The 484,292-nt window shown below is 48.9% G+C and overlaps 9 protein-coding genes and 1 non-coding gene across 16 annotated transcripts in view; 6 read left to right on the plus strand and 4 right to left on the minus strand.

The window, feature by feature from the left end:
• The first annotated feature begins 17,667 nt into the window (after nucleotides 1–17,667).
• On the plus strand, nucleotides 17,668–42,830 carry LOC144730971 (adenosine receptor A2b-like). The gene is made up of 4 exons (XM_078611873.1): nucleotides 17,668–18,308; nucleotides 28,074–28,801; nucleotides 34,173–34,494; nucleotides 36,649–42,830. The coding sequence occupies exons 2-4, from the start codon at nucleotides 28,443–28,445 to the stop codon at nucleotides 37,522–37,524; spliced, it is 1,557 nt and encodes a 518-aa protein (XP_078467999.1). The 5' UTR covers nucleotides 17,668–18,308; nucleotides 28,074–28,442; the 3' UTR covers nucleotides 37,525–42,830.
• A 38,647-nt stretch (nucleotides 42,831–81,477) lies between these two features.
• ZSWIM7 (zinc finger SWIM-type containing 7) lies at nucleotides 81,478–118,404 on the minus strand. 2 transcript variants are annotated; one of them, XR_013587881.1, is made up of 9 exons: nucleotides 118,274–118,404; nucleotides 116,531–116,621; nucleotides 105,015–105,115; nucleotides 101,208–101,229; nucleotides 100,383–100,485; nucleotides 99,917–100,021; nucleotides 83,686–83,809; nucleotides 83,408–83,484; nucleotides 81,478–83,110 (listed from the first exon to the last, which is right to left on the minus strand). XR_013587881.1 is itself a non-coding variant. In XM_078611874.1 (8 exons), exons 3-7 carry the CDS (start codon nucleotides 105,088–105,090, stop codon nucleotides 83,702–83,704), a joined length of 414 nt encoding a protein of 137 aa, XP_078468000.1. In that variant the 5' UTR covers nucleotides 105,091–105,115; nucleotides 116,531–116,621; nucleotides 118,274–118,404; the 3' UTR covers nucleotides 81,478–83,110; nucleotides 83,686–83,701. The 2 variants fall into 2 exon arrangements, 1 of the variants encoding a protein (XP_078468000.1); XM_078611874.1 differs by lacking the exon at nucleotides 83,408–83,484.
• Nucleotides 118,405–125,002: 6,598 nt separating this feature from the next.
• On the plus strand, nucleotides 125,003–162,018 carry UPB1 (beta-ureidopropionase 1). The gene is made up of 10 exons (XM_078611875.1): nucleotides 125,003–125,228; nucleotides 135,629–135,800; nucleotides 136,814–136,901; nucleotides 139,318–139,412; nucleotides 140,499–140,660; nucleotides 142,271–142,440; nucleotides 150,406–150,487; nucleotides 154,037–154,079; nucleotides 159,975–160,129; nucleotides 161,751–162,018. The coding sequence occupies exons 1-10, from the start codon at nucleotides 125,125–125,127 to the stop codon at nucleotides 161,829–161,831; spliced, it is 1,152 nt and encodes a 383-aa protein (XP_078468001.1). The 5' UTR covers nucleotides 125,003–125,124; the 3' UTR covers nucleotides 161,832–162,018.
• A 2,301-nt stretch (nucleotides 162,019–164,319) lies between these two features.
• Nucleotides 164,320–204,345, plus strand: FKBP6 (FKBP prolyl isomerase family member 6 (inactive)). Of its 2 annotated transcripts, XM_078611877.1 has the most exons (13): nucleotides 164,320–165,058; nucleotides 167,680–167,806; nucleotides 168,637–168,737; nucleotides 169,514–169,631; nucleotides 170,447–170,536; nucleotides 170,887–171,089; nucleotides 172,867–172,986; nucleotides 173,657–173,854; nucleotides 177,628–177,737; nucleotides 183,166–183,266; nucleotides 183,472–183,532; nucleotides 185,279–185,405; nucleotides 200,196–204,345. In XM_078611877.1, the coding sequence occupies exons 1-13, from the start codon at nucleotides 164,963–164,965 to the stop codon at nucleotides 200,256–200,258; spliced, it is 1,515 nt and encodes a 504-aa protein (XP_078468003.1). In that variant the 5' UTR covers nucleotides 164,320–164,962; the 3' UTR covers nucleotides 200,259–204,345. The 2 variants fall into 2 exon arrangements, with proteins under 2 accessions (XP_078468003.1, XP_078468004.1); XM_078611878.1 differs by lacking the exons at nucleotides 183,166–183,266; nucleotides 183,472–183,532; nucleotides 185,279–185,405.
• A 347-nt stretch (nucleotides 204,346–204,692) lies between these two features.
• On the minus strand, nucleotides 204,693–281,616 carry LOC144730975 (leucine-rich repeat-containing protein 75A-like). 2 transcript variants are annotated; one of them, XM_078611880.1, is made up of 5 exons: nucleotides 281,500–281,616; nucleotides 278,571–280,475; nucleotides 266,523–266,651; nucleotides 262,293–262,405; nucleotides 204,693–211,050 (listed from the first exon to the last, which is right to left on the minus strand). In XM_078611880.1, the coding sequence occupies exons 2-5, from the start codon at nucleotides 278,862–278,864 to the stop codon at nucleotides 210,345–210,347; spliced, it is 1,242 nt and encodes a 413-aa protein (XP_078468006.1). In that variant the 5' UTR covers nucleotides 278,865–280,475; nucleotides 281,500–281,616; the 3' UTR covers nucleotides 204,693–210,344. The 2 variants fall into 2 exon arrangements, with proteins under 2 accessions (XP_078468006.1, XP_078468005.1); XM_078611879.1 differs by having other exon boundaries at nucleotides 278,571–281,616.
• Nucleotides 281,617–283,470: 1,854 nt separating this feature from the next.
• LOC144730976 (uncharacterized) lies at nucleotides 283,471–293,990 on the plus strand. Its single transcript, XM_078611881.1, has 3 exons — nucleotides 283,471–287,030; nucleotides 287,874–288,046; nucleotides 292,184–293,990. The coding sequence occupies exon 1, from the start codon at nucleotides 283,479–283,481 to the stop codon at nucleotides 284,481–284,483; it is 1,005 nt and encodes a 334-aa protein (XP_078468007.1). The 5' UTR covers nucleotides 283,471–283,478; the 3' UTR covers nucleotides 284,484–287,030; nucleotides 287,874–288,046; nucleotides 292,184–293,990.
• Nucleotides 293,991–306,482: 12,492 nt separating this feature from the next.
• On the minus strand, nucleotides 306,483–306,555 carry TRNAM-CAU (transfer RNA methionine (anticodon CAU)). Its single transcript has one exon. It is a non-coding gene; the product is annotated as a tRNA-Met (tRNA).
• Nucleotides 306,556–309,633: 3,078 nt separating this feature from the next.
• GGT1 (gamma-glutamyltransferase 1) lies at nucleotides 309,634–326,516 on the plus strand. Of its 3 annotated transcripts, none has more exons than XM_078611882.1 (14): nucleotides 309,634–309,729; nucleotides 311,305–311,440; nucleotides 312,187–312,372; nucleotides 313,840–313,970; nucleotides 314,620–314,709; nucleotides 316,068–316,260; nucleotides 317,178–317,338; nucleotides 319,237–319,386; nucleotides 319,949–320,082; nucleotides 320,560–320,747; nucleotides 322,195–322,322; nucleotides 323,953–324,065; nucleotides 324,733–324,846; nucleotides 326,154–326,516. In XM_078611882.1, the coding sequence occupies exons 3-14, from the start codon at nucleotides 312,188–312,190 to the stop codon at nucleotides 326,298–326,300; spliced, it is 1,734 nt and encodes a 577-aa protein (XP_078468008.1). In that variant the 5' UTR covers nucleotides 309,634–309,729; nucleotides 311,305–311,440; nucleotide 312,187; the 3' UTR covers nucleotides 326,301–326,516. The 3 variants fall into 3 exon arrangements, with proteins under 3 accessions (XP_078468008.1, XP_078468009.1, XP_078468010.1); XM_078611883.1 differs by having other exon boundaries at nucleotides 311,308–311,440; XM_078611884.1 differs by lacking the exon at nucleotides 311,305–311,440.
• A 19,905-nt stretch (nucleotides 326,517–346,421) lies between these two features.
• Nucleotides 346,422–398,199, minus strand: LOC144730978 (protein yippee-like 1). 2 transcript variants are annotated; one of them, XM_078611887.1, is made up of 5 exons: nucleotides 397,751–398,199; nucleotides 390,254–390,626; nucleotides 356,325–356,368; nucleotides 352,708–352,816; nucleotides 346,422–351,578 (listed from the first exon to the last, which is right to left on the minus strand). In XM_078611887.1, the coding sequence occupies exons 2-5, from the start codon at nucleotides 390,368–390,370 to the stop codon at nucleotides 351,486–351,488; spliced, it is 363 nt and encodes a 120-aa protein (XP_078468013.1). In that variant the 5' UTR covers nucleotides 390,371–390,626; nucleotides 397,751–398,199; the 3' UTR covers nucleotides 346,422–351,485. The 2 variants fall into 2 exon arrangements, with proteins under 2 accessions (XP_078468013.1, XP_078468014.1); XM_078611888.1 differs by having other exon boundaries at nucleotides 397,696–398,199.
• An 11,364-nt stretch (nucleotides 398,200–409,563) lies between these two features.
• LOC144730839 (uncharacterized) overlaps nucleotides 409,564–484,292 on the plus strand; it is a 116,311-nt gene continuing 41,582 nt past the window's right edge. Inside the window, exons 1-3 of the mRNA XM_078611613.1 lie at nucleotides 409,564–410,946; nucleotides 416,672–416,794; nucleotides 421,492–421,595. Of these exons, the coding sequence (XP_078467739.1) occupies nucleotides 410,750–410,946; nucleotides 416,672–416,794; nucleotides 421,492–421,595 (424 nt within the window). The 5' untranslated portion in view covers nucleotides 409,564–410,749. The remainder of the gene's footprint in view (nucleotides 410,947–416,671; nucleotides 416,795–421,491; nucleotides 421,596–484,292) is intronic.

The raw sequence follows: 484,292 nt of genomic DNA on the forward strand, positions 1-484,292 counted from the left end.
GTGTCCCCTGACGTGCGGCCCCCAACAATACACAACGCGTGTAAACACTCCCCATCATCATCATCGCGCTGCTGTCTTAACCCAGCAATGGTCTCCCAATGTGCGTCTGCCCTCACACACTGTGATGATGTCTTATCGGCGAAAGTGACCCCCCTCTGAAAATGAGTGAACAACACTGGTGTAGAGGCAAAGCAACCGAGGAGAAGAGGCGGGGGAGAGCGGGGGGGAATCCCCAGCAAACTGTCGTTAATATCAAGAGAGGAGAGTGACATTATCAGTTGTTGAATTTGACACCAAAAGTAACACAGTTTGAAAAAGGTTTCGAGCCTAGATAACCGAAACTTCCACTTTCCCATTGAGTATTGCGTGACACCACGGGAGGGAGGATACGAAGTTTTTGTAAGGACGTGCATTTTGAAATCCTCGCCATCGATTTTACGAACAGCTTATTTGTATAAAATAAACGGCGCAGATTTCGAATAACAAAAAGGGGTGCGGGGGGGGAATTATAAAGCCGGTCCGTGCAAATGCGCCGCACAAAATATAAAATGGAGATGTCCAATTTTGCAGACACTTGGTAGAGGAGAGATGGCCAGTCATCGGAGGACGGTCGTGGGGCTACACTGGAACGGGGGGGCAGCCAGGTGTCGACAGACAGCACGGGTAGCTCGCTGGTGGAAGGGGAATTCGAGATTTATTGAAGCAGCAGATAAAAGGCGACCTCCACGTGTAGTGGAGGTGGACTGGGAACTTCTCCAAGAGGCTGCTGGAACAGAGAAGCAGGTGGACTACGAGCACGCGTATCGTCACAATTATGAATATTTACAGACCTTTTTGTATCCATGATCAACGTTTTTGGGTTTAGATCGCGTTATTTATAAATGTGTCGTAACCCTCCACCACCCGACACGGCCAATCAGTAAAAAAGTGTCACGTTGACAAAAGACAAATAGTTCACTGCTTTAGCCCACCGGTGTGTTGAAGCGTGAAACCACAACATTTTCAATTTTTGAGTACGACGTTTCGCTGGTAATTGCATCCAGCATCATCGGGCAATTCGCCACAATGGTGAGGCTCTGCTCTGTCTCCCGTTCTTATATCCTCTGCTGGATTACGCTGGTCAGTGCGGCGTTATTAAAGGGTAGCCCAGGAAGTTGTTTAGATATCACGGACCACTGCTGATGGCCGAGAGTGGAACGCAGGTCGCCGAGTTAACATTTGCAGTGTGCTAACCAGTGCGCCACCGCTCTCTCCATTATAAGGACAATAAAAAACCTCGCCCCCATTATTAGCACACTGCCTTTAACCAAAAAATATAAATCAATAAAACCATCACGTTCCTTTTATCAGACGGGCATACTAATTATGATCAAATACCCCTTTTAAAGAGACGACATTTGTGCGGGACTGTGTGATTGCGTGTGATTGTGCGTGCGTGATTACGTGTGAGTGTGTGTGTGATTGTGCGTGCGTGATTACGTGTGATTGTGTGTGCGTGATTACGTGTGAGTGTGTGTGTGATTGTGCGTGCGTGATTACGTGTGATTGTGCGTGCGTGATTACGTGTGATTGTGTGTGTGATTACGTGTGATTGTGTGCGTGATTACGTGTGATTGTGTGTGTGATTACGTGTGATTGTGTGTGTGATTACGTGTGATTGTGTGCGTGATTACGTGTGATTGTGTGTGTGATTACGTGTGATTGTGTGCGTGATTACGTGTGATTGTGTGTGCGTGACTACGTGTGAGTGTGCGTGTGATTGTGCGTGCGTGATTACGTGTGATTGTGTGTGCGTGATTACGTGTGATTGTGTGTGTGATTGTGCGTGCGTGATTACGTGTGATTGTGCGTGCGAGATTACGTGTGATTGTGCGTGTGATTGTGCGTGCGTGATTACGTGTGAGTGTGCGTGTGATTGTGTGTGTGTGATTACGTGTGATTGTGCGTGCGTGATTACGTGTGATTGTGCGTGCGAGATTACGTGTGATTGTGTGTGTGATTGTGCGTGCGTGATTACGTGTGATTGTGCGTGTGATTGTGTGTGCGTGATTACGTGTGATTGTGCGTGTGATTGTGTGTGCGTGATTACGTGTGATTGTGCGTGCGTGATTACGTGTGAGTGTGTGTGTGATTGTGCGTGCGTGATTACGTGTGAGTGTGTGTGTGATTGTGCGTGCGTGATTACGTGTGATTGTGTGTGCGTGATTACGTGTGATTGTGTGTGCGTGATTACGTGTGAGTGTGCGTGTGATTGTGCGTGCGTGATTACGTGTGATTGTGTGTGTGATTGTGCGTGCGTGATTACGTGTGATTGTGCGTGCGTGATTACGTGTGATTGTGTGTGTGATTGTGTGTGCGTGATTACGTGTGATTGTGCGTGCGTGATTACGTGTGATTGTGTGTGCGTGACTACGTGTGATTGTGCGTGTGATTGTGCGTGCGTGATTACGTGTGATTGTGTGTGCGTGACTACGTGTGAGTGTGCGTGTGATTGTGCGTGCGTGATTACGTGTGATTGTGCGTGTGATTGTGCGTGCGTGATTACGTGTGATTGTGTGTGCGTGACTACGTGTGATTGTGCGTGTGATTGTGCGTGCGTGATTACGTGTGATTGTGTGTGCGTGACTACGTGTGATTGTGCGTGTGATTGTGCGTGCGTGATTACGTGTGATTGTGCGTGTGATTGTGTGCGTGATTGTGTGTGCGTGACTACGTGTGATTGTGCGTGTGATTGTGTGTGCGTGATTACGTGTGATTGTGCGTGTGATTGTGTGCGTGATTGTGCGTGCGTGATTACGTGTGATTGTGCGTGTGATTGTGTGTGTGATTGTGCGTGCGTGATTACGTGTGAGTGTGCGTGTGATTGTGCGTGCGTGATTACGTGTGAGTGTGTGTGTGATTGTGCGTGCGTGATTACGTGTGATTGTGCGTGCGTGACTACGTGTGATTGTGTGTGTGATTGTGCGTGCGTGATTACGTGTGAGTGTGTGTGTGATTGTGCGTGCGTGATTACGTGTGATTGTGCGTGCGTGACTACGTGTGATTGTGTGTGTGATTGTGCGTGCGTGATTACGTGTGATTGTGCGTGTGATTGTGTGCGTGATTGTGCGTGCGTGATTACGTGTGATTGTGCGTGTGATTGTGTGTGTGATTGTGCGTGTGATTGTGTGTGCGTGATTACGTGTGATTGTGCGTGTGATTGTGTGCGTGATTGTGCGTGCGTGATTACGTGTGATTGTGCGTGTGATTGTGCGTGTGATTGTGCGTGTGATTGTGTGTGCGTGATTACGTGTGATTGTGCGTGTGATTGTGTGCGTGATTGTGCGTGCGTGATTACGTGTGATTGTGCGTGTGATTGTGTGTGTGATTGTGCGTGCGTGATTACGTGTGAGTGTGCGTGTGATTGTGCGTGCGTGATTACGTGTGAGTGTGTGTGTGATTGTGCGTGCGTGATTACGTGTGATTGTGCGTGCGTGACTACGTGTGATTGTGTGTGTGATTGTGCGTGCGTGATTACGTGTGATTGTGCGTGTGATTGTGCGTGCGTGATTACGTGTGAGTGTGCGTGTGATTGTGCGTGCGTGATTACGTGTGAGTGTGCGTGTGATTGTGCGTGCGTGATTACGTGTGAGTGTGTGTGTGATTGTGCGTGCGTGATTACGTGTGATTGTGCGTGCGTGATTACGTGTGATTGTGTGTGTGATTGTGCGTGCGTGATTACGTGTGAGTGTGCGTGTGATTGTGCGTGCGTGATTACGTGTGATTGTGCGTGTGATTGTGCGTGCGTCATTACGTGTGATTGTGTGTGCGTGACTACGTGTGATTGTGCGTGTGATTGTGTGTGCGTGATTACGTGTGATTGTGCGTGTGATTGTGTGTGTGATTGTGCGTGCGTGATTACGTGTGATTGTGCGTGCGTGATTACGTGTGAGTGTGCGTGTGATTGTGTGTGTGATTGTGCGTGCGTGATTACGTGTGATTGTGCGTGTGATTGTGCGTGCGTGATTACGTGTGATTGTGTGTGCGTGACTACGTGTGATTGTGCGTGTGATTGTGTGTGCGTGATTACGTGTGATTGTGCGTGCGTGATTACGTGTGATTGTGCGTGTGATTGTGTGTGTGATTGTGCGTGCGTGATTACGTGTGATTGTGCGTGTGATTGTGTGTGTGATTGTGCGTGCGTGATTACGTGTGATTGTGCGTGCGTGATTACGTGTGAGTGTGCGTGTGATTGTGTGTGTGATTGTGTGTGCGTGATTACGTGTGATTGTGCGTGTGATTGTGTGTGTGATTGTGCGTGCGTGATTACGTGTGATTGTGCGTGCGTGATTACGTGTGATTGTGTGTGCGTGATTACGTGTGATTGTGTGTGTGATTGTGTGTGTGATTGTGCGTGCGTGATTACGTGTGATTGTGTGTGCGTGATTACGTGTGATTGTGTGTGTGATTGTGTGTGTGATTGTGTGTGCGTGATTACGTGTGATTGTGTGTGTGATTGTGTGTGTGATTGTGCGTGCGTGATTACGTGTGATTGTGCGTGCGTGATTACGTGTGATTGTGCGTGTGATTGTGTGTGTGATTGTGTGTGCGTGATTACGTGTGATTGTGTGTGTGATTGTGTGTGCGTGATTACGTGTGATTGTGTGTGTGATTGTGCGTGCGAGATTACGTGTGATTGTGCGTGTGATTGTGCGTGCGTGATTACGTGTGATTGTGTGTGTGATTGTGTGTGCGTGATTACGTGTGATTGTGTGTGTGATTGTGTGTGCGTGATTACGTGTGATTGTGTGTGTGATTGTGTGTGCGTGATTACGTGTGATTGTGTGTGTGATTGTGTGTGCGTGATTACGTGTGATTGTGTGTGCGTGATTACGTGTGATTGTGTGTGTGATTGTGTGTGCGTGATTTCGTGTGATTGTGTGTGCGTGATTACGTGTGATTGTGTGTGTGATTGTGCGTGCGTGATTACGTGTGATTGTGTGTGCGTGATTACGTGTGATTGTGTGTGTGATTGTGTGTGCGTGATTACGTGTGAGTGTGTGTGTGATTGTGTGTGCGTGATTACGTGTGATTGTGTGTGTGATTGTGCGTGCGTGATTACGTGTGATTGTGTGTGTGATTGTGTGTGCGTGATTACGTGTGATTGTGCGTGTGATTGTGTGTGCGTGATTACGTGTGATTGTGCGTGCGTGATTACGTGTGAGTGTGTGTGTGATTGTGTGTGCGTGACTACGTGTGATTGTGCGTGTGATTGTGTGTGCGTGATTACGTGTGATTGTGCGTGCGTGATTACGTGTGATTGTGCGTGTGATTGTGTGTGTGATTGTGCGTGCGTGATTACGTGTGATTGTGCGTGCGTGATTACGTGTGAGTGTGCGTGTGATTGTGTGTGTGATTGTGTGTGCGTGATTACGTGTGATTGTGCGTGTGATTGTGTGTGTGATTGTGCGTGCGTGATTACGTGTGATTGTGCGTGCGTGATTACGTGTGATTGTGTGTGTGATTGTGTGTGTGATTGTGCGTGCGTGATTACGTGTGATTGTGTGTGCGTGATTACGTGTGATTGTGCGTGTGATTGTGTGTGTGATTGTGCGTGCGTGATTACGTGTGATTGTGCGTGCGTGATTACGTGTGATTGTGCGTGTGATTGTGTGTGTGATTGTGTGTGCGTGATTACGTGTGATTGTGTGTGTGATTGTGTGTGCGTGATTACGTGTGATTGTGTGTGTGATTGTGCGTGCGAGATTACGTGTGATTGTGTGTGTGATTGTGTGTGCGTGATTACGTGTGATTGTGTGTGTGATTGTGTGTGCGTGATTACGTGTGATTGTGTGTGCGTGATTACGTGTGATTGTGTGTGTGATTGTGCGTGCGTGATTTCGTGTGATTGTGTGTGCGTGATTACGTGTGATTGTGTGTGTGATTGTGCGTGCGTGATTACGTGTGATTGTGTGTGCGTGATTACGTGTGATTGTGTGTGTGATTGTGTGTGCGTGATTACGTGTGAGTGTGTGTGTGATTGTGTGTGCGTGATTACGTGTGATTGTGTGTGTGATTGTGCGTGCGTGATTACGTGTGATTGTGTGTGCGTGATTACGTGTGATTGTGTGTGTGATTGTGTGTGCGTGATTACGTGTGATTGTGTGTGTGATTGTGCGTGCGTGATTACGTGTGATTGTGTGTGCGTGATTACGTGTGATTGTGCGTGTGATTGTGTGTGCGTGATTACGTGTGATTGTGCGTGTGATTGTGTGTGCGTGATTACGTGTGATTGTGTGTGTGATTGTGTGTGCGTGATTTCGTGTGATTGTGTGTGCGTGATTACGTGTGATTGTGTGTGTGATTGTGTGTGCGTGATTTCGTGTGATTGTGTGTGCGTGATTACGTGTGATTGTGTGTGTGATTGTGTGTGCGTGATTACGTGTGATTGTGCGTGTGATTGTGTGTGCGTGATTACGTGTGATTGTGTGTGTGATTGTGTGTGCGTGATTTCGTGTGATTGTGTGTGCGTGATTACGTGTGATTGTGTGTGTGATTGTGTGTGCGTGATTACGTGTGATTGTGTGTGTGATTGTGTGTGCGTGATTTCGTGTGATTGTGTGTGCGTGATTACGTGTGATTGTGCGTGTGATTGTGTGTGCGTGATTACGTGTGATTGTGCGTGTGATTGTGTGTGCGTGATTACGTGTGATTGTGCGTGTGATTGTGCGTGCGTGACTACGTGTGATTGTGCGTGTGATTGTGTGTGCGTGATTACGTGTGATTGTGCGTGTGATTGTGCGTGCGTGACTACGTGTGATTGTGCGTGTGATTGTGCGTGCGTGATTACGTGTGATTGTGCGTGTGATTGTGCGTGCGTGATTACGTGTGATTGTGCGTGTGATTGTGTGTGCGTGATTACGTGTGATTGTGTGTGTGATTGTGTGTGCGTGATTACGTGTGATTGTGTGTGTGATTGTGCGTGCGTGATTACGTGTGATTGTGCGTGCGTGACTACGTGTGATTGTGCGTGTGATTGTGTGTGCGTGATTACGTGTGATTGTGCGTGTGATTGTGTGTGCGTGATTACGTGTGATTGTGCGTGTGATTGTGCGTGCGTGACTACGTGTGATTGTGCGTGTGATTGTGTGTGCGTGATTACGTGTGATTGTGCGTGTGATTGTGCGTGCGTGACTACGTGTGATTGTGCGTGTGATTGTGCGTGCGTGATTACGTGTGATTGTGCGTGTGATTGTGCGTGCGTGATTACGTGTGATTGTGCGTGTGATTGTGTGTGCGTGATTACGTGTGATTGTGCGTGTGATTGTGTGTGCGTGATTACGTGTGATTGTGCGTGTGATTGTGTGTGCGTGATTACGTGTGATTGTGCGTGTGATTGTGTGTGCGTGATTACGTGTGATTGTGCGTGTGATTGTGCGTGCGTGATTACGTGTGATTGTGCGTGTGATTGTGCGTGCGTGACTACGTGTGATTGTGCGTGTGATTGTGTGTGCGTGATTACGTGTGATTGTGCGTGCGTGATTACGTGTGATTGTGCGTGTGATTGTGCGTGCGTGATTACGTGTGAGTGTGCGTGTGATTGTGTGTGTGTGATTACGTGTGAGTGTGTGTGATTGTGTGTGCGTGATTGCGTGTGATTGTGCGTGCGTGATTACGTGTGATTGTGCGTGCGTGATTACGTGTGAGTGTGCGTGTGATTGTGCGTGCGTGATTACGTGTGATTGTGCGTGATTGTGTGTGCGTGATTGCGTGTGATTGTGCGTGCGTGATTACGTGTGATTGTGCGTGTGATTGTGCGTGCGTGATTACGTGTGATTGTGCGTGATTGTGTGTGCGTGATTACGTGTGATTGTGCGTGCGTGATTACGTGTGATTGTGCGTGTGATTGTGTGTGCGTGATTACGTGTGATTGTGCGTGCGTGATTACGTGTGAGTGTGCGTGTGATTGTGCGTGCGTGATTACGTGTGATTGTGCGTGATTGTGTGTGCGTGATTGCGTGTGATTGTGCGTGCGTGATTACGTGTGATTGTGTGTGTGATTGTGTGTGCGTGATTACGTGTGATTGTGTGTGTGATTGTGCGTGCGTGATTACGTGTGATTGTGCGTGCGTGATTACGTGTGATTGTGTGTGTGATTGTGTGTGCGTGATTACGTGTGATTGTGCGTGTGATTGTGCGTGCGTGATTACGTGTGATTGTGTGTGTGATTGTGCGTGCGTGATTACGTGTGATTGTGTGTGTGATTGTGCGTGCGTGATTACGTGTGATTGTGCGTGTGATTGTGTGTGCGTGATTACGTGTGATTGTGCGTGCGTGATTACGTGTGATTGTGCGTGCGTGATTACGTGTGATTGTGTGTGTGATTGTGCGTGCGTGATTACGTGTGAGTGTGTGTGTGATTGTGCGTGATTACGTGTGAGTGTGTGTGTGATTGTGCGTGCGAGATTACGTGTGATTGTGTGTGTGATTGTGCGTGCGTGATTACGTGTGAGTGTGTGTGTGATTGTGCGTGATTACGTGTGAGTGTGTGTGTGATTGTGCGTGATTACGTGTGAGTGTGTGTGTGATTGTGCGTGCGTGATTACGTGTGAGTGTGTGTGTGATTGTGCGTGATTACGTGTGAGTGTGTGTGTGATTGTGCGTGCGTGACTACGTGTGATTGTGTGTGTGATTGTGCGTGCGAGATTACGTGTGAGTGCGTGTGTGATTGTGCGTGCGTGATTACGTGTGATTGTGTGTGTGATTGTGCGTGCGTGATTACGTGTGATTGTGTGTGTGATTGTGCGTGCGTGATTACGTGTGAGTGTGTGTGTGATTGTGCGTGTGTGATTGATTGTGTAATTGTGCGTGATTGTGCACTTATACCAACGTGGCTTCATCGTTTTAGTCACTGAATTCAAAACAGCGCTTGCGAATCTCAACGTGGGGAGACGGGTTCCAGCGGCGGTGGAGTGGTTCGCCCTTGGCAATATTGAACCCCCCCCCCCCACGGCACGAAACCTGAGTTGAATTCCGATCCAAGGCTAACTAACATCAGTGGTGATACGTCGTGCTGGGGACGATGGCGGTGTGGTGGATATCAGACTGCGCTCTGGGCTGGGGTGTCACTCCCTGGGCGAGGGATATCTGAACCAGACCCGCGTTTCCCAAACCTCAACCCAGCCCGCACCGAGCAAAGTGGTGAAGTATGCATTTAAAGCTTTCGTGACTGCAGGGATTCATCTTCTTGGTTATTTCGGTATTTTTATTATTTTATTATTTCCCTTTATTTGAATTTTATTATGTTTTATTTGTATTATTTTTTTTATTTCCCTGGTACGTGACTTTACCGAAAGAACCAAGAAGATGGTGAAGTATGGTCAAACAACTCGCGGTGTGGGGAGGCTTTTTTTATTAAAGAGTATATCGACAAAAGACCTGTAAATGATTACTCATTATTCCAATATATGCCCATATCTCCCGTCTTGTGTGACACTGCTTGCCGCAGTCGTTTCGCTGAATCACGACTTCAGGAGAACGTTCGCAGTTTCCTCCTCCTCTTCCCGACCCCGGCATTAACGTCTCGTCACCCAGTGTGGATGTGCGGTTGTGGTGGTTGTGCTGGCTGTGTTGGTTGTGTGGTTGTGTTGGTTGTGGTGGATGTGTGGTTGTGGTGGTTGTGCTGGTTGTGGTGGTTGTGTGGTTGTGCTGGCTGTGTGGTTGTGGTGGTTGTGTGGATGTGTGGTTGTGGTGGTTGTGTTGGTTGTGGTGGATGTGTGGTTGTGGTGGATGTGTGGTTGTGTGGTTGTGGTGGTTGTGCTGGCTGTGTGGATGTGTGGTTGTGGTGCTTGTGTGGTTGTGGTGGTTGTGCTGGCTGTGTGGTTGTGGTGGTTGTGTGGATGTGTGGTTGTGGTGGTTGTGTGGAAGTGTGGTTGTGGTGGTTGTGTGGTTGTGGTGGTTGTTGTGTTGGTTGTGATGTCTGTGTGGTCGTGCTGTCTGTGTGGTTGTGTTGGTTGTGGTGGATGTGTGGTTGTGGTGGTTGTGCTGGTTGTGGTGGTTGTGTGGTTGTGCTGGCTGTGTGGTTGTGGTGGTTGTGTGGATGTATGGTTGTGGTGGTTGTGTGGACGTGTGGTTGTGGTGGTTGTGTTGGTTGTGGTGGATGTGTGGTTGTGGTGGATGTGTGGTTGTGTGGTTGTGGTGGTTGTGCTGGCTGTGTGGATGTGTGGTTGTGGTGGTTGTGTGGTTGTGGTGGTTGTGCTGGCTGTGTGGTTGTGGTGGTTGTGTGGTTGTGGTGGTTGTGTGGATGTGTGGTTGTGGTGGTTGTGTGGAAGTGTGGTTGTGGTGGTTGTGTTGGTTGTGTGGTTGTGGTGGTTGTTGTGTTGGTTGTGATGTCTGTGTGGTCGTGCTGTCTGTGTGGTTGTGTTGCTTGTGTGGTTGTGGTGGTTGTGCTGGCCGTGTGGTGGTTGTTGTGGTTGTGATGTCTGTGGTTGTGGTGGTTGTGCTGGCCGTGTGGTGGTTGTTGTGGTTGTGATGTCTGTGTGGTTGTGGTTACTGTGGTTGTGGTGGCTGTGTGGATGTGTGGTTGTTGTTGGTTGTGTTGGTTGTGTGGTTGTGGTGGTTGTGGTAGCTGTGTGGATGTGTGGTTGTGGTGGTTGTGCTGGCTGTGTGGTTGTGTGAATGTGTGGTTGTGGTGGTTGTGGTGGTTGTGTGGTTGTGTGGTTGTGGTGGTTGTGTGGTTGTTGTGGTGGTTGTGTGGATGTGTGGTTGTGGTGGTTGTGATGTATGTGTGGTTGTGTTGTCTGTGTGGTTGTGTGGTTGTGGTGGTTGTGCTGGCTGTGTGGATGTGTGGTTGTGGTGGTTGTGTGGTTGTGGTGGTTGTGCTGGCTGTGTGGTTGTGGTGGTTGTGTGGTTGTGGTGGTTGTGTGGATGTGTGGTTGTGGTGGTTGTGTGGAAGTGTGGTTGTGGTGGTTGTGTTGGTTGTGTGGTTGTGGTGGTTGTTGTGTTGGTTGTGATGTCTGTGTGGTCGTGCTGTCTGTGTGGTTGTGTTGCTTGTGTGGTTGTGGTGGTTGTGCTGGCCGTGTGGTGGTTGTTGTGGTTGTGATGTCTGTGGTTGTGGTGGTTGTGCTGGCCGTGTGGTGGTTGTTGTGGTTGTGATGTCTGTGTGGTTGTGGTTACTGTGGTTGTGGTGGCTGTGTGGATGTGTGGTTGTTGTTGGTTGTGTTGGTTGTGTGGTTGTGGTGGTTGTGGTAGCTGTGTGGATGTGTGGTTGTGGTGGTTGTGCTGGCTGTGTGGTTGTGTGAATGTGTGGTTGTGGTGGTTGTGGTGGTTGTGTGGTTGTGTGGTTGTGGTGGTTGTGTGGTTGTTGTGGTGGTTGTGTGGATGTGTGGTTGTGGTGGTTGTGATGTATGTGTGGTTGTGTTGTCTGTGTGGTTGTGTGGTTGTGGTGGTTGTGCTGGCCGTGTGGTGGTTGTTGTGGTTGTAGTGGTTGTGATGGTTGTGGTGGTTGTGCTGGCCGTGTGGTGGTTGTGTGGTTGTGGTGGCTATGTGGATGTGTGGTTGTGGTGACTGTGGTTGTGGTGGCTGTGTGGATGTGTAGTTGTGGTGGTTGTGTGGATGTGTAGTTGTGGTGGTTGTGTGGATGTGTGGTTGTGGTGGCTGTGTGGATGTGTGGTTGTGGTGGCTGTGTGGATGTGTGGTTGTGTTGGTTATGTGGTTGTGGTGGTTGTTGTGTTGGCTGTGTGGTTGTGTGGATGTGTAGTTGTGGTGGTTGTGTGGATGTGTGGTTGTGTGGATGTGGTGGTTGTGTGGATGTGTAGTTGTGGTGGTTGTGTGGATGTGGTGGTTGTGTGGATGTGTAGTTGTGGTAGTTGTGGTGGTTGTGTGGATGTGGTGGTTGTGTGGATGTGTAGTTGTGGTGGTTGTGTGGATGTGTGGTTGTGGTGGTTGTGTGGATGTGAACCCTATTTTTAGGTGCGTGGTGACACTTGGGGTGCGGTCTCTTTGCCAGGCGCACGGGGGCGCGCATAGTGAGCGCTCGCACGCACACACACAATCTCACACACACACTCTCACATACACACACAATCTCACACACATGCTCTCACATACACACACACACAATCTCACACACACACACAATCTCACATACACTCTCTCACATACACACAATCTCACACACATACTCTCACATACACACACACACAATCTCACATACACACTCACATACACACACACACAATCTCACATACACACTCACGTACACACACACAATCACGTACACACACAATCTCACACACATACTCTCACATACACACACACACAATCTCACACACACACACACAATCTCACATACACTCTCTCACACACACACACACAATCTCACGTACACACACAATCTCACACACACACTCTCATATACACACAATCTCACATACAAACATACACAATCTCACACACACTCACAGACACACAATGTCACGGACACAAATTCACGCACGCACACACGCACTGTCACGGATACAGATGCGCCTCATCTAGCGCATATACACAAGCGCACACACACACACTCACTCTCACAGCTGTGCACTATCCCACGCGTGCACACGCACTCACGTAAACACTCAAGACACGCGACCCCCCCCCCTCTCTCACACACGCACACTGAAGCACTTCACTCACAGATACAAAAGACAAATGCCCCCCGCCCCCAGCCTCTGATAGAAGACTGTCTGTCACGGGACACGAATGGGTGGATGGCCGGTTACCACACCCGGCCGTCTTTGTCTTCCCAGTGACAATGTTCACACAACCGCACTCGGTACTCGTTTTGAGGCTGAGTCGACCTAGGGGAGGCCCAGAACCGGTGCAGATATCCCATACCTGTCAACCCATACGGTTTAGTCCGTATTCTTGTGTGGAGAAATTTAACATTTTCTGGTCCATACGGCGTAACAGCCGTTCGAATGCGGGCAAGAAAGTGCTGTGTCTTATTCGTTTGTGTTTCTCCCATGTGGATGGGACTCTGTAGGATGAAGGTTGAGATTTTTTAAGGGGCACGGGGTGACCAATAAGGTCTGGAATTGGTCTGTGATAAGGTAGGGAGGGCACTGATAAGGGGTTGGCAGCCTATGGTAGTCGTTCGTCACTTCACGTTGGTTGTGAGCAGGAATCGAATTCGGCTCGTCAAGTTCGTCGGTTGCAGCGCGCTAACCACTGCGCCACCGCTCCCCCTCTCACGAACACCTCCCTGGCAAGCACTGTAACACCCCCCCCCCCATAACGTACACTCTCACACAACCTCACGTACACACACACACAGCTGTCTACAGCCGCAGCGAGAAAGACACTCCTCTGACTGGGTCGTGGGGAGTGTGTGAGTGTGTGTTCGGTGTGTGTGTGCTGGGTGAGTGTGTGAGTGGGATGTGAGTGTGTGTGTCTGCTGGGTGAGTGTGGGTGTGTTCGGGGTGTAAGTGCAGGATGTGTGTGTGTGTGCGGGGTGAGCGTGTGAGTGAGTGCAGGATGTGTGTGTGTGTGCTGGGTGAGTGTGTGTGAGTGCAGGATGTGTGTGTGTGTCTGCTGGGTGAGTGGGATGTGAGTGTGTGTGTGAGTGCAGGATGTGTGTGTGTGTGTTCGGGGTGAGTGTGTGTGTGAGTGCAGGGTGTGAGTGTGTGTGTGCAGGATGTGAGTGTGTGTGTGTGCTGGGTGAGTGTGTGTGTGAGTGCAGGATTGTGTGTGTGAGTGCTGAGTGTGTGAGTGCGGGGTGAGTGTGTGTGAGTGCAGGATTGTGTGTGTGTGTGAGATGTGAGTGTGTGTGTGTCTGCTGGGTGAGTGTGGGTGTGTTCGGGGTGTGAGTGCAAGATGTGTGTGTGTGCGGGGTGAGTGAGTGAGTGCAGGATGTGAATGTGTGAGTGTGTGAGTGCGGGGTGAGTGTGTGTGTGTGCGGGGTGAGTGTGTGTGTGAGTGCAGGATGTGAGTGTGTGTGCTGGTTGAGTGTGTGTGTGAGTGCAGGATGTGTGTGTGTGTGGGGGGTGAGCGAGTGCAGGATGTGTGTGTGTGTGCGGGGTGTAAGTGCGGGGTGAGTGTGTGTGAGTGTGTGTGTGGGGGGAGTGAGTGCAGGATGTGAATGTGTGAGTGTGGGGTGAGTGAATGCAGGATGTGTGTGTGAGTGAGATGTGAGTGTGTGTGTCTGCTGGGTGAGTGTGGGTGTGTTCAGGGTGTAAGTGCAGGATGTGTGTGTGTGCGGGGTGTGTGTGTGAGTGCAGGATGTGTGAGTGTGGGGTGAGTGAGTGCTGGATGTGTGTGTGTGTGCGGTGAGTGAATGCAGGATGTGTGTGTGTGTGTGAATGTGTGAGTGAGTGTGGGAGTGTGTGTGAGTGAGTTCAGGATGTGAGTGTGTGAGTGTTTGGGGTGTAAGTGCGGGGTGAGTGTGTGCAGGATGTGAGTGTGTGAGTGTTTGGGGTGAGTGCAGGATGTGTGTGTGTGTTCGGGGTGAGTGTGCTGGGTGAGTGTGTGAGTGAGTTCAGGATGTGAGTGTGTGAGTGTGGGGTGAGTGCAGGATGTGTGTGTGTGTGCGGGGTGAGAGTGTGTGTGCTATCACGGTAATTGAAGGTCAGTGTGTGTGTGTATGTGTTCACGTAGCTGAGCATGTATATAGGTGGGTAGGTGAATGTGTGTGGGTGGTTGGTTGACGATGTGTAGGTGAGTGTATGTTTGGGGTGGCAGTGGTGTGTGGGTATGTCCGTGTAGGTGGATAGAAAGGCGACCGGGCGTGGTGTTGGCCACCCCACTCCTCGTGTCCCGTGCCGGCTATCATCGGTGCTCGATAACTGCACTTGCCCCTAACGTCTGTTCAGGCTAGACTGGGGGGGTCTTTGTCTTGTGTGCTCCGTGTAGATTGTGAGCTGTGGTGGTGGTTGGTGGTTGTGTGGTTTGGGTGGCTGTGAGTTCAGTGTGAATTGTGGGGTGGGTGGGAGGATGAGTGAGCGCGCGTGTGTTTAGTGTGTATTGAGGGGTGGGTGGATGAGTATGTGGAGGGTGGATGAGTGAGTATGTGAAAGGTGGGAGGGTGAGTGTGTATGTGGTGGGTGGGTGGGAGGGTGAGTGTGTGTATGTGGTGGGTGGGAGGGTGAGTGGGTGGGAGGGTGAGTATGTGTGTGGTGGGTGGATGGGAGGGTGAGTGTGTGGTGGGTGGGAGGGTGATTGTGTGTATGTGGAGGGTGAGTGTGTATGTGGTGGGTGGGTGGGAGGGTGAGTATGTGGTGGGTGGGAGGGTGAGTGGGTGGGAGGGTGAGTGTGTGTATGTGGTGGGTGGGAGGGTGAGTGTGTATGTGGTGGGTGGGAGGGTGAGTGTGTGTGGTGGGTGGGAGGGTGAGTGTGTGTGTGGTGGGTGGGTGGGAGGGTGAGTGTGTATGTGGTGGGTGGGAGGGTGAGTGTGTATGTGGTGGGTGGGAGGGTGAGTGTGTATGTGGTGGGTGGGAGGGTGAGTGTGTATGTGGTGGGTGGGTGGGAGGGTGAGTGTGTGTGGTGGGTGGGAGGGTGAGTGTGTGTGTGGTGGGTGGGAGGGTGAGTGTGTGTGGTGGGTGGGAGGGTGAGTGTGTGTGGTGGGTGGGAGGGTGAGTGTGTGTGTGTGTGGTGGGTGGGAGGATGAGTGTGTGTGTATGTGGTGGGTGGGAGGGTGAGTGTGTGTGTGTGGTGGGTGGGAGGGTGAGTGTGTGTGTGTGGTGGGTGGGAGGGAGGGTTAGTGTGTGTGTGTGGTGGGTGGGAGGGTGAGTGTGTGTGTGTGTGGTGGGAGGGAGGGTGAGTGTGTGTATGTGGTGGGTGGGAGGGTGAGTGTGTGTGTGTGGTGGGTGGGAGGGTGAGTGTGTGTATGTGGTGGGTGGGAGGGTGAGTGTGTGTATGTGGTGGGAGGGAGGGAGGGTGAGTGTGTGTGTATGTGGTGGGAGGGAGGGAGGGTGAGTGTGTGTGTGTGGTGGGTGGGAGGGAGAGTTTGTGTATGTGGTGGGAGGGTGAGTGTGTGTGGTGGGTGGGAGGGTGAGTGTGTATGTGGTGGTGGGTGGGAGGGTGAGTGTGTGTGTGTGGTGGGTGGGAGGGTGAGTGTGTGTGTGTGGTGGGTGGGAGTGTGAGTGTGTGGTGGGTGGGAGGGTGAGTGTGTGTATGTGGTGGGTGGGAGGGTGAGTGTGTGTATGTGGTGGCAGGGTGAGTGTGTGTGTGTGGTGGGTGGGAGGGTGAGTGTGTATGTGGTGGTGGGTAGGAGGGTGAGTGTGTATGTGTGGTGGGTGGGAAGGTGAGTGTGTGTGTGTGGTGGGTGGGAGGGTGAGTGTGTGTGTGGTGGGTGGGAGGGAGGGAGGGTGAGTGTGTGTGTGGTGGGTGGGTGGGAGGGTGAGTGTGTGTGTGTGTGGTGTGTGGGAGGGTGAGTGTGTGTGTGTGTGGTGGGTGGGAGGGTGAGTGTGTGTGTGTGTGGGTGGGTGGGAGAGTGTGTGTGTGTGTGGTGGGTGGGAGGGTGAGTATGTGTGTGTGTGGTGGGTGGGAGGGTGAGAGTGTGTGTGTGTGTGTGGTGGGTGGGAGGGTGAGTGTGTGTGTGTGTGGTGGGTGGGAGTGTGAGTGTGTGTGTGTGGTGGGTGGGAGGGTGAGTGTGTGTGTGTGTGGTGGGTGGGAGGGTGAGTGTGTGTGTGTGTGGTGGGTGGGAGGGTGAGTGTGTATGTGGTGGGTGGGTGAGTGTGTGTGTGTGGTGGGTGGGAGGGTGAGTGTGTGTGTGTGGTGGGTGGGAGGGTGAGTGTGTGTGTGTGTGGTGGGTGGGTGAGTGTGTATGTGGTGGGTGGGTGAGTGTGTGTGTGTGGTGGGTGGGAGTGTGAGTGTGTGTGTGTGGTGGGTGGGAGGGTGAGTGTATGTATGTGGTGGGAGGGAGGGTGAGTGTGTGTGTATGTGGTGGGTGGGTGGGAGGGAGGGTGAGTGTGTGTGTATGTGGTGGGTGGGTGGGAGGGTGAGTGTGTGTATGTGGTGGGAGGGTGAGTGTGTGTATGTGGTGGGTGGGTGGGAGGGTGAGTGTGTGTATGTGGTGGGAGGGTGAGTGTGTGTATGTGGTGGGAGGGTGAGTGTGTGTATGTGGTGGGTGGGTGCGAGGATGAGTGTGTGTATGTGGTGGGTGGGTGGGTGGGAGGGTGAGTGTGTGTGTATGTGGTGGGTGGGTGGGAGGGTGAGTGAGTGAGTGTGTATGTGGTGGGTGGGTGAGTGTGTGGTGGGTGGGAGGGTGAGTGTGTGTATGTGGTGGGTGGGAGGGTGAGTGAGTGTGTATGTGGTGGGTGGGTGAGTGTGTGGTGGGTGGGAGGGTGAGTGTGTGTGTATGTGGTGGGTGAGTGTGTGGAGGGTGGGAGGGTGAGTGTGTGTGTATGTGGTGGGTGGGTGAGTGTGTGGAGGGTGGGAGGGTGAGTGTGTGTGTATGTGGTGGGTGGGTGAGTGTGTGGAGGGTGGGAGGGTGGGAGGGTGAGTGTGTGTGTATGTGGTGGGTGGGTGGGAGGGTGAGTGTGTGTGTATGTGGTGGGTGGGTGAGTGTGTGGTGGGTGGGAGGGTGAGTGAGTGTGTATGTGGTGGGTGGGTGAGTGTGTGGTGGGTGGGTGAGTGTGTGGTGGGTGGGTGAGTGTGTGGAGGGTGGGAGGGAGGCAGCGTGTTTAGCGTGAGCCGCGGGGTGGAGTCGTCACACGCGCGGGGGCTGGCCGAGGAGTCGGTGGAGGAGGTTTTGAAATCGCCGTCGAGCAGCCCGCACACAAACACCACCACCAACACCACCACCACAGCAACAACGACGGTGAGATCCCGGGTGCTGTTGCGCAACTCGCTCAGTGGACGAACATCAACCACAACAACAGCAGCAGCAGCAGCAGCAACCACAACAACATCAAAATCCGTCCATCGTCCAGCAACCCATCCAACACGCCGTTGCACGTGCGCGTGTCCACTTCGAGCGCGTTCGTAAATCCACACACTGGATGAAGAGCCTCCTCCACACGCCGGGCTATTTGACTTTCTCGTGCTACTGACACCTCCCTGGTGGACTCGTCATCTTCACCCAGGCGTCTTCGCCGAGGAGCGATGGAGTGGGATTGAACTCTGCGCTCACCTGTGACCTACGACTCCCAAGAGCTGTGGGTTTGAACGGTGGTGGTGGTGACTGGTTGGGTGGGGTTGATGCAATGTGGCAACGTCCCTCGACACGCGTACCCCTAATCGGCGTGATCGCTGGACAGCTGGACACGAGGAGGATGGAGAACGATGTGGTGATTGCGGCGGTGGTGATGGTGGTGGTGCTGGAGATGGAGTTGCAGCCGAAGTAAAAGGTGAGGTGGTAAAAGTTTGAGACAGTTTGTTGTGCAGTCAACTTATCTCGCACACACGAACACACACAGACAGATACACAGACAGATACACAGACATACACACAGACAGATACACAGACAGATACACAGACAAATATCTCCCGTATCGCATCAACAGACTTGCGGCAAGTGCTGTTGGCAACGCCCAGCCGCATTTGTCTCCCCACTGCTGCTGATGTGTTACACGCCGCACCAACGTGCTCATTTAAGGCTGAGTCGACCTATGGGTGGCCCAGAACCGGTTCAGATATTCGTAACTGGGGTTGCTGGCCGTGAGTGGGGTTCGTAGCGCAGCGCGCTAATTACCACACTACCGCATACAGACACACAACGTACACACACATGCATCATACCAGAGGTGTGGACTCGAGTCATGTGACTTGGACTCGAGTCAGACTCGAGTCATGAATTTGATGACTTGCGACTCGACTTGGACTTGCATAACAATGACTTTGTCCCACCTATGAGATGTGGACTCGAGTCATGTGACTTGGACTCGAGTCAGACTCGAGTCATGAATTTGATGACTTGCGACTCGACTTGGACTTGCATAACAATGACTTTGTCCCACCTCTGCATCATACACACACACACAGACACACAACATACACACACATACATAACATACACACATAACATACACACACAACATACACACACATCATACACACAACATACACACATGCATCATACACACACACAGACACACAACATACACACACATGCATCATACACACACACACATAACATATACACACATGCATCATACACACACACACAACATACAACACACACACACATACATCATACATACACACAGCATACACACATACATCATACGCACACACATCATACACACACATGCATCACACAACATACACACACACAACATACACACACTACACACAACATACACACACAACATGCACACACTACACACAACATACACACACACACAACATACATCATACACGTATAAAGACAAAGATCCCCCGTATAGCCTGGAACAGACTGTTGGGGCAAGTTCTGTTAGCGAGCACCTAATGAAGGCCGGCACGGCACACGAAGGGGTGGGTGGCCAACACCACGCCCGGCCGCCTTTGTCTCCCCAGTGGGGACGTTTACACACCGAACCGGGTACTCATTTGAGGCTGAGTCGACTTAGGGGAGGCCCATGACCGGTTCAGATAAAATCGGCACTCATAACACACACACACACGTGCACACACAAGCACTGCACCTGCGTCACTAATGTGCATGTTGCCTGTTCAATCGCACCTTGTGTCACCTAATACACGGTGTCACGGGCATAAGAAGTGGAGATTTGTATTTGGGATCGTGCTCGGTGATTGCGGCTCAAGCGCTTAGCGATGGTCGTGGTGCTTCCGATTCGCCTCGTCCTCTCCGTTCCTCGACAAGCGAGGGTCTTCAAGAGTTGCTTTGTAGAGAGAATGCTGTCATCATCCATTCATCATCATCATCATCCATTCATCATCATCCATTCATCATCATCATCATCCATTCATCATCATCCATTCATTGCAGCAATCAGCATCTCTTCATTGATATTCGTGGGTTTTTTCGGTAAAGTCACGTAGGTAAAAAATTAAAACTAAAATTAATAAAAGTAAAATAAAAATCACGACGTTTCGGAGGCAACACAAGCTTCCGTCTTCAGGCGGAACCGTCACAGCACGATTGCTGTATCAAGTAACAAGAATATGAATCCTTGCAGTCACGAAAGCTTCAAATCTAGAATCTCTTGATTGACCGACACGTCATATCACCGTGTACTTCATGGTGAGTCATTTACGCCTCTTAATTATAATGCATGGATGTATATCATCATCATCCAGTCATTGATGTATTTATGCATCATAACCATCATCTACTACTGTATTCGGCGATTTATTCGTGCGTCGTCACTGTCATTGTAAGTAAATTAATGTGCGATGGAAGAGGGCCGTTGCCCGAATCGTCGGCCGTTATAATGCTCCCTTGAAAGCATTGTTATTCACGAATTTGTTGAGGTCGGTTTATTCATTCATTCATGCAGCAGCAACATCAACATCATCGCCGCGATTGTCATCGTCTGTTCAGCTATTCTGAATTATCATCGTATAATGATTTCAAATATGAGCACCTTGATGATAATCATCTCTCGTTGTTGGGTGAAGTCGTTCCGTTACTTTGTCGTGGCTTAGCACGTGGCTACCTGTAACGCAGCGCTGTGGGGACAGCTGCGAGGGTTGCTGGATCACAACACAGATGGTGTGAAACGCCCGTAACCACAGGCTCTGCGTGGAGAAGGCGGTACAGCAAAAGTGTGGACTCCGTCTGTACGGGATAGAGTGTTTCCCCCTCGCACGCGTGGATTTTCTCCGGGGTGCGTCAGCTTCCTCCCACGTGTAAACACTCATTCATTGGCCGACAACGCCTTGCATATATACCGACTTGACGTCTGTGAAAAGGAGCGTTATAGCTAATCGAATTCCTCCAGCTTAAATAAATATTCTGACGACGTATAGATAACCGCAAAGCTTTGGATAGAAATTGGCACCGGCTCACCGCGTGGCTGGCTGCTGCTGCTGGTTGCTGCTGCCTTTCCACGCTCGACTCCTGTTTAGGGGTGAACGATTTGGGGAAAATATCTAATTGCGATTTTTCTGACAGATATTGCGATTGCGATTTGCGATTATATTTCTTAAAGTCAAGCTTCAGTTCAATATTCACTGTGTAATAGATTTAAAACATGTGATGATGGAGCGCTACCACATGATACCATCAAACTATGAACTGCTCTATATATTCTAATGCAAGGGTGAGAACTTAAGATATGAATTGCTTCCAATATGTATTTATTAAAACGTTTTAATTGAAATAGAACAATCAAATGAAGTTACATTTAAAAAACAGTTATACTGTAATACCAAATAAAACAATTCCAATAAGTAATTTGACTTTTAAAATCGCAAAAAAATCGCAGCATTTGCGATTTGCTAATCGCATTGTTTCAAATTGCGACTTCCATTTGAAATCGATGAATCGTTCATCCCGAATCCTGTTCCTCCTCGCACCACCCAAGTCGTTCCCCGTCTTTCAGAGAGTCGAATGCCGCGTGGCGAAGGTGCGTTACAATTTGAAATAATTGAAGTAATCTGCGTCGTCGTCGTCATCATCATCAGCTCAACATTCGTGTCGCTGACACGAGCGCGCGCGTGCATACGCGCCCTCCGAGTTACCCAACGAACATCTCGATGATCAAAACGATCATCGATTGCGAGCCACCGTCTCCTATCAACCTGTTGTCGCGTCTCGCGTCAAACACATACAGTCCAGGAGCGTGGGTGGGTGGGGGTGGGTCATAACAACAAAAACTCAAGTGGGTGGGCGGACGGGACTACGAACGCTAAAGTCGGTGTTCAAGAAACTTTAAACAAACCTTGACCGTTACACGCTCAACAGCGAGTGACGATACGATCTTGCCGCTTGCTGTTATGCGGTTGTGCAATCCGCTCGGTATCTGTCACGCCCTGCGTCAACGAGGCAAGGCTGGGGGGTGAGCCGGTCGCTTCGTTCTTCTGATATTTGTAGCGATATATTTTTCAACTTTACACGAATAATTTAAAAGGGGGGGGGGGGGCTGAGCCCCCTTGCAGCCACCACCTCCCATCAGACACGATGGGGCTGCACACAATCATCACGCACATGGCTGTAGAGCAACAACGCAGAAATCAATTGTGAGTCACAATATTGGACGCGTGCGAGTTGAGTGAACGCGGCTGTTTGCAATCAAGTGGATTTTTGTTTAAGCAGGAGAGTGAGCACTCGAAAGACCACGATGAGCCTCGTTTGGACGATTTAAACCATTTGGACAATTTGGACGTTGTGGAAGTTTGGACAGTTTTGACGTTTGAACGATTAACTCGTTTGGACGGGTGTGACCCCGGGGTCACCAAACCGCATTCATTTCTATGCGAATAGAAATGAGTGAAAAACAACAACAACAACAACAACCGCATAAGAATAGGGTTTTCCCCCTTTTTTCTGGCAACAAAACAGGCGTTAGGATGTAAACTTACCAAACTGGAACCTTTTTGCAAGGAATAATGTCTGTATTAACCACAGATACTTGTGGTGAAAATACAAACAAAAAACATGCTCTGACAGTATATGCATTGTCTTTGAAACTGATTGATCCACACTAGAGACAGCTTTCTTTAGAGCCTAGTCTCAAATGGTGTTAGACCAGAGGACGACAAAAGGCGAACAACCTTTTGGCATCTTAACGCCTGTTTTGTTGCCAGAAAAAAGGGGAAAACCTATTCTTATAATTGGATACTGGCAAAGGAGGTCCCATGAAACAAAAACAACCGCGTTACAGGTTCTCAATATTAAATACAATCAAATGTCTTCCTGGTTCTTTCGGTAAAGTCACGTAGAATGGAAATAATAAAACGTAGAATGGAAATTATAAAATCATAAAAAGAAAACATTTTATTTTTATTATTTTATTATTTCCATTCTACGTGACTTTACCGAAAGAACCAAGAAGATGAATCCCTGCAGTCACGAAAGCTTTAAATCGAAATACAATCAAATGTCCCGTGTTTTAAGAGTTTGGTCCGTGCAAATCACATTTGCACCGTTCATCGGTAGAGTACAACATCGTCACACACGCACACTACAGGCCAACATCACCAACACGAGGAGCAATCCCATACAGTTGGGTATATTTATACCAACACGGGCACCAGCATCAGAATTATCCCACGAGCTTAGCCACACACACACACAATCCGCTTCTCCGTAAGTAATTAAGTTGCGCCTGCTGGCTGTGGTCGTGCGCGTGCCGAGTGCGTTCGCACAGCGCGTGCCGCATTCGTCGTAAAGGGACTCGAGATTTTTTTTTAAACAACCGCATCGACAACAAAAGCAGACATTCAACAACACCAGCCTCCCCCTACCCCCCCCACCACCTCTTATCCCCCAGCCCCTAATTACGCGCTCGTCAACCCCGCGGAATGGCTCTCTCCTCCTTACCCCCCCCCCCGTCGCCTCGCGTCGTGCACCGCACCAGAACGCGCCCTCGGAAGAGTCGAGCGATAATTACTGCGGCCAGAGCCTCCGTCCCACGTAGGGCGAGCGCCCAGGGCCCCGCGCTTTGGGGGCCGGGGAGGTCCGCGCTTTGACGTCGCGGTGTTAGATGTAATATTTCCGTAATATCCATAATAGAGATTTTTTTGGGTGAGATCGCGTAAATATATAAATGTGTCGTTAAACCCGCCACCACCCGTCACGGCCAACTAGTAAGGGTTGCCACGTCAACAGAACGTGCCAATTCGTTACGAGTACAGCACACCGGTGTGTTGGAGAGCCATGCCACAACATTTACAAGACTAATTTCCTGGCAGCGATTTCAGCCGCATCATCTCTACATAACAAAAAGGCTCAGTCCCTTTTACACGCCCCTTTACATCATCCGCACCCAGTTTACACAACAAAGGCTCATTCCTAACAGCGTGCTTCAGCCGCACCGAACCTCACAATAATAATATCCAGGGCCTACGTTGGCTCCCCCCACCCTCAACCAGTATATATACAATTACTGTGTTCTTGGAATTTCTCTCACTTGATACAGCTGTCGTGCTGTGACTGTTCCACCTGAAGACGGAGACTTGTGTTGCCTCCGAAACGTCGTGATTTTTTTATTTATTTTATTTTAATTAATTAAAAAAATTTTACCTACGTGACTTTACCGAAAAAACCTAAGAATATGAATCCTTGCAGTCACGAAAGCTTAAAATCTAGAATTTACAATCTGAGTACGACGTTTCAAGGGGCCGCCGCACGCGGCTAACCCGAGCCACAGATTTGCCTCACCCCTGACCCCGCAGTGTGCGTGTGTCACACCGCAGTGAGTCGAGCCGCGGTCTCGCGTGCGGTGGTGCGGTCGAGCGTGGGTGCTCCGACATCTTCCAAGACAGCTAGCCCGCGTGGAAGAGTAGGCCTCTTACGGTGGGGTGGGGGGTGGGGAGTCTCTTGAGCTCCCTCCAGTGGAGGCCCTTCCACCAGCAGTGTGGCGTGAGTGAGCGATTGCAGGGCTGCGCCTACAGCTGTAACGGTGGCATATACAGTGGGGTGGCTTTGAATGAGGGCCGTTGCACCGAAACATCACTTTCTGCTTCACAGTAGAGCACCTGGCGCACGCCTTGTGGTCCAGGTGTTGGTGGATCACACAGAGAGTGCTGAAACTACATCAAAACCTCGCTGGACTGCTCGGCAGGTGGTGGCCAGGATTTGAAATGGTGGGGAGAGTTGGTTCATGAACGCATCCGTGCGGTAAGCGGTCTAATGAACGACGCTGTGCTCTCTCGTAAACCGTGGTGGGCATTCTCCGGGGACACTCGTTGCTTTCTTGCGAGCGGAGCGACTTTAATATCTTAAAATAAATGTGGGCAACCATCCCGGCATTAGCGTGGCCCTGCCGAGGAACAGGGTCTTGAGACTCGCCGGTATTTTCCTGGACAGATCAATGATGTTACTTCTTCTTGGTTGTTTCGGTAAAGTCACGTAGAATGGAAATAATAAAATAATAAAAATAAAACATAATAAAATAATTCTCACGACGTTTCGGCCACAACGCAAGCAGCCGTCCTCAGGTGGAAAACAGGTATGTCGGAAAGACCATTCAGACGCTGTCTTTCCGACAGACCTGTTCTCCACCTGAGGACGGCTGCTTGCGTTGTGGCCGAAACGTCGTGAGAATTATTTTATAATGTTTTATTTTTATTATTTTATTATTTCCATTCTACGTGACTTTACCGAAAGAACCAAGAAGATTAATCCCTGCAGTCACGAAAGCTTTAAATCGAAATTATGTTACTGTTGTTAGCACGACTACGATACTCGTGCTATGCGAGCATGAGGAAGCGTTTGATGGTGACGACACGTAAGGGGTAGGGTGGTACAGAGATTCTCCTCTTCCAGTTCACATTTCGAGCGAACAGTGTTCACTCGCTCGGCTATTCTCAGTTGCCCGCCCGGAATCAATAAGTGGATATTCCACATTCCCACAGTGTTCCCGTGGGAATGTAGAACAACTCCGATGTTGCTCTCGCCCTCCCACCCCCTTCCACCCCCTTCCATTATCAGCACTCCCCCTGCAAAGGCGTCGCTTCCCTTCTCCGTTGTCGGAGCCCAAGTTCGCACCCCGAGCCCGGGCGGTGCGATGTTCGTGTTTGTCTGGATTTTTTTGTTGTTTAACCCCTCCCCCCCCAACACCCCTTATGACTCGAACTTGCCGCTGTTTAACGCGTGGCCGCTGTGAACGTAACACGACTGACCATAGAACAACAACAACAACACGTGCTTTTGGATTCCGGTAAAGTCGGGTCAGTGCCCGTGCTATAAGTACTCGTGGCTGGTTAGCTGTTTGATTAGGTAGGTAGGGGTAGTATTAGGGGCTGGGTAGTTGCTGGGCTAGGTAGGTAGGGGTAGTATTAGGGGCTGGGTAGCTACTTGGTAAGGTAGGTAGGGGTAGTATTAGGGGCTGGATAGCTACTGGGCTAGGTAGGTAGGGGTAGTATTAGGGGCTGGGTAGCTACTGGGCTAGGTAGGTAGGGGTAGTATTAGGGGCTGGGTAGTTGCTGGGCTAGGTAGGTAGGGGTAGTATTAGGGGCTGGGTAGCTACTTGGTAAGGTAGGTAGGGGTAGTATTAGGGGCTGGATAGCTACTGGGCTAGGTAGGTAGGGGTAGTATTAGGGGCTGGGTAGCTACTGGGCTAGGTAGGTAGGGGTAGTATTAGGGGCTGGGTAGCTACTGGGCTAGGTAGGTAGGGGTAGTATTAGGGGCTGGGTAGCTGCCTGGTGAGGTAGGTAGGGGTAGTATTAGGGGCTGGGTAGCTGCTGGGCTAGGTAGGTAGGGGTAGTATTAGGGGCTGAATAGAAGCTGGGCTAGGTAGGTAGGGGTAGTATTAGGGGCTGGGTAGTTGCTGGGCTAGGTAGGTAGGGGTAGTATTAGGGGCTGGGTAGAAGCTGGGCTAGGTAGGTAGGGGTAGTATTAGGGGCTGGGTAGCTGCTGGGCTAGGTAGGTAGGGGTAGTATTAGGGGCTGGGTAGCTGCTGGGCTAGGTAGGTAGGGGTAGTATTAGGGGCTGGATAGAAGCTGGGCTAGGTAGGTAGGGGTAGTATTAGGGGCTGGGTAGTTGCTGGGCTAGGTAGGTAGGGGTAGTATTAGGGGCTGGGTAGTTGCTGGGCTAGGTAGGTAGGGGTAGTATTAGGGGCTGGGTAGCTGCTGGGCTAGGTAGGTAGGGGTAGTATTAGGGGCTGGGTAGTTGCAGACGTTGGCGGTTCATTTGCAGCGGCCGCCCTGGTTATTACTGCGTGGGTGCGTTAATCACAACAACTACCTCGCCTGGTATGCAGGTGGTCGTGGGTTCGATCCCGACCCTGACGTTTGCTGTATATTTGGAGTTTGCGTCTCTCTCCCCGTGGTCATGTAGATTTTTCTCCGGGTCTCCCCGGGTTTTCCCTCCACAATTAGAATCACTTCTGAAAAAGAGCTAAATAGCTCGGTGGGCCTTACCTGGTAAAATTAAAAAAATAGTTTTTTTAGTTTTAATACTCCATTGCCGTGTGCTTCACAGTGGACTTTGAATGATCCCGTGACGCCGTTCACAAGAGTAGGCCATTGTGTCCGGTTTTTAGTTCCTCGTCCTTCCCCCCCACCTCCGATTAGCACGGTTGGCTACGTACGGTGCAAAAGAAGTTCAACTTACATAAGTACATACGTCATGGGCCAATTTGTAAAAAGGCAAATGACTCATTTGGGATGATACACAGCACTCATCGCCACTACCTCACTGCTGCAAAAATAACATCTGCCAAGTTCCTGCTGAAAAGGACCTCTTGAGACTCGGTGAGGCTTTCCTGGCTGAAACAAGCGTAGGAATAATCATGGCTCATGACAATTCCGAGTGAGCCAATACTGTGCGCGATACAAGTTGAGCTTATGATGATGATTATTCGTCAGTGTTTGGCTGCTTTTCATTCGTGGTATTTTCAACTTCATTGCCATGGTGTTGGTTCGGGGAAATCGCGTGCCGTTATTTACGCAGTGGGGATGGCGGCAAGATTATGAATATTTGCAGAAGAGATCTAAAACGCCACCCCAACCCACCCAAACCCACCCACCAAAATTCACCCACCCACCCAAAACCACACAAACTCGCCCTCCCAAACCCATAAAACAAACTCACCCACCCACCCAACCAATCACACCCACCCACCCAAACTCACGCAAACCCATCCACCGAAACCCACCCATCCACCCAAACTCAAAAAACCCACCTACCAGCCATGGCCCATCGAAGCCCCCAGTTGCTCCCCTGTATTTATTGCGGCTGCCCATCTCGTGAGCACCACCAGGACTGAACAGGACATCGTCCCGCAACTGCGCATTGCCCACGGTGAGGCCAGGTACTGACGCGGTTTAATCGTTGGCGCGGAGAGCGAGCTGCTGTCGTTGGCTAACACAAATACAGCTTTCTGGCAGGTTTCTCGGAATCTAAGTTTGCAAGACCATGATTCTTCACTGAGCTGCACTGGCCGGCGTGGTGAAGTATGGTCAACAGTGGTTGTGACACAAAGCGATTGACCCAACGGACCGATCGCGTCGGTTTCACGACGCGCGAACACACCCAGACTTGTACGCGCCTCTCTTTCAGGGTCCGACCTGCACCAGCGACCGGTGGCCCCGCGCACAACATCCCGAACGGAACGACGACCGGGCGAAGGTGACGCGTACGACGCACTCGCTTCCCAACTCGTCGGGGGCACCGGGGTCACAGGAGGACCAGCGGCAGGCTCGGACAGCATGCGCCCGCGCCACCACCTCCGCCGCCACCACCGCCGCCACCACGAGGACAACCGCCTCCACCGCAGGGAACCCGAGCGCCCGGCGCTGCCGCCGACCCCGTCGCCGTCGTCGACGGCGTCGGCGGTGGTGACGGCGGCGGGAGAGGGCGCGGCGGAGGCCACGATCTGCGCTCGCTAGCGAGGGTCGGGGGTGAGGCGGAGGGGGGGGGGCGCCAAGCATGCTTGCGCTGCCCCACGACGAGACGGCGGCCGAGACGTTCCACGTGGTGTACATCGCGCTGGAGCTTGTGCTGGCTCTGCTCGCCATCGGCGGCAACGTGCTGGTGTGCTGGGCCGTGCGGCTGAACCGCGCGCTGCGCAACCCCACCAACTATTTCCTGCTGTCGCTGGCGGCCGCCGACATCGCGGTGGGGCTGCTCGCCATCCCGTTCGCCGTCACCATCAGCGCGGGCTTCGCGTGCCACTTCCACGGCTGCCTCTTCCTCGCCTGCTTCGTCCTCGTGCTCACGCAGAGCTCCATCTTCAGCCTCCTCGCCATCGCCATCGACCGCTACATCGCCATCCGCCAGCCGCTGCGGTGAGTGTGTCCACACGCTCGCGTCTCGCGTGCTCCCACCCTACCTACCCTCTACCCCCCCGCCCCCAGCACCTATGAAGGCCGGCAAGGCACGCAACTTTGGCCGGCACCACACACCGAACCAAATTTTTCTCTCCCGGGAGGCGATGTTTTTGCACACCGCGCCAGTGTACTCATTTGAGGCTGAGTCGACCTAGGGGAGGCCCAGAATCGTATTCGTATAACAGTCTCCGGTGTTGGCCGTGAGCCAGAATCGAACTCGGGCGGTCAGGTTCGTAGCGCACCGCTCTCCCCACTAGATGATCGCACGCACTTCTACACACGCACGCACTCGTACACACGCACGCGTACACACGCACGCGTACACACGCACTCGTACACACGCACTCGTACACACGCACGCGTACACACGCACTCGTACACACGCACGCGTACACACGCACTCGTACATACGCACGCGTACACACGCACGCGTACACACGCACGCGTACACACGCACGCGTACACACGCACGCGTACACACGCACGCTCGCAGTGTGCGATAATGCACGTGCTCCTAAACCCAACGTGAGTTGTTCAAAGCGAGACCCCTCCCGCACAGGTCGCACTGACACCTGCGGAGCACCGCTAATTGGATCGAAGGCATCAATGGGCTTCTCTCCCCCCATACGCCGCCACCCCCCCCCTCCTCCGAACCTTGCCTTGGCTGTGCCGCTCGGCGCGAAGAGGCGGCAGGGGAGGGACAGCGTCATCAGGCGCGCGGCTGATTGCAGCGGGCGGGAAACCTCGTTGGGTTTGCTTGAAGTTCGGCGAATGCGCGCGCGCGCTATTCCTCGGGACGGACGTTGAAGAATACGCGTTCGACGAAAAGAAACAAAAAAAAATCGACGCGCGTCCTCACGGGAGTTTGTCAAATGGTAGCATTGTGACCCATAATAGAGGGGGTTTTTTGTGGGGTTAGATCGCGTAACTGTATAAATGTGTCGTTAAACCCACCACCACCCGACACAGCCAACTAGTAAGGTTTGTCACGTAAACAGAACGTGGCCAATTCGTTGCTAGTACAGCACGCCGGTGTGTTGGAGAGCCAAGCCACAATATTTACAATCTGAGTACGACGTTTCACCAGTAATTACAACCACCTTCATCAGAGGCGTAAGCGTTGTGATGTCAGAGTGCCGAGCTGACAAAAGATGTCACGGTGTCGTAAAAAACCTCGGCGCTTACGACCGGCCTGTGTCTACCAAACTTGCCAGTTCGGATGCAAACACATCGCACGATTTCAAATTGCTAGCGCTTTCTACGCGGCGCATACACATGACATGGAACAACGGCCGCCATTGGCCACTGTGTGATGGTGATGTCACCGTGGGGCTTGCGCCAGGCTAGGTGCACATTGAGGCTCTCGCGCAAAGTGTCGATGGCTCGCTGGAAGCAGGTCACGGGAGAGACCCAGGTATTAATTGTGAAACGAAACGGGGGACACACACAAGATGTCTCTGTATTAATTAGATTCAGCACTCTGTCGCGTGGGACGTGTTTAGCAGTCATCAGGCATGTGCAGTGTGTGAGATTTTATAATTTAAAAGGCTACGAGCAAGAATGTCAAATCTCGGAGCTTGCTCCACGTGGGGACACGCAGGCACAGTATTTTCACTAAAAACGCTCTTGGGCAACTCTTTCAAAGCTAATTCGCGTAAAATGCTGAAAGACTTGTTCCTAAAGAGTGAATGTAACTGGCTTCACGATGTTACGAATGACCACCCCTCCACTCCTCTCACGGCTGCGTTCACACCTCAACCAAACTCTCCAACGACCTCTACTGTGTGCACAAAACAATCGCCCCCACCCGCCCAACCACACTGAGTTATAAATTAGCCAAAGCCCTTGACCGATTGAGCACACAAGTCACTCTGCGAGAACCGCTCACAGCCTGTTTAGGGTTTAACTCGGAGCCCCATTTAAATAAAGCGACCACAATCTGGAACGCGATGCTGAAAATAGAAACGTGAACTGCGTGATCTTCCAGTTCCCACCGCTGATCCGCAGAGGCACTTGCGGCCCGTGTCCCCTTCTCCCCATGTCCTTTTCTCTCCGTGTCTACATGCCCCCATGTTTCCGTGTCCCCATGTCCATATATCCCCATGTCCATGTGTCCCTGTCTCTGCGTGGCCCCGTCTCCCCATCTCCCCATGTCCCCGTGTCCCCGTGTCCCCATGTCCCCATGTTCCCGTCTCCCCGTCTCCCCGTCTGCCCGTGTCTCCGTTTCCCCATGTCCCCATGTCTCCGTTTCCCCATCTCCCCGTGTCCCCGTGTCCCCGTGTCCCCGTGTCTCCGTTTCCCTGTGTCCCCATGGCCCCGTGTCCCCATCTCCCCATGTCCCCGTGTCCCCGTGTCCGCATCTCCCCGTGTCCCCATCTCCCCGTGTCCCCGTGTCCCCGTGGCCCCGTGTCCCCATCTCCCCGTGTCCCCATGTCCCCGTGTCTCCGTTTCCCTGTGTCCCCGTGTCCCCGTGTCCCCATCTCCCTGTGTCCCCGTGTCCCCGTGTCTCCGTTTCTCTGTGTCCCCGTGTCCCCGTGTCCCCGTGTCCCCATCTCCCCGTGTCCCCGTGTCCCCGTGTCTCCGTTTCCCTGTGTCCCCGTGTCCCCGTGTCCCCGTGGCCCCGTGTCCCCATCTCCCCGTGTCCCCGTGTCTCCGTTTCCCTGTGTCCCCGTGTCCCCGTGTCCCCGTGGCCCCGTGTCCCCATCTCCCCGTGTCTCCGTTTCCCTGTGTCCCCGTGTCCCCGTGGCCCCGTGTCCCTGTGTCCCCGTGTCCCTGTGTCCCCGTGTCCCCGTGGCCCCGTGTCCCCATCTCCCCGTGTCTCCGTTTCCCTGTGTCCCCATGTCCCCATGTCCCCATGTCCCCGTGTCCCCATATTCCCGTGTCCGTGTGTCCCTGTCTCGCCATATCCCCATGTCCCCGTCTCACCGTCTCACCGTGTCCACGGGCCCCTGTGGTTAGGGCAGATCCTCCAATTGTCTAGGTCTTCTTGCCTTTGGATCCAGGTCCCATCCGCTGATTCAGAATGGTGTAGAAACTAGCTCGCAACAAGTGTCCTCACGTCAGTCTGATATTTGTTAACTCTCAAGAGGATTAGAGCTCAATTAAGCGTACATCCAAATTCAATGTGATGGTTTTTTTTTTTTGTGAAGTCATCGACGACCATCGACTCGCTACAAGAGAGAACCCGCTTTAATCACAGGCAGTGGCTGAAACCTGGATTTGAACCCAGGATCTCAGCGGTGCCCTGAGCACTCTGACCTCTGACCCACCCAGCCACCTCTTCTACGCAAAACAATCGACTCACCACCCCCGAATCGAATGGAGATGCAGTCATCTTCGTCATTCAACCTATGGCACTTCACTTGACGGCCTCAAAGTGCACCTAGCCTGGTACAAGCACCGTGGTGCTGTAACAGTCACTTGTAGCCAAATGGCGCCTGTTGGTGATGTCTACTCTGCGTGTGGCAGTGGAGATGATGTGCAGTTCTAGATTTGAAGCTTTCGTGACTGCAATGATTCATATTCTCAGGTTTTTTCGGTAAAGTCACGTAGGTAAAAACATTAAAATTAATGAAAGTAAAATAAAACAAAACAAAATAAAATTCACGACGTTTCGGAGGCAACACAAGTCTCCGTCATCAGGTGGGACCGTCACAGCCGAATTAGCTGCATCAAGTGAAGCAATGATTCACTTGGGATTACATCTTGAATCATTGCTTCACTTGATGCAGCTAATTCGGCTGTGACGGTCCCACCTGATGACGGAGACTTATGTTGCCTCCGAAACGTCGTGAATTTTATTTTGTTTTGTTTTATTTTACTTTCATTAATTTTAATGTTTTTACCTACGTGACTTTACCGAAAAAACCTGAGAATATGATGTGCAGTGGTTAGCGCTTTGTGCAGGGTGGCACCACGGTGGTGAGATGTTAACTACCTCGCCTGATCTATAGGAGGTCGTGGGTTCAACCCCGACGCTGATGCCTGCATGTATGTTAAACTTCTTTTGCACCGTACGTAGCCACCCATGCTATATATTTGGAGTTTGCGCGTTCTCTCCCGGTGGTCGCGTGGATTTTTCTCCGGGTCCTCCGGGTTTTCCCTCCACATTTAGAATCAACGTCACGCGCTTAGAGTAATTTGGCTGCTTTAAGTTTCAACACGATACGCCACTTTCATTGAGCTATCATCTGTGGCCCAGATCGCTTCTGAAAGAGAGAGCTATAGACCGCAGCAGTGGGCCTTACCTGGTAAAATAAAAATAATATTAACACGTAAGTAGGCTTTCGCGACCAAAATCATCCATAATACAGTTTTTTTCGGGTTAGATCGCATAATAACGCATTTATATTTATCCGATCTAACCCAAAAAAAAACCTGAATTACGGAGAAAAAAAATCGTTTAATAAAAATATAAAAAGAGTTTAATTTATAGTTTTTACTCCGTGAGCAGGTGAGTATCTGTCAGCTTGTTTCCGCTCTCTCTTCAAGAGTCGGTCTCTGCCTCACACGGACTCTCGTTACGAGCCGGCTTGGATTATAGACTCATCCCAGGCCTTCCCGGATAAACACGTCGTTATTATTACTACTACAACTACTGTCATATATAAAATCTCGCCGTAACTTTGACGACACCCAGAAACGTGTGTGTGTGAGCGGGCAGGGCGAGCCGTTGTGTAAAATGAAAAAGGGCCACCCTGCGTCGTGTTTAGTCGCAAATCACTTCTCTCTTGCGAGGCCAAAGGTATGCAGATGTCGTCAAATCTGCTTTGGGAGACTCTCAAGCTGGGATAAAGGAAGGTGGAGGGGTGGTGAGGAGGAGGCTGCCAAGAGTGAAGCTGTAATTGCTCCGCTGTTGGAAGCATGAAAAGACTCGGACAAATTTGGCTCAAGTTTGATGGTGTGTTGCATTATTTCTTGGAGATATAATTGAACACGAGGAGTGTCACACTCGTTCACGAATACCTGGAAACTCGAGACGTGTCTGGAGTCTGTGAAAGGGTCGGAATACGACAGTTGGGCCATCGTGCGCAAATAGTTGACCGGTTAAAACTAAAGCCCAAGACGCTCTGAACGCGGGGGGGGGGGGGGGGGGGGGGGTTGGAAGGACGGGACATCTCTCACGGAGCTCGTGCTGCGCAGTTAGCGAAGGTACTCGAGACGACGAATTCATTACCGTTCGTGAACGTGTCAGATTTGCGAACATGTGTATATCGCGTGCCCATACGTGGACCGCGGGCACTTGATCGATCGGGGCGAACGCGCTCACACAATCGGGCGTCCCGTCCACGGCCCGCGTCACACCTCGCGCGCGTCCCGTCGCTCGCAGGTACAACGCGCTGGTGACGAGCAAGCGAGCGCGCGGCGTCATCGCTGTGTGCTGGCTGCTGTCCTTCGTCATCGGGCTCACTCCGCTGCTGGGCTGGAACAACTGGGACGAGCTGCACGAGTGCGGCAGCGACGGACAACCGCTGGACGCTACGAAGTGTCGTAACGGCACGCAGGTGCACTGCCTGTTTGAGAACGTGGTGAACATCGACTACATGGTGTACTTCAACTTCTTCGGCTGCGTGCTCGTCCCGCTGCTGGTGATGCTCGCCGTGTACGCGCGCATCTTCCTGGTGGCGCGGACGCAGCTGCAGCTCATCGAGGTGAGTCGCGGCTTTATGTTTTTTTTTTATACGCGAGAGAAAGGAAGAGATCCACCGCCGCGTCGGCGTTGGCGGTTTGGCGCACGGGGACTCGGGATCCGGAGGTCGCCGCTTCGATTCGATCTCCCGGCGCGGCAGTTTTAAACCGATGGGGAGAGGGTCACGAGTCTCACCCCCCCCCCCCCAGCCACCAATGCCTCTGTCCGCCCAGTCAGTTTCACAATCAGAAACAGGATATTTATTCCACCATTGGAACCTCCTTTGGCAGTAGCAAAATATTATAATTGTTTTTTTACCCTTTTATCTGGCAACAAAACTGACACCTTTTTTTTACAAGGAGTCATCTTTGCATTGACCACAATACCTGCGGTCGGAATGCAAACAAAAAACACAACTCTAAGATATTTATTTATACTGTTTGGAATCCGATGAGTTATAAAGCTCTTTTTGACAGATGTCCAGGAGTTATGTTTAAAATGGGTTACACCACGGTCAGTAGATCGGCTGGTCACGGGTGGCAGAGTAAAGTGTGGGTACCCTCACCTCTTCCAAGATGTCTGTCCCCGTGTGGAAGAGTAGGCCAAAGTCCCCCGTCCGCCGGCAACGGCATGAGCAAGCAGTTGCAGGGCTGCACTTTTACCTTTACCCGCAGTGACTGGTTCGCTGCAATGCTACGACGGTAGTGGCGATCATTAGTGACGATTGGGGTTTAGCGTGGAGAATGTTGGGATGGCGGTCATTTAATGTAATCATCGTGCTCGTTAACGACGAGTGATTTCAATCGTTAAAGAAAATAAGAAGATCGCGATTATCGTTGTTGACGATTTGATGATGGCGGTGGCCAACGTTGACAATTTGTTGACGATGTCGTGATGGAAATTGAATACATTTGATGACAATCATGATTACACGCACAGATTTTGATGACACAATTAGCTGAATTTGATGATGATGATATGGTACTTTAAATTGATGTGATTATTAGGATGACGATCAATCACCATAACAATAATAATAATAATACCTCTAAGGCCCCTTTGACATCTGAGACTCCAGCACGGCCGCAGCTGCTGTTATACGCCCCGACGTCTGATGACGTCCAGAAGCTACAGGTGTCAATAAAACCGAGAGAGTCTAAACAATGCGGGGAGAATTGCCTTTAAAGCCACCAATTGACAAAAAGCCAGAATAAATATATATATATTTTAAAGCAACATATGTCAGATGTGATTTAAATACGAGGATGGTTTGGGCAGTGCGACGATCGATGATGATGACTGATGAGTCATGCCGACTACAACGAGATGAAAGGCAATTTATGTTGACGACACGATTATCGGCGATGACGATGATGACGATGACAACAACGGCGATTTTTTTCTTATCACGGTTGCTGAGCGCAGGGCCGAAGGCCCAAAGCGCCAAGCGGCCAGCAACAAGCAGCACTATTGAAGGTATAACGGATAAAGAGTTTTAATACATTGCTTTGGAGTGAAAAAGGTTCTACGAACCTGGGAAGAGACGATGGGGGGGCTGCGGGAATTCCAAACTCAAGCAGTCCGAGGTCAAGCGGCAGCAAGAGAAGCGGTGTGACCTGCGGTATGATCGGAACGATTATTGATCATTACGGCAACAATGATAATATCGATATTGGTGATTGTGAAAACACTGACGATAAATGATCACAAAGATCGACAACGATAATGGCGACGACCACGACGTTGACGGTAACAACATTAACGTTGATTATAGGTGAATGCCTTGTGATTCATAACTGGCTCATGGGTTAGGCCACCCCGTAACGATCCGGCCACATTTCTGTCGTTGGAAACACCGGCCGCGACCCGACGCAGCCAATCAAATTCGATCGTCGCGCTCGGCGCGCGAGCGTCGCTAACGTTTCCGCTCGCTGAACATTGCCAAATGATTCACGACCGGAAGCCGGTTGGCGTCGGCGGCAGCGTCCCGCGACACGAAACTTTTGGCCGGGGTCATTAAGCAGTGGCCCGACCCCAAAAACGCGTTACGAGTCGTTGACCGTGATGACGATTACGACAACGGCACTAACACCCACGACGGCCACGACGACGACGACACCGCGGCCAACCGACGGACGGCTGACGCCGCTCGTCATGCCGTTGTCGCATTGAGCAGAAGGCCGGCAGCAAGGCCCCAGGCGGCGACCGCCGGCGCAACCTCCTGCAGCGCGAGGTGCACGCGGCCAAGTCGCTCGCCTTCATCATGGGGATGTTCGCGCTCTGCTGGCTGCCGCTGCACGCGCTCAACTGCGTCCACCGCTTCTGCCCCGACTGCGTGCGCCCGCCCTGGGCCATGTACGGCGCCATCCTCCTGTCGCACGGCAACTCCGTCGTCAACCCCGTCATCTACGCCTTCCGCCTGCGCGAGTTCCGCGCCACCTTCCGCCGGATCCTGTCGCGCTGGGTGCTGCCGCCGGCACTCCCGTGCGGGCGGCGCCGGGGCGGCAGCCGCGCGCGGCGCCGCCCGTGCCGGAGCGATTGCGGCGGCGGAGGAGGAGGGGGAGGAGGGGGAGATCCCCGCCTGCCACGGAGCGCCGTCGGGCGCGGAGCCGCGACGGCGCTCCGCGGCGACCTCGAGGACGGCGCCGCGGCATCGGCATCGGCGTCGTGCCGGGCGAGCGACACCTGCCTCTCGGCGCTGGGCAGCGCGCTCAACAGCTCCGGCACGAGCCCCTGCACGTCCGTCGTGTCGTACTCGGTGTCCTACGTGAAGAACGGCGGCGCCGGGATGCCCGCCGCCTGCGCCTCCGCCGTGACGCTGGCGCCCGACGACGACGCCGACGGCGCCGATGGTGCCGGCGGCAGCCTGTGCAGCGACGAGCAGGAGGTGTGTACGGTGACGGTGTCGGGACGCCCACGGAACGGCGACTCGCTGAGCCCGCCCGGAAGGAGCCGGGGGGGCGGCGCCGAGACGGCGGCAAGTTTGGCGACGCCGCGGCAGAACGGATTTGTGGAGGAAGGGGAGCGCGGCTCCCAGCTGCCCAACTCGTGACCCGGGCAGGCACGTGAAATCATCGTCGCGCGCGCACGCACGCACCGGCCAGCGAGGATTTGGTGTCGGGAACAAATGAAATTGATTACGAGAGCGAGAGGCCAGGTGTCGAAAGCCAGGGCTTACTTTTCGCACCAAAATGTTGTTCTCCAGGTCGCTTCGGAGATTAGGACAAGCGGCCGGCGCGCAGCCGCGACAAGAGGTTTGCCGGGCGTGGTGTGCCGGGGGCGGACGTCGGTTTTTCCAGGTAGTCGACCGAGACGGCCCCACGGCTGATATTACCAAGCCCCTTGGCAAAGGTCCAAGAGGCTATTGAACGCACCCACGAAGCAGGAATGAGTGTGCGGTGTTCGGAAATCGATGGACTCGGCGTTACGTTTTGTCGCGAGATGCGTTTTCGTACCGGAGGTCTCCGTCCCGGCGTAATTTTCGTCGGCGCATTCCCGATGCAAGTTTTAGATATTGAAAACCTTTGAGAACACCTGAGGTCAACGTTTGGACTTCTAAGGAACTAGTGTTTTTTTTTTTATATATGTAGAGCTGATCACTTGCCATCTTGTGGGAGACACGAGAGGATGTGCGTTGTTTTCTGACCCCTACCCCTCCCCCCCCTCCATCACTGTGCAAGTCGAGACGAAGAACGCTCCGCACGTTCTGATCCGTCAAAGTCAAAGCCCAGTCCCACAGCTCGAAGGAACGCTGAGCCGGTGCGCACCTCCCGTTTGCAAGCCGGTGCTGGGAAATTATTTACGGGAAAACCACCGTTGACTTTCCCAAATCGCCGCAGTTATTTTACCGACCCCGCCACCCACACACCCCAGAGGGGACGAGCGGTTGAGTTAACCGCCACCCGGGATTTGAACTCCGCGACCTTCCCATTGCTTGCTTGTTGGCTACTTCGCCAAGTCACGTGGCCCATTTGGTCGGTAGCGGGCGAACGAAGCCTCTTGCGCTTCTCGATCACAAACCAGACCCTCCTTCGAAAGCGTGATGGCTCGGCGTTGTAAAAGTAAAAAAAAAACATTTGTTATCCGTTACATTTCTAGATCCCGCTCGCTCCGAGCGAGTGTTTTTGCGCCTGGCAACCGTCGACCGGAGCCGCGCTGAAAACGAACGGGGAGCTGAAACCGCCTCGACTCAGCCCAGTGGCTTCCCAAGTCGTCTGCCGAGGGTATAAACCGTGCTCGCCTCAACTTTGTTTATTACGTAGAATCATGTCTAAGCATGATTCTGCGTAAATTATCTCCTACCGTCAAGCGATCCTTCGTTCACACCGTGAGCGATTCATGTCGTCACACAGCCGCATGCTGGAATGCTCACACGGGAGTGGGCTTTTGGTGCGTCGGGCCTAAAGCGATCGCATGAGCGCACTCCTCTAGGCTCTGTCAGCTTCAGCGGTCTCACAGAATTGTGCAGAATCATCGGCGTACAATTGCCACATGTCAAAGGAAACCTCGATTATTGTTTTGTTTACTTTTGCACAGGGTTTTCGCGGTTGGACCGTGTGTTGTTCGGCACGAAAGTCTGACGTTTCGCCCCGTGTGCTGGGATGCTTCTTCAAGGACCTGATTTAAATGCGCTGGGAGCGGATTGCCGAATATCGCGCGGAACAACACGCTGTGCAACCGAAAAAAGGAAAAAATAATGCATCGCAGAACTGAACCTGGTTCATTTGATTTACTATATTTTTTTACGGTGATCATCGTTTTCAAGAGAAATATGCAAGCGTCAACTCCCCCTTCTTCACGCCATGCCTTGCGCCGCTACAAATTGTGTTTACAGGCTGCAGCGCCCCATGGCGAATCGTTACAAACCCGATGCCTTAACTGTGGCGATGCAGCGTGGAGTGCAAGGGAATGGTTGACGGTGCCCCCCCCCCCCCCCCCGTTGTCCCCCGATTATTCTCCCATTGTCCCCCTGCTGTCCCCCTATTGTCCCCCACCCCCCCTGCATCGTCGTCCCTGTTGTCCCCCCCTATTGTCTCCCTGTCATCCCCCCCATTGTCCCCCATCCACACCTCCTGGGGGGGGGGGGGGGTAAAATACTTCCTCCCTCCCTTAGTCCATGGGCCTGAGCAGAATTGGGTCCCACTGAAGATGGCAAATATTCAATCGGACCAGTTTCCTCTACGTGGCGAATAAAAGCGGATTATGTGATAATGTGCTCGGTAAATAACGACGCCTGTGATTACATCGAATTGTGTATTGGCGTACAAATTAGCGTCCAATCTGGGACCCCGTGTCGTGACACAGAGGGCTCCGTGCCGAAACGATCGGCAGTTTCGCCAGCATTGGATACAAGGAAGCCTGACTCCGCTGACGAGGCGCCGTTTGTCGAAACCGGTCCAGACTTTGGGGCCGTCCATAAATGACGTCACGCACCTGGGGGGGGGTGGGGGGTCAGACATTTGTGACGATGTGTGACGAGGGGGGGCGTTTGAGAAATGTGATGTCACATCAAAATGCGCAACTTTAAATAAATATAGACAACACGTTCTACTTAATTAAATAGACTTTTTAATAAATGTTTTCTCCTACAACATCAGAGTGCAGTGCCACATTAAATACGCATTACAATGACATGTTTTATTTTTTTTTGGGGGGGGGGGGGGCAGAGCTTTGTGACGTCAGATTTTAGGGGGGGTCTGACTTTTTGTGACGCCGTGTGACGAGGGGGGGGGGGTCAAAAATCGTCCAAAATCGCGTGACGTCATTTATGGACGGCCCCTTTTCTTGCCAGTGCTGGTGAAATCACGTGCTCACAGGAGGCCGTGGCGGCTGATGGGTTGTGTAGGAGAAGTTTATTTTTGTTGTTGTTTTACTCGGAGAGACGGGTACAGTGTATGCAGGAGACGTATTTTGTTGTTGTTGCTTATTTATACTGACACGAGGTTTAGTTGCATTATTCGCCCCTTATTGGCAATGTATAGAAGTTGGTGCCACTCACGGTTTGTCATCTCAGGTGGTAGCCAACAGAGGTGTGGACTCGAGTCATGTGACTTGGACTCGAGTCAGACTCGAGTCATGAATTTGATGACTTGCGACTCGACTTGGACTTGCATAACAATGACTTTGTCCCACCTATGAGATGTGGACTCGAGTCATGTGACTTGGACTCGAGTCAGACTCGAGTCATGAATTCGATGACTTGCGACTCGACTTGGACTTGCATAACAATGACTTTGTCCCACCTATGAGATGTGGACTCGAGTCATGTGACTTGGACTCGAGTCAGACTCGAGTCATGAATTTGATGACTTGCGACTCGACTTGGACTTGCATAACAATGACTTTGTCCCACCTATGAGATGTGGACTCGAGTCATGTGACTTGGACTCGAGTCAGACTCGAGTCATGAATTTGATGACTTGCGACTCGACTTGGACTTGCATAACAATGACTTTGTCCCACCTAAGAGATGTGGACTCGAGTCATGTGACTTGGACTCGAGTCAGACTCGAGTCATGAATTTGATGACTTGCGACTCGACTTGGACTTGCATAACAATGACTTTGTCCCACCTATGAGATGTGGACTCGAGTCATGTGACTTGGACTCGAGTCAGACTCGAGTCATGAATTCGATGACTTGCGACTCGACTTGGACTTGCATAACAATGACTTTGTCCCACCTCTGGTAGCCAACGAGCAACGAGGTTGGTCATCTCCACGGACTCCCTTCGTCACTTGCCATGGCTCGAACACCCGGCCACCTTCTTTTGAAAAAGTACTCAACGCTCATTTTAACGTTGGGAACCAAACCACAGCGTCCCATTAAACACGCGAAGGTGGGCCACCTTTGGCAATTCGTTTGGAACATTGGACGAACGTTGGGGTCAACGTTCCACATTGACTGGTATCCTGCCATTGGCCGATTACACACACTTATTATTATTATGATTGCTATTTGTTAGATCTTATTGTAATTTTAATCATATTTATTATTACTACTAATTTAGTTAAACTTATTTAACACATTTTATACTGATAAAAAAAACTCATGGCGAACAGAAAACAATCAGTTGTATTTGTCTGCATGTAAATAATATCAAATGTGTTTTGTGTAATGGTGTGGGCATGACACCGATAGCCAGGGAACGGCTGTTTTTTGTTTCTTTCTTTGTGTACGCCCCACGTAGCACCTTGATGACAATGGAACGTCACCGAACAAACCATTCCGCTCGTCTTCTCGCGGACGTTAAAGACGTCCACTTAGTTACGTGACACAGCGATTGATTCGACCTCTGCCCCCCCCCACCCCCACGATTGCTGTGTGCGCTCAGGTTCACACAGGGATGCTACCCCCACACAGCCCGCTCTCTTTTACGCTCTGCTGAGAGAGAGGTCACTGTTAAAGGCGACGCGGCAGACGAGTTCAATTGGGGGTCACGGGTTGCATTAATAGCAGCGTAGTCCACAAGCCAGCGCGGATACCGGAAACCACCTAATAAGGAAACGCAACTTGAGTCGCACCGATAAACGAGTGAATTTCGAGATAACAACCCCACTCGTTTCAAACGGTTGTCGCGAAAAATCACTGTGAGTGGCCACGAAAGAAAATTGGAAACCACTACAGTTGTGCCAGCTGCGGTGGTGCCGCCAAGTGAAACATTTGGGTCCGGGCACGTGGTCTAAGCAGAACGGAGCGAGGAGGTTCAACCCATCTGAAGGTGGTGGAGGTCACCTCGCGTCCACAGCGCAGCAGCCGCGAGATCTGGCGGAGGGTGGAAAGCGATGGCAGTGAGGTGGCGGTGGTGACGGCGTGATCAACGGCTTTGGCCACGGTGACCTCTCGACCTTGAAACTTCTGCAGTGTGGTATCCTCTGCACGAGCTTCAGCCGTGCGCGCGTGCGTGCGAGTGTTTATGTGTTGATGCTCGTGCCCGATCCCATGCTTGTTTTGTATTTACACAGTTGGTAAGGTAACCGGTGGCAAAAACACGGCGGCAAATTCCCCACAGTCCAAGGGACTTGCGAATCAGTCTGCGGCTGGACTGGGTGTGTCGGTAGAGGTGGTGACTAGGGGTTGGTTGCCAAGATAGAATTTTTCACGATACGACAGGAATTGTCGCCACGTGACGATTGATCCCGACGCCAGTTTCCCGTGTAACTGTATTTCGCATTTTATTTGCGATTTTTACGGAGCATTGCTGTGTTTTTCGAGTATAAATGACGATTGCGTGACTTTGTAAGTTCTTCAATTGCAGTTCACTCATCGTTATTCGGCCGCAAAAGTGTTTACAGTCATTGCAACGTTACACTCTGTAATGCTTATAAAGCACATAGGCTGTCGATGGCATTCACGATATTTCAAGCAAGTAAACGATGAAAATGTTAAATTATGACTTCTGATAATCGCCATGCCGTCAAGCTAACCATCGGAAAAAAACATTTTGCAAGCGATAATTTACACGGATAACAGCTATTTAATTACACCCGTAGTTGGTGAGCTTGTTGCTTCGTCAACAATTCGTCAGGAAATGTAGTATTCTAGACAATACAATATGAGTCGGGAGAGATATCGTAGCGTCGGCATGGCACAGCAACCCTCGCGATGAGTACCGGAATGAGGCATTGTGGGACGTGACAAGAGGGTCGTGACTTCATTCTTGATGTGAAGCTTTCGTGACTGCAGGAATCCATACTCTTTGGTTATTTTGGTAAAGTCACGTAGGTATAAAAAATACCTACGCGAAAGCTTCAAATCATCTTTGGCGTCATACATGAGGCTTGTGTCTTTTGAACAAACTGAAATTCTCTTTTTTTTTTACAGCGGGAACATGATTTTCTTTAGCATTGAAAAAGGGCGACACGGTCAACCACCTCGCCTGGTGTACAGGAGGCCGTGGGTTCGTTCCCGACCCTGACGCCTGCTGCTGTATATTTGGGGTTTGCGTGTCTCTCTCCCCACGGTCGCGTGGATTTTTCTCCGAGTTCTCCGGTTTTCCCCTATCCATTTAGAATCAACATCACCACGCGTTTCGAGCATCTGGCCGCTATAAACTTCCACGCGGTGATAAGCCACTTGGCCGAGCTATCATTGGTGGCTCAGGTCGCTTCTAGAAAAGAGCTACATAGCTCAGTGGGCCTGACCTGGTAAAATACAAAAACATAATTACTTTCAATAATTTTAGTTTCATGGAGATGCCGTGCTTAGCCACGAACGTCACGCGCTGTTGTGAGGAAATCGCGCTTAAGATGACTCACGGAAGCGTGACATACACTACACACTGCAACTACGAAAGTCTGTAGAAGCAAGGGCTTTTGGTCAGCACTTTAGATAGACACGCAGAGACAATGATTTCCCTATACAGCCTCTTAACGGAGTGTCGGGGCAAGTGCTGTTCGCAAAAACCTAGGGCATACTAGGAGGTGAGTGGCCAGCACCACGCCCGACACTAATGTTTACACACGGCACTCGGTACTCAATTAAGGTTGAGCCCACCTAGAGGAGGCCTGTGACAGGTTCAGAATCCCATTCAGTACACATCCATGAACAAAGAGAGATACACCAGCAAAGGTATGAGCGAGTTCGTTAAAAAGCACAGGCAGCGAGTGGCTATCAAAGACGAAGATCCCCTGTATAGCCTTAACAGATTATTGGGACAAGGGCTGTTAGCGAGCACTTATGAAGGACGGCACGGCACGCGAGGGGGTGGGGTGGCCAACACCACGCCCGGCCGCCTTTGTCTCCCAAGTGGCGATGTTTACGCAAGGTACTCAGTTGAGGCTGAGTCGATCTAGGGGAGGCCCAGGACTTTCAGATAATTACCACTGGTTATGGCTGTGAGCGGGAATCGGACTCTGGTCGCTGGGTTCAGAAGCGTAGCTCGCAATCCGTTACACGACCGTTCCCCACGTAAAACAACAACAACCGCCATTCGCCATTAAGTGACGGTGACGTCACCACGACGCTTGTGCCAGGCCATGTGCACCTTGAGGCCACGTGAAGTGTCGAACGCCCGCTGGCAGGAGGTCACGGGGCAGACCCAGGTGCCACGGGTCGACTGACTGAGATGACCGAGATGACTTGGTAATGCACCACCTGTGCCCCCTACTGTGCCAACTTGCTGTGCTTTAGCCACCCGGCGCTCCACTCGTTGTTGTTAGCGTCGCTCCTCCGCCCTCCGTTGTTGTTGGAGGGCGACTGCATCCAACTGCCCAGTAGCGTCCTTCACGAGCCTCCTCCAGAGGCTCGTGAAGGACACACACACCAGCAAAAGTCTGAGTGAGTTGATTTAAAACGTACGCACAGTGGTTAGCGCGCACACACAAACTCCATCGTAGTGTCTACAATCTCTTACCTGCTGTCAGTTCAGTTCAAGTTCATTTATTAGGTATAGCCATGTGAGCCATTCGGCTCTTGAATCGGGTGCAACCGCAACAAACAACAAACAAAAACATGAACAAGAAAACACCTTAAAGTGAATATGTGACTAAGTGCAAACAGAAAATCCAAGAAAAGACAGCAAAATATTGCAGAAAAAGCACCGTACACCAACGCTGTGTGCAAAAATCCCAGTGGGATGCAAGTCAAACAACAACAACCACAAGACAACTTAGATTAAGGTTTTAAATTCTCAGCTTCAGTGGCTGCGTCTTAGCTCGGTAAAGATGAAAGTTTGGGGGTCGGGGGGAGTAAAGGGAACCCCCTCGCACTAATTTATTCTTGCCAAGTGCTCTTAGTGCCGGAATGTCCCCCCCTGTGACTCCCTCAAGGACCATCACCATCAACCACCACGCTCCCTTTTTCCCAATTTACCAATTTACCACCCCCCCACACCTCCATTCAAATACAAATGAACTCGTTCCACGCTGAACGCGCCTCATGATTGTTAAACACCTTCCTAAGCAGTTGACGCTGTCTGCGTCACGTGTTCCACGTGTACACGCACGCACGCACCGAGATCTCGATCCTAATTTGAATCGGCGGTGTGAACGCAGACATTCGTTAATTGCTCAGCGCGTCATGCGGGACGCGTTTAACAGTCGTATGGCGCGTGCAGCAGCGTTAAACGAGTGAATTGTATTTCGATTTAAAGCTTCCGTGACTGCAGGGATTCATCTTCTTGGTTCTTTCGGTAAAGTCACGTAGAAGGGAAATAATGAAATAATAAAAATAAAACATAATAAAATAATTTTCGATTTAAAGCTTTCGTGACTGCAGGGATTCATCTTCTTGGTTCTTTCGGTAAATTCACGTAGAAGGGAAGTAATAAAATAATAAAAATAAAACATAATAAAATTATTCTCACGACGTTTTATTTTTATTATTTTATTACTTCCCTTCTACGTGACTTTACCGAAAGAACCAAGAAGAGTGAATTGTATTTCAATGGGGGGAGCGGGTGGGGGGTAAATTGGGTCACGCGGAGAGAGGAGCGTGGTGGATCACAATAACTGGGAGTTTGGGAACCTCCTTCCCTGTGTCCTCTGTAAACTTCACCGCACAATATTCTTGGTTATTTCGGTAAAGTCACGTAGAAGGGAAACAATATAAAAAAACAATAAAATTATCACGACGTTTCGACTGCAACACAAGCAATCATCATCGACTGCAACACAAGCAATCATCATCAGGTGTGATGATGATTGCTTGTGTTGCAGTCGAAACGTCGTGAGAATGTTATTGTTTTATATTTTTATTATTTTATTGTTTCCCTTCTACGTGACTTTACCGAAAGAACCAAGAATATGAATCCCTGCAGTCACGAAAACTTTAAATCAAAGTTTCACCGCACAAGTTTGAGAGCCGGGCGCTTAGCTACATGGCAGCCGCAGGGACAGCTGACACTCAGCCCCGTCTGCAAAAGAAGCGACGTTTTTTTCTAAATGCCGAGGTCATTTGCAAACAAAAGAAATGCTAATGTTTCAAGGCGCGTGGTATTAAAGGCATAGGCAGCTGGATAGGACACAATCACACACGAAGAACAGGACGGTGCATTAAAATGAAACAAATGTACCTCCTTTGCAGTGGTCATGGTTATTTTTTTGTTATGATTCATTTTTACAAAAAAAAGAAAAATCAACTTAGTTCAGGTTACTGGAATCAAATTTCGTACAGTAATTGTATTCGTACAAGTCGCGAGACCGTTGGCCCAGTGTGGAATTTGCTTCTTTGTGACGTCCACGACTCTGCTGTCGTCACGTGCTCTCGTTACGATTGTCTGTGATTGGATAGTCTGTCACGTGTGGCTAAATTTCAACTCACAACTCGCTGCGTCCAAAATGCATTGCTTAGACTACTTGTAAGAGGACGAAGTGTGGCCTGCCTATGCGCTTGCATCTACTGTCCACATTTCCGAAGCAACATTAATTTTTTTTTTACATTTAAGACGTAAATTATTGTAAAAACGTTAATATTACGATGTTTTGCACGCATTTTTTTGGTCTTCAGAGACACAGCACTTGTTCAAGTAAAACCGCGAGTAATAAACTTGGTCGCAGACGAGATTGGAAAAAATTGCTTTCCCATGCTTCACTTGTCATCCTTGGCATGACTAGGGTCGGATTAACCCATAGGCCGTAGGCCGTCGTAGGCCCTCAATTCCATGTGAAAATAACAGCTGAGCGACGGTAGCGCGGCCATTGAAATGTGCTCGTCTTGGAATTACGAATTACTTTGGCACAGCTCAATCTCGGGACACAGTTTTGTTTGTTTAAAGAAATTAGTGTGGTGAGTGATGTATGTTTCATGAATTCACCTTGAGTCGAATACATTTGTTAATTATACACGGCTAAATAAATGTTTTGTAACTTTATATTGTTTTACCAATATGTAATCCATGCTTAGGCCCTTTCTTCATATTCGCCTTAGGCCCCTTATTACCTTAATCTGGCCCTTGACTTGACGTGCCTCTTCATGACTTCTGGAGTTGCCACCAGGGGTGTCTTTATTTTTTGTCCTTGTCCCCTAGACGTATTACAATTTTGTTCTCAGAGTCACGTTAACGAGGCAGAGAATCCCTCGTGAAATCTCGTGGAGCCACGCATCCCACTTTTCCGGAGAAAATACGTTACACCCAAAAAATCATCCTGAATCTATCAAGGGGCTTGTTTTTTGTACCATGTACATAGTTGGAGGTCGCACTTTCCCACACGCTGCTGCTATGGAGACCGTTCGTCCCATGACAGCTACGTGTATATATTTTGTTTTAACTCTGTCACGGCTAAAACTTAGCTATCATTTAAGTGACAGCGCCGAATTTGCAACGGGTCCTAACGGTGACCGCGCTGAGACCATGGTCTCACTCCGCTCGAGAAGCTGGTTTCATCACGGGCGGCTAACAACACCCGATTCGAAGGCAGTCTCTCTGATCGTAGAATCACCGCCCCCAGCCCACCGGCCATCTCAGAGCCAGCCGCCTTCTCTCTTCTCGAGCCTCGTGCTGGCACAATGACGTGCCATCCCAACAGCTGCCCCCCCCCCCCAAATTGGAAGGACGAAGCGGTGGGTTCAATGAAACAGAGCTTCGTTAAGTGCCTAACGTAGCGGGTGTGTTTTGTTGTTGTTGTTGTTGTTGTCGTTGTTGTCGTGGGCTGCCAGACGCAGTGCCCACAGTGCCTTTACCCTTCCGTTCGGCACGATGTCCAACGTTTCGCTCCACGTGCTTCCTCGGGAGCTCCTTTGGGCAGTGAGCCGAAGAAAAGCTCTAGGCACGCGAAGCGAAACGTCAGACGCCACGATAGGAGCTCTCTGCGATTCAGTTCCTGTAAGAGGCTGCCAGAACGTTGGGCGAAACGTCGGACATAATCCCGAACAACACGTGGTAACAACCAGAATGCAACACAGGAAAGCTAAAGTGACGATGGTGATGTACTGGGAGCCCAACTCAATCGTGATGGCCTTTTTTGTATATGGCTTTTAAAGTAAATACTTAATTTTCATTCCTCTGCGAATTGAAAGTAAATGTTTCGTTACGCTGAGCCGTGTAGCTGCGATGTCTAGGCTGTTTTCTGCAATTTTGTAAAAAAAACTGACATCAGATGATGTGTGTTTGTGTATCTATATAATGTGTGATCGCCGTACGCGCGACAAAATTAGTTATTTTAGATTGAAAACGCATTTCTTTAGAACGGCGTTTTGTGCTTAGTTTGTTGTCCTTCCCCCGCACCTCCGATTAGCGCAGTTGGCTACGTACGGTGCGAAAGAAGTTCAACACGCACACAGCACATACATCCTCGGCAGGCAGCCGTATCATTGCGCGGTTTCGCTTGCTTCGCGACATTTTTTTTGGAACGCATCTACTGCCACCGCATCGAGCGAGGGAGACGCGCATGTAGTCGTCGTAGTCGTAGAGGCAAAAAATGAGCAGTGGGGGGGGTGGGGGGGGCAGAGGGGGGGAGCACAACAATTCTCACGATGTGAGACGATGCACTTATAACTAGAGGCGCCAGGTATTGGCCAGCTTTTTGCATTCCGCGTGTCACCACGTGGCAGTCTCGGTCAGATTAACTCGCACACTGCACGGGACCTTGCCCAACCGATTTTCTTCAGGGATCCGATTGGTCAAAGACGCACGCAGGGCCCTTGGCCCGCAGAGAGGTGTCATTCGGTCAGACGGATCGGAAACGGATGCGTTCGGCAGCGAGATGTCGTGGTGCGATACGTGGCGGATAGGAGAAATGTTGATATGTGTGGAGATTTAGTCACTTGTTTTTACAATACTAACTGCCCCGGGTCGGCATACCCCCGGCATGAGCACACACAACGCGTGATAAATAAATACCGTAGATATAGGAAAGATATTTATTCAGTAGAGAGACGTATTGAGAAGAAAACGATATATGTATAACGTATAGATGACATTGAGAAATGTAGAGATGAAGCACTTATTGACAGCACTTACGACTCAGGCAAATACTCCTTAGAACTCCCTCCCCACCTCATCCACCTCGTTCACACCAGACCCCCCCCCCACCCACCACGCCCCATATCACCGCCCCCACAGAACTCCCTACAGAATCCCCCCTCCCCGTTCCTCAATCTCACATCACTACATAACCAACATCCGAATCATATCGCACATGCTTACTTCACTCACTTCTGTGAACGCCACTTCACTCTATTTCACAGACCCGATAACATCGCACGAAGCCCAAACGCCACGGTGGCGGAGACAGCTGCATTAGTTGAAGCCACGTGGACTGCACGTGGATGAAATGCGGTCACTGACTTCATCACGTGACCTTTACGACGGCGGCAGCCCGTTGTGAATAGGATTCCCTGCCGCAGACATCGCCGGTCGAAACCACGCATCGCACAAACGCTGACGTCTTCAACGTTTTCTTTCGTTGTGTAGAGAAGAGCCGACACGAGATTGCAGGGGTCTCGTCCTTTATTCCTTTCCTTCCATTCACACCTGTCGCCAGCCGTCCCAATCCCGTTCCCGCAAAAGGCCCCCCTTTCCCGCCCGTTCTCTCCTTATATCACCTCGATCACCCCTCCCCCTAACCCATCTATTGGTGGGAATCCTTCCCCTGACACCCCTACATCACCCCCCCCCCCCGGAGAAAAAATAACCGTCCTCGGTTCTGCCTCCCCCATGGACCATTTAAGTCTCCCCATGCCTCCCACCACTGACAGTGACGACAGCCCTTACCCCCCCCCACAACCATACAATGCAATATAACACAACAAATCAATTGCGCGGCCTGCCCAGGTCTCCAGCCAGCATCCCGTAACAGCCCGGACATCCACAGGCAGCAGATGACCGTGGCGGCCCCCTCCTTCGAAGGCCCTCTCGTCGCGGTCCCTGGTTCGGTGGTGCCGGTGTCGCCTTGCCTGGCGCCGCTGTCTCTCCGGCCCCCGCTCGTGCCGCCGCTCCGTCAGGCCTCACATGGGGTGCTGTAGGTGACAAGGGAACACAGGGCACCGAACCCCCTGCCGGTCGGCGCGTGGTGGTCGGCGACCTTGGCCTGGGTAGGGATGATGATGATGTTGGCAGTGATGTTGGTGGTGATGTTGGTGAAGATGACGGTGGAGAGATGTATGGCTTAAGGCGGGTGGGGTGTACAAACCATCGTCGCTTACCCAGTTGGACCTGGACGCACTGCGGTCGGAGTGCTTTGATGACCTCGACCGGCCCTTTCCAGGGTCGGTGCAGCTTTGGTGAGAGGCCAACCGGCACCTGAGGACAGTGTAGCCATGCCTGGTCCCCGACTTTAAAGGGCTTGGCTGTCACTGTCCTCTCCCGTATCCGTACATTACTCTCTTGGCTCGCGGCCGATGCGGCCTCGGCTGCTTGGCGGGCCTCTCTCAAATAAATGAGGGAGGTCTTTAGTGCCTTCGGCCATGCGTCGGCTCTTGCCGGAATGTCCGTCAGCTGCACCTCAATAGGCGGAACGGGATCCCGTCCGTACATCAGGAAAAACGGCGAGAACCCCGTCGCCGCGTGTGGGGCCACCCTGTACGCCGCTAAGACCGATGGAATGTGGAGGTCCCAGTCGGAATGGTTTTCGTCCACCACTTGGGACAGCATGGCCGCTATGGTGCGGTTAAGCCGCTCTACCATCCCATCGGTCTGGGGATGATATGGAGATGTTCGGACCTTTTTAGTGCCCAGGATAGAGCAGACGTCCTTCAATAGCTGTGAGGAGAAATTCCTGCCCTGATCCGTGAGCAACCGCTCCGGTGCCCCCTTATCAAGGACATAGCCTCCCACGAAGGCATCGGTGATGGTCTGTGCCGTTTGGTCCGGGAGGGCCCACGCCATCGGCCACCTCGTGCAGTACTCGACTCCGACCAACAGGTATTTATTTCCCCGTGGCGTGACCGGCAGCGGTCCCAAGATGTCCAACGCAACCAATTCGTTGACCCTGGTCACCGTGATGGGCTGTAGGGGCGCCCGGCTTACCCGGGGTGGCGGCTTTCGCCGCGCACATTCGACGCAGGTAGCGACCCATCGATGCACGTCAGCGGTCATACCTGGCCAAAAGTACCGACCCTGTAATGTGTGCAGTGTCTTCCGCCCTGCCAGGTGCAGCAGCTGGCGGCCGTGTACGTCCATAACCAATTGTTGACGCAGCGACTCCGGAACTACCAGGCATCGCCGGCGCCCTGTCGGGTCCCATCGCATGAGGAGATCCTCCCATACGATGTACTCCTCCCCCCCTGCCTCTGCTGAGGCGCGTAGTGTTCGCAGTGGGGCTTCCTCCAGCTGTAGCCGTCTCCAATCGTCCAAGGTCAGCCCCAGGTCGTGGTCGGTCAGCTGGACCTCACCCTGTGCGCCCTCCGCCGTGCGTACGGGAGCGATGACCGTCCCCTCCGGCCTCGCCTCCTTGCAGCGTGCCCCGCCTGTGGTGCATGCACAAGGGCCCTGGGGCACCAGTCGGGACAATGCGTCTGCGTTGGCATGTCTGGTCCCTTTGCGATGCACTACTTGGTACCTGTACTCCTGCAGGCGTTCTATCCATCTGGCCAGCTGGCCCGAAGGCTGGTCGATGCGGAGCGAATACTGCAAGGCCGCGTGGTCAGTGCGGACCGTAAATTTGCGACCATACAGGTAGGGTCGGAATTGCTGCACAAAGTGAACGACTGCCAGGAGTTCCCTACGTGTGACGCAGTAGCGCTGCTCCGCTGATGAAAGCACGCGACTACCATAGGCGATAACCACCTCCCGACCCTGCTGGACTTGCGACAAAACACTGCCGATGCCCACATCGCTGGCGTCCGTGTCCAGGATAAAGGGGAGGCCAAAATCCGGAAAGGCCAATGGTGGTGCATCTGTCAGACGTGAGCGCAGCTGCTGGAATGCCTCTTCCTCCAGAGGGCCCCAATAAAACCTCTGGTTCTTCGCCGTCAACACGTGCAAGGGCTTGGCAATGGTTGCGAAGTTGGGCACAAACCGGCGGTAGTAAGAAACGAAACCCACAAACCGGCGTACCTCCGGAACCGTTGTGGGAACAGCCCAGGCCCTCACGCAGGCCGTCTTTTCCGGGTCTGTAGCCACTCCCGACTCACTGACGACGTGGCCCAAGTAGCGTACCGACGACTGCATAAGGTGGCACTTCGACGGCTTGAGCTTCAAGTTCGCGTTCCGGAACCGCAGGAACACCTGACGCAATCGGTCAATGTGTTCCTCGAATGATCGGCTGAAAACAATGACGTCGTCCAGGTAGATGAGGCACGTTTCCCATTGGAGGCCTGCCAAGGCCAACTCCATTATGCGTTGGAACGTTGCCGGCGCCGTCTGGAGGCCCATAGGCAGGCAGTTGAACTCGAACAGGCCCTGTGGTGTCCGGAATGCTGTTTTAGGCCGGGAGTCCGCGTCTAGTGGGACCTGCCAGAACCCGGACAACAAATCCAGCGTACTGAAAAATTTTGCTCCCGCCAGTGCATCCAATGAGTCGTCGATACGTGGTAGGGGATATGCGTCGGCCAGCGTGACGGCATTGAGGCGTCGGAAGTCCACACAGAATCTCAGTGACCCATCTGACTTCTTGACTAGGACCACCGGTGCCCCCCAGGGACTCGAGGATGGAGAAATTATGTCGGCCCGCAGCATCTCCTGCACCGCTTGTTGAATGTGCCCTTTTTCCATTGGGCTCATTCTATATGTGTTTTGGCGCAGGGGTGCGGCATCTCCCGTGTTGATGTGGTGCTGTGACAGATTTGTGCGCCCTAGGTCGAACGGTCCCCGGCTGAACACGTCCGAGAACTCCTGCAATAACGAGTGCAGCTGCTGTTTCTGGTCGGGCGGCAATCCCGGCTCAGGCCCCGCCAGCTGGTCCATCCACGATTTGGCCCCTCTGTCCTCGGACTGGCTGATGCTGCCTACAAGCTCGGGCTCTGTCCCTGGGGCTCCTAGTGACAAGGGACTAACGTGGGCCAGAACTGTTCCCTCCTGCACCGTCGCTGTTCTATCGGAGGTGTTCAGCACCTGAATGAACAGATGCTGGTTCCTCTGTACAATAGTTTCGGCCCCCACCAGCGCATGACGATCCATGGCCGCTGACGCCGGAGACACCAGGATGGGTGAGTCTGGTCGGGCTGTCACGAGGGGGGACCGATATTGCAGCGGAACCAGCATCTGGGCTGCCGGGGGAATGGAGACAGACTTACTGACCAGAGCCTGCACGTAGGGTACACCCCGGCTGGCCCCCTCCGCCTTTAGGAAATGGAGATGCGTTCCCTGGACTTCCACCCGCCCATTGGCAAGATCGATTTTCATTGGCATCCGCCTCAGAAAGTCCGTCCCCAACAGGCAGGGTACGGGCAACGTTGCGGAGACAAGGATGGGTCCTGCTACCGAAAGCTGCCCAATCTGTATCGGGGCTTCAACCTGGCCCAGGAAGCCCATGCTGCCTCCATTTGCTGCAATGAACGTTGTCTTGACGGGGACTAAAGGTCGGATTTTATCCGGCAGCATTTCATGCATGGTGCTCGAGATGATCGTGGCTGATGCCCCCGTATCGACCAAGATACGTGCCGACACTCCCGCGATTTCACCGACCAGGACCGAGGTTCCTGACGTGGCCGCTACCACCCGCCTTGCCAGCTTCCTCCATTGTGTGGCTGAGTCCGGCCACTGACCAGGCGGCGTCTCGTTATCCTGTGGTGCATGGTGAAATGATGGGGGATGGGTGTGGATGGACTGAAGATGGGGTTCCTCCCTTTGGAGTGCGTCACAGCAGGGTGAAAGCGCCCTTGTTACATAGTGTGGGCTTACCCCTGGGTTGCGGGCTGGGCTCTCTATGTAGTGCAAATTGCCCCCCCTAGGTGACGTAGGATGGGCCCCCCTTGTGGTGTGGGGGGGCCCCCCCCCCATTGTAGGGGGCGGTGGGGACTGGGGGGTGGGCCTTCCCGTGAGCCCCTCCCTTTCCTTTGTCACGGGGGCGTGGTCCCCCTGGTTCCGTCTCGCTCTGTCGCAAAGCGGTGGTGAGGCGGGTCGTGGAATTGCTCCAGGGCGCAATGTCAATCGTGTGGGCTGCCTCCGCCCCCGGGCCGTTGCCCCTGGCAACTCGCCGGCGTTGCAGGTAACTGGTGACGTCACGCCCGCCGGCGACGTCACGCCCGCCGGTGACGTCACGCCCGCCCGCGAACCCACGCCCGCCCGCGAAACCACGCCCACCCGCGACGTCACGCCCGCCCGCGAAACCACGCCCACCCGCGACGTCACGCCCGCCCGCGAACCCACGCCCGCCCGCGAAACCACGCCCGCCCGCGACGTCACGCCCGCCCGCGAAACCCCGCCCGCGCGCGACGTCACGCCCGGCATCGACGTCGCTGCCGGCCGCGACGTCACTTCCGCCCGCGACGTCACCTCCGCCCGCGACGTCACCTCCGTCCGCGACGTCCCTCCCGGCGTCGGCGCGACTCCCGGCGCGGTCCCCGGCCTCGGCGCGATCCCCGACGCGGTCCCTGGCCCCGGCGCGATTCCAGGCGCGGTCCACGGCCCCGGCGCAATTCCCGGCGCGATCCGCGACACCACTTCCGGCCGCGACGTCACTTCCGGACGCAACGTCACGTCCGTTCGCGACGCCACTCCGGGTCGCGATGCGACCACAGGCCCCGGCGCTATCCCCTTCCCCCGACCAGAACAGCGGGGACCGGGAAACGACACCACCGGCGCCCACCCCGAGGAGACTCCCGGTGAGTTCGCGGCGTCGGAATTGTAATTACCCGGCCCGCCCGAGAGGCCGGGTGGGACGGCGTCACTCGCCTGGCTCCTGTCGGCGTTCGGCCCCGGCAGGTTCCAGGTGACGTTGGCGGCCTCCGGCTCCGTGCGGCACCCCCTCGCCACATGCCCCTCGCGACCACAACGGTGGCAGACCCACGGGGCATTGCGTCGGGGGGGCTCGGCGCGATGTTGTAGAGGCGGCTGCCAGCGACGCGGCGGCTGGTCCCTCTGCTCCGCCAGTCCCCGGATCGCCGCGTACACCTCCCGCAGCGATGGCTCCGTCTCAGACGTCGGCGGTCCGTCCCCAGATGCCCCACCGGCAGCCTGTGGTGACGGTGCAGGTTCGGCGGTTAGTGTCGCTGGACCAAGTAGCGCCGCGGCAACGGCTCGGCTGTTCCCCCCCGCCGCGCCAGCCACCGGGCCCACGGGTGGCGCCCGGCCCATGACCTGCTCGTGGGCTTGGATGGTCCGGGCAGCCCACAGCGAGGTGCGTTCTTCCGGCGTCACTACGGGCATTACAACGCCGGCGCGGCAAGCGTAGGCGATGAGGTGCTCGACCACGAGGTCCTCGAGCGCTTCTTCAGCCAGGCGAGGGAACGCTCTCCTCGCCAACACGAGCAGCGCCCCCCTGTAGGCTAAAGGGGATTCTTTAGCCCCTCGCTGGCGATCCTGGAACCGTTTAAAGGCTCCTTCCGCCGGGCAATAGATCTCCCCCAAAGCCTCGTAGGCCGCCTGTAGCGTGGACTTGCTGTGCGAGGGAAGGGAGGTGTAAGAGGAGAGTGCTTCTTTGCCCAGAACAGATGGCAGCGCTCGTAGGGCCTCTTCGTCTGTCCACTCGAGAGCGTGGAAGGCAGCCTCGAATCGGCGGACAAACTCCTCCCAATCTTCTTCCTCAGCCACAAACTTGTCGACGGGCCCCAGCCGACGCGGCCGTCCGGCCACCTGCTCTCCGTGTTGGGTGTTTAGCCCTGGGGGTTTTGGCGGGAGCGGCGGCGGCTGGCGTGACGAGGTTGGTTGCGGCTCCTGCCCGGCCGGCTGGTCGGCGTCCGGTTCCCGTGGCCTCTCCTCCCGTAGTACGCGTGGGGGTGGGGGTCCCGGTGCCGGCGGGCCCCCCATAGGGAGCCTCTGCAAGAGCTCCTGGAGCGCCCTCTCCACGCGGGCCATGCGGTCCTCCAGGCGATCCTCCAGGCGATCCGGGCCCCCTTCTGCTGCTTCTGACAGCAGGCCCCCTTGTTGCCCAGGATGTGAAGGATCCCCGGCCCCTGCTTCCTCCTCCCTCGGCTCCCTCCCGCGAGGATTCTTCTTTGTAGCCATTAGGATCCCACCGCTGCCACCAAATGTAGAGAAGAGCCGACACGAGATTGCAGGGGTCTCGTCCTTTATTCCTTTCCTTCCATTCACACCTGTCGCCAGCCGTCCCAATCCCGTTCCCGCAAAAGGCCCCCCTTTCCCGCCCGTTCTCTCCTTATATCACCTCGATCACCCCTCCCCCTAACCCATCTATTGGTGGGAATCCTTCCCCTGACACCCCTACAGTTGCATCGTCGCGCTGGGGAGGTCACGGGCCGACGTTTTAGCCCCGCGCGCCGGGGGAACGTCTCCGGTTTTTTTCCCTCGCCTCCCGACGAAGCTCCCCAGCAAGGCGGAGCGAAGCGTCGGACAACTTGCCGAACAGCAATTACGACAACCGACCGGCAAACAACCGCGGGGGGGGGGGGGGGTCACGCGGCGGAGATGGCCAAGTGCGTGCCGGGTTTACGGATGGACCGCGCGTCGAGCATTTATCCTGCCGAAGCTTTCGCCACGCGCGGCCGCGCTCATCGTCAGCTCGTGAGACGCCACACTCACATCACTAGCAGCGGCCGAAATGTAGGCATTAACATCGGAGAGGTATTATTGTTGTTATTGTTGTTTTCATTATTGCGTTGCACTGAGGAACGTATTCAGCACAGCGCCACGCCACGGAAGTTTCCGCATGTAAATGTATTTATGAAAAGCAGTATTTTATTTTTGTATTATTTACGTTTGTTCGGCGCTAGCGATGTCGGCGTTGATGTGCGTACAATTACCGAACTCCCGAGTGCTTGGGGGCATTGAGAGGTTGAGCGTTAGTACAGCAAAACAACATTCGTACGTAGCGCAACGTAAGCGAGCGACATTCATACTGAGAACCACGGTGTGTCGGTGTCGTTAAACGGGACACCTCTGTCCTGATTTCCACATTCAGAGTCTCATAAGCAGCGCCCGGTCCTGTAACTCAACAGTTGCTGGGTTAATCAACTCAGCGCTGCATTAGCAGCAGCGACAGTTTAATAGCAGGTCTCACGCTGCTCACGAGAACCATGTGGATGACACTTTGCATTAATGTTCTCCGCGGCGGATTCAGCGGATTGTTTTTCGATTTTGATGCAATTGTCCTGGAGCCTATGCGCCAGGAGACTGGGTTTTATGACAACAATGCACCCGATCCCGACGTGTCGGAACCCAAGCGGGGTTTATACCTCGTTATTAAATTTGGTCGATTTTTATTAGCGTTTAAACGGTCCGTTGCATTGACAAAAAACGGGACGTTGCCAAAAGCTGCCAACTGCCACCAGACCTTGTGGCATCGCTTTTCCAATTTGTTTCAACACACACTTTCGGTCCAGATAAGTTACAAATGTAATATATATTTTTATGGTTCATGCCGAACATATCAAGTCACGGAGGAGTTTAGAAAATAAAATGCGAAATGTTACCGAAGTATATCGAGTTTCACGGAGTTTGATGAGACAGGTGCTTACATGAATAACATAACAAAAAAACTCCACACGCCGTAGACCTAAAATGAATAATATATACCGAGCGACGTTTTGGGCAATGGTCTTTCTAACGTCACCGATTATATATATATTTTTTTTATGAGGCCACAAAGTTATTCACGAATGTTGTTGAATTTCGATTCAAAGCTTTCGTGACTGCAGGGATTCATATTCTTGGTTCTTTAAGCTGTGGGTTTTCACACCTGATGATGATTGCTTGTGTTGCAGTCGAAACGTCGTGAGACTTTAATTGTTTTATTATTTTATTATTTCCCTTCTACGTGACTTTACCGAAAGAACCAAGAATATGAATGTTGTTGAGTTTGTTATTTGTGCTCATGTACCGCTGCTAACACAGCAGCAACAGCAGCTGCAGCATCACCGAATAATTTGTGTAAGTAATGTAAAATCAGTTATCAAGGCAGGCAGGGAGGCAATTCTCTTCATGGGAACGCCGAAAATTCAAGTACAGTGTGCAGCAACACTCTCGGTATATACACGAATTGACATAATTATCAACACGGCAATGTGTAATCAGTGGCAATGGTGCCTGAACTTGTGCCCAGGTTGAACCCTATTCGTCTGACCCAGTGATAATAGTGAATGGTTTGGGAATTTCCTGCATCCCAAACCACCTCTCACGGCATCGCTCCTCGCTACAGTCAACTGGGATCATCCACGCTTCGAGTTGTTCACTTCGACGTCAAAACGAGCATTCAGGCGGTGCTCATCTCCTGTTTACAGTCAATTGGCGGAAATTCCACATTCCTATGGCGGGGTCGCGGCATGCCAGAAGACAACCGCTGTTAACTTCACCGCAAAGTGGTACCGGTTGAATTGCTTTGCGGTCCAGTCGAGCGGTCGCTGGGGCTCTTGGCTTGGACGCACGTGAACGCCTCGGCAATTCATCAACACGACCACGTTGACGTTGGCGCGCGCTCGGCTCACATTTTTGCCGTCAATCCTTCGACAGTTAACGCCGACCGACTTGCCGACTTCGAATGCCTCCACGGGGCGCCACGGTGGCGAGATGTTAACTACCTCGCCTGGTATGCGGTTGGTCGTGAGTTCGATCCCGACCCTAACGCCTGCTGTATATTTGGAGTTTGCATGTTCTCCCCGTGGTCGCGTGGATTTTTCTCCGGGTCTTCCGGTTTTCCCCTTCCTCATTTAGAATCAACATCACGCATCTAGATTATTTGGCTGCTATAAATGTCCAAATGATTAGCCACTTCGTTTAGCTATCAATTTTGGCCAGGTCGCTTCTGAAAAAGAGCTATATATAGCTCAGTGGGCCTTACCGGGGTCAAATAAAACATAGTTTAGTTTTAGTGTGCCACTAGACTGCCCTTGAGCGAGGACCAATTTCACTCCACTACTTTAGGGTCAAGATTGAGGCCACCGATCTCCCCCGTAGGCATCAAACAACAACAATAACAGCACCAGAGCATGTTACACGACACAGTCCTGAAATTGCACTGGTCTCTGGCTTTTGCTCGCAGTTTGTAGTTGTAGTTTGCCAAATGGACCTGGGAGAGGGAGTCTCTTAGAATGTTTGGGTCTCAATCCACTGAACTCTTGGAAAACGATCAAATGGCCACCTTCCACCCCACCGATTGATGCTTTCTTGATGTTGGTGATGTCGAAATGTACTTACGTAGCCTACTGCGACTTGTGGAGGCTTTTCTTTCTCGAGAATGTACATGTGTTTAATGAATAAATAAACTAATATTTTCATCCCTCGGCCCATGGGGGCGATGTGGAACATTAGTATGGTTCAGGTCTGTAGAACCAGGCCTTCACGGCTATATTTTCTGGCGAACCACAATACAATTACGGTGTGTTGGCTGGCGGGCAACGTGGTGTTCTGCATTGGCATGCGTGCAGACGTCGTGATACCACACCGAGACGTGCATTAACAACACATCCGATTAGCACGGTTGGCTACGTACGGCGCGAAAGAAGTTCAACGTATGTACATCCACGACGCCGTATAATTCATTGAACACGCACACAATTTCGTGTGCGGCCATTCTGCCAATCCACTGCTATGATAATTGTTCTTTTACCCTTTTATCTGGCAACAAATGTCATGTTTGCATTGACCACAATACCTGCAGTCGGAATGCAAACAAAAAACATAACTCTGATAATGTATGCACTGTCCTTGAAATTGATTGGTCCACACCCGAGACAGCTTTCTTTAGAGCCTAGTCTCACATGGTGTTAGATCAGATGGCGCCAAAAAAAGGTGTCAGTTTTGTTGCCAGATAAAAGGGTAATAAAAAACAATGATCATATTTTGTTACTGGCAAATGAGGTTCCAATGGTGTAAATCCACTGCTAGTCGTCGGTCACGGGTGGATTGTCTGACCATACTTCACCACCCTGGTCGGTGCAGACTGCTGAATGGGGAGGAGGAGTAGGAGGAGGGAGTGGACAGGGCCGGTTCAGATTTTGCTCGGCGCTCGTGTTCAGCCCCTGCCAGGATTCGAATTCGTAGCGCAGCGTTCCGACCGCTGCTCAACTGTTCGCGCCCCGTTGTTGCACGTGGCGTGTGCATACCGCGTGTCAAACCCACACGGTTTGCCCCGTGTTCTTGTGCAGGGAAATTTTAGTTTTCAGGTCCATACGGCGTGCAGCCGTTTCAAAACGGGCAACATTTGCTTTCTTGTCAATTTTGGTTTGTGTTTCTCCCTTGTGATGGGACTTTGTAGGATGAACGTTGAGATGTATAGGGGGCACGGGGTGACCAGCAAGGTGTGAGTTGGTCTGTGATAAGACAAGGCACTGATAAGGGGTTGACGGGTATGTGTCTCTGTGTGTGGGGAGCGGTAGTGTAGCGGTTAGCGCGCCGAGCTACGAACCCGACGACCCGAGTTCGATTCCCGTTCACGGCCAACACCGGTGACGATTATCTGAACTTGCCCTGGGCCTCCCTTAGGTCGACTCAGCCTTAAATGAGTACCCGGTGCGGTGTGTAAACATCGCCACTGGGGAGACAAAGGCGGCCGGGCGTGGTGCTGGCCCACCCCCTCGTGTGCCGTGCCGGCCTTCATATTTGCTCGCTAACAGCACTCGCCCCAACAGTCTGTTAAGGCTATACCGTGGGGGGGTGTATTAATGAATGAATGAACGCACGACTCGTAGTGATTAACGTCTTCTCGGCGCACGGGCCGGATCGAACTTGTCTCGTCAGCGCGGTTTATAAAGCGCGCACATCATCATCAGCATCACCTTCGTCATCTAAACTCGCGGTTTGCGAGTGGGACGGTGATGGAAGTCTTTAGAGGGGCCCGTTGAGTCTCGTCAGCATCGATCGCGGAAGCGTTTCTACTCAGAGGGGAGTCGACTAACTCGCCCACCAATCGTTGCATTTATTTTCGTTGCTACTCTACGGTCAATTTTAAACGATGAAAAGTGAAGATGTTGTACTGTTGTCACGACCGGTAATCGAGTTCTTGAATTTGTCCCATTTTAAAAACGAGGTTGTTCATGTCGCGTGAACGCACGGCTCGTTTTGTGTTTTGACGATTTGTATTAAAACGACACGTAACTTATACGGGGACCTGTCCGCTCGTTTGTCCGTCTGTTCCGTGCTTGCATCACTCGCTCTGTGCGTGCCGCTAATCGTTTTCATTTTACCCCCAGTGACCGCAAATAATTTCGCGAGTAAATTGTGAACGCGATGACCCCGCCGCCCACCTCCCCCCTTCAATGTGTTCATGAAAGTACGCACAGGGGCTTCATTTCAGCCGAAGTTGTCCGGGGCTTTGCTCCGGTAAAAGGCCCCCTCCACCACCAGGACTTGAGAGTTGGAGGGTCTCGGGAGATATTGCATGCGGAAATTGAGCCCCGTTGTTACAGGATACAGGATCGAGTTGTAAACAGCTAAGAAGTCGGGCACAAAGGTCGCCGTTTTTTATTTAAGTTATGTTATTTTTAGTTTTGACCATACTTCACCACGCTGGTCTGTGCGAGTAAGTGAAGTGGTGGTGGGGGGGAGGGGGATGTCCTGGACCATTTTATAGAGGTTACTCGCCACCGATGTTATATTTTGAAAACGACTTTCTAAGGGTTTTCTTTTTTAAACTCGGTGGGGGGTTATTGACATTTTCAAAAACCACGCGAGCAAAGTGTCAGTGTGCACGTCGCCGTTGAGTCGGGTGCCACCGCAGTTCATTGCCGCTGTAACGGCTGACGGCAACGCTGTGTTGGTGAAGGAGGTGGCGGTGCCGTGAGTGGCGCTAAAGGCACAAAGCGAAACGAAGAACAATATTAGGGTCTTAAGTAGCTCAAGTGGCGATGGGGGGAGGGGGGCAGATTCGGTTCATGGAAAAAAAAATGGGCGATTGCACAAATTATTTCGTCCATGCAGAATCGCAGGAGGTGATGTGAGCAGCCGATCCCATGCAAATTGTAGCAATGAAGATGTAAGTCTGCGGGTCTGTACATCAATATATATACGTGAATCTATGGGTCCGTTTGTAAAGTTATGGATATATATAAGTGCATGCGAGACTGGGTATTTATGTAGTGGTTGGCGACCCCAGTTCGAGTCCTGCTCACGACTAATGCCAGTGACGATTATCTGGCACGGTCCTGGGACTTCTCCTAGGTCGACTCAGCCTCAAATGAGGACCTGGTGCGGCTTGTAGTAAACATCGTCACTGGGGAGACAAAGGCGGCCGGGCGTGGTGCTGGCCGCCCACCCCCTCGTGTGCCGTGCCGGTTTTCAGACGCGCTACTCGCTAACAGCACTTGCCCTAATAGTCTGTCGAGGTAATACGAGGAGGGAGGGGATCTTTGTCTTTGTATATAGACAATATAAATACCGCGTGTAACTCTAAACTCCCCAAAATAACCCCAAGCACCACGCGTCACCGACCCACACTGACCAGAGAGTTATTGGTGGATTAACCACCACCACTACTACCGACAAGCAACACGGCGTCTTGGGAGATCGACATCCAGCAGTGGATTGACAACAGGGCTGTCAATCAACTGCGCACACAGCGCTCGGCATGCGAGAGGTGGCGGGGAGCGGTTCGGATACCTTCTTCCTGCGGCCAGGCCATCGCGGACATATGAAGAGGAACCACCCGGAGGGCCGCGGACAATCTCACACAACAACAACCGCCAGACGCCACTAAGTGGCGATGACGTCACCACGACGCTTGTGCCAGGCCATGTGCACCTTGAGGCCACGTGAAGTGTCGAACGCCCGCTGGCAGGAGGTCACGAGGCAGACCCAGGTGCCACGGGTCGACTGACTGAGATGACCCACACACACACACTCGCACACACACGTGTTCTTCTTGTGTTGTAAGCAAGTGGCCGTGTTGGTTTGCACGTCTTTCTATATAAGCACACCGTATGTGTGGGGGGAGGAGACGTATTTGTTAATGAGATTAGGGAATTGATTGAAAAATTAAACAGGAAATTGCCAGCCAGGAGAACATTGAAAACTCCTTTCTCGAGAACCAGCGTTGTTGTCTTCAGTCTGTTGTCATTTGCCCCGCACCTCCGATTCGCGCGGTTGGCTATGTACGGTGCGAAAAAAGTTCAACATACATGCCCCAAAAAATAAATTCCATTACCAAAGAGGAAGTGCAAGCCACCCGATCGATAAGCACGAGAATTAACAGGGCAGCACAAGGAGGCCTGCAAACACAGCACCACCGCCTCCACCGGGCAAACAGCAGCGCGTGTCGGTTACCCCCTGTTAACCCCCTGTCAAACCCCCTGTTAACCCCCTGTTAACCCCCGATGCCGGGTGCCTATGAATCAGCGGTAGAGCGTGCGGCTCACAATCGGAAAAGCTGCGAGTTCGACTCCTGGTCCGGGGGGTTGACTCAGCCCATCGAGTCGGCTGAAACGACAAAACCACAGCGTGGGGAACAACGGCGGTTTGTGCCATGGATGGACTCTACCCCGCCATAGGAACGTTGGAATTTCCAACTCTGACTGTGGGACCGCTGGTTCCCAACGCTGGTGGTGATGACGCGGGGCGACGCGGTGACTTTGTCGGAGTCTGGAGTCTTAGCAACGCGAACATCGCAAGGCAGTGGCGGTCATGAGGCACGAGCAACCCAAGCAGAAGGTTGTTGAGTTCGTTGTCCTTCCCCCCGCACCTCCGGTGAGCACGGTTTGGCTACGTACGGTGCGAAAGAAGTTCCACAAACACACATGCATAAACTCACACAGAGACCCATCGACTCACAAAGAGACCCCTAGTTCGTTGTCCTTCCCCTCGCACATCCGGTGAGCACGGTTTGGCTACGTACGGTGCGAAAGAAGTTCCACAAACACACATGCATAAACTCACACAGAGACCCATCGACTCACAAAGAGACCCCTAGTTCGTTGTCCTTCACTCCGCATCTCCGGTGAGCACGGTTTGGCTACGTACGGCGCGAAAGAAGTTCAACGTACACATACGTACAAGAGGGGCGCATCAAATATATGGCAGCTTCAATTAAAGTCCTGATAAGCGCAACAATCGAAGGAACGTAAGCAAGAACATCAATCTGCCTCGTTCGTCACGTGTCTACGTCTCTCTCCTCTCATCTCAGCGTCCCACATCTCCAACTCATTCCATGCACGCCAACTTTTTCCCTTGTGCCCCTTCGACATTTCTCTCATCTCACGACACCTCCGCGTCTTGTCCACGTCCCCATCCGTTCAAAGTTGTCCTTCCGCCCGCAACTTCGATTCGCACGGGTTGGCTATACGTACGGCGCGAAAGAAGTTCAACGTACGTACGTTCTGTAGTCTCACTCGGAGTTTATACATTGACGGTGGTTGTCGTGACAAGGGGGTTAGTGGTGGTGGTGGGGGGCTGGGGTTGTCCCCCCCCCCCAAACACGATGCATGTCTCGGGCCCCCAGTAGAGCCGTCAGCACCGCAGCCGTGAGAGAGAGAGAGGGAACAACATTGCCGGCGCATGCCGCTGCACACGCAGTGTTCGCTTAGCAGGGGAAGCATCTGTTTGCAAAAGGAAAAACAAATATATATACACACATTTCGCCGACTGACGTTAAGCTACGAATGTGGCCTCTGGGGTCAAACACGTGTTTTCTTTCGCAAATGCACACACACACCCAGAGCTGGCTTGAAGAAGAACAAGAAATCTACTTGGCAGCAGGAGCAGTAACAGCCACCACCACCACCTCCTCCTCATTCCTCTCTATGGCCCCGTAACACCCTCACCTCCCACCACCGACACCGCCACCAGCACCCCCCCCCACCCCCCCCACGGTCACAATTTCCCGGACCACCAGGACATTTCCCCTCCCACCCACCCACCAGCCAAAGTAATTCCATTGTTCGAGCATTTGTCCGGAGCCGTCGTGAAAGGAGATCGGGGAGGTGTCTCTGAACCGCTGATCCGCGTAACATTTCCAGTGTCTCGTCCACTTGCGGAACGAGAAAATGCTCAACGCCAGCCAGCATTGACCTGGCAGATCCACGGGCGCTGTGTAAACACGGGGAGGGGGGGGAGGGGGCCGCGTTTGCTCACTGAAATTGTACCGACCATCGCCAGGAAAGGGCCACGATGTTCCACGCGGCCAAAGAGAAAGAGAGAGGGGGGAGTTGAGCAGGGCATGAGTCACAGTTGTCTCGGTGGTACACAAAGAGACAGATACCTTCCCCCCCCCTCGCCTCGTGTAGCCTAAACAGACTGTTGGGGCAAGTGCTGTTAGCGAGTAGCAGCACCTATGAAGGCCGGAACATACACACGAGGGGGTGGGTGGCCATTACCGTGCCCAACCGCCATCTAAACCAGGTACTACTTTTTTAGGCTGAGTCGACTTAGGGGAGGCCCAGGACCGGTTCGGATAATCGTCACCGTGGTGTTGGCCGTGAGCAGGAAATTCCGTTATGTGCACGTCGCAACTTCTTTCGCAACTCCTACGTAGCGAACCGTGCTCACCGGGGGGGTGGGGGGGGGAAACAAACCCAGGGTGTGACGGGATTCGTCGCTCAGTGCGCTAACCGCTGCACCACCGCTCCAACTTCTCGCACAACTCGCACTGAACTGCACGTCTGAAACAGTCGCGAACCGCAACACCCCCCACCCCTCAACCCGATCTCTGGGGTGTCCTCCGGACACAGGAGAACCAGCGGAAATATTTCGGGAGCCCAAACATCACCACCTTCCCCGCAGACCTGCGGTGCTGTGTTGCATTGGGGTCTGCCCCCCCCCCCTGCCCCCCACTGTGCGCATATTGCAGCGTCCGTGGCGCTGGTCATGAGCAAACCAAAGCAGAAGTAGAGCGACCCAAGTAGCCCAGGGGGGGGGGGGGGGGTGGCGGCACTCCGGATTCATGAACAGAATAACGGGTGAACTACCAACTGTTGTCACCTTCTCACCAAGCTGCTTGGCGATGGTCTTGTAGCCCATTCCAGCCTTGTGTAGGTCTATAATCTTGTCCCTGACACCCTTGGAGAGCTCTTTGGTCTTGGCCATGGTGGAGAGTTTGGAATCTGATTGATTGATTCCTTCTGTGAACAGGTATTTTTTATACAGGTAACAAAGCAATCCCTTTAAGAGTGTGCTCCTAATCTCAACTCGTTACCTGCATAAAAGACACCTGGGAGCCAGAAATATTTCTGATTGAGAGGGGGTCAAATACTTATTTCCCTCATTAAAATGCAAATCAATGTATAACATTTTTGACATGCGTTTTTCTGGATTTTTTGTTGTTATTCTGTCTCTCACTGTTCAAATACACCTACCATTAAAATTATAGACTGATCATTTCTTTGTCAGTGGGCAAACGTACAAAATCAGCAGGGGATCAAATACGTTATTCCCTCACTGTAAGCAGTGGGTTTCAATCCAAAGCATAATAACCGGTAATCCATCTAAGCACGCGGTGCTGCTATGCTCTGGCGTTGGTTTCACGGTCACGAAGAAATCCATTCGGATATCGCACGGAGCACGGCGATAAACACCGCTCAATGGAAGCGGATAGCTCAGAGCTACCTTGGAGATGGCTTCAAGGGTCACGTGGCCCACACAGTAGGAGGGGGCAGCACTTTGCCACCCCGCTCTGACATTTGCGAGCAAACCGTTCGTCGCGTGGCAGACAGACATTTCATCTCCGAACTTGTATTTCAGAATATTTATTGCTACTGGAGGAATCCGATGAGCTATTAAGCTCTTTTCACAGATGTCCAATAGGGGCGGGTAAGAACGTTACAACAATAAACAATACAAAAAATGTAATGTCGTGCAAAGTACAAGGTAAACAAATGGCCCAAACACAACAAATGAATCTAAACCATCTCCATCCTCCCAGGAAAAGCTCACTGTGGTATTAACTTATTTTTCAGAAGCGACCTGGCCACTAATGATAGCTCAACAAAGCAGCCTTATCATTTGGACATTTATAGCAGCAAAATAATAATCAATAATATCCATGCACGTTTCTAAATGTGGAGGGGAAAAAAAACGGAAGACCCGGAGAATGAATCGCAAAACCACAATTATATTGCAGCCACAAACAACTGGGCCGAAACCATTAACTTCACTACCCTTGGGGAGAACTTGGATTGACCACAGGCGGTGGCTGAGACCTCGAGTTGAACCCAGGGGCCTCGGTGCTACTGGCTCAGCGCTCTGGCCTCTGAGTCAACCCGAGGGAGGCGGGTTGGGGATGAGGGCACCTCCTTTGTAAATATTTTAAACAACAATGAAAACATTCACAAACAACAACAAACAAAGCGTGGGTCTGAGTCGTTATGTCGAGGGGGCGAGTGACAGGGAAACTACGGAGGTGGAAAGGGAGTGGAAAGTGGGAGAGAGAGAGAAACACATTCCTGCGGAGGGAGCTGGTAGGAACGTTGGGTTGCTCGGTCAATGGCCAGGGTCAACGGCGGCGTGGTGTATTCCGCAAATATGCCCGACTGTGAGGGCGGGCACAAGCCGGCGTGAGTAGGTTAAACGTTGAGTTTTATAAGGGCACCACGGGGTGACCAGCCCCTCCCCACCCAGCCCCACCTCTCCCACCCCTCCCACCCCCCACCGAGCCCCTCCCCACCCTCCCCACCCAGCCCCTCCCCACCCTCCCCACCCTCCCCACCAGCCCCTCCCCACCCATCCCCTCCCCTCTCCACCCAGCCCCACCCCTCGCATTTTTGGATTCACGACGGACGGACGGACACAATAATCCCCTGTGGGCTGGTGTAACCAGGAGGTTCCTACCAGTATAAACAGCCTGTTGTTCACACGGACTACGGAGAGCGACTACTGGAGTGACTTAGACATTCTCTTGCTTGGTCTGAGAGTTTGCGAATTGCGGATAAACCCATCAAACCGACCATCACGTTTGTATCTGGGACAATGCGAAGCTGTTGCATGGCCCCGGGTTTGGAGTAAGTAGCCACAAACACAACATGATCATCTTCATCAAAAGTATCATCAGTCACGATCAATCCACTGCTGGATGAAGTTCTGCCCAAGCTGTCTCCATCCTTCTCGATCCGACGACAGAACAACCCAACCAGCGCCTGCACACGAGCCGAGTTGATTTTATCGCTCCATCTCCTAGGTAGATGTCCACTCATACGCATTCCCTTCCCTGCCACGACTCATGATTCTAGACCTTCAGTCAATCTAAACTAAACTATTTTATTTTATTTTACAAGGTATGGCCCACTGAGCTATTTAGCTTTTTTTTAGAAGTGACCTGGCCATAAATTGATGGCTCAACGAAGTGGCTTCTCATCATCAGCACGTGGACATTTATAGCAGCCTAATACCATAAACGAAGGACCCGGAGAGAAACCCACATGACCACGGGGACAACTTGCTAATTTCACATATATAGGCGTCAGGGTCAGGGTCGGGATCGAACCCACGACCTCCTGTATACCAGGCGAGGTAGTTGACAAATCGCCACCGTGGCGCTCCATCATCTTGGCCATCGAGTCACCATCGAGCGAGGTGTTCTGCCCGAAGACACTTACGACACTTACTCAGGCAACTGCCCGTTGATGTCAACAGGCCAAGCAGCGAGTCGCGTGCTCCGCTTCTCCAACTCTGGGTGAACGGGGATCTCAATTTGCGATGATGACCCATCAGGCCACAGATGTTCACCTGTCCGGGGGCCCGCGGGAGGCCTCGTACACATTGGAGTTTGGAATTTGGGTCATTGTGGATGGGAGGCGCGTTATCTTTAAACGCTGCTTTCCATTGCAAGTGGGGTATTATTTTCGAGGGACTTTCCTGGAAATGGCTTTCACGAGCGTTAAGAGGATTATTAGCCTCGGGAACGGCTGAGCCGCTCATTGCTTTTCGTTGTCCGTCTCTCTCTCTCTGTCTCATCCCACATGTGGCATTTGAACATGGGCATGTGCTACCTGTACAATTATAGTATTCACAATCTTGACCGATGTCTATTCTTGTTATTGTTTTGCAAGTGAATGCCTGCTTTTAAATTTGGCCAGCTTTAGCATCACGCTATGCTAAAAAAAACAGTACCCAGCAAATTGTGTCAATGAAAGTACGCTGCGTGCGGTTGGATTCAGCACCCAGATTTAAAACCTCCACTTGCAATCGTTCACGTGTCAATATTTACAAAACATAAGAAAATTGCCTCCAATTTTTGAAATCGAAAACATTCAGTTTCAAAGACAATGCGTATGTTTCATTTTGGTGTTCTAACATCTTAACACCTGTTATGTTGCCATAAAAAAGGGGAAACCCTATTTTTATTCAGATTTTTGTTTTTATTGTGAACATACAGCAGACTTTAACGATTTGTGACAAATTTCAGCTCTATATCATTTGAATTTACATCACTCGCTCACCCTGTTACTGGCTGACTCGTGAACGCGTCGATACTATATATATATCACTCAGCTGAGATCTGAGAGACGTCCACCGGCGTGGGCTTGAGCAGGTTGCACGATTAGAAAGAATAAAGGCGAGTGACGGTCGAGGCCTTTCACCGCAGAGCGGGAGCGGTGACATCACTTCCTGTGCAGAAGCGAGATGGATTGTGGTGACGCCATGGGGATGGATGCGTGCGGCTTCGAGCCCAACCAATGTTGGTCCGACTACCGTGCCTAGATTGTTTCGCGGTTGCGCTTTACACAGCTCTTTGGGTCGTTGCCGCACGTTGTTCGGCACGCCGGTGTCCGACGTTTCGCTCCGCGTGCCAGGAGCTTCTTCAGAAACTGAAGACGCTCCTGGCACGCGACGTTTCGCTCCCAGCACGTGGAGCGACACGTCATCCCAAGCCAGGGGTCGGCGGCAACCTGCCGGTCTGGAGCCGCATGAGGGCCCTTGTAAGGACTGCTCCACCGACTCGTGTTCACGTCCATTGCGGCTCTTGAAATAGAGACTTTTGTTGTATTTCGATTTAAAGCTTTCGTGACTGCAGAGATTAATCTTCTTGGTTCTTTCGGTAAAGTCCCGTAGAAGGGAAGTAATAAAATAATAAAAACAAAACATAATAAAATAATTCTCACGACGTTTCGGCCACAACGCAAGCAGCCGTCCTCAGGTGAAGACCAGGTCTGTCGGGGAGACAGCGTCTGACGCTGTTGTTGAATTTACCGAATTCGCAAAAATTGGCGCTTCTTTATTATTTGGGTTGAAGACCCCCTTGCCCCCGGACATTACGTGGTTCGCAGCGCGTAAAGCACATCGGAGGGGCGATCACGATTTCGTTGAATGCGTAATTTACTTTGAGTCCGTGCCACAGCAGGCGACAGGAAACGCGTAAGCGGTTCGGGGAACGGCGTTGGAGAGACGTGCGCCCCTTCATGTTTACCACAATTCACTTTCGGCTTCCTCGGTACGTGACATCGGGGAGCAGCCTTACGTAACTCCGCGTCCATCGTGACCTCCGCATGGCCGCGACAGATCCTGCCGAGATTGACATCATATCTGGGGCGTGTGCCCGTCGCCTCAACAAGCCGTGGGGAATGTCGCCTCCGCTAGTGCGCGACGTTTTCACCGATTCGTGCGACATTTATTTTTTCAAATTGAGTTTTCACGGCGGACTCCCACCCCCCCCGCCCGCCCGCCCGCCCCCACCAGCGATTTGATGAATGGCCTTGATTTGTGGCCCGCGATTCCATGGAAGAATCCGATTTGATGTTTTGGAGGAGTAGTGGTTGTTGGCTGGGTGGCACTGTGGTCAGGAGGGCTGAGCCGGGCAACCGCTGAGCGGAGGCCCTAGGTTCGAATCCGGTCACATTTAGAATCAACATGCGTTTAGATGAGCTTATTTGGCTGCTATAAATTTCCACGTGATAAGCCACATCGTTGAGCTATCATTTGTGGCCAGGTCGCTTCTGAAAGAAGAAGCAAATGGCTCAGTGGGCTTTACCTAATATATATAAAAACGGTTTAGTTTTATTTCGATTTAAAGCTTTCGTGACCGCAGGGATTCATATTCTTGGTTCTTTTGGTAAAGTCACGTAGAAGGGAAATAAAAAAAATAAACAATAAAATTCTCACGACGTTTCAACTGCAACACAAGCAATCATCATCGACTGCAACACAAGCAATAATCATCGCACCTGATGATGATTGCTTGTGTTACAATCGGAACGTCGTGAGAATTGTATTGTTTTATTTTTATTATTTTATTATTTCCCTTCTACGTGACTTTACCGAAAGAACCAGAATATGAATCCCTGCAGTCACGAAAACTGTGGTGGGTACTCCCACAACTCTCTCAAGGCGTCTGGCCAGCGTGAGCGAGCGGGCATCTAAAGTAGGCCCATCCAGCGACAGAGACAACATTTTATTGCAGAGCTGCACCTTTACATTTGCATCTTTGTCAATGGAAAACTAAGACGCGCAGTCGTCCATGCAAGCAGAGCAGTCCCGAGGAAAGGCCGAATCGGGGCGACCGGCCCGGGCCCCACACTTTGGGGGGCTCCGTGCTTCGATGTCGCGTGGTCATCAGAAGGGGGTGGGGGGGGGGACATGGTGGGGTTTGCCCCAGGCCCCGCATCCCTCCCCGCACTCCATCCATTTGGACGGCCCAGTATGCAAGAGTTGAAGCAATTATAAACAGACCCAATCTCTGTGTCTCCAAATACAAATGAATACATTTCTAATCATCGCCCTATTGCCTTTCCAGACCAATGCCGTCAAGCAGCAGCATTCGCTGAAGCAAATTCAATCCCGGATCGGTTTCGACGTTCCGCGTCTCATCAGCAGAGTCGGAGCTTCTGAATCAAATTCTGCCGCTTTTTGCGAAACGCAATTGGCGAGAGCGCGCAGTCTCAACGACGTGTCCCCGTAAACGAGAGGTGGGTCGACGGCGTGAACGAGAACACAACAGACAGAGGCGGAGGTCGACAGGAAGCGAACGCCCATGGCCAGATAATGGAAGCGGTGGGGGGTGAACTCTGCATCATCGCCGGCCACCTTGTGAGGCCTTGGAGAGGCGAGGCAGTTGCGTGTTTTTAAGTTCACTAAGACTACTACTGGGCTCCTATTTTTTTTTATTCTATGTTGCATTTTACCAGGTAAGGCCCACCGAGCTACATAGCTCTGTTTCAGAAGCGACCTTGCCATAAATGATAGCTCAACGAAGTGGCTTATCGTGTGGACATTTAATAAAAATATGAATTAAAATTTATAAAGCGCCCTTATCGTTCTCAGGGTGCGCTAGCAGCCAAATACTCTAAACGCACGTTGATTCGAAATGTGGAGGGAAAGACCGGAGAAAAATCGAAGCCATTCACGTGGCAGAAAAAAAAATGCAAACTCCAAATATACAGCAGGAGGCGTCAGGGTTGGGCTAAAACCAACGAACTCCTCGTGTACCGAGCGAGGTCGTTGACCGTGGCACTCCTTTTATTCTCTTTCACCAGGTAAGAACTCGAGAGAAAGGAAAAGTGTGATGTGCAAGAATGACATTGGGCATTAACTGGCGACTGAAGATATAGCGCATCGGATTCCTCCAGTCTAAATACAAATTCTGATTCTGCCAGTAGGGGGGAAATTATTGAGTCGTTTAACAAATTGTTGGACCCTGACGCCGGCAACACAGTGGCCTACTCCTGCGAATGACGTCAGGGGATCTTTAACGTGTCCACTGCGAAGCAGACGGCGCGTGTGGTTGTTGCACACCGCGGTAATAACCGGGGCGGCCGCCGGATTCCAACCGTGAACTTCTCGAACAGGCGACGAATGTGCTACCGTGTGCGCTGAGTGCCCGCCTGCAGTTGCAGCTGCTGTCAGCGCTATGTCACTACACATTGTACAGCCCACTCTTGGGCAATCTTCTGCAAAATGAGGGCCTCCCCACACCGTGCGGGTCTTTTGACTCTACTTCAACCATCACTATATATTTTACCATGCCTGGTCATTGCGGTCTAGTGAGGCAGGGATCATAGACGGGTCAGGAAGAGAGAGAGGAAGTAGGAGTGGGAGTGCTACGCGACGCAGCGATGATGAATGTGAATTATTTTAAAAGGGAAATTCCAGCTGTGTCCTCTGTGTACAGAAACGATACTGCGAGTGCATGTGCGTGTTCATAGTACTTGGTGCGGTGTGTAAACATCGCCACGAGGGAGACAAAGGCGGCCGGGCGTGGTGCTGGCCACCCACCCCCTCGTGTGCCGTGCCGCCCTTCATAGGTGCTACTCGCTAACAGCACTTGCCCCCAAGTGCTGATCGTGAGGGGGGGGGGGGGGTCTTTGTAGTCTGGTGGAGCGGTGTCGCAGTGGTTAAAGACTTTGCGCTATGAACCCAGCCTCCAAGTCCTCAACCTCCCCTAGGTCGACTCGGCGTTAAATGTGTGCAGCACTTGGGGAGACAAAGGCGCCACTCCGGCCTTCATAGGCGCCCACAGCGACCGCTTAGCCCCAACGACCTTCGTAGGCTGCAACTGGGAGGATCTTGACGTTGGCTTTTTGTCAGTCTGGCAAAACAACCTCCACCTGATTGTGGTTGTCAGACGGTAGCACTGTGCCATGGCCAATGCCAGTGGGGGCAAAGTCGGCTGCTCACCCTCATGGCGCGCTTACGTCCACCACAGCGGCGAACTGGGGTGGGGGGGGGGCTCTCCGGTCTGTTGTGCGGGCCCAGGTAACCCCCCAGAGGAGCCTCCACAAGCAAAGGGAGATGGCTTCGCCACGTGGGATGTCCTGTGACCTCCTGCCAAGCGAGAAATGTGATTCGTGTGGCCTCCACGTGCGGCCTATCTTGGCACAGGCGCTGTGGCGACATCGCCACTTTAGTGGCAAATATAAATTGTTGTTGTTGCTGTTTAGGATACACGTGTATTACCGATACAGAACCAGCCGACTTGCAGAAACTTCTGCTGCACTGCAATGAACGGGTCCCATGAGTGTTTTTGAAGTTATCTTGCCTGTAACAGCTTGCCTGTAACATCAGTCAACCCAGCAACGTTTGTTGACAAGGCCACCCCTTGCTGATTAGCCTCAGGGAAGTCAAAATCCATTGAGGATGTACCTGCTTAAACAAAACAGAAATGACTTAAAGATTTCGTGACTGCAGGAATTCATATTCTTGGCTCTTTCGGTAAAGTCACGTAGATAGGTTCAAAGAAAATAACAAAAAAAACTACGACGTTTCGATCGGTATTGTGCAGTTCTGGAAACGTATTCTGAAGTCATCATCATCATCATCCACGAGCTATCCACCGAAGAAGCTTCCAGCAAGTGGAGCGAAACGTCGGACATCGAGGCTACAACCCTGACATCGCCTCCGGTGAAGTTCTATTCTGTGCTCATCGGAAAGTATTACACAGGTTCGGACAATTGATCTGATCGAATGCCGGTATTTCTTCATCAGTATCTGGTTATTCTTGGCCACGATGGTACGAGTGCATTTGAGAATTGGCAGCTTACACAGTTGAACAACCCTCCCCCCCAGAGTAGGCTCTGAGGGACAGATTACCTCTGCTGGAATATAAAGATTTGTTGTATCTATTTCATTTAAAACGTAATCAAAGAGTATTATTATTATTACTGCTGCTGCTCCCTTTAAGGGAAAATAATAACAGTAATGCAAAGTTATTGGTAAAGAACGGCTCTGATAATTTATGTGCATTCTTGATCCTGAAAGGACTCCGATGCAATAAAAAAAGTAATTTGCTTTTTCGGGAAATTGCATTACCCTGGTGAGAATGCACCCTGCCGTGTACTCACGGCGGTTTCAGGTTTTTTATTTTATTGGCGGCAGTGGCCAGAGAGAGAGATAGATAGAGAGCCCCATTAGCGCGAACGCGGCGGGAGTGTTTGCGAATTCCCCGCAGAATTCCAGCGGCCGCGCCCGTTTCGCGAAGCAATTATTTATTGGGCGTCGTCGGCATCGTTGTCGTCGTTTGTTCGTGGACGCGGTCGACATCGTCGACGTCGTCATCGTCGTCGTACATCACTCGTCGATGCACCGTCGACGTCATCGCAGTTGTCATCGTTTATTCATTGATGCGTCATCGTCGTCGTCGTCATCTTCACCACCGTCATTTATTCACCAGAATCAAATTCGGGCCACAGTGAATGAACCGCTTGAGCCGCCAATCCTCGCAACGGGGACAATGTGCTCTTAGTCGATCATGAAGGTCATCTATCTATCTCATCTATCCAAGGATGCGATAGTTGGTAAATTCATAACAGCCAGGATACAGCTAAAATAAGTCATTTAAAAAAAAAATTCAACACGCTTCAATGAAATGTACTAGTAATGGTAGAACTCCACGACTCGAGAAAGTGGCTTGCCATAACGTAAGGGACCGTGGTGATGTACAGCCAACGGCAGTTGACCGTGGACAATTAGACCCAAGCCGAAACATAACATATAAAAACATTATGTTAAAAAATATGTATTTTTATGATAGAATATAGTATTGTCATCAGTATGACATAAGTATACCAAGTTTGCAGTCGAAACCACATTGGGAAGTGGGTTAAAATTGAGTTACAAGATTTGAGGATGCAACAACGACAACAACAACAAGAGAGTGAGTTAAAAGAAAGCGTGTAAATAAAATCTGACGGCACCGTACGGGCAAAAGTTGCCATGACCTGTGAGCCGACGGCAGACCAGTGACAGCACTAACGATGACCGCAGTGCCGAGTGCCACTGTGCACTCTGACCCGCGCCTGAAGGGCCCTGAGATTCTTTCGCATCGCACGTAGCCAGCAAGTGCCAATCGGAGGTGCTGACAAGTGGCCTCCCGTGTAAGACCGAAACAGGAGGATTTCCCCACAACTCTCGCTGTCACCTGGTGAGGTTGGTTGTAATGACTGGCGAAACGTCACGGTCAACTCGAATTGGAAATTTCGATTTAAAGCTTTCGTGACTGCAGGGATTCGTATTCTTGGTTCTTTCGGTAAAGTCACGTGGAAGGGAAATAATAAAATAATAAAAATTCAACATAATACAAATTCTCACGACGTTTCGGCTGCTTGCGTTGTGGCCGAAACGTCGTGAGAATTTGTATTATGTTTTATTTTAATTATTTTATTATTTCCCTTCTACGTGACTTTACTGAAAGAACCAAGAATACGAATGGGAAATGTTGTGGGTTGACTCTCCAACGCACCGGTGGTGCTGAAAGAGTAACTAATTGGCATATTTAGTTGACGTGACAAACCTTACTAAGTGGCTGTGTGGGGTGGTCGCGGATTTAACAACACATTTATATCTATCTACGTGATCTAACCCCAAAAAAAGTCTGTTGTGTATAAGTTGCCTTCAAATGTCCTGCTGCCGACTGGAAACAAACCCTGGATTCCAACTCAACAGCCCCGCAAGCATTGCCCTATGGGCAGCACCAACTGAGCGAGAGGATCCGTGCTTTGTAAACGGAATGGATTCCTGCATGATAATAAGAATCCAACAGCTCTACATCATCAGACACATCACTTGTTCATCTGTGAGTCAGTCTGTCGCTCGGGCAGTTGGAGGCAGTCGTCCTCCAGCAACAACGGAGGGCAGAGGAGCGACGCTCTCACAACAACGCGCCGGGCAGCTAAGTTGGCACAGTATTGGGTACAGCTGGTGTGCATCTACCGGCCATCTCAGTCAGCCAACCCATGGTACCTGCTGGGTCTGTCCCGTGACCTCCGTCAGCGAGCCTTCGACACTTCACGTGGCCTCAAAGTGCACCTGGCCTGGCACAGGCGCCGTGGTGACGTCACCGTCACTTCGTGGCGAATGGCGGGGGTGTTGATATTGGACTTCAGCTGTCAAGCCAACGTGATTTCCTTCCTGCTCAAATAAATAAGCATTGAGATAGGCCTTGGATTCTGCGCGAATACCAACTTGGAGGCTGCCCGACGCACCACGGGGCTTTGATGGAAATTATAACTCTACCAAACGGCTTATGAGCAGCACACGGCCGCTGCGGCAAAATACACTTGCGTAACAGTGGTGACCCCTAGCCCAATGATTACAAGCGAGTGGACCGGACGCGGTGGAGAGGTCATCAGGAACATGTTAAGCTCAGCTCGGTTCGGAAGGTATTTGGCCAAAGTAGAGATCACTGCACTGGTTTTCCTTCACGGTGCCTTTTTTTGTGCCCGCCGTTCACCCGTGTCTTGGACGTTTGACCTCTCTGGGAGTCTGGACTGTGCACCTCTCTTGCCGTGCGTTGCAGCTTTCACGAACGTCAACAGCGCGCGTTGTGAGCGCGCACATTCCACGTAGCCGTGGCTTCACACTTCCGCGGAATTGATGCGCGGACAGCGACAGAGGGTTTGACCTTTAGCTTTTGACGTCTCGAACAAAGGACCCTTCAGCATAACAGTAATAAACTAAAAACGCAACTTTTTTTTTTACCAGGGAAGGCCCACTGAGCTGTATAGCTCTTTTTTTAGAAGCGACCTGGCCACAAATGATAGCTCAACGAAGTGGCTAATCACGTGGAAATGTTGTGTAGCCAAACACTCTAAAAGCGTGTCAATTCTAAATGTGGAGGGAAAAACCGGAGGACTCGGAAAAAAAATCCACGCGACCACGGAGAGAACATGCGAAACTCCAAATATACAGGCGTCAGAGTCGGGACCGAACCCACGACCTCCTGCATACCAGACGAGGGAATTAACATCTCGCCACCTCGATGTTACAATAATAATAGTGATCATAATAACCATCCGTGATCGAGCCACTGCTAGATCTCTCACGGACCTGCGATGCAACAATCCACCCAGCAGCTCCTGCACACGTCGTGGTTTCTCTTTCGAGGTCGACCTCCCAAGGGGACGAGTTCTCTCAGCTGCCACCCTCTGTCGTTATTCTCGACCATCGGTGCGTCATCCGCTCCAGCGACGTGGCCCGCTATCAACCCTCGCCGCGGTCATCGTCCATCGAGCGCATGCACGTGAGCGGATTTCATCGCTCCGTCTCCGTGGTGGTCGCCTACTCGAAAGCGCTCCACTCCCTGGGTGGCCACTCCCACCGTTCTTCGCCGACCGTGGGTCACCGTCCTCTTGTTAGCGACGTGCCCTGCCAGCGATCGAGACACACACACACAAAATACTTGAAAAGAACTCCAAGCATGCGGAATATTCCGGCGTGTAATCCCGACCGACTCCCCGTGCCGCTTGCCGATGTTCCCTGCCCGAGCCTCACTCCTCCAAAAACCCTCTTGCGAAAACAGCAGTGAATCAAACTTTGACCTTTAACCCCGATTACATCTGCATGCCACCACTGGACACGTGAACCAGTGGACTCGCCCAACGCCTTATCACCAGATCCACCCACGAACAACAAATGCAAATTTAAACGGTTGTTGTTGTTGTTGTTTTTGTTCCACCGTGTGGTGTGAGTGGATCGGCAAGGTTTCATTTGTTTGTGTCGAGGTTGGGTGGGTGGTCAAGTGGACAGCAACAGGAGTATATTATTGGGTACCTTTGGTTCTTTGTGCCGTTCTTATGTTGCAAGGCTATGACGAAAGCGCCGTGATTAACGGACATGGTCTGCATTGGAAAACCCAGGAGTAGCCTGGTGAATATCAGAAACTTTGCCGGCGAATGAGTGAAGCGGGCAGTGCCGTTGCTACCAGTATGTGATCCATGGTTTGAGACGTAGACTCGAGTGGAGATTCAGACTTACATAGACACCCATAGATTCACATCGCAACCCAAAGACAGGTAGCCTTATTTTCACATTGACACCCAGGGATCAGCATGAAGACCCAAAGAATTACAGAGACTCGCAGACTTCAAAGCTGGGTGAGCCAGCCATCCGCTGCTGAGTGAGTCAGCGGATGGGCTTCTAGAGTAGCCTGACGAATATCTGAAACGTTTGCCGATGAATGATTGAAGCGGTCATTGGGCGTTGCTGCACGGTCCGTGGTTTGGACTCTCCTCAAGCATCCGTCGGTATAGGAGGAGACAGCCGTGTGTCTGTCATGTGACGTTCCCGGAGGGACTCGGTGCAGAGCGGTGTTTTGCACGCAAATGAAAACAAGTGGGTGGGCAGAAATAAGGGTGCCCTTTTGTGCGGCAGTGATATTTTTAATCCGAGTTCGTGGCCCGCCGCCTAATGACGGGAGGCTCAGGGGGAAAAAAACAACAGGGCATTAACCTGCTCACACATTGGAACACTTATCCAGGCACTCAAAATAATCGAGCATCACCTTTTACCCAAATAGTTGACTACGCCTACGCAGTAAATGGTACCTTTAACAATTGTGAAGCTTGTTGCGGTTGTGCTGTACAGATGTCCGATGTGAGTGTCGAGACTCATTGGGATGGTTTGGCCAATTACACTCGTAATTGTTTGGAATGGGAGAGGAAAGTGTGGTACCTGGAGAAAACCCATACACATACGGGGGGATAATGCTCCAAGCTCTGCATAGATTACTTACTGTACTGCCATCTCCTGGTCACCTCGGAAGCCAGCGCGTTTGGGAGTTTCACACATTTGTGTGAAACCACCAACCCCCGCCTATTAACCAACATAACATATACCAGACCAAACAAGGTCGACGCAACAGTAGAAAATGCACTAAAAGTGTCTTAGCAACGGTGGCGAGATGTTAATTACCGTGCCTGGTATACAGGAGGTCGTGGGTTCGATCCCGACCCTGACGCCTGCTGTATATTTGGAGTTTGCATGTCTCTCTCTCCCCGTGGTGGCGTGGATTTTTCTCCAGGTCCTCCGGTTTTCCCTTCCACATTTAGAATCAACATCACGCGGTTGGAGTATTCGGCTGCCATAATTGTCCACGTGATGGCTCAACGAAGTGGGCTCGTCATCACGTGTGGTTGGGTCGCTTCTGATAAAATAGCCACACACCTCAGTGGGCCTTACCTCGTAAAGTAAAAAAAATAGTATGAAGAAATATCGGAAATTTTCAACAAAAATACAAGAGACATAGTCCCGGGGTCGGTACACATCCGGCTAGTGACCGGCGCGTGCACGTATAATCGTAGTGATCCCCGGCTGTGATCTAGAAAGTGGGAAAAGGAGAGAAAAGAGGAAAAGGAAGAACGAAAACACGGAGAAAAATGTTTAAAAAATGGGCATGGCGGGAAGAGATGGGGCTATTGTCAGATTAGAGGGGATCAAGTCCTCCTGTAGCCACGAGTGATCCCAGCGACAGAAGCCCAAGTGGTTTAGTTTATTTTGTTTAACGAGGTAAGCGCTCAAAGACCAGGATAGTCTCATTTGCAAGAGTGACCTAGAGGAGGGGAGGGGGCGATGATTGCCAAATATAATCAGTGTCGCCGTGATGATGATAATGTCATATGGAGGAATAGCAACATTTTACAGATTGGCGTTCAATTTTGATAACCAGTCAAGGGCAATGCACAAGTTCATTTCAGAGATGTTTCGGGGCAATGAGTAACGGTGGATAGGTGTTCACGACCAGATGTTCCATCGTTTTGAAGTTATCTTTCACACTTGCACTGTGAAGTGTTCTTGCGTCTCCATGCATGCACAACGCCGTCGGCAGCGTCCTTGCGGTGTTCTCGTGTGGTTCAAAGAAAAAAAACTGAACAGAACTGCATTTACTCTAAGCATGAAACACATGCAAGGGATTCATGTTATTGGTTCTTTCGGTAAAGTCACGTAGAAGGGAAACAATAAAACATAATAAAATTCTCACGTTTCGGCCACAACGCAAGCAGCTGTCCTCGGGTGAAGAACAGAGCTGTCGGAAAGACAGCTTCCTAAGTGATCCTGTCAGAAAGACAGCGTCCTAAGTGATCCTTAAGTGATCCTTAGGACGCTGTCTTTCCGACAGCTGTTCTTCACCTGAGGACGGCTGCTTGCGTTGTGGCCGAAACGTCGTGAGAATTTTATTTGTTATTTTTATTATTTTATCATTTCCCTTCCACGTGACTTTACCGAAAGAACCAAGAATATGAATCCCTGCAGTCACGAAAGCTTTAAATCGAAACATGCAAGGGAAGCTAACGATGACAGAGATTGTGAAATGCCATTAGACGATAGAGTAATGCGCCTCGGACGTTACGCTATCTGGGCGAAATCGCCTAAGCTCTGGTGATGCACAACATACAAAACATATTTTATACATAAAACAAGGCAATAAATGGACCGAGACCTCACAGATATTGGACCAGCTTGACATTTATTACAAAAGTATGCTCATACACATTAAAATCACCAACACAAACATGGACGATGTACATGTAAACAAGGCCAAAGTAAAAAAATACACAACCGTCATAAATATAACCAAGGCATATGATTGAATGTAGTTTCACATTTCAATAACAAATAAATTATACTGCGTATGTTTCTGCAATTGTGCTGTACAGATTTCCGACGTCCGGGTCGTACTGCATGCTGTTTGACACGATGTCTGACGTTTCGCTCCACGTGCTGGCAGCTTCTCCAGGAATTGAAATTACTTCGTTGTGACCCCCTCTTCTGAGCTCATCATCTTCATCATCCGTTATCTATCCACCGCTGGATGAAGACCTCCCTAAGCAATCGCCATCTCTCGTGGTCCTGACACTACACCTCTCCGATAGATGCTGCCAGCACGTGCAGGGAAACATCGGACACAATACCGAACAAAACGCGGCACAACCCGTAAACACGTCGGAGAACACATCAACGACGTTGACCCGATAGTTGCGTTTTTAAAAACCATGCCCAGTCGATGGCTCGTTTTGGTTAAGCCGCTTAATGAATCAAAGCTGATCCATGTACATCTTACGGTGATGGTGTGAGCACTGCGGAATTGTGTTGTTTTTCACACGATCTAAAGACCTGCACTTTTCCTCTTACACTTTGAATTCCAGAAACACTAATCTTACAGTTTTCCATAAAAGTAGGACATCGGTAAAACAAAACAAAAGATACACACATTCAATTACACAAACAAGCAAAACTGCGATTTCACGGTCGCTTGGAGGACAGCAGGCCTTTTGCCGGGCCTCCTGGGAACAGGTTGTGTATTTACGGTCCCAAACCAGGCATCGGTCATTAATGTGGCTTCAGAAAGTGCTGGGCGATGGCTGTAATCCCTGTCATCACGCCTATCCCACTGGATGGGTGGCCGCTAATTAATAGCGAGCAAAAAGTCTTGAGTGCAGACAGTCACGTAGGCTATGTATCAACAGCTGTGAACACTGCATTAGTTGTACTGTTTGACGACAAAATATAATTGTTTAATAAAAAATACAAACGCATTGACGCAGCTGAATTCTTCGTCTAAAGCTGCTTAACTAAGACTTTGCATGTGTACGCATTCCAAGGAAGCTTTGTATAAATGTAATATTCCATAATGCTGTTATATTGCATAATTACAGAAATAAAATAATGCAAATGTTTACAAGGTACGCTGCCGCTAAAATATTTTAGTTTATACCATCGTGGCGTCATCGGGTTTTTAAATAGCTTTAAAAAATCAAACGAGGGCTTTGCTGTTCATGGTAGGCCACGGAGGTTCAGCTTTCACCTCCTCCTCTGCTACTACTTTGTCCCGTTTCATGCGGGACCGGTCGCCAATTAACGATGACCAACGCAGACGGCATCTCACAGAACGAGAGTAAACACAACTGCTCTCCGACCCGCGAGGTACGCCTGTGCCGTCAGGTGTTTGTCGCACGGGAGATGTGTGGTGGTGATGGTGGCCTTTTTGTGGCGGTGTTCGTGACGGCCGTGGTGGCGGTGGTGGAGGGGGGAGGTTGGAGAACGTGGGGTGGCTCGATGCTTAGCATTCACCAGCAATGCCCTAACGAGAGATCAAACAGAGAAGACGGAGCAATTTACGGACGTGGCCACTGCACAAATAACAGGTCAATAGAAGGCGAACACCACAGGGCATCTCATATTCATTGCGCATTCGTGCATTTATCCACATGTAATCCATGTGCCGAGGTCAAAATGTGTGTACCTATACTAGTTTATATATATATTCGTGCATTATGTACGCAACAATGCATGTCAAATTTACAATAATTTACAGCCCTTTCTCAACCCATTGCTGGTTGAAAGCTCTCCCCCCCCAAAGCTCTCCCCCCCAACTCACCCCATGAAGTGTCAGTCATGCAGGTTGTTGTCTGATGTCAGCCATGGCCGGGCATGAGGGCCAGGTGGTGCATTGCACTAATCGCCGCACCACCATGCCACGCCACAAAATTTAATTATTTTAGTTGGCAGATACATCATCATAACACCATAATTTAATTGAACTACCATATGGTTGCAATTAAGATACGTGCACTCACGAGGTACGGACAAAATGAACGCGTGTGGGCTCAATGAGATGCTACGGCGCGCGTCTGGCCTGTCAATGCTGACGATCACCTGGGGCCGTCCTCTGCTAATCACGCCTATTGAGCAGCATGCGCGAGAGCTCCTGGTCCGTCACGGCGACGTCGGCGCACAGGCCCATGGCTTGGCTCAGGTGCACGGCGAGCAGGTGTTTGCACTGGAAAGAGGGGCGGGAGCAGCAATGGAAACCCACACGGAGAAACGAGACGGCAATGGTGAAATAAACACGGCATTACCACAGCAGTGAGTACTGCGCAGGTTTTCGCGGTAAAATGTTGCTGTTCCTCTATACGACATCATCATCACCACTGCAACGATTACAAGCCGCAAAGAATGACAAGCCATCGCAAAGGACCTTGGCTAAGAAGCTTCACCGGTGTAATGCTACAAGTGTTTTCATCTTCAGATCAATTAGTAAACGAATATCCAACGCTTCAATACCTGATTATACAATTATCGCCCCCCCCCCCCCCCCAGGTCACTCTTGCAAATGAGACTATCCTGGTCTCTTGAGCTCTCACCTCATTAAAAAAAATAAACCAAATCACTCGGGGCTCAGTCGCAGGGATCACTAGTGGCTACAGGAGGATTTGATCCCCTCTCGTTCATCTATTCCTGATCTTACCAATACCCCCATCTCCTCCTGCCATGCTAATTTCTTCACTTCTTTTATCCTCCGTTATGCGTTTTTTTTCGGGCAGCAGCGAGTGCTGTTTGTCACAATATCAGACGTTTCGCTCCATGTGCTGCGAGCTTGTGAGTGTCACATCGGACATCCTGTACAAACAACGCGTGGGACGGCCCCGAAAATACACTGCAGAACACTGCATTTTATTGCTGAACACAAAACAGTTAGTCGGAACGGTAATTGGTGTTGTCGACAGCCCCGACCTTGGTAAATTCCACATTACTGTAGTGGGGGCCAGTCTTTGTATAGGAGGACCACCGATGACTTCCCAATGCCGTGAAGAAATTGACACAGCGGTTGTTAGGAAATCCGTAGATTAAATCTGAAATTGCAGATTTTATCAGATGGAGCCGATGGCGAGGTGGGTCGTAACCTGCCCATAGCAGCGTTGGTTTCATTACGTGCGGTATAAGATCGGATCTTTGTAGTGGAAGCGCTCATTTGTGTTCAGTCAGTCTGAGTGGAAATCTGATAAACGTACGAGTGCCAATTTAAAAATGCGTGCGCTAGTTGTCCACCGAAAAGGATTTTACAGATACCCGTGTGACATTGGCTTAGTGGCATTCAGCAGCATGGAAGCACATTAAAGTGGATAATACGATAATATGTTTTATTGCTGCGTGTTTTGCTTCCCATATTCCAAAGAGGGTCTTTTTTTTGTTGGAAAATCTGAAATGAAAAGTGACATAATGAGTTTGCTGCCACTTAAACAAAAATGTCACGAGTCTGAAATAAGTACCTGGGGTTGTTTACACAAGGAGATGAGTATACACAAGGCGGGTTATTTAAAGTCTTGGGACTCAGACGAGGCTTTCATGGGTGAATGGAGGTCAATTATTATTTTAAAAGAAGATAAATACATAACCAAACAAACTTACAGACCCATAACGAGGACCGACAACATAACCAAAACAAAACAAAACAATTACCGATAGTTTTATCTCCAGGGATCGATACAAACACTGAAAACTTCTGCTATAATGGCGGGTTTCACAGTTTGACGGAATGAGCAAAGAACTCACTATGGTGAGGGCACACCCAGGGGCCCGTGTCGCAAGACATAGATAACATGTCGTAATGTCTACTTGTACACATCGCTGACAGTCCACAGGGGGAATTCTGACACTGCGTAAATATAGTCCTTTCGAGCGTTAACTTTCAACGAGTACAAGCTGTGTGAATTCTGCTTTTGATTAGATTTGGCATGGCTGTGGCGGGATGAAAGACCTTGTCTGAGCAGTTTTGCTTCGTGCTGCCGTGGTGTAGTCGAGTAAGAAAGTTGACCGGTGCCTCCACAGCGATTAAAATCTCACAGTCACGCATTCGAATTTGTGCACAGCGTCCATTTACTCTATTGCGAGAGATATTTCAGCCAAGCGGCATGGCAATGCGATTTTGAGTTAAAATTTAACGCTCAGGTGCGAGGTCGTTAAATCTTTGCCCGTAATGGAGGTGGGAGGTGATCACGGTGGAAATAAAAGAGGCCGAAAAGGCAACACAAGAGGGAGGGGCTGGTGTCAAAACAGAAACAAAAATATCCAAGTGCGCAGTATGTAGAGTTCGTGAGAATGTGGTAGGATTTAGACAAGTTATAAATCCGACTTGCATTCTATAGCACGGACGTTGTTATTTAAACTTGAATGTGATCCTACTCCATCTCATGACATAATGCCAATAGCACAATCGAGATTTAGTTAAGGAAACAGACCAAAAACTTAAAAATGAGTGGGCGAAAAAAAAAAACTCAACACATATTTGTATTAAATAAATTATGTGACTCCTGATCAGTAGCCAAAGACTACATTTTCTAAAGTAATCTGATTTCCGGGTTAAATTACCAGTTTAGTCACCACCATTGAACTGCCACAACCAGACACGTTCGTACACACGGCACTAAGCTGCGTGCACACTGGAACATTTGCAATCTGAAAGACACACATGACTCACTCGCGGGCGGGGGGTGGCTTGTCCCCATTGAAACTCTCTGGCAGCTGTTGCAACGTGGTTGCTTTGTGGCTGCTTGTATTATTTCGTGTCATTTGTTCCCGTCGCATCCGACTATTTGCGCAGAGCACGTTGATACGCGGTTGCGTTTAGAAGACGTCATTTGCTATCGCGAAAGTAATGCTGCAAAAAAAGGAATTAATTACCATTGTCCTTCTGGCACTGGATATTTGAGTAATTTTTGAATAATATATATTGCTATGAACCAGGCAAACCCGAGTATGATTCCCAGTCAGGGCTTACATTATTCTTATCAATTATTGCGGGAAGCAATTTTATGAATGAGCGTTTAGCCACAGATTACGTATTGACGCCATAAAAATATAAATAGCCGCATGAGGTCACACGCCAATGAACCCCATCGCTAAAAGGACCGGTTTTCATTTTCTCCTCCAAATCTGTGTTTGGAAAACCAGTTAATAGCCAGCGTAACAGTTAATGCTATCGTGGACCACACACAAAGCACGTGGGAAGAGGAGGAAGCTGATGTGCTGTGGTTGACAAGCATGGTGGTGGGCGTGGAAAGAGGATTGATTCAACCTAAAGCCATCGTCGTCCGTCACTCTTTCTTCGGCCAGGTGGCTCAGCGGTTGCGCGAGCGGCTCACAATCGGAAGGCTGCGAGTTTAAATCCTTTTTGGGTGTTGACTCAGGCCATCATCTTTATAGGGGTGATAAATTAAGTACTACTTTCTGGGGAAATCAACAGTGGTTCTCCTTTTAGAGACCTCCCCACCATAGAAATGTGGAATTTCCACACTGGTTCAGTGCTGTAAAAATGAGATGAGCACCAATACCTCAATGCTCGTTAAGAGCAGGAAATCACTGTGACTTTTGCGATCTTCCAGCAAGGTAACATTTGCGGATTTAGCGACACCGCTGGATGACGGGCAATCACGGACAGTGCAAAATTGTACGCTTGGGATTAAAATACTCGGTCGTGGCGCAATTAAATATAGATTTCTGTGGATGCGATGTGTTACATGTCAATAAAACGGAACGCGGGGCATGCCTGACTTTCTGGCACTGCAAGCGACTGTCCGAATATTTAAAAACAATGCGCACTTCATCCTCCCTTGCTCGTATCACACACTCGTACTTACAGCCAAATATGAAGTTACGGTGTTAAAGTTACACTCTCGTATATAATGAGTTTTGTATAACTGTATATATGGGTGATCAGCACCTGTAATTAACTAAAACTATCTCATGCAAATAAGACTATCCTGGTCTATTCAGTTTCCACCTGGTTAAACAATATAAACGAAACTAAATGTGCTGGAAAAGTCAGTGCCAGAAGAACAATGACCGTGTTGCTTCTTACACCATATTTGCGTGTTGTTCGAAAAGTGTAGGTTTCGATCCTGCACTATTATTCTGTTGTGTTGTATGGTCTTTCTAGCCCTTTACAAACTTGCTCCTTCCACATGACAGAGCAAGACCACCAAAGGATAATAGTTTGTCCCCCATTATTTTTACACACCCAAACCAAAGAAGTCTGCGTTTTCGTATCTTTCACACGAAATTACACAGGAATGCACACAACTATTACCGCAATTTGAAGTTATCACCAAAACAGAGCATAAACCGTTATAGCGGAAGTATATTGTACATCATTGGGTCTTTTAAAATAGAGATCGACCTCAGTTTGACAGTCACGATCAGACATATTTGTTGAATAACATGCTAGAAAGCGTGCTATAAAATTGCTTTTTTTGCGTTGCATACAAAAATAATTACAAAAGCGAGTGCGGCTGTGTTTACCGTTACTCGCACGTGATAGCACAATATATGAAAAACGCCTCCTGAAATTAACGGAACCAAGTGGTCAGGTGTCGCACCAAAATATCACCTTTCTTCCCCTCCCCGCACCACCGAGCTCATTGAATATGACCCGCTAGAACTAATCTGTAACATTAAACCACCCTTCTGCCGAACGTTTTCTACACACCGCTGTGTAAAAGAAAAAAACAATAATAGAGAACAACAACCTTTCCGTGGCCCGCGGTGGTTTCGGTGGGAGCTGGCTGCTGGGGATTTACGAGCGCTTTTTGGGGGAAGGTCAACACAAAGGTCCTGCCTAGGAAGCGGCGCAGTTGGGTCGCTTCTTGTTGCCGTCTCAGAACGAACCAACGGAAAAAGCTATGACGCATCTACCACGGCAAACAACAAAAATTGCTGGCGTTTCTAAAGTCAATAACCGCCCCCCCCGCCGCCCCCCCCCGGTTAAATGTCAGTCTCTCCCAGGCGTGGTGCGGACCTCAGGAGGGGACGAGCGGGCAAGCGAAGGCAATCCCCGGCCCTGCGTCTGCCGTGCGGTAACCGCATGTCGCTCATTTTTCCTCACCGATCAATGGCCTGCGCGCCTCCTTCAGCATTTACGCTAAGCCCTGACCGTAAATGAGAGGGACAGAGACATTGATAGATGCGGCCAGTTGCGAGGCCACGGAACGATCGAGCGACGCTCGCGGTCGGTGTGGCAGTGCCGTTTGTGTGACGTGACGATAGTGCAAAGTTTACGATCCGGCCCGTTGAACCACAAATGAAGCGCATGCCTCCGACGATGACCCATGCAGGGGATGTAATGATTCGTCACTGAGCGAATTAATCAGGCGCGTTTGCCACAACAACTGAATCGATTAGTTCATTCAACTTGCATTTTTAATCACAATTTTGACAGTAACTTGAATCACGTGTGAATGTAGTGTGTATATATATACGCAAACGATAAATATTGTATTCTCTGGGTTATAAAACTCTCCAGAGAGGAAGAAACACCCCAAATTTGTCCTTGGTGTCAATAAAATCGTATATATTTTATCATAAACACACACCTAAGAGATTGTAAGATGCACTCCCAACTTTAGATTTTATTTACCCGGAAAAAACGTGTAATTCTCCAGAAAAAATGATATTCTTTATATATCCAGTGAAGCAACCTGACATTTCGTCGAACACGTTCAACTGTTAACAGTAAAATTATTCGGAGGTTGCTATTGGACAAGAGTAACCAAGAGGAAAGGAAGGAACGGAAAACAATCGAGGGGTCCCTTTGTCCAGCAGTGGGAAGTTCCAGGATGACAACAACGAACAACGACCCCATAACAACAGTGCAGACACATTTGTAAGTGCGCATTTGAGGGTGTGACAAGAGGGTAAAGATCTGCACAATGTTAATAGCTGGCATTGATGGATCGCTTAACACGTCGAACCGTGAATGCTCAAGTGGGACCCAAATTTGCACAAAAAAATCCCCACTCCCTCCAGTAGGTGAATTCTCAAAGTACAGTACCGTCTAAGACTAGCGAGGTAGAATTTAATGATTGCATCACGTGGTGCTGCGAAGAGACGAAGATGCATTTAAAAGGGCTATGGAGCAGCAAAAGGTGCAGGGCGGAAAGAGTAGAGCAGACCGAGATGGAAAGTCATGGTGAAATGGGATACGAGGAGCACGGATGTGATGAGAGAATCGCAGTAGGTGATGTAAGCAGCCGATCCTATGCAGATTTTATCAATGAAGATATAAATCTACGGGTCTGTACGTCAATATATATGTGAATCTATGGGTCTGTTTGTAAAGTTATGGATCATATAAGTGCATGCGAGACTATATGCATTCATGTAGAGGGAGTAGTAGTGTAGTGGTTAGGACGCTGTGCTACAAACCCGGTGACCCCAGTTCGATTTCTACTCACGACTAACATCAGTGACGATTATTTGACAGTCCTAGGCCTCCCCTAGGTCGACTCGGCCTCAAATGAGTGCCTGGTGTGGTGTGGAAACATCGCCACTGGGGAGATAAAGGGGGGCCGGGCGTGGTGCTGGCTACCCACCCCCTTGTGAGCCGTGCCAGCCTCCCTTAGGTGCTCGCTAACAGCACTTGCCCCAACGGACGGTTAAGGCTATACGGGAGACTCTTAACCTTTGTATCTATGTAAGCCTATGGTTCATGTAAGTGTATTTCAGTTTATTGGTCTCTGTAAGTCTATGGATCACAATGTAAGGCTAGTGGATGTGACTAGAGACACGTGAACAACAAAATATCCGAGCAGCTGGCCCCATGCGATGCTGGAATGGGACTTTTGTCTGAGAAAAATAAGAAGAATGTTTGGCACTGTGGAGGATAAGTGTGTGCATTTGCCTGCATTCCTTATATTATTAATATTCTGTAGACACAACACATGCAGATTAAAGTCTGCAAAGGGCAACAACAGCACACCACCACTGTCACCAACAGAAGAAAAAAATCAACACCGCACAATGCCTGGCTATGTTGGTGAATGTAAACGAATAAAAATGAGGCTGAAAAATAAATTAAACACACACACGCATAATGCAATCTCACCAGGCGAGGTTCAAAGGGACACTCTCTCTGTCTCCCGGTCCCCTGAGAGTGCTGACTTCAGTCGCGTCGCATGTGCTCATTTTCCCAGCGTATACGAATAATCTAAACAGCTTAACAAATGTAGCCACTTCCACAGGCGGTAACGACGCAAAGCATCGCATTATTGAAATGTCATGGTGACAAGCGGCACGTCGCAGCAGCAGCCTACAGGACATGGGGTTTCGTGACTGTCTCCCAAAGTCCCCTGATTGCACTTTAATGCGGCCGAGACCTTTTACAAAATGTGCCGGCTCGTGAAAACCGAGCCTCACATTAAAATGATGATCACATTGTGTTATATATCGTATAGGCTTCGAATGAACGAGGACCCATTCCACGCCTGGAAAGAAAGCATTGGGCAGTTCAACCAACATGGTTCAAGGAAGCATGATTCTGCCGATAACTATTATTATTCTCTCTTTGGTTCTTTCGGTAAAGTCACGTAAAAAGAGAATAGAATAAATTAAATAATTGCATACGACGTTTCGATTGCAACACAAGAAATCATCATCAGGTACAAATGAAAGAGAAAACAAACCTAGTAAACTTAGAAATAGAATGCAATACAACACTATTGCAAATATAATGCAATACAACTATTATTATGATTGTTTACCCAGGGCATCCTTACTCAGGCTCAAGACGCTTTGTCAGGAGGGTCCTGCCAAGTTTTCACAGTCGAGCCATGTGCAATACCAATCGAGCAATTTGATGTTAACTTTTCATCAATGCGACGTTTGGCCAATACCAGTAAAAATTGTATGTTATGTGTTTTTTTTTAGCTCTGGGAGGAAACCTCAGAACCTGGAGGAGACCCATGCAAAACAGGGGGAGAGAACGCACAGACTCCACACAGAGAGGCACCCGAGTCGGTAATCGAACCCAGGACCTGCTTACAGTGAGGCACAAACGTTACGCTGAATGTCGAAACCGGTCCACAGAGTTTTCTTGTGTTGAAACAATGATGCACTCCCAGAAGGCCGTACAGCTGATGATTTGTGGAATAGATTATTTTATATATTTCTCATGTGGAGAGACAAAATGTGGGTAGGAGACGTTATTTTTTATTGTTATTAAAATACTTCACCGTGACGGTTAAAAATTATCTCGACGTTAAAAGCTCAGTGGAATTAACAACAACAACAACAACAAAAACAACGCACCAGCAAGATGTGCCCCAGGGAAGCAAGATTTGACAGCTCGAATCCACGGATATCGCGGCTCAAAAAGAACACCTCTAAAAATACGAGCCCTTGTTGCAGCTGTGCATGTCACGCACCACAACGACAATAGACCAATTGCAAGAACAAAGCTGACAATACGTAAGCAGCGCTTTATGGCGTCAAGAGTGGAATCACGAGATTTGTGGGCAATTTCTGGGAGGCCTCTGTGCGATGACTCCTTGCGCGGCCTTTGTTGAACGGTGTCGAGGTGTTAGAGTCAACATTTTTTTTGCTCACTGGATCCCAAATTTAGTGCATTTAGCCCAGACCAGATATTTCACTCGTCGGTACCACGTGAGGGGGGACAACATCAGCGGTTCCAACTTTCTTAACGCGGTCAATAACAGTGAATAACGTGAGAACTGTTTGAAACGGGTGGGTTAGCGAATAAATCACTCTTATTGGCTGTATAAATCGTTACTCGTAGAGTTTTGCTACCGTTAGCAAGTAGATGAGTTTGCTCTGGGCCAATGGTCTAAATGTGTGCGGGGAAAAAAAAACACCCCCAGTAAACACCAAGCACAGTCAGTGGATTTATAAATAGGAAAATATTAAATGCGTACAGCAGGCCCGGGACGTGGGCGTGAAACAACAGAACATCCTTGCACTTGAACGAGCACTCGAGTGATTAATGCGCAATGTGTAGCTCCCACATGTGTCCCATTGGTAAGGCTTGTGTTTAATAAATAAGAATGTAATTGAGTGAGCGTGAACTTCACGGGTGCAGTGCTTTGATAAGAATTTTGAATTAAGCTGTTATGAAATGACGAATGGATTTTTAGAGACGATTAAACTTCTACCGATCGATTTATGGGGTTTTTTGTTACTACAATACAAAACCGTACTAATGATTTTAACTAAACAATGGCACTGCTTTCAGCCAATTTTTTTTTATTGCGCCAAGTGAATGAACGCGTTAGCGTGTGCAGCTCATTTAGTAGGAGAACAAAACGAGTTGCGGAAGAATAGAAAGTTGTGTGGAAATTTGCGCGCAAAGAGTGAATGTAGATTCAAACGAGCGGCTCACATGGCACGGTCAGCAGAGGACACCTCGTAAAACGTTGCCGCGCTCACAAAGTGAGATTACTTGCGCACAGTGTTCGCCACAGACGACGCTGCCACCGCTCATATAGAGATTGCTTTCTCTGGCAACTGCTCCATTCGCGGCTTGTGCGATTGACAATAATAATTTGTATATATGTATACAAAATAAATTGTGTGAGTTAATGACGCCAATTTGTCACAGAACAGATCACATGCTTAATGATTAACCCTCCCCCACAATACCAATGAATTGTCACGGCTCAGGGTGATGATGATTTACTTCCAAGGATCAATAAAAAACATTGTGGTGAAAGTAGCGGCCACTAGTGGATGCAGGCTGCAGGGAATTTTGGCAGGTGGCTGAGAGCAGTGCAACACAATGCATGCTGTACTGTACTTCTATGCTCCCAAGCCTTTGCTTCCCACCTTCACCAACCCGCACTGACCCAACACTGGTGGAATATGGTCAAATAAACCCCACAGGCCGCACGCCATGGGGAGGCCTTCACCTTGCAGTGTATTCACAAATCGGAACGTGCATGCATGTGTACGTTGTCTCACATTGCGTTGGGACGGACACATTTTCTTCAACTCTTTGGGTTGGTTGTTGTAAACGACAAAGTGACCACGCATTCAGCTCTTTTGAGATGGTGGTCTGGATAAGGCTGAATGCTTTTGTACATGCAACGCACATCTTTGTGTTGTTAAATATTGCACGAGTGTAGCAGTCGACTGAAAAGATACGAGCATTGGCAAGCCACAGCGATGCGTACTGTCGGGGCTGCAGCGCTACAGATATCGCGCATCCTGGTTCAAATTGTGCGCACACAGTTCTGGGCCATCGCCCGTCAATTCCATTCAAAGACAAGCCATCAAACATGGCCTAGTTTTCCTGGCCCCTTTCAGAATTATGCACGAACTCGTGGGTCCTTCCAAAGAAATAATTAGTGTGTATTGGGAAAACAAATGCTGGTGGTGCACGATCATTACTCCCAGAGAACAAAGAATATTGGCACATTTTTTTCCATTTGTGAAGCATAATATTTAAGCCCGCCACCAGATGTCCAGCAATGGCATTTGTACTGAACTACGTTTGGGTGGCGGAGCAGTGCCACAGCAGTTGGCGCACTGCACTATGAGCCCAACGATATGAGTTTGATTTTCGGCCACAGCTAGCATCAGTGGCGGATGATATATCTGATCCATTTCTGGTACACCCTCCTAAACTTTTCCAACCGGCACTGGCCAGCACGATGAAGCTCAGTCAAACAACAACCGAGACCAAGTCAGCATGGAAAGGCCTTCATCCAGCAATGGACTAACAGACTGTAAAAACAATATAATTATCCTGGACTTTTAGGATCCTTGGAAAGTCCAGCAGATGAATCCCTTGGATGGATTGTGCCAAATGGGTGTATGGGGGAAAAGGTCAAATGTGTTGTAGCGTGCGTTGGTAGATTTCGTTGGCAAGGTTTCTTGAAAATCCTCAGAAATTACAAAATTTATGCCGCATTATTGTTTACCATCAATCGCAAACATGGGGTCCAAGTTTGCGGCGACGCCATGACACACGACACTGGCACTGACTGTACAAATCTGTCTTCAAGCCAGCCCCCACAATACTTTCCATTATCGTTCAAAATTATACTTTAAGTGAAAACAGATGTCATTTCTTAAATGGGATGTTTAATTATTTAGTTCGTGTTTGTCCTGATAAATATCCAAACTCGGACTCGTCATACTGAATTTCTGTAATATACGTAACGTTTGCCACATTCATTCAATGTTTTTCCCCCCCTTCTTTTGCCCGAGTCTGACAACTCTAGCTGAAGACGGCACACCCGAATGTCATGCACAACAACGACTCCTATAGTATGTGCCCAAAAACATCACTTATCATTTGCTCTCACGCAGGGGAATAGTGTGAAGTTCATGCCAATGCAAAAAAATCCGTAAATTAAAAACCGTCTCCCTGCTTCACGGAGAGTTTGGCAGCGCGCCTCTTAGTCTGTGAGCCCAGACCAGATATTTCTCCCGTCGGTACCACCTGATGAAGGCATGACTTTAACGCTTCCAATTTCCTCACGTGGCCAATAAGAGTGAATTTGAGTGGGATTATCAACTATTAATAGCCACGGGAAATAAATGCGGTACCAGTTTCTGCTCTGGCCCAAAAACTATCTCCACTGGTGCCCTTGAGGCAGTTGTTGGAAATCCACAAAGCTATGGCCTTGGTCTGTTTATCCGCATGGTAATCATTGCTAATCATTCATTCCACATGATCAGCCACTTTGTTGAGCTATCATTTGTGGCCAGGTCGCTTCTGAAAAATAACTTAATACTTCAGTGAGCTTTGCCTGGTAAGATAAAACATAGTTTAGCCTTATTTGTAGATTTATTAAAGTGAATTGTTTAACTTTCCTATACTTTGCACTCCGATAGTGATTTTGTTTTGTGTTGTGATGACGTTCTTACCTGCCCCTACCTGTGAAAAAGAGCTCGTTGGATTCCTCCAGTATAAAAAAATATTCTCATTCTGAATTTTCCCATAAAGTGTATATCACCTAGGGGTATAACGATTTGCCACCCCTGGCCGATTTTACAAATTATTGCGAATCAGAGACACAGTCTGATTCAACAATGGATTTTTACACTGTGGTGATTGTAGCGCCTTCGAGTGAGTATACGGGACCACGTGAAAACAACTATTCTTTGGCATAATATTCAATCCATGTATCGCGTACTTCAGTATTGACATCGAATTGATTAAATGTTACATTCATAGAATTAACCCAGAAGGGATGAAAGAGTGAGTCAACTCCCTGAATGGGATTCAAACTCTCAACCTTCCAATCGTTAGGCAAGAACTATCGCATTGCTACCCTGGCTGCAATGATTTGTTGTACACATGCCCTTTGTCAATCTCCTGTTGGATGAAGGCCTCCCCTTGCTACGTCAGTCATGGTAGTTTGTTTGACCATATTTAGCCATGCTGGTCAATCCAAGTTTGTGACGCGAGGGAGCTCATAAACCAATCAAATATCACCACTGATGGTAGTCATGACCGGGAATCGAACTCAGGTCGTGGCAGTTAACAGCACAGCGCACAAACAACTTCACCACCAATCCTCCCAATGGGGAAATGTGCTTTGACTCGGTCATATGGTCATCTATCTATCTCATCTATCCAAGGGTGCGATAGTTGGTAAATTCATAACAGCCAGGATACAGCTCAAAAACTGACAGCACCGTACGGGAAAAAGTTGCCATGACCTGTGAGCCGACGGCAGACCAGTGACAACACTAACGACGACCGCAGTGCCGAGTGCCACTGTGCACTCTGACTCGTGCCTTAAGGGCCCTCGTGTGCTGACAAGTGGTCTCCAAATTTTCTGCTGCCAGCTGTAAAACCCTGGCTTCCAACTCAAAAGCCCTGCCATATATATGTACGTATATTCTTTCGCACAGTACGTAGCCAACCATACTAATTGCAGGTGCGGGGGAAGGACAACAAACTAAATACAAAAATCAGTTCTAAAAAAAATGTGATATTATCGCATATGACTCCGCTCTTTACAAGCAAATAGCAATGGGCATAAAGGAGCTTGCATATCGTCATGAAACTACAGCATACTGGTTATATTTCACTGTCAGGTCCGCTACGTTGAACGCAGTTCGCTCCTGCGCTGGTGGATATTATGGCTGAAAAAAATCAGCTATTGCAATGATGGCTTCATCTACCGATTATGAGTGTATACATTGTATATAATTTGCAGAAATAAGTAAAGGCTTTGGAGGCGCTGTTGAAGTGGGAGCGGATCGATGAGGTCGTCATCCTCATCAACAGTCATCAATGTGTCTCGCTGACCATGCATTTAGGTTGCCACATCTGAGAGGTACAGAAAAAACCGTCACATATCATGGGAAGAAGAATATTTGACAATACCAGAAGAGGGGAGAGCTACCTGTAAATGCATTGTCTAGAGCGAAGTAACATTATTATTGTAATTACACAACTGATCAAACCGGGATATTGAATGTCACAGGAAGACTTACAGATTTCCCAGGATAGCTGTTTGTTCAGAAAAAAGGAATTGATCCTGGGAAAACCAGGACAGGTGGCAACCCTAGTGTGTCAATGTGGCGAGTGTCCTGCATTTTGGCAGCCAGATTCCCAGCGCCAGCAACTTAAAAAGGCTGCCGATTATGCAATAAGAAGAATAACAATTACTTTGCTTAAATAAGAAATTATTCGATTTAATCCATGAATCATTCAGGCACTTGTCTTCAGAATGCTTAAGCTGGGAAGGGTTCTGGCAGCACTGACAAGGCACCCCAACCAAAGTCCAACACCCCATCACCCCGCCTTATTTGGCCTTCATCGTTTAGCTAGCACTCGGGGAGACTGGCCACGAGATGCGCTCCATTATTTTGTTCCTTCGCGAGCCTATCTCAAATAAAGTAATTTCTTCACACTGGGCTCTGTGCCAGTGCATTGTCAACTGCGCTAAAACCTGGCATGCTATCATAAATCTTTCCCTTGTTTTATGGCCCCACAAAAGTGTGTAAGACACAAACGTGTAAATTGGCTAAGCCTGTTTGGGCAGTTATTTACCCAAACTAAAGCTGAAGCTCATATAAAAGTATTTTTAACGAGGGTTTGAAAAAACCCATAGGGATGGGATTCACTTTGTAAATCTAAATCTAGCACTGAGCATCTTTTCAAGAAAACGTATTCCGTGCTGTTTTTTCACATCCCCCCATGAACAAGTCTGGCCTCGCCCTTCCAGTATTACTGGCGTCATGCCAGTGTGGGACAAAACGTTACATTTTTTACCTTGCTCTTTAATTTCCCAAAGCTCTGAAGGATAAAATATGAATTGTAATGACTATCTGAGATGTGACTGCCAAGGACGCAATATCATTATCACTCAAGCGTGGGTGTGAAAAACTAGTTATATTTAAATCTGCTACTTTTCAAATTTTGTTTTTAATGGTTTACCACTGAGTGCCCTCAAAAGTGCCCTAACAGGCCACCCAGACGTTGTCACTTCTTTTATCTTTTGACTTGTTTTTGGTCGTAGTACAAAGGTGTCTCAAAATGTGGAAATACAAACCAGGTGTCAAAACAGGATGTGCATCGCATGCCACGCAGACCATGCCACCAGGGACAGAAGGAATGCCAGGCCCTCCTATTGCGTGTTAAATTTATACTTTTTAGTTACTCTGTCAACTTCCCAACCCCCTTTTACTTTCCTCTCCACCAGAAATACTTTCGTTAATGTCAAGTATGGGGCCAACAAACTTGCACGACTGGGGCAGTGTTGTGTAAAACGTATTCGAATTTCACATGGTTACTGTGACGACAAAGTGTAGGCAACAAATAAATACTCCTAAAAATAATGTAAAAATAAAATCCTTGTTGCACCAAAAGTTTACAATGTTTTCTCAGGAGAAAGCGGGCCTGACGATGATGTCTACCACCACTGTAAAATAAAAACAGTGCGTCAGTGTGCTGAAACACACGACTTGGATATCATTGGTTCATGCACATGTACAGCCAATGTATCAATCAACTGCTAGATGAGGGTCTCACCTTGCCATATGGGTCATGGGGATTGTTTGACCATATTTCACCACACTGGTCAGTGCTGGTTGGTGAAGGCAGGAGGATTGGACATGGTCTACCCTGGAAGATAAGAATGCCGTACTTCATCACCATATTGCGAACCTCCACCAGCGGTGCTCAGATCTCCAAGCTGTCAAACCGAAATTTGGCAAGGACACCTCTGTGTGTCACGGTGCCCCTAATGTCAACACGGCATAAGTAACGACAACTCATCGTGTGTCAGTGGCATCACGACCTCATGGCTCACAGCAGTCATTATCCTATTTACCGCCATCGCTCAGCGCAAAAGCAAGTTCCCTCGGCTCATAACTCAATGGTGGCAAGAAGCCTGAGATGCAGATCAGACTGCCGTACATGCCCACAACAAATAATTTTCATATATATATGGGACCCAGCTGGCCACATTGCCTTGTCATCATCATGATCTTCATCATCGTCGTTATTTGTGCTATGCCTCCCATGGAGTATGCCTCAACATTCCAGAACAAAGTTTGCATTTTTGATAATTACTCGGAAAGGAAGGAATTGCAGAACTACAATTATCAAAACCCATGCAGTAGAGGCAACATATACGACAATTAAATAATAAACTAGACTGAAGTGCTAAATTGTGCTTGACACTACTCTCATTTTCACATCCATGTGGCTATAACCAATTCGGTACGATCATTTTCGCACCGTTGTAATAAAAGCGCCACGCCTACTACATGTGACCATGCAGCTACTCTGCAAAGTCGTCCATATTGTTTGTCGAGGACTGCCCCTTTAGTTACATTTGTTTAACCGGGGTGAGAACTCAAAGAGACCAGGAGAGAGACTCAATTGCAAGAGTGACCTGACCACCACAAATGGCAAAAGCAAATAACATGAAAACAAAGTAAAACAATTAGAACAAAAATACACGAATTAGAAATTTGAGCAAAAACAACTACATTACAAAAAAAACTCTAAACAGTGCACGAACATAAATCAATAATAAACAAGATACATTTCCTGCAACGAAATTTGGCTTGGTCGAATTACTTTTGAAAACAAAGTTGAGCTGCAAAAACATGAACATGGATTTTGGGTAATTATTGCACTTACATGGAAACAGCCAGGGATATATGGCATATACAATTGCACGTCGCTAGGTGGAATCAATTGCCAGATTGAACTCGATGACGTGGCAATCAAGCGGTTGGGTGATTTGGATATCGACCCGTGTTAGCAACGCGTAAGATGACGAAAGGTGCGTGGCGGAAACAAATCAAGTGAACGGCAGGTCTATGCTTCCGTATGTTTAGCTCGTACCAGCAACGTCTCGCTGCGCTTGAGAACAGAGTAGAGAAAGGCGGGACACGGGCAGGTGAGGCACGGTGCCAGGCTTGTGTACGTTCTCCCCGAGCTTCCCACCACCTGTACGTACGAGCGTCGGGGCAAGAAGTCCCATGTGAGCTCAACCGGCATGTATAATGCTGACTTATCAGCGAACATAGTGTATGTGATATTAGGAAAATAAATCAATAAATGGGGAATAGTCTGTTTTCACAGACAAATGTTTTCCAGTGGAATATGTTAGAATTTGGCAAAACCCTGCGCCAAGTTTAGACTTTATTTGAGTAAGTAGTGGCCTTAGTAGGTGCTTACTTGCAGCCCACATAGGTGCTCACGAACAGCCCTTGCCCACAACAGGCTATGAAGGCTATACAGGGGATCTTTGCTTTTGTTGTGTGCGAGTGTAGACAGTCGACTAGTCACTCAGCCAATCGGTATAAACCTGGTAGGCCGTGCGGCCGCTTGGTGTCGTGATGTGCGAGACGTAGCGCCGGTCAGTCAAATCCAGGGCTTGCAGAGCGACGGTGCCGAACACGAAGCTCAGACTGTGTCCCCAGAAATCAAATCACCACACACGAAGGATACGACATTGAAGAGATAATACAAATGGGAGGATAAAAAAAGGTGAACAAAAGAATTGATCCTTGGATTGAATGGGCAACCCTGGATCTTGACAATTCGTCGAATCGCCAGTAGTTGAATCCACTGCGTAGGTGTGTCGCTGTTGACCTGTATAGCTCTCCGATGACTTATGGGTTGTAACAAATGTTGTTCGGGAGCTTCTTGTGAAAATTAATATTTCATTTCCTGAAGAATCTTCCAGCACATGGAGCAAAACGTCGGACATCAAGTCGAACAATACACGGTACAACCTGTAAAACACATTGGAGCTGTACCACACAACTGTGAACACCTATGCAGTCAAAATGTGTTTATTTCACCAACGCTGTCATATTTTTCCGTGAATCGGTACACGCTTTTTATTTATTCAGCATATATTAATTACATGCTGGCAGAGCAAGCTGTAATACAGTGTTGCAGTCAGCATGTTTTGCTACAGGACAAGTTTGAATGTATTCTGAGCTTTGAATGCAGGCGGCGCCCAGTAAATACCGTGTGGTATTTGCGAAGCACGTTTCCTCGTCGCAAAGTTGACATGAACTATATAAAATCACACAAGAGTGGAAATATGATGCACAAACACAATTTGCTAAGTTTTTGTTGTTGTATGGGTTGAGTGTCTGTATTGCGTTGAATAAACACTCACCCACTGAGCAGGTCATCAGATACTGGAAGACAAAACCCACAAGGCACACAATGTTAAACAAGTTAATTGGCCATGACCGTAAAATAAACAAAGTCTGAAATAAGGCATATTTGAGCTACAATTACTTCTAAAAGGGTATTGTTTGTATGCTACACGACTTGTTTCTTTTAATTAGAATGCCTATTTAAAACTACAGAGTTTCTGGGAGGTTCAATGGAGAGGAGACACCTTGGTGAACTGGCAGCTGCTCCCTCTGGGAAACCCGCCCACTTTTACATGCCACGCCCACTCAATCACTAGCCCCTCTGCACAGTGAGTGGCCTCATCACTCTTTCTGACATCGGCCCCGTCCACTCATCTGCCAGCGCAACCGACTACCCAGGGTAGCCCCCACTCTATTCCCATAGAACAAGTCGAATACGAAGACATCAAGTTTTAAACTGGCACAAAATCCCAACTTTCGAAAAATGGTTCGGTAGAAAGTAACCAGGACAGCCAGCCTTTCTGAAACCGGGTCTTACCTGGCCAAACCACGACATTTTAGAACCTTTAACATGTATTGCCTCACACTTCACTAGTGTGCGGCAATAGGCCTAATATTTATTGTATCAATTTCAACTGAATAAAAAATGAACATGCCTTTTTGCTGGAGTTTGTCACTTTTAAATCGGAGCTGTAGTTGTACGGTAATTATTGCTTTAATGGGCTGCTCAAGAGCACCAGATTGCCCAAACTCGCTTAGGAGGTGAGTCAACAGGATCATTTATTGTGTCAGATAAAGGGGCAGGCTTCTGGTTCCAGACATTAACTCAATAATGGCAAAAGCCCTTGTGTCCCCCTGTCCATTTGTGATGATAGGGGCTGGATTCCGCAATTCCCACCTCTGCCTTCCTGCTTATCAGCTCCGCGTGCTCCAGTTGTACAATGGCTAAAGTGGCTTTTAAACAATCGTAAATTATTAACACTGCAGTATTAAAGGTATTGTTACTGTATTACCTCACCATGGAGTTCCATGCTTTTTTTACGTGTTTTTTATCCCGTTAAAATGTATGGCCTTTGTAAAATATTTGTGTCTTTCTGCCTGCTTTAAAATATGGATTATCTTCAAGGTGACATTTTTTACAATATTGCAATCGTTTTTGTGAAAATTTAAAATACAGTGCAACCCTGGGTCTGAAATGAGTTTCTGATAAGGCGCTACTCCAAGATTACTCAGCCTAAAATGAGTATAAGTTCAAGTATTTGTTCAGGGAATGGCTAAGATTCATATTACAGTTAACTCTTCATAATCCAGAGGCAAATTATATCCGGTTGAGGATGAACCAAGGTTGCAAAAAAAATACGTAAACATCTGTACATGGTGGCGCACACCTGTAATTCAGCACTCTGGGCATGAAAGTGCAATACGCTGGCTTGCCAACAGAATGCAGTACAGCAGAGTGTGGACTGATATCATCTGTCCCTTATGTATGGGATTGAGTGTTGCTCCCTCGCGCGCGTGGAGTTTCTCCGGGTGCTCCGGTTTCCTCCCACATGCATAAACACTCAGTAATTGCATGAAACCTATCTTAATATATCAAGTCCTGCAAAGCAATTGTTGGCACCAGCTTACCACCTGGGCAGCCTTCCAGCTTGCGTATGTGGTTGCTCAGCGATTTTGACATGCAATTTGCATGAAAGACGCAATATTAAATTAATCCTTACTCTAAAAAATAAATATAGAATTATTAGCTGCTGCGAATTCTTGACTCCCGGTGCCCATGTGACTGCAAACACATCAGCCAGTAGATCGATTACTTAAAGAAACAATAAAAAAAAGCAAGCGACACATTCTATATCTTAACTCCCATTCTATTTATATATTCTCATTTATATAGTTAGACTCATGCCTTCTCCCTTCCCTTTGTCCAGCATAATCTCGAGCTGACTCTCAGTGTATGGTCAGGGTCAATACAACCCCAGACAATGAAGGCCCAAGCCACCTGATTCACACTTGTTATTTTTGCCGCCTAACAGACCTATCTGGAACAAACGCCCCAGGTTGACAATGCACTGTTACCACGGACACTGGGGGGGGGGGGGGGGGTCAGAAACACAGGGATTTAATGATCACGAGCACGGGCACATTCAATCCCTAAAGCGACTGCAGGATTGGATCAACCGTAGAAATCCCACATGGGGTCATTCAGCTGAGCAACTGCCGACAGAGAGGTGACCGGCTGGGGTAGGGGTTGCTTCTACATGCAATGTGGGAATCCTATGACATGCATGCAAGGTATGATGGGAGTCGTGCCTTCATGCTGTTTGTGAACAGCACCACCTTTCTGTGTTATTATATCTATTTGTTAACGTGCCTGCACGTATTTTCTTGTTGTCATAGGTTTTCTCATCATTGACAGAACGTGTTGCGATTGAAGGTTCCACATTGCAGTTAACGAATCGCAACCTGTGTACACCACAACAGCCTTGAAGGTGCTGCACAGGTGTGACACAGTAACACTCATCTGCACTGAACTGTCGAGAAAGTTTGCTTAATTTTCTCAGCACTAATCCCACCCGATGAGATTAGTTTTGTCAACAGTGCAGGGGAAACAAACACTACACACTGCTACGTCAGATCAACATCACTTAATATGAAATATGATTGCCCACGAAAGAGTTTTTCCCACCAGAAGATGTTTAAAATGCAGCATAAGCAAGAGTGTGCAAAGTATGAGGGATGAGCAGTTTTCTTCTTGCTGGACTTATTGTGAAATGCGTTTGGCATCAGACAGTAGTTGGGAGGCCACAATCGTATAAAGTTCACCCCGATTGCTTATACCAGTCGATAGGATTGCACTATTGTTATTTGGTCACAGTACATCATCGTGCATCATGGGGTAGAGCGGTGACACAGTGGTTTGCACACTGCACTCCAAGCTCGGTGAGTCTCGGCCATGGCTATGCATGAAGCGTCGTGATTTATTATTTTATTTTATTTATATTATTACTTTTAGTAATTTTTTATTTTAGTTTTTACCTAAGTGACTTTACCGAAAAAACCTAAGAGTATGAATCCTTGCAGTCACGAAAGCTTCAAATCTAGAAATATGTATGTTGAATTTCTTTTGCACCATACGTAGCCAACCGTGCTCATCGGAGGTGCGGCTAGCATCGATGGCAAGTGACGTCTGCAACAGCCCCCATTGACCCGCGTGGTGACTGTTGTTGGGAAATGAGTTTCAGGTCTATTTTGTTTGACCAGGTTGAGAACTCAAGAGACCAGGAGATAGACTCATTTGCAAAAGCGTGATGATCTGGGTCACTACAAATGACAAAAGTAAAACAAACAAAACAAAGTACAGCGATTAAGCAACTAGCAAATCAAAACCAAAATCTAATAAAAACTAGTCACATGAGGAAGTCAAAATATTGTAAACACAAATCAATGTTAAATCAAACCTAAATATTAAATTCCTTGCAGTGCAAATCCACTCGGGCAGATTACTTTCAGATTGATCAAAGCACAAATTACACAAATAAGCAACAGAAACATTAAAAAGATATATAGGTTTATTATTGTACTAATATGCAAACAAAGAAGGAAATACATCAAAAGCAATTGCAAATGAAGTTAACATAAAGAATCAACATCAAATTGTAATTGAGACGGGAGTGTAACCCATGACATTTTTGAAACGATAGAATCTTTACTTTTATTTAGCGGACCCCTCAAAAACATTTTTAGGGCACCTCCCCTCATCAAGTTGGGAAATCGAAACTACCATTGGAGGCCACGGCCCAGCGTGCCCTCAGTTTGAACCTGACCTTTGCCCTTCGTTTGAAAGCTCCTGTGGATCTCGGCCAGCAGCTGCTCCGCCACGGCCGGCAAAACGCTCACCATCGTTTCCTTGCCGGACGTCCCGCCGCTGTGGCAGAGAGAAAGACTGAACTCAAACCAGATGAAGTGCCCTGATCCTTGGACCAGCCTGGCGTTTGGATGAGGGGGGCCCTAGGGCTGTTATAATTTTGGGCCCCCCCCTCTTTGTGTATATTCAATTCCTTCCCTTTACTGTTTTACTACTGACCATGCCCGGTGCCAAACACGTCATTATTTCGTTATCGTTATCATCATCAATCATGCTGGATGAGGGCCTACCCAAGCTGCTGCCACATATCACGATCCTGAAATGTATAAATCCACCAAGCACCTACACAGGAACTGATATCATTGCTCCATCTCGTTATGCCTATACCTTAATTATTTAAGTGATAGTTTTTTTAATGTGATATACGAATTGCAAAGTTCAATCAAAGTTAAAACAGACAAAACAACTTATAGTAATGCACAGAGATGCTATGGCTTTAACTACAAATTTACCTTTATAATCTATCATAGTGCAACTGGACTGCATTTCCAAGCCGTTTAACTCGATATTTTTGGGGTTCGTACAATCTGACACGATGTTACAAGCAAGACCCTGACACTTTCTTTGGACACTTGTATTCAGTCATTCATCTGAAAACGCATATTGGGGCCAATTTCATGCGCTGTTACTGAAAGGCTCCCGTTTGTACAATATTTGGCAAAACGAGCCGACGACAATGGTGAGGATTGCAGTGAATTGTCGTAGCAGTGCGATGGACCTTAGCGGTTTGGTCTATATGTGGATCTGGCCCCCTGGGCACGTGCGTCAGATTGTCTGTCAGTGCGATCTACGTCAAGAAGTGCAGCATCAAGCTCCAACTTTATAAAAAGGTCACTGCACCTCGATACGATATTGTATATACACACACAATATATGGATTCAAAACATATATAATTTTTTCGATTTAAAGCTTTCGTGACTGCAGGGATTCATCTTCTTGGTTCTTTCGGTAAAGTCACGTAGAAGGGAAGTAATAAAATAATAAAAATAAAACATAATAAAATAATTCTCACGACGTTTCGGCCACAACGCAAGCAGCCATCCTCAGGTGAAAACCAGGTCTGTCGAGGCGACAGCGTCTTATTTTATTATGTTTTATTTTATTATGTTTTATTTTTATTATTTTATTACTTCCCTTCTACGTGACTTTACCGAAAGAACCAAGAAAACATATATCAAGTTCACATTCAGCCTGTGTTCATGAGCGTGCATTCATCGAGTTCCCTTGTTTCAAAATCCTGCACCTTACATCTTAGCCCGGCACGTGTTATTCGCCGACAAATTCTGTACGCTTTAATCACGTTATGTGTGCAAGTTGTGTACTGTACACACATTTTTTCCATTAACCAACTTTTTGATGTTGTTTTTACACAAAAAACATTTAAGCGTCGCGCGCGTGTGTCGGTGTGTGTCGGTGTGTGTGTGGGCGATGGGATTGGCACCGAAACGGACCAACAAACGAGGTTCACCATCTGCGCGTCGGATTTTGTTTGCATCAAAAAACGAACGTCGTCAAGTGGCCTATGTATATTTGTCAAAGCCTGGGTCAGGCAGCAGACACGTTAAGATAATTTCCAGGAATGTTTGATGGCTGCTTATGTGACTTGATGCTTGTTTCCACTGCACGGGCTGACCAAGAGAAGAGCTTTAATCCGAACACTGCCCTTCCCTAAAGCGTCAACTCAATACCAATTCTGTCTGCTTCTCTCTCTCACGGTGCGCTTGTACTAATCTACCAGAGCATCTGAATCGAGCAGGGCAAGGAAACTCGCCGATGCACAACTTGCAATGTGAATCGCGAGAATGCTGCCAATGTCCAGAAGTACAGTATTGAGTTCCACACACGTACTCTTTTAAATTGGTAGAGACTGCGGTTTTAGACAGTCGCTGGGGTAGTGCATGAACTGTGAACCACTTTTCGGCTTCTTACGAATGGTACGCTTCACTTACAAAAGCCAACTCGGTTACTCTACGCGGCAGTTCTTGCCCTAAACCGCCAAATCGGGTGGACGCCCCCTGCTGAAATGACAAGCCGCATTAACTTTCACACTCGCCATCAACCAATTTACACTCCCAGAACTTGTGGTTGCATGAAACACATACCAATTGTTTTAGGAGGCAGAGCCTTATACAGCTGACCCTTGTTCAAGTCCAGGATATCAAGCCCTTCCTTTTGTATCCTCCGCTTGTGACTGCTTATTTCTCTCTATACAACAAGTTCTCCCCCCATTTATATAAATTTCTTGAGATGTGGTTGCATTTATAAGCTATGTAAATTCAAGCTGTGTTGTGTTGTAACTGTATGCGGATAGTTAGATTATAATCATGAGATTCCACACCAGATGTTGGCTTTTCACTGTTCTAGCCTTGAACCCGGGATCTCAACATTTCTGGCTCAGTGCCCTTGCAATGCAATAGTTATTCAAAGAATATGGTGCACTGCAATTAATTAAATACATTTCATGAAAGCAATAATTAATTACTTAAATCTTTAACCAAATATGGCTTTAATATGTTTGCACGTAAAAAAAGTTTCCATGAAAAGGTGATACGTTACAATCTTAAACACTTAGCCATGAAAAACATTTAAATCTAACGATGTAATTAAGAACATGTTATAGGTTAAAAATACTTTCTCATTGGGATTATGGTAAAAACACTTGGCATGGTGAAACATGATTGGAATCCAGCACTTTGGAGGCTAGGGTTGGTGAATTACAGATGTGTGAAACTCCCAAATTCACTGGGCTGAGGTGGCCTAGAAATGGGAGTACAGAAATTGAATTGAATTGAATCCATCTGTGCAGAGCTTCTATGCTGAGTTGGTTTTCTCTCTGTTCTCTGGTTTCCTCTCACTTATGAAACACTCGCGAATTGAATTGCCAAAACTTTCCACTTAAATGTAGCAGGACCATCCTTAAAAAATGTTGAGAATGCTGAAGGCTTTCCTGAAATAGCATTTTTATTCTCCTGACCAAAACACGGTTCTGCTTTGTAGACACGTCTAAACGAGTGTAACAAAAAAATCAAAATTTTTTTATTTACAACACGGCATTTGTTTAAAACAATTTTTTTCCCACCCACCATGGGATACCAGCGTGGCTTTTTAAAGTGCAGGCGTGTTGAGCAAGTCGGCCACCCGTGGTTCAGGTTTCATGATGCCAAGGACCCCAGGGCACAGTAGTGGACCAGGGTGGGGTGGTGGGAACCCAAACATTCCGACCACATCGTAACAGGCCTCCAACCCCATCAAAGCACTGCCCATCTGACCCTCCTGCTCCCAGCCAGTGGTGGCTGGTCTTTAGCGGGCCGGTGTGGCCAGGTCCCTCTACTAGACATCTGTCAAAAAGAGCTTCATATCTCATCGGATTTCTCCAGGATAAATACAGATTCTGAAAAAGTAAAACATGTTTAAAATACTTACCTGCTCATTATGAAAATTATAAACTGCATCTGCTTCCTTTCTCCACAACCTCCCCTCCCACACGGGTTTCTGTGCACCACCAATATATTTATTATTTCCTGACTGCTCCCAACCACTGCCCTTGTCTCATACCAACTGGTAGGGATATAAGGGGTCATCAATACTTGCCCAGAAATTCTTACTTTCATGATACACGTATTAAGTAATGCATGTACGAATATATTATTCCCCAATCGTATAAACTATACATGTGTGGTTTGTGAAAAACCCTGCAACTACAATGGGTTTTAAATGCCGTGGTGAAAAAAATATTTTATACGTAAATCAATTGACCCACAAATCGTCGAAATTATTTGAATTACGGAGTGAGTGAATGATTCCATCCCCAATAACCACCAACACATGACAACCCCACATCGACTTCCTATATATAACCTTGCCTCCAAATACTCCCCACCGCTCCACAATTAAAAAAAAACTGGGCTTCCATATACAAACATGGCCAGTGGCGTAGCTACACGGGGCGTGCAGGCGGTCCAACTGCACCGGGGCCCAAGGATGCGAGGGCCCAGGTGTGGGGCTACAAACAGGGAGGTAATTGGACAAGGGGCCCCCCCCAATTGTATTCCTTGCACCAGGGCCCATGCCAACGATGCAAAGCCAATGAAATAAAAATCCCACCATGCTGTGCTTTTACCAAAGCCCCCACATGCTGTCTTCAAAAATGTCACGAGCCAATCCTCACCCGAACCACCTTAAAATCATCCTCAGCTCTACTCCTGCTGCCCCTCATCTCCCCAAAAGCCATTCAGCTCTGGATGTCTTGCCTGCCTCGACCTTATTAATTATCAGCAGAAACATATGTCTGCACTTCCACTAAATTCTGCGCAAACAGGAGCTCCTGCCCAGCCCCCACTAGCTGCAGCAGAGGCTCCACTGCTGCCCAATCCCCCCTTCGTTTCCCCTGCCTCTTATAATTTCCTCAGTTATACGTTTGATCTGCGCAGAAGCCAACAAGGTGACTTGACTCCGCCGAAGAATGCGAGCCGATTTCAGAATGTATGCAAGCTGCTCTGAAGATGTGTTTTTTTACTCACTAACAGCCTTTGTCCCAACAGTCTATACAACTATAGGGGGATCATTATCTTTTGTGAGGTTTATTCCTGCTCATTTTGATTAATCACAATGTGCAGTTGCGGTTCTTAATAACGATGGACTGAACTAGAGGCCAACCGAAATTCGGCATAGTTTTGGTTTCGGCCGAAAGTTATTTTTTTACTTTCGTTCTGGTTTCGGTTTCGGCCGAAACTGATATTGACTTTCGGTCGACATTCGTCAACCGAAGATCTATTTTTAGAATATAACGTGTGCTACGTCTATCACTCTGCCTATCGGCCGGTCAGTCGGCGCTAGGCAATCCTATGCAATAGGCTGCAAACACACACGTCAGCAGCAGCAGCTTGGGAGCGAGGTTACAGCCGCAACCATGGTCTGCTAATGTTTATACGACCGGTCAACAGACTGTCTGGCTGAATGCGGAAAAACGTTTGTTTCTTAACTACAACATTCGTATGTTTGGATATAATTACTAAGTAACACCTAAAAATGTGATATTTAGCGACTCTTACTGCAGGCTCTGAATGATTAGTTCTCGATCTATATTTAATTAAAGTAGCATTGCATCATGACATATTTCATAAATCTTGTGTTCGGTACTTCGGTTATATACCTTTCTGTTTCGGTCTCGGTCGAAAGTGTAGTTAAACTTTCGGTTTTGGCTTCCGTTTCGGCCGAAAGTCATTTTTTTACTTTTGGTCTGGTTTCGGTTTTGGCCGAAAATAAAACATTCTATGAATCTGGTGGAAAGTAATTGGCTTCTAGAAAGGGTCCCCATTGCGTTTGCATTTGCTAATTCACCCTTGGGAGAGTAATTCACATGTCCTCGGGCATTTTTGAAGCCAAACATTAATCTTTGTTTGGTCTACAAAGTTCATTTCATTCTTGAAATTTGGTAAGTCTGACCATGATACAGAACATCTTAAGGCGTAGTCTGTAGTTTTTAGTAAGTGGTAGTTAGGGGTGGATGGCTTAGAAGACGGACTTCCAAGGTAGGAATAACCGATGCAGATATTATGCGGTTAAATAATCAAATAACGACTGAATATATTCTCATCTTTTTACGACCAAGAGCATGATCGTATGTTTGTGTGAATTTGGCCCTATATGTATTCATAAAATTTGCACAATGTGGAGAAATAGAAATTGTGAAATCCTCAATGGAGCTGATAGAATACCACGAAAAGCAGCTTTCCAGATGAGAATGCAATCTTGTTCTTGGATTGCACCAGATACGATTTTATTCCCAGAAAGATATTGTTCGAGGTCTGTGCGGGAGACCTCTGACCCAGGAGAAGCGAGTATACCCCTTAAAATCTATCATCACCCACCGATCCACTCAACCATTCCTCTAGAGGTCTTGGAAATTACCATAAGAACAAAGATGATATCCTCATTTGTATTTCTTTTCCCTTAGTCCTGGAGAAAAAAATGTGATCCTGGTCCAAAAGATCTTAGATTCCATTAATTCCAAAGTCTTTCCATAAACGGAAACATAATTCATTGAGTTCTGAGGCTTATTGGAGGGATTTATACAGATGTAGCAGTACGGCTTTTGCCTTTTGATTACAACATGTGCTGACCTAACATGTGCTTTGGCTTTTAGTAATGTGAGCGATCTGCACTGTAAATAATTCATGCAGAAATTATGCTGGTCCTGCCAGTGACACAGCATGCATGCCACTCTGGCATAACAGGGTTCATTTAATGCGCATCGCCAATCGATAACTGGGTCGGGAGGTGGGGGTGCTCAGCAACAGGAGTGGGCCGAAGGAATTAAAGGCTTAGTACATTATCCGCCTGCTTCTCTGGCAACAGTTGTAGGATTGCCCAATATTCGACGAGCAGCATATTAACCGGTGCGAGACGCCCCAAAGGAAACTCTCATCCCTCCAAGAATCGTTAGCTGCAAGTGTTCCACATCAGTATGCCCAGGGGGTGTGTGGCAATTCACAAAGAGTACCCTGAAATTAGCATTACCATCCTAATGATATTTTTTACGCGATATGTTTTTTCTTCTTGCAATTTGTGCATTAACCAAAAATTAAGCAGTCATTTTAAACTGCCGATTGCCCCCACAAAACTGGAAAAATTAATTAAATTGGGAAAATGAGGCAATTCATGTCATAGGTTTAGCCTATTGGTTTAAAACAAATAGCAACAAACAAGGTTACATTAAAATAAAACTGGAAATTGCAAGTGATGTTAATAGATGTATTAATATGCACTGATGGAGGTGGCAGCATGAAAAAGTTGAGGTGTATCTTTTTTAAAGTGTATGTCAGCTACCTGGAAAGATACGTAGTCAAATTACAAGAGCCTTCGATGGTACTGTGGCATTCATGGCTATGGGTCACTCAATTTGAAATGATGAAGCACAACTAAAAGTGACATTATGAGGTCTCCTTTACCAGTGGCAAAATATAGTAATAAGTTTTTACCCTTTCAACTGGTACAAAACTGACACCTTTATACAAGGGATCATGTTTGCAATAACCACAACACAAGCAGTCAAAATGCAAACGAAAAGAAACAACTCTGATAATGATATGCACTGTCCTTGAAGTTGATTGGTCCACACCCGAGACAGCTTTTCTTAGAGCCTAGTCTCCATTGGTGTTGGACCAGATGACGCCAAAAGACGCCTTTTGACGTCATCTGGTCCAACACCAATGGAGACTAGGCTCTAAGAAAAGCTGTCTCGGGTGTGGACCAATCAACTTCAAGGACAGTGCATATCATTATCATTATCAGAGTTGTTTCTTTTTGTTTGCATTTTAACTGCTTGTGTTGTGGTTATTGCAAACATGGTCCCTTATATAAAGATGTCAGTTTTGTACCAGTTGAACGGGTAAAAAACCTATTACTATAACTAAAAGTTAGTTCAATGAATGCAGCTATACTGGACTGAAACAGTTACTTTATTTCGACTTAATTATTAAAATACAGTACTCTGTCGAGTAAAGCCTGCCATTGCCTCAACTAGTGGTTGAGAATAATGTGCAAGTGAAACGAAAAGAAATATTTTCAAATGGAAATTTGCATAAGTAGAATTCAATATTATACAAAAAATACTTGTATTTAAATTCTGAAATACATTCATCAAGGGCTTAATTTCTCGCACAGTATTTTCCGGGTCGCTGGTACACTAAAGTAGATAGGCACTAGACTTAGCTACAGCCATAACAAGTGGTATACTGAATCTGGTGTCATTTACCTGCCTAAAATTAATCCCTGCATTCGTTTTTACAGCAGAAAACATTTAAATATACAAAGGGAGTAACGTTCAAGCAAAAAAAAATCCATAATGTCACTGTAATGAATAAACATTTGCTATAATTATGCACATTTCAGTCACGAGGAATCACGGCAGTTTGCCTTTTTTCAAATGGAATTTTGACCTGAGCAGCTCAAAATGAAGAACATTTCAGCACAATATTTGCCTTCTCATCTGAAAAAGGTCATCGTGTCACACTTGGTAAAGGTCCGAGCTGGGTTAGTGTGGCTGCAGGGTCACAATCCCAAAGCACGCATGGACGCATGCACACATGGGGATCCAAAGGAAGGCGGACAAGAAAATCACATGCAGACAGAAGCCCACTTTGTGACTCACTCGGCACGATGAATATGCAACAGACCTCACAGACGCCGCCACTGCTGCTTCAATCTCAGCGCAGATTCTTTTGAATGCCAGGATTTGTTGCTTAGTTCTTTGTTTGTTTAAAAAGTGCCATTTTTAGCAATGAATCGAAATGTGCTAACAAAAAACACACAACTGGTTCACAAGCTGTGTGAATCACATTTTGTGAAAGTTCCCATTGGTACAAATCCAGGAATATTACGCGCTTTGTGTACAACATGCTAAAAATGATAAATAATGTCATCCAGGATCTTCGTAATGCCAATTTGTGAAGCGTGTATTGCCCCACCTCTTCAATTAGCAACAGCCTGCTATTCTTGATTGGTGGCTTGCTGCCAGTATGCTGCCTGCATGCTGCCTGCATGCTTGTGGTTACACAATAAACAGGCATATTCATTTATAACTTACAAGTCTAAATATATATGAGATTTCTGCAATTCTCACCATTTAACATTTAACTGTGACATATTCCCATTACTAGATAAACATATTTTAAATTTTGTGCAAACACACACTCCAAACTATATTGGGAATTATGGAGTAGATTTGCATTTATCTTTATTTATATTGTATTATAATTTAATCTGAATCATGATAGAAGACAACGAAATGTCCATTAGAAACTCTCAAAAGAAATGTGCACCAACTACTGTGAGAGAATGACCCACAGAAGTTGATATCACAGAACTGCTTCTTGAGATCCCTTTAAGTGATCACACAATGGTACTGGAATTTCCTGCTATAGAGTTGGAATTTTGCCAACATGACTTTAAAACTAAATTGAACTTGATGGGATTTTTCACGTGCTTGCAATTGGTGGCCAGACTAAAACCATGAACTTGTTACACTTGAGAACCCGATTTCATCACCCATGCTTGAAATACAAATTTGAAACCCAGGATTTCAGCAGACCTGGTTTAGTACTCTGACCCCTGCAATAGCTGGCAATCGTCGTGGCACACAGGGTATAAAAAAATAATTTATACGTAAAGATTAGACAGGGCAATCCATTTATAGATACCCGACTGATTTCTAAAGACCCTCTTTCGTCTCAACAGGTTTTAATGAAAGCAATGGATGTATATCTTGCAGAGAAACAGAGATTTAATACATGTCGAAAGATTGGTGGAAGAAATATAGAGGCTTTAAAATGAAATGTTATCTAATATTCCTGTTATTTTCTTGCGGTATCTGCAGTAAATTTTGGCTTCAGAATTCAACTCATGTATCCTATAGAACACGGCTTAGTTTATAAATACATCACACCTGCAAGCGTATACAGCTACCGATGTTTCCCCACCACTCAGCCAAACTACCAACACTCGAATATAAAAGTTGCAATAGGATCTCCGATCCAATTGGCTTTTATATGGTGCGATGGGCGGACCTCCAATACGACATTTGGTTTGCTGAACTGGTGCAACAATGTGGACGCTTATGATGAATGTGACCATAACCTCTCGCAATGGCTGGGAGCCAAGCACGCACTGCATCCTAAGGAAAAAAAATCTGTACCAAGAAATGGAGAGATGTGTTTATTATTCGCCCGCGTACAATTTCATAAACAAATACAAATCAGCGTGACTCCGCCTACCACCCACACAAAGACCTCTTGCGTCACACAGGAGGTTGCACGCTCAAATGCAGCTTGCTTCGTGATTATGTTATACTACAGCCATTCTAGGTTGTCTAACTCATAAGCTACAGATATTCAACTGGCGGCCTACAGGCTACATCTGGCTCGCACAGGATCTTTGAGTGGCCCGCCAAGAGATATACGTAATATACAGGTTAACGATATTAAACAGAACTAAACATGAGACATAGATGACAGAGTGTAGACAAGAGATGAGTATTATTAAGTTGAAAGGTAGTTAAACAAGTGATTGAAATTAAAGAGCTGCAGATAAGAGATGAAGGTTAGTGAGATGATAGTGAGATAAACGCGAGAGATGAGACCTGGAGACACGCGGTACAGATTAGTGATCACCTGCATAGAATTCTGCTTAGGTTTTTGCTATTGTGTTGCATAGCGTGCCCACATTATAGGGTTGTACCGGGTGTTGTTCTGCATGATGTCCGACGTTTCGCTCCATGTGCTGGGAGCTTTTTCAGAAACTGAATGCTCATGCAAAATAACACGCGGTACAACCCCAAAAACACATCGAAGAGCTATTCCTGTACTGTACAAACATCATGAAATCACGCCGTCTGGCGTAATTACGTATGTGGCCCACCAGTAAATGTCAATTTAATTGACTCACCGGAAAATATATTTAAGGAATCCTGCCATAGGCTGATCACAACAAGTATCTTTTGGGAGGGGGGTACTTTTTGTCCACCAATAATTATATTCCAATTATGCTGTCAGCATTGTCATGTCTCCCAGCTTTGTATCGGATAATTCCCCTGGATGATGAATCATAACTCTGAAGTAACCACATGAGGTTTTTTTTTTTTATCCACACCAGTGGACATGCATTTCATATACCCAGCAAAATGTTCATCACATGTCAGTCAAAACAACGTTTTTTCACAGGGCTGCAATAAGTAAAACAAGGTGCAGTACCAAATTTCGTTCTGCATTTGATGGGTTTATATATGTTGCCATTTGTGACTCGGCGTAGACCATTAAGTTGTTATTTTTAAAATGCTGTTTCATTAGAGGTGCATAAAACCTGGACTCGAACCCAGGTCTTCAATACTGTAATATTGGCTCAGTGTTATGAGGTATTAGGACTTTGCGTAGTATAATGTGGTATAATGTATATTCAATTGTCAAACTATTTACACAATGCAGTCACATGCCCTTCCTTTCAGAATGCTATAGTTAATTTTGTTACAGCTACTATTTGTCCAATTTCAATTATGTGAAAAAATAAAGTGTTCAGCTCAGACTTATTATTTCAGGTTGTAAGCACCATTAAGTTAAACATCTCTCTGACAAGAATGACCACGGCCCAAGATCATTGGCAGTGGCAGCACAGGACATAGCAGGGTGGGAATGTGCAAACAAAAGCAAAAACATTAATTATTTACACGAAACATGCCTAAACTTACTGAAAACAGGATGAATAGTGCTTAAATAAATACATGTGCAAAAAAACAATTCACAGACGTGTGACACTGAATTTCTGCCATTTTCATTACTAAACATATTTTGCAATTATGCATATATATTAAAAAAAAAACTTGGGAACTGAGCCGTGACACCAACACACACTCACTGGCTTACGTTCGGTAAGGTCACGGGGTCTTCAATGTCCACTTCACACGGCAGACTTTTGACTCGGCAAAATGCTGGCTCAGGGGGCAAGCGTGTCAAGCTGTCAAGAAGCAAGGACATGTGCTTAAATATTAAACGAACCCACGTCGTTAAACTCATACATTAAATATGACTACTTTGCCAACTCAACTGTTTGTGCGCTGTAAAGTTGTTTCGAAAATCAATGGGACCGATATATATTTTAAAAAATGTATGCAATGGGCCGAACTAAGCCGTGGAGAAATCCCATGAGCTGTAAAGCTCTTTTCACAGACGTCCAATTTTGATATAAAGCTTTTGTGACTGCAGGTATTAATATTCTTGGTTCTTTCGGAAAAGTCACGTAGAAGGGAAATAATAAAAATATTAAACAATAAAAATTATCACGTTTCGACTGCAACACAAGCAATCATCATCAGGTGTGAAATCCACAGCAAGAACATTTTTATAAAATTGTTATTTCAAATGTTGGAGATGGCAGCGTTCCTTGCCTCGATGGCCCACAGCGGCTCACTGTGGAGATTCAAATGCAGTGATTCAATACGTTTTGCTTTGGCGTTGAAACCCTATAAATCCGTCAGATACCACGTAGGCTGATGTCTATAATGGTACAAATGTAGTGCAGCAGTGCAGAGATTCAGAGAGCACACTGAGATTACGCTTTTAAAAAATACAGTAATACAAAATTACATTATATAGGCAGCGTTTTGGGAAATTTTAAGTCAAGATCTGCTTTGCCCAAAATGTTGTCATCCACTTTTCCTTTTATGGTAGTGTTATAGACTAATAGATTGAGTTTGTGTAATATGTGATTTGTGCTCCAATGCCAAAGTAGAATCAACACTTTTTTGGGTACATTTTATATTCATATTCTTGGTTCTTTCGGTAAAGTCACGTAGAAGGGAAATAAAAAAAATTCTCACGTTTCAATTGCAACACAAGCAATCATCATCAGGTGTGAAAACCACAGCAATAAAATGTATTATTTCCCTTCTACGTGACTTTACCGAAAGAACCAAGAATATAGACGTCCAATTGTCTCACCAGACCTCGCCACGCAGGTCATTGGGAATTGGTGAAGATGCAAGTCATAGGTGTGGCTGTGTTCGCTGTGCCCACATATTTCAGTACAGGACTTGCAATAATGAGGATGTTGCCGTAGATGTGTTAAGATTATAAGTCCAGTGACTTATAAATGAAATAACGAAGGGGCTTTCAGTCCAGAACTCGCCAGTTAAATTCGATCTCGGCGCGCTAATTTAGGTTGCGTAATGTTTTTAAATGCCCACCTCTGTCCACCCAACAGTATAAATGGATATACCAGTTACGTAGGTAGATATACAAGTAGATATACCAGTTACGTAGGTAGATATACCAGTAGATATACCAGTTACGTAGGTAGATATACCAGTAGATATACCAGTTACGTAGCAAGAAAAAACTTCTGAAGTAAGCCTACTTCAGCTTACTTCTTGCTGTGGTTGTCCCACCTGATGTCGTGATCTATTATTTTCCTATCTACGTGACTTTACCGAAAGAACCAAGAATATGAATCCCTGCAGTCACGGAAGCTTTAAATTAGAATCTTTAACCGTCAATGAAGGGGTTAGGCGACGTTTCGGCCGGCTGGCCTTCTTGAATAAAAAAAAAACAGAATACATCATTAACGTTAATTAAGTGGATTATATCACCGATTCACACGTAACTTATTACCTCTGAGACGTATGAATAGTGAGCGCGTTACATTCGCCAAACGTTAAAGCGTGCAGCGATCCATTCGATTTTCTCGACATCGGTAGCGGCGACAACAGCGACAAAAATAAATTTGGCGGCAAATTATTAACCAATGGCGTCTCGCGTAGGGACGTCATCAAGACAACGCCCACCAAGCTCCGTGCTGTCATTGGTCGCCGTTGTCCAATAGCAACGCGGCAACGGTGGGGCGGTGTGAGTACGCCCCCCCCCTTCTCCTCCCCCTTCTCCCCCCCCTTTCTCCCCCCTTCTCCCCCCCCCCTCACCCCACAAGCAGCTTCTAAGAGATTCTAGATTTGAAGCTTTCGTGACTGCAAGGATTCATAACTCTTAGGTTTTTTTCGGTAAAGTCACGTAGGTAAAAAATAAAAATAAAAGAAATAATAATGGAAATAAAATAATTAATAACGACGATTTTATTATTATTTTATTATTATTATTTTACCTACGCGACTTTACCGAAACAACCTAAGAGTATGAATTCCAAGAGATTTCCTAATACTCAATGGCTTTTTTAGTTTAGTGCTCTCCATAGCTATTAATTCACACGTACGCGTGACTTTTTTTACACGCCACAGGAATTCACGTACGCAGCACAAAATTGTTGCTTAGTACAAGCATACAAACTGACAGTTTTTGCATGATATAGGCATACACATTCTTGGTTATTTCGGTAAAGTCACGTAGAAGGGAAACAATAAAATAATAAAAAGATAAAACAATATTTATATTTATCTTCTTTTATTATTTTATTGGGAAACAATAAAAGAATAAAAATATAAAACAATATTAATAGTTTTATATTTTAATAACTTTATTGAGAAATAATAAAAATATAAAACAATATTTATATTTTTATTATTTTATTGTTTCCCTTCTACGTGACTTTACCGAAAGAACCAAGAATATGAATCCCTGCAGTCACGAAAGCTTTAAATCAAAAATAGGAATACATTATTATTTGGTTATTTCGGTTAAGTCACGTCTAAAGATAAAATAATAAATTAAATTAAATAATAGAATACGACGTTTCGATTGCAACACAAGCAATCATCATCAGGTATAATGAAATAGCGACATAAAATCTAACCAGAAACTATAGACAGACATATTAGCAGACAGATATCACCAAGATACATAGAGAGAGCAACACAGGTAACAGAGAGAGGTGATCGTGTCTGTGGGGTGGCTATTTGTTCTCTCTGCCTGTGTCCTCTCTTTGGAATGTTCACACTTAAATTCTAACTTAGCAATCTTTGAAATACGTAATCAACCAGGCTATGCGTTAATTGTGTGTTGACCGACCCTCTGTGTTGTATTACATTACATTTCGATATTTTACTAGGTTATTTAATTTTAGTGTGTCCTTCTCCTGATGTTCAGGCTTGCTTGCCGTGCCATCGCACTTGCAGCACCACGTTTTGTTGTCCACTCATTGATATGCAATTTTTTCTCTAACCCCCCTCCCTCTCTCTGCGTCCGCCCTCCTCTGTCTATTTAAGGCCACCCCACAGAGACGATCACCTCTCTCTGTTACCTGTGTTGCTCTCTCTATGTATCTTGGTGATATCTGTCTGCTAATATGTCTGTTTATAGATTTTATGTCGCTATTTCATTATACCTGATGATGATTGCTTGTGTTGCAAGCGAAACGTCGTATTCTATTATTTAATTTAATTTATTCTTTTATCTTTAGACGTGACTTAACCGAAAGAACCAAATAATAATTCCTGCAGTCACGAAAGTTCTAAAATTAAGATTAATAGGAATACATGTCAACCCCTTATCACAGACCAATTCAGACCTTATTGGTCACCCCGTGCCCCTTATACATCTCAACGTTCATCCTACAAAGTCCCATCACAAGGGAGAAACACAAATAGACAAAAAAAAATAGTTTTCCCCGTATTGAAACGGCTGTACGCTGTATGGACCTGAAAACTCAACTTCCCTGAGCAATAATCCGGGAATTCGTTATTGCAGCGGTTCCCAACATTTTCGAATGTCCAAATATTTCGCGGACCACCACATGCTTACTCCAGGTTATATTTAAATTGCACATTTCCTTGGTTAGGATACTTTTTTTTTCCGCCTCAAAAAAATATTTATATTCTTGGTTCTTTCGGTAAAGTCACGTAGAAGAGAAATAATAAAATAATATTAAAATATTAACCAATAAAACAAATTCTCACGACGTTTGGACTGCAACACAAGCAATCATCATCAGGTGTGAAATCCACAGCAAGAAATGTTCTTGCTGTGGAAAATTTCTTGCTGTGGATTTCACACCTGATGATGATTGCTTGTGTTGCAGTCGAAACGTCGTGATAATTGTTTTTATTGTTTTATATCTTTTTCTAATTCTTTTATTATTTATCTTCTAAGTGACTTTACCGAAAGAACCAAGAATATGAATCCCTGCAGTCACGAAAGCTTTAAATCAAAAAATATTTATGTTTTAGAGAATGAAATGTGTCACAAGACATCTGCACCATCTGCACCACCCTGCAGAATGTCCCCCTTTTCAACGTTTCTTCCGTCACGATAAGTTAAGACGTCTGCAAAGAGGGCATCACGTGCAAAGTGATAGCATAAGTAGAATAAGAAACCGTAAAGCAATTATAGTATCTTGAATATAAAATTGTAAGTGTTAAGGCGGTTTGAAGTGGGTGAAAGAACCGAGACAAATCGCGAAAGCATTAGGCCTTCCTGTCTCTACAGTGGGAACAATACGTGAGAGTAAACAATACGTGATAATAAAGAAACAATAAAAGGTTTTCAGCAGCTTCACCCTTAAGTTCGACTAAGTTGTGTCGCCGTAGAAGTGATGGAAAACGTGTAAATTCTGTTAAGTATTTGGATCGAAGATCAGAGCCAGCGTAAAGTACCGATAAACAACAATATTGCCAGGCGAGAAAGCCAAAATGTTGATTTAAAGCGTGAACATGGTAAAAACTCACAAGTGCAAACTTTCGGTGCTAGTAACGGGTCGTTTCTGAGATTTAAAAGGTGTCATTGTTGGCATAACGTTGAGATGATGAGTGATGAAGCTGCCGGTGCTGATACAGACAGGGGTTTGTTAAGCATCCTGAATCTAAGAAAGCGGGCTACACACCTCAACAAGTGTTTAATCTTCTTGGTTCTTTCGGTAAAGTCACGTAGAAGGGAAGTAATAAAATTATAAAAATAAAACATAATAAATAATTCTCACGACGTTTCGGCTACAACGCAAGCAGCCGTCTTCATGTGAAGAATGAGAGACTGTCAAGCTTGGAGCTTATATATAAGCTGGGTTGGAGGTGGAAGAAGAGCGCCTTGACAAAAGCATTTGATTATCAAGAGGAATTTAGCATATTCATGGGAAATGCGTAGGAGGTGGGCGGGGGGGTTTCAAAGTCATATTATGCCCATGCATTATGCAGGATTAGCAGCATCAAAGGGAGGGGGTAGGGGGTAGCATTAACAAAGGGAGGGAATGTTAATAGTATGTAGAAGCAATGAAACATGTCAATGTTGACGAGACGTGTGACTTTACTGCCAGCGAATGCCTGGCAATACATTTATTTCTGAGGGAAGACAAGGCTGCGCCAGGGCTTAAAGGAGCCAAAGATCGCTTGAACTATTCTTCTGAGGACGCAATTACTGCACGGTGATTTTAAGTTGAAGCCTGCTTAATGACCTTAATTGTCAACCATTCTAAAAAGTCCCAGGGCTGATGAAGGGCCACTCCAAGACCAATGTCCCGATGATTTGACTCCGATTTTTTTTTCACAAACTGGTTCTCTCCGTTTTTTTGTTTTCCTACTGTTGAAAGGTACTGTGACAAAAACGAATAAAACTAAATCTCACCAACAAAGGCATCGCTCAATCCTAGACAATGCCCCATGGCAACCCAGTCAATTTAGATGACCTGTCTGAACAGTCTGATAATGTGAGGGTCGAGGTACCTCCCTGAAAACACAACGGCCTTGATTCGGCCTTATGGATCACCGAGGCGTAATCGACACCTTCAAAGGCGCATTGGCTGAGGAATACTTTTCGCCTACTGATGGGAAGGATAAGCCTGCAAGTAGGGAGTTCTGGCGAAACGACGACACTACCAACACCATGGACAATATCACCGAGTGGCAGAACGAACTGAAATCATCGACTATGAGCGGTGCTGTGTCAGGCGATTTGGCCCGAGTGTGTTCACCATTGTCATGGTCTTCCCACAAACAGAAACCAATCCACAAATTCAACAAACCATTATGACCCTCGAAAATGACGTGGGTTTTGCAGGCGTCGTAGAAGCTGATCTGGATGAGGTGCTGCAGTTTCATGGAGAACACCTGTTCGAATGAGGGGAAACTATGAAAAAAGAAGAATAGGTTTTAGCCTTTCTGGCAATAAAACAGGAGATGATAAGATTTCAAATGTCAAATAGAAACATTTTGCAAGGAATCATGTCTGCATTAACCACACGTACTTGTGGTGAACATGCAAACAAAAACATGCTCTGATCATATATTGCATTGTTTTTAAAATGGATTGTCTTACACCAGAGACAGCCTTCTTTAGGGCCTTGCCTCACTAGTCTCAGACCAGAGAAGCAACGCCAAAAGGCAGGTCAATGTCAACTTGATTCCTGTTTGGTTCTAGATTTGAAGCTTTCGTGACTGCAATGATTCATACTCTTAGTTTTTTCGGTAAAGTCACGTAGGTAAAAAATTAAATTAAAATTAATAAAAAATAAAATAATAAAAAATCACGACGTTTCGGAGGCAACACAAGTCTCGGTCCCACCTGATGACGGAGACTTGTGTTGCCTCCGAAACGTCGTGATTTATTACTATTTTATTTTTATTAATTTTTTTCTTCATTTTTTACCTACGTGACTTTACCGAAAAAAAATAAGAGTATGTATCTGTTTGGTGCTTGAACATTTTGACACCTGTTTTATTTCCAGAAAGGGTAAAACCTATTCTTATTTTTCACATGTTGATACTGGCAAGAAAAAGGTCCTATGATATAGGAGGAACTAACTGGTGATGTGGCTGGAAACAATAGCGATGCGGCAGGAGGAGAGGAGGGTGAGGAAGCGCCATCCATCCCACTCATGTTTTGAGGCAAGTTTGCAAATCTTTACAAATCCACTGCACAAACCGCTTCACGCGGTGATCACAATTCTTGGTGCCGTTTTATTTCGCGACTTATTTTGAGTATGCTCAACTTCTTTCGCACCATACGTAGCCGACCGTGCTAATCGGAGGTGCGGCGGAAGGACACCAATGTTATCGTAAAGGCATATTTTCTATTAAATAATGATTTTAAATGGTCTGCTGCATTCTTAAGTGTGGTTTTATTACGTCTTGAAGGGATACATCTCCAATTATATCACGAAAGTCAATGGGGACATTGAATTCGCGATACGGAATTTCAATTTGCGGACTTTTCAGAAAAGTCGCTGTTCCGTGTATTGAGGGATTTACGCAGTGCCGGATTATCCTCGTAGCAAAAGTAACACATGTAGCTACAGGCCCCACACTTTCAAGGGCCCCGCGCTAAATGCTTTCAAGCGATCAATTCCGGTTCAGTGATTCTGCACTTGCTCTATTACTATAGTACTATACTGCCTTCAACTTTTATGTACGACTGGGTGTTTAAGGTTAGCGATTTGTCATATTATCTGTCTGTATAGCAAATGAAAAACTACAATTACTTTACTATGCAAGTAAAACATTTACGTGTTTTAATATTTTTTATTTATTTAGGGCCCCTTTATAACATGTGCTACAGGCCCCGCACTTGCTTAATCCCGCACTGGATATACGTATATAGATTAATCTCTATCAGTGAGATGATAAAAACAAATGATCGAGCGTGTTTTCTATGGTGAAGTGACGGCTAATGGTGAATGTGTAGCTTTTTTCGTGTTATTTAATACTTCTCAGCTCAAATGGTGCCCTCCAGCCAGCCCAATGCCAGATGCCGCGTGTTGCACTTTGTCAACCAGTACATTTGGACTTTGCCATGAAACACAAACTCCAAACGGTTTACTTCACATTCTTACATAACATACACGACGGTGTAGTGATGTACCATTACTGTATAACCAAGTCGTGCGTGCGTGCGTGCCAGGCATGGTTAAACGTTTAACAGAATTTGTATTGAGGAGCAAGAGACAGAGAAACGCGACTTTTCTTTTTATTTAACCGAAGTTTTAGCCCTTTAACAACTTAACAATCTCACAATAGCATCCTGGACCCGGCTCTGGGCTTTCCGGCGTACAGATTTCGCACTATATACGCGCTTGGAATGATATATTCCATCGTCCACATAAGGGGCCGTCCATAAATGACGTCACGAAACTAGGGGGTGGGGGGGGGGTCAGATATTTGTGACGATGTGTGACGAGAGGGGGGGGGGGGAGAAATGTGACGTCACATCAAAATGCGCAACTTTAAATAAACATAGACAACACGCTCTACTTAATTAAATAGACGTTTTAATAAATGTTTACTCCTACAACATCAAAGTGCAGCGCCACATTAAAATCGCACTACAATGATAATAGTTTAAAGCGATTTGAAGCATGTTTTATATTTTGGGGGGGGGGCAGAGCTTTGTGACGTCATATTTAAGGGGGGGTCCGACTTGTTGTGACGCCGTATAACGAGGGGGGGGGGTCAAAAATCGTCCAAAATCGCGTGACGTCATTTATGGACGGCCCCTAAGGCACGTTTGGCTATCGGGGTTATATTTAGGACAGCGCTTATGCGCTCTGTGAAATCTCGACTTTGAAAAAAGGGGTCGTGGCTTTTTTGTTGTAAATGGCGGACGCGGCGATCAAGAGTTTGGACGAGACGCTGGAAAAGTACATTCCTGCCCAGGAGCTGTCAGAAGTGAATCGGATCCTGTACGGGAGACAACCCAAGTGAGTTTGGAGATGAGGAGTAATGTTCGCTATTCGCACAATCGCCAACAACGCACGCGCGTTTTTTTCGAAGCACGGGCGGTTCAGTGTTTGTTGATGGCTGCGGTGGTTTTTTTTCCCCCTTCTCTCTCTCTCGTGCACGTCTCTCTTGAGAGAGAGAGATGCATGCACGGTCATAGTAATGTGGAATGTCCATCGTTGGCTCAGGGCTGTACACAGGGGATGAGTATCCGCCTCGATGCGCACGTGAGCACCACTTTTGACTTACTTTTAGGTTTTTTCGGTAAAGTCACGTAGGTAAAAATAAATAATAAAAATAAATAATACAAATACTAGAAATAATAATAGAAATAAAATAATATAAAAATAAAATATGTATTAGTTTTTCATTTAAAAAGTAATTATTTATAGTAGTTTATTATTTATTTGTATTATTTATTTTTCCCTACGTGACTTTACCGAAAAAAACTAAGAGTATGAATCCTTGCAGTCACGAAAGCTTCAAATCTAGAATCACTTTTGACTTGTTTTGAGAGTTGATGTATGTTGACGCTTTGAGTGCAGTTGGTTTCAAGTTCAACAAATCCCCACACTCAGACATAAACTTGTGGAATTTGTTTTATTGCAATGGCAGTCGCGTCGAGTGTTTTTTGCACGTTGAAGAGAATTGCACACGCCGCGCAGACGAACTCGCGATGAAACTTAATGTTGGAATTGGCAGCAGGGATTTTCTGGGCAAAATCAAAGGGCATCTGCATTCTTTCGTTATTGATGTAATTTCCACATTCCTATGCGGGGAAACAGGCTTATCTATAGGATGGCCAAGATCGACTTACCACGGACAGGATTAATGTACCCTGGAGAGATGAGGGGCTTATTGCCCCCCAAAAAACATATTCTACATTTGAAAAACATTCCAAATTTAACGGTGCCATTTTAACAATGTTCACACACATCTCCCTTGCAATGTATTGCCAACGAGTTAAGTCATGGACAGTCCCTCAATCAGTGACTGTATGAAAGGAGAGGTTGCTCCTTCTTGTTGTGCACGCTGTCTAGAACAACCCCCGCCCACCTTCTACGCATTTCACAAGTAGTGACTAATCCCATATCTGCCTTTCCCATAAATATGCTAAATTCCTCTTGATATGCAAATTATTTTGTCAAGGCGCTCTTCCCCCTCCAACCCAGCTTAAATATACGCTCCAAGCCTGGTGGTGTTTCATTCAGACGCTGTCTTCCCGACAGACCTGTTCTTCACCTGAGGACGGCTGAAACGTCGTGAGAATTATTTTATTATGTTTAATTTTTTATTATTTTATTATTTCCCTTCTACGTGACTTTACCGAAAGAACCAAGAAGATGAATCCCTGCAGTCACGAAAGCTTTAAATCGAAATAGAACAACCCTCCCAGAATATCTGTGTTTGTGTATTACGTAGTTATAATGACGTTACAGCTCTTTGTTAATAAACTGCTGGATCAAGGCCTCTCCACAAGTTATCTGTAATGGGGGTTGTATGACCATACTTTACCATTGCTTGTCAGTCCAGGTTGGTCAATGGGGTGGGGGTCCACGACTCTCTCAAGTATTACTTGCCACTGATGTTAACCAGGGCTGAGTTTCAAACGCTGGTTGCCAGGTTCATAGTGCGGTGCGCTAACCAGTGTCGCACTGCATTGCACGTGATTGATTTTATTACATCTATTCATTATTTCTAAGCGGAACATTTTTCTAAGCCTTGGTAACTGTTGTTTTTGCTGGTCAGCAGTGAAGATAGCCATTGTGCCGTCAAACATTCACTGGCAAATCAAAGGCCAGTTTGATAAGAATTATTTTCTTCTCTTAAGCTTATTTTAGAGACACGCTAAATCATCATCATCATTAGACCTCCTTTGCCAGTACCAAAATATAATAATAGGGTTTTCCCCCTTTTTTCTGGCAACAAAACTGAAACCCTTTTACAAGGATTCATGTCTGCATTAACCACAATACTTGCAGTGTGTTTTTGTTTGCATTTCGACTGCAAGTATTGTGGTTAATGCAGACATGAATTCTTGTAAAAAGGTTTCAGTTTTGTTACCAGAAAAAAAGGGAAAAACCCTATTATCACGCTTAATCATGTTGATGTAACCGTAGACAATTTTTAACTATGCTGAATGGAGTGGACATGTTTTAATTTATTTTAAGGAACCAGAGGCACATTTATGCTCGAAGCTTGTTGATGTCCAAATGAACATTGGGCAGTGCTCATTATTCTTAGCGATTCGGAGCCCGTGGTGTATAGTCCACATATCCATCGCAGGGATTGTTGTTACAGGAGCTCTGTTGTTTTACCACGAAGTGATACGGTATTATTTTTCATGACTCTGTAGGGATAATGGGCTGAATCGTCCACCGATGTACATTTAACTCGCACTCACCTCAAATCTGTGAGTCAGACCCTCTACTGCAGCACCACGTTTAAAGGCAGTGCAGTAAATTACAAACACATTTATAAGCAAACAATGCATAATATACCGACAAGTGTTTTTTTCCCCTGCTCATCCAGTTACGTGGTTTGTAAAATATATGTTTATATTTTTTTCCCTTTTATCAAGTTTTTTGCAGTTGTGTTATGAGCATCACGTCACGAGACTAAGAATTCAGAACTCTCGCACAGGTTTGGAAATGGCCCACGGAAGCAGATTTTCGTGACTTTGTCATCTAAACACTTTCCCAAGTGCCTTGATATAGATAAATATTTGTCTTATACGTCAGTCAACCCAGTGTTTATTTAATTATCAGAGCTGAAACGTCGCAAAATTACGTGAAAATCAAAGTTAATTTTAGGTTTTTTTTTACAAGTCGTTAAGTGGTCAACATTACTGGTCACGGAAACCTGGATTGAACACAGCAATCAGCAGTTCCGGCCAAGTACTCTTACCCCTTATCCGCCTTGCAACTATTATCAGCCATGCTCTATCTGCAGCGGAATGAATGCCTCCCCCAAGCCATCACCATCCATTACAGTCATGCAATGCAAAAATCCAAAGCATCTGCAAACGAGCCAATCTCATTGCTTCCTGTCCTTGATGGCCATCCTCAGGGGTGCATTCCTTCTTTGGCTTCCACTCCATCGTTAGTTGTGATCACCAGACTTTGTCCCTTCCTAACGGCGTGTGCAAGCCCACTTACTTTTCTTACGGTTTGCATAAATGTCTTTAACTCGGGCATGCTCTCTGATCGACCTCTTTCTTACGGGTTCAAATTGAACAACGTGTAACGGAAGCTTTCAAGAGCTGCAATGTTTACACCATTGGAACCTCATTTGCCAGTAAAAAAATATGATAATTGTTTTTTTACCCTTCTATCTGGCAACAAAACTGACAACCAATGTGAGACTAGGCTCTAAGGAAAGCTGTCTTGGGTGTGGACCAATCAACTTCAAGGACAGTGCATATATTATCAGAGTTATGTTTTTTGTTTGCATTATGGCTGCAGTTATTGGTGGTCTATGCAAATGAAGTACCGGTAAGTACGCTGGACACCCAGGTTGAGGCACACGTATCTTTATTACAAGTTGTCGGTACAGGACAGCACTAGAGGGGGTAGCGGCCCCCTCACCCGGATAACTGGGGATACACCCTAGCTAATCCTGACCTACTCCCAAGTCCTCCACTAACGGGCTAGGGGAGGCTAACTGGCCCGACACTGGTGAGTCGGGCTACGGTCTCCGGAGTCCCAGGGTACTGACCCTGGTTCACGGAACCACGCCTCTGGCTCGATCCTCCGCAGCCCTTACAAGGGCGGCGTCGAGGGGAGTCCAGGGCTTCTAACTAGAAGATCTTCCTTCTTCCTCCTTCGTTCCCAGACTGAGCCACGAGCTCTCTCTGTCCTCCCCCTTTATACCCCCCGTCAGGATCACAACCCCCCAGGCTGCCTGATGCGGACGTCGCTGCGGGCACCCCCCCCGTGTACTCCCGGAGCTCCGCCCACTGTGTTTATTCCCCGTTGGATCCCATGCACCTACAGCCCTCCCGTAACAACCCTACATCACTCCCCCCATTACAGCTCGCAGCCGTCCCGGCTGCAACAATTCCAATAAAGGAACATTTACCCCTCAACCCCGTGTGTGCCTCATTTTTTTTCAACAAAATGCAAATTGAACAACAACAACAAGAACAAGAAGAACAAGCACACCCCCGAAGGGAATGTCCGACGCACCCCCCCCCCCCGTATAAATACGAAATCCGTAAAAGCGCGTATATACAACTGGCCAGGAACTCCCCCAGCACACACAGCACACCCACGACACACAACGCACCCACAACACACACACCCCGCCCACACACACAACACAACACACACAATGTGGCAGGAGCGCACCACCGACGCAGCATACAGTAACCATGACACGTGAAATAAAAAAAATGTCTTCTTTTTGTATATTATAAGAGTCTGCGCATCTTAGCGCGCGTCCTTGCCGCAGGCCCGTCACACGGGGCAACCCCGGACGGCGGACCATCCGGTGGCGGCTGTCCCTTTCGAGATGAGGTCGCGATTGAAGTGGCGCGACCGTCGGCATCACCCGTGTGGGTTGTAGGGCATGAGCCCGTCATTCCCGGTGCACCTGTGGGTGGGACAGCCGGCAACACATCAGGCGAGAGCAGCGACGGACCCTCCGAGTCGGTCGACCCCCCACATGCTTGGCCCCGCGCGTGTGGAGTGGGCCCTCGCACCGCAACAAACGGTTTTAGCCTAGAGGGGTGTACAAACCACCGGCGCCTGCCCCATTTGATTCGAACGCACTGAGGCCTCAAAACCTCGACAACCTCGACGGGGCCCCGCCACGGGCGCACGAGTTTAGAGGAGGTCGCGAGTGGTACCTGGGGACAGTGCAGCCATGCCCTGTCCCCCGGCTTCCACTGCAGCACGTGCGCGCGAGCCAGCCTGAGGCGCTCGTTCGCCTTTTGACGCCTGTCAGAATTTAGCCTCGCAGCATCCCGCGCCTCAGTCAGTTTGTCAAGGTTAAATTTAACGTGTTCATCCAATTTAATTTTACCCAGCGGCGCGGGGATCTGCAGCTGTGCCGAAACAGGTGGGTCGGGTTCGCGGCCATACATAAGAAAGAATGGTGAAAATCCCGTCGCAGCATGGGGAGCCAATCTGTATGCCGCTAGAACCCCTTGAATTTGTAAGTCCCAATCAGTCTGTGAGTCCGAGACTTGCTGCGACAACATAGACGAGATGGTGCGATGCAGACGCTCGACCATCCCGTCCGTTTGCGGGTGATAAGGAGAGGTTCGAATTTTTTTTGTTCCTAGGAGATCACAGACTTGTTTTAGGAGTTTCCCGGAAAAATTTCTACCCTGGTCGGTCAGCAACCGCTCCGGAGCACCTTTGTCCATGACATAACCCTGGACAAAGGCGTCGACGATGGCTGCTGCCGACTGATTTGGCAGAGGCCAGGCCATAGGCCAGCGCGTAAAATATTCGACCCCAGTAAGCAAATATCTGTTACCCCTGGGGGTGGCGGGGAATGGCCCCAGAATGTCGAGTGCGACCAGTTCATTTACTCGGGAGACCTGGATGGACTGCAAGGGCGGGTTCGACTCCCGTGCCGGTGGTTTGCGCTGCGCACACCGAGGGCATGCTGCCAACAGATCAGTGACATCCCTTGTCATGCCTGGCCAAAAAAAATTCAGCTGGAGCAAGGCGAGAGTTTTCTGTGTCCCCAGGTGGAGGAGGCGCTCATGCGCAGCCCACACCACCTTACCCCGTAATCCCGAAGGGACCACCAGCCGGTGACGGTGGGATTTGCTGTCCCAATGCATGAGCAACCCTGCGTGCATGCCCCAAGCGTCGGCCTCACCCGTCCCCCGCCCCCTCTCCCCGGCGCGACGACGCAACGCGAGGAGGGAGGTATCCTCTATTTGGAGGCGCCCCCATTCATTAACGGGCAACCCAAGCAGGGAATCTTTCCCCTGTTCCGCGATATCATTGGTGACCAATGTTTCGTCATTGGCGGCGGCCGCCAGGACCGGAACCATCATGTCCCCTGCCGGCTTGCAACGCCCAGACCCCAGGAGGCATGCGCATTCGGAGGCGGTTGGCATCCGTGACAGAGCGTCAGCGTTGGTGTGGCGAACGCCCTTACGGTAGGTGGTTTCGAAATCGAAATCCTGGAGGACCTCCAACCATCGGGACAATTGTCCCGATGGCTGTTGAACCTTCAGGGCGTACTGCAGTGCCGCATGATCTGTGCGGACGGTGAAATGCCGACCGTACAGATATGGGCGATACTGTTGGATGAAATAGACAATTGCCAACAGTTCCCTACGGGTGACACAATATCTTTGCTCCGCTGGAGACAACACCCGACTGCCGTACGCAACCACCCGTTCCACGCCGTCAACCACCTGGGAAAGCACACCTCCAATACCCGTGTTGCTCGCGTCGGTGTCGAGCAAAAACGGCCTAGAAAAATCTGGGTAAATCAGGGGAGGAGCCTTTACCAGGGCGTCCCGAAGGGAGCAGAAAGCAGCTTCCTCCTCCTGACCCCAGTGGAACCGAACCCCTTTAGATGTTAACGCGTGTAGGGGTTTGGCAATCGTTGCAAAATTAGCGACGAAGCGTCGGTAATATGATGCGAAGCCAATAAAACTCCTGACCTCTCCCACCGAGGTGGGAGTCGGCCAGGAGCTGACACACTGCGTTTTGGCGGGATCGGTAGCAATACCCGAGCGCCCTACGATGTGCCCCAAATAACGCACCGACTCGCGTAACAAATGGCATTTCTGGGGCTTAAATTTCAAATTAGCAGCCCGCATCTTTAGGAAAACCGCCCGCAACCTCTGGAGATGTTCATCAAAAGTTTTACCAAAGACAATAACGTCATCCAAATAAATCAGGCACGATTCCCATTGCAATCCAGCCAAAACCAATTCCATCAATCGCTGGAAAGTTGCCGGCGCTGAGTGTAAGCCCATCGGCAACCGGTTGAATTGGAACAGGCCGTGCGGTGTACGGAAAGCAGTTTTAGGCTTAGAATCATCGTCCAGAGGAAGCTGCCAGAATCCCGAAAGTAAATCTAGTGTGGAGAAAAATCGCGCTCCCGCCAAGGCGTCCAGCGATTCGTCCATCCGTGGGAGCGGGTATGCGTCGGCAACCGAAATTTTATTAAGGCGCCGAAAATCCACGCAAAACCGCAACGAGCCGTCCTGCTTTTTAACCAGGACGATCGGCACTCCCCAAGGGCTGGTGGAGGGAGAAATGATGTCGGCGGCTAACATGTCATCAACAGCCGATTTGACATGGTCCTTTTCGGCGGGACTTAACCGAAACGGATTTTGGCGAATTGGCGCGCTGTCACCCGTGTCAATATGGTGACGCAGCAGGTGAGTGCAACCCAAATCATATTTATCCCGACTGAAAACGTCGGAAAATTCCCTCAGTAGCGTTCTAAGCTGTTGGCGCTCTGAATTTGTCAGGTCCGTCGATCCCGCACAAAGCGCGTCGAGCCACCCTTCATCGCTGTCCGAATGTGGGAGCATTCGGGAAGCAGTGCCAACATGGTTCGCGACAGGTTCCTCGCAGGGTACTGGCGTCGCGTGAGCGAGCACCGTCCCTTGAGGAACCACCACTGTCTGCGACCCCACATTGAGGACCGCGATGAAAGGGTCCTCGTCCCCTCTTACGACGGTCTGGGCCGGAATCAAATGAGGTGCATTAACCCCGGCCCTAGACGGTCCCAGCAAAACACCCTGATCCCCTACGCCCTTAGCGAAGGGCTTACGAAGTTTCAGAGGCACTAGCATTTGAGCTCCCGGCGGCACACTAACTGTTCTGACGACGAACGCCGGTACCGTCGCGAACGCCGTCCGAGCCGCCGCAGGGGAAGGCAGGAAGGCCATGCGTCGCCCTGACGGAAGCTCAATGCATCCTTGGTCGATCAAAATACGGATTGGCATTTTGCCTAAGAAATCCGTCCCCAGCAGGCACGGAACCGCCAGCGAGGAGGAAACGAAAATCGGCCCCGACAATTTGATGTCCCCGATACAAATTTGCGCGCGAATCTGTCCCATGATGCCCAGAGAGCCCCCGTTAGCGGCATAGAATGGGACGTTAACCGGCAGTAAGGGCCGGCTTTGTACAGGCAGAATATTGTAAATTAACTCCGAAATGATTGTCGCCGATGCCCCCGTATCGACCAGGATGCGTACCTCTACCCCGTCAATGTGTCCGACCACGGCCGACGACCCTGACGACGCGGCTACCACGCGATGGGCCAACACGGACCACTGTTTGGGCTCGATTCGAGTCCCCGCAGTGATCCGCGTTGGGCCGTCGCAACGCAACATCGGCCCCCCGTTCGTTGTGGTGCGAGAGTGTGCAACGGGTGGGTGCTTTGGCCAAACATGTGTGGTGCCGCGACTCGCCGGATCATGTTGCTGGAGCTTGGGAGGAGGAGGCCCGGCGTCCCGTCGAGGCGTCGTCCCGCGCTGTCGAGGCGAGCGGCACCCCAAGGCGACGTGGCCCCGAACGCCGCAGTTGAAACACCGCGGACCCCCCGATGGAGACGATGGACGGTCGAACCGGCTTGAGCCATCCCGGCCCGCCCGTGCTCCTTGCGCCTGTTGCCGTCGGTGGTCGACGGCGTAGAGCTCCTCCGTCTGAAGGGTGGCTGCAGCCACCGCACGCCCGGCCGATGCCCTGCTGGCTTTCCGCTGCAGGGACAGAAGGTTGGCGTGAAGGAGGCGCGCCGCCTGAAGAGAGGTCATCTCGGCGTCCTCCTGTGCGACGACAGCGATGTCCAGGTCGTCTGCCAGGAGGAGGATTTTCTCCGTGACCATCGCGTCCACGCCGTCGTCGTCCATACGGGGAAAAGCCGTTTTGGCCAGCGCCAGGAGGCTCGTCCTGTATGCCAGGGGCGACTCTTTTTCACCCCGCTTGCGGTCGTAGAACTGCTGTCTGCATTCTGCAGATGGTCCATAGACCCCAGCCAGCAGTTGTAGCGCCCTCGGCAGAGTAGAACGCTTCTCTCTTGGCGCCGATGTGAGGGCGGCGAGCGCGTCGGCGTCGAGGAGCGCCGGCAGCGCGCAGAGGGCTTCGTCGTCCGACCACCTAGCCATTTCTTGGTGGGCGATGAAGCGACGCTGGAAGCCGCCCCAGTCGCCCTCCGCGCCAACAAATTCCTTCAGCGGAGGTAGCCGTTGTTGCAGCGCAGCGTTCGCCTTGGAAGTTTGCAGGCTGTTATCCCCAGGACTCGGCTGTGCGTCGGCGCGAATGGCAGATGGAATCGCCTGTCGCAGCCGTGATGACGTTCCCGCCGCTGGCGATGATGCGGCTGTCCCAGCGAGAGCGGTGTCGGACCCAAGGTTTAGCCCGGCCACGCCCTCTGCAGCTGCCGTGGCGATGGCGGGAAATTCAAAATTGGAGTGTTCCGAAATGGCGGGAAGGCGCTCCGGTCGTCGACTCCCCTCGCCCCGTGGTGGACCACCAGCCCCCAGCCGCGTGATGTTTTCCAGCGTGGCGGCAGCGGCATACAGCAGCTCCGCCAGCCTCTCGTGAGCCAGCCGTAGCGCGTCTGGCTGCGGCCCCTCTTCATGCCGATGCTCCGGCAGGAACGCGTCAGGCCCCGGCTGTACCATGTCTTGGTGAGCCGTCTCGGGCTCAACGATTTCAGCAGTGTCCTCGTCCGGCACTCTGGCTCGAGCTGTCTGACGTGTTTCCATGTTCGTAATACTTCTGACACCAGATGAAGTACCGGTAAGTACGCTGGACACCCAGGTTGAGGCACACGTATCTTTATTACAAGTTGTCGGTACAGGACAGCACTAGAGGGGGTAGCGGCCCCCTCACCCGGATAACTGGGGATACACCCTAGCTAATCCTGACCTACTCCCAAGTCCTCCACTAACGGGCTAGGGGAGGCTAACTGGCCCGACACTGGTGAGTCGGGCTACGGTCTCCGGAGTCCCAGGGTACTGACCCTGGTTCACGGAACCACGCCTCTGGCTCGATCCTCCGCAGCCCTTACAAGGGCGGCGTCGAGGGGAGTCCAGGGCTTCTAACTAGAAGATCTTCCTTCTTCCTCCTTCGTTCCCAGACTGAGCCACGAGCTCTCTCTGTCCTCCCCCTTTATACCCCCCGTCAGGATCACAACCCCCCAGGCTGCCTGATGCGGACGTCGCTGCGGGCACCCCCCCCGTGTACTCCCGGAGCTCCGCCCACTGTGTTTATTCCCCGTTGGATCCCATGCACCTACAGGCCTCCCGTAACAACCCTACACAAACATGACTCCTTGTAAAAAAAAAGGTGTCAGTTTTGTTTCCAGATACAAGGGTAAAAAACCAATTATCAGCTGCAATGTTCTTTAACGGATCTCGCTCTCCACCTCTGCGCTGCATCCAACCCAGGCCTCTAGATGTCCCGGTTGCAGCCCTGCGCCTGGCGGAGGTGGGAGGCTTCGAGCTGCGAGCCTTCACCATCGGCGCCGCCCCCGAGCAGCTACGGCCCCCCCGTCTTGTGCGCGTCGGGCTGATGCAGAACCGCATCGTGGAGCCCACAACGGCACCCGTGGTTCAGCAGGTATAACGATCCCAAGCCACACGATGACCACAACAGCATCAGCAGAAGCAGCCAATGTTAACTGAGATACCTTTTTTTTCCATTGTACAACCGAGCCACGCTGGGGGCCTTGCTAAGCCAGCCAGGCGTGAGTCAGGAAGCGCCAGGTTTTTCCACTGCAGAAGCCGAGCCGTGCCGTCGACGTCACGTGCAATGACTATGTCAAGACTCAAGTAGATACTGTGTCCTCAGTGTACTGACTTGACGTTACACGCAATGAATGGGTCATTCCCCTCACGCCTGGCCCTGCTTGGCCCCTAGTGAGATTCAGATGTCGTGTCAGGCCAGTGTATAACTGATTGGTTCTGACTTGGCATGGCAAATTTGCACTGGCTCGGCTCAGATGTGTCAGTGGAAAAGGGATATGCATTTCCGTGATGTCTCCATAATGTTGTGAGGCCAGTTGCACTTTAAAATCATGCCCTGAGGTGAAAGCTCCCTCAGTTATTTAACCGATTCGGTGTCTGGCAGATGTGACCCCTTGCGATTCAATGAAATGTTCCGATTTGGGGCCATGATTTAATTTGAGAATAAATTATTTTTTACATTGTGGTAAATGTAGTGGCCTCTAATGACTACAGGGGTAAGGCGAAACTCATTACATACACCAACTATGAGTCTAACATTAGTGATTCTCATGTGGATGCATGGCGAATGTAAGAATATTTTTTTTATTGATGAATAGATTCATCTGTTGAGAACATCCTGTTGGTGTTTTAAATTTCCACCACTGGCTTAGAATTACAAATAAGAGATGACCACCATCCAACGTTCGCTTGAACAAAAGACGACAGGAGGCCGCCGTGATGCACAGTTCCCCCTGTATTGCACAGCGCTAGATATGTGATTGAATGTAGATGCTGTATAACTACAAATCGCATTGCAAATTGTATGAGGGTCTGAATGTGGGATTGAGTTGACCTTTCGCGCGCTTGCTGTACCTGGCGCGGGTGCTGCGTGCGTGTGCTTGGCAGGTATCCGCATTGCACAAGCGTCTTGCGAGCATGGTGGAGGCGGCCGCCCTCTGCGGGGTGAACATCGTTTGCTTCCAGGAGGCCTGGAGTGAGACACGCAGGCAGAATCACTCGCCGCGCAACGTCACATGACGTTACCGACATTTCCTTTCCTGTTTCAAGTTTCAAGTTTTCATTTATTAGGTGTAGCCCTGTGAGCCATGCGGCTCTTGAGTCGGGTGCAACCGCAACAAACAAAATGTGAACAGAGAACACCTTAAAGCGACGACACGCTAACAGAAACATCCTGGAAAAACCAGCAAATCTTCCAGAAAAAAAACCACTGGATTACAACGCTGTGTGCAAAAATCCCAATATGATGCAAGTCAAACAATAACAACCATAAGACATAATAATAATAATAGGGTTTTTCCCCTCCTTTCTGGCAACAAAACTGAAACCTCCCCACAAGGATTCATGTCTGCATTAACCACAATACTTGCAGTCAATATGCAAACAAAAAACACACTATGATAATATATGCATTGCAGACATTAATCCTTGTAAAAAATGGGAAAACCCCTATTATTATATTTTGGTACTGAAGGTCGAAGAGGAGTTTTTGATATCTTTGGCAGGCCTCGCATTAACAGACACTTTGGCGTTATCTGATGCTTACACGAATAATAATATTAGTTTATAATTATTCTTGCATTCAGGTGCTAAAATGAGAAACAGTGTGGCCAGGTTGAAAATATGCCCCTCGAGTGTCAGATTTGTGCGGCTAAGGCAATTGTAGCAATGGATAACTATTGCCGTTTTGAAGAGGTAGGCCTGATGTGGCTATTGGACATAGGTTCTCCCAGCCCTGGTGTAGAGTAAATGTTATGGATTCTGGTGACTAGTATGTGTATGATCTTCTGTTGATACTGGAAATGTGAGGTACATTAAATATTTAAAATATAAGCATAGGCATATGGATAATAATTTCAGAATCAAGTCTAAGATTGGGGTTAAGTTTTGGGCACTAGTTCATGATTGAGGTATGTTGAATCCTGATTATTTGCGAAACCAATACTTTAGCGCATATTATTTCGGCTAAGAGAATGTTCACATTGGGTGTGACCAATCACAGCACTTGAAGAATGCATGTTTCCTTTCATTGAGACGTAAGAATGTGCGAGATCTACATTCATTTTCATTTGGCAAACCTTTTGATGGATTTTCCTCAGTTCTCCAAGTCAGGGTACCAATTCTGCCTCAAGGGCAGAGGTTGAGGGTAAAGGTGAGTCTTTTTTGGCAGGGTTATGGCCAGAGATTGCACTCCAACGAGCGAATGAGCTGCGCTATCTGTACTGGCGGACGGAAAGCAATTTTACGCACCGATTGGCAGCGGAAAGTGGTGACCTGCTTCAAGTTAGCTATGTCAATCATTGGATTCATATAAATTGGGGGCTTTCCATCCAATAACTTGGGAGCCATGCATATTCAGCATGGCTCCCAGTGGCTTCTGCTGCAGTAAATCAGCTTTTTCTGCAGTACATCAGGCAGCTTGGCCATTACATTTTCAGAGTGAGTGGCCAGGAGGGCTTGGTGGTATGACCTCCCAGTTTTATGTTGGTTTCTATGGCTTATTTCATCCGAACGTTTCAGACCATTGATGAGTAATAACCAGCTAGGCTGGAATATCTGAGGTTTTTCTGAGTATCGTGCCACCTTTATAGAGAATGCTAAATCAGTTGTCCACATGCTACTTGTAGACATAAACTAATGCTTTCAGATTGCAAGCAGCATATCATTGCATTTCTAAATCATGATACAACTTTTCATAATGTGGTGTACAATTTTCCTCTGAATTATGAGCACTATATGCCATGCTGCCAGGAAATGTAATTCGTTATTGAGATGGCTGGGAGGCTCAGGGGTCAGAGCACTTAGCGGCAACTGATGAGATTATGGGTTCAAATCCAGGTTGCCATCAGTGATTAAACTGGGTTCTCAATAGTAAAAGGGTTGATGGTCTCTGTCTGGTCATCAATGACAGCACGTACACCAAAAAAAAACAATTAAATTACATTTTTCACTTAAGTTGGTGAAATTCCAGCATTGATAATTAAACAATTTGATTTCACTGTCATGTGTTGAAAATGTATCCGTGGTTGGAAATATGGGAAAGTACATTTCCCCGCTTAGTGCACTGTGTAATGTATATATCTATGTTGAACTTCTTTCGCACCGTACGTAGCCAACCGTGCTAATGGGAGGTGCTATGAAATAGGTGGCCCGAGTTCAGTCCTGGCCACATGTAACATCAGAGTTGAATATTTGAACTGGTTATGGGCTTCCGTTAGGTCAACTCAGCCTTAAATTAACACTGGGGAAAGAAAAGCGATCGCGTGTGGTGTTGGCCACATCTCCCCCTCGTGTGCCATTCCGGCCTTCATAGGCTCTCATAAACAGCACCTGCCCCAACGGTCTGTGAGAGGGTGCACAGGGGATCTTTGTTTTTGATGTTTTTTTTTCAGCCATGCCATTTGCGTTTTGCACCCGGGAGCGGTTACCTTGGACTGAATTTGCCGAGTCTGCCGAGGATGGACCAACCACCCTCTTCTGCCAGGAGGTACACCTAATGAACAGCGTGTGCGTGTCTTCAGCGCACTGCTTGCACGAAGAAATTCTAACGTTTAAGTATCGATACTTTTTATTGGTGGATGAAACGTTCACCAATTGACAAACATTTCTCTAGAGCATGTTATAACGGAAAATTAATACAGGTAGGAACAATAGTTCCACACTGCCCACCAGGGATTATTTGTCTGTCGTGCATAGCCCCTCCCAAACATGTACGCTCCCGGATTGGTTGAAGTGCGTCACGTGCCGCGAGCTTTGTGTCGTGCACGAATGCGCTGTCCAACCAAGTTCCTACCTGCCCACTCCGAAGGAACGTGTTTGCTCCCGAGTATAAACAAAGGTCACACGATGAAATTATACTATTTCAGTATCATTATTTTTTTTGCTACTGGATGGAGCGATGGTGCAGTGGTTAGCGCACTACACTATAAACCCTGAGTTTGATTTTCAGCCACCGCTAGCATCAGTGGTAAGTGATGGGCCCCATCTTTCAGAAAGCCGCCCTGACCAGCGTGGTGAAATATGGTCAAACAACATGCATTATCGACGCGGCGTGGGAATGCCTTGATTCATTCGTGAATCGACTAAGGGCTGTAATTTAATAACTTATTCTTCCTTGCAGTTTTTTGAGTTGGAGAAATTATTTGTCATGGAATTGACGTTTAAGTGCATCTGTTGGAGAGTATAGCCGTTGTACTGTTTATGAGTTTACTTTTTTTTTTCCTGAGTGACTTTAAATAATTTATCATTTCTAACACAAGGTATTCTGGGAACCAAAGTGAGGTTTAGGGTACAACGTGATCATGTGCTTGCCTCCGAGTATATTCAGACTACTTTGACTTAATGCCGATTACACTGAATGTGGAAGAATGTCGAACAATTCGTACACAACAAAGCCTATCCATTTGTCATTTCACATCGGAAAATCCTTTCGTGTCCAGAAAACCAACTGGCCATTCATTGCAGCGTGCTGTCTTTGAGATAGATGCATCGTTTTGTAATTTTGCAATGCCTTAAAAAAAATCCTGGCTTTTCCTTCCAAATCCTTGCGGCACGCTCGTGCATCACGTCACAGCTGGCACGTCGATACAATGTGGTGGTGGTGTCTCCCATCCTGGAGAGAGATGAAGTGCACGGCGACACGATCTGGAATACGGCCGTGGTCATCTCAAACACTGGCGCCGTGCTTGGCAAGACGCGCAAGAACCACATCCCTCGCGTCGGCGACTTCAACGAGGTAACATCTGCAGAATACGATGCCTTCTGATTCATCATTGTCAGCGCGGCGGTCTATCCACTGCTGAATGAAGGCTTCCCAAAGCCCTCGTCATCCGTCTTGGTTTTGCAATGCAAACGTCTATCTTGAAAAACTACGCACAAGTAGATGTCATGCCTCTCGGGTGTGTTCCCTCCTTTAGCTGCCATTCCATTGTTAATCTTGGCCACTGGTCAGCATCCCTGCTAGTGACCTTTCCTGTTCAAGCACGCTTGCTTTTGTCAATAATAGTTATGATGTCTATAACTTGGATTCCAAGTATATAGCGGATACACTCAGGTGGCATCTCAGCATCATCCCAAGTACAGAATGGCGACCTTTCCTCGAACAAGCACTCGCAGAATCGTGCTTACATGGACCCCAGACTATCGACGGGAATTACACTTGAGAGACGGAAAGACAAGTGCATGGCTTAGAGAACATATATGCCTTGTCATAGTCTCAAAAACTAAATCCCTCGTGATCTAGCCGTGTGTAGAATCTGTCTACAAATCGGAGCTGGCGCGATGAAATCCGCTCGTGTACAGCTGCTAAGCGGATTGTTACATCGCACCGGTGGCTTCGTGCCACCGGTGATCACGAGCAGTCCTCATTGCTTGAGCATAGAGACTGACTCTGTGGGATATATGTTGCAGTGAGCTGATGAGGATCCACAATCGGCGTTATCATCGGCCTGTTACAAATGCTCACGGATATCATCGTTTTGGACGATTTACACTGCTGCAATTTAAGACGCGCCCACGTTTAATGGCTGAAATTGAAAATTGTTATTTCTACCAAGATACTTATCTTTATAGAACAGCATTGCATATGTCTGTTTCATAAAAAAAAAGATTCCCTTGCAGTAGCTTTTTATGGGAAATTGTATTCATTAGTTGGTAATTGCTATTAAAAATAAGCTCACTGAAATTTAACTAAAATTCAAACTTTATACTGCTTCATGTTTTTACGTTATGTAATCATTCGTTTTAAGATAATTTTAAGTTTCATATTTTGACCGTGTGCTGTTCATCCGACTCTATATCACAATGTGTACTTTACTGATTTCATGATCCAGGTTTTGCTTGGAATATAGAAATTTAGTGGAGATCTTTGGTTCGAATCCAGGCCGCTGCCTGTGTTTAAACCGTTCTCAAATTTATGGTCCCAACCCAATCAGAAGTGACTGCACACACAAAAAAACACCCTCCATATTAAAGTTGTTTTTTGCACTTGACTGGCAAAATTCCGTCTCTGAGAATTAAAAACATCGGTTTCACACGCCCTCTACTGTGTGTTTATTTTGTTAAAAGGTCACGAAGCATTTTGCAGAAGTTTTGTGAAAATATGGCATGGTGGGTCATTTCTAACACAGAGGGCATTCTACTGTGTGGGATTTTCGAATAGATTATTCATCCCCATGACGTGATACCAATTTCCAAAAATATATATAAACTGGTAAAAAAAAACCTTCAAACATATAAACGAGAATTTTAGTCCCAGTGGGTTCTCTCCTGGTTTACAAAAAAGATCTGAGCATCTCCTTTTCTAACCTCTTTCCCTTTGCGTGGTGGTGGTCGTGCCGGCCAAAGTCGACATACTACATGGAGGGGAACACGGGCCACCGCGTGTTCCAAACACAATTCGGACGCATCGCCGTCAACATCTGCTACGGCCGCCATCACCCGCTCAACTGGCTCATGTACGCAGAGAACGGTGCCGAGATCGTCTTCAACCCCTCCGCCACCATCGGTGGGCTGAGGTGAGCTCAAGAGCTGACCTTTAACACCACCAACCTGGCCACATTGAGCCAAGAAGAAGCACATGCCAGAGGTCGCAACCGGGTACCCGATACCCGTACCCTACCCGATACCCGGCTACCCGTACCCGGCCGGGTACGGGTACGGGTAGCTGTTTGCGACCCTGGTGCGGCCGGGTACGGGTAGGCTGTGAGTCACTGGTGAGTAACCGTTTGTCACTCATTTCGGGTAGGGTACGGGTACCCGTACCCGGCTGGGTACGGGTACGGGTACCCATTTGCAACAACTAGTGCGGCCGGGTACGGGTACGGGTAAGGAATCAAAACCCGTTTGCGACCTCTGGCACATGCATGCGTTATTGACTCCAGCATTTTCTGAATGATGGAGCAAATTCGTTTTTAAACTTTTTTCTTTATTTATGTAATCTCGTGGTTCAGAGGTTAGAGCAATTAGCTGGCACTATTGGGATCCTGAGCTTGAATACAGGCAGCTGTCTGTGATTAAACAGAAAAACCTAAGAATATATAAGAATATGAATTCTTAAGTGTAGTCAGCAAACTAAAAACTATACTAAAACTATTTTTTATTTTACCAGGCCACAAATGATAACTCAACGAAGTGGCTTAACACGTGCAAATTCATAGCAGCTTAATACTCAGCCTGATCACCAATGCCTGGCCAAAATAGCCAACGTATTAAATGTCATCCTGTAATTAACTCGGTTAAATCCCAGCTCTGAGAGTCAGAATATCGATGTGACTGTTTCGCGACAAAAGTTACTCTCGTGTGGCAGAGCGGGTGGGAAAGTCTACTGTGTGAAGCAGGCCACTTTAAGGGATCTCGGAGGGAACTGATAACCACCTCCGTGGGCAGTTCTTCAGCATGAAGAGTTGCACTGCCGTGTCTCGTGACATGACGCCGATAGCACAATAAAGGATAAAGTTGGGTTAAATGAAATAATTATAATAAAAGACATATTCGCAGCATCTTTGTTTTTGGTAAATGTAACTTACTTTAAGATAGTGTTGTTGCTTTAAATTACTTCTCTTATGGAAATCATTTTCATGACCTTTGTTGTAGTGCAGCAACTATACGAGTAAACTGTATCCTGGCAAGTAGTAGGGTTTTTACCCTTTAAACGGGTACAAAACTGACACCTTTATACAAGGTATCATGTTTGCAATAACCACAACACAAGCAGTCAAAATGCAAACAAAAATAAACAACTCTGATAATGATATGCACTGTCCTTGAAGTTGATTGGTCCACACATGAGACAGCTTTTCTTAGAGCCTAGTCTCCATTGGTGTTAGACCAGAAGACGCCAAAAGGCGTACAACTCAAAAACAGCGCACTATCAGAGTATTGAGAGCTCGGGGATAAGCATTTACACTATGAGACCTCCTTTACCATTGGAAAAATATAGTAGTAGGTTTTTACCCTTTAAACTGGTACAGAACTGACCAAAACTGACCAGTTTAAAGGGTAAAAACCTCCTACTATATTTTGCCACTGGTAAAGGAGGTCTCATAGTCTATCCTGGCAAGTTATGGTGGAAAAAACAACAGAGTATTTGCCATTTAACACGGAGCCTGCATTCCTTTGACCACAGTTTGGAAGAAAGTTAGTCATGTTGGGAAGTGTAAACGGACAAGCAAATTTTGTGCCGGTGGCACACACCACTGGAAAGGGGGGGATGAGGGGGGAAGTAGGGTCAATGATGCCATTTATAGAAAATGAACAGGAAAGGAACGAGATAAGAGAAATAAATAGAAAATAAGAGGACGTCTTACGGAAAGGGAACAGAGAAACGGGACCAAACGGAACCAAAGGGCCTCGGCGTTGCTGCTCTAAGCAGCGTCTGTTCTCAAAGTGGGCGGGAAGTGGGGAGGGATTCAGAGTGGGGGTGGCCACAGAGGTCACGCAAATTTACGCGAGGCTTAAGATGATTTAGATATATAGATGAACATACAAATCGTGAAGCAGTTCCAGTGGTCCGGCAAATGCTGCTGGAGCATTCTTTTTCAAATATAAACCCATCGCGTTAGTCGATTTCCTTTTTTTGATATGTATTACACTGAGAATGGTAACTCGAACGTCGAATGCACATAGTTAATACATTTTATCTTATTGCAACATCTCACTAATTGTTGCACCCAAGATATCGGCAGTGCTGGCTCAGTGAGTCATAAGGCCACCACCTAGCAGTAATCAACATTTGTTATCCCTGATATCTGGGCATCAACAGTCTTGGATCTCCATCTATTCCTGTCCCTTGTTTTTTTCTGGTAATATTATGCACTTCACATTCTTGGATCTTTCGGTAAAGTCACGTAGAAGGAAAATAAAATAATAAAATAAATCATTATAAAATTCTCACGACGTTTCGGCCACAACACAAGCAGCCGTCGTGAGAATTGTATAGTTGTATTTTTATTATTTTATTATTTCCCTTCTACGTGACTTTACCGAAAGATCCAAGAATATGAATCCCTGCAGTCACGAAAGCTTTAAATCGAAATTATGGACTTCATCTTTCCTTGTGAACCAAACCACTTCATCTTGGGCGTTTTCTCCCCAGCTACTCACATGCTGTGCGGTATCCAATTTTAAAAATGACTTTCTTACAGAATTATATAAAGTGGCCTGAGAGTTTTTGGCTTTCTAATTTCATTACTGTCAATGTCAGACAAATACAGCTCTTTATCTATAGCCCTGTTACAGAGTATGGATTAACTTAAATAATACTGTCCAGTTGGGTTTGTAACGCCATCATCAAATGTCAGCCCTGAATTCAGTTACGGTCAAAAATAGCATACTTGTAACTTGATGTGAAAACGCATGTATGTTTAAAAAACACATTCAAAGTTAAACTTTCCAGCCAATACTTGGTCATAAAAATATATACACACAGTAAATACATGCATCATCAACCGTGATCAATTCACTGCTGGATGAAGGCCTTACCCAAGCCGTCACCATGTTTCACGGTTTTGCAAATAAAACAAACCCACGTGGCACCTGCACACGAGTTGATTTCATTGCTGAGTCTTTACGGTCAACGTTCTCTCTCCATTCCTCGACGTGGTACTATTCACACAAATCAATACGGTTAGAACAATTACTGTATGTGTCATATATATACACACACAGTGTCTATTTTACTAGGCTGCCCTTGTGACAACTTAACTTTCCTGATGACCAAGCATGTGTGGGTGTTGTCCTGAACCCCATCCAGTGCGGACTGAGAGAATGTTCGAAATGATGTGTACGGTCGTCTGCCAAGTTTATCTTACTTGTGGAAAAGTCAGCGTTGTTTGACTAAAACTTTTGTTTAGAATTATATTTATGCGTGTTGAAAGCTGCTGCGGTAGTATGTTCAGGGCATGTGAGAAATAAGCACCGTTGATGTCAAATAAGGTCACAGCATATTAGTTACCAACCGGGCGTGGAGGAGGAATCATCTTCTTAGGTTTTTTCGGTAAAGTCACGTAGAAAGTAAAATAAAATAAAAACAAAAATCACGACGTTTCGGAGGCAACACAAGTCTCCGTCATCAGGTGGGACCGTCACAGCCAGATTAGCTGTACAGCTGAGTCTTTACGGTCAACGCTAGCTGTACAGCTAATCTGGCTGTGACGGTCCCACCTGATGACGGAGACTTGTGTTGCCTCCGAAACGTCGTGATTTTTGTTTTTATTTTATTTTACTTTCTACGTGACTTTACCGAAAAAACCTAAGAAGATGATTCCTTGCAGTCACGAAAGCTTCAAATCTAGAGGAGGAGTAAGTTTGTGCCCGTCGTCATGATCCGTCATCGATAATTATATACTGTACGTATCCACTCATAGTAAAGCTTCACAAAATGCATGCTCACCGTCGTTTTATTGGAATGATAAAAAAAATGCTTGCACTTTTATTTTCTGCTTTAAATTAAATGCAAGCAAGCTAAAAAAAAAATACCTGATAGGCCTTGAAAACATATGAATTTTTCATTGTTTTTTTTTTAAACAAATCTCAGGCCTTATGTCACCAAGCACCTGCTGGTAGTGTGCATGAAGCAGCTTAGCATGATAACTTTGATGCCACATTGCCTCCACAATCAGCCCATATTAAATAGATGTATGGACTATTTAACTTAAATGCAGATTTTATGTCTAAAACACAGAGCAAACTGCTTGACGTAAATGCCGTTTGCAGCACATCGACGGGGTGCGAGCTAAAACATGTTAGATGTTCCACTGCTTCTGTTTAAGCCTTTATTTTAATTTGGAATGCTTTCCTTACACAATACCGCAATTCTAATTCATCATTGGCCACGATGGAGCCACTGCTGGATGAATCTCAGGACGGTCCGATATTGGAATATTTGGCCATTACATTGATGAGTGTTTGGTATTATGTGGGAAAAAATAGGGGTACGTGGAAAAAACCCACACATTCAAATTGCCACTTATGTACATTGAACTTCTTTTGCACCGTACGCAGCTAACCGTTCTAATCGGTGGTGCGGGGGAAGGACTACGAACCCAACACAAAAAGCAGTTCTAAGAAAATTAGTTTTCGATCTAGATTCATAATCCACAGACAGACAGGAATTCAGTGAGAAGAGCAAATCTATCTGTGGACCGCAACCGGCGTTTTACTGGCATCTACTGGCCACCTCGCGCTCTGACAGCCCCACACAAACAGAACCTGTTGTTTTTCGATTTAAAGCTTTCGTGACTGCAGGGATTCATCTTCTTGGTTCTTTCGGTAAAGTCACGTAGAATGGAAATAATAAAATAATAAAAATAAAAATAATAAAATAATTCTCACGACGTTTCGGCCACAACGCAAGCAGCCGTCCTCAGGTGGAGAGCAGGTCTGTCGAGTAGACAGAGTCATTCAGACTCAGTGGAACATCTACTCGATAGACCTGCTCTCCACCTGAGGACGGCTGCTTGCGTTGTGGCCGAAACGTCGTGAGAATTATTTGAATTTTTATTATTTTATTATTTCCATTCTACGTGACTTTACCGAAAGAACCAAGAAGAAGCACCTGTTGTTGTCACGTTGAGAGTCACACGAACACCTACGCTTCACTGTGTTTATAATTACAGCATTTGTATTAATGCCACTGAGTATACATTTCCTACAATAGGTCTGTAATTTTCAACGAAACCACTTGATGATTATTGCGTGCTACACATTTTATCGCTGTAAAAAAATGAGCACGCATGGCGATTTAATAACGTGTAGGTTACAGCCTGCATTTACGCAGCATATAATGTTTCTGAAGCACTCACTATTACAAAGGATTTACAGTGAGATAATGAAACAAACAATATAACCCCGTTGGTAAGTGAAGAATGAGGCACGTGCCGGAGGTGATGTCAGACAGATGAGCCGCGGGATGATGGAGTTTCATCAGATGCACTGCATCCGAACTTCCTAGCTCATACCTTACCGCTCAACACTAAAAAGGGCCTTGGATTTTTTTTTTTAAACCAAGATAGATCAGCGGGTTTTTAACTCCTCTGACATAATGATCAATCAGGAGTGGCAGAAAGCCAATGTGTCATTTTAAGCCCCTCAGTGCAAGCCAGTAAATCCATTGGCCCATTGCGCTTGCATACAAGTGATGGAGGCATAAAGACTTGTAGGTGTGGACACAAATGAGGCTGGTTCGATGTGCGTTTGACATCATTAGCCTGAAACTTGCCTCCATTTTTACTTGCCTATTTCATTACCAATTTACAACCCTTTTTGTCAAGCCATTGCTGAATAAAGCCCTCCCCAAACCGATTCGGTTGTGGGGATTGAGCTGGCCGTGCTTCACTGCGCTGGTCAGTATGGGTTGGTCAAGCGATGGGGTAGGTGAAGGGGCAGGATATAATGCGCCACTCTAGTGATGTTAGCCGTGGTCGGGAATTGAACTCTGTTCGCTGAGTTCGTAGTGCAGTGTGCTAACCACTGTGCTAACCGCTGCACCACCACTGCACCCTTTGACTTGCATCGTTTTAAATGAATTACTGTATTTCGATTTAAAGCTTTCGTGACTGCAGGGATTCATTTTCCTGGTTCTTTCGGTAAAGTCACGTAGTGAGAATTTTATTGTTGTATTTTTATTATTTTATTATTTCCCTTCTACGTGACTTTACCGAAAGAACCAAGAATACAATTACTGTATATTTTCATGTTGTCCACTTACAGTAATGGTTACCCAGAATTCCATTCAAGAAAGATCATGAAACTAATTTAATACTGCTTAAGGACATTACAATTTAATCGAGTGAGAAAAACCGTGTATCCATTTCCACTGTGACGTATGCACAGCTTACTCGTCTCACAATTCAAAGCTACAGTTCCAGTTCCCATTTATTATAAACACATTCTTACGTTGTACTTTACTCAACAGTATTGTACGAAGAATGTCAAGTCATTTACGACTGCTGCACAAACACGACCAAGAAAGGCACCCTAATAGCATGTCGAGACAAAGGCATTTCAATCCATGAAATGAACGTGTTCGATGACGATCACCTGCTGTTGCGTTTGTGTCGCTCATTGGGCGACATTCGAGATGATGGATTCGGGGAGGCCGAGCTCACGTGCCTCGTTCAGGGGACGAACTGCGCGTGGCCGAGCGTGTTAATCGAGCGGCGGCTGACATCGTGCGCTGCCAGCGCTGCAAAGCGTTCTTGTTCAAATCTCCGCGTGTCGCCAGAGAATGAAGTAGTGATCCGACTGGAATGCCGCTGTGAAATGAGAAATTATTTTTCATTCCAAACAAACATGAAAAGTGCATGGATACAATTTTTTTTTATCACAGGGCTCTGATGTTTCATTTTAATGGTTTAATCCACAAGACCCCTTTCCATAAACCCTTGTTTGTTGTAAGAGTGGAGATGAATGGTGGTCTGTAAGGTTGAGCCATTCATCTTTCGACTCTGCAGTTGCCCTTAAAATCCGTTGCAGGTTAGGGAAATATCAGCCCGACCTTTAGTGTTCAAGGAAAGATGAATCAACAGAGCTTCAATAATTCCGGCATCTTAATTTTGTATTAGAGCGCTTGTCGCTCCAGTTAGCGTACTGCGCTATGAACCTGGCAACCTGAGTTTCATTCCGGGCCACGGCTAATATCGGTGGCGAGTGATACCAGGGCTTCTGCCCCTTCACCAACCCGCACTGCCCAGCGTGGTGAAGTATGGTCAAACATCCCCCATGATGACATGGCATGGGGAGGCACTCCTATCACGTGTTTGTATTGTTTGTTGTTGTAATGATCTTACCCACCCAACTGGACATCAGTGAAAAAGAGCTTTATTGCTCGTCGGATTCCTCCAGTATAAATACATATTCTGATTATGATCCAGCAGTGGAATGACAAAAGGGGCTGTACATCATGTTTTAGTTGTTTAGAGTATATAATATAGTATCACTCCACAATATATAATGTTAAATTTCGATTTAAAGCTTTCGTGACTGCAGGGATTCATATTCTTGGTTCTTTCGGTAAAGTCACGTAGAAGGGAAATAATACATTTTCTTGCTGTGGTTTTCACACCTGATGATGATTGCTTGTGTTGCAATCGAAATGTGACTTTACCGAAAGAACCAAGAATATGAATATAAAATGTACCCAAAAAAGTGTTGATTTTACTTTGGCATTGGAGCACAAATCACATATTACACAAACTCAATCTATTAGTCTATAACACTACCATAAAAGGAAAAGTGGATGACAACATTTTGGGCAAAGCAGATCTTGACTTAAAATTTCCCAAAACGCTGCCTATATAATTTAATTTTGTATTACTGTATTTTTAAAAGCGTAATCTCAGTGTGCTCTCTGAATCTGTGCACTGCTGCACTACATTTGTACCACTATAGTCATCAGCCTACGTGGTATCTCTGACGGATTTATAAGGGTTTCAACGCCAAAGCAAAACACGCATTGAATCACTGCATTTGAATCTCCACAGTGAGCCGCTGTGGGCCATCGAGGCAAGGAACGCTGCCATCGCTAACCACTACTTCACCTGCGCCATCAACCGCGTCGGAACGGTGAGCCTGCCAGACTCCAAAAACGCCCGGGGTCCTGAGCTTTACAGGCCTGCTCTGGATTGAAAGGATTCAGAGGTCAAAGTTGAGCTGACGTCCACCAGCGTTGGCTTTGCCGTTCCCATGTCCGTGCGGGAATTCACAATGGCGAGAGATAGACGCAGCACTGTGTGTGTGCGTGTGTGGCTGCCTTGGCTGCGCTTTTCATAAGATGATATTTTTTTGGAAGTGGTTAAACGTTCATTGATTGCTAGCCAAGTAATTTCGACACGTTTGTCAATTTTGGAAGACGCAGAGATGTGCTCGGCTGCCATCACATGATCGACTATGTCATTATTTTCTCATGCGGCCCCATCTCCCCCCCCCCGGACCCACCTCACTGTCAAACCATTATCAATCCAACCTCTACCTACTAAAGCAACATCGTACTGGAGTTACAACGATGCTTCGGTCAAGGTGACCGTGTGGCTCAGAGGATGGCGTGGGCACAGCTAAGCTCTTGAGGTCGAGTCTGTGTTCCAGCCGCCCAAGATTGATCCTGGTTCTCAGCTTGTAGCGAGCTAATTGTCTCAGTCCAGCCACCAAATATCTTGCACGCAAAAAAATCCCCATCATATTAGCGCTGCGACATGTGGCGAACACTGTGGAAAGCCTTGAAACGTGTGGATATAGAAGGCTCTTGAAGTGACTCCAGAAAATAAGTAACGTCATATTCCCGGTCTGATCTCTTGACAGGGTGATGATACAATGCTAGCCGCTGCAGAGAGCCAATTAGAAATACATTCATTTCAAGACTTGACAACAACACAATACATAATTGGGGGAAAAAATGCCTCGGTCAAAGGTTAAGGTTGTCTTTCAACTCATGTCCATATTTTGTTTGGTTTGTGTGTTTAATTTAGTGTGATGTTAATTGCGTTGCATTGTAGCCACTGCTGATCGGCATTGGTGTTTCGATGCTGATATGGCGGTAGCCCGTTTGCTACTTGTTTGCAGAGGTTTGCAGTTCGAGCCCGGTGGCCGCCCTGATTAATACTGTGGGTGTATTAGCCATTAATACGTGCTATCTGCTTCACAGTGGATGGTAAATATTCCTTGATGTCATCTTCTTGGTTATTTCGGTAAAGTCACGTAGAAGAGAAATAATTAAATAATAAAAATAAAACATAATAAAATAATTCTCACGAAGTTTCGGCCACAACGCAAGCAGCCGTCCTCAGGTGAAAACCATTCAGACGCTGTCTCCCCGACAGACCTGGTCTTCACCTGAGGACGGCTGCTTGCGTTGTGGCCGAAACTTCGTGAGAATTATTTTATTATGTTTTATTTTTATTATTTTATTTTTTCTCTTCTACGTGACTTTACCGAAAGAACCAAGAAGATGAATCCCTGCAGTCACGAAAGCTTTAAATCGAAATTCCTTGATGTTATTCGAAAAAGAGTTGACATCATGGTCCAAATTAGATTTTTTTTTTATAATTGCAAATTACTAAATTGTCTAAAAAGAATCACGTGGCAGCATCACCCCTACTGGCAGATTAATGCACATGTTCAGCTGGGTGCCGTGTACACGTTGTGCCACACTGTGACAGCTGCCGATGGGGGTCCCCTTGGCTAGACTGCATCGAGGATTCATAATGGTTGACATGAAATGTGATGTAAGGTGCTTGGAGTTGCTCGGACATTTAAACAGTGGCGGCTCCTACAAAATCTCTCAGGGGGGGCAAATGTCTGGATGATTGATAAGGATAAGGTCCACCCATGCAATGGATAAATTAACAGCTTAAGCATGTAAAGGCAACTTCACTTCTTTAATATTAATGAAAAATAAAGTGACTCTTACAATACATCTTGTTTGTTTCTATACTCACTATTAATATACAATCCACTCAAGTTTCTTTTATTAAAGATTCCACTAGGTGGCGACAAATTATATTGTTGGATGAAACGTGCTTACGTATGATGACGTAAGCACGTTAGGGCGAGCCCTCCCGGAAGCCATAGAGAATGCATTGCAGCGCCCCCGTTCGAAAAAAAACATCTTTGAATGTAAGTCTACGGGGCCACTCGGGGCGATTCTCAGCCAGAGTGAAATCGCCCAAAAAGAGGCGGTACTCCACAGAACGTGACATGACGCTGATTGGACTATATCCAGAGGCACAGTGACGGCTAGCGTGACTCTGGTTGAATGACATTGGTGGTGCGTCGCCCAATCGCCCTAATGAAGAAACCGCCCCTGCATTTAAATGCCTGACAAATGCAAATCCTTACCCTTTTAAGTATTGTGCAGTCACTTTGCGACAGAGCCTGCTTCCACAGTGCTTAATAGAAGAAAAAAAATGCTTAGTTTAATTTTACTCTGTAGCGTATTGCAGATAAAGAGAGAAAAAAATCTGGTTGGGCTTATGCTGTCTCGTAGCATTTCCTGTAATTGTAGTTTCCCGATCGGATTATGATTATTGTTGATGCACATTCATTATTAAATTTATCCAATCTGATTCGCAAACTGATTTTAAAGCTTCCTCGTTTTATAACGTAAATCAGATTAATTGAATGTAACATTGTTTTAGTGGATCATTGAATGGGCCCGGAATTTCTGCTGTGGCTTCATTGGGAGGTTCAAGTTTATTGATTGACAAAGGTTTTTTTTTAACGATGGATCTGCCTTCTGGAAAAAAAAAAGATGCAATTGCGTTTTTTTCTGTCAATCAAAATGCCTTGCTTAGAAATTGCGTCGTAGAGGTTGAAGTTGATGGTATGTGCACATAAGGAGTTGTACTTTTCCCCCTATGTGCATTTAATTCGGCTTATCTAACTGCTTATCGAACCAAAAGTCACGTATTATTTTATTAGACCCAAAAAGTGTTTGAAAATTAGAATGAACAAAACATACATACAAATTCTACGTAATTAATGTTTCTACCACGGTACGCATCAGCATATTTTTTTAAATGTCAAAATAAATGTTCGTGTTGAGTGAACAACATTTTTCTTTACATACTACTGAGCTCTTAATAAAATACAAGCGACGACAACCGGCTTTATTGTGTTATATAAATGAGCACAATGCACACTTTGGTAGTTGCCATGTATTTTTATTTGGCCGCGACCAACTCACCCTGAATGTGCATCTACTACGTAGGCTTTTGCGACCGATGCTACGATTCGTAATTTACATTTTGGTCAGATCGCGTGAGTACATTGCCAACATTGTGACGTTCACCCGAGAAAGCCCACGTGTTTAGAAAAAAGGGAATTATTATGAACAGAGGCATTTAATAATTAAATAAGCATGTAATTATATTAACCACCACACACATCATTTCCAGTCGTAAAATGTTTAAAACAAAATTGAAAAAGAAATCTGTAATATACTGACATTATTGGATTTCATTGTTTTATAAGTGACTTCAACTTCGCATGTTGGAAACCAAATTGTCGATTAACTGTAAACGTTTTTACTCATAATGACACTACGCAGAACATAAATACACGGTCACCTTATTTCACCCCCCACCTGTGAGATTGGCTAATTATTATTGTCTTTTTCAGGAGTGCTTTCCAAATGCCTTCACATCTGGAGATGGAAAGGAAGGTATGCACTTTACAATCACGATAATCAATAATTCTATGTTTAAATGTCATAGATTAAAATGTGTGTTACAATGCTTGCATGTGCGGTGCATTGCGGCGGTGTAATAAAATCAAAGCAGAGCAGTTATCATGGGGCCACGTGTTCACTGCGATTTGCGATGATGAAAGTGTAAAGTTACCGCTGTGGCACGGAGTGCGGGAGGCTTGATCGCATTCACGTTGCTAATTAAGTCAGTCAGATTCATTAATGTTGTCTTATTCATTGCTTTGGTCTTCAGTGGAAAGTCATCTGCTACGCTTCATGAGTGTCATCCACTCATTCAGCATTAAATTTCGATTTAAAGCTGTCGTGACTGCAGGGATTCATATTCTTGGTTCTTTCGGTAAAGTCACGTAGAAGGGAAACAATAAAAGAATAAAAATAAAACAATTACATTCTCACGACGTTTCGATTGCAACATACCTGATGATGATTGCTTGTGTTGCAATCGAAACGTCGTGAGATTTTTTTTTTATTTCCCTTCTACGTGCCTTTACCGAAAGAACCAATAATATCATTCAGCATTGCTTAAAATAAAACATAACCATTTCGTTGATGAATTCCTTTGTTCACTAATCTTGTCAAGTATTAACCCTGGGCTCACATGCTTGCAGACTAAATAGCTGTCGAGTTGGAAAAAAAAACCTGTGGTCGGCTGGGTTTGAAACTTTTTTTTTAAACATGCTTTTAATTCATGCTATGATAGTTTATGCCCATAGTATAATTTGTTTGCTTGTGTCTTTGCTTGGGAGTGCCCTGACGTTCTTAGCAGACTCCCTCCAGAGGCCCCATAACCCCCTCTAGTGACACGACTCAGAAACTGCAGGAAAAGTTGTCACAAGGACGCCACTAAAATAGGGCGATCCATTTTCGATACTCGACTAAAATAATCGGTGGACAATGAAGAAATTACATTTTAATTAAAAGCTTCTATATGTATCGTACAGTCTCATATATTACTGAAGCATCAACATTAACCAAGCAGACAATAAATATCCTCATACAACCATAAACACAGTAGATATAAAAGTATTATGGTATACGTCTCGACAACCACAAGGCTTTCTCGGAGTGCATAATTTCAGCGGCATTGTTGAAGGCAATCAAACTCTGAACCGGCTACGACACACAGCGTCTCATCGGCAGCGTCAATAAACAACTGCATTGCATCCTGTAAATAGTTGGGAACTCATTTACAATTCAACATGCGCCCTTTGTGGCTTCAATGTTACACAATCCACGTAATTGTTCTCAGCGTATCTTTGGCGTCCGCCCCCATGAGATCTTTGGATGAAATACGCCTTACGAATGTAAATTGTTATTAATTATTATTCATTAGAAATGTATTTCCCGAGTAGAGCCCCGTAGAGCTAAGAAGCTTTTTTTCAAGGGACGACTTGGTCTGACAGACAGCACCAAAGCATGACCACAGTGAGAGTTCACGGAAGAAGAGAAGAGAGTTTGAGGATTGGACGACAGGAAAGAGAACAGATGAGCGGTTTGCATGAGCGGAGGACATTCTCGTGCGAGAGACGGGGCATGTTTCTCGAGGGCTCTTGCCTGGCTAAAGCCAAGCACGGATGCGTTAAAAGCATTCAGGCATTTTTATATTCTCACAGAAACTTGGGGTTGTTATTACATTGCTGAAACATCTGCGTGATTGAGTAAGATTGTAGAAAATACAGAGCGTGGAATTGTAAATGATTGTTGTGAAAACGATGTCAAGTATCATAAACGTGAGTCATTGGCTGTTGAAGAGTGGTGGCACAATGGTTAATTCGCTGCGCTATTAACTCAGCGACCCGAGTTTGATTCCTGGTCATGGATAACATCCGTGGCGGGTGACATTTGTTGCTGTGTTTATAGTAAGTTATACAAATATTAACTAGAACATAAAAAAATTATGACACCTCCCACACCGCTGTCATAGAATTTGTTAGTGTCACAGTTACTCTGCCAACGCTTTAATATGATATACAAACACAGATACGTTACAGTATCACATGCTATGTCATGTATAAGTCTCCACATATGAAATGTAAGTTAATTTAAATATTACAGTAATCCTGTACTGTGGTGAAGACACTACGGGGCTCACAAGAAGCGCTGGGTGCAATACTCAGCCCTCACCACAAGGCGGCGGCAGTCAAGAGGTCGTGGGTTCAAATCCCACCTCCGTTATAACTTATTATTTTTTTACTTAAACAATCCTATATATTTAGTAATTCGTTGGAGTGTTTAACAGTATGATAATATGAAAAAAAAACTAGATGTATAATTGTAGAATTAAAAAAATGCATTGAAAGTTTTGGGCCATGGGACAGGTAGCAGTTATATAATTCTAGATTTGAAGCTTTCGTGACTGCAAGGATTCATACTCTTAGTTCTTTCGGTAAAGTCACGTAGGTAAAAAATTAAATTTAAATTAATAAAAAATAAAAACAATAAAATCACGACGTTTCGGAGGCAACACAAGCTTCCGTCTTCAGGTGAAACTGTCACAGCAGTTATATAGCCCGGACACGCCGGTTATTTCTAACTTGCGCAGCTAATTAGAAATAATTAGTGGAGAAGCTGTCACTGACTGGAGCTTGGAGCTTAATTCAGTACCATCAAGGCCTATCGACCCCCCTCTATTTAAATGTTAATTAAATTATAATTATTTTAAATATATAAATGTATTACAACCCTCGCCACAAGGGGACGGCAGCAGTCATAAGGTCACGGGTTCAAATCCAACCTCCGTTTTGTTTTTACTTAATAAACCATCCTATTTACTTAGTTGTTGCAGTGTTTATCAGCATGATAACAGTGAATCAAAAATAGAAAATTACGTACACTAGATGTGTTATTGTATAAAAAAGTGTTGAATGCATCTTGGATGAAGGGTTGAGGGATAAGTCGCAAGTTTGTAACTCATTTGGGGGTGGGACATAGCGAGCGGGTGACATAATTTAACTCCCTGCACCTGGGCCCACTGGTTCGTTTTAAGACGGAGTACACTGATGAATATAGAGTATGTAAAAAAAGCAAATTGTGATCGGCGTGGTGTGTAAATTAAATCTGGGATACCTAAACTCGAACCTTAACCCAAGTTAACCCTATCAATAAAACCCGTAGAGGCAAGCAACAGTGTATGAATCATAATAATAAATACATTATGTAATAGTGATTCACAACTCTTAGTCATTCCACTGCTGGATGAAGGCCTCCTTACACCATGTTGGTCAAGGGGTGTATGACCATGGTTCAGCACGCTGGTCAGTGATGCTTGGTGAAGGGTTTGTGGGGGGGCTTAGGAAAATTCTAGATTTGAAGTTTTCGTGACTGCAAGGATCCATACTCTTTGGTTCTTTCGGTAAAGTCACGTAGGTGAAAAAAAATATAATAAAAATAACTAAATTAAATCACGACGTTTCGTGCGCAACACAAGCGTCCGTCATCAGGTGGGGACAACCACATCGAAAACAGTTGCTGAGGTATGACAAAGAGATGGCTCTGACAAGGGATTATATAGCTGAGGAGGGTGGCTTAGGAAAAGTTGAGATATCACTCCCTGCTGCTTGTGTTAGCCACGGCCCGGGAGTCACACTCAGGCTATCAGGAGTATAGTGCAGTACGTGTCACTGCTCCTCTCCTATGTACGGATAAAAATTGCGCACAGTATTGTATAATAATATATTCAGTACCATAGAGAGTAATACATTTCGTGGATGTATGAATGTATTTAATGAATATTGAATGTGTAATGAATATAAATACATTGTGATGAATATATGCACGGTTGATGTGTTAAAAGAATTGATGTGTATGCGTGCATGCGATTTTAATATTCAATTCAAAGTGCCTGCTGCCTTGAAACAGAGAGAGGGCAAGGCTCACCCGCACAGACAGAAATTCCACATTCTAATGGGATGGCCATGAACTAGTCCTGTTTGTCAATCCATAGCTTGATGAGCGACTACATTTATTGCAATGCAACACATTGCAGTATATAAATACAGTATTGTGACTGCAGTACTCTAGTGACACTTTGAATAGACATGTTAATTCACGCTCTTTGGATTTTTCGGTAAAGTCACGCAGGTAAAAAATTAAAATAAATTAAATCACGACGTTTCGGGCGCAACACAAGCGTCCTTCTTCAGGTGGGGACAACTTAGCGAAAGCACACCGCTTAAGCGGCTTTCGCTTGAGCGGTGTGCTTTCGTTAAGTTGTCGTGATTTAATTTATTTAAATATTTTACCTACGTGACTTTACCGAAAAAAACAAAGAGTATGAATCTTTGCAGTCACGAAAACTTCAAATCTATGTTAATTCACGATTTAAAGCTTTCGTGACTGCAGTGATTCATATTCTTGGTTCTTTCGGTAAAGTCACGTAGAAGGGAAAACAAGAAAATAATAAAACAATATCATTTTTTGTTTTATTTTATTATTATTTTATTAATAATTTATTGTTTTATTATTTTATTGGTTTCCCTTCTACGTGACTTTACCGAAAGAACCAATAATATGTTAATTCACGTTTCTTAATTCCCACCACCTATCTCCACCCAGCAGTATAAATGGGTACACCACAGTCGGTCGGCAGGTCACGTGTGGTGGGGTAAAACGTGGGTAGTCCCACCGCTTCGATTACTTTTGGCTAGCATGGAAGAGTAGGCCAAAATGCTCTTCCAGGAGTGCTTCTCAACCTTGACCACTCGACAGCACAAACTTTCGAGCTTGCTGGAGCTTCGCCCCACTGCACGGGTGTCTTCGTGTCTGTGTGAGTGTCCCCTTGTCTTTGTCTCCATATCCATGTCTATGTGTGTGTGTCCATGTCTTTGTGTCTCCATGTCTGTGTGTTCGTGTCTCTATGTCTCCGTTATGAAACGTGTCAGCACACTCTCGATGCATGTTGTCTAATGCATTGCATCGCAACATTAAATTACCTGTTGCTACGGAGTAAAGAGGGCTTCAATATTACAAATCAGTGGGGTATCTAAATGGATCGCCCTCTATTAGCTGTCCCTCCTGCTGAAGTAGATGTTGTTATCGTTGTGTTCATGAGATGGCACGGGCCTTCCCTGCAAATGAGACGGTGCAGCCAAAGGGAGCTTACTTTCGTTGTAGAAATAACGATGGGAACGACGGTGCCCATGGCTATCTTTAAATACACGCTTGACAATATAATCTGTCCACTGAAATTGTAGGCTCCTTCTCAAATGCAGCAATGCCCCCCGGTGTTGCTGCAGTTTACCATTCCCTGGGTGTGCCATTAGACGCCACATCAATTCGCAAATAAAAAAAATACTGGGCACGGACCTATCGTTTTCATTTCCATACCATCCGGCCCCTCCTCTCTCCTTCCCTACGATCTGCCGACAAACAGTGTTCATGTTACATCCTTCTGCTATACCCAGTCTCTTTGCTTCCCCTCGACAGCATGCGTGAAAGTCGGTAAGAGTAGATGTTTGACTCAGACTGTTACGTCAAGTGCAAAATGGCTGCAAATCTCTTAAATTGGCGTGGTTGTGCTTTCCCGTCTTTCAAGGTCAGTGAATCGTGTACAATTTGTGCAACTGGTGGCCTGGAGAGGTCAACACTGCAACGGACTTTAAGTGTTGTCAACCTCATATGTGTGGGCTTTATATCTGAGCACTCCAGTTTCCCTCTGCATTAAAAACACTCCATAGAATATCAACGGTCGAAATATCCCCGATGCAGTGCCCTCTTAAAATGCGTAGAGACATTATTATTTTATTTTACTTTTATTAATTTTAATGTTTTTACCTACGTGACTTTACCGAAAAAACCTAAGAACATTATTAACGCTTCATTGTGTTGTGCACACACATGCGCACACCGCAGCTCACTGCGAGTTCGGCCACTTCTACGGCTCGAGCTATGTGGCAGCGCCGGACGGGAGCCGCACGCCGAGCCTGGGACGCATGAACGATGGGCTGCTCATCGCCGAGCTTGACCTTAACCTGAACCGGCAGGTCTCCGACCACTGGGGCTTCAGGGTCAGTGCCATTTTTTTTAAATCACGGTTGCTGAGCACAAACAAGGGCAAAAAAAAATGCCATGTGGCCAGAAAAGGCAGTAGTTCTGTATTTTTGTGCCCGGGGCAAAGTGGCATGCTCGCGTCGCCCAAATATGTAAGTCACCAGCTACTGGGAGTTAATTCGTTTCCAACAATCCGGATTCACATTTTCGCGGTGGCCCCCTCGGAGTGGCTGATCCACCTTCCCCGACCTTGCTACGGCAACTGCCGACTCAACAAACAGCAATTCAAACAGCGCTGTTGAAGTAGCACTTGACCAGAGTTCATATGATTCTTGAATTGAGCAAAGCTATTGGAGCTTCGGAGAAGGAGATGATGGGAGGGAATTCCAAGATTGATAATTTTGAGGGACGAAGCAGAAAAGAAAAAAAAAATTCGACCTGCACTCTGGTCATTGAACATAGATTGGAAGAGGCGAAACGTGTAGACCGAGACCTCCACATGGGTAGAGGAATCAATACCTGACGTTTGATGGGAAGCTACATTGCTGAAGAGTTGCCAGCACATGCGACAAAGCCGCCTGCCCACCGTGGTGAAGCCGAGTAAGAGCGATCGGGTAATATCGTGTCCTTCGTCGACCCCAAAAGTGATCACCCAAGTGGTTTTCTTTTTTATATGTTGTACAATTGTACAAGTGTCACGATTAGAATTAATTGATTTATGATACAGAGTTTTACATCTTTCTCTTTAATTGCTGAGTGAGGAAATATTCAAAGCAAATGCTACTGCTTAGGTTTTAGCGGCTGTGCTGTATAATTACACTGGTCAACAAACTTTTTCTGGCATAAGGTATTCCAACGGGTTTAAGGTAATTTTGGGGTGCTGATTCCAAATCTGGCATCAGTTTTTTGTCTTTTATCACATCAGGTTTTTGAGATATCAAATATTGCATTTTTAATAAAAACTGCAGAAGAAAAATATTAAATAAATGTGGATATCTACATAAAATTATATTATAAACACACTATCCTAAAGATACAGCACCATATTTTAACACTAAAGCAGTCACTGACTCGCAACAACTTGCAATCGTAAGTGACAGAGTTGATTTCGGGTAAAATCAATGAAAATGTTGTATGCCGATAGCATAAAAATGAGATGTGATAGAGCAAATCTGACATCAGATTTGGAATCAGCACCCTGAAATTAGTCTAAAACAGCTGCAAAAGTCCAGGCCAGAAATTTTTTTTTTGTGTGTTATCTGATGTGCTTGAAGCCATTTGGCGTCGTGTCTTTGTGCCCATGTTATTCGGCATCACGTCTAGCATCACGTCCAAAACAACACATAGGACAACCCAAAGACACGTCGGCGCTATTCGGAAGAAATGTTCACACTTTCTCAAACGTACACATATAGCTACACATACGTACACAACCACAACTACAAATGCGCATGAACACTCATACACACACATATGCATGCGCACAAAATTGCATACACCTGAACACGTACTCGACACGCATACAATCTTATTTTCAGCACCAAGATTCTAGAGGATTTTAATACAATGTTTTTGTAACAGAAAATATATGTGCAATACTGTGTGTGTAAATGCGCGTGTGTGTGTGTGTGTTGACAGATGACGGGCCGTTATGAAATGTACGCAGAGGAGCTGGGCAGAAGCGTGAAGCACGATTTTAAACCTGACATCCATAAATAGTGGCAACTGAGATGGGCTGCTTGAATTAAATATGAAGACAGAAAAAAAAGATTTCACATTTTATTTGAAGCAACATCGCAAATACTAAATACTCATCCAGGCCTAATTATGATTGAAGGACTGAATGCTATCCTTACCCTTTTGGAAATTTCTGTAAACACGTGTAAATAAAATTGTCTTCTGTGAAGTGGCCTATGCATTTTTTTAATCTGCCGTGAGTATTTAACCATTTGCTTTTCCTGTCAAGCAAAGATCAAGTTAGCACAATTACATTTACTTCCATTCCAATTAGGAATTTTCGGGCATGTGGCCAGTTGATCAAAAGCCTCATTGACATCTGAATATGGCCCAGAACCAAACAGGGCCAGGGGAAGGCTTCGTCAATTTCGTCATTAGTTGCATCAATTGGTACACTCGTATGTGATGTCAACGGCACGACACGACTTCTTCCACAGACACTGGTGTTTAAACCAATGAGCCCTGCGCGTGTGTGTGTGTGAATTTATAAAGGGCTCTGATGAGGACCAGGAGCTGAGCTGAGCCTGCTGCACTGTGGCTCTCAGCAAATGTAGGTGGCCAGGGAAAGGTGGGATCCTATCTCCAAATCTCTTGTAACTGATGGCTTTACAGCTGTGGGAAAAGCTAAAGTGGCCAAACTGCTCTTCCCAGTACAGTAAATGCTTTTTTTCTCTCCAAGAGAAATGTAATAAGAACATGTAGGCGGCAAGGCTGGAATGGTGGGTTTGATTAACTCAGAAATGCTTGAATCCACCTGGACTCACCCATGCGTTGCTGAAAACTCAGAAAACTCCATTGTACTCTACCTACTTATGTGCTCCCAAGCGTCTAATGACGCATCCTTCACTGACCCACTGCCCGGCGCGTGGCGAACCATTGCCAAATGAATCGCCACGACTCACACGGCATGGGGAGGCCATCATCCAGCGGTGGAGTGACAACATGACTTTTGCATGTACTGCATGTGTACAATGGCGGTGGTTACCCTTTGCGTTGCCTGCCCTTTGAAAAGTATCCTCACTCTAATGTTGCATCAATGTCTGACCCTTGTCACTGTTAAGTGACACAGCTCTTGGACAGAAAGAAAATCACTCACAGGTATTTCGGTTTGAACACCAGCGTCTGCGGCAGTGCCCGGTGGAGGGCTTCCCCTTTATGAAGGTCATCATTCACGTCTCCCCCAAATGTTGACAGCTTATTTTCAGAGCCAGGTTACGGCCTCACTAAATTACCAGCCATGGACTGTCCAACGCTGCGGGTCGCCACATTCACTCCACACTACTGACGTATACTCATACCACTGCCCATATTTATATTTTAGAATTGACAAAACCATTGCTTGTGTTCAATGCATAACGACGAGTATTGGGCAAGCGAATGTGCAGGCGGTGCAACTGCACGGGGCCTATGGGTCCTCAGGTCCCTGGACCCGAGCTCTCAGGTGACTCAATTTGATTCTCTACACCTGGGCCCAAGCCAAACCACGATATGCCACTGATTTGGGTTTAGATGGAGCACACTGATGGATATAGAGTATTGTATATGAAAAGGCGAATTGTGATCTAACCTTAGGGGCCGTCCATAAATGACGTCACGCACCTGGGGGGGGGGGGGTCAGACATTTGTGACGATGTGTGACGAGGGAGGGGGGTTGAGAAATGTGACGTCACATCAAAATGCGCAACTTTAAATAAATATAGACAACACGTTCTACTTAATTAAATAGACTTTTTAATAAATGTTTTCTCCTACAACATCAGAGTGCAGCGCCACATTAAATACGCACTACAATGACAATAGTTTAAAGCGATTTGAAGCATGTTTTTTGGGGGGGGGGGGGCAGAGCTTTGTGACGTCATATTTGAGGGGGGGGGTCTCACTTTTTGTGACGCCGTGTGACGACGGGTGGGGGGGGGTCAAAATCGTCCAAAATCGCGTGACGTCATTTATGGACGTCCCCTAAAGCCCCGTGCCTTAATCCGGCCCTGCATGTATTCCGCAAATATGGCCGACTGTGAGGGCGGGCACAACCCGGCGTGAGTAGGTTAAACCTTGAGTTTTATAAGGGCACCACGGGGTGACCAGCCCCTCCCTCCCCACCCAGCCCCTCCCCACCCTCCCCACCCAGCCCCTCCCCACCCAGCCCCATCCCACCCAGCCCCTCCCCACCCAGCCCCACCCCTCCCACCCCCCACCCAGCCCCTCCCTCCCCTACCCACCCAGCCCCACCCCTCCCACCCTCCCCACCCAGCCCCACCCTCCCCACCCAGCCCCACCCTCCCCACCCAGCCCCTCCCCACCCAGCCCCTCCCCACCCAGCCCCATCCCACCCAGCCCCTCCCCACCCAGCCCCACCCCTCCCACCCCCCACCCAGCCCCTCCCTCCCCTACCCACCCAGCCCCACCCCTCCCACCCAGCCCCACCCTCCCCAACCAGCCCCTCCCCACCCTCCACTCCCCTACCCAGCCCCTCCCTGCACGACGCAAAGCACCCGCCGCTCGGCACTGACGGGGGTGATTGCCCTTGCCACCACCACCAGCAGCAGCAGCAGTTGACGTGTGGAGCCAACGCAGTTGCAGGGGCTGCGCCTTCGTCTGCGCTGATCGCGCCGCGTGGCGCAAGTCGGGACTCGCGTCGATCACCAACCTCCTACGTGACTTTACCGAAAGAACTAAGAGTATGACTCCTTGTGGCTCTGTCCGATGTTGACACGGGGCGAGCTGTAATGGCCATCGTCGTGATCGTTAAATCATAATTATACCATCGTCGTCGTCATTATCCCATCGCCACCATCATTGTGCTCGCCATTATTATACCATCACCGCCATCATACCACCACCAACATCGTCCTCGCCATCGTTTTTATCATACCATCACCACCATCATCGTCGTCGTTGTCCTCACCATACCATCGCCACCAGCACCATACCATAACCACCATCATCCTCGCCATCATCATACCAATCAATACCAGCCATTCGCCACTAAGTTGACGGTGGCGTTAACCACGCGCTCATGTGCCAGGCCAGGTGCACTTCACCATCACCGTCCCTCACCATCATCGTCCTCACCACCTCCACCATCATCGTCCTCACCGTCACCACTCGACGTGATGGAAGGCGCCGGGAAGAACATGAACTTGTCGGAGCCGGAGGGAGCCTGCGGCATTGATGAAGGCGACATCGTCAACAGCTTCTTAGACGACCGGGTGAGGATTTACACTCGGATCTTCAAGTTTGTGTGGCTGTAATGGACATGGGGGTGTTGGTGGTTCCACGCTCAGACTTGGGAGTTAAGATTCCCAGTCTTGGGATCAGAGATTGTGTTAAGATTCATAGCAAGAGTTGTGTGGTTTACATTCTCGGTTTAAGATTTTCTTTTAATTAGTATTTTTAAAATAAATATTGACGGTGTATCGTTCGTTGAGGTTGTGACCATACTTCATCACAATGGTCCTATTGGGCAGAACTGGTTCATGTATCGCTCGCCACTGATGATAGCCGTGGCCGAGAATCGAACTCGTCGGCATTGGTAATAGGACGCAGAACTTGTTGCTATATATAGCACGGCACTGTAATGGCGAGCGAACAGAGAAAAGTTTATAACAAACCAAACAAAACAACGCTCAAAGGTGCGCGCAACGAGACATCGATAATTACACGGGAGATTAAAACAAAATACAAACGAGGAACACGTTTTGACACGAGGACACACGCAGGAGATTTAAAAAAAAATTGGAATTCAAATTGTCTCGAATAGCCACGTGGTGGTGGTGGACCGTGGGGCCAACAGACCACGTGGCATGGAATGGAGGGATCCTGGCCTCGAATTATCTCGCTGCTGAGTTGGGGCATGGGGTAATCAGCCAAAAGGAAGGGACGTCACCAAACGTGGAGATGGAGCGATGAAATGGCGTGTTTAATCAAGTGCCCGGGTTGTTGTCTAGCGGGGGCGTGGGGGTGATGGTGTCGGCTTCAGAGAGGCCCTCGTCCCGAGTGTATCGTCTAGGCTTGCGCGTGATGGTGGCTGCGTTGAGGAGTGCGAAGTGTCGGTGTCCGATGCCTGCTCGCCACCACGAACAGGGCTGCAGGAGAGAGTTGCTGTCGTTTTTTGCTATTTTTCCATTAAAGGAGCGCAGACTTGAATCGTGTATAACAAATGGCCTCGGCGTCTTTTTGACACCCCCCCCCCCCCCCAAATTATTTGTAAAACTACCCCAATACATATGTTCCTTTGCATATTCATTACTGTTTGAAATTAATATTGAAAATTTTTTTAAGTTCTGTTGAATTGAATGGGGGTCACGAAACATCTGGACCCCACCCCGTGCTTGCAATGTGTGGACCAAAGTTGCATGGCATCTCAGCTCGGCTGGTCATACATGTGGCGACGTCCATTGTGCCGAGGTTGACGTTCCTTGTCGTTTACACCATTGGAACCTCATTTGCCAGTAAAAAATATAATTGGGTTTTTACCCTTCTATCTGGCAACAAAACTGACACCTTTTTTTTGATCAGAGTTATGTTTTTGTTTGCATTATGGCTGCAGGTATTGTGGTCTATGCAAACTTGACTCCTTGTAAAAAAGGTGTTAGTTTTGTTGCCAGATAGAAGGGTAAAAAACCAATTATCAATTTTCGTCGTGTTCAAAGGGAGAAACCTCAACAGGTCGAGCTGCAAGAAAGCTACCGGCTTCGCAGCAGATTGATCGTGATCAAAAGTAAACATTTTCTTCGAATTCGGTAACAAAAAACTATTTCGAGAGCTGCATTGCACAAGACGGTACTTGACGAATAACGTCAAAAACCATGATTTTTGTATTGGCTTTAACAATTAAAATGCATGACATGCAGTGGGGGGGGGAAACAGAACCAGGGGCAACCGACAAAACTGAAGAGGGAAGGCCACTTTAAAGAGATTAAAACAACATCACATTTGTCGTGACATGGCAGGATGTCAACGTGTAGTGCTGGCCATAGAGAGGCACAGCGTGCGATGTAACATCGTGGATACCACAATGGTGTGTGGGTGTAGTACCGGCCCTAGAGGGGCCTGGTTAGCGCTGATCGATAGCGGTAGATGGCACCACGCTTGGCGTGCAGTGCCAGCCCCTACAGGACAGGGTAAGGGAGTGCCGGCCGAAGGAATGAGGATACTAAAGGCCGTGGCACTCTTGTTGACCCGAGAAGACACGTGACCAGTTAAGTCTACAAAGTGGCCCCAAGTGGGGGCTAGGGGTGGTCACGTGGTTGGGATCCAGATCCTTCTCGAGGATTCTAGAAGGTGGTCGTGGCCAAGGGCGGAACCAGCCACGCCGCAGAGAATATAAGCCGGGTTCTGAGATGGACCAGGGTTGTTTTTCATCCTGGAAGAAACCTTCGTCTACGTTCAACGAGTCTCCAACACGTGGACCTGGACCCGAGCTGTTGGTCCCGGTCCGTAGTAGCGGTTACGTTGTAATTAGTGTAGTTAGCGTGGTGGTCACCACCATAGGTTGTTATTATGGTAAGGGGAAAGTTACCCGTGTGTTGGCGTTCAATAAATGTGTTGCCTCCAAGTCTGCGACTCAGTTGAACTCGCTACACATTCACAAAGAGCTTTGTAGCGCGTCGGATTCCTCCAGTATAAATATTCTGAATTGTAATGCCGCATTATAAATCACTGTTGGGCTTTTAGACGTTCACCGTTTATCAAAAATAATTGGGAAGGGGTTTTTTGCAGTTCCAATGTCGGGAGCCACAAAGCAGTCCTTTAAAGAGCCCAATGCGGCAATGGAGTCACATGTAGCCAACCCCTGATCATGATTATTGTTGTGTGCCTCTGCCACCAGGATGATGAGTTGGAGGAGACCCTGAGGGACTCTCTGCACGAGCTGTGCTCGCCCGACAGCACGGGGTCCGTACTGGACATAGACCCCAACAAGGGGTCCGAGGAATGGGATAAAAGCACGTGTGTTGGTGTGTGCAGATGGCTCTGTAAAAGCGTGGCTTTAACATGTATATATATTTTTAAAGCACCTAGCTTGGCACAATCGCTGTGGTGCCGTCACTTATTAGCCAATGACGGATGCTGCCGTTGTTCACGTAGTGGAAGTAGCTCTTTCATCATTGGCATGCTACTAAAGTACAGCACGTCACATATCGAACCGTCACAATAGTAATAGCAGCTGCCACAACATTGATCATTGGCGGCAGCAGCAGCAGTCATCGTATTAATTCTACACTCGTTCTCTGCAATATTGACGTTTTTGTTTTGTTGCTTTGCTCATGCACCATGTTTTGTCTCTTGTGAAATCGCTGGGACACTGGCTAAACCGAACCGTCATCCTTGTTACAAATGAAGTCGGCGTATTCATCTTCAGTCACCTTTGTAAGAGGTAGCCAATCAGATTGATCATCTATCATCAGTAGCCACTAGTTTGATTGGCAGCAGCAGTTGCTATCGTTTTTTTTACTAAGGCCCACTGAGCGATGTTGCTCTTTTTCATAATTTATCTGCCCAGAAATGATAGTTCAACGAAGTGGTTATTACGTGGAATTTTCAGCAGCCAAATACTCTAAATGCATGATTCTAAATGTGGAGGGAAAAACCAGAGGATCCGGAGAAAAATCCACGCGACCAAGGGGAGAACACGCACACTCCAAATATACAGCAATTAAAGTCGGGATTGAACCCGAGACCTGTAAACCAGACGAGGTAGTTAACATCTCATCGGTCATAAAAATTTATGGAAATCGTGAGTGGTGTCACATCTATGTTGTGCATGTTTCCTCTCCCAATGTGACAGATGGCAATGATTATGGCAGATGTGAAGGTTATGTTGATCAGCTGCGCTCCATGTGCCTGGGAATTGATGACAATGACACCACTAATAAGGAAGACGATCTGGTGAGGGCTTTATCTCTCATGCTGTCGTCCACTGCACAGCCGAGCCATTGCAGGGCCATACCAAGCCAGCCCGGTAAAGGCTCGGGAGATGCAAGATTTATCTCTTACAGACTCCCGAGTCGTGCCACTCACGTCGCACGCAACATATGAAAAAGATTATTAACCCCCTTTCTGACCCTGCTTGAGCCCAAGCCAGATTCACATGTCTTGTGAGAGAAGAATTTCACAGTTTCTTCCTGGCTCGGCTCCTCAACTAGCGAGTGGAATACCACTGGACTGCGATGGGCCTGCACTGGCATGGCTCTGATGTGTCATTGGAAAAGGGGTCGTTGTCCTGTGCTCCACTGCCCTCTAAAGAAACAAGATGCTTGTCATTGTGCTTTCCAAAAGATTTTACTAAGTTGCAACTGTAAACCACCGTATCCCGTGCTTTTGTTTCACAATTATATTCCAAACGTGTTAACACCACGTGTCGGATAACGGCACTGCAAGATAATATTGCACGAATCTCTTTCCTGTTGATTAATTGTCACGTGCAATTTGTGAAGAAGCTACCCAACCCCCCACCGAGAATTTCCTGTGGCTCTGCTGGGACCCGGCTACATCCAGCATGTGCCCTTGTATTGGTGTTGCTCTTCCAGGCTTCCCTGACATACCTCCTCCCTACCAAAGACCACCTTTGAACCGAATGTTTTTATTTAAAAAAATTTGGACATTGAGATAGGATTGCATTTAAAACTTGCTTCGGTTGAGATTCTCGTAATTTCTGTGTGCAGAGTCCTTTTCAAAGGATCGCAAGAAATATGGTTGACCTGACGGGCAACGAAGGGGTGCTCAAGATTGTTCTTCAGAAAGGATCGGGGGACATCGTCCCTGAACTTTCAGCAGTCAGAGGTTTTTGTCAGAAATTTTGGTGGAGTATTTTTAACCTTTTTCCCGTTCCGATGACGTAAATATAATAACTGTTTTGGTACCGAGGCTCCAACAAGGCCATGTGGGAGTGCATATGGCACAGTTTAGCGCCAGCTATCATCGAGTTCAGTCGTCGATGCAGTTTTGCGATGAGAACAAATGTCTTTAAAAATGCCGGTACTGTGCCTCTGTTAAAAAAAAAAACGCTAACCGCTTGCGGGTTCCGAGATTCAGCGGTGAACGGGACCCACCCTGAAACTTACAGATGTCTCGGAACGGGTAAGGGTGAAGAGTAAAGTAAAATAAAGGTTAAGGTGCAGCCCTGGCAGAAAAGTTTCCACCGTGAGAGAGCCCAAGTGAAGTTCTCTAAGAGGCTATTTTGACCTATTCCGCACTGGTGGGAGTACCCAAACTTTACCCCCATCAATCCATATTTCTTTATGTCTTGGGAGAGACATTTCAATCGGTGGGCCATAGCTCAGCCAGGCCGCCTCAAGTGCCTTCATGAGCCACATTTAGCCATTGGGCAGCCAGTTTATGAGCCCTGCTCCACTGTTGCTGAACCAAGTTACCTTTGTCGCTCGTAGTATATGCTTTGCCGGTTATAATTTGTGGCAACGATTTGCCGAAAATTTCCCCGGTGTATCATGGCCTTAACCAAGTTGAAAAATCTCTCGTTACCTACACGGCTAACGGCTCATTGTTTTACCTGTTGGGAGATTGGGTCACGTGAAGAGTAGGATTTAAAATTGCTTGGCGCGCAATGGTAAATGCCCACGGGCTTGATTTTTTTCCAGTGAATTACAACGCTTACCTGGAGTACTCTGACGAGCCGTACGACTCGAGCCACCTGCGGAAGGAGGAGAGTCGCCTGTGGCTCGGCAAAGGTGACTTCTGTGCGGCTCTGTCTCGTTATAATTGTTCAGTGTGACATTTCTACCGTTTAATGATACTTTCCCCAACTATGAATGAAAATATGCATGAGCTCTGTCCATCTGTCGATCTGTCTGTTTGCTCGTCCATCTGTCCACCCTCCCATTTGTCCATCGGTCACTCGTCTGTCTGTGCATTTCATATCCTGGCCATTTCTCCATCCTTTCGTCTGTCCATTTTTCCATCCTTTTGTACGTCCATTTGTCCATCCTTCCGTTTGTCCGTCCATCCATCCATCCGTCGGGTGATCCGTCGGGCCCTTTGTCAATCCATTCATCCGTCCCTCCTTCCATCTGTTGGACAGGGGCGGTGATGCCGGGCCTGGAGGTGGGGCTGCTGACGATGTGCAAGGGCGAGATGGCGCGGTTCCTGGTGCGCTCTGACTATGCGTACGGCGCCCTGGGCTGCCCCCCACGCATCCCGCCCAACTCCACCGTCCTTCTGGAGGTGGAGCTCCTGGGATTCATCGACTGCATCAATGTGGACGACTTCTACACCATGACGCCGGTACACACACCCACCTTGTTCACCTAGATATCCTGGTGTGGGGGTCAGCGTAGGGTCGCGCTTATTGATTTTTTTCTATAGTTGCTGAGCGCAGGTTCAAAGGCCTAAAATGTAAAGCGGGCCCGCAATAGCACTATAAAAGTTGTAATAGATAAGAGTTAACGCATTTCTTGAATGGAGGAAAATTGAATTGAGCGTGGTTATTATAGCAGAAGAGACGATGTTTGGGAATTTTTATGTGGAGCAGTGCGAGAAAAGAAGCAGAAAGAGAATGACTTTCAGTGGGGTGAGTGAGTGTGTTGTATGCAGAGGTCGCAAACGGGTTTTGTTTTCTTACCCGGCCGCACCAGGGTCGCAAACGGGTACCCTACCCGATACCCGGCTACCCATACCCGGCCGGGTATCGGGTAGGGTACGGGTACGGGTACCCGATTGCGACCTCTGGGATGAAGCCATGTTGCAGGCGCGGGTGGGTTGATTCTAGGAACTTGAATTGTGATAAGAGACAAGACGTTGGGAAATAAGTGACAAACGGTTACTCACCAGTGACTCACGGCCTACCCGTACCCGGCCGCACCAGGGTCGCAAACGGATACCCGTACCCATACCCGGCCGGGTACGGGTAGCTGGGTATCGGGTAGGGTACGGGTATCGGGTACCCGATTGCGACCTCTGGTTGTATGTATGCATGTTAAACTTCTTTCACACTGTATGTAGCCAACCGTGCTCATCGGAGGTGCAAGGAAGGACAACAAACTAAACGCAAAAAGCATTCCAGAAAGAAATGAGTTTTAAATCTAGAAGAAATTAGTTTTCAATTTGATCTGGTGGGGACCGGTAGTGCATTGCTTAGCGCACTGAGAATGTCAGGGACAATTATCTGCACCAGTCCTGGGCTTCCCGTAGGTCGACTCAACCTTAAAGGAGTACCTGGTGTGGTGTGTGTAAACATCATCGGCCGGGTGTGGTGCTGGCCACCCAACCCCTTGTATGCCACGCCGGCCTTCATAGGTGCTCGCTATAACAGCACTTTCCCCAAGAGTCTGTTAAAGGCTAAATAGGGAGCCTTTCTTTTTGAATGTGATCTGAAGTGTGTTGAATGAGTGTGTGAGTGAGAGGGTGAATGGGCGAGTGAGTGGCTGTGTAGTTTGGTGGTTTAACACGGTGCAGATGAGACCAAACATTCATTCTTGTAGACCAAGTCTTCAACACGGGTGGAGGAACCCACGAATGTAAGCTGAATATAGGCACACCTTATTTAAGGGCAGTTCTGATATAAGCAACACATGCTCACATCACGCAGGTGGATGTAAGGCAAAGGAGCATTTTTGATACAAGCACCTTTTGTATATCCATTTTGTACTGTAGCAATACAATTAATAATTTAAAGCGCTTTGTCAGTCCACTGCTGGATGTATGGTTGTCTCTGCTGCATGTACATGGGATTCACTGAACCAAGCACAATCCATGCACAAAGCCTGCTTGCTTAGCTCTTCTGACATCTGATGAGATTTGGGTGCATTCCGCATGATTTGGACAATTCAGTTATTTTTCATGTAATACATATATATATATAATCCCTACACGCATATATACGTGGGTTATCAAGTTTATCCAGGACATTCCTCATTTATCCTCATTAATTGATTGACCGGTGATTGAGAGTAATGAGCTTGCCGCATCGGTGTCACCGGGGCCTCTGCGGTTGAATGTCCACTGTTGCCGGCCGAATGATCAGCTCGCGATTCCATTGGAGGCTAAGAAATGGTTCTTGCAGGAGGAGAGAAAACGGCTGAAGCTGGAGAAGGTGCTACACGTGGCTCTGAATGAGCGAGCGGCTGGAAACGCCCACTTTCAAGCTGGCCGCTACGACCGAGCCTTGCACAAGTACTTGAAGGCAAGCTGTCACATTGTAAAGTAACACGACCCCACTCCCACCCACGCCAGCTCTAAATGCACTCTCTCTGTCCTCTCATATTTACGGGCTATGAAGATGGTCCACTGCCCGAAACTCTGCCTATTATATACAGCCACAGTGTTATTGACAAATGTGTGAAGGTTTTTTCCTTCTTCTCCTTATTGGCCGACTTGATGCCCGATTGCAGGCCGGTGCTGTGTACAACTTGTACACGGCACTGGGACAGCCACCTATGGGGCCGGGGTCCCAGGGTCAGTCCCCGGTCCCCTTGGCTGGATCGTATCATAGCAGGGCATTGGAATGTTTGAGATGAGATGTGCAATGTATTTAAGTCAATGCCCTATCCATGGAAATCCTTAGGGCACCGCAGTGGTGAAATGCAGGAGGGTCGTGGGTTCGATCCCGACCCTGACGCCTGTATATTTTGGAGTGTGCGTGTTCTCCGCCTGGTCACGTGGATTTCTCTCCAGATGCTCTGGTTTTTCCCTCCACATTTAGAATCATGCATTTAGAGTATTTGGCTGCTATAAATTTCCACGGAAAAAGACCTATATAGCTCAGTGGACCTTACCTGGGAATATAAAAGTTTTGTTTAAAGAGTTGCATACGTGAGGCAATTATTTGTGTTTGTTTATCTGCCTCGCCATAGACCCTGCGCATTCTCGAAAATGCTCACCTGACGAGCAACGAGGAGGAGAGTCAGATGGAAGCGTCGCTCCTCAAGGTGCTGCTCAACCTGGCTCTGTGTTACCTGCGCAAGAACCGTCCTAGCAGCACCGTGCATTATGCCCTACGAGCCCTCCGTGTGCAGCCCAGCAACGTCAAGGCCTGCTTCCGACTCGGCCAGGTGACGAGCAAAAGACACAGATCCTACGTATAGCCTGTAACAGACTATATTCTTAGGTTTTTTCGGTAAAGTCACGTAGGTAAAAAATGAAAATGAAAATTAATAAAAATAAAATAAAAATCACGACGTTTCGGAGGCATTATTTTTATTAATTTGAATTTTTTACCTACGTGACTTTACCGAAAAAACCTAAGAATATGAATCCTTGCAGTCACGAAAGCTTCAAATCTAGAACCTGTAACAGACTTGGGGCGAGTGCTGTTAGCGAGTAGCACCTATGAAGGCCGGCACGGCACACGAGGGGGTGGCCAGCACCACGGCCGACTGCCTTTGTCTCCCCCAGCGGCGATGTTTACATGCAGCACCCAGTACTCGCGCGCGCACACACACACACGGTGCTCACCCAGACAGAACGAAGGACTGGTGAACCTTTGGCCAACAAGCTCTAAATGGAGGTAGTTATGTCTCGGGGAGGGCAGGGGTGGGGGAGAGCGGTGGCCCACTACCGGCGGATGAACTCTGCCACGCCGTGTTACGTAATGGCACGGTCACGTATCGGTGAGATGTTCGCGCGTCGGGATGACCTGACATGCACGTTTCCGAAAAAGCTCCCAGCACATGGACTGAAACTGTTGGACGTCATACCAAACAAGTACGTGGTACAACCTGATGACACGTGGGAGAGCTTCTCCCAAACGTTCGCTTCAGGGATTGTCCCAGTAGGTGGAGGCAGAGCATTGATTTGTGTTTTTATTCACCGTCCAGTTTTTCGCGCCCACCCCCCTTCCCTCCACCACCATCCTGGCGTTAAAATGATTGATATATTTAGCTGGAATGTTTATTGGGAAGACAGCAGGACAGGTGTCGGGCAACTGACCCCCCTGGAGGTAGGAACTGTGTAAGCTTCCATTGTAAACAAGCGGAATGTGTGGGTGAATCCATACCGAGTCCAGGTGAGTCTCACTGGCTGCGGAGGAGTCATTGGTTGTTGGTTGTACCCCTTGTTCTAGCAGATAGCATCAATCCATTACTGGACTGGAGGCCTCTTCATGCTGGGCGGGCTGTGGGAGCGTTCTTTGACCACATTGTGCCACGCTGGTCAATGCGAGTTGGCGAAGGCGGGGAGTATAGACACGGGGGCATAAGAGTACAGTACAGCAATGCAATTTGCCCACACTACCCTCCGCTGCTCGCAAAGTAGCTCTGCGGCTTGTTATCCATGGTCGTCTCCCATCCAAGCTGTTTCCAGGCCAAATTCCAGCTTGGCTTTCAAGATTTTACAAGATAGGCAACATTCTGGATGATTTTTGTCATAGGCACAGATAAAATATTATCGAATCTTGCACAAAAACATCGGATTTGTTATATTTAATATCTGAATAACAGCTTATCATGTGCTGTCATGGAACAACCTGGGTAATGAAACAAACTGGCCTCCTTTTGTCTTACTACCATGTAGAAAGTCTGGCGTTATCTCATCGGATGCTTCTGCGGTGTAACGTTTAGCACATTGGACTCGCAATCCAGAGATCAAGTGGTTGCAGGCTTGCAACCTTTTACCTCTTTAGTCTATGGATGTTACCAATCAATGTTATCCGGCAGCATTTGAAGGCCCAACTCTAGGCAATAGGTTTTGACTTTCTTAATCTCGTCAACAGTGTCAGGCTTGGGTGGCAGGTTTGTGCCAGAAAGGCCCCACCACGTGTTTGAGTAGAAATCAAATTGACTTCGTCTTTGCACTGCGTTTCCGCAATCCTCGCAAGAGGGTTCCACCGAGTTGAATTAAGTCACTCGACTGCAAGGGTTCTTTCAATTCTTGCCGTCATTTTGACCGGGCAGTAATTCATTATTTGCTGAGCGGTGGAGGCTATGCCCCGTGGCTGCCTTTAATCCACCACTGTGGAGGCAGCAGTCAAGGTTGGTGGATCAACGCACAGTTGACAATTTTGGGAGACTCCCTTCCTGTGGGAATCGAGGTGCAAGTGCCCTGGCTTGCCAGCAGAATGCAGTACAGCAAAGTGTGGGCTGATATCACTGGTCAACACACTTTTTCTGGCATAAGGTATTGCAACGGTGTTAAGGTAATTTTGGGGTGCTGATTCCAAATCTGGCATCAGTTTTTGTCTATCACATCAGGTTTTTGAGATATCAAATATTGCATTTTCAATAAAAACTGCAAAAGAAAAATATTAAATAAATGTGGATATCTACATAAAAGTATATTATAAACACACTATCCTAAAATACAGCACCATATTTTAACACTAAAGCAGTCACTGACTCGCAACAACTTGCAATCATAAGTGACAGAGTTAATTTCGGGTAAAATCAATGAAAATGGGGTATGCCGATAGCTTAAAAATTAAATGTGATAGAGCAAATCTGAGATCAGATTTGGAATCAGCACCCTGAAACTAGTCTAAAACAGCTGCAAAAGTCCAGGCCAGAAAAACATGTTTTTTTGTTGTTGACCAGTGAAATTATTGTCCCTTTTCTCTATGGGATCGTGTTGCCGCAGTTTCCTCTCACGTTTATGAACACGAATTGGTTAAAAACAACTTAATATATAGATAACTGCAGAACAATTGTTGGTGCAGGCTCACCACCTGGCAGCCTTCCAGCTTGTCTGTGCTTCCTATTCAGTGATTATGAGATGCAACTTGCATGAAAGACGCGATATAAAATGAATCGTTTGATATTTGTTTTACAAGCAGTCGTTTAAGACAGCAGCCTCGCAACATTTTCAACTAAAACTAAACTATTTTTATTTTACCAGATAAGGGTCGCTGAGCTATATAGCTCCTTTTCACAAGTGACCTGGCCACAAATGATAGCTCAACAAAAGTGGCTTATCACGTGGAAATTTATAGCAGCACAAATGGAACCCACTTCATGCATTTCATGGAAAAGAGATTGGAAGTGAGGGTTAGAGTGTAAAAAGACCAACATCTACGAGATTTTTTTCTGAGGTTAAGGTTGTTTTTGGTGAGTCACTGTCCTGGTCCAGCAATTAGCACCAGACTGTATTCAATGTCACAAAGCCTCACTTGGGCTTAGGACTTTTGCAGGAGGATCCTGCAACTTGGGGCCTGTTTTATATAGGAGCGTTTGAGCTCAGAGAAGACCAACCGCACGTACGGATCGTTCTATAATGCGCACACGGGCATATTCGTCCTTGTCTATAGAGATAAGGATTTACATTTATACGGCGCTTAAATGCTTCAGTATCTCAAAAACAATCGTGAACCACGTCTGATCTTAGCCATTCCAATGTTCTGCAGCAGTCGAGCCAGGGGGGGGTGTGGGGACCATCCCAGTGGCAGCCGTCCCTACGCAGCACGAGGGGTACGGCAGGCGCTGGCGATCGGCAAACAGTTAGTCTGGCAGTCGGTTGCAATGTTGTAATGCGGCTTTTATGAATTACTTCTGTGTTTTACTTTGTTTGTCCTTCCCCTGCACCTCCGATTAGCATGGTTGGCAACATACAGTGCAAAATCAGTTTTACATACATGAATCATGTTGTTTGCGGGTCGTGTATCAAATGTAGCTCGTATGGACCATGTCCACGGTACACATGGCCTACTACTTTTCAAATACCACGGGATCGTCCACGTCTACCATCCAGCGTGAAGTGGACTGGACCTGAATAGCGGTCCTCCAACACTGGTGACCTGATAATGGGTACGGTCGATCGATACAGGGGCGATGTCACTGTGTGGGGGGAAATTTTCCCCCAAATAAGCCCAACGACTTAACCCCGTGTGTGACTGCAGGCCCACCTGATGCTGGGAGATTATGTGCGAGCACGGTACTATCTGCTACGCGCCCAGAGCATGGCACCGTTCCAGCCCATCATCACGCACGAGCTCAAGGCCCTGGAGGCGTGAGTTTCACACGCGCACGCACACACACGCACACGCACGCAACTTTGCAACCACTCGCTCAGTCGCCTGTTCGCTCGTACTTTCAGTTACCGGCATTCAGTTCTTTAGCGTTGGCGTCGCAAATGTTTTAAATTGGTTTAGTTGCTTCGGGGCCTTGTTAGAAACAGTTTGGGTGGATTTTTTTGTGAGACTTGATGAAGGAAGGCCATTTGTGGCAGACGGATAATGCAAACATACATAATTGGAAGCCACACGTTGTAGTGCAAGTTTACTTTTTAGTCGCTGCGGGGCAGTTTCCGCGATTTTTGGACGTATTGTTTCAGACAATTTTTAAGATGCGGGGGGGATAGCCCAGGATCTGAAAGGAACCAGCGCAGACACAAATATTAACGCCTTGAGATACTCGGCTGGCTCGCTCGACTCGTTCATCGTGAAGCACCCGACCCTGGCTCATTCCTTCAACGCTTGGAACGCACACTTTCTTATCTGCCCCGCCAAGGGGGTGTGTTCATTGTATTTCACTAAACAGAAATGGAATACTGCTACGTAACGTGCAGCCTTTTATCGGTCCACTGCTGGATGAATGCACCCTCCCCATGCCGTGTCAGTCATGGGGATAGTTTGACATGGTTCAGACGAATGAAAACAATTTTTTTACTTGCTTTAATAGTCCTGAAACTTAATTAATTGTCCTGGTTTAAAAACAGACGGCTCAAACACAAGCTTGAACCCAGGTTGTCGAATGTGCCAGGGCAGTCACAGTTTTAATGCGCTGTGGAAACTCGTCCATGCCGTTCAGCTGATCACCACGTGCACACAGCCCTGTGCCATTCTGCAAAGTGCATTTACACAATTTTGGACGTGCATTTAAAGAAAAATGTGGGTAATCAGTATAATCGTGATGGCATTTTTACTTGTGTATAGTATGGCAACCAATTAGGGTTGAGATTCGGATATTAATAATGTCCACCTTTCTTGAATAAGGGAGAAATTCTCAAATTACCGTGTTGTAGGATGTACTCGGACAAAATTACGTTTTCATCCTCGCTGGGATGGTGGTGATGTTGTTGTGTTCAGTTGTGTATTTGTGTCAAACCATTGACTTAATCTCTAAATCAGCGGCAGTTTCTGAATCTAGAGATAATCGCCTTTAAAAATGACACTCCCATGTATGATATTTAGGATGCTTGTGAAATCTTGACAGTGAGGCATCCTCATTTGTGGCGCTATGGCGGTAATGAGCAAGGCTGCTTCGGCACAGTGTTGCAAGTGGGTAAGCGTGTAACAGCGCTCTGATTCATTGATTAATATCGATTGTTGGGCTCACGATCGATGCAAACAATCAAATTGTGCGTTTAGGAATCAATCAATTATAATTCATCTTCAGCCACGGTCAGTCCACTGCTTGTTGAAGGCCTCCAAGCCACCGCCACCTCTTAAAGGTCTTGCAGTGCAACCCGGCGCCTTCACACAAACTGATTTCATGGCTCCATCTCCTCGCGAGACGTTCACTTGGCGGACGTGGCTACCTGCCGTTTATTATTCTTGGCCGTCATCCATCATCTGAGCGACGTGCCCTGCTCAAGCCCAATTGTCTTGATAGTTTGGATGATGTCATTAACCTGCATGTGTCCTCTCGTGATTCATACAATTATTGATATGAATGATTAATGCAAATTGTATGCTAATTGGAGTAATGAAAAACGGTTCACGGTTCATTCCGCGCCTCAAGAGTCACGGTCATTTATGTTTGTGAAATATTGTGCGCATTTAAAATTAGCGTTATTTAAACTGTGCAAACAGGACAGAGTGATGATTAATAATAGTTTTTTTGTGGAGTATGATCGCGAAAGTAAAAATGTGTGTCGTTCACCCTCCTCCAGCCGGCACGGACAGTTAATAAAGTTGTCACGTGAACAAACGTGCCAGTTTATGACGGCTTCAGCGATCTACAAAACAAACGATTTGGTGCGGACGTTTCAATGCTAGTTACAACCAGCGGTCGTCAGGCAGTTTCCAGAATTGTGAAAATATAAAGCGCAAATGACGAGCTGGTGAGTAAACGAAGACAAAAATTATTGTATTCTCAAAGAAAATCGCAGCTCTGAATCTTTACAATTCATCAAACGTATTCGAGGGCTATAGATAGGGGGGAGGGGATGAATGATTACGTGAATTTCAATGAACACCTGTGAAATGAAATGTTATGAGAAGCCAAAAGATTTGAGGTTCATTAGCTTTTGTTGCTGTGGCACTCGTGATGAAGCCACGGTAGTGCGCTGTGTGCTCGTGGACTGACATGATATGCGAGTTTAATTTATCTTTGGTAAACTGTGGTTTGCACGGTTTCCCCCTCGTCTCACAGATTAGATATCGGTTCCAGCCATTGGTCTAGCAGATTGAAAAACAAACCCCGTAGATTTTGCCGCACAGCCCCTGTAGCAGCCTGTAACACTCGTAACACGTGGTCACCCACCCCCCAATTCAAGCGACCGTTTAGGCTTAGCTTTTGTGGTCTGGTGCATTCTGGCTGATTTGGTCAGCGAAGATTGAATATCATCGATTCGTACTTCGCAAATATCTGATTGGGTATAATGATACAGATCAATATACCCTATCAGATATTATAAAATATATAAAAAATATTTATTATATTTTTTTTTACCTACATGACTTTACCAAAAGAACCAAAGAGTATGATACAGATCTGTTGTGGAGAATTTTGGGTAATTAAATAAATAGACCTCAGTTTCTCTACATTTAAGAAAAATATTTTTTTCACTTCATGAGCTAATTTTTTTTCTCGTATCAAACACTGCTGGATAATGATAGTCGTGATGGACTAAAAATATTTGTATGTGCTTAGACTTGGAACAGATTTTTCGGCAGTTGAAACAATTATCAAGTTTCTTAAATCCCACCACACCGGTGGAGTTTACACGTGCACACCACGGTTAGTCAGTCGGCAGGTCGCGTGTGGCGGTGGGGTAAAGGGTGGTTACGCCCACCTCTTCACAAGGTCCAAGACGTTTGGCCAATGTGGAAGAGTAGGCCAAGATAACCCTGCAGGTTGGGGGAGGGGTCTCTCTTGCGCTCCCTCTCGTGCGGCGTTACCTCCGCCAGAAGTGGCGTGAGGAAGCGGTTGACGAGGAGAAAACCCACCAAGGTGCCATTTGTTTCGCATCCGTACATAAAATGACGCCCGCCCGCCGATTTTACAAATGGCCTTAACGACGTGACCGCAGTCGCTCTCGCGCAGGAAGATTGCGAATTTGAGTATTCTCCCCTCGGCGCAGTGGGTGGCGGAACGATTCGTTATTCGCGCGAGGCCTCGCCGTGCCTGTTTGTGAGATCAAAGCCCCCGATGAGTCGGCATCGTGGGCCCTGGCCGCCTCGCTCCACTGCCTCTTAGTCAATGCGATCGCAGGTCAAATATACTCGCCGGTCGACTCCTAAGGAACCTGTCAGTGTCCCTATCGTATTGTTGGATCTGTAAGAGAAGCCCTTGACATTATCAAGCCAACTGAGCAGTGCAGTAATTTGTCAATATTTGGCACGCGGAGGCAATGCGACTGCCCGAGGGAGAAGGTTGGGGGCTGAATGATTGTGCTCTTATTTACCAAGGCTTCAGAGCCAGTTGAGACAACAGCGTGTCTCGCTTTTTGTAACGGATATGGGAGACTTGGATATTAAAGGTGAAGGTGCAGCGCTTCATTTGCTTCCTCGGCACTTTCTGTCAGAAGGGCCTCCACTGCAAGAGGGCGTTGGACTCGCGGTGCAGAGGTTGCTGGTTCGGTTTGATCTCCCGGCGTGGCGGTTAAAACAATGGGCAAGCTTATTAAGTACCCCCCCCCCACTATCTACCCAGCGCAGTACGAACAAGTACACCACAGTCGAGTAACCCCTCTTATGAGGAAGCTGTCCAGAATTTCCTCCAGTGGAGGTCCTTGTTGCATCTGCAGTGGCGTGCGGAAGCAATTGTCGTAGGGCCCTACATCAGAGTGAAAGGTGGCTGATATTGTTATCACATCAATACTGCAGCGGAACATTGCCGTAATCTTCTAAGTCCGCTGGAAGGCAAAGCATTTGTCAATAAGGACACGCGAGAAAATACGACTGCGCTCGCCGTGCCCGTTATCTGATAGCGCCCCTAATATAACGGCGGCGTAATCCGAGGTCGAGTGAGTCGTGACTTTAAATACGTCGGCATGCTATTGAGCACTATCGGACCGCGATCGCGTTACTGAGTCTCGTCGGGGGGGGGAAGCAAAAGCGCGGGCGGATCCGTGTTGACCGCTGAGGAACTCGTTAAGTGCCGTTTTCTTTGTCGCGCCTCGGCTCTGCCTTAGCCTCTTTAACACGGCTCAGCTCACAGGCTTGAGCCCGCTCGGCTGCTTTGCAACGACGCTCGAGTGAGAGTCTCAGACGTAGCTTGCCTTGGGCGCGGCTCGTGGGTAATCCTGAGCATGGCTGGGACTTAGAGCTAGCTCGCTTGGGCAGGAGCCAAAGCCTGAGCTGAGCCGTGACCTAGAATACGTCATCGGACTTTGTGACGGGGTCCAAGCAGCGTGTCGATTATAGGTGCAGTGCGCCAGCTCGCTTTCCCTTGGCACTGTCTGGAAGTCTGGTATTCGTGAGCATGTGTTGAGAAGTAATACTGGTAGGAACCACCTGGTTCCACCAGCCCACAGGGGATTATTGTGTCTGACCGTCCGTCGTGCATCCAAAAATGGGAGAGGGTGGGGCTGGGTGGAGAGGGGAGGGTGGGGAGGGGCTGGGTGGGGTGGGGAGGGGCTGGGTGGGGAGGGGAGGGGCTGGATGGGGAGGGTGGAGCTGGGTGGGAGGGGTGGGGTTGGGTGGGGAGGGGCTGGTCACCCCGTGGTGCCCTTATAAAACTCAATGTTTAACCTACTCACGCCGGCTTGTGCCCGCCCTCACACAGTCGGGCATATTTGTGGAATACACGACGCCGCCGTTGACCCTGGCCATTGACCGAGCAACCCAACGTTCCTACCAGCTCCCTCCGCAGGAATGTTGTTTAATATAATCCCAACCACCAGGGGAGGTGGGGGCGATGCGATCGGTTGTGGGCGATGGTGGTGGTGTTGAAGTTTGGACAGAACCACAGTGCCACCACGGCAGTCGTTGGGATACGACCACCGCGTTTATTATTTGGTTGACCAAAGGGTCGGCGATTGACACCGGCGCTTAAAAGGGGGATGGCCGTACCTCGACCGGGGCAGCCGACCGGGCAACGCCACGAAGGGGCCGGACGCAAGACTGTGCACCTGGCTTCTTCCTACGTTACGAAACGTCGGCCGAGTCATGCGTCCGTGTTTGTGGCCCGTTTCTAATTCTGCACGAGTAGGCCGGTGTTGTGCAAGGAGAGAGAGGGGGAGAGGTGCATTGTTTGATCTGTCTCCGTAGGAAATGGCAAGAGTTCAACAGGTGGGAACGGCAGATGTGCCGGAGGATGTTTAAACGCACCGGCGACGGCAACAGCGAGGATGCAGGATGCAGCAGTAATTGTATGCCACAACACTTGCCCACGCCCTCGAAAGCAATTTTTGCCATTATATGAAATTATATTCGTTGACGCCACGCGCACCTCGTGCGTCTCGAAGGTTAATCGCGTGCTATTGTGAATGTCTATCGAATTTCTATTGAGGACGATTTCGTCAATATCGCTTCCCTTTTCTCTTCCCGCCGCGACGTCAATTTTTGACATTGAAGCGGCGCGTGCCAGTGACGTCTTGGGCGAACAGGGCAAGGAAACGTTCGTTTCCACGCTCAAGTAAGTCTTGTACGAGCCCCCCCCACCTCCATTGCCACCCCCCCCCCCCCCCGTACCGATCCTGTGAAGTTCCATCTTTAATTCTAGCCACGGTGCATTAACGCTACACTGGGCACGGAGGGCATTGGAGGATTGTGTGTGCCGATGACGTATGCGAGCTTGCTGGTAAGTTGTAAATAGGGTGCAGCGCAAAAAGATTTGGCGTCGAGGGGCCCTGTGACGACTCCGCCGCCTGACACGTTCTCCACCGTGCCAACAAGCATATGGATTGCCCATACACTTACATTGTCCATACACTTACATTGTCCATAGACTTACATTGTCCATAGTGTTACATTTTCCATACACTTACATTGTCCATAGACTTACATTGTCCATAGTGTTACATTTTCCATACACTTACATTGTCCATAGACTTACATTGTCCATAGTGTTACATTTTCCATACACTTACATTTTCCATAGAGTTACATTGTCCATAGTGTTACATTTTCCATACACTTACATTGCCCATAGAGTTACATTGCATTCGGTTTAACATGCAGTAGGCTTTGGTGAGCAATATTTTCCATGTTGTTTTTTTTTGGGTTAGATCGCGTGAATATAATTGTGTCGTTAAACCCGCCACCATCTGACACGGCCGATTAGTGAGGTTTGTCACGTGAACGACAAGTGACAATTAGTGACTACTTCAGCACACCCGCACCAGTGTGTTTGAGAGTAAACCCACAACATTTACAATTTGAGTTATGACGTTTCGCTGGTGATTAATTACAACCAGCGTCATCAGGCTTGTGAAGAAGTCTTCCTGTTTCGGTCTTAAATAGAGTAAAGGTGACGTCATCACTGAGTCTATCATAATGTATGTATGTTGAACTTCTTTTGCACCGTACGTAGCCAACCTTGTTCATCGGAGATGCGGGGAAGGACAACAAACTAAACAACACAAAAAACATTCCACTGTATGTTGATTAACTGTGGCTAACCCAAGCGATAATAGCTAATACATATTATCAGGTTAACATAATCCATTGTGATTTATATGACTACATTAACACCCCCTTTGGTTTTCGCACCTGATAGGCTCACAGTGATGACATCACCATTACTCTATTTAAGACCGAACAGGAAGACTTCTTCACAATTCTCGCAATTCGCGCCCGATGCTTTCTCTGCGGAGTTGTAATACATTGCAGTCGATGAACTTGGTTACAGTATAGGTGTCGATGCAGAGAAGAGAAGGAGGTCCTTAGCCAGCCTGTAAGTATGAACAGAGTAGAATTACATTATCAACAGTTGACTTTTACAATAAATTTTTCGATTTAAAGCTTTCGTGACTGCAGGAATTCATCTTCTTGGTTCTTTCGGTAAAGTCACGTAGAAGGGAAATAATAAAATAATAAACATAAAACATAATAAAATAATTCTCACGACGTTTCGTTTTACAAGAAAGGTAACAAATTGAGAGGAGGGTGCAATCCAAGAAGACTGAAACGTCACTTTTACATTTTGCGTATTGAGTGGCATCCTCTTAATCATTCTGGTCAGCGTCGGTTGGTGATGCTGATGAATGTAGAAGTGGGGCTATGGGGTGTGGTAAGCCCTCTTGCTGGCTGTCACGTATTCTTGCAGCCTATAACAACCTGCTGTGCATGATGATCATCCATTCAAGCAAATTTCTCCTTCACCCCCCCTCCCCCCATCTTCCCCCACCCCCTCTATCCTCACAATCTCAAATCCTGCCAGGGAGCTGAGGGACAATGAGGGATGCAGGGAGATGACCTTCCCCGTGTCCCTGTTCACGGCCGCGGAGCGGACCGCGATGATGGCCGTAGCGCGCGAGATGGGGTTTGACGCTGAATGTCTTGTCCAGGTACAGAGGTTGCACTCACTCACTCGCCCCCCCCCCCCCCCCCCGAGAGGTCGTGACCCCTCGCCATCCTCGCTCGGATGAGGTGCTGTGTGGCATCGTTAAAAAAAAGAAGGTAAATTCGACGACAACAAATTCAGAAAAGCGGAGGGTCCAGGGCACACGGCATCCAAACGACCGGGTTTAACCGTGAGTACCCTCCAGCTGTGATCTGGGAAACAATACAAGCAGGAAGTCAGGGTTGGTGAAAAGGAAGATTGGGAAAAAATAGAAGAGTGAAATTCACGCGGCTGTCGCCACTCTCAAAGCTGTCGCTGAAGTAGGCTTGAAGTGCGAACAAGATATTTTTTAAATCAACGGGTAAAAGAGAATTTTTTAATTATTATTTTATGATGTGTAAATAAAAGGAAGGCTAGTGAGATCCAGACGGGTTGTGTGTGGACTACATCCGCGGCGACGATAAAATACAAAAAAATAAAACGAGAGTAGGGAATGAATTGGGGGGAAATAAAAATCCTCGCCAACTCGCTTGGTCGTGCCAAGTTCGTACGCGTCAAATAGCCACCGGAGACCGCTAACGTGATATCAGACTCGTATTGTTGTCGTCGCTTGCGGTGGCACTTGCCCACTCGGGGGCCTTGGGCACAAATTATTTTTGATGACCTCTCATTTCCATTTATAAAATCCAAGTGAGATGACAAAAAGATGGTCATCTTATTCTTCTGACACACCTAGTCTTTTTGTGTCATTGGGGCACCGCCGTTGTTTCCCCACCGGTATCTCCTGCAACTGCTACGCGCGCCGTAGACACTCGGCGACCTCCACGCTCTGCCCTCGCGGGGTCAGGAACCAGCAGTGGCGTGACGAAGCAGTTGCAGGGCTGCGCCTACACTGACATTACATCTGAATCGACACATCCTTCCAGCTCTGCAGAGAGCAGACCGGCATTATCGAGAGAGTGCGTTGTTGTTGACATCGGCTTGTGTGATGATGCATCGACATAACGCACTTCCTGCCGCCCTCACTCCCTCCCTCCGTGGATCCGTGTCAATAATGGCCCCGACCCACGTTCCCCCCCATTCCCGGAGCCTTCCGGTAGGAAATGATGCTCGTTTAGAAACCGCAGCAGCGAACGTTGAGTTATGGCACGGGCACGACTGCCGTGACATTTTCGTAAACAGCTATTATTTATCCACTTGATTGTTTTTCCATTTTTTTTTCCCCCTCTCCACGCAATTCCCCCTTCAGTTGTTTTGTGCATTTGTGACCTTTTCTCAACTGATTTCTCTCCGTGTTAAATGAGTTTTCCCCAATGTGTAAGTAATATAAAAAAAAACACGTGCAGGGGGCTGGGAGGGTTTTTGTTGTTGTTACGTGTTACGTAGCACGGTAGAACGTCGCGTATCCATCCTGACCGATGAACCGCCCGTACTCCAGTGCGGTGTTTGCGCGCGGTGACCCCACCACTACAAGATGATCACAAATCTGACCTTTTCACGCGCAGCGATGCCTCGTTAATCTCGCTCTCGTTTTATTTGCTCACTTCCCGAGTGCGGACGAGCGTTTTCCGCGTGCTGTTTAAAGCTTCAAGTTTGTCCAGTAACCTGTTTGTGTGCGTTGTCACTGGATTTTTTTGGTTTCTATATAGATGTTCACACGTACCGATCTTTTCACATCCCCCGCCTGTACCTCTGTGCCCAGTAACGAGTCGAATATGCGACGTATGCATTATCAAACGGATGGCGCTGGGGAAGGGATCTGGGGCTAGGGGTGGGTGGGGGATGAGTGAGGCGGTCAGGGGGGGCGGCGTGGCCTCCCTCTCCCCTGGAATGGTTGGTTGCAGCATTCCAATTCTTCGTCACGAGTTGGGACGGATGATGTGGGAAGTTATCTGTGCGTCGTCCATGGTTCCTGTCCATAGTAACGTATAATTTAGCCCACGAGCGCAGAACCACGAACTGAGGTGTGAATAATAGTGAGAAATCGCACTTGCATCGCATCTTTCATCAATGAACCGCTCCATGAATCTAAAGGATCTTCGACGAGAGCACCCGTTATCCCGCGATGAGAAGGATCGTTGATGGGGTGTTTTTGAAAAACTAGATCCGCATGTTTTGTTTGACCTTGCCTTCATTGACTCTCGTGACTATCCACTTTCATCCTTTCCTCACGGATGACCATGACATGCACTTAACATTTCTCTTCATCCGCCTTCCCTCAACAAATTGTACTCTCTGTGGACCAGCGGAGATATTCTGTGGGTCGTCAAGATTTTCGATTATCACTATCTCGCCGACGTGGCGCGTACTCGTAACGAGCACTGGCTCAGCGGTTGAGCGAGCGGCTCGCAATTGGAAGGTTGCGAGTCCACATTCAGTTTGAGGCAATTAATTCAGCCCATCATCCTTGGGTGGGGGGGGGAGTCGATAAAACAACTACCACTTTGTGAGCAAGTCAACACCGATTGTCTTATGGATAAACTCGCCCCCCCCCCCTGCTATAAGAATGTGGAATCTGAGCACTGTGTCGATGCTCATTTGAGGCAGGAATTCCACTCTGGCTTTTGAGCAGCCATTATTTAGGTCGATGGTCCACCCTAAACCGCTTCCACACAAACCATGGCAAATGCACAACTGGGAAACTAAAAACTGTCCAGTGTGCAATGGCCCGATCCACAAATATGAAGAAAAACATCACAGCGATACTCCACTGCTCCTGACTCGGTTATCCAAGTTGACCACCTCAATGTGAAATTGTAGTTATCGCTCTGCATCTACATCCCGCACCTCTGATCAGCACGGTTGGCTACACACGGTGCAAAAGAAGTTCGTACATATGTAAATACGAAAGAAAAGAAAAACTTGGCTAGATGAAGTCGTTGATGTCCCGCCTGTGAATGAGAGCAGGGGGGGACGGCTCTCCCCGGGGTAGCGTCGGTTGCTTGCGGCTCGTTAGACGGCCCACCATACTGGCGGCGGCAGCGGGGGGAGCAGCGGCCATCTGTTCCACAGCGGAGAGAGACGGCGCCCGTGGAGGAGACTTTTGCCGGTCAATAGCCGCAAATGCTAGCGCTGGCAGGTGACTCGTCAACATAATGAGAATTCCCCCCGACACTACACTTGGCAAGAAGCGTTGGAGACAATTTGCCGTGGAGGCTGCAATTTCGGTGGGGGGGCGGGCGATGTGTTCCCGTAGTGGGGGGTGGGTGGGGGGCAAGGCAAATCCCCCTTTTATCCCCACCAACCCCCCACTTCGCACGCAGGTATGGTTTGTGACTGTGGCCAAACGGGTGACAAAGGACTGCTTCTATTTTTTTGTTCATTTCATTAAATTGGCAGCTACTTAGTCGATCGGCAAATCGGAAGTTTCACTGGTTCCATCTCCCGGCGCGCCTGTTGCACCACAGTCGATTGGTGGGTCGCGCGTGGTGGGGTAAAGTGTGGGCACTCCCACCTACTCCCAGACATTTGGCCAACGTGGAAGAGTAGGCCAAAGATTATCCAGAGGGGAGCTGTGTAAAACTTTGTCTAGGCCCTTTGGGCAGCAGTGACGTGACCCTAGAAATTGCAGGGCTGCGCCTTTACCACCGTCAAATTGGCACCCGGTTTGCTTTCGAGTATTTTTCAAAGACACGCTTTTAACTTAAATTGGCAGCACTTTCGTCAGTCCATTTGCATGCTTGATGAAGGCTTCCCACGCTGTGCGGTTCATTCCATCACGCAAAGAGGTGCACTGCTAGCTGTGAAAGACTCATTGGGGCCGTACAGGAATCCTAATCACTTATTTAGTTTGTGGCGGTGGGGAGGTGTTTAAATTATTTATAATTCACAGTGGTCTTCTGAGGCCTTAGCTGATATCCGTATTTAATTAACACCCCCTTTGCGCGACTAATAGGTGTGTGGCGGATACAGGAATTACGCACGTCTGTCTTGGAAGTCCTGGGGCTCCTTCAAGGTCTCTGCAAGTGGCAGGATGATTTATTTTTATGCTTTTTTTTTCTCTTTTAATTACTTATCCCGCGCTCGACACCACGTCAAATGGGTGAGGAATTTTCCGTTCGGAGCTCGAGCAGCGGAGAACGCTCCCCTGCTGAAGAGGATGTCGCAGCACTAGTCCTCAGGTCACTTTCGTAGACTTTTTTTTTTATTCACACTATGTATGCCGCGGACAGTGTGTCCGTCGAGTGTTGATGAATCGGCTATTTTTTGTTATATCGGAGCTCGAATTGGCCAAAATAAGTGAAAACTTAATTTATTGTAACGGTTATTTTGGGCAGCCGTAGGTAACGAGGCTGAGAGCAGCGTTGTTCGTTATTCGGAGACATTTACTTGCCGTTTGTTAGGCTTCTCTCAGCTATCTTCTCTATTTGTTAATTTGGCTTCTTCTTGTACAACACCCTACTTGGTTATTCACGTACCATGTATGATGGTGCTTTAATTATTAACTCGCTACACTTGAGAACCTGGTTTAACCACGAGCGGTTGAAACCAGAGGTCGCAAACGGGTTTTGATTCCTTACCCGTACCCGTACCCGTACCCGGCCGCACCAGGGTCGCAAATGGGTACCCGTACCCGTACCCGGCCGGGTACGGGTACCCGTACCCGTACCCGGCCGGGTACGGGTACCCGTACCCGTACCCGGCCGGGTACGGGTACCCGTTCCCTACCCGTACCCTACCCGAAATGAGTGACAAACGGTTACTCACCAGTGACTCACGGCCTACCCGTACCCGTACCCGGCCGCATCAGGGTCGCAAACGGGTACCCGTACCTGGCCGGGTAGCCGGGTATCGGGTAGGGTACGGGTATCGGGTACCCGGTTGCGACCTCTGGTTGAAACCCAGGTATGAACTCGGGCTCTCAGCAGTGCCGGCTCAGAATCTATGAGCCACTGGGCCACCTTGATGTTAAGGATCCCATTTATAGTTTTGCTGGAGAGAGTAGTCCCAAAGGTCCGTGGGTTGATAGAAAAATACATTTTACATGGAGACAGGGATCCTCTTGTTAATTATTTATTGTTTGGGGTGGAGCACTGGCAGAGTGGTTAGCCCACCGCGCTATTAACCTGGCGACCTTAATTCAATTCCCGGCCACGGCTCTCATCAGTGGCGAGTGATATAAGAACCGGTCCTGATTAACATCTGCACCAACCTCCACTAAAGAGGGTGTTCAAGTATGGCAAAACAACCCCGATGACCAACACAGAATGGAGGGGCCATCATATAGCAGTGGATTTACAAAGGGCCGTACGTTACTATGCTTATACATCATTCTTTACGCATGAACCTCTACTACATCGTACGCTGAGTTGTATACAATTTTGCTACTTTTAAGCTCAGCTGGCCTCATAGTGTTTTGTACAGTGTTCTTACGTATGATGTCTATCAAACCTGCAGCAGTTATTCACAAGGCCCAATAAGACCCAGGAGGTTGAAACCAGTCAATAATTTCCCTGCCTAAATGGATGTTGCTGTAAAATATGGCTTCGTGAGTCCCATAGGCTGATTTACAAAAACATTTTTTTGGCTGTCGAATATCTGTTTGGTGTGTAGGAAAAAATGACTCCACGTGCCGGGAACTTCTTTAGCTCAGTTCCCTGAAGCTCCGAGCACGTAGAGCGAAACGTCGGCCATCGGGCCGAACAACACGGGGTACGACCCGAAAAATACAACGGGGAGTTGCGCGGCACAACCGCAAAAACCTACGGAGTAAAAAATATTCGTTTATTTAGCATGGCACAACTGACGGCCCTGTCTGCACGTTTCTGCTTACTGCATTGATGTATAGACCAGGGCATGTGTCTGGCTACGGAATCTTAAAATCAACGGAGTTGGCATCGTCCTTGAAATGCTTTCACTTGTGTCGGAGCCCAGGTTTGACTCGTTCCTCTATGCTTTGTCCCCACTGCCTCCTTCCAGAAAATGATAAACGTTTTTTAATTAAAATATTTTATCGGATGTTCTATCGAGATGGAATCTCTTGTTTGTAAGGGTGTCCAGGGTGGTAGGGTGACAAGTACATAGCATGCTCGTGACGGACACGTACACATACAGTTTTACATATACAGCTTACACAGTGTACGTTTATGCAATGTCACGTACATTTATACAGTCAAGAACGGGTACAAGAAGGCCGAGGCAGCATGCTTATGAACATCGCGCTGCAATCAAATATTTACATAAGTAAGTGGTGTACACCGCCGCATCGTATGGAATGTGTGAATTGTAAACGTCACCCGCGACCAATAAGAAACCCGCTCTTGCGGTCCGTTTGAAAAACCCGGGTAGCGTGTTTCTGCTCCGTGTCGTTGTAGAGCAGGGGGGCCGCAAACCGGCACCAGTCCATGGCCTGTTAGGAACCGGGCCGCACAGGAGCAGGTGAGAGCGGTGAGTCCGCGAGTGGCCCGCCCCCATTGTTTTATTATTTACCACGTCCGTCCGCGCCTCTTTCCCGCACTGCGCACATGTCTCAGTCACAGTTTTGGTGAGCCCACAAGCTGCTAACCCCTAGTAGCCACAATGAGTAAAAAACAAACGTCGCTGGAGAGCTTCTTTGAAAAGGGGGAAAGATCCAATGATGACCCCCCCCCCCTGTCCGTGAAAAAATTATCTTCCACAGAGAGTAGAATTTGTTGAGGGAAGGAGGGTGAAGAGAACTGTTAAGTGCATGTCATGATCATCCTTGGGGAAAGCGGACTGCTGTAATGTAGAGAGGGTCCCCCGTTGTAGAGGTTCGCGGTTTGGGTCCCCGTAGGCACCTTAGTTATTACTGCGAGTGTTTTAATCCGAAAGATAAGCGCCGTCTGCTTCGCAGTGGACATTAATGATTCCGTAACGTGATTCGAAAATAGGCCGTGCGTGTGCCATTTTACGGTTTAAATTCGCTAAATTGTTCAAATTACTTTTGACGGAAGCCCGGTGCAGGCCCCGGTGCTGCATACATCTTGGGCCGCATAGGGACAGCTGCCACTCGGGGAAGGTTCCCCTGGGCTCGACTGCAACAGGCTTTTGGAATGGTTGGGATGAGATGCAATCTAAGGCATTGTAAATTGCTGAGGGATTAAAGCAAGCGCCCTATACATGCATCGTGGATATTTCCCATGGTGCATTGTAGCCTAAATACGTTTTGTCTTGGCATGCGCAATAGTGACGTGCCCGATCCATCACGCGTCCACTGGGTTTGCCGTTCTTAACTGGGCAAGGTATGAGTCCAAGATACAAATAGGACATCAATAGTAGTGAACAGCTCCCGATTTGTTGTATACATGTATATAAATTATGTATAAGTCACGAGCCAGTGTAATGATGAAGCATCTGTTAAGGCAATGAAAGTGAAGGCTACAGTTAAAGCTGATAGTTTACTGAGATGGTTTTCAAAGCACTTTGGTGCAAATGCACAGATGTTTTGTTTGAATTGTAAATGAGCATGTGGGTTTTCCAGGAATTGAGTAACAACTGCTGCGTAGGTTTTCACAGGTGCGCTGTACAGCTCTCCGATGGGTTTTTCAGATTGTGCCTCAACGGTTAAGATCTGCGTGCTGGGTGCTTCTTCAGGATATTAACTGGTTTCATTTCTCGAAGAAGCTTCCAGGACGTGGAGCGAAACGTCTGACATCATGCCGAACAACACGCCGCGGTGCAACGTAACATGCAGGTTTGCGTAGCCAATTTGTCGATTCACAATTGATTTGTTGGCTAAGCCACGTAGTGATCCGACCCAACATGTCGTTGAACCCTCCACCAGCCAGACACAAGTTAAATTGTCAGGTGGTGTACAGACATTTTTAACACCCCATTTATTACCGTATCAGCTCACCGGCAAGTTTAAGAGCAAATTATTACAACTAGATAAAAAACACATTCCTGCGGAGGGAGCTGGTAGTAACGTTGGGTTGCTCGGTCAATGGCCAGGGTCAACGGCGGCGTGGTATATTCTGCAAATATGCCCGCCTGTGAGGGCGGGCACAAGCCGGCGTGAGTAGGTTAAACGTTGAGTTTTATAAGGGCACCACGGGGTGACCAGCCCCTCCCCACCCAGCCCCTTCCTCCCCTCCCCACCCAGCCCCACCCTCCCCACCCAGCCCCACCCCTCCCATTTTTGGATGCAGGACGGACGGACACAATAATCCCCTGTGGGCTGGTGGAACCAGGAGGTTCCTACCAGTAATATATATAAAAAATGTTATAGCATAGTTCGTACATATTACATTTTTTAATCGCTGAGGAATTGAAGACATGAGCTGCCAGGTGTTGAGCCGGTGCCAACAATTGCTCTGCTGTTCTCTAAATATTAAGATGGTTTCAACCAATTAGTGAGTGTTTTTTCATGCGGGTGGAAACCAGAGCACCCAGAGAAAGCCCACGCATGCAAGGGGGCAACACTCTATCCCATGCATGTCAGTCCACACTTTCCTGTATTGCATTCCGCTGGCAAGCCAGGCTGTTGCACCTCGATGCGCACGGGAAGCGAGTCTGAATCATTTGCCATCTGCGGTAATCCACCAACCCTCCACAGTGCTGGATTACAGTCGGCCATGTGCAGCACAGCCACCGCCACGTCTCGTTGGAATTTACGCCAACCGCATTCAAGGAAATAACTTTTGTGCCGCGGTACGAGCAAGAAAAACGTGTCGGGTGGGTAGAGCTATATACAGCGCATCCGTGGGAAACCTACAGCCGATGTATTTTTCGGGCAGCTCGTAGTTGAACTGAAGTTTCGTTTTTTCCGCGGATTTTAAATATTGCCCAACCTCAATGCCGTCGTCATTCCCTGTTGCCGTATTCGCACGCACCCTGTGATCCATTGCACAGGTGACCCGAATTTCATGAAATGCCCTTTAGCGGTAATTAATAGTCTTTGAAATAATACGCATCAACAATACAGGGTTACATCATTATTTATTCATTTTATTCCTACAAAGTAACATTTTAATGAGATTCTGGAATGAAGTATGACCCCGCATGTTATCGCCTAGAGTTGATTATTCTTTTAATTCAAAACCAAAAGTGATTTCCCTGCCGAAATGAAAAGGTGGTGTTCATCACCTGTGTACAGCCCTGGAAATTGCATATTGTTGTGATGGGCAGCAAGTGTTATTTGCGTCAGACAACCACTGTTGATGTAACCGCCATGTGATATGTGTTTTATCAACACCTGGCAGGACACCAGTGGGCTGAGGATTTGAACTCGCAACCTTACGATTGCGAGCTGCTGCAGTTACACGGGATATTTGCCTTTCAAATTGGTGAAAACGCTCTTGTCGGAATTGTTTTTTCAAAACACAAAAGGGTGGCTGGCAACTGCAAACGGGGAAGCTGTCTTTGCCCTCAAATGGGAATCGGGCTGTCTCCACCTATGCTTCTTCCACGCCATGTTGGTCATGGGCAGTTGTTCGACCATACTTCACCATGCTGGTCAGTGCGGGTTGGTGAAAATGGCTGTGGGGCCCAGGATCAGTTTAGGTATCGCTCGCCTCTGAGGTGTTAGCTGTTACCGGGAATGGAACCTGAGTCACTGGGTTTTGTGGTACAGTGTAGAGACCACTGCACCACCGTTCCACTCCAGTGCTTGTGTTTTTTATTTAATACGCTGTTTTACTTAGGGAACCCCCCCCCCCCCCCGAGTCTTAAGACTTATTTTCACAAGGGTCCTGCCCAGTTTTTACAGTCGTTGGCGGTGTTGCTAAGTGTAATCCCAATCAAGTGATTTGCAGGTAAATTTTCATCTTTTGGGTGTTTAGCCAATGGCAGTTGCTTTGTGTTGTTTTTTTGTATCATGAAGTTGAAGGCTAAGTTGTTTGCTTTGTGCTGTTGGGGTGGCTCTATAAGCACCAAGTACCCCTTTTTCCACTGCACAACTGGGCGATGCCGGGAGACTGTGCCTGTCAAGGTTGTTTTTCCCACTGCAGAAGCCGAGCCGTACCTTTAACTTAATTCACAATGAACGAGTCTAGACGCATGTCGGTTACGCGGTGACGACGTGTCCTCGTGATGTCCCTCGCTGACGTCGCATGCAACGAACTGTGAGCAACCGTGCCCTGGCCCTGCTTGGCACCTAGCTAGATTCAGGTGTCTTGGGAGTCCAGCAAGTTGCAGTTTGGTCACGGTTTGACAGGTCAAGTGGGTCATCAACAACCACCAGAGGGCCCTGCACTGGCTCGGCTCACATTTGCCAGTGGAAAAAAAGATGATAGATGCCAGCACGTTGGCTAGTGACACAATCCCGATGGCAGTCGGTGTTAAGCCGCTCACTCAGTTCCGCATTCTAATTGCACATAATCACCGGTACGGAGTGCCTAGAGACGTGCAGGCAGCGGGCTCCTCCCACACAAGGTCGCATCCCACACTTAGAATGGGGGTGGTGGAGGGGTTGTGGTGGTGGAGCGAGTGGGTGGGTAGTTGAGGCTGATTGGGGGTAACTTGGCAGTCGCAGGAGCCCCGTGAAACACAATTACAATTACGGTTTGGATTTACGCAGTGTCTGAATGCAGCCACATGTCCAGGGTGCTGACATGTGAGCACTGAGGGCATTTGTTTTATAGAGAGTCATAGGCAAAGCGGGGGAGGGGGGGGTGAAGGGAACACAGCCTGAGCAGGGGCAGAGGGGGGAAGGGTGTTCCAGATGATGGGGGCAGCAGAAGAGAATAAGCAACTTCCCATTGAGAGACATGTGACTGGGGGCAGTGTGGAGGGGAGTGGAGTTTGATGAGAGAATAGTGTGGGCAGCATGGATGGCTGGGCCGGAGAGGAAGCTCGACGCCTCGGATGCAGCAGCAGCAGCAGAAAAATGAGCAAACGAGAGAGGCTGGAAAATATTAACGGTTCTACATTTGCTTTTTCACACTGCTTTTAATAAACACAAAAAAAGACGAGCACAAAGAAAACGCAACAAAAACCTCGCCGACCTTGGGATTTGAAGGATGTCGCACCTTGTTTCGCTTTCGCAGTCAACATCATCAGAGAGCCCTCCGATATGCACACCATAGCCACTTCACCCAATTATCAGATTTTTCACTTATTATAATAATTATTTCTCCTACACCCCCACCACAACCCCCCACCAACCTCCCCTTCTAGCCACCGATCCCCATGGCCTCTTGTGATGATTAATACATGAGGAGTATTTTTGTAATGTTTTTTTCTGCCTTCATAATTTATCCCTGGCGGGCGCGTAACTGACAATGGCGGGTGAGCGCATCAGCTTCCCCCCCCCCCGCCCACCCCGAGAGAATTTCTTTTCATTTTCGTGCGAGCGGCGCGGATTTGAGTTCACGCTGACACTCTTTTGTGATGACTGGCCAGGTGGCTGAGAGGTCAAGAGGTCAGAGGTGGCACGGAGGATGAGATATCCTGTGTTCCAATCCAGGTATCGGCCGCCTGTGATTCATGCCGAGGTCCTCCCAACGTTCCGAGTTGACGGGACAGTGACGTGGCCGAGGGGTAGCGTGTTTGCCTCTTGTCGCAGAGGTTTGCGGTTCGAGCCCAGTGGCCGCCCTGGTTAATACTGCGGATGTATAATAGTAGTTTAAAAAATTGTCTACTTCACGGTGGACAATAAAGGATTACAACAATGGTATTCGAAAAAGATTAGGCCATGTTTGCCGGCGTCACGGTCCAAGAAAATTAACAAACCCCGTATTTTATTTTTACGTGGTGCATATAGAACGGAGATCGATTGATTTATTTCATTACTGTCACAGTGAATATCGTAAACAAATCATTTTCATCCTCTTAAGCATTGAAAAAACTTAATTAGGTTGGGAGTGATGATGAATGCTGTTTGGCATCCCGATGATTGATTGCGTTTCTTGTGCTTGGTAAGGAATTTTCCTCATCATTTGTAAGAAACCCATCAAGCATGAATGAGTAAAACCCGGGCTCAATAAGTTTAATCGTCCCTTTCTCCTCTACTGCCCCCATCATCTGGAAAACACTTCCCCCAGCCACCCATGCTGTCAACTCCCTGCCACAAAATGAGCCTCAGTACCTTGCTGATCTCATCAAGGAGCATAAACCATCACACGAACTCCGGTCATCCTCGCAGCAGTTGCGGCATTTGGCTAGCCATTGCACAAAGACGGTCACTGCATCGCACGCTTTCAGATGCGCTTCTGCGGGCATCTGGAACACGCTCTTCCGATATTACATTTCGAAGCCATATAAATCCTAATTTTTATTTAAATCCACACTGTATTATACAGATGCATATACACTTATATAGACTTATACGCTAACACATGATCCATAGACTCACATAGGGCCCAGAACTTTGCATAGAGACCCATAGACTCACATAGGACCCATACTGTAGAGATTCATAGACTTAAAAACCCATATAATTACATACAGACCCATATGCTCCCACAGGAATCAATATACTCGTACAGAGACCCATAGAATCGCATGGTGACCCATGGACTCGGGGACCTGTATACTCACATCGGGATTTCATAGACTCACATGGGGACCTGTCGCTGACTTGCCTATAACATAAATTCTGCCCACTGTTTCAGTACAGCGTCTTGAGAGTCGCGGTCACATTTAAACTCTGCCATATAAATCCGCGCGGCAATCCTATTCGTATTGTATACTTGTGAAAGTCGGGGCAGCAGGGTCAGGGTTGGATTGGAGGGGAGGACGATTCAAAGGGAAATGGCATTTCCTGCTGGACGGTAGGATCGGCAGGGCTTCCGATTGTTTTATCGCCCGAACAGCGGGGAGACCGACCCCCCGACGTTGAGTGTAGCGTGGGCGATGAGAGATGTCTTCATCTCTTCACACTTAGCTCTGCACTCCCTCAATGGGGCCCGGCGTTCCTGTTGCCAATCGTTGCTATCGCCAGTGCTAACTGTGTGTGTTTTGACGTTTTTTTTCTCCCGACTTTTTCAAGGGACACACAAAAACGTGTAAAAAGCACACTCAGCCTTGTGTGCATTGTACAAAAACAACAAAAACATCAGCAGTACCTCAAGAAGCGCATTCCTGTCCTTTTGTCTTAGGTCAGCATCCAAATAAATGTGAACCAATGTGGCCCACTGATGGGCAGCAGTGATTTGGAGGTGGACAACTATCAACTGGTTTTGCCCATATTAGGACTCGTCAATATAGTGTCGTATGTTCACCAATGCTCTCTGCTGCTCACCGCTGCAATTTCGGTCTGGTAACCATATATATGCAGTCCCCACACGATGGGGAGTCCCATTAGCGTGGCTAATGCCAGCAAAATAATTAAATCTGTAAATGAATTTTTGATGGCATTTCTTATGACGTGGCAGATTTGGTTAATTTAACGACGTCTCCTCTTGCACGGTTGTGCTATGCAGCGCATATCATGTTATAGCTGGGGCGATTAACAATGTGCAACATTCCCGTCTATTAAATATCGGTTCTTTCACTCTTGGTACATGTGGTCAATTGTCCATGTCCTCTTGGGTGCATTCCCTCCATTAGCTGCCTTTCTGGCGTCAGTCATGACCCTACTGAGCATCGTTGAATTGGCATGCATGAGTCGATTATTTACGTCTGCCAGAATCCTCAAATGTGACTTTCTGATGGCACATTGAGACTTGAACAAAACCATGCAAACAAGGAATTCGTTTTGGATGGGGAAAAAAAACATAGTTTGGATTTCGTTTTTTTAGGACAATTTTGGCGTCTTGTTCGGATTTCTATAAATTTTGGATAACTTGCGCTCCGTAATAATTTGATGTACGTGGTGGCAACAACAGTGGTGTCACGTTACATGTGACACAGCTTTTGCCGAGAAAAGCACGGAAATGACGTAGTCTAAGTGATGTCACTTCCGTCTGGGTGATACTTTCGGATTAACCCGAAACACAAAAATAACACATTTTCGGATCATTAAAAATATCGTATCTTAGTCGGATTTTTGGAGGTAAATAAAAAAGTTAATATCAGCCCAATAATTGGGAAAACTTCCATTGTACAACCGAGAATGGAACATAATAGAGAAGAATACAAATTAGATGGTCAAAGGTGACTCAAAAGGATAGATTCTGGAATCCAATTGTGACGCCCAATTCGTGAAAATCATCGAATCGCTCGCATTATGAGTGAATCATTATGCGCATTGTTTAAATGCCTGTGTTGCCTCGATTCGAAAATCCTTTGAATGGGAGTCATGGTTCAGCGGAGCTTGCCCGCTGGATAGGTTAATGAGGCATCACATTCATTATAAATATCTGCTTCACTGTTTCACACAATATAATTGTATGTACGAGTAGTATTCAAGAGCGAGTCAGATGAAAAACCATTGCTCCCGCTACTATTTGCATGCGATTTGCATTAATTATAAGTAATTGACTATGGCGCACACAGTATGTAATGCGTGTGCCGTGAGAAAGGGGAGCTGTCGTTGTGTAATGGTGGGCACGCTGGACTTGCAGTCCGGAGGTCACCGATTGACTCACCACCACAGTGATGCGTGGTGGGGTAAAATGTGGATATTCCCACGTCTTGGTCAAGACGTGTGGCTCAGCATGCTAGAGGAGACCAAATACCCAGAAGAGCGGCTCTCTAGAGCAGAGGGCCTTCTGTAAGCAAGCTATTGCAGGGCTGCACCTTTACCCTCAGCAGGATGGATCCCCCCCCACCCACCCTCGACCTCTGGGTTACAAGTGCAGTGTGCTCACCATTACACCACGGCAACGTTGTCCGATGACTTGTATTGAGTATTTACTGTGATCGAGTACAATGTATTGGCTTGGCTGATGTTGGTCGGACCGCTGGGGATATTTTTCACTCGTTAAATCAATAATTTCACTTTTTTTCCCAGGGCACTGGCAGCCTGGTGAAGATACGGAAGAAGAACTCGCAGGATGCCTGTCCGCGGAATTAAGGCCGCGTAACCTTTTAGACGAAACTGTAAAAGCAACGCCCAACGGTTTCTCTGGGGTTGCTTTTATGTTCGTAGCGTTTTGGAAACCGGAAGGGCAGGGAGGCAGCAGTGTTAATTTTCTTTTACAAAACTACCGATGGAAATATTCATCAACGGGGTGGTGTTTGTGTTTTTATTTTGAGTCGACGATCGCTTGTGAGCGGACGGAACTGTTGAAGTTATGGCGACGATGACTACGACTGCTCGGCCAAAGCGCGACCGTGACGAGACGAAACTAGTGAGTCTGAATGAAGACACAGACTAAGATAATTTTGTAGCCTTGTTGGAGATCGCAGTGCGCTGAGGAAGAACAGACATGATCATCTATATAAATAAAGACCTTAATCTGTGTCTCAAAAACCTCTAGGTTACTTTCTAACAAGGTAGAAAGCTGAAATTTGGTACAGAGGTTGCGTTTAGGACATAAACAACAGAAAAACAGAAAATCCGAGATTTGTCATTTTAAGGCCCCCAAATCTCGATCAAGCACCCCATAAACATGTTTGTGCGTGTCATTCGGAAACCATTTAAATATAACATTGCAGGGTTTTTTCGTTTGATGGTGTTAAACAGAACCATTCTATATTTTATTGTTTTTGAGATATTTCGGATTCAAGCGGTTTTCAATGAAAGAATACGCATTTTATGATCATATCTGAATCATTCCAAAACGGTAAAAGATAAGAGGATTAAGTTAATAAAAAATGTAGTTTTTTCTCATAAAAAAACGAAATCTTGAAATTTTGCGGTTTCTGATGGGTGTATGTCTTTAAATATAAGAAGTAGACTCAAGTAAACAATTATTTTTTTGCGGATTAAATGCAACATTTTTGCAGTAAAGTCTATGATCGTAGCTTATAAATTGTAAAACTAAAAATCATATCAGGTTAATACATTTATTGAAAACTTTTGCATGGGCTAGTTGGCTATATATGCATATAAAGAGATGTTTTGAGTTCACCAATTGGATGACCTGATAATATGGGTGTGTGGGGCATGAGGAACATTTCACACTCCACACACGAAAACGTAATATGAAGAGTGTTTGACTAAGCGTTTTTTGATAGCTTTATAATGTCCCGGTTGCTCGTTTCTTTGCGGCATTAACGTGCGATTAAACGAGACCCCTGGATTGCACGTTATTATAACGCGGGAAGGCTCGTGCTCAGGTCTTGGGGATTATCAGTGCAAAGAGTCGGTGGAATCCCGTAGAATATTGGATTTCCGCTGACAACGTAAAGGATGTCCTGGGCGTAAAAAAAAAAACCACGAGGAAGCATTTGTTTAACAAGCCGCGCTAATTCTCCGGTGGCCACGTTATTAGAATGGATCGCGGTAGATTACCGGAGCGGCATACGCAGTCGGACAGAGACGGAAGAGCGGAGGGAAATGACCCCAGATGTGGGTGGCTTAGCCCGTGACTGCGGAATTGGAAAATAGCTTTGAGTGCCCCCCCCCCCCGTTCTGCCTCTTGATGAAGACGGGAAGCGATGGAACTTGTTAGTGGTTGATGGAAAGTCACACGTTTGTCACGGATGCTGTTCGCTAAGAGCAGGGTGTGCGCTGGGAGGAGCGGGAAGAGGAGTGAGGAGTAACGGGGCAGTCCATCTCCGCCGGGTCCTCCGGATTTACCCTCTAAATTTAGAATTAACATGCGTTTCGATTATTTGGCTGCAACTGTAAATTTCCACATGTGACTATAAAGCCAATTCCATGAGCCAGGTTGCCTCTGAATTAAAGCTGATAGCTAAGTGGGCTTTACCTGGTAACATACAACAGCCGAGTAGGTTTTTTAGCAACTACTCTTTGGTTCTTTCGGTAAAGTCACGTAGAAATAAATAAATAGAATACGACGTTTCGATTGCAACACAAGCAATCGTCATCAGCTACGAATGAATGAGAAAACAAACCTAGTAAACTTCGCAAAATATAATGCAATACAACACAGAGAGTCGGCTAACATAACAGTCAACACCCTACCTGGTTGATTACGTTCTTCCAAAAATTGCTAAATTTGAGAGAGAGGCAAAACACAGACACGGAGACACACAGACAGACACACAAGCAGAGAGAGACTCGCACAGAGACTGGAGAGAGACGCACACATAGGCACACAGAAACAACGCCTTAAATAGAGAGAGAGGTGGGGGTAGAGAACAATGCGAGAGTTGTGTGGAACAAACAAGCACGGCTTGCCCAAAGCGGACGGAGGAGCTAGGCACTGGACTTGTAAACAAACAAGCAAATTTAGTAAAATTAATGCAACACAGAGTCTGTTAACACACAGTTAACGCATAGCCTGGTTGATTACGTTCTTCCAAAGATTGATAAATTAGAAGTTAAAGTGTGTAACAAACAAGCACGGCAGATCCTCCCCTTAGAGGTGGTTAGAACTAGATTCAAAGCTTAATTTATTTCTACGTGACTTTACCGAAAGAACCAAAGAGTAATTCCTGCAGTCACGAAAGCTTCGAATCTAGTTTTTAGAAACTGCTCGGGAAACTTAATTCGCAGGGTTTGGACAAAAATTCCTATTGCGCTACCACAGTCCATCTGTCCACATATTTGTGAATCAAATGTGTTTTTTGTTTGTGTTTAGTCAATACTGACTATGTGAGTTTAACACGTAGGCTTTCGCGACCAATGTTATTCATAATCGACGTTTTTGGGTTTAGATCGCGTTATTTATAAATGTGTCGTAACCCTCCACCACCCGACACGGCCAATCAGTAAAAATGTGTCACGTTGACAAAAGACAAATAGTTCACTGCTTTAGCCCACCGGTGTGTTGAAGCCACAACATTTACAATTGTAAATGTTGTGGCTTCTAAACCCAAAAACGTCGATTATGACTGACTGTGGGCGGTCGAAAGAAGTGTGACGATGCCCACAGCTAGGAGTCAAACTTGCACCCGTCTCCCCCCCCCCCCCCCCCCCATGACCAATTGACCGTGCAAAATATTATTTTCCTTTCCCCATTGCCGATGTTGGCGGCGATCAGTTCAGAAGCAGAATATTGAGGTCTGCTAGTCACGACGTTAGGGCTACAGGGGAGATTTTGTGTAGTTTTACTTTCTAAAAAATGCCAACTTCATTTGTTCTTGCTGTGGTTGTTCCACCTGATGACGATTGCTTGTATTGCGATCGAAACGTCGTGATTTGTTTTATTTTATTTTATACCGACGTGACTTTACCGAAAGAACCAAAGAGTATATAATATTAATGTTCTATACTTTTGAGGCATAAGCAATTAGAAAATAACACTTACTATCCAGGAACAAAAATCGTGTTACATAGTGAAATCCGTCAAATGAGCGGGTGAGTTAATTGTTACATTGCCAACCTACTATAGTCTACAAAATTAGAGCATTTTGTGTTGGATGCTTCTACAATTGAAAGCAAATATACAGCAAACCCTTGCCCATCGCGGGGGAGGCGGGGGGGGGGTTACGTTCTTGGAAATAGCCGCAATCGGCAAAACCGCAAACTGCAAAGTCTGGCAAGTGGGAAAGTCGGGGTTGGTCCACGGTTCGTCATGCGTGTTCTTCCGCAGCAGCGTCAACGCGAGCAGCGCAGTGGCGACGACGCGTGGAGGGATCTCGCGGCCGACAGCGAAAGGTCCCGAGCCACAGCGGTGGATCGGCGAACCCAACCTCGACAAATTTGGCACGCGCTCGCTAAGCCCGCGAGAGGAGGGAAGGGTTTTGCTGCCGTGTGACGGGACGACTGCCCTCCTTTGTCTTCAGCGGGCAAGTGGGCCCTTCCCCAGAGCGGTCTTAGGACGAATGTGTTGATTTTTGTAATTGTTTGGGCATGTGCAGCATCGCAAAAAAAAAATTGTTGCGTTTATTTGAGGCTTCGTTGAAGCATTTGTGCCATTGATTGGCCCCCGTGTGGGTAATCACAAGCCCCCTGTTGTTAATTTTTGGGGCTGTTGTTGACTTGTCATTTTGGTTAATTACAATAAAAACAAAATGCTTCAACTGCTTCACGGTGGAACAATTTGCGTTTTGTCAAAATCCTTTGTAGAATAAATTGCCATCAAGGAATCTTTATTTGTAATTGTTTCTAATTGCGTGCAAATGTTATAATTCACGTGTGTGGTGGGTGTCTTTGAGATTTTATCTGACGCAGCCCTTATTTCACGAATCTAGTGCCCTTTGACCTTTGTTGGGCCCTCTCTACACGTGCTCGGTATGCTTACGCCTTGCAACCACCACTGGCTGCTGCGTCGTTGCTTTTGTAATTCCAGGCCAATGCCAAACGCCAACGTTGTCCCACCACCGCATACATTCTCGAGAAACACATCTTGCTCATCCTACCTACTGGGGCATCGAGAGACTTAACTTTCCTCTTGCGCAGGCGAGCAAAAATGAATGCGATCGCGGAGCAAGGAGCAATACAAAATATGCTTTTATTTCCCATTTAAAGCATCTTCCACCACCACTAGACGTCTGGCAAAGAGTGCAGCGTTTGTTCTCCGTGATCGCAGCGTGACTCGCAAGAACGTTGGTGGGACGTTGACGGGACGTTGACGGGACGTTAAAGACGGCGGAGGGAGGAGGGGGGGGGGGCGCAAGCAAGGCGAGGATCGTCACGGAGCCAAATGCGACACTTTTTTTTCTTACATCAATGCACGCTGTCAAACACGGCCAGATAGCGCCCGTAGAGCTGGGGCTAAGAAGACAATCGACAAAAAGGATTAAAATAATTCAGTGTTTTTTTTTTTCTGTAGTCTCTTACTCGGGGCGAGTTAATAAATCTCCTGAAGGCAGGTGACCCCCCCCAGCTTTACAGGTACGAGTAGTGGGCAGCGTGACACGGGCCCATCGCGGCGATGCCGATAACGTCACCAAGTGCCGCCCATCACCTCTCGTCCAGCGGCACGCGTGGCAACAGAGGTGAGACTCCCCCCCCCCAACCCTCCCGGGCTGTTTTCGTGTCTTCTCTTATTTAGCCGAGCACTCGGGACTGATGATGGGTTTGGAATGAGCGATTAGTTGAGTAATCGAATATCCCCCCAGCCCAGCTCTAGGACGTCGCCCACAGTTGACGGCTTTCATTCCACAAGCAAAAAAAAACCACACAAGTCTCGACACGACTACAAAGAGGTTGACTTGCGCCGCATGGCAAAAAAAAAACAAAATCCGCGGTGTTTTTACAGAAGACTCGTCAGAATGTTTGACCCTTTGTGGCAATAAAACAGGTGTGTTAAGATGGTAAAAACACCAAACGGAAACCTTTTGCAAGGAAATCACTTTTATTTTCTCGACCATGGAGTTCATGGTCGTGCGGTGCTCGTTGGATATAGGAACACGCGTCTTTTCCACTTCACAACCGAATCGTGCCGGAGCTGTGCAGTGCCAGCCTTGACGCGGCTCAGGAAGCAAGCACCACGTATTTTTCCACCACAGAAACCGAACCGTGCCTTTGACGTCACGTGTCTGAGCGTAAGCGCCCGACGCCAAGTGTGAGGAAAATTATTCACCTCGCGCCTGGTCCTGCCTGGCCACGCGGACCAGATGTAGCTGTCTTGTCAGGCCAGCGTAGCACGGTTTGGTTCTGGCTCGGCAAACAGCCAGTGGAAAACCACCTGTATGTTGAACTCCTTTCGCACCGTATGTAGCCAATCGCGCTCATCGGAAGTGAGCGCCGCACGCTGGCAAAGCTCGGGTGTGGCAGTGGAAAAACGGTACGAGGAGGGGCTCGCATTTCGCCCTCGTCACCGTCGAACATTCGCAACGGAAGTCCCCTGGGGATGGCACTCCCATACCACCCTCGTTCGTCCGGAACATTTCCACGCGATAGGCCATTTTGTTGAACTATCATTTGTGGCCAGGTCGCTTGTGAAAAAGAAGCTCATAGCCGAGTGGGCTTTTCGTGGTAAAATAAACATAAGATTTAATAAAAATAGGGTTTTCCCCCTTTTTTTGTTTGCATTTGACTGCAAGTATTGTGGTTAATGCAGACATGAATCCTTGTAAAAAGGTTTCAGTTTTGTTGCCAGAAAAAAGGGGAAAACCCCTATTATTATATTTTGGTACTGGCAAAGGAGGTCTAATGATGAAACGTAAGAATTGTTATGTTAGTAATTTGTTTACCTTTCCGACACTTTGCACTCGTATCGTGTCTTCGCACTGTTTGTTGTAACATTGCGACCCTCTCTCCTACCTGGACATCTGTGAAAGAAGAGCTCCATAGCTCATCGGATTCCTCCGGTATAAATACACATTCTGATTCCGTTTAACTGGGGGACGTTAACTCCTCGTCAGAGGGAGCTCTGGAGCGCTACCTTTGGTGGGTACTTGGCCTACACTTCGAGACACGTCTTGGGAAGAGGTGGGATTACCCATGGAATCGAAGCGGTGACCTCTGGATTACAATGTCCGGCATGCGGACCCTTACACGCCGAGGTAGCAGCTCCCGGCGGACGTGAACACTGCGCGCTCCTGTACAAGGTATAAACTCCCACCCGCATTCTCTGTTGTGAGCAAGGCTGTGTGTCGCGCTGTCTGCTGCTGTCGCCGTAATTACATTTTGTTAACGTCTTACATTCGCAGGTTGTAAGATAGCGCCTCTTGTAAACAATTGGTTCTCAGCTTACGATTAAAAGGGAGGGGGGGGGAGGACATTCCTGCGTAAAGACTGACATTCGGTTAAGTAAGCACGCTTGTGCGTGTGCCAACACGCTTGTGCGTGATGGCACGGTGGCTAATATGCGCAGCTGGCACAAAAGGGCCGCGTTCCATCGGGCGGAGGGAGAGGTTTGCACGGTGGTAACATTCGTACGTCGCAGAAAGACGCTCCTGGGTTCGATTGGAGACCTCGGGCACCTCCGTGTGGAGTTTGTATGTTCTCCCTCGTGTCTCTGCGTTGGTTTTCCTCCGGGTTCTCCGGCTTTTTTATCGTAGCTAAAACATTTTTTTTTACCCTGGTATCGGCCAAACATCCCCCAATGCAAAAAAAATTACCTACAGATTTCTCAATTGGGACTACACAAAGCAACATCGCCCTCTACTGTGAACACTTGAAGAGCTCACCTGATAAGAGTCTTGAAAGTTGGTAAGGCTTTCTTGGGTAAACAATTGTCATAATAAGAATAAACAAAGGTAACTACAGTGCTCAGGTGAGGCATTCTTGGCATGGTTGGCATCAAAACCTTCAAAGCGGAGAATGAGATTTCAAGCCGCAGTGAATTGTAGCTGCCCCTTGCGTTGTATCTTTGTGATACACAGTCTATTTTTGGGTCAGGCCATGTAACGTTGAAGCCAACTGTGCTGTAAAACACCCTCCACCACCCGACGTAACCAAACAAATAAAACCGCCACGCGCGCAAACGTTGAACTTGTAATTGGCACTGAAGTTTCAGCTCGCCGGCAAGTCGAATAACAATTGACGCAACCCAACGTAGCAATTCAGCAATCGCATTTCGGCGATTCTTGAAGGTCATGGCTGTATCATTCGGATTGAAGAATACGAGTGGCTCGGCAGAAGTAATGGTCGGAGCGCCAAATTGCGAAGGGTCCCCGGCCTTCGCGCGTCTCTCAGGATTCCATTTATGCTTTGAAACCATTCAGATCCGCGATTTATAAAAAAATAAAAACCGCGGGCCTCGACTCCCTCGTTCGATCTCTAGTTTTTTTAGGGTGCATTACGTCGCACGTGTTACACCGCCGACTGTTGCTTTTCCATCTTTTTGAAATCCACACTCTATATTCTGGGTTCTATAATGACATTTTTTATTTCATACGTAAAAAAACAACCGTGATACGTTGCTTTACCAAGAACTTATTCGCTTTTCTAATGTATTTTTCAATCTCTAGGCCAAAGGATTTTTTTTCTCGTCCTCGTTCAATGATCTTGTTTTTGCGTTTGTGCGTTTTGCACGTTGTGTGCACGCACGCTGTTGGTGGGCAGCGGTAGTGTAGTGGTCAACGCACGGCGGCCAACAATGGTGATGAATATCTGAACCGGTCCTGGACCTCCCCTAGGTTGACTCAGCCTTACCCTGGTGTAACGTGTCAACATCGGCACGAGGGAGATATACGCGGCCGGGAGTTGCGCTGCCCACCCCACCATGCAATACGCCGTTCCAGCCGTATCATGTGTTCCACTAATGGCACTTGCCCAACAACCTATTGAGGCTATACAGGGTATCTTTGTTTTGTAACCAAATATGTGTACACATTTGAATGGTGAATGGCAATGGTTGGCAAACACTTCACTATGAACTCGCTGACATAAGTTCGATTCCTGGCCCGGGTGACATCAGTGGTGAGCGAAATTTGAACCGGTCCTGGGCCTGCACCCACTTTACCATTCCGCACTGACCAGCGTGGTGAAGTATGGTCAAACAACCCCAAAGGCCAATGTCAGTAGGATGAGGGAAAGCCTTCACCAAGCATTAAATATAATCTTATAATTTACTATAATATTTATTTTATTTATTTCGTGTCTAAAGCCGTGTATATGTTTACGAACATATATTTACTTACGTACATATACACGCATCTCTGTACAAGCTGCACAAAAAAACATCTATTGAACAATCGATATAGACACGGTATTCTTGAAGCATACTGAAGGGCGACATCCGGACCTATTTAAAACGCCCCGGTGTTAATTTCCCCACGTACGCACGTAACCACGATCCCAGACACACACGAGGTCACTCGCGACGAGTGTCCTTCCTGTTCTTGTAAATCTCGAACATGATAGGTCTTTCAAAATAAACTATTAAAATATTGAAGTGACCCCGGGGGGGGGGGGGGAGTGGGAGGGGGTCAGAGGTCAGACGGCACCGCTGAGAGAGTCCTGGGTTCGAATTTGGGTTTCAGTGGCCAGGTTCTCAGCTGCCCAGAGCAAGATGGGTCTTGGCTCGAACAGTAATAAACCAAAAAACACAAGCGCACACACACACACAAACCCCTACCATCATATTTGGTTTTGCTCTTGGTTTTGGCTAAATTCCAGCTAGGAGAATTTAAATAATTGTAAAAACACTATCATAGAAGGGTGCAGGGGAAAGTGTGTGTCCCCCCCCCCCCGGGTTTTTTTCCAGACAAAGTCGGTTCTTTTAACACGTGGGGCACATTACTGCCGGCAGATATCTACAAGGATTCTCCCTGTCTTGCGACATGATGCCGGTAGTGCAATTGGAACTGGGGGGTTGGTTGAGGGGGGGCAGTGGAAAAACCAAGAACATTTAATAATCAAATACCTCCAGCGATGTGTAAAATTACTATCCACTGAAGACTTATCCTCTTATGCCCTCTCCAACCTGCCCGGTATTGAGAATTGCACATCTCGGACATCGTCTAAAGGATCGCGGGCCGCACGTCGCAATGTTGAGCCATGAGTCACGTGTCGTACCAATTGGCCCATCGCGAAGCGGGCACAGCTGGCAGCGTAGGTGCCAGTTGTGAGAACCAGGTCTCAGTCAACAGAGTCTCTTTCGCAAGGGAGACCTGGGCAGTGGGGGTGGGGGGGCGGGTGTCGGTGTGAGCCCTCTCCGAAGCGTGACGCTCGCCGAAACGCACCGCACCGCTTTGTGAGACGCCGTTCCTGCTGCACTCCGTCGCGCGTTTTGCGTTTTGCGTGAACGTGTGCCCGCGCGCGCTCGTCCACTGCGAGAACATCCACCACCGGCTCTGCTTGATTGCGACCGAGGCGAGTGCTGCTCAATGTGCCACCTGCGCAGGGAGACGCCCAAACGTGTCGGCTACCAACGGACAAGCGACGTGAAGCCGGAAGGTTTGACGCTGCAGGAGGGGGTCGCTGGAGGTCACGCGGCGGCTGTGCACGAGGCGCAGCGTGCGACGCCATCGACGGCAACTGCCCCCGACGACCCCTTCATCTCCATCTGGATGTAACCTACGCACGTCGTCGTGGTCGTCATCATAAGCCAAGATCAGGCATGATCTCTCACCCAACGCTCAAGGGATCGGCGACGGCTTGGAGGAGGCCTGAAACGTCGCCTCGTTTTAATCGGTCAGAAAGTAACGCGTCGTTCGCTGCGGGAGCTGCAAAGCGCACCGAAGCGACGAGTCATCTGACCGCCGTCCCGCGCTCCCCTTGCTCCTCAGACCCTCCGCCCCAAGCCGGCTCCTCTGAGGACGTCGCCGTCGTCGCCGCCGCCGTCGTCGTCGCGATCGCCGCCGCCGGGGTCGTCCCGGAGCATCCGTTGACGGCGGAGGCGGCGGCGGCACCGGCGGCGACGCCGTGACCCCGCGACCCCTCTGCGCCACCGCAGCCGCCGCGTTGCACCGCCACCGCGGCCGCCGCCACCACCACGGCCGCCGCGGCCGCCTTCTCCTCCATCGCCTCGTGGATGGTGGGCAGGCTGCCCTGCTTGGGGCAGCGCTTGCGCAGCGCCAGCAGCATGGGCTGTGGCAGCGAGAAGATGTCCACGTTGTTGCCCAGGTCGACCCAGGAGAGCGACGGGAAGGAGCGCGGCTCCTTGAGCGACTCGGCCAGGTCGCGGAGCACGGCGCGCGTCAGCCGGTTGCCGTTGAGCGCCAGGCTGGCGAGGTTGGGCAGCGCCGCGAGGCCCGGCAGCAGCAGGCGCAGCCCGTCGTCCGTGAGCTCGGCGAAGCTCAGCTCCACCGAGTTGAGGCCGCGCAGGTGCGGCGAGCCGCCCTGCAGGAAGGAGGCGACGCGCTCCAGCTCGCGCCGGTGGCCCGGGCTGCCCAGCGGGACGCCCGACAGGGGCAGCGTGCCGCCGTCGGGCTCCAGGCACAGCGCCGGCTTGGCGCTGCGGCGGAAGGGCACGGGGGAGGAGGGGGAGAGAGAAGGAGTGGCAAGCGCGACGGTCAGCCGCGCGCCGACGGATCGCTGCGAGTGCGCGGAAGGCCCGTGGTGAACGCCGCGCGGCAAGAGGCCGACAGGAATGGGCCGCCAACGGCCACGTTGGACGGAGTGACAGGGACACGAGGCTGCAGTGAACGTACAGGGGTATTTCGATTTAAAGCTTTCGTGACTGCAGGGATTCATCTTCTTGGTTCTTTCGGTAAAGTCACGTAGAAGGAAAGTAATAAAATAATAAAAATAAAACATAATAAAATAATTCTCACGACGTTTCGGCTTGGTGGTGTTTCATTCTTCACCTGAGGACGGCTGCTTGCGTTGTGGCCGAAACGTCGTGAGAATTATTTTATTATGTTTTATTATTTTATTACTTCTACGTGACTTTACCGAAAGAACCAAGAAGATACAGGGGTATATTTTACAAGATGCCACAGTGAAAACACGACATGAGGCTGTGGTTAATGTACAAGCTACCCTGGTGAGTGGACAAGAAACTGGCGAAACGTCCTCTCGGGAGCGTTCGCTCCTCTTGGCTGTGAATCCGTCGTCAGCCTCGACCGCCGGCCATGATCGCTTCTCGTGAAGTGTCTTCGACCGTGCTTACCGTTCCGATCGGTGCGTTACGCGGGGTCCGGTTGCTTTGTTTAACGACGCGAGAATTCTGGAGGCCAGGAGTGTCACGAACGCGGGTTCACATTCACCCGTCCGCTCATAAAAAACCACGGACAAACGCCAGCGATTCCCCCGGGCCTTCATTTCTCGCTCGGTATTTTCCAGAACGCTTCTAGGGTTTGGCTTGGCGTAGCGATAATCGTCGTAAAACACCGGCACTCAAGAACAAAGTACGCCTGTCCACGATGTCCCTCTATCATCGTAACCACAACGTATTCCTCCTCCAATGACAGATTAAACATCACGAGGACAAAAACACGACGAGATGGATGAGGAGCGCCAAAATAAATTCCGACCGATAATATTGTTCCGACCGATAATAAGAAATGCCGCAGCAACTCAACCGCGCAGCGAGCAGGAATGAGAGTTTATTTAATTATAATAACTCGGGCCCGATGTCAGGACCCTTGAGGTCTCTCAGCTGTAAGGAAGGGGGAGGGGGGAATATGAAGCGGCAAAATCCAGCCTTCAGCTGTTAATTAGCGGAACACAGTGGCCCCAGCCAGGAGGAAGGGGCTAATTTGACAAGCAGTATTCCGAGCATTGTCCCAAAGCTTCCAAACGAGATGCTCGTTAAAAAAAAATCCACGTTTGTTTATACTGTAAGTCTCAAAATGAAATAAAAACATTTGGTTATGTTTTGTATTCCGCTCAGTCGCTCGCTTATTTGTTTGTCCATGGTCCAATCTGTCATCCAGTTAAAACAAATGTGTTAGTTAACAAATCCGGTTTCATAGACTAAATTGAAGTGTCTTTTGAAAACACGATTGTTGCTACGCAGGAGCCGGGCGGATTGTCACATCGCAGGACCGTCGCGGATGGCGAAGCCGGCGTGGGAGAGGAGGCCTTCATCCAGCAGCGGATTGAACATGGCTGATAGTGACGATGATGTAAACACAGCACGGCAAACGTGACTTAATAATTTGATTAATTTAAAAAGGATAATGCTCGTGATGCTTGTGTAAAATTGCGAATATAAGGGCATGTTATTTGCGATTTGTAAAATTTCAATTAGATTCTCAAGTATATTTTAAGGCTGAAGGCACGAACCAGACGCTAAAACGATGGGAACATATAAGACACACGGCACAAACGAGACAACGACCAGCAGATTCTGAACCATGGCGATCCATCGACTCGGTCGGGGGTGGATCAAGGGCAGGGTGTGGGTCAAGGGCAGGGTGTGGGTCAAGGGCAGGGTGTTGGTCAAGGGCAGGGTGTGTGTCAAGGGCAGGGGGTGGATCAAGGGCAGGGTGTGGGTCAAGGGCAGGGTGTGGGTCAAGGGCAGGGTGTTGGTCAAGGGCAGGGTGTGTGTCAAGGGCAGGGGGTGGATCAAGGGCAGGGTGTTGGTCAAGGGCAGGGTGTGAGTCAAGGGCAGGGTGTGGGTCAAGGGCAGGGTGTCGGTCAAGGGCAGGGTGTGTGTCAAGGGCAGGGGGTGGATCAAGGGCAGGGTGTGGGTCAAGGGCAGGGTGTGGGTCAAGGGCAGGGTGTGGGTCAAGGGCAGGGTGTGGGTCAAGGGCGGGGTGTGATTCAAGGGCAGCGTGTGGGTCAAGGAAGTTCGCTGTCCTGCACCCAGCTGTGCTCATCGAATCTGTTGGGGTCGATTCAAGAGGAGCCGAGCGATCGCGACATCAAGAACGCGGAGTCGCGCATGGAATAAATTGATGCACGCACGGAATGCACAGATGAGGGTCTGCATTCACAGTGCGGCGGCTGTATCGTAAGATTCGAATCTTCGTAGGCGTTTGGCGGTGGCAACGCACTGGCGCGTCAAGGAGGCCCCGGAGAAACTAGGCCACTCTGCGACAAGAGCCGTGCTCCCATTCCGTCTCCTCGCCGCGCTCCCAACAAAACACGGCGTGTCCCACAACTACGGAGTCTGCGAGGAACGACCCGGCTGCGACCCTAGGGCTTGGGGTTAAGACATTTTTTACCGCTTCCGTTGGGCTCCTAAAACGGGCGGGCGGCTCGGCGGCGACGTTCCGAGTTTTCCATTCGTCTCGGGCCGCCCTCGTGTCGCCGCGATTTGTTGCGCGAAAGAAAATAAATGTGCGCAATAACGTTACGTGGAAAATGTTTACAATAGCAGGGCGTTTTTTTGTCAAAAATTGCAATATTTTACTCCTTAAAAAAAAAACTTCATCAAATGCACTGTACTACAAGTCACGATTGTTTTCAACTTATTTAAAAATGCATTTAGATATTTATTTTTAAAGCAAACGTCTGTTATTTCTGTACTTTGTTTTTTCTTTATTGCTGTACAAATTTGGCAGGACGGGGGGGGGGGGTTGGAAAGGGAGAAGACAAATGGACGCCCACGCTCTTCACGTTTACATTTCTCAACTCTCCTTCCATAAAAGTGCTCGCCAACAACGGCTGTAACTCCGTGAGTAGCGATGGTTGTTGCAGGGACGGCCCGAGCACCGGGCAACGGTGGTGTTGCGCTCGGCAGTTCGACGAGCATTTGGCCGCTGTAAATTTCCACGCGATAAGCCGCTTCGTCGAGCTACCGTTTGTGGCCAGGTCGCTTCTGAAAAAGATCTGTGTAGCTCAGTGGGGCTTAACCTGATTGAAAAAGAAAATGTATATAGTTTCGTTTTCTAAACCATTTGGCTGAAGCGTGAAACACGCTGGGGGTTTTTCTTCATCATTTCCACGTTTGAAACGTTTGATGGATAAATTGTCAGCCGTGTTTTTTTAATGATTTACACCACCGCCACCGCCGCCTTCTCGGTGTTAACTCCGTCTCGGCCGAAAAACGTCGTGCTGCCGGAACGCAAATTAACAAAAAAATGTCACTCCAGAGCCAGATTTGTCGGTTGCCACTTACTCCGTAGTGCGCGCTGACCAGCGTTGCCACCCGTTCTCGGTTTCCCCCAGGATCGTCCTCTTGTTGAAATAACCGTCCTGAGAAATGTGTACTTTTTTCCCGGAACATTTAAGCGATCGGTTTTTGCCAGTTTCCAAATATGAATAATAATAATCATAGACCACTTACGACAGCACAATTACACGTAGTTCTGCCCTCGTCCAAGCATTGTCAGATATTCTTCTAGGTTTTTTTTGTACCTCAGTTTAAGAATATTTTTTCCTGCCTCGTTTATACCATTTCCTTTGTATTGTTTCTCATCATCACGCTGACCGCAATGAAGTTGTCACCTGTGTCCCGGCTTCTCCAAAATTGTCCTGGCAAACCTATGTCTTCCCGGAAGCTTTTGTCAGTTGCATTGTAATAATTGTAATAATGATGATGCACCACTCAAGATAAGGCATTTGCATGTAGCTCTCTCTTCCTGCGGTATTGTGCGAGATATCCCTCCTCCTCCTCCCCTTCCTCCCATGATGCGTCCCGTTTTTTTTGTACCTCAAAGGTGACAACACTGGCGCTGACGTGCCCGCAACGTTCGCCGAAGAGGACAAACAAAAAACACACCGAAGAACTTTTGCAGCGGAAAACTTGTTTTTTTTCCGGCGAGCAAGGCCTGACGTGTTGGAGGCGCGTCACGAGCGTGATGCAGCGAGCCGCGCGTGACACGGTGACGAGCTGCACATGACACGGTGACGAGCTGCGAGTGACACGCGGCGGTCGGAGGCGTGGGTGGTGGTGGCGGTGTGGCTCTCTCAACTCAGCCTCCCGAGCCGTCACCGAATCTTTCCAATTCAACGGAAGCTCTCGGGCTCCGCGTTGATGATGAGACGCGAGAGCCGAGGATCAAGGTCTCGGCCCTTTCTGGAAATTGTACGTCGCAGGTTTGAGCTTGGATGTGCCACGGCTGCTCTTTGCGATTGATTGCATCGTCGGCCGTGGTCGATCCACTGCTGGATGAAAGCCTGCTGATGGACGCGAGCCACCTCCACACGGTCCTGCGTCGTAACAATTCACCAAGCACCTGCACTCGAGCTGATTTCAGAGCTCCCGTCTCTCCTCGGTTATTTTTCTTATCTCGTCTAAAGTTTGCTCAGCAGAGAGCTCGGTTATCAGTCAGGCAACTGCATGTACATACGTTGAACTTCAACTATGTAGCCAAAACCGTGCTAGTCGGAGGTGCGAAACCGACCACGCGTGGTTGGGCAGACGTCTATCAAGCTGTCGTCGTCGTCATCACCGTCGGATGAAGCCCCTCAAGTGTCGCCCTGTACGTTCGCTCGTCAACTTAATCGACGTTCAACCCTCGCGGCCGCCACGGGGCTCGGCCTGCTGCGTTGTTGCGCGAGACGCCCCCACGGTTCACTTGGCGAGCGAACCGTCGTTGTGGGCGACGAGGAGCCGCGGTACGACCCGAGTGAATCCAGAAAGTCTCCGTTAGCACGGCACATTGGGATTTTTGTTCTACTTCTCCCAGCGACGAGGCTCAAAAGAGCGGTACGCGTTTATTTCGGGCACATCACACCCAGTCAAATACACGAATACATAAATACAAAAATAATTGCAGGGACTCAACTACTTACGAACATTCGAACTTTCAAAGATACGAACAAACCTGTCTGCTCGGACATAAAGAACCAGTGGCATCTACATCTACAGGAGATTATCCAACTTGTAAAGCCATTCCCCGTGTTGAGTGTACGAGTCTTACAGCATGTTGGGAATCGACAGGAGTAAAGTTGGACTTACGAAGAAATCGACTTACGGACAGCACCTCTGGAACCTAACTCGTTCGTAAGTAGAGGAGGGCCAGTATATGGTGCGCACACTGCTGGTTTTTTAGAAGGTTCTCTGGCGGCAACAGTTGCACATGTTCTGTGCCAGACAGTTTCAATTAAATATTTAACAGGTTAGGACAGGCGGTATTTTTCAATGTCTAGAATGTATTAATATTTATTTTATTATTGCACTTGTGTTCATCTTCTTGGTTCTTTCGGTAAAGTCACGTAGAAGGGAAATAAAAAACATAATAATTCCTTTGTCAAGGCGCTCTTCCCCCTCCAACCCAGCTTAAATATACGCTGCCAAGCCTGGTTGTGTTCATTCAGACGCTGTCTTTCTGACAGACCTGTTTTTCACCTGAGGACGGCTGCTTGCGTTGTGGCCGAAACGTCGTGAGAATTATTTTATTATGTTTTTTTTATTATTTCCCTTCTACGTGACTTTACCGAAAGAACCAAGAAGAAAGCTTTAAATCGAAAATTTGCACTTGTGTTCTTTAAGAAAGTATTGCTCAGTCTCAAGCATCTTTTTCAGGTGGGTCCTGCCGAGTTTTTGTTTTGCAATAGGGTGGCTGATGTGGGTGCTGCAGCTGCTTTCGTATGATCCCTTTTAACTAATGTGCAGGTACATTTTTCAGCTTTGGTACGTACATATGTTGAATTTCATTCACACGTACGTAGCCAACCGTGCTAATTGGAGGTGCGGGGACATTTGGCCACGACCACCAAATTAGTGACGTACGTTTCTTTTACACAACTTTTTGGAGGAAACCCATGCAGAACACGGGGGAGAGAACATGTGATCTCTTAGAATAGGGTTTCCCCTTTTTTCTGGCAACAAAACAGGTGTTAAGATGTTAAAACACCAAACTGAAACCTTTTACAAGGAATCATGTCTTTATTAACCACAATATTTGTGGTAAAAATGCAAACAAAAAACGTACTCTGATAATATATGCATTGTCTTTTGTTGCCAGATAAAAGGGGAAAAACCTATTCTCATATTTTGGTACTGGCAAAGGATGTCCCATGATGTAGATGCTCACCCCGAGCTCTCATTACTCTGATAGTGGCATTGTCTTTGTGCTGTGTACGCCTTTTGGCGTCCTCTGGTCTAACACCTTTTGAGACGAGGCTCAAATTGAAAGCTGTCTCTGGTGTGGACCAATCAGTTTCAAAGACAATGCATATATTATCAGAGTGTGTTTTTTAATTGCATTTTGACCACAAACATTGTGGTTAATGCAGACATGATTCCTTGTAAAAGGTTTCAGTTTGGTGTTTTAACATCTTAACACCTATTTTGTTGCCAGAAAAAAGTGGAAAAACCTATTCTCATATTTTGTTACTGGCAAAGGAGGTCCCATGATGTGAACTCTAACAAAGAAATGTGCCCGAGTCAGGAATCGAACTCGGGAAACTTGTTTACCGCTGAGCGAACAGCCGCTAAAAGGTCGCGGGAGGTAGCGCCGTGACCGGCCGAGTGTTTGTGCTCCCGGTCATTGACGCCGTAGACGATAGGTCTCCTTATCTGCTGCCGCCAGCACACTGCCGGAGAGGCCTCCTTTGGAATTTAGGAGAGACGCGGAGAATAGGAAACGATACATTGACACGGGGGGGGGGGGGGGGGGCGGTGTCTTTAGAAAACTGAAGAACAAAAAAAACACCCCCAAGTAAATAGAGGGAGAGGGAATAAAATAAGGAGAATAGAAATGCAAAAACCGTCGCTTCGGGAAAAGCCGAAGCTCGTGCCGCACGTCTCTGACCGTGAACCATGCGAAGCTCTTTCTCTCCGCGCGAAGGAGCGATCGTTTGCGGGTTTTTTTTTTCTCTCCCTCCGGGCACTTTCACACGTCGCAAAATATTTCTCGCGGAGGCGACCGGCGCTATCGCTCCGACGCAAGAGCCCTCGCCGAGAAACGAGGCTTTGACAACTTCAGTAAAAAGGCTCTTTGGTTGGACAATCGCACCGGATTTTGAAACGCAACAACAACAAAAAATTTTGATTTCAAGCTTTCGTGACTGCAGGGATTCATCTTCTTGGTTCTTTCGGTAAAGTCACGTAGAAGGGAAGTAATAAAATAATAAAAATAAAACATAATAAAATTATTTCACGACGTTTCGGCCACAACGCAAGCAGCCGTCCTCAGGTGAAAACCAGGTCCGTCGAGGCGACAGACTCTGCGTTGTGGCCGAAACGTCGTGAGAATAATTTTATTATGTTTTATTTTTATTATTTTATTACTTCCCTTCTACGTGACTTTACCGAAAGAACCAAGAAAAACAACAAAAAACTCGCTTCGGGATCGTTCGGCGGCTGCTCTCGCGCTCCCGGAACCCGCCTGGGCGACTCTCTCGCTCGCTCCATTCGGCAGCCTTTCGCCCAACTCCACCTACGAGCCCGCTCGGCAGCGCAGCCCAGCACCTTTCGGGTTTGTTCCGCCACGTTAACGCCGTGATGACGCCGCCACCGCCGCCGCGGCGAGAAGCTCAACCTCGCCGGACCTGCGCCGCGGGCGGGTTGAGAGAACGGGGAGAGTTACCTGCAAGTCACTTACACCTGCCCCCACCCTGCCCCTCCCTCCCACCGACTCGGCCCACCGAACAGTGGCAAATTGGGTGCACCACCGTCGGCGGAACAGCGGGCCGCGTGTGGTAGCTGGCGACTTCCGTGGCTACGGCACCGGCTACCCGAGTTCGATTCCCGCTCGCGACCAATAACGGTGGCGATCATTTGAACAGGTCGGTCCTGGGCCTCCTCGAGGTCGACTCGGCCTCAAATGAGGGGTGTGTAGTAAACATCGCCACTGGGGAGACAAAGGCGGCCCGTGCGTGGTGCTGGCCACTCACAATCCTCGTGCGCCGTGCCGGCCTTCATAGGTGCTCGCTAACAGCACTTGCCCCAACAGCCTCTTAAGGCTATACGGGTGGATCTTTGTCTTTGCTATGTTTTTGTTTTTCCTTTCTCGGGCCACTGTTGCTGGAAGGGCTCTGTAAGAGGGCGTTTTGCCCTTCCTCTTATTCCACACCGGCCAGACGTCTTGGGAGATGTCTGCGTACCCGTTGTGTCCCGGGGACATGCAACCCGCCCGATGGACTAACTGTGGCGCAAACCCATTCACTGTGCAAACTGGCTGCGTGGCTAAAGGTGGGCAGGATTTAAGAAACTCGCCCCCCCCCCCCGCCCCCGCCATCGTTTTGACTGCGGCGCTCGGAGATGGAATCGAACCGGCGACCTCTGGATCGCAAGTCCAGTGGCGCCGCTGGCCATTGCACACCGCTGTGCCAGCAGCCATGCAGATGTGCGCAACGCGATAAAGAAAACCCCACGATAAACAACTAACATTTCTTTCTTAAGAACTTATTTTTTGCGTTGAGCTTTTTGTACTTTCCCCGCGCGCCTCCGATGAGTACGGTTGGCTACGTACGGTACGAAAGAAGTTAGACACACACACAGTACATTACGCAACATTTTACGATCAAGTTTTTTTTTTCTATGCAGAAGTTCAGATCGCAGGCCGAGTGGATTGCTGCCGACGTTACCAGCTCGGCGGCGGTCGCTTTTATTTGCCTCAATCGCGGCCCACAGCTGTCAGTCTCCCCCCCCCCCGCGTTAACAGGGCCCACAGGGGGGGAAAGGAATGGGAGAGCGGAGGTGTGGAGAGCGACAGAGAGAGATGCGTGTTTGTGTGCGTGTGTGTGTGCGTGCGCGTGTGTGCTTGTGTTGTTGTGTGCGTGTGTGTGTGCGCGCGTGTGTGTGTGCGTGTGTTTGTGTGTGTGCGTGTGTGTGCGTGTGTGCGTGCGTGTGTGCGTGTGTGCGTGTGTGCGTGTGTGTGTGTGCGCGTGTGTGCGTGTGTGTGTGTGTGCGTGTGTGTGCGCGTGTGTGCGTGCGTGTGCGTGTGTATGCGCGCTTGCGTGTGTGCGTGTGTGTGCGCGTGTGTGGGAGTGAGGACAAGGGGCTTGAACCGGGGAAGCTTGGAGCAATCTCCCCGTCAGCCTCCGTGCCACGATTAATTTTCTGAAAATCCCGGGAGCGTTCCTCCCATGGTACGTAGGAGGGAGTGTGGGGGGGGGGGGGTTGATGGGAGGGAGAGGGGGGTTCTGTGTAAGTGAGAGTGGCATGGGGAGCAAGGTTTGGGGAGGAAGGAGGCGGGGAGTTGGGAGGACAGAGGTTGCTCCTCGTTAAAATGATCATCAACGAGGTTTGCTGAGCACAGATCCAGAGGCACGGAACGCCGAGGGGCCAGCGACAGTCGAAGGTGCAGGAGGCCAGGTGGCTTGGCGGAAGAGCGGAAATGTTTGGCGAGTGTAGCCGGTGTGGTTACGTTACTAACAATCGGTGGCACACATTTGCACTGCGGTGTTAAGAGAGGGCGTCAATTATTGCGTGTTAAACCTTGTGAAATGATGTTGCTGCGTTCACAATTGGCTTAGGATGAGCGGTACCGATAGATAACACCCCATTCGTCAGACGCACGTTGTGCAGGCGTGTGAGTCAATTGCCAGGGTCACGTGACCACCGGACAAGGGGATTCGTCACGAGCAAAAATCCTGGTGGAGGGGGGGGGGGGAGACTCGGCCCATCACCCCTCCGAGGTCGTATAAAATGCGTGCCACTTCGTGAAGTGAGCCAACGGCGGTTGTCCCCGCCATGGGAACGCGGAACTTCCACCACTGGCTCAGGACTGTCAACAGAGATTGTGTATCCGTCGCGAATGTTCATTTGAGCAGGAAATCACTTTGACGGGGACTTTGAATAGATACGAGCTAACACGTTTCTTGAATGCGAGGAAGCCTCGCTGCATCTCAACGCTCTCTCTTTCAGGAGGGTCCTCACCAATTTTTTCGCAGCAAGGGGCGATGTTCCTGCTGTCGTTCTGAATTGGGAAATTCGCAGGCATCGTTTTTTTTGTCAGCAATGGGATGTGCTGACCAAACACATTCCTGCGGAGGGAGCTGGTAGGAACGTTGGGTTGCTCGGTCAATGTCCAGGGTCAACGGCGGCGTGGTGTATTCCGCAAATATGACCGACTGTAAGGGCGGGCACAAGCCGGCGTGAGTAGGTTAAACGTTGAGTTTTATAAGGGCATCACGGTGTGACCAGCCCCTCCCCACCCAGCCCCACCCCACCCCACCCTACCCAGCCCCACCCCACTCAGCCCCACCGCTCCAACCCCCCACCCAGCCCAACCCAGCCCCATCCCTCCCATTTTGGATGCACGACGGACGGACGGACACAATAATCCCCTGTAGGCTAGTGGAACCATGAGGTTCCTACCAGTATAACATCTACATTCCTTTTGATTTAAAGCTTTCGTGACTGCAGGGATTCATATTCTTGGTTCTTTCGGTAAAGTCACGTAGAAGGGAAATAATAATATTACCGAAATAACCAAGAATATCTACATTCCTTTTCTTTACAGCTTTGGGATCAGAATTTAGAACCCGGAGGGGGGTGGGGAGAACACACAAACTCCACACAGAGAGGCACACCCGAGTCGGGAATCGAACCCAGGCGATTATTGCTGCGGGGAGGGGGGGGGGCTCCGATCGTTACCACTGCACCGCTAGTGCCGCCCTGTGAAGGATAGCAGACGTGCCGCGGGAGGAGGGGGCGAGTCAATGCGTTTCGTGGTGAACGGGCAAAGCGCCCTCCCCCCGCCCGCTTTGCATTGTTTCCACGCGCCGTGTAATTACCTGTAATGGAGCTCAGTGCCAGTGTGGGTGGGGAGGAAAATAATGTTACCAGGAATCAACGGGACGGCCTTCGCCGTCATTTAATACCGCATGAAGGTGGATGAATAAAAATGTAGAATAATTATCCGCGAGACATTTCTGCATTTATATGACTGGCGCGTGCGTGGGGGAGAGCATTGGCGCAGAGTGGATGTGTTTAGGGTCATCTCGGTCCGTTAACCTGCGACCTCCTGCCAGCGGAGCCTACGACTCTTCGCGTGACAGCCTCAATACGCACCTAGCCTGGCGCAGGCACTGCGGTGATATCACTGTCACTCTGCGGCAAATGTTGTGCGAAGAGAGCGGTGGTCGCGTGCCCGCGCCGGCCTTCATAGGTAGTACTCGCTAACAGCACTTGCCCTAACATTCTCTTCAGGCTATACGGGGGGGGGATCTTTGTCTTTGGTGCAGTTGTTCGTAGGTCCCTCGTACGAACCTCGCAAACCGAGTTAAATTCCTCGGCTCCCCGCCCCTGTTCAAGTCCAGACCCTCTGCCCATGACTGATTGCCACTCTCTCTCTCTCTCTGTCATAAAACGAGTAAGCGCACCTCCGCTCTCTCCAGCCAGCGTCTTGAAGTGCTGTCGCGATTACGAATCCACATTTATTTTCTCCCGTGACACAGCAGCACTACTCGTCGTCAAGACCGCATCATCATCATCATCCGCACCCATCCATCAGTGACCACCGAACTCGAGCCCAGACGATAAAGTGTTTGCTCATTAGCACTCAGCGGGAAGACGCGAGACAAGTGATGTCCACTCTTGCTGCGTCTTACGATTTGGTGGTTGCGGGGGGGAGGGGGGCGGGCTGGAGTGGGGGGATGCGGGGGGTGGGGTTGTGGGGGGGGGGAATTGACGATCATCGCTCACGCTCCCCGTTAATTGCTCCTCCTGCTGCCTTCGGATCGGAGGAGCGACCGGAGCGATATCGACGTTGGCCTTTCGTTGAAAAAGAAAAAGCGCGCCGCCGACCGTGTTAAAAATTCGGCGCGCGTGCGTGCGCCAAAACTCCACCCGTCTGTCGCGCCGAGATCACGAGTCACGGGCCAGGACGCCCGTGGCGGTTACGAAGAGATGTTTGTTATGAGCGGTAAATGCACGCACGAGATGCGCCGCCTTATTGACGATTAAATATTTACGCGGGTTTGGCGCGCGCCGTTTTATAGCCTCGTTTTGTTTTTATTAAATCTGAAGCGCCGTTATCCTCGGTGGGAACGGCTGAACTCCTAACGATGATGGCGCTGACAGCTCCGAGAGTGAATCGTTGGAATTGTTTCCAACGATTCACAGTAAACAAATCACGTCCCCAGCCCTGCAGCCACAATACAAAAGATAGCCCCCGCCCCCCCCGTACAGCCTTCACAGACTTGTTTTGAGCAAGTGCTGTTAGCGAGCACCGATGAAAGCCTGCACGGGCATACGAGGGGGACAAACGGCAAGACGAACAAACAGACGGACAGACACACACAGACAGCCAGCCGGTCAGAGAGACACACAAGGACACACACAGACATCCATCGAGTCAATTCACTCTGACGCGTACAAGCACACACAGGCAGACGCACGCACGCACACAGGCTTCTAAAGAGGCAGTTAAAACGCACGAAACAAATTACTCGCTCTGTATTGCATTTTCAAGGCAATTCCCCTTCACTTGCACAAAAGCCCTATCCACCAATGGGTTTCATTTAATCCGTCTCACGCCCAAGGAATCACATTTTGATTGTAATGCAACGTCGCGCTTTAATAGCACAAACTCACTCCGAGTAAGGTTCAGACATTATCTCTTTAAAACCTATTCCACAATTGTATGCGTCATCAACGCCGTGCGTAATTTTTGTTTACGCATTACCGGCCAGCCACGACGCTGCCACGGTGGTGTAGCAGTTCAGGGCGCACCGGACTTGCAACCCAGAGGTGGCCACTTCCATGTCCATTTCCCGGTGTAGCAGTTGAAACGACGGGGCAACATTTCTCAAACCCCCCCCCCCCCAATCCCACCACCGTCACTATCCACCCAGCCGGGTACACATGGGTTAGTCCAGGGGTCGGCAACCAAAATAACAATAAGATATATTTTTTTCGAATTCGAGCCGCAATGCAACGTGAATACGAGACGGCGGGTCCTTAATAAACAACGCGTCACGAAGCACGGTCCCTTACAGAGCCGCATGCGGCTCCAGAGCCGCAGGTTGCCGACCCGTGGGTTAGTCGATCGGCAGTCTCGCGCGTGGTGAGATAAAGTGTGGGTGGGCTCCTCGTCCTTTCGAGGATGTCTGACCAGCGTGGAAGCTAAGGCAATAAAGTACACTGCTGAAGAGGGCCTCTCTAGGACAGCGGGCGGCTTTGGGCCAGCAGTGGCCTGAGCGAGTAATCGCAGGGCTCCACACCTCTACCCTTACTGGCCCGCACCTACAATCGCTTTGTAAAGACAACGTTCAATTGTGGACTATTTTTTCGGATCGCAGCGGTGGTGGTGGTGCAGCAGCGGTTTAGAGCATTGCACGATGAAACCTGGTGACTTGACTTTGAATTCCCAGCCACTCCCTCGGACTTTGTTATAACTTTCTGAACCGTCCCTACTGAGCATCTGTGGAAAACAGCTTTCTGGCTCATTGGATTTCTTTAGTTTCTGGTTCTCTCCCCCCCCCCCCCTTCAACAACCAGCAATGACCAGCGTGGTGAAGTATGGGCAATCAAATCCCCCACCACCCCCATGACCGACAGTAGCATGGGGAGCCCATGGGGAAAAAAATTCCACCACTCTCGGTTCACTCCTCTTATCCACAGATGAGCACTGCCAACGCCAGAGATCGAGAGACCCAGTAAACATGCGAACGTGGGCCCAACGATGGCACCTTTCCCGGGAAGGTTGTCAGTTCAAATCCTAGTTGGGGGACGACTCAGCCCATCATCCCTCCGGGGTCATTAAAATGCGAACCACTTTGTAGGGGAAATAAACAGTGGTTATCCTTTCATTATTGAATTCTGGGTTAGGCCACGTGCATTGATCTGACAAAATCCGTGTCCTTAGGAAAGCCTTCATCACCCAACGCAGCCATACAAATTAATTTTCCCTATGCACTGCACAAGCGTTTAGAATTCCAAATAGTATTGTATCGGCTCACTGGTAATTTTGCCTTGTCCAGAGCCCCCGATCACAAGAGCATGGAATTTCCACCACGGAAAAGGGACCACTTGTGCCTCCACGCTCACTTGAGCAGGAAATGACTTTGTCATCCGTGGACAAAACGCGGATAACGGGGGGCAGGGGGCGGGGGGAGGAGTGTGTACCCCAGACCAGTCCTTGGGTTTTACACCCATTATCTGCGGATAAGGCAGCAACGAAGTACGTAATCGATGCGCGGTCATAAATAGGATTTTCCGCGGATCGATAGCCGGGGGCCACGCGCGGTACACACAAAGTGAGGGCCAGCAAGCGGGGGAGGAGGGAAGAGGAGAGAGGAGGAGGGAGGAAGGAGCGGGGGGGGGGAGCGGGGGGGAGGGGGGAGGAAGGAGCGGGGGGGGGGGGGAGCGGGGGGGGAGGGGGGAGGAGGAGATCCGTAGTAATTTACGGCATCGCTGGCGGACGGCATCCCGGCTCGCCGTGTCACGGGGCCGGCCGGCGGGCGGCAGGGGAGAGAATTGGAATTGGTGCACGGCCACTCCAGCCCCCCACTCGCGGTTTCCTAATTACACCGGCGTCTCCGCTGGGTTTATTTCTATTAATGTGGGGATTTTTTTTTACCAGCAGGAAGGTGGTGGGGCGGGGGGGGCGAACCGAGCCGCAAGCGATGATGCGGGCGCCTTCATCGGCGCTTATCGTCAAACACCGAAGAATGGCAAAGCGAAAGTCCGGCCATGCGGCACCGCAACGCGGAGAGGCGCGGCGGATGAGGAGACTCGGGATCGCAGCGCGAGTCGATACATTTTTTAAATATTTTTTTTCGTAGGAACGGAAAGGGAGGAAAAAAAAGTGAATAAGAAAGCTTTTTTAAAACTGACCTAGATATGTCATGGCGGGTTACAGCACCAACAACAACATCGACAACAACAAAATTGTAAATGCAATAATATGACGATGGGGGGGGGGGGGGGGGGAAATACACCAGAAAAATAATACTTGAAAGATGTAAACAACAAAATGTTGAGGCTCAAAAAAAAAAGCAATTTAAATGCAAATGGACGTGTGGCTCCATTGCGCCGGATACCTCCACCGCCACTACCTCCTCCACCAAAGACAAAGATCCACCGTATAGCCTTAACAGACTGTTGGGGCAAGTGCTGTTAGCGAGCACCTATGAAAGGCCGGCACGGCGCACGAGGGGGGTGGGTGGCCAGCACCACGCCCGACCGCCTTTGTATCCCCAGTGCCCATGATTTTTACACACCGCACCAGGTACTCATTTGAGGCCGATACGACCGAGGACCGCTTCAGATAATCGCCACCGGTGTTGACAGTGAGCGAGGAATCGAACCCGGGTTTGCCGGGTTCAAAGCGCGGCGGTAGCGCTAACCCCGCTACACTACCTCCCGCCACCACCACCACCACCACCGCCTCTGCTGCCGCCCCGTTCATTTGCGCCGTCAGTCAGCCGCCGGACCGCGCCGTAATTGCCAGGGCATTGCTCTGTGAGCGAGGCGCTGGCGTGACGTGGGAGAACAGGTGGGGGTGGGGGGGGCATCCCTACCCACCCCCACCCATCCCACCAGAGCCATCGAAACCCGCGTGACCATACCAGCACACGTACAGCCCTGCTTCACAATGCACGTTAAAGACTCTAACCCCCTCCCCCCCCGATTTCATTGCAAACGAGTCGGCCATCGTGTGGTGGAATCACGGTCCTCCGGTTGTTCCTTGCACGTTTAGAATCAACGTGCGATCAGAGTATGTGGCTGCGATCAATTTCCGCGTGATAAGGGGCCGTCCATAAATGACGTCACGCGATTTTGGACGATTTTTGAACCCCCCACCTTCGTCACACGGCGTCACAGAAAGTCAGACCCCCACCCTCAAATATGACGTCACAAAGCTCTGCCCCCCCCACCCCCCAAAACCATATTTCCATTTTGAAAATAAAACATGCTTCAAATCGCTTTAAACTATTGTCATTGTAGTGCGTGTTTAATGTGGCGCTGCACTCTGATGTTGTAGGAGAAAACATCGTCACAAATGTCTGACCCCCCCCCCAGGTGCGTGACGTCATTTATGGATGGCCCCTAAGACAACTTCGTTGAGCTATCATTTACGGTCAGATCGCTTCTGTAAAATAACTATTTAAGCTCAGTGGGCCTTAGCTGGTAAAATAAAACAAACTGAAGTCGAGTCTAAATTGGCCAAATGCGAAACATCAACTGCAAATTACTCAATTGGGATTACACGTAGCGGCAATCACCATCACCAGCACCCCCTTCCCTTCACTGGAAGACTCCGGCCCGCCTGCAGGGCAGGTGCGGAGTCACGGGGCGCCGCACGGGGGCAGCTGCCGCCCAAGATGAGAAGGGACGCGAGCCGCTAATGGCGTGCGACGCGCGCTGAGACGCCGCGGCGTCGAACAAATAAAAACACATGCGCACGCGCAAATCCTTCCTGTGAAGAAGGAACCATATCGGCCTAGGGCTCCGTGAGGTCGGTGTGCGTGACCGGCGGTGTTAAATGGTGGTCGAGTGAGTGGACTTGCCGACGATGACTGCTACCAGCGGGTGTCAAGATCGACCTCCGTGGAGGAGGCTTCGCGAAGCCAGACCCCTCACCCCTCTCTCGTCGTGGCCAACAGCAGACATTGGCGCCGAGCTCCTGAACATATTTTACTTCTTTACAACACTTTTTCAGTTTTGTTTCTGTATTTTGTTGTTGTTGTTAGAGGCAGCGGTTCTGGACCACGTGTCAGAGCAGGTGGTACACGCGCCAATTAAAATATTGTTCGTCATGATCAAGGGGCTTTGCCGCTCTCAAGAAATGTCTCCGTGTGAGCCTTGAGCAATCACGGTGTGAACCATCAGATTAATCTTAAAAGCTGTCTGGGTCTGGCTCTCTGTGAGCCTCAGGAAATAATAATAAAGTAATAATCTCGATTTAAAGCTTTCGTGACTGCAGGGATTCATCGTCTTGGTTCTTTCGCTAAAGTCACGTAGAAGGGAAGTAATACAATAATACAAATAAAACATAATAAAATAATTCTCACGACGTTGCGGCCACAACGCAAGCAGCCGTCCTCAGGTGAAGACCAGGTCTGTCGGGGAGACAGCGTCTGAATAAAACACCACCACGCTTGGAGCGTAGCTTTGTCAATCCCCTGCTAGATGAAGGCCTCCCCACACCGTGTCGGTCACGGGGGTTGTTTAAGCGTACTTCACCACGCTGGTCCTAGAGGGTAGGCGAAATGGGAGGTGGGTGAGCACCGGCTCAACAATAAACTCGGCAGGTTGGGCCAGGGCTGGGAATCGAACTCAGGCCGTTAGGCTTGTCGCGCCGTGCGCTAACCACAGCGCCACCACTCCACTATATACTATGACTATCTACTATCGGTCACTCTTGCTAGTGGGACTATCCTGGTCTCTTGAATTCTCACGTGGTTAAAGCAATAAACTCGAAAACCTGAACACTAAAAATGCATTGAGTGTACTCTAAGAACTTAATAATAATGTATATTGGTTATACGTATTAAAACAAACATGAAATGAAACTGCACAAGCATTTAATAGCGCATTCCAAAAACTGTATACTTGTAGAGTTGGATCGCGTGACGATGCCTGTAGGGGAGGTGGCGTGCGACGCGTTTGTGTTGCCTGGAAACAGTATAACGCACGCAACACAATCTGCCCTAATTCCACAGTCACCCTCATTCCATCCCCTAATCCCATGCTTAACTTCTCATTAAATACCGATTTCATATTTTTTTTTTCGCCTATGCCTCCCACCACGCCACCAACCCAACGCCCCCCCCACCCCACCAACGAATGAAGCGCACAGTAATTGTTTTCTGGTAAACAGAGGCATGCTTTGCTGCGATCGAGAGCATATCGTTCCACTAAACTCTGCTGCTGGCGCGCAATCTGTTGACGCTTTGGCGAATTCATCAATCGCCATGGAGCCCTCCTTGATCCGTGCTTTATTTATTTTATTTTTGGGCCAGGCGGTGGAAGTTTGAGGTCCAAGTTCTTGCCATTAACCCCTGCTACCACCCAACGACATTCTCACGTTAACAAAGACATCATCATCATCATCATCATTTTCTTGGTTCTTTCGGTAAAGTCACGTAGAATGGATATAATAAAATAATAAAAAAAATGTACATAGTAATAGTAATAAAATAATATTACAAAAATGTACATAATACAATTATTTTATCATGTTTTATTTTTATTATTTTATTATTTCCATTCTACGTGACTTTACCGAAAGAACCAAGAAGATGAATCCCTGCAGTCACGAAAGCTTTAAATCGAAATCATCATCATTATTATTATGATTTATACGTGCCAATGTATCGGACGAGTTGTCACCAATACAAGCTCGTTCCTTCACCGGTGGCTTAAAGAAGTAAACGCTTATCTTTATCTTTATTAACGTGACGATCCCCTTGGGTGGTTGGACGGGTGAACGTTGGCAAAAATTCTGCCATAAAATAACCACCGCGTGGCCTAACCCAGCGACAAATACGGATGATCGTAACGGCTATGGAAACCTACGTGATAATTGATCATTCACTTCAAACCACCCCCCCCCCCCCTTGCAGCGTCTCGCAAATGTCCTCTCAAGCCACGGAGGCTCCGGCAGCTGCACGCTGGCATCAGAAGGAGGCTTCTCCTCTACGTGCGCTGCCCAGGCTCCGTTTTAAGCGCTCTCTCTCCGTCCGTAACGGAGGAGGTGGCACCGTAAACGCTCGCACAGACCATCGAGCAAGAACGACACGTTAGTTTTGAAATTGTGTTCGCTATTTGGGACCCACCTCCGATCAGCACGGTTGGCTACGTACGGTGTGAAAAAAGTTCAACATACAGTAAAACCTTGGATTGCGAGTAACTTGGTCTGCGAGTGTTTTGCAAGACGAGCAAATTTTTTAAATATGAATTTGATAAACGAGCGAGGTCTTGCAATACGAGCAGTACGTGTATACGCTTTGGCTGCCGAGCGTCACATGATCACAACTGATATACGAGTCCTTTGATATACGAGTGCTTTGGATTACAGACACGTTTCCGGAACGAATTATGCTCGCAATCCAAGATTTTACTGTACATACAAAAGCAGGCCCAATTGATTAAAAGGTAAACACATTTTTTTACAGATACAAGTGAGCGCTAAAGGACCCGTCGCGGCGTTCAGACCCTACCTGCCGAGTGGCGCATTCTGGGGCAGAGCCACAATCTGAAGCCCCACGGCATAATTATCGCGGCTTTAAGTACCGGCTATTCCTACTCGCCCCTACGACACATGAACGACAACTCATGATTATCGCTCGCTAAATGCGGTTTAAGGAGGACGAACGCGCATTGGAAAGTGGACATAATCCCCGCGTGTGCATGGCTTTTCTTCCTTGTTTTATTACACTCGCACCTCCCCCCCCCCCGCCGCCCATCACAACAGTCAACCGGCGGCAAGTGCCTCATACAAATAACAATCAAAAAACGATGATTCGCGTTCAGTCACGGGCGCACGTCTGCACGCGTCGCGGGCAGTTCGCAGCGTAATCCTATTCGGCCGACTTTCAATCCTGTTGCCCAATATTCGGCAAAGAAGACCCCCTCCACCCCCCCCCCCTCTCCCCCCGACGGGACAGCGGATTGACAGCCGACTTTAACCTTTAAGCCCAATTAGTGCGATGGCGTGCGCGCCCCACTGCCGCCACCGTCACACGCCGCTCGCGAGCTTTACCCGCTTGGCCGCGGGGATTATTGGGGTTCTTTGGGGCGGCATTTTCCCGCGGTGGCTACCCCCCCCCACCCACCCGACCCAGATGTGGTTAATGACGGCGCTCCATTCGCACCCCTCCTCGAGTGTTTGTGTGTGTGTGTCCATAGATCTATTGTGCAGTGGTCAGTGCACTGCGCTACGAACCCGGCGACCCGAGTTCGATCCCCGCTCACGGCCAACATCAATGACGATCATCTGAACCGGGTTCTGGGCCTCACCTACGTCTACTCAGCCTTTACGCATTTAGGTAAAACTTATTTTGGGGGAAGGACAACGAACTGACCTCACTTGGCGGTCGCTTCCTCCTGCCGGCTGTCGTGAACTGACATATGACCCCCACCCCGAGGGTCAAGCTCACAGTTTTTCAATATCACCAACAGGTCTTCCTCTTGCTCGTACAAGTCAGAACGACCTCAAGGAGCCACTCTTACAGGCCCGTCGTTACAACGTGGCTTTAAGGTCTTGCCCTTGGTCACCGGCTTCTGGGTACCGCTCCGCAATGCCTCTCTTGGTATCCTTACCCCTCCTGCGTGAAGAGTACACCGTGAGCCAATGACTGCGCTCATACAATTTTCAGATGTAGAGAGGCGTTGAATAAACGATTGGAAAAAGCCGAGGGAAAACCACGAATGAAGATACTTTTTAAGAACAGTTGTTAAAGTTTATTTATTCAGGAGAGACCCAATGAGTCTCAAGGCTCATTTTCAGGAGGGTGCTGCTACGTTGGGACCAATTCCAGGTTTTGCTTTGTGTGGGGAAGAAACCGGTGAAGCTGGAGAAAATCCACCACAGGGGGGGGGGAGGGAGGATGACACTCAAAGTTCGCACAGATGGATTCAAGCAATCATTGCCGTACTGTCGCAATGATCTCCTGGCCACCACCTAGGCCAATCCTACCACAGCACCTGGTATTGTCTCCCATCCAAGTACGAACCAGGGTCAACCCAGCTTAGCTTATTCGATCATCCTGGATGACATTGAGTGCGTCGTCCAGGATGAATAGGTTAGAAGCAGACACAAGACGAGTGGCCAAGTGGCTCAGAGGTCAGAGGTCAGAGCACTGAGCAGGCACCTCTGAAAGCCTGGGTTCGAATCCTGGTTTCAGCCACTGCCTGCGATTAAACCGGGTGTCTCAAGTGTTCCGAGCTGCTAGTCTCATCTTAGTCAATAATGACTGTACAAACAAAACCCACCATATTCGATTTGATCGTGCCCTTAATTTGACTAGATTTAAATTCTGAGAATTAAAAAATATCGGTTCGACTGAGGAACGTTAATCTCATAATCAGAACGGGTGCAGTGCTTCTCTCGACTGTTTGGACCGCAGGTCACTTTAAGCGATCTCGGAAGCAGCTGTGTGATATCCACTTCCGTGGGCAGTTCTCTCGAACGCAAAAAAGGGGGATCCGCGCTGCTCCGGGAGAGTTCCGATCGCGACTCTGACATCTCAGTCGCGGGGCAAAACCTCGGGAGAATTTTGACAACAAAAAACCGGCGTAAACTCACGCGTCACAAAATAAGCGCAATCTGTTACCGTCCACGGCGAACTCGCACACTCGCACACCCGCGCAAAAGCAATCTGGCCCTCGTGCTCCTGCGCGAAAATTCCTCGCTCGTTTAAAGCCTTTTGCCGCTTTAATCGCGCGAGAAACAAACGCGGACCCAATTTACATGGAATAAATATCGGAGGCAACTGGGTATGTGTTTCACCACCCCCCTCCCACCCGGAACGACGCGAAGGCGACACTTGGTTCATCACGCGAGGGTTTTCCGTCGTGCAACCTAGTTTTTATTTACTTCCCGACATCGCCGGAACTGGTCACAGCGGCAATTGGCACCACCTTGAGGTAGCGGCAGATCGTTGATACAGGGGGCCGGCTACTATCCAGTGGAAATAAACGTGGCGTTCTACCGCGATGGGAATCTGACCTGATTCTGAACAAAAGGAACAATCGATTGGTTTATTGATCTCATCCGGAGGCTCTCGGACACACGAGGGGGGCCCTGCGATCAGGCTCCCGAGGGGACGTACGGCGGTCGTTGTGCCGGCCGTCGTCGGTGACACCGGCGAGCCCTGTGACCTAACCGACCGCCGGCGGGGTCGACGCAATAACCAAAAATGTCCCGTCGCCAAGTGTGGCCGGGTGGGTCAGAGGTCAGAGACGCCGAGTCGGCAACGTTCAGATACCGGTTTAATCGCGCCCAACCAAATGACTGCATGCAACAACAAAAAAAGAAAACACCGATATTTTACATTTCATTTCAACCACGATAAGGACCGACAATTGGCCATTGTGTTGCGTCTATAACTAACCACACGGAGACGTCTGCTGGAGGCAATGCGTTTATTATAACAACTCTGTTAATCGCAACTGTAACACGAAGGGGTACGGCCCCTTCAAACCGATAGCCTAAGGGAGGTGCACACTCCCTTCTAGCGCGTCCTACACACTCCGGGCAATTATACACCCCGGCTAAGGGGAGACTGGACCGACCAGTCCCAGGCAGGGTACGGGGCTCACCCCTGGTCCGCTACACCCCGGCTCTGACCAGAGCCTCGGGGAGGGTCCCAGGGTGTCCGAGCTACCTCGGGTCCGCCACAACCCTGGCTCTAACGAGAGCCTCGTTTGAGGCTTCCCGGGTGCTGGTCCAGTCTTCAGATGTCTTCAGATGTCTTCAGATGTCTTCAAGCTTGAGTTGGCGAACACTGCCGGGCACGTTCAGAGGGTCGGCTTTTTATCCCCAGGTCGGACTGACCCCTCCCCTCATGACCCCCCCCCCCCCCCAGAACCTTCTGGAAGGTCTTAAAGGGTCTTAAATCTTACGGGGTCTTAGGAAGGGGTGGGGGGAGCCCATCCCCCTCAGCCCCCAGCACCTGGGGGGTCTGGGGTGTCAACGTCCGGTCACAGGCTCCCCAGGGGGGAGGGGGTTTGACCTTTGGTCAACCCCTACACACCTCGCTCTCTCTCGGCTGCCCCCTGTCGGCCCGTGAGCGCGGTGGCAGGTCAGCTGCTTGCAGCGTCTTTGTTATGGCGCAACAATTGTATGCGGCCGTCTATATGCCAAGGTGTCAAGCGTGCGAGGGAGCAACACTCGATCCCATACAGACGGAACAGGTGGAGTCCACGTCTTTTGTTCTACCGCCTTCTCCCGGCGAGCCAGGCTTATGCCACCTCCTCGACGGCCACGGGCAGGAAGGGAGTTTCGCAACATCTTTGCGTGATCCACCAACCCTCGCTGCAGCCGCCACAGTGCCACTGGACTGCAGGCGGAGCCGCGTACAGAGTCGTCGCCGCCGCCGCCCGGCTAAAGCGGGTTGTCTCTGAATCATAACTTGGTCTCGTGAACCGACAGCGACAGCACAGTGGAAATGACGTTGAGAGGGGGGGGGGGGTGTGGAAAAACCCAAAAACAAAATCAATGAAAAGGAGACGCAAGTTGTCTGATTGCAAGGCCAGGGCGACCTCCTCCTGTTCCTGCTCCTCCTACGAGTGGAAGTTTCCTCGGGGGGACGGGAAACTTCCAGGTTGCCGGTTTGAGGCGAACCATCTCTGGCAACAGCTGCCGCAACCATTCACAGCGTCGGCTACACCAAGGACAGTGGCACACCGCCCCCCCCCCCTCCTTGCCCCCCCCCCCCCCCCACCGTGTAGTATGGACAGCACCTATTAAGGCCGGGCACGGCGCACAAGGGGCAGCAGAGTGGCCAACACCACCCACCACCCACCACCCACCGCCCGCCTTTGTCTCCCCCGTTCTGATGTTAGCTACTCATTTAGGGCTGAGTCAACCGAGCTAGGAGAGGGCCAGGACTGGTTTAAAAATTCGCCAGGTTCGTAGCGGCAGTGCACTAAACTCACTGCGCCACCGCACCCCGATCTTCAAAACGACACATGCCCTTGGCACAAACGTGCGCACAAATACAAAGATCCCCCACATAGCCATAACATACCTGTTGGGGCACGTGCTGCTAGCGAGCACCTATGAAGGCCGGCACACGAGGGAGTGGTGGGTGGCCAGCACCACGCCCGGCCGCCTTTGTCTCCCTAGTGGCGACGTTAACTCGCCGCACCAGGTACCCGTTTGAGGCTTCGTTCGACCTCAGGGAGACCCAGGACCGGTTCAGATAATCGTCACTGGGCTTGGTTGGCCGTGAGCAGGAATCGAACTCGGGTCGCCGGGTTCGTAGCGCAGCGTACTCACCACTGGCCCCGCCCCCTCTGTACATCACACGCGCGCGCGTGTGCGGAGGTGCGCGCGTGTGCGTAGGTGCGCGCGTGCGCAGGTGCGCACCTACGCGCGTGCGCTCACCCCGTGCCGCTGCGTGGACGGCGACTCGTGGGGTGAAGGCTAAAAATGGGACTCTGGGCAAATTGAAACCGGCGTTACGTGCACAAAGCGCGCGCGGCGGCGGCGGCGGCGGCGTCGCATATCGCTTTCCAAGTGAGTGATTTGTGTATTCTTGGCGACGGGAGAGAAAACAGAGGGTGTCACTTGAGTGGACGACTACACGGCCGCCGTGTGTGTGTGCGTGTGTTTTTTTTGTGTGCGCAGCGGTAGTGTAGTGGTTAGCGAAACTGCGCTACGAACCCGGCGACCTGAGTTCGATTTCGGCTCACGGCCAAGAACAGTGACGATTATCTGAACCGGTCCTGGGCCTTCCCCTAGGTCGACTCAGCCTCAAACGGGTACCTGGTGGTGGCGTGTCAACATCGCCACCCACCCCCACGTACGCCGTGCCGGCCTTCATAGATGCTCCCTAACAGCACTTACCCCAACAGACTGTTAGAAGGCTACGCGGTAGTTTAGTGGTTCTCGCAACTCCGCTACGGACCCGGCGGCCCGAGTTCGGTTCCTGCTCTGTCAACATTTTAGCGACGGACGTCTGAACAGGTCAAACTGCTGGGGCAAGTGCCGCTGTTAGCGAGCGCCTATTCGGGCCGGAACGGCGGACGCGGCGTTGGTGTGGCTAGAACTACGCTCAATTGCGCGCTTTAGTCCCCTTATATCTCAGCCAGAACCCGCCCAGATGTAATTGACCACTGATGTTAGCCGTTGGCCGGGAATTGAACCGAGGTAGCTGAGTTTCGCATCGCAGCGTGTCCACGACTAAGGGGCCGTTCATAAATGACGTCACGCGATTTCGGACGATTTTTGACCCCCCCCCCCCCTCGTCACACGGCGTTACAAAAAGTCAGACCCCCCCTCAAATATGACGTCACAAATCTCTGCCCCCCCCCCCCCAAAAAAAATAAAACATGCTTCAAATCGCTTTAAACTATTGCCATTGTAGTGCGTATTTAATGTGGCGCTGCACTCTGATGTTGTAGGAGAAAACATTAATTAAAAAGTTTATTTAATTAAGTAGAACGTGTTGTCTATATTTATTTAAAGTTGCGCATTTTGATGTGACGTCACATTTCTCAACCCCCACCCCCTCGTCACACATCGTCACAAATGTCTGACCCCCCCCCCACCCCCCTAGGTGCGTGACGTCATTTATGGACGGCCCCTAATGCCATTGCTCTGCCCTCTAGCCACAAGACACGAAAGGGTTAAAGGGTCTCCGCGTGTACAGCTTTACCCCCCCCCTCGCCTCGCCCCGTTTTCCGTGGTGTTGTTGCAACTCGGGTATGCAGATTGAACCGCCAGTGGCTGCAGGGGTCAAGTGAACCCGTTATATATACGCCGATAAAATCTATCGATGTTATCAATCCACGGCTGGATGAGTCGATCAACTCACGGGAGTTGATCGACCATGCTTCACCACGCTGGTCATTGCGGGGTTGATGGAGCGTTGAAGGAGGGCTGAGACATCCATGACCGGTTTAAATTTCAACTCGGCAGTGGCGCGATCCCCCTCTGCGTACGTCACCGAGCCCTTTACTCAGTTTACAAGATGCTGTCTCGGCAAATTCCCTTTTGACGACGGTCAATGTGATGTCTGTCAATTGTCCATGTTCTCCGATCCATGCGGTTTCTCTTCCACTCGTAAAAAGCGTGGCCTCTCCGTGATTACCTGTGCACTTTTTCGCATCTGATGCACGTTCATCGTCAGCCTTCCCTTGCTCCCGGTCCGCGTGTCATCGCAGGTCACATGTACGCACGTACGTATGTAGCCGACCGTGCTAATCGGAGGTGCGGGGGAAGGACAACAAACTAAAGGCAAAAAGCAGTTCTAAAATAATGAGTTTTCAATCTAGATGATGATTTAAAAGTGCAGAGCTCCAATGGCTTCCTAATAGCGGAAGAGCGTTCCAGACGGCCGCAGAAACGCATCTGAAAGCGCACGATGCGGTAACCGTCTTTGTGCATGGAGAATATAGATTATTTTGAATAGGCGAGGATGGGGGAGGAGGGCGGGAGAGGTGGTGCAGAGGTTAGCGCACGACTTATAAAAACCCATCGACCTGACCACGAGCCATGGTGACGGACTAACATCAGTGTCGAGTGATATCCACACTGGACCTGAGCAGCGCTCCGTCCCGTCACACAGCTTCAAACAAACCGTGGGGAGCATTCAACCAGTCGTGGAATGTCAAAGGGGTGTAAATTAGCATTAATATTATATTATATATATAAAAAAATTAACAGCACTGAAGACACGTGGATGGAAAGCTAAAAGCAGAGAGCTCGCAGAATCACAACGCGAGAGCCGAGAAATTAATCTTGCGCTGCACCTTGGCCACGCTCACAGTAGTAAAGGTAGAGGCGCGGCACTGCAACTGCTAGGCTCACGCCACCGGTGGCGGAAGGGCCTCCGCTAGAGAGCCTCTGTCTCGAAGGCACGTTGGCCCACTCTTCCCATGCTGGCCAGACGCGTCGTGACAGAAGATGGGACTACCCACACTTTACCCCACTGCACGCGGCCATTAACTCACTGTGGTGTATAGAAGGCTGTCTCAAGTGTAGGCCAATCAGTTTCAGGGACAGTGCATATATTATCATCAGAGCGTGTTTGTTTGCATGCTCACCACAGGTACGTGTGGTCAATGCAGACATGATTCCTGGTTTCTATTTGGTGTTCCAACATTTTAACACCTATTTCCTAGCCAGAAAGGGTAAAACCTATTCTTATTTGTTCATGCTTTGATACTGCCAAAAAGGTCCCATGTTGTGGTGTGAACCGTTTATAGTGCTGGGTGAAATACCCAACGCAGAAGATCTCTGGCTTTGATCTCCCACGAAGCTCATGGTCCACCCTAAATTGCATCCCTGACCACGGCAGCAGATGCGGACACCTGATGCACAAATGGGAAATGAAAAACTCTCCATTAGTGTGCGACTCTGGTCATCCAGAACAGACCGTGCAGCGTACAACGACGCAATGCCCCGACCAATAAACACGAAGGAGACGTCATGGCGATGCGCCACTCCGCTGCTCCTAACGAGGTTTATATGCCTTGGCCACCTGAATGTGAAATTGTAGTGGTTGCTTTGCATCCACATCAGCTGTACGGAAGATGAAGCCTTCTGGGTGGACAGAGATGCGGCAGTGGAAGCGGGGGGAGGCGGAATGGGAGCAGATTTAAGAAACTCCTCGTCCATCGGTTCAACTGCTGCGCCGGGAGACTGCATCGAGCCGGCAGCCTCCGGATTGCAAGTCCGGCGCGCTAACCGTTGCACCGCGGCGGGTTAGCGCAATGTCCCCGCACGTGAAGATAACCATCGTTGGACCTTTTTTGTCACTATCAAAGTGTAATGGGTTCTGGAGACACTTGTAGAGGTAGCTTCTTTATTACAATACAACACTCCAACAGTCCTGACACTCTGTTACAGCCTAGGTACACAGCCTAGGTACACAGCCTAGATACACTACTCTGGCTACGCTCTGGGGTCCTCCGGCTACAATTACCCTAGGGGAGGCTACATGACCCAACCCAGCCAAGGTGCGGGTCTGGACTCTGGCTTCCTCGGAACTCGCCCTTACAAGGACGTAGAGCCGGGAGTCCCAGAGTCCCGCCACTGGCCCTCACAGCGTCCCGGCCCTTACAAGGACAAGCGGGACGAGGGGGTCCAGGGTCCTAAGCTGGCTGGCTGGCGGGTCTTGGGTCTTGAGCTGTGACTGGCCCTGATCGGCCAGGGAGCTGCCCTTTTATGCCTCGTCCCCAACGAGGGGTGGGGTTGTGTGCGCCCCCAGATATCCCACAGAGCACACACAGCCCCCCCCGTTGGTGGCGCCGAGGGCTTATCTGTCTAGGGTCCCAGAGCCCCCAGCAGCCCCTCCCCTCTTATGGCACTACAAAAGTATGAAAAAATAAAAATATGTTTGACCCTTTCTGGCAACAAAACAGGTGTTGAGATGTTCAAATACGAAACAGATCACTTTTTGTAAGGAATCAGGTTGACATTGACCTGCCTTTTGGCGTTGTTCTCTGTTTCTGACACTGGTGAGACAAGGCCCTAAATAAGGCTGTCTCTGGTGTAGACCAATCAGTTTCAAATACAATGCAATATATGATCAGGGCATGTTTTTGTTTGCATGTTCACCACAAATGCGTGTGGTTCATGCAGACATGATTCCTTGCAAAAGGTGTCTATATGGTGTTTGAACATATTAACACCTGTTTTATTGCCAAAAAAAGCAAAAACCTATTCTATTTTGGTTCTTTCGGTAAAGTCACGTCGATAGGAAATTAATAGATCACGACGTTTTGATTGCAACACAAGCAATCGTCATCAGGTGAGTTCTCCTGCTGTGTTTGCTGAAGCCTCAGCAGTTCTTCTGCTGTGTTTGTCCCACCCGATGACGATTGCCTGTGTTGCGATCGAAACGTCGTGATCTAATAATTTACTATCTACGTGACTTTACCGAAAGAAACAAAGAGGATGGATTCCTGCAGTAAGGAAAGCTTCAAATCAAGATCACTATTCTAATTTTTTTCATAACAGACCATTGTCCAAAGTGGATACGAAACAGATTTTCATTTGAAGAATTGCACACCCGTCAGCCTCCTGTCGCATGTAAAACAAGTTGCTCACGGAGGTCTCTGGGAACCAACTTGTGGGAGCGACAGCTAGATATAGGAAAGGTTTTTGCACCGTCGATCACATCCACATTGACAACCGAACCCTAGAAAGGACAAATTAATCTCGAACGCAGTTGTTGTTGTTGTTGCCGGCCCTTATTGGTTACGAACAAATGCTTACGATTCAGCGTAATGCCGAATCAAATGCCTGAGTGCTACAACCACTGCCCATAGTGGCACCCTTTTCTAAATCTGCGTAGTCAATTAATTCATACGTTTACATGATAATCACTGTTGTTAACAGGTCAAGAGGAGGCATGTGGATGGGGAGCTAACGCAAAAACAACAGCGCGCAGAATTATAAAACGAAACGAAACTATTTTTAGTTTACCAGGTAAGACCCACTGAGGTCAAAAGTTCTTTTTGAGAAGCGACCTGGCCACAAATGATAGCCAAACGACAAAGTGGGTTCATTGTCACGTGGGCATTTATCGCGGCCACAAATTCTAAACCGAAAAATGCGAGGGCCAGTGAGAATTGAGCTTGCACGAAGCCTTCCGCCTCCTCCTTTTCTTGCAAACTATTTCTCAAAAATAAAAAAAACACGCGTCGTCGGCAGACGAGCTCTCATTCCGCTTTCATGAAATTTCACCGGCGTACAAAGGACCCCGGCACGAAACCCACACGGTGCCTCCCTTCAACGTGCGCTCATTAAACACACTTGCGGCGGCTTTCGGGTTTTCATCTTTCGGGCTTTGTTTGACATCGTGGTCGCTTTTATTTTTACCAACCAAGCCGCCAGGTGCCTGAGCGGTAGAGCGAGCTACCGGAGGGCCGTGAGGTCAGCTCCTGATTGGGGGAGGCACGGGGGGTTGGTGGTTCGATTCAACCCATCGTGCCTCCCTCTGAAGTCGATAAAATTGGTACCACTTTGTGTGGGGAAGTTAATGGCGGTTGCCCTATGGGTTGACTCTCCCTCCCCCGCACACGCCCTGTAAGAATGAGGGATTGGAATGTAATCTAATTACTGGAAAGGGGCTAGATTGGCTAAACGATAGAGGAAAGTGCATAAATTGTTGTGACGTAACACAAATGTGTATAGATCTCAGGCATGATCAATCCACTGCTGTATGAAGGCCTTCACCAAGCTGCCACTACCGCCTCTCACGATCCTGCGATGCCACAATCCACACGGCACGGGCGCGCGTGCCGATTCCATCGCTCCATCTCCTTCAGCCCTTATTTCTCCTCCAATAAATCGTAGGTGCGCCATGGTGGTGAGATATTAACAACCTCGCCTGGTATACAGGAGGTCGTGCGTTCAATCCCGACCCTGACGCTTGTATATTTGGAGGTTGCATGTTCTGCCCCTGGTCGTGTGGATTTTCCTCCGGGTTTTTCCATCCACATTAAGAGTGAACATCACGTATTTAGAACATTTGGCTGCTGCTATAAAAGTCCACACGAGCCGCTTCATTGAGCTATCATTTGTGGCCAAGTGGCTTCTGAAAAAGAGCTATGTAGCTCAGCGGGCCTTACCTGGTAAAACAAAAAATAGTTTTTACTAAATAGACGCGTTCCATATCGCTACTCTACCACTATTCATATTCTTAGGTTTTTTCGGTAAAGTCACGTAGGTAAAAAAAATTAAATTAATAAAAGTAAAATAAAAATAAAATAAAAATCACGACGTTTCGGAGGCAACACAAGCTTCCGTTTTCAGGTGGAACAGTCACAGCTATTGTTCTATTGTGCTGTGACTGTTCCACCTGAAGACGGAAGCTTGTGTTGCCTCCGAAACGTCGTGATTTTTATTTTATTTTTATTTTACTTTTATTAATTTTTATTTTTTACCTACGTGACTTTACCGAAAAACCTAAGAATATGAATCCTTGCAGTCACGAAAGCTTCAAATCTAGAATCTACCACTATTCTTGACCATCGGCCGTCAATTCTTCCGGGCGCATTAAAATAATATTTAAGTCAAACAAAAATGGTGCAAATGAATTATAATGAAAGGCCAACTGTAGTTTTGGCCCTAATTTAAATTCCCCTGAAGAATACGTTTCCCTTTGCAACTTTGCAGAATTCATTATCACGTCTGCAGCACTGATTTGCGTCCATGACAACCGTGGGGCGAGAGACAACATTGCCTGTCTCGCCGGCTGAATATGCATTTCCGTTTTTTCGATTTCAAATTAAAAAAAAATCCCTTTTTGCGCCAAACTCTCGTTATCAGATCCCTGAAGCCGACGTGCGCGCGCGCGCGTGCACGCGTACGCGTGCATGCATGCGTGTGTTCGTGATGATAAAGATCGTTCGTGTAGCCCGCACAGACTGGCCTTGGCAGGGATTTATAATTATCAGACCATACCGTGCACATCATCGGCTGGAGAAGCTTAGGGCACATGCGCTACCAACCAGGCAACCCGTTCCGATTCGCTCCCACGGATTACATCGGTGGCGAACATGCGACGAGGTGTTGGCCCTTCCCCAGGTCGACTCAGCCTTAAATGAGCACCTGGCGCAGTTTGTTGGGCCATGGAATGTTGGGCCAACGTTGTGCCAATGTCGGCATGTTTACTGCGCGGTTTGGGGGTGGAGACAGAGCGGTGAAGTGTGGAACTGGCAACACCACCCTCTTGCCCGCCGTGTCGGATTTAACTGCACAGCACTTGCCCCAACCACCTGTGTGGCTATACGGATGGAACCTTTGTCTTTGTGTGCGTGCGTGCCGTGGAGTCTCTCTCTCATTGCAATTCACCGGCGCAGGTCAAACCCATGCCAGCTTGGTCCAGATACAAATAAATCATCCTCCTCTTCTCTCTGCAAGCCCATGGGCCAGCACCGGATTAACCCACAGGCTAATAAGGTTACACAGCCTTGGGCCCTCATCATGTGTAGGCCCTCCTTTTAGGCCTTCCATTCCATATTGAAGTAACAGCTGAGCGACGGTAGCACGGCCATAGGAAGAAAAAAAATTGGCGTTTCAATATCGGTGACATCAGTGGTGCACATTGCCAACAGCTAGAAGCTATGGGAAAGAAAAACAAAAAATGCTTGAAATAATTCGCGTAGTGATAAACGTTTGATGAATTCACCTTGAGACTAACACATTTGTAAATTAATAAAATATGTTTGATGACTTTTTAATGTTTTTTTTTTTTACAATTTGTAATACATACTTCTGTGGCTATTAGCGGTTTGCCCCGACACGAAAGTGGCCACGTTCATCACAGAGGGTTTGCTGAAAATTTGGCGGAAAAAACCAAACCGGCGCTCAAGAGTATTTGCGTCACGTGACACGGCTCTCGGCACAACGCCGTCAGTATCGCCGAAGCAAAATATTTCCGGAGACAAAACGCGTTGCTGGAAAAACTTCCAGAATCCATGCATGTGCATGTTTCTTTCTTTCTCGTATATTCATGAATTCACCTCGAACAGTTGCAGTCTGACGCACAGACGGAAGGGGGAGGTTGGGTGGGGACGACGACAAGCAGGTGGATGTCACGTTAGGCGAAATGCAGATGTGATATTTGATGCCGATGAGTCGCTACTATCCATTCCCTGATGATGGATAATTCATCGATGGGATTTTTTTTGCGAGTATCATCGTATGAAACACAAGAATAGGTTTTCCCCTTGCTGGCCATAAAACAGGTGTTGAGATTCATCTTCTTGGTTCTTTCGGTAAAGTCACGTAGAAGGGAAATAATAAAATAATAAAAATAAAACATAATAAAATAATTCTCACGACGTTTCGGCCACAACGCAAGCAGCCGTCCTTAGGTGACTTTACCGAAAGAACCAAGAAGATGAATCCCTGCAGTCACGAAAGCTTTAAATCGAAATTTAGGTGTTGAGATGTTCAAACACCGAACAGATACCTTTCCCAAGGAATCACGTCTGCGTTGACCACACGTACTTGTGGTCAAATATGCAAACAAATATGCTCCGATAACATATGGCATTGTTTTTGAAACTGATTGGCCTACACCAGAGACAGCCTTCTTTATGGACTTGTCTCAGCAGTGTCAGACGAGGGAATGCCAAACGGCGAACAGCACAAATACAAATGGATCGTCGCGCACCACCGATTAGCACGGTTGACTGCGCACAGTGCGAAAGACGTTCAACATACGTACAAATACACATTCCAAATCCCCAAATCTGCAAAACTCGCAAGAAAGGGGGCAGTGTTCAGGGGAGACGCGGCGGGGTTAATAACGGACGCTGGGTTGAAACCGCGCGGCGAGAGAAATGAGCGATACGGCGATACAGCGGAGCAAGACAGAGAAACGTCGCGCAGCAACGGGCGTATTAGCGGCGATTAATCTCTCTCTCGCACGCGCGCACCCGCTCTCCCAGCCCCCGCGAACACATCTGTCGCTCGGCTCATCCGACTTACAAGTCGAGATTTTGATGTGGTCCCGGTGGCGAAGGCGATGCTGCGTTGAGGAGACAACGGGACAGAGCGAGCGAGAGAGAGCGAGAGAGAGAGATGGAAAAAACTAAAGATAAATAAACAAAACAATCTCGAGCTCATCATTAGACCTCCTTTGCCAGTACCAAAATAAAATAATAGGGCTTTTACCCTTTTGTTGTCAGAAAAAAGGGGAGAAACCCTATTATTAAATCTCGAGGTCAGCTAGCGGGAACGGGTCCCAGATGGGCAGATGTTCTTTCCCGTTCACACCAAACCTGGGCTGGGAGTAGAGTTGCCACCTGTCCCGATTTTTACCAGGACCCTCTTGATTTTGGTGGCAGCAGCCATCCTGGGAAATCGCGAAGTCTTCCCCGGGGACATTCAATGTCCCAGGCTTCCGTCAGTTGCGCAATAATAATGATGATGCACCGCTCAAGACGATTCATTTACAGGCAGATCTCCCTTCTTCTCGTATTGTGAGATAGACTTCTTCTGCGAGCAATATGTGCCAGTCTAAGAACGGATTCGGTTTTTGCGACTCGTTTTTTTCCCCCGTCTCGTTTGTATTATTTCTCGTATTATTTGGAATCACTCATTTAAACGGTGTCATGCGCTCCCCGTTAGCCAGCATCTGTGCTGTTGGGGTGGGAGGGGGGGGGGTCTCGGAGTCGAAGTCGAATCGCGATTGAGTTCGGAGCAACGGCGATGACCGACGGAAGAAGAAGGCGACTCTACAAACAGCCACCAGCAAGACGCTGGAAAGTCTCCAACAAAACCCCCCGCGGTGCATCCCCAAACCCCGGCATTTACCGCCAGTCCCCCGCTTGCAGGCCGAGCCCCATACACGTCAGTTAAACTGTGAGCAACAGAGCGAGAGAATGCCGTGCCATACGCTGCGTGGGTAAGTGAGCGAGTAAGAAGAATAGAATAACTGTCGTATCGTTTGTTCATCCCTTAAGAGCGTTGGGCAATTGCTGTCGACAAACATTTGGCACGAGCCACCGTGGTACACGATGGGGTGGCACGTGGCCAGCACCACGCAAGGCCGCGGCGGCCTTCCCGTTGCCGTGTTACGTTCTGAGGGCCCACCCCTCCCCTCCTACTGGACGTCTGTGAAAAAAAGGAGCCTTTTCAGCTCACCGGATTCCACCGGTATAAATAAATGCTCCGATTCCATTTGTGCATTTTTAAGGCTGACCCTGGCCTCGGCGGAGATTCGTCCAGAACGGGTGTGGGAACCGAATTAGCCGAGCGCCGTCATTCGTGGGCGGGAATCGAACGCGGGTCAACAGGACCCTTAACCGGTGCCGCTGCCGTAGCCCAGCAACCCGAATTGGATTTCCCAAGCCACGGGGATGGCGTCGCCGGCGAGTGATATCCGATCCGGTTTCGGGGCATCTCCTAAGTTGACTCGGTCCTGAATGAGTTACCTGGTACGGCATGGGAACATCGGAGCACTGTGGAGATCAAAGGCCGTCAGGCATGGTGCTGGCCACACCACCCACTCATGCTCAGGGTCAGCCTTAATAGCTGCTCGCTCATGCACGTGCACACGCTCGATCCATCCGACCCAGTGTATGAGTGGCCAAGGCCACTGTAAAACAGTTCTCAAAATCGTATTTTATTTTGTTTTCATAGCAGCGTCCGGCATCGTCGCGATAAAGGGATTGATCCCCACGGCCTGCGACCGCCACGGCCGGAGCGTTGAGTTGGGCGTCAGAGTTCAACCCCTCGAACAGGACTAGCGGTGACCCCACGCGCTCCCAAGGGAGACGCGACGAGCATCAATATTCCCAGCACGGAGTGCGGAGACGGCAGCTCAGAGGAAGGGAGGAGGAAGAGCAGGCGGAACGGGAGGAGGAGGACGAGGAGAAGGAGGGAGGCGTATTTCCCACGACAACCGACCTAAACGAAAAAGGCTCGTTTTGGGGAGGGTAAGGGGGGGGGGTGAGGGAGGAGGAGGGGCGTGCGAGGGCAGCTCGAGTTACGGGTAATTGAGGCGAGTAAGCTTTTTGCGGTGGGATGACCAGGGTGGGTGTTCCCAAGGCGAAGGTGTCTCCTACTCCCCCAGCGTCCGGCGCGTGCCCCACCGCTCACGACGCCCCACCGCTCACGACGCCCCACCGCTCACGACGCCCCACGGCTGACGATGCCCCACGGCTCACGACGCCCCACCGCTCACGACGCCCCACCGCTCACGACGCCCCACGGCTCACGACGCTCCACCGCTCACGACGCCCCACGGCTCACGACGCCCCAAGGCTCACAACGCCCCACCGCTCACGACGCCCCACGGCTCACGACGCCCCAAGGCTCACAACGCCCCACCGCTCACGACGCCCCACGGCTCACGACGCCCCACCGCTCACGACGCCCCACGGCTCACAACGCCCCACCGCTAACGACGCCTCACCGCTCACAACGCCCCTCAGCTCACTATGCCCCACCGCTCCTTGAGCCCCCATTGCTCGCAACGACACAGCGGTGGGGCGCAGCACGGCGGTCCCTTGGACGCGGCTGCCACCCGCTTGCAGGATCGCCCTTCGTGACGGCACAGCCAGACGATGAATGAAAGTCGGAGTCACGGTGATTTCCTGCTCCAACGAGCATTGAGGCTTTGCTGCTCATCTCCCGTCTGCAGCCCTGAAGCTGTGGTGGAAATTCCACCTTCCTATGGCAGGGGGGGCGAGTCTTTCCACGGGACAACCGCTGCCGACTTATACACAAAGTGGTGCTCATTTTATCGGCTCCCGTCAGGATGATGGGCTGAGTCGACCCACGGACTGCGAGCCGTTCGGTCCACTGCTGAGTCGCCCGAGGACCATGAGCCACGAGTGGAAATCGCCGATCAAATGGCAAAGGATTTGAATCTTGGAGAAATCTGATGAGCGATGAAGCTCTTCTTCACAGACGTCCAGTAGGGACGGGTCACAAAAATGCGACAGGAGTGCAGAGTACGGGAAAGGTAAAGTAAATGACAAAATAACAATAAATAAACAACGATACAAATATGGATTTTTAAAAATTATATTTTACCAGATAAAGGCCCACTGAACTATTAGTTATCTTTCAGACGCGACTCGGCCACAAAAGGTAGCTGAACGAAGTGGCTCATCCCGTGGAAATTTACGTCGGCCATGTGAATCTAAACGCCGTCGGAAAGCATCGGCTAGGAGGAAAAAACATAATCAGAATAATAATAAAATAATGCGCTTTATGATGATGCTAGGAAAAAGAGAAACTGATTCGTCAGTGAACGTGGATAATGAATTGAAAGAAAGGTCAATGTAAATGAATAGCAGTGCAGATGTGGCCGGGTGGCTCGGAGGTCATTGACGCTGAGGATCGTGTCGCCGGCGAGCGATATCCGATCCGTTTTCGGGGCATCTCCTAAGTTGACTCGGCCCTGAATGTGTTACCTGGTACGGCATGGGAACATCGGAGTACTGTGGAGATGAAAGGTCGTCAGGCATGGTGCTGCCGCACCAATCACTCGTGCACAGGGTCAGCCTTAATAGGTGCTCGCTGGGTGTGAATATTTGAGTTTCAGCCGCGCACCTATGATTAAACCGGGTTCTCAAGTGTGCCGAGGTGACAATTTCAGCCCAGTCAACAATGACAGCAAGCCTGAATATATATATAGTTCGTACTTAATTAGGACTACATATCAGCTGAGAGAATGAGATGTAAAAAAACCGTTGTTTTGACTGCCATGTAAAAAACATACTTAGAAAAGTGCAAGTTGCCCCTAATGTGGACAAGGAGGTCACTTGCAAGAATTGCAAGCGGTAGTTCTGTTACATCACCTTCCACGGGCAAGTTCTCCGACACGGCGGGAGAAGGGGAGTTGGGGGTGGGTACAGCCGTGTGACCAGTTTCGGATGGATGCATCACCCCACGGCGCGACAGCACAAAGCAGAATAAGATCGTGAAATACACAACGGCAAACATAAATATATAGCACCGATTTGAAAAAAAACTAATAAAATTAATTCTGATATCGCTGTGCAAACGAAAACAGCAGGAGGATGACCTTAAACGTCCTACTCTCGCTAAACGATTATTTTATGACCCCCCCTACTCCACTTCCTCTCCCGACCGCCACCCCCTCACCTCCCTCCCGCGTAGTGCACATTATTTACTGCGACCGGCCGAACTACTACCGTGACGATTGCAGCCGCCACGGGACAGGAACCCGTCCACTCGGGGACATGCTACGACATGAAACTCACACAGGGGGCCCACATTACCACGGGGCAGGCAATCAAGGCTCGGATGTTCAACCAGATTAAAAAAAAAAGACATCTTTAATTTTTGTATTCTAGATTTGAAGCTTTCGTGACTGCAAGGATTCATACGTCGTGATTTATTATTTTATTTATATTATTATTTCTTTTATTTTATTATTTACTTATTTTTACCTACGTGACTTTACCGAAAAAACCGAAGAGTATAATTTTTGTATGTTGAACTTCTTTCTCGCCGTACGTAGCCAACCGGGGGAAGGGCAACAAACTAAAACACAAAAAGCAGTTCTAAAGAAATGAGTTTTCCAATATAGATGGCTTCAAAGTGCATAGCTCCAGTGGCTTCCTCATATCGGAAGGAAGAGCGTCCCAGACGGCCGCAGAAGCGCACCTCAAAGCGCCGCGTGATGCGGTGGCCGCCGTCTGTGTTCGATGGCGAGCAGCCAAGAGCCGCCGCTGCTGCTGCTGCTACTGCTGATACTGCTGCTGCTGCTACTGCTGATACTGCTGCTGCTGCTACTGCTGCTACTGCTGATACTGCTGCTACTGCTGTTGCTGCTGCCGCTGCTGCTACTGCAGCTGTTGCCGCTGCTGCTGCTTGCTGCGAGGATGACGAACGGAGTTCGCGCGATGGTTTATGGCTCCTTGACGAGATCAGCGAGGCATCGTGGTTCATCAAAATGTGATGCTACATCGCTGGCAAAGAGCGCTTGTCGATAACACGGAGGGCTGTACCATTAGCTTGGGGTCAATCGACTCATACTTCCCTCGTCTACTGACATTATTGTTTTATATCAAGGCCGTAATTATAATATCCCCCCCCCCCCCAATATTCAAATATGCTCAAAATGTCCCCCCCAATATATTGCTATAAAATAGATTTCTGTTTATATGATTGTGGTTATGATTGTACTTTATGAATCCCTAATCTCTGCCATTACATACAATAAAACAAGAAAAGGTAAAAAAAAAGAAAAAACAGAGCAATATAATACAATACACTATTAGACATTATTGTAAAAAATTAATAAAAAGTCCATCCTGTGTGTTAGTGAATTTTGTAATATTTTAGACAGGAAATTAGTTTAAAAATTTAGATATTTTTTTCTGGGGGAGGACCCCCAGACCCCCTGGAAGATTTGGTCCGCCCCAACGTTGACTCCATGGCTACGGCCTTGTTTGATATATTTATTTATCGGGGAACGGTGGCTGACGTGGATTGTTCGCCCTGCGCCAGTCCAGTCTGTCCTTATTCACGTACAACGGCGGAGAGGCCCATTGCCCGAAACGTCGCCGAGCACGCATCTTTTGTTTCCTTCAAGGCCGCGGTGCCGTCGGTCGAGAGCGTCGGGCTGTTTGTCACGTTGAGAGGAGGTTGGGGGACGGGTTGGGCGGTGATCGTCCCTCGTGCCCCCGTCTCTCCCCTGTCCTTCCCCGTGGTCCTGTCTCTGAATGCATATCACCTCCCCCCCCCCCCGCCCCACGTTTGAGTATTAACGAATGGAAACAATTAGCTCGCGACATTTCCACAGCAGCTGCGGCTCTCCTATTGGCTGTCGGCTGCAGGAAGTTCTTAACATTCACAAAGCAACGTCAGGTCCGATTGCAATAAACGTCCAATTAAATTCCTGCCCCGTAATAATTTGTGCGTGCATGTCACGCGCGTTTGCGCTGTACTATGAGCTCGGCCAACCGAGTTCGATTCCCAGTAACGATTACGGTCCTGGGCCTCCCCTAGGTCGACTCAGCCTCAAATTGGTGCCTGGTGCGATGTGTCAACATCATCACTGGGGGAGACAAAGGCGGCCGGGCGTGGTGCTGGCCACCCGCCCCCTCGTGCGCCGCGCCGATTTTTGAAAGGCGCTCGCTAACAGCACTCGTCCCAAAAGTCAGTTGAGGCCATTGGGGGGGGATCTTCGTCTGCGTGTGTTCGCACGCCTGCGTTTGCGTCCTCGCGGTTTCGAAATCCAACTCCCCAAGCGAGAGACGTCGACCCTTTGCCAACGAGGACGTTGAACGCGTGGACGCTCGGACGTTTTCCGCCATCAGGCGGAGACGCGGTCACCGCCTTCGGCGCAGTTTCTCCCGGCATCATAAATATCCGGCGTCCCGAACGAATCGAGACGCATTTCTCTCCCCGGTGGGGGAATCTCCCGCGGGCGGCGTTCTCGGTCGAAAATTTCCATCCCCCGTTCCTTCGCCCGTTCCCGACTCGTTCGTTCGCCATCAAGGCTCCGCCACCCTGGCGCAATGCGTCGGCGACCATCGCCGACGGACGCGCCTGCCGCTGTCGAATCCTCAACACTTGTCGCATCCAGGGCCGCCCGTGGAGGTCGGGGAGCGGTGGGGGGAGGGGTGGTTGTGGGACCCGGGGGCAAAACCACACCGTGTCAGTCATCCCGACGCCTTCAAACTAAACCGGGGAAGTATTACATCCGACACCGCGCCGCCCCCTCCCCACCCCCGAAGCACGGGCCCCCCCCCCCAAATCGCGGGGCCCGGGGCAAGTCGCCCCGATTCGCCGTACCCTAGGGGATAGCTCCGCTCGCATCGATTCACGCGCTCTCCCGTCACACCGGCAGCGCGGCGTCGACGACTTGCGGCGTGACGGTGCAGCGCCGTTGTCTTCAGACAAGAAGTGAGATTGCTCCCGACGTGTGCTCTGTGCGTCTTCATTATTGTCGATAAGCGGACGCGAAATTCGCCTTCATGTGTCCGTATTATACCCGAGGCAGATGCGTGAATGAGACGGATGTATGAAGAGACGCGTACTGCTTATTTAATGTGTTGCCTGTGTTCTCCACAACGATGTGTTTTTCTTTATTGTAATCGATTCAGGTGACCCCTGCAGTGTCCACCATGGGAAGTGTCCACCATGGGCAGTGTCCACCATGGGAAGAATTGTCCACCAATTTTTTCCTAAAGTATTTTCGTATTCTCGAGATGTTTCTTCTCGCATTCGTTTTACCCCCCCCCGCCGCCCCCACTCACCAAAAACCAATATCCTCTATCAAATATACTCCGGTACCCTTCTTTAATGCCATTTTGCTCGTACAAAGCTCCCGCGGTGACCCCCTAGCTATCACAGACATTTATGACGGAGCGATAACACGCTTATGAAAGTCCATTGTTGCCAATTGCCACCCTGGCTGGCACCGATAAGCCACCTCTGGGTCAATGGCTCAAAGGTGGCTCAAGCTCGCCGCCGGGCGTGCGAGTCAGACGAGCCTTCACCGCGCGTTCTCTCTAGCCCCCCCCCCCCACCGCCACCACCTCCGAGAAAATGTCAAGCCGGCCTGGTCAGACGGCAACGGATGATTGTCACGCCACACGTGCACCCGGTGGCTGACACCCATCTGGGGTGGGGCGCCGAGCTCCGCGGTTTGGCATCGCGATGTAACGCACGACGCTTTGTCAGTCCGGTGCTGAAGGTTGTTGTGTTTTGACAACTCTACTTTGCCAAGTAAAAAGGGGTGGCCTTGGGACCGGTTCAGATATAAAAGGGGTGCCACGTTGGCAAGATGTTAACTACCTCGCCTGGTATACAGGAGGTCGTGGGTTTGATCGCGACCCAGACGCCTGCTGCTGTATATTTGGAGTTTGCGTGTCTCTCTCTCTTCTCCCAGTGGTTATGTGTTTTTTTTTTCTCCCTCCACATTTAGAATCAACGTGCGTTTAGAGCATATGGCCACTATACAAACTTCCACGTGATGATAAGCCACTTCGTTGAGCTATCATTTGTGGGCAGTTCGCTTCTGAAAAAGAGCTAAAGAGAGTCAGTGGGCCTTACTGGTTAACATACAAAATAGTTTGATAGTTGAGTTTTTTTACTCGCCACAAATGATGTTAGCCGTGGCCGGGAATCGAACTCGGCTCGCCAGCGGTGGGTCCGTGGTGCCGGCGGCGCTAACCGATGCGCCTCCGCTCCCGCATCCCGATGGGAAATGAGGCTTCGCTTTAATGGAGAGCGCCGGCAATTTTGGGCCCATTAGCACTGCGCCTCAGTGACAGCTGGTGCGGATCAGCAAGATGGCTTTGCGGGTTGCGTGGGCAGTCAGAATAAGTGTGTGCGCGCGCGAGAGAGAAATACATTAATGGGAAAATAGATTTTGAGATTTCATATCGTTGAGAATCGCTGGCGAGTGATATCTGGACCAGCCATGCCCCCCCCCACCCGCCCGCCCAGCCCTGTCCACCTCGTACTCCCCACCGTCTTCACCAAGCGGCGTTGATGACCGGCGTGGTGAAGTACGGTTAAGCAATCCACACGATCGCAATAGGAAAAGGGCTGTAAGTCATTTTAATTGTTATTGTTAATTTAGAGACATGTTTAATGCCCAATCACCGTGGTGGCGAGATGTTAACGACCTCATCTGGTATACAGGAGGTCGTGGGTTTGATCCTGACCCTGCTGTATATTTGGAGTTTGCATGCACCCTCTCCCCGTGGTCGCGTGGATTTTTCTCCGCGTCCTCCGATTTTTCCGCCCACATTTAGAAACAGCACGCTTTTAGAGTATTTGGCTGCTGCTATACATTTCCACGTGATAAGCCACTTTGGTGGGCTATCATTTGTGGCCAGGTCACTTCTAAAAAAGAGCTACATAGCTCAGTGGGCCTTACCCGGTTAAAAATAAAAAGTTTAGTTTTAGTTCACTCTAAAATGCTCACATTGCATTCGCCTACACAAGCAAGCACTGTGTGACGCTGCTCATCCACTCTTCGTTCACCAACGCGCACTGACCGGCACGGTGAAGTACGGTCAAACAACGAGAGCGATGAACGGACTCGGCAGCCATGGGGTGACTTTCTTCCAGCGGTGTTGGATTGACAAAGGGGCTCAACATTATTATTGTTGTAGCAATTAAATCATTGAGAAACGGCAGAAGGGAGAAAATCAATTTGGCGCCCGCACGCAACAACGCGTACGTTCACCACACTGAAAAAGTTTCCTGCTCTGACAATCACAATCACCACCATCATCATCAGCAGCAGCAGCCAAGATGTATGCACTGCTGGTTGAAGGCTTCCCCCAAGCGGTCGCCGACCCGCCCCTCCGACTGGACCATCTGCGGAAAAGTGCTTTGTAGCTCATCGGATTTCTCCACGATAAATACAAATCCCGATGATCCATAATGCAGCTCTTTTGGACTATGGATGGTATTGGTCGCGAGAGCCCGACGCGTCAAACTGAAATTCTGACGAGTCCACCGTCGCACTGTCGCAGCCCTGCGATCCAACGACGGCACACATTGCGCACGAACCGACGCCGTTGCTCCGTCTCTGCGCTGGACGTCCCCGTCCTCCCGGCATGACCGCGAGCGTCCCTTCCGGCGGTGGCCGTCGCGCGCGTGCGTGAGCCCCGTACGCGGCGCGGTGCAGGCCACGTCCTCGGGAAAATAGTGAACGGGGCCAATGTAAATTTCGCGATGGTGCTCAAACACCCACGTCCTCGCACGCTAAACGCGCCTTGCGTTTTTTTTTTCGTACTCTCGGAAGTATAGTGCGTGTGCGTGCGTGCGTGTGCATCGGGTGTGGTGCTGGCCACCCACCCCCCCCCCCCTAATGTACCGTGCCGGCCTTTATAAAGTGCTTGCTACCAGAACTTGCCCCAAAAGTCTGTTAAGGTTATATGGGGGATCTTTGTTTTTGTGTGGTGGGGAGCGGCAGTGTAGTGGTTAGTGCACTACGCTACGGATCCGGAAATCCGAGTTCGATTCCCGGTCACGGTCAACACCAGTGGCGATCATCTGAACGGGTCCTGGGGGATCCCTAGGTCAACTCGGCCTCAAATGAATTCCTGGCGTGGTGTGTAAAATCATCGCCACTGAGCAGACAAACGCGGCTGGGTGTGGTGTTGGCCACCCCACCCCCTCGTCCACCGTGCCGGCCTTCATAGGTGCTCGCTACCAGCACTTGCCCCCAGACAGTCTATTAAGGCTATACAGGGGATCTTTGTCTTGTGTGTACGTGCGTGTGTGAGCGCGAGAGGGTGAGCTCCCAGACGGAGGTCTGCTTCAGGGACTGATTTCTCACTGGAATTTGCTTTTTTTCTGGTCACTGGTGACAAGTGACTCGCAGCTCTAGTAGCCCCAGCCACAGCTGGCAGATATACTGGATGTGGTATGCCGGGTGCGGTAGCGTCACCCGGGGTCACTGGTAAACTGGAGTAGGTGGCACGTGTCTAGTAGTTGCAGCCACAGCAATAGCGTGGAGTATACAAGATGTGGTTTGCCGGGGCGTAAACATTTGACCGATTTGCCGACCAAGACAGGTCTGGCTAAAATTCATCTCTGGCCCCCACCCTGCTTGAGCCCCCCCCCCCTCGCATAATCCCCGCCCACCCTGAGCTCCCCCCCCCTCACCCCCCCCCCCTTCCTTACATCCGTGACTGATCCCTCCTTGGGTCCCTGATCCCTGCAACACTGCCCCCCCCCATCCCTCCAATCCCATCTGATTTCAATGCCTCGCCATATGGCTGCGGCTGGGATAAAGAAGATACTGTATACAAGTGCAAATTCCATAGGAAATAAATAAATCAACAAAACAGCACGCTGTCAAATACGTATTCATAAAAGTGGTGGCTTTAGACGTAAGCTATGCAATAATCGGGGTCGTGTGGTTCGCGGAAACCTGCGGTAGGTTTCAAGCTCACCGCGGCATGGTGAGGGGTGGGGCGGGGAGAGTCCATCTAGCAGTGAATCGACAACGGACTGCACCGACCATGAAATTTAGCGGCGTTCCTTACGCACGATCGAACCTAGAGATTGCGCGGCGTATTGGGAAGTGTAAGGGCACGGTGGAGAAACGCAAGAATTAACATTTTCATAACCGGGCCATTAATCCAATTAATGAATTCTGCTTCAGTTGTCACACTCGAGGGTGGATTTATTTGTCAGACCCCGCGCTCGCTCACTCGTTCACTCGCATGGGGCGGGGGGGACTGAACCCATTCCTTCGGCTGCAGACCAACGGATGGACTCACGCACTCACTCACTCGGAGACAAACATCCCCCGTATGGCCTTAACAGGCTGTAAGGGGGTAAATGCTGTTAGGGAGCACCTATGAAGGCCCGGCACTGTGGCACACGAGGGGGTGGGTGGCCAGCACCACGTACCCGGCCGCCTTTGTCTCCCCAGTGGCGATGTTTACACATCGTACCAGGTACTCATTTGAGGCTGAGTCGACCTAGGGGAGGCCCGGGACCGGTTCAGATAATCGTCACTGGTGTTGGCCGTGAGCGGGAATCGAACCCGGGTCGCAAGGTTCATAGCGCAGCGCCGCTAACCGCTACACTACCGCTCCCCACACACACACACACAGACACACACACACAGACACACACACAGACACACACAGACACACACACACAGACACACACACGCGCGCAAATAAAACCGTGACCCTATGTGCGACTTTATCAGCGCACGCAGCCGCTCGCCGCGCTATTGTCGCAGCACTACGGTAAGAATAATAATTATTATTTGAAAATAAAATTCTGCAAAAGATTTTAATTGAACGGCAAATTCATGGTGGCGGCGGGGGGGGGGGGGGTGCATTGGGGGGACGTCTCTGTTCATTCCGTTCATCCGTCAATGTGAATTTGACCTTTGGGGTTTGAGTTTTTATTTTATTTTATTTTCGCGTGATGACAATTCACTCAGGTGAGTGTTCACGGTTGCACTTGCCCAGAAAGGGCACGGGGGGGGGGGGGGGGGTGGCTCAGAGGTCAGGGGGTCAGGGCACTGAGTTTGAGATTCCTGAATTCAGGTTTGTTAGCCGCCCCTGATTAAACTTGGTTCTCAAGTGTAGCGGAGTTCATTGTGTCAGCCTGTTCACCAGCAACTGCACAACAAAAACCCCCATCACGTTTAAACGTGTTGGTTCTGCACCCAAGTTGGCAAAAATTTCTAGCTCTGGGAATTAAGGTATCAGTTTGACCATTACAGGACCGAATGAACAATACTCTCAAATGCAGAGCGGGTGGAAAAGTGCTGCCTCCTGTGTGGACCAGGGGTGACAGGACGGGGGTCTCAGAGGTGATGTCCGCTTCCGTGGGCAGTTCTATAACACGAAGGGGTTTCACTGCCTACGAAGAGCGATCTCATGAAGTCAAGTAAGTTCATCAAAAACACTGCTCTAGAAAAAAAATAAGCCAAGAAGATCGATGTGTCACAGGTTATGTCTTGTGCAATTGCCGTTCTTCATGGTGGAGAGAGATGGGCCGGAGAGCTTGAGCGAATAACAGTTGTAAACTACACGATATACCACGGGTCCCTTTAATTTGACAGATGACCAGTTAAATTTGACTTTACCCATGCATTAATCTATACTCATTGGTTCTGTCCGTGAAGTCACGTATGTAGAAATAAAATAAAATGTAAATCAATTACAAAACAAATTTAAAATTACATTTTTTTGTGATTTATTAAAATTGGAATTTCATTTCTACATACGTGACTTCACCGAAATAACCAATGAGTATAGTAATTCCTGCAGTCACGAAAGCTTCAATTCTAGATTTTCACACATTAATCATTACAGACGTGTTGCCACGGGGGGGCGGGGTGCGAGGTGCCCATCACCGTACCCCCTCCCCACCTACCCCACCTACACCACCTACACCACCTACCCCACCTACACCACCTACCCCACCTACCCACCCACCCCACCCTCTGCCACCACAGCGGGGGACTCCCGCAAACTTCTGAGCACCCACTGCTCGCTTCACTTCCAATAATAGGGCTGCACATTCGATTGCCCCCCCCCTCACCCCCATTCGGGGTGCCCAGGACAGCCGCGGCGCCCCCTCCACCCCATCCCACCTTTGCTAGAGCACTGTTAACCCCCCCCCCCACCCCGTTTCGATGACGTACGTGTCAACGGAGTGCTGCAGTCGGCTGTCATTTCTCGCACTGTTGCAATCAGCGGCAAAGCTGTCTGCGCAGGAATAAACATAGAGACCAGATGACGTACGTGCACGTCATCGTTTTTTCTCCTGATTCCGTTCCGATGAAGTAGGTGTACGTACGGAAGAAGAAAGGAAAATAATGTAACTGCATCGGCACCGAGGCAGCCACAAGGCCACGCGGGAGGGGTGCGTGGAACAGTTTGACGCCAGCCGTCGTAGAGTGCGGTCGTGTCGCTACGGTTCTCTGCGGTGAGTACGATGTCTTTAAAATCAACGGCGCTGTGCCACTTCTCTAAATAAAATGAACGCGAACCACTTGCACGTTTCCGAGATTGGGCGGTGAACAGGACCCACCCTGCAACTTGCAAACAGATGCGATTCGGGAAAACTTGACAGCAACAACAACCTCAATGGAGTGTTGCAGTCGGCTGCTATTTCTCGCACTGTTGCAATCAGCGGCAGCGTTTTCTGCGCAGGAATTAACATAGAGCCCAGAGGATTGCGTCTTCGACGTAATCCTTTAATCCCCCTTAAAGCTCCGAGGATTAACTCCATTCACTTTGCAACATAAAACACACACGTGGCCATTGTTCTGTACACAACTGTCAATAAGCCACTCTGATATATAACACGCGGAGAAGGAGGTGGGGAAGGGGGGTGTGGGCGCCGATAACGATATTAATAAGGATTTAAATAATAACGTCGTCTGTTAATTGAGCGGGAAGATCTTCGCCGAGCCGTGAGGACGCTTTCTGTTTAAATCCGGGGTTTTTTTTATGTAAAAAAGGCTAAACTACACACAGAGAGAGAGAAAGAATGAAAAAACGTAAAATCACTCGCCCGTTGGAGCACATCGAGCGGGCGAGTCAGACGTCCTCCGCGTCACCCTCCCGCGCGTCTCGTCTCATGTCTCTCCCCATCTTCCCGTCCGTCCGTCTCGTTACAACAACGCGAGCCTGGAAAGGCTTGCACGGTTTCGAGCGGCACGGAACGACGGCTGCTGTCGGTGTCTCCGCTGCCCTCTCGTCAACGCTCCGGCGGTTGAGATCCGCGCTAACGGCTCGTCGCAGCGTGAAGAGCAACCGCCCACCGCTCGCCACCCGGTGCCACCATCAGATGCGACACCTCCGGTTTAGTTTGAAGGCGTAGGGGGGCCCACACAATGTGTGGTTTGCCCCTGGCCCCGCACCCCCCCACCTCCCCCAATGGACACGCCCTGCACGAATTGCGAGTGCGGTTCGAGTGCTCACTTGCGAAGCCGATGAAGCCGCAAATACGAATAAAATGGTGCAAAGAGATCTCCTGCTCAAATGTGCATCCTGTTTACAGCCCTGAGCCAACGGTTGGAATTCCTCATTTCTACGAAGAGAGGCGAGTCTGTCCGTAGGAAAACCACTGGACATCTGTGAAAAAAGCTTGAGAGCTCATCGGATTCCTCCAGTATAAATATTCTGATTCTCATCTGATTCTGAGGTATTATCTATTTTAGTGACGCCGGAGGGATGATTGGTTGAGCTAACCGCCAATCAGAATTTTAACATTCCGATTGCGAACCGCTCACTCTTTCGCTGAGCCACCTGGCCATATTTTTATATGTATGTGTGTATGGAAATATAAATAAATTACGTCTACAACTTTTATCAGCCCACCGCTATATTTAATGCCTCCCCATGCGCATCAGTCATGGGTTTCCACGGCATGTGCAGCAGGCCACAAAAAGACGTACACAGACACATCTCCAATTAGCGTGGCTGGCTACGCTCTTCCACCAGCAGTGGCTTGAGAGCAAGCACTTGCATGGCTGCCCCTTTACCTTTAATTACCGTCAAAAAATATTCTATCTGGGTCACAAGACTCGTTTGATGTGTAGAGTCCAAGAACTGGAATTGGGTCATTTCAATTGTAACAAAAAAATCAGCGAGGTCTTTTCCTAGCCAATCATAAATTGCACAGGATATTGATGGAGGCTTCAACCAATAACTGAATCAATTGATGTCCGTAATCATTCATCAATTTAATCTGCATGCATCCATTCTTTTTCCTGAAATGCATTAAGAAACATAATTTGCAGCGCTCTGTCAATTTACGACCGGACGAACAAAAGGCCTCCGAATGCCGTGCCGTCCGTGAGGGGTTGTTTGACCATACTTCACCACGCTGGCCACCGCTCCAGCGAGCGCTGGCCCGAGACCGGTTTTGGCGTCAATCGTCACCGATGTTCGCTGCGGGCTGGGAATCAAATTCAGGTCGCAGAGTTCACACGGCAGGGTGCGCTAAAAACGACGCCGTCAGTCGACGCCACGCGCATCCAACGCGTGTGAGACAGCCGTGACTTGGCGAGTGAGTGACCGATGTAAAAATCTCACGGAGTTCTAGAAGTGATATCAAGAAAAAGCGAGATATATACTTTTTGCCACAAATATATTAATTTGATTCTATGCTTATCGTAACAAGAAGCGTTTAGGCTGTTCAAAAATGAAAGTGCAGAGGATTTGCGCAGAGGGTGTGTTCAGCCGATAGTGTTTACATCGCTATAACTCTCATGTCGAGCACTTAACTATTTAAAACTATTTTTTATTTTAAACTATTTTTATTTAACCAGGCGAGGCCCACTGACCTGTTTCGCTCTTTTTCAGAAGCGGCCTGGCCACAAATGATACCCCAATTAAGTGGCTTATCATGTGGACATTTATAGCAGCCAAATACTCTAAACGCGTGACGTTGATTCTAATTATGGAGGGAAACTATGGATGACCCGGAGAAAAATCCACATGACCACGGGGAGAGACACGCAAACTCCAAATATACGGCAGGCATCACAGGGTCGGGATCGAACCCACAGCCTCCTGCATACCAGCCGACAGAGTTAACATCTCACCACCGCGGCGCCCCTTACATCGTCGGACCAAGAAATTCGCCTCCCGCGGAGTGCGAACACTAAAGTCGACCTCGGATTACTCGTATTGTGCAGGGACGAAGGCTTCCCATAATAACGTGACACACCGCTGTGACAAAGCGGTCGTTAGCGAAGCGCCTATTAAGTCTGGCAGTGCGCACACGCGCGCGCATGCACACACACGCACGCGCACGCACACACACACGCACAAACGAAAGTATGGATTTCGATTTAGAAAACAGTTACAGCCACCTTCGTTTCGGGCAAAGTCAATATAGCGGACGTTGAGGGTCAGCTTTGACCCCAAACTCCACGTGATTGCACGCGCGTGAACTTTAGAGAGAGGCGTTCACAAAAGCGACGCGTATGGAAGACCGTGAATTGAACCTGGGTCATTGGTATAGCGAGCACAGCGCCCACGCCACTCCACCAGGGCTTTGTAAAAAAGGCAAAGATTCCCCTTTGTAGCACAGACTTTTGGGGGCAAGTGCTGTGAGCGAGGACCTATGAAGGCCGGAACTGTGGCACACGAGGGGGTTGGTGGCCAGCAGCACGCCCAACTGCCTCTGTCTCGATGTTTACACACTGCACCAGGTGCTCATTTAAGTCTGAGTAGACCTAGGTGAGGCCCAAGGCCCGGTTCAGATAATCGTCATCGATGTTGGCCGTGAGCGGGAATCGAACTCGGGTTCGACGGGTAGGCAGTGCAGTGCGCGCACCACTGTGCCAACGATCTACCGATACTCACGCGCGTACACGCACGTACACGTACATGCACGTGCACGCGCACGTACATGCACGTACACGCGCACGTACATGCACGTTCACGCGCACGTGCAGCGCAGCAGCGATCCGACATGCAGGCGGTGTAACTGCACCCGCGGTCCACCTACGGGCTGGAAGGACTGCAAGAGCTACGAAGGTGTGGGGAGGCGGGGGGGGATTTCATTCATTGCACCAGGGCCCACACCAACCACGTTATACACCACTCCTTCTACAACTTATACCGTGACAATGCACAATGTATGGCCACAGAGAGGGGGATGGCTGGAGGAGGAGATGATGATGATGGGGGGGGGGGGTGGGGGCGGTGCGGGGTAGGGGGTGGAGATCACCGTAGGGGGGGGTGGGGGGGGGAGTTCTACCGGCAGAATCACTAACGAGTGCGTCGTCAGCAATTCCCGCGCATTGTGACAGCTCGAGGAACAACACAGGGTCGCCTTGGAAATCCAGATTTCCAAGGTCAGGCGCCTCTGTTGTGACAAAGATGCGGAACCAGCTGTGGGATTGGAGTCGGGTGGTAGCAGCGGGAGGGAGGGAGGGCGAGCGGCGAGCGAGCGAGCGAGCGAGCGAACGGGCAGGACGGGTATTGACGGTGTCCTTGCGAGCGAGCGAGCCATGAGATGAGGTGGCACGACCGGCGGCTGCTCGCAGCACAATCAGAAATCGCGCAACTCGGGTGCTCACGACCGCCGTTCACCAATAAACGCCAAAGCATTGTAACTGGCTGTTGGGGCAAGTGCTGTTGGTGACCAGACCAACACCCGGCGCACCTTTGTCTCCCCGCTGCTGACATTTACGCACCACACCAGTTACGGTACTCGAACCCAGCGGAGTTCCCATGACCGGCCGAGATATATTCGCCACTGTTGTTATCGGCCGCGAGCGGGAATCGAACCCGGGTGGGACAGGCTACGTAGCGCGGCGCGCACACCAGCGCGTGAACGCACCCACGCACGCGCATTCTCAACCGCCGCGCGCTCTCACCTTGCTTGCGGCTTTCGGCGCCTGGTGCTCTGCCGCCGCAGCTGGGAGTGGGGGCTCAGGTGGTAGATGAGCTGGCGGCAGAGCTTCTCGAACGCGCGCAGCGCATCGTCCTCCTGCAGTCGCCGCCATCGCCGAACGGAGAGGGAGAGAGGGGAGGGGGGACACGTGGGGAAGGCAGACAGGTTAGCGGGCAGGCAGAGAGAGGCGGGGGGGGGGGGCAAAACACAGAGGGCAAACAGAAGAACAGATAGATGGATGGGGATCGATGGAAAGACAGGTGGATGGATGGGCAAGGAGATGGGCAGATGGGCAGATGTGCGAATGGAAAGATGGACAGATGGACAAGCGGGTGGAGGGAGAGAAGGACGTAAATAAAACAGACGTACACATGAGCAGACCAGGCCGTGTAGATGGATAGGGAGATACAGATGATTGGACGGGCAGACATACGAACAGATGGTTCTGATAGACAGGTGGGCAAATAGATGAAGGACGGATGGACGGACGGACGGAGACAGATGCACACACTTCAAGGGAAATAGGCAAAGTCTGCTCCATGGACAAATCGAGACAAACGGACAGACAAGGCAGACAGATATACGGATGAGCAGACAGACAGAAATCAAGAAGGATGGAGAGACACCGAAACGGGCAAGAGGTGTTTTTTTGAGGGACCGAAAAGCAGGCAGGTGGATTCTAAACGCCAAAGATGAAACGGAGGGCAAAGGGTCACATCCGTCCCATTTCACCGACAAAACATGAAAGCTGCAGGCAGCGGCGGCGGCTCATCAGCCGCTGATTAGCATGGCTCGCGAGTATGCAAATGGACGCGTATGTGTACATATTAATCACCATCCAATCAGCGTGTCCATCACCTTGCATCAAACAGATGAGCCTCGAAAAGCGTAACAGACGACCGGGGTTGTGGGAGTCAGGCGATAAGACAGCTGGCGGAATTGAACACACACCTCACCGTGGCACCTGGAGATGGAATATTCGACATGGGGCAGTGGGCATAGTGGACCGTGACAACCGCACAGTGACCCATCCCTGCATCCAGGTCAAGGTCAACGGGTCATCACGACTAATGTCGTTGACGGCACCACGTCCTGCCATAGCTTTCCTTCTGCTAGATCCCACCATCATCATCATCGCCATCGTCGGCCACGATCGATTCACTGTCGGATGATTGCATCTCCATCCTCGGATTAAATGCACCTTAAAAATGTAACTTGTTATTATATTATCCTATCGCCATTCCGCAGGGTTCGTGCGACGCCACGATCCACCTCGTTTCCTTCCAGCCCATTGCTCGCGTCCATCGCTCCATCTCCGCCGCGGTCGCCCTCTTGGGCAGATTCTATCATCCGGCTGTCATTCCATCACGAGTCTCGTCGTTCGGCCATCACTCCTGCCACAGTGTGCCACCGCCGCTGGACAGGTGGTGGCGGCCGGGGGGTTTGGTGAAGCCATCGCCATCGTGAGCCGTGCCACGCGAGGATTGGCTTGCAGGGGGTCGCCCGCATTCGGGAGGCAGGACGCGGGGCGGCAGCAATTATTTTACGGGCCCGAATAGGAGGCCACAAGGGAAGCGGTCGACAGCAATCTTCAGTCAATAATCAACTTCTTCGACAAATCGTCACGGCTCTGCTAAAACCAAACTAAACTATTTTCATATTGCCAGGTAAGGCCCACTGAGCTACGTGGCTCTTCTTCAGAAGCGATCTGCCCCACAAATGATGGCCCAACGAGGTGGCTTACCACGTGGAAATTTCATAGCAGCAGCCAAATACTCTTGAACGCGCGATGTTGATTCTAAATGTGTAAATGTGGAGGGAAAAACTCGGAGGACCCTTGAGAAAAATCCACGTGACCACAGGAAGCGGGGTGGGGGGGGGGGAGGTTATCGAGAGAACACGCAAACTACAAATATACATCAGATGTCAAGGTCGCGATCGAACCTACAACCTCCTGCATACCAGGCGAGGTAGTAAACATCCCGCCACCGTGGCGCACTTTCGATTGATCGGAGGAGAAATTTAAGCAGGCAGATGGAGAAGTTCAACTCATGACTCACCTTCACAACAACAACAACAACTGCTGCTGCTGCTGCTGGGAGCACGACACGGGTCAGGGCGGGGTCAGGGAGGGGTCCACACAGGGTGATGAGACGATGGGGGGGTGGGGGGGGGGCTCGACATTTACAGCGGCGACCTCGTGACCCCGGGAGCACAGGGCTCGCGCTGCCCGGGTCACGGGGTCGTACACAGCCACAAAATTAGCTCCGGCCAGGGAAGATAAAAACTCGCATTAATGAAAGTGCTCTGCAGTGAGCTCTCGTACAACCGCGGAGTAAAATAAGTATATGGATAGAATAAGTGTGGTGCGTGGCGGTGCGTTTGCGGTTAACCCTTTCCCGTTCCGATGACTTGTGTGTCCATCGTTAGCTTTTCTTTTCATTCCGTTCCGATGAAGGAATCCATTCTGAACGGAATCGTAAATAAAAGGCCCCGCGGGAGGGCGTGTGGCACAGTTTGGTGCCAGCAATGGTAGAGTGCGGTCGTGTCGCTCCGGTTCTCTGCGGTGAGTACAATGTCTTGAAAAACGACGGGGCTACGCATCTCCAAGTAAAATCAACGCTGACCGTCGTCTCGGAATTGGGAGAGGATTAAAAGAACTGAATCATCATCATCATTGCCATAAACCGTAGCCCTCGGCCTCCTCCCATGTCGTGCAGGACAACAAATCAACTGCATGACTTGGTTTAATTCCCATTAAGACTCATCAGTAGAGTAGAGCCATCGTCGCTTGCTGCTGCCACGCTTGCCTGGGGGACACGAAGGAACAACCCCCCCCCCCCCAACGCCTCGCACCAGCGGGGACAAATCACCATGTGACGAGAGAGAGATCGTCACCTCATGACCCCCACGACCCGGCATAATAATTGCATCTCGATGCTCTCCAGCGAAAACGCAAGCATCTCCGTAAATATCGGCTGCGAGCGGCGGTGATGATGTCGGTTGCGGTGGCGGTGGTGGTGATGGTGGTCGTGGTGGTGGCGGTGGTCGTGGTGACGGTGGTGGTGATGATGTCGGTTGCGGTGGCGGTGGTGATGGTGGTCGTGGTGGCGGTGGTGGTGATTGTGGTCGTGGTGGCGGCGGTGGTGGTGATCGTGGTGGCTGGGGAGAACCTGCCCGTTGGTGCGTGTCGCATTTCCGTTGCCGTGTTTTGCATTTAGCGAGGTAGCTGCCTTGGGTTGTAATGGTTATGGGGCAGTGTTTAATTCTGGCCAGAGGGGTCCGGTAACGCTGTTCCCAGAATTTTTTTGGCACCCAGCCACATCCACCCCCCACCTCGTTTTTTTTTTGTCCTCGTGGTGAAGCCGAGGCGGCCGTGGTCGCGGTGGTGGCGATGGGCAAAAAAAGTGTGAGAATCGTTCTTCGGGTTAATGGCAGTGCCTTAACTCGGACAATCCCCCGCCCGACTCCATGCCAGTCCAGCAGCGTGGCAGAAAATGTCGACTGATAAATTGAGCCGTGGCGTAGTTTTTGGGCATGGGTTCGATTCCCATCTGGAAGGGATGTTGACTGCGGGTTTCGTCATCTGCATTGCACTTTGTAACGTACGACGGACGCTATCGGCCTGGGGTGCAGTCACTGTTGCAATGGTGAGCACGTTTGGTCGATTCGATCCCACGGTGCGGCAGTTGAAAGAATGGACGAGACTCTTGAATCCGCCCAGCAGTATAGATGACTACGCCGGGGTTAAGTCGATCGGCAGATCGCGTGTGGTGCGGTAAAGTGTGGCTTCTCGCAGCTCTTATCAAGACGTCTGCCCAGCGTGGAAGAGAAGGCCAAGCATAGCCTCTAGAGCAGGGGGCCGGCAAACCAAAATAACAAGAAGAGCCATTTTTTTTCGAATTCGGTCAGCAAAGTGATTCATTCTTTCAAGAGCCGCACACGGCACGCGGCGAATATGAGACAGCGGTGGCCCTGAGATGAAATAACATTACGAAGCGGGCCTCTAAGGGCCGCACGCGGCTCCACACCCGCAGGTTTGCCGACAGCCTGCTCCGGAGGGAGGGGCTCTCTCGCGCTCGCTCGTGAACGGGAGAGCAGCGGGCGCTCCGTGGCAGCGGGGGGCGCGAGCAAGCAATTGCGGGGCCGCGCCGTCGAACTTTCACTGTTGCGCTTCGTCGCGGATCGCGCTCCGCGCGCGTCTTCTCCGTACCGTTTTGGGGCACTGGATGTCGCGGGCGAGGCTGATGATGAGGTCGTGGGTGATGGGGTCGACGATGTTCCGGAAGCTGGCGTACTTGTAGAGGACGTCGTCCAGGGAGGTGGACTCCATGCCCAGGTCCTGTGTTGCGAAGACAAAGACAAAGGCGCCCCATGTAGCCTGTAGCCTGCGGGGGCAGGTGCTAGGTTGTTGTTGGGTTTTTTTTTTATTCAGAATCATCAGAATATTTACGCTGGAGGAATTCGATGAGCTATGAAGCTCTTTTTCACAGATGTCCAGTCGGGGTAGGTCAGAACGTTGCAACAGCAAATAGTACAAAAACACGATAGGTGTGCAAAGTATGAAAAAGGTAAACAAATCACTTAAAAATATATACAAATAAAACTAAACAATTGTTATCTCATCAGGTAAAGCCCACTGAGTTATTAGATTATTTTTCAGAAGCGACCAAGCGATAAGCTCAACGAAGTGGCTCATCATTGCGGACATTCATACTGGTAGGAACCCACTGGTTCCACCAGCCCACAGGGGATTATTGTGTCCGTCCGTCCGTCGTGCAGGGAGGGGCTGGGTGGGGAGGGAGGGGCTGAGTGGGGAGGGTGAGGAGGGGCTGGGTGGGGAGGGTGGGGAGAGGCTGGTCACCCTGTGGTGCCCTTATAAAACTGAACGTTTAATCTACTCACGCCGGCTTGTGCCCGCCCTCACAGTCAGGCATATTTGCGGAATACACCACGCCGCCGTTGACCCTGGCCATTGACCGAGCAACCCAACGTTCCTACCAGCTCCCTCCGCAGGAATGTGTTAGCAGCAAAAACAATCAAAGTCATCTAAACGGCATGCTTCTAAGTGTGGAGGGCAAAAACCGGTGGGGCCCGACGCGTGAAGGTGAGTTATGCGGCCCTGCCGGTGGAAGGGCCTCCGCTGGAAGTGAGCTCTGAGCTCCTGTCGAGGGCGTTTGGCCTCCTCGTCCACACCCGTGAGGGTTTTTCTTGGAAGAGGTGAAAGGCGCCCCGCACTTCACGGCGCCAGACGCATTTCTCTGCCGTCCCAGTAAACTGCGGCGAGCCCATTCACGCTGCCGCGTGGACAGCGGTGGCGGAGGGAGGATTTAATCGAAGCGTTATCAATTCCCTCGTACAACAGCTGAAATAAGTTAACAAGGGCGGAGGCTCGGGAGACAGCGACCGAGGATTAGGGGCATATCCGCTGCAGATTAGACAGGAGCCGCATTCGGAGGGGTGGAACAAAAAAACAAATGCCCGCTTAGGTCACCTCTTCATGTTTTTCTTTTGATTATGTCAGGCGCGTCTCGGTTAAATCCATTCCCTCCCTCCCCTGTTCATCCCTTCCACTCTTACTTTTAAAAAAGTCACCCTTTCTCCTTGTATACGTTAGCACGTTCCCCATCTCTCTATCCCCTTGATTCTCATAACCGGTTTTAGTTTTTTTGTTGACGGCGCGCACGCGCGCGTCGCAACGTGATGTAAACGGTTTCCTCAAACAAAAATAAACGTTTAGAAAAAAAGCTACAAAAAAGAGTTTCAACTGGCCGCGGAAGGTGGTTAATGATCGAACCGGTGGACCACCGGATCGCAGAGTCCGCTGTGCCGATTGCCGCTTGCCGTGCATGCACGCATCGCTGCTGCGCGTAGCCAAATGACCCCCCCGATTGCTCAGAATCCACGCCCGTGGGAAATCGGAGAGACCCTCCCAGTAAAACAAGCATCCACACAAAGCTCGCCGAGTAAACTGCACGTGTACTAAGCGTACAGTGCATAGTTGTCTGGATATATGAAGCGCGCCACGAAAGCCGCGATGAAACGTGGCGGACCCGAGTTCGATTCGCGATCAAGGCTATAACTTCAGTGGCGAGCGATATCTTAACCAATCCGGAGCCCCTCCCCCCCTCCTGCCCCAACCACCTCCTTCATCAATTAGCACTGACCAGCGTGGTGAAGTATGCCCGTCAGCCCATTCCCTTCCTCTTCCCTCCCCTCACCCCTCTCCTGCCCTCTGTTACGGTCACTCATTCCTCGACCCTTGCACCGCCCCTTGCTATCTCAACCAGTCTTTTTTTGTCCCCGCTTTTTAAACTATATAAACCGCCCTGAGCTAAGGCTCTCTACAAATGTAAAATATAAGATGACTAACGGGGCATCGGGAAAGGGCTGTAAATATTTGTCATTTATTTTACGGATATATGTTCACACTTCCACCGCTCGCGCTGCGGTCCCCACACTCAAAACAAACCTCGTCCCATGGTCGTCCACACTGGCGCTCCAGAACCGTTGGTGGAAATTCCACATTCCCTAGGCAAGGACCGAATGCATCCAGTATGAAAACCCCCGACTGACTTCCTGAACAAAGTGGTGGGGTAGTTGTTTTATCGATCCCTTCAAGATGATGGGCCAGGCCGACTAATGACTCACAAACCCCTTCGCCCGACCCAGATTCACTCTCGTACCACCCCTTCGGCGAGAGCGTCTCCCCACTCGCTTGACGGAGGTTTTAGCCGAAGCAAACTGCAGCACGTCCGTCCGTTTGCAATGTGTGTTGAACTTCTTTCGCACGGTACCTCAGCCAACCGTGCTAATCGGAGGTGCGGTGGGAAAGGACAACAAACTAAACGCAAAAAGTAGTTCTGAAGAAATGACTTTTCAATCTAGATTGCGAAAGCGCGATCCGATTTCAATGTCCTATACCTGCACGTGCGTTGCTGTGCCGGTGAAATGCACGCGCTAACAACGCACACGCACGCGCCTGTTGAGATCAAATAATCACGTGAGCGTCTTTTGTCGGCGAAAAAGCTTCAATCGCAGAGCCCGAAAAGAAATAAGTGCACGCTAACCGGAATGAATAATCAAAATCAACAAAATCAAGGTTGCTTTAAAAAAAAAAGGAACAACAGAATTATCAGCATACTTTGCATGCCAGGATGACATCGCACTTGTTGCGAATGTATTTAGGGAGAGGGGGGGGCCTCGACCATCCCTAGATCAGACGCAATTTTTTTCTCCTCTTAAAAATTCGACTTCCATCGCCTCCTACATCCCTGTGAACACAGCAGGTGTTTAGCGGTGATCGTTTTTGCTCCACAAACTCAGTCTGCCACCTCCCCCCCCCACCCGACTGATGATTGCCCCAGCATCCTCTCTCCTCCACAGTCTGCCCCGCATCCTCGCATTCCCCACCCCTCCCCTTTGCAGTTTGGCGCACCCCCCCCACCCCACCCCACAACTCGGCCACCCAGCCCTTCCCTCACCCTCTCATCCCCTTCCCAGTCTGCCCCCCCTTACACCCCACAAACCCTCCCCTCTCCCTCGTCTCCTCCCTCCCCCTGCCCCCCACAAACGTCTCAAGCCTTTATTAAAATACTGCTCCACGCTCCGTGCCCGATGTCAGCGGAGAGAGAGATAATTATGAGTGCACGGAGAGCGGGATTTGCCAGTGACCTGCCGAGGTCACGATTACATCTGCTCTCATGATTACAAACACAAGCGCACACACACTACAACAACATAGTCATTATTACTTTTTAATACTTACAAAAAAGGTAAAGGCTCAGCGCTGCAATTGCTCTCTCACACCTCTGCTGGCGGAAGGGCCTCCACTAGAGGGAGCTCTAGACAGCCCCCTCCTCTAGAGGCAATTTGGCCTACTCTTCCACGTGGCCAGGACCGTCTTGGAAGGTGGTGGGAGTACTAACACACTCTACATATCCTACCGCGCACGACTTATCAATCTCTTAACCGCGGCGAACCCGTCGGTACTGCCGAGTAGAAAGAGACGTCAGGAGTTTGAGAAAACTCGCCCCGCTGTTTCGACTGCCGCACCTGGCAATCGAATCGAGCCGGTGAATTCTGGATTGCACGTCCATCGTGATAACCATTACACCGCTGTGGCAGCATCCCTCTCCTTAAGAGATGCTGCTCATTTAGAGATGTTCTCACCATGGTCGCGTGGATTTTTATCCGGGTCCTCCGGTTTTTCCCTCCGCATTCATAATCGTTCGTTAAAGTATTTGGCTGCTTACTCTTTGTTTTTTTTTTCCGGTAAAGTCACGTAGGTAAAAAAAAATAATAATGAAAACAACTAAATTAGATCACGACGTTTCGGGCGCAACACAAGCGTCCGTCTTCAGGTGGGGACAACGTAGCGAAAGCACAACCGCTAAAGTGTGTCTAAGAGATGGCATTTGGCTGCTATGAATGTCTGCATGATAAGCCACTTCGTTGAGCTATCGATTGTGGCCAGGTTGGGCCTTACCTGGTAAAAGACAAAATTGTTTAGTACTATAGTTTTAGCGAAGTGAGCAAGCAATTGCCAGGCTGCGCCTGCAACTTCTTTACACCTCAGATGTTTTTTTGTTTGTGCCGACATTCACGCTTGAGCTGCGAAGGAGAAACTGTTGCAATTTCAGACGAAGCACTCTGGCCGGTCACAGTCAGATATCGCATCGATTTCTGAGCTCAAAACATTGGGGCTGGGGATGCACACGGATGAATACTTTCTCTTGGAGCCACAGGGCCAGACTAGGCCAGAGTAATGACTAGGGTGGGGATAGGATGATTCAAGTGGAAAAATAAATTGACGCTCCCGCTTTCAAAACGCGAAATGTGTACATTGGCGGTGCGCGGTGATAGACGGGGATTGGTCAAGTTGAGCGTGCCCTCAATAGCCCGTGGGACGATTTATTCAAACGTCTTCATTACGAGGACCGAAAGTGGAAAAATATATATAACAGCGAGAGAATCGCTGATCTCCGATCAGCGCGGTTGCCTACGTGCGTTGCGAAAGAAGTTCAACGCACGTGACCATACTTCACCACACCAACCCAGCGTGGCTCGTGAAGAGAGCGGGAGGAGAGGGGCTCATGTAGTGAGATGTTAGCCATGGCCGGCAATCAATCCCAGATGACCCGGTCCATATTGCAGTGCTGTAACCGCAGCACCAATTCTCTACACAAACACGTGTACATCCCCCCGTGTTTTGCCGGTGTCCCCATCATGCTTACTCTTTGTCCAGCATCCTCAAATGCCGCTGCATTCGGACATCGTAATAATCTCACGTGGGGGTATGACATTGCAATGAAGTCAACACCAGTTGTCCTGTGGAGCGGCTGCCCCCCCCTCCTCCCCCCACCATTGAATATGGAATTTCCACCACTGCGTTCACCATGGCCGGAATTTGACCTCGAGGCGATGAACCCTGGCGGCTTGGTGCCCGGGTTCGACAGCGCGCAGGGCAGTGCGCTAACCACCGCCCCACCGCTCCTCCCCGTGGGCAGGTTTACTGCAGGTGCACTGCGTGCAACTCAGGCGGAATTTATCGGTAACCGTTAGCGGCCGCAAATGTTGACACACGTGGATTACTGTGTAAAGGAATTTGTGTTGCCCAAGGACAGAGGTTGCGTAGGCGAGGCCAGAAATGATCCCGTGCGTGCACGTGTGGTGGAGTGGTCGCGGGGAGTGGTTAGCGCGCTCGATTACCCCTCATGTGCCAACACCGGTGACGATTATCTCAACCGGTCCTTGGCCTCCCCTAGGTCGACTCAGCCTCAAATGAGTACCTGGTGCAGTGGTGTGTGAACATCGCCACCGGGAAGACAAAGGCGGCCGTGCGTGGTGCTGGCCACCCACCCCCTCGCGTAACCGTGCCGGCCTTCATCGGTGATCGCTAACCACACTTGTCCCAACAGTCTGTTGAGGCTATACGGGGGCTCTTTGTATTTGTCTTTGGAGTGGTAGTGTAGTGTGGGGAGTGGTATTACAGCGATTAGTGAGCTGCGCTGCGAAATTACGGCCACACAAGGTCAATTCCTGCTCACAGCCACTAACACCAGTGATGATTGTTATCTGACCAGGTCCTTGGCCTCCCCTAGGTCGGCTCAGCCTCAAATGAGCACCTGGTGCGATGTGTAAACATCAGCACTTGCCCCAAAGTGACAATCGAATCAATTCTGATCTTGCCACGTTTAAGTATCATCGTCAGGTTGTGTGCGGTGGGGTACAGTGTGGGTTACTAACACCTACTTCTAACGCGTCTCGTCAACGGGGAGTAGTAGGCCAAGTACCCCCGTCTGGAGTTCCCTCTAGCGGAGGCCCTTTCGCCAGCAGTGGCGTGGGCAGGCAATTGCAGAGCTGCGCCTTTCCCTTCAGCACCTCCCCTTGCCAGACTCAAACAAAATCCAGCCGAGAGCTGAAATAAGCGGACCCAATCGGATTTCAAATAAATAAATATTTCCTCGTTACCGGATTTAGCAAGGACGGCGATTGGATAGGTCGCTAGTTTAAGTATTGATTTTGGCAATTTGTAAGTAAATAAATAATTAAGTGAATACTGTACACATTATTACATGTTATCTCTGTTACAAAGGCTGAAGAGTTCGAGCATTGAACTATGAACCGTCGAAGTCGGTTCAATACCTGACCACGGCTAACATCAGTGGCGAGCGATCGCCCAATCGTTCCTCGCAACAACCCCCCCACCCCCCACGTGACCCACACGACCCACACGACGTGTGGAGGCATTCAGCCCAGCAGTGGATCTACCAAGAGCAAAAATTGATGACTCCGGGGCACGTCCACCGAAGAGACGGAGCAACGGAATCGGCTGTCACGTGGATCGTTGCGTCACAGGATCGCGAGAGGAGGCGACGGAGTTGAGGCCTCCATCCAGCAGTGTATTGACCATGACCGACAATGGTTGATGGAAATTAAAATGATTAATTATTATAATACAAAGAGGGTATTGTATACGATTCACTGGGAGGCGTTGTTCAACAAATATGGGTCATGATAAGGCTCGGCCCAATTTTTTTGTTATCGGCAGTGAAAGTAAAAAAAAACGTCCCAAGTTAAGAACGCTACGACCACACGATCTCGTCGGAGCCTCAAAGCTAAGCAGGTCTGAACCTGGTTAATACTAGCAGCCTCCGTCCTCCCCCTTTGGCTGCCACTCCGCGACCAGCCTCATCCATCAGTCGCCATGGCTTCTCCCAAAGCCCGCACACTTTTCTCGACGGTCAATAGGATGCCTCCGATGTTGCGTTTGTTCCCCGGATCCACGTGTACCTCCTACTTTCTATCTCTCACCGTAAGTCCCAGCGTGCAGCTGCCCACGCTTCTGCAAGTGTGCAACGAAGACGGGCGATTGCCCAAAACGTCACCAGTTACGTTTTCTCATTTTAATGCCGCAATGAGTTAGTGACGAACGTGTCGAGTTTTATGTCATAGGGCGGGGGGAGGGGGGCGTTCACTGATTATTGTGTACGATTCAGTTTATAACCCTCTTTGCTAACTCATAAAGCTGCGAACCGCCTTGCCCCAGGCCACACCGCGGACACGCTGCTGCACCCACACGCGCCCTCAAGGTGTCTAAGATCTGGGGGTGCAGATCTTCTCTGAGCTCCCAGGATATTGAGGCTTGGGTCGATGGGTGACCGAACTGTCCCCCGCGTGGCCCCCAGGCTGTGAAAAAGAGCTTAATTCCGATTCAGACTCTGGGACTCTCTCTCTCTCTCTGGCTTCCACGAGATCTCAGCATCTAGTTGAGTCGGTGTACATTCTAAAGCTCGTTTTAAAACGTATCGGTACATTTCTGTTTATTGAACGTTTAGCTCATTCAGAAAGTGGCTTTTGGTGTTAATCATATTATTTGGCGTTTCTCAGGTTTCAGTTTCATGATTTAGCGTCATGCTGAGTGTTTGTTTTTCTGCTGTGTCTTCGACAACACTTTGACATCACTGATGAGAGGCGCTTTACAAATATAATTAGTATTATCATCATTATTATTCTCCTGCTCTTGTTCACCTTTGTTTTTTATACTCTGGATCCCGATCCACCGTACGTGGATTACATGACTTGGCTCCGTCTGCAGATCGAAATTATCTGTGCGGAAAGAGTTTTTGAGTGTTTACCCCTGGGTATTATCCAGGTATTCTGGTGGTGGTATGCACATCCTTCCACCATGCATGCACATGACGGAGACATGCAACATGACGGAGACATCTCAACAGTATACACGTGATGATGATGATATGTGATCAGCTCATGTGCAGGAGTTATCTTGCCAAAGCGGAAATGTTGTCCCACGTGCCTCAATGGGTATATTCGTCGCCTGATTAAATAACGGGACGCAACAACATTGTGACATCGTGGGACCAGAAGGAATGGAAAAACCACGGCTCATGATGATGATGATGGCGATCATGAACGGCCTAAAACAGGGGGTCCGGCAAACTAAAATAACAACAACAAGAAGAGGCATTATTCTAGAATTCGGTGAAAAAAAACTCAATATTTCAAGAGCCGCAATGCAATGCCAAATACGAGTAGGTGGTGGTCTTTAATAAATAATATCGTGAAGCAGTCCTTAAAGAGCCACACGGGACTCCAGAACAGCAGGTTTGCCGACCCCTGGCCTATACGATATCCGTGTGGGAAGCAAGGTTAGTGCTTTGCACGACAAAGTCTCCCTCCGGAAGTCAGCGACTGCGTCGTAAGAGCTGTCTTGCAAACATTGACATTTCTCCGTTTATGGTTCAGCATCAATTTAAACGCCGGTTACAACTGAGCTTAAGTGTCAAGTCAACAGCCGTAACGTGCACACAAGACAAAGATCCCCCGTATAGCCTTGACAGACTGTAGGGGCAAGTGCTGTTAGCGAGCACCTACGAAAGGCCGGCATGGGGTGTGTGGCCAGCACCACGCCCGGCCGCCTTTGTCTCCCCAGTGGTGATTATTACACATCGCACCAGGTACTCATTCGAGGCTGAGTCGACCTAGGGGAGGCCCGGGACCGGTTCAGATAATCGTCACTGGTGTTGGCCGTGAGCGGGAATCGAACCCGGGCCGTCGGGTTCATAGCGCAGTGCGCTAGCCGCTACACTACCGCTCCCCACAACAATAACCGCCATTCGCCACTAAGTGGCGGTGACGTCACCACGACGCTTGTGCCAGGCCATGTGCACCTTGAAGCCACGTGAAGTGTCGAACGCCCGTTGGCAGGAGGTCACGGGGCAGACCCAGGTGCCACGGGTCGACTGACTGAGATGACTGATATGACTGGCTGATGCACCACCTGTTCCCCCTACTGTGCCAACTTGCTGTGCTTTGGCCACCCCGCTCCCCACACACACAGACACACAGACACGAACGGTCAAATTCCATGGAAGGGCTCAGAACCAGATAGAGTCGGGATAATCGTACAATCCAATCCACGCGTAATGTGGAACGTCTTTAGTTTACTGAGTGTTCTTTAGGCACGGGCCGAACCGAAATCCTGCACGGACATTATAGAGCGATGAAAGCCCGGACAACGCTCGTGTGATTTTTTTGTTGGCGGCGAAGCATGGTCAAAGAACCCCCCTCTACCGTGCACGCGCGTACGCGCACAGGGGCTGGCAAAGATTGAAAACAAATGTGGCCAACAGAAACGTCGCTGCGTCCCCGTCCCGTGCGATGTTCTGTGCGTGTTGTCTCCCGTGATCCCGTTACCGCGGAATTGCCCACAAATCTCTCCCCCTGGCGCTCCCGAGTCACTGGAAGAACATTCCACGTTGCTGTGACGGCGCCCGGCATGTCCACGACGCGACCACTTGTTGGCGCACAGCGTTGTACGGGTGATGTTGTGATGCGTCGGAATGTTGCGCCCGGTTGTGTTGAACACGATCGTTAGTGTGCAGAAAGTTCGGTTGAAGCAGTCTGTGTTTGTAGAAAAAAACACGTGCACTGCGTGACGGCATGCCCTGAAAGTCATCGGGGTCCTTTGACCATACTTCACCACGCTGCTCAGTGTGGGATGGTGAAGGGGGGGGGGGGGGGTGATGAGCCGGTGCAGATTTCACTCGCCACTGATGTTAGCCGTAGCCGGGCATCGGAACTTCGAACTTAGGTCGCGAAGCGCGGTGTGCTAACCACTGCGCCACCACTCCCCGCGTTTGTACACTTGCCCGAACTGGCGTGCGTTGTGTTTGGTATGTACACACGGGCACGCCGAGGTCGAACGGCCCCGCTTTAACCCCTGCAGACCAGGCAGGGGGTCGGCAACCAAAATAATAAGAGACGGCATATTTTTATTTATTCGGTAAACAAAAAAGCCTCAATATTTTAAGAGCCGCCCATTGCACTGTGTGTGGTCAACACGAGACTTCGTGAGTCCCGAATAAACAACCGACACGATAGCACGAAGAAGATGTTTGCCGACCCCTGGACGAGAGAAAGTCGGGCCAAGTGTTGTTAGCGAGCACCTATTACGGTCGGTAACGCTTGTACCGCCAGGCTGTGCCGATGGGCACGGGTGCCCTTCAGGCCGGGACACGGCACACGAAGGTGTGGTCAACACCACGCCCAATGAGTCAGACAGGTACTCACTCGCACTCGAGATAACACATTATTATACACCACCTTGAACAAGTATATACACTCAGCTGATGTGTTTATACACGCACACATCATATCCAGACCTGCCACGTATACACGCCTGCCAGGTTTCACATACAACTGGCGTATGTATACAAAGATAAAGGCCCCCATCCCCCCGTTTATCCTGAGCATACTTTTCGAGCAAGTGCTGTGAGCGAGTACTGTCTTCATTAAATTCCAGACACACGTTCACACGTCGGCAGGCATCGGCACACTTGACACGCAACATACAAAGATCCCCCGTATAGCCTTAACAGACTATTGAGGCAAGTGCTGTTAGCGAGCACCTATGAAGGCCGGCACGGCACACGAGGGGGTGGGTGGCCAACACCACGCCCGGCCGTCTTTGTCTCCCCCCAGTGGCGATGTTTACACATCGTACCAGGTATTCATTTTAGGCAGAGTCGACCTAGGAGAGGTCCAGGACCGGTTCAGAAAACCGTCACTGATGGTGTTGGCCGTGAGCGGGAATCGAACTCGAGTCGCCAGGTTCGTAGCGCAGCGCGCTAACAACTACACCACCGCTCCCCCCCCCCCCACACACAGACACACACAAGGCATCGACACACACGCGCGTGTACGTGTGGCACGTGCACACGCGCACTCATTGTCACGCTGCGCAGCACTACGATGAGAGGGACAAACACGTAAACGCACACAAATGCAAAGGTCACCCGCGTAGCCTACACAGGCTGCCGGGACAAGGGCGGTTTAACGAGTTCCTATAAAGGCCGGCACGGCAACGCCGCCTCTGCCGATGTTTACACATCGCGGCAGGTACTCGTTTTGAGGCTGAGTCGACCTAGGGGAGGCCCGGGACCGGTTCAGATAAATATTCGCTACTGAATTGGACTCGCGTAGCTGAGTTCGCAGCGCAGCGCATGAACCACTACGCCACACACACACAGACACGTGTCCACCACTTGCCACGTGTACACACAGACACGTGTCCACCACTTGCCACGTGTACACACAGACACACACATGTCCACCGCTTGCCACGTGTACACACACACGTGTCGACCGCTTGCCACGTGTACACACACAGACACACACATGTCCACCGCTTGCCACGTGTACACACACACACACGTGTCCACCACTTGCCACGTGTACACACACACGTGTCCACCACTTTCCACATGTACACACAGACACACGTGTCGACCGCTTGCCACGTGTACACACACAGACACACACGTGTCCACCACTTGCCACGTGTACACACACACGTGTCCACTGCTTGCCACGTGTACACACACAGACACACGTGTCTACCACTTGCTACGTGTACACACACACACGTTTCCACCATTCGCCACGTGTACACACACACGTGTCCACCGCTTGCCACGTGTACACACACACACACGTGTCCACCGCTTGCCACGTGTACACAGACACACGTTTCCACCATTCGCCACGTGTACACACACACACGTGTCCACCACTTGCCACGTGTAAACACACACACACACACACACGTGTCCACCATTCGCCACGTGTACACACAGACACACACACACGTGTCCACGACTTCCCACGTGCACACAGACACACACGCACGCACGCACACACCGTGCCACTCACTCGCTCTCACTCTCTCGCGTCTCACCTGACGCAGGCTGCGCAGCACGGCCATGGCTCTGTCCGCGTCCCCGTCCCGCACCAGGGCGTGCATCTCCCGCACCAACGCCACGCGCCGCGAGTACGGAGCCGCCGGGCTGCCCGGAGCCCGTGATTCACCGCCACCGCCGCCGCCGCCGCCTCTCGAATCCCCGGTGCGGCCGAGCAGCAGCAGCTGGCTCAGTCCCGAGCCCTGATCGCGCCGGTCACGGAGGCGCCCCGACGACTCGGGGCTACCGCCACCACCGGCAACACGACTCGCTTTGGCCGCCTTGCCGCCCATAGTCGGTGAAGTATTGTCGAGCGCGCGCTTGCCAGCGCACGTGCAAGTGCGCGAGTGAGCGGCGTGTCCTGTGTTTGCGTTTAGTTTGGTCGAAGCGTCTGGAAGCCGTGTGGATGGACTGACGGACGGATGGCCGGTTGGATGAATGGACCAGCAGGGCCGTCCTTGTTTGTCGGCGTGAGAGTGCGCGCGTCTCGAAGCTCGTCTATCACACGCACGCGCGCGCGCGCGTGTGTGAGTGAGTGGATGGATTGCGCAACCAACGGATGCGTTGTAGTCTAAAGCACGCGCACACCGCGGGGCTCCTTGGACGTGTCTGTGATACGGCTGCTCTACAGTCTCTGGGTAGTTACGCCAATGGTCTATTCCCCCGCGTGTCACGAGATGTAGGATGCATACATAGGGCGCATACGCAGTCTTATCTCGTATCTGTGCGGCTGTGATTGAATACAGCCGCTGGATATATATTCCGGGTGGATACACGTGCACTTAAACGACGCACTGGTGACTCAATACCATACTCATATCCACTACGCCGCTGTCTCGGTAGATGTCTCTTATTACCCACTCGAGCACGGCTAGCTACGTGCGGTGCGAAAGAAGTTCAGCATCCGTACATCGTGTGTTTGGATGGATGCGCGTGTACTCGTGACTGGACGCATAAACGTAGACCGTATATTCACCCTGAGTGAATGCACGCACGGATACAGCGTGCACACACCTATAACACGCACCCACACTACTCGAGTGCTTGGGCAGGTAAGCGAGGCTATACGCACCTGTAGCCACGCAACTGCAGGCAGCGCGTGGTCGTTGTTAAGGGTGTAAGGCGCCGACACACGAATCGTTCGGGATAGATGGACGCGCGCGCGCGGTTGCTCGACTATCTATATAATCGATGGCAAATCCCGACGACTCATCATTCTCTATCGCCGCTGGCTTTAGGCCGAGAGGCGATGCTGGCTGGCGCGTGAGCCTCCTCCTCCGCCCTCCCTTCCCTTTGAAAGGGGTGAAGCCAAATGATGACCATCAGCAAACTGGGATCGGCATCGAGAACGTCGCGCCGTTTGCACGGACGAGCCGAGGGCTCCACCCCCACTCTCTTGCCCAGCAGGCGACCGGTGGCCGTGGGATCTAAGACCATGGATGAGATGGGACGTGACCCAAATCCCCTCCCTCGGCTCCTCCCCAACCCTCTCTCTCCTGGCTCCCTCCCAACTCGACGCACGGATTCCACAGGCTGAGAGCTGCGCGCTCTGACTGTATTATTGTAAACCCCACGTGCATCGGCAATTCACTAGAGCGCGGCGTTCTAGCTACGTGATGTGGGGCGATTGATGATGACTGATGATAATTGACGGTGGTTGTGGCTAAGGAGATGACTCCTGTTACTCACAGACGGCACCTCCAATTAGCACGGTCTGGCTACGTACCGTGCGAAATAACTTCCAAGGTGCGTACCTTATCACTGATTGATGAGCGAAGCGATGATCATGATGTACATGCCATTCGACGACGGTGATTGCGGCTCGCAGTGAGAAGAGATCGCGGAGGACTGCGCAGTCGCTTGCCTCGTCGGCACGCACCTGAGTTCTGCAAATCCAAGTTGCGCTACAGGACCGCAAAGAAGGAGGAGAGGAGAACGCAACACCGGTGGTTGGGCCACGTGGCACGGCGAGTGTTTCGTCAGCGAAGGCGTGCCCCCCCCCCCCCGTGCCTCGGGGAGAGGGGGCACGGGCAGCCTTAGGTGGTAACAGCTGAGAATGTGCACAGGTGGCAGATGGCTCTTCGGTCGACGGTGGCAGGTCAGGTTGTAGGTGGCAGGCAGCGGAGGCGACACGTGGCACAAGGTGCGAATTTGCACAGGTGAGAGGCTGCTCAGGTGACAGTTCAGATGGTGGTGGGATTAGATGATAGGTGGTACAGGTGACACAATGCGACAACAGGTGGCAGGTTGCGGGACCTGTTGATGCGCTATGAGATGCGGGTGATGGCGCGTCCTTCCAGCGAATGATTGTTATTCTAGATATGAAATATATTGGTATTGTGGTCGTCCATAAGGGTAACTCAGCCCTGATCCCAGACACAAAAACACCCACTTACAAATTGACCGAACATCCTATTACAGCACGGCCCCTTTAAAGGAGATTCTTGAGACTCGACCAACGATGATTTATGTGAAGAGCGATTATTCGCTGAAACAATTGTTCATGTTAACATACTGATAATTGAAATTGAAATTGCATCGCGTGGCGTGCGTGGGCCTTCATCCAGCAGCGGATTGACAACGCCCTACGAATGATGATGAGTCCTGTACTATTATTACTACTACCCTATGCGCAGTATTCTAAAGCAGTAGGGACCCTATTGCAACGTAAAGAAATTCGTGTGGTTCAGTCCTGGATTTCGTATGTAAACAAACGATTAACTCGGTATTACAGTATTACGAGTCAATATTATTGTTGTAGACACAGCGATTCGCCTAATGGAGGCTATCAACATTATACGTCCTACATTCACTACGAATGTTTACAGTTAGTTCCTAATGATGATCAAGACGACGAAGACGGTGGTGATGGTGATGATGATGGTGATCGCGATGAAGTGCGGATGACCACAGGGGAAAGTCACTCACTCAATCGTCTTGAGCTGCCCGTTGCTTCCGCTGACCTCTTTCAACACCGTGTGCCCGACAGACCAACAGTCCGTGATGGTGTCAGCGATTTCATTCATTCATTCAATTCCTTCCGTCCGTCGGAATCTTCTCATCCCGTTTTCCTGGAATGGCACCTTGAATACCAAAGCAGCCGTCGTTATTTGAACCTTTGATTCGGCTCATCAATGTCCTTTGAAACGCCCTCCCGAATTATTGGTGTCGTCCTTGATGTTGGTGGCGCTGGTTACGACGTCGGCGATTTGTGTTATTTTAAGTGAATCGAGTTAAAAGTCCACGTGTCTCTCTCACAGGCACACCAGTCTATTTGGCGAGTCGCTCGCGGACTAACTCACCCACTGAGAGGGAGAGAGTAGATAGGGGGAGGCCTTTAGTTTGAGAAGTCCGCGTGATCCCAGCCGATTCCAACAATCACCGCCGAGTCTCGGCTCGCCAATTGCCTTGGAGATTTCTGGAGGGCTCAACACCATCAACACGCGGCCGCTTCTAAGCACGCTGCTGCTACTGCTGCTACTTATATTCTTAGGTTGTTTCGGTAAAGTCACGTAGGTAATTTTTTTTTAAATTAATAAATGTAAAATAAAAATAAAATAAAAATCACGACGTTTTGGAGGCAACACAAGCTTCCGTCTTCAGGTGGAACAGTCACAGCGCTGCTACTTATGTCCACTATCCGTGCCACAACCGCTACTGGTACTAATGCTGCTACTTCGGCTTTTGCTACTAAAGTACCTCTGATATTGCTACAGCCACCACGGTCACTGCTACTACTCCTGGATAACTCCTCTTGTCACTACTGCTGACGCTACTTCTTCTTCTGTTGCAACTTGATGCTGTTGCAGGTGTTGCCACCACTACCACTAACGTTGCTGCTACTCCTCCTTGATACTTCTGCTACTGTTGATACTTCGACTACTACTGCTGCCGCACTTGAAACCACGTGTATGTACTGTACGTTGAACTTCTTTCGCGCCGTGCGTAGCCAACCGTGTTCATCGGAGTCGCACAAGAGACTGCGTCGCTCGCTACGCGTGCTACTTAGGCAGTACTCACTCGACTGATACCACTACCGCTGCTGCTGCCGCCGCAAGGCAACATCGCTTCAACTCTTCGCCGGCAACAGACGCGACAGACAGCGAAGGGAGCGCTCGCGATGGAGTGGAGCAAGCCCAGCTCCGTGCTGCTCCTCTCAATCTTCTCTCGATCTTCACTCACTCTCCTCTCTTATCTTACTCTTCACTCATTCTTCTCTCACTCTACTCTCTCTCTCTTCTCTCACTCTTCACCCACTCTCCTCTCACTCCGCCGCCGCGTGCCAAGCTGCCCGTGCCACAGAAATCGTAAGCAGCAACGCCGCTGCATCCAATCGCCGACAGTTCGCTCGCTCTCCCTCCCTCTCTCTCTCTCGCAGCTTCTCTTTATTTATTTCTGGCGGCTTCCAGGGAGGGGCGGCTTTCGCATCCGACCGAATACGACGACGGTGATGTTATGATAAAGGACTCCCCAATAACACCACCATCATCATCACCAGCAGCATCTTCTTCATCATCAACAGCGAGCAAATAACCCCGGAGTGTAAATCAGCCACGATGCTCGGTGCTGATTAAATGACCCGCTGCTCTCCTCCGTGCCGTGTGCGCCCCCCCCCTCCTCGCCGCGTGTGACTTCCTATCCGTGAGCGGAGTCCTCCCAAAGTGTAGTTGGTGGTTGTGGTGGTCGTCGTTGTTGTTATACCACCCCACGCCCCGTGTGGCCGAGAGCCGTGGTTCAAGGCCGCGCGAGTATCTTCCCGACCACTGCACCCACCCCACCGTCTGCCTCTCTCTCCCTCCTCTCGATCTCTCCGAAGGCGCCCGGAGCGCCGTGGCGCTGCGCGCACGCCGCTTGGCACCGCGCGCGAGACCCGGTACCGCCTCCTCCGCCTCCTGATCCTGCTGCTGATGATGCTGATCCAGGGCGCACCCCACCCCGGCACCCGGTCTCGTCTGCTCGGGGCGTGGCTGAGTGTGGCGTGGAGCGCGTGTTGTGATCAGCGTTGTGTGTGTGTGTTGTGGTCAGGGTTGTGTGTGTGTGTTGTGGTCAGGGTTGTGTGTGTGTGTGTTGTGGTCAGGGTTGTGTGTGTGTGTTGTGGTCAGGGTTGTGTGTGTGTGTGTTGTGGTTTGGGTTGTGTGTGTGTGTTGTGGTCAGGGTTGTGTGTGTGTGTGTGTTGTGGTCTGGGTTGTGTGTGTGTGTTGTGGTCAGGGTTGTGTGTGTGTGTTGTGGTCAGGGTTGTGTGTGTGTTGTGTTGTGGTCAGGGTTGTGTGTGTGTTGTGGTCAGGGTTGTGTGTTGTGGTGAGCGTTGTGTGTGTGTGTGTGTTGTGGTCAGGGTTGTGTCTGTGTGTTGTGGTCAGGGTTATGTGTGTGTGTTGTGGTCAGGGTTGTGTTCGTGTGTTGTGGTTAGGGTTGTGTGTGTGTGTGTTGTGGTCAGGGTTGTGTGTGTGTGTTGTGGTCAGGGTTATGTGTGTGTGTTGTGGTCAGGGTTGTGTTCGTGTGTTGTGGTTAGGGTTGTGTGTGTGTTGTGGTCAGGGTTGTGTGTGTGTGTGTTGTGGTCAGGGTTGTGTGTTCGTGGGTTGTGGTTAGGGTTGTGTGTGTTCGTGTGTTGTGGTCAGGGTTGTGTGTGTGTGTGCTCGTGTTGTGGTCAGGGTTGTGTGTGTTATGTGTTGTGGTCAGGGTTTTGTGTGTGTGTGCTCGTGTTGTGGTCAGGGTTGTGTGTGTGCTCGTGTTGTGGTCAGGGTTGTGTGTGTGTGTTGTGGTCAGCGGTGTGTGTGTGTGTTGTGGTCAGAGTTGTGTGTGTGTGTGTGCTCGTGTTGTGGTCAGGGTTGTGTGTGTGCTCGTGTTGTGGTCAGGGTTGTGTGTGTGTGTGTGCTCGTGTTGTGGTCAGGGTTGTGTGTGTGCTCGTGTTGTGATCAGGGTTGTGTTTGTGTGTTGTGGTCAGAGTTGTGTTCGTGTGTTGTGGTCAGAGTTGTGTGTGTTGTGGTCAGGGTTGTGTGTGTGTGTTGTGGTCAGGATTGTGTGTGTGTGTGTGTTGTGGTCAGAGTTGTGTGTGTGTGTTGTGGTCAGGGTTGTGTGTGTGTGTGTTGTGGTTAGGGTTGTGTGTGTGTGTTGTGGTCAGGGTTATGTGTGTGTGTTGTGGTCAGGGTTGTGTGTGTGTGTTGTGGTCAGGGTTGTGTGTGTGTGTTGTGGTCAGGGTTGTGTGTGTATGTGTGGATTTTTTGTTGTTGTGATGATGTGGTGTTGTTGTGGTGTTATCTGGTGCTGTGGTGTATGTGATGTTGTGGTGTAATGTGATGTTATTGTGGTATTGCTGCTCGTCTTTGATTAGGCTGTGTAACAATTGTTTTTGTTCCTGGATAGTAAGTATTATTTCCTTATTGCTTATGCCTCAAAAGTATATAAAATGGCTATTATTCCCCAGAAACTTCGCTTTTGTGACCAGGACATTGATATTTTGAAATTTACCTATTTTCCAGAACATTCCAGATAGATTCAGTGCTGAGTAAACTTCCTCTGGCTCACTCGGTGCACCTCAAAGAGGATTACAACAGCATCAAGACCTTGCTGGACGCCTTGAAGTATGATGAGTAAGGCTGGGAGGTCATCGGAGACTTCAAAATGGTGGCATTCCTGATGGGTCTCCAAGGCGGTTTTACCAAGTTTCCCTGCTATCCTTGCCTTTGGGGCAGCAGGGGCACCAAGGCGCATTACCACAGGCGGGACCAGCCACAACGGACCGAGTTCTCTGTGGGGAGGAACAACGTCAAGTGGGAGCCACTGGTAGACCCCCGGAAGGTGCTGATGCCACCACTGCACATCAAATTGGGCCTTATGAAACAATTTGTCAGAGCTGTAGATATGGAGTCGGCAGCCTTCAAGTACCTTCAAGACTTCTTTATGGAGCTGTCTGTGGCAAAGGTCAAAGCCGGTGTCTTCGTAGGACCACAGACAAAGAAGATCCTGGAGTGCAATGAATTCCCCAAGAAGCTCACTAGTAAGGAGAAAGCGGATTGGAACAGCTTTGTCGCAGTGGTTCGTGGCTTCCTGGGCAATCACAAAGTCGAAAACTATGTGGAGCTGGTTGAGACTGGTGGAGAACTACGGCACAATGGGCTGTAGGATGTCCCTTAAAGTCCATATCCTTGATGCTCATCTTGATAAATTCAAGGAGAACATGGGAGCTTACTCGGAGGAGCAAGGCGAGCGCTTCCACCAGGATATACTGGACTTTGAACGCCGCTGCCAAGGACCGTATAACGAGAACATGATGGGATACTACATTTGGGGGCTGATTCGTGAATGTGATTTACAGCATAATCGTAAATCTCGAAAAACTACTCACTTCTAATTTTTTGTATAAATACATGTGAATTTTGATTCATATGCTGGTTGTGAACGAAAAGACACAAATTCGCCAGTTTTCTCATTGAAAATAGGTGAATTTCAAAATATCACTGTCCTGGTCACAAAAGCGAAGTTTCTGGGGAATTATAGCCATTTTCTATACTTTTTAGGCATAAGCAATTAGGAAATTAACACTACCCAGGAACAAAAATCGTGTTACATAGTGTTATGATAACCCAGTAGTACTCTTTGTTGGGATGGTTGGCTCAGGTGGTTCGTTCAATGAGTTCGTTCACCTGAGTTAGATGCCTGGCCACGGCTCACACAAGTGGCAAGTTGTATCAGTTTTTTTTCCTTAGTTCTTCCCGGGTCTCCTCTAGGTCGACTCAGCCTTAACAACCACCCGGGCGCGGTTGTGGCGACTCCACCTCATCATCGTACCCCGTGGCGACATGAATAGGCGCTCGCTAGCATCACTCGCCGCTCCAGTCGATGGAGGATATACAGCGCGGGGTGTCATTTGCCGCAAGACACGCACACACCAGAGGTCGCAACCGGGTACCCGATACCCGTACCCTACCCGATACCCGGCTACCCGTACCCGACCGGGTACGGGTACGGGTAGGCCGTGAGTCACTGGTGAGTCACCGTTTGTCACTCATTTCCCAACGTCTTGTCTCTACTCACAATTTAAGTTCCTAGAATTAACCCACCCGAGCCTGCAACATGGCTTCTTCCCAGAGGTCGCAATCGGGTACCCGTATCCTACACGATACCCGGCCGGGTACGGGTAGCCGGGTATCGGGTAGGGTATGGGTACCCGTTTGCTACCCTGGTGCGGCCGGGTACGGGTAAGGAATCAAAACCCGTTTGCGACCTCTGGCACACACTCATCTGGTTATGCCATCTGAACGCTATCAACTCAGTACGGCACTGAAATCATTGGCTCCTGGCGCCACCTCGTGGGGAAACGCAGTGAGCGTCGAATTTCGGCTCTCCGGAGTCGTTCGTGTGTTGGGACGAAGAGGACGTTTCCATGCACAGGGCGGCAAAGGTGCAGCCCTGCAATTGCCGTCTCGTGCCACTGCTGACAGAAGGGCCTCCACCTCTAGCAGGTTATTAATTCTTTTTGAAAAGTAATTTCTTTAAAGTAGATGTTTTGTGTCTAGTTTGTTGTCCTTCCCCCGCACCTCCGACTTGCACGGTTGGCTACGGTACGGCGTGAAAGAAATTCAACACACATACGTAGCCTACTCTTTCACACTGGCCAGTCAGCAGTCAGCCCCAAATAATCACTCCTTCGTGGGGCCGTATCTCACCTGTGGCTCGTGTCTTTTTATTGGCTCCCAGTTCAAACCCCACATTGACATTGAGATTTTTCGACTTGGGTTGCGAGGCTTTAAATAAGGGCAGTGCTCCACCATACATCCAGGAGTTGATTCAGCCGCACACTACTCCACTGGGATCTCTCAGATCCGCGTCTTCTTCATCCGTGCGGCTGATGTAGATGCAGAGCAATGACTACAATTTCACATTCAATGTGGTCAAGCCGGATAACCGCGTCAGGAGCAGGCGAGTGCATCGCTGCGATGTCTCCGTCGTATTTGTGGATCGGGCGTTGCGTCGTTATTTCGTTGTGCGGTCTCTTCTGGATGACCACAGTCGCACACAATTCTCTCTCTCACCTGATGAGGCTGGTTGTAAGCACCGGCGAAACGCCGTACTCGAATTGTAAATGTTGTGGGTTTGCTCTCCAACACACCGGTGTGCTGAAGTAGTCAATAATTGGCACGTCTTGTGTACGCTACAAACCTTACTAATTCGCCTGTGTTGAGTGGTAGAGGGTTTAACCGCAGATTTTTATTTACGGGATCTAACCAAAAAAAAAACCTTATTATGGATAATGTTGGTCGCGAGAACCTACGTGTTAAACTTTTAATTTTCCATTTGTGCATCAGGTATCCGCAACTGCCATGCTTTGTGCGGTGGTGGATGCGGTTCAGGGTGGACCACGTGTCCCATCGTGCCCCCACCCAGTTGCGACGGCGCTCCAGGCTGCCACCTTGGGATGACCACGCGGGCTTTCATCCGCACGGCGCCCCGGCACCTGGAATTCCCTGCCCCTTCGGAGGTCAGGAAGTCGCAGTCGACGGAGATTTCGAAGTCCCCGGCTGAAGACCACACCACCCATTTAACAATGCCACCTCCCTCCCCCCTCTCTCCGGTTCTCTTTCTGGTCTCCTTAGGCTCTCGCCTCCGATATGGACGACGCTCTGATCTATCTGTTGGTTAGGGGCGCACCCATTACATCCGAATATCACTGGTCAACAAAAAAAAAAAAATTCTGGCCTGGACTTTTGCAGCTGTTTTAGACTAATTTCAGGGTGCTGATTCCATCATTTTTATGCTATCGGCATACCCAATTTTCATTGATTTTACCCGAAATTAACTCTGTCATCTATGATTGCAAGTTGTTGCGAGTCAGTGACTGCTTTAGTGTTAAAATATGGTGCTGCATTTTTAGGATAGTGTGTTTATAATATCATTTTATGTAGATATCCATATTTATTTAATAATTTTCTTCTGCAGTTTTTATTGAAAATGCAATATTTGATATCTCAAAAACCCGATGTGATAGACAAAAACTGATACCAGATTTGGAATCAGCACCTCAAAATTACCTTAAAACCGTTGGAATACTTTATGCCAGAAAAAGTGTGTTGACCAGTGTAATTGTTATCCCCGAAGAGGTGAGAGTGCCAACAATGTGACCCGCCACAAACGACCTGCCAATCGGCGTAACTGCAGTGCACTTAAACCGCTGGGAAGACAGAGGCAGGTTGATTGCGGCAAAAAAAAACATTTCCATTGTCTCAACTGCCACGCCGGGAGGTTGAACCAAAATCGGCGACCTCAGGATCACAAATCCCCGTGCTCAAACCCATCACTCCGCGACAGCATCACAAATCATCATGGCTATGTTTGTGGCTAATACGTGTATATCACTATCACAATCGCTGGCGCAATATCCACCACTCTGCCATTTCAGCCAGAGATAGCCATTGTTAATTCACTCAGTTGCCCCGCTATTACGGGAAAGTGGTGTAACTCAACACGAGGTCGGATGTGGAAAAGTGGATTGATTTTTTATTGTGTGTTCACCGCAAATGAATATAAATAACCACCGCCACTAACTCACCGATATCCATGACAGGCACACGGAGGGATAGGCCTCTTCAAGCCATTCGAATAATAATGTTGGACATGGGCAGAGGATAAATAATAATAATCATGTTGCCAGACTTATTACCCGCCCGCACCCATAAACAAAACCAAATCGCAACCAAGACACCTACTCCATCCACTGGCTCCCCATTCAATTCTGGATCAGTTTCAAGATTGCAGTACTCACCGTCTTCAATTCCCCATGGACTACAACCTACCTACCCCTCTCATCTCCCTCTACTCCCCTCCATGCACTCTCCTCTCATTTCGCTCTACTTCCCTCCACGCACTCTCCTACCTCTCTCAACTCACTCTACTCCCCTCCACGCACTCTCCTACCTCTCTCAACTCACTCTACTCCCCTCCACGCACTCTCCTACCTCTCCCCTCTCACCTCACTCTACTCCCCTCCACGCACTCTCCTACCTCTCCCCTCTCATCTCACTCTACTCCCCTCCACGCACTGTCCTACCTCTCTCAACTCACTCTACTCCCCTCCACGCACTCTCCTACCTCTCTCATCTCACTCTCCTCCCTTCCACGCACTCCCCTACCTCTCCCCTCTCATCTCCTTCTACCCCCTCCACGCACTCTCCTACCTCTCCCCTCTCATCTCCCTCTACCCCCCTCCACGCACTCTCCTACCTCTCACCTCTCATCTCACTCTACTCCCCTCCACGCACTCTCCCACCTCTCACCTCTCATCTCACTCTACTCCCCTCCACGCAGTCTCCTACCTCTCACCTCTCATCTCACTTTACTCCCATCCACGCACTCTCCTACCTCTCACCTCTCATCTCACTCTACTCCCCTCCATGCAGTCTCCAACCTCTCCCTCTCATCTCACTCCACTCCCCTCCACGCACTCTCCTACCTCTCCCCTCTCAACTCACTCTACTCTCCTCCATGCACTCTCCTACCTCTCTCAACTCACTCGACTCCCCTCCACGTACTCTCCTACCCCCCCCCTCTCATCTCACTTTACTCTCTTCCATGCACTCTCCACCTCTCCCCTCTCATCTCACTCTACTCCCCTCCACGCACTCTCCTGCTTCTCCCCTCTCATCTCACTCTCTTCCCATCCACGCACTCCCCTACCTCTCCCATCTCATCTCACTCTACTCCCCTCCACGCACTCTTCTGCCTCTCCCCTCTCATCTCACTCTACTCCCCTCCACGCACTCTCCTGCCTCTCCCCGCTCATCTCACTCTACCCCCCTCCACGCACTCTCCAACCTTTGCCCTCTCATCTCACTCTACTCCCCTTCACGCACTCTCCTACCTCTCTCATCTCACTCTACCCCCCTCCACGCACTCTCCTACCTCTCCCCTCTCGTCTCACTCTACCCCCTTCTATGCACTCTCCTGGCTCTCCCCTCTCATCTCACTCTAATCGCCTCCACACACTCTCCTGCCTCCCCCCTTTCATCTCACTCTACTCCCCTCCACGCACTCTCCTACCTCTCCCCTCTCATCTCACTCTACTCCCCTTCACGCACTCTCCTACCTCTCTCATCTCACTCTACCCCCCTCCACGCACTCTCCTACCTCTCCGCTCTCGTCTCACTCTACCCCCTTCCACGCACTCTCCTGGCTCTCCCCTCTCATCTCACTCTACTCCCCTCCACACACTCTCCTGCCTCTCCCCTCTCATCTCACTCTACTCCCCTTCACGCACTCTCCTACCTCTCCCCTCTCGTCTCACTCTACCCCCTTCCACGTACTCTCCTGGCTCTCCCCTCTCATCTCACTCTACTCCCCTCCACACACTCTCCTGCCTCTCCCCTCTCATCTCACTCTACTCCCCTCCACGCACTCTCCTGCCTCTCCCCTCTCATCTCACTCTACTCCCCTTCACGCACTCTCCTACCTCTCCCCTCTCGTCTCACTCTACCCCCTTCCACGTACTCTCCTGGCTCTCCCCTCTCATCTCACTCTAATCCCCTCCACACACTCTCCTGCCTCTCCCCTCTCATCTCACTCTACTCCCCTTCACACACTCTCCTACCTCTCCCCTCTCGTCTCACTCTACCCCCTTCCACGCACTCTCCTGGCTCTCCCCTCTCATCTCACTCCACTCCCCACCTCCAAGCTCTCTCTGCTCCAACAAGCACGTGGGATTGTACATCGCATTACCAACCAGGTTCTAAATCAAACTATGGGGCACAAAAAGCAAAACAATTCGACATGAAAGCCAAGATTATTTAGTTTTACGAGCTCCCCGTGTGGGAATAAGATATGTTTCACTTGCACAACACTTTGTATCGCATTCCGTGTGTCGCAAACAGCTTCTGGGTAGTGTGCAGGTGCTCCGTGAACCCTCGTTATGCTCAGAAGCCCTTTGAAGAATGTAAATGTGTATGATTAATTTCTCACTCGGAGTCCAGCCGACACCAATAAAACAACAAAACATTCTACGCAAGTAACTTTCTATTTGGTATCAGTTGTTGCGACACAGGGTCAGGAGCTTCAAAGTGCACAGTTGCCAGCAACGAATGTAGCTCTTAACGGTGTGATAGATGAGAGAGAATACGCTACTTGAATCGGGCAAGGTTTTAAGAACTTAAGGACGACATTCAGTTTGTGTCATTGTCCTGATATAATTTTTGCCATCATTGCCAACTTTGTGTCATCACCACATGTGGAGTTTGTCATCATCATCGTGATAATTATCACCACCATCATCACATCCTGATATCAAATCATGTTATCATGTCTTGATTTAATCAACATGTCACATCTTAGTATCTTCATCATCATCATCATCAACGTAATCACACCTTTATATGAATCTGCATCATCAGGAATCATCATCACATCTTGATATCATCATCATCATCATCATGTCAACCACTGTCACTTCAATTCCATAGTTTATATTGGATTCCAATTTCACCTGGGCTTTTAGCCATAGGCTCAATACAGCAACGCACACGTGGAGGGGGGTTAATATTACCGTATAATAATAATATAATTCTTTCATCATGAAAATCCCATTCGCCATGAGTGTGACGGTTTCTCAATTCCCCTCTTTCAACTCCAGCGGTGCCACTCCACGTCGAGTGGGCGACTGATCGTCTCCTCCAGCCCACATCGGAGCCTCGGAGAAGCGACTCGTCGCGTCGCACCGTGGCTCAGCACGGGTGTGCGGTGCGAAAGAAGTTCAACAAACACGCGTCCATACAATGAGTGCTCGGCTTTACTCTCTGGCGCGTTTTTTCCCCGCGTTGTCCTGCGCGTTGTTGTCCGCCGTGGTGACCGACCTTTCGCTTCACGTGCCGGGAGCTTTCAGTTTCAACTTACACATGATGATGATGATGATTGTCATGACGACAATGATAACATCAACGACAACGGAAACCAAACACTCTCTTCTGTTCCTGACGAAGCTCCCAGAGGGTGGAGCGAAACGTCGGACATCATACCGAGCGACACGTCGTCGAACTCGAAAGCAGATGAGAGAGCGATACAGCGCAATCGCATCCGTCTACGTGGAATATATCACGTGGGCTCCCTTGTAATTATGACGACGTAAAGATGAATTGATGAATTCCTGCAGGTGACAGACGACCTGGCAATTTACGGTGATTGTCCATCCGAGCACTACCCAGACACAGGCCCTGCTTAGTAGCTTCTGCCATCTGTTGTGATTTGGGAGATTTTGCCCACAATCATGCTCACCGCTAAGATCTTCGGCACGCATTGCAAAAGCGGACAGCTTGCATGGCTTTCTGCATTCGCGACGGCATGCGAGAGACGTCGCAGATGATGGCGCGGGTCGTCGGCACCGATTATCTTCTCACGAAGCGCGGGTGAGCGACTTGGAGGGAATGAAAGAAGCTCATGAAAGTAAGAGGCTAGCTCTCTCTTGTGATCTCGAGGTATTGGTCACACACGCCGCAGGCTCGTTAAATATCTCGCGCGCGCAAGCATTCACTCACGCCCTCCACGGCTGTCCAGTGGCAGCACGGTTGGCCTACGCAAGGTGCGAACGGATTTCAACATTCGGCGTGGAGAGAGAGAAAGATTTTAAGTGCGGTTTCAAAGGATCTCACTTTTTGCATTATGGGTGGCTTTCATCTCTCCACCACCACCACCACAACTCTCTCGTGTTAATATATATAATTTTCCCTTTAACGTTGCTTGAGTCAAATTAACGTCCTTGCAAAGACGAGCACTGCATTGCGCGCTTTCAGATGCGTTTCTGCGGCCTGTCTGGAACGCTCTTCCGATATTACGATGCGACTGTAGCGATGCCCTTTTAAGTATCAGATTGTAAACTTGTTTTCTTTAGAGCTGCTTTTTTGTGTTTATTTTGTGCTTCCCCCGCACCTCGGATTAGCACAGTGCGAAGGAAGTTCAGCATACATGCAACACCCACTGATGCGCCTCTGGTCTCATCAGAATTCGAAAGCTAAGCTCGGATAGTGCCAGTAATCTCGAGGTGGACAAGCACCGTGCATGAACAGATTGCCATAGGCGGTTGCGGGGCTGCCACGTGTTACGCTCCTCGCCTCCACCAACCCGCACCTAATCGCAAAGTCACGGGAGTTTAAATTTCGATTTAAAGCTTTCGTGACTACGTGACTTTACCGAAAGAACCAAGAAGATCACGGGAGATTGTTCGACCATACTTCTCCACGCCGGTCACTGCGCGTTGGTGAAGGTGGAAATGGGAGCTCCTGGGACCGTCTCAGATGTCGGTCGCCGCTGATGTGAGCCGTGCCCAGGAATCACCCCTCAGGCAGGCCGTCAGGTTCAAAGCGCCACCGCTACCCCCCCCCCCGTCCCCAGCTCCAGTTGCTTCTTATCGAGTGAAATAAAGTGTGCTGCTGCTGCTGCTGCTGCTGCTGCTGCTGCTGCTGCTGCTGCTGCTGCTGCTGCTGCTGCTGCTGCTGCTGCTGCTGCTGCTGCTGCTGCTGCTGCTGCTGCTGCTGCTGCTGCTGCTGCTGCTGCTGCTGCTGCTGCTGCTGCTGCTGCTGCTGCTGCTGCTGCTGCTGCTGCTGCTGCTGCTGCTGCTGCTGCTGCTGCTGCTGCTGCTGCTGCTGCTGCTGCTGCTGCTGCTGCTGCTGCTGCTGCTGCTGCTGCTGCTGCTGCTGCTGCTGCTGCTGCTGCTGCTGCTGCTGCTGCTGCTGCTGCTGCTGCTGCTGCTGCTGCTGCTGCTGCTGCTGCTGCTGCTGCTGCTGCTGCTGCTGCTGCTGCTGCTGCTGCACTATCTCATCGTCATGTTGGATGTATTCCACAGCACGTGCTGCGTCAGCCTGGTTTTTACAGGGAAAGTGGCTGTGGGATGTGGCCGGTGGCCAGCACCACGCCCGGCCACCTTTGTCTCCCCAGTGGTGATGTTTACACACCGCACCAGGTACTCATTTGAGGCCGAGTTCGATTCTCGCTCACGGCCAACACCGGTGACGATTGTCTGAACCGGTCTTGGGCCTCCCCTAGGTCGACTCCGTCTCAAATGGGCACCTGGTGTGGTGTGTAAACATCGCCACCCACCCTCTTCGTGTGCAGTGCCAGCCTTCATAGGTGCTCGCTCACAGCACGTGGCATGACGAGTCTGTTAGAGGCGATGTGGAAGAATCGTTTGTCTTGTATTTGTCCTTCACGCTGGGCAGTGCGAGTTGCTTGAAAGCGGTTCGCTAAAACCGGTTCAGACGTCTCTCTGCCAAGACGAAGGTTAGGGGCCTTCCATAAATGACGTCACGCACCTAGGGGCGGGGGGGGGGGGGTCAGACATTTGTGACGATGTGTGACGAGGGGGGGGGGGGGTGAGTGAGAAATGTGACGTCACATCAAAATGCGCAATTTTAAATAAATATAGACAACACGTTCTACTTAATTGAATAGACTTTTTAATAAATGTTTTCTCCTACAACATCAGAGTGCAGCGCCACATCAAATACGCACTACAATGCCAATAGTTTAGAGCGATTTTAAGCATGTTTTATTTTCAAAATGGAAATATTGATTGGGGGGGGGGGCAGAGCTTTGTGGCGTATTTGAGGGGGGTCTGACTTTTTTGTGACGCCGTGTGACGAAAGGGGGGGGGGGGGGTCAAAAATCGTCCAAAATCGCGTGACGTCATTTATGGACGGCCCCTTAGGCATTGCCCGGTATGCTTGTAAATGGATCACCCTGTGCTTGCGATCTCAAAAGGTCAAGGCACACCGGTTGCTGACGTTGACAAAAAAAAAAGTCGGTGTTTAAATAAATTTGCCCCCAGTCGCCTCCGACGCGTTTGAGCACCGTTCAGTCCGGGCGACTCATTTCCGCTCGGCCCGAATTTTTTTCTTCGTTTCGACGCCGCTGCCAATTCAGACTTAGCCCCGCGGAATGCGACCCGAATGGCTATTGGCCGCCAACGTGAGTTGACAAACAAAAATGACGCAGCAACGCACCTGCCTGGGCGTCGAGCCGCCAAGTTCAAACGTCGCAAAAAATATAGTTGCGTGTGACATTCTATTGCACCGCAATAGGCACACGTGGGAGGGTGGTGGGACTCTCTAATTACACTTCAGCCGGGCGCTTTAGACGTGCGCCCAAATTGCGATAACGCGCGCGTTCGAGAAAATGGACTGCGGACATTACGCAAACGAAGTTTTATAAACCGAGGTCAAAAGGGCGTCTGCCGTAAGTGTGAAGTTCAACTTCTCAATAAATCTCGCGCCACGATGAAAGCCGACGGATCCGCTTGCTCTGTGCGGCGTTGGCAGTGCCGGATTAGGTCAGTGTGGGGCCTGTAGCATATGCTATGAAGGGGGCCCTAACAAAAAAAAACACGTAAATATTAAAACACAAATGTTTAACTTGTATAGTAAAGTTATTGAGTTTTTTTAATTTGCTATACAGCCAGATAATACGACAAATCGCTAACCTTAAACAATCAGTCGCTCATAAAAGTTGAAGGCAGTCTAGTACTATAGTAATAGAGCAAGTGCAGAATCACTGAACCGGAATTGTCAGCTTGAAAGCATTTAGCGCGGGGCCCATGAAAGTCCGGGGCCCGTAGCATTTGTAGCTACTTTTGCTACTGGGATAATCCGGCACTGTGCGTGAGTCAATCACGATCGGTGTTGGATCTCGCGTTACCCAACGGTGATAATTTGGCGCGTCGTTAAACCGCAAAACGACGTGGGTTTAAATTCGGCAGTGTCCAAAGGCAACGGTGTCACCACCATCATCATCATCATCACCATGACTCTACTTTTGTTAAAAATTATAACAACAAATTCACAGCGATGTGTCAATCCACTGCAAGATGATGTCCTTCTCGCGCCCAAGGACGACACAGGAACCTGTTGGGATGTGATTCGCCGCTTATGTCAGCCGTGGCTGGGAATCGAACACAGGATGGGCCGAGTTCAGAGCAGGGTGCACAGAATCACTGCGCCACCACTCCCCTTCGGCGCAGCAACAGCGCAGCACTCAATGCGCATCGCGTACGCCACGGTTCACCCATCTCGCTGGCAATACCAGCCGCACTTATCGGGTACTAGAGGGGAGGGCGGGGGGCCGGTAGGGGGGGGGCAGTGTCAATCTGTGTCAACGCCGTCGGCAGTTAAATCGTGCTCGTTCGCCTCATGCCTTTCAAGTAACTCATTAGTTGATCGTAAAGTCATTTTAGAGCCCTCGGTAAGGGAGAGATTTTTTAAACCCCCTGTTCACACGATAATAGAACGTTTGTGATGTGTTTGTGTGTTTTCGGCCCCTGCACGCCTCCTTCCAACCTCCCCTATCCCACCCAACTCATAATCATCCTTGGCCTCGTCTCAATGGCACAGCATTCTCTCCCGAAATATTCGGGGTGCTCGAGGCACAAACAGGCGTCGGTTATACAAGGGGACCCCCATTCACGATGAGGTTTGAGTTGATTTGAGTTCATGTCGGGTCAGAAAGTTACAACAAATACGGATGATCACGGCTATTTCACATGAGAAATCCCATTGTACTGCGTGATTGCAGCAATAACAAAGACGACGAAAAAAAATCAACATTTCAGAGAAACGAACGAGTTAGGTTCCAGAGTTTTGTTCGTAAGTCGATTTGTTCACAAGTCCTAACTTTACTCCTGTCGATTCCAAACATGTACACTAAACACGGGGTTTGGCTTTAAAAGTTGTATAATCTCCTGTAGATGCCACTGGTTTTTCATTTTCTGCAAATGAAGATGCCACCACCGCCTTCTATTGTGCGGCGGTTGAACTTACGACTCTCGGTCCTGACAGGCAACTGGACATACGAACAGGTTTGTTCGTATCTCTGAAAGTTCGTAAGTCGAATGTTCGTAAGTAAAGGAGTCCCTGTACCAGGCCCTGAATGATAATCGCACGACGATTTAACGAAGTACTTGATGGATAACCCACGAAAATAACAGAAAACAATAACAATTTAAAGACGCCCACCATTCTCAGTCTGCTTATTATTAAATCTTGTACCACTCTGGAAGACAGAGCCATCACTGTCACAGTCATTCAATTACAAATTGAGAAGAAGAAGAAGCAGAAGACGGTTAGCAGGGTCACTCTGAATCAGTGGGGTGGTCTCAATGAGAGAGGATATGCGGGATGAGGTTATGAGGTTGTTGTAGGAATCGCAAAGTTGGGACACTGGAGGCCAATTGACAGGGATGGAGTGAGCGTGGGAGACGATGAGCGGCAGCTACTTCCAGATGCGGGTGCGAATGAAGGATCACCCACGTGGACGACTGCGTCACGTACATCCTGGTGATGTTCTAGGAAGGGTCAGAACGCTCTAACCTGGAACAAGTATCACCTGCTGGTACGGGCATCAGCAGGAGCAGCAGCAGCTCTGGTCCTGGATCACCGCCTCCACAGGCAGCCATTTCTCACGATCGTGCGATGTGATCCATCCAGATGAACATCCACTCATCCATATTCCTTGGGTCTTTCGGTAAAAGTCACGTAGGTTGCTTGTGTTGCGATCGAAACGTCGTGATTTATTTTTTATTCACTTTTTTTATTGTTAGTCTTTTTTCTATCTACGTCACTTTACCGAAATACCCAAAGAATATGAATGCCTGCAGTCACGAAAGCTTTAAGTCAACACTCATATACCTGTTTATAAAACCCACACAAGCATGACGCCACTCAACCACTCATCCTTCCAGCCACCCCATCCCCCCAACAAAACCCCCTTTGTCACTCTACCCCCCTGCTTCATCCAACTCCCCCCCCACTCCGTACCACCTCCACCACCCCCTCCCCCTTCAACCACCTCCCCACCTTTGCCAGCACCCGTCATCAGCTCCTCCCCGCCCCCACCCTTCACCACCAAATTAAGCCGGAGAGTTTGAACTGGGTGAGAGTCGAAGAGTCCACAGCCCTCGCCTCTCCGCTGCTCCGTGTCTGCGAGCTACTCTGCCACGGGTTGACTACCAACCCCCCTCGCCACCACCCCTCCTCTGACGTAAGTGGAGCGGTGTTTTTGTGGGCGTGGTTAACGCGTGGATTTGCGTGACAGAGTGGCGGGGGGAGGTGGGGAGTCAATCGAGCGCGTGTTCGATGCGACGCTGTGGGGAAGACGATGGCTCATTAACCTGTCTGGCAGTTGCGAAATTGTGCAAAAACACATCACCCAGACAAAGACGCGCACAAAGACAAAGGTTCCCCCCCCGGATAGCCCGAGCGGACTTCTGGGGCAAGTGCTGTGAGCGAGCACCTATGAATGCCGGCACGGCACACGAAGAGGTGGGTGGTCAGCACCACGCCCGACCACATTTGTCTCCCTAGTGGCGATGGTTTTTTACGCATTGCACCAGGTATTCGTCTGTGGATGAGTCGGCCTAAGAGGATCTCTACGCTCGGTACAGACTATTGACACTGCAGCTTAACCGCACAAAGATACACAGATCCGCACACACTCGAACACGCAAACACGCAATTCTTAAACGTTCCATTACTTATTGTCCAAGTCACTTTACTGCTGTTCTTTGACGTTGATAGTTAAACAAATAATGTGTCATCTTCACATATCTCTCTGCACATTACAAATGAAATTTTTTTCATGAACACAACCCATCTTCCCCAAAGCACTTGTTGGCCATGACTTCGCTGATGAGACATTGAATGTCAAAACCGGCCCAGAGTTTTGCTCGTAACGACGGCTCAACGCTCCCGACATTACGCGATCACAGAAGGCCTTTCTTGGGGCGGCCAGTGTGGATTACGCGGTGCAAATTTGCTCTCTTATTTATTTAACGTGGAGAGACGGACGTATGTCAAGGAAGCAATATCGTCCGTTGGTCTATCTCGTTACGGTATGTGCATCCTCCACTGCGACCTTAAGGATCGTGTCCGTGTGCTGTGTACCCGGAGAACGCGGAGTGTCCGCTCGTTTGCGTGCGCCTTGCTCCTTGCAGATGCAAAAAATAATTGACAGACCACTCGCCACCAGCCAAAGGTCAGTGTTCCTTCTGAAACGCTTGTTTGTACTAAAGCGTAACCAGTCACAAACCCAAGACGATTGAACTCTTAATATATTTTTTAAATGTACTCAACCTAAAGTTTTGATGAGGTCATAGCGTGTAATGGTCAGCGCACCGGACTTGCAATACAGAGGTCACCCGTTCGATCTTCAGGCGTCGCAGTTGAAACAATGGGCTTTGTTGTTGTTAAATACCACGGCCTCCTCCCCCCCACCTTCCCCCATCGCTCCTTCACATCTGTCAACCCAGCAAGATGAATGAGTCTTCGTCTTCTTCTTCTTTCGTACGGCTGATGTAGATGCGGTGCAACGACTCCAATTTCACAGTCGTGTTTATGGATCGGGCGTTGCGTCGTTATAGGTTGTGCGGTCTCTTCTGGATGACCACAGTCGCACACAATTCTGTCTCTCACCTGATGAGGCTGGTTGTAAGCACCGGCGAAACGCCGTACTCGAATTGTAAACGTTGTGGGTTTGCTCTCCAACACACCGGTGTGCTGAAGTAGTCACTAATTGCCACGTTCTGTTGGCGTGACAACCTTACTGATACTGGAGAGTTTTTAATTTTCCATTTGTGCATCAGGTATCCCCATGGTTTGTGCGGATGCGGTTTAGGGTGGACCATGAGCTTCGTGGAAGATCAAACCCAGAGATATTCTGCGTTGGGTGTTTGGGGGTTCTTTTGAACTGAATTCAGCTCCCCAAGCTTAATCGGGATTGAACTCGCTTTGCTGATGGTTAAGCGCATGGGTCCAAAAGGGCTTGCGTGACTTCAAGCGATGATGAAATGAGTGAACACCACAGTTAGTCGATCTGCAGCTCGCGTGTAACGAGCGGGCTAAAGCGTGGCTACTCCCATCTCTTTCAAGACGTCGGGCCAGCATGGAAGAGTAGGCCAATGTGCGCTCTCTCTCTCTCGGGGGGCTCTCTAGAACTGCCAATCGTGGAGAGCCCTTCTGCCAAGCAGTGACGTGAATCAAATATTGCAGGGCGGTACCGAGAGCATTACCTTATGATGAAGGCCAAATACGAAACTGAACTTGCTTTATTTTACCAGGTAAGGCCCACAAGTGGCAGCTCAACGAAGTAGCTGATCACGTGGACATTTTTTTTTTACCAACACTTCTAAGCCTCTGCCAATAGTGGCGCAAGTCGGCAATTACAGGGCTGCACCTCGTTCCGCAACTTTAAACCTCGCGGCCCCGTTGCACGAGATCGTTGTTGTTTTCTCAATCGGGTTGACGTGTATACACGTACGGTACACACGTGCACATGTACTGCTCAGTTTTGTCAATCCACTGCTGGATGTTATTTCACCATACTTCAGCACGCTGTGAAACGGGGAGAGAGGGGGGCGGGGGTGCAGGATTGCACCGAGGAGGCAGAACTGATGCTGACTACCACTCAACGCTGATGTTAACCATTACCGCAGGGTTCACAGCACTCCGTGCTCACCACTTTGCCACCGCTGACAATGAAGCATAGGATTGTCAATATTTGAACCACCATCCATGAAGCCGGGTTCGAACCCCCCACCTCGCCCTTACATCATGGGGACGTCTCGAAATGTACTTCCAGGGACTTCTCTACTTACGAACGGGCTAGGTTCCAGAGGTCTGTTCGTAAGTCGAATTGTTCGCAAGTCCAACTTTACCCTTGTTGATTCTGAACACGTTGTACGGCGTGTACACTAAACACTGGTAATGGCTTTAAATGTTGTATAATCTCCTTTAGATGTAGATGTCATTGGTTCTTCACGTTCTCTAGATGTAGATGCCACTGGTTCTTCACGTTCTGTAGATGTAGATGCCACTGGTTCTTCACGCTCTGTAGTTGTAGATGCCACTGGTTCTTCACGTTCTGTAGTTGTAGATGCCACTGGTTCTTCACGTTCTGTAGATGTAGATGCCACTGGTTCTTCACGTTCTGTAGTTGTAGATGCCACTGGTTATTCACGTTCTGTAGATGTAGATGCCACTGGTTATTCACGTTCTGTAGTTGTAGATGCAACCGCCGCCATTTATTACGCGGCGATTAAACTTACGACTCTCGGTCCCCACATGCAACTGGACATACGGACAGGTTTGTTCGTATCTCTGAAAGTTCTTAAGCCGAATGTTCGTAAGTAGACGAGTCCCTGTATATGTATTAAGTGACAGCTCACTGCAATTCGATCTCACACCGCTATACTACGTCGACTTGTGTTTTTATTGCTCCGTCAACCCGCAATGACCAGCGGTGGTGAAGTATGGTCACATAATAATGCCCACCGACCTACACGTCGCGGGGGAGGGATTAACAAAAGGGCTCTGAACATGTGCGTGCCTGTGTTTCTGAACGTCGCCGTCAAAGAAAGGAACATTTAACACGCAGGTTAATGGCCACGGTTCTCATTAACTATGTAAACACATTACATTCCTATGCGGGTCACAGGTTAATCCGTAATGTTAATGTAACGCAGGGGTTAATGTTATTCCTCGTCGGTAGAAGCAAAGGGTTGATGGGTCACAGTCAGGATTTGTTCATCTATCGAACCGGCAGTGCTGTTAAGCTGACCGGGAGGGAATGTCAGAAAGCACAGTGAAGAGATTGTTGAATCCATCTGTGCGGACCTTAACACGAGCACACACTACCTGCGCAGCGTGGGGACTTTATCCAGCAGTAGATTTTACTTTTTAAAAAAGGGCTGCACGTGTAATTATACGTACCTATATGCGATAAAAGGTGATGATGAAGGCGCAGCCCTGCAATTTCTGGTTCAGCGGAAAGACGTCCACTAGCAAGGAACTCTAGACGTCCACCCACTCTCCCGAAGGGTTATTTGGCCTCTTCTTCCACTCTTGCCAGATGTCTTGGAAGAGGTGGACAATCACCCACGCTTTACCCCACCATACGCCAACTGCCGATCGAGCAGCTGAGCTGTTACTCAAATTCATTTACCCCTAACATATTATCCCTTTTTAAATCCTTTATATTAAGTTCGCTTGCTTGCTTGCGTGCTTGTGTGCTTGCTTGCTTGCTTACGACCGTGCAAATCTTTCGGTCGTTTTTTAACCTACTTCCCGTGATCCAATCGAGCTGACATTTTGCACACTCGTTGTGCGTGACAATTTATTTTCGTGAAAATTTTTTTCTAAAATTTTCCACTTTTTAGAAAAAAAAAAATTTCATATTCAATTTAAAATACCAATGTGATAAAAATGAAACTCTTACTCAAGAAAAACAGAAATGAATAATAAAATAAAACCGATGCCACGCATATAAATGATTTATAGTGAAAAACGTTGTTTTTACGGGTTAATTTTTTCTTCTTTAGGTCTTTCGGTAAAGTCACGTAGATAGGTTCAAATTAATACGAATAAAATAAACCAAACAAAACTATCACGTTTCGATCACAACACAAGCGGCCGTCAACAGGTGGAAAAACGAGTGGGGAAGCTGCTGAGACAGAAAGATATTATAGTTAAGTGGAGACCCTCCCCGTAGAGGCGGTTAAATCTCGGCTGAACGGCAGCTTTTCCACTCTTTTTTAAATCCTTTATATTAAGTTCGCTTGCTTGCTTGCGTGCTTGCTTGCTTGCTTACGACCGTGCACATCTTTCGGTCGTTTTTTAACCCACTTCCCGTGATCCAATCGAGCTGACATTTTCCACACAGACTCGTTGTGCGAGACAATTAATGTTCGTGAAAAAAAATTCCCAAAATTTTACACTTTTTAGGCAAAAAATTTTTATTTTACATATATTCAAATGTAACTCATTCATGGCTTTGGCTGAACGTCAGAGTGTAAGAGCCCAGAGCGTAACCCCTCCACAGGCCGTGGCGGAGTAGCGCAGTTGGTAGCGCCCTCGCTTCCCATGCCAAAGGTCGCGGGATCGATCCCCGCGTCCTCCACAGGCGAATATATTTTTAAATCCTTTATATTAAGTTCGCTGCCACGCATATAAAGGATTTATAGTGAAAAACTTTGTTTTTACGGGTTATACTTATTCCTCCTGATGACGATCGCTTGTGTTGTGATCGAAACGTAGTAGTTTATTTTTATTTTTTTGAACATATTTACGTGATTTAACCGAAAGCCCCAAAGAATATTAATTCCTGCGGTCACGAAAGCTTTTAAGTCAAGATATTATCCCTTTGCTTATTCATTTGAATACATTTGCACAAATGGAGCTGGCAATGTTGCGCAAACATTTCTCTTGGGACGTGGCGCCGAATCAGAATCAGCATATTTACTTGTGATGCAGGAATCCGATGAGCTGTGAAGTTCTTTTTCTCACGGGTATTCAGTAGAATTATCCCGTGCAAAGAAAATGCTGGTTCTCATACAGACGAACTGGACCCTTAGCAGTGACATTGTTAATATTTACAAGAACGCTAATATTTAATAAAGGTATTACATGCAAGTGTTGTATTGCTTACATCGCATTACATATCCGGAGAATTCAACGGTGGTCACAAGATATTTCGACCACCCTGTGCGTGGATTTATTTTTTCAAACTGCCACGCCCGGGAGATCGAATCCCTCCTGGATTGCAAAGCGAGTGTGCTCACCAGGCAGCGAGCACATCGCAAGCAGTGCGTCTCGTGTCAAGCCGAGCTGACGCCAGCCAAAGGGTTGAACGCCACCCGACTGCCAAGCACGACTCAGATTAAACTCACATCAAAGCAGCGCTCCTCCTTTGGACCGCGTTAATCGCTTTCAATTTAAACATCCCGTGCCGTGAAGAGCGATTGTCAGCGAGGTCTTATGCAATCGCAGTAGCAGTAGTAATAATAAAATAATGACGAAGAACGCGTTGGCGGATCCACTGCTGGATGAAGGCTTCTCCCGTAGCCGTGTCGGACTCCGAGGAGGGATTCGCTTGACCATACTTGGCGAGGCGGTGTGGTCGACGTTTCGGGGTGGCAGCAGACGGACAGTGGACCAAGATCCGCTTTGCATTCTATGCTCCACCAACTCACATGCACCAACGCCGCACTGAGCGGCGTGGTGAAGTTACGGTCAAATGACCCCCGACGACCCGCACGAGGTATGGTCCGGTCAGTCTACCCGCAATAGCCTTAGAGGAGGGTCTGCACATTGTGCTGGCCGTGCAGACGAACTACACGGACATGACGAGGCACGGGGAGAGAATCGCACACACCGTCCTGTGCATGGAATGAGCGCGAGACGGAGGGACACGGGGATGTCAAAAGCGCATGCAGGGCAAAGGGCCTCATTGTCCAGACCAAGTGAGGAGTGGGCTTGGGATGGAGACGCCGCTCTTGACGACGGGAATAGTGGAAAGCCAGGGGGAACATCCACTCGGGAGATGGAGCGATGAAATAAGTTCGTGCGCAGGTGTCAGTTGGAACGTTAACATCGCAGAATGGCGAGAGATGGGTGGCGGTGTTGGGAGGCCTTCATCCAGCAGTGGATTTATCATGGCTGATCACGGTGAGAAGTCTGGACACCAGGATAGTCTCAATCTTGATTTGAAGCTTTCGTGACTGCAGGAATCCATACTCTTTGGTTCTTTCGGTAAAGTCACGTAGGTAGCCTGCAGCAGCCTGTACCATTGACATGCTAATTTTTTCACATTAGCATCACTAACCCAGCTTCTCTCTACCTTCCACCTATTACCTGTGCCCAACTCCCTCCTCCCTAATTCTAGATTTGATACTCTAAGGGTTTTTTCGGTAAAGTCACAGCCAACGCTGCAGCATCCTGTATCATTGACATGCTAATTTTTTCACATTAGCATCACTAACCCAGCTTCTCTCTACCTTCCATCTATTACCTGTGCCCAGCTCCCTCCTCCCTAATTCTAGATTTGATACTCTTAGGGTTTTTTCGGTAAAGTCACAGCCAACGCTGCAGCATCCTGTATCATTGACATGCTAATTTTTTCACATTAGCATCACTAACCCAGCTTCTCTCTACCTTCCATCTATTACCTGTGCCCAGCTCCCTCCTCCCTAATTCTAGATTTGATACTCTTAGGGTTTTTTCGGTAAAGTCACAGCCAACGCTGCAGCATCCTGTATCATTGACATGCTAATTTTTTCACATTAGCATCACTAACCCAGCTTCTCTCTACCTTCCGTCTATTACCTGTGCCCAACTCCCCCCCCCCTCCCTCCTTGCCTCCCCCCTTTCTTCCTTCTCAAGCTCCGCCCACTTACCCCTGGGGTTGAGCCCACCAAAACCCTTTATAAACTCTTGTCGTTATCAGATCTTTCTCCCAAATCAGAAGTTGTCCTGCTCTATCGGTTCCGCCTGATGACGGTCGCTTGTGTTGCGATCGAAACGTCGTGATTTATTCTATTTCTACCTACAGGATAGTCTCGTCAGCAAGAGTGACCTTCAGCCAGCAGTGGATGGATCATGGCTGATGAGGCATTTCTTAAGAAGTGTCGCGACTCGTTTGGGACCGTGGGTTGTTCGCCCCCTCAGCGAGAGACTCTCAGTCAGTTTCCCTCATCTCAAAATCACCAAGATAACCGTGAAATATTGGTCTTTAATCGCACTCGACGGTGCTAACCGAGGTGAAAGTCTCTTCTGTCAGGGGGACTTGGGGGAGGGCTATACAACACCGCGCGATAGGAACATATCGGTGCAACAACGTAATTATATATATAAAACTAAATCAAGATTAGATAAATAAAAACACGCAGGGCATCATTCACGTGCAGGTTTTTGTTTTTCAATAATCCGAAAATCCCGGCCTTTTTTTCGTAATAGTTGCAACAAAAAGTTGGTAAATCTGGTCCAGGGTGTCGTGGGTAAAGCTTGGGTCCGCTAAAATAGCTACACGTATTAAGACCCAACATTTGTTCTAACAGTCGTCAGCAGCAGCAGCATCCGTCATGCCCAATCCACAGAGAGAAATAAAAAAAATATTATTCCGCGTGCCCCGTGTGAGGATCGAACTCACGACCTTCAGATTATGAGACTGACGCGCTACCTACTGCGCTAACGAGGCAACTGCAGAGCACAGGCATAGGGCCCCCCTCTCATACAGGCTCCACAGACTGTTGGGGCAAGTGCTGTTAGCGGGCATTGTGGCGGCACACGAGGGGGGTGTGGGGTGGCCAGCACCACGCCCGGCCGCCTTTGTCTCCCGAGTGGCCGTGTTTACACGTTGCGCCGGGTACGGTGTCGACGTGCCTTCGTCTCGTTTCGCTAACAACTGGAGATCCCAAGGCAACTTCAACAATTCGTACACCAGGAATCAGCAAAAAACACATCTCCTCTTTCCAAAATACAGGCTGCTGGGCTTTTTTTGTTTAGAGGGCGCAAAAAAACCACTCGGCGGCCACCGCCTTACTGCCATCTGCGAGTCGCAAAGCAATAGGTATTGTATTGTGTTTTGCTTTGGACATTCTTACCCGCCCCGACTGCACATCTGTGAAATGGAGCTTTATAGCTCATCGGATTCCCCCAGTATAAATACAAATTCTGATTCTGATATTGAGCGAATATAAGCAAAATGGGCATAAACAAATAACAAGTGTGTTGTTTGGACAAGGTGAAGAGGAGGACTGGGGATTGCACGCCAATTATCATCATCATCATCACTGGTTCATGCAGACATGATACCTTGTAAAGGGTTTCAGTTTGATGTTTTAACAACTTAACACTTGTATTGTTGCCAGATAAAAGGGGAAACCCCTATTATCATATTTTGGTACTGGCAAAGGAGGTCCCATGATGTAGATACAACTGACTTTGTTTCATATTCTTGGTTCTTTCGGTAAAGTCACGTAGAAGGGAAATAATAAAATAATACAAATATAAAACAATAAAAATTCTCACGACGTTTCGACTGCAACACAAGCAATCATCATCAGGTGTGAAATCCACAGCAAGAACATTTGCAAAAAAGTGCCACTTTTTCTTGCTGTGGATTTCACACCTGATGATGATTACTTGTGTTGCAGTCGAAACGTCGTGAGAATTTTTATTATTTTATATTTGTATTATTTTATTATTTCCCCTCTACGTGACTTTACCGAAAGAACCATGGATATGAATCCCTGCAGTCACGAAAGCTTTAAATAAAAAAATTACTTTGTTTCATCAAGCCCTATGCATTCATTAACATTACTGCAAGACTGCAGTAAAGGGTAAGAACCACTGCTCTATGGAAGAGGAGTTTGGGGTGGGTGGGGTGGAGAGGGCGGAGTGATCTTCGGATGCAAGAGTTCCACAGAGCGAGGTCCACTTCGACTCCAAGCGAATGGATGCAATCATGCGGCTGTGACCTCAAAGCGCACACTCGGTAATCGACCCTTGACCCAAGACACCTATCAGATCTGCCTCCCCCACCCCCACTCCTCCCCACTTCCCCACCATTCCCCCAACTAAAGACAAAAATGCCCCGTAAATTCTCTCATAGACTTGGGGCAAGTGCTGTTCGCGAGCGCTTATGAAGGCCGGTGCGACACACAAACAGGTGGATTGGTGGTTAACACCACGCCCGGCCGCTTTTGTCTCCCCATGGCTGATGTTTACACCAAGGTACACATTTTTCAGGCTGCGTAGACCTAGGCGAGGCCCATGACCGGTTCAGATACAGACGCTACTGCCATTGGCCGGGAGCGGGAATCCAACTCGGGACGTTGGGTTTCGTAGCGCAGCGCGCAAACCGGCGCAGCAAACCATCGTCGTGCAGTCATCACGGCCGCGCAGCCATCGTCCCTTTGATTGACCCATCGGCGTCGAGCGCCGCGCGCACGGAATCCGGGATCGCGTCTCGAACCGTCGGACCAGCGTGGACGGGGAGGCCAACAATACCTGCGAGAACTCTCTCTGTCTCTCTCTGTAGCGGAGACCCTTCGAGCCAACAGTGGCGTGGCCCAGCGTAACTTGGGGCGCCGCGGTGGCGAGATGCCACCTCCCACGCCTGGCGTGCAAGGAGGATCGTGGCTTCGATGCCGAGCCCGACGTCTGCTGTATATTCGGAGTTTTCGCATGAAATATAAACAAAGGAGTCAAAATCGCAGCGGCGCGCGGTTATCTCTTACCGATTTGGCGCTTCCGCTCAGAAGGGCAACCGCGGCCGTACTGCAGCCAGCGCTTTTGGTGTCGTGTGGTGGAGCAAAGACTAAGATCCCCCCCGTGTAGCCTTAACAGACTGTAGGGGCAAGTGCTGTTAGTGAGCACCTATAAAAGGCCGGCACGGCACACGCGGGGGGTGAGTGGCCAACACCACGCCCGGCCGTCTTTGTCTCCCTAGTGGCGATGTTTATCATACCACACCGGGTATTCATTTGAGGCTGAGTCGACCTAGGGGAGGCCCAGGACCGGTTCAAATAAAATCGTCACTGGGTGTTGGCCGTGAGCGGGAATCGAACCCGGGTCGCCGGGTTTGTAGCGCAGCGCGCTAACCGCTACACTACTTAACACACACACAGATGCAAAGGTCCCCCGTAAAGCCTTTAACAGACTGATGGCGCAAGTGCTGTCAGAGAGCGTCCTACTAAAGCCCGCACACACACCGGCACAGATACACACACACACACGCGCACTGACATACGCGCACACACACACACGGGCACAGACACACACACACACACGCACTGACATACGCGCACACACACACACCGGCACAGACACACACACACACGCACTGACATACGCGCACACACACACACGCGCATTGACACACGCGCACACACACACACCGGCACAGACACACACACGCGCACTAACAGACGCGCACACACACAGACCGGCACACACACACACCGGCACAGACACACACACGCGCACTGACAGACGCACACACACACACACCGGCACAGACACATACACATACGCGCACTGGCAGACACACACACACACGCACACACACACAGACACACACACACGGGCACGCACACCGCCACCCAACGCACGCGTCTGTGATCACAAATACCGCGCGTCCGACGAAGCGCACATAGTTTGGTGGCGAGTCGGACGAACCCCAGCCCCGCCCCCCACCCCCGCCCCCCCCCCCCACCATCACCTCCGCCCTCCCAGCACGCAGCCCCTCTTACCCCCCTCCCCTCCCCCTATTTATCCCCGACACCCCTTGCTCACCCCCTGCTGTTCCCGCCGTGCCACCTTCATCTCAGGTGCGATCTTCAACTCCGCTGCCTCCGCGTCCCTCCAGGTGAGGCTGATGGCGGTGGCGATTGTGACGGCGCGTCCCCCCCCCCCCCCGACTCGCTATTCTCTTCGGGCGTTTACGCTGCGGACGCGATCGACTTCGTCGATTCGTGTTCACGCGTCGTGTTCATTTACAATAGCACCGTGTCGCCTGCGACGTGCGAGTCGCCTGCGACGCGTCGTGTTGCTCGCGACAAAGCGTTGAGCGGCTCACAATTGCGTGCGTGATTTCTCGCAACGTGCGTTTGTTGCCCGCGACAGTCACAGTCACGACACGTGCATCCCGGTATCAGAATTTTAGACTGGACGAATCCGATGAGCTGTGAAGCTCTTTCTTTCACAGCTCTCCAGTAGTTTCGCAGATGCGCGGTCGTACAAACAACGGGGACGCGGAGTCGCGTGGAACCGGCGAACGTCGCGGACATAACAGGAGCGACTTCAAAAGAAAATTAATCTGGCTCGGGCGAGGGCACAGCGTGGCGAGCTGGGATGATAGTGGTGACGACGATGATGGAAATGGAATTTAAGCCGGCAAAGCAGAGGAGGAGAGGAGCGATCAGAGCGCTGAGAGAGAGAGAGAGCGATGGGGTGATATACGATGCGTGTGGGTGCAGTAGTTGAGTGAGATGGATTTGTGGTGGCAGTGCAGTACCGTGACCGCTTTCGCGACAGCGTAGGGTGCCGTCATCCAGCAGTGGATAGAATGTGGCTTGATGACTAACTCTGCTACAGATGATGATTTTTCGGCTGCCGTGTCTGACGATGAGGACATTTGTTTGTTATATAAGAATGCGGGAATAAGTAAACGCACGGGTACATTCTGGAATATTCTCAACAACAACCAAAAAACCCAAAGATAAAGACAAGAAGATCTCCGTATAGCCTTTAACAGACTGCTGGGGCAAGTGCTGTCGGCGAGTAGCACCTACCCCCCCCCCCCCAACACGACCTACACTTGGAAGTCAAAAATAAACAATGAACGCGCCGGAGCCACACGATGTTCCTTCCCACGCGATTGGGTACGGCTTGAGACCCCCCCCCCTCCTCCTCGTCCTCAACCCCCCCTCCTTACCACCCCCCCTCTTCACCCCCCCCCCCCCCGCCGTTCCTCCTCGTCCACGAGATGAGACGCTAACAAGGAGACCGAACAGACAGGGTTCACGATCCCACGCTACAATCCTTTCCTGGCTATGATGCGGTAGGTAGTCGCAGCTCTATGGCCTCGCCGATGCGTTTGTCCGGTTGTGCCGTCATGTGATTTGGGCACGATGTCCGACGTTTCGGTCCACGTGTTGGGAGCAAATTCAGGGAACTGCATTCTCTAATTATGGCCTCAGCTTTTGAGCTCACCATCATCATCATCCTCATCATCCATGATGTGTCCACTGCTGGACGAATGACGCACGAAGCCGTTAATTATACCATTAAGTTCCAGTCACATTTCGTGGGTGTTAAAATTTTATTTTTCAGGACGGACGTTTACTTTTGTATATTTACTGTATATATATGAGGTGTTGTAGGGTTGCGCCGCTTGTGTTGTTCAACACGATGTCCGACGTTTCGCACCACGTTCCTGAAGAAGCGCGTGGAGAGAAACGTCGGACGTCGTGCCGAACAAACACGCGGCACCGAACCCGCAGACGCATCGGAGGGCTGTTACAGACAGCGGCTCCGTGACTCCGCATCACAAAGCGGAGTGGGGAATTACTTCCAAAGTAAGGCGACGTGTTTCAACTGCTTAACACACACACACAGAGGCGCGCGGCTCTGCTTTAAAAATACGCAACAATCCTTTCTCCGTAAGGAGAACTAAGAGAGGAGGCAGATTCATAGAGTCGAGTTCACGAGATCGTTATCTGTATAAAAAAAAAACCGACAATTATAAGCAGAATTTTAAATCGCACAGGCACACATGTCTGGTACATCAGCCCATTTATTGGCTTTCCTGACCGATGCCACCGGGCAGCATTTTGTTTAAGTAAGCAAACCCGTGGCCGGTTTCGACTTCATGGGTCTCATCAACATAGGGAGAGTCAGGTTAAGCAGATGTTATTGGCAAAGGCACTGCGTCTACACGACTGAGTTCCTGATTTACTGCATGAGAGCCGGCACTGTCAGGGTCGGGCGAGCCCAAACATATTGCCGCACCCGGCACACAACATCCAGTATACATATCGCTACGGCCGTGGCTACGGTACTACTCACGTGGCTACCACTCTAAATCTATACCACGAGTGATTCCGGAAGAAATAAAAACAAAACATCGGTGGGGAAATGAGACCGTGTGGTCCCAGGTATATCTCCACGTTCGTACACCCGCCGACTCAACCACCACAATGCCACGTGCTCACCAATTAACCTGCGTGCGTGTGCATGATGAGGTGGTCGTTAGCAGCAATTGCCGCAATAGCCTGTTCAGGCTATGACGGGGGAATCTTTGTCTTTTTGTTGGAAAATCCAGCATGCAGAAGAACACGAAGTTGGCCCTCGCTTCGGCGATTTTACTCGTGAGCCTCGCGGTGGCTCTCATCCTGGGTCTCACCCTGGGTCTTCGTCGCACCGATCCGACCCCCGTGACCCCGGCGACCCACTCGTACCACAGCGCCGCCGTGGCAGCCGATGCAGGGCCGTGCTCCGAGGTCGGGAGGTGAGAGAGGAGATTGCACCGTGGCCCGAGCCGGCCTGGGGAAATGACCTCTCGACCCCTCCCCCCACCCCCCACCCCCCGAACCTAGTGCCAGCCTGGATTTCCTGCCATGAGAGGGCTTCTTAAATTGAGACAACCACTAGTGCAGGGAGGACGTTGGTGTTAGGGGGTGCAGGTGGAAGGAATTTAAGAGTGTTCTAAATTTAGAATCTAAAAATTATGATAATAACACGAAAGCCACAATAATAGCAATGATGATGGTGGTGGTAGGGAATGTAGGTGGAACGAATCTAAGAGTTCTAAATTCAGAAACCAAAATTATCCGTAATCATAACAATGAAGCTGATGATGCCGTCATTAAAACTACAGTCCACCGTTTGTATTTAACCACGAAAGGCGCACTGAGCTATGTAGCTCTTTTTCAGAAGCGACCTGGCCACAAATGACAGCTCAACGAAGTGGCTTATCACGTGGAAATTTATAGCAGACAAATACTCTAAACGTATTTTGATTCTAAATGTGGAGGGGAAAACCGGAGGATCCGGATAAAAATCCACGTGACCATGAGGAGAACATGCGAAACTCCAAATATACAGGCGTCAGGGTTGAGATCGAACCCACAACCTGCATACCAGGCAAAGGCGTTAACATCTCGTGGTGGCCTTTCCACCAGCATTTGCATGGGCGATCAGGGCTGCGCTTTTACCTTTAGTCTGCGATGAGCCCCAGTGAGCTGTGGGCCTTAAAGAGGGTCCTGCATTGGGATGTTTGGACTATTCCTGTTTGGGATGTGCGTGTGAGGAAGGCAATCCGAGTGTTTGTGTGAAAAGCTAGCGGAGTAATAATTCACCTCCCATTTGGCGTCCGATGAATTGTCATGATTCGGGGCAGCGTTTCGAATTAAACAATTTTATTTTAAAAGATCGCGTTGTATTTGTGGCCGAACTACTATACTGGGTGAGGGGTCCCTTCGGGGTGTCAGTAATCGACTCCCAGCCTGGAGACACCGATCCCAGTAGCCCTGGCCCAGTAACCCTGACCCACGAGCCCGGACCCCATAAACCTGACCCAGTCACCCTGTCCCAGGAGGCTTGACCCAGTAGCCTTGACCCAGTAGCCCTGACCCAGTAACCCTGACCCAGAAACCTTGAGAAAATCTGAACCAGACCTGACCCAGTCACCCCTGTCCCTGGAGACCTGACCCCTTAACCCTGACTCAAGAGGATTGACCCAGTAGCCCTGATTCACTAACCCTGACCCAGTAACCCTGACCCCATAAACCTGACCCAGTCACCCTGTCCCAGGAGGCTTGACCCAGTAGCCTTGATTCAGTAACCCTGATCGAGGAGGCTTGACCCAGTAGCCTTGATTCAGTAACGCTGACCGAGGAGGCTTGACCCAGCAACCCTGACTCAGCAACCCTGACCCACGAGCCCTGACCCCCCCGCACCGCCCCGTGGGCCGCAGGGACGCGATGAAGGACGGCGGCTCCGTGGTGGACGCGGCCATCGCAGCGCTCCTCTGCATCGGTCTCTTCAACGCGCACAGCATGGGCATCGGCGGCGGGGCCTTCTTCACCATCTACAACGCCTCCACCGGTGTGTGTTCGTGTGGGTGTGAGCGTGTGTGTGAGCATGTGTGTGAGCGTGTGTGTGTGTGAGCATGTGTGTGAGCGTGTGTGTGTGTGAGCATGTGTGTGAGCGTGTGTGTGAGCGTGTGTGTGTGTGAGCATGTGTGTGAGCGTGTGTGTGTGTGAGCATGTGCGTGAGCGTGTGTGTGTGTGAGCATGTGTTTGTTAATGTTGGGAGCGGTAGTGCAGCGTTTAGCGCTACGAACCCGGCGAGTTCTGAACCGGTCCCCGGCCTCCCCTAGGTCAACTCAGCCTCAAATGAGTACCTGGTGCGGTGTGTAAACATCGCCACTGGGGAGACAAAGGCGGCCAGGCGTGGTGCTGGCCACCTACCCCCTCGTGTGCCGTGTCGGCCTTCATAGGTGCTACTCGCTAACGGCACTTACCCCAACAATCTGTTACAGGCTATACGGGGGATCTTTGTCTTTTCTGCGTGCATTGCACCCACAGACAATGAGGCTAAACGGCTGGGGGGGGGGCGTGGTTGGGGGGAGATGGTTTTTTGAAATCTAAACATTGTCTGCACTGAGTTTGCATATGCCATCGTGAGTAAGCACAAAGTGACAAGCAATCTTTCTCGCTCGCGTAAACCCCCTTTTTCCTGCCCATCCTCGCAGGGAGAGCGGAGTTTATAAACGCGAGGGAGACGGCTCCACTCAACGCCACGGAAAACATGTTTGGGAACAACTCTGACCTCTCTCTGACCGGTACCTCCATCGCCCACTCCACCCGCCCACCAGTGCCGGATGAAGATTGTGCGGGGCCTGTAGCATTTATGTTATAAAGAGGCCCTAAATAAAAAAACACACACACACATCTTTTATTACTTGCATAGTAAATAGTATTTTTTCATTTGATATTCAGCCAGATAATACGACAAATCGCTAACCTTAAACACCCAGTCGTTCATAAAAGTTGAAAGCGGTATAGTACTATAGTCATAGAGCAAGTGCAGAATCACTGAACCGGAATTGATAGCTTGAAAGCATTTAGAGCGGGGCCCTTGAAAGTGCGGGGCCCGTAGCATTTGTAGCTACGTTTTCTACTAGGATAATCCGGCACTGCCTCCCACTACGCAAACTCTCACGTCAATAGCACTCACAGGCGATGGTCCTCAGGATGCTCTGCGTGGCTCACAGTTCACCTGGGAAGCACCGATTAAGTCAGAATCAGCAGACGTATTTATCCGGGAGGAATCCGGTGAGCTATGAAGCTCTTTTTCACAGATGTCCAGTCGGGGGCGGGCAAGAACGTTACAACAAGTCTCACTGAGCACGGACACAGAACACGTCCCCGAATGACGTGCGTCACATCCTTGAGAAATGACTCACAGGGGCAGTGGGAGAAACAAAAACATCATCATCAGCCATGGTCAATCCACTACTGGATGAAGACTCTCCCTTCCCAAGCCATCGACGCCTCTCACGATCCTGCGTTTGAATGTTCGGCTGTAGGTGGACGTGCTCTCGGAAACGTGTCCGTTCCTTGGCTTGCCACTCCGTTGTAAATTATGACTCCGGCTCACCGGTTTCGGTTCACAATAGTCTTGAAAACGAACAATTTGTAAACGATGCCCCACGTGAACGGCGTGTCGTGGTGTGTGCACGGCGTGACGTTTGTGAGTGTGTGTGCGTGTGTGTGTGAGTGTGTGTGCGTGTGTGTGAGTGTGTGTGAGTGTGTGTGAGTGTGTGTGTGAGTGTGTGTGTGTGAGTGTGTATGTGAGTGTGTGTGTGAGTGCGCGCGTGTTGGCACAGTATGGGGGCACAGGTGGTGCACCTGCCAGTCATCTCAGTCAGTCAACCTATGGCACCACCTGGGTTTTGTACCGCAACCTCCTCGCAGCAGCGAGCCTTCGACGCTTGCACGCGACGGCCACGAAGCGCACCTAGCCTGGCACGAACGCCGTTTGCGACACCGCCGCCGCCGCCGCGGTTGCTGCTGTGGCGTGTTCGGCGATGGGTCGCGCGCCGCGTGCCACGGGGGTAGGGGGGGGGGGATGGCGTGGGCGTTCGCGCGGCGGCAAGTGACGGTGTCGTTGCGGTCGTGGTTTGCGGCGCGTCTTCAGGCGGACTGGCCGTCGCCGTGCCCGGCGAGCTCCGCGGCTACGAGCTGGCGCACCGCCGCCACGGCCGCCTGCCCTGGGCGCGCCTCTTCAAGCCGAGCGTGGACATGGCGCGACGGGGCATCCGCGTGAGCAACGCGCTCGCCGCGGCCATGGAGTCCGCCCGGGAGGAGATCGAGTCGAGGCCGTCGCTCTGGTGAGGGACTCGAGCGGGAGCAGAGGACGCAAACGGGTTTTGATTCCTTACCCGTACTCGGCCGCACCAGGGTCGCAAACTGGTACCTGATTGCGACCTCTGGGATGAAGCCATGTTGCAGGCGCGGGTGGCTTGATTCTAGGAACTTGAATTGTGAGAAGAGACAAGACGTTGGGAAATGAGTGACAAACGGTTACTCACCAGTGACTGATGGTCTGCCCGTACCCGGCCGCACCAGGTATCGGGTAGGGTATGGGTATCGGGTACCCGGTTGCGACTTCTGAGCGGGAGTCGTCGTGCCGCTGCTGCTGCCGCAGACGTTGACGTTGCCGCAGCAGCCGCAGAGTCTCACAGAGGCCCGCGACGTCGCTAGAACCCTGGCCGAGAGCGAACAAAAAGAGTTCAACATCGAGTGACGGTCATCCGTGGAAATACCCACACGATGAGAGAGAGAGAGAGAAGGAACAAACAAACAAAAAACATCCACTTTTATTTTTATTGGGTCTTTCGGCGCACGAGGTGGCTGAGAAATTTAAACCATTAACATCGTGGAGGTCGCCCTCCGATCTTACATTAACACGCGAATTTCTCACATTAACATAAATAGCCCCGCCCACTTCGTTTATGACCCTTGGGCTACACCCATTTAAAACCTTTAAAACAGCCTTCCTCAGCAGCTTTCCTCTCTTTTGTCAGCCAGATGACGACCGCTTGCGTTGCGATCGAAACGTCGTAGTTTTTTTGTTATTTTCTTTGAACCCATCTACGTGACTTTACCGAAAGACCCAAACAATATGCATTTCTGCAGTCACGAAAGCTTTAAGTCAAGATTTGCTTTTGTCGTCGTCGGCGTTGTTGTCAGCGTTTGTTTCGTCGACGCTGTCTGCCGTCGATGTCGCGACCGCGTGGCTTCGCAGCGAGGTGTTTTGCGACGAGTCGGGGAAGGTTCGGCGCGAGAACGACACGGTGAGGTTCGCCAAGTTGGCCGACACGCTGGAGGTGATCGCCAGGGAAGGCGCCGACGCCTTCTACACCGGCTCGCTGGCGCGCAACATCAGCCGCGACATCCAGCGGGAAGGTGGGCGACCTGCTTGCCGCGCTGCCTCGCGTTACGTTTCATGGGGTCGCGTGGCAGTGAGTGGGGGGTGGGGCTAGGAAAAACAACAACAAAGCTCCCCCGTGTAGCCTTCACAGACTGTTGGGGCAAGTGCTGTTAGCTAACACAAACAGAAAATAAAGCTCCCCCGTGTAGCCTTCACAGACTGTTGGGGCAAGTGCTGTTAGCTAACACAAACAAAAAATAGAGCTCCCCCGTGTAGCATTCACAGACTGTTGGGGCAAGTGCTGTTAGCTAACACAAACAAAAAATAAAGCTCCCCCGTGTAGCCTTCACAGACTGTTGGGGCAAGTGCTGTTAGCTAACAAACAAAAAATAGAGCTCCCCCGTGTAGCCTTCACAGACTGATGTGGCAAGTGCTGTTAGCTAACACAAACAAAAAATAAAGCTCCCCCGTGTAGCCTTCACAGACTGTTGGGGCAAGTGCTGTTAGCTAACACAAACAAAAAATAAAGCTCCCCCGTGTAGCCTTCACAGACTGTTGGGGCAAGTGCTGTTAGCTAACACAAACAGAAAATAAAGCTCCCCCGTGTAGCCTTCACAGACTGTTGGGGCAAGTGCTGTTAGCTAACACAAACAAAAAATAGAGCTCCCCCGTGTAGCATTCACAGACTGTTGGGGCAAGTGCTGTTAGCTAACACAAACAAAAAATAAAGCTCCCCCGTGTAGCCTTCACAGACTGTTGGGGCAAGTGCTGTTAGCTAACAAACAAAAAATAGAGCTCCCCCGTGTAGCCTTCACAGACTGATGTGGCAAGTGCTGTTAGCTAACACAAACAAAAAATAAAGCTCCCCCGTGTAGCCTTCACAGACTGTTGGGGCAAGTGCTGTTAGCTAACACAAACAAAAAATAAAGCTCCCCCGTGTAGTCTTCACAGACTGTTGGGGCAAGTGCTGTTAGCTAACACAAACAACAAATACAGCTCCCCCGTGTAGCCTTCACAGACTGATGGGGCAAGTGCTGTTAGCTAACACAAACAAAAAATAAAGCTCCCCCGTGTAGCCTTCACAGACTGTTGGGGCAAGTGCTGTTAGCTAACACAAACAAAAAATAAAGCTCCCCCGCGTAGCCTTCACAAACTGATGGGGCAAGTGCTGTTAGCTAACACAAACAAAAAATAAAGCTCCCCCGCGTAGCCTTCACAAACTGATGGGGCAAGTGCTGTTAGTGAGCACCTATGAAAGCCGGCACGGCACACGAGGGGGTGGGTTGACAACACCACGCCCGGCCGCCTTTGTCTCCTCCAGTAGCGATGTTTTTACACGCCGCACCAGGTACTCCTTTGAGGCTGAGTCGACCTAGGAGAGGCCCAGGACTGGTACAGATAATCGTCATCGGTGTTGGCCGTGAGCTGGAATCGAACTCGGCCTCAAATGAGTACCTGGTGTGCGATGTGTAAACATCGCCACTCGGGGAGACAAAGGCGGCCGGGCGTAATGTTGTCCACCCACCCCCTCGCATGCTACAGTACCGGCCTTCATTTGGTAGCTTCTCGCTAACAGCACTTGCCCCAACGGAACGCTATACGGGTTGGGAGGGATCTTTACCTTTGAACCTTTGTCGCGATCTCTCATCATGTGGCATCGTGACGATGAAAGGACCTTGAGCGTTACCTGTGTGTGTGCGTCCTGTGCGGTGCCTGCCAGTGCGCGTGCGTGGTCAACCCAGCCTGGTGTGCGATGTGTAAACATCGCCATTCGGGGAGACAAAGGCGGCCGGCGGGTCTGTGCTGGCCACCCACCCCCTTCCGTGCTCTGCCGGCCATCGTCGGAGCTCGCTGACAGCCCTTGCCCCAACAGAGGGCAACACGGGGGGGTGGGGGTTGTCATCTTCACCCTCTAGTCGCCGTCTCTCACCAGGTGGCATCGTGACGATGGAAGACCTGGAGCGGTACCAGGCAGAGCTCGTGCTGGACCCGCTGCGGACCGAGCTGGACGACTACGTCATCTTCACCCCCCCGGCCCCCTCCAGCGGCCCCGTGCTCACCCTCATCCTCAACATCCTCGCCGGTGAGCCTCCGCCGTCGACCCCCCCCCCCCCCCCAGAAACGTGCTTTTAATATTATAACTTGTTTTTTATTTAGACAAGTATTATACATTTTTTGGCCGCTATACATTTGCATAATGACAAGCCACTTTGTTGAGCTATCATTTGTGGGCCAGGTCGCTTCTGAAAAATAAGTTAATCAGCTCAGTGGGCTTTACCTGGAAAGATGAAAAAAAGTATAGTTTTATTTGTAGATTTGTAAAGTTATTCCTCGTTGTTGTAACATTCTGACCCGCCCCTACTGGACATCAGCGAACCAGAGCTTTGAAGCTAATCGGATTCCTCCTGCAGTATGAATAAATATTCACACTCCTGCCTTCTCCTGGTGAGCCAAGTTCATGGCATCTCCTCGACGCTAACGCGGGGGGAGTGAGCTCGCGTGGCGGTGCTAGGTGGGGATTGATACGTCGCACAACTGAGAGATGGCAACAGCTTGGGGAGGCTTTCATCCAGCAGCGGATAGATCATTTCACGACGACGATGATGACAATCCCATATCGAGCGCCTCTCGTCTCTGCGCTCCAGGCTACAAGATGACGCCGCAGAGCCTGGGCGAGGAGCAGAAGTCCCTCACCTACCACCGCATCGTCGAGGCGTTCAAGTTCGCCTACGCCAAGCGCACCGAGCTGGGCGACCCCAACTTCGTCAACCTCACCGACGTACGGACCTCCGAGCCGGCCCACAACCCCTCACTCGCTCGTTCGTTAGCTCGCACACGTGCACGCGCGCGCAAGCACTCGCGAGCGACCTAAATAATCGGACGTTGTAAAAACACGTTCGGAGCGTCTTCTTGGTTCTTTCGGTAAAGTCACGTAGAAGGGAAATAATAAAATAATAAAAATAAAACGTAATAAAATAATTCTCACGACGTTTCGGCCACAATGCAAGCAGCCGTCCTCAGGTGCGATGTATCAATCACCTGAGGACGGCTGCTTGCGTTGTGGCCGAAACGTCGTGAGAATTATTTTATTATGTTTTATTTTTATTATTTTATTATTTCCCTTCTACGTGACTTTACCGAAAGAACCAAGAAGATGAATCCCTGCAGTCACGAAAGCTTTAAAACGTTCGGAGCGATCGGATGGATTCATCTCTCCCTGCCACGTCTCTTCCCCCCTTCCCCGGCGTCGCATCAGCTGATGAAGAACGTCACGTCGAAGGACTTTGCCGAAGCGCTGCGGCAGAAGATCTGGGACAACGCGACGCACGGCGTGGAGTACTACGAGCCGACGTTCTACGTGCCGGACGACAGCGGCACGGCGCACCTGTCGGTGGTGGGGCCTGACGGCAGTGCCGTCTCTGTCACCAGCACCATCAACTTCTAGTGAGAGGCCGCCGCAACGGCTACGGCCGGAGGAATTCTTTTCCCATGTTTTTATTTTGGCCAGGCAAGGCCCACTGAGCTAGCTAGTTATTTTTCAGAAGCGACCTGGCTGCCACAAATGATAGCCCAATGAAAGTGGCCTGTCGCGTGGACATTTGCTGCAGCCAAATACTTTGAACGCGTGCTGATGTTGATTCTAAACGTCGAGGGAAAAACCTGGAGGGCCTGGAGAGAAATCCACGCGACCACGGGGAGAACTTGCAAACTCCAAATTTGCAGGCGTCAGGGACGCGATCCGACCCACAACCTCCTGTATACCAGGCAAAATAGTTAACATATCAGCACCGCAGCGATTGATCAGTTCCTGGAAATCTGAAACTATTAAACTATTTTTTTATTTTAGCAGGTAAGGCACACTGAGTTATATATACAGAATTGACCTCCCACCCAACCCCCCCCCCTCCCCCCCGTGGGAATTAAAGGGGTTATTTTTTGTTGTTGTTTTTGACCAAATACGACTGCTTCGGATGTCGCTCGCCACTCACGTTCGCCGTGGCTGTGGGAATGGAACTCATGTGCCCGGGTGCATAGTGCAGTGTCCCAACCGCTGCGTCGCTGCTTCCCCCCCCCCTCCTCTCCTGCCCCTTGGCCGAAACATATACACAGCGCATATAGAATTACATATATATAGGGCAAATAAATGAAAGTATGTTGAACTTCTCTTGCACCGTACGTAGTCAACCGTGCTACTCAGAGGTGCGGGGGATGGGGGAAGGATAACAAACAAACCGCCAAAAGCAGTTCTAAAGGAATGCATTTTCAATCGAGATGATTTTAAAATGCATAGCCCCGGTAGCTTCCCAATATCGGAAGGTAGAGACGGCCGCAGAAGCGCTTCTGAAAGCGCGCGATGCGGAGACCATCTTTGTTCGATGGCCAGCCAAAAACTGCTGCTGCGAGGATGACCGGAATTCACGTGATGATGGTTTATGATCCTTGACGAGATCAAACAAGGTTAGCCGTGGCTGGGAATTGCACTCATGTACCCGGGTTCATAGGGCAGTGTCCTCACCTCTGCGTCGTCACTTCCCTCCCCTCCCTCTCCTGCCCCTTGCCCTGTATAGAGTCAAATATAAATATAGGGTAAGTAAATGTGTGGAGTGTCTCCCTCTTTCTTCGGTAATTTCCCCCTCTATCCGCCTGCCACTTGAATCATGCGAATAATAGCTGGGAGGGTCACACCGCTGCTATTTTTTGCGCCGCTTCTTTTCACCGTCGCCATTGAGCATCGTCCCTCGTCGCTTTCGCACCTTCGCTGACGCCGTTGCAGAATCTGCCACGCCACGGCGAGATTTCGCCCGCGGCCGTCGATCGCGGGCGACTGGGCGGGTTTTCTCCGGTCCGCCTCATCGCTCCGTCCGTTTCTTTATTTTCATTCCCCCCGCAGCTTCGGCTCCAAGGTGCGGTCCCCCTCCACCGGAATCATTTTCAACAACGAGATGGACGACTTCTCCTCGCCGCACATCGTCAACGGCTTCGGGGTGCCCCCGTCGCCGGCAAACTTCATCAGGCCCGGTGAGGATCAGAATCATCGGAATATTTATTGAGAACAGGAGGAGGAATCCGATGAGCTATAAAGCTCTGTTTTGAAGATGTCCAGTCGGTGCACGGGGTAAGAACGTCACAACAACAAGTGAGATAAAAACACGATAGCGGTGCAAATCACAGGAAAGTCAAACAAATCACCCAAAAACTTCCAAATGAAACGAAACCATCCCCATTCTCCCAGGCAAAGGCCACGGAGCCAACCAGGACCTCCTCCTTCGCACCATGTGTTGCAACAACAAGAGCACTTGGGTTCTTCCAAGTCTGGCCTGTTGTGTGTGTACGCGTGCCGAGGTCACGCATTTGTTGTTCTTCCCCCTCGCACCTCCGATTATCACGGTTGGCTACGTAAGGTGCGAAAGAAGTTCAGCATACATACGGGCTGTAGTCCGTGAACTCAGTGGAGAGACACTAGCCCATCATCCCTAACAGATCGATAAAACAACTACCCTACCACTTTGTTCGGAAGTCAGTCGGGAGTTTTCATAATGGGTGTATTGGCCCTTGCCTAAGGAATGTGGAATTTCCACCAATGGTTCAGGACCGCCAGTGCGGACGACCTTGGAATGAGGTTTGTTTTTAGTGCGGGGACGCAATGTGAGTGGTGGAAGTGTGAAAATAAAATAAATATTCCCAACCTTTTCCCTATGCCCCGTGAGTCATCTTATTTTATATTTGTAGAGTGCCGTAGTTCAAGGCGGTTTATATAGTTAAAAAAGCGGTGACAAAAACAAGAGTGCCTTCCATGGCAAGGGGTGCGCAAGGGCTGAGGAACGAGTGAGCGTAACAGAGGTCACGTGGGGCTCACGAAAGTGCTGTAGGGGAGGGACGGGAAGGAGTGGAGGGGTGAGGGGTGGGAAAGCCTTACGCGCATAGTTCACCACGCGACTCTGTACGACGACGATGATGGGTGATCAGACCTGTTCCTCGTGTGCCCCCCCCCACGCCACCAGGCTATACAATTCACTTCCCCTGGGACGCACTTCAAATCGCGCCTAAAGACGCAACTTCTTTTTAAGGGCGCTTTCTATTCCGTGAATCATTTTGCTTTTTGAAGTTGGATCGGATTGCTGTGAGCCTGCGTGTATGTGTGGGGAGTGTGTCTCGTACAGTCGCCTTGGTGACCTCCGGGTATAAAAGGCGCTAAACAAGTGTACATTATTATATTAAGTTAGTATTATCATTTGCTACACGGCAGACATTGCTGCCAACTAGCAACGGGTGGGTCAGAACTCTCCCCAGTTTTGCGTCTCGTTAACCGCGTACAGAGGCCGCTGGTCCCCATTCCGTCCCGTGGCCGTCGGCGTTAAAACAACCCGGCGAACCGAGATCGATACCCGCTCACGGCCAAGACCGGTGATGATTATGTGAGCCGGTAGTGTGCCTCCATCCCTAGGTCGACTCAGCCTCAAATGAGTATCTGGTGCGATGTGTAAACATCGCCACTGGGGAGACACTGCGGTCCGGCGTGGTGCTGGCCACCCACAATCCTCGTGTGCCGTGCCGGCCTTCATAGGTGCGACTCGCGAACGGCACTTGCCCCAACGGTCTGTTAAGGCTACACGAGAGACCCTTTGCCTTTGTGGATCTCTGCGTGCAGGGAAGAGGCCGCTGTCGTCCATGTGCCCCACGCTGATCGTCGACAAACAGAGCCGGGTGAAGCTGATCGTGGGAGCGTCTGGAGGCACCAAGATCACCACCGGCACAGCGCTGGTGAGTGAGAGAGAGAGAGCGAGAGTGAGAGAGTGCTGGTAAGTGGGTGGGCGAGAGAGGTAGAGAGAAGGCAAGAGCGGGCAGGTCAGTTGGAGAGTGGGTCTGCGTGTGTAAGCGAGTAGGAAAGCATGTGTCCAATTGAGGTGTTTGAGTGGGTGGGTGTGTGGTTGAGTTGGTGAAGCGGGTGAGTGAATCGGTGAGCAGGTATCGTGCGAGCCAAACGCAAATATTTTTGAGTTGATAAATAATGTTTTTGGCGGGAGGGGCGGGTGGAGAGTGGAGAGGGGGCAGGTGGTGGGGGGGGGGGGCAGTGAAATAAATAATTTCATACATTAATTGACTTGACAAATGTCTTTTTAAGACAATGAACATCTGAAAACAAGGGAGGGCAAAGTTTCTGCTGGCCAAGCCACGTCGCTGTAGGCCGACGGCGTCCAAGGGCCCCGGGTTTACCGGTCAGGTCAGCCCACCAGCTCCGCCAGCGATGACCCTGCCCCATCTCTTGCCGAGTCCGGCTTGGGGTCATTCGTCGGTGGCGAATGACCCCAAGCCTCCCGCCACCGGCGCTACGTGGCCGCTGTCGGCTATCGCGAGCCGTTCGTATTAGCCGGGGGCTCGCTGTGACACCCCCCCCCCCCCCCCCTGCTATCGCTCGAACCGCGACCAGGTCATCGCGAACGCGCTGTGGTTCGGCATGGACGTGGTGGGCTCGGTCGAGCACAAGAGGCTTCACAACCAGCTGATGCCCAACGTCACGGAGGTCGAGAAAGGGTTTGACCAGGTGAGAGACTGCCGCGAGCGCGATCCCGGCACCGCGTGACGAGTGAACGAAAAGTGGGGAAAGGACCCAACTTGGTGTTGCGACGAGGAGGAGGAGGAGCGCGGTGTCGTCAGTGGCTGGAGCACATCTGTGAGAAAAGAGCTTTATAGCTCATCGGATTCCTCCAGTATAATAAATATTCTGATTCTGAAGCCAATGTCATGCTAGCCGCACCACGATAAGCCCCAGTTGAACAATAGCCCTACCACTAACCCTAGCCAAGATAACAAACCAAACCCTCACAATTGCCCTAGCCACAATGAACCACACTAGCCCTACCACTAACCCTCGCCACACGAGGCAAACAGACTCTCGGAGGTGGCACGTAGAGCTCACGGCAGGGAAAGTCAGCCGCACGTCGCGCGCCTGTCGATTGACTTGGCTAAAAATAAATTCTTCCCACCCATCCGCGAGAAGGGAATCCATGAGCCATGGCGATGATTTGCTCACGGTTTGGCTGCTGGAAGAGGAGACCTGGATCATTGACAAGCCACTCATGTCCATCTCAGCCAAAAATATCGCGGTTGTCACACCTTAGAGGGATTTTTGGGGCTCATTGCGCTGCTGCTGCTGCTGCTGCCACCACCATCGCCACAGCTCAAGTGGCCGAGCGGTAGCGCATTAGCTGCCGCTCGTTGCAGAGCTTCGCGGTTCGAGCCCAGTGTCCGCCCTGGTTAATACTGCAGGCTGAATCGACCGTAAAACATGCGGGCCCGTCTGCTTCGCGGTGTACGTCAAAGATGCCGTGACGTTGTTCTCCAGAGAGTCGGCCACGTGTGCCCGTGTCATATCACGGTTCTAATTTTGCATATTACAAAAAATAAATACTTGCGCATTTTTTAAGTGGGTAAAGCCACAGCAGAATAATTAATAATAAAAATAACATTTGTAAAGCTCCACGCGGAATTCGCTCACTCCCGTAGAGAACGACTCAGAGGCGTGATAGAACTGCAGACGAGCAGGAAGGCACCCAAGCTCTGCGGTGTTATCGGTCAACTAATGAGTGTTTACGTTTTGGAGAAAACCAGAGCACCTGGAGAAAACCCGAACGTGGAGCCCACATTGTCGCTGTACTGCCTCCTCCTGGCGAGCCAGGGTATAGCACCTTCTCGACTCTCACGGGGAGGGAGTTTCGCGACATCTATCAACCGTGCGCCTCCACAGTGCCCGCCTTACATCGCTCCCGACTGTGAAACCCACTGCTGACTACACTGTACTCACCTGCGAGACACTGCGCCCTTCGTGACAGCGCGTGAATGACTTTGCAGGTTGTGGCGAGCGGACTGCAGCAGAGGAACCACGACCTTGAGTGGACAGACTCAGCCGGATCCGTGGTGCAAGCCATCCTGCGCGATGGCAACTACTGGACGGCCCAGTCGGACTCCCGCAAAGGGGGCTACCCGGCAGGATTCTAGTCGGACACAAACAAAGCCAGATGCAAGCCAGATACTAGCCAGATACGAGCAAGATGCAAGGTGGATGCAAGCCAGATATACCAGATGAATAGAAGCCAAATGCAAGGTGGATGCAACCGGGATATGAACCAGATGTAAGCCGGATGCAAGCCGGATCCAAGTTGGATCACAACCGGATACTAGCCGGATTCACCATGGATGCAAGGCCAATATAAACACATTCCTGCGGAGGGAGCTGGTAGGAACGTTGGGTTGCTCGGTCAATGGCCAGAGTCAACGGCGGCGTGGTGTATTCCGCAAATATGCCCGACTGTGAGGGCGGGCACAAGCCGGCGTGAGTAGGTTAAACGTTGAGTTTTATAAGGCAACCACGGGGTGACCAGCCCCTCCCCACCCCTCCCACCCTCCCCACCCTCCCCACCCAGCCCCACCCTCCCCACCCAGCCCCTCCCCACCCAGCCCCTCCCTCCCCACCTAGCCCCTCCCTACACGACGGACACAATAATCCCCTGTTGGCCGGTTATAACCTGGCCGGTCCTACCAGTAAAACAGAAACTATCCACATATTAGTCAGGTGTAAGGTAGATACAAATCAGATGTTATCCAGATACAATGTGGATGCAAAACAAATAAAATCCAGATTGAAGTCAGTTGCACAGCAGATACAAACCAGGTACCAACACAAATGCAAGCCAGAATCAACGAGAGTTATGAAGCGAAAGACAAAGGGGGTCCCAGGAGGTGCCAATGAGGCCACCGCAGGAGCCGGGACAGCGTGGACACGATCCCTCGTGGCCGGAGGAGGCGGCGGTGAGCAGCAGGACTCAGGGCAGACGGCACGTGGCCAGGAGCATGTGCCGCATGGCTGGGCCCTATGGAGCTGGTAAAGCCAATTGCCGTGTGGATTACTGGCCACATGCACTCCAGATGTTAGCCAATAATAGAATAGCTGAACAGGAGCCAGGTGCTCGCCAGGGTAGTCACCAAATAATAAGGCAGACATGATGCAGGCGATAACCAGGTGGTAGCCAGTTATTGGCTGGACATTATCTGAATACAGCTGTATACCAGACAGATACTAGTAGTTATAAGACAGTCAGATAGTACAAGTCCGGGTTTGACGCGCTAGGAGGAGATGCGTTCCTGAAAAGTGCTGCGTTAAGCGAAAACCCCGTTAAGCGAAAAAAAATTACCCAAAAGTAATGCGACGATAAAGGCCGGCGAGATACGATGGACACACAGACAGAGTGAGATGGCGGGACCAATCACTGAGGGTACGCCGCCGCGTTCCTCGATCATTCCGCGTACTGTATCCACAACTCAAGAAAGTAGTTCGTCGTTGACCGCTCAGAAACCGCGTTATAACGGTTGCGCGTTCCGCGTTATGTTGTGTGAACACTGTGCGTTAAGCGAGGAGCTACCGTAACCCGGACAGTAGCTGGGTGACAGCTAAAAACGAGTAGGCAGATAACCGTCACAAGACAGAGAGATGTAGCAAAGGTTGACACGGTGGCGAGATGTTAACTAACTCGCCTGGTATACACGAGGTCGTGGGTTCGATTTTGACCCTGGCGCCTGCTGTATATTTGGAGTTTGCGTGTTTCTCTCTCTCCCCGTGGTCGCGTGGACTTTTCTCCAGGTCCCTCCGGCTTTTCCCTCCACATTTAAAATCAACGTGCGTGCGGAGTAAATTTCCACGCGATAAGCCACTTTGTTGAGCTGCCATCTGTGGGCCAGGTCGCTTCTGTAAAAGAACTACATAGCTCAGTGGGCCTTACGTGGTAAAATAAAAGAAATAGTTTAGTTTGTAATATGATAATAGGGTTTTCCCCTTTTTTCTGGCAACAAAACAGGTGTTAAGATGCCAAAAGGCGTCCTCTGGTCTAACACCGTTTGAGACGAGGCTCAAAAGAAAGCTGTCTCTGGTATGGACCAATCAGTTTAAAAGACAATGCACTATATTATCAGGGTGTGTTTTTTGCTTGCATTCTGACCACAAGCATTGTGGTTGATGCAGACGTGATTCCTTGTAAAAGGTTTCAGTTTGGTGTTTTAACATCTTAACACCTATATTCTTGGTTCTTTCGGTAAAGTCACGTAGAAGGGAAATAATAAAATAATATAAATATAAAGCAATACAAATTCTCACGACGTTTCGACTGCAACACAAGCAATCATCATCAGGTGTGAAATCCAGAATATGAATCCCTGCAGTCACGAAAGCTTTAAATCAAAATCTTAACACCTGTTTTGTTGCCAGAAAAAAGGGGAAAAACCTATTATCATATTTTGTTACTGGCAATGGAGGTCCCATGATGTAGTTTGTAATAGTTTATGTCCGACACCGACGAAGCACACGTGTGGGGCCTCGGCACGATGTCGCTCGTTGCAGATGAGGTTCAAAGATGGCGAAGGGACCAAGGGCGGTGAGGTGCAGAGGGTGACAGCGCCAATGAAGCCCCCGGAGGACCAACGATGGGAGCTGGGGGGGGGGTTGCAGTACCAAGGACTCATTGACATCGGCGAGTGTAGCTTGTGAATATTTTACATCGCGCCACTGGGTTGAGTGTCGGTGTATACAGAGCCGGCCCAGCCACTAAGCGACCCTTGCAATTGCAAAGGGCCCCGTGGCCAGCAGAGGGCCCCCTAGAGTCACTGCTAGCTAGTGGGTGAAAAAAATCATACATCAAAGGGGCCTCCAAGTCACACGCACACACACAATACTTGCTTGCTCCGCTTGTCCACCAGCTAGAGTGGACGACTCGGAGAGAGAGGCTCACAGCGGCCAGACCAACATTGATTCGAAACTAGCGGGTGGGTTACAATGGGGGAGTGGGCTCACATCCCAGGGGGCATTGAACGCAAAGTAATTAGTCTTCCAAGTCCATAATCAACGTTTTTGGGTTAGATCGCGTTATTTGTAATTGTGTCGTAACCCTCCACTACCCGACACGGCCAATCAGCAAAAAAAGTGTCACGTTGACAAAAGACAAATAGTTCACTGTTTTAGCCCACCGGTGTGTTGAAGCGTGAAACCACAGCATTTACAAAAAAAAATTGAGTACGACGTTTCGCTGGTAATTGCATCCAGCATCATCGGGCAATTCGCCAGAATAGTGAGGCTCTGCTCTTGCTCCCGGTCTTAAATAGAGCAGCAGCAGGGTGACGTCATCAATTAACTCATCAGGTGGAGGGTTACGACACATTTTTAAATAACGCGATCTAACCCAAAAACGTTGATTATGAATAATATTGGTCGCGAAAACCTACGTGTGAAACAGTCTTCCAAGTCTTCTTGGTTCTTTCGGTAAAGTCACGTAGAAGGGAAGTAATAAAATAACAAAAAAAAAACATAATAAAATAATTCTCACGACGTTTCGGCCACAACGCAAGCAACCGTGCTCAGGTGAAAACCAGGTCTGTCAGACACTGTCGCCTCGACAGACCTGGTTTTCACCAGCGGCCAGGCATCGGGTTTTTTTTTTATACAATTAAACCCGATTTCGGGGAATTAAAACCTGGTTTAATGAATACGAAACTCTGATCCAAGGCTTAGGCTGCTTCCTCGTCGGTGCTGCTATCGTGCTCGGGGGGCCGTCGGGCACGGGGTAGTCGTAGAATGCGGCGGGCAGGTTGGTCTTGATGAACATGAGGAGCTTCTCCACAATCGTGGGCACCGCCAGTGAGTCCCTCAGCTTGGAATGGATGAAGCCCATCGTTGAGAAGTTCCGCTCGGATGCCGCAATTAGAACCAATTAAACCGGATTTCTCCCAATCTCAGATGATCGGGTTTAATATAAAAAGATAATTAAACCCGATTGTAAAAAATCCGACAGTGTTACCCTTGGGATTTTAAAGCAAAGACTCTGGCGTGTGTGTGTCAGTGCGGTGTGGGGAGCGGTAGTGTAGCGGTTAGCGCGCTGCGCTACCCGGGTTCGATTCCTGCTCACGGCCAACACCAGGGATGATTATCTGAACCGGTCATGGGCCTCCCTTAGGTCGACTCAGCCTCAAATGCGTACCTGGTGCGGTGTGTAATAAACATCGCCACTGGGGAGATAAAGGCGGCCGGGCGTGGTGTTGGCTACCTACCCCGAGTGCCGTGCCGGCCTTTATAAGTGCTCGCTAACAGCACTTGCCCCGACAGTCTGTTAAGGCTACACGGGGGATCTTTGTCTTTGTGGATTGCGTCTGACAATCCGGAGGAGTCTTGTTTTTTTATAATCTGGAGAAAACGGTAAAAAGCACGTGGGAATTTGTAGTCGTGTATTATGGTTGTGTCGATGATCGTATCAAATTGTCCATTCAAAAGTAGTATATATTGTGCCAGCTCCCGTGGCGCGCAATGCCAAGGCAAATGCGAATTGGTCTGTACTAATTCGTAAGTGACCACTTCATTTGGTTAAAGGGTCGAGCTAGGGTTGCGAGCGAAGGTTTGTACGCTCACGGAACTGCGAAGCTTAAAACGAATGCCACGCGAAGGGGGATCTGTGTGACTTGGCGGACAGGGTTTACCATCATCATGAGCCGTGATCTCTCCGCTGCTGGATGAGGGCCGCTCCATGCCATCACGATCCTACGATACAATCCGTCTCGCTCCTACGCGTGAACAGCTCTCATCAGTGTCCATGCCAATACTAATGTACAATTAATAATTATTGTCAAATATAAAATCCTAGATAAGATAGAGGGGGGGGGGGGATGTCACCTCACCACGTGTCCCAGTTGAGCCTGCCAGAAATGTTGTTATCGTCACTCCTGAATAATTGCAAGATTTAGTTCGTGTGGTCACGGTTGTGCAACGTAGCAACAAGCGCTTCGTGGGAATGCTGTAGGATGCCACCGAGCAATGATTGTGGCAAACGCAAACGGACCAAAGACGCGTGTTGGGAGTAAATGATGCGCCGCGTACGGAAAGTTGCCAAAAGACATTGTGTGCACAATGGAAATTGTCGTCTTCCTTAAAGATGAACTGAAGTCTGTACAGACAGCTCGGGGAGTCGAGACCCAATCGAAAAACTTGCACAGGCGTGAAGCAAAACGTCGGACATCGCGTGAAGACGTCAGACGTGGGTCACCGCCAGTGTGCGCTGCGATCACGATGACGGTCGCGTTGTTGTTCTTTATAAGAAGATCGCTCTCAGAACGTCACGAACCATCACTCGTGTGATACGTGCGTATTGCGTGTGGTGGTGGTGGTGGCGGTGGCGGTGCCTACACGTGGCTATGACACGTGACGTGCGATGTTTAACAACAACAACCCGTCAACACGCTCGTAGTCGCGGTGTCAAAGAGTGCCCCTGACAGCGCCGGTCACGACGACTGCAATGTGAGTGCACATCTCACGGTTCCTGCTGTTTAGGAAGAGCGAGAGCGAGAGACAGAGAGAGAAAATAATACTTATATTTTCACGTGTAAACGTTTTCGCCAATGGGGAAATATACATGCACAGTATTTTTCAACAAAATCGATTTCCGAGTTGTTCTTTTTCTACCTTGCCAGCTGGTTACAAAATAATAATCCACTGACGGATGAGACCTCACACACACACACAAGTCCACATCTCCCAAATCGTTTTTTTATATTTAGGGCCACTTTATAACATGTGTTACAGGCCCCGCACCTGCTTAATCCGGCACTGATCATATCAGTAAATAAAAAATCCATAATAGAGGTGTTTGCGTTAGATCGCGTAAATATATAAATGTGTCGTTAAACCCGCCACCACCCGACAGAGCCAAGTAGTAAGGCTTGTCACGTAAACGTCACTAGCACAACGCACCGGTGTGTTGGAGAGTAAACCCACGACATTTACAATTCGAGTACGACGTTTCATCAGTTTTTCCAACTAGCATCATCAGGCAGACAGCCAGAGTTGTGGCAAAATCCTCCTGCTTCGGTCTTAAATAAAGGGATAAATGCTATATCGATTACTGTTGTCATATGGATGGACTTGTCCCCTACCATAGTAATGTGGAATTGCCCACCGACACCAGAGGACTGTAAACAGGAGATGAATACTGCCTCTGGTAATTTGAGCAGGAATCACTTACGCCTTTAGTTGCTGTATTACTCAATCGCTCCACCAGATGGCAGTATAATACCGCCGTGAAAGTTACGATACAACAGCCACCACACGCAACCCAAGTGGCTGTGATTTCACCGCAGTGTCCATAGGCCTGATGCACTTCGTAACATCGTGGGGCAGGGTGAGGTTGACCCTGCTGGGTGCTGGGGCTGCGATGCCTGAAATATTGGAAGAAGTTGCCAGACGCTGCGAGTGGTTGGCTGATGTGCCACCGGGTGTTGAAATGCGCAGAGCGATTCAGAGCACGAGACCGGATAAATCGCTATAAAGAGAGAACTGTTGAGCGGTGGTGGCGATTATGCACTTACACCACATTTTATGTCCGTCTGCTACGGCAGAGGCGTACGAAGTTTCAAGAGGACCGACATCCCTGCTTCATTGACCTGGTCGAGGCCTATGATGCCACTTTGAGGCCAGATCTCTGGGTTATTCTTCATGCGTTCCGCGTCTCAGATAAAGTTGTTTGTGGGGAGACTTAGCCATTTCCTTTTCAGCTTGGGGTGCGGCAAGAATGCTCTCTGGCGCCTACACTATTTAACATATTTTTGAGCACATAGTTCAAGAAGCTGTCCGTGGGTTTACCAAAGGAATTTCCATCTGGTACAGACACAATCGGAGGCTGATCGATGCCCAGGTGTGGTCAAGGGATGATTCCCTGCATGCTCATGACCCGGCAATTGCAACATTGAGACTCACCTGCTAAAGCTGGAGCGTGCCACGAGGAGATGGGTCCTTAACCATCAACCTCACCAAAAACAATGCATCAGCCTAGGCATCTTCTTATGCCATCAAATACCACAACCCTCTTTACTCTCCGTGACCAATGGGAGAGTTGTGAAAAGCGTGGAGGAGTGTGCTTATGCCTACAGTTTGGCAGTAGGGGTCTCTCACGCCTCCACCATGCGAAGCTGCGTTGGCTGGGTCATGTCGCACCGCATGCACAGCCACCGCATGCCTAAGCAGCTTTTGTTTGGCCGCACAGAGGGGGCTAATCGGATGCAGCACTGGCTAGAGACGTGGGCAGACGCGGTACAGGAGGATGTGGAGCCAAACGGACTTGCCAATGACCAGCGGTGTTTACATCGGCCTCTGTGGGGGAAGCTCGTGAAGGAAGCTACTGGGCAATTGGAGGCAGTCGCGCTCCATCAACAAAGGAGGGCAGAGGAGTGACGCACACAATAACGAGCGGATTGCCGGGCGGATAAAGCACAGCAATTGGCAGTGGGGAGCACAGGCGGTGCATCTGTCAATCATCTCAGTTGTTCAACCTATGACGTGGGTGTATGTCCCGTGACCTGTCAGCAAACTTTCAACACTTCACATGGTCTCAAAAGTGGAGTGAGGGAAAACAGTATTGACTTAAAGCTTTCGTGACTGCAGGAATTTAAATTATTTGTGTCTTTCGGTAAAGCCACGTAGATGTTATATATTGTTTTTTTCTATCTACGTGGCTTTACAGAAATACCCAAAGAATAGATACAGTCTGTTGTAAATCCACTGCTGGTTGAGGGCGCTATGTACTGTATAAAGATCCAATATTAAAGTATTTGGAGGAATAGGCGAGACTCTGGCTCTTATAATAAAGAAAATCAACACTTTAGTGTCTCAGCCATTGAGCCTTGAGTTGAGTCAGACCTGTTAAATAAATTCTGCCAATTATTTACCCAGGAAAAATAATTATTCACCCAGGAAAATAATTGGCACAATAATGTTGTATATTACTATAAATGAAAGTTCATAAAAACAACAGTGAATAATTGGATACACAGTGGCCATTATTGGTTTGTTACTCTGAACCTCTTCGGATACTATTAAATTTTTCAATCGGTGCATATATTTCGCCATGACGTATATGGACCAGAAACACGAAACACTTGCGACGAATATGGAACAAAAGCGAAAACATCGTGCAAAGAAGCGTGGATATACAGACATCAATCACATTGACTGTTAAGAAAAGCCAAATGCGTTGTTGTATCGCGAGACCACGAGAGGTGTGGCGATGGCTTTGGGGGGGGAGGGAAGGTCGTCGTCTAGCAGTGGATATAACCTGGCTGAAGATGTGACCATACCACCACGACGGCTGATTCAGAACCTAAAATCGCCTATCAACGCAAACAAGACCTCAAATACACTCAACCCCCCCCCCCCCGCCGTGTCTCTATAATCCGCCTTAGCGGAGTGAGAGAGTAAGGGGGTCACCTCAACCCCAGTGAGGCCTTAATCCCAGGGCGACCTGACATGTCCCGCCCAGCAAGGAACGCGCACACCACCACACACAAACACGGCGGTCGGAACCTTGAACTCAAAGCAATGAGGAAGTGCCCCACGCTACAGCACCGCATATGCTAACAACCGCCGAAGCAGTAATAGCAGCTGCAGCAGCGAGGGCCAGGACAACTTGGTAATGCGTCCTATTAAAAAAAACTTTATTTATTTGACCAGATAATAATAATGATAATTTCACATTTATTTGCAGGGCGCCTTCCACTAACTAAGGCGAGGCCCCACTGGGCGATGGACTCTTTTTCAGAAACGACCTGGCCCCATCACAAATGCTCGCTCGACGAAGTGACTTACGACGTGGCAATATCGAGCAGCGCAGCACTCTAAACACGTGATGGTGTTGATTCTAAATGCGGAGGGAAAACCCTGAGGATCCGGAGAAGAATCCACGCGACCACGGGGAGGGAGAACATGCAAACTCCACGACCTCCTGCATACCAGGCGATGCTACACTGAGGACCTTGTAAGCCAATCAGGCTTTGAGCCTGGATAGTGCTTTGGTTCAAAGCCATCTCTTTCCGTAAGCAATGAGGTTATACTCCACGCCACAATCAGTAGAACGCACGTGGGCTGGACACACTTGCATTGACCGACACACAACGGTGTGACGCTGATTCCAAGCAGCAAGAACGTTACGACTCCCATCCATATATATAATATACAGGGTGCTTCAAGAAAAATGTGAACACGTATATGGAACTATCGTTTTTGTAATGGAAACACATTCCTGCGGAGGGAGCTGGTAGGAACGTTGGGTTGCTCGGTCAATGGCCAGGGTCAACGGCGGCGTGGTGTATTCCGCAAATATGCCCGACTGTGAGGGCGGGCACAAGCCGGCGTGAGTAGGTTAAACGTTGAGTTTTATAAGGGCACCACGGGGTGACCAGCCCCTCCCCACACAGCCCCACCCCTCCCACCCCCACCCAGCCCCACCGTCCCCACCCAGCCCCTCCTCACCCTCCCCACCCAGCCCCTCCCCACCCTCCCTCCTCACCCAGCCACTCCCTGCACGACGGACGGACACAATAATCCCCTGTGGGCTGGTGTAACCAGGAGGTTCCTACCAGTAAAAGAACAGATAATACACTGTAACATGATAACAAATGTATGTTAATAGCTTCAGAAAGTCCAAAGAGTCTTCACTCGTTCGCCATCGTTGTCAACACGTGGCCTGGAATCTTCTCCAAGTGGTCTCCAGAGCCCGGAGGCACATTTCTCGTGGTATCGTTGCAAATTCTCAGAAGTGTGACATTTTTTTCGAAGCACCCTGTATATGTGCCTCGTGTGTGTGTGTCATGCGACCACCACATTGCATGAATGTACCACGCTGCTCTTAGCCTTGTCTAAGCCACCAGTTCAGAGGAACTGAACGTGTAGCCGTGTCATTATGCCTCGTTGAGGCCACCAACTGAAAACAAAACAAGAGTTGTAAATATGACCATCGCAACATCGGGTACCAACAGGTTGCCACGGGCCTCTGAATGAACGTGGTGGGTATTAGAGGACAGTGTTGCAAAATATATATAATTGTTGTGCTGTACTTGTGTGCTTCCACGACTGTGCTCTTCGCTGTCACCACCAACCCGCCACTGACCCCAGACGTGATGTTTGGTCAAATAGCTCCCGAAAGGCGTGGGGAGGCCCCCTATTCAGCAGTGGATTATTGATGAAGGGGATTACATTATGGGTTCACATCTCGCCTGTGGTCAAGTCAGCTCCACTATCATCATCGCCGCCGTGGAAATTCCATATTCTCATCTTTAGGCCGACGCAAACTGTTGAATGTTCAACAAACCGGTACCCGCTTTACCGACCCGTCCGTGATGATGCGCTGAGTTTATCCCCAGCGAGGATTTGACCTTTCAATTATAACCACAGTGCAACATCGGCCGGATGGTGTTGTATGGGCACAAACACGTGGATCCCCCGTGTAGCCTCAACAGACTGTTGGGGCAAGTGCTGTGAGTAACAACCTACAAAGGCACACGAGGGGGGGTGGTGACCAGCATCACGCTCGACCGCCTTTGTCTCCCTCACGCTGATATATACACACCGCACCAGGTACTCATTTGAAGCTGAGTCGACCTAGGTGAGGCCCGGAAGCGGTTCATATAATCGTCACCGGGTGTTGGTGGCCGTGAGCGGGAATTGAACTCGGGTCGCGGGGTTCGTCGTGCAGCGCGCTAACCGCTGCGCCACCGCTCCCCAAATGTATGGCCACACAACAACAAAAACATCCCCGTTGCAAGCCTTATATAAGGAGCCTAGTATAATTAGCGAGCACCTATTGATGTCGGTAAGGCACGCAACGGAGCGTTGGGGTGGTCGGAGCAGCATTGCATCTATCCTCTGCAGTAGCTGCAAGTGGAGAGTGTGAATCCATGTGCGTGCAGTGTTTACAGAGGAATTGATATTCTCAGAATGCCCTTTCACGTTTGTGTGTCTGTTCGTGTGTCGTTGTGTGTGTGTGTGGTGGGGGTGGTTGGCGCACTGCGCTCACGGCCACCGCCAGTGACGATTATCTGAACCGGTCCTGGTTCTCCCCTAGGTCGACTCAGCCTCAAATGAGTACCTGGTAAGGTGTGTAAACATCGCCACTGGGGAGACAAAGGTGGTCGGGCGCGGTGCTGGGCACCCACCCCCTCGTGTGCCGTGTCGGCCTTCATAGGTGCTGCTTTACTCACGAACAGCACTTGCCTCAAGAGTCTGTTGAGGCTATGCGGGTGGTCTTTATCTTTGTGCGTGTCGTCAATATCATCAGACTTACATATAAATAACCGCAGGTTTCTCGCGAAACCGCTAGCAAAATTGTTGGCATCAGTGGCGTTACATCACCCATCTCGCCATTATCATCAACATCACCATGCGCCTTCTCGTCTCTCGACTCGTGCCTTACGTAACGGGTAATGCATACGGTGCCGTGTATGCGATAGCGTTGTTGTTGTGTGTGTAGAGTTGCATGTGTGTGCAAAGGGGTGTGGGGATTTGTGTTATTTTGTGAAGGCTATACGGGGGTTCTTTGTCTTTGTTAGCGAACAGCACTTGCCCCGACGGTTTGCGAAGGCTATACGGGGGAGCTTTGTCTTTGTTTGAGTCAGAGCGCCTACGAAGGCCGGTTCGACGGACGGGGTGAGTGGTGTAGCCAACCCCACGCCCGGCCGCCTTTGTCTCCCCACCGCTGATGTTCACGCGCCGCTCCAGGTGCTCACTTAAGTACGAGTCGACCTAGGGGAGACACAGTCAGGCTCCACCAGGTGTGAGTTGACATCTGATTGATGAATCGATTTATTTTTCGCACGCACATTTTGGTGAATATAACGGCCTCTAGTGGCTGGGAGGGGAGGGGGGGTAACGCGAACCGGTCTACATGTCATCAATTGAAAACTCGTATACGGGTGTAAGTATTAGAAATGGGTATTGACGATGAGAACGTTAGAGAGGAACGCGTGGATTAGAGACAATACGCAGGGGTTAAAGACGCAACATTGACTTCCAAGAAGAGCGTTGCTTAGGGCAGGACGCGACATGGTTAGGAGAGATGAAACATACACAAAATCTAATTTGGTGACGCCGTTGTTAACGCTGGCAGTGATGCATGAGGACAATTAACAAACACATGCATATTTTCATAACACTTGAAATATATGCAATGAAATGTATGTGCTGTGATTGAATAAGAGCCATTGCCCGAAACGTTGCCTGGTATATATGTTTATTTTGAGGCGACACACACAGTGGTATTATTCCTCCAGTATAAATCAATATTACTGGTAGGAACCTCCTGGTTACACCAGCCCACAGGGGATTATTGTGTCCGTCGTGCAGGGAGGGGCTGGGTGGGGAGGGGACGGTGGGCAGGGGCTGGGTGGGGAGGGTGGGGCTGGGTGGGGGGTGGGAGGGGTGGGGCTGGGTGGGGAGGGGCTGGTCACCCCGTGGTGCCCTTATAAAACTCAACGTTTAACCTACTCACGCCGGCTTGTGCCCGCTCTCACAGTCAGGCATATTTGCGGAATACACCATTGACCGAGCAACCCAATGTTCCTACCAGCTCCCTCCGCAGGAATGTGTTTTTATTCTGAGTGGCAGTCAAGGAATGGGACGCGATCCGATAGGCCGTCCAACACCGGAGATGGAGCGATGAAATCGTCACGTGTGCCGCAGGTACCTGGTGGTTTTGTTTCGCATCGCCGGATCGTGGGCAAAGGCTACAGGAGGCCTTCGTCCAGCAGTGGATTGACCATGGCTGATGATGATGAGATTATATTTAAATTGAGTGCATTGCATGAATCATACATTATAATAATTCAACAAAAATAGCTGGCTGGCGTGTTATTGCATTTCTCCTACGAGCCAATCTCCTTGTTAAATGGTCCCGTTCAAAGGGCGATCACGTGCGAAGTGAGGGAGAGACGGACAGACGGGTTCGTCCAAATCACGTGCAGGTTGTAAGTTACAGAGCTAAACATCTAAAGCCAAGCGACGACGATGGTGATGATGGTTACCCTCTGAATGAATCGATGTGTCGTTACACAGCCGTGCTTGACACCGAGTAAGCCAGTTGATGGAGGCATGAGGCCACATCGCTCACACGTCATGAATCTTCTCCGTTCTGCCCTTTTTCAAGTTCATATCGAGTGGCTGAAATCCAATCCTACACAGCCCCCCTCCACCACCTCACCACCCCCACAACAGAAATATCCCACGGCATTTTCTTACCCCCAGGATAAAAAAAAAATACGTGGTGAAAAAAATCGAACGTGATTTCCTAACTTTGTTTGTGTGCGCGTCTTTATATTTGTGGAGGGGGGGGGGAGTAGTGTAGCGATTAGCGCACTGCGCTACTAACCCGGCGAACAGAGTTCAACTCTTGCTCACCACCAACATCAGTGACGAATATCTGAACCGGTCCTGGGCCTACTCCCTAGGTCGACTCAGTCTCAAATGAGTACCTGCTGCGGTGTGTGAACATTAGCACTGGGGAGACAAAGGCGGCCGGGAGTGGAGCTGGCCACCCCACCCCCTCGTGTGTCGTGCCGGCCTTCATAGGTGCTCGCCAACAGCACTTGCCCCAACAGTTTATTGACGTTATACGGGGGATCTTTGTCATCGTGTTTATATTACTGTGGGCACATCAACGGCCCTTTCACTGGGCACGATCCGTCTCCTGGTAACGAGTCGCTTGGACTTAAATCTGCCAAGCCCCCGTGTTGATTCAGGAAATAATAAAGGCTCAGCTATGCAATTGCTTGCTCAAGCCACTGCTGGCAGAAGGGCGATTCTGCTTAGAGGGAGCTCCAGAGAGCAGTCCAACCGGCACAAGGTCTTGGAGTTCATTTGTCGCAATCACTTTGTCTAATGAGTGCGGCCTCATCATGATGATGATGACCGATATAAAATAACTTGAGTCCTGCTTGGTGGGCCTGCATGTTGCGTTGACACGGCCGGCATGCACGGTGTATTATTAGGGTTCAGTGCCTGCTATATATATTCGTAATTAAAGAAGTGGAAAAAGAGTGGGGCGTGTGTTATTATTTTCGTTGGGTCCTTTTTTTTGTAAATAGAGCTCATCTTGACAGCTTTAAAAAAAAACATTTCCCCACAATCTCATCCCGCAATTGTGCTATCGGTGTCATGTCATGATGACACCGGGAATCCGTTAGGAAATATCGCAGTGCGGTGCAACTGACCCGTTATTAAGAACGGCCCGCGGAAGCTGATATCACAGAGCTACGTCTGAGATTCATTCAAATGACTTCTGGTCCACACACAAATCAAAATAGAGAAGCAATGTCTCCATATATGACGCCTCTTGGCGTCCTCTGGTCTAACACCGTTTGAGACGAGGCTCAAAAGAAAGCTGTCTCTGGTGTGGACCAATCATTTTCAAGGACAATGCATATATTATCAGAGTATGTTTTTTTGTTTGCATTCTGACCACAATCATTGTGGTTAATGCAGACATGATTCCTTGTAAAAGGTTTCAGTTTGGTGTTTTAACATCATAACACCTGTTTTGCTGCCAGAAAAAAGGGGAAAACCCTATTATCACAATTTCAATATTTATTACGCAACCCATCGGCCGCACGGCCTTCTGGGAGTACGTAACTTCAGCAGCATTGATTCAAGACGGGCAAACTTTGGGCTGGCTTTCAAAACACAGCGTCTCATCATCAGCAGAGCCATGCTCACTTGACTCGATGCTGGAGAACTGCCAAACGTTACAGGCAAGGACCCTATATTTACGACGTGGGTCTGAGTTCGACGCAAACTTGTACAATGCATAACTCAAATAAAAAAACATCACTTCTCTCCCCATCGGTCGGGTTGGAGGGAGGGGTTTACGACACATTTTATTTGCGCGATCTGACCCCTAAAATAAAGATATATTAATCAATGATTAATCGGAATCATGTCAAGTGATCTAACGGCAGCGGTGGCTGGGTAGGTGAAGTGCTACAAGGCTATGCGCGCCGCTCGTACACACATTCAATTAGTCACGTCCTGGGGTCAGTGGGAATTAATGAAAGCGCAGACTCGACACCACTCGAGGTGAAACAGCCGCATGAATTAAAAAAAATTAACCCGTAAAAACAAAGTTTTTCACTATAAATCCTTTATATGCGTGGCGGCCTCTCGTCCTCTGGCTTGAGATGGCTGCCACCTATGGGTCAGATGATTGCCTGCCACCATTAAGCAATTGGTAATTAAATATAAAAAAAAAAATCCTAAAAAGTGTAAAGTTATGGAAATGTTTTTCACGAAAATAAATTGTCACGCACAACGAGTCTGTGTGCAAAATGTCAGCTCGATTGGATCACGGGAAGTGGGTTAAAAAACGACCGAAAGATTTGCACGGTCGTAAGCGCGCAAGCAAGCAAGTGAACTTAATATGAAGGATTTAATGAGCAACAACAGACTTTGAGTCACCCCGGTTTACGTCGGCGTTGCGTCCCTGCAAGGTGCGACGACGAATATCGAAACGACGTCAATCGTAGAGCGATTTACTGGGTTAGGTGGAGGCGGATAACGAGAAAGGAGGACGATGCTTTCAGCGAGTGTGCCGGTTGAGGCGATGGAAATCAGCTAGTGGTGTTAATGAAGACAGAATCGTCATTATTTATACTGCAAGAATCCGATGAGCTATAAAGCTCTGTTTCACAGATGTCCAAAGTGACGACGTTTCTTGCGAAACGACGTTAAAAAATGTGAGACGTATATCGGGGTGTTGCTGTATTCCGCTTGCCAACGGAATCGCGCCGTCTTTGTGTCCGCAAAATTGTGGCAGGTGCTGTTAGCGAGCCCCTATGAAGGCCACACGTACATACACACACACACCTCACACATACAGACATACACACACCTCACACATACACACTGCACTCATCACACCCACAACACATACATCTCGCATACATACACAAGGCAAAGATCCCCTGTATAGCCGTAACAGACTGTTGTAGCAAGTGCTGTTAGAGAACAACTATAAAGACCACACATACACAAAACACACACCTCACACATACATCCCACAACCACATATAGAACACACTACACACATACACATCTTACATATCGCACACACATACACAAACCTCACACACACACCACAATAACACCACACACACACCACAATGAACACAATAACACCACACACACACCACAATGAACACAATAACACACACACACCACAATAACACCACACACACCACATACACACACGACACACCCTCCTCCCTCGGCCTCCTCTCCTCATCTCCCATCTGTCGCCATCTCTCCCCTCCTGGCAGGCGACGCCACACTACAAAGACAAAGATCCCCCGTGTAGCCTTTAACAGACAACCGGGGCAAGTGCTGTTAGCGAGCACCGATGAAGGCCGGCACGGCACACGAGAGGGCAGGTGGCCAATACCACGCCCGGCCGCCTTTGTCTCCCCAGTGGCGATGTTTACACGCCGCGCCGGTTACTCATTTGAGGCTGAGTCGACCTAGGGGAGGTCCATAACCGGTTCAGATAATCGTCACCGGTGTTTGCCCTGAGCGGGAATCGAGCTCGGGTCGCCGGGTTCGTAGCACAGCGTGCTAACCACTGCGCCACCGCTCGCCCCCACACAAAGACAACACACACACACAACATACACACCCACCCGACACACACCGACCCCAACACACACACAGCAACACACACCCACCCCAACACACACACAACACACATACACCCCAACACACACCCCAACACACATACACCCCAACACACACACACACCCCAACACAAACACACACCCCAACACACACACACACCAACACACACACACAACACACATACACCCCAACACACACACCAACACACACACACACCCCAACACACACACAACACACATACACCCCAACAAACACACACACACCCCAACATACACTCCAAAACACACACACACCCCAACACACACACAACACACACACCACACACACAACACACCGACCCCAACACACCGACCCCAACACACACCGACCCCAACACACACCAACCCCAACACACACACCCCAGCACACATACACCCCAACACACACCCCAACACACACACCCAACACACACACACAACACGCAGCCTTCGCTTTTGCGCCGCTAGACGTGTTCCCCTCCCTCCGCCCCCCTCGACTATTAAATCCGAGGCGAGCCATTGAGACGCAAACCCTCGGCTGTTGTGGCGATGCTCTTGCCGCACGGCCGCGCGCGAATATCCGCGATCCGCGCGCGAAAATCCGCGATCCGCGCTCGAAAATCCGCGATCCGCGCGCGAAAATCCGCGATCCGCGCGCGAAAATCCGCGATCCGCGCGCGAAAATCCGCGATCCGCGCGCGAAAATCCGCGATCCGCGCGCGAAAATCCGCGATCCGCGCGCGAAAATCCGCGATCCGCGCGCGAAAATCCGCGATCCTCGCGCGAAAATCCGCGATCCGCGCGCGAAAATCCGCGATCCGCGCGCGAAAATCCGCGATCCGCGCGCGAAAATCCGCGATCCGCACGCGAAAATCCGCGATCCGCACGCGAAAATCCGCGATCCGCACGCGAAAATCCGCGATTCGGGAATTAATCGAGCCCCCCCCTCCATCCCCCCTGAGCATAATAATTGTAGAGCCCAAAATGTTATGTGCTATGAATAAGGGCCATTCCCCGAAACGTCAACTATCATAAAAAAAAGTTTTCTGTTAAGGCCGCTGCAGTCTTATTGACGAATGCGTTGAGGTATGTTTTGCTCCTGTTCTAGTGAACCGGCTGGATTGTTGTTACCCAACACCTTTGTGTTAATCAATTGGCATCATTACCGCGTGTTAAATTAACTTTCCTCCGCAGAACAAGCAGACAAAAACAAACCCCCACGTTGGAAAACGTTACAGAAAGCAACTTGCGTGGGCATGCTCTTCATTCCACGCCCCGTGTTTGTCTCTCGCCTCGCCTGCAATACACCGTCGCAATGAGCCACCCATGGCTATTAAACATTCCTGACGAGTTTACACCAAACTTGTTGTCAATCAGTCGGTTTAGCCATTTGTTTTTCCTGCCGTGCCTGGCTGACCGCATCCGCCGCAGGCGATTGACATTTTGAGTTAATCAGTGACTGAAAGCGGGTCACCCCCCAACCCATAACACCCCCCCCCTCACCTTACCCCCCCCCCACCTTAGCCCCCCCACTACCACCCCCATCACCCTCACCTCACACCCCCCCACTACCCCCCACCTCACACCCCCCCCCCACTACCCCCCCCCCACTACCCCCACCCATCACCCCCCACTACCCCCCCATCACCCCCCACTACCACCCCCATCACCCCCCACCTCACACACCCCCCACGACCCCCTCCCCCATCACCCCCCACTACCCTCCCATCACCCCCCACTACCACCCCCATCACCCCCCACCTCACACCCCCCCACTACCCCCCCCCATCACACCCCCACTACCCCAGCCCCCTCCACCACGCGAACGCTTCGGTTCACTCATTCGCTTTTTCATTCTTTCATTTAAAAACGCGCGTTCCAACCCCGACCTGCGTAGCAAAGTCGTGTCGACAGCAGAACGCCGGGCAAACACAAAGAGAAGCCACGCCGTGCAGGTGGCGCGGTCAGTTTGCGTTGGATGCATGGAATCGCCTTCGTGCTCACCTGTTTTATTTCCATTAAGCACGCCCGTCTCTAGGTGAAGGTCAACACGTCACCCACCAAAGCCTCACCACACTAGTCGGTTGGGAGTGAAAATCAGCGAATCGCTGGTGCCCTGAGCTTAAAACAGGATAGGTGTAAAGGGGTTTTAGTGGGAAGTGCCAAACGCAGCGGAAATGTGAGCAAGGAGCCTCTGCGGCATGGACACCGTGCGGGAGAAATGCGGAATGCGCTGGCAAAAATTTAACCCGTAAAAACAAAGTTTTTCACTATAAATCCTTTATATGCGTGGCGGCTAGAGTCCTCTCGTCCTCTGGCTTGAGATGGCTGCCACCTATGGGTCAGATGAATCGCTGCCACCATTAAGCAATTGGTAATTAAATATAATTTATTTTTTCCTAAAAAGTGTAAAATTTTGGAAAAATGTTTTTCACGAAAATACATTGTCACGCACAACGAGTCTGTGTACAAAATGTCAGCTCGATTGGATCACGGGAAGTGGGTTAAAAACGACCGAAAGATTTGCACGGTCGTAAGCAAGCAAGTGAACGTAATACAGTATAAAGGATTTAAAAAGCCACTCCGATGTACGACATAAAAGCAGCCAGTGCCTTATTACTCACACAAATCACGCGCACACCAATACGCAGCATTAAGCGATTGCCTTACGAACACGCAACATAAACAAAAGCCATGGCTAACGTCACGTTTGACGAGAGAAGACTACGCGAGGCATGAACCTGCGAGCACTTTGTGTATTGTTGTAACCTGGAGGTGGGGGGGGGTGCACACTAACAGGCCGAGAACCGACTGGTCTAAGTCTTCATAGCGAGTTCACGGTCTCAGCTCGGTCACCAATTACCGCACGCACAAAAAGTCGTTGTTTTTAAATCCTTTATATTAAGTTCACTTGCTTGCTTGCGCGCTTACGACCGTGCAAATCTTTCGGTCGTTTTTTAACCCACTTCCCGTGATGCAATCGAGCTGACATTTTGCACACAGACTCGTTGTGCGTGACAATTTATTTTCGTGAAAACATTTTTCCAAAATTTTCCACTTTTTAGGAAAAAAAAAATTCTATGAAATTTAAAATACCAATGTGATAAAAATGAAACTCTTACTCAAGAAAAACAGAAATGAATAATAAAATAAAACCGATGCCACGCATATAAAGGATTATAGTGAAAAACTTTGTTTTTACGGGTTAATTTTTAGTCTGCACTCAATTTGGCCAAATTCCTTCTCTTAAGAGAAATGGAAAACACATCGGAGTGTTTGCCATGCATGCGACGAACGCGACTTCTCAGTTGCAGAACGTGGGTGGGAAAGTGCTGCCCGCTGTCCACTACCGTTTAGATCCGGCCACTTGGAGGGACCGTTGGTTTGTGAGAGATCCAATGGGATTTGGGTTGGGCTCTTGTGGCATGACATCGTTAGCACACGGACCCATCATATACAAACACATCCGCCATGATCTGATCTATCCACTGCTGGATGAAGACATCCCCGTGCCAGTCTTGCTCTGCAACAAACCACCTCAACATCAACAACAAAACCCAGCCGAACACGTGACAGGACAATTGGAGGCGCTTGCATTTTCCAAAGCAGGCTTTATTGTCACAACTAATGCACAACACAGCAAATCCTTTATGTATAAGTATGTCAAATACTGATAAATATTTATACAGAAATACAAATTATCAAATACAAAGTCTGTACAAGTGGAACATTACCTCGAAGTGTGTACGACGAGAAGCGTACAGCCAGAGGCGAGACGCGCACGCATGGCCGGTTCTGAGGCCACCGTGGCCCCAGGAAAGGGAGAAATCAAGCGAAGGTTTTTGCATTATCTACATAGATGCCCGAGTCAACAATCAGAAGCTTGGGAGGGTGGATTTCAAGCTCCAGGACAGCAGTTCCCTCTAAACAACAACGAAGCTTCAGACTTATCTTTGCCGCCGACGTGCCGATTATTATAGTCGCTCGCAGTAACGCGGCAAAGGACACGTGCGACTGCGTCTAGATCGGTAGGCGCGGAAAGCTGGGCCGGAGATGGAACTGGGGGAGCAGCAGGGAAGCGGGGAGAGTGCATGAAAAATGATTGACGGGGAGGCACGACAAATCTATCCCAGGACCATCGGTTATAGCTCCATTTCTGGTGGTCTCGATGGCAGCAGCATGCGTGTCAACGTCACCGCTCAACACCCAGGGCGATACTGCTCCGCCCCATTAGCATGACCGGACACGCTCGCTTGGGTCGGGGGGGGGGTCAATGTTTGGACACGAGTAAAGGTGCAGCCGCGAAGCAGGATATTGGCGGAAGGGCCTCTGCTAACAGCTCTAAGAGAACTCCGCTGGGAGGGCACCCTTGGTCTACTCTTCCACACTGGCCAGATGTCTGGGAAGAGGTGGGAGCACCCACACCTCAACAAGGTCACGTGACCTTCCGATTGACTCAATGCAAATGTTTGGACGATGAGAAACGGAGAAACGGTCTCTCGGTGTAGTAAATCAATTTAAATGCAATCCAATCCTGCAACTCATTTCACACCGGGATACTATACGGGGCTAATTCATCTGCTCATCTGTTGCGTTTCCAATTAGAAGTAGGATAAATCACTCCGCTTACATATCCAAATATGCAGACGACCTTGACGCCTGTAGATTTGGAGTTAGCAGTGTTCTCCCTTTGGTCGCGTGGATATTTCTCTGGGACCTCCGGTTTTTCCCTCCACATTTATAATCAACACGCGTTTAGAGTATTTGGCAGCTATCAATTTCCACATAAGCCACTTTGTTGAGTAACATAGCTCAGCGGGCATTGCCCGGTAAAATAAAAAAGTTTAGATTTAATCTTAAACTTCAAATCAAGATCATCTTACCAGGAGTTAAAAATATAATTTCCTCATCACAAAATAAAATATCATCAGCACCTTGTCAAATCACCGCTGGTCGATGGCCTCCCCTACGTCGTGCCAGTCGTGGGGGTTTCCACCATACCTCGCCACTCTATAGAAGTGTGTAGTGGCGGGGGGGGGCACAGGCCCAATTCAAATGACTCAGCACCAACGTTGGACCCGTCGGAGAATCTAACCGAGGCCGCCAGCTTCACAGTGCACCAGCAGCAGTGCGCCACCACTCCTCCCACCACTCTCCCCACGTTAACCCCGCCCTCCGAATCACGAAAACAAGGGGAGACGTGTAAATATGGTACACACGCACGTCCGCGTCTTGAGAGGGACAGCTTCAAGCAGGTGCGAACAAATATTCATCGATCCAACCAATTTTCCCAAAACCCTTCTGCGCTCGAAATACGACAGCACCTCATTTTATTCATCAAAACAATGAATCCGAATTGGAAACCCATCCGGTTGTTGTTTCGCCGCTCCGACACTCGAGCTGCGATTCGGCGTAGTGCACAGGGGAGCAGATTCGGTACCCAGCAGCACTCGTTGAAGACCCCCGCTGCTCTTGACTACAAAATGACTTTTACCCAGGATGAACGACAAAGCGATGGCAGCACGAGCGGCCAAATGAAGAGAAACGGTTCAAATGAACAAAGGGTAAGAAAAAAAAGAACGCCAGAGGCTTCGGCGTCGTTACAAAGTGCTTAAGATCCGGTAGGATGCTTTAAATGGGATAACCCTGAAAAATACAAGTGGAGCGAGGCGGAAAAAATGTAATGATAGCATAAAAAAAATATTTACAGGTTTTTTTTTTTAGTTTTTGTAATCTTAAATGTAAGGCAACGCACTCACGCTAATATGTAAAAACTATGTGCATGACCACCGAATACAAAAAAAAACATCAACAGGAACATTAAGAAATGCAACCCAAGGCTCAAATTAATACGATTCTTTTTCTTTAGGGGGTGTTTTACTTAACTAATTGTAGCCCGAGAATCTGCAAACGTGCAGTGGTGGCGGCCAAGTCGTTCTCAAACACTTCACGCGACGCACGAGCTAAATTAAACGCGTCCGCGCTGCGGCTACCGGCACGCGTCGCGTAAAATCAGGAAAAAAAAATCACATCCTCCCGAACGTCCACGATAAAACCACAAACCGATTTTGGCTTCGAGACACCGCCACACACACACGGATTCCTAAACGAAGCTTTGACAAACTAGCCAAAAAACAACTGCTCCCTATTGTTCGGACAAAATTCTGCGTGCAGAGAGACGCGGATTACGCAGGAAGCCGCGACGCGATGTTGGTTGGTTGGTTGGGTGCCGATTTGAGGGCGCGTCCATCGTGTTTTGTATTCTGCCGAGGGGGGGTTGCACTGCTTAATTTGTGCAAAAACAAAAGAATGACCACTAACTTTTCTATCAAAGATAAAGTATAGAGGGGGAAGGGGGGTGCAAATAATAGTTTTATTAATTTAAAAAACCCAAACATAACCCTAACCCTAAAATAGAGAGGACAGGGGTGTTGGGTAACATACAGACGTACGCACGCGCAGTGCGAGATGCCAGCTCCCTTTGTCACTAACGCCGTGCCATAAACACGTGGGGGCAACGGGGAGGAGGGGGTTGGGGAGGTGTTCATCCAGCAGTGGATTGATCATGGCTGGAGACAGATATATATTTCAACTGCATGTAATTGCGCGCGTTAGGGCTGCCACCTCGGAGAATGGAAAAAAAAAACTTACTGGGCAGTATCATGGAAAGATGAATACTTCACAATACTGGAGGAGGAAGAACTACTGAACTTGTAAATTCAATGCCTGGAGTTGTGTAACATTATTATTATGCAACTAACAACGACCAGGACTATTATTAATATCGTGGGAAGGACTGTCAGATTTCCCCGGATGGTGAACTAAAATAATAAAGATAACGAGATGGTCCTGGGAAAAGCAGGACAGGTGGCAACCAAAGTAAAAACGCTTTGGGAGGGGGCAGGAGAGGTCGATAAGAGACTCGAGATGGGGGTCTGGCAACGTCACAAGATGCAAGCCAGCTCGACAAAATAAAAGACGACACGAAGGTTAACATAATCATCATAATAAATTTGTATTAAGTTACGAGCGGGGTATTGGTTGACTGGCGGGAGCCAATGTGGCCGCCGCTGTCAAAATAAAATAAAAAAGCAAAGCGCTTTTCACCCTGAACTAAATCGGTCTGACTGGCGATAGATTTTTTTTTTGTCCCCGCACAGTCAGTCGTAGATCTCACTTCAACGATTCAAGAAAACCCCCCCACCCCTGCAACGAACTACACCGGAGCACTCAAGAAAAATGTTTGAGAGACTCTTCTCACATTTCTCGCTGTTTTTCTTACACGGATTTAAAAAGAAAAGTATTGCGAGTTTAGGATTTTTGTCGCAAAGAACTACGGTGCGTGAAAAGCCAGCAGTTGTACTTTATATCACGCTCGCTCGCTCTCTCTGCGGTGCGTGTTGCTTTGCTAAAAGCAGGTATTCGGTAATGCGTGCCTTGAGGAAGGATATGCCAAAAGTCCAAAAAAATCCACGTTACAAATGCAAAAGGCAACCAAATTTCATTATCAATCAGGCACGATTATTTCCTTTTCAGCCTCCAAGGTTAGAGAAAAAAAATAACTCACATCAAAAGACCAAAGTGTTCTTTCCTGTTTCGCTGCCGATAAAGTCAGACCACCCACGGATTTTTAAGCTACCACAACCAAAAAACCCATCAAAGCCTTCAACCTGACAACCTTGCAGTGACCTCTAACCCAGAGACACAAATGCCACCGACACGGTCTAAAAGCTGTACTGGTTTTCGCTACCAATTGTGTGTTTTTTTGCGAGTTGTTGGACAGCTCTTCGATGCGTCGTCAGGTTGTTACTGTGCGCTGTTCCGCACGCTGTCCGACGTTTTGTGCTCGCGAGTTTCTTCAGCCGCCGAGACATAGCAAGCGATATCGCGATGGCTTGGCTCTTTGTCCTGCGCCGGTGGACAGATCATGAAGATGACAGGTTCCTGAAGATCCCAGCACGTGCAGCGAAACGTCGGACGTCGTGGCGAACAACGGCACGCGTGGTACAAACCCCAAAACGCGTCGGGAAAGCGGCGCAGCACGACCACGAAAACCTACCGCGGCCGCGTCGTTTGTCGTCGTGTGACTTTAGCGCGAGCATTTAAGCACGGAAGTGGCACGATAGCACCGCACGCTGTGATCGTAGCGCTCTCCACAGGCGCCACACACTGGGGGGAGGGGGTGGCGAGGGGGCTACCAAGGAGAAGACGGAACAACGTGGGAACACGGGGGGGGGGGGGGGGGGGGGGTCGCATTGTTATCGCGCCGCACCGTAGCGCGTCACCGCATCGCGTCGCGTGCCAACGGCGCCGCCTGGAACAAGGGGCCGCGCTCTCCCCAGTGCAGCCGTTCCCCTCCGTCGTTCCGAGCCTTGCGCTGCCACAACTCGCATCTCGTCGTTCAGCGGTCTTCGTGTAGCGTACGCAAGCTCTGCGATTTTGTTTCGGAAAAAGGTCTGTTCAGGGCGTAGCGTTTTGAAAAAACAAAAGGAAAGAAATAATGATCGGTTAAGAAAACAAAAATAAATATCACGGAATTATAAAAATAAAAAAAATTGCTGAAGAAACAAATCCCTGTCGTCTTCCTCCTCCTCCTCTCCTCCTCCACTCCATCGTTTGTCCCGACCGCCACGCCTCCACCGATGGCCGCGTGTCTCACTCTTCCCAGCCGTTGTCCTTGATCATGTGCGCCACCTCGATGATGTACTTGCCCTCCTTGTACTTCTGGCTGCTCTCAAACGCGTGCTCCTGTCGGAACAAGAGGGACGGGGGGGGGGGGGGCGCCATTTTATATTTCGCGTTGAGCCCTTCAAGCGGCTTAAACGATCCGCACCGCAGAAGGAATTGTCAAACTTAGATTCGAGAAATTATTTGTTTACACCGCAATAAACGTTAAGTGGCCTCCAATGGCTGGAGGGGATCACGTGCATCAATTACATAACAACATGTGTTACATTTAACGCCTCTCTGGTCAATCCACTGCTTGAGAGGAGGACCTCTTCATAGCCGTCGCCATTACTCAGTATTGCGATACAAAAATCCATTTAGCGCCCATCAACCAACTCGGCATTAACCTACAAATCGATGCATCGCCCAATCCTTCATCGCGAGTACTCTTTGTTGCCCGCTACCCAGCGTTACAGGCCTTTGGGCCTGTACCCAGAGCCACTCCACTACTGGATGAAGGACTTCCAATGCCCATATTGATTATAGGGGTTATTTCGACCATACTTCACCACGCTGGTCAGTTCATGTTGGTGAAGGGGGGTGGGGTGATGGTGGGGGCCCGGACCGGTTCAAAAATCACTCGTCACTGTGGCTGAATATCAACCTCGGGTTGTTTGGTTCACAGCAGAGTCTGCTAACCACTGTGCTCACTGCTCAACACAGACCAATCGCAAACATTACATTCTATCACACACGATTCAAAACACGTTATCGTAAGCTAAAAAAAAAATTACGTTCATTTACGAATTGTTGCATTCTTACACCCACATTTATTCGTAGAAAAACACAATTACGTAGTGGCTAGTCACTTATGGTGACCCATGTACATGTTGGTTGCCAGCAAATCACTTTTAATTACTTGCTATTTTTCTGGAGTAGTTTTTTTGTCCGTGTGACGTTTGGCTTGCCCTCCCCCCTCTTACGCTCAGTACAGACACGGTGGACGCATTTATTTTAGACGGAGGCGGTCAGTCATAGGCAGAGATAAAAATATAGGAAGTTCTTGAGATTGGACTTGAGCTTGGGGCCAGGGTGTCAAAAGCACGGATGGCTGGGGTGGGAGGCAGAACCGGAGAATGAGCAACCCCCCCCCCCAACTGGAGTTGAAGGTTGTCTGGGGGCTTCAATAAGCAAGGCGGCGAGCACTCACGTATTTCCAGCCCAGCGTGGTGTTGCAGTTCTCGCAGTAAATGTCGGCGACGGCGTGCAGGCCGGTGAGCAGCAGTCGCTCCTCCGCCGGACCGCAGCCCACGTTCACCCTGCACAACCGCACACACGCATCACAGAACGCACGGATCACCCACGTGGCCCTTTACGCACGGTTGTTAGCGAGGAGCTAAGCAGCGCACGAAGCACAATGACTGACAGCAGCCCTTCGCTGCTAATTGATGGCGACGTCGGTACTGCGATTGTACCAGGCTAGGTGCGCTTTGGGGCCCGCGTGAAACATTGAAGGCTCGCTGGCAGGAAGTCACGTGACAAGCACACACAACAACGACGTGTATTAATAGTTGTCCAAGCGCAGTGGGAGGTTGCGAATTCTCTGTTGCTCGCCCCATCGTCTGGATCTCTTCTCCGAGCCATCTGTGCTGTCGACTCCCTGCCCCTGTTCAAGTCCAAGCTCAAGCCCTTTACTTTCTTCCCTTTGCCTATGGCTGTCTCGGATGCAATGAGAGAGTCATGCCTATTGCATCTGAACAATGTGTGATCCCCAATCACTGTAGGGACTCACGTACCACAAGCATTTCTGGCACGTAAACGAGATGTCTGTTATGTCTGTGTGACGTGGATTAAAACCGTAACATCTATCATCGTTCGCAAAATCACCTTTAATTTAATAACAGCCTCACGCACCCCTTGCAAGATTAACAAGCTATACCAAAATGGGAAGAACGTGCACTTCATTTAACTTTTAATTCTGTGGAAACACTGGAGCACTGAACTCCGACCCCAGGCGCTCTCGACTGTAGGAGGGGCTGGCGGTGTTTGTTTACAAAAGCTATAAGAGGCTAGGCACGGCTCCGGGTGCTGTCAGTCACTCTCGCTTTGCCAAAACAAATCTGCCACAACGCTCGTCACGTGTCAGATCGACGGACGGCAATACACACGACATGAGCAGATTATGTCCCAATCTACACTGCGCACACCCACCTTCAACCCTCCACAACGTCCTGTTCTACATGAAAGGTTTGTTTTGTTTTCGGTTTACGTAAAAAGGTGTAATTTTCCCAAAATGATCTCAAATCAGAGGCACGCCTTGAGGCAAAGAACTATAACCCTCACAGAACAGTGCCACCCTTTGTGTTAGGACCGAGTGGCCTGCGGAAGCAGATATCACAAAACTACCTCCGAGATCCCTTCTTCAAATGACATCTTATCCACCACCGGGGAACAAAGAACAGATTTGTGTTTTGTATCAAACACGCGAAAGCAAATCGGTGCATCGACAAACAGAATTTCTACACCACGAGACAAAAATCCCCCGAATAGCCTGAACAGACGTTTGTAGAAAGTACTGTTAGCGAGCACCGATGAAGGCCGGCAAAGCACAGGAGGTGGTTGGGTGGCCAGCACGATGCTTTTTGTCTCACAAGTGGCAATGTTTACACATCGCACCACCAGGAACTTATTTGAGGCCAGTCGACCACACACATAGACGCGCGCGCGGGCACCCACACAGGATACCGGTGAAGCACAACCCGGCACTTTGCACCAATGCTCACAGGTTTAATGATTGAAGTTTTTGGCGGCTGAGCTGCTAGCTTACTCAAGAGTAAGAGTAAACGGAAGGAGGTCAGACACACAGACTTTGACCAGCACAATGCAGGGGGTGGGGGGGGCCCCAAGGCATTATTGCGAAAGCTTAGCTCATGCAGCTTGCCCGGGGTTAATGTTTACAGCGGTGATAAAACAAAACAAAAACCTTCACCAGAATTCAAGTTTATGGTCAAACGGGTGGGAGGGCAGGCTCTGGAAGCGGGGGTCCAACCGGTTTAAAAACAAAACAAAAACATTGCTAAAGACGCTTTGTTTTGTTGGGAGGCACTGACGTTGCGCCGGGAGGGGGGTTTGGGCAATAACATCAGTTTGACAGGTGTCAACGCCAAGCGTGTAAAGCTTGGGCAAAAAGCACGGCGGGAGGTCGTGTAGAGTATTACTCTTTTCTGCTTTGAACGGGCTGCCGTGGTTTATACGGAGTGCTCTTGCCAACGGCATCCTGTACTTCAGCGGCATTTGTTTAACGAGCCCTCATTCTGCTGATGAGGCCCAGAAGATTGAAAACCGGTCTCGAGGTTTGCTTGCTTGAGGAAATGCTGCTCGATTATGTTTGTCTGGAAAGCCGGAAAGCTGATGGGGAGTTAAATTAAGTTTATATGTGTGGACGGAGAATGGAGTTCTGATGAGATTTGTTTTTACCCATGATGCTGCCGGGCAGGGGTCAGAATCCAAAATAAGAGCCATTTTTTACTATTCGGTAAAAAAGCCAATTTTAAAAGCAGCAATACAATTTGAATACGAGACGGTGGGTCCTTAATAAATAACATCATTAAGCAGTCCTTAATGAGCGGCATGCAAATCCGGAGCCGCAGGTTGCAGACCCCTGCCTCAGGGTGACACGAGTTTGTGTATGTTGAAATCGCGAGAGGAGTGTGGTTCGGGTGGAACACCATTAAACTTGCCGTGGTCTGTAAACACTAAATAGCTGTTGTCTGTACACACTGAATAGAGTTCTGTCCATGTGTGCATTGTGTGCCATTGTGATTACCGTCTACAACCAAAGCACTGGAAATGCACCCGACTTCATTTGGACCTTATACCACCAACAGGATTTGGCCAGGTTAGTACTTGGATGGGTCCACTGCTACCAGGGCTTGCCAGGCGAATGTCGGTGTGGAGCAGCACGGTGTGGCCAGGAGATGGCAGTGCCGAGTGTCACCCCGTCGTATTTACGCGCGGTGATGGGTTTTCTCCGGGTTCTCCCCGTTTCCTCCAACAAGTCAAACTCTCAACTAAAAATGGCATTCATGGAAAAAATCATCCCGATTGCAGCAGAACCTTCGTGAAAAGTGGAGCGTCTTAATCAATTGATTGCCTTTTACTCTGGCAGGTGACAACCTAACGAGACAACGAGCCTCTTTTGCATGGGAGACCTGGACAAGACAAACACAGGGGAGAGGATGGAGAGGGCTCCAATCCGGAGTCCCATGGGGGACGTTAACGCAAGTTCATCCGTGTCCTCTCAAAGCTTTTTTCCAATCCATGCGACCTTCCACAACAATCGTTTTGCCTTGTGACTATTTTTGTCTCCGCCCAAAAAAAACTGTCAAGGTGATCCATCTATGGGTGACACCGGAGTGGCCTCAAGTAATCCACCCACTCAATCACTCAGCCACCCACCCACCCAGCCACCCAACCAGCCAACCACCGACCCCAGCCACACACATACCCGGCCACCCACCGTGCCACCCAGTCACCCAACCACCCACCTATCTGGCTATCCATTTACCCAGCCACCCACCAAGCCACCGAACCAGCCAACCACCGACCCCAGCCACACACATACCCGGCCACCCACCGTGCCACCCAGTCACCCAACCACCCACCTATCTGGCTATCCATTTACCCAGCCACCCACCTAGTCATCCGACCTCCCAAGTACCCCACCAAGCCCCCTCAATCAACCAGCCAGCCGTGCCCTGGCTGCCACCTCTCCCACGCTGTGTCCCAAAATGTAAAAGCGACGAGTTCAAGGAAGGGGTCACTTACACAGCATTGAAGAGGTAGGCTCGTCCCTGGCTTCCTTGGAAAGACTGCAAACGAGAAGATGGGAAGAGGCAGCGTTAGAACCCAGGTCTTTGGGTTCATGTCGGTGCATGCACAGACTACAGATGCGATATAACGAACACACACACACACAGGCATCCACATGGTGTTTTACTATTATAATGCAGATCAGAAGGATTCTCTTCATCCTGCTATACAAATCGTACACTTAGATGTTGTGTGCCGGTTGAGCGGATATTCTCAGGTCACTCGTAGAGTGGAGTATGTGGCACATAACTACAAGAGCCACAGCAAAAATGTATACACTTGATGTGGGTGTGCCGGGTGCATAAATATTTTTTTTTCGGGTCACTGGTAGACTGGGATTAGGCAGCATGAGACCAACAACCATGGCCACTGGGGGAGCTAACACTGGATGTGTCGGACCTGGACAAACCCAGCTGAAACTAAGCCATGTTAACGTCGATTAGCAGTCGGCCACTCTTCTGGGACTCAAGCCTTGAAGGCCACGCAATTCACGCAACAGCGTGGATGCCATGGTGGCGAGATGTAAACTACCTCGCCTGGTATACAGGAGGTCGTGGGTTCGATCCCGACCCTGACGCCTGCTGTATATTTTGGAGTTTGCATGTTCTCCCCGTGGTCGTGTGAATTTTTCCTACGGTTCCTTTAGAATCAACATGCGTTTAAGAGTATTTGGCTGCTATACATTTCCACGTGATAAGCCACTATGATAAGCTATTTGTGGCCAGGTGGCTTCTTAAAAAAAGGGCTATATAGCTCAGTGGGTCTTACCTGGAAAACTAAAAACAGTAATAACAATAAATGTTTTTCTCTATTTGCCCAGAGAAGGCCCTCACCGAGTCGCGATATTTGTTTTCTTTGTTTGGTTTTGTAAGGTCTTATTTTGGGGATGTTTGAGTAATAGCTTAATAACGGAATAAATAAACAGGAAAAGGGGGGGGGGGTCGCCTTCCCCGCCAAAACACTTTTGGTTCAGTTCGTCGGCCTCTGGGACCCGTCTGGGCCAATGTTTTCCAGAATTTGTTAAAAGCACGGAAAAATGTAAATAAAAAAACATGGAACCCAGTCCAGGTTTTGACCTCCCAAGTCTCATCAGCAGAGTGTGACTTTGGAACATTTTTTACCGCAGTGCGGTGATTGTTTCGGGAAGTGGTGAGGGGTGGAGGGGGGTGGGCTGTGGCGCGTGCCACACTCTGAACCCAGCGAGCAGAGTTCGATTCCCGGACATTGACTAATGTGAGTGGCGAGTGAGATCTACCCAACTCCTCTTGGGCCCTGGGCCTTCACCAACTTGCGCTGACCAGCATGGGGAAGCATAGCCAACCGCCCTCCACACCCCCCCACCTACCACGACCCTGAACGGTTGTGGAAAGAAGGGGCCTTCATCCAGCAGTGAAATGTCCATTGGGCATGGCTGATGGTAATAATTCAATTTGTGCAGGAGGAAATTTGAATGCCCAGAGAATATTCCACACATACAAGAGTCCAATACCCAAACACGATTAAAACACTTAACAGTCTAGGCAGGCGACGCACACAAAACACTGGTTGTTATTCAAACTCATCATGGGTTGTTTCAGTAATCAAATAAAGCAACACAAAACCGTGCAATTAACATACATTTAAAAGCAAGGACACGAGCTGTTGTTTATGTCCAGGAGGTTAATTGAACCAGTTCTGTTGACCGAACCGTTAACCATATTAGCGTGTGTGTATCCGTACGCCTATGCACATGTTTATCTGTATCGTGTGCGTGCCTGTATGTATATGTGCGTTTGCGTGTATCTGCACGTCTGTGTTTCTACGTGCGTGCGCTCTGCATGTGTATTTGTGTCTGTGCGTATTACATATATATATGGAATAGGTGCCCTCCAACAGCACTTGCCCCCGACAGTATGTTAAGGATATACGGGCGGTGTTTTTTTCTTTGCAAAATACATTCATATGAAGGTACACGCTTGCTATACACACACCAGTGTGCGTGTGTACCCAAGTGTATTTAAGGTGTAAGTATATGCACGCGAGCATACATAAGCGCATACAAGTGAGCGCACGTCGCCGCACAGATTGGCTTCGGCGAAGTTCCACTTTCCACTCGACCGCCCCCAGCGGCCATCTGACAGGGCGCGGGCAGGCGAGGCACGGTTTTACACTTACAAAGTAAATTACACGTGTTCATAATATTACATTGATATCAGTATCTCGAAAAACACAAAACTATTCCATGTTCTTTTTGGTATATTGATTTTCGGACACCCTGGGTGTATATATATATGCGTGTACGTTCTATTAATGCAACTCTGGGACCGCACGGCTGTTTATAGGGACACCCTCACTTGGCCTGATGATGAGATGATGGCCAGTGCATCGGGACTCCACAGAGTCCCGTCAGAAGCCTCACACACACGCGGCTCAAGATCGGTCCAGGGCTGTCCTCTGACATAGCCCACGCCTGCCCATGCCCTCTTCAACACAAAGACAAATTCTAGATTTGAAGCTTTCGTGACTGCAAGGATTCATATTCTTTGGTTTTTTTCGGTAAAGTCACATAGGTAAAAAATGAAAATTAATAAAAGTAAAATAAAAATAAAATAAAAATCACGACGTTTCGGAGGCAACACAAGCTTCCGTCTTCAGGTGGAACCGAAAAATTCACTTGATACAGCTATCGCGCTGTGACGGTTCCACCTGACGTCGGAAGCTTGTGTTGCCTCCGAAACGTCGTGATTTTTATTTTATTTTACTTTTATTAATTTGAATTTTTTACCAACGTGACTTTACTGAAAAAAACCTAAGAATACAAAGACAAATCTCCTCCATGTAGCCGACACGCATGTCTGTTGGGGCAGCAAGTGCAGATAGCAAGCATGGACAAAGACACGACTTTCGAGACAAGTGCTGTGTTAGCGAGCACCTATTAAGATCGGCACGGCACACGAGAGGGCGGGTGACCATCACCAAGCCCGGCCGCCTTTGTCTCCCGAGTGGGGATGCTTGCACACTGGGACCAGGAACAAATTTGTGGGCGAGTCGACAGAGGGAAGGGCCCGGGACCGGTTCGGCAGGAATCAAACCCAGGTCCGCTCGGTTCGAACTCAGGTGGCTGGGTTCGTGGTGAAGCACGCTAACCGCTACACTGCTGCTCCCCACACCAAACAAAAGACATCTATTTCCATCTACTTTGCAAGCTCGACTGTATATGTCATTCAAACAAACGAATAAAAATTTCACACAAACACACATCGACACCCTCTATCCCAACCTCACATGCCGCTCATACTTTGTACGTCACCACACACGCACACACAAACTTACAGTAATCTGCACTCTTACGAAGACAAAGATCCCGCGTATAGCCTTGACAGACCATTGGGGCAAGTGCTGTTAGTGAGCAAATATGAAGGCCGGAATGGCACACGAGGGGGTGGGTGGAACAGCACCACGCCTGGCCGCCTTTGTCTTCCTCGTGGCTATGTTTATGTCATTAGTGAAATTTCGGTCAGTTCCTATGATCACTGTTACATTGCTTTTATGGCTTTATTTTGGTGATTTCGAAAACGTTTTTTGGTCTGGCCATGTTTGTTTCAGTACGGAGTTAGACTGATGGCCTTCATCGAAGTTGTCTTGTGGTTGTTGTTGTTGTTTGACTTGCATCCCACCTGGGATTTTTGCACACAGCGTGGGTGTACGGTGCTTTTTCTGGAATATTTCTGTTTTTTCCTGGATTTTCTGTTTGCACACATTCAGTCACTTTAAGATGTTTTCTTATTCATGTTTTTGTCTCGTTTGCACCCCATTCAAGAGCCGAATGGCTCACAGGGCTATACCAAAAGAAATGAAACTGAAATGTTTACGCACCGCACCGAGGTATTCATTCGAGGCCGAGTCGACCTAGGGGAGGAAGGCCCAGGAACGGTTCAGAAAATCGTCACTGGGTGTTTGGCCGTGAGCGGGAATCGAACTCGGGTCGCCGGGTTCGTAACGAAGCGTAGTGCTAACCGCTGCACCACCGCTTCCCACTGCACTCACCACACTGCACTCACCACACGGCACTTTGACAGCGAGGCAGACGGGGAAAGTTTTGAGAATTCGGGGAGCGCCCGCGAAAACACACACGAACACATACAGTAAACGGAGTCGGGTTGATATTATTAGACAGACCCCCCCCCCCCCCCCCATGTTTATAATTACATTAGAATTATGTCCGGCTGCCGTTTACTTGTTTACGTATTAATTCGCGTGCGTGTTTACACAGCTTGGATACATCGCTCCCATTTGCACAGGGAGTTGCCCAGAGTTGCAGGGTAATTTTCTTTATTTTTAACGGCGATATTCAATTGGCCACTTCTTAGTCTTGACAACATCAGCAACAGTGGCACGTGGAGGCATCATGTGCCGAGCGAGTTGCGGGCCCGCACATGCCCCCGCATGTCCGAGCAACCACACCCAACCACAGTCATAACACCACTCCTACACAACATCCACACCCCCCCCATCATACACCACCACTACACTCCATCCACCCACTACATCAACCAACCACATCGCTCCCCCCACCAATGCCCGCATCAGCCCAGACCAATTCTCCTACACCACTCCACGCTAAAATCCTATAATACTCCACAACATCTCACACCCCACGCCAATATCGTACCCCACCGCGCACCATCCCACACCAATCTCCTCCACCATCTCACACACCAAGTCACCATCCCACACCATCTCACACCCCGACTCACCATTTCACACCAATCTCCTCCACCATCCCACACCACACACCACCGCACATCCAAAGTCACAATTTCACACCAATTTCCTCCACCATCCCACACACCAAGTCACCATCCCACACCAATCTCCACCATCCCACACCATCTCACACCAATCTCCTCCACCATCTCACACCCCAAGTCACCATCCCACACCAATCTCCTCCACCATCCCACACCATCACACAGCAAGTCACCATTTCACACCAATCTCCTCCACCATCCCACACCATTTCACACCAATCTCCTCCACCATCTCACACCCCAAGTCACCATCCCACACCAATCTCCTCCACCATCCCACACCATCTCACACCCCAAGTCACCATCCCACACCAATCTCCTCCACCATCCCACACCATCACACAGCAAGTCACCATTTCACACCAATCTCCTCCACCATCCCACACCCCAAGTCACTATTTCACATCAATCTTCTCCACCATCCCACACCAAGTCACCATTTCACATCAATCTTCTCCACCATCCCACACCATCTCACACCAATCTCCTCCACCATCCCACATCAAGTCACCATTTCACACCAATCTCCTCCACCATCCCACACCACCGCACATCCAAAGTCACAATTTCACACCACTTTCCTACACTACCCCACACCATCTCACACCGCACACCAATATCCTACACCACCGCTAGACCCCTACACGCTGGACCACACAGCCCCCGCAATCGCGACCGCGTGTCTGTGCCATCCGGGTAACGGACTCTGTACAAAGCCCCCCCCTCCTCCTCCTCCCCAGCTCATCTCGATTTTCAAAACATTGGCCAAAATAACCACGGCGGCGGCGCCGGCGTTAAAGCTAGAAAGAGCCCGCAGCCTCGGCGCCCACGCAGCCATTCGCTCGAAAAAAATATTCACCGGCCTTCATAGTCCCCAGAGGAGACGACGAACACAGGATGGAAGTACACGGGGGAATGAAAGTCCGAGCAATCCGTGATGCCGCGTCCGCAGGCAGGGGTGCACACTCGCAAACAACAATGCAGTTGTGTCACGCGTTCGTCAATAAGACTGCCCCCTAAAGCAAGAGGGAGGGAGGGGGAATAGAACAAAGTGGTGACATTTTGGATAAAGGACCTTTCTTTTTTTGCCATGAAGAAGGGTCATTGTCTGAAACGTCGCTTGCTTATTGAAGAACGAGTCTGCGCAAATAGGGTTAGGAGCTTGTACGTCTGTTCTGCGTGCGCTTCATCATCCGGGTTCTGCTGTTGCCTCCCATAGACGACAATGCAATCGGTATTGGCCAAACGTCCCAATGCTGAAACATTACCAGGAAATTACTCAATTTGGATGGCAGCACCCACATCGCCCCCTACCGCAAAACTAAAACTAGGCAGGAGCCCCCTGACAAAACAAGTCCCGAGACTCAGCGAGTCTTTCCTGGGTCAACAAGTGAAAGCAAAAAACACACATAAGTTGTGTGTGCCAGTTAAAATTATTGTCTGTGTGTGTGAAGTGGTGGTGCAGTGTTTTGAGCACTGCGAACTCGCCGACGTCGGTTCGATTCCCAGCCGGGGGCTAATGACACCATTTGTGAGTGGCATTTGAACTGGTTCTGGGCCTCCCCTAGGTAGACCAAGCCATAAATAAGTACCCGTCGTGGAGTGTACACATCGGCACTCGGGGAGTCAAAGACGGACGGGCGGACAGGCACGGTGCTGGCTATACCACCTCCTTCGTACGCCGTTCTGACCTTAAATCGGTGCTCGTTTATAGCACTTGCCCCAGCAGTCCACACAGGGCGTCTTTGTCTCCCTGTGGTGGAGCTGTGCAACCAAAGCCTCTGGTCGTGAATGGTCGCCCTTTGATCACCACATTAGCACCCGAGGCTGTGCTTTGTTGAAAGAGTTTACACTTTGAGTAACTGGTAGTAAAATTCACTAATTCAGCAAATAACCGGAGTACTGTTAACATGGGAAACACGCAAGCACACACACCCACCCACACAGAGGCTCCCATTTAGTTCTATAGACCACAGGAGCAAGTACAGTGGTCAGTGAGAGCCTTCTTAGAAGGAATCTAACGATGCAATGGCTTTGGGTGGCCTTCATCTAGCAGCAGATCGATCACGGCTGATCATGACCGATGCTTTGATTCATTATTAATGAAGTTTCCCCCCCCCCCCGCTCATAATGCACCAATAGAATAGCAGGTGTCAGAATGCTGTAAATGGTTTTCTATTAGCCTTGTGTGTGTACTGGGATCACATCCCTCTAGCCACGAAAGGCCGCTAGATTCACCACAAGTAAAAAAAACGTACACAAGAGGAATCCGTGATTGCATCGAATCGTGACACCGAATCAGCTTACGACTACTTTGGTCGTCCGGTTTTTCCATCGACATTTAGAAATCAACATGCATTTAAGTATTTGGCTGATATAAATGTCCACATGAGAAGGCACTCACTCCATTGGAGCTATAATTTCTGGCCAGATTTCTTCTGAAAAAGGAGTTGTATAGAGCTCGGTGGGCCTTACTTGGTAAAATACATGTTTTAGTTAGTTTAGTATACATTCACGTATGAACTGGTGAGTGGTGCGGGTCAGGAGAGTTGATGACCGGTGGTTGAGTGGTGAGTGTTAGGTTATAGGTGAATTGCGAAGGTCAGATGTCAGCTAAATGTCACTTCACCCCATCTGTAGGATGTGCCGTCCACAAGCACTAGCACTAGCACTATTAAACGCAGGGGTGACTTCCAGCTGGGTCTGCCTGGACCAGAAACCCAACAAATGTCCACCACCGGCACACCACATCCAGTATACTTTCTCACTGCGACTACTTCGTCATGTGCCGCCGCTGCTACCTACCTACTCCAGTCCACCAGTGACCCGAAAAAAATTCGGTGAGAAATTAATCTCCGTGTAAATGTATAGACGACTCGCGTGGGAGACAATCATTTATTTAGCTGTGGCCGATTTACCAAGTCGGCATTTGGGTTGCGACACCGGCTCGCAATGGCCTCGTGTCACGAACGATGATATCACATGAGGTCATTATTTTTAAATATTTTTGGCCAAGGTGATGCAATTGTCCTGATGTAATTGTAATTAATAAAGTGCATGTTAGCGACATTTCAAAATGCATACGGTAAGTCAACAAGTTACCAAATCGCAATTAATTACATGGATAATGATGATGATGTCACAAACACACATCATATCGCGATAAACGTTGCCGGTAGTGTACATTTCAAGAGTTGGGCTCAGATACCAAACACGGAGCTCTCAATACAGCTTACGCTCCCAAGTGTTTTCCGGTTGTACCGCGTGTCCGTCCGGCTCAATGCCCGACGTTTCACGCCACAATGCTGGGAGCATTCCGACGTTACGCTCCACGTGAATCGGGAGCTTCGGTTAGTGAAGAAGCTCCCAGCAGTACGTGGAGCAAAACGTTGGACGTCGTGCCGAAATACAAACACGCGGCACAACCTGAAAACAACAACAAAAACGTCGTAGAGCCGTAAGACACGACTGCGAAAATATATGGGAGGAGCTCATTCGTGTGTGCCTCGGGCTACCAAGACCCCGAACCACATCTCATCGCGGTGCCGATTATCCTGTGTCCACAACAGCGCATCCAATATCCCCAAAACAAAAAACCAGAGCACGCGCGGGTCAACTGCGCTCAGTCAAACCCCATCCGCACAACCACAACCACCACGATCCCCCATCTAACCAACGCCAGCTCCAATCTGTTCACCAGCCAATCCTCCCACCCACCCACCGAGCACCCATCTGTCAACCGTGTCGTGTCTGAAATCCAAACCCCCCCTCCCCCCGTTTCCCACTGCCTTATCTGCGATGTAAACAAGCTGCATGCTGTGGGGGTGTTTTCAGGAAAATCTCTTGGAAATGGGCAGCTACCGCCCCCTTCTCTCCGTGTCTCTGAACTCACGTGCTGGTTGCTCACAACACACAATAAGTGCACACAGACACACACACACGCGTGTCTGTGTGTATGTCTGTGGTTGTGTGCGCTTCTTCAACTTTTGAACTCTCGAACGTAACGTGGCCACTCAAGATTAGAGATTCCTCTTCCCGTGTGCAAGTTATGGCTGTGGTGCATGTCATCATTCTGATCATCATCATCAGCGATGGCCAATGCGCTGCCGGAGGAAGGCCTCCCCCAGCCACCGGTACCGCCACCTCTCACGATCCTGCGAAGTAACGGTCCATCAAGCACCTGCACACGCACCGATATCACCGGGGGCCATCTCGTCGGTGGTAGTTGTGTAAGGAAATTGGTTTCGTTCGCCTGCATTTTTTCACGCACTTCTGTCATGTGGTATAAAGTCCTCTTATCCGCGGCCCTATTACCCGTGACAATAATGAACCGCAGCCATGATCGATTGGAAAAATGACATTATCCGCAAATGGATTCTTATTAAATCCTATTGCAAGCGTTGATCAGTGGTTTACCACTCGGAATAGGACGAGTTATTTTTCGCAGATAGGCACAGATAATAGGATCCTCCAATAGAAGAAGTGGATTAGGTTAGTCTCTGGGATGGAGCGGTGGCAAAGTGGTTCGCACATTGCGCTCCGAATCCAATGACCTGAGTTCATCGATTCTCAGCCACGGCAAACATCAGTGGCAAGCGATATCTGAACCGGTTCTGGGTGCATCCCCCCCCCCACCACTTCACCCACCCACCACTGACTGACCAGACTAATAAAGTATGGTCAAATAAAATCTCATTAGCAACGTGGCGTGGCCTTCATCCAGCAGTGGATTGACAAAAGGGAGATTGATAAGTGATGAGGAAGAGTTGACCACAGTCGATATGTGAACTCGTAACATCGTGATCAAAACGCCTGCTTTCATTACCGACCTCAAAACAATCGAACCTCGTCTCCCAAGGATTTCCAGCAACGACTATTAATAAGCAGCCAAACACTGGGCCGGTTTCCACCCCTCTCGAGAGTCATCAGCAGCGTGCGGCCCATTACACGAGTTGCCACCACGCTGCCAGGCGCTAAAGGCAAAGCGCCTTCATCCAGCGGTGAAATCGAAACCGGGGTGCGCGCACTACTTATTTATGTAGCTATTACGGTGCGATTACGATGCGTCTCAGCGCACTTGCGTATTTGTTTTCAAGTGTTTTCCCCGATAAGAGTAAATCGTTAATACGGGCAAGTCGCTTGACATTTCTGGTTTAATAATAACTCGTCGACCTCATTCCTCACAAAAGAGGTCGGTGGGAGTGATGTTTACCACCGCATCACGGAGGCGGAGATGTTTTCAATCACATCACGCGTGACCCACATATCATCCGTAAAACAAAAACACAGAACAAAAGGGCCATCTTCTTGTCCGTGTGTGTGCACACACGGGTATATACGCGAGTGCATGTGGGGAGCGGTAGTGCAGTAGTTAGCGAGCAGCACTACCAACCCGCTCATGGCCAACACCAGTGTCGAACGGTCGTGGGCTTTCCCCTAGGTCGACTCGGCATCAAATAAGTACCTGGTGGAGTGTGTGACCATCGCCACGAGGAAGACAAAGACGGCAGAGCAAGGTGCTGGCTGGCTACACACCTCGTGCAACATGCGGCCTTCATAGGTGCTCACTAACAGCACTTGCTCCAAAAGTCTATTAAGGCTATACGGGGGATCTTTGTTGTACCCGACTTCGTTACTCTGCTCAAAGTGTTGTTGTTCAGATATCCGGCTTGTACCGTGAGCTGTCCGGCATGATGTTCGACGTTTCGCCCTACGTGCCGGAAGCTTCTTGGGAGGAACCGAATTGTTCTTGTGAAAATGTTTCAATGGTGCCTGTATGTAACAACCTGTGTGTGTATTCAGTGAGCCGTCTGAACTGCATGGGCTTGATAACGGTGTTTTTACCGAAACTGAAAATGTATTAATTTATATTTTTAAATGCCAGTCAAATATCGCACACCGCAACCCACGCAAGGACCTGCGAATCCACAGGTTTTAGGCCCACGAGGTGAAACAAGAGGACATGCGGTACACAACCAGTATACACAGCAACGGTACACACACAGCATACCAAGCACATGCATACAAACACACAGCACACAAAAGTACACACTCCACACAGAATAAAAAGTAACACATTAATAAATAAGCAGGCAACGTAACCTTCTACTGTCACATACACGCGACTTAAAAAAAGACACAGTATATAAAAAAGAAACATAACTGTATCTGACAATTTATTTATTAATTAGCCCATTTAGGATTCAAGCTCAAGTTTACAGCCACGGCACGGGCTGTGGCATAAGGGATGTGAGGAGAGGGCATCTGGCACCGAGCACGCCGCCTCAAGCACAATGGCATGTTGTTAATAGTGGTGTGTGCCAACGCTAGTGCTATAACACTGGTCACCACACTTTTTCTGGCATAAGGTATTCCAACGGTTTTAAGGTAATTTTGGGGTGCCGATTCCAAATCTGGCATCAGTTTTTGTCTATCACATCAGGTTGAGATATCAAATATTGCATTATCAATAAAAACTGCAGAAGAAAAATATTAAATAAATGTGGATATCTACATAAAATGATATTATAAACACACTATCCTAAAAATACAGCACCATATTTTAACACTAAAGCAGTCACTGACTCGCAACAACTTGCAATCATAAGTGACAGAGTTAATTTCGGGTAAAATCAATGAAAATGGGGTATGCCGATAGCATAAAAAATTAACCCGTAAAAACAAAGTTTTTCACTATAAATCCTTTATATGCGTGGCGGCTAGACTCCTCTCGTCATCTGGCTTGAGATGGCTGCCACCTATGGGTCAGATGATTGCCTGCCACCATTAAGCAATTGGTAATAAAATATTATTTATTTTTCCTAAAAAGTGTAAAATGTTGGAAAAAAAATTTCACGAAAATAAATTGTCACGCACAACGAGTCTGTGTGCAAAATGTCAGCTCGATTGGATCACGGGAAGTGGGTTAAAAAACGACCGAAAGATTTGCACGGTCGTAAGCGTGCAAGCAAGCAAGTGAACTTAATATAAAGGATTTAAAAATGAGATGTGATAGAGCAAATCTGAGATCAGATTTGGAATCAGCACCCTGAAATTAGTCTAAAACAGCTGCAAAAGTCCAGGCCAGAATTTTTTTTTGTTGACCAGTGTTATTGATCCAAAAGTGTCACAAACCACATGATTTGGCTGTAAGAACATGCGCGCGCATGTGTTTTTGAACACTTGTGTGTACACTTGTGTGTGCGTGCGTGTACTAATGCATTTGTGCAGGATGGGGTCTGGGGGGGATGTACAACGGTTAGCGTGCTGCACTACGAACCTGGCGACCAGAGTTTGATTTCTGCTCACAACCAATAACAGCAGTGAATATTTTAACCCATCCTGGGCCTCCTCTAGGTCGACTCAGTGTTAAATGGGTACCTTGTGCAGCATGTAAACACCAGGACTGGGGAGACAAACGTGGCCGGGAAGCATGTTTGTTGGCCACCCTCACCTTCGTGTGCCATTCCGGCCTTCAATAGGTACTCGCAAACAACAGTCTGCTAAAGGCTACATGGGAGAGCTTTGTCTTTTGTGCCTCTATGCGATGTGTATATGCACATGTGCTAGTGTAGCGTGTCCTTACCTATACATGTCAGCACACGTGTCTCTCGTGGGGGGGGGGGCTGCATTTTATGCATTATGTGTGCGTGTCTACGTGCATTTATACAATTACGCGTGCGCACGGGCGGGCACGCACAAGCGCACGCATCCGTGCGTGCGGTTAGCGTATCAGCACAGGCTTGACGGAACAGTGACCGACTCCGCGATGAAAGAAAACAAATATGCGCCCAGGAATTAACCCGTCTGGGCTTCCAATTGCTCGGCGGACTGTGGAAGGAAAGCGAGAGCTGGCCACATTTTCGCTGCCCATTTCTTGGAAAAGCCAAAGAAAAAAAACAACACAGCTCGCCCACACGGCCACAGACTAAGGCTTCACCTGGCACCAGACCCATTGAAATCTGGCACCAGCTGATTGTGCTCCACGACCACTTGTTTTTGTTGTGTTTGTTTGGGCACACACATCACAATAGTGGCTGTCCATTGGGGGAGGAGGGGTCTGGGGAGAGATTGGTCCCCTGCCATATGAACGTGGAATTTACACGAGTGAGTGGTCCTCTGAGTACGGACGGGGTCATTTTGAATCGACCGGCAATAACGTGCGCACAGTAGAACTCTTAATCCGTGAGTGGTGCGGGGAATAAACTTCGCGTATCCTTTCGATTTAAAGGTTTCGTGACTGCAGGGATTCATCTTCTTGGTTCTTTCGGTAAAGTCACGTAGAAGGGAAGTAATAAAATAATAAAAATAAAACATAATAAAATAATTCTCACGACGTTTCGGCCACAACGCTGTCTCCCCGACAGACCTGGTCTTCACCCGAGGACGGTTGCTTGCGTTGTGGCCGAAACGTCGTGAGAATTATTTTATTATGTTTTATTTTTATTATTTTATTACTTCCCTTCTACGTGACTGCTCGCGTATCCTGTTATCCGCGAATTCACTCCACTTATCCATGAAATGCAGTAGAGACAACAGAAATAGGGGCACGGATAATAGGAGTTTTTAGCAGACCCTACAGTTCCCACAAACAACATCGCTGGCAGCTAATATGGTGGCAGATAAGAGGTATTGTACTGTGCGAATGTGCAGTCAAACTCCCTTTATCCGGAATTGATGTGCAGGGCTGAACTGCTGTCAGATCCTAATATTCGAACATATTTTTTTTTTATTTTAAACTACTCCTATTATTTGTGAAATAGGATTAATTTTCCACGTGAATCCGTCTATCTGTTAAAATGTAAACATGATTAGGATTACGTTAGCGCCAGCAGCCATCAATTCTGGCTCTGCCTCTACCGCATTCGTACACACGGATAACAAGACACATTTGCCAAGCGACTCATCTTATTTGTGAATAAACAGTCACTCGGGAGTTTTCGTTAATTAATTAGGGGGTCACTAATAAATGGGAGTCTTGCTAAAGCAGTTTTCCTGTAGTCATAAAAACAATGAGTGCCTTTAGAGTGGTTGTACGTGTGCGTAAATATTTAATAAAACAGAGCAACGAGCGAACTTCGTTAGAATGGGCGACGAGAAGCGACCCACGCAGTTGTGGAAAAAAAAAGTGTCTCGTGCTACGAACCCGGTGGCCCGAGTTCGATTCCCAATCACAGCTAAGAATCAGTGGCGAGTGATGTCGCGACCGATTCTGAGTGCAAGCCCCCCCCCCTCCCTTTGATCCCCCACCTCGCCATCCCAAATTGCCCAGGGTGATGAGGTACGGTAGAACAAACCCCTATTCTGGCATGGGGAGGCCTTCGTCCAGCAGTGGATTGACAAAGCCCTGTAAATTATTATTCCCCGGAAGGATACTTTTGATTATTAAATTAACATCGATTTCTATGCTGACGGGCATCGTCGTCATCCACTGTTGGACAAAGGGTTTCCTAAGTCACCGCTATTCTTTAAAAATGGTACAGCGATGCAAAACACAGCTCACGATAACAGCTAACAATTTGCACGTGCAAGATTTGAAGCTATACTTATACATTGTGTGTAATGGGTTAATATGGCCCCTGCAGCCATTAGAGGCTGCTACGTTTATATGACAATCACAAAAGCAGGAATTAATTCTTGAGCTGAATCGGCAGAGAGGAGGGGGCACCATACCACCCCCACTTATCATACATTAATATTTCATAATCCTCCTAAATATGGACATAAAGAAGATGAGAAGCTACACCTAAGGGCTTCATCCATGAAATATAACTCGTCCGACTAGACAACCAACAAAGAGAGATGGAGCGATGCAGGTGCCGTGGCGGATTATTACATCGTAAGAACGTGACAGAGGGTGGCGGATAAAGTGGGCCTTAATCCAGCAGTGGTTTGACCACAGCTGCTGATGATGGGGATGATAATTCTGGTCAATTCACGGATGACAAAGTCGTGCTCATCCGTGTATTATTTTACATCAAAAGAATTGTATTATTCAGGGCAGACGGTGGGTCTGCGAGAAGCCATCAATAAAGGCCCTTTTTTCTACAGTTTCACCGAATGGACTGTAGACGCAATTGCGTGGGACAGCAAACACAACAGCCTGCTCAAATATTTGGCATCACAGCAGGGCCCTAGGTGGCAGGCGCTTTTGGAAGGGGGGGTGGGGGGGGTGTTTGGGGTCAGACTGTTGAGATGGGATAGTGGAAAACCTGGTCATGTGGAGACCAAAGTGACCTGACCAACAGATCGGCATGCAGGTCTTTTCGGATGAACCTACCATCAGGTCACGGAGGGGTGGGGGGGGGACAAGCTTTGTTTGCAAAACGCCTGACGATTTGCCACCGACAGCTGGACCATTACCGTCTGTAGCCAAAAACGGTGCTATCCCGAGATCGCATTTGCACAATCGCAGTAGCTCAGCAACAACCTCACCCCCCCACTCCTCTTGCTCTCCCGTCCACCCCTTCTATCCATCCTCCAGCCCTCGCTCTCCCTACCAAAGCTTTTAAAAGCCCACAGATTTTAAAAGCCACATACCCTTTAATCTCGTTGGTTGCCAAAGATCGGCCCGTCTCTGTAGTTCCCTCTCCTCTCCTATCTCATCCGGCCCTGCCACCCGTAACACCGCTCTCTTCGTCTGCCATCTTCACATCCTCCACCAGCCTTTCGCCCACATGTGCGAAAATAACAAAACACGTGCGCAAATGTGCCCAAGAGAAGGTCTTTTATGGACGGACTTGGAACTGCCATGGGAATGTGGATTTTTAAAATCATAAATGGCTGAGGTTGGACATTGATGATGAGCCACCAATGCAGATTAGCACAACACAATAGCTTGGTTGAGCAGGGATCTGCTTTAACTCGACTGGTAATTTGGCTCCTTCATTAAAATGTGGAATATCCAACAGTGTCTCCATCCAGCATTCAATCGACCATTGCTGCTGATGAACTTGTGTTTTTTTCACAGACGACTGGAGAAATCCCACACTTATAAGGAGCTGACATCCAAAGATCCTCTGATGTCACATACTGTGTGCGCGTGTGTTTAGACACGAAGTAGCAAGTGCTTATTGACCTGTCAAAACATTCCCATAACTGTCACTGGTATGTCTACAGCTCCAGTATTTGGATTCTGGAATATGGTTGTGGTGGTACGAAATGGGTGGAGCGGTGACAGCTGTTGGCGCAATGCGCGACGAACCTCGCGACCCCGAGTTCGATTCCTGATCACGGCTAACATCAGTGTCAAGAGACATCTGAACCGATTCTGCACGTCCACCTACTGCCCCAGCCAACTTCAACAAGGCTACACTCACAAGCATGGTGAGATATGGTCAAACAAGCCCTATGACCACCAATACAATATCCGCAGGCCTTCGGCTCTAGCAGTGAATAAACAAAGGTCTGTAAATAATCAACAATAGCTTTATCTCAGAGGTGTATTGAGGTATCTGTGCATGTCACAGTTGATGACGATGAGGATTAAAATGTAAGAATTTAGAACACAATGTTCACATTTATATAAAGTGTTGTATATACATACACACACAGTGGGGTGCGGGAGTGGAGTCACCAGCACACAGCACACGATGAACCTGGCAACCCGAGTGCGATTCTCTGCCACGGAAAACCGTGGCATTTATGTGAACCAGTCCTGGGCTCCTAGATCGACTCAGCCTTAAATGGGCAGAATTTTTTTGTAACGCAGAATAGTCCTTACCGAGTATCATGGCTCTCAGTCAGAATGGTCTTGCCAAGTTCACCAAGTAGGGGGTTATGATCGCCATCTACAATTCCAATTAAAGTGTGCCTCTCGTGGTATTAGGAAGCCACTGAAGCCATCCACTTCTAAATCTAGACTGAAAAACGAATTTATTTAGAACTACTTTGTGTGTTCAGTTTGCTCCACCCTGCCCCACGGTTGGCAACGTGCAGTGCGAACTAACATACAGTACATCACATGAACATCAGCACAGGAGAGACAAAGGCGGCCGGCAGTGGGGCACAGCCACACACCGCTTCCTATTGTGCCATGCCGGCCTTAAATGGGCGCTCCCCCTAAATGGCACTTGCCCCAACAGCCTCTGTAGGATACCTGGGTGGGGTTCGTTGTCTTTATATGATGCATAAGACAAAGGTCCCCCGTATAGCCTTAACAGACTGTTGGGGCAAGTGCTGTTAGCGAGCACCTACGAAGGCCGGAACAGCACACGAAGGGGGGTGGGTGGCCAGCACCACGCCCGGCCACCTTTGTCTCCCCAATGACGATGATTACACACCGCACACCAGGTAATTATTTGAGGCTGAGTCGACATAGGGGAGGCCCGGGACCGGTTCAGAGTTGGCCGTGAGCGGGAATCGAACTCGGGTGGCTGGGTTCGTAGCGCAGTGCGCTAACCACTAACACTACCGCTCCCCCTCTCACACAAATATATATAAACACACACACGGCGCAAATTCTGATCCTGCAGACCCAAAGAGCGAGAGCACTTTTCTCCGCTTGGCAACAACAATCAAAACACTGGGCGGCCAGGCCAATGGGTTTCGGCCAATGGGATCGCGTGAAAGGGCTCTGCATACCGTGCTACCGACCAATGGGCAGACTGGGAGTTGTGGAGGAGGGGTGGGGGCCCTTTGTGGGTGCACGAGCTCGAACGCTGATTGGCTGTGGCGAAGAAAGGAAACCAGACGGGAGGCTGGGGGAGTTGTGTGAGTGTGTGTGTGGTTTGCGCGCGTGTGTATGTGTGTTTAGCACGTGTCTGTATGTTTAACACGTGTGTGTGTGTGAGTTTGTGGTAGGGGAGGAGCGGTAGTGTAGTGGTTAGCGCGTCTGCGCTACGGACCTTGGCCCACACCAGAGTTCGATTCCCGCACACGGACAACACAGTAGCGACGATTATCTGAACTGATCCTGGGCCTCCCCTAGGTCGACTCAGACACAAAGGAGTACTCGGTGCGGCGGCGTTGTAGTAATATCGCCACTGGGGAGACAAAGGCGGCCGGGTGTTTGATGAAGTGGTGTGGGGTTGATTTCCGACGTCAACTCGCCACAACCTTTTTTAACCGGAATTCGCACTCTGTTCAGCCGGTTTGTTATGTGGTGGGCAAATGCAGTCAACCACAAACTCACAAAAACAAAGATCCCCCGTGTAGCCTGTAGCAGATTGTTGGGGCAAGTGCTGTTAGCGAGCACCTATGAAGCCCGGCACGGCACACGAGGGGGCTGGGTGGCCAGCAACCACGCCCGGCCGCCTTTGTCTCTCCAGTGGCGATGTTACTACAACGCGGCCGCACCGGGTACTCATTTGTGTCCGAGTCGACCTAGGGGAGGCCCAGGACCGGTTCAGATAATCGTCGCTGCCGTGTTGGCCGTGAGCGCGAATCCAACCCGGGGTCGCCGCCGGGTTCGAATAGCAGCGTAGCGCTAACCGCTGCGCCACCGCTCCCCACGCCCGACCTTAATCTGTGCCGTGTCACGCCGGCCTTAATGGGCACTCGCAAACAAAACAAACTCTCGCTGCTGCAGCAGCAGCAACAACAACAACAGCGTCCCCGCACAGAGAAATAGATTTGTGTGTACGTGTGTGTGTGTGGTTCAGTGAACAGCCGTTGTGTGTTCAGAAGAGGAGACATCTATACAGTACACACATTTACATTTCAGCCCCGTGTAAGGTCTACACAGCAACGCACGTGTCGACACGAGAACAGTGGCGGGAGGGGAGCGCAATGCTATGAAAACAGTGTCGACAGTGTTGTGGGAAGGGTAAGGGCCAAGTGTTACTCAACCCCCTTCTCCGATGCACAGGAGGTCCGCATTTTCACAATAGTGGTGGTGGTGGGTAGTAAAGCGACAGCGGCTATTTAAACAAAGCTCATTTTAAAAATAAGACATTTCGTGGAAGTGGCACGCACGCCATACCACCGAATCGGTCAGTCAAACCACCAGCAGACAACCCGGGGGGGAGAGGCAACTGGGGTTGGAGGGAGCTCTCTTGCCAATAAACTAAACTATTTTTTTTATTTTACCAGGTAAGGCCCACCCCAGAGCTGTCCAGATCTTTTTCAGAAGTGACCTAGGCCATCATCCTGCGGAAATGTGCAGCAGCAGCCATATACTCGAAAACGCACGGTCGATTCTAAATGCGGGGGTGGAAATAAAAGGAGAACAAGTATAACCCGTAAAAACAAAGTTTTTCACTATAAATCCTTTATATGCGTGGTGGCTAGAGTCCTCTCGTCCTCTGGCTTGAGATGGCTGCCACCTATGGGTCAGATGATTGCATGGCAGCATTAAGCAATTGGTAATTAAATATAATATTTTTGTCCTAAAAAGTGTAAAATTTTGGAAAAAAAATGTCACGAACATTAATTGTCACACACAACGAGTCTGTGTGGAAAATGTCAGCTCGATTGCATCACGGGAAGTGGATTAAAAAACGACCGAAAGATTTGCACGGTCCTAAGCAAGCAAGCGAACTTAATATAAAAGATTTAAAAATCTACGCAACCACGGGGGGGGGGGGGGGGGGAGAACATTCAAAACTCCAAATATACAGGTGTCAGGGTTGGGATTGAACCCACGACCTCCTGTATACCAGGCGAGGCAGTTAACATCTCGCCAGAAGGGTGGTGGGATAACGGCTGCAGCATTGCGGATGGAACCCAAAAGTTCGAAGCCAGTCTGGAGTGTTCTTGTGGTTGTATAAAAACGTGCTGCATCATAATATTGGTTCTGGAAAGCCAGTTGGCCGACGGATTGAAACCTGCGTTATTTGTGTAGACGGAGGTCGGTATAAAACATCTCGCATCTTAACGAGAGCACTTTTAAATAACCCCCAAAAAATTAGACCCTTTTTGTAAGTTAATTTGGTGCGCGTTGGATGAATGCCTCCCCTTATGCTGGCTGTGTCGATCACAGGAGTTGTTTGGCCATACTTTCCCAGGCTGGTCAGTGCAGGGTGTTTTATGTTGAGAGGCGAGTGCCAGTTACTGGCGCAAATATCACTTGCGACTGATGTTAGCCGTAGCCGGGAGTCGAACTCGGGTCGCTGGGGTTAGAGTACAATGCTCCAACCCGCTCTCCCAATTTATAGGACTGTCAAAAGTTACGAATTACTTTAAGTGTTATATAGTATTATTGTTTTGTCCAAAGTGGCCCCATAGCCAAAATGAAAATGGGCACTGCCTATAACATCTGGGAAACATAACAGCTTTGGTTTTAAACAGGCCAAATTCAGCGCATGCGCCCGAGAAGGTTGACATCACTCCAGAATGTTTTCTGCTAAAACAAACGTTGGTTGTGAAACACTAGTCCGGAAGAACAATTGGCCGATGATACTCCAATAAATATTTGTATGCAGGCAGATATAATTTTATGTTTTAGTTAATAATTAAATTAAGTGTCATGATACTGAAGCGAGCACTGGATGGCCTTTCATATGGTTGTTGTTGGTGGTCCAAACACGCGAGTTAAATTTCCACATTAGGATGCCAACAGCAAGCCTATCCATAGGACAATGCTACAAACAATGCTTATGTAAGGTCCTGATCGAGTCTCAGGAAAGTTTTTTTGGGAGGTTCCTGCTCAGGGTGTTTTTCCCCATTCTTGCCGATGATTTTTTTTCAAAGTACTTCCTAACTCTCACAACCGAGGGAAAAGTCAAAGGTATATAGTGTGGTTGTCATTGACCCTGCTGCAAGGAAGTAGTCCAATTCTCAACTATTTGTACAAAAAAATATTTGTACAAAAAAATTATTTTACCAATCTCAGACCCACCTTGAGCTATATAGCACTTTTTCAGAAATAACCTGGCCACAAATTATAGCTCAACGAAGTGGCTTATCGCGTGGAAAATTAGAGCCAAACACTCAAAACACACGACGACTCTAAAATGTGGTGGGAAAAACTGGGGGGCCCAAACAAAAATCCACATGACCACGGGGAGAGAGACACGGAAACTCCAAATATACAGGCGTCAGCAGGGTCGGGATCTAACTCACAAAACTCCTGAATACCAAGCGAGGTCGTTAACATCTCGCCACTATGGCCCCCCCCCCATCACCCCATCTCTTTGTAACTCGGCACCTGGGGTCACCCTCCAGCCCATGTGGCCCCGTGCAGTTGCACACTCAATAGCTATGACACCGGGCAAAAACATTCCCCCGTACGAAACAGAGATGAAAGTTCTCCTTAGCGTACAGTACGGCATTTCAAATTTGTCTCAAGGAGGTCTGCCAACACTTATTGAAATGGCCAACGCAGAGAGGCGGCAGCCAGCAGCGGTGCGAGCGGTATTATATAAATACATAAACTTGCTTGAGAATTGAAAGGAAACCTCATTTGTAGATTTGTTTTATTTTATTTATACTCAATATAGATAGGTATGTGCGCCATTGCTGGCTCCCTGTGTTGTATATTTCATGCGGAGGAGGCATGCGAAGGACACTAACGGGCCATTTGGAGGCAGTTGCCTTTTGCAACTGCCTCCAAATGAAAACGACGCTCACAACAATGAACGGCACGCCGGGCGGATAAAACACAGAACAAAATTTGTATCGACTTCACAAGTCTTTTTCGGGTTCTAAACGGTTAATGTTTGTGTACATTAAGCTAATATGAAGTGGTGATCTCCATCATTACAAAACAAAGACAAAGGTCCACCGTGTAGCCTCTAACAGGCTGTAGGGGTAATTGCGATCAAGGCCGGCACAGCACACAAGGGGATGGATGGCCAGCGTCACGGCTGCAATTACCATCACCACGAACACCAGCACCACCACTGGACACTACCATTGCTAACAGTGTCACCACCACTACCATTACCACCACCGAGGCAAACACGACCGCCAGCGTCATCACCACTACCAGAAACAAAAGGACCATCGTGACGACAGGCAACGCCATCATCACTACTACCAACACAAGCATCGTCAAATCACCACCATCGATATCACCACCACACGAGCAACACGAGCAGTGACGCTCATCGCAGCGATCCACTCCGCATCCTCCAGGCGCAAGTATCTGGCTCAAGCACTTCAATGTAAAATTATTGCCGAAGACGGCCAGCAACCCCCACACAATTGTCAAAACAACGTTGTCACGTGCCTCTTATGCAAAGCGGCAGCTGCTCGAACCCCCCGACCCCCAAAATAAAACGCAAAAACACAGTAAAATGAAGCAAATAATTAAACAACCACAGCTTCCTCGTTTTTAATTAACAGTCAGAAAACTATTGCTCCCTTTTACAATCTCTTTATTTTTACAACCTCGGTTTGTTTAAAAAAAAAATCACTTTATTTTCACGCGTGCAATCGTGGACAAGCGATAAAAGGTACGTATGGTCAAATGGCCCAACCGGTTGTGAGTGACGCAAGCAAAGTTTCTGGTACAGCCACGATGGTACAAGGCCATCATAAGACTCGTGAAGTGATAAGACCAGTTTCCAAAGGTTACTCAGTAACTCTGCGTTTTATATATACACACACAAACACACATTGCACGCGCCATGCACACATGCACGCAAATAATGCAAAACATGTTTAGGGTACACAAACACATAGAGCCCGTGCATACAAACGATCATGCGCAAATAGAATCAAGATGGAGGTGAAACACACAGCAGACACGTGGTCTTTCCAGATGAACGGCACTTCAAATGACCGCAGAAGGAACGGCGGCAGCGTGCCCAAGACCAAAATCACCCGGAATGTGCTTAGCCTCATTGGATATTGCAAAGCTAAGCACGAGTTAAGGATGGGTTCGAACACGGATGGAGTGAACACCACCACCACCAAAAGGCTTGCCAGGTGTTGTAGTCGTGGGGCTGTTATATGTGGTCAGTGGCAAGTGTCAGTCCCCCCCTCTCTTATGCGTGGTGGGTTTTCGCCTCCGACAAAGCCAAACATCACGTTGCAGGGCACTCTTGAGTCCTGCGACTTAGGCTTCCCTTGGTAACTAAGGGACGTAATTTGCTATGCCAGAGAGCGGTTGTGTGACTGTAACAAGTCCTTTAAGGGCAAGCCAACTATGTAAAAAAAAAGAGGAAGACCTAAAGCCAGATGGTGGCGTTGATGGTAAAACTGTAAAAGCGGATCTTCTTGGGAGGGCGGGCGTAGACTGTGGGCACGAGCAGAAGGAAGGAAGCGACGGCGAGGTGTGGCGACGGTGGAGACATCAGGTGGTATTAACCTGCCGACTTTCACTGGAAAATCAGGATATTTGTGGCCAATGCAATGTTTACACTGGCGTGGTCGCACTCCAACTACGAGTGAAACACAAAAAAATCGAATTAAATTATATCGCCGATGTGTTTTCAAGGTTGTACCGTATGCTGTTTCAGAATTATGTCCAACGTTTCGCTCGACATGCCGGGCGTCACTGAAAAAGCTCGCGATGGCCAGGATATATTACGTCCAACACCTGGTATGCAGGGGGTCAGGGGTTCCATCGGAACCCTGACGATGTCCGTTGCATATTTGGAGTTCGCGTGTTCTCTCTCTCCCGTTGGTGGCCGCGTGGATTTTAGTCCGAGCTTGTCCAGTTTTAGCCGCCCCCTCCCCCCCATATTTATAAACACGCGTTTCGATTATTTGGCTGCTACTAAAAATGCTCATATTTGATGATGATGAAAGCCACTTCGATGAGCTATTATGTGTGGCCAGAACACCTCTTAAAAAGAGCTCGCACAGCTCAGTGGGCTTTACCTGGTAAATAAAATGTAGTTTACTGGAGTAACAAAAAATCCCAAACTCACTGGATTTCAGAAGATACTGATGCCATGAACTCAGAAGATAATTCGTTCCTGAAGATGCCCGTGGAGCAAAACGTTGGACGCCGTGCCAAACTGGAGAGCTTGTGCGGCATTACTGCCAACATCTTGGGCAGCAGTCGAACTTAAATCCTGCCACAACCAGTCCTGGGTTGTGCTCTTGCCCCAAAGGGAGGTCCTTGTTGCGCACAAACCTACTCCACCTGTCGAGTGCAAAGAAAAAGATGCCCCCATATATATCCTTAACAGACTGTTGGGGGGAGGGGGGGTAAGTGCTGTTTGCGAGCACCTATGAAGACGACACGGCACACGAGGGGGTGGGTGGCCAGCACCACGCCCGGCTGCCTTTGTCTCCCTAGTGGCGATGTTTACTACACACCGCACCAGGTACTCATGAGGCAGAGTCGAGCCAAGGGGAGGTCCAGGACCGGTTCAGACAATCGTGACTGGTGTTGGCCATGAGCGGGAATCAAACTCGGGTCTGAGTTCGTAGCCAAGCGCACGAACTGCTACATTACTACTCCCCTGTCGACTGCGCACACCTGAACAGGTGGACGGGTGGGCAGAGAGGTCAGTATTGCTGTGCGTCACTCCCTGTACCCACCACTCCCGCAAAACCCACGCCTTCCCCTTTCCTTTGTTTTGCTACTCTGTGTGTGTGTGCGCGCACACGTGTTTGTGCGTTCGTGTTCCTCTTGCTAAAAAGCCGCTTAACCCCAAGCGTTGTTTTTAAGGAAACACGCAGGCGGGTTTGCCCGTCTGTTTTTTTTTCGCCCTGTCGAATTTGACCTACGTTAAATCGGCAACGACCATAATCTATCCACTGCCAAATGAGGGCCTTCCCAAGCCATCACCATCTCTGACGGTCCTGTGGCAAAGAAATCGGGCTGGCATCTGCACAACTTAAGACTCATTCTAGATGTCACCACTTGCATTTTCCACGAATAACAGCAGCCCTGGGACATAAGACACATGGCAATACCACATTGCTATGGGCCGGCGAGGGGGCAGTCTGCCCACTGGACAACCATTCCAGACCTCCTCCTTGGACCTCATTCGGTTGTATCACGGAGAGACTTAACCCTGCCATAGGAACGAGGAATTTCGACCACTGGCTTGGGGGGGCCACCACCAGAGATGGAGACATGCCGCGCCACCTAATTTTGCTCGTGCAGGGCAGCACGCGTTTGCTTTTTCCCCGATAACGAACGATACAGGGTGTTCCATGGGGGGGGGGGGGGGGCCTTATCTGTGGCCTTCCAACAGCAATGACAAAAATAAAAAAGGCGTATCAATTGATTCGGCTGAATGCGCCGTCCATCACGGGGCTCAAAGGGCAATCACTAGCAGGCACTGCGAGGCCTTCACATTAGTGTCATGTCTCTATTCCTCAGTCCACGAACGCCCGGACAAAGCACATGGTTGCTGCGAAAGTCAGTCGCTTTGATTGTTACCAACACTGGAACTGGATCCGATTATCAATTCATCCACGACCTTTGGAATGGATCATCTACTCCGTAAAACGATTCTCGCAACAATAACACAAACAATCGATGATAACAGCAACAACACACACAGACACACTAGGAAGGCTATAGCAACAAGGCACGAGAGCCAATCACTTTCATGGAAACCTATTGCAGAATTCTATTGTTACTGCTGTGATGACACAAACCGTAGCCTAAGGGTTAGCATTAAGGTTGGATGGGTGTTGGCAAAAAAACACAAATAATGGAAATGCATGTTGCTTCATTGCACGACAATCTCATTATAGTCGCTTAATTAAAAACGCATACATTATTTGTGCACACTCATTACCGAGTGTATTGTGGGTATTAACGATCACCCAAGGGCCTGAATAACCAAAGGCACATCGTCCCTCTGCGGTAACCCCTCGTATGTGTGGTGTGTTTTATCTAGGTACTCCGGTTTACTTCCACTATGAAGGGACACCACCTGTGGCCACGGGAGACTTGGAATAATATCCCAATGGAAACGAATGAAAAATTTGTACGGATTACAAACATGGACATCGATAAAACAAAGCTGAAATGGGCGACAAAGAAGAATGGTGAGGGGTACACTTGGAATTAGAGAAACAGGGGGGAAAAAAACAACGATTAGGGAGCACACACCCACTGTGAGACATCGTATTGATGGCCAATGGTCGAGAACAACCACAGAGTGGCAGCCGAAGGAGGGAACACGCCCAAGAGGTTGTCATGGAACAATTAAATCAACCAGTTGGTGTGTACGGTGCTAGATGGATTGTTGCGCATTGCAATACGGCGAGAAACGGTGACGCCTCACGGAGGTATTCAGCCGATGATGATGATGATGTTGATAATATAACATCTTTATGAACCTGAGTAGAGTTGGGTTACGAGATAGTGTGGGAGCCACGTGGGCTGTAGCGTCAGACCAAGACAAACGGTGCCAGACGATACGGGGTGGAGGGAGGCGCAGGAGGTTGCACCGCACACCTCCCAAGGGACCATCGGTGGATGTCACAAACCACACATGTTTTCCCTCTCTTTGCGCCGAGTCCCAAAGAAAAAAAGTGGGCATAACTTTTCCCACCCACCTGCCTGCCCACACATCGTCCAGCGGCTGGGAGGGCAACGATAAACATTTAAACACGCGCTTTTTTTCCGCCCTCTCTCTTCTTCTTTTGAAAGCAAATAAAAAAATATCAAGTCAGACGTCAGGGTCACGGTAGTGACAAAAGTTTCGGAACAGCACGATCCCCCATCTGCGTGGCCTAGGCTTGCGGTAACAGCATCGTGCAACAATTCACACTGCTGCAAGAAGGTCGTGTGTTCGTTAAAAAAAAAACTTTTGCGTGCTCACCGCTCAAGATTTCCCAGGCACAGCGGTGCAGCGTTGCACACACTCTGCGGTAAGTCAACGGTGGTTTGTCGAAGGTTCATTTGCCACCGAATATTTCCCCCGTTGCTGGTAAGACCGGGGTATGGTGGCATGTGACCAGTAGTAGCCACAGCCATAGAGAGGGATGTGTATACTGGACGTGGCATGCTCGGTGTGGAAATATTTTTTGGGTCACGGACCCGAAGAAAACCGGTTGATATTAAGCCCCGGCTGGTTGCCCTGCAGATGAACCGACAGAGGAATGTGGAACTTCCACCACTTGCTCAGGGCTGCAAATAGACGATGATCACTCTTCCTATACTATACATCACCTTGTCCCTTTGAGATGATATTGTTTGGTCTTCAAATACATCAATGTGGTAGTCGGTCCCTCTCCCCACTCTGTAACTTCACACAAGACTACTGTAGTCTTCAGTGTTTCTAAGATTCGTTAGCCAGTTAATAAAAAAAGGTATTGGTGGCCAATCACAAGGAGTCATATGCATAATGTGACCAAAGGCACTCTTCCAGTAATCTGAGCATAGAATTTTTTTGTAGAGCCACGATCTCATTATTTAAGTAATCAATGGCTCTGCCTATTAGAGAGTCGATTAACACGATGAATTGGATAGCACGAAAATTGTAAGAAAAAAAGTATAAGTTTAACCTCTTTTCCCACGTGTGCTGCTGAACGGGAGGTGACAAGTGGGAATTGGCAACTTTGTCAACATCATCAGCCGCGTCGCACTGGCCATGGCCTGTCGGGGGCTTTCCTGCCTTCAGGCTGCAAGAGTGGCCGGCATTTTTCAAGCGGCTCAAGTAATCGACCACAAAAAAAGTATTAGATCACATTTAAAATAAAAAAATGTATCGACTGGATCGATGAACCACGAGCAACGATGAATGACGAAACACACGTGGGGGGGGGGGCCCCCTAATCCACATCTGCTACCGCAGCTGTGAAGCATCTTGCGTGTCGGTCGCACGATCGTAATGTGACCACCGCAACGTGACGAGCGACGGGCGCATCGCCCCACGTAGGCAAACCAATCGGCTGGCTGGTCAAACTCAGTGATGTTGGGGGGGGGTGGGGGGTGCAAAGCAGAAGGAGGGTGGTGGCGAAAGGAGGGGCATGGGAAGGATCGTTTTCCAATTCGAGTCGGCTTTGATTCGTTGTGGAGCGGACGGTTCAGTGAAGCCAGCGCCGCCTCTCCACGCTTGTGCAACGTGCCACAAAGCACAGGGTCTGTGCTTGTTCAGGGGGCTTTCAAAACGATCTGTGTTTGTCTCTCATCATGCCTCCTTCTGGGTCTCTCCCCCTGTTTCTGTGGCTCTCTGTGGCCTTGCGTCAGTCTCTCGCTGCAGCTCTGCAAGTCTCTTGGCCTATTTTTCACGTCGTGTCTCTGTCCTAGTCTCTTTGTGTTGGTATGTACCTCTCCATTTGTCTGTGTGTCTCTCTTGGCGTCTCCCACCATTTCCTTCCCTTCATGTCTGTGTGTCTCTATATCCATGTGTCCGTCTCGTCATTATACCTCCCTTTTTTATGTCCCTCTCATCGTCCACCTCTCTGGATCTCTCCCTATCGATTTCGCTGCAGGTCACCCTGAATGCCTGTATTCTGATGCATGTCTGTCAAGGGATTTGTGTTACTTCCCTCCCCGAAACCTGCACAGGGTTCTGCTTCGTGTTGAGATGACTCTCGGTGTAGCGAGGGTTCAATTAGCCACATCTCCTCGCGAACTTGAGAGCTGGCGAGACGTGGGTAGGAGATTCTCGATGGTAGCGATGGTTCATCGAGGTAAATCTGCCTGGACAAACGGGACAGCTGGTGGTGATGCCAGGAGGCATGATGAGAGACAACCAGTGGGAAAATCAATACTTCAGAAACCGAATATTCTTATAGCAATGATTCAGAGGGAACGAATTCTGTTTGGAGGAGTCGGGAAGGTGACGGTGGTACACTACCACGCAAAGTTACGAGTCAGAGACAGAATCTTCTTTGGCAAGCCCGACAGTTGAGGGTTTGGGAAAGTTCAGTTGTGTGGTTATGGTTCACGGATCGAACGTGCTTTGCAAAGCTGGGGATGTGACGATGGGACATTCGCGGTGTTGCAAAAAAGTTTAATTTCCGTAGTCACCTTCTTGGTTCTTTCGGTAAAGTCACGTAGAAGGGAAATAATAAAATAATAAAAATAAAACATAATAAAATAATTCTCACGACGTTTCGGCCACAACGCAAGCAGCCGTCCTCAGGTGAAGAACAGGTCTGTCGGACAGACAGGCTGAATGACACTGTCTTTCCGACAGACCTGTATTATTTTATTATGTTTTTTTATTATTATTTCCCTTCTACGTGACTTTACCGAAAGAACCAAGAAGCTGAATCCCTGCAGTCACGAAAGCTTTAAATCGAAATTTACCGTAGTCACGTCTGCTCGGCGAGATGGGGGGGGGGGAGAGCTAAGGGACGGAGGGTGGATGGGCGGCAGAGTTCGCCACAACCCACCACACACACGCCGGCACGGACAGGAGAAGAAGAAGATCCTGGCGGCAGGCCTGTGTGCGTGCGAGGGAGCCCTCCCTCCCCACTCCCCGAGCCATGAATATTTAAACGAGCCGCATCTTTTCACACTGCTGCTGCTGCTGCTGTGGCCGCTGCTCCAATAAACGCTGGCGGTGTACGTGACACGCGTGGCTCGGCACACCGGGCCAAGTGTGGCAAGTACACTACTCAGTTCATTATTTATTTACCCCCACCGCGGGCGGCAGCTACGGCTGCATAGGCCCCAATGAGCCCAATGTCGTCGGCTCTCGGAGGCAGACGATGGGCGGCCACCATCACCACTGTTGTGGAGTGACTCATGCAGCCAGCTATGGCTGTAGGGTTTTGGTAGTACATGTGGTTTATGCCATTTATTGTGAAAATTCCGTCACAGTTCCTATGATCACCGTTTCTCATTGCTTTCATGGCTTTATTTTGGTGATTTCGAAAAGTGTATTGGTTTAGCCATGTTTGTTTGTTGTAGTACAGAGTTAGACTGATGGCCTTAATTTAAGTTGTCTTGTGGTTGTTGTTGGTTGTTTGTCTTGCATTCCATTGGGATTTTTGCACAGTGTTGGTGTACGGCGATTTTTTTCTGCAAAATTTTGCTGTCTTTTCTTGGATTTTCTGTTTGCACTTAGTCACATATTCACTTTAAGATATTTTTTGTTCATGTTTCTTTTGTTGCGGTTACACCCGATTCAAGAGCCGAATGGCTCACAGGGCTATACCTAATAAATGAACTTGAACCAGGGCTTGCCAGGCGCTATAGGCGTGGGGCTGAGAGGAGTGGCCAGGACATGGCCGTGCCGATATGATCGGTCTATTCCCCTATGGGATAGGGTGTTGCCCCCTCGCACGGGTGGGTTTTCGACGAGTGCACCGGTTCCTTCACACATGTATCAACACCTATTGACTGAAAACATATTGAACTATATATGGAAAGAACTGCAGAACAATTGTTGGCACCAGCTCACCGCCTGGCAGCTTGTTTGTGGTTTCTACTTAGCAAATGTTACAGATGCAATTTGCATGAACGACGCTATATTAAATTAATAATTACATATTTATATGCGTGGTGGGGTTTCTCAGACTTCTCCAGGTTTCTCCCGCATGAAGCCAAACATTAATTAGAAATGGAAACGTCCAAATATCCCAATGAAGGGCCCTCCTGAAATCGAGTCTTGAGACTCAGCGATGCTTTCCTCTGTAAAAATGTGTTTAATTATTAGCATTATGTACCTTTCAGAGGATAGGCCAGCTAAATTGACATACGCAATAATATAACTTTATAGTTTCCACTGCTCACGTCAGAGCACATGTCAACAGACATCAATAAAATACATTGTTTACCGCCGAGCCATGCGTGACGTTATAAGTTCAGGGTGGGTAAAGTACAACAAGATCAGACACCAGAGTTTATTACCCAGGAGTCTGAGAGAGAGAGCGGATTGATGGGAGGGTGGCTGGGGTAATAGGATAAGAGACAGGGAGCGGACCAATGAGAAATGCATCATTGTTTACCAGGAGCGTGGTAATGATATGGACCATGATTAAGACTCGGGGTCCAGATTCGGTACGTGAACATACTTTTCACCGTTAGGGTAGGGATAGAATTTACAGTGGTGTAAAAATATACATGGGTGGAACAGAGGCAGTGGTTGGCACACTGGGCTATAAACCCAGCGACCTAAATTCCATTGCTGGCCAAGACTAACATCAGTGGCGAGTGATATCGGAACCACTTTTAAGTCCTCCGCTCAACGCCCTGCACAGATCAGGATGGTGAATTATGGTGAAACAACTCCCAAGCTATGCCCACTTCCTCAAGTAGTGGAATGACAAGAGGCTTGAAACGATCATTATTAGAGTAATTATAACAGCAACGTTGTACCTGCGGCCACACCACGAGAAGGGGCATATATGCAGAAAGGTGCGGGAGAGGGAAGAGAAAGAATGGTAATTAAGGGGAAAATTTAATGGAAAAATGGAAGCAAAGGGGTCAGGAGAGATGGAGAAGAGGGAGGAGGAGGCCAAATAAGGGGCCTCGACGCTTCTACACGGAGCAGAGTGCGTTTTCACAGGAGGCGGGGAGAGGGGAGGGATTCAGAATTGGGGTGGCCACACAGAAGTCACGTGATCTATGACTAAATTGCAATACATTAGGAACAGAGTGTAAATTAATCAATTAACATTAATGCTTAAGCTAACATTGCACGCATTGAATCGTGCGTGTACAAATCACTGTTCATCAACTCATTGTAGGCAATGGGTTCACTTGACCCCTTCAGCCACTATAGGCACGACCATTCACCACACCGTTAATAAAAAAAACAATAATCAATTCTTGAATCGCATCATGACCCTTCATTAAGAAAAGTCATTAAATCGCTGGCAAGGTCAACCACCCGACCTCTAGAGAATCTATTCCGTGAACAGTGTCCGATTCCTCAAAACAAACTTGACCGTGACCCAGAGAGAGATCGGAGCCAGAAGAACCCGTTTGACAAACAGGAGCGGTGCTGCATCTCAACAGGCCCTCGCCGGCTTCCAAACCGGCGCAGGTCGACCAATGGTATAATCAACACACGCCAACTCGGTACGGGCCAAACGCGATCCCCTTTTTGTTTCGCAAGCGCGCGGCCCCATTTAAAAGAACACACCGCATTCTCGTACTTGTCCCAGCGCTGACCAGCAGCAGATCGATGGGGCCACCGCCGCTGACGACAATACTCCTGGCGGCTTCAGAGAAAACCCCCATGCGTTAAAATAAGAGGTAAAGGTGCAGCCCTGCTATTGCTCAATCACGCCACTGTTGGCGGAAGGACCTCCACCAGAGGATGGCTCTAGAGGGCCCCGTCTAGAGATGGAATTTTGACGAACTTGCGCACACTGGCCAGACCGTCTCGGATGACCGTGGGAGGACCCACACTTTACCCCACCACATATACGACATGCCGATCGATGGGCAGAGATGGGGAGGGATGAATTGAACTTGAGACCACCTCCCGGCGCGGCATTTGAAACGATCAAACCGAACAGCAGGCTACCTCTGGATTGCAAGTGCAGTGCGTGAACCATGACGCCATGGTAGCTATCCCTAGCCTTAATAACGATAAAAAACAACAACAACCAGCACAGGGCAGACAATGCACGTCATTACATTGTTCTGCTCATTTCCTGCCGATTTACTTAGCGGTGCATGTCCGAAAAAGAGAAAAAAAAAATCAGGCAGACGTAAACAATAAAATAAAAAGGAAGCCAAATTTCCTAACTGCCCAGACCAAAAAAAAACCACACGCACACACAACCCGGTCCACTTCTGCGACCTGTATTTGGTAAATGTACAGAATGTTCAGGCTTGTGTTTTTGGCATTAATTTCTCAGCACCGATAGAGTTTTTTTCTTTCTTTCTGGAAGCTTGAGAGAGCCAGACAGGGAGGGAAGGTGGGAGACGCTGGCCTGAATTTGAAGTGCGGCAGGGCCGAGCGAGGCAAGGGACGGGATATGTGGGGGTGAATTCATTGCAGGGCGAGAGGCAAGGAACGACATCGCGCGATTGATGTAAATGAGATTAAAATTATATAATAATAATAAAAAAACACTGAGATGGAATGAGAGAGAGAGAGAACAAGGTGTGCATATGAATAAAAGATGAATGTGAAGAGACAGTAGACAGGCTTGAGATGGGTGGCACGACAGTACACATTGAACAGATAAGGAGGAGACGGTGATAAGAGAAAAATATAAAATATCCGAGCACCATTGGTAGTGAGGTGTGTGATATGTGCGGTGAGCGAGGTGTGAAAGTTGGATCCCTGTAGCACGTGGTGTGTACTCGTGTGCGTGTGGTGCATTTGGTACAGGCCGAAAGCATGAGGTGTGGTGTATGGCTGTCCATGGTGTATGGTGTGTGTGTGTTGAAGTTGGATGTGCGTGGTGTGTGACGAGGTTGGATCTGCATGACGTATGATGTGTGTTGTATGTATGTTGAGCTTCTTTCGCACCGTACATAGCCAACCGTGCTAAATCGGAGGTGTTGAAGAGAGCGCTCCATGTGCGACACATGACAAAACGTTGAGCCAGGTCGTTCATGCTGTGACCTCGTCGCTGTGCATTACTCCGAGTGGTGTAATGTATGGTGTATGTTGAGGCTGCCACTGAAAAGTGTGAGAGCGATGAAGCGGTTAGCGCGCTGCGTGACGAGCCGGGCGACCCGAGTTCGATAACCGCTCATGGCCAACACCAGTGACAATTGTCTGAACCCGTCCCGGCTCTCCCCTAAGTTGATGCAGCCTTAAATGAGTACCTCGTTCAATGTGTAAACATAGCCACTGGGGAAACAGAGGTGGTCAGGCATGGTGCCGATCACCCATCCATTCACGTACCATGCCGGCCTTCATTAGGTGCTCACTAACAGCACTTTCCCCAAGCCTGTTAAGGCTACAAGGGGGATCTTTGCTTTGTGTGCAGGCTCACTATCCATAGTGTGTGATGGTGTGTCTTTCTAGGCTCACCATCCGTGGTATGTGATGTACGGTGTTTCTCGAGGCTGGATATATGACACGTGGTGTGCGTTGAGACTCGTTTTCCATGGTGCGTGATATATCGTGTGTGGAGGCTAACTATCCACGGTGTAAGATAAATGGTGCAAATTAAGGCTGGCTCTGCATGCTGCACGGTGTTGTATAAAGTACAGGCTTCATTCGTCTGCACGGTGTGCGATATACGTTGAGGCCGCCTCTCCAACGCACAGTGCGTGGTGCGCAGTGGTGTGGCCAATTCCGCGAGGGCGCGGATAACACGGCACGCGTTCCGAGCCACCTTCACAATGCGTTCGGACGCTGTGGCGTGGCCACTCCCCGTGGCGGTCGCATGGTGCGTGGCGTGTGACATGTGCGCCCCTCTCACCTTGGAGATGAGCTCGTCGTGGTTGGCCAGGTGGGCGCGGCAGTGCACACAGCTGTACTTGCGGTGGCAATTGGTCAGGTACGCCTGGAAGGTCTTGGACTTGCTGAGCTTCACCATGGTGCCAGGGTCGCTCCGTCACCTTCTCCCCTGGCGGCGCGCGCGCGGGCAGGCTGGCTGCTCCCGGTCCCAACTTTAGAGCCGCAGCGGCTCCCTCTCTCTCGCTCACTTGCTCTCTTTCCACCACGAAGGTCCCTCTTCCTCCTTCTCCTCCTTTCCTTCTCGCTCGCCCGGGCGGCTCGCTGCTCAATAGCTCTCGCACCCGCTCGCTCCTTCTGCTCGGCAGTTTGGATCAGCTGCACGAGTCTGCCGGTACCTGTCGACAAAAAATGAAATCACGGGGCCATTTAGCAATTGAATAGGGGGTGACAAACACCCTTTTCCAAGGCATGTAAAATGTAATATCACAGAAGTTCTATGACATCTCCTTCCTGGGCGTTTTTTGATACGAGGTGTTGTGCTGATCACTGTGAAAGTCCCAAGTGGAAGGTTACATACATCTCATGACGTGACATCGACAGCACATTTATAAAATGGGAGAAAATTTTAATTTGCAAAGTACTTGCAACCAAAATGAGTGTGGGGTGGAATTAATCTCCACTGGCAGTGGAAATTCCACATTCCTATGACAAGTCTCAGTCACTCTATCCATAGCACAACAGCACGGCGACGTTTACATTTTGCAAGTGTCAAGTGAGCATGCAAGCTATTGAACCTGTCTGTTCACGTGGTTGCCAAGGTTCCATTCCAGATTCAGCCTGCCAAGTAATCTTTGCGTTAAACCAACACACCAGCTGTTGTAAAGTAATGTTTTTTTTATTTGTGTAAAAGCCACTGGGCTGCAAAGTGCACGAGTGCCATAGATCAGTTTCTCAACTCCAGTCATCGCAAACCTCTGCGGCAGCTCCCCGCGATTTCCAGCCATCAGATGTGTGTGTGGCGATTTAATTTACGTATTAATTTAAAAAAAATACATTTCTAAATCACAAAAGGGTAGACTGTGTGGGAGCATCTTGGAAGACTGGAGTTGAGATACACAGACCAAATGCCAAATTTGAATATTGTAGACAACCACATTAGCATAATCAAACAATATTATGCGAGACGCCATCAGGAGATCTGGCTCATTAGTCTACATCCTAATTTAAATAGTCTGGCACTGATGTAAATGCATGCACACGTGTAATACAGCACTTATTTAAAAATAAAAAAATTACAGAATATATTACATTTTTGTAACAAAAATAAAGCCCATAATTCACCACACTGATCAGTGCGGGTTGGGTGAAGGGAATTTCAATGACATTTGTTGCAGTGCCCTCTACTGCCCACAACGCCTACGACACCCAATGGTTGGCCGTGCAGGCTCAAACCTGCTCCGCTTCCAAGATTTCATGGCCAAGGGTACAACAACATCCCAAGTGATGTTGCTGTTGTAACTTGCTGATCTGCCCATACTGGACATTTGTGCCAAAGAGCTTCATAGCTCATTGGCTTCCTCCCATATAAATAAAGATTCCGATTTGGTCAAAGGTCATAATCTGCAAAAAACGAATTCAACCAATTCATCTGCAATTGAGCAGTATGCAATACTCATCTCGCAATGTCGGGAAGTGTTCAAAATAATTGTCGGCCCTTGGTTAAGCCAGTGCTGGATGAGGGCCTCTCCATGCCTTGTGGTGGGGTTATTTAACCATACTACACCATGGAGATAAAAAAAAAACCTGCTGTTGATTTCATGGTGACAATGATGATCATTATAAAGTCTGCACCTGCAACAGCTAGCACTGGCAGCAAGTGGACAAAAGAAGGCCTATTCAAGTTTCCACAGCAGACGGACACACTCAACCCACGTGCCACTCCCGTGTTAGTACAACAAACAAACAAAACCAAAGGTCAACAAACCAGACAATACACGAAGGCGTCTCTTTCAGAAAGGCCCAACCGCACGTGGAATCTTCTATTGTGCGTCTGTGTTTTCTTTTATAATTCATTGGATGTACAGCCACCGCTCGGTACAGTAAAAAAATATATACACATTTTATATTGTCAGTGAACAGACACCGTTTACAGAAAGACCCCCAAGAGGGACAATCTATCGAAATAGCCTCGTTAATTCTAGTAATCTTATCTGGCCAATGAGAGGGCTATAGGCACGTTTGAAATGATTTGTAAGATTATAATCAGGGTCCAATGTCACTGAAGATGTTTGATGAATTCGCTGGCAGATGAAGAGGCACCCGAATCGAGTAGCCACAGCTATAGTGAGATGAATACTGGACGTGGAGTGCCGGGTGTGGAAAAGTCAATCTCCAGGTATGGCAGCTTATGCGATGGACATTCCCCCCCCTTAAATCCCCTAGTATTCTTGTTCTGCCAGCTGCGCACCTGGGTACAACAACACAATCGACTGGGCAATCGAGTGCGATGGAAGAGTAGGCCAAACACCCTGGAGCGCCGTCTAGTGGGAGCCCCTTTCCTGCCAGCAGTGACGTCACAATGCAATTGATGGGCTGCACATTTGCATTTCATAACCAATTCACCCACATCCTCCGATGGTTTCCATTATCTTCTTGGTTATTTCGGTAAAGTCACGTAGAAGGGAAATATAAAAATAAAAAAAATCTGATATTATTATATTTTACTATATTATTTAATGTTTTCTTTTTATTATTTTATTATTTCCCTTCTACGTGACTTTACCGAAAGAACCAAGAAGATGAATCCCTGCAATCACGAAAGCTTTAAATCGAAGGTTTCCATTATGTGAAGATATATTTGTAAAGACTGCCTAGTTTTGTACTGGGGTTTTTTTCGTCTGCAGTTTTAGTTGGCTCTATTAGCATGCACGTAGCAGCATACAGTATTATAATTTAATTTACGTTACTTGGAAAACAAATTATGGAAATTACTGCTTATGCAAACCACTAGACATTGCTTGGAACGTGGGAGAGAGTTCACACACGCGTAATATTTATAATTAGTTTTGAGCCACCGACCGGCACCAAACCTGTACAAGCGAGAAATTAGCTAAGCAACAATGTGAAAGAGACAAATGATTCATCACTCTGTATTATTTTATCTAATTAGAATTTTCCAAATCACCAGAAGCTTACTTTAAAACGACTCATCCTGGTCTACGTAGAGTTTCTCTCACCCGGTTACACAAATACGACTTTATGAACGTGTAAATCAACTTACACATAACTATATATTACACACACGTCTAAGTTGCAAACTATATTGGTGATACCGCATGGCTATCGGTGCACAAGCAGAAATAGCAAACTCATAATCGTCAACAACACTGCCCGAAAAGGGTATAATACCAGGCGACGTTTCAGGCGATGGACCTACTTTATGGCACATACATAAAAGACCATTGCCCGAAATGTCGCCTAGAAGATTTTGCTACTTTCATGACCAGCTCTATTGACGAAAATTACTGGTAGGAACCTCCTGGTTACACCAGCCCACAGGGGATTATTGTGTCCGTCCGTCGGAGAGGGAGGGGCTGGTCACCCCAGTGGTGCCCTTATAAAAAACTCAACGTTTCTAGATTTGAAGCTTTCGTGACTGCAAGGATTCATAACTCTTAGGTTTTTTCGGTAAAGTCAGGTAGGTAATAAATAAATAATAATAATAAAAATAATAATAGAAATAAAATAAATCTTATTTTATTCCTATTATTATTTTCTATTATTTTTATCAAATAAAATATTTAATATTTTATTTCTATTATTATTTTCTATTATTTTTATTATTATTATTTTTACCTACGTGACTTTACCGAAAAAAACCTAGGAGTACTCAACGTTTCACCTACTCACGCCGGCTTGTGCCCGCCCTCAGTCGGGCATATTTGCGGAATACACCACGCCGCATTTGATCCTGCAGGCCATTGACCGAGCAACCCAACGTGTTGCTACCAGCTCCCTCCGCAGCAGGAATGTGTTTTAAGTTGACGCCTACCAAGTTGACAGCATCCTTCAGACCGTCTGTAAGTGGCATCACGTAACCCCTGCCGCCACTAGGAGGCGCTACAACTGCGCTTTGTTTTTGTACACAAATCGTGTTTTTAAATCGGATTTGCCGAAGCCAAACCATCTAATGGCCAAATTCCTATTTTGTGCCGCGGATTTAATGCGGGGCGCATGTAATACTACACCATGCGCCACTACCCAGTATCGGGCATTGTTTTGTACTTTTATCTACTTATATCTGTGCGTTACTAGAGCCACCGTCTCCAACGTGATGTACTGTAAAATATAAATACTGCTGCCGCTTACGTTCATGCCCTTCCAAATATAATAGTTGTTATCGAATGTCGTGGCGGTGTGAGCGGGCAGGTACAAGGATCACGTAGACATGCGGACCGATGGTGGTGGTGGTGATTGATGGGGGTGTTACAGACAAGACCGAACACGTACACACAGGGAGACACCCCCATACGCAAATAACCACGTGGATATACACATGCAGTACAGACACGCCGTGCAAGTCATACGCAGTAGAAACACACGCAGACATTGATATTTACACGTGCACACACATGCGTAGGTAACACAGCCATTAGGTAGACACCAAACATAATTACCTGTCAATCCCGTATCGGTGCCCTATGTTATCACAGACCAATTTAGACCTTATTGGTCACCCCGTGCCACTTATAAATATCAACGTTCATCATATAAAGTCCCATCACAAGGAGAGAAACACAACCGAATAAGAGAGTTTATTTTTGTTGCCAATATGGACCTGAAAACTCAACTTCCCTGTACAAGAATACGGGGTTAACCCTATGGATTTGGCACGATATGAACCACACAATTACATTCACACGGACACATACATACACGGCTTGCCATTCGCAACTAAGCGATGTTTACCATAACATTCATGGCAGGCTAGGTGCACACACACAGATAAAGATCCCCCATATAGCCTTAACAGACTGTAGGGGCAAGTGCTGTTAGCGAGCACCTATGAAGGCCAGAACGGTACACGAGGGGGTGGGTGGCCAGCGCCACGCCCGACCGCCTTTGTCTCCCCAGTGGCGATGTTTACACACCGCACCAGGTACTCATTTCAGGCCGAGTCGACCTAGGGGGGGGGGCCCAGGACCGGTTCAGATAATCGTCACTGGTGTTGGCCGTGAGCGGGAATCGAACCCGTGTCTCCGGGTTCATAGCGCAGCGCGCTAACCGCTACACTACCGCTCCCCATAAACACACACACAAAGACACACAACACACACATAAAGACACAACACACACGTACTGTGGCCACGTGTGTCATAAAAACAAAACAAATGTAGCAGATTGATGTACAGTAGACGTGCGATAAATAATTCGCAGCTCTTGATCAATCCACTGCTAGACGATGGGCTTGGGTGACAGGGGCGATAGAGATGGCAGAGACACAGACACACACAACAAAGGCACATACATGATACAAGCCACATCGACAAACACGTGTGGTCACGTACAGTAACCGTGCACAGGGCCACGTTGCTACAACGGGCACACGAACACAGCATCAACTATTTTTATTATCACACAACCCATCTGCATGATTATATTAACCTATTAAAGTAATCGTGGTGGAGATAATGATAATGTTCGTGTGGCGTTGTTATGAAAGTGTTTAGACTGTACCCCTACACCTCGTATCGGAACGTGGTAAATGGTGAACAATGCGCAAACACAATTTTTTATACAAAAGCCACAGCAAGAGACACAATACAGGAGATATACACACGACAGAGCGACACAAACATCGCAACACAATCACTACAAAGGATAAGACGACACAAAGGAGACGTGTTACGAGGTATAAACTATAGCAGACAGCGCAATATAAGGATAACACCACGTGTAGCAACACACATCAAAAAGGTTATAACTACAGTAAACAATCATTACAAGGATCAGACTTACACACCGAAACACAAAACAACATTCACGAATACAAACTCAACAGAAATGCTAAACACTCACACACAAAACCACACGTTACGTCACTGTACAGTAATTAAAAACAGAAGAACACGACGCTGTACAATTTACAAACCACAACAACAACTTAACATTCAGATTTAAAACCACACACACACCGTGGACATGAACAGCAAAATACAACTTTAATGGCCATTCTTTAGTAAATAAAACACACAAACAAAAATATCTGTGTTGGTGTAGAATCAAACGCACACACACACACACAAAAGCTTTGAACAACCGTGACAAAGGCAATTTATTAAAATCAAATCGACATAAACACGCATGTGGACACTGCATAGGGCCGTAACACTGCCAAGTCTGTGTGTGTTGTTGACAGCATCTGCGGCAATACACGGCGCACACGTCTCGAGTTGGGGGGTTATGCGAACAGAATGCGGTATAACCACATTAGACAGTAACACACACAGACACACCAAACACACCGTGACACAAAGACAGTAATACACCCAGACACACACACACAGACACCGTGACACAGACAGTAACACACCCAGACACACAGACACACCAGGACAGACACAATCACAGACACCGTGACATACCAGGACACAGACACAACCAGACACAGACAGTAACACACACCCAGACACACCAGGACAAAGACAACCAAACACACCGTGACACAGACAGTAATACACCCAGACACACACACTAAAACACACCCAGACAGACACACCAGGACACACACAAACAGACACCATGTCATACACAGACACCAGGACATACACAACAACCAGACACCATGACACAAAGACAATGGAGACACAAAAAGACAGAAACAAAGACAGACAGATCGCCACAGAGAAAACAGCAGGATACACACACACACCCAACCATACCAGGACACAGACACAACCAGGAGACACCGTGACACACAAAGACAGTAACACACCCAGACACCATGACACAGACAGTAACACACACAGACACACCATGACATACACAGATAGTAACACACACAGACACTCCATGACATACAGACCCACACCAGGACATACACCACAACCAGACAGAAACAAAGACACAGACACATCGCCACACAGAGAAAACACACACCAGGACACACACACACCAGGACAACGTACCGATTAAACACACGCAGACACAAATAAAACACGTGTACATAGACACAAACACAAGACATACGGGGATAGACACACACACACGTACGTAGCAACGGATATACAGTACTCACAATGCGCAAAGAGACACAAAACACACCACACAAAGGCAGGAGAGAACCAAGACGCATTTGTCCACCTTCACAAAGGGGACACAACACAACAAAGAAGACACAAACCACACGCAGAAGATTATTCACAAAGGGGGGGGGGGGAAGACGACGACATTGGCGCTACGTACGTGCACACACCGTCAACAAACTCGTTGTTCCTGCTGCACAGCATTTGATACTTACTGGGACGACAAAAGGAGGAAGGGTTGTTGATGTTGTTGGTGGTGGTGGTGGGTAGTGCTGCTGTTAAGACTATGACAGAGTTTGCGAGCTCCTATCCCGCGCACACCTCGCAACAGAAAAGGCAAGCGACGCAGGGGGGAGAAATGAGGATGGATTGCGGGAGAGACGATGTCGGAGGACGACAACGAACGTGGCGAAGAAAAAAAACTAAAAAATAACAAACAAAAAACCACACGGCGATCGCGAGAACCCGCGGAAGACCGCAGAGAGGCGAAGAGACGCAGACACAATAGAATTATCTCTCTCTCTCACTCCGTGTATATCTCTGTGTCTCTACTGCTAGCTTGCTCTAGCAACCACTGCGTGGTCACAGGGCTAGGTAGGTAGGTAAGTGGCTAGCTAGGTAAGTAGGCACAACAACAGCTGATGATGATGGTTGCAGCAGCAGCGCCTGGGTTTATTTTGACGCGAGAAAGGAGGCGGGGCCTCGCTCCCCCCCCCACCCCACGTGCGCGACCCGTCCGGCCAATCGGCGGCGAGGAAGGAGGTGGGACCTCGCCCCCACCCCACGTGCGCGACCAGTCCGGCCAATCAGCGGCGAGAGAGGAGGCGGGGCCTCGCCCCCCCTACCCCTCCCACGTGCGCGACCCACCCGGCCAATCGGCGACGAGAGAGGAGGGCGAGCAGCGTGCGGCAGTGGCCAATCAGAAGCGAGCGACTTGGAATTGTGTTTTGATTGCTGTAAAGCAGATGGGGGGGCACGTGGGATTTGGTGGTGGTTGATGGGCTGGGATGCACAGAGACAAAGGGTTCGTGTGATGATGGGTCCGTAATAAAGGTTTTTTTTTGTGTTGTTAAGGGCCACTGAGCTATGTAGCTCTCTTTCGGAAGCGACTTTGGTGCCACGAAATGTATAGAGCTCAAACGGAGTGGCCTTATCGTTATGTGGAAAGGGACATAGGCCCAAATATTCGTTAAGGCGTAATGTTGAGTCTAAATGTGGAGGGAGAAAAGCGGAGGGGGAAATCCACGCGACCCCGGTGAGGAGAGAGGGAGAGACACGCAAACTCCAAATATACAACAGGCGTGAGAGGGTCGGGATCGAATCCACGATCTCCTGTATACCAGGCGAGGTAGTTAACATCTCATCACCGTGCGAGATGTTAACCCGCCACCACCCGACACAATCAATTAGTAATGTTTGTCAAGTAAACAAAAGGTGCCAATCAGTTACTACTTCAGCATACCGGTGTATTGGAGGAATAAACTCACAATATTTACAATGATGATGGTGATGGTGGTAATGATTTACAGCCCCCCTTCGTCATCCCACTGCTGGTAAAAGGAGACTTCATCTTCACGGACCAGATGTTGTCAATTGGAAATGAGAGTTGTGGCAATCAGCATGTGCATCATCAAGAGCCATGGTCAATCCACTGCTAGATGATGTTCACCCAAAGACACCATGACCTCTCACGACCCTAGCTAGATGCGATGTAATAATATAATACACCTATCGCCTCCACACGGACTGATTAGTGATATAATGAATTGGATGTATTGTTTTACTGTAGTAGTAGTGAGAAGGTTGGCTACATGTGGTGGTGGTTGATGCGTGTATGTTGATGTAAAAAGACGAAACAGATTGTAATGATGCTGGTAATGATTTACAGCCATTGTTGTCATTCCAACCGCTGGATTCTATTCGATTCTTCCGTATGGCAATATGTTTTGGAGCTAAATGCCAATGTAGAGTTCTGCTAGCTAGGATAGCGTTGGTGTAGTTTAGCTGTTCCTCCTACCATTGCAGGAGCGCAGGCAAAAGTGGTTTACTATGTGGTCCACATTTAGAGTTGCATTGCCACAATCACTGTGGCTTGCGTCTTTAAAGTTCCATTTTTGAAGGCATGTACATCGGCTTGTTGATGTTCTGATGCGTTTGATGGTTTCACCAATGCCGTAAACTTCAGCCATGGTCTATCCACTGCTGGACATTCACCCAAAGCCACTGTGACACCTCACGACCCTAGCTGCGATGTAACAATCCACCAAGCAGCTTCACACGAACTGATGATTAGTGATATCAAGACATGGATTGAGTGTTTCTTTTCTCGACAGTAGTTTGGGTTGGCACCATCTAGTGTTGATGGTGGGTGGATGTGCACGTAGACATCGGTTGATTTGACGATGGTAATGATTTATCAGCCCTTTGTGTATCCGCTGCTGGAAGCATTCACACAAAATGAATGTGCCAAATAACTCGACGCAGAACCCAATTTAAGTACAGTACAGTAACAATTTTTTTCACAGTGCTTGTAAACATAATTTCATTCATATACATACTGATGCATGTATATGTATGAAATATACACGCATCAGTAAAACATGGACATGTATCATGACGATCGTAAACAAAAATCAATATTAGTCGATGATGTCTCAATGCATTGCTACATTCCTGGTAAGGAGGCGTGATTACATCCGTATAATCAATTAAACAACGTGCGTTCGAGAAAGGATAAGCTGTTAGGAAAATCTGTTTGTGCCAAGAATGCAAGATCTTGAGTAAACGTTTGCTGGTGGTATGAAGGGAGAAAACAATAATTTGATCAGGACAAAATATTTAAAGCCTTCATGTCAAACATTGCAATGTTTATTTTATATCTAAGAAGATAACAACGATTAAGTATGTATATAGTGATTTTTTTTACATTACCGATGACAGCGGCTGTCACGTGATGTAAACAATGAGCGGCTGACAACGTTTGGACCAATCGCGAGCGACTTCAACACGTGGCGGCAAAGCTCTGGTATTGAGTAAGTTGGGCGTGATTTCCATCTCGTGTTTAAGTTTGGTATCGATACAATTAACAAAAACAGTATACAGTATGCACTAAAAGTGAGTTATAACTTAAACGAGTGGGTGCTAATGTGATTTTATCACAAGCTATTTGTGTAAATTCCACATTCCTATGACAGGGACGTGTGTTTGTTGAACGTTGCTTCCACTGTAAACTAAATTATAAACAATTTTGAGAATAGGTTTTCCCCTTTTTTATGGCAACAAAACAGGTGTTAAGATGTTAAAACACCAAACTGAAACATTTTACAAGGAATCATGTCTGCATTAACCACAATACTTGTGGTCAAAATGCAAACAAAAACGTACTCTGATAATATATGCATTCTTTGAAAATTCCTTGTAAAAGGTTTCAGTTTGGTGTTTTAACATCTTGACACCAGTTTTGTTGCCATAAAAAAGGGGAAAACCTATTATCATATTTTGGTACTGGAAAAGGAGGTCCCATGATATAAACAATTTTTTTTACCAGGTTAGGCCATTCCATAAGCTCTCAAACACACCGGTGTGCTGTATTTGTGACGAGTTCTGTTTACGTGACAACCCTTACTTACTAGTTGGCTGTGTCGGGTGGTGGCGGGTTTTAACGACACATTAATATATTTACGCGCTCTAAACAAAAAAAAACCTCTATTATGGATGATATTGGTCGCGAAAGCCTGCCACGTGTTAAACAGGTTAGGCCCACTAAGCTGTATAGCTCGTTTTCAGAAGCGGCCTGCCGACAAATGATGATAGCCCAATGAAGTGACTCATCACGTGGCATTTATAGCAGCCAAATGCTCTGAAGGCACGAATATTCTAAATTTCGAGGGAAAACCCGGAGCACCCGGAGAAAAATCCACGCGATCACAGGGAGAACATGCAAACTCCAAATATACAGCAGAAGTCAGGGTCTGGGATCGAACCCACTGCCCCCTGTATACCAGGCGAGGTAGTTAACATCTCCTAGCCACCGCAGAACCACCGTACGTTGTTCCACTATCACTGTAATCCTGTAAAGAAATTCAACTTCGATACGTACAACAACGTTGGTCTAACGTTGGCATGTTAACTCGGCTAGATTTGTCAAGAATAAAAATTCGACAAAAACGCATTGCTAAACAAAGTAAACCAAGTAAATAAAGATATATTGTTCACGAACAAGTTTAAAACATAGTATTAAAATATAAAAAGTGTTGTGAGAATTATTATTTTATGTTTTATTTTTATTATTTTATTATTTCCATTCTACGTGACTTTACCGAAAGAACCTAGAAGATGAAAGCCTGCAGTAACGAAAGCTTTAAATCGAAAAGTAATAAAAGTTAAAAAGAGGGCAACTCAAGGCCTGGTATTCTATTCAGCTATGGCAGCGACAACCTTCGAGCCCGCACCTACGATTAGCACGGTTTGCTACTTACAGAGCAACAAAGAAGTAAATATGATTGTTTATAAAATGAAAAACTACATGTAACGTAAGTTCGATTTGAACCCACGACCTCTTGACTGTCGCCTTGTGGCGAGCGCTGAGTATTGCACCAAGCGCTTCTTGTGAGCCCCGTGGTGTCTTAGGGGCCGTCCATAAATGACGTCACGCGATTTTGGACGATTTATGACCCCCACCCCTCGTCACATGGCGTCACAAAAGTCAGACCCCACCCTCAAATATGACGTCATAAAGCTCTGCCCCCCCCCCCAAACCATTTTTTTCATTTTGAAAATAAAACATGCTTCAAATCGCTTTAAACTATTGTCATTGTAGTGCGTATTTAATGTGGCGCTGCACTCTGATGTTGTAGGATAAAACATTTATTAAAACGTCTATTTAATTAAGTAGAACGTGTTGTCTATAGTTATTTAAAGTTGCGCATTTTGATGTGACGTCACATTTATCACCCCCCCCCTCGTCACACATCGTCACAAATGTCTGACCCCCCCCCCCCCCTAGGCGCGTGACGTAATTTATGGACGGCCCCTTACCACAGTACAGGATTACTGTAATATTTAAATGATGAACTTACCACATTTCATATGTGGAGACGTATACATGGCATAGCGTGTGATATTGTACTGTGACGTATCTGTGTATGTATTGCATGTTAAAGCTTTCATATAGTGAGTAACTCTGAAACTAATATTCCTCTCAGTAATCATGGAATCGTTGATGGATTAAAAACATTTTTACTTTACGTAATTACACGTCTTGCAACAAATGACTATGTAAATATAATTAAATTATATTTTAATAACGGAGGTTGGATTTGAACTCACGACCTCTTGGCTGCCGCCACCTTGTGGCGCGGGTTGAGTATTGCACTTATCAGAACCAGAGTATTTATATTGGAGGAATCCGATGAGCCATAAAGCTCTTTTTCACAGATGTCCAGTAGGGGCGGGTAAGAACGTTACAGCAACAAACACAATACACAAACACGATAGGAGTGCAAAGCGCAGGAGAGGTAAACAAATCACCCAAACACGTGCAAATACACCACGACACCATCCCCATCCTACTAGGCTAAGCCCACTGAGGTGTTCACTTATTGTTCAAAAGCGACCTGGCCACAAATGATAGCTCAACAAAGCGGCCTTATCATGTGGAAATGTATTGCAGCCACATACTCTGAGCAAAGGATTTCTGTAAATTTGAAATGATTAACTTAGATTTCACATGCGGAGACTTATACATGACGTAACATGTTATACTGTACGTGTGTGTATGTTTTGCACATGAAAGCTTTGGCAGAGGGAGTAACCTTGAAACGAATATTGCTCTCAGTAATCATGAAACCGTTGATGCATTAAAACAATTTTTTTTAAATACAATAACGCATTCAGTGTCAATACTTTAAAAAAAAAATTACGTATGCAACCACGCTGATAAGAATTGCATCAAATGACAAACTTAATTTAAAAAATATGATTAATAAATACAAATATTATCGCGGATCTTTGAACCCGTGACCTCTTAACTGCTGCCGCCCCCTTGTGGCGAGGGTTGTAATATTAATATAATTAATTATTATTTAATTGCAAGTTACGAATTTGGTGGCTCCCGTAACAGGCGGTAAGCCCCATAATTACAAGGCAAAGGGCTAAGCCTGGGCTAGTTAGAAATAACCGGCTATATAACTGCTACCTTTCCCGCGGCCCGATGCTGCATACAATTATTATTATTATATAACACATCTAGTTTAAATACTTTTAGAATTTATATATTTAATGTTATCATGCTGTTAAACACTGCAACAAACCACTAAGTAAATCACATTGTTTAAGTGAAAAAATAATAAGTTATAACGGAGGTGGGATTTGAACCCACGACCTCATGACTGCCGCCTTGTGGCGAGGACTGAGTATTGCACCCAGCGCTTATTGTGAGCCCCGTAGTGTCTTCACCACAATACAGGATGACTGTAATATTTAAATTAACTTACATTACATTTAATTTGTGGAGACTTATAGATGACATAACATGTGATACTGCACTGTAACGTATCTATGTTTGATAAGAGGGTTTTCCCTTTGTTTCTGGCAACAAAACAGGTGTGAAGATGTTAAAACACCAAACTGAAACCTTTTACAAGGAATCATCATGTCTGCATTAACCACAATGCTTGTGGTCGGAATGCAATTAAAAAACATACTCTGATAATATATGTTAGACCAGAGGACGCCAAATACCGTTTGAGGCGAGGCTCAAAAGAAAGCTGTCTCTGGTGTGGACCGATCAGTTTCAAGGACAATGCATATATTATCAAAGTATGTTTTTTGTTTGCATTCTGACCACAAACATTGTGGTTAATGCAGACATGATTCCTTGTAAAAGGTTTCAGTTTTGTGTTTTAACATCTTAACACCTATTTTGTTGACAAAAAAAGGGGAAAAACCTATTATCATATTTTGGTACTGGCAAAGGAGATCCCATGATGTATCTACATTGCCCCCTTAAACTCTCTGACAGCGATACGACTGCTCACGGGTTGGGAGTTGTCATAATTTTGAATGTTGTAGTTAATGTTTATATAACTTACTATAAACACAACAACAAATTTCAGTAATTTTCAATATGCCACCGGCCACGGATGTTATCCATGACCAGGAATCAAACTCGGGTTGCTGGAGTCATGGCGCAACGAATTAACCATTGTACCTCCGCTCTTCAACAGCCAATGAATCGCACGTTTAGTCTACTTGACATCGTTTTCACAACAATCCTTCACAATTCCACGCTCTTACTCAAGTATCCAGATGTTTCAGTAATGCGGAGCCACGTGTAATAACAACCCCAAGCCTCTGTTAGAATACAAAACTGCCTGGATGCTCTTAACGCATCCGTGCTTGGCTTTAGCCAGGTAAGAGCCCCCGAGAGACATGTCCCTGTCTCTTGCAGGAGAATGCCCTCGCTTGTGCAAAGCACTCATCTTTGCTCTTTCCTGTCGGCCAAGTCCCCCGGCTCCCTTCTCTTCCTCCGTGAACTGTCATTGTGGTAATGCTTTGATGTTGTCTGCCGGCGGCCAAGTCGCACTTGAGAAAAAGGGCTTCCTAGGTCTACGGGGATTTACTCGGGAAATACATTTCTCATTCTAAACCTTAGACGGACGACGAATTTACGGTGAAAACATTTGGCGGGGCGCCGCGGTGGCGAGATGTTATCTGCATCGCCTGGTATGCAGGAGGCCGTGGGTTCGATCCCGATCCCGACCCTGACGCCTGTGCACAGTATTTGGAGTTTGCATGTCCACCCTGACGCGTGCCATATATTCGGAATTTGCGTCTCTCTCTCTTCGTGGTGGCGTGGATTCCCCCCCCTCCCCCAGCTACTCCGGGGTTTTCCCTCCGCATTTAGAAACACTCGCTTCGAGTATTTGGCTACTATACATTTCCACAAGATAAGCCACTTCTTTGAGCTAGCATTTGTGGCCAGGTCGCTTCTGAAAACGAGCTACTATATAACTCAGTGGGACTTGCCTGGTAAAATAAATAACACTGGTCAGCACACTTTTTCTGGCATAAGGTATTCCAACGGTTTCAAGGTAATTTTGGGGTGCTGATTCCAAATCTGACAAACACACAGCACACAAAAGTACACACTCCACACAGAATAAAAAGTAACACATTAATAAATAAGCAGGTAACGTAACCTCCTACTGTCACATACACGCGACTTAAAAAAGACAGTATATAAAAAATAAACATAACTGTATCTGACAATTCATTTATTAATTAGTCAATTTAGGATTCAAGCTCAAGTTTACAGCCACGGCACGGGCTGTGGCATAAGGGATGTGAGGAGAGGGCATCTGGCACCGAGCACGTCGCCCCAAGCACAATGGCATGTTGTTAATAGTGGTGTGTGCCAACGCTAGTGCTAGAACACTGGTCACCACACTTTTTCTGGCATAAGGTATTCCAACGGTTTTAAGGTAATTTTGGGGTGCCGATTCCAAATCTGGCATCAGTTTTTGTATATCACATCAGGTTTTTGAGATATCAAATATTGCATTTTCAATAAAAACTGCAGAAGAAAAATATTACATAAATGTGGATATCTACATAGAATTATATTATAAACACACTATCCTAAAAATACAGCACCATATTTTAACACTAAAGCAGTCACTGACTCGCAACAACTTGCAATCACAAGTGACAGAGTTAATTTCGGGTAAAATCAATGAAAATGGGGTATGCCGATAGCATAAAATGAGATGTGATAGAGCAAATCTGAGATCAGATTTGGAATCAGCACCCTGAAATTAATCTAAAACAGCGGCAAAAGTCCAGGCCAGAAAAAAATTATCTTTTGTTGTTGACCAGTGTATTAGTTAAAGCGTTAATTTGTTGTGCCCCGACACCGTTTGTAGATAACGCGGTGAAGCCAGGCGTGACGCGTCTCGCTGTACCTGTTGTGCTTTAATGGGGTATCCTGGCGAAAGCTTACCCCACAAAATAGCACGGTGCAAAAACTCGGCTTTTCTTTATAGAGTACATAGTGCAAGTGGATCAAAAGGTGAACTATTAAGTTTAATGCGCGGTAGCTGCTATTAAAACATTTATTTAACGTGTAGTTTAAGTGTTACATTGCAGCCAACAAGGGTACATCTTGAATTGCAAACGAGTTACCAACTTCGATTTAAAGCTTTCGTGACTGCAGGGATTCATCTTCTTGGTTCTTGAAAATGCTTTTCAGACGCTGTCATTCCGACAGACCTGTTCTTCACCTGAGGACGGCTGCTTGCGTTGTGGCCGAAACGTCGTGAGAATTATGTTATTTTTATTATTTTATGATTTCCCTTCTACGTGACTTTACCGAAAGAACCAAGAAGACGAGGTACCAACTATGTACAGGACGCCACGCTGTCCTCGTTGATTGTCTCTACCGATGAGGCACCGTGTGTGCCGAAGCTGGTCCAGAGTTTGCCTGTCTTGAACCATGCTGCTGAGACTACGCACTCTGAGAAGGCATTGTGCTTGACGAGACGTGTAAAACAATAGTTGCGTGTGTATATATATATAAATATAAACTGTATTTTCTTTGATGCGGATAATATTCATTCATTCGTTCATCGCGCGCATGGTCAGCGAAGGAGCCGTCGCGCCAAGCGTGTTCAAAGTTCAAAGTTCATTAATTAGGTATAGCCCCTGTGAGCCATTCGGCTCTTGAATCGGGTGCAAACGCAACAAACAAAAACATGAACAAAAAAACATCTTAAAGTGACTATATGCAAACAGAAAATCCAAGAAAAGACAGCAAAATATTGCAGAAAAATCACCGTACACCAACCCTGTGCAAATATTCCAGTGGGATGCAAGTCAAACAACAACAACCACAAGACAACTTAGATTAAGGCCATCAGTCTAACTCTGTACTACAACAAACAAACATAGCCAAACCAAACAACTTTTCGAAAATCACCAAAATAAAGCCATAAAATCAATGAAACAGTTATCACAAGAACTGTGACCCCTCTCGCGACGCGTTCCCACAAACTCCTCTTGGCTGCCAGACACGTGCGTCTCGAGTGATTTGTTTGATCCACGGATTACGGGGGCTGGGTCGCAGTCCTCACTTCGACCGTCGACCGCCATCTGAATCTCGGGATTGTCCGCAGGAGTTTGCGCATCGAGGTCGAGGCTGGGTCGATGGTGTCCCCACGGATCTGCCGCCGCAGCCGTTCTCCTCCCTCGCACTCGGCCACTCAGGCCCCAGGAGGACCGCTCTCGCGCGCGCGGACGCACCGTCGACACGTTTTGTGACGAAGTCGAACCATCGGGATGCCAAATGTACTGTCTGCGGATGAATGTCGGACGCTTCAAGCGTCGTTCGAGTCTCATCGGAGGGTTGTCCGCCAGGGGTCATCGCTGAGCCAAAGACAAAGTTTTAAAACCTCGAGACGACCGTCTCCCCGGGTCGATCGCGAAACGTCTTCACCTGCTCGCTGCGCAACCGCGTAACGTCACAAAGTTACCTTCTTGCGAATGGAAGACGCGTGCGTCATTACACGCTGCACACGCGCCCGATGATTGTTCAACAACACCCCCCCCCTCCCCACGTGACGCAGAGACGCGTCAAACTGAGATGCGCCTCGCGAGTGCCCTGCACGTGGAGACGCGTTTAGCAATCATCAGGCGCGTGTGCAGCGTGCCACCACTATTCAATGTGTACTTGAACGGAGGTGAGTGGGTCAACCTGATGCGATCATGTAATCGTGGTGCGTCGTGGAAAATGGCAATTTGGCGGACCCTGCTAAGACCAGTTCACGTCCAATATGCAGTCCATGTCTGTCAATCAATCCACCTACTGGATGGGGGACCTCCCCAGGCAGTGCAGGTCGTGGGGGGATTATTTGACCACACTTTGCCACGCCGGTCAGAGCGAGTTGGTGAAGGCGGGAAGCAGGTACGGGAGCGTGCACGAATCGGTGCAACAATGGATTTCGTTTCCCAGCAAATACGAAACCTCGGGAACAATGTTATGGACCAACCACGTGCTAACGTTGGCTCCAGTGTTGCATATTTACTGGGGTTCACTGCCCTCTGATGCCATCCACGTGCCCTCCTCCCACCCCCGCCACCACACACGCAGCAACGCAGGCAGTATATACATATCGCGCAGTCGGCTCTGCTCATTGATTGCAGGTGGGCATTTTCACAAGTCGAAGAGAGTGCCAAGTTGTGTGCGCATGCGGAGCAGAAGGCGCGCTGCGCTTACACTCTCGGTGAGCCGAGTTCGAGTCCCGCTGACGGCCACCAACACCAGTGACGATAATCGGAACCGGTCCTGGGCATCCCCGAGGTCGACTCAGCCTCAAATGAATATCTGGTGCGGTGTGTAAACAACGTCGCTGGGAAGACAAAGGCGGCCGGGCGTGGTGCTGGCCACCCACCGCCTCGCGTGCCGTGCCGGTCTTCATAGTCGTCCGCTAACAGCACTTGCCCCAACAGTCTGTTAAGGCTACACGGGGGGGGGGGAGGGGGTCTTTGTCTTGGTAATACACATCATTGTCGGCAATAATCAATCTACTGCTGGATGAAGACCCCAAGTCGCTGCCACCTCTCACGAACCCGACAATTGATCCACCTCGCACCTGGACACGAAGTGATTTCATCGCTCCATCTCCTCGGCTGACGATCCCTGTGAGACGCGTTCCATTCCTTGGCTGCCACAGCCGCACAGTACAGCATCAGTGTGGTTGGCCATCGGCCGTCGTCGTTCTGAATGGTTAATACACACGCGGCCTTAATAGGTGCTCGCTAACGGTGCATAATGCACACACGAACACACACACACAGCCTATTGTGGATCGTCAGTGCCTCCCTCCTAACTTGGCCCCGAACTCTGTCGCCTTGTGTTTTCAGAGTGGGTGATGGGGGGGGTCCTAGGAGATGGGGTGGATGGGGTGGGGGTCTGAGGAGGAAGGGGAGGTGGGGGCACAATTAAACCTCGTGTGCTCAGCGACTCACAACAGATGCAGAGTTGATCCCGACGGCGTGTTCCAGATTTAACCGTAGCTCGCGATTTCTGCTGGGTTCCCACACGCAGATACACACGCACATTCATACATGTATACACATCGGCACAAGCATACAAACACAGAAGTAGAAATAAACACACACATATATAGACACACATAGACATACAGACACACACACATATACATACAAAAACAAAGATCCCCGTATAGCCTGACCAGACTGTTGGGCTGTTAGCGACAACACGTACACACATACACACAAACACACGCACACATACCCGTATGCTCACAACAAACACACGTAATCTCATACACACAAAAACGCAGGCCACACACACACACATTCAAGCACACATTCACGTACACACACAGAACCCCCCCCTCCCAAATATATATACACAAAGCAACCCTCATACATCCATCCACATACAATACATACCCACACTCACACACACCCGCACGTATACACACACACGCACACACGCAGACTCTCACTCTTACACGAGTCGCCGCTTTGTTCTAAACGACAGCGCAACGTAAGGAGCCGCATGCACGTCCCCAGCAGCAGCAGCAGCGGTGTGATGCTCATGGGCTGAGCGCAGGGAGAACGGAGGAGGCTGAAGATCGACAACGGAGGAGAGAGGAGCAAGAGGAAGCTGTGCAGCAGTGGAGGAGGAGAGGGGAGAAGGAGGAGGAGGCTGAAGATCGACAACGGAGGAGAGAGGAGCAAGAGGAAGCAAGAGGAAGAGGTGCAGCAGTGGAGGAGGAGAGGGGAGAAGGAGGAGGAGGCTGAAGATCAGCAGCGGAGGAGAGAGAGTAAGAGGTGCAGCAGTGGAGGGGAGGAGGAGGCTGAAGAGCAAGCGAGGAGTGGAGGAGGAGCAGGAGGTTGGGCGAGGAGCAACGTTAGAGGAGCCTCCGTCGCCTGCGCGTGGCTGACGTTGATGCCGAGGAACGGCTTTACGTTTACATCCGAGGTGGCACCGTTGAGCCTGATCGTTGCATTTCGGAGCGTACCGAGGGCGCCGCAGTCGCACGCCGCGGAGGAGTGACACGGGAAGCAGAGGCGGTAGAGCATCGGGAGAAGAAGAGGGGGTGGGGGGGGGACTGAGCAACATCAGCGGAGAAGAGGAGAGGAGGAAGACGAAGAGACAGAAGACGACGAGGAGGGAGGAGAGGGAGATGATGGGGTCGCCTCTTCTCGTGCCGCCGCCGCCGCTGCTGCTGCTGCTACTCGCTCTGCGCTGCTGCTGCTGGGCGCAGCCTCCTCCTCCTCATCGGCTCCCGTGGGGCGCGACCTCTGCGCAACAACAGCGCTCGCCCTGGGCACGAGGCCAGCTCGCGGTGCCTCGATCCATGCTGCCCACGGCAAGCAGCGGGTAAGCGCTAAAACGTCGAGATGCGCGAGTTGGTTGGAGTCAAATTTCGATTTAAAGCTGCTTTCGTGACTGCAGGGATTCATCTCCTTGGTTCTTTCGGTAAAGTAACGTAGAATGGAAATAATAAAATAATAAAAATAAAACATAAAATAATTCTCACGACGTTTCGGCCACAACGCAAGCAGCCGTCCTCAGGTGGAGAGAGCAGGTCTGTCGAGGAGACAGAGTCTGAAATGGTTGGAGTCAGTTGGTAGTTAGAGCACGTGGAGTTGGAACCACCGGGTGGGGGGTTAGAACTTCCGGAGTTGAAGTTGGAGGAGCAAGGTTCTGTGTTTTATCTCTCAAGTTTATCATTCACAGGAAGAACGTAATCAACCAGGTAGGGTGTTGACTGTTATGTTATCCGACTCTCTGTTGTGTTACATTACATTTATAGGTATACTAGATTTGTGTTTCTATTTCATTTATACCTGATGACGATTGCTTGTGTTGCAATCGAAACGTCGTATGCTAGTATTTAATTTATTATTTTCTTTTTATACGTGACTTTACCGAAAGAACCAAAGAGTAGAGCAAGGAGAGTTTGAATCTTGACTTAAAGCTTTCGTGACTGCAGGAATTCATATTCATTGTGTTGTGATCGAAACGTCGTTTTTTGGTTTTGTGATTGTAACGTCGTAATTTTTTGTTTGTTATTTTCTTTGAACCTATCTCCGTGACTTTTACCAAAAGACCCAAAGAATACGAGTTTTTAAATCCTTTACATTAAGTTCGCTTGCTTGCTTAGGACCGTGCAAATCTTTCGGTCGTTTTTTAACCCACTTCCCGTGATCCAATCGAGCTGACATTTTCCACACAGACTCGTTGTGCGTGACAATTAATGTTCGTGAAAATTTTTTTCCAAAATTTTACACTTTTTAGGACAAAAATATTATATTTAATTACCAATTGCTTAATGGTGGCAGGCAATCATCTGACCCATAGGTGGCAGCCATCTCAAGCCAGAGGACGAGAGGACTCTAGTCGCCACGCATATAAAGGATTTATAGTGAAAAACTTTGTTTTTACGGGTTATACTTGTTGAATGTCGAGAACACGCGTCGGAACTTCGACCGTGAAGGGTGCTGATGCAGGGGACGGCAGCCGTAGCCGCACAAGCGCTCCTTAAGGCTGCCTCGTGACAGCTGTTTATTAAAGACCCCCACCGTCTCGTGTTCACCAACACAATGCATTGCGGCTCTTGATATACTGAGGGTTTTTGTTGTTTTATTATACCGAATTCTAAAAAAAAAATGTCTCTGTTATTTTGGTTGGCCGACTCCAGGGTCTAGAGCAAGAGTTCGAACGCGGAGAGATGGAACCACCTGTGGGGTTTGTTGGCGTTAGTAGCGCAAAAGTTCGAATGTCTAGAATACGCGTTGGAACTTCGACCGTGAAGGGACTCGAGTGAGAGAGAATAAAATTTCGATTTAAAGCTTTCGTGACTGCAGGGATTCATCTTCTTGGTTCTTTCGGTAAAGTCACGTAGAAGGGAAATAATAAAATTAAATAAATAAAACATAATAAAATAATTCTCACGACGTTTCCCTTCTACGTGACTTTACCGAAAGAACCAAGAAGATGAGAGAGAATTTCCAAGGTGAGAAAGTGTCGAGGTATAATAACCGGAGTTAGTGTGTCGACGATACGAGTTGGAACGTTAAGCCTCAAAACAGACGTGTCTAAACATCCATTGTTTTACTGGCATCTCCTGGCCACCTCGTAAGGTTGGAGTGGCTTTGGAATCATTTGACTCTGGGGTCTGAGGATCGACTCTGCAGCAGCTCAGCAGCTGAGACATAAGGAAGCGATACTAATCATCATTCTATCGCAATCATCACTCCGCACAGATAAAAATGCATTGATGTTTTAAAAAAATTCGTTCGTTTTTCAGTCCGCTTGTCCTGGTAAGAGTCGTGGCGGCAGCGTGTTGAGCAGGGCGGTCCAGACCTCCCTTTTCCTGGCGACGGACTGTAGCTCTACATTACTATACACTACACTATACACTACACTATACACTATTATACACTCAACTATACACTATTATACACTACACTATACACTACATTATACACTACACTATACATTACTATTCACTACACAATACATGACTGTACACTACACTATACACAACAATACACTACATTATACACCACTATCCACTACTATAACTACACTATACACTACTATTCACTACACTTTACACTATTATATACTACATTATACACTACACTATACACCACTATCCACTACTACCCGGTAGATCCTTACCAGGTGCCCGAACCATTGTTGGGACATTGTTTTTAAAAGCTTTATAGTTCGGGACCGCCGCTCATATCGCCACTGTAAACTTCATAACCATCGCCATCATCACCACCACTACCACCAACTTGTATCTTCTTGATCACCATCTCCTCCGTCACCATCATCATCTTCCACTAGAAGCTCCGTTTCTACCGCAACCATTATGGCCTCCGCTAAACTTTCACCGCTCCCATCAATCACCGACCGACCATTACTATCTCCATCGCGATCACCGCCAGCATTTGTTTCACCAACATCCATCCAAAGACAAAGATCCCCCGTATAGCCGTGACAGACTTTTGAGGCAAGTGCTGTGAGCGAGCACCTATGAATGCCGGCACGGCACACGAAGAGGTGGGTGGTCAGCACCACGCCCGGCCGCCTTTGTCTCTCCAGTGGCGATGTTTACACATCGCACCAGGTACTCACTTGAGGCTGAGTCGACCTAGGGGAGGCCCAGAACCGGTTCAGATAATCGTCACTGGGTGTTTGTGGCCGCGTGCGCGGGAGTCGAACTCGGGTTCGTTGCGCAGAGCGCTATCCACCACTGCAACACTACCGCTCCCCTGCTATGATTAGTACACCACACACACACCTGTTGCACTGACCGTGAGGAATAACCACAGGGCTAGAGAGGGTGGGTGCGTGCGTGGGTTGGCTGACGGCGGGAGGCGGCGTGACGGACACTCGATCCTTTTCCGCTGCGTAATTGCCCTCGATTCCTTGGGTCAAAAATAAATGACGAAAAAGTGCAACAAAAGTGTCAGTGTTGTCCCGGTAAGTATGGCAGGGAGTGAAGTCAGGCCAGGTGCAGCGCTGCAATTCCTTACACACGCCACTGCTTGAGGAAGGTCCCTCGCTTGACAGAGGCCCCCCTCCCCCCCTCTACTCCCTATAGCGTTAAAGAGGGTTGTTTGGTCCACTCTGCCACACTGGGAGAGGTGGGATTGATAACCCATGCTTTACCCCACCAATACCAATACATTCGCCACGAAGTGACGGTGACGGCGCCTGTGCCAGGCTAGGTGCCACGTGAAGTGTCGAAGGCTCGCTGACAGGAGGTCTCGGGACAGACCCAGGTGCCATGGGTTGGGTGACTGAGATGATCGCTAGATGCACACCAGCTGTACCCCTACTGTGCCAACTTTCTCTATTTATCCGCCCGGCCCTCCGCTAGTTGTTGTGAGCGTCGCTCCTCTGCCCTCCGTTGTTGCTGCTGGAGGGCGACTGCCTCCAACTGCCCAGTAGCGTCCTTCACGAGCCTCCTCCACAGAGGCCGATCTTGACACCGCTGGTACCAGTCTTCGGCAAGTCCGCTCAGCTCCACGTCCTCCTGTACCGCGTCAGTCCATCTCTTCTCCAGCCCACCAGCCGATCGATGAAATGTTTGGTGTAACTCATTTATACTGCTGGGTGGACAGCGGGGGTTGGGGTAGCGAGAAATGAAGACTCACAGTGGCAGCACAGAACATTGATAGCGAATTGTATTGGGGGGGGGTGTCTTGAACTCCATTCCTCTGGACACTTAGAAACATGCACCGATGGAAATTTCCACGCGAAAATCCACTTTGTTGGGGCTATCATTTGTGGTCAGGTCGCGTCTGAAATTTAAGTTAATATCTCAGTGGGCTTTATCTTGTAAAATAAAAAAAAGTTGTATTTATATATTTGTTAAGTAATTTGTTTATCTTTTTCTTTACCTTGCACTCCTATCGTGTTTTTTGTGTTGTTTGTTGTTGTAACGTTCTGACCCTGCCCCGACTGTGAAAAAATAGCTTCATAGCTCATCGGATTCCTCCAGCACCATTAAATATAGTCTCATTATGTCGACTCCCTGTCACCTCTGCTCACGTTCAGGCTCAACATCTTCAGTGGTTTCTTCTTCCCTGTCCATGAACCGCTTGCCCCCGCCCCCCTCTAGAACATAAACACCACCCACTGTTTGCAGACATCGTCTTGTGACACGATCACAGAGTTAGACGCTGCTGTGCAAATCTCTACGCTGCATTGCAGTCGTAGGCGAGTGTGGGACCGGCACTGGCATCCATCGAGGACATTCTGACTACTTTGTCCACATGCTGCTTACATGTCCCACCGATCCTGGCAACAGCCCTTACCGTGATCCTGCACCTCGCCCTCATCCCACGATCCACATATTTGACCATGACCCTATCCCGTGGACAGCTGGAGTTTGCTTGAGTTGATCCGTAAAGACCTCTGCTACGTCTCTCAAATAGCTTCGAATAGATACACTTATTCGTATTTGTACTTAAAAAAAAAACTGTTAGGAATTTTTTTTTAAAATTTTATTCTAGCCAGGCCTCATGGTGTAAAAGTGCAGTCTCCAACTCTTATTATCTCTCTCTCTCTCTGGCATCTCTATTTACAGGCTATCAAGAAGGACCACTGCATGAAACGTCACCTATTATTATATACTCACCCTTTTAAGGCCACATTGTTGGTGACGGACGTGTGGAGTTTTTGTATTTTGTTACGCCTGTGTATGACCTCATCCCACGTCCTCACTGACAGTGGCCGGCGTGATTTATTGGTCGCCCGATGAGAGGATAGGCGATGGTGGCTGAGAGATCTCCGTACCCCTGAGCCTTCAACCCCTCGCCCCCAGCCCAAGCCGGACTCTTAACATCTCACCACGCTGTCGAGATGTTAACTAGCTTGACGAGTGCTGTATATTTGGAGTTGGCGTGTGTTCCTCTCTCTCCGTGGTCGCGTGGATTTTGCTCCCGGTCCTCCAGTTTTCCCCCCTCCACTTTTAGAATCAACATGTCGTTTCGAGTATTTGGCTGAATTTTTTTTGCTTAAAACTTTCGTGACTGCAGGAATTCATATTCTTGAATTTTATTGTTATTTTTATTTATATGAAAAATAAAAATTCGTTAAAAAAAAGTTATATCTACGTGACTTTACCGAAAGAACCACGAATAATATTTGTCTGCACCATTGGAACCTCATTTGCTAGTAAAAAATATGATAATTAGTTTTTTACCCTTTTATCTGGCAACAAAACTGACACCTTTTTTTTTACGAGGAGTCATGTTTGCATAGACCACAATACCTGCAGTCATATTGCATTATGACTGCAGGTATTGTGGTCTATGCAAACATGACTCCTCGTAAACCACAATACCTGCAGTCATATTGCATTATGACTGCAGGCATTGTGGTCTATGCAAACATGACTCCTCGTAAAAAAAGAGGTGTCAGTTTTATTGCCAGATAAAAGGGTAAAAAACCAATTATCATATTTGGCTGCTATACATTTCCACGTGACGATAAGCCCTACCTGCTCAAGTAAAACAGTTGAAGGGTTTCTCTTGTTATGTGTCGACCGTGACCCTCTTTGCCTCTCCGCTCGCCACAGGAACTGGTGCCCGTACCCGGTGAGCAGGAGGGTTCCGTGTCCCGTGCACAACGGCACCGAGGTTTACGTGCGGCGCGTGCTGCACCCCTGCCACTGGGCCAAGGGATGCTCCCCCAAGATCAGGTGAGCTCACCAGCGGGTCACCATGACGATAACAACAATAACAACAATAACAACAATAACAACGACGACGTCAACTTGTAACGCGCCGCGGCATCAAAGCAGCAGCAGCCGTTCGCTCTAGATTCGGATATTTTCCGAGGTTGAGAGGAAGGGTGCTGACCCAGGCATTGCAATACATTCAACGAGACGCGTAAAACCTTGCCCGTTTTGCTCCTCGGGTTACATGCAGATATTTTAAGTCCGCGGAATGGTTAAGGATGGCAAAAAAAAACCGATCGTGCCAAAGCGCGTGACGTTTGGTGTGACGTCTCACAACCACGTGCTGAGAGCTGCTCGCTCCTCTGCCTCACACGGGCTACGATCTATGAATGTATGTCTGTGAGCACAGACCCAAACGCTAAGCGGCCAGCAATAAACAGCGCTATTATACTTGCACTAGAGCAATGTTAATATAGGAACTTGAGGTGGTGGGGGAGGGAGGAGGGGGCGATGTTAGCGAAACACAGCAGCCAGTCTGACCGTGGAGATGTATCTACGGCATGTTGAACTTCTTTCGCACCGTACTTTTGCAATCGCGTTAATCGGAGGTGCGGGGCGAAGAACAACAAACTCGACACAAAACGCCAGATTCAAAGAAGCGAGTTTTCAATCGAGACCATTTAAAAGCGACATCGCCCCATTGGCATCCGAATATCGGAAGGAAGAGCGTTCCAGACGGGGCCTGCAGAGGCGCATCTGAAAGCGCGCGATGCGGTGACTACTGGATCTTCGTTCGAGGGCGGTCCAACCAAAAGTCCCCGCTGCTACCGCGAGGACAACGACCGGAGTTCCACGTGGCGATGGTTTTACACTCCGTGACGCTGAGAACAATCTCCCGGCTCGAATCGAGCTCCATCCTCTGCGCGGATTTTCTAGCCCCCCCCCCCCTCACTCGTCTCTCGCATTTGGAGCGAGCGTAGCGGCACATTCTTAAGCAGCCGTGCCGCCTGCCACCGCCGTCACCCTTTCGATGCCAGGAAATAAAAACTCGGCGGTTCGTTAGCGGCAGGAGATGACACGCGCACATGCACGCACACACACACGCACACGCACGTGCACACACGCGCGCACACACGGGGTTCGCGAAAGACACGGGGGTCTGCAAGGCATTGAGTTACTCCGCGCTATTTTGAGAAGGGGGGCGCGCGGCGGGGGGGGGGGCATGCTCAGTTGGGGCGTTGCTGCATTCCCGTTGTTAGAGGGCGGCCCCCCCCCCCCGTAATGGTTGTACAACTCTCGGAATTTCGTTTGTTTCAGTTACCCACCGAAGGTCGTTTCGATCACGCCCTATGATGTGTGGGTACATTGCTACGCGCACCGCCTGTTTAGTTCGATCCACTACTGGACGAGCCCCCCCTCCCCACCCCCCCGCGCGCCGTGCCTGTCGTCGTGATGGCTTATTTGAACAGACTTCACCGGTCTGGTCTGTGCGGGTTGGTGAAGGTGGTGGTGGGGGGGACAGGATAATGAGTTTTACCGCACTGCCTTCTGCTGCTGTAAACGCCCATTACATCTGAAGTTAGCGCGCAAATTTGTAAGCCATCCACACCCACCAAAGCACGAGCCTGGATCAACGTTACTGAGCTGCCGAGATGTGACGACACAGGGCGGCAATGATGGTTACTTTGTTTTATACCCTCCCCAGACGACCCTAATTCCTGACCCAGCTCCAAAGCCTCGCTTTATGTGTGCGTAATGCCACATCTCTCCCCCAGCCCTACGCCGTGCTCCTACATCGGCTCAACTGTCCTGCCACCAGAGCTCTGCCCCTGCCACCACTTATCCTCATCCATGCCCATTTCACCAAACCCCCACTGCTTCTCATCCACGCTGCACCAATCAGACACCGTCACTCACCATCACATTCCATCTTATTCTGCCGTAGGGGCCGTCCATAAATGACGTCACGCGATTTTGGACGATTTTTGACCCCCCCCCCGTTCGTCACACGGCGTCACAAAAAGTCAGACCCCCCCCCTCAAATATGACGTCACAAAGCTCTGCCCCCCCCAAAAAAAACATGCTTCAAATCGTAAATGTCTTTGTAGTGCGTATTTAATGTGGCGCTGCACTCTGATGTAGGAGAAAACATTTATTAAAAGTCGATTTCATTAAGTAGAACGTGTTTTCTATATTCATTTAAAGTTGCGCATTTTGATGTGACGTCACATTTCTCAAACCTCCCCCCCCCCTCGTCACACATCGTCACAAATGTCTGACTTTAAGATGTTTTCTTGTTCATGTTTTAGTTTTGTGTTTGTTGCGGTTGCACCCGATTCAAGAGCCGAATGGCTAACAGGGCTATACCTAATAAATGAAACTGAAACAGAAAACGTCTGTGGATGGAGCCTGGGCGTAGTGGTTAGCACGCCGCGCTATTAACCAGTGATCCGAGTTTGATTCCCAGCCATTAGGGGCCATCCATAAATGACGTCACGCACCTGGGGGGGGGGGGGGTCAGACATTTGTGACGATATGTGACGAGGGGGGAAGGTTTGAGAAACGTGACGTCACATCAAAATGCGCAACTTTAAATAAATATAGACAACACGTTCTACTTAATTAAATGGACTTTTTAATAAATGTTTTCTCCTACAAAATCAGAGTGCAGCGCCACATTAAATACGCACTACAATGACAATAGTTTAAAGCGATTTGAAGCATGTTTTATTTTCAAAATATGGTTTTGGGGGAGGGGGGGGGGCAGAATTTTGTGACGTCATATTTGATGGGGGGGTCTGACTTTTTGTGACGTCGTGTGACGAAGGGGGGGGGGGGGGTCAAAAAATCGTCCAAAATCGCGTGACGTCATTTATGGACGGCCCCTTAGTGGGGATGATCTAAACCGATCCTGGGCCTCACCTAGGCTGAACCAACCTTAAAAGAGTAACTGAAGCGTTGCGTAAACAATCAGCATTGGAGACACAACGGAGGCCGGGTGTAGTGTTGGCTACAATTACAGCACTTGAGGATCAAATACAACACTTACCCAATTGCTATAGTGTGTATATCTATATGCATGGATATTTAAAGTTGTCGGTGGTGGTTGATGGGCCTTTTGGGGGTTGATTAAAGCAGACTTTACTTTTTTGGGGGCCCTCTCATTCAGTTGATGAACTCCGGGTGAGATGACAGAAGAGTTCTAGCCAGGGGAGGGACGTGAGATGGAGTGAGGGGATGGACTCACGGGATTTAGGCGCCACAGTGGCTAGGAGATGTTAATTACCTCGCCTGGTATACAGGAGGTCGTGGGTTTCTATACCCTGACGACTGTATATTTGGAGTTTGCATGTTTCTCTCCCTGTGGTCGATGTTTCTCCGGATCCTCTGGGTTTTCCCTCCACATTTAGAATCAACACGCGTTTAGAGTATTTGGCTGCTATAAATTCCCACATGATAAGCCACTTCGTTGGGCTATCATTTGTGGCCAGGTCGTTTCTCAAAAAGAGCTGTATGACTCATTGGGCCGTTAGTTCATATTTTAGTGAGATGAGTGAAATGTGAACAAAAGAAAAGTGTAATGAGATGATAGAAGAGAGATGCAGATGAGACAGAAATTTAGTGAAATGGGACAGATGTCGACAAGAGGCAATTATGTAGTATAATTAACAAAATAGAGAGTATGATTAAACTTAAACAATACTGTATATAATTGCCTCATGCTCATTAGGATCGGATTTGTTGCATTCGAGTTGATATTTTGTGCATCCCATTTTCATCCAAAAATAAATCCACTTAAACTGCTTGGGGCCCGACGCTTTTGCCGAGTTTGCTTGGGACCATAGCCACCAGTGGCTATGGGGGAGAATCAGTTTGTTTATCTTCGTGCGTGTGTGTGCGTGCCAGCGTGTGTGTGTGTGCGTGTGTGTGCGCGTGCCCGCATGTGTGCGTGTGTGTGTGCCCGTGCCCGCGTGTGTGTGCGTGCCCGTGTGTGTGCCCGTGCCCGCGTGTGTGTGTGCGTGCCCGCGTGTGTGCGCGTGTGTGTGCGTGCCCGTGTGTGTGCGCGTGCCCGCGCGTGTGTGTGGGTGCCCGTGTGCCCGAGTGTGTGCGCGTACCCGCGTGTGTGCGTGTGCCCGAGTGTGTGCGCGTACCCGCGTGTGTGCGCGTGCCCGCGTGTGCGCCCGTGCCCGCGTGTGTGTGCGTGTGCCCGCGTGTGTGCGTGTGCCCGAGTGTGTGCGCGTGCCCGCGTGTGCGCCCGTGCCCGCGTGTGTGTGTGTGTGCCCGCGTGTGTGCGTGTGCCCGAGTGTGTGCGCGTGCCCGTGTGTGTGTGCGTGTGCCCGTGTGTGTGCCCGTGCCCGTGTGTGTGTGCGCGTGCCCGCGTGTGTGCCCGTACCCGCGTCTGTGAGCGTGTGGGGAGCTCTGGTGTAGCGGTGAGCGCTGCGCTACGAACCAGGCCACCCGAGTTCGAGTCCCGCTCATGGCCACCAACACCGGTGGCGATTATCTGATCCGGTCCTGGGTCTCCCCTGGTGCGGTGTGTAAAAAACATCGCCACTGGGGAGACAAAGGCGGCCGGGCGTCGAGCTCGCAACCCACCCTCGTTGTGTGCCGTGTCGGCCTTTATCGGTGCTACTCGCTAACAGCACTTGCCCCAACAGTGTGTTGAGGCTATACGGGGGATCTTTATCTTTGTGTGTGTGTGTGTGTCGTCCTGGCAGCTACCGCAGCGCGGTGCGACCGACGTACCGACTCGCGTACCGCCTCGCGTCCGTGTTGGAGTGGCGCTGCTGCCCCGGCTTCACGGGAAAACGCTGCCAAGATGGTGAGGACCGGTGTGTGTGCGTGTGTGTGTGCCTGTGTCTGTGTGTGCGTGTGTGTAGGTTTAACAGCAGACGTCTCACTCCGAATCAGTCGAGCGGCATTATCTTTTCATCGGGCGCGTAACGCTGTGTGGAAGCTACCTGGTCTGTCGCTCCGCACGAAGCTTCGGGTCTTCTAGGCCACGGTTATTCCCTCCCTTCTCTACGCTTGCGAAACGTGGACCCCCCTAATGGAGCATCTTCGCCGGTTAGAAACATTTAGGCTGGCCTGCCTACGATCCATCCTGGGTTTAACCAGGCTGGATTTGTGTGAGGAGCTCACAAATCCTTGAAAGATCTGGACAAAGTTCCATCGGTGAGCTCCTCCAGCAAGCAAGGCTGCGTTGGCTGGGCCATGTAGCCCGCATGCCAAGTCACCGCATGCCTAAACAGCTTTTGTTTGGCCGGATCGAGGGGTGTAAACGGGCGCGGTACGGGCTAGAGAAGAGATGGAGTGATGTGGTACAGGAGGATGTGGAGCTGAATGGACTTGCTGATGACTGGTACCAGCGGTGTCAATATCGGCCTCTGTGGAGGAGGCTCGTGAAGGACGCTACTGGGCAGTTGGAGGCAGTCGCCCTTCAACAACAAAGGAGGGCGGAGACGCGACGCTCACAACAACGAGCGGAGCGCCGGGTGGCTAATGCACAGCAAGTTGGCACAGTAGGGGGCACAGGTGGTGCATCATCCACTCATCTCAGTCAGTCGACCCGTGGCAACTGGGTCTGCCCCGTGACCTCCTGCCAGCGGGCGTTCGACACTTCACGTGGCCTCAAGGTGCACATAGCCTGGCACAAGCGTCGTGGTGATGTCACCGCCACTTAGTGGCGAATGACGGTTGTTGTTGTGTATGTAGGTGTGTGTGCTAACGGGCAACACCAGTGAGGATTATCTGAACTGGTCATGTGCCTTCCCTAGGTCGACTCAGCATTAAACGAGTACCTGGTGCGATGTGTAAACATCACTACTAGGGAGGCAAAGGCGGTCAGGCGTGTTTGCTGCCCGCTGACAGCACTTGCCCCAAAAGTCGTTTGTGTGTGTGTGTGCGTGTGTGTGCGTGTGTGAGTGTATGTGTGTGTGGCTGAGCCGGGAACGGTCCATAGGGAAAACTGGAATTTATTAATAATTTTCCAAAAAAAATCAATGCAAAAATAAGAGTGGATATTATTGTTTTTTTTATATGGAAACATACGTTTGCCAAACGACCAACCGATAACATGCCATACACGAAACTGAAAACGTCGATGACTCTACTTTTTAAAATGTGATGTATTGTTGGGAAAAAATAAGTCATGTCATGAATTGGGGCGATGTTGTGGTCTGCTGCCGTTTGAGATTGTGGGCGCGACTGTCAATGAACGCGGTAGCATCACCAAATAATTGGTTAAGTTTCAAACATGGCCGACACCCACGTAAAATAGAAGCTATTTGTATTTTACCAGGTAAGGCCCGATTTAGCTATATCACTCTTTTCCAGAAGCGACCCATCACGTGGAACTGTATAGCAACAGCCATAAACTCTGAATGCACATGTTGATTTTTAAATGTGGTGGGAAAAAACCGGACGACCCGGATAAAAAATCCACGCGACCACAGAGAGAGAGAGAGAACACGCAAACTCCAAATATACACCAGGCGTCAGGGTGGTGGTCGAACCCGCGACCTCCTGCACACCAGGCGAGGTAGTTAACGTCTTGCAACCATGGCGCCTACATCACGTGACTCCGAGTCCATCCCTTCACCGCATCTCACGTCCCTCCCGTGGCTGTAACTCTTCTGTCATCTCACCCGGAGTTCATAAGAGTGGTTCGGTACCTACGGTTCGTGCGCTACGGCGATATCTAAAGGCGCCGTCGTCGATGCAGTTAGAAGGGAGAGATAAAACAATCGCGGAAACATATTTGTGATTTTCGTACGAAACGCCGCGGGCGTCTTTTATCCCTTGCCTAAAACAATCTTCAGGGCATCCAGACGCCCAGGGGTGTTTTGCTAGGCAGAAGCAAACTAAACAAAAGCGTAAGAGTTCCCGGACGGCTGAAGGGCCCACGGATTTGTGAAGAAAGAGAGAAAAAAAACAGGGGTCATCCAATTTAAAGCTTTCGTGACTGCAGGGATTCATCTTCTTGGTTCTTTCGGCGAAGTCACGTAGAAGGAAAATAATAAAATAATAAAAATAAAACATAATAAAATAATTCTCACGACGTTTCGGCCACAACGCAAGCAGCCGTCTTCAGGTGGAGAACAGGTCTTTCTACGTGACTTTACCGAACGAACCAAGAAGAGGGGTCATCCAATCATCAGCGAGATTTTAAATCGCAGGAAATCCAGAACGAGTAATTAACATTTTACAAGTTAATGAATTCCTCTCATGCCTGCCCGTGATAACACTGGTCTCCAATTTTTTTAGACATCGTCTGCTTCAGAGATGAAATGTGTTGTTTATTATGGATTTTGATGTGCTGAATTTAAATATGACAATTAAAACGACTGATTGGCTACTGTTCCCAAGAGAGTTAAGTTTCTATATTTGACGTCTATGTATATTGTGTAGATAGTAGAGTTTGACTCATAAATTGTAAAATGTTTGCTTTACATGATAGCACGTCACCTGTCCTGTTCATGTAACACTTTAAAATCAGCAAAAGGGTAAAATAAATCAAATGTATTATGAAACGAAAGACAAAAAACCATGATGTATATATAAGTACGTAGTTTAGTCCTTGTTCAGTGTCTACTCAGCGCTTCTTGACTTGTCTCTCGTATTCATTAAACGGAGCGTCTCTTGTCACTGTCCAGCAATAGTCTGCAAGCATTGATGGGCTCCATTTGTCCTGATAGCGTGTCTCCATTGTTGCAATGTCCTGGTGGAATCGCTTGCCATGCTTGTCGCTCACTGCTCCGCAGTTCGGTGGGGAAAAATATAGATGAGAGTGCAAAAAATGTATCTTTAGTGACATGTTGCAACCAGGCTTGTGTATGCCTTGTGGAGGTTTCCCACCAACTCCCTGAAGTTGTCTGCCTTGTTTCCGAAAAAATGTGTTGCCACTAACTGGAAGGCGTTCCATGCCGTATTTTCCTTGCCACGAAGTGCACTGTCAAATTCATCGTCTCGAAGAAGTTCACGAATCTTAGGACCAACAAAGACACCTTCCTTTATCTCAGCTTCACTTAACCTTGGACATTTTCCACGGAGGTACTTGAAAGCTACTTGTGTTTTGTCCATGGCTTTGACAAAGTTCTTCATCAGACCCAGCTTTATGTGTAAGGGTGGTATCAACATCTTCCTTGATTCAACAAGTGGTGGGGCCCACATTTTGTCCTGATCTCCAATGTTACAGCCAAAATAAAGGTGATAGGTTTTCTTAACTATAGTGGTTTATACTGCGCTTTTGTGATGCAAAAGTCACTTCACCACAAACATTGCAGAAGTTATCTGCTTTGTTGACACAAGTACGTGGTATCTCTCTGCTCACTTTCGCTAAACAGAAATGGGTCCCTTTGCAAAATCAAAAACTGACAAATAAGAGAGCACGACACTGCATTATTTCTAGAGCTGATATAGGGCAATTTGTTCAGCAGAGGGATGTAAGCCTAGATATGATTGCATCATCCATGACTTCTAGGAATGACATGATGCAATTCATATGATGTATGATGCAATACCAGGTTCAGATTGCATCATTCATGATTTTCTCAATAAGCAAGTACTGTCCAAACCCAGTCATATATTTATTCATAGATCTAGTCAAAGATGTATTTTAGTCATTTCTGGTTGAAATTGAGGTCCCTTCCCTTCATAACTCACTTATCTATGAAAAAACCGCCACTTTTTTTCAAATTTTCTTGCTGTGTTTTTCACACCTGATGATGATTGCTTGTGTTGCAGTCGAAACGTCGTGAGAATTTTATTGTTTTATTATTTTATTGTTTCCTTCTTACATGAATTTACCGAAAGAACCAAGAATATGAATTCCTGCAGTCACGAAAGCTTTAAATCAAAATGTAACTCACTTATCCTCTGCCATTTCCAAATCAAGGGTCGTAGATACTGACCCAGTAGCATATCTTGAAAACTAGAGCCGATCAACAATTTTAAGCATCATTTTCATTCTCAGTGACCCATAATTAGTAAAGTTGGACTACATTTATTTGGGAAGCGTTTTGGCTGTCGACCGATGCAATCTCCCTTCTCCTCTCACCTCGTTCAACCTTCGTCTCTCCTCCAAACCACTCTCGCTCTCTCACGTCACGTTGTTACTCTCTCCTGCCTGTCTCGTCTGTCATCTCTCTATCAGAGCTTATAAATTAAAAGGGGTACCCCCCCCCTCCCCCCATTGGGGCATCATAACCCCCACCACAAGTGCAGATACCCACAGCACCCACGAGTGGCTGCTGCCTCTTCCGAAGAGGCGCATCGCCGATAAGCCTCGACAGATGCAGGTCAGCAACCTATTTGCTGTACTGCCACCTCCTGTTACGTCTCAAGCCGTGTGCGCTCCAACCACCGGGGTCCGTCAGTCGTGCAAACACAAACGGCAAAGTGACGGACAACTTATGAACGGGGTGGTGGTGGGGGGGGGAAATAAAAACAATTGGTAACTTAAACAAATCTCCCGTCGTAAAAATGACATCTTGCAGAGCCCTGCTCCAAGGATTTTTTTTGGTTAAAGCAGAATGCCACTTTTAAGTGAGAGAGAGAGAGCGGGATAAGAAAAAAACTCCAAACCTCTTCGGAGTTGATTGATGCTGAAAGTCTCGGCGTTTCCCCCCTTTTTTTTTTAAACACGGAGAGCGGTGGCGGTAGCGGCGGCGGTGGCGCCGCGCTCGAGAGCGTCGCCTCGGGGGGCCGAGCGAGCCGAGGCCACACGGGAGAAGCCGGACGGCGACGCAAGGCAGGGAGGGACAGAGGGTCCGACAACAACCAAAAAACACAACCGAGCTAAGATGTAGGGTGTGGGGGGGGCAGTGGTGGGAGGGGGGTGGCGAGAAATGTATTTACTTATTTTTTTTAAAGAAGAGAGTTAACGGGTGATAAATGGTTTGAGAGAAAAAGGCTAAGAATTACAAAATCACGAGGACAAAACAAACCGGAGCAAAGGCGGGAGGCTGGAGATGGTGCGAGAGGGAGACGAGGGGAGGTGGAATCCACGGGGTTAACTGGTGGGCCCTCCTCCTCCTCCTCGACCTGTCTCCATTAACGTGACGGATTTCCCCGTTTCCCCGAGAGAGTCGCGGCGATTTTGCTAACGAGCTGGCCGACCGGGGGCGGCTGTTTTGAGCGGTGGTCTCACGGGAATAGATGGTGCACACTCTCCCAGTTCAGAGGAGCGGGTGGGGGGGGGCTTTGTGGTAATGTGGCCACTGTGGGAAGGCGGGGTGGGGAGGGTATTGATAGTGCTGGGAGATTGCCATGCTGCTTTTAGAGTTGGGAATGTCGATGGGGCAAGATATGCCGGTTAAGGGGGATTACATCGGTGTGCATCACTTGATGTGGCTGAGCGTTATTGTTTTGACGATCGCGTTGTGGACAGATGCGTCCTCGCCGTGCGAATGTGGATTTTCCAGCATTGATGTTGGTGAGGGCTAACCAGTGCTCGTTTGAGCAGGGAAACCATTTTAACATACATTTAGATTTTCTTTTGGGCAGCAAAGGTGGAAGAATGTTTTGTCTTTTAGTTGGAATTTATTAATTCAAATCATGTTTGGGAGTGAACCGCTCATCGTCATCGCTCTGGCGTAGAATAAAAACGAAGCACCACATTTGTGGGAAGTCAATAGCAGTTGTCTTACAGATAAAGGTCCATGAGCATCGGTGCCACCTGAGATTACATCTCTTTCGTGGTTCCAATGTGTTTACTGCGTGGCCAATAACAGCTACATCTCGCGATTCCATTCTTGTGTATGATGGTAATACGTTCAGGAGCCTGATGCTAATGTCGAGGTCTGCTAGCCACGAGAGGGCTTCAGGAGAGAGATAGTTCGTGTCGCTTCTCTACTCCTCCATTGAAGGGGCACAGACTACGGTGGTTTACGATGTGGTCCACGGTTTCGGTTGCATAGCCAGAATTGTACCACTGTGGCTTGTCTTTAATTTGATCTGCGTGCAGAGGCCTGTTGATGCTCTGATGCGGTGGACGGTTACACCAGTGTCAAAGATAAAATGATTGTGCGAAAACTCTCTTCTAAGGAATGGGGTTATCCAATAATGCACTGTTATAAGTAATGTAATCAATTGGGGAATACCAATTATCTGCTACATTAAGGGGTACCCCCATTTATGCTCTGGCCCATGGGTTAATATGCTGGCCCCTGCCACTAGAAGATGGAATTTCCACCTCTACCTCAGGGCTCAGGGTCCCGAACGGCAACACACTGTGCAATGGTTTTTACTTCACTGAGCATCATCAGCAGCGCGCAGCCGCCTTTACAAAATGCCAACAACGTTGCCGTGTGCCCGGACAAGTAGTGGCGCAGTTTGTATGGCCGTGAACTCAGCGTGGCGAGTTTGGCATCTCGGTTCGGATCTGTGCTAATTATTTCAAAACTGTTTTCCGGCAAAAAAAAAAGTGTCGCTCTGAATTGAGCGTGCAGCTTCGAGATCTCCTTTGAGAAACCGGCGCTATCGCTGCATCAGCCGCACTAGCAGAGTGCCGCAGATTCCGATCCATGGGAAAATTCGCATGTGCCGGTTAATCGCGTGGCAAGTCTCTTAAATCCTACCGCCACCGCCACTCCCTGCCACCCCCCTCCCCATAGCCCCTCCCCCACGGGGTAAAGTTATAGGTATTCCCCACCTCTTGCAAGATCCAAGACCTCTGGCGGTGTGTGGATGAGTCGGCCCAACATACCCTCCAAAGGGGCTCCCGCTAGAGCTCCCTCCAAAGTGGGAGGCCCTTCCGCTGGCATTGGCGTGACCAAGAACATTGCAGGGCTGCGCCTTTACCTGCGCGGACCGGTTCTCCTTCACCCGTCAACCTGGCCCGGAGGGGGTTCCGGTGACGGGGCGACCGTTGGTCAAGTCACGTCGCTAATTGACCAGCGTGGAAGAGCAGCCGAACAGACCTTCTGGAGGGAACTGCAGCGCTCTCGCCTGAGCAGAGATAGTTTTGCCAGCGGTGGCCCCTGAAGGGAAATTGCAGGGGCTGCGCTTTTGACCTCTCTAACCCACTCCTCGGGTAATGGCAATTTTTGCCGGGGGAGAGAAAAAAAAGAGCCTTTTCCTGCATTCTCGCGTCAGGGCTAGGGTTGTCCTGTTTACAGGAATGGTAGAGGGCGGGCGTGCGGGCAGATGGGGGGCGGTCAGGATGAGAGGAAGACAGGGAATGGATAGATTGGTAGTGCTTGGGTCTTTGACACGGAGCAGGTGAAGAGGTGGAGATGCATCGTCAACAACCTCCGCGAAGGGAGAAGAGGCACTGGAGAGGAAAAAGGCTGAGGTGGCCGTCGGGTGGGTCAGATGTCAGAGGTCAGAGCCCTGAGCCGCCACCACTGAGAGCCTGGGTTCGAATCCAGCTTTCAGCCACTGCCTTTGATTAAACCGGGTACCTCAAGTGAAGCGAGTTGACGGTCTCAGCACAAACAAAGCCAATACGTAAAGTTTGGCCCTGCGCGGAATTTGACTAAAAGTCAGCTCTGATAAAAAAAAAATTCTATCGGTTTGACTGCCATGTCACGAACATAACCATCAGCGGCATGGTAGTTGGACAGGTGCTGCCATGCCACCGCCTGCGTTAACAAGCGATAATTGAAAAGGGATCTGTGATATCCGCTTCCGTGGGCGGTTCTATAACACGAAGGGCTTCTCTGCCCTGCCAGAGTTCATAGTCCCATGGCTTGACGCCAATAGCGCGGATACAATTGTGGAGTAGGATTTTATTTTGAAAGAGAGAGCTGTGGAGCATGGCGAGGTTTTAGTTTCCACAGAGCGTCTCCCATCTTCCCCCAGCAACTATAATTGAGGACCCCTGGCTCTAAATAAAAATCCTAGGAGCGTTCGCTCGGCCCGACTCTGATCCTCCCTGCGAGACCGCGATTCCGTGTCGGGTTCAAAGCTCCCGAATTCCCTCCGCCCCCGTCGCTACAACAGAGGAGCTATTTTCCCAGAATACCTCTCTCCCTTTCATCACCCAGCCTGGGTCAGCACCACGCGCTCAGAGCAGGCACGTTTGTGGTATGTCCTGGTAAAAGTTGATAACCCACACATATCTAAATATATCGAAATATATAGCCTTGACGGGGGGATATATTGGATTCTCCCGAGTGAAGACCCTTCTGCCACAAGTGACATTAGCTCGATAGAAAAAAGACAGTGCATCATTGAAAGACTTCCCAAATGAACTTTAATAGTTCACTTTTTTCATCCACTCGATCGTCTCTCTCTCAACAAAAACTTACCCTCTGGACAATGAGATCACGTGGCTAGTCAAGTTGTTCCAGGATGCTCCTCCATCAGCCAGACGGTTACGAGTTTAAATCCCAGTCTGGGTCTCCCATTACACTGGTCAACAATAAAAACATTTTTTTTTTCGCCTGAACTTTTGCAGCTGTTTAGACTAATTTCAGGGTGCTGATTCCAAATCTGATCTCAGATTTGCCCTATCACATCTCATTTTTATGCTATCGGCATACAACATTTTCATTGATTTTACCCGAAATTAACTTTATCACTTATGATTGCAAGTTGTTGCGAGTCGGTGACTGCTTTAGTGTTAAAATATGGTGCTGTATTTTTAGAATAGTGTGTTGATAATATAATTTTATGTAGATATCCACATTTATTTAATATTTTTCTTCTGCAGTTTTTATAAAAAATGCAATATTTGATATCTCAAAACCTGATGTGATAGACAAAAACTGATGCCAGATTTGGAATCAGCACCCCAAAATTACCTTAAAACCGTTGGAATACCTTATGCCAGAAAAAGTGTGTTGACCAATGTTATCATTGTCATAATTATCACCCTCCGTGTTCAATTAAATAAGTAACGACTTGGGGACTTCAGCAGTGATTGGATATACTGGCACCCTGTCGTAGTAATGTGAAATGGCTATCACTGACTCAGGGCAGGCAGTAAAGAAGAGCACTGCCCCGTTGCTCGATATAGCAACCGATATTTGCAGCTCAGTGTTCAAAGGCTGTCTTTGTGGCAAGTAAACATTTCCCAGCGAAACCATCCGTGCAAATACACTTTGATGATAATAATCGTCATACTATATTAGAAACAAAAAAAAAGTGCGTTGGCTGGATGTCATGCCTGGATTCCTGGCTGGCTGGCGCGGCCAAGTTACGGGTGCGTGGCGGTGAGGTCACCGCGCACATCTGCGTGATGACGTCACCCGCATTCCACAGCAGGATACGCTATCATATCATTTCGAGGGCCGTATTAGAACAAGGTTTTGCTGGCTGGCTTTCTGGGTGGCTGACTGGAGGTACGGGCGGTCACGTTCAAAAGGACGTGCGCTTTGCTCGTAATAATAATGGTGATGGTTGGGTTGGAAAACGTCTGAATCCTAAAAATCTTCTACGAAATTCCTCTTCTTCCGCTTTGAATTAGAATTTTTTTTTGAGATCGAAAACATTCGCGTGTGTTTCTTCTTAAAATTTTATATTTTTTTCATTTTGACCCATCGTAACTTTTTTCACGTCACACGCAGAGAGAGAGAATCTTCACGTTCCTCAACCGCGAACGCCTTTAATCCGTTACTGCTGTTTTCTGCCTCCTGGACTTTATTAGTTCAATTTTGGTTCTTCCGGCTCTCTCGAGCCGGCTTTCTTCCCCGACCCTTGGTGCGTGAGATGATTCGAGGCCGCCGTCGTAACCGAATGGGTCATGCCCCCTCGCGAGCGTTGTCGTGTGAGTTTGTCTAAGAGGGGTGGGGGGTGGAGGTTAGGAAGTCAGAAAAGGATGGGAACCAGCAAGTGGGACGATTGTGCACGGGCACGGTGGCGGACAGGGCAGCGTGCGGTTACTGACGATGCTGTGGAGGTGAACAAAAACGTAAGAAGAGAAGGTGAGGGAGAGAGGTCTCAGCGGGGGGCGGTGGGGGGAAGAGATGGATTGTCCGAGGCTCGATAATGCTCGGTGACCGCCGGCGCTTAATGCAAAACAGACTCCGGAGGATAAACACCGCAAGCGGTGACCCCGAGACTTAACGCGCCTCCTGGGACTTGCTTGGCGTGCGCTTTGTTGTGCTCGCCAGGCTGATGGCGATGATCAAGGTGGAGGAGTAGGTGGGGGTGGCGAAAGGTCAAAGCGGTCGTGATGGGAATGGTGCCGGGATTGAAAATAAGTTCATCTTGACGATCATGACGACGATGCCACACGGGCTACGATGTGATGGGCAGCAGAGGGCAGTGCCACAAAATCCATTGTTGTAAACAAAGGGCATCAGTGTCAATATTCTCGAGATGAAAGCCAGGCCGGGTGGCTCAGCGGTGGAGCAAGTTTTGGTCCACCCATTCACTCGTAACAACCATAGTTGCCCTCTTTATGTGTTATGAAGAAGGCCCATTGCCCGAAACGTTGCATATTATATATTATTCCCCCTACGACCACGGTGTTATTGACCAAACCACGTGGTTAAGCATCGCTGGTGGCTCAGTGGCAGAGCAGGCGGTAGCAATCGCAAGGCTGAAAGTTCAAATCCTGGCTGGCGATTGGCTTGGCCTATCATCCCGCCGGGTCGATAAAATAGATACCGCTTTGCGGAACAAATCAATAGCGGTTTGCCTTTCGGAAAGACCGACCCCTGCCATCGGAACATGGAATTTCCACCACTGCCTCAGGGTACGTGAACGGGCGATGAGCTTCGCTTCAACGCTCTTTTGCCGCTGGCTGTCAGCGGTTTTTAACGCGAAGAGCGAAAACGACAATGGTGACGATGATGGTGACGACGACGATGAATCATGAAACACATGTGAAGGGAGATAATGGTGATGGTGCCCGCTAATGGTAATTGTAGTAACTTTCGTAATAAAATATCCGGAGTCTGGGTAATTGTGGTAAACGCGCGTGGAAGGGAGCTTGCGGCTTTATTGGTTTCAGAGCAAAAAAAAACCACGTGGTCTCGCGTGAGAGAGGGCTGTGGTCAAGACCACCAGCGACTAACGCTGCAGAAGAGAGAAAGAGTAGCGGACTCCGTTTGATTTACTTATTTAATTGTTTTATCCACGTAACCAGCACCAGGCATCGTCCAAAACACACACACAAAACATCAATACGCGTTCGGTACGTTAGCGACACATTCAGTATCGGCCCAAACGCTTCGGCATTGCCACACTTTGCATGTGGAGCGGTGACGGGCATGCACAGATATTAACCGCTAGCAGCCTGCACGTGGCTTGGACGTGACCATCCTCGCCTCCCTCCAGCCAGCCAGCGAGCAAAACTTTTTAGTTGTTACATAAATGTTAAATACTTTGTAGAATAGTCTGATAGCGTATCCCGTGACGCCGACGCTGTGGGATTCGGGTGACGTCATCACGTAGATGGCATTGTGACGTCACCACCGCCCCCGCACACCTGCCCCGCTGTGGGACGGACACAGACACACAGAGACTGGAAATAAATAAAGAGTAAATCATAGATAGATCGATCCAAGGGGGATTCAATGAAGGCGTTGTATTTTAGGATGACGATTCCTTCTCCCCCGCACCTCCGATTCGGACGGTTGGCTACGTACGGTATGAAAGAAGTTCAATATATTCTTGGTTCTTTCGGTAAAGTCACGTAGAAGGGAAATAATAAAATAATAAAAATAAAACAATAAAATTATCACGACGTTTCGATTGCAACACAAGCAATCATCATCAGGTGTGAAAACCACAGCAAGAATTTTTTATTATTTTATTATTTCCCTTCTACGTGACTTTACCGAAAGAACCAAGAATATGAATCCCTGCAGCTTTAAATCGAAAGTTCAACATACTTGCATACAATAATCGATTAGAGTATTTTTTTACTGTTAAGCTTTTTAGTGAAAATCAGGATCTCTAGTGGCTGCAGGCGTGACGTGAGAACTATTCGTTCCAAGCAACATTTACGAATAAAAAAAACATCGAGTTCTACAAACGAACCCTTCGATGCGAGTATCGTGAACTTCACATCAACCGGTCGATGGCATCGATAGGCACATCACAACGACGATCCGTCGTGATGATGCGATGGTGATATCTAACGCCTTGGCTTTCGCAACTGACCCACGGATGGAATTATAACAGCAGCAATAAACACATTCCTGCGGAGGGAGCTGGTAGGAACGTTGGGTTGCTCGGTCAATGGCCAGGGTCAACGGCGGCGTGGTGTATTCCGCAAATATGCCCGACTGTGAGGGCGGGCACAAGCCGGCGTGATTAGGGTACCACCGGGTGACCAGCCCCTCCCCATCCAGCCCCACCCCTCCCACCCCCCCACCCAGCCCCACCCTCCCCACCCAGTCCCTCCCCACCCTCCCCACCCAGCCCCTCCCCACCCAGCCCCTCCCCACCCTCCCCTCCCCTCCCAGCCCCACCTTCCCCACCCTCCCCTCCCCACCCAACCCCTCCCTCCCCACCCAGCCCCTCCCCACCCTCCCCTCTCCACCCAGCCCCACCCCTCCCATTTTTGGATGCACGACGGACGGACGGACACAATAACCTCCTGTGGGCTGGTGGAACCAGGAGGTTCCTACCAGTATAATGATCATAATAATGACTCGTCGAATCGATCCCGATCTGGGACTTGAACGCGTAACACCTCTCACGACTCTGCGCCTGATGTGAGGCGGGAACGACCGTGGTGCCACGGCCGTTCGACGGGAAGCCAAAGCCGAATTCTGAATGACCCGCTCGTTGGGGGGGGGGCAGTGGGTTGAGGGTGGGCAGTGGGTGAGGTGGAGCCGTCGCTCTATAACAAATCAGCAGGAATCCGGCTCGCTAACGACCGGTTCACGTCACACGGGCGGGGCGGGGGCGGTGAAGCGGGGTCACGGAATCTCCGTCGAGTGCCCCAAATTAACCCCATTAACCCCCACGCCGTGGATGTGCTAATTGGCGGTAGTTAAAAGGTCCGCATGGAAGGCAGGAAGTGGGGGGAGGCAGGGCTGCGTCAAGGTTCTTGCAGGCCCTAGGCACGTTTGCGCCGTAGGCCTTCAATGATTGCTCTCGGCATGACTTGGTACCGCTGTTGCCCCATGTGACTATTATGGCCGATGTCACTCCGCTTGGTTCATGCTTAGGACGGCAACGCCGCCTTGTCTCCCATTGGCACTGCTCTCTATCGAGAATGAGATTGTTTGTGTTGAAGAGAAACACCATGTTATTGCTAATTTTGCAATGGGAAAAAATCTCGAAAAGTTAATCTCCGGTGTTAATTTCTCTCACCTTATGAAAAAGAAAACCATGACTCTGCCTCTTTGTATACACATTGTGCGTGTCCTTGGATTTTAAATCTATTTATTGAAGAAGATGTCTTGGTTACATTTTTTTTTATCATACAAAAAAAAGTTTAAATTTTTTTTTAGTAGGCTCAGTTTTCGTAGGGGATGAGGGGATGAGGGGTTCCGGGTCCCAGACACGTGGACTGTTGTGGTAACAATAAAAGCGGACTGTGATGGAATCACCGATCGTGCTGATATTTAGCCAATCAAATAAAGGGGGGAGGGGGGGTCAAACCACGACTCGATCCCAAGTCTTCGCTTTCCAATTAATCCATTGCCAATGATTGCCAATGGATCGTAATGAATCGATATTTTCAGGATGGCTGCCCGATCAACTTTAAATGACTGCCGGATACGACTGAGCCGAATCGATACAAAATGAAACCTGGATTCACGATCCACAATGACCATGTCTTTGCCGATGTCCGTGCGATCCAGCGCTGGATTCCAGGCACGTAGCCACCACCACGCCTGGGTTTTATGATGGTCACAATAATAATAACCGTGCGTGTTGAAATAGACGGTGTTGAAATGTCACGGGGCAGCAGCTGATGGAGCAAGGGATGTGACGAAAATATACACCGGGCAAAACGAGACAATGCTGCGGTAATGTTTTGAATGTTCATAATCATCCTCGTCAGTCAGTCAGTCACGACCAATCCACTGCTGGAGGAAGGCGTCAACCTTGCCGCCGCTATCTCTCTCTCTCTGTGGCTTTTGCGATGCAACGCAGTTCCGCGAGCAGCCGTCGCTGCGCGCGGGCAGATCTCATCGCTTCGACGGCTGCCACCTCACATCGTCCTTCTCGATCTCCCTTTTGGTGTCACGTTCTGCCCGAGCGCCCGAACTTTTCTCTCAATTCAACACGATGTCGACTCCCCACCCCACGCCCAGCCCCGCTGGTGTTCTCGAAGGCCCTGGGTCCTCGTCCTCCGCTCCGTCTCTGCGTGCAGTTCCGAACACGCGCCCTCTCTGCACGCTTCCCCGCGCCCTTTAGGGCTTTTGCCAGTTACGCAAAGGGATGATTCAATGGACTTCAAGAAACGACGATGTCATGTGACCATCACGCTGTTGCATTACTCGAGATGACGTGTTTTTTGTATTTACAAACCACTACATTTAATTGGTATTTGCAAAAATATATATATTTTAAGTTGATTCTCAATTATAATTGTGGACTTTGATCACTTTAATTGTCACGAAATATCATTCGTTCAGGAATTTTAATATTCAATGAAAGAATATTAAACGAGTAAAGGCAATCACGATTTTTTTTTTACGAATCGGCGACGCGATTGTCGCGGGGCTTACTTCGCACGATGTTATCGCGGCATCGCCGCAGCCGCGGCAGCGACCGTAACAGCTGCGGCCAGGTCGCGGTGGAGCCTCTGTCCCGGGGGTGGTCTTTTGCGAGTCTGCTATCGTATACCCCCTTTGTGTCAGCACCGATGCACTCACGGCCCGCATTCCCCACCTCCCGATGACACGCCTGAGTGAGCGGCTGAGTGAATGAATGAGCGCAACGGGCGCACGCTCCGACCCGCCGATTTATTAATTTCTGAAATCTGGAACTCCGCCGAAACGGAGAGAGCACGCGGTTTTTAATTTTAAATTTCCTCTCGAGCGCAAGGACGAAAAAAAAATCCAACCCACGTCTTACCCTCTCTCTCAACCCTGCTGGCTCGCTCACGCTCCCTCGCAATAATTTTTTTTAGTTTTTGCCCTTCTAACCCGCTCTCTCTTTCTTTCTCTCTCTCCGTTCTCTCCCGTTCTCTCCATTCTCTCGCACCTTCTATCTGCCGGCTTTTCTTCTCTGGCGGGTATGCTAAATGTGATAACGAAACGTCACCAGTCGAAGCAGTGCAAAATGCATTTAAAGAGAATCGGGGAGGGGGGGTCACCGTTAAAAAAATAATAATAAACCCCCACAAAATTAAGTGAATTTCGAATAAAAAAAAGAAAAAGGAGTTTGGGTGAAGTAGGCTCGGGTCAGTATCAGTGGCACAGGGCCATGTATAAAGTTATGATTGTTGCTGTTTAGAGGGCAGGGCTAGTGTCCGGTTAGCTCGCGTGGCTAAGGGTAGGGCTAGATTCTGGTTGACCGGTCTAGTTCGGGTTAGTGGAAGGACTGGAGTCTGAGTTGGCTGGTGGTATGGATGAGGGTTATATTCCAGGTGGAACCGTCACAGCACAATTGCTGTATTACTTGATACAGCAATTGTGCTGTGACTGTTCCACCTGAAGACGGAAGCTTGTGTTGCCTCCGAAACGTCGTGGTTTTTTATTTTATTTCTATTATGATTTCTATTAATTTTATTTTTATTTTTTACCTACGTGACTTTACCGAAAAAGCCTAAGAGTGTGAATCCTTGCAGTCACGAAAGCTTCAAATCTAGAATTAGGTTATATTCCAGTTGATGGATGTCGGTATGGTCAGGGTAGGGGCTAGTGTCTGGTTAGACGGTGGCGAGGGTTATATGGCTTACGGTCCGGTTGGCAAGCGTCGCTGAGAGCTAGCGTCCATTTGGCGAGCCTGGTTACCAGCTCGGGGATATTGGCAGTTCCTGTGTCGGAGCGAGAGGCCCGCATTGTGGCTGGGGCAGTGGCGTAGCGAGCGTGGGGGCAGGGGGTGCCTTGGGCCCCCAGGGTAGCCAAGAATACGAGTTGGTGCTCCCTTGACAACCACCACCATGAGATCTGTTTTCAACAACGGTGTGAAAGAACACAAACGTATCTAAAACGCGAATTAAATTTACATTTTTAATGCTTTAATTTACGTTCCACGTTTTGATTACATTTAAGTCACAATAAAATATTGGCGGGGACGGGGGCAGATAACCAATTGCTGCACCCCCTGAGCTGATCATGTAGTTACTATGCCACTGGACTGGGGTGTGTATGGGCTAGAGTGGCTATAGGGTAAGTTCTCATATCTTGGCTTAAGTTAAATCTCTGGCACAACTCTTCATTCTCACCCCCCCCGCACCCCTTGATTGACAACCAAGTGTGTGGCCTTTTACACAAAATCACGTTCCGCCTCTCGCTTTTCACCCTTGCCGCTTGCGATGCGCGGGCGGTAACTTTTTTTGTATAAAAAAAAACAGGACGGGGACTCTCCTCCTCGGCTCGCCGTCCGAGATGCCCCCCCCCCCCTAACCGAGCGCCGTCGCTCTCCCAAAACCCTGGGCTTTGTTGCTCGTCGGACAAAGCGCCCTATCAGAATAAGGACCTCTCTTGTTTCCGTCCCTCTCCGTCGTCTCACGCAGCACACACTGTGTGCGACAGCTAAATGGACTCTTGTTTCCCGGGCCGGCGGAGCTGCGTGGCGCGTGGGCGGGCTGCAATGCGGTGCGCGTTGTTGCCTGGCACGGTCAGGGTAATGTGTGGGCCCGGTGTACAAAACAAAAATAAACGCCGGTGTTTCTGTTGGGCATGCGGCAAACGCGGGGCTCGTGTTTGGCTGGCGAGTGTGGTTATGGCTGAATGTAGGGCTCGTGTCAGCCACGATCGGTCCACTGCTGGATGAAGGACTCCCAAAGACGCTGCGTCATCCGCCGCGGCCGTGCGATGCGAAAATCTTGCAGCCGGCGCCTGCTGCACGCTGGCGGATCTCATGGCTCCATCTCCACGGGGAAGGTCCTTGTTGGATATATGCCCCCCTTTTTAATTTTAAAAATTAATTTTTTTTAAGAATTATTCTGCCAACATAGATAATATCGTTTTTTTAATATACACGGGGCAACGTGAGAACGGACACGCCCTCACACTCCCACAGAGGCCCCCACACACTAACACAGATGTGCGCACACCTCATTTCAAAGGAAAGAGGGCATGAAAGAAGGGTAATCAAGATCATAAAAAAAACTCCCCGAATTTCACACAAGAGGAACAAGGGAGGGGGGAATGGTAGCCGGGGGGGGGTTCTGGAAGAAACATCCGTTCGTAAAGGGAAAAAAAACCCTTTGATAAGTACAAAACCAGGCCACGAAATATATAATTATATTCTTAACAAAGGAACAACATTAACAAAAAAACACAAACGGGTTTTGAACCATGTTAGACAAACTAGTACAACTTAGCCATGAAGTAAGCAAACAGTATCCATCCTCACTACAATTGAAAATCAGACTACAGTCTGCACCAGAATCGCGACCCATCATTGTTAATTAAATACTGACATTATTTACCTTTATAGAATTTCTACACGGCCGGGCCGAAGCATCGAAGAACAATTATGGCATATATTTCGCTCCAAAACAAAATTCTTAGCCGGGATAGCAGATTAAATAATCACAAGAAGTCAAATAATAAGTACGGAATTAAAGTGAATATCCTAGGAGCTAACGGTGAATAAGGCTCTCAAAATTAACCAAACACAACAACCCCCTGAAAACAACAGCAGCAACACGACCGTCTTTGTCTTTCCGAGAGGATCTCCACACGCAGGCACCAAGCCGGGAAATGACACCAATAAAACTCCCGGGCAATGGCTCAAAGGAAATTAACACGCTCTCAGAAATAAATAAATAAGCGCATGCGCCGGGCGCTTCCACCGTGGAAACAACCGTCTTTGTCTTCCCACAACACGGACAGCAAAAATTGCACACGCAAGGAATAACATCTCCATGAGAGATCGGGTCACGATGAAACATCGGGAACACGGTTTCGGCTTAACTGGGGCATAATGGAATAAGTCGCATTTCAACTTCCAAACCAAAACAACTTAAGCTGTGTGAGACAAAAGATATGATCCCCGAGCGAGGGCGGAAATAATTAAGCTCGCTTAACGCGTAGGTTGTCGCGACAAATATTATTCAGTAACAAAAACATGGATTCGAATATCTCTTTATATATATATAACTCGACGCGAATCATCGGTCTGGCTAATGTATAACTTCGTTGGCGCCGTCACGAGCCCCCCCCCCCTTTCAGAACGACAACAGCTGTGTCTTCAGAGCTAATAAACACGGACAAACACGCAAGCGAAACACACGGACGAACACACACACACAGGAAGGTTTTATGACAGACTTTGAACAACTCGGGAAACGGAGGGCATTTTCTCAACATAAGCCGGGGAAAAATCCATTCAACTCACTTCGTCAGGGGCCTGGCCCTCCACCACACATCGCCAGGGCTTCAACTCCACCACAGATCGTCAAGAAGCTTTCGTCATCCAGCATGACGAGAATCGCGAGGTAGCGACGTGCTGCTACAAGCCGAGGTCTGCACCACCTAAGAAGAATTACTACACTGAGCCGCCGAGCTGCGAGTGAAACGGACGGAGATTCCAGCTATCACTCTCGAGCCAACAACTTCAACCCAACGTCAATATCAGCAACGAGCGAAAGCATCGTTCATCGCCAGAGCGACAACCAACGAGAACCGACTCGTCATCCAGCAGTGGAGAGAAAGAGCGCGCCACCGCGCCGTCAGCTACGAGAGCGCGCCACCGCGCCGTCAGCTACGAGAGCGCGCCACCGCGCCGTCAGCTACGAGAGCGCGCCACCGCGCCGTCAGCTACGAGAGCGCGCCACCGCGCCGTCAGCTACGAGAGCGCGCCACCGCGCCGTCAGCTACGAGAGCGCGCCACCGCGCCGTCAGCTACCGAGAGCGCGCCACCGCGCCGTCAGCTACCGAGGGCCGCCAAGCGCCGCCAAGCGCCGCCGCTCACCTCATCGCGGAGAAAGTGTCAGCTGCAACTCGCACAGACGGCAGAGAGGTTGTATCACTCCCCACATACAGACTCGAGGAAACACAGAGAAAATCTTGTCAAACCAGTTTCCTTTGTCATAGAGCCTCGCCGAAGAATTAATTAAAACAGAGCCAGATTAGCTCTCCCGCAACACGCCCTTACCCACCATTGACTCCAACATTCCGTTAAAAGAATATTATACTTACCGATGAATCTATTGACATATACTTTCGCCTCGGGGATACAATAAGTGCTTTTATTAACGCAAAACGAAATGTGTCATGCTTGTTTTCAAACTCGGCCAGTCGCCGATGGTGATCGATACAAAAACGAACTAATGAGATGCCTGGTGGAGAGGTAGAGGTTACGATTGCATAATAATTTTTGGTCATTCAGTTCGTTAAATGCACAATATCGAAAATGCATAAGAGTTTGAGTTATTCAATTTAGTAAATGCATAAGTGTTCATTCATTCATTTTAGTCAATGCTTAATCTCGTAATTGCATAAGAATTTTAGTTATCCATATTAGTCGAATGCACAATATCGAAAATGCATAAGAGTTTTGAGTTATTCAATTTAGTAAATGCATAAGTGTTTATTCATTCATTTTAGTCAATGCTTAATCTCGTAATTGCATAAGAATTTTAGTTATTCATATTAATCGAATGCATGATATCGCAAATGCATAAGTGTTTGGTTATTCATGAATTATTGACGCATGTTTGACCTGCATGATAGAATGTCACATGCTTGTTAGAATAAAATTGCTTAACACCAACTGTTCGAGTGCTTCTTTCCAAGTCCATGCAAAACCATCATATTTTTGATAACTGTATCCTGTGATGAGATATGAAAATGGAGACCTAAATATCATAACACACGCTAGGATAATCGGTAAACGTTTAATCATTGATCATCGTGTATCCTGATTGACATAACTCTGGATAAACGAAGCTGAGCCTAATTACCACAACTGCTCACGTTAACATCATCGCAAGCATCCGCATAACTTACCGCGATTATCTCCGCGATTATCATAATTTATGCATATAATTACTCACACCATCATAATTTATGCATATCATTACACGCATTATCATAAATTATGCATATAATTACTCACACCATCATAATTTATGCATGTTAATACACACATTAACATAATTAATGCGATTTGCGCACATTTCGGAAAATTATTAATTTTTATTATTTTCATCAAAATTTCATAACTCCGACACATACAACATAATGGGGTGGCGTCGTCCGGGATTTCTCACAGACAGTGTTTTGCATGGATGAAGGAATGAATCACTTCGTGTTAACCAGAATATCGTGACCAAACATTGCATTGTGATTGTAAACGGGCGTAAAACAAAAAAAAACGCCCTCTAAGGTCAAAACCCAGAATAGCAGGTTGAAACAGAGACAGTGGAATTAAGATAATATCGTATCAAACCGATTGCACCCTGTGATAAATGGTGTTAGAGGTACGCACTCTGAATCGGAAAATAACAATAGCTCGAGTCAAACTGACTACACTCTGTGAGATAATTGTTTTATATGCACTCTAAAAGGAATTGTCAAAGTAACTCTTGCCATACCTAAGATGCTAGGATTAGGAATAATTTTTGAATGGGTTACGGGGTACGGGGAACTCGTATTAAAACGTACCGACCAATCTGTTACAAAGCAGTACAGTCAGAGAGACATATGGGAAGGGAGCTGTATCGATAACACGAACACACCTCGGGGGAAACTAATTGACTGGATAAAATGTAAGGAAGGCGAACACGATGCAAAAGCTGCAGAGAAGGCAGGACAGGACTCATGCCTTTTCACACAGGCATACAGACAGGGATGGTGGAATGAAGGAAAATTCGGAATGGAAACAGGAGAGAAATCGTCTCTAATAAACGAGGAAAAATGTCCTCACACCATCGTAAGGGAGGAGAAATCAGGGCTCGCGACACCAGCGAAACTCACAGACGTGGATCCACAGAATAAATATGGAAGTAACATTAAATCACACTCTTGGGTACGTGGACAGAGTCCAGGGACTAATCGCAAAAAAATTATGGATATCGAACAAAAAATCCTTGACAAACAGAAACCTTCACAATTCGAGAGAAGGGATGGAGAGATACATATGCAAACAAAAACATGTGAGATTGACAACTTCACAGATAGAGGGAAGCAAAATGTTAAAGTAAAGTCGACAGGACGTGCTCCACTAAGGGCAGAGGCAAAAACTGAAGGGAAATGGCAACACGAGCGACACGGCACTGGGCGCGCACACAGAAAATGCACACCGCTTAATCACGCCCCACACAGAACAGATAAAAGTGACAGATTGCCTGATGATAACTTGTTTGATGATGACGCTGTCGGCAATCAACTTTCGGAATACCTATTCACCAGGAAAACCCTTAAATTGATGGACAAGGCTCTAATCAGAATTCCCGATTTTGACCCCCACAATAAGACTATGGATATCCACACACATATCGCAACAATAGAAGAGGAGGCAATGATTAGAGGGCTGATGAGACGGGATGAAAAAGCGAGTTTGTTGAAACGGACCTTACATAAAGATTCTATCCCATGGGTAAAGTCACTACCACACAAGGTTAGAAATGATTTTAAACAACTGAGCCTGGCAGTGATTCGGAAGTTTGGAGAATATTCGACACTCACTGAAGGGTTTTATGCTGTAAAATCGATGACCCAGGGCATGGACCAAGATCCACGTGACTACCTCGTACAATTTAAAAGAGCGTATTACGCAGGCGATGTGAATCAATACCACGAAGGAGATAAAATGTTCAAAATTATGTTTTTTGAATCCTTGAGCCCAGAGATTACAGAAAGGGTGAGAATGGTTTTGAATCCAGAAACCGCATCCTTACGCCGCATAGAGAGCAAGGCGTACATGGCATGGTTGTACAGAGCTAAGAATCAGAATTCGGATCCAGAACACAGGGAGAGGGATAAGGAACCCAGTCTCTCAGAGAGGAATAAAAATCACCGAACAGTCCCACAATGCCTAGAAGAGCAAACACACACGCACCTGTGGCAAAATAACCCAGAGAGAGGTTGGCACGAGAATGAGAGCGGCACAAAGCCGAACATTGAGAGGAATCGCAGGAGGGGGAGGTTCAGAACAGAACCATACCAACACCCCATGCCACGACACACACGAGGCCAAAGTTGCACACTAAGATGGCGAGATAACCACCTAGCGGGAAGAGGTTACACAGACCGCGGAGGTATGGATGCGAACATTCAGAGGAATCGCAGGAGGGGGAGGTTCAGAACAGAACCATACCAACACCCCATGCCACGACACACACGAGGCCAAAGTTGCACACTAAGATGGCGAGATAACCACCTAGCGGGAAGGTGTTACACAGACCGCGGAGGTATGGATGCGAACATTCAGAGGAATCGCAGGATGGGAGGTCAAACACAATCGATCCAATTCCGACCAATTCCTCCACCGGCTATACCAGGAGGGAATAGAGGAATAACACAGAATGCGGTCCAAATACATGATGAACCACCCGCCGAGGTTTTGTTAAACCCCGAGCTCAATGGGAAATACAAGCAGGCTGCAGGTGACAGGGCGGGCAAAAATACGGACGGTGCTCTCGTGAAAGGCACGCGGATCGGGTGCGGGGTTGCATTGAGGCGTGATCGGACAGTAGATAACAGACAGCAGAGACAAAGAGAGCACACAGAGACACGCCCTGAGGAGCGCAGGCGTGAGCCTTTGAATGGAAAATATCCAAGGGAAACCAAAATGTATGTGGATCGGAGTGCTAAAATGGAGACGAATGTTCATGACATATCGGGAATGGTGTTAAAATCTAACACACTCGTAAAAACAAAGAGGGCAACATTACGAGGGACAGAATTAAATCGACACACAAACTCGGCAAATGTGCATGTAATCGCAGAGAGAGCGAATGCCACGAACCAAGTGTCAAAGTGGGTTGTGTGCGCGAATTCTGATTATGTACAGCACAATTTTTCACCACACACTCCCACGACGCGAGAGAGTGAGAGAGAAAATTACAAAAACGAACCCGAAAACCGTGATCAAATTATCAAAGTGATAAGTGGTAAACCAGGCAACATGAGGAAGGTAACGCATAAATGCGTTCGAAACCGCTACCTAGCGTTTCCCAGGATTTAACAAAAACAAAGATGAAATTCGTCGGAATTACGATGTATGAGAACCATGTAACTGATGATATCGATGTTTTAACGTGTTGTTATTTTCCTTGCTTAATTCAAATGTAACCATGTTAAGCAAAAACAAAAATGAATATTCGTCGGAATTATGATGTACGAGAACCAATGTAACGCAATATCGATGTTAACGGTTGTTATTTCCTTTGCTAATTCAGATGTAACCAGATTAAGATTGTAATACGTGCACGCGCGTTGTAAGAAATAACCGCCGAGAGTAAGGGCGGCTGATGGGATGCATGACATAAAAAGGGGGCATTACTTTGTTTGAAAATTCGCCAGTGGCCAAATCGACCCCTGATAATTTTCAAAAGGGCGGACTGTTGGATATATGCCCCCCTTTTTAATTTTAAAAATTAATTTTTTTTAAGAATTATTCTGCCAACATAGATAATATCGTTTTTTTAATATACACGGGGCAACGTGAGAACGGACACGCCCTCACACTCCCACAGAGGCCCCCACACACTAACACAGATGTGCGCACACCTCATTTCAAAGGAAAGAGGGCATGAAAGAAGGGTAATCAAGATCATAAAAAAAACTCCCCGAATTTCACACAAGAGGAACAAGGGAGGGGGGAATGGTAGCCGGGGGGGGGTTCTGGAAGAAACATCCGTTCGTAAAGGGAAAAAAAAACCCTTTGATAAGTACAAAACCAGGCCACGAAATATATAATTATATTCTTAACAAAGGAACAACATTAACAAAAAAACACAAACGGGTTTTGAACCATGTTAGACAAACTAGTACAACTTAGCCATGAAGTAAGCAAACAGTATCCATCCTCACTACAATTGAAAATCAGACTACAGTCTGCACCAGAATCGCGACCCATCATTGTTAATTAAATACTGACATTATTTACCTTTATAGAATTTCTACACGGCCGGGCCGAAGCATCGAAGAACAATTATGGCATATATTTCGCTCCAAAACAAAATTCTTAGCCGGGATAGCAGATTAAATAATCACAAGAAGTCAAATAATAAGTACGGAATTAAAGTGAATATCCTAGGAGCTAACGGTGAATAAGGCTCTCAAAATTAACCAAACACAACAACCCCCTGAAAACAACAGCAGCAACACGACCGTCTTTGTCTTTCCGAGAGGATCTCCACACGCAGGCACCAAGCCGGGAAATGACACCAATAAAACTCCCGGGCAATGGCTCAAAGGAAATTAACACGCTCTCAGAAATAAATAAATAAGCGCATGCGCCGGGCGCTTCCACCGTGGAAACAACCGTCTTTGTCTTCCCACAACACGGACAGCAAAAATTGCACACGCAAGGAATAACATCTCCATGAGAGATCGGGTCACGATGAAACATCGGGAACACGGTTTCGGCTTAACTGGGGCATAATGGAATAAGTCGCATTTCAACTTCCAAACCAAAACAACTTAAGCTGTGTGAGACAAAAGATATGATCCCCGAGCGAGGGCGGAAATAATTAAGCTCGCTTAACGCGTAGGTTGTCGCGACAAATATTATTCAGTAACAAAAACATGGATTCGAATATCTCTTTTATATATATATAACTCGACGCGAATCATCGGTCTGGCTAATGTATAACTTCGTTGGCGCCGTCACGAGCCCCCCCCCCTTTCAGAACGACAACAACTGTGTCTTCAAAGCGAAACACACGGACGGACACACACACGGATGCAGATGGTCACACACAGGAAGGTTTTATGACAGACTTTGAACAACTCGGGAAACGGAGGGCATTTTCTCAACATAAGCCGGGGAAAAATCCATTCAACTCACTTCGTCAGGGGCCTGGCCCTCCACCACACATCGCCAGGGCTTCAACTCCACCACAGATCGTCAAGAAGCTTTCGTCATCCAGCATGACGAGAATCGCGAGGTAGCGACGTGCTGCTACAAGCCGAGGTCTGCACCACCTAAGAAGAATTACTACACTGAGCCGCCGAGCTGCGAGTGAAACGGACGGAGATTCCAGCTATCACTCTCGAGCCAACAACTTCAACCCAACGTCAATATCAGCAACGAGCGAAAGCATCGTTCATCGCCAGAGCGACAACCAACGAGAACCGACTCGTCATCCAGCAGTGGAGAGAAAGAGCGCGCCACCGCGCCGTCAGCTACGAGAGCGCGCCACCGCGCCGTCAGCTACGAGAGCGCGCCACCGCGCCGTCAGCTACGAGAGCGCGCCACCGCGCCGTCAGCTACGAGAGCGCGCCACCGCGCCGTCAGCTACGAGAGCGCGCCACCGCGCCGTCAGCTACGAGAGCGCGCCACCGCGCCGTCAGCTACCGAGGGCCGCCAAGCGCCGCCAAGCGCCGCCGCTCACCTCATCGCGGAGAAAGTGTCAGCTGCAACTCGCACAGACGGCAGAGAGGTTGTATCACTCCCCACATACAGACTCGAGGAAACACAGAGAAAATCTTGTCAAACCAGTTTCCTTTGTCATAGAGCCTCGCCGAAGAATTAATTAAAACAGAGCCAGATTAGCTCTCCCGCAACACGCCCTTACCCACCATTGACTCCAACATTCCGTTAAAAGAATATTATACTTACCGATGAATCTATTGACATATACTTTCGCCTCGGGGATACAATAAGTGCTTTTATTAACGCAAAACGAAATGTGTCATGCTTGTTTTCAAACTCGGCCAGTCGCCGATGGTGATCGATACAAAAACGAACTAATGAGATGCCTGGTGGAGAGGTAGAGGTTACGATTGCATAATAATTTTTGGTCATTCAGTTCGTTAAATGCACAATATCGAAAATGCATAAGAGTTTGAGTTATTCAATTTAGTAAATGCATAAGTGTTCATTCATTCATTTTAGTCAATGCTTAATCTCGTAATTGCATAAGAATTTTAGTTATCCATATTAGTCGAATGCACAATATCGAAAATGCATAAGAGTTTTGAGTTATTCAATTTAGTAAATGCATAAGTGTTTATTCATTCATTTTAGTCAATGCTTAATCTCGTAATTGCATAAGAATTTTAGTTATTCATATTAATCGAATGCATGATATCGCAAATGCATAAGTGTTTGGTTATTCATGAATTATTGACGCATGTTTGACCTGCATGATAGAATGTCACATGCTTGTTAGAATAAAATTGCTTAACACCAACTGTTCGAGTGCTTCTTTCCAAGTCCATGCAAAACCATCATATTTTTGATAACTGTATCCTGTGATGAGATATGAAAATGGAGACCTAAATATCATAACACACGCTAGGATAATCGGTAAACGTTTAATCATTGATCATCGTGTATCCTGATTGACATAACTCTGGATAAACGAAGCTGAGCCTAATTACCACAACTGCTCACGTTAACATCATCGCAAGCATCCGCATAACTTACCGCGATTATCTCCGCGATTATCATAATTTATGCATATAATTACTCACACCATCATAATATATGCATATAATCACATGCACTATCATAATTTATGCATATCATTACTCACACCATCATAATTTATGCATGTTAATACACACATTAACATAATTAATGCGATTTGCGCATTTTTCGGAAAATTATTAATTTTTATTATTTTCATCAAAATTTCATAACTCCGACACATACAACATCCTCTTGGGCGCATGTTCCCTCCTGTATAATGATGCTAATAGGAGGGAAGGGCATTCATCATCAGGATCCATGGACAGATATCCTACAGGTGTCCACTGCACATTTCGTCATGTTTCCACTTTCTTCTGTCTTGCGCCAATGTGCTCAAGTAGTGCCACTTCTTTATGGCACCAATCTCGTCTGTCGTCATCAAGCCGTTCTCTGTTGGGTCTTCTCCTCTTTCCCGTTCATTCCATTCTTCTGGACAACACACTTTTAATTTTCCTGTTGTAGTCCATCCTACACATGTGTACAAATAGGGCCTAAGTATGTATTACATATTTGCAAAATGTGTATGAAGTCATCCAACATTTATTTATCTAAGTACAATGAACAAATGTATTCGACTCAAGGTACATTCATCAAACATTAATCCTTCACTGCACCAATTTCTTCAAACAATAAAACACGATTTCCCCCAAGCTTTAGCCGCTGTGGAAAAGTGTCATTGTAATTCTGAGATCAACGATAATCCGGTGGTCACATTACAGTACCTGGGCTTCTACATCCGCAGGTGCCACTGTGGCGAGATGTTCACTACCTCGCCTGGTATACGGGAGGTGGTGGGTTCAATCCCAATCCTGACGCCCGTATATTTGGAGTTTGCATGCTATTTCTCTCCCCGTGGTCACGTGGGTTTTCTCTTGATCCTCCGGTTTTTTCCCCCTCCACATTTGTAATCAACCTACGGTCGGATGATTTGGCTGCTACACGTTGCCACGTGATACGCCACTTCGTTCAGCAATCATTTGTGGCCAGTTCGCTTCTGAAAGAGAGCCGTGTAGTAGCTCAGTGGGTCTATAGTTGGTCAAATGAAAATAGTTTTAGTTTATAATGTTAGCTTTTACTTCAACATGGAACTAAAGGAGGGCCTACAACATACGAGGGCCTAAGGTCTCATTCGCGCGTGTTGTTTAATCCGGCCTCGGGTGCACACGACTGGCAGACGGAGAGAGACACTTTTCGACCGCTGTGCTCATCGCGTCGGCTGTATGCGCGGTGCCAAAGAAGTTGAGTATACGTCAACAACAACCGCCATTCGCCACTAAGTGGTGGTGACGTCACCACGACGCCTGTGCCAGGCCATGTGCACCTTGAGCATTCATACGCACGCACGGACGGACAAATCGCGTGGTCGTTTTGAATGCGGGCCGCCCAACAAACAAACAGAAAACCTCATCTGCCGGGCGGTTCATCAGCCCCCGCCTCGATCCGGCACTCAATCAGAAAACTGCGTTTATACTGCAGGAGGAATCTGATGGGCTACGACGCTTTTGTTCACACACGTCCGGTAGGGTCCGCGTGGGGCGTCAGAACGTTACAGCAACAACAACCAAATACAAACACCGCGACAGGGGGGTGCTGAGTATAGGAGAGGTAAACACCGACCAGGAGAATAACACGACATCGCCCCTCCCCCTCCCACCCCCCACATCACCGGCCGTGATCTCACGTCCCCCCCCCCCACTGTTTATTTATCCACCGCACCCTGCAGCGCCGAGCGTGCGCCCTGCTTGCCTGCGGGGGGGCTAGGGGGGAGGGGCTAGGGGGGAGGGGCTTGGGGGCTTGGGGGGAGGGGCTTGGGGGGAGGGGGTGCCGGGCCAGATGTTAGCCGAGGACCGATACGACTTTTCACGTCCTTTGGATTGCACTCTCATGGCGCTAATCTCCCATTAACACTGCTGTTGTGCGCATATGCGGGCATGATGCTCTTATCCGGCGACGGAAGCTCATTCATGCTAATCTCCCTCCCGAATCCCTCTCTCCCTAATCTCCCCCATTAACACAACTGACGTGCTTGCGTCCGTGGACGGAATTCCTTTCCAGCTCAGACCCCGCTTGCTTGCCCATCGCCACGTATATAACTTTGTTGTAGCAGCTCTCTCGCTGGTTCAGCAGTTCCACTGCTGGATTCGATTTTTCTCCGCCTGAGGACGACCGCTTGTGTTGCGATCGAAACGTCGTGATTTATTTTATTTTATACCCACGTGACTTTACCGAAAGAACCAATAGGGGACCGACACGACTGCTGCGTGGTGAATGAAGACTAGGGAGGCAGAATTCCAGGCAAGGGCTTTTTGCGCCGGTTTATTGACAAGGAGGTAGTATTTCGATTTAAAGCTTTCGTGACTGCAGGGAGTCATCTTCTTGGTTCTTTCGGTAAAGTCATGTAGAAGGGAAATAATAAAATAATAAAAAATAAAACATAATAAAATAATTCTCACGACGTTTCGGCCACAACGCAAGCAGCCGTCCTCAGGTGAAGAACAAATCTGGCTGTCGCCTGATGAAACTAGTTGTAATTACTGGCGAAACGTCGTAATTAGTTTGTAAATGTTGTGGCTTGGCTCTCCAACACACCGGTGTGCTGTATTAGTGCCGAATTGGCACGTTCTGTTTACGTGACAACCCTTACTAGTTGGCTGTGTCGGGTGGTGGCGGGTTTTAACGACAAATTTATACATTTACGCGATCTAAATAAAAAAACCCCTCTGTTATGAGTTTTAAAGAAATTCGTTTTTTAATCGACTTGCAATCGTGAGGTCGCCCACCCCGTGCTACCGACAACTGCCCGAGAGCTTCCTCTCGTGCATGTTTGGCCTACTCTTCCACACTGCCCAGACGTCTTGGAAGAGGTTGGAGAGCACGCGTTTTACCCCACCACCACCACCACCACCATCGGCGCGAACTGCCGATCGACTAACCACTTGCGAGGCGGTGGGGTGAGCGACTTAAGAAACTGGCGGCAAATTCTTTCAACATCTTGTGGAATGACCGAACCTTTTGAATTAAACACAACAAAACTAATTTCAAGAAAAATAAAACGCTGGCGATGTCTTCTAAAGGAATAAAAATCCGCTAAAGAAATAAGCCGACCTCGTTCCACATCCCCGACCGCGCTAAATTTCAATCAGCGCACGGACCGTTGTATCATTGCGCATCCCCAACGCCAACAACAACGCCAACAACAACACAAACAACGCCAACAACAACAACGCCAACAACGCCAACGTTTGCACATCGCACGAGGCATCGGCTGCAAAACCTCAAACGCGAAACCGCAAAGGGTTGCCACCGCAATGGACTGTGGGAGTCGGCACGGTACGCAAAGAGCTCAGAGCTGTGAGCCGCAACCGTTGACAATCCGCACATCTCAGAGTCGCTGCGCTTAGCTCCTCCGTTAAGTGGAAGATTCAAAGCAGTCCCGTCCCTGCCCCCGCCCACCAACACTCTGTGTGACTGCGAAAGCGTCACAATAAATGGACCAGACCTCCTTAGTTCATCGCTGCATGCGCGCCTCTCCCGCTCATTCGGAGGAGGTATAGAATCTATGCACGACCTCAGGCTCCGTGTGAATTGGCTAAAGACCCTTCACGTGAACCTTGGACAACTTGCCACTCCCCTGTAATACATCTGTGATTCTGCAGCAAACCCACACGGCAGAATAATAAGAAGAAAACCGCTGACAAAGGAACACATTACGGAGTGTGCGACGCTCCGATCTCAACCGAAATGTTTTGTACACGAACGGTGCACGGTGAGGAAACAGGATTCGGTGAACTTTCACCGGCCATCGTCAAGGTCCCGTGGGCTGAATCATTTACAATTATAAGGTAACGCTGAACGATCGCGGAAAAGCGAGCAAAACACTGACGCAGCACACGAATGGGCGGTAGTGGCAGCAGCAAAGCTCAAACTAAACCTATCAAACTATATATTTTTTCTAGATTTGAAGCTTTCGCGACTGCAAGGATTCATATTCTTAGGTTTTTTCGGTAAAGTCACGTAGGTAAAAAATTATAATTAAAATTAATAAAAGTAATAAAAATTCAAATTAATAAAGGTAAAATATTTTTATTTTACTTTTATTAATTTACATTTTTTACCTACGTGACTTTACCGAAAAAAACCTAAGAATATAAATTTTTTCTATTTTACCAGGTAAGGCCCACTGAGCTATAGAGCTCATTTTCAGAAGCGGCCTGGTCACAAATGAAAGCTCAACCACGTGGCTTGTCACGTGGAAATTTAGAGCAGCCAAATACTCAAAACGCGTGACGTTGATTCTAAATGTGGAGGGAAAAGCTGGAGGAACCCAGAGAAAAATCCACACGACCACAGGGAGAACATGCAAACTCCAAATCCACATCTGATAATTAGAATGTGGCCTCATTACATCTACACTGGGCTCCACAACTTTCTGATAGTTCTAATTGAATATGTCAATTTCGAAACAATTGCTGAACTTGTGTGAGATGTGACACGGGCCCGTGATTGATCAATCCTCAGATTGAAACCACGCGTACTTGATGGGATTCTTCTGAATCGCTGCTGGCAAATGATCGCAGTGGGCGAGTGAGCGGTGTTGCTACGTGCTCCGTGGTTTGGGTTTGGTGAACTCCGTCGCGCTCTGTGCCATTCATAATTGCGGCGTTATTCACGTAATTATTGGTATTTGTATGTATGTTGAACTTCTTTTGCACCGTACGTAGCAAACCATGCTCATCGGGGGTGCGGGGGAAGGGCAACAATCTAAACACAACAAAGCAGTTCTAAAGAAATTAGTTTTCAACCTAGACGATTTAAAAGTGCATAGCTCCAGTGGCTTCCTAATATCGGAAAGAAGAGCGTTCCAGACGGTCGCAGAAGCGCATCTGAAAGCGCCGCGCGATGCGGTGGCCGTCTTTGTTCGATGCCCATCCAAAAGCCGCCGCCGCTGCTGCTGCTGCTGCGGGGATGACCGGAGTTGGCTGCAGAGGTCGCAAACGGGTTTTGATTCCTTACCCGTACCCGTACCCGGCCGCACCAGGGTCGCAAATGGGTACCCGTACCCGCCGGGTACGGGTAGCCATTCCCTACCTGTACCCGTACCCTACCCGAAATGAGTGACAAACGGTTACTCACCAGTGACTCACGGCCTACCCGTACCCGTACCCGGCCGCACCAGGGTCGCAAACGGCTACCCGTACCCGGCCGAGTACGGGTAGCCGGGTATCGGGTAGGGTACGGGTATCGGGTACCCGGTTGCGACCTCTGGTTCGCTGTAACGAAACCACAGATCAGCACGGTGTTGTACTGACCCCTCTAAATAAAAGACAGCAGGGAGAGCAGTCAACATTTCCCCCCGCCCCCACACCCTCCCCGCGCGCCCGCCGACCGTGATTTAAACTCGCGACCCTGGCGAAGCGAGCGCAATGAGTGCGGGCGCCACTGTTTCTAGGAGGCCTTAACCGCGTGCCTGGCGGTGCAGCCAACAATAACACCCCTTGTGTTGCTTCACCTCCCCAATAGCCGCATTGGCCGGGCCTGCTCATCGTCTCCGAGTCTACTCGCTCGCTCGCTCTCCCCTGCCCTCGGCGGTTAGAGAGCAAACAAGAAAGAGAGAGACACACACACACAGACAGACGTGTATTTATCAGTTTAACACGTAGGCTTTCGCGACCAATATCATATATAATGTATGTATATTTTTAAACCTATTTGATAGACGCGCATTTATACAGGGTGCTTCAAAATATGTTAACACTCGCATGGTACTATCGTTTTTAATGGAAAAAGAACAGATAATACACTGCAAAATAACAAATGTATGACAATTGCTTAAAAGAGTTTCCAGGTAAAAGGGTAAAACCCTATTACTATATCTTTCTACTGGCAAAAGAGGCCTCATAATGTAAATGCTTACCCCGAGCTCTCAATACTCTGATGGTGCGTTGTCTTTGAGTTGTGCGCCTTTTGGCGTCATCTGGTCCAACACCATGTGAGACTGGGCTCTAAGAAAATCTGTCTCGGGTGTGGACCAATCAATTTCAAGGACAGTGCATACATTATCAGAGTTGTCATTTTTTGTTTGCATTTTGACCGCAAGTGTTGTGGTTAATGCAAACATGATCCCTTGTATAAAGGTGTCAGTTTTGTTGCAAAGTAAAAGGGTAAAAACCTATTACCACATCTTGCTACTGGCAAAGGAGGTCTCATAATGAGTCTCCACTTGTTCGCCATCGTTGTCAACACATTGCCTGGAATCTTCTCCAGGTGGTCTCCAGAGCCCGGAGACACATCTCTCGTGCCGTTGTTGCAAATTCTCAGAAATATCAACATCTCTTGTTTTTTGTTTCAAGCACCCTGTATTCATTACGCAGGGCGATTGCGACCAATATTTTCTGCTGCACAAACGTGTGCGCACCGTGATGAATAAACACCCTCCGCCCACCCCACGAAAGCCAAATCCGCGCATCCGTGCGCGCAATAACAACGCCGAGGAAAGCTCAGCGAGGCCCGCGACTTTTCCTTCTCCCCAGCGCGCCGGTTGCGTTCGCCCGCTCCGAGCCCGGCAGCCCGAACTCGGCCACGCCGCCTTCGTGAAGAGGGGGGAGGGGGGTGGGTGGGAGAGCCTCTCTGTTGAAGGCGGCGCGCGATTAATGAAAAAAAAAAATTTTGAGCGCAAATTGCTCCGCAAATTTTTTGCGACGCGTCGGAAAACAATCAGCGCCTGTTTGGGGAGAAAGGCATTGCTGAGGTGCGGGGGTGGGGGGCGGTCGGTGTGGTGGGGGGGGCTATCAGTCAGTGTGGGGGAGTTTCTGGGGGTAGGGAGTGGGGGTTCGGTGAGTGTGGGGGGGGATGAACGTGTAGGGGGAGCTGGGCGTCAGTGTGGGAGGTGGGGGGCTGCAGTGTGATGGGGGAGTAAGGGGGGCTGGTGGGAGGTGGAGTTGGGGGTGATGCGTTGCGGTGCCGCTCTGCGGTGATTGTGGCTCGGTTCAGGAGCGGGTGGGGGTGGGAGTGGGGTGTTCGGTGTGTGTTCGGTGTGTGTTCGGTGTGTGTGTGTTCTGTGTGTGTGTGTCCTGTGTGTGTGTTCTGTGTGTGTGTGTTCTGTGTGTGTGTGTGTTCTGTGTGTGTGTGTCTGTGTCTTCTGCGTGTGTGTGTGTTCTGTGTGTGTGTTCTGTGTGTGTGTGTTCTGTGTGTGTGTTCTGTGTGTGTGTGTGTGTTCTGTGTGTGTGTTCTCTGTATGTGTTCTGTGTGTTCTGTGTGTGTGTGTTCTGTGTGTGTGTGTTCTGTGTGTGTGTTCTGTGTGTGTGTGTCCTGTGTGTGTGTTCTGTGTGTGTGTGTTCTGTGTGTGTGTTCTGTGTGTGTGTGTCTGTGTCTTCTGCGTGTGTGTGTGTTCTGTGTGTGTGTGTGTTCTGTGTGTGTGTGTGTTCTGTGTGTGTGTTCTGTGTGTGTGTGTGTGTTCTGTGTGTGTGTTCTCTGTATGTGTTCTGTGTGTTCTGTGTGTGTGTGTTCTGTGTGTGTGTGTTCTGTGTGTGTGTTCTGTGTGTGTGTGTTCTGTGTGTGTGTGTGTGTTCTGTGTGTTCTCTGTGTGTGTGTTCTCTGTGTGTGTGTGCCTGTGTGTGTTAGCGTGGGGAGCGGTAGTGTAGCAGTTCGGGGGCCATCCATTTAGTAATTACGTATGGAGGGGGGAAGGGGGTGTTAACCCAAATTGGTACGCTTGCGTATGGGGGGTCTACTGACAATGTGCGCATAGGAAACGGGGGGGGGGGTGAAGCCTCGATAATAATGCAGCCGTTGGTGGACTATCTGTTTGCTTAAACATGTTAATATTATTTATCAATGGTCGTTTCTTCGTATATTAAATATCAGCCGTTCTATAGGATTCGGGAGAGAGAGGGGGGGGGGGGGTGCGTCAAGCGTACGTACTCAGGTGGGGGGGGTGCAAAAAGTCCGCGTGCCTACAGAGAGGCGGAGAGGAGTCAAGTTGTGACAGATTTTCTGCGTGCGAACTAAACGGATGTGCCCGAGCGCGCCGCGCTCCACCACACGAGGTCGAATGCCCTTCACGCCAGCACCAGTGACGATTATATAATTATCTGAAGCTGTCTTGGGCCTCCCCGAGGTTGGCTCAGCCTCAAATGAGTACCCAGTGCGGTGTTTAAACGTCGCCACTAGGAAGACAAAGGCGGCCGGGCGTGGTTCTGGCCACCCATCCCTCGTGCGCCGTGTCGCCATTCATAGGTGCTCGCTAGCAGCACTTGCCTGAACAGTCCGTTCAGGCTTTACGGGGGATCTTTGTCTTTGTTGTGTGTGCTGGCCACACAAACTTTAGATGTGCCATTCCAGCCAGACTAGGCGCTCGCTAACATAACTTTTTCCATAATAAAGGTTTTTTGGGTTAGATCGCGTAACTGTATAAATGTGTCGTTAAACCCGCCACCACCCGACACAGCCAACTAATAAGGGTTGTCACGTAAACAGAACGTGCCAATTCGTTGCTAGTGCAGCACGCCGGTGTGTTGAAGATCCAAGCCACAACATTTACAATCTGAGTCCGACGTTTCGCCAGTAATTACAACCGGCTTCATCAGGCGACAGCCAGATTTGTGGAGAAGTCCGCCTTGCGCAAGAAGAGCGCGCAAGTCTGGTCACCACATCTACGCTTCGACATAAGGAACGAAACAGTTCTCCACAAATCTGGCTGTCGCCTGATGAAGCCAGTTGTAATTACTGGCGAAACGTCGTACTCAGATTGTAACCCAAAAAAACTCTATTGTGGATGATATTGGTCTCGAAAGCTTACTACGTGTTAAACTGAGCGCTCTTTCCAACAATCTTCGCCATATTTGGGCCACTTTTCAACGCATCGCTTCGGAGCAAGCGACTTGCGCAAACAAACACAAACAACTGCCCCGCGGCCCGCGAAACCCGGGTTTCCATTGCCGTCCGTGAAATGACATCACATGGCACCGAACCGCTTCTGGGCCTCCTCTAGGTTGACTCGGCCTCAAATGAACACCTGCCACTGTCGGGTAAACATCACCACTGGCGATGACGTCGGTGCAGCGGTGCCGTTGGAGGCCACGCACGTCCCCCAGCGAGTGCATTTCTGGCCTTATTCGGTACTTGCTAATAGCATTGTGCCAACTACGATCTACGAGTGGAACGTGTACATTTTTACTGACCATGACATTTACGCAGCGCATGCGATTTAGAGAGGACCAGGAGGAGGGTGGCCCGGGGCTGCAATTTCGTGCAACGACGCAACGGATTTAAAATCGAACCTTCCGGTCGCGATACGTGGCACCGAATCGTGTGTGTGCGTGTGTGTGTGGTCATGAAATATTTAGGGTTATGCCCAATTCGATGCTAATATTTCGACTGCCCAGGGTTTGCCCGGTTGGTGACGTTACCTGTCGGTGACTGCTGCATGCTGGGAAGGATTATGTCGATTGGGTTGGGGGGTCCCTCTCTGTGCATTAAAATCCTCCTTCACCTCGACTGTTTTATAAACACCCATGCCGAATGCCAAACACTCCATTGCTATTCACCTGGGTTATTTCAGTTCCGTTTTCATTTAATTTAATTGAAGACTTGTAAAGCAGAATCAAAGTTAAAACGAACAGAACGATTTAATTGTGTTGGCACATAACCGGTGGTAATGCACATAGCGACGCGATGGCTTTCATTACCAAAACTACCGAAAGCATTTATCACCGTGCTACAAATACAGTATTGCGTTTCAATCGTTATACAGCTGTGCACATATATTGGGTTTTTGTCGTGGTGTAATGGTTAGCACATTGGACTTGCAATCCAGAATTCACCAGTTTAATCTCTCGGTGTGTCAGTTGAAACAACGATGCTATTTAACAAAAAAAGTCCTCCTTCCTCTGCCCACCTAGCGGTGTAAATGACTGCACCGCAGGCTCGCGTGTGACGTGAAGCAAAGCACGCCTAACCTCTGGCCAGGGTGGAAGAGTAGGCCAAAGTTCCCTCTCGAGAGACTCTTCCAGTTGAGGCGCTTTGACTAGCGGTGGCCTGAGCAGGAAACTGAATGGCTGCACAGTTACATTGTTGGCATTTCACAAATATATATTTTTTGGGGGGGGGGGGGTGGGGAAGTGCCACTTTAAATACGAGGCCCTGGACTGCTGACTGCTGCTGCCGCTGCTGCTGTTGCCCCTAAAGCCGCTGCGTTAATGGGTCCCGGGTCACGCCGGTCACGCCGGTCACGCCGTGGCCGAGCGTGGCGAGGCTCGAGGACCGCGCCCATGTTTTGATGCCGTCCACGTGTGTTTTTTTGTGCAAAACTCAGAACAATTACGGGCGGTCCTTCCTCACTTGAGCTTTTTTCCATTCTCCAGGCCTTTAAATGAAAACAGCCGTCGCCACCGCCACTAAGTCTCTCCCCCACCCCTCCAACCAGAATCCCTTCCGCCCCCCCGCTCCCCTACGCCGCTGCAAATTTTTTTGACGAAATCATTTGAAGGGGACGAAATTCAATTACGGGCAATCTCGCTTAATTTATTTTTTGTTGCACCGCTCCGGCGGGCCCCTCGGCTCAGATCTCGGTTTTCGCCGAATTGTTTTGTAATTTACGTAGCATTCTGCTCCGTGAGTTTATTTGTTTGCGTTGCTGCGTGCCTGCGTCTGGTTATTGAGATGAATGGCCTCCGTAATGAGCACGGAAAACACGCGGCCCCCGCGTCCGCGCGCACGTGCTCTTTGAGGCTTTTTCTCTCTCTCTCTTCTGTGTCGTCAATGCAAAGGGGGGGGGGGCGTTTGATAATTAACGGTTCCTTTCTTGACGATAAAACGATCAGCCCGCCAGCCGATCCCCTTTATCTAAACCGAATGTATTACTCACAGCAAGCGAAAAAAACACTAAGCTTGGATTATGATTGCCGCTTTGGAGATGTCTCATCATCATCATCATCATCCATCAGCAGCAGCAGCATCATTAGCCATTATCTACTGATGGAAGAATGTCCCACCAAGCCACACAATTTGTGCTCAAAGCAAACGAGCCGATTTTGTAGCTGCATCTGCACGGTGGACGTCATTGGGCTGCCATTTCACCGTCGTTCTCGACCACAGCACTTAACTTCATCCCATCGGGTGACATCTTGCCCAGGCTGATTTTGTCGCTCCATCTCCGTGGTGGATAGGCCCCCCCCCCCCCCAGCTCCGCGCTCCGCACTCCCTCGGGCGAGTTCACCTCCTTTGGCTGCCGTTCTGTAGTTAGGCTCGACCACCGGCCGTCACCCCCCCCCCCCTGCTAGCGATGTATCCTGCTCAGCCACACTTGGTTTTCTTAACAGCCACGGGTCTAGATCAGTGGTTCTTCTTGCACTCCTTTGGTTCTCAATCGGTAAAAAAACATATTATATTAATAAATACGTAGGTTTAATGAAACAAAGTAGGTGTATTCTTTGGGTCTTTTGGTAAAGTCACGTAGATAGGTTCAAAGAAAATAACAAAAAAAATACCCAAAAAAACTACGACGTTTCGATCGCAACACAAGCGTTCGACATCAGGAAGAAAGATGACGCACGCTTGTGTTGCCATCAAAAGAAAATAACAAAAAATAACCCAAAAACTACGACGATTCGATCGCAACACAAGCGTTCGACGTCAGGAAGAAAAGATGACGATCGCTTGTGTTGCGATCGAAACGTCGTAGTTTTTTTTGTTACTTTTTGTTATTTTCTTTGAATTCCTGCAGTCACGAAAGCTTTAAGTCAAGATTTAAAGTAGTTGTAACTTACGTGCACGTGCTTACTTTGTGTTTTGATGATTTACCTTCTAAACAAATCTGGCCATGCCTCGCACCCCCATGAAGGGCATCTCGCTCCCCAGGGGGTGCGTGCACCCCAGGGCAAGAACTACTGACCTCAAGAATAGATGCAAGTTAGAAACATCACGTTGTATTTTATTATGTTAAATTTTTATTATTTTATTTTTTCCCTTCTACGTGACTTTACCGAAAGAACCAAGAAGATAGAAACATCACAATCACTGTTCAAAGATGTCGATGAATACAAAATATTTTCAAGATACATACATACATATGAAACTAAACAATTATTCATTTTACCAGGTAAGGCCCGCTGAGCTATATAGCTTATTTTCAGAAGTGACCTGGTCACAAATGATAGCACAAAGGAAGTGGCTTATCGTGTGGAAATTCCTAGCAGCCAAATGTAGACAACACACACAATACGAGGTATAGAATGCTAAAGTACAACCATCTTGATCGATTTCGTGACCTCTTGAGTCAGGATTGTGCCGCTTGAAATCAAATAAATGCATGTTTTCGATTTAAAGCTTTCGTGACTGCAGGGATTCATCTTCTTGGTTCTTTCGGTAAAGTCACGTAGAAGGAAAATAATAAAATAATAAAAAAAACCATAATAAAATACAATTCTCACGACGTTTCGGCCACAACGCAAGCAGCCGTCCTCTCAGGTGAAGAACATGTCTGTCGGAAAGACAGCGCATGTTTTGTTGCAGGAAAAAACTCAGGTCGCAGGCCTTCGATAGCCACTTGCCCCAACGTGGGAGACACCAAAGGAGGGTTTCGCTGCCGTAAGAGCTCATCAGCACAGCATGGCCAGTGACACACGCCTGCCACTGCGCCATAACAAACGCCGTGACAAAGGAAGCCATCAATGCGGGTCTCGCTTGGTGCCTCGCCTCGCTCCAGTGAGCGTTGGAGGCGGCGCTCATTTCTTTCGGCATCTCCCAAGCCAGGAAATTACAATTCCACATTTCCGTGGCAGGAGCCGGTATACCCACAGGACAATCGCGATTGACTCCACCCCACCCCCACTCCTCCACCACCGCCACCAACAAAAGTATTCTCATTTTACCAAGGCAGAGGAAGGATGGACCGAGGTCGAACCCTGACCAGGATGTGACCTTTTGACCTTCTCGTTGTGAATGAAACGTTAGGGTTTGGGGTAAGGTTGTGCCTCGTTGTTTCGAGTTATGTTAAGCTAATACGAATTTTATTTCTGATGATTATTATTTTACACTCATTTGTCAATCTACTGCTGGAGGAGGGCATCTTCACACCATATCGGTCATGGGTGAGTTTGTTTGACGACACTTCCCCACGCTCGTCACGAGTGCGGGTTGTTGAAGCCGCCACCGATGTAACGACGAAAGTCTTTGACGTCGCTATTTTGGTGGTGAAACGTCGCATGCATTCACCGTTGAATGTCGATTCTCATTGCTCACGATTGTTCGCGTGAATTCGACTCGTGCAGAGAACCAACGTGATCCGATGCGCATTCGTTGCTGTGTGATGGAGGTCACGTGGTCATCCTCCAGCCGGTAGAGGCGCTCCAAAAAAAATGTATTCAATTAATTTGTGACCCCCCCCCCCTCTTGAATCGCGACGGCTCATCGATTGTTGGCTGTGAGGTATGGGGGTGGGGGGTGGGTAGAGAGAGACATCGCAGCCTTCCCGTCCTCGTGATTAGGGTTGAATTGTAATCCCAGGATGAGGGATATTCATACTGGCTGTATTTGTGCCAGAAAACACAACCCATTGCGCATTAGTTGATGCAGCATATGTGCTAAACTGACACGGGTTAGGTCATAGTGTGGAGGGGTTGCGCGCGTGTGTGTGTGTATGTGTGCGTGGTTCTTGAACATCTGCGTCGGTTTGAAACATTCAGGCTGGATTGCCTACGATCCATCCTGGGTTTAACGAGACTGGATTGTGTACCGTGCCGGCCTTAATAGGTGCTCGCTAACAGCACTCGCCCAAAGAGTCTGTTAGAGGCTATACGGGCGATTTTGTGGTTCCGAAAAATCTGCGCCGGAGTGAAACATTCATCCTGGGTTTAACCAGCCTGGATTTCAGAGGAGCTCACAGACCCATCGGAGATCTGGACACGGTCCCGTCATCAGTGAGCTCCTCCGGCAGGCGAGGCTGGGTCACGTAGCCCGCGCATGCCCAGCCACCGCACGACCAAGCAGCTTCTGTTTGGCCGGATAGAAGGGGAGGGGGGCTGCTAAACGGGCACGGCACGGGGGAGAGAATAGATGGAGCTGATGCAATGCAGAAGGATGTGGAGCTGATTGCGGTGTGTGCAAACATCAGCACTGGGGAGACAAAGGCGGCCGGACGTGGCGTTTGTTGGCTACCCACCCAGTCGTTTGTCATGATGGCCTTCATAAGTGCTCGCTAACATCATTTGCCCGATCAGTCCGTTAAAGGATACATGGTGGATATTTGTCTTTGTTACATAGACTGTATATATGTGTGTGTGTATACACTCCATGTGTGTACGTGTGGCTATACAGTGCTGTACAGATTGTGCACGGGTGTAGGTGAGGCTGTGTGTCGATTGTGCAATGGGGAGGAGTGGTGGCGCAGTGCTTAGCGCACGGCGCTACGAACCCGGCGACCCGAGTTCGATTCCCGTTCACGGCCAACACCGGTGACGATGATCTGAACCGGTCCTGGGCCTCCCTCCCCTAGGTCGACTCAACCTCAAATGAGTACCTGATGCGGTGTGTAGTAGACATCGCCACTGGGGAGACAAAGGCGGCCGGGCGTGGCGTTGACCAACCACCCCCATCGCGTGCCGTGCCGGCCTTCATTAGATGCTCGCTAACAGCACTTGCCCCAACGGTCTGCCAAGGCTATACGGGGCGCCTGCGTCTTTGCGTAGTCCGTGTGTGTGTGTGCAGTGCGTGTACCCCAGTGATTACAAGTCGGAGGAGAAAGGATGCCTTTGTTCAAACCTCGGCGCTGTCGGGAATGTCAACGCAGTCAGAGGACAGGTTCATTGCCTCGGGAAAACCCTCGACTCGATTCCCGAGGGCCACTGCCACTCTCCTCCCTGGTTTCCACCGTCGGGGGGGGGGGGGGGCACGTACCCGGCTCCAACGTTCCCGCGATCTCTACGCAAATGCGCGTGAATGACATCTCAAAACGAGCGTCCCTTGCGGGGTGTCTGTCTGTATCAGGGCTGTCGTGATTATATGCCCCCCACCCCCAACACCACCATCACCACCACGTTCTCTCTCTGTCGGTTTGATGAATCGTCACGATATAGGGCGCCACGGTGGCTAGGAGATATTCTTAGGTTTTTTCGGTAAAGTCACGTAGGTAAAAAATAAAAATGAAAATTAATAAAAGTAAAATAAAAATAAAATAAAAATAAAAATCACGACGTTTCGGAGGCAACACAAGCTTCCGTCTTCAGGTGGAACCGTCACAGCTCATTTACTTGATACAGCTGTCGGGCTGTGACGGTTCCACCTGAAGACGGAAGCTTGTGTTGCCTCCGAAACGTCGTGATTTTTATTTTTATTTTATTTTTATTTTACTTTTATTAATTTTCATTTTTTACCTACGTGACTTTACCTAAAAAACCTAAGAATATGAATCCTTGCAGTCACGAAAGCTTCAAATCTAGAATGGCTAGGAGATGTTAACTACCTCGCCTGGTATACAGGAGGTCGTGGGTTCGATCCCGACTCTCGCGCCTGCCGCGGGGTTTGCATGCTCTCCCCGTGGTCGCGGAATTTTTCCTCCGGGTCCTCCGGTTTTTCCCCCCTCCACATTGAGAATCGGCGGCACGCGTTCAGAGTTCGTTAGTTTCTCAATCCGCTTGTCCTGGGGAGGGTCGTGGCTGCAGCGTGTTGAGTAGGGCGGTCCAGACCTCCCTTTCCCTGGCGACGGACTCTAGCTCTACGTTACTATACAATATACACTATACACTACACTATACAATACTCTACACTACTATACACTACACTATACACTACACTAGACACGACTATACACTACTATACACTACACTATACACTACACTATACACTACACTATACACTACACTAGACACGACTATACACTACTATACACTACACTATACACTACTATACACTACACTATACACTACTATACACTACACTATACACTACTATACACTACACTATACACTACTATACACACTACACTATACACTACTATACACTACACTATACACTACTATACACTACAATACACTACACTATACACTATACTATACACGACACTACTATCCACTACACTATACACTATTAAACACTACACTATACACTACTATACATTGCACTATACACTACTATACACTACTATACACAATACTATACACTCCTATACACTACTACACTACTACACAATACATTATACACTACTTTACACTACACAATACACTATTATACACTACATTATACACTACATTATACACTACGTTATACACTACTATACAATACACTATACACTACACTATGCAGTACACTGTCATACACTACTATACACTACTCCACAATACACTATACACTACACTACTACACTACACTATACACTACATTATACACTACACTATACACTACTATACACTACACTATACACAGACTCTAGCTCTTCCTGGGGAACTCCCAGGCGTTCCCAGGCCAGCCGAGCGACGTCGTCCCGTCAGCAGCAGCGTGTCCTGGGCCTGCCACCCCCCCCCCCCGGGGTCTTCGCCCAGAGGATTTGGTTGCTCTACATTTGCACACGATAAGTGGCTTTGTTAAAGCTGTCATTTGTGGCCAGGTCGCTTCTGAAGGAAAAAAAAACTGGAAACCTCAGTAAGCCTTACCTGGTAAAATTAAAACGAGTTTAGTTTAGTATTTATATTTGCAGCTATGGGATGAACCCCACAGAGTACGGAAGAAGCCCCATGTAGAACAGGGCAGGGGGGGACACACGAACTTCCCACGGAAAGGGCGCCCGAGTCAGACATCGAACCCAGGACCTTCTTGTTGCAAGGACACTCGTGTTACGAAACTAAAGTATTTTTTATTATTTTACCAGCTCTTTTTCAAACGAGACCAGGCCACAAATGATAGCTCAACAAAGTGGCTTATCACGTGGACATGTATGGCAGCCAAACACTCTGAACGCGTGATGTTGATTCTTTATGTAGCGGGGAAAACCGCAGGGAGAGAAACACGCAAACTCCAAAAATACAGCAGCAGGCGTCAGGGTCGGGATCCAACCCATGAACCTCCTGCATACCAGGCGAGGTAGTTAACATCTCCTAGCCACCGTGATGATGATGAGAGAAAGAGAAACACCAAACTACAAATATACAGCAGGCGTCAGGATCGGGATCAAACCCAGGAACCTACTGAATACCAGGAGAGGTAGTTAACATCTCTTAGCCACCGTGATGATGATGATGAGAGAGAGAGAAAGACATGCAAACTCCAAATTTACAGCAGGCATCAGGATCGGGATCCAACCCACGAACCTCTTGCATACCAGGAGAGGTAGTTAACATCTCCTAGCCACCGTGATGATGATGAGAGAGAGAAAGACACGCAAACTCCAAATATACAGCAGGCGTCAGGGTCGGGATCGAACCCACGAACCTCTTGCATACCAGGAGAGGTAGTTAACATCTCACCACCACTGAGCCACCCCGCTACGGACCGCATGGCGCGGCTGGACCTCTGGGGCTGTGTCCAACAGTCGGGATGTAAAGAAAGAAAGCTCATTAATAGTATTCTTAGGTTTTTTTCGGTAAAGTCACGTAGGTAAAAAAAATAATAATAGTAAAATAAAAATAAAATTAAAATCACGACGTTTCGGAGGCAACACAAGTTTCCGTCACAGCACGATAGCTGTATCACTTGATACAGCTATCGTGCTGTGACGGTTCCACCTGAGGACGGAAGCTTGTGTTGCCTCCGAAACGTCGTGATTTTTATTTTATTTTATTTTTATTTTACTTTTATTAATTTTAATTTTTTTACCTACGTGACTTTACCGAAAAAACCTAAGAATATGAATCCTTGCAGTCACGAAAGCTTCAAATCTAGAACTCATTAATAGTGACTCTGACTGCACGTGGTAGAATGGCTCTCGCTGCTGGGGCTTTGTTGACAGCAGTGTGCATGCAGCTGCCAGCGAGAAGGAGGGTAAATATAGAGATCACACAGGAGCGCGTCTGGTTAGTGCGACTTGTGTGTGTGTGTGTGGTCCGAGTTCGATTCCCGCTCACGGCCAGCACCGGTGACGGTTGTCTCAACCAGTCCGGGACCATCCGCTAGGTCGACTGAGCCTTAAAAACATCAGTACCTCGTGCGATGCGTAAACATCGCCACCGGGGAGACAAAGGCGGCCGAGGCGTGGTGCTGGCCACCCACCCCTTCGTGTGCTGTGCCGGCCTTCATAGGTGCTCGCTAACATCACTTGCCCCAACAGTCTGTTACAGGCTATACGGGGGATCCGTGTCTTTGCGTGGTCTGTGTGTGTGGGGAGGGGGCGGAGGAGATTTGGGCAGCCGAGTGTCGTTTTGATGATGCGGTGGGTGACGTGCGCCGTCTGACTCATCAGCTGACAACTTCTCGGGCAGCGACAACGAATAGCCCCGTGACGAGCCCGGAGTATTGCACCTCGATGGCAAAGAGAAGCGAGTTCTGCCTCCGCACGACACGCTGTCCGTCCGCGCAGGTGATCCACCAACCCTCGCTTCTGCCTCTCCACGGTGCTGGGTTACAGGCAGCCACGTGCAGCAGCGTAGCCCTCGCTGCGTAATGCACCGATTCATTCTCTTACTCTTAGTTCTTTCGGTAAAGTCACGTAGGTAAAAAATGAAATAAAAATTAATAAAAATAAAACAATAAAAATCACGACGTTTCGGAGGCAACACAAGTCTCCCCCCATTAGTCTCCCCCCATTCATTATTAGCATCAGAGTTCTACAAAGAAGATGCTGTTCCTGCCGATGCTGTTGCTGCCGATGCTGCCGATGCTGTTGCTGCTGTTGCTGCTGCTGCTGTTCCTGCCGATGCTGTTGCTGCCGATGCTGCCGATGCTGTTGCTGCTGTTGCTGCTGCTGCTGTTCCTGCCGATGCTGTTGCTGCCGATGCTGTTGCTGCCGATGCTGCTGCTGCTGTTGCGGCTGCTGCTGTTCCTGCCGATGCTGTTGCTGCCGATGCTGTTGCTGCCGATGCTGCCGATGCTGTTGCGGCTGCTGCTGTTGCTGTCGATGCTGTTGCTGCAGCAGCGGCGGCGAGGGGCAGTGACCTCGAAAGAAAACACTAAATCTGCTCCCAATTTTTTGTCCCCCCACCACCACCACCCATTTGAACAAAAATTTTCTCTCCGCACGACGTGACCTCATTGACCCCCCCTCTCCTCCCAATACGGCGGGCAACGACCGCCAAACGTATGCACGCACGATACACACACACACACGATACACACACACACACGATACACACACACGATACACACACGATACACACACGCACACACGATACATACACACACGATACACACACACACGATACACACACACACAATACACACACACACGATACACACACACGACACACACACCCGACACACACACACGATACACACACACAACACACACACTACGGCGGCTGGAGGGAGCTTTTAAGCAATTTCTTTCCAAACAACTCCAACGAATGGCCTCAATAAGGTGTGTGTGTGGGGGGGAGTGGGGAGTGTGGCTTGATGGGAGGTGAGGGAATGTCACCCTCGACGGAGCGTGACACAGCGCACGGCTGTGATGGAGCTGTGACGCCGCACTCGCAAGAGGCGGCAAGCCACGTGCCTTGCTCGCCGCTAATTGAGATGAATTTCGTCAGCTGAGATGGTGGTGGGTGGGTGGGTGCTGTGGTGGCGGTGTGTCTGCTTTGGTCTCTGTTTTCTTTTAAATTATGCCCCCTTTTTTAAGCGAGAGAGAGAGATAATAAATAAATAAACGCTAGATTTAGACCGGGGTGTGGAATTTGTGTTTGTGGAGTGGTCATCATGGGCTAACTGGCATTTGTTTTCAACATCATCATCATCAGCAACAGACATGGTCAATCCACTGCTGGATGAAGGCCACCCCAAGCCGCTCACAATCACTCCCGCGTACGTGTGTGTGTGTGTACGTCATTGGAGCGGAATCATAAAATAAAATACCTTCACCGGTACGGAGGCTCCCACAAGGCCATGCGGGAGGGCCTGTGGCACAGTCTAGCACTTAGAGTGCGGTCGTGTCGCTACAGTTCTCTGCGGTCAATACAGTAAAATGTTTTTTTAAAAGCAGCGGCGCTATACCTCTCTAAATAAAATGAACCATGGACCACTTGTGCGTTCCGAGATTCAGCAGTGAACGGGACCCACCCTGCAACATGCAGACGTCTCGGAATGGGAAAGGGTTTAATAATGATCCACCTGAGCATCCACACACGAGCCGATGGCATTACTCCATTTCCACGGTGGACGTATTCCTAAGAAAACAAAATAAAATATTGTTGATTCCGTACACAATATACGAAACCCGTATTTTTGTTTTATATATTGCGAGAATACCAACTCTTCACAAAAGTACACGTGACCTGCCATTGATTTTATAGTCACCGACTTGACATCTGGTATGCCGCTGTGGTGTCACAGTTGGCACGGTCAACTTGCAATCATCTGGTATGCCGCTGTGGTGTCACGGTTGGCATGGTAGACTTGGAATCATCTGGTATGCCGCTGTGGTGCCAGGGTTGGCATGGTAGACTTGGAATCATCTGGTATGCCGCTGTGGTGCCACGGTTGGCACGGTAGACTTGGAATCATCTGGTATGCCGCTGTGGTGCCACGGTTGGCATGGTAGACTTGGAATCATCTGGTATGCCGCTGTGGTGCCACGGTTGGCATGGTAGACTTGGAATCATCTGGTATGCCGCTGTGGTGCCACGGTTAGCACGGTAGACTTGGAATCATCTGGTATGCCGCTGTGGTTCTACTGACAACTGCTGGCTCACGCGACTGCGGGCGGGAGGGCCTCCACGTGATGAAGCTCTGGGAGAGCCCCTCTCGAGGGTTATTTTGCGTCCCCTTCCACACTGTCCAGACGCCTTGTAAGATGTTGGAGTACCCCACGCTTTTCCCCAACACCACCACCGCCACACGCGTGACCTGCCGATCGAGTAACTATGGTGATATCCATGTTGTTACTGCTGGGTCGACCAGAGGTGGTGGTGTTTTTGGAATTTAAGAACCCTGCACCGTTGCTTTCAACTTCCCACGCCGGGAGATTGAGTGGATCAGTCGATCCTCTGGCTTTCAAGCCCAGCGTGCTGAAACATTGCATTTTAATGTTCGGCGCTAATATCGTGTGCATTTTTTGTTCTTCCGCAGTTGTAGAGAAATGTTGTAGAAAAAAATCTCGCTCTAGTCCCGAGCTTACATGGCCTTAGGCTCGAGCGACTTGGTTTAAGCAACGGCGCTTCCTGGAGACGGAAGAACGGTCGGCCTGCTCCACAATTCAACTTAAAAAGAGGCTCTCCAATTTCCCAGCGGAAGCGAGCCAACGTTACGTTTTCCACGTTAATGATCGCGATAATTAAGTCGCCGCGACGGAGCGAGACGACTCGCTGCGGCTACCGGGTGGCAGGAATCGCCATTAATCTATCGCACCCAACTCTCCGAATCTTCAGGCTACCTGAGTTCCATTACCGGCGATGGCATAGCGAGTGATACCTGAAGCGGCCCTGAGCTTCCCCTTGGGCGACTCAGCCTTAAATGAGTACCTGGTGCGACGTGCAAACATCCTCACTGGTGAAGCACCACCGCAACGTCGATAGTATTCTTAGGTTTTTTCGGTAACGTGACTTTACCGAAAAAACCTAAGAATATTAATCCTTGCAGTCACGAAAGCTTCAAATCTAGAATTAAAGTCGATAGTCGTGCTGCCTCAATAGGTGCTCGATAACAGCACTTGCCCCGTCAGTCTATGGAGGCTACACAGTGGGCGGGGGGGGGGGGTCTCTGTACTTTATCTGTATCGGTGTACCGGTGGGGAGCAGTGGCGAGTGCAGTGGTTCGGGCCCTGCACTCTACACCTCGAGACGCAAGTTCGAGTCACGGCCGTGGCTAACACGAGTCGCACATTATGTCTCAACTAGCTCGTCCTAGAGCCCCCTCTCACCACCACGACGGCCACCAGAGCCTTCAACAAACCACACACAATCGTGGCGAGGTATTATCCGACCACAGCCACCACCAACCATGACCGGCGTGGCATGGGAGAGGCCTTCATCCAGCGGTGGATCGACAAAGACCTGCAACATTTTTGTTCGTTTAATCAATGGCAGAGAGAAAGAGAGAGAGAGAGACGGGAGGAGACCTTGCATCTGGATGTGAAATCAGAAACGACAATAAAACAATGACCTTTCCCAGTTCTTTGCCACTCGTTTAATGAAATGCACCGGCTCCCGTTTTAGAACGCGTTTAACGTCTCATTTTATTTGGGAGCGGCGGGGTGGGGGTGAAACGAGGCGGTCGGAGTCTTCTCAGCAAATTCGCTTCTCGGCTAAAATCATTTCGGAGAAAGTTGAGGCCCTCTGAGAGCTGTAAACAAGAGGGGGGCCTTTGTTAAACCTCTCAGCAGTAAAACAAAATCAACCGATCCTTGTTTTTTGCCCCGCTCCTAGAAAACCACCACCACCCCCCTCCTGCCTGGGAGAGATCGTTTCCAAGATTGTCGATTAGTTTTCAATATTCCTCCTTCCCCGTGCGGGAATTTGGAAGGGGAAAAATCCCCAATCCCAATGTAGCGGGACCCTTCCTGAAAAATTGTCTTGAGAATTCAGTGGTTGGGTTGTTTTTTTTTCACGGATAAACAAAGGGCATTATTGTTGGTTAAAAAAAACACACAAGCAGGGCTCGCTTAAATCCTCATCATCTTCATTATCAGCCAGAATCAATCCACTGCAGGATGAAGGCTTCCCCCCCCCGCCCAAAAACCATCGACTCACTTAAAAATACAGCCTTTACAAGTAGGCCTGTCACCAGGGGCCTTAATTTTGTCACTTAATGTTTTCGGGATCGCTGGTGAGACTGCAGTAGGTGACACGTCACTCGTAGTAGCCATGACCATAGCTAGAGGTACACTACGGAACTAAACTAAACTTTTTACTTTATTTTACCAGGTAAGGCCCACTGAGCTATGTAGCTCTTTTTCAGAAGCGACCTGGCCACAAATGATAGCTCAACGAAGTGGCTTATCATGATGTGGAAATGTATAGCAGCCAAATGCTCTAAACGCGTGTTTCTAAATGTGGAGGGATAACCCGCAGTGCCTGGAGAAAAATCCACACGACCACAGGGTTGAACCCACGACCTCCTGCATACCAGGCGAGGTAGTTAACATCTCGCCAACGCGTCGCTGACCTCGACAGACCCGGACAAAGTTAACGAGTGCCTATCCCGATTTGACCCCACCTTCTCCTACTAATGATTTGTTGAATTATCACGATCCTGGGTCGATCCAAGCAAGAATCGGTTGTTGTTTTTACATTGTGGTGCACTGTAGTAGCGCCTCTAGTTGCTATAGGATGAAACAAATCATCCGGTGATGCTGCCGAATTATCAGTCGTGCATAAGCATAAATACGAAATATATAAAAACTACACCCATTCGTGTATAACACTGTGTTGTGGCCTTAGGGGAAATATATAATAGGTAACGTTTTGGCCGATGGCTCCTCTTCATAACACATCATTCTGACGCACAATTCGACGCGTGAGAATCAATTTGAATCGACGAATCGATATTTCGTCCCAACACCCCGATAGCCCTAATGCCGATCGAAGCTTTCCTGCTTACGTAAAGCGAAAAAAAAGGATTGACAGCAGCATAAATGTAAGACAAGAAACATCGTAAAAGTCTAAATGAAAATTTAAACACCCAACCAGACCACGTGACGCATTGCGCAAGTTGATCCTCTCTGTGGGCCCAGCGAGAGCCTTTTGCTTTCTGAGTTTTATAGAGCTCCCATCGGCCAATATTAAAAGCGTCCCAGAGGCAAGGTGGTTGGGTGACTTAGGACCCGAATCATTGAGCCAGCACGGGACCCCTGAGATCTTGGATTCGAACGTGGATTTTGGCCACCTATGGTGATTTAACACCAGAGTTTCTCGAGTGGACCGAGTGGACGGTCCCAGCCCCCACCCTTCCCGGTCATCAATCACTGCGCCAAAAATACATAAATCACATCGCATTAAACGTATGGGGTTTTTAATTTAATTTGGCTCAGTTTTGGCTCTGGGAATTACAATGAAAACGTCGGTTTAAACGAAACTTAACAATGTTTTGTCATTTTTACCAGGTAAGGCCTAATGATTGTCGTTTTCTTCTAGCACCATGTGCACCTTTAGCATGTGACCTGTTGTTCTCTTTTAGCCCCGCCCCCCCCCAATACGTTCCATTCATTGGCTACCACACTCAGATAAGCTCCCCCCCCCTCCCCCCTTAACTTGTATTTAAGAACTTGTATCTTGAAATTTTTGCATCACTTGATACAGTAAATCTAGCTGTGACGGTCCCACCTGATGACGGAGACTTGTGTTGCCTCTGAAACGTAATGATTTATTATTTTATTTTAAATCTATAATAACTTTAATTAATTTTAATTTTATTTTTTACCGACGTGACTTTACCGAAAAAACCTAAGAGTATGAATCCTTGCAGTCACGAAAGCTTCAAATCTAGAATTAAGGCCTACTGAGCTGTGTAGCTCTTTTTCAGACGCGGCCTGGTCACAAGTGATAGCTCAACGAAGTGGCTTATCGCGTGTGGAACTGTATAGCAGCCAAATACTCTGAACGCATGATGTTGATTCTTAACGTGGAGGGAGACCCCGGAGAAAAATCCACGCGACCACGGGGAGAGAGACACGCAAACTCCAAATACAGGGTGCTTCAAAAAAATGTTAACACTTCCGAGAATTTGCAGCAATACCACAAGAAATGTGCCTCCGACCACCTGGAGAAGATTCCAGGCATGCGTTGACAATGATTAACATACATTTGTCATCGTGTTACAATGTTTAAATCCATAATTTTTTCATGAAAAACGATGGTTTCATAGAAGTGTTAACATTTTTGAAGCACCCTGTATACAGCAGGCGTCAGGGTCGGGATCGAACCCACGACATCCTGTATACCAGGCGAGGTAGATAATATCTCGCCACATGTGATGGGCATTTCTATGAGCGGGGTGTGTGGGGAAAGTGCGACGCCCCGAGTGTGGATAAGAGGTCACTCAAAAAGGAGCTCAGAAGAGGTTATGTGATGTAACATTCCGCGAGCCCCTAATTCTGCAAGAGTTCCGAACGGATTCGTTTTACACGCTTGTATTTAACTCACTCTGACTGTTGTTGTCGTTGTCATATCCTCAAATATTGTAACTTAATTTTAACCCACTTCCCAATGTGGTATTGACTGCAAACTTCGAATACTTATGTCATACTGATGACAATGCTATATTCTATCATAAAACATAAAACACTTTTTTAAACTATCTTTTTACACGCTTTCTATTAACTCACTCTGTTGTTGTTGTCGTATCCTCAAATCTTGTAACTCAATTTTAACCCACTTCCCAATGTGGTATTGACTGCAAACTTCGTATACTTATGTCATACTGATGATCATAAAAAAATTTTTAAAAAATAATTTAAACCATCTTTTTTATATGTTATGTTTTGCCTTGGCTCTAATTGTCCACGCTCAACTGACGTTGGCTGTAAATCACCACGGTTCCTTACGTTATGGCAAGCTTCGGGGCCACTTCCTGGAGTTTTGCCATTACGAGTACGGTACATTTCATTAAAGCGTGTTTTAAAAGAAGTATTTTTAAATATTACTTATTCTTATGATACTAACTCTATGAACACTGTGGTGAGTGGTAGCTAGCGCCTCTAGTGGTTGGAGGGTTGACGAAAAGCTATGACGTGAAAACATCTCGAAGCTACATCTAAATCGGCTCAAGCCTGTCCCGTAAATCACGTGACTTATGCTTGGCCACCCCCACTCTGAATGCCTCGCCTGTCCCCGCCCTCTGCGAAAACAGACGCTGCTCCGTGCAGCTCGCTTTCTACTTGCTCTTTCCTTCCCTCTCCCTCTGTTCCATCTCCTCTCATCATCACCCTCTCGTCCCTTGATATCTTGACTCGGTTATTCCTTCTCACCCCCACCAACACCACCACCACCACCCAATCCTTCTCCTCTTCCTGCACCGCCACTCCTCCTCCTGCTGCTTTCTCTCTCCGTGCTGCTCATCTCGAGCCGTGCCCTCTTCCTTCTATGTCTGTCCTGGCGACTTCCGTCCCGGCCCCCCGCCTTCCCATTTCCCGTTTCTTTATTTCTCTCTTTCCATGCATTGTATCCTTGGCCGTGTGTGTGTCTCTTGCCGTGGCGTGACACGGGTAAAACGTTGAACGTTAACATCTACACAGTGTGCGAGTCGAGGCGATTCAGGCACCGGCGATGTGATGTCTGTGTCTGTGTCGCGAGATTAATTATAATTATCAATGCATCGTTGCATTGACACTTAGAATTACTACTAATTGAATGAGAGTGGCATTTCGCAAGCATTTTACTCGCCAGCAAGCCTGACTCTGCTGCTGACGAGACGCTGTGTGTGTGTGTATGTCGAAACCAGGTGCCGGGTTTGCTTGTCTTGAATCAATGCTGCTGCGACACTTTGATGTTTCGTTCTTCAAGTGGCAGGACGGACATGGGAAGGGGATGCATCGCCTGCCGATTATAGTTTGTGATTTTATATTTGTGATTTATATTATAGATTGTGATTTTATATGTGTGATTTATATCATAGATTGTGATTTTATATTTGTGATTTATATTATAGTTTGTGATTTTATATTTGTGATTTATATTATAGTTTATGATTTATATTTGTGATTTATATTATAGTTTGTCATTTATATTTGTGATTTATATTATAGTTTGTGATTATATATTTGTGATTTATATTATAGTTTGTGATTTATATTTGTGATTTATATTATAGTTTGTGATTTTATATTTGTGATTCATATTATCGTTTGTCATTTATATTTGTGATTCATATTATCGTTTGTCATTTATATTTGTGATTTATATTATAGTTTGTGATTGATATTTGTAGATTTGAAGTTTTCGTGACTGCAAGGATTCATACTCTTAGGTTTTTCGGTAAAGTCACGTAGGTAAAAAATAAATAATAAATAATATAATTGAAATGTATTTTATTTATATTATTTTTTCAATTATATTATTTATTATTTTGTTTTTTACCTACGTGACTTTACCAAAAAACCTAAGAGTATTGATATTTGTGATTCATATTATAGTTTGTGATTTTATATTCTCCACACCGACGCGAATGCTTTGGTTGAATAATAAGTCCGAGTTCGTGGTCGTGGCAGAGTCAATGAATGGAACAGCTTTGCACGAAACCACTCGGGTTTTTTGCAACAACAACAGCAGCAGCAACCACTCGCATCTGATGCGGCTGCTGTTCTGTGCGTAAATGCGCTCGGCGGCAGCACGAAGATGCGCCCGCGTGTCCATGCATCGCGGTGACGTCTGCGTGTCAACCCCGCTGACTTGAAGCGAGTTGATACTCCACGACGGGCGGATGATATCGAGGGGCGCCTCGCGTTCCGTACTCTTGCCACGACGCATCTGTTTGCTCGCCAGGCACAATGGCTACAGTGTGTAGTAGTAGGAGGTGGTGCTGGTGGTGGTGGTGATCTGGTCTGGGCCTCCCTTGAAGGTCAAACGTGAGTCCCGGCGGGTCCTCAATGACCCTGCGATCTCTTTAAAGTGAGGCCACGCGTGGCTTAGAGCTAGGGCGGTCGTGGGTGGGGGGGGCTTAGAGCCCCTTCCTTCCTTGTAGCTCCTGCGTGTGTGTGTGTGCGCTACGAAGCTGGTGAACCGGATTCAATTCCCGCTCACGGCCAACGCCAGTGACGATTATCTGAACCGGTCCTGGGCATCCCCTAGGTCGATTCAGCCTCAAATGAGTACCTGGTGCGATGTGTAAACATCGCCACTAGGGAGACAAAGGCGGCCGGGCGTGGTGTTGGTCACCCACCGCCTCGTGTGCCGTGCCGGCCTTGATAGGTGCTCGCTCACATCACTTGCCCCTACAGTCTGTTAAGGCTATACGGGGGATCTTTGTCTTTGGATCAGTGGCACAGCGAATAGCGCACTGCGCTGCAGACCCGGCCTCTCGCGGCTATCAACACCAGTGGCGATTATCCAAACCGGTCCTAGGGACTCACCTAGGTCTACTCAGCCTCAAATGTGTACCTAGTGCGATGTGTAAACTTCACTGGTGCCGTGCCGACCTTCATAGGTGCTCGCTAACAGCAACAGTCTGTTAAGGCTATACGGAGGGTCTTTGTACGTCTGTCTGGGTGTATTTTAGTGTGTACGCACACTAAGATACGTCGAGACGGACATAAATAAGGAACACATAAACACACATGGTGTACACACATAAATACATCACACACGTACATGAAATAGAAAAGTAAATGTCGAGTTAAGCCACTATTTATCCACAAAAGCCTCAATGAGTCTCAGGAGGGTCCTGCATCGGGATGTTTGGCCAGTCGCAGTAATGAGAATTTGGCATGCGGGAGGAAACGGGAGAAGCCGGAGGAAAAAACCCAGAGGCATGAAGGGGGGTGTGAGACTCAAAGGTCCACACGGAGTGGTCAAGGGCCCACTCCGTATTGCTCTCTCTCTCTAACCGTCCAATCCACTTGCTGTACATTCCACTCGGAGGCTCGCGAGACACATCTGCCACGGTGTGTCACTCACTGTTTTCATCACCGACTCACTCACGTCTTTACCAACTTTGCAACTCGCCGTCTCAACAAACTCACTCTCTCCACCACGTACTCATTTGCTCAATCAGACGCTCACTCACCTCATCACCCCGTCAATCTATTAACTCGCTCCCGAACGAACTCACTCTCTCGATAGTTCACTTGTTCGCTCACGAACTCCTTCCGTTATTCACTCATTCACTAACTCGCTCTCTCCCTCCATCGCTCACTTATTTGCTCACTCACGTTACCACTGACTATGTCCACTACCTCGCTCTCTCCATAACTCACTACCCCGGCCACTTCATCATTAACCCACCCGATAACTCACTCACTCGCGCTCTGTTCCACATCTGGTGTTAATTACGTCTCTGCAGCGCACGTGCTGCCTTGTGGAACGCCCCACACACATGACACACACACACATGACACACACACACATTACACTCACACACATTACACACACACATTACACTCACACACATTACACACACACACTACACACACTACACACACAAATTACACACACACACTACACACACACACTACACACACACATTACACACACACACTACACACACACATTACACACACACTACACACACACTACACACACACATTACACTCATACACATTACACTCACACACACATTACACACACACATGACACACACACATTACACATACACATTACACTCACACAAATTACACACACACACTACACACACACACTACACACACACACTACACACACACATTACACATACACATTACACTCACACAAATTACACACACACACTACACACACACATTACACTCACACACATTACACACACACATTACACACACACACATTACACACACACACTACACACACACATTACACACACACACTACACACACACACTACACACACACACTACACACACACATTACACACACACACTACACACACACATTACACTCACACACATTACACACACACACTACACACACACACATTACACACACACACTACACACACACACATTACACACACACTACACACACACTACACACACACATTACACTCATACACATTACACTCACACACATTACACTCACACACATTACACTCACACACACATTACAGATACACATTACACTCACACACATTACACTCACACACATTACACACACACACTTACACACACACATTACACTCACACACATTACACTCACACACATTACACTCACACACATTACACACACACACATTACACACACACATTACACTCACACACACATTACACACACACACATTACACTCACACACATTACACTCACACACATTACACACACACACATTACACTCACACACATTACACACACACACATTACACACACACATTACACTCACACACATTACACTCACACACATTACACTCACACACATTACACACACACACATTACACTCACACACATTACACACACACACATTACACTCACACACATTACACTCACACACATTACACACACACACATTACACTCACACACATTACACACACACACATTACACACACACACATTACACACACACATTACACTCACACACATTACACTCACACACATTACACTCACACACATTACACACACACACATTACACTCACACACATTACACACACACACATTACACACACACATTACACTCACACACATTACACTCACACACATTACACTCACACACATTACACACACACACATTACACACACACATTACACTCACACACATTACACTCACACACATTACACTCACACACACATTACACACACACATTACACTCACACACATTACACACACACACATTACACTCACACACATTACACACACACACATTACACACACACATTACACTCACACACATTACACTCACACACATTACACTCACACACATTACACTCACACACATTACACTCACACACACATTACACACACACATTACACTCACACACACATTACACACACACACATTACACACACACACACATTACACTCACACACATTACACTCACACACACATTACACACACACATTACACACACACACACATTACACTCACACACATTACACTCACACACATTACACTCACACACACATTACACACACACATTACACTCACACACATTACACACACACACACATTACACTCACACACATTACACACACACACATTACACTCACACACATTACACTCACACACATTACACTCACACACACATTACACTCACACACATTACACACACACACATTACACTCACACACATTACACACACACACATTACACTCACACACATTACACTCACACACATTACACTCACACACATTACACACACACACATTACACTCACACACACATTACACTCACACACATTACACACACACACATTACACTCACACACATTACACACACACACATTACACTCACACACATTACACTCACACACATTACACTCACACACACATTACACTCACACACATTACACACACACACATTACACTCACACACATTACACACACACACATTACACTCACACACATTACACTCACACACATTACACTCACACACATTACACTCACACACATTACACACACACATTACACTCACACACATTACACACACACACATTACACTCACACACACATTACACACACACATTACACTCACACACATTACACTCACACACACATTACACACACACATTACACACACACACATTACACTCACACACATTACACTCACACACATTACACTCACACACATTACACACACACACATTACACTCACACACACATTACACACACACATGACACACACACACACATTACACTCACACACACATTACACACACACATTACACTCACACACATTACACTCACACACACATTACACACACACATTACACTCACACACATTACACTCACACACACATTACACATACACATTACACTCACACACATTACACTCACACACACATTACACTCACACACATTACACTCACACACACATTACAGATACACATTACACTCACACACACATTACACACACACATTACACTCACACACATTACACTCACACACATTACACTCACACACATTACACTCACACACACATTACAGATACACATTACACTCACACACACATTACACACACACATATGACACACACACATTACACACACACATTACACTCACACACATTACACTCACACACACATTACACACACACACATGACACACACACATTACACATACACATTACACTCACACACATTACACTCACACACATTACACTCACACACACATTACAGATACACATTACACTCACACACACTTCACTCACAATACAAAGACAAATATCCCGCGTACAGACTGTTGGGGCAAGTGCTGTTAGCGAGTAGCACCCATGAAGGCCGGCACGGCACACGAGGGGGTGGGTGACCAGCACCACGCCCAGTCGCCTTTGTCTCACGCGTAGCGATGACTACACACCGCACCAGGTACCCGTTTGACGCCGAGTCGACCCAGGGGAGGCCCAGGACCGGTTCAGATTATTCGTCACTGGGGTGTTGGTGGCCAGGAGCGGGAATCGAACTGGGGTGGATGGGCTCGAAGCGCAGCGCAGCGCCGAGAAGTCCGTCATATCCAGCAGTGGATTGACAAACAACAACAACAGGCCTGTACGTGTGCATACTGCATGAACACATAGCTTTATTTTTTTTGTATATATTTTTTTAACATGGCCAATGTTTTGCCGAGATTTTCATTTTCTTTGCGCACGTTTTCCGACGCACGGTACCGCTCCAACAATAAACATTCTGCCCGAAATTACAGGTCTTACACGCCCTTAATTACACAGCCTTGGTTGGAATATCACAGCGTTGGCAGGTCTCGTTTTATAACAAACGCTAAAGGGGTAGAGGCGAATGGGGCCCGGCTGGGAGCTGGGGGCGGTGTGGAGGGAGTGATGGGGGGGGGTCGTTTGGCGAAGTTAAGATCTCCACCCACCCCACAACCGCAACTTGAAATCCCAGACTCCATCCCTTCTACATTTTCCTCCCCCCCCCCGAACGAAACTTTGCCTCCCGTGACCTTGACTAAAGTCCTCCCTGCCGCCGTTGGCTTGTGTGTGGAGCAAAACGTATTTTCTTTTTTTAACTTTATTTTTTTACTTTCGAACAAAACAATAAATAGTGGAGTGCGTAAAACGATCCGCCGACTGGGTCCGAATCCATCACGAAGCTGGCAAAATAAAACTAAGCCGAACGCCTTTCATATGCCGTGCCACGTATGGAGTGTGTGTGTGTGTGTGGGGAGCGGTGGTGCAGTGGTTGCCGTGCTATGCTAGGAACCCGCCGATCCGAGTTCGATTCCCGCTCACGACACCATCATACATATGCGCGTATGTTGAACTTCTTTCTCACCGTACGTAGCAAGCCATGCTGATCTGAACCAGTCGTGGTCTTCCCCTATTTCGACTCAGCCTCAGCCTGGTGCGGATGTGTAAACATCGCTGCGAGGGAGACAAAGGCGGCCGGGCGTGGTCCTGGCCATCCACCCGCTCGTGTGCCGTGCCGGCCTTCATAGGTGCTCACTAACAGCACTTGCTCTAAAAGTCTGTTAAGGCTATACGGGGGGGGTCTTTGTGTGGGGTTAAATACAAATGAGAATAATTTTCTGAGCTCAAAGAAAAATCGCTCTCTGGGATTGTATTTAAATCCCGCGTGAGTCAGTTGATGCGGTCCCACATTACAAGGTCGACATAGAAAATATGGCACCGTGTGCGTGTGTGCATAATATGGAGGTGCAATTAGTGTAATGGTTTTGTATGTACGTATGTGTTTGTATAGCGCGTGTTTGTGTGTGATCTGAGTTTAGGGGGAGTGGTAGTCTCATGTAAAAACACCGGTGACGATTATCTGAGCAGGTCCTCGACCTTCCCAAGGTCGACTCAGCCTCAAATGAGTACCTAGTATGTGATGACAAAGGCGATCTGGCGTGGTGCTGACCAGCGAACCCCCTCGTGTACCGTGCTGGCCTTCATAGGCGCTCGCTCACAGCACTTTTTTCCCAAAGGTCCTGTTAAGACGATTACGGGAGCACGCTGCACTACGAAGCCGGCGAGCCGAGTTCGATCATTACCGCTCACGGCGGCCGACACCAAATGCTGTATGAACGGCTGTACGAGAATGATGAGCGCCACCCAAAACGTCTTGGAAGAAATGGTAGTGTACCCACGCTTTACCCCACCACGCGTCACGTGCCCATCACCCATCTACCGTATGCTGCTGGGTGGACAGCGGCGGGTGGACACTTAATAAAGTTGCTCCCGGTTTGATTTGAAGCTTTCGTGACTGCAGGAATTACTCTTTGGTTCTTTCGGTAAAGTCACGTAGAAAGAAAATAAATTAAGTAATAGAATACGACGTTTCGATTGCAACACAAGCAATCGTCATCAGGTAGAAAACAAACCGAGTGAACTTAGAAATGCAAAGCAATCCAACACAGAGAATCGGCTAACACAACAGTCAGCACCTCACCTGGTTGATTACGTTCTTCCAAAGATTGCTAAATTTGAGAGAGAGACATAACACAGACACGGGGACACACAGACAGACACACAAGCAGAGAGAGACTCACACAGAGACACACAGAGAGAGACACACAACATAGACACACAGAGACTCTCTCAAATTTAGCACTCTTTGGAAGAACGTAATCAACCAGGTGAGGTGCTGACTGTTGTGTTAGCCGACTCTCTGTGTTGGATTGCATTGTATTTCTAAGTTCACTAGGTTTGTTTTCTACCCGATGATAATTGCTTGTGTTGCAATCGAAACGTCCTATTCTATTATTTAATTTATTTTCTTTCTACGTGACTTTACCGAAAGAACCAAAGATAAGTTGCCCCACCGTTGTATCAACTTCCGCGCTGGGAGATCGAATCGAATTGGCGACCTTCGGATTGGCAAAGTTGAGCGTCGCCAACCGTCACCCCCGCGCCCTCGCCATAGGAACGTGGACTTTCCACCGCCCCAGCGACGCTCTTCAAAATTAATAGCGACGCACTTTGTGGACTTTCGAAAGCAACACGAAACTACAAAGAGCCGTTAACCGACGTGTTAGATAAAATAAAACAACAACAAAAACAACCGACATTCTTCTCGCAGCGGCGAATTTAAAAAGTTGTCGCCTTTGAAGAGGAGAAGACGGGGGGTGGGGTGGGTGGGGGTGGGCGAATTTAAAAAGTTGTCGCCTTTGAAGAGGAGAAGACGGGGGGTGGGGTGGGTGGGGGTGGGGGGGGCTGTGTGCGCGTGGGGGGACTCTGCGCTAGCAAAGAAAAATAAACACGGGGTTGAAATCCTATTAGGGGGGGGAGCGATGGTGCTGGAGGCAACGGGGCTAGAGACACAGCAGCGCCTTTGTGACCCCCCCCCACGCCCCCACCACGGCCTGGCCCGCCATCAGTGGTGGAGCTGGCCCATTGGGGGCCCTGAAACCCCCCACCGACTCATTCCTTTAAATTGACAAACTCGCGGTGAGATGAGAGGAGGGAGAGATATGGACGAGAGATGGAGATGCAGAGTGAGAATTGAGAAACGTGCACGAAAATGTGGATGTAGCGAGATGAGATGAGAGATGCAGACGTGGTAGAGATGAGATGAAATTGCTTTCTATATTAAGGAACCTGTTTTGTTTATTAGGGTTAAGGATGAATTTGAGTCGATATTTGATGCACCTAAATTTTTTTTCATTAATCTGGGAGGGGGCCCCCCTTCAGTTCCTGGGGCCCTAAGATTTAGCTTTTGCCTCTAACCGCAAGGCGCCCTTTTAGGGACAGGACAGGTTACTAAACCCACACACGACCAGATCGGTGTGATTTAAACTAATATATACTCCACAGAAAAAAATCACTTGTTAAAATTGCCATGTGAACCCGGTGGTCCGAGTTCTAAACTAAAACTATTTTTTTTATTTTACCAGGTAAGGCCCACTGAGCTATGGTAGCTATTTTTCAGAAGCGACCTGGCCACAAATGACGGCTCAACAAGTGGCTTATCAATGTGGAAATCTCTAGAAGTCAAATACTCTAAACGCGTGATGTTGATTCTATATGTGGCAGGGAAAAAACCGAAGGACCCGGAGAAAAATCCACGTGACCGAGGGAA

The sequence above is a fragment of the Lampetra planeri genome, chromosome 37 (genome assembly GCF_965212315.1).
Source record: "Lampetra planeri chromosome 37, kcLamPlan1.2.h2, whole genome shotgun sequence".
In the NCBI taxonomy this organism is placed as follows: domain Eukaryota; kingdom Metazoa; phylum Chordata; class Hyperoartia; order Petromyzontiformes; family Petromyzontidae; genus Lampetra; species Lampetra planeri.

What these genes read in the sequence shown, in the direction of transcription:
- ZSWIM7 (XM_078611874.1), bottom strand. Translation starts at nt 105,090, where the DNA reads ATGGTGAGCGTTTTGCCGGCCGTGGCGGAGCAGCTGCTGGCCGAGATC. An exon ending in CTTTCAAACGAAGGGCAAAG is followed by an intron (nt 101,230 to 105,014) that starts GTCAGGTTCAAA and finishes TTTGTCTTCCAG; the next exon opens with TATCTGATGACCTGCTCAGT. An exon ending in TCTGATGACCTGCTCAGTGG is followed by an intron (nt 100,486 to 101,207) that starts GTGAGTGTTTAT and finishes CTGGGGACACAG; the next exon opens with TCTGAGCTTCGTGTTCGGCA.
- GGT1 (XM_078611882.1), top strand. Translation starts at nt 312,188, where the DNA reads ATGCAGAAGAACACGAAGTTGGCCCTCGCTTCGGCGATTTTACTCGTG. An exon ending in CATCCTCAACATCCTCGCCG is followed by an intron (nt 319,387 to 319,948) that starts GTGAGCCTCCGC and finishes TCTGCGCTCCAG; the next exon opens with GCTACAAGATGACGCCGCAG. An exon ending in GGCAAACTTCATCAGGCCCG is followed by an intron (nt 322,323 to 323,952) that starts GTGAGGATCAGA and finishes CTCTGCGTGCAG; the next exon opens with GGAAGAGGCCGCTGTCGTCC.
- UPB1 (XM_078611875.1), top strand. Translation starts at nt 125,125, where the DNA reads ATGGCGGACGCGGCGATCAAGAGTTTGGACGAGACGCTGGAAAAGTAC. An exon ending in CCATCAACCGCGTCGGAACG is followed by an intron (nt 150,488 to 154,036) that starts GTGAGCCTGCCA and finishes TGTCTTTTTCAG; the next exon opens with GAGTGCTTTCCAAATGCCTT. An exon ending in ATCTGGAGATGGAAAGGAAG is followed by an intron (nt 154,080 to 159,974) that starts GTATGCACTTTA and finishes CGCACACCGCAG; the next exon opens with CTCACTGCGAGTTCGGCCAC.
- FKBP6 (XM_078611877.1), top strand. Translation starts at nt 164,963, where the DNA reads ATGGAAGGCGCCGGGAAGAACATGAACTTGTCGGAGCCGGAGGGAGCC. An exon ending in CCTTGCACAAGTACTTGAAG is followed by an intron (nt 172,987 to 173,656) that starts GCAAGCTGTCAC and finishes GCCTCGCCATAG; the next exon opens with ACCCTGCGCATTCTCGAAAA. An exon ending in ACGTTCGTTTCCACGCTCAA is followed by an intron (nt 183,533 to 185,278) that starts GTAAGTCTTGTA and finishes AAATCCTGCCAG; the next exon opens with GGAGCTGAGGGACAATGAGG.
- LOC144730971 (XM_078611873.1), top strand. Translation starts at nt 28,443, where the DNA reads ATGCTTGCGCTGCCCCACGACGAGACGGCGGCCGAGACGTTCCACGTG. An exon ending in GCCATCCGCCAGCCGCTGCG is followed by an intron (nt 28,802 to 34,172) that starts GTGAGTGTGTCC and finishes CGTCGCTCGCAG; the next exon opens with GTACAACGCGCTGGTGACGA. An exon ending in CGCAGCTGCAGCTCATCGAG is followed by an intron (nt 34,495 to 36,648) that starts GTGAGTCGCGGC and finishes CGCATTGAGCAG; the next exon opens with AAGGCCGGCAGCAAGGCCCC.
- LOC144730975 (XM_078611880.1), bottom strand. Translation starts at nt 278,864, where the DNA reads ATGGGCGGCAAGGCGGCCAAAGCGAGTCGTGTTGCCGGTGGTGGCGGT. An exon ending in ACATCCAGTGCCCCAAAACG is followed by an intron (nt 262,406 to 266,522) that starts GTACGGAGAAGA and finishes CGGCGACTGCAG; the next exon opens with GAGGACGATGCGCTGCGCGC. An exon ending in CGCCGAAAGCCGCAAGCAAG is followed by an intron (nt 211,051 to 262,292) that starts GTGAGAGCGCGC and finishes CTTCCGCCGCAG; the next exon opens with CGCCAAGCCGGCGCTGTGCC.
- LOC144730976 (XM_078611881.1), top strand. Translation starts at nt 283,479, where the DNA reads ATGATGCTGATCCAGGGCGCACCCCACCCCGGCACCCGGTCTCGTCTG.
- LOC144730978 (XM_078611887.1), bottom strand. Translation starts at nt 390,370, where the DNA reads ATGGTGAAGCTCAGCAAGTCCAAGACCTTCCAGGCGTACCTGACCAAT. An exon ending in ACGACGAGCTCATCTCCAAG is followed by an intron (nt 356,369 to 390,253) that starts GTGAGAGGGGCG and finishes TCTCGTTTGCAG; the next exon opens with TCTTTCCAAGGAAGCCAGGG. An exon ending in CCACGCTGGGCTGGAAATAC is followed by an intron (nt 351,579 to 352,707) that starts GTGAGTGCTCGC and finishes TTGTTCCGACAG; the next exon opens with GAGCACGCGTTTGAGAGCAG.